The sequence below is a fragment of the Sciurus carolinensis genome, chromosome 8 (assembly GCF_902686445.1).
Source record: "Sciurus carolinensis chromosome 8, mSciCar1.2, whole genome shotgun sequence".
Taxonomy (NCBI): Eukaryota; Metazoa; Chordata; class Mammalia; order Rodentia; family Sciuridae; genus Sciurus; species Sciurus carolinensis.
In genome coordinates this window covers 21,915,808-22,492,523 of record NC_062220.1, presented here as the reverse complement: position 1 = coordinate 22,492,523, position 576,716 = coordinate 21,915,808, and the positions used below count along the sequence as shown (strand labels likewise).

The following is a 576,716-nucleotide window of genomic DNA, read 5'->3' as shown; positions in this document are numbered from 1 at the left end:
AGATTGGGATCTGGTACCAATGGGTGCTTGGGGCACATTTGTTGCTTATTCATCACGATTGGCTCTTTGTTAGTGGATGAATTCGGATGGAGGCGATGTTTGCCTCTCTACACCTCGAGCCTCAGGCACAATACTAGGAAAACAAGAATGCCACCCATCTGCCAAGAGGCACCAGGGAAGGCTTCGAGGAGGAGGTGACGTCTGAGCTGAGTCCCAGGGAAGATGGAGAAGTCCTGGCATGGAGAAGGGGTGAGGAGCCAGCAGTCTGGGCAGAAGGAACTGTGTGTGTTGACTTTGGGTTTGAGGGAGGGGGAGGTGTGGCTGGAAGGGACTCACGGGGCAGAGGCTGGAAGAACTGGCAGTCACAGGGGATGGCACTGCTGTGAACAGCTATGGACGCTAGCACAGATGTGCATGGACTCGGGATGGCCTTCTTGTTCTGTAAGGCCAGACTCATTCCTGTCACTACCGCACCCCAGAGCTTTTCGGCAGTCCAGGACTGTTACACTTTGGCTGTGAGGTGTCCCTCAGAAGCTCATGTGTGAGACAGTGCAAGAAGGTCCAGAGGAGAAGTGACCGGGGTTTGAGAGTCTTAATCCAATCCGTGAATTAATCCCCTGATAGGGATTAACTGAGTGGGAACTGAAGGGGTGGGTGTGGCTGGGGGAGGTGGGCCTTGGGGGCGTGCCTTTGGGTACATTTTGTATCTGATGAGTGGAGTTTCTCTCTCTGCTTCCGCCATGTTGTTCTGCCTCACCTCAAGCCCTGAGCAATGGAGCCTGCTGTGTGTAGACGGACTCCTCTGAAACTGAGTCCCCACATAAACTTCTTCTTCATAAAATCATTCGGGTCAGATCTTTTAATCACAGCAACAAGAAAGTTGACTAAAACATTCTTCCATACTTTCCCCAAATTGCCCTGCCACGCAACAGTGAGCTGCACGAGTCACAGGGCAGGTGACCAGGGTACCCTGGATAGCCATCTCCTGGAGGACCCCCAGGATGGCACATGGCTCCTGGGCCACCAGACCCCTTGTGTGGACAACCGCACGGCGAGACTCAGATCTGCAGAAGGCCCGCCGAAGCAGAGCCTGCAAGGCCTTCCTTCCCTCCACTGCCGGTGGACAGCAGAGACCGAGAGTGTAGAGGTGCCTCCACTTCTCACCTTGCCTGCTCCAGGCCCGGCCAGGGCTGACAAGGACAACATAGAAGCCATAGGTCCCGGGGAGAAAAGGCAGAGGCAGGGAGCGCTCTCTGCACCCAGCAGTGTGTGGTGAGACCTCCCGGGAGAGAGCTTCGGGGTGGAGAGATGAGGGAAGTCTTCCTGGAGGCGAGAGCAGTGTGCGTCCCTCTCCATCGGTGACGGTGGAGATGTGGCCCGAAACTCCACAACGGGGGCGTGAGGACTGGCACCCACGACAGCAGGCTCCTGCACGCATCGCCGACGATCGTTTCAGACAGCCAAGACCCGGGCCCTAGCAGATGTTGTCAAATGTGTCCATTTTGCCCTATAATCTTTAAAGAATCTTTTCATAAAGTACCATCTGAGGAAAGACCTAATCCGTCCTCCCCCCTGGGAGGGGAATTATCTTTCTGCTGGTGTAAAATAATCCTTTTAGGTGACATGAAACCAACTCTCAGGCTAAATCCCCTTTTGCCTCCCCCACAGGTGCCATCATTACCATTGAGAACTGCTTTTAAGAAATGAGCAGGAAGGCTGGAGGGGTTATTTGGAGCCTCGAATAGCATCACGTTGGAACCCGATTCTCCTAAAATGACAGAGTGGGCTTGTGGCTGGCTGTGCTGAGATCTCACGGCTCCCATTTCAAGGGCGCTCCCATTTCCTAGGCGAGGAGCTGAGCACGCTGGCTGGTTCTCCTGGAGGTTCTGCCTTGGTGGCACCTGGGGACTGTGAGAAGCTGGGAGGAAGGGCATTTCAAGTCAACCCAGGGTGGAGACAGGACGGTGCTGGAGCAGTTTGGGAGAATGTGCTCACTAACACTCCCACTCGAGGGAGAGCCAGCCAGCTGGAGGAGGGGCCACCAAGCTGAGGACTCTGCCTTCACATTCTCGAATTGTCACTTTTGTTTTTTGTTTTGGGTACCAGGGATTGAACTCAGGGGCACTCAGCCATTGAGCCACATCCCAGTCCTATATTTTATTTAAAGACAGGGTCTCACTGAGTTGCTTAGCACCTCGATTTTGCTGAGGCTGACTTTGAACTGGAGATCCTCCTGCCTCAGCCTCCTGAACTGCTGGGATTAAAGGCGTGCACCACTGCGCTGGTACTTTGCTGCTTTTAACGGTGTGGTTTTGAGAGCTCATTTCCTGTTAGAATGTGGAAAATGGGAGCAAACTTAGCATAGCCTCTCTCCTGAGATGATCGTGGGAGAAAGTTGTACATATAGGAGACAAGAAAGCCTGGGCCAGCGTGTGAGGTGGAATTGCTGGGGAGGACAGAGGTTAAGTGAGTAGCCAAGGCTCCTTAAAGCCCTGGGCCCTCTTCCTGCCATGCCAGGAGAGTGTGCACTTTGCTGGGCAGCTTTTCTAGGGCAGAACTGTTCATGAGACTGTTCTCTGCACTCTCTTTTCTGGTCATCATGGACACTGGTGTCCCTCGCTTGTAGCATCATTGTACTGAATACTTTCTATTCTGTCCATCGGTATCCTGAGCAAGATTTATTGAGCACATACTATCTGTCCATCTGGTATATGTCCATCAGGCACCGAGACATACTGGGGATCAGACATAAAAGGTTGAGTAAACTCTTAAGGAGCAAAACAGATGGCCTTGTACTCACAAAGCAGACACAATGCCATGTGGGAAGTCTCAGCTTTGCATGAAGCCTTGAAGGGTGAGAGAAGGTGATGCTCATAATTAGAGCTATTTTAATTTTTACAGGAGGAGGGCAGGGAGGAGTCAGGAGAGGCTGCACCGGAGCGATGAAGACTGGAGCTAACTGAGCATGGAGCAGGGACAGCTTGCAGTAGGTGGATGCTGGGTGCGGGTGCAGGTGTGTTTGGGGCGGAGTGGGGGTGGCAGGTGGAAGGGCATTCCAGGGAAAGGTGGCAGTGAGCACAGCCCCATGAGGAGGTTCTGCATGGCTGACTGGGATAAGACTCACTGGTAGGAGGGACGCTGGGGACGCGGCGGGAGCCAGCATGCATAGTTATCCCTCGGCTTTGAAGGAGTTAAACTTGGTGCTGTAGCTCCTTCAAAATCCTTCTAAACATGGGAGCGACATGATCAGATTTTAGAAAGATAATTCTGGTGGCAGCGTGCAGCACAGATGGGAGGGGCTGGAAGCAGGAGCCCTGTTCTGCAAAGATTGTGATAATCCAGGCGAGGGGTGATGGGGTCTGAAGGAGGGCAGGTGTGTGGGAACGGGGATGAGGTGGATTAGGAGAGATTGAGGGAAGACAATCAGTCCCGAGGCTGATTGTGGGTGAAGGAAGGGAGGCGGGGCGTGGAAAGCTTCCTTGAGCTTCTGCTTTGAGTGAGAGGCTGCAAGATGGTGGTACCAACCGGGGTCAGAGGAGGAGAGGCAGTGGTGAGGGAAGAGGACACAATTATGAATTCTGCTTTGGATCCATTGAATTGGAGGATTTCCAGAAGGAATGTCCAGTTGCAGGTTGCAAAGGGGTTTAATGTTTGGGAGAAGGGTTCATTTTTTTGTGTGTGCAAATACTTGGTAAGTGTTGATGTGTCAGGTGACTTTCTAGTGTCTGGAGATACAGTGGCGAAATGATGGACAGGTGTCTACTCCCCTGGACTGTTCTTTCCAATCAGGGAGAATGATGAACAATCTAGGGAACAAAATCAAAACAGAATAGGATAATGCTATGGAGGGTCACCTTAGACAGGGACTCAGGGAAGGCATTTAAGAAGGTAACATTTGAACCAAGATCTGAATAATGACAAAGAGACAGCCATGTGTAAACCTCAGGGAAAAGCATTCCAGGCAGAGGAAACAGCATGTTCAAAGAAGAGACAGAAGGTCAGAGTGACAAGGGTGCCATGGGTGAAGGGTGGAAGTTAGGACATGAGGTAAAGAGAGATCAGAACTTAGACTGCATTGCAGGATGCGTCCTTCAGATTAGCAGGAGTGCATGATAACAAAGGCCCTTAAATCCCAACAGCTTTCAATAAAGAACTTTATATAGCACTCGTATTTCATGTCCATTGTGGGTCAATTGCACATCTCTGCTCCAGGACACAGGTAAGTGAAATAACTCCTATGGGACATTTCTGGTGTCCTGGAAGAGGAAGAAGAGTAAGTGGAGGGCCAGGTAATGGCTTTAAAGTTTCTGCATGCAAGTGGATGTGCCACTTGCATTGGCCAAAGCAAACTGCATGGCTGAGTGTGGTATGGGGTGGGGACAGGTAATCCTCCACAGTGAGAAGCAGCAGTTGCTGGACGGAGCAGTGCCACCTACCATGTAGGCTACAGCAAGCACACAGATTCTATTCTTAATGCTGTGGAAAGCCATTAGGAGTTTTTTTTTTTTTTTTTCCTTAAAGAGGTGTATTAATGCTGGTTGCCAAGATAGGTTACAAAATAGATCAATGATCAAATGAAAATAGGAGATACAAGAAATTGGGGAATTTAGAAAAGTACGTCTCAGATACTGAGCACACGGCAAGGGTTCTGCCGTGAGGAACCTTGAGCTTGCTGTCAGGACAGGCCTCGGTAAGGGGCGCACTGGGTGGGTGCTTGGTCCTAGCCTGGCCTCCTTGGTTCTCCATTCGTTGAGGGTATCAGGAACTCCTGGATGGTCTTTGGACAGGAGGTTCTGGAATGCCTCCCTGTGAGTCTCCTAGAGAAAGGTACACGGTAAAAGTTAGAAAAGGAAAATAAAATAGCACCTCATTTTTGGGAGGGTGGACCCCAAGCCCCAATGCAAAGAGGTTAGGCTGGAGGAAGTGGAAATAATTGCAGTTTATGTTTTTCTCCCCCATTCCATACCAACCATGGCAAGGGTGAAACAAATTCATCTTAGGTCAGGAATCTTCTTTCTTTCCCATGTGGGAGGGTTAGAGAAAAGAAGACAAGATGGCGGGACTTGCTCCATCAGAGTGGGTTCTGGGCAGTCCACCATTCACATACGCTGAAGAGAGAAGGGGAAGAAACACACGGAGCCTGAAGTCCCAGGGATGTACAGACCAGACAGCAGACCCCACTCAACCTGTGTGACAGCAAGTGGCTCTACTCATGTGTGGTTCACACCACCAAACTGACCAGTCTGGACTGGCCTGCCTCCTCTGTGGGGTGGGGTGAATGGGAGCTCTTCTCCATTTTCTGCCACCTGCAGTTACCTTATCCATCCATTCTCCGACAGGGAATGGAGAAAGCCGGACAGGAAGAGAACCTGGAGTTTGATTTTTCTCTTGCCAAAACTCTGCCTGGTGGCAGGTGGCTCCACTGTGGTTCAGTGAATGTTTGAAATATGCCAGAGGTTTCTAGAAGTGAGGAGAAAACACACAGCCCCAATATTCAGGATAACTGACTCTTCCCATCTGGAGACACTGTTTACAACACCAAATCTTGGATCTTCTTTATAAAAGAGAATGCTATATCTTTTCAGCTAAAATCACAAATGTATGACAAGCAGGACCTATACTTTAGATACTTTTTGATCTTGAATCCACCCCCAAGGAGTCTAGTACAGTCTAGTCAAAAGAAGTAGAATACCCATATGACTGAACAAGTGATTGAACAAATGATTTCCCTGGAGCTTTATCCAAAAACAGAGTTGATGACCCATCTTTCCCACTGGCCAGAGTCTCCATGATGAACTCCATGTACATATGGGAATGTAGACAGAAGGGAATTTATTATGTTGTCAGAGAAGGAGACCAACAATTCCAGCTTTCAGATTCTTCCTGCTGACTGGCTATTGGTATTGCAATGTGTCTCGGTGTATCCTCAGGGGACCAAGATGGGCTCAGGCCATTACCCATGGTGCTGGCCAGGGAGAGCCTACCTGTCAAATTGGCTGGAACCTAGAGAGATAAAGTCCTGGTGAGTCCTTCTGTGGCACCCTGGGGCTTTGGTGACAGAGTTAATTAATCAAGACACCAGTGTCAAAATTAAAGTGAGGATGGAAAGTCAATTAGTGATTGAATAGCTAGTGAGGAGACATATTTTAATGAGATTTCCTCTAATTTGAGCTATCCCTGCCCCTCCTTTTGGTCACTGCCTATTTTTCTAAGAACTGCCAGGGTTAGGAGGAGGGAGGGACAGGAACTCATCTCTCTAATTTATACTCCAGGGTAGATGGGGAGAGAGAGTCCTCTGCTGTCTGTATTATGCCAGGACCCCATGAAGCTATTTATCATTTCTCTGAATTCTTTTCAGCAGGACGTTCGTTTCAATTTATAGTCACCTCTTAAGCATCCCTTCAGCGAGCTTGGCCAGACTCCTGAGAGAAGAGCTGAGCTGAGCGGGGAGACACATTCAGGGGAGGAAGGCTGGCTGGAGATGGGCTCTCCAGGGACGTGTCTGCCACCTCTCCACCCTCCACAGCCTCTTCTAACTCTATCTGCTCCTACAGGGAGACAGGAGAGATTATGATGTTTCTCCGGCTTTCCAAACCCTTGTCATGGTTAATAAAGGTCTGGCAGGAACAGGAACTACGATGGCTCAGCAGACTTCTGGTGCTGGAGACAGAGGAGGGAAGGTAGGCGTAGCTACTGGTGCAGCCACACCTGCCACACCAAGGAGCTCAGGGACCAAAGTGGGAGGTCGGCCTGGGGGTCCCTGGTTCCCGCACCCACTCCCTATAAGGTTTGCGTGGACCATGGGGCAAGCTGGAGGACTGGGGGAAGCCCCAGGGCATTGAGGTGCCAGGGTCAAGGGAGTAGCACAGGAAGAGGAAGTCAAGGTCTGGTGACCAGAAGTGGAGCGTGAATCGCGGAGCATGATGGGAGCAGGTTCCCCACCCTGAGTGGGATCAGGGTTGGCTCAGGGCCTTGGGCGAGGGTGTTTCAAGCCCAAAGTGGAGATTTAATTTTACCCTTTCTCTTTACCACGAAGTAATAGATCACTGTAGGAAAAGCAGGCAAGGGAAAAGAAGCCAGCCTTATCTCACTAGGCAGAGACTAACCACTGCTGATGTTTTCAAAGTAAATATATTTAATCTTTTACATTAGTAATACAACATTTCGTTACATAGTATGACTCTGGTAGGTATATTTCAGTCATTTAACAAGACTATTCCTATTAAATTTAAAAATTTGATATCCCTATTAAGTTTAAACTTGCTTTAGAATTTATTTTCTAGAAAAGAAGAACTATTGGGCAAAGAACGAGTTCCTTTTATCTGCCTGAAAAATAAGGAATAGTTAGCTATAGATTTCTTATGTAATAAAAGCCCATTTAAACAAAGGAGAAAATGACTGAAAAGTATAAATGATAAGTGAATAATTAAAGAGGAATTGCAAAAACATCAAGAAAAAATAAAAATATTGTTAGGACAAAGTAAAAGATAATCAAGCTGAAAAAAAGCCCACTAATCCAAATCAGCACAAATTATCATTGTGATTAATTTCTAGTATTTTTGCATATGTAAGTCTTTATAAGAAGATAATATTATAGCATAAATATATTTTCAACTTGTTAGTCTTCCTGTATATAATATTAATGCAAAAATAGTCTATAAAGTAGATTTATTGCACTTCATTTAATTATTATCCAGTGTTGGATTTTGATGCCTTACAGATTACACTATTACAAAGATAACATTTAGTGTATATCACTCCTTTTTATTTTGAATCATTTCTTAAGAGTGGATTTGCCTAAATGAAATCATAGATTGTTTGAAATCTTTATAATTCTTGATTTATATATTTAAAGCCAGAATGCTTTATGAGATGATTGTCCAATTTATAGGAGGACTGGTTTCATTGGACCCTCATCAGCCAAAGATATTACAATTTTAATTGAGGTATAAGTTGTATAAAATAGACTGAACATATTTTAAGAATTCAGTCTGGATGAATTTGATAGTTACGTGCACCTGTAAAGCTCCCACCCAAAATAAGACATAGAGTATCTTCCTCACCCAAGATCATTCCATTGTGTCACCCCATGCTCCACCTGTGGCAAACACTTTTTGACTTCTATCACCATAGATTTCTTCTGCTGCTTCTGGAGTTCAGATAAAAGGAATTCAATAGAAAGCTCTTTTTGTCTAGATTTTATTGTTCAACCCAGTGGTTTTGAGATCCATTCATGTTGATAGATGTGTCAGTAGTTCATTCCTTTCTTCGGTTGGGTAGTTTTCTATCATATGAATATATCAGTCTGTCCATCCCCTGGTAGATGAACATTTGAGTTAGTTTCTTTCTTTCTCTCTCTTTCTTTCTTTCTCTTATTTTATTTTTTTCTAGATGTAGAATTGTTATTTTCTCAAATTATTCTTTTTTTTTTCCAAACTGAATTTTGTTCCAGTTGCTGCTTGCTAAACCAGTGATCCTGGGACTAAGTTGAAATTCCTTCTGGGGTTCTCTGCTGCCACAGCAGGGGATTAACAAAGGAGGAACATAACTGCCCTCAAGAATAAGAATGCTCTGCAGTTTGAATATGTGGGAAACACAGACCAAGACTCTGCCCTGATCTTCCATTTCTGGAAACCATACTTTAAGTTAAAAAATTTCAGTTCTATGTATTTCCATTTATCAAGATACCATAGAAATCAAATCACTCTATCTTCTCAAAAGGAGATTTTTTTGAAAAAAATTTCTTCATAGGAATCCTCCTTTCCTTCCCTCCTTCCTTTTGCTTCCTTTCCTATCCCCCTTCTACTTCTTTTTTCATATCTTAAATGTTGACAATCACAAAAACTTCTGGCTTCTCTTCATCATAGGCCTGCATTGCTGAGTATGTTATTGCTTTGACTTCTATTCTGGTGTATGGACAACGAAAATTTTTCTCCCTTCCCAACTCACCATAGCTTAACATTTCTTAATGTTAAGTACTTCTACTTCCCAGGTACGAAGAAACTATCAGCAGTGAACTTATAGTCAGTCATCCACAACATCAGACAGAAGAGACTGTAAGTCATTTCCTCGGGTTCTACGCCTACTGTTTAGAGGACTTCACAGACCCAGTGTCTTGTTGTGTAACCAAACGTGGCCATTGTGCCCTGCTCAGATGCTTCCTCCAGAGTACCTCCCATGCCTGGAACATTTGTATGCCTATTGACTGGAGGATCCTTGGCCTTAATTCAATCCCTTTGTCAGATATAAAGGGAATATTATTTCCCAGTCTGTGATTTGCTTATCCAGACACTATTTTATTAATAGTGTCTTCGCTGAATAGAAGTTTTTAATTTTTTGAGGGGTGGGTACTGGGAATGAACCCGGGGATGCTTTACCACTGAGCTACATGTAAGTTCCTTTTATTTTATCTTTTGAATCAGGGTCTTACTAAGTTGCTGAAGGGCTCACTATCTTGCCCAAGCTGGCCTTGAACTTGTCATCCTGCTGACTTAGGCTCCCAAGTTGCTGAGATTACAGGTGTGACCGCTGTAGCTGGCTGAAAATTTTAATTTTTACGAAATCCAATTTACCAATTTTTAAATCTTAAGGTTAGTCCTTTTTGTACCCTAAGAAATATCTGCTGTTCTAAAGTTGGGAACATATGCCAATAAAGAATTAATCATGGTATTAATCATTCTGGTTTGTAATGAATCTTGAAATAGGTAGGATAATTCCTCCTCATTTGTTTATCTTTGTCAATATTGTTTGGCTTCTCTATACCCTTTGGAAAAAGCCTACACCTAATAGATTTTTATGTGTTGTGTTTTCGTTAATAAATACTCAGTATTTTGACTAGGAATTTTGTGAATTTTTAAATCGATTTTTGAAAAATGAACATTTTAACAATAATGAGTCATTCTATCAATGAATATGATATTTATTTAGGTTTTAATTTCTCTTAGCAATGTTTTATGATTATAATGTAGAGATCTGACCTGTCTTCCATTAGCTATTGGATATTTTTGATACTATTGTAAATACCATTTACAATTTTTCCCAATTATTCTCTGAGATATAGAAACATAGCTGATTTTTATGGATGAATCTTGTATCCTGCAATGTTAATGCACTTACTATTCTTATGAAACTTTTTGTTGGCTTCTTAATGTCTACTATGTACAATTCATGTGGTCTGTAAATAAAGAGTTTACTTCCTTTCCAATTTGTCTGAATTTTCCTTATCTTTCCTTATTGCATTGACTAGGACTTCAGTTCAGTGTTTCATAGTAATGAAAATGGATATTGTTGCCCTGCTCCTGATATTATTTCATCCTTATGTCAGATAGTTGTTAGCATTTTTTTTTTTCTTTTTTGGTGACTTTTATCAGATTGAGGAAGAGTTGTTCCTGGTTTGAAAAAAACTTTTCGCCTTATGTGCTTCGATGCTCCGTCATTAGATGTATTGAATTATTCAAGGATGTTGACTTTTGCCAAATGCATCTATTGAAATGACTACAGAGTTCTCCTATATTCTGTTAATTAAGTGAATTACATTGGCTATATTTGAATGGCCAGTAAACTTTGTATTCCTGGGACAAATCTCATTTGTTCATGATGTATTATTCCTGGTTGTTTATGATTTATTTTTTTAATGCATTGATAGATTTGATTCACAAATACTTTAAGATCTTTTATGTCAATGTTCATGAAAGATATTGCTCTGTTCATGAAAGACATTCTTTCACTGTATTATCTTTTTTCAGGAGTTAATATCAGTGTTCTGATTGCTTTGTAAAACAGAGGGGAGTGTTTCATCCTCCTCTATTTCTAAATGAGTTTGTGTAACATTGGCATTATTATTCTTTACATGCTTGACATAATTCACCAATGAAGATATTTGGAAGTGAACTTGTCTTTGGTGTAAGGTTTTTTAAATTACAAATTTAGTTTTTAAAAATGATTTTATGACTACTTAGATTTCTTTGTTGTCTTGTGTCAGTTTTTGAAAACTAGTAATTTTTAAAGGAATTTGTCCATTTCATATCCATTTTCAAGTTTTTTGCATTAAGATGTTTATAATTGTCCCTTATTTTCCTTTTGAAACTTTCCGTAGTGACAGATAGTTGATCAGATTTGCTATGAGTGTATTAGTTTCATTAATTTTTTTCAGAGTCTAATTAAGACTTAGGTTACTCTATTCATTCACTCATCCTTTGAATTCCACTCTTATTTTTATTATTTGCTTTTTCCCACTCTGAATATATTATGTTTTCCTTTATCAACCTTCTCAATATGAATGCTTAATAATTTTATAATTTTCTTTTTAATATGGGTATTGAAAGTTATGAATTCCCATGATTTTAACTTCATCCTACATATGATAATGTGTTGTATTTTCATTATCATTCAGTTCAATATATTTCTAATTTCCTGAGACTCTTATCTGCCCATGATTTTTTTCTTTTCCTTTTTCTTCTTTTTTCTTTCTTGGTATTGGGGAATTGAACTCAGGAATACTTTACTTCTGAGCTACATCCTCAGTTCTTTTTATGTTTTATTTTCCGACAAGGTCTTACTAAATTGCTAAGGCTGGCCTCAAACTTGTGATCCTCCTGCCTCAGCCTCCTGAGTTACTGGGATTACAGGTATGTGCCACTGCACCCAACTCTGCCCATGACTTCTTAAGAAATATGTTGTTTAACTTCAAAATCTTTGGCAATCTTCTAAATATCCTAGTCTGTATTGTGCTGCTATAATAGAATGCCTGAGCCTGAGAAATTAATAAGTTTACCATTCTGGAAATCATGTTAATCAGGAAGTCCAATATGAAGACTCTGGCATTTGACAATAGCCTTCATGTCATCATATGGTAGAAGGTGAGAAGGCAATAGGGGGTTGAACTCACCCTTCAATAATGGCAGGGCAACTCCTCATGGCCCAGTACCCCTTAAGTGCCTCACCTTGTAATACTTTTACAATGGCAACAAATTTCAGTATGAATTGTGGAGGGGACAAATATTCAAACCACAGCATAACGCTGTTGATTTTAAACAATACTGTGGGCACATGAATTCCCATGATTTCATTAGCATGTATTATATGATTTTAATGAGTTAATGTGTATTCAGAGTTATTTATGTCCCAGAATATAATGTATCTATGTATTTATCTCATATACATTTGAAGAGATGCTTTCTGAAATGTTCAGGTGCTATGTTCTATAAACTTCAAATTGTCTGTAAACTCTATCATATCCTTACCTATTTTATTTTATACTTATTCTATGAATTACTGAGAGATATTATAATCTCTAATTATGGTTGTGAATTTCTCTGTTTTTCTCTTTAGTTTTGTCACTTTTGATTCATGTACTTTTGATGATCCTTTATTAGGTATAGACATTCATGTTTGCTATGTTATCCTAATGAAGTTAACCTTTTATAAATGTAAAATGTTCTCATTTTATCTTCAAGAATACCCTTTATCTTGAAAACTAATCTCACTGATATTGGTATAGCCATAGTTTTATTTAGAATTTGTGTGATATGTGCCTTCCATTGGACTGCTCATGTGTGGGGTGGAGTCTATTAAAGTCATCTTGGAGCAGAGGCTGGGCTTCTCTGCAGCTTCAGTTTGCTCCATCTCTACACTGGCTTCATGTTTTAGCGTGGTATCCGAACCCTCCCTTCATTAGAGCTCCTCTCCTTTTTGGTTTTTAATCAGTCTTATGTTTCAAGGGTCTTTCTTAGGAATATGGTAGTTGGATCTTGTTTTCTTATAGTTTGCCAGTCTCTGCTTTTAAATTATAGAAATTAACTCATTTATATTTAAAATAATTGGGGATATGATTGAATTTAGGCCTATGGTCTTGGTATTTGTTTTCTATTTGTTCCATCTGTTTGTTTTTCCTCCGTTCCTCCTTTTCTGCATTTCTGTAGGTGAATTGAATATTTTAATACATTGTTTTATCTTCTTTATTGGCTTTTTAAGTATACACATTTTTTGTTATAAAAATTCTCTGTTAAATTATACCATGAATCATTTTATTTTGAATATATGCTTTTTCAAACAACGACGACTTTAAGAACAACCTAAGAACACCACAGCAGTATCACCTGCCACTTTTTTTTTTTTTTTTTTTTTTTTTGCAGTGCTGGGGATCAAACCCAGGGCCTTATGCTTGCAAGGCAAGCACTCTACCAACTGAACTATATCCCCAGCCCAAAACCCTATTTTTTTTTTTTTTTTTTTTTTTTTTTTTTTTGCGGTACTGGGGATCGAACTCAGGGCTTTGTGTTTTCGAGGCAAGCACGCTACCAACTGAGCTATCTCACCAGCCCCCATAATTTTTATTTTAAATGATCCATGATCTTTTAAAGAATGACTAACATGCCCATTGGACTTTTCTTATGGTCTTCAACTCTCTGCTGAAATTTTCTGTATTTTTTTTTTGTCATACATACTATAGCTTTTTCCTTAGTTTTAAAAGTAGTATTTCCTTATGACAAAATTATATTTACTTATGACATACAACATGATGTTTTAAAATATGTATACTTTGTGAAATGGCTAAATAAAGCTAAATAACATGTGTTACCTCATATATGTAAACATTTTTTGTGGGGGGAGGTTGGTGAGAACACTTGAAATCTACTCTCTTAGCAATTTTCAACTATAAAATACATTTTTCTATATATATCTTGAACTTATTCCTCCTAACTGAAATCTTGTATCCTGTGACCAACACCTCCCTGGGCTTTCCTGACCCTCCATCTGAGCCCGGATTTATCAGCATTCTACCCTCTGCATCTATGAGTGTGACTTTTTAAAAATTCCATGTGTATGTGCATTCTTTAACCTATTAAATGCACTTATCCTGTTTTTTTTATAGTCACTGTCTAGATAAATCTCATATCTAGGCCTCCTTCTATTTACTGTTCCTCTCCTTACCCTAGTCTTCATTTTCTTGCTCTCTGATGGTCTCTTAATTCTTTATTTATGTCAGACATTGTGTGCAAAGAAGAGCAAAGATTGAAGTAAATGATACCAGGGAAAAGGTTATGTGCCTTCCATTAGACTGCTCACATGTGGGGCAGAGTCTATGAAAGTCATCTTGGAGCAGAGCCTGGGCTTCTCTGCAGCTTCAGTTTGCTCCATCTCTCCACTGGCTTCATCTTTTAACATGGTATCCGGACCCTCCCTTCCTCAGAGCTTGGGATCTGAGCACTGGTAAACTCCAGAAATCTTTGCTGCTTCACAGTCCTGCTGCCAGCTTGGGTTACGGATCCCATTCCCAGGTTTTTACAATTTGGGAGAACTCCTGCCACCTCCCTGTCTTAAGAGGACCACCACACTGCACGTGGAGGCTCTGTGTTTCTTAAGAGAACTTTTCTCTGTTCTGCTGTCCTGCACCCAGGCTTTAGCAAACCACTATCTGTCTCATAGGGATTCTTTTTGTTCTCCTGCCTTGTCCTTAGCCTTTGGTCTGTTGCTCCTTTGCACCTGATGAAGTGGTATGTGCAGGTATTGGTATGTGGGTGGGTGAAGATTGGCTCTGTGGCTAGGACTTTTGGAATTCAGATCGGACATATTAGTTCACAGCCAGCCATTAAAATACTACACATTTGAAGGGTATCTCTTTCTTGGAGTTCAGAGCATATTCTTCTTCTTCCTACCACTTCTTCATGAATGGAAGTAGCCATGCATCTTGTTTATCTTAGGAAGAGCTTGTCACTTTCTAGAACTTGCTTCGTTTAGGTTTCTTTGCATCTTTAGCTCTCTGATGGTTTAAAATCATGATTTTTGTGACTTATCTAGCTCCTTTTATTGCCAGGGCAGTTTCATTAGTCACTGTGGCTTTCTTTGTCTTAACCAGCAACAGAGGCCCCAGAGGAATTATTTTAAAATTTATGCTAATTTAACAGCTGGAAATGGTACAGGGTACCTTAGTGTTTAATTTATATTTTTGATTCTCTAGGAACCAAACATCTTCTTAAATCTTTGTTTGCTATTACGTTTTGTTTCTCGTGAGTATATTTTTGCAATTCTCTATGTTGGAATCTTAACTTTTGCTGATGATTATTTAAGGGCTTACATATTAAATGTAGTGCCTCCTTTGTTATATTTGCAGGAACATTTTTGTTTGTTTGTTTGTTGCTTGCTTCTATGCATTTTTTGCAGCAAAAAACCTGTAAGATCTTACTTTTTTTTTTTTTTTATTATTCCTCCTATCACTTCTAAGCCTATAAAGTTTTTTCTCCCTGGGAGGTTTGGAGAATATTTGATTCTTTGTCTTTCAGAGATTTTGAGGTTTAAAAAGAAAACATTTAACTCTTCCATTCAACTGGAATTTATTTCTGTGCATAACATAAAGTGATATTCTAAAATTACTGTTTTTCCAAATTGCAACTTAATTGTCCCAACACCATTCACTGGATAATCCTTTCCTTCCCTCATTGAGCTGTAATGAATCTTACATCTTTGTACATAATCAGGTCCATTTTGGTGCCATCTGCTCTGCTGCAGTGATTGCTCTGTCTGGTCCTGGGCAGATAGAATGAATTTTTCAAAGTGCAAAGCTAGGAGCATACTGTGGACTTAATATGGCCTCTTCAGGACCCAGCAGTCAATTTCTCTCTGAAAGCATATGAGAGCAGTTACTTAACTTTTATTTATTTATTTGAATATTTGATGATTTCATTCTTAAATCCCCAAGAGTTAAAGCTCTTTGAGATGTGTGACTGTTCTTGACAGTGGGAAACCACCTAAGAACAATTTTTTTTTCTAAATCCTGGCTGGATTTTTAAAGTAGCATCAGTGGATACTACTTTGCTTATAGGTAAAAAGTTGAATCAAGCTACTAACACAGTTTACATTTCTTCAATTGTGCATGAGATTGAGTGTCTTTTCACAAGGTCATTGGTCCTTTTTTATTAGAAATTTTTCTTTTCTTATTGGTTTTAGAGTCCTTTTATAAAAATGAATTAGCTTGACTGGCATATGTGTTACAAATAATTTACCCATTTATCTCTGGATGTTGTAAATGTGGGGTTTTTTTTGCCATAAATTTTGGATTTTTGTTATAGTCCAATTTGTCAACTTTTCTTGTACAGCTTCTATATCCCTTTTGTTTCAATGTATTGGTATATCATACTTTAAGTCAAAATGTGTGAATATTTGTTTTCAGTTTTGAAATGATCTCAACAACACTTGTTGAGAATAACACTTGTAGATACACATTCATACTCATGATTGACTACCTTCTTTGGGCAAATTCCCAAATGCATTCTTTAGGAACCAAAATATGAAAAATTTAAACATTTGGTAGGTACTGCTAAGTCAGGGCCACCAATTTTCATCCTCTTTTGGGTCCACCTATTTATCACATCAATAGAAATGGCTCTTTTCAAGCTTCTGCAGAGCAAAGGAAACAAGTGTGAAGACAAGAACCTACTGAATGTGGGAAAATCTTTGCCAGGTACTCTTCTGATAGAAGATTAATATCCAGAATATCTGAAGAACTCAAAAAGCATCACACTAAAAATACCCTCACAAATAACCCAATTATTAAATGGGTAAATCAACTCAACAGAAACTTCCCAAAAGAACAAGTACAGATGGCCAACAAATATATGAAAAATTGCTCAACATCCTTGTCCATTGGCAAAATGCAAATCAAAACTACACTGGAATTTGATCTTACTCTGATTGAATGGCAATCATCAAGAATACAAATAATGATAAATGCTGGAGAGGATGCAGGGAAAAAGAAACATTTATACACTGTTGGTGGGATTGTAAATTAGTACAGCCAGTGTGGAAGTCAGTATGAAGGCTCCTGAAAAGACTAGGCATGGAACCACCATATGACCCAGCAACACCACTTCTCAGTATTTATACAAAAAAATTAGAGTCACCATACTGTAGAGATATATGCATACTCATGTTTATAGCAGCACAATTCACAATAGGCAAGTTGTGAAACCAGTCTATGTGTCCATCAACAGATGAATGGGTAAAATGTGTGATATATGTGTGTGTGTGTGTGTGTGTGTGTGTGTGTGTGTGTGTGTTCAGTCATAAAGAATGGACTTAAAATCAACATTCTGCAGTGACACAGCCACATCAATGTTTACAGCAGTTCAATTCACAATAGCTAAACTATGGAACCAACCTAGATGCCCTTCAACAGATGAATGAATAAAGGAATGTGATATATATACTCAGTTTTAAAGAAGAATAAAATTCTGGCATTTGCTGATAAATGGATGGAGTTAGAGAATATACTAAGTGAAATAAGCCAAACCCAAAAAACGGAAGGCTGAATGTTTTCTCTGATATGCGGAAGCTAATTCACAATGGGGAATGGATAGGGAAGAATAGTTACTTTATATTATGTAGAGGGGAGTAAAGGGAGGGCAAGGGGTGTGGGGGTAGGAAGGATAGTAGAGTAAAACAGACACTATTACCTCATGTACATGTTTGACTGCAATGTGATCCTGCATTATGTATAATCAGAAAAATAAGAGATTACACTCTATTTATGTATGCTCTATCAAAATGTATACATGCATTCTGTAATGTACAACTAATTAGAACAAATGAAATAAAAAAATTTAAAAGAGGAATGAAATTGTGTCATTTTCAGGATGGATGGAACCAAGCTAAATGAGACTCCCTGGTATTAATGATATTAAATAATTAGCAAGACTCAAAGTCAAGGGTCATATTATTTCTATCATGTGGAAGCTAGAGAGAAAAAAAGGGAAAAAAAGGATCTCATGAAAATAGAAGGGAGATCAGTAGATAGAGGAAGGGGGCCAGGGAGGGAGCAGAGAAGGTCCTGGGGACTAAAGTCGATCAAGGTGTGTGACGTGCATGTACAAATATGCCACCATGAAACCCACTATTCTGTATAACTATTATGCACCAATAAAAAAGAAAAGAGAGAAAGAAATGGCTCTTTTGCTCTAGAAGCATGAGATGTCGTTGATGGAAAGGGATGGGTGATGGGAACACGGGCCCATGGTAGAAGCAGCACTTAGAGAACAGGGACTAACCACAGGTGCAAATCCAAGTTAGCTTTTTATTACTTAGCTTTTGCTTCTCCTGGCATAGTTTGCTGTGGGGGTGGGAAGAAACTAATTAGAATCTTGACCCTGGTTGTGTTTGTACACAATGATGGCGACTTTTGTATCAGCAAGCAAGGTGGGACCCTTTCCTCTCCATTTCCCTGGTACTTTGAGTGCATGATCAGTCTATTTTATGCATCCCTCTATAATTTCCTACAATCTTTTAAAACTAGATTGGAATGAGGGGGGAATTCTATCTACTCGGGGATAATGAATTTGGAGTAAGTTGGAATTCTCTCTTTTAAATACAAATGAAAGGAGAATTTATGAATTCTATTGCAGCTAATTCTACCAAGGTAAATTGCTTAGAGTCTCGCATACTTAGGAGCGTGAAGTCAGAATTTTTCTATCTTCAGACCTGAAATTAGTTTAGACAGTTTAGTTAAAATGACAGGGTAGCTGATTTGTCTGATGATTCCTTTTTATAAACCTCAAAATCTTATATGATCTTACACCCAGAAACTCATTTTAATGGATAAATCTTTAATATTTGCATCAACACACACAATAGAATTTAAGCCCATGCCAACTTCCCAATGAGACTGAATTCCTGACAGCAGGTTCGCTTTGTGATTGATCATGGTATATTCATGGTGCTGAGCATGTACACTGCTCAGATAGGTACTAAATACGTATTTGCCAAATCACAAAGTATAACCATACATTATTTCCTCTTGTAACTGTTGGTAACTGAAAGCAGGAATTTCTGATCAAATCTGACACTGTAGAAACATATGCACCAAATAAAAGCATTCATTTTTTAGGTACTTACTGTGGGGTGCAGTGCCAGAGGCCATCTGATGTTGGTAGGGAGAGGAGACTGACTCCTCTCCTTAGTTTCTGTGTGCCTTTGTGCAAATTCCTTAAGTGCTCTGATCCTTATCTAAAACATGTAGATTAGAAAGATCAATCAATTCTACCTCACAGGACAGTTGCTCTCCTATATGAGAGAGTGCTTTAAGGATCCTTAGGAACACTTGTCAAAAATGACCTGCTAGGACCTAATTTTGTGAACTGTATCCCATCACTTTAAACAGGTGCTATGGAATAAGGTTCAGGTCTGTTGTTTTCTTTCTCTCCCTTTCTTCCTTCCTTCCTTCCTTCCTTCCTTCCTTCCTTCCTTCCTTCCTTCCTTCCTCCCTCCCTCCCTCCCTCCCTCCCTCCCTCCCTCCCTCCTTTCTTTCTTTCTTTCTTTCTTTCTTTCTTTCTTTCTTTCTTTCTTTCTTTCTTTCTTTCTTTCTTTCTTTCTTTCTTTCTTCTTCTTCTTCTTCTTCTCTTCTCTCTTCTCTCTCTCTCTCTCTCTCTCTCTCTCTCTCTCTCTCTCTCCTCTCCTCTCTCTCTCCCTCTCTCTTTCTTTTAAGCTAGTGGATTTCTTTTTAAAAGAAATCCTTCTGAGGTCTCAGAATCAGCTTCCACTGGATCTGGGATGTAAGTTTCGATCTGTATGATAGTAAACTGAATCCAATAAGTTGTGCCCTCTCACCATTTCTCTTCTAACCACCAAAAAGGAACCTGTTCTTATTGCCCAGTTTTCTCCAGGTTCTTTTAAGGGGAGAGATGCATGAAGATCTAGCCCGGCAAGGTTCCTCATGGTTGCTCCCAAGACCTCTCTAAGCCAAAGGCTTAGATCAATCTCAAGTAGAAATGAGACTGAATAACTCCGCAGTGTCTAAACTCACACACTGTGTCCAAGTAATAGCAATATTCTAGTGCATTCAGCAGCCCTGAGCTTACAAATTGCATTAGGCAATGATTCCCTGGATGCAGACCAGACAGAGCAGAACAGTAGTCCCCATATATGTTCCAGGCACTGGGTGCAGGGTGGATGAGAGGAGAACCCCATTACAATGGAGGCAGAAGCATTTGGAGAGACTCCCTTACATCTGCCCACTCAGGTATTCAACAAATGTTTATTTGCTCCAGGAATTGCAGCCCAAAACAAGACAGGTAGGAATCTCTGCTCATCTGGAAATGGCCTTTTAATGTGGGAGGACAGATGTTTTAGTCAGTTTTTTTTCTGCTGTGACTAAAAGATCCCAACCAGGACAATTGTAGAGGAAGAAAATTTCGAGGGCTCACGGTTTCAGAGGTCTTAGTCCATGGAAAGCTGGCTCCATTTTTTTGGGGTTTGAGGTGAGGCAGAACATCATGGCGGAAGAGTGTGGCAGAGGGAAGAAGTTTACATGGTAATCAGAAAGCAGAGAGAGGTCTTCACTTGCCAGATATAAATATATACCCCAAAACCACACCCCAATTCCCACCTCCTCCAGCCACACCCTATACTTCATTTACCACTCAGTTAATCCCTATCAGGGGATTAATTCACTGAGTGGGTTAAGACTCTCACAACCCAATCATTTCTCCTGGGAACCTTTCTGTATTGTGTTACACATGAGGTTTTGGGGGGCACCTCACATCCAAACCACAACAACAGAAGAGATTGGGATGTGACTAGGATGGTTGGTTAGGGAAGACCCACCCCTATGCTCAGCTCACCTTTGTGTGCAGTCCAGAAGGAGACCCCAGTGCTAGCCAGGAGGGGAGCAAGCTGGAAGGCAAGGGAAAAAGAAACCTAAAAGGAGATGACACATGGGATTATCTAGGTATACATTTTAAGTTCCATCTGTGAAAATTACTATTAAAAAAACAAAAGTCGGAGAACCTTAGGAAAATTTGCAAAATAGAAGACAAAGAATTAATGTGTTGAATATGTAGAGAACTCTCAAAAATCAATCAGAGAAGAATCCCTCCAGTAGGAAAATGGGCAAGTAATGGACAACTCAGAAAAGAAGAAATATGAATGGAAAACAAGATTAAATGTAATATGACATTTTTCATCTCACCATCAAAGAAATCCAAGAAAAGAAATTTTAAGCAAAATAATTTTTTAAAAATTTTATTTATTTGTTTATTTATTTTTTCCTGTCAAATGTGTTGGGATTATTCCTGGTTCTCTTGCATTGACTGGAGTATGTGTCACTTCAAGTTCTCTGCCTGTGCCTGTTTGCAACCAGTCTGTGCTGGGTCACATCTTGGCTCAGATAACCCAACTCCTAAGCTGAAGAATGGACTCTGCTGTGCATTTGAATCTTGGTTTGGGACTGAGCTATAACTTAGCTGACTCTGCTTACATCCCAGCTCTTTATGTGAGAATTTCTCCCAACTCTGCTTTTGGAAATAGTAAAGATGGGCAGGTTCCATTATTTAGACTAAATGTCAAGAACTGCAAACATGCAAAAAATAAAAACTTTGATAGAATAATTATGATATCCCCTATTGGTGGACCGTAATAAAACTTTAAAGAAATAAAGGAGAATAGACAATGATTTCAGAAAATACTATACTGTAATTTTAAAAGACAAAACTGAAGAACTAAAAATGTATATTCCACAGATCATCAATTATAAGATAGATCAATCCACTAGTTCTTGATCCACCGATGCATTGATCCACCCATTTTCTCTTTCATGCACACATCCACCCTTCTCGCCCTCCAAAATGCATAAGGGACTGGAAGTAGAACAGAATGTTAATGGAGTGTATTTGGTTAGTAGTAATTTTTATTTACCAATGTATACTCCAGCATATTTTTCTAAATTTCTATGGTAAATATATACTACTTTCATTATAAAAGAAGAAAAACATTTGCTTAAAAAATTTCAAAATATTAGAACAAAGAATACAAACAAGAGGGAGAAATTCAAAGGGAGAAATCCAATTTTCATTCAGCTTCTAAGAAATTTATGTTATAAAGAGAGCCAGCCCAGCACCACAAAAATTTAATATGAGTCACCTGTGTGATGTGGATGATTTTTTTTTTTTAAAGGGTTTTTTACATGTACTCAATGGGTTTAGTGTTCAAATTAAAGGCAGCTGGTAGGCATTTCATGAACAGCAGAATCCAGTTCACAAAACTGATAAAATCACTGATATTGAAGATTATCTTAAAAAAAAATAGTTTCTCAGAAAATGTTCAACTTCCCAAGTTTCCTTTCCAGCACGCTGACAGCTCACCAGATGTCTTGTCTTTGGTTTCTCTAAAGTTCCTACCAGGTTCTTAGTCCTATAAGGTCAGTGTCAGCCCCACCCCCGCCCCCATCCCCGCTTTAGGTCTTGGCAAACTTTCTTAGCAGAGACCTGCCAATCTTGCTTTTGAAGCCTGCCTTGGGTGTGACAGACTCTTGCTAGGAGCAGGACAGGAGGCAGACAGGATGGGGAAGTAGAGAAGTAGGTATTACCAATGGGAATGAGGTCAGCCGGGGAGTGTGAACATCCCCAGTTCTCACAAACCAAGCAGATGCCAATAGGGACCGCAGGCAGGACCGAACAGCCACAGTCTTATAAAAAGAACTCGGTGGGCACCAAGCTCAATGCCCTCATTGCTGATGGTCAGAACTTCTGACTGAAGAATTGGCTTTACACTCTCTGCCCTCCCTAAGCCTTGATGTGTGGCATAGGTTGAAAGGGCAGCAGACTGGGCATCAGATTTTCTTACTTCTGATTTCTACGATCAGAGCTCCCCTGAACTTCCTGAGTGACGTAAGCAGAGTCCCTTGGCAAGGCTGGCCTCAGTTTCCCCCACACGAATGCACAGACGGAAAGGTGACGATCCAAGGTAAGTCAACATCTGTGAGGGGTCAGATGTGGGAGATTAAAAATGGGCACCGAGGGGAGAGGAAGCCAGAAAGCACAAAATTAGAGTTGGCGCATGAGAGAAAGAGATTAAACAGAAAAAGAAAAGTCGCCAGCAGCTTCGGATTTACCCAGCCAGAGTTTCTCCGCTGGGCAAGGAAAGCTTAAGTAATCCAAATTAATTTCTAGTTAAAGGCAGAGCTCAGAGAGCAATCAAACAGGTGACCACAGCTGGCACCAAATTTCTCTGGGAGATAAACCACTAATGCTAAAAATAAGCCTTGTGCGTGGAGGAAGGGACTGCTTGAGATCAGTCGGCCGGAGGTGCGACGGGAGGTTAGAACGTTTCAATCATTCCTGCAACGCCAGCATCTGCTCCCAGCTAGGCATGGCTTCTGGTCTGAGTCAGACAGGGTCCCGCCTTAGAGCTGCTCAGAGTCGGGTATAGAAGAAGCACAAATAAAGAGCCATGCAGGATCATCCAACGACAATATCCAAAGAGGGTAATGAAGGACACAGGGAAGAGGGAATGGGGACAGGAGTTAGGAAGGACCCTCTGGAGAATCAGACACCTTAACTGAGACTGGTCAGCGAGTAGGAATTATCAGGCAGTTGAGAGAGGAGGAGAGGGGCTTTGGAGGCTGTCGGAACAGCTGCTGCGATAGCATGGTGTCAGCAGGAGCCCCCGTGAGACCGGGGGCAGGGTGGGGTTGCACTAGGCTGAGCAGGTTGAATTATATTTTGAAAGATAATATATTTGAAAGGGATTTAAGCAGAAATATGACCTGATCAGTCACAGGACTTGGGAAGATATCTCAGACAGCATGGTGGGGATGGATTGGGGGGCCATCTGTAAGACCAGATCATCTAGATAGAGGGGTGTGACCTGAACAGGGCTCTGTCAGGGAGGATGGAGAACAGGCTCAGGAAGATGGCAAGTGATCACAACCATAGACTTGGACATGGAGTGACAATTCCAACGTGATGTGTCCGAAGAACAAGGCTTGTTGACCAGGTGGTGCTGTCTTCAGATGGGGAGTAAAGGACAAAGGGAGGGCTTAGTATGTACAGAGGGGACAAATTAAGAGCCATGGAACTCGAGGTGTATACAGAGGTCAGGGGAACCAGAGCCTCTCCCCTGTCTGTGTCTCTTTACTCTCACCTGCCCAGGTGGTGGGACCAGCTGGATCCTGCCTGAGACTCCCCCAGAGGCTCTGCCCACCCTGTTCCAAGCAGTAGGTCCCCTCCTGCCTGGGCACAGAGGATGGTCTAGGCAGTGGTATTTGAAGATGATCTGATTTTATGCTATCAGGGATATCATTTCTACTGGACAGGCCTTTGATAGCTGTTTTCCCAAGTCTAGTCCTTGGGGGATAAACAGGACAGCAGTTCTCAAACTGTGTTCCTCAGAGCCTTAGGTGTCTGGACTGAGTGGAGGAATAATGGTGGAGAAAAGTGGGGAACAGAGGAGAGAGGAAGAGGCGAAGAGGATGGCCAGGACAGCTCTTTGTCCCTCTGAGCACTCCTGCTAAGGCTCTTAAAGAAAAAGGCATTTGTGGATAAATGGATGACCTAGACTCGAGAGATCTGCATATCCTGCTAAGGAGGCATGAAATCTGGGAGGGAGTGGGGTGGGGAGGGACAAGTCGGGGAGAATCCACTGAGGAATGAGTTAAGGAGCTTAGTACAGTGCTAACCAGCAGCCAGCGGATGTCTGGTTTCTGTGCAGTCCTTGGAGGGGTGGAAGGGGAATTAATGAGGCTGTGTCAGGTTGAGTTAGGGAAAATAGAGAAATAACCTAATGCAGAGGTGGCAAACTGGAATCTGCATGCAGGAACCAGAATGACAGGTGAGTTTTGTTTGATGGTCGCACTGCGCCTAATTTTTTAATTGCCAGCACTTAAATATCAGGAGACATTACATACAATTTTGATTTTAGACTTTGCTTGAAAAAAATAAAACAAGGCCTGACCACACAGGGCTGGTGTTCCCACAGGACAACAATCAGCTGGGCAGCTTTTCAGGTAGGCACGTGGTATCTGGTTTGTCCCAGTCCTCTCTTGTTTCTTCTGAAACTACCTTGCTCATTGAGGGTACCCAGCTGCATGTCCGAGCATTCGAACTTGCAATTTCTGAGTCAAGGCACTTCCTATGAATCAAGCAGACCAGGGGTCAGGGACTTATTCTTTTCTTAACTTAGGATATTTTTGCTGCACAAGACAATTACTTTCTTTCTCCCTTTTCTGCCTCAAAGCTTTGCTTAAACCAAGTTCCTGCTGCAGAAACTCTCCCCTTTTTACCAATCTGCTTGCTATTAGGTGCATGAATAAGAGCGTTAGGAAGCCACATATTGTTCCTCTGGAGAGTGGACTGTAAAATTACTACACTAATGTTGTGGAAGAGATGCTTGCTGGGGCTCATGGCAGCCAACTTCGCCTGTGCAAGAAGGGGAGGGCCTGCAATGAGGTAGAGGAGGAAGTGTGGACAATAAGAAGCCGGCAAGAGTGTTGCAGATGGAGGGAAGAGCCACCTCGAGGGACAGGATACAGATAGACAAGCTGAGAGGCAACCGCTTCTGCCTGGAAGAAAGATGCTGTCTTGAATTAGAACAATGGTAGGGGATGGATTTGAGGGAATTTTAGTGCTGATGGATGGATTGGTGATAAGGAGTGAAGAGAGAGGAGTGAAATGAGGTGCCCTTGGTTTCTGGCTTATGTAACTAGGCTGAGTGGTGGCATTCACTGAGATAGACAGCTGTAGGGAAGCACATGTAAGGAAGGACCACAAGTTCATTTCTTCTGAGTTCAAGGTGACTTTGAGATACCTACTAGGAGTTGACAAATAGACAATTAGATACACGGGTCTAGAGCTCAGAGAAGTCTAAACTCCCTGAAAAGGGCCCTTTGCTACCAATCTGCTGGTCTGATGGTTGGTTACATCCTGGGCACTTTGCATTCTCTCTATGAAACAATTGTGTTGTCAATTCTTTCATTGGTTCATTAATTCAATGAATATTTATTAGGCACCAGTGGTGTGTGGGCCCTTTGCTAGGTGCAGGCTGTGTAGCAATGAACAAACAGATGCTATTCCTCCCCTCGAGGAAGCAATACTGTGAGTTTTGCAGCCGATGTGGACCTGACTGGGTTCTTTCATCTCCACCTTCTCATTGTATTGGGGTTATCAAAGGTAGGTTGAGTCTTCTCTGTATTTTCCCTTCCCCTGGGTTGTAGTTAACAACTTAGAACAGATTCATTTGTGTTTTCAGACTTCACAGCTACCTTTAGACAAGAATTTCAAAACTGTCCTTTTACAACTTAGATGGTGATCCACTTAGTATATTTAACTCTATACTTGAATCTGGAGCTCTGAATTCCATGAGATTGGGTACCTTTCTACTTAAAGTATTATAGCTGACCTCTTATCCCCTGAATTTCAAATATGGTAAAATTCATCCTTTTTCATTATTCACAGCCAGAAGAAAGTAAATTAATCAGGAACATAGACTTGCTCATCTGTCTCCTTCTCTAGACCTTAAATACCTTAAATATCTCAATGCAGGGACCAGTTATTCAACCTTGTATTTTTAGTTGACAGTATAGTCCATGGCCCACTATTGGCAATGAATAATATCTATAATTGAATGAATAAATGAACATGGGCATCTTTTGATGATTGTCGTCTTCGTCAATGAATTTTCATTTTATTTAAACTTGTTGTTTTTGCCTTATCTCTTCAACTCTAAATTAAATTGTTACAGGTAAAACCTTTGGCTGCTCAGTGATGCTGGGCTCATAGTGGATGCTCAGTGCATATTTGTGGACTAATTGCTTAGAATTAGAAGGATTTCAGGCCCCTAGTCCCTCTCCTTCACCTGTGCTAATATTATCAGTGGGTTGTCTCCATTTCCCCTGGTTTAATGGAGCAAGTCCTGGTCATTTCTAGAGTCCTTATTGTGACTAGGAACTATGTTCACATTTTAGCTGGAAGGACACTTCAGCTGTCACAGTTCAGCACTTTCTCGCTGCCTCTTCCCAATGCCCTAAGAGGCAGGTAGCATTATCATTCTTATTTTACTATCTATGCTAACTGAAGTGCAAAGTGGCAAAGCAACTCGTCTGCAGTAGGGCTTCGAGGCTAAATTGTTCTGGCTTCCAGATCCATGCTCTCAGGCACAGATTCCACAATTTCAGTGACTAGCAGAGTCACTGGAAACCTGAGACTCTTCCTGGACTCTCTTGCAGATGGCACTGTGATTTAGAGGGGCCCAAGAGCACAGAAGTCCCCAAGGGGATTCTGATGTGGTAGCTCCACTGGCCACTGTGCCATCATTGGCGTGGGAAATGGTTACCTGGAGATGTAGACAGGCTGCATTTATGCCTTCCACTGACCTTTGGGGGCAAGGGATAGGACATTTTCCCACTCTGTGCCTCCAGAAATCTATGAATCTGGAACCAGGCTATGTCGAGGGCACCTCCAGAAGAGGCTGTGACATGAGTGCTTCCCACAAGATTGAGAAACTGTTAAGTACCTGGTAAACAAAGACTCCGATTGCCCTGCCTAGTCACTGAGACCATCTTTTCCTGGCCATGTCACCACTTTGGAAATAAAATAAATGAGACCCAAAGGGATGATGAAGGGCTATCCAACCCCAATATGGTGGCCTGTGGAGACTGGAGTTTATGAGGAAACTTCAGGATACTGACCGTACAGTGAAGCCCCTCCTGGTGCCTAAGGGGGATGCAAGAAAGGCAACTGAGTCCTAGTGGGTCTAGGGTCCCAACCCAGCGGGGGAAAACCCAGGGACTTTTGGAAGGAAAGGGCTCAGATGCTGGTGCTACACTGATCTGAGCCAAGTCTTATTGCTTATTGGCAGTATCACTGTAGACCATCTCCTCTAGCCTCAGGTCTTTGTCTGAAAAATGGGAATAATAATAAAACCCACTCTGCAGTGTTAGAGACAACAAGGACACCTTATTCAGTACAGCCTTGACCCTGGTCAGAAGAAGCGGATTAGCATGGCCTGAGGTTTTCCAGGGTTTTCAAGGGCGTGGTGGGGAAAGAAGTTGGCCTTCAGCTTTTCCCTCATCCGTGGGAAGCCCGGCGGAGTTCTGGCTCAATACTGACACAGCAAGTGGGAATAAATATCATCGAGAGCCGGGCAACCTCACCAAATTTCTTTCCGACCCTTGGCCCCGCTCCCTCTTTTCGTGGGCGATCACTGGAGTGTTCAGGAGAGAGGGCCTCGGCATTTAAAAAGATTAGATAGCAGGAAGCAGGGCACCTGGGAGAACTTTTTAGCTGATGTGAAAGGTGCAGAACTGAAAATGCTTTCGAGCCTGAAATTGAGGGACAGTTGAGATTGGCTTCTGAGCCTTTGATTTGCTGTTGGCATATTTATAGGAGGCCCTGGGCTGCTCAAGGATGTGCCGCTGGGCCACCTGCCAAGGAATCCCTGGCTTGGTTCCTTTTGGAGCTTGCCAAACTTCTGCTGCCCCAGGTTGTAGCCTTGAAGCCAAGGGACATTCAGAGTCCCCAAGGTAGCCCTGGAAAAATAATGTCAAAAGCAATCGCAGCTAATATTTAGGAAGGCTTGCTGCTAAATGCATTGTCTTATCTTGTGGCCATCCTGAAGGTTAGGCACTCTGGTGGAATTCTGTCATGATAAACTCAACACCTTTGGGAAGAGTAGTGCCTAAGACTGTGTCCTCCCTTTTACCCACTGTGCAAGCTAGGCAACTTCTTCACTTCTCTAAACCTCAGTTTCCTCACCTGAAAAATGGGAATAAATGTATCTGTTACCTAGGATCATTGTTTTGGGATTTTCCAGATAAAGCCTATATCTAGCATATAGGTCCCACTCCTCAGAAAATTCTAGGTGTTGTTATGCCCATTTTGCAAATGCAGACAGTGAGGCCTCAGCAGAGTAAGTGGTGTGCTCAGGTGGGGAGCACAGGAACCTTCACTCAAGTTCAAGGGTGATTGACTGTAATACCCTTGCCTTAAATCATAGGTGGCAGAGAGGTTCGTTCTGGTGTCTCCATGCTCTTAAAGGAGCAGGAATCTGTAGATGGGGAGTGGAGAGGAGAGGTGGCTGGGGCAGCCAGGTCCTGCGGGAGAGTTTCTTGCTTTGCTCTGGGTGCTGAGTGCTGAGCAATTGTTGGAGGGTCACCTTCATTTTGACTTGTTCCATAGACATGGCTTAGGAGGGGTGTCCCAGAGAACTGGATTTGTCGCGTCACTCTAAAGGCAGGTGGACTGTCCAGTTTCAGGTAGAATAGCCTGCAGGGTCTGGCCACCAGTCTGCCTCTCTCTTTTCTCTCTCCCTCTCCCGACCACACTCTCTCTGCTCACTCTTACTTTCTCAGAATTCCCATGGGAAGAACTAGTCTGCAGTCTGTTGTCTTTTTCTAAAATACATTTTTATCTTTGATTGACACATTTGTGGGGTGCCATGTGGCATTTTAGTATATGTACACAATGTGTAAGGATCAGGCCAATGTGCGTGGCGTATCAGACAATAATTCTCTTTGTGTTGGGAACACTTACGTCTTCTCAACTAGTTCTTTTGAACTATTCAGTTCATTATTGTCAACCATAGTTATCCTACGGTGCTCTAGAACATTAGAAGTTATCCTCCTATCCAGCTGTACTCATAACCATCCTCTTTCATTCCTTCTCTTGACACCTTTCCCAGACTGGTAACCATTCTTTTATGTATTTCTACGAGATCAATGTTTTAAATTTCTGTGTGTAAGGGAAGACAGGTAGGTATTTGTCTTTCTATGCCTGACATATTTCATTTAACAAAATGTCTCCTACTTCCATCTATGCTGCAGAAAATGACAGAAATTCATTCTTTTCATGGCTAAGTAATATTCCATTGTGTATATACATATCACATTTTCTTTAACCATTCATCCATTGATGAACACTTAGGTTGATTCTGTATCTTGGCTATTGTCAACATCACTGCTATAAACATGAGAGTACAGATGTCTCTTCAATGTACTGATTTCCATTTCTGTGGGTATATATCTGGTAGTAGGATTGCTGGATCATAGGGTAGTTCTAGTTCTAGTTTTTGAGAAACTTCCATACTATTTTCTATAATGGCTATACTAATTTACATTTCTAGCAACAGTAGATGAGAATTTCCCTTTCTCTACATATTTGCCAGCATTTGTTAGTTTTTGTCCTCTTGATCATAGCTTTTCTGACAGGGGCGAGATGAAATCTCATTGCAGTTTTGATTTGCATTTCCGTGCTGTTGAACTTCTTGTTTTTCATATACTTGTTGACCATTTGTTTATCCTTTTTTGAGAACTATTTATTTAACTCATTTTCCCATTTTTAAATTGGATGACTCACTTGCTTTTTTTTGTGTGTGTGGTTGACTTGTTGAATTCCTTTTGTATTCTGGGGGCTGGAGTCATTGGTTCCATATTCTTGGAGTGGCAGATTGCAACTAGATCTATATGTTTCAAACTACATGGGATGAAGGATTTTTAAAAAAAAGGAATTTGTTACTCAATGATATTTTTTATAAAATATTTGTTTATGTGTTGCAGAATATTTTAATAAAATATGTATTTTCATTAAAAATACATTCTCTAGTGCGTATTTTGTGGAAAATGGAATTTTAAAAATATGAAAATGTAAATTCCTTTTTTATTATCAGAATAAGAACAGCAGATTACTCTGTCAGATCACTATAAAAGTTTTAAAATGCTTTCTCTCAATTTTTGCATTTACCTCTCCTGGACCAATAATAAGCAATTTGCAGAAGGGCCCTGATACCCACTTCGAGTAACCTGGTCTGGAAGGCTGGGGCCGAGGGGCCTTCATCTTGAAGATTTTAAGGGCACCCGTCCACCCATGGCAGGCCTGTCTCACAGCCAGTGGCGGACACGGCCCTTTCCATAGCTGTGCATTGTCAACAGTGGGGACGATGGTGACCAGTCACAAAGGTTACATATAAGAGGCACCCCGCCTGTATGGGTGCAGTCCATGCCACTGTGGCAGCTTCCCTGTGGTTCTATGTAAGCCTCAGCCCTGAGGTTGATAGACACCAAAGAGCTCCCATAAATAATTGCCTTCAAAGCTTAGTCTCTGGGAGGAGGACTCAGAGCCAGCTCCTTATCTTTGTCTCTGATTGGCAGGACCATGAGAGGCACACTAGGGGGTTATTTGGAGAGGGAAACAGAGGGAGGCTGTGGGCCCACTCCACACAAGCCTGCCTGTCATGGACGTGAGAAGCATGATAGCATATCAGATCTTCTCTCCCCTTAACCTTGTCAGCCTGCCTTCCAGCTCAGACAGTGCCAGTCCTGACAAGAGGAAGGGAGGATGATGGGAAATTCCTCTCCTGGCAACAGGGAATCTGTTATGGGGTCTCTGACGGAGGGGAGCTTGCTCTTGAATCATATGTGTCGGCACCTTGGATCAAACTTGTCCAAGAACAGGTCCCCATCCAACCACCCATTTGGCTACATCAGCCTATAGGCACCCCATTCCCCCATTCGATATTGACAATAGCTTTAGCCTGGTTTCTGAAAAGTCTGGTGCAAGGAGGAAGAGACCCTTGTCACAATGGTTGAGAACATCTGCTTCCCTGGGGGCCAGGCAGGCACCTGCCACTGCATATGCAGTCTCTCCTGTCTTAAAATCCTGGATCCACTTTGCACAGTCCAAAGTTTCTTCCAGCCCCTGGTGTATTTCTAGCATAACTGATGACTGACAGGTCCTAACTCAATTAGTCAAATGCAGCTTATGACTCACTCTTACGGAGTCCCAGGTGGGGCCATTCGGAGTCCTGCCATTGCCTTTTGGCCTTCCAAAATGCCTTCATCTCTCAGGAGCAAAAGACCCAGAGAGGGAGGAGTCTTTTATGAGTCAAAGGTGGGCTGTGAGAGTGTCTGCTTGGCATCCAGCTAATGCTGGCAGGGAGGTGGGGTCAGCAAGGGAGGGGTGAGAGTGAAGCAGCGGGCCAGCTCCCGGGCAGCTCGCTTCTGGATGCATTGCCTCCTTGCCTCCTTTATCCGTTATTCCACAGCATCCCTTGTACTTGTTTCCCTGAAATCAAGAAATGACAAAGACCAGGCAGGTGGGAGTCAAAGGACTTGAGTGGGGATGGAGCAGGAAGGGACGTGTTTCAAGATATTCAAAGCCAAAAAGTAAAAGTGATGACTATAATGCAGTCACTCCCTTTGGAGTCCCTGGGGCCCTGTCTGCTGTCTCAGTCGGGAAACCATTTTTATTCCTGAGGTGGAACACAACATCTATAAGAACTCAGCTTTCAGCAAGACAGAACTGGACCTCAAATGTCTCTCTGCATTAAAATACCTCTTTTCCAGGGAGATTTAAAGTCTTTCTCAGACAGTTCCATTTATTCATTACCAAGAGTCCTGTGGTTTTAGCAAGACAGCAAATCTTCCTATCATTTTTGTTTTATAGTCAGGGAAGAAAGACTTTCTCTTCCTTTCCTAACATCACCCCAAATCACAGTTGTTTAGGTATCCCATCAAGTCAAGGGTTAACCATCTAGAAAACCTCCTTAGAAAACCATCCCGAAGTGTGCAAATACCCAGGAGAAATCTCGAGAGTAATTGCAGGTAGTTGGCTCCACAAATACCTTTTAAATGTAATTGGAAGGCATTCTGTGGTTGTAGCCATGCAATATAAATGCTAAGTGACAATGATGGAGTCCATGGAAATGAGCAGAACTCTCCACCTACCTACCATGGCTGACCACCTAAAACTGCAAAACTCTTTTGTGCACATATCTGGGTGGCCCTTATCTCTCTGTGTTCCTGGAAACATTGACTGGGGGATGGGAGCGGGAGGTGGACTGGGGAGAGAAGAGGAGACCACTGGATTTCATGTCAGTGAGGGGCCCAAACCCGCCTTCTCCTTCCTTTGCCCACTGAAAAGAGCATGCCCGCCGATCCTCTTCCTGCCTTTCTTTTTCTTTTTCTTCTTCTTCTTTTTTCTCCTCGTCTTTTCTTCTCTCTAGTACTGGTCTGGCCTTACTTGGAAGAGGCCAGGCAGATTATCAGTCTACCTGGAACCTTCTCTTACCATATACTGGGGTCAAATTGGCCACAGCGGGGAATTCTGGACTTAATGCTCTGTCTGACAGATTCAGTGGCCATTAAAACATTACACGGTGGGAGAATGGAGGACCCTGGGCAAACTGACTAAAAATGTAGTGACCAAAGAAGACCATAGGGTCCAGGGGAAAGAGGTTAGGAGGGTGGTATGCAGTTAGGAGGAGTACAGTTAGTGCTGTTTCTGGGGGTTCCACATCCATAGATTTAATAATCCACAGATCGAAAACACTGAGAAATAAACACGTTTGTACTGAACATGCTCAAACCTTTTTCCTTGTCTTCATTCCCTAAACAATCTCATAGAACAACCATTCCGTAGCACTGACATTGTGTTAGGTATTAAAAGTAATTCAGAGATGACTTCAGATCTGTGGGAGGATATGTCTAGTTAAATGCTAATACTGTGCCATTTAATGTAGAAGTCTGGAGCTTCTGCAGAGTTTGGTATCCCCATACCAAGGGCCATTGTGTCCCCTCCCTCCTCCTGTTCCATTTGCACTCTTCTTTGCTTATATTCATGCTCTAGGTTGACGGTGGTGGAAGGTGGTCATTGGCACCCACAGCCTCGGTGAAGACATTGATAAGCTCACGGGACGGGGGACCTGCTGTCATCTGGGTTAGGGGATTTCTTAGGCCGTTCTTTCCTAGCGGGTGAGGTAGGGTATTTTGTAGAGCACCATTCTCTATGACGTCTGTCCAGATAAAAACAATTACCATTTCATTTTTATCATAAAATTATAATTAACCTAGATAGCAAGGAAATTCACATTACTGATGACATCCCCTCCCTTTCCATCTCCCTTCTTTTAAGGAAAAACTGGCAAACATAGAAAAGCCCAAATAAGAAAATAAAAATTTCCTATAACGTGTCAGTCAGAAAAAACTATGGTTAGCATTTATAAATATATCTATATATTTAGCAAAAACAGATCTCAAATAATAATATAACCTACTTCTTGCACTTAACAATATCCATAAATGTTTTCCAGTATCATTAGATAGTTTTCTACAGCATCCTTTTTATGTTCGCAATGAATTTCATCATATGGTTATAGCATAATTTATTTAATAATAACAAATATTATAAAGCACTTCCCACAGGCTACACTTTACACGCATCACCTAATTTATTCCTCCACATATTTCTATAAGGTAAAGACACATTGTCATTTTTATAGATAAGAAAACAGGTTTGGAGGCACTATTCTGTGCAAGTCCACGTGGGGCGAGAGTAGAAGAGCTGGAATTTGAACCCGACTCCCTGTTTCTGGCTCCAGTTTGTGAGCCACTGTACTGATTGTCGCCTTAGCTCAGCACTCATGGCTGGCATTTAACTTGTTTCCAATTTTTAAATATTACAGAACTGTGAAGAACATCTTTAGAGCTATATGTTGAGCACACTCCATTGTTATTTTCAAGGGTTAAATCCTAAGGAATGAAGCCACGAGGTCAAAGCAAATGCACGTTTTTCTGGGGTAAGAGGGTCGTCTGGGGGCAGGCGGAAGTAGGGCGGGAGAGGGCTGCTCTTCCCCCTCCTCCCATGCCCCCTCTTCGGCTCCACCCACAGGATTACATCCATTTGGATTTCTACCACCAATTTTGAGAGTGACTGTTTCCTGGCACCCTTGCAAACACCAAGAATTCTCCTTTAAAAAATCATTGCTGAATCCTTGGGTGGAAAATGGTATTATTTTATTTGCAAATTTTAAATTGCTAATAAGGCAAAAGAAACGTTTAAAAAATATCAATGCGTCTTCAAATCTGTATTTCTTCTTTGTTGATTTCCTGTCCACGCCCTTTGGGGTGGGGCTTGCTTCTGATACCCAGAAGCTCTCTTAGTATGATGTGCTGTGTTCTGGATGGATGGATGGATGGGTGGGTAGGTGGATGAATAAATGAATGGGCTGCAGTTCCTGGGGTGTCCTCTGGGTGATCTTTACCAAGGAAACCGGTGATAGCTTTCTCTTCTGCCCTGTTGACCAGCCAAGACATCTATGAACTGAAGCTCATTTTTATTTACTCTTGAATGTACTCCTTGCCAGGATTGGTTGATAGGAATGGCCGACACAGGAGCTAACGACATGTTCCTGGGAACAGTGACACTAGCTTCCATTTGTTGAGCACCTGCCAAATGCACATTGCCTTTGTCCTCGCCACAATCATGAGTGCTCCACATCCTTATCCTCAATCTACCAATGAGTAGATGAGGTGCAGGGAGGTTTGGGGACTCTCACACAACTGATCAGTGGCAGAAGGTATCTTCTGTGTCATACTACCCATCAACAGAACTTATTAAGGGGTTTAAGAACTCCCTTTTTCCTTTCTCCTTCATCGACAGTTCTTACATATAAAAAAATGAGATAGTTGAGAGAAAATATTTGCCCCTTGACTTTCTGAATCTGCTGTTTCTGCATCATGCTCTCCGATTCCCTCCATTCATCAGAAAATGCCATAATTTTATCCTTCTTTATGACTGGATAATACTCCATTGTGTATATTACATTTTATTTATCCACTCACCTGCTGAAGTTCACCTGGGCTGATTCCATAACTTTGCTATTGTGAATTGCACTGCTATAAACATTGATGTGACTGAGTTTAGTTCTTTTGGATAAATACTGAGGAGTGGGATAGCTGGGTCATTTTGCGGTTCCATTCCTAGCTTTTTGAGGAAGTATACCAAAATAAGGGGGGAAATGTGTGTGTGTTTGTGTGTGTGTGTGTGGAGGGGGAAGAATCCTGTGAAAATAGAAGAGAAATTGGTGGAGTAGAGGAAGGGGATTGAGAGGGAGGGAGGAGGGTGGGGAAGAGGACAAATGGAATGAAATTATCCTATCCCATGTGCACACATGAACACAGCACAGTGACTTTCACCAGTAGGTATATCTATAAACCACTGTTTTTAAAGAAACTATAAATAAATAGAAGGAAGACCAATAAAGTAGAGGAAAGGGAACAGGGGAAGGAAGGAGGAGAAAAAGGAGAAATTCTGGGGACTTGATCAGTACAAATTCCATTTCACATATGTATGCTTATGTCAAAATGAACCCCCACATTATAGAACTGTAATGTACTAATAAAAAAGAGAGACAGTTGGAACTTAGGCCATTGCCAAGGAGGATTTTACATGGAGGAAGAATTGAAATAATTATTTTCTAAAATGTCTTCCTGTTGCTTCCTTCCTGGATTCAAATGGATATCTTTCAAGAGCCTACAGAAGCCCATGCTGGACTCGGGATCCATCTCCAGCCAGCTCTCTCGGTGGTGAGGACGTCTGGGTTCACTCGCCCAGCCAGCCAGGTGGCACAGATCCCTCTCTCAGTGCTGTGAGCCACTGAGTCAGAGAAGACCTTTGGTTGGTGTCATGGCAGGCATGACTCTCCAGAGAACAGCAAGCAGGAGTGGGGAGGAGAGAGAGGATTTTATAGTTACACACAACGAAGGAAATTAGGGATCCCCAGAAGGATTGCTTAGGGCGGGAACAAAAGAAAATTAGAAATTAGAATAACTTTAGAAGTCTTTAGCAAGGGGTAGAGGCGTGGGAGTGGAGATTTCACGGCAGGGAAGAGTCAAAATAGCTATAAAAGGAGAGGCTGAAGGAAGAAGTTAGTAATTCTCAGACGTAAGACAAGACTCTGTAGGTGTCAGGGGTCTCTCTCAAGATCCCTGAAGTCACATAGTGGCACCGCAGGGGAAACTTCGTCAATCTGTGGGGACAGTTCTTGATTCCTACATGACTTGGAGGGTGCATCTGGCTTCTGGTGAGGACTTGCTGACCTTCCTGTGATCTGTGGGGCAGTCCTCAAGAAGAAAGGCTCTTCCTGGCTCCCAAAGCCACCTCGTCCCATTTAGAACACTTGATGGCATCTCCGGATTCCCCCATTTAGAACACTGGGTGGCATCTCCGGATTCCCCCATTTAGAACACTGGATGGCATCTCAGGATTCCCCCAGTTCTTTTTTTAATTAATTTTTTATTTGTTCTAATTAGTTATACATGATAGTAGAAATAAGCTCATATCCTATAATTCCAGCCTGTTTATGACAGATTGTTTTCTTCAAAGACAGAATGAGAACAAAATTGATCATCTCAACAGATGTAGAAAAAGTATTTGATCAAGCTCAATACTCATTCATCATTTGAAAAATCTCTTTAGTTAATAATGGTTATTATTATTTATAGAAAATAATATAATTCATTATAAAACATTAGAAACAGTCCCATAAAAGGAAAGAAAAAGAATGCCCCCTCTCAATCACCCTGTGTCAGCGTCATGCTTAAGCTTCTAACAAACATAATTGAACATGATAATAAAATAAGGATAAGATTTGAAAAGATAAAGATGTAATTGTTATTTAGACAGTACTTGATTTTCAATACAAAACCAATGACTTATGGAAAGCTGTCCATATTTTTTATTGGTTGTCCTCAGTTATACATGAGAGTAGAATCCATTTTGATAAAATTCTGCAAGCACAGGATATATCTTATTCTAAGCTTGACGCCATACTTGTGGGTGGACATGATGGTGGAATTCATTTAGGTATTTTCATATGTAAACGTAGGAAAAATTATGTTAGATTTATTCTACTGTCTTTCCCATTCCTATCCCTCCTCCCTTCTTTTCATTTCTTTCTGTCTAATCTTTAGAACTTCTCTTCTTTCCCTCTCCGCCTTTCATTGTAGTTGAACTTCCTTCCACATACCAGTGAAAACATTTGACTATTGGTTTTTTGGGATTGACTTATTTCACTTAGCACGATAGTCTCCAGATCCATCCATTTATTGGCAAATGTCATAAAGCCATTCTTCTTTGTGACTGAGTAATATGCCATTGTGTATATATACCATGATTTCTTTATCCATTCATCCGTTGAAGGGCAGTTAGGTTGGTTCCATAGCTTAGCTATTATGAATTGTGCTGCTCTAAATGTTGATGTGGCTGCAATACTGTAGTATGCTGATTTTAAGTCCTTTGGATATATGCTGAGGAGTGGGATAATTAGGTCAAATGGTGGTTCCAGTCCTAGTTTTTTGAGGAATCTCCATGCTGCTTTCCAGAGGAGTTGCACCAGTTTGCTGTCCCACTAACAATATATGAGTGTATCCTTTTCTCTACATCCTTGTCAACACTTATTGTTACTTGTATTCTTGACTGTTGCCATTCTGACTGGAGTGAGATAGAATCTTGGCTTTTGATAGTTCAGTCTTGTTAGATAGAAGATCAACACATCTAGACTTATAGCATTATACATTAGCATGAACCAAATTAGAAAATTTAATGTAAAAGAGACGCAGTTCACACTGACAAGAAAGACTAAGACTAAACTAAAAACTAAAACTATGAATCATAAAATAAATATAAGAATTGGATAGCTGGAAAATAAACCATGTTCATGGATGAAGATGTTATGAAGACCTGAATCATCTCAATATTAGGTTATACATTTAATTGCATAGTTTCTATATAATAAAAAGTTTCATATGCTTTATCTTCAGACTTAACAAATTGATTCTAAAATTCATATAAAATAATGTATAAAACAGTCAAAATAATTATGAAAAAAGAGATTTGCCTTCCTAAATATTACAATGTATTTTAAAGTTCTAGCAATTAAATCAGTGTAGCATTGCTTCAGGAATAGACAAACAGATCAACAGAACATAACAGAGTTCAAACATAGATTCAAGCATACGTGAGTTTTGACATTTGGTGAAGGAGGCATTCAAAATGGTAGGGAAAAAAGCATCAGGACTCCAATTTCTGGAGACTCAGCCATAGACATAGAGGCTGTGTTCTGTTCTCTGACTTGTGTTTTTCAGAACTATCCTGTGGTGTACTGAAATATTTTTCCCATTGGAAACATACTAGGCAATATTATTTCTACCTACTTTTGAGCTTTCCTAGAGTTTTTATAGGCCACCTGAGCGCAAATAATTAAGATGCTTTATGCTTAAACAAGCTATTGTGAATTCTGTTGTCAGCAATCTAGGAAAATTTGAAAAAGACCTTTGATTTCATATCCAGGTATACATGCTAAGGAATACTCTCCAACAAGTGTGAAGCAGTTATAATATACAAGAATATCCATTTACGATTTGATTGTGAAGCTGAAAAATAGGAAAGAAACTTGTTTAGTAGATGAAAAGATAAATTGTAATACAGTTACACAGCAGAAAATTATTTAGCATATGAATTAAATAGATTTTTATATATCAACATGGACAGATTTCTGTTTTAGTTGGGTATTTAAAAATATTATTATTATTATTATTATTATTATTATTATTATTATTAGTTGTTGTTGTTGCTGTGACCAAAGGACCTAATGAGAACAGTGTAGAGGAGGAAAAGTTTACTTTGGCTCAGTTCATAGATGGCCCAAGGTGAGACAGAACATCATGGTGGAAGGGTATGGCGGAGGAAAGCAGCTCCAGACATAGCAAGCAGGAAGCAGAGAGCGCTCCCCTCACCAGGGACAAAATATAAAGCCCAAAGGCATGCCTTCTCCAGCCACTCCCACCTTCCTACAGTTACCACCTAGTTAATCCATACCAGTGGATTAATTCACTGATTAGATTACAACTCTCACCATTTAATCACTTCACCTCTGAACATTTTTGCATTGCCTTACACGTGAGCTTTTGGGGGATACCACATATCCAAACCATAATAGTATCAGATACCTAATATCGAGTGAAATCTGTAAGTTCAGGATGCCGGGTTCAATATTACACCATTGATGTAAAAAAAATAACTTAAAGCTATTATATATACATATATATGTGTGTGTGTGTGTGTGTGTGTGTGTGTGTGTGTGTACATGTTATATAAAAACAACATTGGTAAAATGCACATTAAATTGGCAATAATACCTGGGAAGGCAGATAGGAAATGGAATTGAGTATGATAAGAGAAGCGGCTTCCATTTTACTAGAATTGTTCTATTTATCTTATTTCACAAAATAAAGCATAAATTGCTTCTGGGTGTTTGGTGCCTGATATTTCTTATTCTTTGTACTTTTCTGTGTTTCTTAAACCAGAGAAGGAGGAGGAGGGAAGGAGCAGAGGAAGGAAAGAAGGAAGGAAGGGAGGGAGGGAGGCCAGGAGGGAAAGGACAGAATCTGAAGTTCCTATTGTCCCTTACAGATAAATAGCTAACAGATAAATAAGCACGGATTTCTCCTTGAAATCAGTCATACGCACAGAAGGAGGTACATACACACAGCTTTTAAAGAGCGATTTAATTAATTATTTTAAAAATTATTATCATTAGATAATGAGAACTATGTTTCCTTTTTATGCATTACCTGCTAGGAAGTGCAGCTAAATTTTAGGCTCAGTGGTGATAATTAACTCATCTCAAGTGCTTGATAATCTCTATTTATCCAATCCTTTTGGATCTCTTTTTTTTTTTTCTTTTTTTGTGTGGGTTTTTTTTTTTTTTTTTCATTTTCATTATCCTATTTTCTACACTGTCTCATAATCAGGGTACAAATCCCTAACCTAAAAAAAAAAAGAAAAAAGAAAAAAAAAAAAAAAGAAAGAAAATGAACAACTTTGCTCTCAAAGTCTAACACTTTGGAACTTGAACAGTTTCATTAAAATCTGGTAGGAATCTGTGCTTCAAATGTCATTGCTTTGCCCCAGAAGATTGTTCAGGCTCTGGACACAAGTGGTGGGGTGGAAAGTGGGGACAAGGACAGGGTCTTGCCCTTTGGGCACCACAGGGTAGTCTGGATGCCAAATAGAGATCAAAGCTCAGTGTCAAGGCTGCGTGCAGACCCTGCTCTTGGGCCTGATTGCATCATGGATTTGCTCTGCAACATTGCTCAGTGAACATAACACTGTCCCTGGAAGCGGGTGGGTCCTGAGGTCGCATGTGCTTGGGTTGACATTGTCGTCTGTTTTGTGTGGTTGTAACAATACCATGGTCTGGGTCATTGCTAATGAACAGACAATTCTTTTTCATAATTCTGGAGGTTGGGAAGTTCCAGCTTGAGGAGCTAATGTCTGGAGGGTCCTTCTTGCTGTGTCATCTCACAGCAGAAGGACAAAGACAGAGCAAGAGAAAGACAAAGGGGGCCAAATTTGTCCTTTTATGAGAAAATGACTCCTGTAGTGATGGCTTTCATCCATTGATGAGGACAGAGACCTTGCTGCTCATCATGTCTCACCTTCCAACACTGCTGCACTGGGGATCAAGCTTCCAACATATGATTTTGGGTGGCACATTCAAACCTAGCAGTGGGAATCTGGGTGCTGCCACTACTACCTATGTGACAGTGGACCAGGTATCCTTTCTGAGTTTAGGATATTTTTCTTAATTTGCAAGTAGAGATACTATTTTTTACACGATTTCTGTGCAGATTCATTTGTCCTCTGCACCGTGCCTGGCAATACTGGCGACTAGTAAACATTAGTTCCAATTTTGTCCCTTATTTTCAGTGTGTCTACCAGATGCATAGCTGCAAGGGTAAGACATAATAAGAGTATGCAAAAAAAATTTTTAAGGAAGGGTAGAGAACTATTTTAAGATGCAAAGCATTGTGTTTATGACAAATAGTTTCTGCTCCCTAGGCAAAACTTGTCAGTAAACTGTTTATCTGTTTTAAGGATCCTGCCACCTTCTTTGGCCTCAGGAACAACTGAGCAGATACATGACCCAACTATGTTGTATCTGTCTGTCACCTTTTCTGAAAATTCTGCATTTGCTTGCCCATAGTTAGGCTCAAGCTCTGGAATACCTGCCCTCTCACCTACTCCCTCCATCCTGGCAACTACCTCTTTAGCTGGGCTGCAACACCCCAGGTTAGCTCTGGTTCTTTGGTTTAGATTTCACCCACTGAGTCATGCACACTTTCTCTCTTTCCTTTCAGGACCACCTGGCTAAGGACCTGCCATTTTTTTTTTCTCCAGCAACTATGGGGAGAACCAGAAAAATCTATTATAATCTATGCACATTGATCAGAATATCAGCAAGATGCTAAGGGTAGTTCCATCAAAGGGTGTTGGAAGTGACCATAGGAGAAATCCCAGTGCCTCTTCTTGCCTCACAGACTGCAGGTTGAGGGCAACCAATGTGTCCCATCTTTAGTAGGACTGCCCCCAAAGAAATCCATTTGATCAATCACCAATCCCCCTCTCCAGGGAAAGGCAGTTCCCTCCAGTCTAGACCATTCTCAGGTCAACCTGGTAATATCACATTCCTGAGAATGGTTTATAAATTGATGCTCTACTGTTTACATCCCAGCACCCAAGTAACATGCAAAGTCTGCCTAACATATGTACACCAACATCACAACCAGCAACCACCAGTCCAGCTGACACTTCAAATCAGATGGGTCTCCAGAGCAGGTGGGCCTTTGACACTGGTGCCCTGGGTCTGTCTGCACATGATATTTGTGTAGAGCAGGAGGGAAACATATTAAGAGGGAAAAAATGGAAAGGATAGAGAGGTAGTGAGGACTTGAAGGTGTTTACTTTCTACATTTGGGCTGGGCCCTCATAAGGGTAGACAGTAAGCACAGCTTAAGGAACTTTGAATTAGGCTGGGCGACGTCATATGGTGGGGAAGGAAGCTTCAGTGGTTTTACACCTCAAGTCTTATTTCTCTAAGTTGGTGTTGGTTGCCTGTCTCCAAGGCTGTGCCTGTCTGAAAGGTGACTTGAGAATGCAGGCTACTTGCTGAGCTCTGGAACAGCTGTGGTCCACATCCCTATGGAAAGGGGGCAAAGGGCATGGGAGCTCAGCCCCTCTGGAGATTCGGTCCAGAAGTTGCACGCTCATCAATTCCCCAGTAGACCAACAGCCAGAATGAGCCACATGCCCTGGTTAATGGACACAAACTTGGACAACCAGTCTTCTCATGTTCCCAGGACAGTGACAGGGACCTGGTGAACATAGAATGTGGTTCCTTGAGTGAAATGAGGACACAAAAGAGTGTTACCTTATGGCTCAGGGGACAAAAGCAGCAGGGGCGGAGAAAGGGCCCTTCTTGCTTCTCTGAGAAGGTGTCTGTGGGAGGCTGAGGGGCGGAAGCCCAGCTCAGCACCTGCAGGAGCTGCGGAGACGGACCCCTAGCCAGAAAAGCAATACCTTCTAGAATATACCAGCAGCAGTGGTTGTGCCAAGGGACCAGCCTTGAATGTTTTGGGGTATGGAAAATGAGCAACATCAACAAGGGCAGATGAGGGTTTTAAAAACGTCTTTTTATTAAGGATGTAATTTGTCTGAGGCTTGCGTTTCTGTCTAACTGATCTGGTCGTGTCTGAACTGGGATGGGTTGTCTGCATTCCTTCATTTACTCCCTCCTACGCCGACTTTGGGAGGAATCTGTGAAGCACTACGATGCTAGTGGCTCTGGCGGAGGACCCAGAAATGAACCTCAATGTTGCATAGAGCCTGCAAGTGACTCAGGACCCAGCAGGCTCCTGGAAACACCTGGATTCTTCCCTGACTTACATGGTCTCCTGGTAGTCATGGGTTCCAGCTTCCACATCTGGAGAAGTGGAAAGCTAGCTGTCCTCCCCTTCTTGGTTTTGGGGGTGTAACTTTGTGCTGTCTATTGTAAATATTTAGTGAATCCTTGAGCCCAGAGTTAGAGTTGGGAAGACCCAGGTGTGATCAGATGCCAACCATGATTCTGTCTTATCATAAAATCTCTCAGGGTTTCTGTATCCTCTACTGGAAAAAAAAAAAAAAAAAGAAAGCATTAATAATTTCACATGGATGTCAGGAGAACTAAATGGCAGGAACTCGTGGGACCCCTTACTGATGCTAAGTGCCAAGTTGCCACCCTCCTCTTGTTTTGAATTTTAAAAACATTAATCATAAATGTGCAATAACTCAATGAAATTTTCACAAATTGAGTTCATCCAAGTGACCAGCACTTAGCTTAAGAAACAAAACATTTCCAGCATCCCAGAAGCCCCTGGGTCTCATTTCCCAGCACTACTACCACCACCCTTCCCATAGGACACCCACCATCTGGCTTCAAATGCCGTAAGTTAGTTTGCTTATCTTAAAATTTTATATAAATGGATGCATACAAAACTCTCAAGTGTCTGGCCTTTTCCACTCAACATCACAAGACCCACACACATCCCCCTTTAAGTTCCAGTTCTTAATTACATCCATCGTAATAGCGTGTAGCCTCTTGCGCGGTCCATTCTCTGCCTTGTGTTTTGTGCCCAGAGTATTTATTTTTCCCCTCTATGGCTGACAGCTGATGATCTGTGGTGTTTGTGATGGACTTTGGTACTTTCCCCCTCTACCTAGGCTTTTAATGGAACGAGACCTGTGGGTCTTCAGAGGACCACAGCCAAAGTGCTTAGGGGACTGGATACCTGCTGAGCTAATGTCCTGCGCTATGAGATCTCTTACACGGGAGCTGTGCTGTGGAACGAACCCCCGGCGTTCATGTATTGGAGACTTAATCCATGCTGCAATAGCGTTGGGAGGAGGGCCTTTGAGAGGTGATTGTGTCACGAGGCCTCTGCCCTCAGGAACGAACTAATGCCCTTATTGTGGGAGAGGATACTGATGTGGAAGTGGGTTCTTGCTAGGAGAATGGGTTTGGCTCCCCACCTCTCCTATTGCACATGTTGTGGGGGTGGGGCGGGGGCACACACATGCTCCCTTGTCCTTCTGGCTTCCACCATGGGATGATAGGCAAAGACCTCACCAGATTCATGCCCCTCAGCATTGGACTTCCCAGTCTCCTGAACTGAAAAAAACCAGCCTCTCTTCTATATAAATTACCTACTCTCAGGTATTCTGTTGTAGCCACATAAAAGGGACTGAGACAGCTGAGGTGCCAGCCCTGAAGGACACCAACTTTTCTGTCCTGTTCTTGGCGACTGCTCATTCCCAAGGAAACAACCCAAAGTGGACTGCTTTGAAGTGCTGCCTCTCTTCTTAGCAACACTGACGCCCCTCTTCTCCAAAAGCCATCAGATAAATAATAGATAAAATCTTCTCGTTGGAGCCGGACAGCCCTTAGGACCTCAGCCTATGTGACTGAGACCCAGGGTGTGGGAGTCCCTGCCTCCACACCCTGTGGAGGCAAACAGGGCACCAGGCTCACCTTTGCTCAGCGCTTCGGTGTCTGCAGAAGCAGGATGAAAATGAGACCCTGGGATCCCGGACCACTTCTTTTTCTTGCTGTTTGGGGAGGTAGCTCTTTGTGCCCCAGGGCACACTGAGTCACACTTAAAAGTTTAAATGAAAGCAAGGACCATATAGGGACACATTGCAGTTCTATTTGCTTTACACCCTGCGTCCCAGCCCCATCCTTACACACACTAGCATAGCACATAGTCACAGAAATGACGGGACCAATGGCTCTGCTGTCTTGCTGTCAGGATCCCTCACGGCTGATCCCTCAGTGGCTAACTCTTAGTGTTAATGAAACTATGACGCTGATTTTTTTTTTTTTTTTTTTCAGTGCTGGGGATCGAACCCAGGGCCTTGTGCTTGCAAGGCAAGCACTCTACCGACTGAGCTATCTCCCCAGCCCAACACTGATATTTTTTTACAATAACAAGATCATGGATGTCAGGATTTTAGGGTTCATATGTCCCTCAAATGGCCTCTCATGTTGAACATGTCTTCTTTATGACATCTTTGAAAAATTAGTTACCTATTTCTTAACTTTTCCAGTAAAGAGAAATCTACTCCTAACCCATCCTCCTTCAAGATAGCTTGCTCTCTTGCTGAACAACTTTTTTAGGAAAGTTCTTTGATTGAACCAAAATTTTCCTCTGGTGATTTCCACCTATTTTCCTTAGTTCTTTTCCCTAGAGTGTCTCAGATCTATTCCAATCCACAGAGCAGATCTTTAACTATTTGAAACGTAGCTATGATGTATCCCCTTAGGTGACTTTTTGAATTCCTACTTTTGACCAGAATTGGATCCTTTCTTCTCAAAGTTAAACATTCTTAGTTTTTAAAATATTTATTATAGGATGTGGTTTTTCTAGCTTCACATTTGAGTGCTTTCTGGATTGTCAATGTCATTCTTGAAATGTAATGCCATGAGTTAAAATGTATTATTAAACTATAAAGATTAGAAGATTGCAATAGCAACACAGTAGTTACACAGATCAATAGAATTCAGTAAAAACCCAGAAATAGTCTCAGGTGTCTATACACATACACACACACACACACACACACACATAATTCAAATGTATGATTTCTTCCAAAACTGATGTGGTTATATAATCTTAAGGTATGGAATGACTTTCCAAGTTTATTTCAAAAGGCCGCAACTGTGAAGAAAATAACTGATAAATTTGATGACATTAATATGTATGAGAGTATCACCAACAAATAAAGAGGCAAAGGATAAACTGAAAAACATTTTTTGTCACGTTCATAGCAAACAAAGAATGAATATACTTACTACAGAAAGAATGTTTAAAATTAATTTTAAATAAAAGATGAATAGTCCTAATAGAAAAAGCAAGGGAAATAAACTGGCAATTTTAAAAGAAATTTAACAGAGTGAATATATGAAAAATGTTCAACTCCTTGAGTAATGGGTGATTTTCTCATTAAACCAAAATATTGTTTTTCATCAATAAAACTTTAGAGATGGGGAGAAAACCTGCACTAACTCTAGTCGGTGTTAGCAGGCCACAGATGTGAATGTGCATGCTCGTATTCTGCAGCTTTGAGGGTGAATCGGTACCACTCTTCTGGAAAACTATTAGATAATATTGAAAAGATGAATCAAAAACTTTAAAAAATGCATACCATTTCATGTAGCAATTTTACTTCTGAGTAATTCTCTTAAGCAAATAATCAGTATTATGCATATATATGTATATAGAAACATAAATACACACTATAACTACAGCATATTCAAATACCTCCTGAACTTTAAAAATCATACGTCCCATGTGTAAAAAATAATTAAATCAGTAAAATTGAGCATGTGTACCAATATATCTACCCATCATTCATCAATTATTTACTCAGAGCATTATAATAATATATGCATTATAAAATATATGAATAGATATGTTAAAGAATGAATCCAAGTAAAACAAAAAGAAGTACTAATATATGTTTCTCTTGCAAATGAAAACTATTTGCCATTCCTGAGGTGGGAGATCCTGACTCTGGATACCATGGATTTTATCCCATCAAAATCTTGGAAACTTCTTAAATGTCTACCAGTAGTTAAGTGTTACATAATTTTTTTTTGAACCCAGGGACCCTCAACCACTGAGCCATATCCCAAGTCCTATTTAGTATTTTATTTAGAGACAGGGTCTCACTGATTTACTTAGCACCTTGCCAATGCTGAGGCTGGCCTCAGACTTGCGATCCTCCTGCCTCAGCCTCCTGAAGTGTGGGATTACAGGTGTACACCACCACACCTGGTTATATAATTTTTAAAATATAATGGTCAATAGAATGGAATGATGTATAGCATTTTCAAAATAAAGTGTAGAAAAAGCAGATTATCAAACACCCCAGGAGTGCTTCACCCCCACCCCCGTGCTGGTAATGGGGTTTGACAGCTCCTCAGGTGTCCAGGTTTTTGTCTGTGACTTAACCCATTGGTTGTGCAGGGTCACATGGCCCCTTTTATGCTGTCCTATGGAAACCAGGCTTGGGGACATAGGACAGATGCTGACTTTGTGGCTACTGCTATTGCTGGGGATAGTAGGGTCCTTTGTTCTTCACCCAGAAGTCGTTTGCCTTCTGACAGCACCTGTGAATTTGGGGTAGGATACCTCGTTAGCTTGTAAGTAGGCAGAGCATCGTACGCTTCATAATTCTCCACAGTCACCTCATTATTATAAAAACCTGGGGGATTGTTTAAAACCAAGAAATCAGACTCTCAATCTCCCACAGCGTGGCAAGCCCTCCTTCCGCTGCTCCCTAGAGAGAGTGTTCCCTGTTCTCTGTACTGTCTCACCCCTTCCCTGGCCCACCCACCACCTTCCTGGCTATAGTTTGAGTGTTTGTCCGCTCTGAAACTTACGTTGGGCCTTTAAGAAGGGATTGAGCCATGGGCCAGAGCCCTCATGGGTGGGATAACTGCCTTTTTAAAAGAGTGAGTTTGGCCCCTTTCTTTCTTTTGCGCTTCTGCCTTCTGCCCTGGGATGATGCAGCAAGAAGCTCCTTACCAGGGGCCAAAGTCTTGATCCTGGACTTCCCAGTCTCAGAATTATTAATAAATAAACTTCCATTGGTTGTAAATTACCCAGACTCAGGTATTCTGTGATAGAAGCACGAAGGGACCTAGACAACCTTCTTTGTGGCCCCATGCCAACCACCCAAAACCTCACTTTGGAGAATCTAGTTCTCTCTTTCTCTCCCTGACTTCTCCTATAGCTCATTTAATAAGAAATGAACTGGGGTCTTTCAGTACCCAAGAACAATGTCTTTAAAATGCAAGTAGCCAGGAATTGTGGGTTACATGAGGACACGATATGGGTTGGATGTCACAGAAGAAATCGAGACCTTCCGTGTTATGAGGGAGCAGCCAGGAAGGGTACGGGAGAGGAGGGCGGAGTCTCCATTTGATGTTCAGTCCTGCCCTACGAGCAGCTGCCCGCCTCACCTCCTTATTGTGTCACTCTGCTGCTCATCCAGCAGTTGTGTTCTGATATCTGGGCTTGACTCTAAGAACTCAAGGAGAGGAGAGCAGTGGCTTAGGGTCAGGCACAGGTGGGAGGGAGAGAGAACTGGGCCGCACGGCTAATGCTGGAACCGGAGCAGGACTTGGCCAGCATTATCTCCTGTTGCTCTTCCTTTCCATGGTGCTAACCTAGGCACTCTTCTTGAAAAAAGGCAAAAGCAGAATCAGATGCCATTGTATAAAAAAGAGGGTACTATTTCTGATATTTGAATCGAGCTCCCTAGACAAAAGGAGACACAAGCTAGTTGTGGTGGTGCGTGCCTTGGGAGGCTGAGGTAGGAGGATTGCAAGTTCAAAGCAATTTAGCGAGGCCCTAAGCAACTCAGTCAGACCCTGTCTCCAAAAAAAATTTTAAAAAGGGCTGGGATGTTGCTCAATGGTTAAGTGGCCCTGGTACCAAAAAAAGAAAAAAAAAAAAAAAAAAGACAAACTTGATCGTAGAGAAAATGAAACTTCCTGACACTTGGAAAGTGTAAATCAGAGTGGCAAGTGATAGATCTTTTGGGATAGGACACAGGACACAGGGAAGGAGGACAGCAGACCAGGTAATTGCCCTATGGCTGGCCAGCTCAGGATTCCTCTCTGTGGTCTCTTTGGGGGCCCGGTGCCTGGACCAGGATGGCAGAAGTGACTGAGCCACACGTAGGATCTCCACAAGCCCATTGCTCTGTTCCGGGGGACTGTCTCCTGTTTTTAGCCCTTGCTGGGGGTCAGACGGCATGGTATGTGTGACAGGAGCTGTACCATTTCCAAACGGAGACTACTGGGGTCAAAACAAGATACCAGGCACCAGGGGTCACACAAGCAAACTCAGTATCAGAGTTTTCTGGAGACCAGGTCCCCAGAAACAGATTTCTTTTTTAAGAGATTCAGCTAATCTAAAGTTCAAATATTTTGCAACTATCAGGTGTTTTCGTCTTTGCTGCATTTCCAAATATATCAACAAATGTAGATTTCTGATGTACCTATTACTCTTCACTAGGATCAAAATGCCCTCAAATAATGTACAAAGACTTTCTGTCCCTCTCCCACGTCCCTCCTAGCCAGGGATTTCAAGGACAATAGCAGAATGGAAAACGGAAGGGAATCCTGTCTGCTGTTGACCTGATTTTCTCATTCTGCCTCTGAATTTCCTGCCTGGATCCTGTTTGCAATCCAGGTCCCATTCAGGGTTTCCTCTCATGGATGCTTGTCACTGCCTGACCAGCCAGAGTCAGCCCAGCCCATGGCCCTGGCTGAGCAGAACAGAGCTCGAAGCCATGAAGCCGGCCACAGGCTGCGCTCAACCGACTAAACACAACATCGTGGGAATCTCAATTAAGAGAAGCAGAGGAACTTTCTAGCTGGAGGTGTTTGTGTTAGAAAATCATGAAAACCTAGGGGCCGAGGTAACCATGCTGAGCAGCGGGCATTTTGCACCAGCAGCAGCATAAACCCCGAGTTCATCTAGAGCCTTCCTGAGGCCCCGTGGTCTGGCAGGGTCTGACCTCACCCCGCCTCTCTGGTATGGCTTCCGGCCATCACTGCTTTCTCTGCTCCAGATGCTTTTGTCTCTGGGCTCTTCCTCATGTGTGAGCAGCTGGCCAGTCATCCTCCTCACTAGAGTAAATGTGCTTATCGCAGACATGTGTGTATCCATCGCTGGGTTGCTACCCCAGCACCCAGCACCCAGCACCCAGGACCCAGGAGGTGCCCAATGAATGTTGGTGGGAATGATCTGAATCAATGTGAGCTGCCACTGCCTCCTCTCCTGGCTGTGATCCTGGCAGGTGTGGTAAGAACAGGTGTGTTTGTACCATGAAGCTGTCCAGTGGTTTGAAATGATGACTTTAAGTTGGTCCTGCCTCATCTATTTAAAGTTTTGAAATAGAGGTCAAGATAATGCCATGGGCAGCTCCTGAAAGATGTGGGCCCATCTCTGTAGTGGCTGGGAGTGGGGGTGGCTTGGAACCACAGGGGCAGGGACGTGTGTGCGACAGAGCAGGGAGCAGGCGGCAGAGCTGGCTTCCATTCCTGGCTAGTTCTTCATTCCTTCTGCTGACACGAGAGACTGTGACCGGGTCCCAGGGCCTCACAGCTGAGCTGCAGCCAAATTGCCTTCTTGGGAATAAACAATAAGGAAATTACCAGACTGATTATGGTGCTCTAGTCTGGCCAGAGATTGCCTGAATGGGATTGGTTCTTCCTGGATGCAAAGTGAAGGTCAGACTGAGTGGAGACCCAATCCAGGTGGTGGGGGAGGGAGAGGAATTCAAGCAAGAGGAGAGAGAGGAGGGAGAGAGGGAGGGAAAGCAGGATCCAGGGGAAGGGGATGAGAAGAGATAGGACCAGGAAGGAGGAAATGATAAAGGAAAGGGAAACTTGGCAAGCAGGAGGTGTGGGAAAGAGCAGACTGGATGAAGGAGGGATTCTCAACACTTCCAAACATCTCACTAACACCGTGGGTGCTCACACACACACACGCACGCACACACACGCACTCACCAACAGGCACAGGTATGATGGTTGCCTACATGTCAGTGGGTTCAAGGGATTTCAGTGGGGTCATTAAATACATTCCTGAAACATTGAATGGACCAGGGAACCCAGATTTAAAACTGTGGAGTGGGGAAATGGAATAGAATAGGAAAGTGTATTCTAGGTAGGAGGGAAGAATGGCAAAGGAGAAGGAATCTTGGAGCCTGCTCCTTCCTGGCTGTCTCAGTGCACGCTGCATAAGAAGAGGATGGAAAATCTGCATTGCTAAGTTCCCCAAGCGCTAGCTCCAAGGTGGGAATATCCTGCCTTCAGGAGTCCATATCAGCTGCAAGCGGTGGTGCACACCTGTAATCCCAGTGACTCAGGAGGCTGAGGCAGGAGGATCTTGAATTCAAAGCCAGCCTCAGCAACTTAGTGAGGCTCTTAGCAACTCAGTGAGACGCTGTCTATAAATGAAATAGAAAAAATGACTAGGTATGTGACTCAGTGGTTAAGCACCCCTAGTTCAATCCCGAGTACCAAAAAAAAAAAGGAGTCTATTATCATTCTACCGGTTATCTTTGTCTTTATGGAGAAGAAAGAGCTAAAATGTACAACGCAACACAATTTTGACTATAAAATGAGTTCTCTCACTAATGGAACATTGGTTACCAACTAATTCACCCATGTGTGGGTGAAAAATGCGGTTTTGTCTTTGAGTGATGAATCTCCTCCGGTGCTTGGGTATTATTAGCATCGTCTTGCCGGTGCTCAGAAGGGAGCTTTTCTCTGTCACTTTGATTCTTCACCCTGGCCTTTTTAAGCACCCCAGCAAAAAGACATCCACGAAGACTCTATCTGTTACTTACACAGCCTGATGTGGGACATATTTAGGTTGAAATCTCACTCTGCCCGTTACTGTCAAGGTCACTTTGGAAACACCAGTGAGCTTCCCTCAGACTCAGTTTTCTTATCTGTACAAAGGATGCAGCAAATATGGCAGAATGCTTGTGAGGGTTGAATCAAATAACAGATGTAAAGATCGACCCCAGACTTGGCCGTATGGTAGGTTCTGGAACTTACAGTCCTTACCCTTTCTTCTTTTATAAATCAGTGTTGCCTTCAACTGCGCTTTTAAATAGTCTTAAAATTGTAAAACAATTCATGCACATTATAAAAACAGAAAGTACAGAAAAGTATGAAGAAGAGAAAAAGTCATGCACTTAAAAAAAAATATCACTCATAATCCCATCACCCAGAGGCGACCGTCGTTAGCAGTCTGGTAGGTTTCCTTCCATGCTATTTTTAAAACTCTGCCAAGGTTGCATTCTGGTGTGGTGATCCCATGTTTAAGTTCAGCCATTGTGCCTCCTGTCACTCAGAAAAAATTAAAATGTGAGCCCGAGGGGTTGTGGGTGCACCCTCTGGGAGGCGGGGAGACGCACGCTAAAGGTTTGCTATTGTTTTCACTTCTGCAAGTTGGGAAAAGAAAAAGCTTCCTAGGGAGAGTAGCTTTTTACTTTTAAAAGAAAATAAACACAGATATCATGCACAGGGATGGGAGAGAGTCCTGTAGCCTCCCTTCCCAGGCTCCCCTGCTGGCTGCCTTCCCTTATTTCTTATCGCTGGTAAGTTCTCTGGCTGAAATTACCAACCCTGTTGCTTAGCAGTTCATCTGCTCCTGCCTGTTCCCCTCCTGTCCCCAGGAACTCAGGGCCATGTGTTCCCTTAGCCCATATGCTGACAGGCCTCTTCCCACCCAACCTGCCACCAGCCCAGTCACCAGCCAGGGCCACCTGTTCAGTGTCTGCCCCTCTCTGATTTCCAGAGGCAAGCTGGGAGTGGAGAGAGGTAGGGAGGATTTCGCAGACAAAGGGACTCCAGGGCTTTCTGCAGACCTCCTTCCTAGTCCCTTCTGTGGTCCTCACCTTTACTTTTAATTGATCTGTGCTTGGAGGATGCTTTAGGGAGCAAAAACAGGCAGAAATGGAGCTAGGAAAAGAAGGACATTGCCACAGGGAGAACCAGAACAACCAATTTCCACCCAGCTCATCAGCCGCCACCAACAGAGATGATGCTGAGGGATGGACGGGATGAGGTCTCCGGGCAAGGCCGAAGCACCTGGCTTCTCTCCCTGGCCATGGGTCTTGGGTTCTGCAACCCCACCCTTGTCTGCAGCATCCTGTACAAATCCTTACATTGGTTAACTAATAAGTAATGCTTTATTATTTTAGTAGCCTCTTAAACATATGAGAAATGGTGTCTTTCTTTAGCACAAGGCAACTTAAGTTATCTTCTAAATTGAGCAATTGCATGAATGGTAGAAAGTCATGCTTCTGAAGTCCAGGTATAAAAATACCTCCTGAGACCCAAGCAAGGCAGCCTCTGCTGAAATTGGAAAAACTGGTTGCTTAAGAACTTGACTTAGTTTCCCCAAGTAGCACAGAGAACCTTCTGGATAGGGAAGGACAGAGATCCCAGTCCATACTTTCTGAAATGTAAAGCCAGGAAGCCCTGTTAAGAATAGAATACAGAACTTCTCAATAAGTCCTGGTGTCAGGGAAGGGCAATGAAGATCCAGAGATAAACTTGAGGAAAGAAAGAACACAGACTAATGAGGGTGGAGGAGAGGTTGTGGACAGTGTGTGGCTGATATCAGAAGGCCTGCTAGACCCAACAGCCTGGTTCAGCACTTGTGCCCTGGGAGCATGCAGGGCTGTATCTATGGTGGGTGTGGAAACCGTGGAGATACTGACCACGCAGGCATCATGACAAGGGACCAATGGGCAGCTGTCAGCCTTGGGAGGCCCAGTGCTCAAGAGCATCCCTGTGGGCAAGTGGATCAGATGTAAACAGCTCAGACAGCAGCAAACTTCATACTGGGCATGGATGTCAAATGGATGCTTCTAGACACAGCCCAAATCCACTAGGTTTTGGGAAGGGAGAAACTCAAGAAAGTATCACAGATTTCCTACTTAAATGGGAGAAACTCAAGAAACCATCACAGATTTTCTACTTACATGGTACTTGGGTTTTATCAGGATTTAACATAATTGAAATGTCAAAAACAGTGTGACAACCTAAGAGTTATAGGACACACAGGACACAAAACAAAGAACTTGTACCCTGAGTTGTGGAGAAACTCATATTTTGATGTTTTTTCTTCCAGTCTGTTTTCTATTTAATACAGTCATGCATACTATTTTCCAACCCATCTTTTACAATTAAAAAACAACATGAACTAAATTTTCTCACTTCATTTACAAAGTTTTCATGTTTTTTAAAATGACCATGCCATATTCCATTGCATTCATAGTTTAGTTACCAAAGTCCCTATCATTAGACCCTGAAATTGTGACAAATGTTTCCTGTTATGAACTCTTTTTATAGGGAGTAGAATACCAGAAGCAAAGTTGAGAAAACTAACAATAATGGAAAGATATACCTTTGATAACTGTAAATAAGCAGTGACTTTAACAACAACTAATAAGTAAATTAAAAATAAGATGAAACTAAAGTATTGGATAGCAAGAAGTAACATGGAAGATAGAAGAAGGAGGTAGGAGGAAGCAGTTTTCTTGTTCAGAGGTGGAACAGAAATTTTGATTAACTTCAAACTCTGTGGAATCAAATGTGCTTACTGTAATCACAAAAAGGAGAGAAATACTACGCATAACTTTCAAGGAAGTTGTTATGGTTCGAATGTGAGGTGTCCCCCCAAAACTCACGTGTAAGACAATGCAAGAAGATTTAGAGGAAAAACGATTGGGTTTTGAGACCTGTGATCCAATCAATGAGTTAATCTCCTGATGGGATTAACTGAGTGGTAACTGAAGGCAGGCAGGGTGTGGCTGGAGGAGGTGGGGCATGGGGGCGTGGCTTTGGGGTATCTATTTTGTCTATGGTGAGTGGAGTCTCCCTCTCTCTCTGCTTCCTGATCCTCATGTCTTGAGCCACTTCCCTTCACCGCACCCTACTGCTGTGACATTCTGTCTCACTAGAACCCAAAGCAATGGAGCTTGCTGTCTATGGACTGAAACCTCTGAAACTGTGAGCACCCAAATAAACTTTTCCTCCTAAAGTTGTTCTTGTTAGGTCTTTTGGTCAGAGCAATGAAAAGCTGACTAAAGCAGAAGTACTGGCCAAAAATGAATGAAGAAATCAGACTTACTCCAATAGGAGGCATGATAGGAGGAAATAGAAAATAACCATGGTAATTATCATAAATTCTGTGAAAGGTCTGGGATTTAATTTTCTACTATTTACAAGCTAATACATTGGTCTGTTACTGGTTCCTGGATACTGGTCAGAAGCATGAGACTCCTGGGTCAGAGACAAAAGATTTTGATATTCACACACAGAAACACCAGGAGCATGATGTGTGGTCCAGTTTCCCTGGCCTCCCAAGTCCCATGGGGTTAACATGGAGAAGCCTATGATACATGTGCAATGGTTTTCATCAGCCAGAAAATGCTGAACTTGGGGAACCCACCTCTTTTATAGTAGGCTGAGGACCTGCTCTAGATCCCAAAGGGAGACATTATCTTATTCTTCAAGATTTCTTGATGCAAATACAATCCTGAGAAATGACCCAGGTAATGAGCAGTCAGAGCCTTACTTTCTTGGTCTGCCTAGCATGAGATGAAAGCAAGAGAAGTACATTGAACTATTTCTTTTTCTTTTTTTCTTTTTTGATACTAGAGATTGATCTCAGGAGCACTCTACCACTGAGCCACATCCCCAGCCCTATTTTGTATTTTGTTTAGAGACAGGATCTGACTGAGTTGCTTAGTGCTTTGCCATTGCTGAGGCTGGTTTTTGATTTGCAATCCTCCTGCCTCAGTCTCCCTAGCCGCTGGGATCATAGGCATGCACCACCATGCCTGATTTGATGTATTTCTTCCAAACAATTATAAACCACAAAACAAGATGATATAAATGATTTAAAAACATCAGCAATTACCATAAACAAAAATCCATTAAACGTGGCTTTTTAAAGATAGAAACTCCATGTTTGGGTCTAAAAAATTGAAGTCTATAAGAAGCACCTAAAACACAGCTTGCTCTTTTGGTCTTAGCATTTTGACCATATTCCATTTTGGCAGATGCCTGGCTGTCTATCAAATACGATTGTGTGTATGAGTGTGTGTGTGTGTGTGTGTGTGTGTGTGTGTGAGGAGGTAGGGAGGATTGTGATCTGGAAGTAGAGGATGCAGTTAATTTTTTTCCTTTCCCTTCCTTCCCCAAGTCCATTCACACCTCTGGCAAGACAGACACAGAACATTTGAAAGTAGAAGGGATGAAGAAAGGCATACTGCGCATATGCCAAAGCAAAATAAATATCAGAAAAACATACTTAAGACAAGCTCCCACCCCCTCAAAAATAACCCAACCTCCCCTTAATTCAGAATGAAGCACATCATTGCTTTATGACCAACAGAACAATATAGCTGGGGAGAAGCACAAAAAGTCAAATACTGAACTAAGGCAGCACCAGATGGGTGTCCAGTGAGTTCAAGCCACAGGTACTGTGAGTCTGGGGGCAGGAGAGATGGTCAGACTGAAGCAATCTAGAAATGGACTCTGGAAAAGGGACACCCTGCTTTAGGCACATGTCACCTGAGGGTGACCATAAGGCACGTAACAAGGACAGTGCAACTTGCTGGAGATGCCAAATTTTGGGGGCCTCATAAGCAAAGGGAGGAGACAAATGCAGCAGGGACCCCCATGGATGGACACCTCACAGTCTCAGTGGCCGGCAGCTAAGGTGAGAAATATCACCTTGTGAAAGCCAGTGTGCTTTCCTCTGCTCCCCTAACCAAGGCGAAATTCCAGCTCCAGTGGGCTTCCCGTGAATAAGTGGCTCAGCATGGGCCTGGGTGTTGAGTCTAGGTGACCTGAACGGTCACGGTGCTTTCCTGGAAAAACATGGATGACCAACAGTGTGGGAGAAGGACACTCATGTTCAGACAACAAATGTCCCCACCTAAGGAGAGCTAATCTGGGACAGAGTTGGGACAAGAAAATGCAAATCTCCTGACTCATAGACACCACACACCATAGTGGGGATGCTTTGCCTTAGTGTGTTGGCCATGGTCTATGCTGGCAGATGTGGATGCCTAGATGTGAGTGTGTGTGTGTTTGTGTGTGTGTGTGTGGTGGTATGGTAGCAGGGGTATACCATTAATCTCTCTCCTTTCCCTTCCTTCCTCATCCCTTGTCAAACCCGTTCACACCTTTGCAAGACAGATGGGAAGAGACACTTAGGTGGGGGATAGACTTTAAAACCTGGTCCATGGACATGGGATATGGGGGCTCTGGTGCCCATGAGACAGACTGTTAGAGAGGCTCCAGCCTCTGTCTGGGGGCACTGTGGACAAATGTGCCCAGAATACCCTCCCCAGAGGATTGAGGCAGGGCCTCATACCATCTTGGGAGCTGAACCCCTTGCTCACCCAAGCCATGTGCTAACAAGCTGTTGGCAGGGGACGAGAGAAAGACATTTTCAAAAACAAAAGCAACAAAAATTGCAAGCCACTCCATCAGGGCTGCAGACCCCTCCCTGCATCTCGTTAGCGCCTAGAGGTGGGAGGAGAGGGGGCTGGCAGCCCTGCCTCCAAAGACGAGTCCGGGAAAGCAGTGCAGGCTGAAGAGTAGAGGCCCTGGGTGGAGGCCCGGAGCAGCCTGCAACTGGCCTGCGAAAGGTCTTTCAAGTGCTGCTCTTGTTTATGGTTCCCTTCTGTGTGCATTTTTACAAAAGGCGTCAGATTCCTAAGTCCTTTCCTGCAGGACATTTTTTTTTTTTTTAATCTCTGTTCCTCCAAATGGTCAGAACTCTAAGATCTCTCTCACACCTTTGTAACTTGGGTTTGGAAAAATTTCCATGAAGAAAGGCAGGTCACCAGAGTCCTTACTTTGACTCTTGATCTGATAGCATGGGCTTGCCACAGTTGACCACCAGTCACCTCAAGTCAGGGTGCTCTCCACAGACACCCCCGCTCCTTTTCTTCCCCCTCCTCCTCCTCTTCCTCCTCCTCCTTCTTCTCTTTCTTCTTTTTTGTACTGGGGACTGAACTCAGGGATACTGGACCACTGAGCCACATCCCCAGCCCTATTTGGTATTTTATTAGAGACAGGGTCTCACTGAGTTGCTTAGAATCTTGCTTTTGCTGAGGCTGGCTTTGAACTTGTGATCCTCCTGCCTCAGCCTCCCGAGCTGCTGGGCAGATACTCCTTCCTACTGCCACAGTGAAGATTCCACTCCCCTGCAAAGGGCAGACTGCACCATCATCCTGGCTGGAAATCGGACATGTTCCTCCTCTCCTCATGCTTGCATTCCCAGGCTTCCGGGGAAGCTCATCTCGGTCTGGGAGTTGAGAGCTAGATGTGTGTTGGCTGTGGTCATTCCCTGTCCTGTCACGCAGGAGAAACTGTGGCCAGTGGAAGCCACCAGCACTGGGACTTTGCCTTCCAACTTCTCCCGGACTTTACCTCCTAGTTCATCCTACGCTAGGAAGAACTCGTGAATAGGATCCCACTCGGAGTCACATGCGTCCGTACACATTTCTCTTTCCGTAACCTGAGACTGGGAAGCCTTTCATAGAGAGGGGGCGTGACAGCCAGCAGGAAGGAATTAGGGGTTGCTTCTCCAAGTGACTCTTTTCTCCCCAAAAGAGTCAAGCAGTGATGCTGGCTTCTGGGGCTGAATTCTGAGGCCTGGCCCACTGGATGCAGGGCAAGCTGGGAACCAGAAGTCTTGGCAGTGGCAAATGGTTGAATCTTGTAATGACCTTTTAACACTAGGTCCTGGAAATGGCAACAAACCACCATGTCATTATTGTGGAACTATAAAGCGCTCTCTTACCATTGCTTATCACAGGTGGGAAACCATAACCCAAAATCCATTAGACTGGGTGGTAAACAGGCTTAGGAGAGATAGCAGTATGGGGCTCAAGACCCTCTCCAGAAGCTCAGGCCAGCTGCACAGAGACAGTGTGAACCTCCCACACTTGGAGGGACAATGTGTGACACATTCAGAGGCAATCAAGGCCACGTGGCTTCTTGAGCCAGAATCTTCAGGACATGGTGCCTCACATCAGTGCTGTAGTGCTCCCCCCGCATGAAGCTGGGGGAGCAAAATTGCCAGCTGTCCCCAGATCATAGCCTGACCCAGCTAGGAGGAAGCTGGAGGAGCTGGCTTTTCATCTTCCTTCTATTTTCCTGCTCCCTCTCCTGTCCAGCTGGACAAGATGGAAGCCAGCTCCCCTGGAGAGATGTCAAGGCAACTCTGTGAAGACTGAATGCAAACGAAGGGCCAAGCAGCTCTGATTTCTGCCTCTTGAGTAAACTGAGACTGCTCTGAAGTCAAGTTCGCCCTTGGTTTAAGAATGAGGAAGCTCCCTTTGGGGTTGGCACAGGGTTGGAGGATCATTGAGTATAAGTGATGCTCTAGAACATCCTAGAAAAGGAGCCCATACCCACTTGGCATCCTTCATGCTGAACTTTTATCACCTGGCATTTTTCTTTCTTATTTCTTTTCTCTCACATGGAACCAGGGAAAGAGAGATGAGGAGATCTCCGTCCTGTGGCTGCTGGTGCTCAGCAGTGGAATGGCCTCCTTCAGGAAGCCTTCCGGGCTGGCTTGCTTTCCACTTCCTTCCTTCTGGGCCCTTGCGTCAAGACAGAACAACACAAGGCCAATCCAAATAGCCTTCTCTTCGGCTTCTGCTGGCTCTCAGCTGCCTGCAGTCCACGTGAGAATCCGTGTCCTGGAGTCTGAAGTCAAGGATTTGAGTTCTGGCTTTAGTACCTGCTAGGTGTGGCATTGAGCAGTTGCTTCGCCAAGTTCCTGTTTTCTTGGTCATAAAATAGGGGGAAAATAGATCCTACCTCTCAGGGTATTGTGGGAATCAATTGGAATAACATGGGGATGTGAGCTGGTATTGTCGGCACATACCGGGAGCCGGGGATGATATTGCTCAGACTTGAATTGGCTCCAGTATGGAACAGGCGGACCCAGTGACAAAGAAAGGGAAGAGGGATAAGCCAGCCTGGATGCCACTGAAGGAACACCCGGCCCCTATGTCCCTTCCCTCTACCCCCCACTGAGCAAATGGCTAATACACTGTAGCGGCAGCCAGGGGACAGATGCCTTTGTGCAGAAGAGCCAGATCTGGTAGCCAGGGACCAGACCCCACTGGGAGGCACAATCGAATTCTTTCCTTCCATCTGACAGTTCAGGACTCGATGTTTCTTTCCAAATGCAGGCAGTTCTGGAAGGTCGTTGGGAACAGTGAATTGTGATTATGCTGGCACATTTTTAATTCTGTCTCATTACAGCTGCTGTTAAGCCTGCATTATAATAATTGCTTTAGTTCTGCTTTGGTATTTTCAGGCTCCTTTAATGTAGCTGTAATCTATGTGTATATTAAAGTAAGCAGAGCCAAAGAGCAGGGGCAGTCTTATTAGGCCAGGGAAATGAATGGTGGGGGTGGCAGGGGGCAGGCAGGCAGGTGGGAGGGGAGCCGGGGCTGGGGATCCTCGGAACAGCAGGGCCAGTGGAGGTTCTGGCCCCAGGCCCAACACAGACTCATGCTGTGACTTTGAGCAAGTTGAAGTTCTCCTCTCCATTAGATAAGTTGCAAACTATGTCTTGAAGGTGCAGAAGAGTCTTTAGGAGAAAACCAGTGCTGGCGAGAGCCCAGCGAGATGACTGTACCAGGTCGCCCCGCTCTGCTCCCCTGCCCTGGTGCATCCAGATCAATCGGGGGAGGAGGCTGGAGGATGAAGCCTCCCCATGCGGAACGGCCATGTGACGCTAGGCCAGGGACAGGAGTCAGCTACATGGCGTGCAACACCCCATTCCCAGGGATGATTCCACTCAGGTCTCCCTTCACTGTGTTCTGGTTTATTTGGGGGTGCAGTCCTTGACACAGGCCATGCTAGCTGTTTGATGGAGGCCCTTCGCAGTCCCTGATCATGGTGGCCTCTCCCTTTTATCCCCGCAAAGGGCAGTGGGTGTGAGCCGGAGGGCAGAGTGTCCGTGTCACCTGGGTCCAGGTCCCTCACATAGCTTTGCGCTATATTCTCTCCTCAGTCATCATTCAGCACATAAGTTCCTGTAGTTCCTGTGACATAGCGTCAGGCTTCCCCTGTTTAGATGGAAACAGGGCCTGCAGAGCTCCTAAGAGCTACTATTTGCCCTCGTGGGAGGCAGAGTCAGAATGGGAACATGGGTTCTCAGTCCTGCCTCTGGCTGCTGTCCCGCCTCTCTGCTTCCTTCAGAGGAAGGTCAGTGAGGGATCAGCGTTGCCTCTAAGCTCGGAGCATACAGGCCGGGCAGCATGAGGAGGGCCACCAGGGCAGAGGTGTGGATGAGTGTGACTCTGAGGGCCATTGAACAAAATGTGTCTTTAAGGTCCTCGGTTCTCCCCCAATTATTCCTTTGCCTTGTAACTGCAGGTGTCACAGAAGAAGGAGAAGAGGGGAAATTCTACATGTTCCTATGCACCTGTACCCGCCACCACCCATGCCTGAGCCACACAACACCCAGATTTCCAGAAGGATTTCTGCTGACTTGGTTCAAAGACTTTCCACATGGAGTGGGTCGGGAATTTCTCAGTGCTTTACCCCATTCCTGCCGAGGGAAAGTAGTCTTCAACGTAGCAAATGAAATGCAGCCTGTTACAGCTCAAACCTACAGACTTGGGGAATCTGATGTTTAAGGGACCTTAAGGGCACTGGCCTCCAAAGCCCCTCCATATCCTCAGGTCTCATTCACAGGTAAACAGTGCTCCTGCCCTGCCCATTGCACCAGACAGCATGCTTCATTTCTCGAACAATGCTAGTTGGTAAAAAGTTCTTCCATGTTTTGGATCAAATTCTCCTCAGTTAGTCCTAATTTGATCTCCTGGTATTAATCCGTTCCCTTTCTTACATAACAGTGTGTTGAATTTCTGAAGGCGGCTCAGAGTTCCTCCTGAGTCTTCTTCAGATTCAACATCCTTAGGTACTTTTTCTATTACTTCTATTCATATATTCCTCAAAGAGAAAAGAAAAGAAAACTGTCAAAAGGTCTTAGATTGTCTTCAGCATAAACTAGGGTCCTACAAATGTTTGTCTCTTCTTCCTGCATCGTATTCTAGTCAAAATTTGTGGAAACTACCAATACCACATGTTGTGCTGAGAGTTGGAGAATATCAAGAAAATAAGACCTGGTCTTCATGTTGGTTTTGGTTGTATAACATTAGCATTAACAACCACTAAATACCAACTTTGAACAGACTGCCTCCTCCTTCCTGTCTTTTTTTAAAATTAGTGTTGTAAGTACATTCACACTTAGGTGCAAATGGTGTCCTCTTTAGACTAAGAATAACTTTGCCCACCAGGCTAACTCAATCCTGTTCCTCTGTTGTTCCCACTCCACCTTCTGGGACATCTCTGGTCAATGTCTTTTCTCTCTATTCTTAGTTTTCCTTCACTGATTCATCCAAGCATCCTGTCTAATCCTCCCATCCCTCTTTCCCCAGGAACAGGTCATTCTCCCCTAAACACTGCCCTTAATTAGTTAATAAAATTTCCTCCACGACACAGGCTGCTCTCCCCTAGAAAAGCCAGTGACAGATATGAGCACCATTTGGTCTAATTAGTTCTGATATTTCACACAACATATTTGTGAGGTTTTTGGGAGGGAGGGGAGGAAGGCAGGGAGATGCTTCTATTAAAAGAACAGCAGGGAGGCTGGGCTGCAGGAGGGGCAGAGTTTGGGGTCTTCTTTTGTCCCTGCAACTACGACCTTGGTGAAATCAGTACCACCTGGCTGGGGACACTTGCTCCTCTACTTCTCTTTGTGTTGCCTGCACAGGGCTGAGACCCTTGTCTCCTTATTCTAGTGAGATAAAGTTCCTGTTCGGGGGTGCCCTCCCTACTCTGAGAGGCAGGAGGATGAGGTCCCAAGAGAGGGAGCTTAGTACAGGAGGCCCCGGGAATTGGGACATGGTGTTCCACATCGGCCCTGCCCTTGGTTTTCTCTGTGACCTTGGAACAATTATTGAACTCTCCAGGCCCCTTTGCAGTGTAAGCATTGTGTTTTAGGGTAGAGAAGGGGGGAGAGAGGTAAGAGCCTATCTTAAGCTGCTAGAATAGATGTTTCTCAAGATATGGAATATTGGCTATTGTCAAGTATATAAATTAGAAATTGCTCCTGACATAGAAAATCAATCCTCTATTCCTCTGTCACATTGCTGTCATCTGTGTATAACCTGCAAGTTTTAAAAGGCATGTTTACCACTCCAAAGAGCTGAATGTGCACTTTGGGAACTCTCCAACATGGGTTCAATTTATGAACCCCATTACAGGTCTGCTGCCTGGACTGGAAGTCAGCTCTGGGTTTTCCATACCCTCAGGTTCACCACAGTAGCTAATCCAAAGTGGGTGTTCCATAAATGTTGGTCGGAACCAGAAATGGAGCCAAATCCCAAATTTCACATGGCATCATGGAAGGAACCCTGGGAGGAGAACCAGAACCCTCGGATTCCCATTCAGATTCTGTCGCTACTCTGGGCGATTTGTTCACCTCTCTAGTCCCATTTGCTCATCTCTAAGATGGGGGAACTGAATACCTCTCTGAGATTTGCCATATTCTAATGTCTGTGGCTTTATGACCACGTGCAGAATATGAAGCGTTTCGATGAACTTCGTGGAGCAGGAATGGGGAACACAATTAGGAGAGTGTCAGCTCCGTGCTCCAGAGATCCCTGAGGAATTTCTGCAAACTTCGCTTCCAAAAGGGCTGCCTCTGGGTGCTTCCCTTGGGGCCTTTTCTGCTCCCCAGGCTGTGGCAAATCTCACCTCTGGCTATTTGGACACCTGTCCTGGCCCAATTCCCTCCCCACATTCTGCTGCTGCTCTGAGCATGGCCCCTCGTGAAGCCCGCCTGTTCTATCTCAGCCATTCCTGGGACACAGCCTGACTGCTGAACCATGAAGCAGGAAGACCAGGCGTGAACTCACCCGCTGCAGTGTGAGGTGCTCCAGGCTTAGATTGTAAAATCAGCCTAGATGGGGGGTCCAGCCTGCCATCACCAGCCATCATGCTGGGGTCTCTCAGTGTCAGTTTCCTCATCTGGAAAGCTCTGGTAAAAATTTAATAGTGGGGAGAAACACCTATGTGAAATACTTAGCACGTTCCTGACTCTGGTAAGCAGTGAGTAAATGTTGGTTGTGTTGTGTTGATGCTTCTATGGGTGATAAACCCTTATGACTCTTTTCCTCCAATCAGGAGCTTTCTTTGCCCATCTACTTCAATGGCATCCCCCCCCCCTTTTAAGGGACTAGAAAAATGGTGTTTAATTACATCCCTCCCTCTATAAGTTCTGAATCCTTTTAGAAATAGAGCAGAAGTCAGATAAAGATTTTAAAAGTCAGTTTTACCTGGTAAAGTTGGACTAGGAAAAGAAAATTAGACCAAGGACCTCCCTTCTAGATACTTCCCCCCAATTCTGGACCTTGAGTTGCTCTAGAGGAGAATTGGGTGGCCAAGAACAAAAAGCTAGCAGAGAACTCAGAGCGGCTAAGGTGGGCCAGTGTGCACCATCTTGGACACTGCTGGGCAGAGGAGAGCAGCTCCCGGGAGATTTGAAGCCTGCTCATCTGGTCCTAAATCATCCTCCTGTCACCGAGGGAGGGACTCACTGGAAGGGCAGAGCAGAATGGGACAGAAAGTTTCTTCCCAAGAGCTCAGAAAAGATGGAGGGTCCTAGTTCTTAGGGTGAGGTAGAAAGGCAGGGAGGGAGCATATGGTTCCCATTACAGTTTCCTATTAAAAAATTCTCATTAACCACTGTCCTAAGGGTGTAAAGTCACTGGAAACTCTTAGAAGCTGACTCTTCCAGACTCGGGAGGCTGAGGCAGGAGAATTGTGAGTTCAAGGCCAGCCTCAGCAACTTAGCCAGGCCCTAAGCAACTGAGTAAGACCCTATCTCTAAATAAAATACAAAAAAGGCTGGGGAGGTGGCTCAGTGGTTAAGTGTTCCTGGGTTCAATTACTGGTATCAAACAAACAACAACAACAAAACAAAAAACAAAAACCAAAAAACCCCAAATTGACTCTTCCAGAAGCTTCCAGAAGTTATTTCCAAAAAGTCCTATTTATCGTCCCATAAACCCTCTAGTTTAATATATCTTTTTTCATAAAATACCATAATTATTGTGAAAAATGGAAACAAGAAAACAATATATAATAAAGCATGAAGAGTCCCTGTACTCTGTAATTCATGTCCTTGACCTCTGTCCCCAGCCAAAGGCCACAGGCAGTTTGCATTCACAAAACATTTTAAAGCAGTGTATATCAGTAAGGTGTGGATCAAGACATATGTGAATCATGTCACACACTCTTGCGAACTCAGTGTGATATACAGAATCATTTCTTTTCAAGTGCCCTGAGCCACGTGGTCCAGCAATTCATGCCCACAGTGGGTCCCAGGTCTGTGCTCCCTGTTTTCTTCTTGTGGCCTCAGGAATATTTGGCTCCAGCTGGATTGCTGCATCTCCAGGGTGACCTGCACAGCATGTCCCAGGGAGACCCAGGAGGCAGGCTTTAAGCTATGACAAGGGCTACATGGTGGCCCACTGTGGAAATCAGGTCCAAGGGTGGAAGGTTCACGCATGCGTCTCTCTCCCCACTACTCAGTCCTGTTTACTCTGCTGCCATGGGTTCAGTCAGGAGAGTAGACAGGCCCTTTGCCTCGCTGCCTGGGAGGGGTTGGGATCCTCCTGCTGTCCTGGTCCCCTCGGGCTGGATGTATCCCCTGGAGCATGTGGCCTGGAGCGTCCTTACCCAAGTCCCTCTGTTTGCTCCTCCTTCTGTGTGTCCTGTGCTCTGCTTTCTCCTCCTGCTCTTTTCTCTCTTCTCTCCCCGTAGCAGGGATTGGGCGCTGTCTCTGAATCCCTGCCTGTGGATTCCCTCACCTAGTTCTTTCCCAGAGCTAGGTTCAGTTTCTGGAATCCCCCATCTTGGCTCAACTAAGTGACCAGACTGTCCACCTGATGCAAATGCCATCAGTTCCAGAAGTCCTGGCATGGTGTCCTGCCCCCTCCCAGGCAGACCCCAGCTTATTGATCCCATGCTGAAGAGACCCTGACCCGTCTCATTGCCCTGGTCCTGCATCTTGCCCTCTGTTCCCAGGACACTGGGCTGTGGCTGCAGGCAGTCCCTGCAGTGGACCCTTCTACGCTCCCAACCCGACCTATCCTGCCTGGTCCCTCTCTGTGCAGGAGCCCCTTGTATTCTGTGTAGTGGAGGCCATGTCACTGGTGACATGTTCAGCTGTCACTGCCGTTTCTCATGAGATGTTGAACTGTCACTCAAAACCTGCTAGTCTGCAGTCCCATTTGACAATTTATTTATTGTTACTAATGCTCTGTCAGAAAAATATTGATGTGCCTTTAAGTATGGAATTTTAACAGGTATCCTCTAGGGAGTTTCTTGCATGGGGGTGGTCCCCCTAAGGGACACAACCCTAATTTTATCTGGAAATTGAATAAGAAAATAAGATGCACGCCACAGGAGCTTATTCCAGAGGCAACATCCTTAGGTTGCAGAGTACACCTGTGCATACACAGAGGAATCGAGGCACACCAGTGCTAGCCACTGCGTGGGTGTTAAGTGTCCCCTCCACTCCCTCCCAGGTTTACCTCCAGAGACATGCCCGAGTGGAAAACATCCCCCCTTCCGCAGCAGGGCTTGGTTTTCTTGGATCACATCAGAGCCACGTATTTCATGGAGCCTTCTATAGTACTGTCCTGCGCCAGGCACTGTTATAAACATCTGTAAGTATTAACAGATTCAGTCCTTAGTTTTATAAGGTGAGTGCTGTTATTCTCTCCATTTCACAGAAGGGGAAACTGAGGGAGAGAGAGGGGCTGATGACCTGCTGAGAGTCACACATCTAGGAAGCAGCAGAGCTGAGATGGAAAGGCAGGCGGCTGAGCCGGACTCTGGAGACCACTCCTGCAGCTGCCTCCCAGACACGCCTCCTGCCCCTGAGCTGCAGGAGCCTCCCTGGGGCTCGGTGCTCCGGACAGTCTTGCCTCATCTCACCCCACGGGATGTGGCACATGTCAGTGCTGGACACACGGCGCCTTTGCTGCCCAACAGGGAGGATTTTTCCCTTCTGGCAACTTCACCTTGGAAGGATGAGTTCTGTGTGGTGCAGAGCCTGGTTTGTCCTCAGATAAACTTGTTACAAAATCAGCGTCACGCCCATCACTCGGCTGCCATGCAGCGGTTCCAGCTCTGGTCAAAGGCCTTCATCGACTGTTCTCATTATCTTGTCCTCCATCTACCAGGCAGCGAGCTCATCAGCCCATCCACTCCCCTGACATCTGCTTCCGGCCTCTCACCTCTAGGTTCTAGGAATTGCGTGGCTTTTACTGGCTCCCCTAGTTTGTGTCCTTGTTTCTCCATTTGGTGGTACCAAGGTATATGAAAAGGGAAAGGGAAATGGGGTGGGGGGTGGGATCCGAACACTTGACTTTCTTACAATGCCCAGAGCCCTCCCTGCTGCTTGTGGATTGAAGCCTTGCCGGCCCAGGGAAGCTGACTGTCATTGCATCAGGCTCCCTGAGCTTGCAAACCCTGGGCTAAAGCTGCAGCAGGGCAGGAAGGGTCAGCTGTGAGTCAGGATTACAGAGTCCCAGCACCAGGCCTCAGTTTCCTCATCTGTACAACCAACGGCTTGAGCCAGACATTCGGGCGTGGCTCCCAGAACTTTGAAATCGGAGGGTCACATGTAGCAGGAGTCAGTAGCATGACAGGAAGGGCAGGGAAGGCTCTCCCACCCGCTGCCAAATCACACAGCCTGGGGCTGGTCCCTGTGCTAGAACCAGACACTGCCCGCACCTCTCCTCTGCTCAGAGGCAGGGGGACAGACACAGACAGGCACTTAAAGTTGGAACTGGCATTTCAGGTGGTCAGCTCTGGCATTCATTAACGAGGCTCCTGATTAATAGCTTCTACTCGGTGACATTTCCATGCTGGCTTGCTACGTGTAACATGTCTTCCACCACCTGCCCCCTGACTTTCAAGGTGCTTCTTGGTCACTTCTTTGTCAACCACAAGTGTGGCTTGCTTGAGGCTCCAAGCAGGAAGTGGGAAGATCCCTGGCACCCAGTGCCTAATGCAGAGGCATTTAATTAAAAGTCACTCATTGAAGTGGGAGGGGCAGATTAGTGCATCCCTGGAAAAAAAACAAAGAAGCACAGGGGTGGAGGGCTCTCTGAGCTTCCTGTTTAAGAAGACAACCAGCCGCAGAGGTGACGGGGGATTCAGACCTTATGATGTGAAACAGTGATCTGGGGGACAGGGCGTGGACATGGGATCCCCGGGACACCAACTCTGGTCCTTTCCTGGTCCCCCTCTTCTGCCCAGCCACCCACCCTCTACTTGCCTTCCCTGACCAGGCCACTGTCAGGCTCCCTGCCCATGATGGATTTTTCAGGCTTCATTTAGTGACATAACCATCCCAGTAAAACATACAAATGGTTCAGCCGTGGATCCTAATGTGCAGTAAACGGTTTTTCACCTCCTATCATTTTTTATGGGAAGAAATTGGCTTTGTGCTCCCCCTGCAGCCCCCTCCCCGTCTGCAGGTGGACTATGGCAGAGGGAGGGGTCGCCTCCACTCCCTCATCCGCTGGGCTGTCAGCTCTGCTCCAAACACCACTCACTCACTGGGTGGGGGTGGCTCAGCTTTGATTAACTGTCCCTAGCAATATTAATTTCCGACAAGAGTCTGGCTGTGCTGGCTCTGTAGGAGGAGGGCGGCGGGGGATGCAGGATCCTGATGGCTCCAGCTCTTCAGAAGCCACTGCCTTCCATGGGAACCTGCTCTTCCTGCATCCAGTGTCCCTTGCTAGGCCTTTGGCAGGGTTTCTGCCAGTGCAGGCTCAATGCTTCCCTGTCTTTGCTCCATGGCAAAATTGGAGGGGATCTCTGAGCAATTTGAATAAAGACACTAAACAACATCTGAGCTGCCTAGGGGACTCTTCAGACCTTAGGCGGCGGGGTGGTTGTGGGGGGCATTCAGAGAGGCTGAACTCAGAATCTTCTAGTCCAAGCTCAGCTCCGAGGCTCTGGCAAGTCAGTTATACACGCCTCGGCTGCCCCCACACTCTCCAGCCCCCCACGCTGGTCCTGCCCAGGCTCTTCCATTAGCTTCTCTTCCTGTGCTTATGCTGACCTAAGGGCATCCCCTAGGACTCCAGCCTGGTCATCTGACCTTTTCTATAAGCATTGACAGTGAACAAATAGAGAAGCACATCCAAGGAGCGAGGGGAGGGAGGGGAGGCGATTTGCTGGAAAGGAGTTTTGTGATGATGAGATGTCCCTTTTGCAGCTGTCGGTCTGCCCTGCCCTCTCAGATGGCCAATCCTGAACTTCTCTGCCTCTTCTCTTGCCCACCTTCTTACTGGCTGCCTCCTATGTGCCCAGGGAGGCAGGGGAGGCAGCAGGGTGGCCCTGTAGTCGCTTACTCCCTTTCCTGTCTGCTGTTGCTGGCTCAACTCTCCATGGCCAAAGAGGTGTCTGATCCTTGATGCTGAGCCACCTGTACAGCAGGAGGAATGTGTCTGTGTGTGCTTGTGAGTCTTTCAGCCCGTGGATCAAACTTCTGCACGTTGGCCTAGCCTGGGGGGAGCCCCTTTGGCAGAGCCGCTGGCCTACCTCACCACTGGGCTGAGGGATCGCTGCCCGCCCTGCACAGAGATGCAGATCTACGTGCAGACCCAGCCCAAGCATGCACCCACCACGCAGATATTCATTTTAGACCAATACCTGCACATTTGGCTCCCAGGCCCAGAATAAGTATACCTATACTTGAGATACACTCTGGTGTTGGGAAGCTGTTTAGGGAGAGTAATTTTATCTAAACAAAGGAAAAGTCCTTTAAAAATGTTAAGAAGTTCTACAGAAATGTCAGGGCTGGTAATAATAATGATTATTCTTCTAAGACTTCTATTACTCACTGTGGCATTAGACCACACCTTCCTGGAAAGCCTTAGAAAGGAGGAAAAAGGAAAAGAGAGATCAGCTGTGGTTTCCAGCCAGCACGGACACCAGAGATGGGTTCATGCTGGAGCCAATGTTTATGGGGAATAGATAGGTCAGCAAGTGCTAGGGGAATGTGGCCAGGGTGGAGAGGAGCTGGACTCTGAAAGGATTGCCCACAAGAGCTGTGGGTTTTGGCCTGCAGAGCATATGGTGGCTATCCACCAAGGTCTGAAGGATTTTCATGTGGAAAAGCAATCAGTCAACTCCGTGTTGCGCCAGAGGACAAAACTAGGACAGTTGTATCCCAGTATCAGAAGGTAGATTTTTTTCCCCAATTTTTATCCTCCCACAATCTTATAAGTTGTCTTGCTTCCTCCTGACAAGAGGGATCAGGCAGAGGCTTGAGACCATCTGTCAGCAATTGTATTCATCCATTTTTCATTACTATAATGAAATGCCTGAGGCTGGGTGCTTATAAAGAAAAGAGGTTTAATTAGTTCACAGGTTTGAAGACTGAAAGTCCAAGTAGCAGAGAACTATCTCTGGCAAGGGCTCCCCTGTGCTGAATCACATCATAGCAGATGGCACCAAAATGGCAGAGGGCATGTGAAAAGAAGGGATCCCAGGGCAAGGCAGGGAGCCAGAGTGAGGGGGAGTGGTTAGTCTTGCAACTTCCTACGAGAACCCACCTCTCAAATTCTACCACCTCTCAACATTGCCACACTGAGGACCAAGCTCCCAACCCATGAACCCTGGAGGACATACTCAAATCACATCCAAATGATGGGAGTGATGTTGAACAATTCCTGCACTGGGGCAAACTCAGTGTTTTAGTCAGCTATTTCACTGCTGTGACCAAAGGATCTGACCAGCACAATTATAGAAAAGGAAAGGTTTATTCGAGGGCTCACAGTTTCAGAGGTCTTAGTCCATAGGAGGCTGGCTCCATTCTTTGGGGCTTGAGGTGAGGCAGAACATCATGGTGGAAGAACGTGGTAGAGGGAAGCAGCTCACATCATCAGGAAACACAGAGAGAGTCTTCACTCTCCAGATATAAAATATTCCCACCTCCCCCCAGCCATACCCCACCACTTCAATTAATCCCATCAGGGATTAATTCCCTGATTGGGTTAAGACTTTTACAACCCAATCATTTCTCCTCTGAACCTTCCTGCATTGTCTCACACATGAGCTTCTGGCGGACACCTCACCTCCAAACCATAACACTCAGCAAGGTGATTTGTTAGGGTTTTTCCTCCTTTCAAATGCCTTGAGTTTTAGTCAATTATCCCCCAAAGAGGAAAGTTGAACCCCAGACCACAGACTTAAGGAGAAGTTCATATAACCTCTAGAACTTCAGGCTCCTCAAATATAATGCCTCAAGACTGCACAGCCTCTTGAATCCTGGATAACTAAAGTTAAAGTCACTGTAGGTCCCCTGGAGTCTCAGTCACCTACTCACAGATCTTTAGGATGACTGTCCATTGGAGATTTGGGTTCCAAACACAGAGGTCCCAGGATCAAGGTCAACTGGTGGTCTCTTCAGACCTCAGGAAGGAAGGCTTGGTGATGCTGAACTCAGTATCTTCCAATCCAAGCTCGGGTCCTAGGCCCTGGCAATTCAGTCCCACACCTCTCCTCCTGCCTGCCAGCCCAGTCCTGCCCAGGCTCCTGCACTGGATTCACTTCCGGCCTCCATGCTGACCCCGGGGGCATCTCCTGGGACTCCATCCTGGGTCATCTGCTCCCTTTGTGGAGCTTTCTGGGATTCAGAAGATAAGGCAAGTTCCTCCTGTCGCCTGGCTTTGCACCTTGTCCTGGCTCTCCTGTCCCCTCTGTGGCCTGGCCTCACTCTCCACGCTTTCCCAGGAGACAGGATCAAGAAATAAGCAAAGTACAAAGGGGGTGGGGGGTGATTACACCCCTAATTTAAGAGACAAAAAGTACGGCAGTGAAAACAAATCTATTTAGAAGCCTCCAGCAGATTCCAGACACCTTGATTAATCATAACTTGCTACATATTATTTCCCTATAAACAAACTACAATGTTACTCATATAAACAGCTTTATCTTGACAGCTGCAAAATGTCAGGATATAATGTAGAATGAGCAGAGATACACCATATGTTACCACTCCCGGGCCTGGAACACACTAATTCACAGTATACCGCCTCGCGCCGCGGAGGTGATTATAAAAGAGGGCAGGGTCTCTGCTGCCACCAGCATCCTCACTGTCTCCAAGTTCCCAGCCTCTTCTTGTCTGATCTGTAATGACTCAGGGGCAATGCAGAAGGCGGCTCCTAGGGTTGCCAGCAGCAAGCCAAATGGCAACCTGGAAAGGCGTGGATGCAACTGTGCTCTTATATTTTAAAAATTAACTCCAATAAATACAGGTGTCCCAGGCTCAGAAACTCAGGGTGGCAGTATAATTAAAAAAAGAAAAAGAAAGAAAGAAAGGGGACAATTCATCCTGGTGTCCTGCTGAGGAGAAAGGCTGACATCTTGGCCAGAATGAGAAGAATGTTTGTAAAAGGGACTCCATCCCTGGGGGGCTGGGAGGTGGATTGTTTTCATTGTGTTTGTTTTTTATTTTTTTTTTAATTTGTTTTCATAACAGGCTGCATTTAGCTGGGTACTACATAGGATGAGTTTTTGTAAAAAGAACACTTTCTTACTTGGTGTCTTGCTCCAGTTTCTACCCTTCTGTATCTCTTCCATGTGGCTCTAAACCTGGGGTCAGTCTGGCCCACTGCCTGTTGTATTCGTAAAGCTTTATTGGAACCCAGCTGCACCCTGTATTTGCTTTGGTGCTACAACAGCAGAGTGGAGTGGTTGCCTTGGAGACTGTAGGGCTCACAGGGCTGAAAATATTGACTATCTGCCCCTTCATGGGAAAGGTTACTGGATTCCTACTCTGTGTTTACGTCGTTTCCAGCTACGACACCCGAGGAATGGGTATATATACACTTTTGGCAGGCCACTAGTTTGTCCCCTTCTTTTGGCTCTAGAACCCTGATTTCCTTTTGGGGAAGGACCACCCGCACTGTGTGGTATGGCAACCAAGATGGGAGCACAAGGGCACAGCTTGGCTTCAGCTTCCTCCCCTGGACGGGGACTTGCAGGTGGAGTAGGGTGGAGTTGGTTTATCCTGGACCTTAGCCCTACTGTTGAGTGTTCCCACTATCTGCTGCCTAGAGCAGTCCTGATTCTGGTCCCTCTCCCAGACCAATGGTTACGCTGCTGGTACATGAACCACCTGGTGGCCCTCTAGTACATGATTCTCCTTGGTTAAGTAGGTAAGAGCTGGTTTCTGTTGCTTGCAACCAAAGACTCCTAATGAATATCGGCAGACTCCCCAGGGCCCCTCGCTGTCTGGGCATCAGGCACAGACCCAGATCAGCTCTACGCAAACTCTCTGATTCCTCTTCCAGTCTCCCCGCCCTCCGCTCCTTTTCTAAATTCTGCTGGTAGCGATGAGCTGACGATAAGCCGTATCCTTCAGAGGGCTCCACCTTGACTCAGTAACCCCTCTGTTCAGAATGCCTTTTCCTCTTTCTACTCAGACGCTACTCCTGACGCAGTTCAAATGTCATCTCAGCCAGGTACGGTGGAGCACACCTGTAATCCCAGCTCCCCAGGAGGCTGAGGTATGTGGATCGCAAATTTGAGGCCAGCCTCAGCATCTTAGTGAGATTCCATTTCAAAATAAAACAAAAACACTGGGGTGTAGATCATTGGGAGAGCACTTGCCTGGCATGTGCAAGGCCCTGTATTCAATCCCCAGTGCCACAATAAATAAACACATAAATAAATAAAAACAAAACCCCTAAAGAAGTCACCACCTCCCTTCCCAGACACAGCTGTGGCTCTTTCCTTCCTGTTCGAGTCTTGCTGTGAGCTCTTTGCTGTCAGGGAATTCCCTTACTCATCTTTACCCCAGCACAGCAAGACTGTCGAATGCTATTTTTGCCATTGGTATATTTGACTGTTAGTTATCATCTTGGTTCTAGGCCAGCATTGATCTGCCGTTTCCACTCCACTCTGACTTTACTCCCTGGCTCCAGTTATGGGTCTCTGGTTCTGGTCCACACAAGTTCCAGACTTGGATCCCACTGCTGGGCTATAGTTCCAGTCCTCTTCCCTCCCCCAGGCCTGTTCTTCTGCCTTTGTCACTGAGGTCCTCTCCAGTTACTCTCAATGCTGCTGCAGCTGACAGTTCTGTACCTGACCCCTGGGGCTCTTGGCTAGAACCCTGCTACCTGTTACCAGACGGGACAACCCATCCCCCAAAGCTCTCAAGGGAGGTGTGAACCTTCCAGCTGCTTCCTGCCCTCTGAGATGACTTTCCTGGTCTTTTGGGGTCTATATCATTTTTATAGCTGGACCCCAGTTATCCTGGCTTGGTTTATCCCAATACTATCTGGTCTAGCAGGAAGGTGGTTTTACCTTGATGACATAAGAGGCCAGGGCAGAAAGGTGTGCTGAAGGTCACTATGGTCCTTTTGCTGGAAGGAGAGTTTGTAATCCTCTTTTGCAGAGAGGGCAATGATCCTCTGGGGAGTGTCCAGCTGATGAGGTTTAGCAAGAAGATAGTTAGAGCTCAAATCCCAGGGTTCCTTGGTGGAGCTCTTTCTCCTGGGTTGGATATATGGTGCCATCTTGGATTCCAGAACTCTGGGCCCCAGGACAACCTAGAAGAGATAAGCATTGTGATTCTTTGCTAGCTAGTTGGGGCGAAAGATAAATCATTCTCTCTGAACCACTTCCACTCATTGCCTACTTTCATGGTGGGCTGGCACTTTCTGAGTGCAAGATCCTGTTTGGATGTCAGAGTCTTAACCATGAATAGTAGTAATTTTCTCTCTCCAGTGTTTTTATGCCAGAAGGGCTCCCAGAATGTGCAAAACATCCCACATCCCAATTCCTCCGCCGGGGTCAGGAAGGGCTCTTGGTTCCTCTCCAGGTGGTGGAGCCAACCAAAGAAGCAGATTGTCCTACACGGAGCTCTACAAGTCCAAACATAGGAGTCTAATTATGCCCAAATAAGGCTTAATTGTCAAGATAAAGGCTTCCTTCTGGGCTTCTGAGCTCACTTCTGAAGGTAATTGGCAGACACTGGTCCCCGCTGTCAGAATCTCCTCCAGGAACCAGAAGGTCAAAGACAAATCTGGTGGGTGAGAAGGGAATTTAGTGCAGAAGATGAACAAACATCTTAAAGTGTTCAGAACATGACTGCTCTGTCAAACAGGCTTCTGGATTGTTTCTACAAATCTTTGGAATGTCCCTGAAGATCTGAAATTTCCAACCCCATAACTCTATCTTTGAGGTTGCCTCTCATACCAGGAATGCACAAAGTCTTTGCCTGAGCACAAGCCTGGTGTTTGACTTGGAGTCTTGGTCCTGATGCCCTTGGCTCAGCCCACCGCCCTGTCTTCCTGTTGCCCCCGTCTGACCTGGGCTTTGGCCAGTTCACCTCCCCCTCTCTGTGAGACTGTCATGATGGGATCAGAATAGGTAGCCAATGAGTTAGATAATGGGTCCCATCTAGTTTCTCTTCCCAGATCTGAGCTTCTGGCGAAATGAGAAATTGGTTGCCTTTTCTGTCACTGGCCTTTTTTCTTGTTTTAAAGACTTGACGCTAGAGTTCCAAAGACTCCTGGTACCTAAAGTGAAAAGAGTTAAAGTAGCAAAAGAAGCATACAATCCTTACAAGCAAAGAGACTTTCCCTTTGTGAGGGCCTAGGACCTAGGAATATTCTGATACATGGACTTCAGGTAATAAAATCATTCACACCAGTACTCAGCAATAATACAACCCTCGATGTTTCCACACTTGTAGTGGGTGAGTGTGTGTGTATATGCATGCATGCATGTGTGCACACATACACACATACCCACGTGTGTATGGTGTCAGAGAGAGTACATTATGAATTTTAAAGCGTCATCCCTACATTCTGAAGACCTATTGCTGAATCCTATCTCTAACTCTTCCTGATTTTACAAACAATTGACAACAGCCTAAACCCAGTCCTGGTTGGGAAAGCCAGGTTTTGGGTGGCTACTGGGAATTCTGAGCTAGTTCAAGGATTTTATGGATCCCCTGGTTAGCAGGGCTGAGACTGGTAAGCAGAAGCATGAGCAACCAAGGGCAACGGACAATCCCTAGATCTTTGCCATCTGGTTTTGCAACCTACCATTTGATCATTCCTGGGAGAAGACTGACTTTCCTAATTGCAGTCTCCTTGGACTATTGTTGAAACTAGCTTTTCATCCCAGTGAAAACCAAAATCTGCTTCTAATACATTGTTAAAAGGACTGCATGTGATATAAAGGCCTTAAAAAACATGATGGAAAAAAAAGACCAAAGACAAATAAGACAAGAGGAGGGAGAGGAAGAGGAAGAGGAGGAGGAGGAGGAAGAAGAGAAAGTGGAGAAGGAGATTCAATCTTTGCTCCTGATTGGTTTTTCTTGTTACAACTCAGGAAGGAGTTAATAGTGGAGCCCGATCTCAGGAACCAAGCTTCCTAAGCATATTTTCTTCTCAGAGGAAAAACAAACTCCATATCTAACTGGTGTGTGTGTGTGTGTGTGTGTGTGTGTGTGTGTGTGTGTGTGTGTTTGTGGTGTATACAAGAGTCGAGTCTGATGCAGCGAGTACGTAAGGATGCAGTTGAGAGTTCAAAACCACCTCCCTGGAGCTTGCTGACTCCTTTATTTGTGGCATTAGGTCCTAATCATTATTTCTCTACATCTTAGTTTGAATACTTAATTTGTTCAAATGGTTAACAATTGTACTTGGGATGAAATTCAAAATATATAACACAGGAAAAATTCAGTCTTTGCCTCCCTGCTGTGCTGTCCCCTTGACTGGCTTCTTTCCAGGGTGACCACACCATCACCGTAGCACTTTCTGGAGTGTTCCGGGAACCAAGCCTTTCTTGCTGCCTCGGTAGCGCCAGCTGCTCCATCTCATCCTCCCAGTCCCTGAAGTCCTGATGCTCCTTGTTCCCTTGGTATCTGAACAGCAGCTTTCAACACATCTATCTTTCTGGGTCTTTGGTCCCTGAGAAAAAGGCACATCCTGCATTACCTCAGGTGTCCCTGGCCACTACTCCCCACGCCCGGTCACCCACTTTCCCTTCTCCTCATCTCTCCTCTTTAGTTCATGTTCAAGGTTCTGCAGGGCCTTTCCAGCTTTTCATCTGCTTTAGTCTCATGATAATGCAGTGTCTGACAATTTCTTCTCAATGTCCCCTGCAAAACTCTTAATCATCCCAGGTCTGGGACCTCCGCTGGGGGATCCCTCTGCTTCCTCCTCAACATCCCTTCCCTGCCTGTGCTGAACATCTTCCTGTCCCCATACCTGGACCCCTTCACTCAACTCCAGACTCTACTTCCAGCCCTTCTGGATACTTCCACTGTCACCCCCTGAAATCCAAGAACTCTCCATCCATGCCTGTGTCCTTCCTCCGATAGATCCTCTGCCCTCCTCTAGTCTTTAGGCATTTCACAAAGCACTTCCAGCATGGTTGTAGTTACCTGGGAGGCCTCCAGGCATCTTCCTTATCCCCAGGACTGGTCAATTCTTCCATCCTGTTTTCTACATTAACCTTCCATTTATTTCAGTTCCTACAGCTGCCATTTCATGTCCAAACCTCTCCTGGCCAGGCTGGGAGTGACGTCAGTTCCCTTCTGACTGATTCTGTTAGCTTTCTGCCTTCTCCCCGGTCTCTCTGACATGTCATCTTCAGGGTAACATCCCCAAATACCATTTTATCATATCATTTCCCTAATCTGAGTTTTGTATTTTTGTAGCCTGGATAAGCTGCAGCAAAGCCAGCACAATTTGGCAGATCCACACCGATCCTCTTTTTTTTTTTTGGTCTCAACTACTAGAAGGAAGTACTAGTTTATATTTTTCTTGAAAACTCTATTGCAGGAAGAAAATGAGTTTGTTTGGTCTGACATCCAAGTCAATCTCAGGTGGCCCCAAATTTACCTTTTCCATATATCTGCTCTGTTTTTGGTTTAGCATGGAGACCTTGCAATGGAGCATCGGAGACCAAGGGACCTGGTCTCATTGTGCCTATGTTTGTATCCCAGACCTTCCACGTACCGGCTGTGTCACTTTGGAGAAGTTTTTAAATCCCCTTCCAAGCCTGAATTTGCACACTTACTGATTAAAAATGTTAACATCTATATTACAAATTGTTCCATGGATTAAATGAAATATTCATGTAAAATGCTTAGCAATTGCCTGGCATGTGATAGTGCCAAATAAATGTTGACGTTCATAGAATTTCCAAAGATGAACCCTCGGTTTAAGACAAATGACATTCCCACTCTCTCTTGAATAATGCATGCGCATTCCTTTCTCTCTGGTTTTGTTCGTGATTATTGGTTCATGTGAAAGTCCACTCTATGGCCTAATCCTTCCATGAAACCTTTTCTTGATTTCCACTGTAATGGTGAATATGTGTCAGTACACATTTATCCAAAACCTTAGAGTGTAAGGCACAAAGAATGAGCTCTAATGTCAAGAGTGGACTTTAGTTCTTAATAATGTAACAAACTCCTCTTTTCCTTTGTGTCTCTGGGGTTTCTGAGGGAGGGATGTGTAGGTATGAGCCACAGCATGGCTTCTAGAAAACCCTTCCCTTGCTACACTGTGGCTCTGGTGCCATGTTGCCATCACTGTAGGAAAGTTCTGTAATCCTGGGAAGCAGGAATATGATGACAGGAAGAAGAGAAAGAGGATAGAATGGAAGAACATCTCTTCAATTCCAACTTTCACTCTGGCCTTCTATCACCAGTCTCAGGACTGAGTCAGAACACAGTGCACATCAAGATGAAGGATGAACTGTTGCTGGTTTTGGGCTGTGGGCTGCTTTCCCTCGCCACCCCACCTTGCTGACCTCTGGCCTCAGGCATCATGTGGACAGAGTCTAAGTCAACCTTGTAGACCCCACATAGTCAGGCATTTGCTGCTCAGACACCATGGTGGTCCTGTGCTTCTTTAGGACCGCCTGACCACTGCTGGTCCATGGCCCCCTCTGGTTCTCCTATGGCCACAGCCTATACACGAGGACCTTCCTCCATGTGAGCTCCTATCATTACTCAGCTCCTACCCTGGCTCACAAGCCATGCAAGTGGTTCTGACCTCTCCAAGAAGGTAGTATAAACTCTCAGAGACCCCCAAGCAAGGGCATTGTGGGGAAAGGAGAGCTCAGGGCACACACACGGACTGGACTCAGTCCCCTAGGTGCCGTGGTGTCAGTTGCTGGGCAGGGCATACACAAGTGTAAGGCTGTACACACGTGTGTCTGCATGTCCACTCAGGATGGTCATGTTGTTATAATATTTCTGTGTGCATAAATGCATTATCTCAGAATTTTCATATTTGATGTTTTGTTTCCTTTTCTTTTTATTTTTCCTCCTGCACCCTGACCTTTGGGCATGACATTTTGTTTCCTTCTGCTTTTTTCTTTAAATCATGGCCAATTTCAGAGAAAATAAATGAAAAAAAAAATCAGGAAGCCAATTGTTATCATTTAAAAATGAAGAAAAAAAAAGAAAAAATCTTATGTGGAAACAAAGGGATATCTTTAAGCATTGTATAAAAATTAATTTATGTAAAAGGAAAAACATGTATCAATATTGGTCCATCAGTTATACAAATACAGCACACCAATTCAAGAGAGCAGCAGATGTTAAAAATAGAATGGACAAGAGGGACTATACGAAAACTCTCTGTGCTTTTCACTCAATTTTTCTGTAAACCTAGAACACCTCTAAAAACTAAAGCCTATTAATTAAAAGGGGGAACCTGACATCTTCGTGTGAGCTCCTTCAAGGCAGGGATTATGTCTTGTTCATTTCTTTATCCTCAGCCTGAGGCTTGTCTGACTTGAAGATACATAAAGAAGACCCTTCATCACATCATGCTGTGAATTCTACTTTATTTTAATATGACTGTCAAGAGACAAAAGAAAAAAAAGAGGCTGAAATCAGAAAGTTCTGGGTTTAAATCCCAGCTTCTCTTTTTACCCAATTATATGCCTCAGCTATGTTACTTAACTTCTTTGAGTCTCAGTTTCCTCATCTGTAAAATGCAGGTGATAATATTTACCTGTTAGGTTATCTCAAGGATTAGAGGGAGGGGTAAACTAAACCAACAATAACTTTCTCGTGATGTCAAAAAGCTTTATTTCTTTATTGCTGAATGATCCACCAAAGAAAAAAGTGACTGCTTTTTTGACCAAAAAGTGTGACCAGATTTGGGTAGATCAGATGATTGGGGATTGCTCTGCATCCTGAGACGTGGGAGAAGCTCAGCAGATGTTAGCTGAATCTGAAGTACCATTGCATCATGGTGTTACTGAGTCATTAATGTTTAGTTCAACAACGCTTTTCACCGAGGTCTCCATCTTGCAATACAACATCTGGAATGCGGGAGCCCAGAGTCCCTGTGGTAGAGGATCAGGCTTGGAAATGATAGCACCTCCACTGGGGGTGCTCATTCCTGTGGCCGCAGCCTCCTCAAAAGGCAGCCTGGGAGAGATGGTTTTCCTCTCTGCTGGGAAAGAGGAAGCAGAGCTGTGGTCACCCAGAAGAGCCCCCACATCATCATCCTAACAAAAGTCTGCAGTGCCAAAAACGATCTTTTTTCCCAACTCCATTTCATTCTGTGCCAGTGAAATGAAATTGTCTAAGTGCATTTATTTGAAAACAAACTATTGATTATTTCAAATAGTGGCTGGATTGAAAGGGTAAGATAAGGGAGGGAGTTCTCTAGTAATTGAAAGAGAGAAGACCAGATTTTTTTTCTGTAGCAAATTATTTGAAGTAGGGCTTCAACATTTTAATGATGATCAAGAAAACCATCTCGTTCACTCTGGTCAGTTCCCCTCCACCCCCTCCAAAAAATGTTCTTCCTTCAAATTGCAGATAAAAATGTCAAAAGTGAAAATTCATTTCCATCTGCTAGTTAAAGGGAATGATGTAATTTTGTCAAAGAACCAGAGCTAGGGGTCACTTTGAAATGGAGAATCATCCAATAGCTTCCCTAATTTACATGACTGGATATACCACATTACACATGTGGATTCACTTCCACTGGGGAGAGTGTCATTAAGACAATTGGATTGACAGATGACCAGATAAACTTTTTCCTCTGTAGGCCACATGGTCCAAAGCAAATACAGGAATCAACAAGAACACCTTGAGGAACCAAGTGGGCCAGAATCTGTTGGTATATTAGAATTTCAATTACTCTAATTACCTGTTTGATTTAGCAAAGGTGACCTAATTTAATTTGTAATATTTATGATAATACTGTTTTGGTGCTAGATAATAATCTTTGTAGCTCATTAGGTAATTTCCATAACAAACATGTCAGCAAACATGCTTAATGGCAGCTCGGTCATGGAGGTACAGAGGTGATCAGAGTGCACTTCACTGTCCCCTGCTCTCTGCTCACACACAGGGTCCACCAGACACAGGACTGGGTCCATGCGCTGTGGTCTCCTCTCTACTTGTGCACTGTTTCTTCTTCTAGCTACTCATTATCTTCCTCCCCTTACTAATGACCGAAGAGAATCACAGCTCCCCAACTTGCAAACTGTACTGAGAGTTAGAGGAGAGCCTTAAAAGCATTCAGCCCGGTCCCTGTCTCATAAATTCTTGGTAAATGCTATTTGCTTCCTCCTGTCTTTCCTTATCACGTCATAGGTTGGGTAAGGGGCTCCCACAGGCAACGCTAAGCCTTCCAGAGGCCATCAAAGGAAGACTTGGGAAATCAAGCACTCACTGAGCACCTCTTATGAGCCAAGGTCACATCTGTTTTAGTAGTTCCCTTTATCCTCATAAGGAACCTGAGAGAGAAGGTATTATCTTCCTTTTTCAGATGAAAAAGATGAGGCTTAAAGAGTTTGGGAGCCTTGTCCAAGGTCACACAGCTGGGGACAGTGGTGGGGTGGAGCTGGGATCAGAACCCAGCTCTTTGTACTCCACTTCGTGCATCCCCTGGGGAAGAGGAGGAGAAATGGACGAAAGGATGCCAAGGCCGCAGGCGCTGGAGTCACCTGGTAGTGCAATCATGGCGGGAGACATCCTGACACCATATGCACCGGCGGGCTCCTCTCTTACATGCCTCACCAGCCTCTGCCCCCCACTGTGGAGTCCCATCTGCTCTCTTGCCTGGGGATCCTGGGAGGGTGTACAGCTGGCCACACCTGTTGGCCCTAGGGTAGGGCTCCTGTTGCTGCCTGTCATCTTGGAGTCCAGCTGGGTCTGGATGGAGCCACAAGCAGAGTGGAGGTGGGTAGCTGTCTCTGAGAAAGGCCGTTCTAGGCACCTTCTGAGTTTTGAACTACCTCAAGATCTGCACCATAGCCCTTGCATGTATTTGTAACTCAGCTGCTGCTGCTCTAACGTACACATGGGCAACCAGGTATCCTGTAAATCCCTGAAGGCTTTTGATTGTATTTCCTTCGAGTTGGTCTTGTCCCTTGAAAGAGGCCACTTTCCTACTACTGACTCAGCTCTCAAATTGGTTTATCTGCCCTTGTCACTGTCCAAAGGGCTATCTCTCCATGTCGGGGGACAACTGCCACCGTCGATGTATCCAGGTCTCCACTGAGCCAGCTGCTGTTGGTCAGCTGATCCAACCCAGGCAGGCCGAGTACCTCCCCAGCACCTGCTCTGGAGTTGGCCCGGTCAGGCCTGGAGTTAGCACACTGTCCACACTTCCTGCCCTGGGGATTGGAGGGTGACAGAGGTGGTGCGTGGGAGGAAATGAGTAGAATGCACAGATGGCCTTAATTCCAGGTGACCGAAGGTCATCTTTCCCAGCATTTCATATTGGTCACACTCCCACTGGCTCTGCTGACTATGGAGATGGATTTTTCTGGACAACTGAATGTCCCCCTGGTGTGTGGATGTGACCACATAGGATTCTGTGTCCAAAGGAGAGAAAGGAATCTCACTCATTGTCCCGGGGCTGGAGACATGACTATGACGGCCTTTGCACCTGTCATCCTGGGGGAGGCTTCTGCTACAGCATTTTATTGGAGTGGACTGTCACAGCAGCACCTCTGTGTGCTGTGGTGGAAGGGTCACCAATGAAGCCCAGGGACCCAGGACCACCCCTTACCCTCGCACTGGCAACTTCACACGCTCTGTAGAGCTCCGACATCTTTGGGTTGGCTCTGGAGCGGTTGGAAGAGCTCACTTCTGAGGTGTCCTGCCATGACTCCCCAAACTCTGCTCTCTCCATGAACTCACAACTCCACGTGTGGCAGAGCCCTCCTGGCCTGCCCCTGAATCTCTGACGCCCTCTTCTCTGTGGGAGGGTCTCCCTCTGGCTTTGTGGGAGAGGAGCGAACACCATTGACTCTTACGAGTGCCCTGGTAAATGGTCCCCCTGTGGTTGGTCCTCATCCCAGCTTGACTTCCAGCCCTCCTCAGGCACATCTGTGCACAGGGTTGCCTTCCCCAACTTGCACCCCAAGAGCCACCTGTGCACCCATTTTCATAATAGGTAAAGCACCTGCCACGAAATCCCATCACACCTTTCAAATCTAATTAGTAGTATTTGAGAATGTTATTTTTGGAATTGGATCCCCTGTCTGCTCCATTAGAATAACTGATTTACCTTGAACAAGCACCAAGTTCCCCCACACAAAACTGTGAGGGCCCTTTAGGAGGGTCTTTGATGAGACAGATGATGTTGATGCAGATGAGCAAAGTGTAACTCAGACGTGGAGGCACACCCGGAAGTTACAAATTAGTTACTTTGTAGGTTTTTATTGGTCTATGTTGTGAGCTGTCTCAGGTAGAGAGGCAGGATTAAGAATAATGATACAAACCAGCACAGCGGAGGCAGGTGTGTGTGTGTGTGTGTGTGTGTGTGTGTGTGTGTGTGTGTGAATTTGATGTTAAGAAAGAATGTGGCTGGTTAGGGGTTCTATGGTCCAGAAGAAGGTGAGTTTTTGCATTAGTTTTAGCATATTTATGTAGGATGACCCAAGGGTAAATACTGGTGTTTTAGTTAGCTTTTTCATTGCTGTGAGACCAAAGGATCTGACAAGAACAATGTAGAGGAGGAAAAGTTTATTTCATCTGCTGGTTTCAGAGGTTCAGTCCACAGTTGGCCAACTCCACAGCTCTGGGCCCGAGGTTAGGCAGAGCATCATTGCAGAAGGTTGTGGCAGAGGAAAGCAGCTTTGGACATGGCAACGAGGAAGCAGAGAGAGCTCCACTCACCAGGGACAAAATCTAAAACCCAGAGGCACATCCCCAGTGACCTACTCCTTCCAGCCATGCCCTACCTGCTGATACAAATTCATGTCAGTGGATTAATCCACATCATACCTAAACCATAACAATCAGTGGCCCAGCATTCCTTCTTTGGATCTGCCCCCTCAGCATCCCCAGGTGGAAGCTGCTTGTTTTCAACCCTGAAGATGGAGCCCTCCCACAGGTGGCTCCCCAAAGAGGCCATGTTTCCAGAGATTTAATTGGCAATGCTTCACTGAACACTGATATGACAGTTCTTGCTCTTTAAATTGTCAAGGAAGGAAAGGTACTTTGAACTGCAGATTCTGGGAGGGCAGGGGACCCCACTTAGAGTCTGTGAATGTTCAGAAAGCATGAAATAGTAATGGGGAGACAATCAGGTAGATGGGGCACATGACCACCCTGAGCTCAACGGGTCACTTAATGTCAGGCTACGAGACTTGGGGAGGTCAATCTGGCTGCATCACTGGGGCCAGCCCTGGTGAGCTGACTGCAGCTGTCCTTTGGGCCCAGCCCTGGTGAGTTCGTTTCTCCATGACTCTGCCCTTAGGGTATGTGACAGTGTCATTTGGTGATCCAAGCACTGATGATTTGGGCCTCTTCCTGGTGCAGGCAACTGTCCCAGGGCTGGTAGAGCAGGAAACCAGGTAGGGGCATTGAGAAAGAACTTCCAGGGTTGGGCAAGTCACTCAGTGGTGTAGCACTTGCGTAGCACGCGTGAGGCCCTGGGTTCAATCCCTGATACTGTAAAGGAGGAAAATGAGGAGAAGGGGAGGAGAAGAATACCTGGTACTCCGTGTAGAATAGGTTTGGGTTTGTTTTTTTCTCTTTTGGTACTAGGGATTGAACCCAGTGGCGCTTAGCCACTGAGCCACATCCTCAACACTTTTTGTATTTTATTTAGAAACTGGGTCTCACTCAGTTACTTAGGGCCTTGCTAAGTTGTTGAAGCTGGCTTTAAACTTGCGATCCTCCTGCCTCAGCCTCCCAAGCTGCTGGGATTATAGGCTGCACCACCACACCTGGCTAGAATAGGAGTTTAGTTTGGACCACGGTTCTAAAGGCTGGGTATCCCAAAGCATGGCGCCAGCATCTGCTCAGCTTCTAGTGATGGCCTTGTGCTGCTTCCACTCATGGTGGGAAGTGGAAGGGCAGACAGGCACATGTGGAAGAGAGAGGAGGGACTGAGCTTCTTTTTGCAACAGCCAACCCTTTCCCAGAGAAAGGTATGCTGTCAAGAGGGCCCCACCACCATGACCCAGACGCCTCCCAAAGACCCCATCTCCCCACACTGCCACCTGGAGAAATCGAGGTGTTGACACATGAACCTCAGGGGGACACAGTCAAACCATAGCACCATGGAACTCTGGGGCCAGTTCTTGGCTTCGGCATTTTCCCTGGGAGTTCAGAGCTGTCATTACTCCTACCTGCATTCTCCGTCCGTCTGAAACACTTGTGATTCTCAGCACGACCCTCGAGGGTAGGTTGGCTGAGAATAGTAATCACGTGTGTTTTCATCATGCAGAGAGAACAGGAGGTAGGGCTGTGCTCACTTGACTCTCCCCTTCCTCTCGCCCTAATTTTTAAATACACAGGTCTTGCCCAGTGCAGTGGTGCCCACCTGTAATCCCTGCAACTAGGAAAGCCGAGGAAGGAGGATCGCAGGTTCAAGGCCAGCCTCAGCAACTTAGTGAGACCTTGTCTCAAAATAAAAATTGAAAGGGCTGGAGATGTAGCTCCATGGTAGAGCCCTTGACTAGCATGTGGGAGGCCCTGGGTTCCACCCTCAATATCATTAAAAATAACTAAGTATTCAGTCTCTTTCCTGTGCTTATGTCAAAAGAGAAGGAGGGAACAAAGTAAGCATGTAGAAAGGGAATAAACTGTTGTCCTTCAGTTATACTGGGATAGGTATTTGCTGGGACAGTACGTGAAGCCTTGTATACTTGTTGAATGAAGCATCTGAGGAGAAACAAGGATCAAAAGTGGACTCCACTGCACATAGAAGAAAGTTCTTTTCATGCTTTTGAACTGCCTGACCCTTGGCCTCCCAGTAAGGCTGCTGGGCTTCCTTGGTTGCCATATGCTGTGATGGTTTCGCCTCAGAGCCTGTTCTGAGAATCTGGGGATTTCACAGTTTGGTTCAGGCCTCCAGGATACATGATCCTGGAACTCTGATGTATACCAACCCCTGATTCTCCTCAATCCATCCTTGGTAATCGATTGTTCTCTCATTACCTCCATTAGCATTTTGATTAGCTCCAGACTGGAAACTCTGAACCTGTAGATATTTCTCTTTGGCCATCTCTGCACCTATGGCCCTATCAAGGCAGGATTTGGACCCAATATTTATGAGCATTAAGCTCTCTCTCCCTCTGCCTCTTTCCCTGTCCTCCCTGTTTTTGCCCTTGTGCATTAGCATTTACTCTTCTCCAGGTTAGCTTCTGCCATGAATATCTAGCCTCACCTACCACTGAGATTAGGCAGGAATTTCAAAAGAATCCTCACTTTAGAGCCTAACGACAAAGACTCAAGGCTCGGCTTGGGCTGGCTGGGCTCACGTGGACAGAGTACCTCCACTCGGTGAGCTTTTGAATCTTCCACTCTTAGGAACCATACTGTCCACCCTATTTACAACATGGCAGGTGCTCAATAGATACAGGTGGTCCCCACTTACAATGGTTTGTCTTAACGACTTCTCAACTTGACAATGGTGCAGAAGGAATTCACATTCAGTACAAATTGTATTTTAGATTTCGAATTTGATCTTTTCCTGGGCAATGATACATGGTGAGATCCTCTTTTGGAATGTTCTGCAGCAACCTCAAGTCACAGTTCCCAGTCAGCCATGTGATCATAGGAGGAAGCAGCTGGTACTGTACAACACACTGTGTGGCTGAGCTCTGATGCTTGATAGGTTAGATGTATTAGATGCACATGTGAGCGTGTGTCTGTGTGAGTGTGTGGTACTGGGAATTGAACCCAGGATGTCTCATGTGCTAGGCAAGCATTCTACCACTGAGTTATATCCTGAGTCCTTTATTATGATTTTTTTTTTTTTTAAATTTTGAGATGGGTGGTCTCACTAAGTTGCCCAGGTTGGCCTCAAACTTGCTATCCTCCTGCCTCAGCCTCCATCGTGGCTGAGCTCACACCCAACCTAAATGCATTTTTGAGTCATATTTTCAACTTGCAAAGGGCTTCCCATCACAAGTTGAGGAATGTCTGCATTTTGCTGCACTGGGAGACCTGACAATGTTCTCACCCCTTCTCTCCTTAATCTCCATGTCAACATCATCGTCGCCACCACCACCATGATCACTATCATCCTGGAGTTCCACGGCACAGAACTTGAGGTAACAGTGACTGATGGGGAAAAAAATCCATCTACAGTGAAGTTACGTGAGCTGACAGTGCTGTGTCTGAGACAGGGCATCCTGCCCTGACACGCCTGTGAGGGCTTGCCACCATCTGGTTGCCGCTTCTCCCCCTTTAATGCTGTCATCGGGGGCTAGCTGATTAGTTCCTTCCGCTTAGTTGCGTCCCGACGCTTCTTGTTGCAAAAAATAAATTCAGAGGACAGATTGAGCTGATGAGCACATTTCAGAATCTGGTCTGTTTACTTTCTTCTGCTTCCTGTTTTGTGCTGGAGGGTGGTCTTACAACACAGGCAAAGCAGACAGCTCCTTGCTTTGGCTGATCCCTCCTGTAGAGCACAGGAGGAAAACAAGGCATTTCTCCCCAGTCACTAATATGGCAGAGCCCTTGCGTTTTAGTGCTGATGGGATGTCCACAGGCCTCCATGTCAACAGAGGGCAAATGGGGATCCAGGCTGGGTTTATGTGGGGCCAAATGGATGAGATGCCTGTCACCTTGCTTCCCGACCTTGAGCACAACCTAAGCAGACACTGGAGCCTCTGAAAGATCCAAGTGCTAATGAAGCCACATTGCTCAATTGTTAGGGTAGGACTGTGGAGTCATGTGATGGGGCTCCCACAACCCGCAACCTCCTTGAGTTCTCCTGGCTTTTCCTGTAGTGGACATCTCTGCTAAACCACTTTAGCCTACAGAGAGGGTCCATTCAGAATGAGGGAGGGCTCCAGAACCTTGGGCTTTACGGGGAGTGAGCAAACCCTATTTTCTAGATTCATACAAGAAAAATATGTCCAGGTATTCCCTACACTGAAGGTAGCTAGAGGTTAGTTTATTTTGCAATTAAAATAGAATGTAGTATACTGCATGGTTCTATTTATGTGATGTTCTAGAACAGAATAAAATGATCTGCTGCATCTGTGAGTGTGTGTGTGCACACACACAATCAGAAAGGTGGTCCTTTGAGGGGTGGGAGTGAGGGAAAAGATGGGGAAGGTACAATAGAGAATCTTCTGGGTTGGTGGCCAAGTTCTACATCTTGATATGAATATGAGTTCCGACAGGTGTACACATTTGTCAACATTTAGCAAAGGTATACTTAAGATGTGTGCATTTCATTGTTTGTAAACTTACTTCAAAATGAACGAAATCTGTAACAAATTTTGAAATTTAGTTAATGACATCCAAGCTGAAGTACTTAGGGAAAAGTGTGCTGATATTTGCAATTCACTTTGAAATGCATCAAAAATAGGCTACCTTGATAGAGGATAATGCAAGTCTAGTTAAAAAAGATTTTTTTTGTACCAGGGTTTGAACCCAGGGGTGCTTAACCACTGAGTCACATCCCCAGCCCCACCCCCCTTTTTTGAGACAGGGTCTTGCTAAGTTACTTAGGGCCCTGCTAAGTTGCTGAGGCTGGCTTTGAACTTGCAATTCTCCTGTCTCAGCCTCTCAAGCCACTGGGATTACAGGCATGTGCCACCACGCTTGACTAAGTCTAATAACATGTTAATGGAAAAATTTAGTCATAGATGTGTATTCACTGTAATGTTCCATCAATTTTGCATTATGCGTGACTTTTCTCAAAATGTTGGGACAAAATAGCATGGGGTAACTTGAGGTAAGAGAGGAATCCTTTTTAATTTTTTGGTATCACTACTGAAACTTTTAAAGTGCATGATTATCCAGCTTCACTGGATTAAAAAAGGTCAATGTGACAATTTTATTTCAAAGCATCAAGTACCAACAATAGACTCTAAAGACAAAACTGCTTCTTCATCTCATTATGGGATAAATGTATCTGTAGCCAAAATAAATCCCAGGGCCCCATATGGCTCATTCAGCGCAACCTCAAAGACGAAGAAATCAAGGAGATGATATGAAGCCAGCATTACAATTTGCAGGAGAATGCAGAGTTTGGAACAGGATGTTCCAGGTGGCATTATGCAAGATCACTGAATCAAGATACTTTAAAAAAAAATCTCTTATGTATCTGAGAAATTCATTTCCATCCCTGCCTTAAAAAAATTGACTTTCCTCGGAAACTGGAGTCCTTTCTAGCAGTGAGAAAATGCCAATACCTGACCTGTTCAGATTCATTCAGGGTAACTGCTCTGCCCCCCTGGCTAACCCCTGGCCCATCTCTGCCCCGTCACAGATGCAATTCTAGTAGTTGTGTAGTCATGGTGGAGTTGTGTTCTTTGCATTTGATCAAGACTAGGATAAACTTAAAAATGGTACATGCAGCTGGGCGAGGTGGTGTATACCTGTGATTCCAGCAGCCCAGGAGGCTGAGGCGGGACGGTGAGTTCAAAGCCAGCCTCAGCAACTTAGTGAGGCTCTAAGCAACTCAGTGAGGCATCTAAATAAAATACAAAAGAAGGGCTGGGGATGTGGCTTAGTGGTTAAGTGTCACTGAATTCAATCCCTGATATAAAAAAAAAAATGTACATGCAAACTGTACCTTAGGTTCAAAGGGTTCTAGATATGTAATAGTTGAATTGTTGTGGACCCTCTGGTTCATCTTGGTATAGAATTGCATTTAAGGAGATACAGATAGACATCGGATTTATAAACTTTACTTGTACCTCTTGAAGGACATTAAAGAGAATATAATCCCAGACCCACAGCAGTCATGGAGAGCTCTTCCTGCTCTGTCCAATTCTCTTCTCTCTTGTAGCTTTCCAGAACCTTCCACTGAATCGCTCCCCTCCTCTCCTTTTAACTTTCACTCTCTCTGGCTTTCTGCCTCTTTTCTAGTTGTTGTTATTTGTGGGAGCTTAGTCTTTCTGGCTAAATGCTTTTGTTCTCCCCCTGCATTTAGCCTCTCTGATTATACCTATCCATTCTCCTAATTGCATTTTTAAAAATCTGAGATCCTGGCTGGAAATTTTGTGTGTGTGTGTGTGTGTGTGTGTGTGTACTGGGTGTGTGTGGGGTGGATGTTGGAGGACAGTAAGGGGGATAGATAAAGACAAGTCTGGGTGACAGATGTTGAAGGGAAAGAGAGGTAGAAAATCAATAGGTTAGTAAATTTTATTATTCTTTCCCAATCCTTTGCCCATGGTAGACACTCAGTGTCCCTTATTCCAAGCCTCTTCCTTTGTCTCTCTCTCTCTCTTTTTTTTTTTTTTTTTTTTTTGAGGGTGAATGTCTCTCCTAGAATATATTAATTGTTCAGGATTTTTTTTTTTTTTTTTTGGTTAGGTGGTGTTATGGTTTGTATGTGAGGTGTCCCCAAAAACTCACGTGTGAGATAATGCAAGAAGGTTCAGAGGAGAAATGATTGGGTTGTGAGAGTCTTAACCCAATCAGTGATTAATCCCCTGGTAGGGACTAACTAAGTGGTAACTGAAGTGATAGGGTGTGGCTGAAGGAGGTGGGAACTGCAGGTGTGGCTTTGGGGGATACATTTTGTATCTGGCAAGTGGAGTCTCTCTCTGCTTTCTGGTCATCATGTGATCTGCTTCCCTCTGCCATACTCTTCCACCATGATGTTCTGCCTCACCTCGAGCCCCAAGGAATGGAGCCTGCCTCTATAATCTGAGCCCTCTGAAACTGTGAGCTCCCAAATAAACTTTTCCTCTTCTACAAATGTTCTGGTGGGTCTTTGAGTCACAGTGGTGTAAAAGCTGACTAAAACAGGTTGCTTCACTGGGATCATACCATTTTAACTCCTAAAGCCCAAATGACCACTAGAAGTTAGATTCTTCTCTTTGGGAGAAACCAAATCAAGTGCATGGAGGTAGCCTTAAGAGAAAGGATCTCTTTCCACCAGCTGTGAGCTGACCAAGGTGAGAGCAGAAGTTGTTGCAAAAAAGGAACCATTGATCTGGCTGTCAAATCGAGAGCAAGATGAAAAGCCACTAACTTGAGAGCTCAGCGTTCTTTTGATCAGGGCTGGAATTCCCTCCATGGACCTTGACTCCCAGGCCCAACGCTCGGCATTGGAGAGCTGACAGAGTAGGGAAGGGGCAGGTGGTAGGCCACGAGCTGGGTCTTGCTTGTTCTGAACCAAGCTGAGGGGCTCGATCGGAGCAACAGTTTCCAATCTTTTGGTGCAGAAATGAAAGCCCTTGGCAGCCTGGAAAAGACAAAGAATTGAGTGGGAATCACCGGAGGCCTAGACTGGCTAGACTGTGCTTCTTGCTCATTTCTGGTAGGATGGCAAAGCCAAAACAGACCACAGATGTTAATGAAAGCATACCAGCTTGTCCTAGAGGAGCTGCTTTGGAAAATACAAAGGTAGAGAGAGCAACAAACAGTCTAACTCAGAGAAGTCCTGCCCCACAAGATGAGGGGTCAGTGTTTTGGATCAGGTACACGAGGAAAGACAATAAGGACTGGGTGGGGCAGACCTGGAGTCCAGAGAGAAAGGGATTCTCTTCCTCTGGAGATAGAAGAATTTTAAGGTACACCAGGGTTGGGCGAAGTAGAAACAGAAATTAGAATGGGGAAGCTGAGTGTGGCAATAAAAATCTGGTAATCGTGGGGGAAAAATGACAGTAATGTATGGAAATTCTTGCCAGGCTCATATGGCCCAAGTCTGGGCTGGAGTCACCGATGGGCTGGTGTGTAGCACATGCCCTGACAGCCACACCTTCCCTTGCCAAATATAGTCCAGAGTCCAGCTCCCAATCCCAGGCACCAGACACCTCTGGAGAAGGACTGGGGAAGGGCATTGGCTTCCAGGGGTAGGAAAGCCTGACCCAAGAGCAGGAGGACTGGAAAGTGAGGCCAAGATGGAGAGACTGGTGGTGGGGCTGACTTGGTCCACCCATCCAAGCCCCACCGCTAGGATGGAGGGCAAGGCCACTGCGGGGCCCCTCCTGCTCTGGCCTCTCTTCTGTTTGGGTTTATGAGTCAGGGAGACTTGAGTGATAATAGCTGGGTATACCTTGTTCCCAGGAATTGGGGTGTCCTCGCTTCTGGCTTCAACACAGTAGAGCTCGTAAGCACCTCCTTCCCTCTTCACTATAGCTAGAGATCTTACTTGGAGTCAATGGGAGAGGTTGGTATGACAAATTTTATTAATTCCTTTTGATTTTAGTGACTTGTTTCCAAAATGTCCTCCAGAGAATCCTGGTTCCCTTTGGGGTTCTGTGTCTGCCTTCTCCCCCAAGGCAGGCCCTCTGCAGAAACTGAAGCCTCCTTCCATCACTCCTCCTTGGACTCCCAGCTACCCCACTAGGAGGAGAATCTCCACCCCAGTGGTGACCAGCTGGCTGGGATCCCACCTGGCCTGCCTCCCTGGCTCTGAGCAGCGTGCCTCCCCTCACACCTCCAGGAGGGGGTTGCCCTGGGAGACGCAGGAGGGAGATGTGCAGCCTCCAGACAATGGAACTTGGAAGCTCGGCAGCACTTGGCTCTTCAATATTTATAAATGACAGCTCTAATGGAGGGAGGGGCGGGAACATTAGCAGCAATTTTCTTCTGTGTCTCTTGTTTTTTTTTTTTTTTTTCTTCTTTCCCTCCTGTAAGTGAGGGGGCACAAGAAGGAAAACGGAGCAGGAAAGATAGTGTCTGTCACTTAGCTGTGGGCAAACGAGGAGAGGACCGAAGGGCTGCAGATGGACAGAGCTCAACAGGAGGACCACGTCTAACACTGTGACATCCCTGCCTCCTGCTGCTGCCACCACCAGGCTACCGCAGGGGGCAGGTGACAGAGCCTCCTGAGGGGAACGGGAGAGGAAGGACTCCACAAGACACAACTGGGTGACACACAGAGAACAGAAGTCCTACTGTCAGGCCTGCCCCACGGTCAGCTGTGGGCAGATCCTTCCAGGTGTCAGCACCTGTGTGTCTATGGCTGGGCAGGGCACACGAGCCCGAGTCTGGGGTGGCTGCTGCTGATCCCTGACGTGCGTGGTGCAGTCGCCTCCCGCCCTCCACCACGCAGCTGCTCTGGGCAGCCTTCGCCCTCTGCTCTGTCCACGGAGCTGCTCTAGCTGTGCCTCTTCCTGTTGGTGTAGCAGTTCATCACCAACTGTCGTGCAGCTTCATTCCTGCCACCGTCAAAGTGTCCCGTACGTCCTGCTCAAGATCTAGTTAGTTACACTGCACTCCCCGAAGGCCACACCCAGGGCTCCCTGGCCCAGCACCCCCCTGTAGGCCCTGAAGAAGGGAGATCTTAGAGTTAGGGTGGGACAGAGCACACGATCCCGGTCCCCCAACCGCCTCAGAAACCCCTCATCTGGGTGGGAGACTGCACAGGCAGTCTTTGTTCTCGCCAGATTGATTGGAAATAGAGTCGGGGGACGGGGTGGTCTTTGATAGCTGCCTCTAAGATCACAGCCTCTGCTAGCAGAGGGTCTCGGGCTGGCCACAAGGGCAGGACTGGCCTGAATGCACCACGGCCGGCACCTCTTGTGCCCCGTCCTGCCATCTACACTTTCCAGGGACCAGGGCTGGACAGGTGCTCTCCCACAGGCCTTGCTGCCAGAGGCCCTTGCTTTCCACAGTGGCTCTGTTTTGTGCCTCCCTACAACTCCCGGCCTGCACCGCAGGCTGCTACCTTGTGTCCAGAAGGCAGTTCGCCTCTCCATCACACGGTGTGGGAAGAGATTCCAGTGGATACAATAATTATATTTAAGGGAACAGAAAATGCAGTTCAGACGATTCCAAGTCTTCCTGGAGCACTGGATGAAGAGCCAGTTCCCTGGGACAGAGGAAAGCCACTGGCAGAGTAGAGGGGACCCAGGCCTGGAGGATGGTTTCCACGTATCACTAGCGGAGTCTGGCTCAGTCCCTGAGAACCAGCAGAGCCGCCGCGGTGTGGAACTGGGCCTGGGCAGAGCTGGGAAGATGGATGCCTTTAATACAGAGCCGCCTCCTCCTCCTCTCCTCCCCACTCCACTGTCTCTCTCTCTCTCTCTCTCTCTCTCTCTCTCTCTCTCTCTCTCTCTCTCTCTCTTTCTCTCTCTCTCTCTCCTCTCTCTCTCTCTCTCTCTCCTCTCTCCTCTCTCTCTCCTCTCTCTCTCTCTCTCTTTTCCCTATGACATGTCATTCTTTCCTTGAAGAAAATAAACTCCTCCTTCCTCCTCCCCCACAAACAAACAAATGAACAAAGGCCCTGCTTCCAGGCTTTGTCAATTAGCTAGGCAGACTCCGGTTCCTCCAGCTATTGTTCATTGAGCTCAAGTCAGTGTTTCCTGCAAACATCAAACTGGATAATTGCATCAGGAAACTCTCCAGGGCTGTCTCTGGGAAGAAAAAAGACAGACAAGGCGGTGGCTGCCTTTGGGAAAGGGAACTGATGCCTGGGTACCCGGGTAGAACAGAGACCCTTTCTGTGCCTCTTGAATTGGGTTCCCTGTACATATACTACCTGTTAACACCAGCAACAATTAATGACCAACTGCATCACCCGCACGTGGGGCTCAGGTCCAGAGCAGGAGGGAGATGCAGGCCCATCTCGGTAGGACAGCTGGGCATGCAGGGCGTGGGGGCTCTCAGGCCATCTGGGCTCCCTCGTAGCCCAGGGTCAATCCACCGCAGTGGCCACCAGATACACGAGGCAGGTTCATTTCCGCCTTCGTTGTGTGTTCTGAGGTTTCTGTGTCCTTTGTTGAGAGGCTGCGAGTGTAAGCAGGCGACATCCTGACTGTGAAAGCACAAAAACCAACAGCGATATTCTAACAACTCCAAATTATCTGAGAAAGACAAGAGAGTGGAAAGGAGTCTCCTCATTTTGCTTGGCCGGCACTTTCCCTCTCCCTTCCTTCTTCAGGATCTCATTCAGTACGTTTCTGGTGTATTGCCATTGTGGAGTGAGCGTTGGGGTGTGCGTGGGCTCCCAGGGAGGCCGGGAACCAAAGGTTTTCCGATGAAGACGGCATGGCTCCGAAGTCCCTTGGCACAGGATAGATACTCTTAGATGAGGAATATCAGAATTGAACTCTGCGGAGCTGTGTTAGCCTGGAGGGGACCATTAAGCAGGTATCAACATGTGAGTATTTTGAGAAACACAAAAACTAGTTGGGTGTGGTGGCACACACCTGTACTTGTAGCTACTTAGGAGGCTGAGGCAGGAGGATCTCAAGTTTAAGGCCAGCCTGTGCAACTTACTGTAGACCCTGTCTCAAAATAAAAGATAAAAAGGGCTGGGGATTTAGTTCAGTGGTAAGGTTCACCACAGGGTTCAGTCCTCAGTACTGCAAAAATAAAACAACCAAAAGCAAAACAAACAAAAAGCGATCCCCCAAATCAGCAGCCCTTAGGAGGATCCTGGGGAATAATGGCCATGCACCTGTGACCCAAGCAACCCTGCATCTGTTTTGTCCTTGGGAAAGACAGGGTGTTATAGCACATACCGCCTCATTGAATGTGCTTGTTTGAGAAACTAATATTTTAGGTTCAAACGTAGGACTCAACACATATTTTTTTTCCTGCAAATGAGTGGGCTTTTAGTACAAAGTGGGACAAAAGGCAAGAAACCAAACTTTACTGTCCCTCCTTCCCTACATCTAGGAGCAAAAGAGGGCAGGAGGTATAATTGTGTGAATCAGTTTTCTGCTGCTGTGACTAAAATACCAGACAAAAACAACTTAAAGTAGAAAAAGTTTATTTTGACCCATAGTTTCAAAGGTTTCAGTCCATGGTTGACTGAACCCCTTGCCATGGGCCTGAGGTGAGGTGGGACATCATGACTGAGGGGCATGCAGTTCATGGCCTCCAGGAAGCAGAGAGAAAGAGAAAACCAGTCAGGGAAAAGATATGGTCCCCAGACACATGCCTCCAGTGACCTGCTTTCTACAGCCATGCCTACTAGCTCACCACTAGTCCATTCAAATTATTAATTAATTAAATTGATTAACCACTGATGAGGTAATAATCATTGCCCCAAAGCCCCACTTCTGAACCTTGCTGCATTAAGATTCAGCTTTCATAAAGTGTGCATTTCAGGGGACATTTCTAGATCCCAACCCCAACAATAGCCCACACAGTTGGCAGCCTCTCACCTCCAAGGTCATGTTGCCTTAGGGTGGTCATTCAGCCTGCTGGAGTTGCCAGGATGTGACACTTTCTTTCCTTTAAACCAGGAAAGCCATGGACAAACCAGGATGGCTCCATCACCGGAAGCATTCCCTTGGTGATGCAGGGCTGGGGGTGAGCTTGGTTTGGCAACCCACAGTCCTTGCGGAAGCTTTGACCTCTTGAGATCAGGAGAGACATGCAGCTGGTGTTCACTGCAGTGCATTAAAGCCTGACTCATCGGGCTGCGTCTTTTTGCCTTCCAGGCTGCATGGGGGAAGGGACCCCTGGGACTTCTGTAATTATGGGGCTCGGATGGTTAATTTTACAATCAACTTGTCTGGGCTACAGGGTGCCCAGATGTTTAGTCAAGAATTATTCTGGGTGTGGCTGGAGTGTGTTTCTGGGTGAAATGAACACTTGCATCTTTAGACTGAGTGAAGCAGCCATGAGCGGGGGACATTGGCCTTTTCTGACCTTGGGACTGGAACTGAAATATCTGCCCTTCTTGGGTCCCAAGCCTGCTTGTTCTTGAACTGCAACCACATGTATGTATGTACATGTGTATTATATATATAATATAAAAATATAAAATATTATATATAAATATATATATATATATATATACATATATATATATATATATATATATAAAATCAGCTCTCCTGGTTCCCTAACTTGCCAACTACAGAGCTTGAGACTTTTCAGTCTTCATGGTCATGTGAGCCAACTCCTTATGACAGCTATTGGTTCTGTTTCTCTGGAGAACCCTTAGCAATACAGGGTTTAGGTGGGCATGACCCCATTGGAAGCAACCAACAGTTATTACCGTATTGGTAGAAGCCCAGCATTCAAAGGGTCAGGGTGTTCAGTGCAAGACTCTTACAGAACCTTTTAAAATATATTAATAATAATATTAATAGAAGTCAATTGCATTCTTTCATTTCTAGCATGGCGCTTGTAGTGAAATTCTAATAGCAGATTGTTCCTAGCTGCCCTTTCAGCCGGCATTGCTATGTAGTGACAGTAGCCCTTGGGCAGCCCATGCCCCCAAAGCAAACTGATACTTGGAGAGACCTTCCACAACACAGGCAGAGGAGTCAGAGATTCCGATGAGCTTTTCCTTAATGTCAAGCCTGGAATTGCTTTGAAAGCTTAAGTTTTACTTTGAGAAGGCTGGCATATTTTGCATTCAGTTCTATAATATATGTGATTATTTCAATGTAAAAATTATTTATTTATTAATAAAAGCACTTAATTTTTCTCTGAAATATTTTGAAGTAAAATGCATGCTTGAGAAAGACGTTCCATATTAATCCTAGGGCGCTCACTATCCCAAGGGCATCTTCCCCAACCTGTTGCTGGCATACAGCAAGGAAGAAGGAGATGCACAAAGTCCATTGGGTCTAGGCTGGGATATGTGGGGTTGCCAGGAGATGTCTGTGGACTGAATCAGGTAGTGGGTAGACTGTGAGGGTTTTAAGATGTTTTTGGCATGGAGATAGGTTGCCCACCATTTGGGGAATATTTGACTCAGGTCCTTAGTCATGATAAGCTAACTCAATGCTGGTCTAATAGAAGAGAAAATTATTGATCAGAGATATTGAGTAGCTTGCAGAATTGCCATCGCACAAGCCTCAATTGCCCTGGTGACACTGTCGGCCCTGATCCTGGACTCTGTGCTCCCCCTATTGTCAAGACTTACACACATTCTCCCCTCCCCTGCTTCTTTGCACCATTTGATTCTGATTCAAGATCTAGAAAGGATCTACCTGATAGGCCAAGTCATTGTGTTTACTCTTCCCACTCCCACTCTTTGCTTCCCCTTTTTCTAGCCCTTTTGTGCCTCAGTGGCTGATCCCCACAGATTGCTCTTCCCAAGCAAATGTGACCCCTCTGTTCACATTTAGTTAGACCAAAGGGAGGTACCAGCTCTGGAGGGCAAGAGAAGAGAGAAGCCAGAGTGTTTCCACTCTCATTTCCTCCTTTCTCCCTTCAGTGTAGCGGTCTGGAAGTGGCGACATCCTTCTAGGACTTCAGTTCCCCATAAGAGGCCCTCTTCCAGGAATCAAAATCATCACACTGCAGTAGCATTATTTCCTGCTCCTTCCAGATCTGATCATGGAAATGACTTCCTACTGTTGTTATTCTCTGAATGCCTCAGCATCCTTTATCGATTCCCATAACCCTGCCCACATCTCTATAGTTAGTCTCTTCGTTAATTCTTCAGAATCCCATCTGGGCGTGCCTTCTGTTTTCTGTGGGGATTCGGACTGAGTCAGTGCCCCAACTGCAAAGGAAGCTGGGAGAAAAATTATCTGGCATTTCAGCTTCTAGATGGGGAGCAGGCTTTGCTTCCTAACAAGGACCGTGAGGTGAGAGAATTCTTAAACACCAAAGAAGAAATAGATATACTATCACCACTTTCATTCAACACTGTATATCCTCACTACTTTAATAAGGCAAGAAAAAGAAAAGATGTAAATATTACAGAGGAACAGTAAGGCTATCTTCACTCATAGATGTCATGATTGTATACATAGACAATCCAAAAGAATCTATAACCTATTAAAATTAATAACTGAATTTAGCAAGTGTCAGTGTAGACAAGGTTGATATGTGAAATATCAATTGTATTTATTAATATTACAACAAATAATTGGACAATGAGATTTTTTAAATGCTACTTGTAAGTATCATTAGGAAATTTTATATTTCCTGTAGGAATATAAAATGGTGCTGCTGATATAACAAACATTCTGAAGTTTCCTCAAAAAAATTAAAAAGTAAAATTACCTAGGATCTCAGAATCCCACCTCTGGGTATTTATTTAAAAGAATTGAAAACCGAATCTCAAAGAAACATTTGCATAACACTTTCACTGTGGCATTATTTACAAAGGCCGAGAGGTTGAAGCAAACCAAATGTGCACTGATGGATCAGTGGACAAAGAAAATGTTGCAGATACATGGGATAGAATATTATTCAGCCTTCAAGAAGAAAGAAATCCTGTTATATGCTAAGTATGGATTATGCTAAGTGAAATGGACCATCTACAACAAGGCGAATACTGCATGATTCCACATCTGCTAGAATCCAAAGTAGTGAAACCCACAGAAACAGAAGAGTAGAAAATGGTTATCATTAATGAGGGGCTTGAAATGGAGTTATTGTTCAATAGATGTAGAATTGTAGTTTTGCAAGATGAAAAAGTTTGAAAGATCTGTTGCACAACAAAATGCATATAATATTACTGTAATATGCCCTTAAAATGGCTAAGATAGTAAATTTTTACATTGTGTTTTTAAATAATAATAAATTCAATAAAAATATGCAAGACCTCTACACTGAAAACTGCCAAACAATACTGATGAAAGAAATTGTAGAATAGATTTTTGAAGCTTACTGTAGGGTTATAATAATTAAGACAGTGTTGTGCTGAGGCAAAGAGAGACAAATAGGCCAATTAATGTCAGAATGGAGAATCCAGAAATACATTCACATATAAATAAATGGTCACGAGATTTACAACAAAGACTCTCCTGTAATCCAGTAGGAACAAGATGATCTTTTCAATAAATGATACTGGAACAATTGATATTCATATGAGGAAAAAAGTGAGCTTTGTCCTTTACCTCACACCACACACAAAAATTAATTTAATTTTAATTTTAATGGATCATGGATATATGTGACAGAATATCTTCTTATCGAAATTTCCTGTTGTCCCCAAAAATACTAATCATAGAAGGACAGTGATACATTGGACTACGTTAAGGACCCTTTTGTATTAAAAGGCATCATTTAGGAAGTAAACAGTCAAGCTATCTATTGGAAGATAATAATACATCTGAAGAGGAAACCAATTGTTTTATTTAAAGGACAAAACTCCACAAGGTACTTTACAAAAGAGTATATCCAGATGGATAATGGTCTTATGAACAGGTCCTCAGAATCATTCATTAGAGTAATTTAAATTAAAGTCACCATGAGATACCATCGTACCTCCACAAGAATGGCTAGCATGAGAAGACTGAGGAAACCAGGTGTTACAAAGACGAAAAGACCCCAATTCTCATACATTGCCAGTGGAAGTGCCAATTTATTTGATTACTTTGGAAAACTATTTGTCAGTGTCTGCTTAAAAACCTAAACACCCACCTATTCTATGACTGAGCAGTTCCCATTCTATGTTTATCGAGGGAAAATGAAATATGTGTGAGCAGGAAGAACTGAACAAAGGGTTCATAGAAACAATAGAATGCAACACGGAGCCCAAAGACACCAGCCACAACCTGGAAGGATCTCACAGACCTTGTCCTGAGCCAGACGAGCGAGGAACTAGGGTGCAGGCTGACCCCATTTATATGAGATCCATGTTAAACTAATTTATGGCGAGAGAAATAAAAATAGTAGTTAGCTCAGGGAATAGGTGTGGGGAAAGCATTGACTAGGAAGGGATGCGAGGGAGGTTGGGGGTGTTGCATGTATTCTGTAGGTTGATCTGGGTGGCGTGCACATGTAAAACTTGGAGCTGGACAGTCGTCCCTCCATAGCCCTGGTTCCAGGACCCTCCCTGCACCACACCAAATCTGTGCCTACTCAAGTCCCTTCTACAAAACGACGTAGTCTTTGCATGTAACAATCTCTAGCTTACTTATAATAGCTACCACAATGTAAGCTCTGTGTACATAGTTGTACTACATTGGTTAGGGAGTAATGACAGGAAAAAGTTCTGTACGTGTTCAGTAAGACCTGACTCGTTTTCAAATATTTTTGATCCACGGTTGGTGAATTCAGGGACGAAGAACCCTTAGACGTGGAGGGCCAGGAAGAAACTTTCTCAAGTGATGGATGTATTCTATATCTTGATCTGGGTGTATACAGACACAACACTTCCTAGAGCTGTTCTCTTAATAGTTATGCACTTTACTGTATAAAAAGTATGCCTTGATTTTATAAAATGGAAAAGTGCTTAGAGGTCAAGCAGAAAATAAACGATGAATATTATGGAAACAGTAATCTCTGTTCTAGTAGAATGCATGGAGAAAGGGGTGAACTACTTGGCAAATCTTGGGTAGTGCAAACTCCATGAGATTTCCCCCCGGCCCCGCCCCAGTGACCCTAGACTGCATCAGGAGATCCTACGCAGATTCCTGGCTGTTGGGAAGCATGTGATCAGGATCCTGTTGCTGTTTCCCTCACACACATTTGTTCAAGGTCAAGTGCAAACCTTCCTTGGATTGTCAGTGGCCTCCGGAGAAGGCCACCTTCCACCCTGGCACATGTTTGGGTACAGGCTCAAGCTGGACAAAGGTCACCAGGTGTGACTGGGGATGCATAAGAGTTGGGGTGGGGGCTGGGTGGTGCCCTGACTGTCTTCCTGAAGCTCCAGACCAAAGATATTCAGAGTCTGGTCTGTGGACCAGAGCCTGTCTACACACTGGTGCTGACCCACGATGACACAGTGCAGAAATTGTTGGCGTTTGAGAAGCATAGCTATCGAAGGAATAATCTTATGTCTATTGAATTTCCCATTAAAAAATTGGGGCTTCTGGGCTGTGTATCTTTTTTTTTTTTTTTCAATTTCATTTCCAATTTGTTTTTATTATATGTTACAAAAACATTGGCCTGCAATGAACTGGAAATTTTTAAAAGGAGAAACTGGTCCTTCCTCCCTGCTGCCTTGCCTCAGCCCCGCTGAGGGTGTGTCCTAGGAGAACATATGGAAGAGCTCAGGCAGGGTCTCTGATAAGTCAGGGGCTGCTGCTGTCTGCACTTGGCAATTTTTAGAGACATTGAGCAAAACAGCCTAATTGTAGTTTCCATAGTTACCAGCCACCACTGACAAGAACAGGAGCAGATCTTAAAGGGAAAAGCCAGGCAGGAACAGGAAGAAGTTCTAAAGGTGGGGAGGGAGGGAGAATGCTGGTCCAGGTGGGGTCTGGGCTGGAGAGGGTGGCCAGTTCTCTCCGCAACTGGAGTCATTATATGTTGTCTTGTTCCCAGGGGCAGAGGTCCTTGGGACTCAATGAGGGTACATCTCCATGGTAGATGTACCCAATGAGGGTACATCTCCATGAAGGACACTGAGGCAGGATGGCAAGGGGTCCTGAGTACCGATGGCAGGATGGATTCCCACTCATGCTTCCTCTCTCACCCTAGCCCAGTGCCAGCTCTAAGAATTTCACCCACTTTCTCATTCCGCCCCACCCATGGACTCTGGACCTCCACTCAAAGCAAATTGGTGGGTGAGGGGAAATGCAGGAAACTTTCAGCAACAGCCCTGCCATCCGCATGCTCTGGCTCGGGGCTAGGAGTCCCCAGTCCAGCCTCTGCTTCTGCATCTATTGAGATTGGTGTTGTCCCTCCGCTGCCTCTCCGGATCACTCATTTACTCCTTTATTCCTTCCCTCATTCTTTGCTCAACAAATCTTCTGTTTGGAGCCTGATCATGCAGCAGAGGCCAACCAGAGCAAGTCCCTGCCTGCATGGCGTGTGTATTCGAGTGGGAGAGACAGATTATGAAAGTGCGAATATGATGTGTAATGTCGGGATATTGTGTTCATTCCAGTGGTCAGGAGGGTGTGTTGGTCAGGAAGGGTCGTGTTCCCAGGCAGTCTTCGTACATGAAGGGAGGTAAAGGGCAGAAATACAGCCATAGAGAGAGCGCTCGGCATGACCCTGGGACTCACAGAGTCTGGAGGGCACCATTCAATGGGGGGCCCAGCAGAAGTTTATCAACTGAATAACATAGAGTCACAGAGATTCAAGCTTTGCTAGGCCCTCTTGGTCCACATCTGCATGTCCCTGAACCCCCAGAGAGGCCGTTTGTAGCTGCATGGTTTCAGGCATGCCCCAGGTTTCCAAATGCCATCTCTGGGGAAATGTCACCATCCTTGCACAAAGCCTAGGGGAAATCACACCCAGGGGCCCCACCTGCCTTGGGACAAGGCCACTAGACGACGCTATTGCCACTTGCTAGCTCTGAGGGAGGAAACTGGAAGCCAAAGAGAAAAGGTGACGTTGCTTTATGAAAATATTTGGATTGTGTGATATAAGAAACAGTCCCGCCTCAGAATTATAGGCTTGTAAATCATTCCGAGCAGAGAAGGGGCTGGGGGACTGGGGAGACTTGGGACGTGAGTTTACGATCTCTCCAGAAGCCCTTGATGGAATTACAGCCTCATAACTCACTGGGGCCTGCTCTTTGCTCCAGCAAGATTTTAGCCCTTAGTTGGGGACCCCAGGAAAGGCCGATCTGGTTGCCAGTGATGAGAGGCCTGTGTGGTGGGGGCCTCAGGCAGAGCCCCACAAGCCCCTGGGGAAAGCAAGGGGCAATGCTGGGAGGACTGGTAGGAGTCGGGTGTTGGCCGCTGGGACTCAGGGTCAGGGATTCTGTGGGGCTGTTTCAGGGTGAACTCCAGGAAACTGTTTTGCAAAGGCAAGCCCAGCTACCAGACCAAACACTAGACAGAAAGTTCCCGGAGTTCCATGGGGGCCGCCACATGGCACAGGGCACTGCACACTGGCAGGGCAAGACACTGTGGATCTCTGTCTGGAAGGGGCAGTAGCACGAAGCTGCCTTCTTCCTCTTTGTCAAGCTGTTTCCAGTCTGTGCCTTACAAAATGGCGACCACCAGCCTCTCACCAGGAAGCAAATACTTACTGGGCCTCCGAGGAACCCGCAGCCTGAGGACAGACTGTTTGCTGAGGGAGTTGGCTCCAATGACCTTCCTCACCAGCTGGGAGATGTGCCTGCTGTGGAGGAGAGCATGGTTACCACATGCCCACCTTCCCCTGGCTCTAGCTTGGCCTCTGTCATGCTCAATGAAACAAAAACAACATAAAAGGTCGCAGAAAGCAGGTTTCCAGTGCAAGTTAGTGAAGCACTATTGAAAATTACTACTCCTCTGGAGGTGCTCTTACTATGTATCAGACACTGTCACATGTCACAGGAATTCCCACAACTTTATCACAGATTATTTCCATTTCATAGATGAAGAGAGTGAGGGCTAGAGATGTAATCCCATCTGTTTCACTTTACACATATACAGCCAAGTACTGGTCCTTCTGTAACCATGGCACATCCCACAAGAAAGCATACCCATTCCCTAATCTTCTAGATAAATCTCCTCTGTGTCTATTCTTTACTCTGTTTTAGCTTACAACCCAATGCCTTCTTTCGCTCTTGGCCTCTGCCATTTCCTTTGCATTTCCAATAGTATGAGAATCAGTTCATCTCTCAAAGAGACAGAACAGAAGGAAACTGAGACTCATTTATATTTTGTATGTTGTATATGATGCAATCATTAAAAATATAGGTTCTGGGGCTGGGGCTATATCTCAGTTGGTAGAGGGCTTACCTAGCATGCACAAGGCCCTGGGTTCAATCTCTAGCACCACCAAAAAGAAAAAAAAAATTATAGGTTCTAGAATCATAGAAACTTGGGTTCTCATCCCAACTCTATCTCTTGCCTTTTGCTTTAAGGCTCTGGGTACTCAGTGTACTCATCTGTAAAATGGGTATAAAATGGTAACTACTGCATCTGGTTGAAACCTGAGAATTGAATGAGGTGGTATATGTGAGTGATGAGGATATGTCAACTCACTTTATGAACTCATTCCTCTGAGGATGTCCTTTGGTTTTGGGAGGACATGAACTCTGATCAGAGGGCACTGGAAATCGGGGTTACCATTCTACCCAATACTTGCAATCTCTTCTTTACCCCAAGTATTGATTTTCCTAAGGAAGCTGTTTTGTTTAATTGATAGTCTAGAGCAGACAATGGTCATTTAGGAAACCTTGCCTTCCGTATTGGTTCAGTTTCATGAAATGCTCTTCTTCAGGATCCAGGTCTTGCATTCCAGTGCAATAGAGGGCACACCTGTGATTTGTCTCATCACTGTGCATCTGGCATTGAGTTCAGAAATGAAGAAATGGAAGGCTGGAGTCTTACAACTCATCTGAGTTGAGGAGACAGGACGTAAAAGGGTGAAATTATTAGGGGATAAAATTGTCATGTAATACCAGCATTAGTTCTGCTAAAATAAAGTGCCAGATGATGCGTTACAGGTGATCAGAGGCTGTGGCCCTTCAGGATACGGTGCTAATTGTGCAGTGAGAACCAGGAAGGCGGGAGGTGCTGGGCAGAACCTCCTGGAGGCCTTCTGTGCCTCTGATGAGCCGCAGACCTGGTGGGTTTGTTCAACCCTCACCAACACCCGTGACTCAGTGTCCCTTTGATGTTCCTTACTTATCTCAATACTTCCAAGGTGGAATGAAAACTTGGTTCACTATGAGTGACAGAAAGGAGGAGAAAAAGCAGCAGCTGTTGATGGAAATAATGGAAAAATGAAGAGAGAGAAGAGAAGTGGAGTGTTCTTATCAGGAAAATACTATTTATAATGACTTTCATCTTGCTTTTATAATTAGGGGCTTTAATAGTTCTGTATTGTGTTGTAGACTTCCCTTGCTTCTTCACCTCAAATCCTCTTGACCTGCCTTTCTATCCCAGCTGTTGCCACAGCAACCAGGTGGCATGCATGTGTGTTTAGATATCATCTGCTTTGAGGACACAGTGTTTCCCTTGACTTCTGCCCTAGGGGCTCCTCTGAGCTACCAATTGGGGGCCCTGGGAGAGCCACTCAGCTATCCCAGCAAAGAGGATAAAGGGCCCATTGGGGGAGTCTTTGGCAACAGGGAATGGGAGCCACTGGACATATTCTGAGGTACATTCTCCAGCTCCTAGAGGTCCAAGGAGACTGGAGTCCCAGTTCTTTATGGGGGGGTGGGGATTGAATTAGCCTCTCCTCACTTTCCTACTCTCCACTCCTGTTCCTTAGGATCACGTCCTAAAATAAGCCACCTGATCAAAAAAGTTCTTGTTCCACACACTGCCTTTGGAGGGAACTCAGGCACCTATAATTTTTAGCTATCCCTTTGTATGCTTCATTGATAGAAGCTGTGTTCCATCTACATTTGCATTGTAGGTGCTGAGAAATTCTTATAGCTATTTTACTGTATTCATTTCATTTAAAATATGTTTTTAGGGTAGCTACCATATGCTGGGTCCTGTCCATTACCCAGGACTAGAGAGATGCCAGGTGAAGACTTTCCTTGACTGTGTTCTCAAAAATAAAAACTAGCCGGGCACAGGGGCACACGCCTGTAATCCCAGCAGCTCGGGAGGCTGAGGCAGGAGGATCTCGAGTTCAAAGCCAGCCTCAGCAACAGCAAGACACCATGCAACTCAGTGAGACCCTGTCTCTAAATAAAATACAAAATAGGGCTGGGTTTGATGCTCAGTAGTTGAGTGCTCCTGAGTTCAACCCCTTGTATTCCCCTGCAAAAAGAATAAAAACTACCATTCACCACAAAACTTCCAAGGTGTCAGGATGTACACCAAGTACTTTGTGACTTTACCTCACTTGGTCCTTGTAACAACTCTATGAGAAAGGCATTATTATTCTCATTTTTACAGATGAGAGAAAGCCAAGGTTCAGAGATGGACTTGCTCCAGGAAGAGCTGGTGAGCAAAGGGCAGGATTTGAACCAGGCCATGGTCATCATCTTTATGTAGACAGTGCATTCAGGGTACAAAAAAGGGGCTGGGCATTGATCCCAGAGATGGACATCCTAGCAGTCTGCACTGTTGGGCTGCTCACCCAGCTCTGAGTCAGTGGCATCTCCACTCTGTGTCTTCCATGGAAATTCATAAAGCGGAAGGCAAATCAAAATGAGAGAAAAAATGAGAAACGTACTGTGGAGGCGGGGGCAGCTCAGGCATATCAAGGTCCTTGGGGTCAAAGAAACAGGAAGTACACAGGATGATTGGGAATGTGTTCCTACTGAATGGCTGAACATACTTCCCTAGTGATCTACCGATAGTTTACGGGGAACAATAGGGGAACTTGGAAGATGGGGTAGTGGTTGGCCCAGGTCTGGACTCCAATGTGGAACAGAGGTAAGAAGAGCCCCTTCTGTGTGGTGAGGGGCATGAGCTCCTCTTCTCTGTCTCTTAGAAGGATCATCAGACCTTTTCTAGAATCAACCAGCATCTTTCTAGGCATCCTGGAAAGCTGTCGTGGGTGACCTCCAAAGGTGGCTACCATCTTGAGCAAGGACCTAGGTTGAGAATGTGATCCATATTACTGATGATGACTTCGTAGCTTTCCTGATAAATTGATCATTGGTGAAAATCACAGTGCACAGAAAACTATAGGTAATTTTTAACAGTAACTTTGGTTGTGTTTATCTCTAGATGGCAAATATGGCTCCTCCCAGCATAGTGTGGACTGGTGATGTTGTGACTTTCCGTAGGGGTTCAGAACCCTTCTCCCTTCATCTCTTCATGGTTTACTGAGCATCTTTCCATGCTGGATGCTGTGCTAAGCTGGGGTAAGAAATTCAACCGAGCTTTGGTCTCTGCCTTTAAGAATCTCAGTCTAACAACCTAAAAAATATACATATTTCATAAGGTGTTAGATGTTTACTTTCTTTGCAATAAGTAGATAAGGCATCCATTCTAAATTTGTCATTGAGGCTCCAGGACGAATCTGCTCTTGTTTGTACAGTATCATTTTTCTGACTAATAAAATACTGCATGTCTACAACATTTTATTTCATAGTGCCCCAGCTCTTTTTTCACTGTCCTGCCCTGATCTTCTGGGTTTTGGGGTGCAGTTAGAACTATCTTCATTTTAAAATAAGGAAACCAAAGCACAGAGAAGGGGTCTTTGCAAGGTCATGGTGGTTGGTTCTAATAAAATATGAGATCACGTGGATAAATGTGTCTGAGGACATGGCAAGAAGTTCGTCAAGTGTGGAATCTTGAGCTGAACCATCAGAATGTGATCCTGGTCCCCATCCAGCCTGGTTCTTCACTTAGAAGGGAGGACAACCCCTCCTGGTCATGAACTGGATTTTACTTGTGAATTTGATGTAGTTTGGTTGATTTCAACCTATTCTGTTGGTCTTAAAGCCAATTCATTTTCCCTCGTAGCTGTCTCCACCTGTCCCCATGGTCATTCCCAAGGTGTTCCTGTGTCACTCAGCTCTACTGTGTCTGCGAGGGGCTGCTGCTTCTCATCTCATGCTTTTCCTCCCTAGTAGCCCATCATATTCCAGAAGGATTCTCTTCTGGAGGTGAGATGGTGCCAAGAAGCCAAGCCAGGATGGACACTCTCATCAGGTCACTTCCTGACCTTTTTCCTTTGTGGTACTTCGAGGCCCCAGCCCTGGTGAACACTCTCTATTCATGCCAGTAAGGGTCCTACTTTGAAGGCTGGAGGGACCTGGGGGTTGGATGTGGGGGCAGCAGGGAGACAGGGGAGGGAAGAATTTGCCTAAAATGTTATCAACAGCTGGGTGCCGCCAGGGTCCCCCTTATATCTCCCATGCACTTGTCTTTCCTAACTTCCTCCTTTCCATCTTAACCTTCCCCTTTCCCTCTGTTTCTTCTTCCTTGTCCCCCTCGCTTTCTTTTATCATTTTGTTCTGACTGATAAGAACATTGGAGTTTTGTGGACTTCACCATTCTCCCTTGTCTACCTGCTGACCTATGACTGGGAGGTGAATGGATCTGCTCAAGGAAGCCAGTTGAATGCACACCAGAGCATACAGATGCCTGTGCTGTGCATCTACTCTGGTGTCCCTGTCTCTGCATCTGTCACCTGCAAACAACAGGGGCCACAGACAGACATGTGAGGCAGACAGAGGCAAGGCCTTCTTCCCTCCTCCTGACGTCCACTGCCATCCCTCAGACTCTTTTTCTCCCTATCTTGCTTCTACCCCAGGGCACAACTGGGTTCCAGATCATTACCCCCTATCAAAATATGGTACCATAAAATCTCTCACACTAAGGTGTAGCTTGCCAAGGAAGACGTGAAGCAGGGATGGAAACCGCTGTCCACTTTGGAACAGCTCTAATGGCTGCTGAGGGCTGCAGGGCTGTTATGATGGTCCAGAGGCTGAGTGGACTCCATGGGGAGGTGTCCACTGACCACACCCACTGGTTCACTCTGCCTGGCGCGATAGGGCTGCTGGCGGCCCTGAACGGAGCCTTTGGTGAAAGGATCCCGCTCTGGGGATTGAGTTCAGATGTGATGTAGCTGGAGAAAAGAGGTGACCTATCTGCACAGTGGGGGATGCCACTTACTTAGGGCCACCTTCTCCCCAGCCTCCTCCTGGCCAGACATGGAAAGAAAGAACCCAAATTGCAAACTGAATTTTTATTATTTTTTAATAAACTTTATTCTATATTACAAATAAGTTTTTTTTTGTTCTGAACTGCAAAATAGGAATGCCTTATATTTACATACACAGGTATACAATTAATTATAACAAAGGTACAGAAGCTTGCCTTTACCAAGTTACAACTGGGCTCCAATTTAAATAGCATAGGTTTTCTTTTTAAAAACTTTTTAAAATCTTTTTTTTTTTTTTAATCTTACTAGGATACTCTTCTTTAAAAATCAAACCAGAAGACCCTCTTCTTCACATGGATCTCATCCACCTGTCTTTGAGGCTCATTATAACACTGCTGTCTAAAGGTTTGCTTTGCTTTGTTCTAACAAAAGACCAGTGTTCAAGGTGGGAGCTTGATTTTGCAACAGAAGTGGGGTGTGGCTGGAAGGGGTAACTGGAACAGAAGTGTCCTGCCCTACCTCCTTCAGTGACCTCTCCGAGACTCAAAGACCTGTTGGTTCCTTAAACCACCCATGCATCCATTCCTGCTTCTCTTCCCCTCTAGCATTGTTGGGGGGGGGGGGGCTTAATTCTGGATCACCTGACCAGGCCAGTACCCCTTTTCTCCCCTCATACCTCAGCTTGCTGAGCCATGATTGTGGTGCCCTGGAGTTGCTGGTTGCTATGGTAACTTGGCAGGACCCTGTTGAAAGAGAGAGGCTGGTCCCTACCCTCTGGAATGGGAAGGAGGGCAGCTGCACCCAATCCCTCCTTCCCACCTCAGGGCCTGGAGGCCTTGTTCTCACTCAGAACAGCTGAGGCAGGACGAAGCCAAGACCTCAAAGTCCCAAGGACACCAGGCCCAGAAAGGGAGCAGTGGAGGGGAGGATTGTCCTCTCTAAAACATGAAGGTGTTGGTTTCCAAATGGAAACAAGAATCTTTGAGGTAAACTAGCTTTACTCTTAAGAACGGAAGGTTTAACAAGCTGACAAGAACGTGAGGGAAGGGAGTGGGGAGGACAGATGAGGACGCGTAGCCCGCCTCCGCCCTGGATCACACCGACTTCTGCACACGGAAGCACTCGTTAGTCCTGTTTGGTAAAGTGGTCTCAGTTTTGCAAGTGTCCTTTGGGTTGTTCCCTAACTGTATCCTCTGTTTTGACTTCTACTCTCATAAGGAACCCTTCCAAAATGTGCTTGAGTCGTAAGTTCAAAGTTACTAACTAAAGAAACCAGTGGAAGGTGAGCTGCATAGCCGGAGTCTATTTGCTTTTGCGTCCTTGGGGAGGGAGAACAAGGTCCCCCAAGCAGGGGCTCCCTGCTGTTTGAGGGAAGGTGTAGGATTCAGCAACTCTGGGGACATCTTGGAGAGCCAGGACCAGACAGAAGTCCAAGGAGGAGGGACTGCAGGCCAGGTGAGACTCTCCAACCAAGGACCCCTGCCCACCAGGACCACCTCTTTGTCTCTGCCAATACGTACAGAAAGTTCTTTTTTTTCCCCCCAGAAAGTTCTGTTAAGGAGTTTGTTTTGATTTGCTTGCCTTTGCTTTCTGTCATCAGTCTACTCAAAGAATTTAATTGAGGCTCTAATGAGTGTGTATTTTTTTTACAACGAAAAAAATCCCATATAATTTTTAAACTTGGACACACCCCCTAACAAAAAAGTAATTTTATTGGGGAGCAATGATTTGTAGTAAATTTTTTTTAAAAGAATGTCTCTGCTAATGTCTGAAACTTTTCCTGTAGCGAGTACTTTCCCAACGGGAGGAATGGTCCTTGCAGGTTCCCACTGAGGAGCACCGTGAGAGAAGAAGCTCTTGGGACCCTAGCCTCTCTCAGGAACTGCCTCTTAACTGTCACCTGTGCCTGTACCTCAGCTGACCACTTGTAAAATAAGGCTCTATTTGCTACATGCAGGATGCCTTGGGGTGAGGTGGCAGGAGGCGGGAGGAGAAGGGGTGGCATGGAGACTGTCCATCAAAAGTGCAGGGGAAGCAGAGAGAGTATTAGCAGCCATGGAGGATGCTTCCCCTGGCACGTCTCATCGGGGAGCTTCCTGACCCCTTCTTTAATAACAGGGGAGGCTGCCCCTGACTCCTGAGGCTCTCCTCATCCTCTTGAAAGTCACAGGTAGTTTTGTATGTCCTTCTTTCACCCCGGTAATTTGGACTTCACATTCACACCTGGGCTCCCTTCTAACTCTCACTCTTAAAATATACAAATAATCAACTACGAAACCCCAAATAAACAGTCCACAGCTTTTCTAAAAGGAAGAGTTCAGGGTCTGTCCCTCAGTCACCTGTCCTGAGGGGCTGGAAGGAGGCCCTTGAAATGAACAAGGAACAAGATGGAAGGTCAGGGAGGAGTCAGGACAGTGGGTTAGCTGGGTGGCCTTCTCCTGGGCATGGTGGTCCCTGGAGGTCACTCACTCACTCACTCACTCAGTCACAGAAATGCCCCTCAGAAGCCTCAGGAACTTGCTGAGACTGCTCACCAGGGTGCCATTTCTGGGCCTTCTGTGGCAGTGTGACTCCCTGTATCCATTCTTCCTTACTCCTGGCTCACTGTGAGGAGGGGAGACGGCAGCTCGTGATGACAGCAGTACTGGCCCCTCGCTTAGCTACACATCTGGTGGGCAGCCTGTGCAGGCAGAGGCAGTGTCCCCTCAGTCTTGGGGAGGAAAACAACTGGAAATGGGCTTTCCTTTTTAGAGCAAAGTGAGAGGTGTTCAGACCAGGAGGGATCACAGGACTGTCCAGGGCCCTAGAGACAGTGCCAGAGGCTTGCCTTTTGGAATAGGGGTCATTTGGGACATCATTGCTTGTGGCTCCTCTGATAGGGGCCTCACAGGGCCTTGGCTGGATGGGGGAGCCCCTATCACTCAGAGAGGCAGTTTTTGGGTGACCTGGGGCTGAGACGGTCCCAGAGGACAGACCTGTGAGTGCTGAGCTGCTCCTGTCCTAGACTTGTAAACAGCCTTGGGGTGGTGGCTCCATGTACAGGAGGGGCAAAGAGGGACAGGGAGGATGCTTGCTACCAGGGGAGGGGCCTGGTCAGAAGCCAGACATGCAAGGGAGCACGTGAGCACCAGGGACCCTGGAGATGGCAACATCAGGGCTGGGGAGGTACTGGGAGAGTATGTCATTAACGCCAGGCTGGGAGTGGGAGCTGAGCCTGAGGGGACAAGGACAGAGAGAACTTATCAGTCAGCAACTCCTGCTTCTCCCTGGGAACAGTCCTGAACAGTCTGTCTCAAACTTTAGGATTTATTGAAAGGACGTCTCTTTCTGGGTAAAGCCTGACTCAAGCATCCTGAGCTCACCCCCAGGGGTACCCTGGCTCACATGTGGGAGATGCTAGGGGCTAGCTCTGGCTGTATGACGTACCTTGGCCTGGGGGGGACACTTGGGTTATTCTCTGTCCCCAAACTTAAATCCATATTGAAAGACGAAGGCAAGAAAGTATTTTCCTGAGGAGGTAACTGACACATAGCTAACTTCACCTAATGCCCTCTTTGCAGTTACAAGAACTGTCAAGGACTCCCCCCACAGGGAAGCACGAGGGGGCCAAGCCCACATGTGCCCCAGGAGAAATGAGCAGCCTGCAGATCTCTTTCTCCATTCCTCCACCCACTCTTTCAAATTCAGGACCCCATCCAGCTCCCAGGTTCCCAGCCATCGGCTCTTTTCCCTCTGACTTTCAAAATCTCTGCCTGGCTTAGTTCTTTTGACCCTGTGGTCTCAAGGGAAAAAGGGCTCAGGGGGCAAGTAAGGGGGAGGTCAGGAAACTGCCTTTCTCCCCCGGTTCCACCTTCTACAGAACTGCGACCCTGCAAATTGACTTTGACATGGAGGGAGGACGTGAGGACACTTGTTCTGCAGGACTGCCTCTCTCTGGGAACCCCTGTGCCCTCCTGGGCAGCTCTCTGGGCATATGGCCTTCCAAGAGGAGCTGGAGAATCCCACAGGGAGCTGGGAAAGAAGATTCAGGGGGAAAAGAACAGTTTTTGGACAACATTGCCTATCTTTGCTTTTAAATATCTCACACTTGCACCAAGAAGCCAAACAGAAGAAATGGAGAACAAAAGGAAAGAAGACTCTTTTTATGGGCAAGATGGGTTGTGGCTCTGGGTGACCAGCCAATTTCACAGAGAATGTGAGTGAATGAAGCACCAGAATCACCCACACCGCCAATTAAAGTAACATCTGCCCCAAAGTCCTGCCCCAGGAGAAATGAGGAAAGTCAGTACCCCTGTCTGTCCTTCTCTCCTCTTTCTTCCTGACATTTATGTTTCTCTGAGGTGTTTGAAGGTTTGCTTATAACAAAAACAAGGGGGGAGTCCTATACCGACAACGTAATAATAACAATAATAATCATCAGGTAAAAAATAAAAACTTCAGCAAAAACCATGTCCTTTTTTCCCCCAACTTGTTCACTTATTTCCTCTAACTGTGCAAAACTTAAAAAATAAATCAAAATGCATCCAGACACACACGCACTCACACACAGCTTCCATCCAGCAAATCTGTGTTAAATAGGTTTGCGTCTCTCTCCTCCCAACCTTTCGTATGTGCAAAAATATTTCAGTGGCTGAGCTGCCTCCTCAGCCTGCCTCCCACATGCACCCTTTCTGGCCTGTCAGGTCCTGTGGCTTCTTGGGAGGAAATAAAAGGATCAAAAAAATTCCTCGCTTCCCACCTGGCCATTTGCCAAAACCTTTGGTTATTTATTTTTCCTTTCAAAAGCATCTTTGTCCATTCTCCTCTTCCTGGTTGTTAGGTTGCTTGTGTCTTTTTCCATTTGTCCTCTGAAATGCCATGAGATGCCCTGCTCTGGGTCATCAAAGTCCAGGCCTCGGAAGATGACCACCCTGATCGCCTATGGACAGGTCCCCTCTCCTCCCACCCACCAGCACGCAGCATAGAAAGCAAGTGTGGAAATGTCCTGAAGCTGCAGGACGAACTGATGAGCAAGGGGACAGAGAAGCAAAACACTTCAACATCCTCCTACATAGGACAAGAAATCTCCCGGAGCTCTCTGCCTACTCCTGGGGCAAACACGTGCGTGCACATGCGCTCACATACACGCACTTATTCATATTCAAAGGGGCGAAGGTACTTCAAAGCGCAGGATGCTGCATGGACTTTGCTGGAAATGACGTGGCTCCTTCCTCACTGATAGATGACAAGGAAGGATGTCGGATGCTCAGGGAGTGATGGCAGGACTGTGGGATCCTTATCAACACCATCTTCCATGATGCTTCTCCTGGTCTCCCAGAGTGATGGACAACTAGAGAGTATAGCTGCCAGAAGAGATTCCTGCTTATGGTGGAGACTGGACCACACAGCACCTAAGGTCCCTTCGAGAGTATAAGTTCCCAGGACCCACCACTAGAATAATTCTTGCCATGGCCCCTGCTTACCTAGTACACATTTCTGAGCACACATTTGCCTGACTGGCTAAAATGGCGTATCCATAGATGTAAGGATGAATGGAGAGATGGATGCTGGGGCTGTGGTCAGTTGCATGTCCCTCCTTCCATTTCCATTCAGGTCCCTTAGCTTCATTTTCCAGTCCCTCCCAGGCACGACAAGCTGGGGCCGGGGTTGGCTGGCATTGGTTGTCATGGTGAGCTGTGACTACTGAAGGGATCGGGAAGGAGAATGACTGAAGACACAGCCGAGATGGCCATGAAATGATTCCCTAGGAGGTCTGGGCAGCCCAGTGACAAAGTCATCTGCATAGCAATGGCACCAGATTCTGCAGGGGGGACAGGAACAAGACTGTCCACCCCGGCCTTCTGTGGAGTTCTCAAGGATGGAGGGGATGGAGCCTTGGAGACGGCTGGAGGTAGAATCTCCTGGATGCACTCTGCATTTCACGCTGACCCTTGGCGAAGGGCGACCAAGGAGGGTGGAGATGCCTTCTCTAGACAGCACTTAAGGCTCTGGCAATGGACTGGACCTATGACGATGGTGGCGACACATTTGAATTTGGGGGTGAATGGAGAACCACAGAAGCTGCTTCCATGGCGGATGCCACTCTCTTTCCGTTTCTCCCCCTCCACATTACTTTTGCTTCTAGGAGCCAGATTTGAAGGTTAGGAGCGTCTCCATGGTGGAATGTAAGTGCTATTCTTTCTCCTGCCTAGCTTGCCACAGGCAGGGAGGAAGGTGGGCAGGCAGGTCCGCATGGACACTTGGAGGGGCCTCAAGGAGGTTGGAAAGGGACAGGAGGCCTCTGGACATAGACCCAGCATGTGGGAGCAGCCCCCAGGAGCTCCCCTTCCTCACACATTCCCTGCTGCCACACGTAGGAGGCGAGGCCTGTCTTTTCACAGGCAGGAAGTGCCTCCACCACTGGCTGACCTCTTGGAGATGGAGGTGCAGGAAGGGCAAGCCATGTGATGTCTTCCGCGAAGATAATACTGAGCTCACTGCCCCTTCCCTAAGCCAAGTTTAGGACCAAAGTTGGGGCTCTCAAGCGGCACGTGACGTAGCAGCATGGAAACCTCCTCTGTCCACAGCTCCTGTCCACATTTGGGCCCTGCTGCTGCTGCTGTGTGGAGTCAGGAGCAGCTGGAAAGAGAGCCCCGCTCTGATGTCTTCTGGACAGGACCCTCCCCGTGGGCCTGGCCACCCCGGACTGACTGAGGGTTGGCAGCTTGGTCCAAGCGTGTTGGCAGAGCAACCGAAAGAGAAGGGATCCAGGAAGGAGGGAGAGACAGAGAGAGGCAGAGCGGGCGGGGGCGGGGAGACAGCGCTGCTCGGGGGATGCTGCTGATGCCAGTCGGAACTTGCACTTGGTAAAGATGAAATCTAGACTGAGGCACGGCTTGGTGTGTCCCTCCCTCCAGGGCGGCCCTGGAAGGACGGTTCTCAGCTGTCTAAGCTCATGAGGGTTATGACTTGTTCTAGTTTGTAGGCCAATTTCTGTTTGCCACACTGGTCATCATGGTCCAGAGGTCCAAGGATCTGTGAAAGGGACAAGAATGGAAGGGTTACTAGATTGGGTGTACTCATCTGTGATCTGAGGGTATACACAGACCATGTGGACGTGGTCATAAGGTTGGGAAGTCGGGTACTTGCAGAGGCACCCGCCACATTGCAGGGTAAGTGGCAACCTGGGTAGCTCAGGTGCAGGAGGCACCTGGACACGGGACACAACATGTGGGCACCCGGGAGCCCAGGATGCCAACACACACATTGTCGTGTCTGAACAACTGTGTGTATTCCATTGTTCACAAGAGACACCGATGGAAGGCAGAAGCTCTGTTGAAGATGCCCAGGGCCAGAGTCTACAGACACAACAGGTTCAAGGGCAGAGAGCTACATGTCTGATGGAAAGCGTGGGCTCCATGTCCAGTGGAATGTGATTTCACAGAAATGTGATTTCCCCCTGCTGCCTAAAAAGGAAAATCTTCCCCATCAGCTGCCTGCGGCCTGGATGCCCACATTTTGAAAACTATTTGGCTTAACTTTGCCTGTTAAGAAACAAATATCCCTAGAAGGACAAGGCCGTAAGCTTTACTGGCCATTAGGTCTGCCCAAGCTGTCCCTGGTGGAGGACAGTGGCAGTGTTGTGGTGCCTGTGGGTGGTCAGCCAGGATTCCGCGTAGCCTCAGGAAGTGCAGGATTGAGCAGCGGCTCTGCCAGTTTCCAGCTGGATGATCTGGGGCAAATGGTGATTTTTCTGAATGAACCCCGTTTCTACACTGGCAAAATGTAGGAGCGACTCATCCATCCCTGGTCTGCTCCAGTGCAGAGGACAAAGTCAGGCACACATGTTCAGGCCACAGGCGGCAACAGGCAAACAGGGCGGTGTGCATTGTGGTGGGGACCCAAGGGGAAGGGACAGGGGAGGAGGCAAAGAAGGGAAGGAGGAAGGAGAAGGGAGGCTCCTAAACTTTGGATTTTATACCAGTTAATGCATTTTTAATTGAGATTGAGCTAGAGTTGTCTACTTCTGAGCTGGCCAACAACTGCCATTTACTGATACCATCCTTTCATAAAAGCAGGACATTTTGACACCACAGAAGACAAGTGTGCTCGCAGGGTAAGGGACAGTCCTTGTCAAGATGAGGGAGTTGGACACTTACTCTGATGTATCACACACTGTCCTTACTCTCATGCCTTGCCACAGCAGGGGAGAACTTGCTCCTGCAGACTGGTTTCCAGGGTCTGTCCCCTAAGAGACTCTGCTGGTTTTTCTTTGATTTGAGGTTCACAAAATATACTGCTCAGGGCCTATAGGACACCAGGCTGTAGGCCTGCTGGGATGTCCTAGATCCTCCTAGACCCTCTCTGGGTGACAAGGCTGCGAGAAAATAAAGGCCCTGGCGCACTGGCTTCCATTCTTGTTACGCTCTTCCACAGTTATTCTGTGCTCAGATTCAGGGAATCTGGATTCCAATCCACTTGGTCTATACTTGCGTGGCCAATAGCACTGTTGTACTGACCAGAAAGAAGGCAGAGTCTGGTGATGGTTATCCCAGCTGGAACTTTCCAACGAGGGAACCCAACTAAAAGCACATTCCATTCCATTCCATTCCATTCTGCTCCTAGTCTGCTGTTTTTGGTCACTTTTATTCCTCCTTCTATTCAATTCTTTTTTTTGGCCCATTCTGTTCTATTTCTATTGCTACTATTCCATTCCATCCCATTCTGTTCATTCTATTCTACCATGTTCTATTCTATTTCTAGTCTGTTCTGGTTCTGTTCTGTTCTATTCTATCCAATACTGTGCCATATTATATGGCCTTCCCAGGGGAAGGTGCTGTTCAAAGAGAATTGGAGAGAGAAATGGGGGATATAAGAGGAATATTGGGAAGAAAATAAGAATAAATGAAAGAGACAGGTATTTAGATTCCTGGGAAGATCAGGGACTAAGGCAGAATGTATGGAATGGCGCCACCCTAGGGTCTCCGTCTTGCAGGCTGGGGTAGAGTCTCCCAGCAGAGATACGAGGGGTATATCTCAGGACTGGTCTTTTACACCGAGGCATGCGGGGCTCTTCCCTCTCTGCCCTCTTCCCCCCACCAGGCCTGAGCAGGGCAGGGCAGGGCGGGGCGGGGCTCACCTCCTCACTGTACTTGCCCACGTAGGAGAAGATCTCCGAGAGCGCGCTCATGGTGTTGAACTCGCTCATGTGCAGCCGGGACTGTTCCGCCAGGTATGCGTTCATGTCTTGGTCACTGATGGCCGGCATCTTCCCGATGTCTGAGTAATACCTGCCGAGGGATGGGGGGGGAGAGAAGCTGGAGTCATATGGGGACCACAGTGGTCTCTGCTGGCGGGGCTTCTGTGTGGGATCCAGGAGGAGCCTTCGCAGCTCTCGAGGACCTGGGGAGTGGGCAAGACATTGACAGAGGGCGGACAGAGGGGGTCAGGAGGAGAGGGGCATCTGCTTGGCTTCCAGCTGCCTGCCAGTGATACAGCCTGCCTGGTGTCCCTGTGATGCTCCCTCCTGCAGGCTCAGTCTCCTCCAGCGGCCTGAAGGCTCTTTCCAGCAGTTGCTCTTCTCTGATGTCCTCCGCTCTCTGGGGGTTAAGTGAGAGAGGGGCGGGGCTGGGGGCTGCTCAGAGAGAGAGGCTGGCAGAAGGCAATCAGTCACTGTCACTTGCAGCTGTGCACTGCTGTCAACTGGTTAATTAGATGCCAGCATTTACATTTTTAATTTCTGCAATTTGACATTTTATGCACCAGACCCCAACTCCCCCGCCAGAGGGGAGCCGCGTGGTTTCCTAATGAGGAACTGAAGACGGCTACTTCTCCCCTTTTCCTGCGGGCTTTGGGACTATAGATTACAACAAATGAGAACAGGTAACTACAAAGATAGGAAGGCAGGGCTGGCCCGGGGGCCTTGTGGTTGACCAGCCCAGCCCACCCTAGTCCCACAGGAATGCTGGGCTGGAGAAAGCTATTCACCCTAGAATCAGGGACCAGGAGGATGATTGCCAGGGCTGGGTAGGTAAGGCAAGCAGGCTCCTGGCACCAAGGTTAAGGAGAGGCATTCGCTCTTGGGGAAGTGCAAGGGCTGGTGACAGTGACAGGCCCTGGGAGTCCCAGGACTCAAGGTTGGATCAGATGAGCATAGGGGACATTCTTATCCTGTGTCCTGACCCTGTGTCTTTGCCGGCCCACACCCCTTGCTGCTCTGACCAGGACCTGTGCTTTTTCTCTAACTTCCACCTGTCCCCAGCAATTCCCAGGAGTTGGGTGACAAGCTGGCAGAAATGACACTCCAGGGCTCCTCCAGCTGTCAGCTCAAGGGCCAGCATTAGAATGATAGCTCCATTTGCCACCAGAACATTCCTGGGCAGGCAAGGGCTGGGATGGGCACCCTGCCTGAGCCACAGCCCTGTGGGGACTGCAGATCTGTCACTGGCTGGAAAACAGGGACGGCAGACCTGTCCTCTGGTGAGGGACAGGGCTGTCTGCAGGAACCAGGCTTGCACCACCTGTGGTGCCACCTGCCTCGAGGAACTGGTCACGTTCGGGCTGGCCAGGAGGCCTTGGCTCATGACATGTGCTGAGACAGGCGATAAGGATAAGGACATGACAACGTGGCCTTTCTCAGAGCAGCCTGAGAGCCCCGACCAGGACTTGCTGCCATCCTTCACCATGCTCTCTGTCCCCTGTGCTCTCTGTCCCCTGTGCCATCCTTCACCATGCTCTTGGTCCCCTTCCTGTCTGCAGAGCCTCACTTCCTGGTCCTGCTTCCTTTCAGTTCCTTTGCTCCATCCCTAGAAGAGCCTGCTGTCTTCAAGACCTGAAACCACCCCAAAACATCTCCCCCAGATACCCCGATACATAGAGTTTCGGGTGATTTAATGGCCATCCAGGTGTAAAAGTTCCAAGAGTCTCCATTCATGACCTCTATTTCTGGAAGACAGCAAATGCCAATGTCCCATTTTACAGCAGGAGACCAGGGATGGCCCTGGCCTTGCCATTCCCAAGGAGACATGAGTTGCTGTTCCCTCAGGCATCCCACACCTGCCGAGCAAGATCGGTCTGCCACGCCAAGGGTCATCTCTACGGTCTCCTTGGTGAAAGGATAGACCACGTTTCCTCTCACTTTCGGTACCATGGCCAGCAGCCTCAGCACGGCTGATAACACCGCCAGGTCCAGAGCTCCATCAGACAGTTCTACTCTGTCACCTGTAGACAACTAGAGCCTCTGACTGGGATGAAAAGCCCAGATCCCTTCGAGGGGACACAACTGTTATCAAAAGCTAAGGCTCCTGCCGCTTCTCTTCTCTGCCTGTGAAACCTTTTGCCGGTAGACGGATGGTTCTGTCAGGTTTTTTGCAAACAGCACCAGGGCGCCAACTGCTGCCTTTATGGCTCTGATTGTTGCCTTTATGGTCCACAAGGTATGGGGGGCAGGTTGGGGAGCACAGCCTCCACAGCGAAGGGACCCTGCCCCACAGGAAATGTGAGATGCCCAGCTCTCCCTTACAGTGGCTTACCCTGTACAGGCACTAGAAGCCCAGTTTACTCCCTCAAGGGGAATATTCGGAAGTGCGGATATATGACAGGGGAGGGAGGGAGGGAAGCAGAGTGGGCAGGGCCAGGGCCAGGCACGAACCTTCTCATCTGAAGCTGACAGGTGACACACTCTCCTGGACATGCCTTTGTTCGTCTCCCCCATGTAAGGTCAGGTCCCCACTGAGTAGTTCCAATCTCCCTCACTTGCCTTTGCCTTGAGGACACTGGGCTGGTCCAGTGCATGTCTGTGGCCCCACATCAGCCCCCAGGTGGATCAGTTGCATGGACGCATCTTCAGCAAGTTCTAGATGGGCTGAGCAGGGTGGCCATGGGCAGCTCCTGCCCTGGTGGGCGTGGGACTTGGAGTCCAGATGGCCTTTCTAACGCCATTACAGCCCCAGCCCTGCTGCTGCTAAGTGGTCCCATCCTCTATGCAGGGTTCGGCTAATGCCTTGAACACTGCCTGGTCCCCTCCAGGGCTCTTCCCAGGCCACCCCCACCAGCACCTGACAATGGCCCCAGGGGCACCTTCTCTACTGTGTGTACAGTTGCTTCCTTCTCACTTTTGTTGTGCTGGCTCCTGCCCTGGGATCCTCCATGGAGATGCCCCATCAATTGTGAAGAATGCAATTCAGCCCCATTAATGAACTTGGAACAAGTGCTCTCCTCAGCTGGCTGTGCATGGGGAAGGGAAAGGCCAGCCTGGACCCTCACACTTGAACCCTATAGGTGTGCTATTTTACAAAAGGGACTGGTGCTCTGAAATCCTGTAGGCCCCCTGGAGTTGGCCAGGGTCTGGCAGGCTGGAAGGCTCCTGGGGTGGGTCTGGGTCCGGGCACTGGCCTCAGCCAGCTCTCCTTGCTAGTTCCTTAGCCCAGGGAGGATGCTGCCTGGGGGCCTGGCGTCAGTTCCCAGGGAGGTGTACACAGGCAGGACCTGGGGAGCTGGGTTCTCCACTGTTGGCCAGTCTGCAGAAACCCTGGGAAAGTGGGATGGCAGGTCTCATCTCCGCCCTTAGGAAAATTCTCCAGTGACCAAGGAGATGACTTCCAATACCCCACGTTCTTCAAGAAGAAAAAAGAGTTGGCATCCCTCCAAACACCTCAAGGATGGAGATGCAGATATGAAAGACCTTTTGAGCCTGATACTCTGATATTCTGAAACTCAGTTCAAGGCCCTGCGTGAGTCTTCACCTGTGAATTGTTGGCTGCTGTCTTCAGGTCCAGCAGAAGGAGGGCCTCACTCCCAGAACCCTGGCTGAGCATGGGCCTGGCTGAGCACTGGTTGTATGTCTTCCTCAACCAGGAGCTGCAGGGAAGGGTCAAGTCTAACATTCCAATGCCCACCACACCTGCAACAAATCTGCATTTGGCCAGTGGGTGGACACACGGCTCAGTGGAATGTCTGCACCTCACCCCAGGTATTGCAGTCACCTTTCATAAGCTTGGATGGATGTGTCCTTAGGAGGCATATTTAAATATTCAAAATCTTAACCTTCTTCATGCCACGACACATGACAGAGAGCAATGCAATGTGTGGCCCACCCTCGTCCAGTGCTGGTGGGTCACCTGGGGCTCCATTCCCCTTACTTCCTCCAGGGGAAATCTCCCGACGGCCAGTGAGCGAGGCCAACGCTGCCCCAGGGATAACTCTGAAGCTCTTCCAAGTTAAAATGAGATGAAATCACTACCAAACTTTGCAGATTTTACTGCTATTGGTCATGAAATAGAGATTGCAGGCGACAGGGACACATGAGCTCACGGAGACAAGGCTGGAAGTCTGCTCCGTGAGAGCAGGTAGTTGTTAATGGAAACCAGGAGACTCTCCTTCCTGTTTCTAGATTTGGCCACAAGCAAAAGCCCAACAGGGCCATGAAGACAGGGAGTCTGTGGAGGGTCCCCATCCATGAGCATTACAGTGTGAGCAGAGGGGGCGTGGGAGGAAGGAATGGACCTGTTGGATCATCGCCAAGTGAAGAAGCCCTCAGCCCCATCTCTGGACCCGTCCATGCTGCTTTCTTGATCCCTCTGTCTTTCTACCCAGGCTCCCAAATGGGAGGAGAAAGGATTTGGGACACCAAGCAAGAGAAAGATGACTTTCCTGGGAGTGCCTGTGGTTGCTAAGAAACTAGTGGGATAAGAAATGGAAGCCATTACCCAAATAGTCCAACAGACAGGGCTCCTCATGACCTGCCGCAGCTGCATGACCCGGGCCTCACTTAGCACCAAGCTAAAGGAAGGTGATTCACCCCACAGGGCACTGGTCTCATGTCTGACTACCCAGCGTGTCCAGGAAGTGTCCTCTACACAGATACTTTATAAATGTTCCTGCCCCTCCCTGCCCTTGTTCCTTCCTCTCTGCCCAGGGCTCTGACACAGTGGCCCTGTGTCAGTGCAGAGGGGACCCAGAGTCCAGCTGCTGCCTCCTCCTCTTTCTCTGCAGAGAGCAAGCTGACCACACACAAGGGCTTGCTCCAGGCAGCCCTGCTGTGAGAAGAAAGCACCTGTGCCTATGCAGAGGTTGGTGACTTGAACGATCTGACATGAGGACAAAAAAGTGGCTCTCTCCCTGACGGCCAGGGTGCCTCGCCTATCACAGGCCATAGCAGGAAAGTAGGGGAGGGTATTGAAAAATAGAAGACAAAATAAAACCCTTTTAGTGACACTCTTTCACTGAGGTGTCCAGGGCTCCACCCCCTCTCCATTTCTCCCTCTGTACAAGAGAAGGTCATGATCCAGAATAAAGATGGAGACTGCCTTTCTCTGCCATGGGTAAAATGATATTGTTCATTTTGTCTTCAGTCACTAAGGCAAGAACAATTTCTGGTCTCTTACTCTTCAAAAGGGCACCAAAAGTGAACTTTCATCCAGGTTTCTTATCTTTACATTACTTGGAAAAAAGGGAAAGGTAGTCTAAGAGTACAACAGCCATGTCGAGATGTACAGGTTGTTCACAGCACAAAGATACTTGTATGAGAGCTGTGACGGAAACGAACTCCTCATTCAGCAAACTACATACCCTAGGGTGGGGCTGCATTCACCCATAGGAAGGAGCACCTTCCTTGATCTACCCAGAAGCACTGTGTGGTTGGCAGAGATTCTGTTTGAAAGCTTTACAATAGTAAGATTTGGGAGTTAGTAAGAGGCTTGGAATCTACTTTCACCTTGGCCATTGAAATCATCTTGGGCTAATTGCTTGGTCATCCTGTACGTATATTTCTTCACCTTGATGAGTAAGAAAGTAAGTTGTAGTTCCTGTCCTCTCACATTAGGGGACTACTGTGGTGAGTCCAGCGGCAGCTGGTCGCAGCTCAGGTGCTCGCACACGGAGCTGACGCGGCTCAGGCGAACCGTTACATCCTTTACCAGGAGCTGGCGGTGACTGAGCCAGGATCTGCAGCTGACAGGTGGGTCTGTGTCACAGCAGCGCTGCCAGACACAGTGATGGGAGGGGTGTGATGGCTGAGATGATGCACCAGGGTGCAAAGAGCTGGTCACGTGATGGTGAAGGGGCCAGGACAGTGGAGGCTGTCCAGAGGGTGGGGTCACCATGCCCACTGAAACCCGGCAGAATTGCCAGATGGATAGGAGGGACGGGTGGAGGCCTCCAGCCTTCCTGTGGCGAGACATTACTGGGCACCTTGCAGTATTATGATCACAGTGTGTGTGCGTGTGAGGCCTGTAAGCGTGTATGTACAGCACTATGTACAGGTGGGTAGAGCAGGTATGTATAGACAAATGCACCATGTGTGTGTCTGCATGTAGTATGTATGTACAGAATGCACGCATGGATTATGTATGGCACGTGTGTATGTATGGCATTTATGTGTGTGTATGGCTGTATATATGGCATGTATGTGTGTACAGCATCCATGTATGGCATGCATGTATGCATGTATTTGTGGTGTATGATTGGACATGTGTATGGCATGTGTTGTGCCTGTTTGGCATGTGTGTGTGCACAGCATGCATGTATATAGGGACTGGGAAGTCACTGAGAGCCAAGGGCTTCCAAACAGAGCAGCACAGCATGGAGGCAAGTCCTAGCCGAGTTCCCCAGTTCTTGTCCAATGGGCGACATCACTGGGGATGTGGAGTATGGCTGCCAATCTGCAGGACCAGTCCTGCGAGGTGCCAGCCTGGTATTGGGGAGGGCCTCCTCTGGGCTGCCTCTTCTAGCCAGGGGCCCTCACTCGGCTGCCTGGCTCCGACACTCACCTCTCCACCCAGTTCTTGTAGCTGGGGATGTCCTTGGCATAAAGCAGCTTATTGGAGGGCGAGTCCTTGCCCAGTCGGTGCTCCGATGTGGAGCAGGAGTCCATGAAGGTCTGGGCCACCACAGAGAGGCAGGCGTCCGTGATGCTGTTCTTATGGATGTCAAACACGAACTGCGGGTTCTTGATCATGTTGACCCAAAACCGCAGGGGCAGGCTGTGTGGAAGGAAGAGGCAGAGTCAGGGGTAACAGGCAGCAAGCTGTGGCATGGCCGGAGGGTTCTCTGGAGAATGAGAGGTGCATAGGGCACTCCTGGCACTCAAGAGCCTTCTCCAGGCCAGAGATGGGATGTGCCAGGGATGGGGTGTGGGGCTGCTCTCCTGGGTCCTGTCCACTGCCCAGGAAGCTGTAGAGGAGCAGGTGAATCATTCATGCACAGCTGCAATACTGAAAGGTACTGGGGACAGCTTGATACCCAGTTGTGATGCAGGACCCCGATCTTCCCTTTGGCATAAGAGCAGCCATGATGTGTGCTCGAAAGTGGGATTTCAACTCCATTCTACTGTCTGCTTAAGAGAACATCCAGTTGGCAAGATCTAGATCACCTGGAACCTGGGCTTCATGCCTGACCCTCTGCCATGGACTGGATGACTCGGCAGAAGCCACACCCTTCCTCCCAGCCTGGTCCGATTGGTTGCTTCCTGCCTGTGAAGGCCCTGGGGCTACCTGCAAGTGCAGCTCAGCGATTCTTCATGGCACATTCAGCCCCTTATCCATCCCAATGTGTCCTTGCCCACTTCCAGATAGCACCTGCTGCCTGCCAGGAACCATGCCAGCTGCAGAGGATACCAGGATGAACCACACATCGGCATCCTCAAGAAGCCCGTGGGGGTGGGTGTGGGGGGAAGACAGGTGTGCAACCAGGTGCATGCTGGGAACTCAGTGCCAGAACCGCACAATGTAAAGGGGTCAGTGTGGGACCTAGGGGGCACACCCAGAGGGCAGTGTCCACAAAGCCTTTGCAGAGGTGACGCATGACGGTCCGGGTTTCAGAAGTGTGCATAGGTGTTCCCTATCTGGGCGAGGCCTGGAGGAGGGGCAGGACAGGCTACAGGAGCAGGCAGCACAGACAGACACAGAGGGGAGAAAACTGCATGGTGTGGTTGGGCACTGAAGTCACTGTGTGCTGCGAGAGGGGCCTGGAGATGCGCAGCTTTCCCTGCCGTGGCCCGGGCTCTGGCCTGGTGGCTTCTCACCAGCTTGCTGAGATGAGGGGAGGAGGCCGGGATGCACCCAGCAGGGAGCTGCCTATTCCCCTCCCTCTGCTCCCACCTCTCCGCCTGCCACTCTCCCTGAGCTTTATTGTGGTTTCGGTGGCTGCTGTCACTGTTGGTGAGAGTCACAATGCTCGCGTGCATGTGGCTTGCCTCTTAGAACCTGAACTCTCTGAATGACATCATCTCGGTACAGGAGTACAATGTTTCTGTACATGCCTCTGCAGTGGCGGGTCTGCAGAGATGACAAGAGCGTGAATGGAGTAGGACTGACATCGGAGACTGCCAACCCATTCACAAGTGTCGACTGAGTCCCTCCAAAGGGTGCAGCACAGGCATGGGCAGGCACACCAAGGTCCGACAACGTCTCATGGCATTTGCTTTGTCATTAGAAATCCAGAACAGGAAAGAAGGGTTGGCAGCCAGGGCAGCTCGGAGAGCCAGGGCACACGGGTGAAGGAGGGGTCGTCGCCACCCAGCCTGATCGCTGGGCCGCGAGCCCTGGAATGAGGCACTCCTGGCTTCCTAGTTGACAGTCTCCCTTCCACAGCTCCCTGGCTTTCCAGAAGGCCCACCCAGGACAGGGACTCTGGGCTGCTCTGGTGGCTCACCCCTCACTGGTCTCCCTGAAGCAGGTTGTGATGACAGACACATCAAACAGGGGACGCCGGGGCGCCACAAGGCTCCTGCCTAATGAAATATTAGCATATTATTAACATCAGTGGTGCCACTAATCTCTGGCTGATTGCAGCCACTCAGGCTAAATGAGCAGGAGGTTTATGTAAAAGAGAAAAGGTGGGCAACGGGGAGGAAGCGGGTGGGAGAGGCTGACTCACACCTTGGGCCAGGAGTCAGGGAACGATTTCTTTGTTGGGACAACGGACCCAAGTCAACCTGCAGATCTCATGAATCTCAACTGACTGCTTCTTGCCCAGGGTTGTGGGGAGTGTCCTGTGAGGGGAGACCTTGAACCTGGTGCTGCCATCTACTCCGTGGGATTTCCTCTGCCTAGACCTGGAGTTCTACACTACAGCATCCGGGTGCTTGGACCAGCTCTCCTGCCCAGGCCATCTGCAAGAGGGGATCTGGGCAGTGCACTCGTTATATCCGGAAGGCTGCAGACACTGGAGTGGGAAGACGCGCTGACAAAGGCAGGCGGGGGAGGCTGGGGACCCTCAGACTGCTCCCCGAGTCATACCGAGAAGACTGGGGGAATGAAGTACCTCTGACCTAGAGGCAGGCAAGGGAGAGGCAGGACTTGCAGAGGAGGGAACGGTTTCCCCCAGTGCTGCTGGTGGGAAGGGGTGGGAAATCCCACGATGGAAGTTCTCCCACCATGTTAGTGTGGACGCGACCTCACTCCCAGTTCAGTGGGCCAAACCGCCCTCTGGTCTGGGGTTACCATCTCCCGGAAAGGGCTCGCTTCTCCAGGGCAGAGGGTGGGCAGCCAGAGCGTGCCAGGGGAAATGAGGTCCTGCACCCCAGCTGCCTCCTGCCTCCTCCGTGCTCTGGCTTGGTCCAGGCTGCTCGTGCGCTGCCAGTCCTGCAGTGGGGGGTGCCGGGCAACAGGCCCTCGCTGCCTTGGAAGAACGGTTTGGGGAAGAACAACCTGGAACAGGGACCATGCAAAGTTCCAGGGAGGCAATCCTGGAACAGAAGGGGCTGACTGTCGGCCAGCCTTGCCCAAGGTGGAGCTCCAGAGGCCACCCTGGCCCTGCGTCTCATCAATATTTACCGAGTCCCACTCGGGGCAAAGCTCTGCAGTGTGTGCAGCATGCTGATGCCTGACCTCGCCATTTCAGCCCGAAGCACGAGCCGCACCCCAGTGAAGAGAGGGTGCTGTAGGTTGAAAGGAGAGGGAGGACCTTGTGGAGATGCCCAGAGCGCCGTTTGCACTCAGAGAATCCTGCGATCTCCAGGGAAAATGAGGTGGTTATGGACAGGTCTCTTCTCCAACCAGAGCTCAGAAAAGGAGTCCGTGGAGGGAGGAGAACAGTGCGGACAGGCCCCGTTCAGCCTGCTGTAGAACTCCACTCACACGTCACCGTGAGCCGCGGCCCCTCTGCCTCCCAGCGCACACAGGCATCTTCTCTGCACGCTTCTGTCTGTCTACACAGCAGACCTTACCTCAGCACCCTCAGTGTCTAGCCTAGCACCAGGCTTCCTGGAGGTACAAGTGGCCTGGCTGAAACACGGGCATATTAGTGTTTGCTCACTGAGCTGGTTCAGTTAATATTCATGGACTGACTGGGAAGAAGGATGTGCAGACAGGTTTGACCAGAGAGAACTGAGCACAAAAATCCAGCAGGAGAAGACAGGCGGACCAGAGAATGAGCCGGCACGGGGCCCTGCTGCTGAAGCTCATCTCTGAAGGCGGGGCTCCCGGGAACCTGACGTGGGGCTAGGTGGGCAGGCCCCGACGTGCCCCACCTCCCCTCGCTCACCAGTTGCTCTTCCAGGTGTGGCGCACGTGCGGGTCGTGAATGCCATGCCTGTCCGCCTGCTCATCCAGGAAGTCGAACATGTACTTGATGGCCAGGGGCAGGGCGGAGCCCCGGTGGGCCGTGCTGAAGATGGTCTCGAAGAGGTCGTCCACAAACTTCTGCAGAGTGCCCTGGGGAGGGGGACAGGAGACCACTGCACCCACGCAGCTCTGAGGAGGCATCTGCCCTGCAGGGGGTGGGGGATGGTGCACCGAGCCCCTGCCCAGGTGAGATCAGGTGTGTCCACACACTGCATCTTCTCCCCTTCCCCTCCCCTGCCCCCGTCGCCTGTGTTTGACAACTGTCAACGTCCCCTACACACTGAAAGTGGACAGGACCTGGATGGCTGGACCTGAGCGGGCCTTCCTTTCCCACCCTCTGGAAGTGCCGTTTTAGCACTTTCCACAAATGCTAATGGACATGCACTTGGGCGAGCAGACAATCTGCTGGTTTTGCTTGGGCCTTATTCACACCGGGTAGCTGACAGTTACTCATGTGGCCCTGCAGAGCCAAGGAGAGCTCCGCCTCAGGAGAGAAACACGGCAACTACAGGCTGAAACACCCCAGGACCAGAATCAGGAACGGTGCCTGGTAAATGGCTGAAGGAGCCCCAGCTTCTGTCCCTAGTGACTATACACGATAACCCTGAAAAGAAGCGATTCTTCTGTAAGACATGGAGGAAGAACAGGGATAGACGCAGTTAGCGGCTCTGGTTTGAGAACGGCACAGAGAAGGGGTGGAAGCAGAGCTTCAGACTGCCAACACTGAGGTCTTGGTGGCTGGCCTGGGTCGAGCAGGCTCCTGAGACTGTGCTGAAAGAATCCCAGGGCTGCTGGGCAGTGCCCGGCAGGGGTGGATGACAGAGTGGGCCTGGGCACAGTTGCTAGGTGTTGCTAGGTCTGACATTCCCAAAGTGGGTAAGTCCTTCCCAGGTCCCAACGCCCCATGTCCAATACCTTAGTGGCCAGAAGGCGTGTCAGGTAGATCTCAGAGACCATCTTGCTCCCCCGGTCACCCTCCTTCTGGTCCCCATGCTCATGGTTCTTCACCAGATGCCACATCTTGACTCCGCTCTCCAGGTCGGGGGTGATCATGGGTGTCCGTGAGCGGAGGCTGTCGGGGCTTCCTGTGTACCGGATCATGTTTTCTGCCAATGTGAGGACCACACCCCAACATGTGGGAGGCCACACGGCCCTACGTCCAGTGTCTCCGAAGCGCCCCTCGCCCCAGCCAACCCCAAGTGCTGTCCGTCCTTCCTGTAGCCAGCGGGTGCTGACTTCGGGCCCCACTTTGTACCTGCCCTGAAACGGGGATGTCTTCCTGCCGCCTCCAGGAAACCCTCTGTGGCTAATTCCACCCCGAGGCCATCCCGTGTCCTTCCTCCCGTGGTCCTTCCAGTCAACCCTCAATTATTCAATTTGTTAAAACATAAGCTGGTACTTCTTTCACACCTTTCCTCCTGTGTGTTCTCAAGGCACGTCCCGGGAAGCGCTCGCGGAGCTGATCACACTCACGCAGGTCGCCTGTCCCCCTTAATGAGCCCCACCCGCACCTGCTAGCCTCCGGCCTCCTGTCCAGTTCCCACAGTTCTCCCCCTGCCCCTGGTTGGCTGAAACTCTTGCCAGTGTTTGGGAGACGTGGTGTCCGAGTGCTAAGGATGATGGGCCTACTGTGTGCAGGCACCGTTCCCTGTATTCATCTATTTAGGATCCAGAACGATCCTGTGCAGCTGAACATTTTTTGATCTCTGTTTTACTGATGAGAACACGGAGGCTCACTGGGACCAGGCGGCTGGTCCTCAATCTCAGAGGCGATGGCAGAAGAGTGCCGTCTTTGGGGTTTCAACCCCACATCCAGCACTATCTCTCCTCCACCGCACAGCCTCAGATGGGGGGCTGCCCTGTCCCTGTACTGCATAATGACAACTGTGACCTTTACCAGTCATTTAGCTTCTTTGCATCTGAGTAATAATTTACTAATCTGCATAATAGGGGGAAATAATAATTATTTAATTCACTGGATTGTTACGGATGTGTTGGGAGATAATGAGCACCACAAAGGCGTCCTCTGGGCTACACGGCTCTGGTGATGGGCGCACGTCCTCCCTTTGCTCATGGATGAAAGTCCTGCTTGTGCGTCAGTGACTGGCTGGAACCCTGGCCTCTGCCCGACGTCTCTCCTCCCGCCTGGTCATCCTGCCCCACGCATCCCCTCCTCCCACCCCAGAAGCCAGCTGCCCTCCAGCTGCGCTGCCCCTGCGACAAAGCTGCTCAGGAACCCCCGCCTCCCCTGGACGTCCGAGATCTCACCGTATTTACTCGCCGAGGTCCTGGAGACCGTGGAGTTGTTCACTGCATTATAAGCCGTCACCTGCTTGGACACTAAAGCTACCACGGAACCATCCGGCACCTACAGGGAAAGGGCTTCTAAGGGCCTGGGCACAGAAACTCTGCCACCCAGGAACCAAGGGCACATCAGGATTAACTCAGTCCTGAGGGCTAATTAGCCCCTTGCTGAAGAGCTCGGGGACTTTGGGGACTGCCTCCTTTCCTTTGCCTTCAAGGCCAGGGAGCGTCTAGGGAAGGGCCTTGTCTTGGGGACATGGCCCACACCTGCATGGAGGAGGCACGCCAGCATCCCATCTCCAAAGGGGCCAGGTTGCTGGCTGGGTGACATTAGCTTCCTCTGGATCACCAAGGGGACATGGACTGCTGGTGAAGGAGTGGGTTGGGAGCTGGGGCCCAGTCTTAGGATGACCTGTAATTGAAGGCCTGAGACTTCCAGGGCAATGCTGTCTACTTGCTCTACTTCCTGTCGTCCACGGCTCCTCACCTGGTAATGGGCCAGGGTGTTCAGTCTCTTCCAGTCGTTCTCGATCTTGGTGGTGATGTCTTCATCCTGCAGGATCATTCTTGCCCCGCTTCCTTGTCTCCACTCTGCAGGGGGAGAGGTGGCAACTCAGAGAGGCCTTCTGGCCCCTCCTGGGGGTCCCGAGGACTGCTCTGTGGCTACCTGCCCACCTCCAGGATGCGCTCCGTCAGACAAGGGCCAACACGCTCCTGAGGACGGGCACCGAGGTTCTCAGTGCAGTCATGGCCGTAATTCCAACAACCATGTGCCAAAAATGGGGACAACAGCCCCTGTGCCCCTGCACTGTTTGCTGTAAGGGCCACATTGGAGGAGACGCTCAGTATGTATCGGTTGAATGAATGAGCACCTCACAGCACACCAAGTGCTTACGGAGCAGTGAGCAGAGGCAAGGTGGTGTTGTCACCAAGAGCCATGCATTTGCTTGATTGTAAACAAGCTGATGGGATCAGTGCTGCAGGGTCCGTCCCTGTACACCTGTTCCAGGTGTGTCCTGTTCTCTAAAGCTGGCAGGTGGGTGGGTTCCCATTGGAAGGGGGACTAGGCAAAAGCATGTAGACTCATTCTCCTGCCCAGCACAACCTGCCCCCACAAAACTGATATGGACAATAAAACCTTGTAATCTACCCAATTATTTCAATGTTGTAGGTACGCACCCCACACCTCCCTTCTCCCCAGGGGCCCTAACACCGGCAACACATGTGCTCACTGATGGATCACACGTGGGAAAATAAGGGACTGCTTCTCATCAACCGGGTCCCAGCACCCGACCTAACACGAATCCTGTGTGGATGGAGAAGGGTACGTTCCAATCTTGAAAAGAACACACATGGAAATCCACGTGCATGCCAGCTCTCACGCACGGCACACACACACACACACACGCCATTCTCATGACACGCACCCAACGGGAGAAGCAGTCTTTTAAATTCAAATGCAACATGTGTTCCAGCTGAGAAGCCAGAAATCTGGTTTCCAGGCAGCCCAGACCCGGCTCACCAGCTGGCAGCTAAGACGTGCAGAAAACCCCAGGCTTGTGCAGAGCGCCGGGAGGTGCTGCCCGAGCACCCGACAGTCTCTGCCTGTCCTGCCAAGGACTTTTTCCCAAACACCACGGAGACATATTTTCAGATTCCCTGCCTCATTTCCCTCCTGCCAAGGCCAGCTGTGGGTCCCCTACTGGCCACATTCGTGGTACAGAAGGCACAGATCCACTGTGCGTGCTGCAGCGGGTGCAGCCACCCCAGCTGAACTCTGGTGCAGACCAGGCTGGGCTGAGGGATGGGGCAGGGGTTTTCCACTTGCATAGAGAAGAGGCCGCATGGGGGGACACAGGGACGTCTCTGGAGCATGCCATGAAGGTGGCCAGCATTCTGCAATTCCTTTGCCTACCAGCTGAGCCCCACAGGAGTCTCCTCCATGGAAGAGGCCATGGACCTGCTAGGTTGAGATGGAGAAGATACCAGCCCAGGGCTAGGCCTCTAGTCTAGCAGCCATCTTGGCACTCCTTGATGGTGGAGTTGTAGCAGATCTCAGTGGGATCTGAACAAGTCACATGGCCTGGGGACTTGAGCAATGATAGTTGGTGACCGATTCTGGACCCCAGTGCGGGACTTCTATGTTGCAGAAGTTGTGCGGTGCACAGCCTGTACAACGATACTCAGCAACTCTAGCTCTAAGTCATGCCCAGTGATTGTGTAAGCAGCTGTAAGTCAGTTGGCTTCCATGTCCCCATTCGAATAAGTAGGGCAGGGGATGGCCCTGTCTCTCTAGGGTAGCTGCAGGAGCATAGACTGTCCTTGGATTATAAAAGTAATGCTGCTAGATGACCACTAGCCTGTACCAGCCCATGTATGGGACATAGGAAGAGCTTAATAAGCATTTATTCAGTGAATGACTAAGTGAAGGAGTGAATGAATGGAGGGACTGAGGACTGAGTGATGGTGGCATATTTCCCAAGCGGGAGAAAGAAGATCTCACATCTGTGTGTTTATGCCCCATGGCAGGCAGACAACAGGCTAGAGTCAGAGGTGAGCTGTGAGCTGCTGTTCGCAGCCAGGGTTGAAAGGGGATCTGAATTGAGGAATAAGACCAGGCACTTGCGTTGGCAGAAACGAGAGCACTTAGATTATTGTCACTCAATTCTCTAATTTTATGACTGGGAAAATGAGAAGGAGATCTGGAAGACAGACCTAGAGGCGATCATGCGAGGCCACTGCTCAGCCCCCTGACCAGCTAGGCCCGCTTTTGTGGGCACTGGACAGGTCCACAGAGGAGTCCTGGGCTCTGGGTAGTCTGGGTGGGAAGGGCGGATGTGGACGCAGCTTGGGCACGGCAGTATGGCACCCACCAGCTAGGGCTGACCAGGTGCTGGGGGTGTGGGGAAGTGAGAGGGAGGCTGGACTTGAACCCGAGCTGTGGCCAGGTCATGCGCTGGCAGGTGGCTGCCTCCACTGGACTTCATTGGGACCTCAGGATCCACGCAGGCTGCTGGCAGGTTTCATGGGGCCACGTGCTTCCCTCCCCCACAATGCCTGGGTGTGCTGACGGGGTGGCTGGTGCTCACCTGCAGGCTGAGTCTCGGGCAGGGAGGCCACGCGGTGGGCAGGTGGGACATCATTGCTACAGAGGCCAACCCTTGGTCACAGACAGGAGGGCCACAGAGGGGCCTTCTGGCTGCCCAGTCCTGCTGTCACCCCAGCCCAGCCCCTTGCCTTGGGAAGGGCACCTGGGAGGCAGCAGTTTTTGTCTTTTCATGTCAAACAGTTAGGATTGTTTCCCCAAATACCCATGCACGGATGGTGAGCTGGAATCAAGGGGACTACTTGGCTGTCCTCTTAGATCACTTAAGCCTGTTATTTTTGTGTATACCCATACACAGAAAAACTGCCATGTGCTTTTTTCTGAAATATCAGAGAAGTTGGAAAATAATGAAGTCCTGTGTCAGCCCAGTCCAGTCTTGATGGAAAGCCTGGGGACAGACAGTTGGCGCTGGCAGCTCCACCCCTGGGGCCTGCAGGGGAGAAGGGCCCTGGGTGCTGAGCAGCCGAACCCCAAATGGAGGACAGCGGGGGCACCTCTGGAAGGCACAGGATAACCGAAGCCGGTTAGCAGGGAAACCTGCTCCCAGATGCTCACTCTGCAGGGTCCCCACTCCTACCCCGCTGGCTGCGGCACACGCACGTCCACATCAACCAACTTCCCCTCCTTTCCTGAAAGCCCTCGCCCGCGCCAGCTCTGTCCTCCATCTTCCCAGGCTCCTTGTGGACTGTCTCGAGAAAACCCAAGCGTGAACGTGAGCTCGGCTTTCTGACAGGCTTTGTCCTACTTCACCCGACCTTGTTCCAGGAGAGGTTCCAGCCACTGGGCTCTGTGGAGTCAAGGAGACACCAGGCAAGTTGGAGACCAAAGACCAGAACAGTGGCTTCTCCCATCTGAGGAGCAGCCCGTCTCCCATAAGGCATGTCGGGGTCCACGGAATCTCACTCCCACCCCCGGAGGGAAGGACCCCAGGGCAGGTGGGGGCAGTCGAGGGGGAGCAGGCCTGCCACCCTGAGATATGAAGGACAGCACGCCGGTCCCCTCTGCAGTGGGTACAGCAGCTCCCGTCAGCCTCGGGCCCCTGGGCAAGTGGCACATGTTGTTCCCTGTTCTCTGTCACAGATGCAGCGTATGCTTAGTTTTGATGAAGAGCAATAGACACAAATGGAACCCAGCCTCCTTCCTCAGACCCGCGTTCTTCACCAGAGGCTCCCGACTTGCTTATAAAAAGAGCACTGGACATACTTCTTTTTGTGCCCACACCTTGCTCAGTGTGAGGTGGCCTCTCAGAAGAGCTGAGGGGTCCTGAGACCACCTGGTCCATGGCCAGCATGCTCTGGCTGAGTGCCGAGCCTTCCAGAAGGTGTGGGCTGCCCTGGGGCCCAGGGAGGGGCCAAAGGGTGCCTCCAAGGCACCTGATGCCGGGAGACGCCCAAATCAGTGGAGAGGACACGGATCCTGCATGACTCCTGACTCATGCCTCCTCTGACGGGGACATCGGCCGGCTTCTCCGGGGCCGCCATGGTGGAACCTGGGTCTGGAAGGCCTCAGAGCCCCTTTTTCACTCCTTCACCAAACCACATTTAGTTTACCAGGCCCTCGGTGTACCGGGCACGGCCCAGCGGGACACGAGACGGAGCTGGACGAGGACCTGGAACAGAGCTCCAGGCAGGGGGCGGTGCTGGGCAGGATCCCAGGCTGGGGACGGAGGAGGGAGAGAGGCAGGAGCGTGCCGGCAGCTGGGCGGAGGGCTGCTGGCCAGAGAGCAAGTGGACTGGTCCCAAGGCGGCACTTGAGTATGGGTCCTCGTGTGAGAAGGTGGAAGGAAAACCGCAGAGGCCCCAGCGGTCAGGAAGTGAATCCAGAACGGTCCAGTGCACATGGCCTTGAGCCGAGGGCCCCTGGGTGGCAGAAGATGAGGGAGAGGAGGGCCTCCGCGGGGCAGGACGCAGGGAGCCCTGCTGGAGGTGGCCGCCCTGTCCACGGAGGGCATGGCAGGGCCTGGCTAAGGCGGTGAGGGGCCAGGTTCAGCCTCCGGAGCGCCAGAGAAGGACCAGGAGCCTCACGTAGCTCCCGGAGGAAGCGGGAGCACCAGGGCGTGCCCCCGAGTTCGTGAGGAGTGTGGTGGGCACTGGCAGGCCGGCACAGAGGAGGGAAGGGGTCTCCCGCAGCCACCCTGGGAGGAGACACTGGCCTGGCTCCTAGAGGGGTCCCTGCCCACCGCCCTGATGCTGAGAGGCAAACCCTCCCTGACGTCTCCGGGGCTGTGGCTATCATGGTGGATGTGCACAGGTGGACACGGGTACCGCGCACACGGGGTCACCCACCCCGTTCTTCCTACTGCCGTCTGTCCCCAGACCCATCCCAGGAGGCTTCAGGGACTGAGGCAGACAGGCAAGGGAGGGAGGAGACCCTACCTGGTTGGTCAGAGCCAAGGCAGTGGACCTGGGCCCCCGGGGGACCCACTGCGCAGCCTGGCCCTGGGCTGCACCCCTGGCTGTCGTTTTTCCCACTGGGGCCCTGCAAGCCTGTCCTCCCAGGAGCCAGCTCCACCCCAACACCCAGGACCCCAAGTCGCAGGCTGAGGAGGGTGTGAGTCGACTGCTCCACACGCCCTTCAGCAGGTGAGCTCCCAAAGGAACAGAGTCGAGAGCCCCGACCCTCAGTACCTGGCCACCCGGAAATGCGGGGGACACGGGCCATAGGGGAGCTGGGAGAGGCCACGAGAGGGTCAGAGAGACCACCAGAAGTCAGAAAACTGAGCTGCAAGAGGGAGAGAGGACCATCTACAAAAGTTTTGTTAAAAAAAAAAAAGTAAATTTAATTCATTGTGATGAGACGTTCTCCAAATATAAAACGGTTGAACAGGAAACTTGGTGCTTAAAATTAAAAATTCCTCAATGGAAGGACATGGTCTGCATGTAGGCCCCGGGTCTCTGTAAGCTGGGCGGTGCCTGCGGGGCTGGTTGGGATTTGGAGGGAAAGGTGGAGCTGATGTGAGATGGGCCAGAGTCCCCTGGACCTTCTTCTTGAACCTGGAACACTAGGCCCTGGTGTCCCTGCGGGCAGTGCCCTGGGTCCAAGAAGAGCTAAAGAGGCAGGTGGCCGGGGGAGGAGGGAAGGTGACCCTGGCATTCATATGCATGGCACCAAGAGAAAATTGCTACTGTGACCTCTTGCAGCAGCTCCTGCCCGGCAGCCCGTGCCCTGCTCCAGGCACCAGCACAAAGGACAGACACACTCTCGATCCAATTTGTTACACTTCCACCTTCCAGGGAGAGAGGGGGGCGAAATAAAAAAGAAGAAAAAATCCCATTATCTTTATCTGTCCTTCCCATCAGGTGCAGCGGAAAATGCAAACGGGGGAGACAGCTGCTGTGAACTCTTTATATTTCACTCAGAAGATAGTGTATCTTTTTATTGCATACAGGAATTACTTATTTGAAAAAATATATCCTTTCAGCGTGACCTGAGCCGCAAGACAGAGAGGGGGTGGTGGAGTTCCGGGGGCTATTGAGAGAGCATTTGCATTAAACTAGAGGAAACTCTGGAGGTCATGGGCAGTAGTAGAGGGAGAAGAAAGGCCTGTGGAGGAGATGGTTTTCTCTCCTCCATCCTGCTGTGTGACCTGGGCCTGGGCACTGTGCCTCTCTGAGCTGCAGATTCTCCATCCACACAGGGATTATAATGGCACCAATTATTTCCTCTGGGGAATAACAGGAGGAGACAAAGACTCTCTGAACTTGGACAGAAAAATGTCCTTGCTGAATTACTGTGCCTAGAAGTGACGACCTTGATCTCTCATGGGTCAGAGAGCTTGACGGGGTAAGCCCTGAGGGTGCATTTGTGGAAGAGATGAGTGGCACAGGTCCTGCCCTGAGACCTGTGGGTGGGAAGCGACACAGACCTGGGAGGAGAGCTCACACAGTCATCTGGTACTGTGCTTTGAGAATCCCAAAAAGGCACCATTTTCCTTGTATGTGAACTGACTTTGGCAGGAGAAGGCCAGAGCTGGGACACGTCCAGACTCGGCTTCCACGGGAGAAAAGAGAGCTGTGGAGGAGGCCCTTGGTAAACCTGAGGTCCAGCTCCTGATGCCCTGCTCTGGGGCCTCTCCCGTGGCCGGCCTGCTCTGGGGCCTGTCCCGTGGCCAGTCCTGCTCTGGGGCCTTCTTCTGTGCAATGGGAGCCGACCCCGTGATCCTGGCACCGGAAGCATGAGCGGCCCTGGTGAGCGCCTGGCCCTGAACTGTCCGCCCTAGGCAGCAGGGGGAGGTGGCCTTTCTCTGGCCTGAGCAGCCCCCTCGGGCAGGCCTGGTGGTCCAGCAGCCGTCCTGATGCGTGGCAGGAAGCAGGACGTGCTGCGTCTTTCCATTACAGTCTTGCTTTGCTGAGTCTGCACCCCAGATCTGGGGAGGGAGCCGTGGTCCAGAGCTACCGGCAGCTTCCTGCCCTCCTGTGCGTGGGAAGGTCCCGGAGGGGAGGGCCGTGCTGGGCTGCGGCCGCCAGGACGCAGTTCTCTCCAGGACACCCGCGGACAGAGCAGGGCTGCTCCCTGACTTTGTGATGCGCCCTCAAGTGTTCAAGCCACCAGGGTCCCCAGCAGCGTCACCTCCCTTACCTTCCCTGAAGGCAGAGAAGCTGTCCCTGGGCCACAGCGGGGCCACCTGCCGCTCCCCGCGTGGGAAGTCACCAAGCCCCCCGCCAGGCCACTCGCCCGCGTGCCCTTCCGCACTCCAGCGTGGCCTCTGCGAACCCACTGCCCGCGGGAAGACCCGGTTCTGACGGCGGCTCTTCCCCTCGGCCCCTCCTCAGGGGACCCTTCCGCCCACGGTGCAGATGAGGACCCTGAGGAGCAGCCGCTCAGGCGATCAGACGAGAGGATGGGTGGGCGCCGCCTGGTGGCCCTCTTCACCCTAACTCCCCAGAAGCCCCCAGGGAGCACCCGCGAGCGGCTTGGGGAGAGGAGCCCGGGGCTGCACAGCAGGCCCTTGACCTAGGCCTGGGGTCTTTATGGCGGCAGCACAGGCCGAGGGCACACAGGCACGCAGGGCCCTCCGCGGGGCCAGCGCCTGGACACACGCGCACACTCGCCTCACTCTTCTCACGTCTGCTTAAAGTGGCGGGGACACAGGCTCCCCCACGCTTTCTCCCCCAGCACAGGGCCTAGGGCTGCCATGTCCAGCCAAGAGCCAGGCCAGAGGGGACAGGGTTAAGTGCAGAGGTGAGAAGTTCAGGCGGTCAGCAGGACCCCGGATCCTCAGAAGCTCTGGGAACCAGAACCTGGGGGGGCGCGGAGCGGAGGAAGGAGAATTCCCTCTGGATCTCAGCAAATAGCACGGACGCCATCTGTGCAGGACGGCTTAGCCGAAGCCAGCTTAGAGGCCAGATGGGTGGTCAGGGGCCTCCCACCCATGCCGCCAGGAATCCATGGCCCTCTGGAGCCTAGCACCCACAGACAGGCACATCCACTGTCCTTACCAGCATCAGCGTCATCGTTAGTGACAGCAACCAGAACTTACGGGGTAGGCCAGACACTGCACGAAAAAGGTTTTCCATGCATCTCCTCACTGAACTTTTACTCCAAGACACATCTATTAGTATCTCCATTTTATAGTCAAGGAAATTAAGGCACAGAGAGGTTAAGAAGTATGGCCAAGGTCACACAGCGAGGACCGAGTGGCACCAGGACTCAAATCCAGTGTCCCACAATGCTGGAACGGTCTCTCTTCCACAATGGCCTCTTCGGAGCCCGGGGTGCCCCAGGGGGATTTCCCCTGGATGGCATCCTGTGAAGCGCTCAGGCAAGCCAGAGCTGGACCTAATACGGCTGGCCCTCGGTGGCAGGCCTGGGGCCGTCTACTCACGGGTCAGTCGGATACAAAGTCCTCCTGCTCGCCCGCTGGCTGTCACACCCCTTCCTTCTCTGTCCCTCCTCTCCCCTCTCTGGGCTGGCCCAGTTCTCCGGATCGGCGGGTATTCAGCAAAACTCACAGGCACCCAGCAGAGGGGAGGGCACGAGCCCGGGGTGACACGGCAGCGGCCAGCCCCGGCCACGGGGACCAGACGGGCAGGCTTTGCCTTTAAACCCCTTTATGTGGATAGGACACTGCCACTCCCGGCCCTCGGTCACTCACATGACCCCAGAGGCATAACCTGCCAGGCCAGATCACCAACAGGCCGCCAGCAACTCGGCCTGCGGGCTCCCAGGGACCAGCCAAGCCCCTCCTCATCCTCCAACTGTCCGCTCTGTCCCCTGTGCCCCAGTGTTGCTGCTGCTGCCCTGGGTATGCGGGAGGTGCTAGGACTGGACACAGGGCAGCCCCCCAAGGGGGCAGCCTACTCACCGAGGTCCATGTCTGCAGCCTTGGGCCGGTGGGAACAGGGCACATTCTTAAAGATGGCATCCAGAATCTTCTCTTTGACCTGAGTGATGGTGTCACAGTTGAGGATCTTCACTGGGACCTCAGGGCCGTTGGCATTGTCTGGACTGACACAGCTCAAGACCTGGGGGTGGCAGGAAGAGGCCCCATGGGTGAGGGCAGCAGGAGGGGCTCTGGGACCCCCAGCAGCTCGTCCCCACCATGCCTGCTGCCCTCTCCTGTTCAGAAAAGCAGGACAACTCCCAGGCTCAAGGTCACTGTGGGAGTACAAGCTACATGTTTAACTGCCTGTCAGACAAACTTCATGAAAATTCTGGTTTATACCAGGTGCTACTAGGCTACTAGGGAGGCTGAGACAGGAGGCTCACATGGTTGAGGCTAGCCTCAGCAACTTAGTGAGGCCCTGTCTCAAAATGTGCCAGACGCACAATCTTGCCAGACCCTGGACCCCCATCCCTCTGTGTCACTCCGTGTTTCTCGTGACTCCCTCCCAGATATGGGGACACTCAGTGCTAATGGGATTAAGGTTCCTGTCCCAAAAGCTTTGATAACTTTAACTTGGGGAGAATTTTGGGCCCATGGAAGGCTGAAGACCCTACAGGAGGCTTACTGTATTCTTCAAGAATAAAGAGGATGAAGGGTGGCAGGTCAGGACCGCCTGAGACCCCTTCTGGCTCTGAACTTGAGCCTGGGCAGGAGACAAGGCCACCGTCTGCTTGGGGTCTCATTCTCTTCTTGGGACAAGTCAGAAAAGTCGACACTCTCCTTCACTAAACTTCTCTTTTTTAAGGTGTTCTAGAATCTTCCTTTAAGACGTTCGAGGTTCCGCCCCCCACCTTTCTTGCAGTGAACTCTTTCTGCATTGATGGCACTGGGAGGGCCCCAGGGTGGTGCCGCGGGGCCCTGGGACGGTGGGGGGATGGGAAGGGGTGTAGACGCCGGGCAGCGGGGCCTGGGCAGCAGGGCCAGGGTGTCCTGGGGGTGCTGCCTGTGGCCTTGCCATTCGTGGCTGCAGACTCTCCCTCTGGCTGGGAGCCACGCCCTCTTCGTGCCGTTCTCCTGCTGGGAACTGTCCCTCCCTCTGCCCCCTCTCCAGAGCCATTTCCCAGGGGCCCCCTCTGGCTGCAGCCCCTTGGTGCTCCATGTGGTGGCCATCAGATCCCTGGCCTGGACGCCTGCCTTTCATTAGCCCAAGTGGAACACACATCTCCCACTCAGAAAGAAAATTCCTCTAAATCTATGAAAGCAAATGCTCGGCCTCAGCGCCAAGCTGGGAACGCTGGCGGGGGACCTGTCCACCACGTGTCCACGTGTTCACGTGTGCCTTTGCCGGCCACTCCCCTGCTTCTCCAGTCTCCCAGCAGCCTGCCCTCCTGCTTGGCGGTCAGACACAGCCTGACCCTTCCAGCCGCTCCAGGTGCCCCTGCTGTGCTGTCCCTTGGGGCCAGTGGTGGGCAGCCCTGTGTCCCCCCAGGGAGCAGCAAGGCTCTTCCCAGGCTTCTTCCCACAGGGCAGGGACTGCCACCTGAGGGTGAGCTCCTGGCGTCTCTCCTGCCTCAGAGTTCAGGCTGGGCTCCAGGGAACAGCTGCACCGGGTGCTTCAGGCAGGAACTAGCCGTCCAGAGAGGAAGCACTGGCCCCGAGCCACAGGTCTCCACGGCTCTCCCGAAGGACCCAGCCCCTGAGCTCCCTGGCTACTCACTGAACAGATGGGCTGGGGCTTTCTGGGCGAGGAAGTGCCTGTGAACTTTCACGTGGATGGAATCATGTGGGCGGGGCACAGATTCTGGCCCGGGAGGCCCACGGTGGGGCCTAGGATTCTGCCTCCTAGCAGGCTCCCACGTGGGCGTCCAGCGCCGCAGCAGGATTCCAGGTGACTGTGCAGGGCTCCCACACGCTCCCAGGGGGGCGTGAAGCCATCGAGTGAGCCCCCGGGGGCACCCGGCACTTTAGCAGGCCCCCCAGGTGGGCCCCTAACACTACGGTGGATGCCCAGGTGGGCATCTATCACTCCAGCAGGCTCTCAGGGGGCACCCAGCACTGCAGTGGACTCCCAGGAGGGCATCTAGTCTCTAGCAGGCTCCCAGGGGACACCCAGCACCCTGGCCACTCCAAAACACCACTGATGCTGTCCTGGGCATTCCCAGAAGGAGGGCCCTGGGTCATGCTAGTCCAAGTTCAAGAGCATCAACCTAGTTAAACACTTAGGAGGTACACCTGACTATGAAGAGGTGCACTTTGGTGTCCCCATGAGCCTCTCAGAGCCACTCTGTGCTTGTCCCTCCTGCCTAGGACAAGGTTCCTATCCAAGGTTCCTCAAGGGACCTGGGGTCCTCCAGCCACTGCAGAACCCCACCAGGTCCCTTCTTTGTATCTGAGCAGCTCACCTGGACTCTGTCCAGCCTGCTGCAGTGGCACAGTGCCCCTTCCCCTCCCTCCTCAGCAGAGGGGGCTGCCCCTCCAATCAGGGAGCACCCTCCCCCAGGACCAAGGGGGCCTGGTAAGCCTCCCTGCAGCCGGTCTACTCCAGGCAAAACAAGCTCGGTTTCTTTCCCATTTTCTCCCTGCCTTCTCTCTCCACGTCTCCACGGTTTCTACCTGAATGGATGCTTGGCCCTGACCCACTCTAATTTCCTCCCATTCTCTTTGAGTCAGTCACCAGAAACCAGCTGGGTGCGCTAACGATCCTTTGACCCCTGGAACAAAGCCTGCTGCAACTTAGGGGGGAGCGTTATCACCACTCTGTGTAGGTTCCACACAGAGAAGCAGGAGGGAAAGGCTGGCCAGAGGGGAGGGAGGCAGCCGGAGCCTTTCGACGGTGGTTTTCTCTACTACAAAATCCCCCCCCACACACTTTTCCATTTTATTGTCACCTGTAACTCCTCTGGAGCACAGGCCATGGTGGGGCCTCCCTGGCGGGCTGTGACTTTGAATACTCAGAGATTCAAACCTGTCCAGAAATCTTTTGGGATACCCCAGGGCTCCAGAAGGTGGGCATGGGGTAGGTGGATGTGTCACAGCCCTCCAGTCAGGAGGGACGGCTTTGTCCAGAGGTGGGGACCATCTCCCCAGTGGGCCACAGGCTCTGGGTTCACCCCCAATACCTGGGCTCAGAGTGACTGGGGGTGTCTGAACATCAATCTCTCCCAGCCCCGCTACACCCAGTCCCTTCCGCCACCACGGCCTGCTGTTCGTCTGGGGTCCTGTCCATTCCATTTTAATTCCATCTACTCCCTGTCCCCTTCCCTGGCTGTCTCTTTTGCCATCCTCCTTGGTGTCACCTGGGCTAACACAGCGAACATGTTTGGTATACTCCTCCTCCTTCTGCTTCCTCTACTCTTTCTTGGAAAAAAAGACCTGGTGGGACATCACGGTTTTCTCCAAAAAAGCCTGAGAGTCCCCGTGGACATGGAAGGACAGGGGGCAGCCAGTGGGTGGACGAACAGCTGTGCCGGCCTGAGCGAGCGGGAGCGCACGCCTCCCGCCCTCCCTTCAATCCTCCGCACAGCTCCAACCCGTACTGCTGCTATTATTGCCATTCCAGTAGATTCTACGACTCCCTTTCCACAAAGAAACGTAAACTCAAGGGAGATTAGGGACCTGCCCCAGCTACCCAGTCAGGGCTCAGATCTGGGTCTGCCTGATGTCAAAGTCACGACCTTTATCCATTCATCTGTTGAAGGGCACCTAGGTTGGTTCCATGTGCCAGCTATTGTGAACTGTGCTGCTGTAAACATCGGTGTGGCTGTGTCACTAGAGTATGATCTAAAGTCCTGTGGGTATATGCTGAGGAGGGGGACAACTGGGTCCAATGGTGGTTCCACTCCAAGCTTTCTGAGGAATCTCCACACTGCTTTCCAGAGTGGCTGCCCCAATTTGCAGCCCCACCAGCAATGTATGAGTGTGCCTTTTCCCCACATCTCACCAACACTTATTGTTACTTGTATTCTTGATAATCGCTATTCTGACTGGAGTGAGATGGAATCTCAGTGTAGTTTTAATTTGCATCTCTTTAACTGCTAGAGATGTTGAACATATTTTCAGATATTGGTTGACTGTTTGAATTCGTTCTTCTGTGAAGTGCTGGTTCAGTTCCTTTGCCCATTTATTAACTGGGTTATTTGGTGCAAAGATTTTTGAGTTCTTTATATATCCTGGAGATTAGTGCTCTATCTGATCACATCCTGTACAACCACAAGAATGGGAAGTCATACTCCATGTCTGTATGATATGTCAAAACTCACTCTACTGTCATGCATATGTAAAAAGAACAAATAAAAAGAAAAGAAAAGGGAAAAAGCCATGATATCACCACTGAGCTCCGCTGCCTCCTAGGGCAACCGCTGCCCTCAGGAGAGGGACTGACCTTGACAGAGGGCATCCCCAAGTTCCTAGGACAAAGGCCTCACACGAGGCCACCTGGCCTCCCATCACATGGCTGGGGCATGGTCATATTTCACTCTGGCTGGAAGGCAGGTGTGGGCTGCAGAACCACAGGGGACTCCTGCTGATACCCTCTCCTTCCTGCCTCGGCCTCGGGGTGGAGAGGGCGGCTCACCAGGGTCCTGTACTCGATCTGCTGCCGGATGAGCTTGTCCTCACTCAGGGAGTAGCGGGCCTCGCCCGTGATGGCATCGATGGGGCCCTTCTCCATCTGTTGCTTGATGGCACAGAACAGGGAGAAGAGGGGCTCCCCAGCGCACTCCTGGATGTAACAAGAAACACGCCATCACACTTCAGAATTCACCCCGAGCCTCCTGTCCCGTCGTTCCCTGCTTCTTGGGACAGTTTCCCAGTATCCTCTCCTGCAACTCTTTACCCTTCAGATCTATGGGGCTCCCAGCTCCTTGGACTCCGGGTCTTCCCCACGGCCCTCTCCTGCCTGTGTGCAGAGCTGGCTCTTCCTCCCTGTCTCCCACCCCCTCCTCCATTCACTCTCTGCAGCTCCATCAAGAGGCAGAGCTTGTCCTCCATGGTCTGAACTCCGTAGGAAACAGGTGAGTAATCGGAGGCCAGGAGTTCTTCCACCTCCCAGGCACATCCTCAGCTTCTCTGCTGTGACTCGTGGCTTCTGTACCTGCCCGGGACCCTTATCAGCCTCCGTAAATCTGGGGCTGGGAGAGGGAAGAGGGATAGATGGGGAAGTAAGGGATGAACTATTTTCAGCCTAAGTGGGGGTTTAGCTTCGGGTCCGCGCAGGGCCCTCTCAGGGGCTCCTCTACCCCTTACCTGGGAGGAAACCAGTCATGGGGGATTTGGTGCCTGAAACTAGACCTGTGTCTTTCAAGACAGCGATGAGGGACAAGTCCATTTCTTGTGGACTGGAAGTGGCGAGCCCAGTGAGGGTGGACTTGGGGGTGTGGTGGGGAATGGAGCAGGCTGGGGAGCATGCAGGCTGTTCCCTAAGATGGGAACCACGGCAGGGCCAGAAATATGGCCTCATCCCATCCTACCTTGAGGAACTTGTAGAGGAGGAAAGTGAACCAATTGGTCAACATCTTCTCAGCCACCGACTCCGTCCTGTCGCCAGACACCGAGGGAACAAGCAGAAGACGAAAAAGAAAGAAGCAGCTGGTCAGAGCCCAGGGACCAGGTAGGCAGGGGAAGGTTCTAACTCCCTCCTGCAGCTCAGGGCTCTGGGGCCAGTCCTGAGATCCTATCCAGCAGGAGAGCTCTGTGGACTCCCAGCTCGCAGGGTGGTCAGAGGAGCCTTCCTGCAAAGCTGGAGGAGGACATGCAGGGTATTGGGTGGCATTTCAGATGGGCATTTTATGGGCTTGCTTAGAGTGGGCTGTCTAGTGCTTTGCTTTGACGATGACAGGGTCCTCCGCCTGCCACCCGGGGAGGTAGCTAGTGGCCTCATGTGGCCACCAAAACTGCAAATTGTGGCTGGTGTGTCTGAGGAGGGGACATTTTTCATTTTATTTACTTTGATGAATTTAAATAGTTGCCTCTGGATGGCAGCTCTCCTGTTGGGTTGTACAGCCTTAGGGAATTTTGGGTGGGCAAACAAAATCAGGGGAGATGCTAATTTGGCAGAGAAATAAAATAAGGTGGCAGGGGAGGAGAATCATGGCAAAAAGGCCAGAAGGAGTTCATAACCCAAGTTAGGCTCCAGGCACTGAGGGCCACATGGAACTATAGACCTAGCTCATCCTAAGAGATGTCAAAATCATCCTATTTTGAAGGCTTCCACATCATTTGGAATGTTCTCTGGGAAACCTTCTAGTGTTCCATTTGCAATATGTGCCTTCCTAAGTCTAACTTTCACCTTTCATGCTACAATCCAAGCCCACTTATTCTTTTACTTTGTAAGTAAAGACACAACCACAATGTTGTCATTTCTGGTTGCATCCATTTAGAAAAAAACAGATGAGATTCAAACTTGTGCTATGTGCATGGCCAGCTCCAGAGAAAAACTAGCCCATCCAGGTATGTTTGCACAGAGTTTAAAGTTGCAGTTGGCAGAAAATACTTAGTAACTACAAGTCCAAGGTATCTGGACATCTGCCAGCACAAAGCAACGGTGGGGAGAAAACAAAAAGAATATTGAAAGGAAAGGGGCAGCCAGGGGCAAGAAGGAGAGAAAGAAGGAGGAGGGCAGGAGCAGGGTATGTCTGGAGTGGAGGAGGAAAACAGGATGGGGAGAAAGACCCAGGGCCAGACCACAAGACCACACTAGGATACAGTCGGTGGGCGCTCTGGCAGGCAGCAACAGCCCTAGAATTACGCCAGTGGGTGGCCACGTGGCGAAAGTAAAACAAAAATCAAAACCATCTACCTTGCTCTTTCCAGAGCTGGAAGACTGCTCCTCTACGCAGCTACCTCTTACAGCTGCGCCAGAAACAGCCTGAAGCAAACACTTCTGAAAGCCAGACTATCCACAGGACCAGGCAGGGGCCACCGAGGCACAGCCTCAGACCCAGAGACCAAGGGCGGAAGCTGGGGCCAGGCAGACAGAGGCAGAGATCAACAGCTGGTCCGGGCAGAGGGCTGGCCGTGACAGCTTCACACGGGAGTTTTCTAACTTTAGATATGCCAAGGTAACTTGGAATAAAGTAGCCTGGGGGAGAAGCGGCCTTCCCTCGAACGGGAGCAAGGATGGACAGAGGGAGCGCCTGTTTCCTCTCAGGCCACAGCCACAGCCACAGTGTACCGTCACATGTTCACATCTGCCCTTTCAGGTTTTAACAGCATGCCGTGGGAGCCGCAGGTGGACTAGGGACCTATTCAGAGCCTACAGCAAGGACCAGAAAACACTTGCGGGGCTGCATTGGGTATGTGGTCACCAAAAGGTTTGCATTCAATGCTCCTCCAACTCCGTTGTGCATTCAAGCCACCTGGGTCCTCATTAAAATGCAGAGTCTGATTCGGGGTCTGGGGGAACCTGAGACTTCCCGTTTCTAACTAGCTCCTGGAGGCTGTGCCTGCTGTGGCCAGTGGGCAGCAGGAGGAGATAGGGCCTCTCTCCTAATTCCAGCTCTGGCTTAGCAGAGGCCAGAAGAGGGTCTAAATGACCTCTGAGGTGTCCACAAGAGAAGAATTCTAGTAGAAAGCAGAAAGATCCAGGGAGAGGAGAGGCAGACAAAGTTCAGGTGGGAGAAAGCAGGAGGGCGAGCCAAAGAGCCATGGCTGGCAAACAGGCACCCATGTGATGGCACTGGACAGCGGGTGGTGGGCAGGGTCCTGTAGGAGGGCACTGGACAGTGGGTGGTGGACAGGGTCCTGTAGGAGCGCAGGATGCAGCTCAGCCTCTGGCAGCGCAGAACCTGACCCTTAGGGAGCCGGGCAGCTCAAACTGGAGGAGGCTGGCGGGGAACGTTGGGACCCGCGGCCCCCGGGGCCACACCCTCACCTCCTGAGCAGCAGCTTGGGGTGGTTCTTGCTCTCCAGGTTCTTGTCGATGAGGTCGGCCAGCAGCTGCTTCAGCACGTCGGTGGCGTACTCCAGCTTGCTCTGCAGCACGGTCATGATGAGCGAGGCCACGTTGCCACGGTCGCGCATGGAGAAGCTGCGCTGGGACTCAAGCGTGCGGATGAAGGACAGCAGGAACACCTTGTTGTTGATGAGCTGTGCAAACAGCTTCAGACCTTTCTCCACCCGCTCCTGCCGGTAGCCCGGGACCTGTGGGAAAGGCCAAGGTGACCTCCCGTGGGGAGCTGGAGGTCGCACTCCACCTGTCACTCACAGCGGCAGCTGCAGCACAACCGGCTAATGCTATCCAGTCCTCAGGAGCCTGGCACTGTGCTCAGCCGTGGTCAAGTCTTTACCTCCCATTTAGAGACCACCCAGCCAAGGCATAGAGAGAACTGGCCACAGTTCGTAAATGGCACTTCTGGGATTTGAACCCGCATCTGCTGGACTCCAGCACCCGAGCTCCTCCTGATGGTGGGGAGGGGGTGACAAGGTGCCGATGCTCCTGTGGGGAGCCTTGGGCGTGCAGGGCTACTGTGGCTGCACTCTGCTGATGGGTCACCAGGACCGGGCCTCTGGCTAACCCAACACCCTCTCCCTTCTGCCCCATGGGTCCTGTGGACAGGCAAGTGGTCTGAGTCAAGATTTCTGTGTTGCACGTGGACTCTGCCACCACTCTGCTACGTAACCATGGACAAGTCCTTTCACTTCTCTGGGGGCCTAAGTTCAGACTCAGAAAAGGGGAAGGTCAAGCCCAACAGTCTCTGAAGAACTCACTGACTCTTGCCTGTGCTGGGACACCTTCTGAGACCCACTCTGTCCAGAGGAGGGCACACAGATCTTTCTACCTTCCTGCCGACAGGGTCTGCTCCTGGGAGAGCCCAGCTAGGGTACACTATGCACTCAGCAGACACCTGTTAGCCACCGAGCTGGGCACAGAGGGCACACCTCTGGGATGTACAGGAATACGCACAGCACACTGTCCATAATATCCCCAAACCAGGAGCTTTGGAGTCCAGCAACCACAGCATGGCCTAATGCTGTCAGGGATGAGCCTTGTGAACACACTGAATGAGAAATGTCAGACGTAACTCAAGTAAGTCAAGACTTAAGGCAGGTAAATGAACCAGTGGCAGCAGGAAAATGGTTATCTGGGGGGTGGCTGTGTCCAGAAGGGGCACACAGGATCCCTGGAGGGCTGGCTTGGTGGGTGGACTCACTTGGGGGAAGGTCACTGACCTGTGTACTGACAACCTGTGTGTTGCTCCATGTGTCTGCATCTGAGCAAACAAAAGGTGACCTACAAAATCGCCCCAGGGAAGCCCTCGGATCCCCGTGGGGAGCTACATGGGTTTTTGAGGACTGTCACATAGGCAGCAGTAAAGAGCATGCTTTCTAAGCTTTGGTGGAACCTGAGTTCACTTCTGTCACCATCATTTACTAGCTGTGGGACCCTTGGTAGACTTGATTTCACCAACAAAATGAAGATAAGTAACACATAATATGCACCTAGATCTTATTCTACACCAAATACTGTTCCATGTGCTTTAGGAATAATTGACTCATTTAATCCACAAGGCACACTAAGGGCAGGCCCTGCGGTAACCCCAGGAACCCCATGAGGGTAAGAAGCTTTCCCAAGACTCCAGGACTGAAGCGAGCCAGCCAGGCCATGAACCCAGCAGTCAGTGCCCCATCCTCCCATCTCCTGGGGCATCACAGGGACTAAGAGACAAAGCGCTCCTGAGGTTCAAACTGGCAAAGACAGAGGCTGCCAGGGAGAGCCTATCCACCTGGGGTCCCAGGAGGTAGCAGAACGGTCCCTAGCATTCATGACCCAGCCCCTGTGTTCCAGGCCCAGGGTAGGATGCGGGCAGGAGGGCGTTGCTACATGGGCCCAGGCGCTGCCTCAGGCCACCTCGGATCACAGGGCCCTTCTGTGGAGGGCACTGTGGGCCCACCCTGCACCCTGCAGAGCAGCGCCCTCATGCAGTGTTCCTGGTGGCCTGGCATCGGCAGCACCATGGTCCGGAAGCTGGTGGAAAACACGCAGGCTTCCAGCTCATTCTCAATTGTCTTGCTGGGCTGCAGGGACTTGGAAGGCCAGTTCTCAGGGGAGAGATGGGACCTTGCCAGAGCCAACAGGTACCGCAGGTGCTGGCCAGGGCCACCGTGCAGTTCATCCTGGCTCTCAGAACTGCCCTCTGACCCACCAGAGTCCCTTGCTCCCCAAGGGGCCCAGTCTCTGCTCACTCCATGCCCGGCTCCCTCGTTTCCCACTCCCCTGGGGGCTGCGGAGGAATTGGCAAGGGACACGTGGCAGCCTCACCTTGCCATGGCCAGGCCTCAATCTGCCACCCGTCTGCCACCCATTGGCCTCCCCGCATTCTGTGACCCTCTTACGTAAGCACATGCTCACGCTGGACTTCCTTCAACCCATTCAAAGGAGCACTGCTATAACTTACCCTAATGAAACCAGAAAATGCCATTTGTCAGGCCCCCACCTCATGTAGGGCAAGTGCCGGGCACATCACGTGCGTTATTTCAATGAAGTCTTCTAATGACCTTGCCAGGGAAGCTACCAGCCTTGTTCCAAGGCCACCCAGCTGGTGAAGGGCTGTGCTGGATTTCTAAACCCAAGCTTGGCTGGCTTCCTAGTGCCTGGCCATGCCCCACCTTTCACCACGTCTAGCCCTGCCCCTGGCTTCTCCCTGCAGCATTCCTATGCCAGGCTTCTAGCAGCTCAGACTGGCTGTCACGGGAGGGCAGACATGGGCAGGTTTGCCACTATGGCACCCGGGGAGGGGGAAGAGGTCACAGGGACAGCTAGATGGCATACTGGCCATGACATGCATTCTGGGCTTCCTGACTCGGCTGCACTTTCTGGAAAACACAGATGCTACCTGGGCAGTAGTGCCCGGGGCCCTGGGCAGGAGAGTTTTGGCACAGCCACCTGCAGGAAACAGCATCCAGGCCAGCAGCCTGGGCTTTGGCATTGGAGACCACAGTGACGTGTGTGTGTAGGAAAGCTCCGTCACCTCTGGGGTCTACTGCCTCATCTATAAAATGAGAATATGAGTGCCGATGTCATAATGTTTTACGAACATTAAATAAGATAATGTATGTAAAGTGCTTGGCAGGTACCATGTGCACGTTAACAGCAGCAGCTTTATTACCCACTCCACTGACTGCATCTCACAGATTCCTCTCGCCCAGGAGTCTCCGTGACATCTAATGCATGGCATCCCTTGTCTTGGGGTGCACAAGGTAGATGCCTTCTTTTATGGACGGAGGAGATGGAAGGGAAGTACTTTGGTAAAGAGTATCCAGAACAATTTGCTAAGTAGCCTGCCGCCCTCCCCGCCAGGCCAGTGCCACTCTGAAACAAGACTTCCTTTATTCACAGATGGTTCTCTAATTTAGTTGAAGTCTGTGAATATAAAACTGGATAGTAAACTTTAATTGTAGCCCAACAGGTTAGAGTTTAGAGCTGGTGAGGGGGTGAAATTGGGAGAGTGATTGACGGCTCCATGTTTCCACTGGTATGTGATGGGTACCCGGACTTACCCAGTAGGACACAAAAGAGGGGGCCCGGTGATCCACCTGCAGGACAGACTGCACAAGAGGACACCTCCCTCTTCACACTTCTACAGGTGACTTCAGGGGTGGGCAATGCTGCCTTAGATCAACTAGAAGCTTCCCCTGGAATGTTTCCACACCAAGAGGGAGAAACTTCTCCAGTAGCCAGAATGGATTGAACACATGCATAAAACCATGATCCACAGAAGATTCCTGAGTTTCACATCATCTTAGGCTATGTTGAAGTTGAAGACAGGGCAGTAAAAGTGGGGTTTTGTCCACAAGCAGTTAACTAAGAGTTTGTTGGGAATGAAGACACTGCTCTGTGGCCACATGGACGGACCCTGAAAACATGCTGAGTGAAATAAGCCAGACAGAGAAGGACAATACTGTGTGACTCCACCATAAGAAGTCCCCAGAGTAGGCAGATTCACAGACAGAAAGCAGAGGGTAGCTGCCCACGGCTGGCTGGAGGGGGAACCAGGAGTTAATGCTTCAGTTTGGAAAGAGGCAGTTCAGGAGATGAATGGTGGTTATTTTTAGGTATTCAACTATGTTCCTAAAAATTCATAGTATACGTAAATTTCATGTTACGTATACTTTGCTATAATTTTCTTTTATAGTCACATGACCTGCTGGTGCCTGCCTATGCCTGACGATTAGCCAGTCTGTGGGCTCCTTACTCAGGGACAGGAGTGAAGCTGGTAGTGAGTCCTTGAGAGCAGGAGGCTGGGATCAGAAAGTCTCCCTTTTTGACAAAGTCAAAGAAAATAGACAGGAGTCCTGTTTGAGGGGAGATGTGACGTTGCCAGGTGAGGAAACAGGCCAGGAGAGGACATGTGTGATTTATGCCATGGGTTTGGAGCCCAGGTGGGGTATGTCCACGGGAAGCATCTCAAGAGGAGTACAGGTCAGCAGGGTGATTAGCAGAACACCACAGTCCTGAGTCTTATCCCTCTCTGTCCTCTGTGCCAGATGGTGGTGAGTTGGGGACTTGTGGTTGGTGGGCAGCTCTGGGGGTGTCTTATGTGCCATTAGCTCATTTGGGGTGGATGGTGAGCCCACAGAGTGAGGAGACAATGACCGGAGACCATGCCGAGCAAGGACTCTGCAAGTTTTCTGGGTAGAGAGTAGAATTTATGGTGTTCATCGGGTAACTTGAGATGCCCCTATTTGGGGAGGGGACTTGGCTACTGCTGGAGAATAAGGCCAGAGGGGCCAGGGCAGGGTGAGAGGAGAGGACATGCAGGGTGCCCAAGCCTTCCTTTCTGACTGGGCAGTGCCTCTCACTGGAGGTGAAGGTCATGGTCGTTCCCATCTGGCTCCTCTGAGAAAACTGGTCATAGAGGGAAAACTGGTCATAGAGCCTGGAGGAGTACCACTGGATAGGAGTCCCCTCAGCTTTCGGCTGGGACCTGGCTCAGTGCAGAAAGGCAGTGAGAGGAAGTCTTTTGCATTCTGGACCTGGGCTGAACATGTACAGTGAAGAAGTCTGAGCAGTGAACCGCTCCGGGTGGTCCACAAACGAGTGGTTCTATTGGAGCAGTACAGTGTCCACTTGCATGGCCACCCATCAGGTCCTGAGGGACAGTAACCATCTGAGGGACATCATCCTTAACGGTTCCTGGAGAATATGCCAAACCAGTGCCACGCCAGATCTGAGAGTCTGAGACTCTCTAGGGAGGCAAGACGATGTGGGACCAAGTGAGGAACAAGAGTGGATGCTAAAGCAGGCCACACGAACAGTCTGGGTAGAAAATGTGGGGGTGTGCGCGTGTGTCTCCCAAGAGAAAACTTGTGTGGGAGGTGACTGTCCTGCCCCAAAGCATTCAGGCTGGCCTATAGGGAGCTCAGCTTTGACACGGTCTTAGAAAATAAGATTAAGCAGTTACATCCTTAAAGGAAACTTACTTAAGTGAGTTTTGAACTAGTGAAAAAAGGAGAATGAGTACGGATATCCATCCTAGTTGAAGTCCTAGATTTTTCTCTATCCCATCCAGAGGAGTATAACCCCCACCCCAGACTGCCAATTCCACCCTCCTGCAGAGAGACAGGCAGACATTCAGTTCTTCAGTTGCTCACCATTTCCTGTGTGTCTACTCTGCCAGGCACCCTCCTAGGCTGGAAGGTGGACTCCCAAAGATTAACTAACAAAGCAGAGCAGAGCATGCATGTGTCCACAGACACAGCCACCCTGTCTTTCCATCAGTCCATGGCTCTTTTTTTGCAGTGTTTGGGATTGAACCCAGGGTCTTGCACATGCTAGTAAAACACTCTACCACAGAGCTACACTCCCAAACCTTTTGATTTTTTGATTTTGAGACAGTGTCTCAAAATTGCCCAGGCTGACCTTGAACTTGTACTCCTTCTGCCTCAGCCTCAGGAGCAGCTGGAACTACAGGTGCGCACCACTGTGCCCTGCTCCCATTTTTCTCTTAAACTAGAACTTGCATACCCTTCGGTGCCCCATGAGACCCGGTGTTTTGTTGCAAATAAAGGGGAGGCTGGAGGAAAGGTGAAAGGCAGGGAGAGACGAGGGGACGAGAGAAGGGAGCACAGCCCAGGAGCCAGACCAAGGCTGCAGCGGATACAAGCCTCAGGGACGCCTGGCATTTTAATGTGATATATGATTTGCGTGAGAATCCACGCATATACGGATGTGGGCAGAAGAGGTAACGTCACCAGTGAGGACTGAGAGCCCGCTGCCTACAGCCTCTGAAAATGCTTCACGGTGTCAATCAGCTGAGGAGCCAATGGGAGCCTCCGCTCGACAAAAATACCCACCCCCTGGCCATAGAAACACACGTGTGCTCCATTCAACAAGCAGCAGGGACAAAAGTGTGTGCTACAAGCACAATCGTGCACGTGCATGTGCTGCGAGGTCACTGCCTGCCACAACCCTTGGAGAACCCAAGCAACACTCCTCAGGCTCCAATATTGGCAATGCCTCCTAAGCCCTAAGAAAAGGGTCCGTTTTTATTTTATGGACACCGTCAATCTTGTAGTTACTCTTCTTTCCCACGGGGGCTTCAGCTGCAGGTTTTCCTTCCATCCTAGTTGAGTATCCAGAAGTCCCAGGTAGGTTATTGCTGTGGTGCCCTCAAGGTCAAGTGCTCAGGCTTGGGGTAGGGAGCAAGCATGCTGGAGTCTAAGTGCCTAGACTCAACCGCTGCCTCTGTCCCCAGCAGTTGCATGGCCCCAGACAACCACTGGCCTTCTCTGTTCCCTTAGTTTTGTCACCTGTGAAATGGGCTCACCCACTCAGAGGGGTTCTGGGTGGTTAAATGAATGGATCTATGCAAAGTGCTTAAAGCTGTGTGGGCACTTAGGTGACAGTCAACTAATAGTGATCATTCCTCAGGATTATTATTATGCCCTGGTTTCCTCATTTATATTTTTCAGTTTTCTCTGGTATTTATCTTTATAAGCCATTCCAAAGCTCTTTTGGAACAAAGCATAATATGAATATATGCATAAGCCAGATACCACGCTAGACAGTAAGTGGGATAAAGTGTTCAGAAGATGAGGTCCCGCTGGTAGAAAGATGGCTAGGATTTTATCATTCACATCCCCCCTTCCCTCCGCATCACTTATCTTTCCCAACTAAGCACCAAGTGGTAAAATCCCTTATACATTTATTGAGCACCAACGAAGTGATAAAAATCCTTTACCTTGTGGTTTTTTAAATGAGGGTTCATGAACGCCCTCAATTTATCAGCCATATTTCTTGTTTCTCTATATAGCTACCATTTATCTGGGGAGAGAGTCCTTAATGTCCATTCAATTCCCCAAAGGCTCATGACCCCCTAGGACTACTCTGAGGTTCCCTTGGCTTGGCCCCATCTCCTCCAGAGGGACCAGCTGGTGCCCACAAGCTGGAGGACCTAAGGTAAGGTATGCCCCTCCCTGGTCTCAGCTTTCTCATCTCCAAAGGAGGGGGTTGGACTTGCAGACTGCCACCACGCTGTCCAGGTCTCACACCAGCCCAGCACCACCCCTTACCTCGAGGTCCCGGAGCACAGGGTGGTCTTCAATTCCTGGGAACAGCACTCGCATGGTGTAGGTTCTGTAGTCTAGGAAGGGGATCCCAGCTCCATCCAGGTCACTGGTCAGCTCATGGATATCTGTCTGCAACTCAGCAAAGGCTGGCAAGGAGAGAAGCCCGTGAGGCCATGGACAGGGCAGGTCCAAGAGCTACCCCAGCTAGGAATGCTCAGAGCCCCGATCCAGGCCCCTGCGGGACATGAGCAATGCCTTGGATGTGCAGGATGGGGACGGATGGCATCCGCACGGGGAAGGTGCATCCCTTACAGGAAGGCAGGTGTGCCTTCCTTCCTGCCTCAGGGGAGGCCACCTGGATGAACTATGATCCCAGCGTGGGTGCTGCTACCTGTCGCCTGTGGAGGCAGCTTGGGCCTCCCGATGGACAGTCGCCAGGCCCCAGCTGGCCTCCAGGAATATTTGTCACACAGCACCAAAGTTGCCGTCACATCCTCTTTGGGGTCACCCTCTGCCACCAGAGGTACTCAGGTGAGGCACTCAGCCTCCTGCTCACACACATGCGTGCATGCACACACACACACGTATACACACATCCAGGATGGATCCGCACATGCTGGCACAGAAGAAGAGCCAGTGGACATGGACTAGCCAATATTTCTTTCTGTTTATATAAATTTAAGAACAGGGAAAAAATGCTTTGTGGGCTCAGAGGGGTTCAACGTGTGTCTAGGGCCCCTGCAAAGCAAGCCCAGTGCCCACGGGTTATGATGCCACGTGAGCCAGATGAGGCACCCCAGGAAGGGGGGGACAGGGTTCTGTCTACCCTTCCTACTGACACTGGTGGAGTTCCACCCCTCCAGGTCCCAGGACCACAGCTGTCAGCTGGTCCTGGCACCAGGAGAGAACTAAGGCTTGACAGAGAGGACCTGGGAGAGGCCTGGCCGTGGGCAGCGGCCCCACGCCCTTCCACTGCTCCTCTCCTCCTGCACCTCCCACCTCTGCTGTCCACGTGGACACTGGGGTCCTTGTCGTGCAGTGACTCTGAAACAGAGAGCCCTAATGCGGCCAAGCAGAACTCCCTCCACTGTGTGTGAGCATGTGTGTGCACGGGTGCGTGTCTCAATGTGAGTGTGCAAACATGTTGGCGAGTGTGGGGAGGGAAACGTGCCCACACAGGTGTGTGCTTACACATCCAAAGGCCAGGCCCAGGCAGGGCCAGGCTGGATGTCTCCTGAGCTTGGGTGTGAGTGACAGTGTGGTCTCCCTGAAGGTGTTAGCCCCAGCACCATGGAAAGAACTCCACCACCAGCCCTGCATGTCCTTTGCAGTGAGAATCCCTTTTGCCACCCTGGTGGCACAGCTGTGCCCCAAGTCAGAAGCCACAGCTCCCTCCTGGCCTCTACTTTTGGGCTGGATTCCCCTCTGCCTGCTGAGCCTCCCTCCCCAGGGACCTTCTGGGAGGAGCCTGGCTTGGCCCTCCCCTCCGCTACCCTGGAGGAGAAGGAGGGAGTGGGCTTTTGATGGGTCTGCAGCTTTCCTTCAAGTCACCCCGCGCCTCCAACATTCAAAGCCTCCGTGCCTGCCACACATAAAAGAGATTCTAATCACTACACCTAATTAGAGGGAAGAGTACTTTGCGGAGAAAAAATTAAGCAGCGTAAATATAATAAAAGGCAGTAATTAACAGTCCCACAAGGCAGATGCCGTGTTGACAGCTGAAGGATGCAGAGGGGACCGAATGGATCCACTTCCCCATGGAAAACGGACGCGGCTTCCTGGTGGGAGTCAGTGCTGCGGAGCCCAGGTACTGGGCCAGATTCACTCCGCGTGTGCACTGTCAGCAGAGACCTGGCTGGGATCCTTCCTCCCAGGGCGACTCACACAAGGATGTCCTGGGGTTATGAGCGAGCGCCTGACTCCTAAGCTTCCTCCTTGGGCTGAGTGTGGCTGACTTCACTTCGTAGTAGTGTTTGTGATTTTTATAAATACAAGCTGTGAAACACTCTTCCTTCCAAATTGCAGATCAGCCCTGCAGCCTTCCCTTCCTGCTGACGGAAGTAAGCCGAGGATTGCTTGAACGCGTCATGTCAAGACACCCCAGGTCTCCCCGGAAGGAGAGAGTGAAAGCCACTCTGCTAGGATGCCGGGCCTAGAGGCTGCTCTTGTGAGGTGTGAGCCCAGTCTGGTACTGGAGTGGCCAGTGACTCACCCGAGGCTACCAGAGTAGGACTGCTAGGAGAGGACTGTGTTCTGCAACATGGGCTCAGAGCTGGTGAGGAGGCTGAGCAGTAGGTGCCTGGTCCCAGTGCGCCCACCGCTCTCCAGCCTGCTGGCTGGGGTGTGAGTGGCAGGTGCACATGCACTTGAGGACACACACACACACTCACAGCCTCCCGCATGGTGCACCTGGCTCTGGTCGTTCAGTTACCTTCCTTGCACTCCAGTGCCACGCGGGACTCCAGGTTGTCCATCTGCATCTGCAGCCTCTTCAGTGTGAGGTCGCTCTCCCGCGACTTGCGTTTGTAAGCGATGAGCACAGCCACGATGAAGATGATGAGGAGGCCGCCGGCCACTGCGATGCTCACGATGGCCGGCAGGCTGAGCGGGCTGTCGGGAGCGATGTACACCATCCCCGGGGAGTACTCCATGCCGCCGACGCGGGCCTGCGGGGCACAGCGGGCAAGAGGGAGCACAGAGGGGACAGGCTGAGAGGTGGGTCTGGAGAGGAAGCAGGGGCGGGGCTCTGGGTGGAGCCTTCACCGCAGGCCCGGATGTAGCCTGACCGCTCGTTCCCAGCATCCCTCGCGCGCTCCTCGCAGGGAAGGGAAGGGTTCCCCCAGCCTCACCATCACTTTGTGCCTCCCTATGAGGTTGGGGGACTCGCAGAGCAGCTGCACGTCCGACACGGTCACGGTGCACGGCTTCTCCCCCACCAGCACGGTGTAGTTCAGCTTCACGTTGCCCCCAGCCACGGGTGGGATCAGGTTCTTGCCCTGGACAGACAGGAGGCCCCAGTTCTCACCCCTGGGTCAGGGCCACACTGGCCACCCGGACATCCCGCCATGCTGGAGAGTGGGCGGAGAGTCCTCCTTCAGTGATAAGTCCGAAAACATCTACAGCACCTACTAGCTTTGCAGGTGGTTTGTCCCCCCTGGGTTCACATGCCAGAAGCTGGGTCCTTGGTACAGCAAAGTTGAGAGGTTGTGAGACCTTTAAGATGAGGGGCCTGGAGGGACAGCATTACCTCCCTGACCTTTGGCTTCCTGTCTCACCATGTGATCTCTTCCTCTCACACTATGTTGCCCTCATGGGAACCAGTACAATACTATTTGAACTTTCTGTCTCCAAAAGTGTGAACTAAATAAACTTTCTTTCCTTTGTAAGTACTCAGCCTCAAGTATTTTGTGATAGTAACAGAAAGCTGATTAATACAGCATTCTCCTTCCTCCCAGTGAGAAATCAATAATCACAGTACTCTCATTCAACTTATTCCTAATGTAGCCTCAGAATCCTTCTCAACACAGAGTTGTCATCAATCACTACCCCTTGATTCAAATTGTCATATGAGTTAAAGCTAACTTATAATCCATACTCCAAAGAAACTTTAACTGTGGTTAGCAAAGGGCTTCCTAGGAGGATGCAGTGTGGACCTCTGACTGTCCAGTTTCTGGACTCTGAAGACAAAATCTGGGAATCCAGTGACCTGGGTGGATGTGCCTGCCCTGGACAGATCAAGCCTAGAAGGACAGTTCTGGGCTATAATGCAACCTCTGCAAGGGATCCAGTCACAATATTTGACAGGAGCCTGTGACTTCTGGCCTCTCCCTATGACCAGAATCCCACTCCCTCCCTGCAGCGGCCGCCTTCCTCCCAGTCTCCGCCCTACCTTTAGGATGATGGGGGTACCGGGCTTGAGCTCCAGGATTCCTGATGGACCAAAGGCCTCAAACACAGGGTTGGGGTAGTAGGTGAAGTTGGTCTTGTTGAGGATTAGCAGGGACTGGACATTGTCCAGGATGAAGCCAAATTCCTCAGGCCTCTCGGTGAGGTCCGACTGGTGGTCGGGACCCAGGGCCAGGGCTGGAGCCTGGCAGGTCATCTCGGTCGCATTCAGAACCTCACAGATCTGTGGGAGGAGCCCGAGAGGGGAGGCCATGCACCCGGAGGCTCGCACCTGGTCTCCGGGGAGCTGTGCACACGACACGGGGCTAACACAGGAGGACTGGGATGAGGGAATGGGACCCCATGCTTGGGCACTCAGGGTGGCCTTCGGTGGTTGTCACCTAGCTGTGGCTTTGCCTATAGGGGGCATGGCAATGACTTGGGTGTTTTCTAACCCAGGAAGCAGCCACGGGGTCAGAGGATGCAAGAGTAAGGGTTGAAAGCCCCAGAAAACCCCAGAGCCTGTACCCCGAGGCCTGTCTCCCCACTGCCCCACCACCCGGAACTCAGGGGTGTCACGTGCTGTAGGTCGCCTGTGTATGGGCGGGGAGCTGCATGTGTGCTTGAGAAGGAAACCCCCACCCTCTGGGAGGCCACGTGCCGGGGGCAGCCGCTGCCAGCCCTGCAGCCCCAGACTCACGTTGATGTGCTCCTTCCCGCCATGCTTGGCACGGATCTGGGGGTTCTGTATGAGGTCCAGGTGAGTCCCCCAGACAGCGATGGGTGTGTTTCCACTGCCCGGGAAGAAAGAAAGGGGTGTGTGAATGAGCAGCATAGGGGAAGCAATGGCACCCGGTGAGAAGGAGGAGGAGGAGGAGGAGGGGGAGGAGGAGGAGGGGCTATAACAATAGGAGCAATGGCAACCAGGCAGCAGGACAATGTCCCTGGGGGCGAGGATGACAAGCTGCGTGGTGGCAGGGACGTGTCTCAGCAGCCCAGGGGAAGACAGTGATGACCAGATGGCTTGGACATCCTTGGCCAAGTTCATTTGGAGCAGGGACACCTGTGGAGGCCCAGGTGACAGCACAACCCTTTGGCTTTCTGAGGCCCCTGACCTGAACCAACTGGTTCTCTGCAACCCCAGAGCCTTTCCCCTAGCCTGTCTGTCCCCCCCGGGGACGTTCTTGCATTGGCCCCAGTCAATGGAAGCCTCCTTCAGATCACCCCACAGGCCCCGGGGACTGAGCACAGCCTCCCTGCCCCAGGACATTTGTGCTACTGCTTTCTGCCTTGGAGGCTTCAGGGAGGCTGAGGTGCAGAACAGGCAGGGGCCAGGCACAGACACCTCCCCCAGGAATGCAAACTGAGATGACTGGGGACACAGGCCTCCTACACCCTGGGTGGCACAGACTGCTACTGGGAGGACTTAGGCTGTTCATCCGGGTGAAGCCTCTGAAGGAGGCACCGCCCTTTCCCCAGGAGGCCGAGACTGGCAGGGGTGGGCGCGGTTCTCTGCTGGCTGCCTTCCTGGGGTCTCCCCGAGGGAGAGCAAGGAACCTGGTTCCCTGTCAGGAGCACCTTTAGAAGAACCCTGCTGTCAAACAGGGTTAGCAGGTTAGTCAGGTACACACTCCGTGGACAGGAGTCCTCCGCACCCACCCCACATTGCTTTCTGCCCATCTGTCCATCTGCCCAGGTTGAACTTCCAGTTACACACGCACACAACCTCTCCTGTCCACCTGATAGGCTGGTGTCCAGCCATCTCTCCGGTCTTCTCAGTCCCCAATCCCACACATAGTTGCACACGTCCCTATGACGTCCTTGAGTGACGTCATAGTCCCCTAGTGCAGAGGACCACCCCGTCCTCAGACTCCCTCAACCTGAGCCAACACGAGGGAGCAGGCTGACAGTCCCAGGACATGTCCCCGACCTTCCTCTCGAGGTGGCGTGACATGAGATGGCTGCTGAGTGCCAGGGAGGAGGACACTTCTACTTCTGGGACAATGACATGAGGAAGAACTGAACTAAACCAGCCTGGGATTCCTCAGAGTCGCAGAGCTTCTGGAGCGAGCAGGATGGGCTGCATTGACCTCCTCGCCTTGCAGGCCCTGGGGCCAAGCCCTAGGTGGCCTTCCATGGGCTGCTCCCTCCTCTATGTGCCTTGTCTTCTTTATCTGCTTCAAGATCATGGCGTTAAGGTGTGGGCCTTACAGAGGGACTACAGGGACGACCACATCTCAGCAGCCGGGCTGCCCTTCCTCTGGGCTGAGGCAGTGGGTGAAGAACTCCCTTTGTAAAGGGCCAGACAGCAGATATTTTAGACTCCACAGGCCATGAGGTCCCTGTTGCCATCACTCAGCTGCCCTCGTAGTGAGAAAGCAGCAGTAGACAATACAGATAGGTGGCTGTGTTCCAACAAAACTTTATTTACACAAGCAGGTGGCCAGTCAGATTTGGCCCCGGGGACTCCTGGCTTAAAGAGAGCTCTCTGGACAGACCTCATCTCTGCCCCTGCCAAACCCTGGGAGAGCACTTCTGTCCCCATTCACTCCTCCAGCCCCGGCCCTGCAAGCTAGAGCAGGCAGGAGAAGGACTGGGCACCGAGCAGGGGGCAGAGAGGAAGCTGAGCTGGGCACCGTCTACCATGCGAGTTTGCATCTCAGTTAATTCTCCCAGCTGCCTTGAGAGGAAGTTGAGAGAAGGGGCACCGGGGCCCCAGGGAGGGTAGGACTGCTCAGGTCACTTGCTAAGCAGCAGAGTCAGGCTGAGCCTCCTCCTTCAGACCCCAAGCCCTTGTTCTGTTCCCCCCACTGCTGTCCCCCAACCCCATACGGTGCTTCCCCTGTAGAAAGGATGCTCTCTGCGGTGCCTCTCTCTGCCTCCTCCAGGACCCGAAAAGCAGACACACGCTGTCTGCCGGCAGCTCCACCTCTGGTGTGGGATGTGCCACTGGAGACACTGGAGATCCCCAAGCTTCCAAATCTCCAGGCCAATCCCTCAGGAGGTGGAGGCCCAGGAAGAGTGACTTGCCCGAGGTGTATGGCTGAAGGGCCCTGAGTCCCTGCCCAGGGTCTTTCTATATAGCATCAAATTCCTGGTTCCTGGGACACCTGTTCAGTGCATGCGTGTTGAAAGAGCACGGCCCAGACTCTGTGCCCGGGGAGTGTGCAGTAGAGGGAAGGATGGGTGGGAGCGGGTGCCTGCAGGCAGGGCCCTGCATGGCGGTAGCTCCCAGGGAAGCGGGGAGCCCCTGCAGGAGCGGGGGCTCATTTGCAGGTGTTTAGAACCAACCCTGTTCAGCAATCCCAAAAGCAGGACAGGCCCCCGAGCTCTCCCGGCTCCTGAGGGCCGGCGTGAGGTGAGCCCCGGGCAGCGCCTACCTGACGATGCTCCACTCGGGCTCGATGCGCACGATGGTGGGGTCCTCCACGTACTGGAAGACCAGGTCCCGGCGGATCTTGGCCCTGTCCACCTGCACCGTCACCTCCATCTCCAGCACCTCCTCTGAGGACGTGGTGTTGCAGATGATGTAGGATGGAGACCGCCTGGAGGGGAGAAGGCAGGGCACTGGGTTCCGGTGCAGAGCGGGGACAGTGGTCCTGGGTCAGCGCCCCGCCCCCACGGCTGGCTCCTCAGAGGCAAGGGCTGAAGCTCGGGAGCCAGGGACAGAGACTCCCCTTGACCAGGCTGTAGCTCATTTTCATAGGCCTTGTCCTTGGGTCTGGTGAGAGTCCCTGGTCCCTTAGACTGATGGCCCTGGTGCCTGTTTAGTTGGTTCAGCGGGACCTCCCGGGTCGCCTCTTAGTCCATCTCCTCCCGGCTCCCTGGTCCTGCTGATTGGCTGTGGATCCCCGGCCACGTTTGCTGCCTCTGCAGGAGTCCTGCACGAAGCCTCGCCCCACCAGAGCACTCTGGCCTCTCCGCCTCCTGTCCACCTCAGCCAGTCCTTCCCGGGACGCACCTCCTGCCGGCCTTGTACTGCCGTGGCACCTGGCCCGTGGAGGGCGTGCCCTTCTGGGCTGGAGGGTGTCAGGGAGGGACAGCCTCCTGCTTTTGGAGGCTCAGCCTCGGTGCCATTCCGGTCTGCTCTCGGGAGCCATAGCTGGCTTCAGAGCTGCTGGGGAGGTGCTGCCCCGGGTGCATCCTGAGCTGCGCCCCCGGCAGCCCAGGCCTCTGCAGAGGGGGTGCCGTGGGGCCGGGCAGCACGATGGCCCTCCAGGAGAGGGGACCCTGGCAGGTGGCACTCAGACACCTTCCTCTCCCAAAGGGAGCACCCTCTTTCTCAGGTGGGAGCAGGTACTTCTGAGGGTGAGTCCTGAAGTCCCTGCCCAGGGCAGCCCCTCCCACGCCCCGAAACCCCAAGTCTCCCAGGGCAGGGGGTGGGGTGGTTACCCGTCTGACCGCACCCCCAGGGCTTACCTGTGGAAGAGGCAGGGCTGCTTTCCAAACATCACCACCACGTCACTGCCTGCATTCAGGTTGGTGCCCGTGATGGTCACCTGCGTGCCCCCGGACATGGGCCCCCGGCTGGGCTTAAGGTCTGAGAGGGTCAGTGTCTGTGTAGGAAAGGACGAGGCCTCAGACACAGCTGGGTGGTGGAGGTGGCTCTGGACCCTCTACCCTGCCAGAACTGCCTTCTGGAGTCTTTGGAGATGGTGGCCTCTAAGAGAGTTGCTCTCCTTATCCTTGTACAAATAGGCACTGTTCTGGACCCGGAATTTGCATCTTTATATTGATAATAGCAATAATTATAGCTGTCATGTGATGTGCCAGGCTTCTTTACGACTTTACCCTTATATTCAGAGATGTTAAGTAAGTTTCCCAAGGTCACACAGCTAACAAGCAGCATAATTGATATATGACTCCAGAGCTCTAGTTCCCAACTGCTTCTCCAATCTGCAGTCTCTGTTGTTTTGGGGAAGATGACTTGTTCCTTCCATGGGCTTCTCCAGAGAGCTGCCCAAGCATCCAGTGGCCAGAGAAATGGAACGTGAGAGAAAGCCACAGAGAAGGGTCAGCAATTTCTAAGGCCTGCCCACAGCCCCCTGCGGAAGGGTATATGTGGAGCTGGGCTGTCGTGGGGGCTGGGAAAGGAGCCCTGACAGCTGGGGATTTGGAGTTGCAGTTTGTTCTTTCATTAGCATTTTAATGGAAAAACTTTCCCCAGTCCCAGGTGAGAGGCCTGTATCTGCATTTAAATGAAGATTTCTCCCTCCCTTCCCGAACCACCTCCCTCTTCAAGAATTCAACACCCAAGTTGAACCCACTGGGCTCCTCTGAGAGCTGGCATTCTCTCCTGGGGATCCTCCATCTGGTGACAGCTCAGGGGAAGCTTGCCCGTCCACTGCCTGCGCCCAGGTCCCCCTGCAGGGCACACCTGGGGTTACCCACTGACCTAGGCCCAGGTTCTCCCTGGCCCTTCCTGGCCCAGGTCTTCCTAAGTTTGGTTTAAAAGGGGAAAAACTGGTTTGCCAGGACAAAGATAGGGGGTGAATAAGGCTGTGGAAAGAGCCCTCTTCCTCAGCTCTGTCTGGATCATGCAGTGTGACTTGAGATAAGATATTTAACCTCTCTGATGACAAAATTAGGGGACTGAGCCATAAAGAGATGATCTCCAAGGCCCCTGAAGGTTTTCTGGCTCTGTAAGTGGCAGTAGTTTCTACCTTTTCAAATGGGGCCTTTGTCTCGCTGTAAAGGGGCCCTGTTGGCCTCTCCAGAGAGGGAAGGGAAAGTGAGGGGAGACACAGACACGTCTGGTTGTCTATCTGTGCACGTGGCTTCCAGGTAGGGAAGGGCTGAGAGAGAGAGAGAGAGAGAGAGAGAGAGAGAGAGAGAGCATGCCAGGAAGCCCAGCTGGTCTGGGGTGTGTCCTCCCTGGCTGGGCTGCCTGGGGTTGGGCTCCCCAGGGGAAGAACAAGCCACCCCCACAGGGTCTCGCGGTGTCGTTGTTGTGTGCTGTCTGGAGGGGGAGTTACCCGGGCCGGGGAGAGGCTGTTATGGAGATACGTTTTAGAGTTGTGAGAAACTATTAATTATTCAAGCCCTGCTTCATAAATATTTCATGCTGGGCTTGCACGGGAAATCAGATTTGGCGCGTTCGCCACCTCCTCACTTGGCGCCGTGAATGGAGGTGGAAGGAAAAGGGGAAATCGTGCCCTGCCTGGAGGCCTCTGGGGACAGGGCTGGTGATAGGGCCAGCGAGGCTGGTCTGGGCCCCTTGGCCTTTATGTTCGGGTTTTGAGTGAATGTGTCACACATCCAAACCTGGCTTGATTGTGCAGGGAAACCGAGGAACAGCTCTGAGAAGGGACAACCCAGCATGCCCCAAGTCCCTATAGGAACCTGGAATGGGGGCTCTCCGGCAGCCCCAGGCCTCCAGAGGAAGGGGCTTCTGTACCGCAAGGCACTTAACTGAGCAGAAAGCAATGAGAACTCCAGGACGCTTGGAAGCCTGACAGAGGGAGAGTCTGTTCCTTCCCACCTCTGAGAGACCCAAGGGGACCCGGCACCTCATTCCCCCTGGAACCCTTCAGATCTTGCAACAGGGGGCCTCCGTGACTCGACCCCAAAAGCCAGGCATCTCTAGCGCCATCCTCTGCCCTGGAAGTCTTCCCAAGGTAGCATATGGCACCAGGGCAGGTTCTCAGAAGAATCCCTTCAATAGGAAAGTGACCCGCATCTTTGTGCCCAGGATCCATTGGACCAATGCCTATTTGTCTTGTGGGAGCTGCTCTCCTCTTTCCCTATGGCCCCCTGCTCCATCTCACTTCCTCCCCAACGCCCTCTCTTTCCCTCTCCTCGTCCCATCTTTTGGTGCATGTTCATGTCTGCCTTGTGCTGGAAAAGCCCACCGCCCAAGGTCCCAGTCTGTGTGCCGGACAAATCCCGCCTTTCCATCAGCTTCCTTTCATTCCCTTGATTCAACCACATCCTGCTCCAGGTCAGAGACGATCTTCCTGGCAGCGGGAGGGACTTCCGAAGTCTATCATGCATGCTCTTTATAAGAGTTAGAACAGAGAAGGGAGCAAAAGGAAAAGTGGTAGCTACTTAATGAACATGGTCCCTCCTAGCCCCATCCTCAGGCTGGGCTGCGGTTAGAGCCACTGGGAGTTTTCTGACCGAGGAAAGCGTGTGTCCTGCCTGCAGAGGATGACTTAGTTAGGAGGGCTAAGGGCTACAGGGTATCTGGTTTAGGGCCCCAGGAGAGTAATGTGCACAATCAAGTCAGAAGTGCCCACGTACCACTGGGTTCCATGGCACTGCCTGTAAACCCAGCGGTTCAGCAGGCTGAGGCAGGAGCATTGTGAGTTCAAGGCCATCCTCAGCAACTTAGTGAACTCTGAGCAACTTAGCAAGACCTTGTCTCTAAATAAAATACAAAAAAGGGTTGGGAATGTGGCTCAGTGGTTAGGTGCCCTGGGTCCAATCCCTAGTACCAATAAATAAATAAATAAAAATAAAGAAGAGCCTAGCAAAGAAATAAAGCTCCCAGTGTCACCTGCAAATGCTCACGGGCCAGAAGAGGAACACTGGAGTGCTGTGCAGGAGATGCCCAGACCCAGGGTGGGTGGGGACTGCAGGGGCTACGGGCCTCCCCAGCCCAGCTCGGCAAATTCAGAAGAGGCCAAGGAGTGGGACGTGGGCAGGCTACAAGAAAGGGGGATGAGGTGGCTTGGTGCCACCAGGAAGGAGAAGGGAAGGGAAAGGGGTCAGCAATGCTGAGGCAGAGAAACAGGCCGAGGAACCAGGACGGCATCTGACAGGCAGCAGGAGTCGAGGTGTGGTTCAGGACGAAGATGCTCTTTCATGGAGGAAGATGGGTTCCCAGGGGCTCAGACCAAAGGCAGGGGAAAGATTCAAGAGACCATATGGGGAACGGGCAGAGTAAGACTCCAGGACATGGTGAGGATCCACGTCAGGAAGGAGGGGAAGCTGAACCACAGTCTGTCAAGAGTGTGGGCCGACAGGGACTGGCCACCGGCAGAAACAGGCAAGAGCAGAGGACACACTGTCCATGGAGACGCCAGACTGGGCTACAGCGACATGACCACAGCCGTGTCCTCTGAGCAGGTCCCAGTGGTGAGAGGCCCTAGGAGGCACACTGCACCAGCAGCAGAAGTCCAAGGAAAACGGGGGCCTAGTGAGGTGGAGGCTGCCCTCACCCTGTCCACTCTGCCATCCAGGGCCACTGACAAGGGACACAGGACAGGAAGGACCTGGTCAGCTGACTGGCTGGGGAAGCCCAGGGCTCGTTGGCCTATATGGTTCCCTCCGTCCTTTCCCTGGCTGCCAGGGAGCAGTCAGAGCCAGCTTTCATGCCCAATACCTGACAAGGGTCACCGGCATGTATTGAGTGACAGTCACTGGTGTCCAGGATGAAGGTTGGTTTCCCAGAGCAGGGCTGGGGGAGGAGCTGTGGCAGGCCAGGCGGGGAGGGCATCTGGGCCGCCTTTACCTGAGGTCCTGTCCCACCAAATCGGAACCCATCCTCAAGTCTTGTGCATGAAGGGTCTTGTCCCCATTCAGACTGTGAGCCTTCTGAGGGACGGGCCGTGCCAGGTCGCAAGCACCTCTGAAACCCCCACAGCCAGGACCATCCAATTATCAGAATGTTCAATAAGGATTTATCAAAAAATCTAGCAAGAGGCATTGTGCAAGGTGATAAATGGCTGGGAGCTGAAGGGAGAGGAAGAAGAACCAGGAAGCAGGGAGCGGGGAGGAGGGAAGGAGGGAGGCGGAAGGGGAGGGGAGGAAGCAGAATGCCCATAACATTCCAGGGCACTTGGTGCCCAGGCATTAAATCCATCACTTCAGGCTTCCATTTCCAAAAGCAGCTCAGAATCCTGAGGAAGTCATGCCAATCTGAGAAGGCTGGTTCTGGAAATGAGGGGTATGTGTGGCCGGGGCTGTGAGGTGCTCATGTCTCCACCATCCCCTGCAATTTGCAAAAGTCCCTGCACCCCCCAAACCACTAGCCAGGCAGCCTTGCCAGGGATGGACGGTTCAGACTGGAGGTTTGGGCCCAACCACCATTACTGCTGGTGACAATCATGGATGATAATAATCAAGGAAATGACATCAGAAGGAATAGGAAGATTGGATGCAATTTTCACAAATGCTATTATTGTCCCCATTTCACAAATGAAGAGACCGAGTGGCCATGTGCAGACCGTGCCGCCTACAATGCGACCCAGCCATTCAGCCACACAGGCGGCTGGGGATCCAATGGCTCCAGCAGCTTACCTGGAGCCAAGAGCCAGGCACTCGGTCTGGATTTCAGACGGGGTCTCCGAGACGGCAAGGGCTGTGCTCCATTCGCTACACGAATGGGGGGTGGGGCTTGCATGGGGGCCCTTCTCCCAGGTTTGCCCAGAGTTCTAGAGAGTTCTAGAGGGTCCCACCATGCTGGTCATGAAATCTGTGGGGCCTGCTTCCATCCAGGCCCTGGCGGCAGCACTCACCATGAAGTAGTAGAGCTGGGAGGAGCGGGCCATGAACTCCGGCCGACACACCGCCACACAGATCTCCACGAAGCCTGCGTGCTGGCTGGGCTTGGCCTCTCCCATCTCACACACGATCCTGCGGAGGACAGCAGAGACCCCATGAGCCAGGGGCTCCCGGCCCAGGCCCCGCAGCCCCTGCAAAGCTGCTTGCTCTGCGGTAGGATCTCAGGGACCCGCAGGCAGGGAGTGGGAGACGTCCGACTGCTCCCTGCAGGGGCTCCTCCTGGCTCTCAGGAACTGGGAAAACTTTTGGGGGATCCCCAGAGAGGGTCTGAGAAATTCTCATCCCAGACACTTAGCCCTTAATTCATGACTGTCCACTCAATAATTCGGAGAGTGGGGGTCAAGTTTCAGCCAAACGGTTTAGGAAACAGAGCTGGCAGAGTCCAGAGAGGTACAGTGACTACCCGTGGGTCCCCAGCAAGTCAGACATAGACCTTGGTGCTGACCTAAGGTTCTCAGGTCCTCACCTGGGAGCTCCTTAGGCCCAGTGCTTGGGATGCCTCAGTGATGTGCTTTCTGCTCCCAGCCAGCCCAACTTCCAAGCTGGCAAAGTTATGTATGGGTGTGTATATCAGGGAGTATACATATGAGTATGTGTGTGTGTGTGTGTGTATGTGTGTGTATATAATGTATATATGTATATATATATCCTGGCAGACTGGCATATTTATACTTATATCTTTATAATATCAATATATATACACATATTCTCCATTTTATAAGTGAAGAAACTGAGGCACAGAAAAATCAGGTCACTTGTCCAAAAATGTATAGTTAGCCCTCTGTATCCATGGAACCATATCTGTGGATTCAACCAATCATGGATCAAAAATATTCCAAAAAAAATTGCATCTGAACTGAACATGTGCAGACCTTTTCTTGTCTTTATTCCCTAAACAATACAGTAGAACATTGTTTACATAGTATTTCCATTGTTTTCAGTATTATAATTAATCTAGAGGTGATTTAAAGTAAAAAGGAGGATGTCCGCAGGTTACGTGCGAAGACCAGGCCTTTTTACGGAAGGGAGCTGAGTATTCGCAGATTCGGGTGTCTGCAGGAGGTCTTGGAACCAACGCAGCATGAATACTGAGAGACGTGCATTTACATACACACAGGAGTGTAAATGTGCATGTTTTGTATGCGTGCACACACATAAACATAAGTAGTAATATACACACATACGTATAGTTGTATACAAATGTGTGTACAGAATACATATAGAAACATGCATTTAAAGATAAAAGCAAAGCATGGCACGCCCACTGTTCTGTATGCCTCTGGTTTTACTCAATGGTACAGCAGACTTTCCTTCATGTCACTATGTCACTGTATGCATAGCTATGCTTTGTTTTTTTAACAGCTTCACAGTATTTTGTATGGATGCATTATCATTTATGTAACCTTCCTTTGATGGACATTTAATTATCCTGATTTTTCTCTGCACCAAATAACCCTGCAAAATGAACCAACTTATATCCGCATCTGTATGTGTCATTTATTTATTAGAATAGACTTCTCAGGAGGGAGTTTGCTGGGTGAAATGGTTTATGCAAGAAACATTGATAGGTAGCATCCAATGATGTTCCAGAAAGGCTGTGCCAATTTGCACTGCTATCTATGGTCCACTCATTTAGCCAATGCTAGATATTAGCAATCCTTGGAAAACTCCAGTATTCTAGGGAAGAAAGACCTCATTTTAATTTGAATGTCCTTGATTACTAGTTAGGCTGCATGTATTTTTGTCTGGTTTTGACCTTATATGGCCTCCCCTTTGACTTTTCTGTTGAAGCTCTCTCTTTTACAACTGAATTATCTTTCATAGAAACTTCTGAACTAAGAGTATTAACTGTTGTCTGTTAAAAATATTGTGATTATATTTTGCCTGTTTGTCATTTTTCAACTTTGTTCTCAATATCTTTGACCATGGTAAGTTTTTTAAAGTACTCATATGGTGAAATTGATTTTTTATGTTATAGTTTCTGGATTTTATATTTCTCTTAGAAAGAACTTCTGAAGAAGGATCCTGCAAAAAACATATACCTTTCTGACCCCATAACGTAATTAATATTTTATTGGAGTAAGAAAATATGGAAAGTATATAAAAGCATTTGTCATTTGTACATAATCCCTTCCCTGCAATGCACCACTCAGAAATGTCCATGGCCGAGGTTTTGGTGTATGTTTCCAATCTTCCCTTTTGCAACATTAATTAGAAACTCTGTATTCTGCTTGGTAACCGGTGCTCTTGCTTAACATACCTTCAACCTAGGCCTGGAAATGACTCTTCTATACTATCTGTTGAATGGCAGTGTAGTTGACTATCTTCTGTATATAAAGAAGGTCCCTGACATACAATGTCCTGTCTTAGAATATTTCAGCTTTATGATGGTGGGAAAGTGAAACCCATCCAGTAGAAACCACACTTGAATTTTGAATGTTGTGCTTTTCCTGAGCCCTACCATATTGCTTTAGGCTGCTGAGACTAGTTCCCAGTCATCCACAGCCACCAAGGAAACAGCCGACTCTCTACCACGTGCTATGCTGCTCAGCTAGGATTTTGGGTAGGTTAGCTGCATTAAGCACATTCTCACTCCCAGTATTTTCTATTTATGATAGGGTTATCAGCTGGGACCCCACCAAAAGTTGAGGGGCATCTGTACAGTAATGTATTTGATAGACAAATTCCCTGTGTTTAGACATACAAATTGCTTCCGAATTTGGACTATTCCAAGTAAGGTTGGAAATGAGCACTCCTGCAAATAAGCATTTGTGTAGTCTGGTTATTGGGGAAGGTTCTAGAAGTGTGGTGCCATGCTGAAGACTTTTGGCCCATATTTCCAAATGCCTTTTAGAAAGCGTGTCCCAATTTTCCCTCCTACCATGAGTATGTGAGCCTGTAACTTCCCATGCCTCGGATCCACACTGACTATTGACCTTTTACAACTGTTGCCCATTGTTTTAACTTGCATTTCACATGCCTTTTGGTTCTTTGTACATCTTACAAATGGTACACTCATGTTCTTTGCTCATTTTCTGATATTTGCCTTTTATTTATAAAGCTTTTTAAAATCTGTTAAGAAAACTTTCTTAATCATGATAGGGCATACCCATATTCCCAATTTATCATTTACATTTTTATTTTGCTTACAATAATTTCTGATGTGTAATTTTAAAGTTGTATGTACTCAAATTCCCTAATCTTTTCCTTTATATCTTCTTTTGCAGCTATACTTAGATCATCTGCCCCTTCCTGAAATCAAATACATTCTCACCTGTATTTTCTTCTAATTCTTTCACAGTTTCATTTTTATGCTTAATTCTTTATTCCATCTGGAATTTATTTTGGTGTGTACTGTGAAATAAGCACCCGATATTGTACTTTTTCCAGGGTGTTAATCAGCATCCTTTATGAAATGATCTTGTCAGTTTGAAATGCCACTTTTATCACATACTTAATTTATATATATCAAGAGTCTTTTCATAGGTCTTGTATCTCATTCCATGACTCTAACTACTATTTTAACCATGTGACTTTATAATAATATTTTTGATACCTGGCTATGTAGGCCCAGAGTTGGGTAGATTAAACTTTCCCAAATCACAATATGTTGGTAGCAACTTGCTCTGGTTTGGTTCTAGGAAGGTCTCAGAAAGTTGTAGGAGTCATAGAAAGATCATATGGTAACTGAGCAACAATAGGTCATGGAGGTGAGTCCTCCCAGAGCTGCAGCATTAAGTCATTCCATCTGCTATGAGCACCTTGGGAAGGCACTGATGGAAATCGGCAGGAATTGAGAATGGCAGCACTGTGGCTAGGAATCACTAAATCCAGGCAAGACCCAGGCTGCAGATGTGCCAACTGCACTGATGTAGCTAAGGGGGACCTTGCCAAGAGCCAATAACTTATGTACATAGGACGGGTGGTAAGGCTGCCCTCCAGGAGGGGCAGTACAGATGGCATGCCATACAGATCCCACCGTGTTGGTACACATTTCATAGTTGTGTTTGCTGGGCTGGAAAATAGTGTTTCCTTATTTACAAGGCAATATATAACCCATGTGTCTCCTCCACTAGGTGGGTTAGAGGCCAAGGTCACCTGTCGAATGACCTCCTCAGTGGGCCAGCAGAGTTGGCAAAGAGGAAAATAAGCCAGAGTCCCCCACAGGACTGAGAGTGGGTATGGAATTTTATTTCCAGGTTCCACAGAGATGATAAAAGAACCAGCTTTATGATGGGGGTCCTGAATGAGGAGGTGGAGACGACAGAGGGAGCTGAGCTCACGCTTGTCTGGCTTTAAGTTTTGCATGGCCTCACTTCACCCCACACACCAAGAAGGCAGCAGTCACTTCCTCCTCTCCCAGCTATTTCCGCCTCCCTTCTCCATGCTGCCTGTACTATGGCAGCTAGCTATTGCAGATGGCGGGGAGGTAGGGAGCTGCCCCACACCCTAGAAGGTTAGGGGTGTTCTCCTTTCCTTCCAGCACAGCGCTGAGACTGTCCATTGACAGCCAGGTTGTTCCTAATGCAGCATCCCTAATCTGAAAATCCAAATCCTGAAACGCTCCCACATCTGAAAAATTTTGACAGCTAACACGATGCTATAAGTAGAAAATTCCACACCATGAACTTTGTTTGAAGCACAAAATTATTAAAAGTATTGCATAAACCTACATGTGTAAGGTATATATAAAACAAAAATGTATTTCCTGTTTAGACTTGGATCCCATTCCAAGGATATCCCATAACGTACATGTAAATATTCCTCAGCACGAAAAACCCCAAATCCAAACCACTTCTGGCCCTGGACATTGGCACTCAAGCTGCGTTGACTGCTCCTCCCTCCCCTCCTGCCAGTCCCCACACCTCAGGTGGCTTCCACTTACTGTTCTGCAGGGATGTAGCCGTCCACCAAGGGGCTGCACTCTACGCCAGCCACTTTGACATGGGAGGCGATGTCCCGGAATTCCAGGCCCAGGTTCTCTCCTCGGATGGTGACCTTGGTGCCCCCTTCCCGGGGGCCTGTCACTGGGATTATCTGCAGAGAGGAAGAGAGATGATGTTAAGGGCAAACCAACTGGGCATTGTGCATGGTCTCAGGAACTGGGTTCAAAACCCCTGGTGCAGCTTCCCAGAGGAGATGGAAAGTGACTGCAATGTCACTGGGTAATTCATAAAAAATCAGGACTGAAATCTTCCAGCATTCGCTAATATTGGTTCCACTCTCAAGGAAAATAAATTCCTCCTATCAACCCCCAGCCATCAGCACCTGGGATCATCTCACCCACCTTTCCAGATCCTTCTCAAATGCCACCTTCCCATTACCAGATGTCCTCTCTCTCTCTCCACTGAAATTCCAAGGCACCTTTTGCTATTTCATGACAACAATCATTCGTTCATGTCTGGTTCCTTGTCCTTTCCATCCCCTGCCCCTCCTCTTCAGACCCTGCATCCCTGGGAGCAGGGACCAGCCCTCACTGTTCTGTGACCTTGTCACTGGCAAAACCCTATTTATATTGTGGATTATAACTCTTTTGAAAACCACACCAAGTCAAGCACCTTTCTGGAGTTAAAGGAGCATTGTTACTGCTTGCCTTCATTGTTTGGCTTGGTTTCTCTCGGAGATGGGTTTAATTTAGACATTACCCTAGTACACTGGTTAAAACGACTGGCTTTCCCACGGATGACGCCATTGGTGTTAAAACCCACAGCTGGATGTCAAGATTCAACCACCAATGGCCTGCATTGAGGCAGGGACTAAAGGACGGGCCACTGTGACCTTCCCTATTTTATATACCACAGCAGACTCCTTCCCACTCCTGGGGCCTCTGAGTCCTACGTGGGTCATGGCCCAGCAGAATGGCAGGAGCCTCTAGCCCTTTCCAGCATGTCCTCCTGTTCCACCAAGCAAGGATCTCAACTGGTCTTCCCTCTTGGGGCAGGAGTGAATTTGCAGAAGCAAAAGACCCTAGACCCTGAGTGGCAGCTTTGCCAGGGGAGGCCACCTCCTGCCTCTTGTGCATCCCCCATGCAGACACACGTGTTTGTGAGTGAGCTTACACACGGGTGTGACAGTTCACACAGCGTGTTCCCACCGTAGTGGGGAAACAGCTTTCTTGGAGGCACGGGCCCATCTCTGTGTGAGGAAGGTGGCTAGACCTGGGAAAGGTGGCGGGGGCAGTGAGGTTCTTCCCCAATGCCTGCCTGGACGGTGGTCCCCAATATACCCCTGGAACCGGCAGCATTGTCCACAGACACTCCACCCTGGCCCGTCATCCTGTAAAAGGAGTTTTATCTCTGGCCTGTGCGGGTTCCCCGGAGGGCTGGTGCCAGGATGGAAGAAGCAAACAGCCTCCCTCGCAGGAGATTTGTTTAATTTGCTGCCTCTTCCCTGTGATTTTCTTGGACCCAGGCCAAGAAGAAAGCTCGTCACACCAATTGGGCCCAACGCACCACGAGTTGCCACGCACCACAGCCCCGGGGAGGACTTCTCATTAAGGGAATGGGGGCAGCGGTTCCACCGAGGAGGTGTGGGGCCGGGTGGGCTGGGAAGGAGAGCCGAAGACACAGCCTGGGTGCGGGGCCCCAGGCAGCCGGTCAAGGGTGTCCCTCTGCCTTCCTGCTCCAGGTCTGTAGGTAAATGTACCAATACCCGACCCCGTCACCTGGTAGCATTGTTTAGGTTCCTCCCCGCTCAGGAAACTGAAGCAGAAGCTGAGAGCAACGCCCAGTGTGCAGGGCAGGCAGGTGGAAAGTGATGGGCCACCCTGAAGGGCCACTTTGCTGGGTGAGGTTGTTCATTCACAAAAGCGGAGACCCTTCCTGCTCTGACACATCCCCGGTGTGCACGGTTTGTGAGTGTGGGCACAACCCTCCCGCTGCAGTGAGGACAGTAACCCAGCACTGGAGACCGGGGAGAGGACCACTTCTTTACATTCTGGCCAGAGTAGATATGCACCTCTGAGCGCTGGTCTCTTTGTCTGGGAAAGGGTGATAATAACCCTGCCCTTGGCAAGTGTGATGGCTTAAATTGTGTCCCCCACTTCCCCATAAACTCATATGTGGAAGTCCTAAAAATCCTTAGTAGGGTTTTCATGGAGGTCATCAAGTTTAACAGTGTGGGGGGTCACAAGGGTAGGCCTCAGTCCATTTGATGGGCATCCTCATAAAAAGGGGCAGCAGGGACAGAGACATGCATAGAAAAGTAAAGATGATAAGGCATATGGGGAGAAGATAGCTACCCACAAGCCAAGAAACGGGGCTGGGGAAGATCCTTCCTCACGGTCTTCAGAAGGAACCAGCCCCCACAAACACCTTGACCTTGGGCTTCTGACTCCAGCACTGTGAGCATCTAGACTTCTGTCGTTGAAGCCACCCAGTGTGAGGGCTCCGTCACAGCAGCCTGAGGAACCCAGGCTGTGAGAACTGGAGGGGAACACCAAGGACCTCCGCAAACTCCAAAGCACTGTCACATACCTGGCCCATGACTGGGACTGCCACTGTCAGATTCCCGGATGACGTGTTCCTTTGTGCAATGGCGTGAAGTGGGTGCCAGTTTGCCCTATTTATCGAGGCAGAGAGGGAGCTGCTTTCCTTCCCTCTTCCTCAACTGCCTCCTTATCTTAACCTGCATCCACAATGGCAGAGAGGTAACGAGTACCTGCTATAGGCCAAGTCCTGTACCAGAGGCACGGATGTGAGACCTGGTTCCGTTGTTGAGGATGACAGATATGCTTCTCCTCCTTATTTTCAGGGAGGAACAAGAAACTCCGGCCTCAGCAGGAAGGGGGACCTTAGGCCATCAATTCTGCCAAGAGCGTGGGTGGGGAGGTAAGGAGACATAGCTATCTCCATAAACCCCAGGGTCAGTGATTTCCTTGGCTTAGACATCCTTGCAGTGATTTTAATGTGATGGTGATGACCGAGGAGGAGGAAGAAGCCAAAGATTCCAAGGACTCAGCATGGAGCTGGGAAGCACTGTACATGCACAGGGTATGCTCAGCGCTCCTTGTAACTGTCCTGTGGTGGCACAGGAGAGGAGGGAAGAAGGGAGAGGCAGGGAGAGACTGACGCTTGGCCCCAAGGCACCAGCAGTCACCTGGCAGCCCAGAGCCACAGCTTGATCCCTGTGCCCAATTACCTCATGTCTAGCCCCACCCTGTCCTCCCTCTCTGGGCTCTGGTCCAAGGCCTGTGCTCCCAGGTCCTCCTGAACTGTGCCTAAATCTATTTTTGCTCCTACAGCTCTGATCTTGCTTTGGGTGAGTCCTGAATCTTCTCACGCCACCTTCTTCCCTTCCCCAGGGCTGGGATCTGTCCCCTGGAGTCCTGTGCAGCCTCTGCTCATTGGCTCCAATTTAGAAGCTTTCCAGCCTTGCCACTGAGACTCTCAGAGACTCAGGGAGGGGGTGACAAGGACTGAGTCCAACAGGGCGATGAAGCCCCTCGACTTCCTTGATAGGGGAAGGGTCTTTAAACCAAGCTCTGGGGAGGCTGTGCACCCAGCCAGCCAGAGCATCCATGTCCACCTGGTGACCACTGTGATTGATACCATGTCCAGTTATGGTCATCAGGGCCCTGACCCCCGGGGCAAGGGTGCAGCTCGGCAGCCTGGCACATGCCCACTCAGGCTGCCCTGGCTTACCTCCGTGATGCGGGGGTTGGTGCACTTGCTATTGGCGCCTGACAGCTCCAGCCAGCGGCTCTCGTGGGCAGGGCAGTGTTGGCGCAGGGTGCACTGGCCTGGACTCTGGCACCAGCCGCACTCGAAGTCTGGGTCTGCCTTGAGGCACAGCCCGCAGCTCTCACGCATGGCTCCGCACTTGTAGAGGTAGACTGCAGAGGGCGAGGGCAATTGGGCTTTGGGATGGGGGAGGGATGGGGGCCAGCCAGGGAGCAGGTCAAGGAGCACAGTCCCAGCCTGGGATGGAGTGAGGGGTCCCTTTGCCCCCTTAGCCACGCAGAGAAGATGAACAAGGAACCCCAGGCCGGCGCACAGGAACTCAACAGGGAAGCTGTGGGTCTCCATTCATTTAGTAGCTCTTCTCAGCAAGTCCCACTCACTTCGCTCCCCACCCAGAAGCCAACAAGCCAGTGCTCAAGCAATAACAGGAAGTAATGGGGAAGGGTTCGTGGGGGAGAGGCTGCAAAGGAAGGGCTCAGAGCCCTAGGGAGGCAGACAGCTGCTAGGAGTTGGGGACGTAATGACATCCGCCCAAGAACCCTGGGCTGCTCTGCTCGGCTCCACCCTGGTTTCCACCCCTAGGTCCCAGCCCCACCACACCTTTGTTCTGAGCTGGGTTGTCAATGTTGAAGTGCCCATTCCACACGACCGTCAACTCCACGGGCAGGTTGTTGATCTCCATCCCTTCATAGGAATACTGCAGCCAGGCCAGGGGAGGAGAGAACAGAGCTGGTCACAGACATTTCTAGGGAGGCCCGAGTGCTCAGTCTGAGGCCCTCAAAGGCCCACAGGGCTAAGGACTGGCCAAGTCCATGTATGTGTACACGTGTGCATGTGTGTAACTCACCTGCACAGGTGTATATGGGTAATGTGGGGGAGCAGAGGGTTTGGGAGGCAAAGCAGGGAGCAGGCCAGGCCTCTGCAGACCACCTGTGCAGCTGGCTCAAGCAGCAGGCTGGATGGAGCACCTTCTTCACACCCATGGGTCCTGCCCAGCTGGGCTGGGCTTTCCCCAGGAGGTCTGACCAGGAAGGGGGAGTAGCTGCAGAGAGCAGGAATGAGGGGGTTGCACTCTTTAGGGGGCAACAGGGGAATAAGACTGAAGAGGACCAGGTGGGACCAGATGGGAGCTTCGGAGAGTGGAAGGGTGGGAAGTCTTGCAGGGACCCTGGAGGACAAGCCCCAGAATCTGGGCAATACTCAAAAGGCATTCTCTGACTCAAAGCTGGGCACGGCCCAGCTTCCTGATGTCTGTGGGTACAGGAGCTGCCTCTGGACCTGCAAGGGGCTCCTCATCCTGTCCCCCTGCCTGGCTCTCCTCAGGACTGAAGCCCCACCTGGGATGCTGCTGGCTGACAGAGTGAGGTAGGGGTGGGACAAACAGGGAGGGGCTGGCTCAGGGATGAAGTCACGGGGCAGATGCACAGGCCAGCCTCTGCTCTGCCCCCTGCCACCATGTATTGCTCAGGGCCCAAAGAGAGAAGGTAAGCAAGGGAGAGCGGAGCCTGCCCCAGGCCTCATTTCCAGCCCCTACCTGGTGATTTTCTCATTATTCCACCAGCCTTTGCTCGGTGGGATGCAGGATTGGAATCGAGACAGATTTTCTGTACAAGAGGGCTGAGGGCCGGCAATTTGTTGAAAGGGCTTCAACCAGGGGACTTATTTTGAACTTTTAAACTCAAGAGTTAGGGGCTGGGCTGGTGGGGGTGCAGGTGGACACCACGGGAGGTAATTGATACTCTCTCTCCTCTAAGCTGGCTGCAGACCTTCTCTGAGGGGCAGGCGGGTGACAGCCATAGACATTGGGAATGCACCCCGGGGAGAATCTTGGGGGCTGGGACAATGCTTCTGTTTCTGGCCAAGAATAAGTCTGTAGCCTATTTGTAAAAGTTTCTAAAGGAAATGGCATAATCTCCCTGAGATTGCAGAAAACTCCAAGTCCTGAGTTACAAAATGTTCCACAATGGAAATATGTGGTGACATTGTCCTAAGCAACAACCTAAGTCGGATGTGTGTCTAGGTCTCCTCAGGCTCTACCCTTGTGTCCAAAACTCCCTGGCAACATACGCCCAGGCTAGGAGCCACATTCAGTTTTTCCCACAATGGAGGTGGTCTACAGTGCACCATCCACACCCCCAGGATCCCCTCCTGTGATTGAGGCCACCTGGGCCCACAGAATGAAGCAAGCCCCCCCCCCCCCAAGTCCTGCAGAAGCCACAGCAGGGACTTTGATCACTACATAACTCAGTTCAGTAGTCCTCCCACAGGGGATACATTCCAAGAGTCCCAGGGGACGCCTGAAACCTCAGGTAGCACCAAACCTATTTATACTTTGTTTTTCCTATGCATATATACCTCTAATAAAATTTAATTTATAAATTAGGCACAGTAATAAATTAATAATATTAACTAATAAATTAGAACATACTAAAATGTATTGTAATAAAAGTTATATTAATGTGATCTCTCTCTCTCTCTCTCTCATCTCTCTCTCAATAATGCAACTAATAACTCATCCATTAGTTGAGCTGATAACCAAGATGGATACTAAGTGACTACTAGGCAGGCAGCAAATACAGTGTGGATACACTAGTCAAAGGGATGATTCACATCCCAGATGAGATGGAGAGGGAGAACTTGAGATTTCATCATGCTATTCAGAAAGGCATGCAATCTAAAACTTATAAATCTTTTATTTTTGAAATTTCCCATATAATATTTTAGACTATAGTTGACTACAGGAAATAGATATGGTGGAAAGAAAAACTATGTATAAAGGAACTGCTATAATCAGCTCTCCAGAGGTTAACTCTCTACATCTGGGCCAAGCTAGGTCATTCCAAGTTATCCTCAGTTTTCTCATAAACCTCTCCCACTCTGACCAAGGACTAAGGACTCCATCAGAATCTGGGTGGTGATGCAGATTCCAGGGCTGTACCCCAGATGCACTAAATCTGATGGTCTGGAAATGGAGAGCATTCCAAAAGAGCACCTATTACAAGCAACACTGTGGCAGATGATCAAAATTGTCTGACACAATGTGAGCTTGCTACAGCCAGAAAGTCGAACCTATTCTGGTGTTTTCTCGTCCATGAGCCAAGCTGTTATGTAGATTTAAACAGTGTAAAAACAAACAAACAAACAAACAGAAAGCCAAAAGAGTACCTATATGGTTTTGGTGCTGACTAAAGTTGGAGAATCCCATCTGCATAAAGCAGGGAGGCAGGAGACTGGCCCAGTGGAGGGGAAGGCGTGTGGGAGAAGTTGCCCTCCCTTATGTTGGAGAAAGAGCCAGAATACTTGCAGGCCTCCATCCTCATGTCCTCCTCCAGGCAGGCTCGACCTCTTCCCACCCTTCCCATCTCCCCTTGGGAAGGCCCCAGTGGGGAGAGGTGGTCATGGCCTCAGTATCTCAGGTGAAGGAAGCAGGGCTCTGGCCTTTGGCAGGTTGCTGCTGGTAGCGAGGTCAGGACGGGAGCCCCACCTCTGTCCCTCAGGCCTCGTCTGACTGGGACCCAAACTGAAAGCAGCAGGTGTTGACGGGGGACAAGTTAGTCAAGAATGAATGGACCCGTCAGGCCCCTCTAAGGACAGATGAAACCCTAGGAAGAAGGAAAGAACTCTGGAAGGTCATGCGTGCCAGTGTCTGTCACACAAATGCGTATACACACGTGCAGACCTGGGAAAGGCTTAGTGCATATGGTTGTGTTATCTGTGTGTCCATAAATATGCACATGCATGTGCACAGACACACACACACACACACACACACACAGAGCCACAAAGTGATTCTGCCTGTAATTGGCTGCACAAATGTGAGCAAATCATCTGAGTTTCAGGTTCTTCAATTGTCATGTGAGAATTAAGAAATGGTACACGCCTCTGAGAGTTATCGCGAGGATTGGCCATAATGTATATGGTGCTCTGAGCGCAGTGCCTGTCGCAGTTTGGGCTCCCAAATATGATCATGTATTTGAACCTGTGTGTATACAGCTGGGGATGCTGTGTAGAACAGTGTTTGTGCTCCTGTGTTCATATTTCTGTGGAATCATAACAGCACCCATGGATGGAGTGGTTACGTGCCAGACACTTGGAACCAAGGGCTGTGTGCTTGTGAGGATGCTCGTGTGTTCTGGTGTGCATGTGTGTGCACATGTGGATGCATTTTCCTTTTGAAGAAAATTGAAAATAACACAGACTTAAAGGATCAAATATGTTGGGCATTGCCTTCTCTTTCTCGCCCCCATTTCTGGGATCACAACTATGAAATATTGTAGAAGTCATTAACCCCAGGTGCTCCCACCGCCTCCTTGGTCTCTAGGGAAGTCACTGTCATTCTGGAGGCCCTCTCCCAGCCTGACCTGCAACCCAGTGGGTGCGGGTTGGGCACCATCTCTTCCAACAGCTGGAGAGCTTGGAGCACTGGTTCCCATCCCCCAGGACCGCTCCCCTCCTCTCCACTTAGCATTTATATAGCTCTCTGTAATCAGCAGACAGTTAATCTGCACAAAGCCCAGTGCTGCTCAGGGCAGGATGGGTCACAGGCTCCTGGAGGCCAGGAGGTTAAGTGTCTCAATCAAGGTCTGGTACACCACCGCCCGGTTAATGGATGACTCTCCTCATTACCTCAGGGAAGAGTGACCTCGGCTTCCCTTCCTTCTAAAGCAGAGGAGAACTCTATGTAATTGAGACATTCTTGCCTCTAAGCATTCCTTTGTCCTGAGCTCTGAGATACCTTTCTGGAAAGTTCTGTCATTGGAATGAACAAGACTGAACAACTTAACAGGATACGAGAAACCAGTCTGGGCACTGTGTCCCTCTCTGACTCCCCCCGGGCTCCGTGGATCTCAGTTGAGGCCTGGGAAAGCCGGAAGGGGACAAGCTCTCTTCCCCACCTCTGTCTGGCATGTGGTCAACTGAAGTGCCTGGGGAAAGTGAGGCCCCCTCAAGGTGGAAGCTGGGCCCCGAAGCAGCGCCAGATGCCCTTCACAGCCCCTCAATCCTGCTTACCAGACCTGAGAGACGGCTGTGGGTTCTATTATTAGCAGCACTTGACCTTTTCCAGGAGCCTTGGTCTAAAGTAGGCCATGCACACCCGCAGTGGCTCCCCCTCTGCAGCAGGGCTGCTGTGGCCCGCCCACTTCTCCTCCCACTGCCCCTGGGGGCTGCAGCCATTGGCTCAGGGCCTGTCCCTGAGTAGTGGGGCTGGAAACTATGTATTGGCCCATGCAACTCAGCATACTGCCTACACTTTCACCTTGCATTACATCCTTCTTCCTTTGCTGTCCCTGAGACCTCTGTCACCAACCTCCTTCTTCCATCATAAGCCTGGGGATTTCTCTCATCCCCCAACACACAGTCACTCCAGATTGCTCATGGATTTAAAACATGAAAAAATCTGTTCCACACAATCCTCTCTGGGGCTGAACAGAGCTCGCCCTGGGTTAACACCAAAGATGGGTATGAAGTTCTCCACCTTTTTTTTTTCCCCCAACCTTTGATGAAGAGGTGTCTTAGAAAACTGTGTTCAAATTCTGAATTTACACCGTACTTGCTGTGTGATCTGGGGATGGCCACTTGTCCTCTCTGAGCCTGTTAACAGGATCTAGAAGATACTCTTCCAGGTCTCTTTCTACCTGATGATACATTGTATTTCTACAAATACACGATGCCACATTATCCCTGTCCTGTTCCCACAGGTGTGACGGTGGCACCTGTGCCATGAACTCTGTGGGACACCATGAAAGTGGAGGAAATGGTGCTCACCTGCCTGGAAACACAGAGAGGTACTTTGTGCCTTTGTCCTTAGCAGGCCCTGGTTTCACCCCCTACATTTGAGGAGTCTTCTGTGACCCCTAAGTGTTCACTGGGTCAGGCAGCTGTCTGCTGAGAGAATGCCGAGGGTATTCCAAAACTGCTTCCAATTCCACAGCGAGTAGGACACAGTGGGTCCCAACCAGCTCCCTGGAGGCTGAGTTAGCCTCCAGGGCACCAAGGGAGTTCTGTCCACGCAGTTTACAGGACTAACTCACGCCTTTGTCAGGGGTACCTCCATTTGTTGAGCCAAGTCAGCCTCAGCTCAGGGCCCCTGAGGTATCTTGGGACACTTGGCACCCGTCTCTCTGGAAACTGCGGCCTCAGACTCAATCCTTCGTCCTGACACCTCCCAGATCCCTGGGGTGGCATCTCCCAGGAAATGAGGCTGTTTTCTCCACAGTCTGAAACCGCCCCCTGCATCTGCTGAGTCGAACGTGGGACCCAGGCTTGCTCTCTCCACTGGGACCTTCTTGTTTGAGGGAGAATTACTGGAGCCAAACCCTTGGGGCTGGTCTGCTGAGCCTCAGGATTTATGAGGAAGCAGGAAATGTTTAATATCCTCCTTGCTTGGAGGTTTAATCTAGAGTGCTTACACGAGTCTGAAAAACAGCCTTGTTTCCAGAGGAGGTGCAGAAGGTACGCAGGAGAAGCTGTGGGAACAGACCTGGGGTTCTGGAAGCTTGTGCAACCCTGGTAATGCTGAGCAAACTTGGGCAAGCATATGGGCCTCTCTGAGCCCTATTCTGCGTCTATCCTGCGTCGTGCAGGTTTGAAAGTGGTGGAGGTCTCGGCAGGCCCAAATGCGGCACTCAGGCAGACCCCGTGAGGAGGCAGGCCTGGGCCTTGCAGAGGGGCTCTCGGGGAAGGGGTGGACGGCAGGCTCCTGGAGCCCTGGAGCCTGCAAATACATCAGCTTGTAAACAGGGCTCAGTGGCCTCATGGTGGCCCCAAAGCCCTCTCACCCTGTCTTGGGCACATGGCCCTTGTTACAACATGGCTCCTACTAGGTTCGGATATGTGCTGACCTCTCGAGTGGCCTTAGAACCCAGCACCCTGTTGGGGTGGGTGTGAAGGGACGGGTGGATGAGTAGCATCGGGGAAGAAAGTGGGAGTGAGCCAGATTTGTGGGTGTTGGGGAGCTCTGCGGAGCTGAGCCGACGTGGCTCTAGGGGGAACACAGTGACGGACGGGCGGGGGCGACTCACGGAGGTGTTCTGGCACTGCACGCTGGAGCTGTTGAAGCGCAGGGCGGGCACCCTCTGCTCGCTGCCCTGGATGTTCAGGATGCACTCGTAGCCACGCTGCCCAGACTGGGGCTGCGGAAGGTTCTTGGCCTTCAGAGTGATGGGCTTGATCACCTCCACGGGTACCAGGATCTTGTCCACTCGCAGCAGCTGGGGGCAGTCCTGGAGACAGAGGGCACGGTTTCAGTAGGGCAGCTGAGAAGCCAAAGGAACAGGGACCTCTGCAGATAGAACTCAGGTGGTCACGTGCTCCACCTGCTCCAGAAGTCCATCTCATACCCGCCTCCCCGGGCACTGTGAAGAAGGAATGAGCTGAGGAATGCTGGGTCCTGGAGGCACCATCTTGAGGCCACTCCGCATGGAGGCTGTCCCAGCCTCTTCAGGTTCATTAGAATGCCTCCCCTGGGATCCAGATTCCTTGACAGGCCTGTCGTCCCCTCCTGGGACCGCTTTTGGGACCCCTCCTCCCCTGGAAAGACTGACCTGCTGACTGGGCAGCCCGTCCACTGGGGACCGATGGCCTCTGTCTGATGAGTTGCAGGCAGCCAAGAATTGGACCAGAGGGGCAGCAGGAGGAGTCCCACAGGGAGGTAAAGCCCAGACCTTGGCTCTGCCTCTGGAACATGAGTCTGGACCACAACTAAAGAGGACAGCGGGCATCCCACATGGAGGCCGGCTGACATTTGGGAATGTTCTGAAGTAGGTTCCAGTGAGCTTTTCAATCCAGAAGCTTCTGACCGACCCAGGGAAACACCCCTCTGAGAAGATACACTGAGCTGCTCTTAGATCCCAGCAACAGGCACGTGGGGCCCAAGGGACCTTTGCAGATGGAGAGAACAAATCATGAGACCCCTTTTCCTGGGACAATCAGCTCTGTCCCAGGAGACCTCAGGGGAGAGTGGGGTTGGAAGAAGGAGGGTGTGTGTCTGCTGGTTGAGACATGGAAGCTGGTGTGTTGCCACCTTCTCTGGAGTTGGGTGGGAGAGTCAGTATTCCAGGTCATATGGCATGGGTGGGAGGCAGGCCTATGTGACACAAGCAGGGTGTGTGGGTTTCACCCAGCATCCTTCCTCTGTGGCACCATCTGGTGTATGCCTAAACAGAGGCTGGTGGACAGTTGACCATCAGAAACATGTCACCCACCTCCTCCCTGAGGAGGCTTTATCACGGGCTCATTGCTGGCTCTTGGCAGAGACTTATCCCAGTTCTAGTTCCCAGCAGAGTAAGGCAGAAAGAAAGCCACCAGGGACGCAGGCCAGAGTGGTCACAGGCAGTCAAGAAACTGGCAGCTGTCCCTACTGGGACCAAAAGCAAAGGTGAGCCAATCGTGTCCCATGTGGCTGAAGGTTGCGGCAGGATGAGGCTGGACTTGGGAGGTGGGGGAGACTTGAGCCAGCTCTAGTGCCAACCGAGCTTCTGATGAGCTGTGGAGCCCTGGGCACATCCCCACTGTGACGTCAGGTGGGACCCCAAGCCCCATCCATCTGAATCAGTCATGATTGTGTGACTTAGGGTCATCTTCCCTCTGTCATTCCAGATCACCCAACAGGAACAGAGGAGGAAAAGAGGGACATGGAAGCAGGAAAGGAAGAGGAGGCAGAGAAAGCTATAAGGGAAGCCAGGAGAAAGGAGGGAGCCAGAGGACGGAGACCACTGTCCACCGACAGGCCAGCAGCGGAGCCTCGCGGGGGAGCACCCCAGGCTCATCAGACCAATCCCTCCCCTTCCTCTCCTCCAGTCTGTCCACACCTGAATCCTGAGGAACGGTTAAAGGGTGAGCAGCAGACCCAGCAATCCCTCCCTTGGGGATGTCCCCAAAAGACCTGAAAGCAAGGACTGGACTGTCTATGCACGTCCACAGCAGCATCGCTCACAGGAGCCAGGAGGCGGAAGCAACCCAAGTGTCCATGGGTGAACAAGTGGATAAATAAAACACGGTACAGCAAAGTCACACAAGGGAGTGTTACCCAGCCTCAAAGAGGAAGGGAATTCTGACCCACGGAAGGAAAATGCTAACATGGATGAGCACTGAGCTCAACATGCTAAGTGAAATAAGGCAACTACTGCATGATCCCTCTCACACAAGCTGTCTAGAGCACTGGGTGTCGGGGACAGAAAGGAGGGGCATGGAGAGTTGTTTAACAGGCAGAGTTGCAGTCGGGGCTAGCGGAATGTGAATGTACTCAATGCCATACCACTGTACCCTTAAATGGTTAGAATGGTAGATTTTTATTATGTGTATTTGACCACAATTTTAAAACAACAACAAAAACAAAGAAAAGTAGGTCAGGAAGGCAGGTCAGCAGGGAGAGTAGGGACCTCGGCCTTGACCTTGTGCATATCCCATCTCTAAAGCACACGGATCTCTGGGAACTTTGAGGTCTCCATCTTGTACCTCTGCTTGGCTGCTACCTGAACCCCATGCTCCGGTAAGATGGGAATGGGGACATGTGCAGGAGAGGAGGGTTTTTGTAAAACCTACTCTGCAAAGAAACTGAGGCAGGAGAGGAAAAAGAAGGCTCAGCATCAGTAGATGAACTCCGATGCCCACAGCTCAAGTCACCTTCTTTCTTTCTTATGGAAGAGCAAGTTCCCACAGGAGTAAGGACCACCTTAGTAAGGATGTCCCTGGGAGGGGAGCTATGAAGCCCTCTTGAGCTGGGCTGGAAACCTGCCTGGGGCTCAACTCTTCATCCACGTGGAAGGAGCCAAATCCTCTCTCAGCTGTGCCCTGTACATTTCTCACTGGGGCTTCTTAGATGTTCTCTAATGAGTCCTGATTAGTAGTGGCCCCATAAAAGCCTACTTTGCATATAAAAAGGTTGGGCTCTGAGATTAAGTTCATTAATAGTAATTGGTGAGGCCTAGAACTGGGATGGACACGTTTTCCTCCAGTGGAGCTGCTGATTTACCCCAGTGCCCTGTCTAATTGAAATGTAAAATGGCCATTTTCCCCTAGGCAACAAGCCATGAAGGGGCCATGTCCACTACCATGCCCCTCCTCCCACCCCTCACCCCACATTCTGATCTGCCTCTTGCAGAACCACCTACAGATCTGACACTCGTGGGAAATTTCAGAGACGTGTCCGTGCTCCTCCATGACTCTCACCTGAGGCCTTGTTGATGGGCCACAGGCTCAGCTTCCCCCACCCGAGACCTGGGTCCTCAACCTAGGAGGTTCCTCAACTGTAGAAGCCCTGGCTGGGGAATTGCATGTAACAGCCAGAGAAGAACCATGGGAAGTCTGTCTCGTTCTGCTCATTTCAGAACTGGGAAAAGTGTTGTCATCATGCTTGGCCTAACTGTGAATATTAAAATTATTCCCCCACAGGCACATTCTGGGGGATTCCATGAACTAACACAGGCAAAGTGTCTGGCCCAGAGCAAGAAAGCATTCAGCAAATGTTGGTTCTTGCCTGTCTTTGCTCCAACTCGGGCTGCTGCTTGGCCCCACCTGTTCCCATTCCCACCTCAGTGCAAAGGTCCCATCTCCCCTGCTCCTACCTCTTCGCCTTTTCCATAACTAACCCCTCAGTCCTGTTGTCAACTTGCTGCAACCTTCTAGGTTTCACATTTTATGTTGAGCCTGACTCAGTTCAACACCGCTCCATGCCCACACACCTCTACGTGCCAGGTAGGCAGGTAGCAGTTGTCCACCCCCAAGGCAGCCCTCCATTCTGGAAGGTGACGACCCAGAGATGCATGTTCCACATGCCCTCTGAGACACACCAGCCTGCCCTGTGGTCTAGGGCTTGTCCCTCAAACCCTCTGGGTCTCTTCACCCAGAAAATGAAGAGGTTGATTTAGATTAAATGATTTTTATGGTCCCTAGCATATTGTGACATAATAAGAAATAAATATTGGAATTTCCTGAGTATTGTTGTTGTTGTTCACAATAAGCCCATTTCAGCCACACCTGAGTTTATGCTAATGAGGTGGCTCCTGGAAGAAAGGGAACCAACCAGGTGATTGAAGAGTTGGAATTTTCAATGCCCCTGAATAGCTTCTGGCGGAGAGGGTCTGGAGGTTGAGTTCAATCACCAAGGGTCAATGATCTAATCAAGGAACCCGGATGAAGGTGTTCAGAGTGTTCTAGTTGGGGACTAGGTAAGGTGCTGGAAAGGGGTGCACCTGGAACAGGCAAGCATATCTTGCTCTATGTGCTGCTTCATCTGGTTGTTGATCCACGGCCTCTGTAATATCTTTTAAAATAAGTTAGGAAATGTAAGCAAATGTTTTCCTGAATTTTGTGTCCCATTATAACAAATTATCAAACCTGAAGAGGAGGCTGTGGAACTGCTGATTTATAGCTGGCTGGTGAGAAGTGCAGGTGATTGTATCAGACTCATGATCGGCATCTGAAGTGGGGACAGTCCTGTGGGACTGAACCCTTTAACTGGTAGCATCTGACACCAACTCCAGGTAGTGCCAGAACTGAACCAAATTGTAGGCTACCAGTTGTTTTCTGCAGGGGATGGGAGAATTGTTTGGCGTGGGGAAAAAGCAGAACATTGGGCGTCAGAAGTGTGAAGTGTAGGGAACAGTTTGTTTTCCTTTCAGTCCCAATACTATTATTATCCCAACGGAGGGCTTGGGATATATCATTTTATAATCTCTTTGAAGTTCAGTTTTCCCTATCTTTAAAATGGTCATAACAATGAATGTTCAACCAAAAGCGTTCAAAATGCTAACCAACTGAATGAATACTGGAAGGAGTAGGGACACAGTGGACTTTATAAGGAAGGCAGGTCTAATGGAAGTGGCTATTTACCTGCTAGTAGGACAGTATTTTATTTTATTTCTTTTTTATTTTTGGGCACCAGGGATTGAACCCGGGGCACTTAACCACTGAGCCATTTTTATATTTTATTTTGAGACAGAGTCTTGCTAAGTTACTTAGAACCTTAATAAGTTTTGGAGGCTGACTTTGAACTCATGATCCTCCTGCCTCAGCCTCCTGAGTTGCTGGGATTATAGGACCAGCATATTTAAATGTCTAATTATTGCTATGTTGCAATCAGGCATCTCACATAGCTGGGGCGCTGGCAGGAGGATGTGCTACTGGTATGATTATTAACATGACTACGATTCCAGTCAGTGCACATTCCATAACTGCCATGGCCTTACTAACATTTTTTCCACATGAGATCTCATTTCATAGCACAACATGTATGTTCACCACCATGTTTCAGTGGAGAAGATTAGGACAGCAGTGACCTCATTCAGTACCCACACTCATGATGAGCACAATATTTTCATCCAATTATTTCCCTTTAAGCCACAGATGATTGATGATCCACCCCCACAGAGATTTCCTTCCAAACATATTACCCTTCTCTCTTCAAGGAGGGTATTTCTCTGAACCGTCATTTGACAGGGCCAGCTCTTGGAGAATGGAAAACACCTGTATTTAACAAGATTGTCTGAAGATGAATGCATGCAATAAGAACCAGTCTCTCCCCTGGAGGCCGTTTTGCCTGTGGTGACATTCTGGAGTTGCAGGCATGAACTGAGGGTGAGGAGGGAAAGTGGCTTGAGGCACAAGCCAACCTGTCATGGTTTGGCATTCAGGAAGTGGGTCCAGCTGACTCCAGGTCAACTGTCCAGCCCCATGCATATTTTGGTCACCACTTAAATATGCACAAAATAAAGACAACACTGCTAATTACAGAGAGCAGGAACACAAAGCAAAAGTCTGAAAGCTAGAGAGATGCCTTTCCATCTACCAGGACCAGAGTGTCAGGGGCTGCTTTATTCAGAGGTTTCATTGCATATTTAAATAATTGAACAAGGACATAAAGAATGCCACCAAGCTGAGAGAGAAAAGGTTGCCTTCAGGGCTTAGGCTGCTGGGGAAGAGGGGCCCTAGGCTGTGGATTTACAGTCCCCAGTGTGTTTACAAGATGAGAGCTCTAATTCTACTGGTTGTTACAGCAAAATTGAGGGAATGCAAAGCTCTAGGGGACAGCAGGACCCCTGGGGCAGCTAAGGAATAAATGATTTGCAGGTCACTTCTCCTCCCCCCACATCACCTTAGCCCCCATCAATTTCAAAGACAAGCCAGCCCTGGCCCTAACCATCCCCCCACCCCAAATTTATACTCACCTTCTCAGACCCAGGGTGCCCAATACAAAAATGTAATGCACCATATATTTTCTTGCTGTTCCCCAAGTTTATAATGCCATTAGCATGATGTATGATGGGCTGGTTTATGGAGAGAGCAAAGAAATAATACAGAAAGGAAATACCCATAACCCAAAGGGGGGAGGGGCAGACGAGATTGATGGAAAGTGCAGTTGTCTGGAGAAGTGGCAACGGGGTAATTGAATACCTGACGTGGGGGGTGGTGCTTGGGTGGAAGTTCTTGAACCGAATTTGACTTTGTTTTCCAAAGGAGGGTGAAGGGCATGGCCAAACAAGTTCTGTTCCCTTGGGTTAGAATATAGGTATGGCCCCCTGCAGAAAGGGAAGCAGAATCCCTGACAAGGTAGATTGGCCCAAGTTCCCTCCAGAGCCCAGTCGGTGGGTAAATGGTCTGTCCATGCCTCGGCGCATCATCACGTTTATTTTCGCACTAGGGGCAGGCAGCATATTTCCATACTAGTTCTGTAGTCCTAGAGTGAACTTGACGCTTAGGATTGCAGAGTTCGGGATTGCAAGACTTCAGTAGTAGGGGATGTTGGGAGAACTTTTCAAGCACAGCTTTCCATATCAGATGGAATTCATTTCTTCCTCTAATCTTACTACTGTTCTCTGGAGTAAGCATGCTGGTTGAAATTCAAGAGGAAAGGTGTTGTTGGGGAACCCCTGTCTGCACCTATACACCTGTGGACCAAATGTACTTGACTCTTCTGGCAAAAGCTATCTATCCAGCCTGGTGCCCAGAGAAAGTAGCTTCATTGGCAGTGTACTTTGCTTTTCAGTGTGGATGAGTAATAGCATCAAAACAGCCCACCAAGGACAAATTCTTCTCAATAGATCTGTTTTTCCATAGAAGTTTGCCTGTGTTATCTAAGAATCACCATCATTATGTGCGTGGGCCAGATGGGGGGGTTCAGGTGGGCCAGTGGAGGAGCCAGGAACTCCAATGCCATGTGGGGACCAGTGGGTCTGCCCATGGTGTCCAGTGAATGGCCATTCTGTGGGGTGGCAAGAAGCCTCAGTGGATTCTGGGAGAACAGGACTGAGCAAGAAGACAATGTCATCCTACTTGGGTTTCAGTTCATCTCTCCTCTCCCTTTTCCATTTGGTGCCCAGGTTCTGGGCAGCTGATCTGAAGTTCAAAGATGGTTATCATAATGCTATCATTTGTTGAAACAAAATCATTCCTTGTAACTGAAATATAGGGACTATATGACATATGTCATTGGGCATTCTATCTCTAATCATTGTATTTAAGCTGGAATCCTTGCTGTTCACACAATAACAACGATCCACCAGTTTTCCAGTCTAGACCAATAACTTTGCCTGAATGTGCTCTTTGTTCAGGAAAAAATAAAAAATAAAAAAGAGGTAATTTAACATCCCTGGTGATAGTCAACAAAGTCAATGTTGAAACTGGAAGATGCACAGATGAAAGCTTTTCTGGGGACACAAGATGCTAAGTAGATGAAAGCCTCCTGGTCAACTCACTCTTGGCTAACAGAAGGACCCCATCTGCAGCCCCCATGAAAGGGTAAAGGGAAATGAGAACCTAGGGACTTCCAGAAGAATCCATTGGGCTTGTAATTCAAAAGACTTGGCCAAGGCAGGGGGATGGCAAGTTTGAGACCAACCTAGACAACTTAGCAAATACTGTCTCAGAATAAAATACAAAGAAAGACTGGGGATGTAGTGGTAGAGCACCCCTGGATTCAAGCAAAAAAAAAAAAAAATCAATTAATCAATCATCCATTGGGGCTGGGTCTTGGTCTGGATGTTCAGAGGAGCTGCTGGCTCGAAGGCTGAGTGAGTAAGTGAGTCATCCTATCAGGCACAACTGGAGCCTGAAGCCTTGACTTGGCACTTGTCCTATAAGAATACTTCTTGGGCATTGATTTTTCTTAGGAGCTTTCCAGCTCGTTTCTACTTACAATTGTAAAAATTTGGAGATCATGTGGACCAATGACTTCATTTCATATACAGATCTTTAGATGTATTTTTAAATGCAGATCTACAGATCCTTTATACCTTGAAACCTAAGTGGCTTGGCACATGCAAAATGCTTAGGGCACTGAAGGGTAAAGAATTACATGAGAGCTGCTATAGTGTGAATCTGGAATGTCCCTTAAAGACCCACGATGTACTTAAAGGCTTGCTTCCCAGCAGGGCACTTTTGGGAGATGGTAGTGGAAACTTTAAGAGGCAATGTAGGGAATTTTAGGTTAGGGGACCTGAGCTTGAAGGAGATTGTGAGATCCCCAGACACCATGAGATGAAGTTTGCTCCACCATGTGTTCCTCGCCATGATGAGCTGCCTCACCATAGGCCCAAAAGGAATGGGTCCATCCGACCATGGACTGAAACTTCCAAAAGGGTGAGCCAAAACAAACCTTTCCTATTTTTAAGTAAATCAATCCCAGGACTTTGCTACAGTAGTAGAAAAGGATTAACACAGTAGCAAAACTTCAGAGTAACATGTGAGTATGTTGTTCCCCTGGAATGGAGAGAGGACACTTGTGTCTGTGGACTTCCACAAAATACTTTTTTTTTTGGTGCTGAGAATTGAACCCATGGGAGTTTTTCCACTGAGCCACATCCCCAGCCCTTTTGAAAATGTTTTATTAGAGACAGGGTCTTGCTGAGTTGCGAAGTGCCTCTCTAAATTGTTGAGACTGGCTTTGAACTCACTATCCTCCTGCCTCAGCCTTCTGAGCTGCTGGGATTACAGGTGTGTGCCACTACACCTGGCCAAAATCACTTTTTGATTGTTTGGTTTTCTTTGTTATCCCTATTCCTGCTTCTATCTCTGCCCACCGCCCCCAAAACAAACAAACAAACAAAAAAAAAACCAAGGAAAATTAAAAAAAATTTTTTTCTTTGCTTCCACTAGCAGCCAGAGACTTCACATTCTGAAGATAATTACATCCTTCCACTGACCCAGAATAGCTAGAGTTAGTCAACAGTTTAGAAATATTTATTTGCTTATTTCATCAGAAAAATAAGCATATAACATCCATATAAGTGGTCAACTCTTGCATCTCTATGTTCATATTTAAAATGGTATTGAACTGGATAGAACACAACCTCCAAACTTGGACCAGAAGTATACCTTTCTCTTCAAATAAGTACACATCCAAGATAAAGAGGAGCCAAAGTTCATTCCATGTGACAGGGTGATAAGGGAGACATGGGTGATCCAAGTTACCCTGGTGCCTCTCCCTACAATGGCCTGTCAGGCTTCCATGATGCAGAAGACTGGAGGATGGAAGTGGGAGGGAAGTCCATCTCCATGTCCCTCTGCTGGCCATATTCCTCTGGGCATTTCCTTTCCTGGGAACCCTGGCATCCCATCCTCCAAGAGCCAGCTTTTGCCAGTGCCAGGTATAGAAGGAGTGCTGTGCCCACCTCAAGTCTTGGTCTCTAAAGGGATGAGTTCCCCATAGGGATTCCTGTATTGTGCTGGGAAGCATGATGGGCTATTGTTTTATTCTCTTCTGGTTCTTTTTTCCTTCTTTCTGAGTAGCAGGTGCAAGTTCTTTGGGGCACAAGGAGCAAATGAGAAAAAAAGAGCAGAAATTGCTAACCACCTTCAGGCAATTCAATGATGAGGGGTTTCTGAAATCCACCCAATCGCTCAATTGTTTTTGTTTTTATTTTAGCCTTGGGTCTCTCCACACATAACACCTCTGCCAAATGCACTAGTCTGGAAAGATGGTGAGAGGGTGGAACTGTTTTGACTCAAGCCCCATGGAGCTATGTGACAATTTCAGATGGAAAGAAGAGGATGTCTCCTAGGGCCCTGTCCCTCGCCTTCTGCTTCTGTCGCCAAGGTAAGAGTCCAGTTGGGCTGATGAGACTGAGAAGTCTTTTACAAGTTTTTCAGGCCAAAGGTGGGCTTTGCTGCTATCTAATTCACGTCTCTCCTCTTACCTTCAGATCCATCCTGTGTTTGTTAAAGAGCAGTAGAGAACACACACACACACAAACACACACAGAGGGAAAACTCCTACTCCTCTTAAAGCCACTTTCTTCCCTTTCCCTGATTGGAATCAGGGGAGCCACCCTTGTTAGACTCCATTGCAGAGGGAGAGGGTCCTGAGTTGATGGCTTCAAGTCAAGCAAAGTCTCTCTTTAGATTTCCAGACTGGTGCATCAGGCAGGGGTTTTATATATGGAGAGACTCAAAGAAAAAAATGAAACAAAAAGCAATGAGTGCAGAGATTTCAAAGGCCTCTCATCATTTAATTGATGGAGGGTCTCAGATTTCTGCTTCTCCTTTCTTGGTTGTTCCCCTCCTTCGCTACTCAGCTGGGATCATTCTGCCCCCTGATGCCCTCACCTCCTTACCCTTACCTCTAAAATGAGTTGCTCTGCCCCTCTCCCAAACCCCGGGGTCCTCCGCTCAGCCATCAGGGCCCAGGGAAAGTGAACTTTGGGCTTAGAATTTCTGATAGCTCTGCACTGTTTATCTCGGTCCCCTGGGACGGACGAAGAGTCACTATGTGTGGGGATGAGCTGTGCATCCATTTTTCCTCTAGGCCTCAGGTACAAGATAGCTTCCCTCCTGCCACTAAGGGTCTGCCAGAAGTTGGGTTCCTAGTGAGGTCCTAGTCTGGGGGAGGGTGAAAGCCATGGTCTGTCCTCTCAATGCCCTTGCCTGTCCGTCAGGCACCCTGTGCTTTCTACAGCAGGGCAGTGCACTGTTCTCACAGCCATGGGGCTTGCTGCCTGGTCGCAGCACCTGTGCAGGTGTGTGAAGGTGCTGGGGACTGCTGGAGGCGGCACGGGCTGAGGGACTCGTGGATGGGACTGGCAGGGAAGCTGTGATGTTCCTGGAGAATCCAGTGGAATCCACTCTCTACATATTTGTATTTAATTATCTATCTCTCAGTCTAAACGGCAGCTCTTTCAAGCACCCACTCTGTTGAGAACAACTGGCCCAGCAACGGAAGTCACGCAAACTGGTAAGAAATACCGTAACGCTGGCATGACAGGCTTTTCTGCTCACCCTCGTGGAGATCTTTGCCTGTGAACTGACATTCTGACAGAGGCCACAGAATGGGCACAAAGTGTGTTTATTCTGTTGATGAAGAACTTTCAAGGAGAAGAAGAATAAGGAGGTGAAGCAAGGATCTCTGCTGGGGATCCCACCTCTGCCTCAGGGAATCTTCCAAGTGGAGCGTCTCTCCAGGAGGCCTGTGGTCTGACTGGAGCAGGACTGTGCCTCTCTCCACGCTCAGCTCAGTCTGGGAAGCACACTTGAGAACCACTGTGCTGCTGTCTACAATCATCCATTCTCACCCCCCTCCTTTCCCTCAGGGTCCTCTTTGTTCTCTGTTCCCTGTGACCATCGTTCTGAAGAATGGGGAGGGGGAGGTGGGGAGGTAGGTGGGGAGGGAGAGAACCCCTACACAGTCCTATTCACAGTCCTTGCAGTTATTTTTAGGAAAACCCCCCATCTCTCTGGAATTGTTCTAGAACTTTCCTGGTATGTGGAGGATCCTCCTGGCTGGAGTGACCTGGGATGCCGGACATCCAGTCCGGGCACAGAGCTAGTCTTGTTCTCTCCTTGTCAGGCAGGACTGGAGAGGAATGGGGAGATGCGGGGGGTTCTCCTTTGAAAGGAAGGCTGGCCTTGTGTACCCCGGGCTCTCAGCAAGCGGCACTCACCCCTCGGGCTGCCAGAAACCTACCTCGGGCAGCTTCACTCGGCCTTCCTGGAAGGAGCAAGTCTTGGGGTCGTGGGTGCAGACGTGCCTGTATTTACACCAGTGGCAGCGGTACGGACTCTCCACGCAGGACAGGCACCTGGCACAGAGGAGAAGAGGCATAAATCACAGAACCTGGGTGTCCCCGAGCCCAGGGTCCAAGTCTCTAAGGTCTGGCAAAGCATTTTAATGATAAGAGAGACCCCCACTCCAATGCTCAGGCAGGGTGCCTCTGACACTGACCCATCCCTTTTCTCCCCAAGGTCTTAAGGAGCTAATAGTGCACCACCTCTTGCTGTTCAGGGAGAGCTGAGAATGGTTCCCCCAAAGCCCAATCAGCTTTCCTCTACCTCAACAAGATGACAGCCTCCTTTGCTGAAGAGAAGAATGAGCAGGTCTGGAGTTGAAGACCTTGTCTAGAGGCCATAAGAGTTGGGGCAGTTTGGGTATGGTGGTGTACACCTGTAATAACAGTTACTTTGGGAGGCTGAGACAGGAGGATCACAAGTTCGAGGCCAGTCTGGAAAACTTAGCAGGACTGTCTCAAAATTAAAAATAAAAAGAGTTGAGGATGAAGCTTAGTGGTAAAGCACCACTGAGTTCAATCCCTAGTACTGGGGGAAAAAAAGAGTTGGAGAAAACCCACACTAGGTTTAATTCAAAGTGATCCTGGGTCTCAGCTGTCAAGGCTCCGCATGGAGCCCACTGCAGGCAGAAGCTACCAGGCAGCTCTCATAGTACATGGACTCCTCCATGGTTGTCAACCCCACTTCCATTCCAGGAAACAAAGGTCACCTTGTAAGAGCTCCTCATTACTTAAAAACTCAACAACCCTGTTGTCAAAAACTCAGATGCCTTGCTACAGGCTGAGCCCTTGCCACAGGATACGCCGTGGCCCGCAGGGGTTTGGTGCTGAGGCCCTGAGGAGACCCTGTACTTCCCACGTGCTGTTCTGCCGTCTGGAGGACCTCTCTCTTTCCCTCCACTCAGTCACTCCTTGACCAGGGAGTTGCCCGCTCTGGGCCTCCTCCCAGGAACCCCCATGCTGACGTTGCTGGGGTAGTCCTGGCCTTCTGGTATTAGGTTTCACAGTCTCACTCTTCCACGAGTCCCCTAGGCCACAAATCCTGCAGGGCTGGGGTGAGTCACTAAGGTTCTTTAATTTCTGACTCCTCTGCAGCAAACGGGTTATAATCGCATGGCACATAGTAATACATAGAATCATTTTATGGGCAGAATGGAAACTGCATACCTGATTTCATCCACCTCTGCTACTTTACTAGGGGGTAAGAGTGGAAGGAGGGATGAGGTTACTGGAGGTGAAGCCATGGACAGCTCCATGGCAAATTCCAGAAGAGAATCCCGGTGTTGTAGCAACTCGTTTTGGCTGGGAAGGCTGGATGGTTCCTTCCTTAGGGCCCCAAATAGAGCTAAGCTTGGGACCCATCTGCCCCAATCAGATTGACACACTCTAAAATTCTACCAGCCTAGAGTCTAGAAATGTCATTATTCATGTCACCTACCTATCCTGCACAGAGGGGAACACACATCAGCATGCTGAAGTGAGCTGGGCTTTTGGAGGTCAGGCCTGTGGTGCTCAAACCATGGGGATTCCACGGAACCCCTTTGGAGAATGTATGAAGAGTTGTGTGCGACTCCTAGAGAGGGGGATTCCAGCCCCCTCAATCCTCCACCCAGTAGCTCCTACTTCCTTCTGTTTCCTATTTTGGGCTTGCACATCTACTTTCAGTTGAAAAGTTTCTATGATAAAAAGTAAAAAAGGTTTGCACATCTACAAATTGGCCCAATCCCATTATTTTTATGGAGGGAATAATAATATAATAGTAGCAAAAATGTGGGCAGTGACTAGCCAACAAGCAGGCAGGTTCTAAGTGCTGCCCTGTTCGGGCCCTCTTACTCCTCACAGCCATCCTTCGGGAAAAGCAGGGCTGCTATGCAGGGTGGTGACAAGCATGGTGTCCCAGCCAGTGCCTGCTACGAGGGGGTAGTGCTCCTGAATTGTCAGCTGCTAAATATTCGAGTGCCAGCCTTGGGAGAGGTGCTCCTAGTCCCCTGTTTAGAGAGGAACTGGGGCACAGAATGGCTAAGGTTCCCAGCTAGTCTGACTCTGGAGCCTCAGCCCTTGCCCTCCATGACTGATGTCGGGAGATGGGTGTTACTGTCAAACAAAGCTAGCACCAGAACCAGGCTTCCTGCCTCTCAGGCCAGGGTCTGTTGAGTCTGCAACTTTCTGCCCTGCTCTGGTCCCAACCCAGGTCTGCAGGAAGCTGAGCAATAGGTGAGTGACTAGACCACCTGTCTGCCCCAGGACACACGGGGGACATCTCTCCGTCCTCCAACTCCTCTTCTGAGCATGGGCTAGCTTCTCTGTTCCTCTGGTAAGATGAAAAACCCCCAAAAGATGTGGGAATGGAATTGGGTTAAAAGGATTTATGCCAGAGAAGTTGCCTGGGGAGAGATTTGGAGAGCCTGCCCCTCAGGTTCTCACTCTAGGCTCTTCTGGTGTCTGTCAATCCTGTGAGTGATGGAGGGGAGCTTTGGCAAGTCCTTGGAACACTGCTGGGGTCTTCTGTCTCTGCGTGAACCTTGACCCCAGGAACAAGTTGCTGAGCGAGTCTGGGAGCACTTACGAATTGTGGACGCTGCAGTTGTAGAAGACAAAGCTGGTGCTGGCGAAGGTCATGCCTGTCTCCTTCGACTTGAGTTGAAGCTGTACAACATGGTGGTCTCCTACAAAACAGAGCCAGTCATGAGGTCAGGGGGAAGGCCCAGGCCCAAGCTGGAATCCCACTTGTAGTAAAGTACAGGGGCAGGGGAAGGAGATCCTGCTCCTCGAGGGAGCTGTCAACTCTCATGGGTCTCTGATTCAGCAAGGCCATCCCCAAACAACCCCCCAAAACAGCTCAGAGAGCCATGCTAGTCTCTACTCCCTTTTGCACAGTATTGCTTACTTCCCCGAACTGTTCATCTCCTGCATGTGAATGTGGCGCATGCATACACACACTGGCAGGTGTTCAAATATGCATTCACATGCATATTGTCCTTGCTAGCCTCACAGAATTGCAAACACACACTCTGATGAGCATTGAGGGAGGAAAAACCTGGAGACCATTAAGAATGCTGCCACCAACTGCACACATGGTTCTGCGTGTATGTGTAAGTGTGTGCACACAAGAGCTCATTCCCCATCTCGGTAAAGAGAGACCTGTTCTGATGCCCCCTCCCTCCTCTGGGGGACTCAGGGCTCCGTAGGGTGGGAGCCATGGGGATCCTCAGCTGGTTCCAAGGAGGGGCTGGAGCCTATATATAATTCACAGTCCTGACCCCAGGCCTCCACTTCCAGCCTTGTTCTCTGCCTTCCCAGAGAGCCTCATTAATCAATCAGCTCCAAATAAATGTGACAAGCCCAAATGGGAGGGACAACACAGAATCAATTTGCCCAGGCCAGCCTGTCCCTTGCCAGTGTTGAGCTCCTGTCCACTCCCATTCTTCCCAGTGCAGCTGGCCACAGACAATAGGCAGCTGTGGGGAGGCAGGGTAGGGAGAGGGTGGGGGAGACAGTGGTTCAGGGTCAGAGTCCCAGGTGTGTGAGCAGGGGACACAGATCCAGATGACCGCTGCCCACCCATTCCAGGTCCTGACCAGCTTCCCTCTTCTGCTGTGCCTTCAGGTCAACCAGAGTGGGCTGAGCTTGGGGATGCTCTGCAGCTGGCCTGGCCTGGCTTCCACCCACCCTCTCTGCAGCTGCTCCTCACCTAAGATGAGGCAGACTCTTGGATACCAACCTGGGGCTGAGATACAAGGCCTATAGCAGCCAATTCCAAGGGTGAAGGAGGGAAATTTCATGCCCTTTACTTATAACATACTCAACAACCCACTTCCTCTGGCCCACCCCTGCCTGTAGGCTCCCTCAACACCCCCACATCTGTTGTGACTTCTCCCATCCAGGCAGGAGGAAGAAGAACCTGCCTCTTCTTCCAGTTTTACCTCCTGGGGCTGCTCACCGTTCTCTGTGATGATCCGGGGCACCTCCTTGGCTGCAGGGGAATAGCACTGGATCTGATTGCCTACCACCAGCCCATCCATCTCTGACAGGTCCTCAAAGGTGCAGTTGACGCCAGCTGACAGCTCCGGGACATTGTATGTCTCCAGGACCAGCTGTGAACAGCCGGGAAAGGGGAGAGAGAGGAGGAGGGGGAGATGGGAAAGGAAGAGTATGGAATAAAGAAAGAGCGGGAGCAAGAAAAAGAGATAGACAAAGGAGAGGCCATATTGACATGGAAGTGGAGAGATCCAGTTTGTTATAAGAGGGGGAGGTAGGTGGCAGAATGACAAGAGACAGAGACGGAAGAAACCTCATCAGAATCCAAGTGGATTTGGCCCTAGGAAAGGGGAATGTTGAGGGATTTATGTGATCAGAATGCTTCTCTTCCATTATTTCCAGTTTTGGGAAAATGATAGCACCAATCACCAAAGGCCCAACGTTGGGACCTGGAAGCCATTGTGCCCTTCTCACACACATGGTTCCCCTTTTATCAATGAAGATTCGTTCCCAATACCCTCAGCCACTTCTTTTGGTCAGTTCTGGTATGATCATTTTCCTTGTCTTTCTACTCATTATTAGTAGAGCCTCTTCCCCAGTCCTCTTGTTCATGTCCCCTTCTTGGGTCTTTAATGAACCCTTAATGTCTCCTACCCTGATCTAAGTTGCTCTTGCTGGCTGGACCTGACCCAGCTCTCCTGAAGGGCCCTGGGCTCAGGTGCTCTTTGGAGGGCAGAGTTCTTCCCCAGACGCCAACCCCATGACCTTACCAGCACATTGTACTGAGAGACGGAGATGTTGTTGGGATGAACTGTCAGTCGGACACACTGCTTCATCTCTGAGGCAAACCTGCGGGGCTCCCTGGACCGCTCACACCGCTCCTTCCGGGTGCACCTGGAAAGAACATACTAATGGAGTACTCAGGAGATGACCGCTGGGTCCAGGGGTCAAGTCTTTTCAGCAGTTCTCAGGACCTGTCCAAATTCGATGTGCCCAGAAGAGACTGTTTTGTTTCCTTTCTCAAGCCTGGTTCTCCTCCATCATGCCCAAATTTGGGGAAGATGGTCACTCCTATCACTACTCATGTCTACTGTATCTCCCTACCTCCTCTTTTGGCCAAAGAAAGATGAAAGCTGTCAGGAGCTTTTACAGGACAGAATGGAGGTCTGGGCCAGGTGTTTACTAAGAAACAGAGTAGCCAAGGATTGGGAGTGCACACAGGGAAGGGGCATGGGCAGGGAGCATCAGTCTCAAGAGCAGACAGGTGTGAGGTAGGGCAAGGAGATGAGGCAAGGGAAGCACATGGATACCCTGAGTGGCTCTTGGGGTAACTCTCAGGCCCTGAAGAAAACCTGTCCTCCCAGCCATGAGGAAGGAAAACACCTTCGGCCTATGGTGAAGAGTCTGAGAGGAGAAACACCAACACAGGGGAAGCCATTGATGGACTAAAGCTGTCCTCTAAGGATGAAGAGGAAAGGAGACACAGGGACACAAGGAGGACCTTAGGGCAAGTTGGATATGTAATGAAAGGTGGAAAGAATCCTGAATGATGCGGTCATGGCTCTGAGTTATTGAGTGCTTACTAGGCACCATGATGAGTTTACATTGTATGCCATTTAAGTCTGTGACAAGGTCATGACAGACCCACCTTAGAGGTCAGGAAACTGCAACAGAGGGTAGTAAGTAATTTGCCCAGGTGGCCAGCTAGGCAGATGAACTCTGAACTTCTGTTCCTTATCCCTGTGCTCCAGCTTCTGGAAGCTTCTCAACTGAGAAGTGAGAGATGATACCCCTACTGCAGACTACACCTATGTTCCTTGCCATCCTGATACCCCTATCATGTCCTTAGGGCACTTTAAACATTTCTCCTCCATCTTTCTCTCTAGGTTAATGGCTATTTCTGCCTCCTCCTGCAAAGCACTCTGAATATCACTGCAACTTGTTGGACAAAGCTGAATTCTCCAGTAGGCTTCTGAGCATCCCCAATCCAGGAGGAAAAGGTCAGATGTGACTGGTCACCCCCGTGGCACTCCCTGGCTGCTCTAACAGACTGAGAGCAACAAGCTTGTCTGCCTCAAAGTCTTGGAAGTTAATTTGCCAGGCCAACTCTTTTGTGAGGACTCCATTACCTTCAGCCATTAAGCTAATGTTATGGACTTTTCCAGAGTGTCTGCACTGACATCGCTATTAATAGTGTTATTACTCCCATTAAGAACAGATCCAGAGAACTGGTACAGGCTTAAATTATTCACTGACTCCCCAACTTGGAAGTTCCTATTTCCAAGAGCAATCAGTAGGTCTGAAAAATGCCTTTGATTAAATTATGGAGAAGAAAAAATGGAACTGCTTCCTGGCCAAACATCACCTGGAGTTGCCAAATAAAGATTCAGATAGAGAAAGAGAAGACTCCATCTTTCTTCCAGGGTCGGGGGTGCAAAGGTGTCTGGTGCGGGGATCTTAGGAGAAGTTTGACTGGCATTGTTTGCTGCTTGTAAAGTTCTAGGGGCTACATTCTGTCTCTGCTCCTGAGTCTCCACCCCACTACTCATGACCTCTCCCCAAATATAGGGAAGCCATATGTAGTTTATAGTTTTAAAATCCCAACTAACTGTAATCTTGGCAGATTGCTTAACCTCTTGGTGCCTGTCTTCTCATCTATAAAACAGGGACAAAATAGTACCTAATAGGATTTTTATAAGGATAAAATGAGATGATGTGAGCAAAGCATTTAGAACAGGGCAGAGTTCAAAGTGAGTCCTCAGTGAATGTTCAAGATTATATATTATCGCATCTCTTCTCTGCCTTCCGCGTTCCAACCCCCCAAACTGTAGCGGCTACAGAAGCACTGATCTTGCAGACTGGTCCTGGGGTGAATCAGAGAGAGAAGAAAGGCAAGGCTGAGGGTCTTCCTCACAATGAGGGAGGAGAGCATCCCAGAGGCCAGCAGGGAGATGTAAGGGAAAGATTGTATGGATCGTAGCTTTGTTTTCTTAATAGCTGTCAAAGTGTATTGAGAACTCGGCTATCTTAGTGGAAAGTCAAGTTTAAGGTCAGAGACAGGGATGTTTTGACATTTCTAGTATCCTTCAGGACCCAGGAGGGTGGACGCTGCAATGTCCAAAAGCACAGACAATTGACCTTAACTGTGATAGGATAATGGAGGGGAAGAACGCATTCCTTCTGATGCCTTAAGGGGTCTGTCAAGGTAATGGCCTTTTGCTTTTTCTAGAACTGTGATTTCCCATTAGCTCAGGCCAGAGCTGGAAAACAGGCAAAGGGTTAATTCATGACCCCAGGAGGGGCTCTGAGATGCTTCCTTCCGAGGGGCTCCAGGAACTTCTGAACGCATGTCCCTCAACTCCACTGTAGGGGCACCCTTGAGGTGAAGGAAGATCTTGCTTTACCCATTTCCCAGGTAGGAGCACACAGAGACCAAGAAAATACACACTACATGACTTCGAGTTTTCAGACATTGGTCTCTGCCACCATCATTGTCAACCCTGCCCCAAATACAGACCTGCAGGGGAAGGGGGCCCCTCAGAGACACACCAGGCCCCAGAGTTGGAGTTCTTCCTTGCTGAATTCTTTCTTCCCTTTCTTATTCCACTTAGTCTGCACTGCGGCCCCTGCAGCCCCAGTTCAGAGGTACTAACAGCCCTTGAGGAGAAAGGCCCTGGGCCCCTGGAAGGGGTTATTATTCAAGTCAGTGGTTCCAATGAGATTATCCTCTCTAATGAAGCAGCTACCTCCGCCCTCCCCTAAGCCTGAACTTTCACTGCTGGAGAATTCCCAGCCAAGTGGAAAATTAGAAGGGAGAGGAATGGAGAAAGGAAGAGGGTGAGGGAGAGGGAGAGAGGGGGTGATTAGGTTCAGTAGAAATTAATTCCTAAATACAGAGATAGAAATACTAACTCCCAGTGCTGCTGGCCAGGCAAACCAATTTCAACATGGAAATGGGGTCTGTGAGGCCAGCCTGGGTGGGACTGCATGCTGGGAGGTCATCACTGAAGCATCTCCCTGGGCCCACCAGCATGGACCTACTGGACTTGGATTTCAGGGCTTGCTCCTTCTCCACAGATGATCCCCAATCCCCAGTGCTTTACACGGGCCATGGGCTGAGCTTCAGGTGTACCAGTTGGAGAATCTGTGCTTAGAACTTAAGGAGACAGAAAAAGAAAGGGGATGAGGGGAGGGGACCTTCCCAAATGGACATGATGGACAGGTTAAGAGGGTTTAGAATGCCTGCTCAGCCAGATCATGGGAGGCTCTTGGGTCACTGGCATCTCATCTGGAGACTCTGGAAAGGGAAGAGACTGTGTTTCCTAAATGTTGTCCTTGTCCTCTTCAGGAACACCCACAGAGATGGGTAGATGCATCTGTGGCTTGCAGGAAGGTGGACTAGATAGTACAGGAACCCTCCAAGGCAGATGGGTGTGTGAGAGGTTCCTTTTATGAAGGATGTGAACCAGATGAGTCCTTTCAAAGTCAGAATCCTAGAATGCAGTGACTGACATCAGGATCTCAAGGAAGTCTGAGTTGTTGCCTTGTTCTACTAAATACTGAGGATAAACCCTAATACCGGAAGGCTGCGCCGATGCTCTAATTTCCCTTCTACCACTGGCTGCTGGTGACTGAACCCACCACCCCTTTGCCATTGCTATAGATCCACTCTTAGCCTGAGCCACAACTGCCATTGGATTCATCCAGGCCTCTTGCATGAGGAGGGCCCAGGACTAAACAGGATCCAGAAGCTTCAGGGGCTAAGTGGAGGCCCAAGCTCCATTCTGGGCTTATGTAGCAACCAAGTGGTTCTGTCCCACCTCTGACAGCTCCAATGGTGGACTGGCTGCCCATGCTCTTCCCTGGGGTCCAGGGTGGATTCTTGCTTTGGCTTCCTCGGTCACAATTCTAATGAATGACCCATTAATACAAACTTTAGGTACTACATAAAAGAGGCCCAGAGAGGTTCCTTTTTTTCTAAGAAGTCCAATTATATTGAGTAGTTGCTCAAAAAGAAGGTGAATGGGGTCATTTCTCTCTTCTCTGGTCAGTAGGGAGCACAGTGTGGACAATTTATTTCTAGTATGGTGCAGGGAAGGCTATGATGAAAGAGGTGGGGAGTGGGGCCTGCCAGAGAGTGTGGGGGAGGGGAGGAAAAGGAGGCAAAGAGAAGGAGGAGAAAGCAAGGGTGTGTCTTTGCTAATCCATTCTTTGTCTAATCCACTCAGTAAGGTGGATGTGCCTATTACTTGAGACACTTTCTAACAATCACTCTGATTCTGATCTGCTTTGCCTGCACTTTATCCAACGTCTGGTGTTTTTGTGTCCACTGAGGTCACTGGGTCCAGTAGGTTTGGCGTAGGGAAGCACTTTTTGCTGTGCAAACTGGGCTGCTCCACCCTGTGTGGCCCAGCGTAGGATGCTGGTGTGTGGGGTGTGTCTGTGTTTCTCAACTGAAGGCTTAGAGGTGGCCCTGCTCTGCAGGATGTCCATGGGGAGTCAAGGCTAGACATGGGGGCCACTAAGAGTGCAAGTGGACCATGGGACTATTCCAATTCATATGAGAAGATGGCACTTTTGATTTACCATCTTTTAGTATCTTCTGGATCAGAGGCTGACAACTTTTGGCATAAAGTTAGGAAAGATCACTGTTAAGGTTTAGATATGAGATGTCCCTCAAAAGCTCATGTGTGAGACAATGCAATAAAGCTTAGAGGTGAAATGATTGGGTTATGAGAGCCTTATCCTAATCAGTGCATTAATCCTCTGATAGGGATTAACTGGGTGGTAACTATAGCCAGGTAGGTCTCTGGGGTCTTGCCTATGGAGTTTATATTTTTTCCATGTTGAGGAGAGCTCTCTGCTTCTTGCTTCCATGTCCTGAGCTGCTTTCCTCTGCAACACACTTCTGCCACCATGTTCTGTCGCATTATAGATCCAAAGCAATGCAGTCAGCCATCTATGGACTGAGACCTCTGAAACCGTGAGCCCCAAACAAACATTTCCTCCTCTATGTTGTTCTTGTTAGGTCTTTTGGCCATAGCAGCTACAATGACCATGGTGTAGACTGTAAAGAGTAGGCTATGGCAAAGCAACATTAACCGTTCCTCATGACTGCATAGGTCTGGTGCCACTAGCCCTAGGAGTGACCATTGACTTAGTGGATCAGCATGAAGTAGCCTTTGAATACAGATTAAGAAAATGAAAACTAAAACAGGACTATGGCATGTGCTAAGCAGAAGCAAGGAAAGACTTGCATTTTAGAATCAGCTTGGTTTCCTTAAGAGGATGGCCAGCAGTGACTTGTGGGATAAACCACTGGCTTTGCACTTTCCCAGGTGGCTGGTGGGGGCAGTCTGCCTGATTGGCACAATTGGTTGAAACTGCCCAATGGGAGAAAGGCTTTCTGAGAGTGAATGGTCCCAGTCATCCAGCTACCCTGCTGCAGTCCTGGGGAGGAAAGGAGAGGAAGGACCATGAAGGAGGACCTAAGGTCCAAACTGCAGTCTGTACTGACATGGTTGTGACCCCTGCTTCAGGCAGGAGTGCCTGCTGCATTCTGGGGAGGCAGGGGCTTCCTGCATCTCTGTCCCTTAGTAAGAGGCATGACTGTGAGATGGCTCTTTTCATCTCTGTTCAGAGCTAAGGAAGCTGAATCCAGGCTGTGTCTGTCCACAGACAGGTGCTGAGGCTTAACCCCTTCCTGGCAGAGACTGTATAAAGAACAGCAGTGAGTCCTGGAAAGGAGCTGGTGCTGACCCACCCAAGGGAGGGCATTCCTGCAACAGAAGAGATCTGGAAGGAGGTGGGTCCTCAGGGGCAGAGAGGCTTCATAAGAGCTAACCTTATCTTCCTGTCAAACCTCGGGTTACTGGAGCCTCCCTGGAGTGACGCTGATGACTCTCCTAAGAAAGGTACCGTCTGGCCAATCGATGCAGCCGGTCTGCCGGGCGGGCTGGATCCGGTGACCTGTGCAGACTGAGATAGACTTCTTTGCCTGGGCATGGAGCCAAGGGTAAGACTGGGAGGGGACTGTGGACCTGCCAGGCCTGGTCACTGGAGGGTATGTCCCAGGTTCAGCGCAGGAGACAGCTATGATGGGGTGAAGGCAGACCCAGCTGTGGGTTTTCTTTTACCCTCACCCAAGTCTAAACAGGTTGGCTCAGACCCGGGGGAGTACCCTGGGAACAGAGGCTCAAGTCTCAGCAGATGAATACCTAGCTTTGTTGAGCTGCCACTGCTATTAGAAAGGGCAGGCCTGTAGGCTGGGGTCAGGGACCACAGAAGGGGGCAGCAAGGGTGACCCTCCTCACCACCAGGCTTGCAGGTAAGAGCTTTGCAATAATTGAGAAGGAATAACAGGAGGGAGGATTTAAATTACAGGAACATTTCTTAAACATGTTCAGTCTGCAACCCTCCCATGACCTCTCCAGTACAAAAGCCCATTCATCCACCTGGGCCACCTGTTCCCAGAGGCCTCGCCCTCAAGCTGCTTGTTGTTCGTGGTTTTCTTTCCCCCTGTCTCCTTTCTCTTTCTTTCTCTCCAGCATTCTCCCCCTCATCCTCTCTTGCTCTGTCTCTGTCTCTTACAGGCGCACACACACACACACACACACACACACACACACACACATACACGCACACACCCCTTCTGTTGTCCTGTTCTTCCCACCATGCTACCACCTCCTTACTCCCCATGACCATAGGGAAACTTGGCAAAAGCCACTAAGGAAATGGATTACCTTGACACCTCAAAGAACCTGTGCATCTGTTCTCTGTCCTAGTCTTCTTGAAGGTCAGATTTGCTGGGGGCACTCAGCAAGAGACAGGGTCACCTAGCACAGGGTTTTCCCATGATGGAAGCTTAATAAATATGATGTTTCTAGTACAGAATGCAGCCCCCTCCCTGTGACTGCATCAAAGGCCTGGTTCCCAAGAAGCATTAGGGCACAGGTGAGCTAAGGTACACCTTTGTATCCCTGAGCTTGGTACAGTGTCTGGCATGGAGGGAGCAGCAGTGTGCCCCAGAGTGTGTGTGGACACAGAACTCCAGGGAGCAAAGAAACCTGCCACACTGTTCCCCTTCTGGTACACAGGGCACCTTGTGTAGGGGATCCTGCTGTCCCCAGCCTTCTTCTCGTGCTGGTCTACTTCCTCATCTCTCCCAGACAGGCACATCCAGGCTGTTGTGCCCACAAAAAACGGAGAGCAGAGAAGACCAGGAGAAGTGATATCTGGGGAGTAGGAGAGAACTTTCTGGAGGAAGGAAATGCTCTTCCCAGGGTGACCTGGGTGTTTGCATGTGTCAGAGCTTATGGCCTGTGCATTTTATCATATGAAAATTTAAGATTCTATCTTGATTGAAAGCATCTCAGAAGACCCAGGGACCTATTCTTGTTCACCTACCTTGTGGTGAACAAGTCAGAGGTTCTACTTGGTCATGAATTCTGGGAGGGCGAAGGATGGACTTATAGAGTGTCCTCATAGGCAGGCAGCCTGGGTCTGTGGGGGCTTATGAGCTGTGTCCTCCCAAGGGAGTTAGGGCCCCACACCATTGTCTCCCCTCACCTTAACCACAGGCTCAAGGTTACAGGGAACACTGCCCTGACCTGGCGGAGCACCTGGGATTTATAACAGCTTACCTTACCTCCTTTTGTCCTCCAACCACCACCATGAGAAGGCATTGTCCTCCATCTTTAAGAATGAGGATGCGGAGTTTCTTATACTGAGTCTATGGTCAAACCCTCATTATTTATGGGGTCCATATTTGCAAATTCAACTAATCATTAACATTCATTTGTGACCCCAAAATAAATATTAGTGGCACTTTTGAGCTCATTATGGACGTGCACAGATTGGCTAAAGGTTTGAGCCATCTGATGCACGTGCTCCTGACTGAGCTAGACAAGGCAAGGCTCTGCCTTCTTGTCCCAGCCTCCACATTGTAGACCAGTGTCCACTGAGGTTTATCTAGTGCCACATTTTTCAAGTTTTGTGCTTTTTGTTGACAACTTTACTGTTCAAAATGGCCTAAGTGTTGTGCTGAAGTGCTATCTAGTGTTTCTAAGCACATGAAGGCCATGGTGTGACTTATGGAGAAAATGCCCTCATTAGATAAACTTCATTCAGCTACCAAGTTACAATGCCGTTGGTCAGGAGTTCGATGTTAATGAATCAATGATGCATATTAAGTAAGCTGTCTCTAAACAGAAACACACATAAAACTAGGTTATGCATTAATCCATTGATGAAAATGTTGTGACTGGGGGTTTCCAGGAAACCTAAGCCTGTATTCCTTTTAAGAGCAATGACTTTGAATTGGCTACTTCAGCATTCCAAGAACTTTATAGGACATAGTGACTACATGTAATGAGAATCTACTATAGTTGCCCAAAGGGAATGGAAAAACAGTAGAATGAAACAGACAGTAAAGCCCCACAATTTTTCAAGGTGTGAGAACTGGATTCCACTGATGGCCACCCTGGTCGTCTTTCCAAAGCACCCCTTCATTTTCACATGCCGGCTCCTACTATGGCTTCTGGGTAAGGAGGGGCCCTCAAAGCAACAGTTCGGTGCTGGGTTCCACATGAAGAGAAGATCACTTGTACAGCCTGACTCTCTGTGAGCCTGGCTCTGTGCACGTGTTTGTGCATGTGATGGGCAACCTTCTCAATAAGACACAATGCCAGGTGAGCAGAACCCAGCAGGGGTGTCTGCTATTTAGAGGAAGGAGCTTGAGGCTGTGTCGCCCTCAGGAAGAGAATCATGCCATTAAAGGAGAACCATCCGGAAAATCACTGGGACAAACCAAAGTTAAAGAGACAGGGTGCTTGAGCTCTCAGATCTTCTCCAGCCTTGTCAAGTACCCTGCCCCATCCCCCCCTCTGTTTCACAAGGCTGCATGGTCAGCCAGCATTTGTACCCACAAGGTCTCCCACAATTCAGTGAAGTAGGTAAGTCAGACATCACCATCTCCAATTCACTGGTGAGGAGAATGGGATACCAGGGTGTGGAATTTGGATTTGATGGTAGAACACAGTTCCTGTAGAGCAGCTGGCCCCAGTGTAGCCTGATGGTCTCCTTCACAGAAGTCCAGACTGCCCCTTGGCCTTTGTTCACCTCTACTTTCTACCACTTGACAGGAGTCAGTAGTGTGGCACAGGAGAGGAAACTGAGGCCACACAGGAAGTAGTGTCTGATACCTTTTCCTCTCACTCCTGCTTAAGGGGATGGGAGGAGTATTCGCAGACCCTCTACCATTTTCTCAGAGCCTAGGTGCACCTAGTGCTCATAGGGCTCAGGGTCATGTGGGCTGGGGCAACATCGTGGCAGAGACCACCACCGACATGGGACCTGCCTTTGGGTCCAATGGGCATGGAGTATTGGGAAGGGGCCTGTTTGTCAGAATGTCCTTGAATAGTACCTATCCCATGCTGGGAGCAGCTGAGCCACCTCAAAAACCAGGTGCCTTCAAGCCCCTAGGTAAGGCAATGGGTAGGAACACAATCCCTTCCCCAGCGGCCTCACTGTGTGGGATGGAGAAAGCTCTCTGCTTCCCCCTTGCAAGGTGCCTGCTGGGGAGCTCTTCTGGGTTGATGGGAGCCCACCTGCATTCCGAGTGCAGTCTTGCCAGCCTCTTTTGTTGGGCCACTCCCTGGCTCCCCGGCTTGGTCACCAGGTAACCTTGGAGTGCTCGGAGTGCCCTTCCTGATCTGTCTCTGACTTTTGCAAGTCTCAGAGTGGCTCAGTGGTCTCCACTGGTTCCCATCACGACACTCCTAAGGGATTTCAGACCTTCCTTGAGGAACTCAAGGCCTCCCCATGCTTGAGACTGTCCCTCAGAGATGGGGAAGGTATCTTTTCCCTTAGAGAATGTGTTGGGCTGCAGAAATGTGTTTCTAACTTTCAGGATTTAAGGGGGTGTTCTTCCTTAAGGTGGATGGAGACAACAAAGTGGGGGGATGTCCACTTTCTCACAGTGATGGGTAAATGTCACTGGTTGCATGAGTTCCGGTGTCAGTGGGAAGACTAAAGTCAGCTATGGTTGGCTTCCCTAGGTAGCAATGTCAAAGGTCTCTGGATCCCCAAAGAAAGACCTTCAGCTCTCTATCTCTGCTAGTTCTGTGTACCTCGCACCCCACCTATAATATTACTGCCTTCTCTCCACTTCCAGAATAAGAAGGAGCCAGAACAAATGGAAGCACATAGGGACTGGGATGCAGCTCAGCAGTAGAGTGCTTGCCTGGAATGCACAAGGCCCTGGGTTCCATCTCCCACACCACAAATAATTAAAATAAAATAAATAAAATAAAGTAAAATAAAATAAAATAGTTGCACACAATTTCAATGTGGTGAGTGAGGCCTAACTAGCCCAATCCTAAGTTAATTTAAAAAATAAAATACAAAAAGGAGGCATTAGGGTGGGTGACAGCACTTGGGTCAGACTTCATTGGCCCAGTGACTTCAGTCCTAAGTGCATTGTAAGCCTGCTGATGGATGTTATGACAGGAGAGAAAAGGTTCTCAGGTGTCACAAACTTGAAGAGCACACTCAAGTACCAGAAAATTCTGTGAAGATATCAAAGATCACATATGTTGAGTGGATGCAGAGTCACTTGATGGACAGCACGTACCCTGGCCCATGTGAACTTGAGAAAAAAGTCCCATGCCTTTGTCTTGGGATTCAGTCCTGGGAAGTCAGTCTCCAGACAGATCATTCAGGAAAGTCCAGGAAGCTCCCTTCCTCTGGCCCTCCAGGGTGTAATTACCCAGTGTGACAATCATATCCTGACCTGTCCTAATCCCCAGACTGCCATTTCTATGTTTCTTATGAGAATTGGAGAATTTAAAGTGAAGCCAGAAAGAATAAATGAAGGGAGATAAAGTTTGCAAAGCATGCAAGAAAGAAAAGGGAGTCATGATGGAGAAGAGGAGGAGGAAGGAAATGCCTGGGAGGAAGTAGGAGGCAGGAGGGAGGGATGGCAGTACTCACGTGTTATGGAGCACACACCAGCCACAGTGGGGATCACCGGAGCCAAGGCACTCCCCACAGCTCCGATACTGACCGCAGGACTCCACGGGCACTCTGGTGAGCTAGGACAGCATGATAGGGAGAAAGGGGTCAAGATGTGCAGAATATCAAGTCACCCACTAGAAATGATGTTTTCTCAACATCACTGATCACAAAGGTTCTTAGAGCCCCAGAAGCAAAGGGATTCTGAGTGATCATGTTGGATCAGTGGCCACATAGTACCCAGGCGACATAGCCACGTACTACATTCTTAAATGTCTCAAAGAGTACAGTCTCCATAGAGTTCACAACAAATTGCTGTAAAAGATACTTATGTAATGCATATTTAAATTTTCCTACTACCGAAACAACAAACGGAAACCTCTGTGAACATTCAATCTGTCACACATTTGCTTCCATCAGTGTGATAAACCTGAATGTTTATTTCTCCATCTTTTGCTTCATGTTTGATGGAGTGTTTCCTTCTCTTTCCAGCCCCTTCTTCTGGTCTCAGTAGTTTTATTTTTCCAGATAGCACCTAACCCAGAGCAAGTACAGACACTCTTTCTCCCGGCCTTGAACCGGGGCCTTACTCACACTGTGGCTACTCCTTGTCCACTCTTCACTCTTTTTTTCCCATACTTTTGGCCAAATGGCTCTACAAGGTTTCCACTACGGTGCTTTCAAAAGTGAGCTTGCTCTTTCTCCTCCTGCCCACCCCTATAAAAACACTGCATTAGCTTTCACCCGCAGTTTTTTAATGTAAAATGTTCTGCGTCACTTTTTTTGCTTAGCCCACATGCTTCCATTTCCTGCATGCTCTTAACTATCTTTTGAATGTCATTTTTTTCCCCAGTGTAACTTTGCCCTTGTGTCTCTTACATGATTTTTTTTTTTTTTTTAGAGCCTTGGTCTCTATTCTTCATTTTGCCAGTTTCTTACTTGCAAAAAAATTAACTTTTTTTTTAATCATCCTTTTCTATTTGGGAGAACTTTTTATTTCAGTGGAAGGCTTTCTGTTCATCTTCCAGCTTGAACTAGGAGCATGTGCTCTGACTGACATTTGTAGTTCCTAGCCATGGGACAATAAGCAGGGAAAACTGTAAGGCGTGCTGACCTGGCTGAGCCCTCTCTGCTCGGAAGTGAACACGGAGGCTGTGTTTACCCTGCTGTTTCGTATGCATTTGCCTCTGTAAAATTATGTGCTCTTGGCAGGGGCCACTTGTAACTCACACGCAGGCAAACTGGCACCAGAGCCTACTCAATTAGTCTCGAAACTCTCTTTTGGAATTAATTAATAATTAATTCCAAGTCCCACATGATCTCTTTTCCTTTAATTTCCTTATTCCCTTTACATTTCTTTGTTCTCCAAAATACACATTGATCTTTCCTAATGATCATTCTGCATTTTTACTTCTTTCAAATTACCTTTTAGCCTCCCCCTCCCCTTGTTAAACTTTGCCCTTGACCCTGATGGCCATTTCCTGACTTTTTTTTTCCTTCATATTTTGAATTTTATCTTTCTATTTATGACTGCTCCTGTGATCTGCAGGGATCATGCGCAGTCTCTGCCTACACATGACCTTGCTATCTTCATAATTAACCTTGACCATCCATTTCTTAGGAATTATCCCCCTGCTTATGCATGCAGCCAGGAAGTTTCCCCATTCCCATTGCCTCTTCAATTTTTCCCCTGGCTCCTTAAGTGAGCACCATCATTGAAGCACAGCCCAGAGGATCTGGACTCTTGGGAATTCAAGAACAGCAATGAGGCCCAAAGACTATTCTCAATATTTCCAAGAGAAAAATGGAAGTCGATTATTGCTATTTTATGTTTATATACATGCTTATCATATGTGTCCCATATTAAAGGTAGGAAATATTCCATAATAAATGCAGTTTGTTTAGTAGACAGAATTTTTCAAAACATGATTCCTGGAGGGGAAAAATAATAAAAGGGACCATAGATGGTGAAAGTTGAAAACCACACAAGCCACATGGCTGTCATATGTTCAGCTGCTGGTCTGGCACTCCATATTTTGCATGGGATTAAAGAGAAAACCATGGCTTGTTCCATCAAAAGCATTTTCTTGGTCTAAACTTAATTAACATCCTCCCTAGTTTCTCCTATTGACATGTTCTATCATCTGCCTTGGATGGAATGTGCCTTGGGATTCCAGGGTGTGCCACTTTTAAGTAAAGAGCCAGCTGTTTGGTGAATCTGATATTCTTAAGAACCTTTGCATTCTAAAAATAGCTTGCAACTGGTGTTTAAAAATGTCAATATCCTGGAATTATAATATCTTTCCTCTTTTAATTTTAAACAGGAGTCATTTATTTTTTATTTTTTATTTTTTTTGGTCTTGGTTGAAAAGATTGTAGGAGCCTGCAGGGTAAGATGGAAAGCCTAGTTTTGCTGTTTACCAGCAAGGAGATTCTGTTGTCTCTGAGACTTATTTTGATCATCCTCAAACATGGATATAAAATCCCCTGTAATTCACAGAGTTTCCCAAATCACAGATAATGCTGGGGTTAGGAAACTGTTTTGTAAATGGTCAAGCAGTTTGTGAGCAATGCTATCTTTGACATTAATACCCATTCTTGTGGCACTGCCACATTACTTCCCTGCCACATCACAGAGAACTGCTCAGAGTTCTCCGGGGCCTCGTGAGTTCCACTGTGAGTTGAACATACCTGGAAGACTTGCTTTTTGAGTACCTTGATCATGTCATTTCCTCCTTGAATGGCGATGTCTGCCCTGAAATCATCCACTCTTCAGAAGAAACCCTGGACCTATCTGAGCTCTCTGGACTCATTCAGTGACTTCACTTGCACCTGTGACAGCTCTATCCTTGTTCTTTGATTTCATCTAGATGCATCTATGTGCAACAGAGGCATGAGTCCTGGGCAGTCATTATAAGAGTCAGAGTCTAGCCATTGCTTTGTCCCTAGTTCCCCAGGTGAACTTGAGCAAATCTCTCTCTGGGCCTCTTTTCAATCATCTGGAAATGAGGGGACTGGACAGGTCAGTTCTAACCTGCCCTTCAGTTCTGACATTCTTGCTTCTTTTTAGTGCCTAGACGAAAATCTTGCCCGGGGCCATCCCTTCTCCCTGGTTTAGTTTCCACGGACATCTACAGCAATGACTTCACTACTGTACCACTCTCAAGACACTGCACCCCTGAGGTCATCTGAGCATCCAGAGCTTTCTCTTCTTGAAGGCAAACAACCCAACTTCCTTTAGCCTTTCCTTGCAGGATCTTTCTATATATCCCAACATTTTTTATTACTCTCTTCTGAACTTGATCTAGGCTTTCTCCAATCTTTCAAATTCATGGGTGCTAAAACCAAGGAGCAGACAGGAATTCTGACAGACCAAGGAGAACAGCCATCACTATGTGAGAGTGAGGTCCACCCCTATCCCTTTTCCAGGGCGTCCTCAAGGAAGGGAAGGACCAGGGCGATCCCAAATCTCAGGACGAGGCAGAGCTCTTGAGCATGACCAAGCTCCTTCACACTGGCCAGACCTCTCCCAATCCACACCATGGCTTTGCCTTCCTTCCCTCTGTGGGTAATTCTGGAAAGCATCAGAGACTTTCCTGACCCTTTAAATCACTTTTGAAAACTGGATTTGGTCCAGTCACTTGTCTTCATACAAATGTGTATTCTAACGTTCCTGGTTACCTTTCATACTTTGCTAGTTTACGGCCTAGGTGACCAGGTGGCTTCTTAGCCACCGTGCCCCTATGACTTTCTCTCCCTAAATACCTGGACTCTCCACCCACACCTAACACCCAACAAGCCGCAGCTCCATCCCCCACCTCGGCTTCTCTCCTGACACTGGAACACAAACCACTCCAGATGCAGAGCCACACGATTAATTAAAAGCACCCCACGCTGATTAAAGTCTTAAGCTACGGTGCCAGGCATGCTAATTAACTGAGTGAGGGAATTCAGACCACAGGAAGAGGCGAAAAAACAAAGTCATGGCGGGGTAGGTGGCGGCAGACTTCTGTTTTGGAGAATAAATCACACATCTATGTGACCTAAGCTATCATGGTGATAGATGGTTTCAGAGACCAGAAAAGATTGAGGTCCGTCCCCTGGCCATTGGACTCCAGGAGAGGTGTGTTGATTGATGTGGCTACAATACTGCCCTCACTATTTCCAGAGATAGGAGCCCTACTGCCTCTCGGAAACTCCATGTGTGCCTCCACTGTGCTAGGGGAGAACTTGATCCCTGGGGTGGGGTCTGCACATAGTTGTCTTGGCACATTGTCTCACTTTTTTTTTTTTTTTTTGTGGTGCTGGGGATTGAACCCAGGGCCTTGTGCTTACAAGGCAAGCACTCTACCAACTGAGCTATCTCCCCAGCCCCACATTGTCCCAATTTTGTGCAAAAACTCATCAGGAAATATGGCAGCAATTTCACCTCCAGGTACATACTCAAAAGAACCAAAAGCAGGTCTCAAAGTCATATGTGCAGAACTGAGTTCACAGAAGAATTATTCACAGCAGCCAAAAGATAGAAGCAACTCAAGTGTCCAACAACAGATGAATGAATATAGACAATGTGGTATACATACAGTCGAATATTACCCAGCCTTAAAATGGAAGGAAATTCCGGATGAACCGTGAGGACATAATGCTAAGTGAAACAGGCCAAACACGAGAGGACAAATATACGGTCCCACTTATTGAGGTCCTTATAGTAGCCAATTCACAGAGGGAAAATAGAATGATGGTTGCCAGGGGCTGGGGGAGGGAGGAGGGAGCTCCTGTCCAGTGGGTCCTGAGTCTCACTTTGGGAAGAGGAAAAGCTCAGGAGATAAATGGGGCAGTGAGGCCTCAACTGCGGTGTGAATGCCTGTAATGCCACTGAGCTCAGAAACAGTTAAAATGGTCAATGTCATGTTATGTATATTTTGCCACCATAAAAAAAAAAATTAAAATAGCGACCTTTTGAAAGGGCTGTGGCAAGTGATCTCATCTTCAGCATGGCAGCAGGGCAGAGTAGATATGAAAACACCTGTTCTCTGCTTAGCTCGCTGGGTCAAGGGGAGCAGCTTTCTCTTGGTAGACTAATATATTCATGTTTATGAAGTATTCTGAGATCCTTCAGTGAAAAGGTAGGCATTGCTATGCTTTTCAATTGAATCTCAAGTGGACAAAAGATTTGGGGATGAATGTCGCCTACCACATATTGTTATGTAACAGACTCGGTCCTTCTTAAGCTCTGGACATCCATTTCCTGTTCTGGAAAAATAACACCATAGCCTTGTTCTACCGAAAACTTTTCCTTCTCTTCTGCTTCCTCCAAGAAACACAGTGGGATGGGGTTCAAAATCCAGTAGTCCCTGAGTTCACGAAATTATCTTGTTTGGATTTCCAGTTGTGACCAGGAATTACCTGTGGGCCCTTCCCCAACCCCACTTCTCTTTCTCCCTAGACGACCTCTTTGGGACACAAATGGCTTTGCTTTCTTCTTTTTCCACCAAGATAAACTTCCTTCAACAAGTGTAGTTTGTTCTGGTTTTGAACTATTGTGAACAGAATCGTCATTTACTTTTTAAAACAGGACCATCTACCTACATCAACCCTATCCTCTCTCTTACTCACCCAGTGTGAATGAACAAGACAGTGGCTTAGGACAGGAAGGCAAAAGTGACCGAGAACAGAGAAAAGGGCCCACACAGGATTCAACTCCCAGCCTTGGTCTTCAGAAGTTTCTGCATCTGATGGGCTGAGCCCATGGTCTGGAGGACCTGGAGCCTGGGTTTGCTCCTAGCAGTTGGAGCAATTGTCACAGTTCCCAAGAAGTCTGGCCCACTGCTGCCCAGCTCTTGCCGGGCTTCCCTGACATTTCTCAAGATGCTCTCCCCTGGCAGTTGGGTCCCACTCTGCCTGTTGCTGCTCACGTTCGGAAGGTGCCTGCTGCTCTGTTGATTACATTCAGAACTGTTCCGGAGACACCACGCACAGCCTCCGTGTGTATCTCTCATTTGTTTAAGCATTTGACATCCTGGTCAAAATGTGAGTTATTACTCCATCTCTGCTCTTATAATTGGATGCTAATGCCACAGTGGCTACACTGAGCCTGATGGTTGGAGTTAATTTAAATGTCCAAAAGGCTTCTTAAGTACCCAATTTCCTTCAAAATTGTCAAAAAAAATAAAAGAAAAAGAAAGGAAAAAAAGAGGCAAGACGACCCATTAAGAAACTCCAAGAGGTTGCTGGGGAGCTTTAGGCTGCACAGATGTGGCACTTGGTGCTGTCCTTCACGCTGTCCTATCTCCTGAGTGAGGGAAGCAGAGTTGGGAAAAGCCAGGCCCTTTCTAGAAAAGCATTATCTTGGAAACACACGGGCACCTCAGTGGCACGCTCTTGGGGAGCCCCTTACAGCCTCTCCGTGGGCCTTTCTTTGGTTTGGTGGCTTCTGATTCCTCTTTAGGCCTCATTTGAGTTGACCGGGGCCCAGGCCAGGATTTCAGAGGGCCTCTCACAGCCAGGTGGACACTGGTGGCACAGCAGTTGCTCAGGAAGCTGTGTTTACTCCACGTCACTCCGGATGCCTGGAATCCCTCCACTCACAGTATCTTATCTCTGAATGTGGTCAACTCGTAAGAGAGACAGAGACCAGGAGGCTGGTCACGGCTGTGGGTTATGACTCCCACCGCTTTATTCCTTAAAGTAGCCTTGTATGCTATAGCCTCATGGTGAACAGGGAGGGTGGAGTTCACGTCCCCACCCCTGGCTGTGGGTGTGGCCCAGGTCTTGATTTGGCCAATGGGATGGAGCAAGCACAAGGCCAGAACATGCTTGAGATGTGCTTCTGTGCTTCCCGTTGCCCTCTTGCGCTTCTGTCATTGCCAGAGAAGAGCTTCCTCTGCCTCCTCAGATGAACCCCAGAAGAACCCATGAAGAGTAAGACCTGAACCCTGTCCACAGCCAGGGGACAAATCTAGCCAGGACAGCAACTGGAAGCACACATGTCCAGCTGAGCTTGGCCGAGAGAGCTGCCACGTGATTGCTCTGCAAATCCATGGGTACCGGAATGGATGCTGCAGTTGCTCTGAGTTCTGGGCTGGTTTGTTATACAGGTTTATTGTGGCAATCGCTGGCTGATCCATAGGTGCATGAGAGGGAAGCTTGCGGTGGGGTGATTCTTTCCACCCTGGGCACCAACGATGAACAGACACTGAGGTTGGTTGTGGCAGGCGTATGTTCAGAGAAGGTCACACACTGGATCCAGCAGGCCCAGTGAATCTTCTTTGGTCCTTCCATGCTGACCATGTTCACTTAATTCTATGACTGTGCATCAGTAGATCTCAGGAAGGTCCAGTCCCAGAGCATAGCACCAGAAAAGACTCTGGACAGAGAACACAGCTCTCTGGAAGCAGAAATGCTCCTGGACCCCTGGTTGACCTTGTGGCTGCCCAAGTGTGGGGAAATGACTTTGTCTACTTAGTAGCAGTGAGAGTTCCTTGAGAATGGTTTGCTTATTCATGGGCCATGGGGTAATCCAATAGGAACTGCACTTGAGAGAGTGACACACAGGGTCAAGGGTAGCAGTCATGGTTGCCACCATTGTCCCCACCTGCCTGTAGGGGTTAAGGTTGTCCATACTTCGAACAGCAAGGACAATTTCCCAGAGCATGAGGCCTGTGGGTAGAGGTCCCAGCTCTGGTCTATTCTTGACACACGGGTGACCTTGGGCAGATCCCTCCCCATCATTAAGCCTCAGTTGATTCATTTTCTGATAGGAGACCCACTTCTGCTCTGCCTTCGAGAATTGGTCACAAAATACTACTGATCCAAATGGTCTGGGAAGCTTTCTGCAAGTGAAAAGTAGCAGATGTTGTGGAGAGCTGCAATTTGCTGCTATTAATAAGTATAAATGCCTAATAGGAAGCCAGTTTGCTCCGGGAACTCTGGACAGCCAAGGAGCTAGTGCCGACGCCGGAATCATCAACATATGCTGGTTCTCATTAGCAAACGGCGGTAGCTGAGAAGCTGGGCGAGGATTCTGCAGCGCCTCCAGAAATCACCCCATCCTCGCGTCTCCCGGTGTGGGCCACGCTGCAGTGGCGTGCTCCTTATTAGCCAGACCCCTTACCACGCGGGAGAGCAAGACCCCTCCCTGCTGCACAGATGGGAAAGGCATGGCCCAGAGAGGCTGAGCAGCTTGCTCAAGGTCACGCAGCAGGGTGATGGCGAAGGTGGAAATTGAAATGAAGCTGGGGCTGCCACCCACGGTCAGACCTGCCAAGTACCACTGGCTCCCTGCATGCAGTCCTGGGGAATTGAGAAACCTCTGATCCTGCCATTGAAAATTCTGTGGTACTGCAGGTAGCTTATTGTAAAATCAGGAAGGTTTGACTGAGGGGATCCTCTTGTGGGCAGAGAAACCCAAAGCCGAGTAGGGGTACTTGAGAAAGACCCAGGGGGCTCTCCCAGAACCTCCAGAGAGACTCCCTCATTCCTTCAAATGTGGTTAGGGAGGAAAAGAGAGTTTGAAATAGCTTTCCCTCAGTGACTGGTGAGAAGCAGGAATCGGGGAGAAGACAGTCCTGGGTTCGAGTCTACATCTGCCACTTCCTTAACCTCAGGAGCTTCCTTTCCTGCTTGTATGCACCCTGAGGATTGTCTTAAGGATTAATTGCCGTGGCACAGAGGAATGTGTCAGTATAATGCCAATAACAAGTCTTCATTTATTGTCCCAGCACCTTGTACAGAGAAAAATCATCTCCCTTCCCCCATGGAAAATGAGAATTAATAGACCCACTTGCCTGTGTGAATGAATGAAGGAAGGAAGGCTGGAAGGAAGGAAGGAAGTTGGTCCCTTTCAAACTCCTACATATTCTGAAAATCTCATTTTCTTTGATACTGACAATGTCCCCAGCTGAGCTGTGATTGGGGACAACTGATTTGGCAATCTTGGTTCTACTCTAAAACCTGCCATCTCTGCATTACTGCCACACATTCCTTTCACAGTGTGGAGGTCAAAGTATCCCCTCTCCGGACTATCATGCTCACGTCATACAACAGGCTCAGGAGACCTGACCTCTGGGGTTGTGGTGTTGCAAGGTGGACATTTTCCTGGGTCAGTTCATGAATGCATCTGATGGAGAAGACAGGCAGCCATACCCGAGTTCTGCCCAGAGAGCATTCCTGCCAAGGTGCAGGAAAAATGGAATCTAGGGTGGAAGAATGTTCTGGCATTTACAGAGTTAACATGCTGAAAGGGACCTTGGAGACAAATATAGCTCTAATCCCCTGTTTCTCTGTGGCTGCAGGGATTTGTCCAAGGCCACACGGCTACCAGCACTATTCTTTTAACACCAAATCCCCATACACTGCTGGCCAAGATGCCTGTTCTTGACCTAGTCTTAAGGTCAAGGCTGAAGGAAGAGGCAGACTCTGGGACCCACTCACAAGTGGGGGATGCAAAGATCCCTGCCCAGCCCAAACCCAGCAGGTGCGAAGGAGCCTTTGTCCTGGGGATCAAAGTGTTTCTCCTGCTCCAGCCATCTTTCACCGAGTGACACTGACAAAGACAATGTCCCCATCTGAGCCCGGACTGGGGACCTGCTGGTGTGAGTTTCCCAAGCTCGGCCTGCTCAACGGGTGCCTTTGTTCCAGCAGCCAAGAAGGAGAGGGAGGGGGAGGGACTGGCACTTTGACACCTAACTCCAGGCCCAGCAGGCGGCTGAGCCAAGCAGGTCCCCAGGCATATGCCAGGCCCTCTGGCAGGCTGGCTCTGGCTCTTTGTGGGAAGTGGCAGGGCAGGCAGGGCAGGCTCTCCTCCACCCAGCCTCTCCCCTTCCCTCTGTCTTCCTCTGTCAAGGGCACTGCCGACCAGTGACCGACCCCAGCAATGGTCTGTCTGTTCAAACCAAGGAGTAGCGTGCAAATGATCCACTGCCGTGAGCTGCAGTGACCTAAGCGGGTGCAAGGGCGCTTGCACCCTCCTGTGCATTGTGGGGGTCTGGGGGCACGGGCAGGTGTTAGCAGATGCTTACACCTTCCCTTGCAGACAGCCTGCCTGGGCGCGCAACTGTTTTGGATAGGAGATAAATGTCTTTCTTCCAAAAGGAATTTGACCTAGGGAAATGTCACATTGCCCAAAGGCATTAAAAACTGACACCCCTGGGGTAGGGGAACCTTCTCGGTCCTGTCAATACAAAGACCCGCTGAGGAAAACAGGTGCTGCTGGCTTTAGAAGGAGGTGACAGAGACCACAGGGGTTCCTGAGAAGCTTAAATCTGCTTCCCTTCCCCTAGTTCCCTGCCTCCAGGTACCCGCCTGACACTCCAGCACACACAGGGGCTTCCCTGTGGGGTTGGGGCTCAGACTGCTGTTGAGGGTAGAGAGGCAGGGTCATCCATGTCCAGGTCGCTTTTGCTCACACAGGCAAAATGTGTGTTCTTCATGAAAAGAGGCTGCTTAAAGGGCATTTTCTAGTAATTCTTCAAAAACGAAAGAACAGTGGTTACACGGAGAGCGTTGTAAAAGGCTGGGCTTTACACAGGTATGAACTTTTGGGGGAGTAATTTGGCAGTTATTACTAAAACATAAATGACTAGCATGTCTCCCTCTTGACATCTTTCCTACAGAAAGAGCAGCCCCTGGGCATAGGCGCAGGGCTGTGCATATTCACTGTATGTTTATATGTGCTAATAACTCTTTGGAGATAACCTAAGTATCCATCCACAGGGGATTGTTAAAACAAAGGGTGGCATGTCCTACTCTGAGAAAATTCTGGTCTGCATCTATTGACACGGGCATGTTTCAGGAAAAGCATATGAAGGCTCAATTTTTATTTTTTAAAGATAGCCTGTATAGCAGGTATTCACATATGCAGAGACATTTTTGGGCAAAGAATAACTTATAAAGAGATAGTAAAACTGCTAATGGTGGTTGACTCTGAGAGAGTTGAATTTTTCACAGACAGGATATAATTTAAAGCATTTTTTAACTTGGGAAATTAAAATAATTCTTGCAAGATGCTTTGACCTTTCGTCTTTTAAACCAATTTACTTAACTAGTCAGTTCAAAATTTATTTTAGGGTCAATGCTTTAGTTTTTTAAACATCCACAAGATTTCTAACATTCTAGAACGATGTAAAAGGTTCACAGCTGGCTGGTTTCTCCTTTCTGGTCCACTTTATGACCAGGGGCACCCTGGGAGTGCACCCTGCCCCCAGAGACTTTTCTTCTTGCAAAAGTAACTAGCTCATATTGGTTGGGGGAATTATTGTTTGATATTATAGTTGTCAAGTGAGGTTTCCTGCCCACCCAAAAGACCCCCCAAAGGAAAACAGTGCCATCACCACCCACCATAGGGAGGACTCTCATCTCACCCTACAGAAGTTACTGAGCCAAGACCAGGGCACCTGTGTCCACGGTCCCCACATGGACAGACTCCAATACACACACTATGTGTGGATCAGTGTAGTTTCCATTGAAAGGAGTCATGGTGTGTGGAGCATCACTGGGCTGGGGGTCCTGAGACCTGACCCCAACTTGCAGTCAGACTTTGGGCAGGTGTCCTTACCTCTCAGGATCCTAGCTTTCAGACCCAAATGGATCTGATTCCATCTTGATTAACTATCTTAAGACTAGCAAAGCCCCCAGGAGTCTCATCCCAGGGTTTCCCCTAATTTTCTGCCCATCTTAGGAACTTCATCTGTCTGCATAATAGGGATGCTCAGCTCTGCCCCTGTCCTAGTTCTTTTGATCCCAGAAAAGTAGGATGACATCAACTCAACAGATACTTTGAATTCTAAAAAAGGAAATGACCACAACTTGTGATGATACCCTCTGAAGCCTCCCGTGTGGCCTGTTGCCACTTTTCCTCTCATCGATTTGAGCAGTGGTGTGGGTGAGTAAGGGGCCAGCATGCCCAGCCTGACAGGATGGAGACAGCATAGGCTTTCAAAGTCAGCCTGAGGTTCCAGCCCTGGCTCAGCCACTGCCTTTGGGTCAGCTTCTTTATGTTTTTGAGCCTCAGTTTCCTCGTGTGCTTAATGGAATAATAATGATCCTTCCCTGTTGGGAGCTAGTTAAGTTCTGCTGAAGAGCTCAGTGAGTTCATCTTGCCTGTCCATACTGGGTCAGGGAGACAGTCAAGGGCCCAACTCTACCATACCAGCTGTTGGGACACAGCTCCATCTGCCAGGGCCTGACCCCACTGGACAGGGCCACTGTGTCTGGTGGGAGATGACTCCTCTATTCCACATCTCAGGCAGCTAAGGAATCTGATCCATGGTAGACCATGGTTTGGAATACAGTCCCCCTTTGAAATGAGAAGTGGCTGTCAGGGCTCTGTTTAGATATAGGACTCCGTGAGGTCAGAAATAATTGCTGGCCTGGGGTGTGTGTATGGGGTATTAGGGAGCTGTTTCCTCCTGGCTCATGTGACCCATTCTCTGAGGACATGTGTGGGGTGGCCTGGGAGACCACCCAACCTCAGACCCCCTCTCTGTTCACTGAGGCTTCTTCCATATCAACAAACAATACTGAAGCTCTGTAGATGGAGAAAGTTGGAGGAAGATCTAGAAGTGTAGAGTCCATTGATGGCTTTCAATGACACACTGCTGGGCAGGAGCCAGTGGGCCCCCTCGGGAGCCAGGATGTACAGCTGTTGGCACCTGGGCTTTGCAATCTGAGATACTTGCTCAGCCACCTCAGCTTGGTCTAGCATCTTTTATCCTTGAGCCTCCAAGAGGGATTACAGAACATAATACACAAAAAGCCCTCAACGCCTGCCCGGGAGCATGCTGGCCACATCAGTGATGGCTGGCATGGCAGTCAGGACAACCAGATACTGTTCCCCTAAATAAGAAGTTCATCTCCAAAGGTATCCAGATGGGCCCTGTATTGGATGAATACTTCAGAGGCTTAGGAGACAGTTGTGATGGGACCTTATGAGCCCAGTCCCCACTCAGTGATGTCCATGGTCCCAGTGCTGCGGAACCCCTTTCTATCAATAGGGGTTTGACCACATAGCCAGCCCCAGACTTCCCTACGAGGCCCTGTCTCTTTCTCTTCCTTCCTCAGCTTTTAGGAGAGCTTTCCTTCATTTGTTTTTTTTTTTTTTTTTTTGAGTTATATCAGGCAGAAAGAGAAGCCCAAGCAGTTCATGGTGTTGCTCCTCCCGCCCGGGCAGGCTAGGCGGGCTGCAGCGGTTCTGTCAGTCTCATGAAGTCAAGGTCATCTGTGGACTTCCTTTATTCGGGTTTCCTCTGACCTCTGTGAACAGGCATAATCAAAAGCTGGCTGTGGGTCTAGGACAGAAAATCGAGCTTGGCTCCCAGCCAAGCACAAGAGGCCATGCTGTGTGTCGGCATGTGGGGACACGGGTTGGCACGGCATGTCTGGCAGGCCAGGGTCAGGCAGCGAGGCCCAGCATGGTGGCACTGGCACAGAGTCCAGCAGCCCCTGCTGTGACAGGGACACGAAGATGCAGCCTCCAGACACGATTAAATACAGGGCATTTGCTGAGTTTGCAAACAAACCTGCAGGATATACGGCTGAGGCAGCAGCAAGGAAAACAAATGTCACCGTTTGGGGCAGGTAGCACGCCACGAGCGGATCCATTTCAGATGCGTTTCCTCCTCTATTAAGTTAGCTCCGATGCTGCTGCGAACACAGCTCCACCTGGGCCAGTGTCTGGGGCATTGGGGCTGGTTCGGATCATATGACCCTCCTAGCAAACTCACTGTACTGTCACTTGCCAAGTTGTGGGACACCCCTCAGGGATCCTCACCATACAAGGCACTTGGCAAGGACTGGAGAGGAGGGAAAAGGAATTGGGGTCTCGACCAACAGCCTCCAAATCTAGTTGCATGTCAGAATTGACCACAGAGCTACTAAAAAATGCTGAGACTCAGACCCAGCAAAATTAGAATTTCTAAGTCAAGCCTCTGTATTTTCCCAAAGCACTGTGCTCTACACAACCCACCTGCCCTCAGCTTTCCCCATGAATGACCTGACTGCAGACTAGGTTTGGAATGACTGGACTTGGCCCTAGGGAGCAAAGGCCTTGGAGACCTAAGGATGATGTGTCCTTGCTCTGGAGTCTCACAGTCTAACAGGTGCAAAGCTGCTGAGCTCAGACGCAGGGTGGAGAAGGACTTGGAAATAACACCAGAGAGCTGGACACAGCTTCGCAATTTAGGAAGCAATTTCACAGCCATGATTGCACATGACCTCCACCACAACTTGGCCAGGTAGCCAGGTCAGGGAAGACAGCCTCCATTTCTCAGATGAGGACACAGGTTGGAAGAGGTTAAGTGACCTGCCCAAGATCATGCAGCTGGTGAGTGGCAGGGGCAGGACTGTAACAGGGTATCTTGTCCATGACCTACAACTACTCCCAGGCATGGTGCAGCTTCCCTGCTCCCCCGACCCCCTCTCTCACAGGGGACAAGTGGCTCCTTCATGACAAGCTGCCAGCCACTGTCCAAATCATTTGTGGGGCAAGAGGCCTCAAAACGCCATGAGCGTTGACATAGGCAGAGCCGGGGTTAGAGAAGCCCAGTGCAAATCTATCTTATAACGGCTCCTTGGCTGGTGTGTTTCCCTGGCAAGCTCTGTCTCCATATATAGGACACATTTCTCCAAATAAAGCTCCATCTTCTGCAGCTGGGCAGGATTCTAGGCAATGGCTGTGTGAGACCATGTCACCCGGGCAGGAGCCGTTAGGGAATAGCGTGCCTGACTTTTTGAGACTTTACCAATTTTGGAATTGTTCTGCTGGCTCTGGGGGCAGCAGACTTCACAGCTGGCCTGTGTCCTGGGTCAGCTGCTGCCCAGAGCTTGGTAGAGCATGCACATCCCTTCTTGGCACTCAGGAGTAGAGTCTGGGGACGTGAAGCAGCCAGAGTCCACAGGTAAGCCAGCTCCTCCGGATTACCTTAACTGTGCACTGCTCCCAGCATGCTCAGGGTGAGATGTGAAGGGACTGCTGTGGTGGCCTTCCCAGCTGTGCAGAGGAACGCCCCAGATCCTGCAGGCTCCATAGATGGAGGACGGGGGGCGGCAGCCTGGCTTTCTGGGCTGTTCGCCCTGGTCCTTCCAGCTCAGCTTCCTAAACTTAGGGATAATTCAGCCAAACCCGGGACACTGAAAGACGTTTGGCCAAGGCGGACTTTAATAAAACCAGTTCTTCGGGACGCAGGGTGTAGGTGGAAGAGTTGGTGAGAAGGATCCCCACACAGGCAGAGCTGCCCGCCCTGAACCAACCCTGGAGAGGGCATCCCTGTCCCCCTGGCTGCTCTGCCTACTTTTCCTCCAGGAGTGCGGATATAAAACACTGCCAACCCAGCAGCTGGCACATGGGTGAAAGGAGGCTGCAGGCCAGCAGAGGGTGGCAGGCGACCTGCCACGGGGCAGGAAAGGTGGCTCTGTCCACCTCACAGCCCTCGTTGATTTCCCTTCTTGTCCTTCTCAGAAATCAGACATCACCCGGGGGACGGCGCTCACTCCTCATTTGGCACGAGTGGACTGGCGTCTGGCTGTTTCCGGGAGCAGAGCCAGGGGGCAGGAGTGAGAGTCCTGTGTCCCCGGCGACCCCAAGAGCAGGGCACGCTGCCCGACAGCCTCTGCCCTTCAGCAGCCTTTTCTCCTCTCTGCTCCTCCTTGTCCCCTGTGACCAATCTCTGGTGACGCTCACAAGCAAGAGTCTGTGCTGAAGTTGAGACTTTTGGGGATGCTTAGAAAAACTGCCCACACTTGTCGAGACCACAAGGAAGACATGGGAAGAAAAGGAGAGAGAGAGAGAGAGAGAGAGAGAGAGAGAGAGAGAGAGAGAGAGAGAGAGAGAGAGAGCTGTACAAGCCTAGACTAAGAATCCTGGAGTCAGGTGAGAACTTAAGGCCACCTCACGCAACCGTTCATTGCAGGCATTCATACAATGTGTTGCAGGTTCCACTGATTTGAAGGAAAACAACAAGAACGGGGCACATCTTTAACTGCGATCAGACGTGACGTACAAGGCAGCTCTGTGCAGCATTAACAGTACTGATCTGCACTGTTGCCCTAATTTGTTGCTTGTGTGCACGGTAATCTACTCATAATTACGGACACAAAGGATGGTGCTTGCCTTATATTTCATGGTGACTTAGCCCCTAACAAGGTCCCTCCATCATCACTAGCACATAGATATTGAGCCTCATAGGGATCAGGGCATGGACTGGACACCTGGAGTAAGGTGCAGACCCCAAAGTCTAGACCCACTGAAGCCCTTGGACCTCTCGGGTCTTCTCCCTGCAGTGGGTGGTGGTACAGCTAGGCCGGTGAAAACCAAACTAGAGCCACACACAGGCGTGTACAGCAGTTTGGATCATACACGTGCACACTTAAAGCTACCGAGATCCTTCATTAGGTGAATGGGTCAATGAACGGTAGATCTAGACGGTGGAAGATCATTCAGCACTAAAAAGAGACGAGCTATCAAGTTAAGAAAGGACCAGGAGGAATCATCAGCGTGTATCACTAAGTGAAAGAAGGCATTCTAAACAGACTCCATAGCATAGGATTTTAACTATATGACCCAGAAGTAAAACTATGGAGACAGTAGCAAGATCAATGGTTGCCAGGGGTTACAGGGAAGAGAAGAATGAATAGGCAGGGCACAGAGGATTTTTAGGGCGGTGACACCATCCTGTATGATATCATGGAGAGGAATCCATGTCGCTATGCACTGTCCCAACCCAGAGAACCTAGGACACCGAGAGTGAACCCCAAGGTAACCCACGGACTCTTGGTGGTAGTGACATGTCACTGCTGGCTCATGATTGTAGAAAGTGTGCCACTCTGGTGGGTCATACTGAGAGCAAGGAAGGACATGGGGGGCCTGGAGGTCTAAGGGAACTCTCTCTGCTCAGATTTGTTGTGAAACTAAAACTGCTCTTAAGAAATAATCTTAAAAACGGTAGGTTAGGAAAAGAGACAAGAACCCATCCTTCTGGGGTTTTTAGTGACTGTGTCCACCTTCATGTGTCCCTCCTGGCTCACTCATGCAGGCTAATACAATGTGCCCCCGGGGACACAGGGGAGGTAGAGGCACTGCTGCTCCTAGGACCCCTGGGACACTGCGCTTGCTGAGGGGCCTGGTATGGAGACCGAGGGGAGGACTCAGAGCGCCGTGGCCCACGCCCTGTGGCGGGTCTAACAGAGACTGGTCAGTGCACACTGGCAATGGGCATGGTTTCCTCTCTCCCTCGCTGCCTCTCCTGCAGGGAATGGTTACCCACTGTCTATGCACACAGGGTGATGCTCGTGACACGAGCCGGCAGGTGTGCCCAGGTGTGTGTGTTGGTGAGTACGAAACACACCCACACCATCTATAAACCCACATCTGCCACTCTGTGTCACTGATCCCACCTGGTAAGTCACACTGGGCTGGACACACTGCAGCCCCAGGGATCTCCACAGCCTGCCCGCAGGGGCTGCTACTAACCAGCCGGAACCTAGGCTCTGGGCACTGGACTATGAGGTGAGGGTCAGATGGGCACAGTCAAAGAAGAGCTAACCACTACTGGTCAGCCAAGAGCTGGCTCCTAAAGAAAGAGATCCAGGTGGTGCCTCTGAACACAGCCTCTGGGTGGCAGTAGCCTTGCCCTAGCACAGAGGAAAATGACCAGAACTCAGCCCCAACTCATCCCCTTGATGAAGTGTTCTTGTGCAGTGAACAACCTGCACAATGGTATACTGTGGGTCTGTGATCACCTGCACATTCAATCCCAGGGAAACAAGTGTATCTCAGGGATCCAGGAGAACCAAATCCAGTTCCAGCTCTGCCTTACCTCACCATCTGAGGCTGGTCAAATACATCAACCTCTCAGGGCTGCTGTTTTCTCACCTATAAAATGAGAGGTCCCTTCTGGCTCTAACAATCTAAGATATATGGGAAATTGAGAGCCCATTTCTCTTCTTTCCCCTGGATTTTTCCCTTTTCCTTTCTTGAACTTGACCTGGCCCTTCATGACGAGGTTAAAACCGAAAATCAATTTTAATTATAAAAATCCGTTTACTGTATCAATAAATCATTTGGTGCCTGGCTTTGATTGTGGGAAGAAGGTTACTCCTGGAGGTGGGCTCATAAGTCACCCTCTCCCTCCGTCTCGCTGCTCTGGGGCTGCCACGCTCCCTGCTCCCTGCTCCCATATTCATCTCCGTCATTAGGCTGTGGATTATTAATGATGCCCTGGCTGATGGATGGGAGCCCAGATGCTCTGAAACACACGGGACTGGTTGTGACTTGGTTTCCAGAGGACCCCTTGGCAGGAGACCCTGCTGGGTCTCTTCCCTCCTTTCCAGGGGTGGGGGATGGGACAAGGTAGGGGGTAGTACTATCCTTCCCAGTAGCTCCAAGGCCAAGGGTATGACAGAGCCAAATGGGAAGAGCCTAGGCTGCTTGGCAGGAGACAGTTTCACGTTCTATGCTTATCAGGTCGCCCTGGCAGCTGGTCTTAAATTAATGAACTGATCAATTAATATTGCTGTTGGGGTTGTTCCTTACGTGCTCCAAGGAGAGAGGTGCCATCTGCTTCAGATGGCCGTTCAGGGGCAAGGGTGGGGTCCTCTGCTGGCTCAAGCTCCGTGTCATATCTGGACAGGGAGGCAGAGATGCTGAGTCTCAGGGGGTGAAGCAGCAGGGGCTGCTGGGTGCTGGAGGACACCTGTCATGTGACTCCTGGACGAGGGTCAGGGTGCAGGTTGACACACTTTGCATGGCATTGCAGCTGAGACTCGGATGCAGGCATGGGAGGCAGGCAGTAGGGAGGGCCCAGCCAACTGGCTCCCTTCTTCGGTGGGTGGGAGGTCACTTCCTTTTCAAGACCCCAGTGCTCTCAGTTAAGCCCTGAGGTTGACAAATGTCCATGCAGCCTGCCCAGGACCATGGACAAAATCATGTGTCCAGATGGGTCAGGGGCTAAGCCTGTCCCCTGGGGGTTGAGCATTTCCTGACCTTCCCTGCATACGTCTATTTTAGGAGACATGAAGAGGGGAAGCTTTGTGGAAAGAAGTCAGTGTGGCTGACCTAACCAGTTGGATGAGGGCCACAGGAGCTTTTGGAAAGGGACTGCAGAGCCGACCAGTGAAGTGTGTCCTGGTCATCTGAATTCACTGCCATCCTGATCGGGGTTTACCAGGAGCATTTTTAATGGACCAGGCCAACAGCCCCGGGGGAACATTGTCAATGAGCAGGCTCCAGGGGGACTCCTACTGTTGGAGAGGTACGTGCCAGTAGTTCCTTGGTGTTTCTGAGCTCAGATTCTTCACTGTGAAATGGGGATAGTGATCCCTACCTTGGCTACTATGAGAAGGTCCCAGCAGCACTTCCTTGGACCACCACACTCCTCACTAGCATCTCTTCCAGGAGATGGAAAGGGGACACCACGCAAAACATATAAATGGCCATTTGCTTGCAACGCCTTCATGGCAGAGGAGAGCAAAAGTAACACCCCAAAGCGAGATTTAGAATTGTTTATGGAATCACTGCAGAGGCATGGAACTTGAAATCAAAAGACCTGGACCTGCCTGCCACATATCCACGGTGTGACTTTTGAGAAGTCATTTATCCTTTCTCATCTGATCCTGGTGCCAACTGCAATGAGCTGCTGAGCAGGTTCAGTATACATTGTGTGAAAAGGCACTTGGGAAATACCAAGTCCAAGCTTCATTTCATTTGCTACCACTGTCCTATTAGCAAAGGTAATTTAGAGTTTGCCTATGTCCAGTCTTCTAGGGAACATAAATGATAGTTGCTATCAGCTTCTTGATTCAGGTCTTTCACTGCCTCTTCAGTTAAAGCACCAGAAGGAAAATTATTCTTCCTTTATTTTTTTAAATCCGCTCATCATCATTTCAGATATCCAGCTACAATAAGACATAAGGCAGGAAGCAAGAACACCATAGAAAAGAAAAGAATGTGCAGGAAGAAGAAAACACAACTAAACCTAGTGATAGACCTCAAAGCTGAAGATTTGGCTTGATTAAACTGACAGTTCAGATATTTGTGGTCATTGTTATTAAGGAAGGCTTGTCCTAGTGAGCTTGACCCCTCCTTTCTCTGTAGCAGGTCCTAAAATGACTTCTATCTTTAGGGACACTCAGCCTGCTGAGCCCAGGGATTATGGAACAATGACTGTTTTGTGTGGGTCCTGAGCAGCAGCAGCAAATGCTTCAGTCTAGATCTGGGTTTGTCCTTGAATTTCCCTAACTTGAACTTCATTTATTCTTTTTGCAAAAGCATCACATGCCCTCGGCTTGGGCTGGTTATTGGGGACATTTAAGGTAGGCAGTGTTTGTTTCTGCAGTCCCTCTGCTTCTGCTGCACGTGAGGGTCTCCAACCACTTGAAACACAGGCCCTGCCAGGTTCTAAGTGGCCCTGAGTCCCTGTTACCTGCTCATGGGGTGCCATCTGGCTATAAGAAATACCCAGTCTGTCCCTTTTTGATGCCGGTAGAACAATTAGATCCCAGAAATAGATAAAACAGCAAGCTTTTAAACAATGTTGTTTGACACTTGATTGTGGCAAGCCACTGCAGGCTGGAGAGGCAGCTGGGGTAATGGAAGGAGCCCTGGAGAGACTTGGGTTTGAGTCAGACAGGTTAATTCCATGCTTTTAAAAAATAAAGTTTTGCTTATCAATTCAGCATTTGTTGGGTGAAGTTCTGGGGTATATTGGCCAGGTCAAAGAATAGCATCTTCATGATCAAAGAGAAACTTTTGGAGCCATCATTCATTCTTGAATGGCCAATTGGCACAATGAAATAATTAAAAATAGGGTAGCAATGTGCAGGGTGCTACGTAGGAAGAATCAGGAGGCAGAAAAAGAGTAATACACAAGGATTGGGGTCATCTTCAGTCCTGGGCAAAGAACTGGGCCAGGGCAGACAGGATCAGCAGGGCCTTCCCTCGCAGTTATGGGTCTCTGACCCCAGACCTGCATGACCTATAGCCAGGAGGAAGTATGCAGTCCCGGCAGGTAGAAAGGTGGACCTGGACAGTCCTTGAAGAACAGGACAGAGCACAGCTGCAAGCACTCTACCCATGATCCTGCTACCACACACACGGGCATTCACTGCTGGGCCATCAGTTAGAAGCCAGCAGTTGGAGAAGGACAGTGGGCCAGAGGAGCCTGGGAAATCCATGGAGCCCAGGACCACACCCTTTGTCGTAAAGAACATGGTTAATGGGGATGTGAAGAAGTCCTTTCTGCAGTATGGAAAGGATTGAGGGGAGAGTAAGGAAAAATGGTTTGAAAAAGAAAACATTTTGAACAATTCAGAGGCTAGAAAGACTTATCCCAGTACCCTGAAAAAAAAAAAAAAAAAAAAAAACCAAAAAACTTGACCCAGTATCAGTGTGGGGTTCATCAGACCTCAAATGCCACAGCAATGCCCTGCTGTGTGCACTGGGCTGAAATCAAGCTGGATCCAGCTCCAAGGAGAGAGAAACTTGGGGTGAGTGCATATGGGGGTTGGGCTTTCAAATCCTGCCACAGCCAGTTATCACAACTATGTCCATTTCTCCAGCCTGGCAGCCAGAGCCAAAGACTGTGCATTTGAAATCTCCAAGCTTTGCAAACATTACTGTGAAGTTGAAAGTTCCTGGTGCCTTTTGATTAAACATTGTGTGAGGTAATGACTGTTTTACTTCTCATTCTTTTTGCCCCCTTCAAATGACTGATTATTGTCTGACATTGGAGCCCCATTTGCTCTTATTAAATTAACAAGCCTACAAAACTCTTAATGAATCGTAACTCTTCAGCTGTTTACACACGATAGCAGCCTTAGCGTTCTTTTCCCTTTCATCTCTCTGAGTGAAATGTCTCACTTTCCCAGGTATGTGCTTGTGTTTAGAGGGCTGCATTTTGGGAAATCGGGTTCTGATTTCTAGTCCACCTGAAGCCACAGTTGCCTGCAGAGACACAAGGACCTGGAACCTTGGGGGTTCCTTTACCAAGTTGCCTACGGTTCTGCATAAGCGTCGACCTCCAGGCCGTACCACGTCATTTCTATTTCTCTTGCAAGAATGCCCTGGCAACTTTGATGCATTTGAGAAGACATTACTAGGGTGTCTGTGGTCATCCATAGACTCTCTTGCCTTTTGGAACAACCTAACTGGGCTGCCATGGGCAAAGCTGTATACAGGTCATGCTGCTTGCTAGGCAGTTGTGAGCTTATGGGGTGGGCATCCCGGAAACCCATCTCCTCTGGATATTTTCATCTTTTCCAAGGCCATCCTCATCTACAGGCAGACCATCTAGACAGGTTCCAGTGGCGATCTTTGGTTTTGTGAATGCTGGGAATTCCTGAAACCATAATAGGGTTTGGGGTCCAGTGAGTAACATTGCCACCTGAGTTGGGAGTATCCAGGGGCAAATGCTGCATTGGCTCTTGCCCCATGAGTTAGGAAAAATAGCCAGATGGCTGGGCAGCCCTGAGCAAACTTCCATTGTCAGTTCACCTTGGGGTGGGCCATGTCCCAGTGTGTCTACGGCATGATGAAGGCAAAGAGAACAGCCCAAGGGAGACACTTTCCTCTCTGGCTGCCAACCACTGCCAAACCTTGGACAACCAACCACATAGTCTCAAAGCCTGGTGTCCTGCACATATGTGAATGGGGCGAGGGGTAGAGCTGGTTCTGAGTCCTCACCCCAAGAGCAACTGGTCTTCGCCCACTACATCTCTCAGCTCTCCTGAGTCTAGACACACACATGCCCTAAATGTTCTGGCAAAGGCTTTCCAGGGTGGTCCACCTGCTGTTAGGTTACTTGGTGGAGCTAAGAGCTACCTGACAGTCCTGGGGAGCATCATGCCATCATATCATGATCAGGTTCCCTCATATTTAGAACTCTGCTGCTGGTTTGTTGTCTGACAAGGGATCTCAGATCTCCAACCTTCAGAATGGGGAAAATTGCTCTTTATAGCTTCAGCTGGTCCTCTGTGTTCACAGGTTCCACATCCACAGATTCAACCAACATCAGACTGAAAATATTTAAAAAGAACTGCATCTTTACTGAACTTGTGCAGACTTCTTTCCTTGGCCATTATTCCCTAAAAACATAGTATAACAACTATTTATATTTGATGTACTTACATCATATAGAGACAATTTCAAGTATACAGGAGAATGTTCATAGATTATATGCAAATACTGCATCATTTTATAAAGGGGCTTGAGCATCTGCAGATTTGGGTATCCACTGGGACTTCTGAAATCAATCTCTAGGGATACTGGGGATGACTGTACCTAGAAAACAAATACATATTGTAGAACAAATAGCACCTTAACACAGAAGGAGGCTGCTGCAAATTCTTGCTATAATCAGGCAAAGTAAAAAACCTTCAGGGATTTTGCCTGTGTCTGAAAACTGGAAACCAGTCTTCTGTCTCCTAACTACTTTCAGCAGCACGATTCAGGCCCTCAAGAGTTAACTCCATCTGACTCTGAGGCACAGACTACCACCCAGAACAAGGAGCCAGACAACGGAGAATCCTGCCAGAACTGTATTGATTGGCTTGCTTGATTAGTTGGTTAATTGAATATCACTGCTTTCTAATATAATTAAAACAAGATAAATACTGGGGCTTTGTCCCGTAAGCAAGTGCCATTAGTGATCATGGTGCACACTCTGATTAAAAATGCAATCGACAGGGAGGATAATTTATGAACTTGCCAGTCTCTAGTGCCACTTCATGGTCTGTGGGGCTTGAGCTATGATATGGCTGGCATGGAACTCCCTAACCTGCTGTGATTGCTCTGCTTTCTTGGGAAAGGAATTTATTCTATAGGGAACTGGGTGGGATGGCCTCTCTTTGCAGGCAAAGCCACTTTGTATTTGCCCCCCAGATCTTATGTAACTCTCACTCAACCTTACAGATAGCTGGTTCCTCCAGGAGAAGAGGCTGCCAGATGCAGTGGGGGACAGGTCCCAACCCTCTTCTCTTCCATGTCATAAGTTGCATCCTCAGTCAACTGAGGCATGTTTTTGGCATGTCAGCTGCTGGTCTTCCTGGTGAGTATGTGTCAGGGAATAAGAGAATAAGGGAATAATGGAGAGGGAAACACACAGCACCAGGAGACCACTATGACTATGTCCCCCTCTGCCCCACATCTCTCAATCCCTAATATAACCCTGACTCCCAGCCTGCCCTCTGTAACCCTCTGTCCTGTCCTCATCCAGCTTTTTTTAATTTTTATTTTTTATTTATTCTAATTAGTTGTAATTTTATGGAGGAAAAGCTTATTTTGGGGCTCACGGTTTCAGAGGTCTCAGTCCATAGACAGTGACTCCATTCCCTGGAGCTCAAGATGAGGCAGAACATCATGGCAGAAGAGTATGGTGGAGAAAAGTAGCTAGGATACAGCACCAGGAAATAGAGAGAGACAGACTCTGCTCACCAGAGATAAAATACATACCCCAAAGCTATGCCCCCAATGACCCACCTCCTCCAGTCACACCCCACTTGCCTACAGTCACCAGTCAGTTAGTCCCTATCAGGGAATTAACACACTGATTGGGTTAAAGCTCTCACAACCCAATCGTTTTACCTCCAAATAATTTGGGGGGATACTTCACATCTGAGCCATAATAGCTGCTAAGAGAAATAGCTCACTGTTTCATGCTTTTGCCTCATTGCACAATGCAGGTGCCTGTGGGGTAAGCCACTCTCACTCAACCTTACAGATAGTTGGTTCCTCCAGGAGAAGAGGCTGCCAGATGCAGTGGGGGACAGGTCCCAACCCTCTTCTCTTCCATGTCATAAGTTGCATCCTCAGTCAACCGAGGCATGTTTTTGGCATGTCAGCTGCTGGTCTTCCTGGTGAGTATGTGTCAGGGAATAAGAGTATCACACCACCTTGCCTGAGTCCCTCTTATTGGTGTCTCAACCATCCCCCTACCTATAGCACAGGGGAGTAATTATGCCTTTAGTGCAGGTGGAACACTAGTTGGTACCTGGGTACCTTCAAGGAAGGTGCTCTACACATCTGAGATATTGTTGATCTGTGAATTTATGTTCTTAATTTTTGGAATGTGTCCAGATGTGCGACTGGTAAGTAAACGTTACAGACCCAAAGGGTGTTCATGTTCTATGCATGGTTCCTAGAGCAGAGTGGACTACTACTTTGCTCTGCTTCCCAACTTGGAGAGTGTTTGGGGTTAGATGTGTGTGAAAAAGCTAGTAGAACCTGAAGGTGCAGATGTAGCCCCACTACAGAAATAACAAAAAGCTGACCCAGTGTAGAGCCTCCAACACTTTTTGTAGCTTTCTGCCAAAAAAGGGCTTTTTTTTTTTTTTTTTTTTTTTTTTTTTTTTGCCAACTATTGCCCTTTCCAAAACCTGTCCCCCTGGTGGCTTTAGTTTATCTTTATTTTTTCTGAGAGAGTGGCTTCATTTCGCTGTCCTTTTCCCTGAGAGGCAGCCAGGTTTGGATGAACAGGGACACACTGCTGGGATGTCTGATAGTTCTATCACCAGAGAGAAGAGAAAGGAATGAGGCAAATAGGGAGGCCAGCAGAGGGTAGTGGGAGCTCCTCTCAGCACATTATGGGGAGTCAGTGCTGAGGTCCCTACTTTTAATGTGAAATCACAAAGAAACGTGCTTGAGGGGTTGACAGGAACAATCGAGAACACCAGCATGCTCAGAATCCATTCTGTTCACTCTCAGGTTTCTAAGAGCTGAACTCATCTTCCTAAATACTTATTTAGAGAGAAACACAATGTATAAAGAGATATGTGTATACAGAGAAATAAGGAACTATCCCCATCTACAATTTTATTTTTACCTTGCCATAAAATAAATGCTTATTAATTTCCATACCACATACAGAGGGAGCTGCGAATGTGAATTTCTTTCTTAGTAATTGCCGTGCCTGTGACTCCTTAAGCTATATGTACCATGGAGATGGTTTCCAAATAAGAACCTGGAGAGAGGCACAGATTCACAGATGATAGCTAAAAATGCCTAGAAATTATAGACTGATTGAGGTCAGCAAGAAACAAGTTATTCAATATATCCCCTGGGGGCTAGAGCCAGACTTTTCCCCATGATTCCAAAAAATTACCTGGCAGTTTCATTAGGGTGAAAGGCAGTGCAGACTCATAAACAGAGGGAGCAGAGGTTGTAGTTTAAAATTGAGACGGACTTCTCGACCAAACACTGAGAAAGGATGGCATTTAATGGTCTGTGCTGGCTCATCAAAGAAGTTACTCAAAAGTATGTGATAGAGGAACAAGAATAAGAAGGGGTTTAATTGCAATATTTGACACTGTATATATGCCTACTTTGTGGGAAAATTCTGGAAATCAGTACTTCTAAGAAACCTGATATCCATACAGAATCATTTCTGATGCAGGGAGCTGTCCTCAAACTCTGGTGCTGAAATACAGAACCACAGTATTTTATCATTTGAAGTACCTCCACAATATGAACTAATGTTTTCTCCTGGGTCTGAATGGAGTTGCTGCTCAATCATCCATGACCAATTTAAGGCTAAATGAGTACTTGTCCGACCACTAGAGAATTAAGGGGAACATTTTTGTGAATCTTTTCATTGTGGTGTAGCTGACTAGTGCCCACTTGTATCTGGTTTTCCTTTCCCTCCTTGGTACATAGAAACAGAACTCCCCCACCCTCTTGTAGTTCAGTGACCTCATGGCTGGTTCTGGACAGTGGGCTGGGATTGGAAGTGATATGCATAGCTGCTCCACCAAACCATGTAAGAACCAGGAGTGACTCTCTAGCTATCTCTTTCCCCTGCAGTAATAAAAATATAGACCATGTTTGAAGGCACAGAGGCACAAGAGGGACTCAGCCTGGATCCCCAAGATCCCACCTGAAAAGGATCATTCCCAGAGAGTTGTAGAGACCACAGTAAAATTTGAGTGAAAGAGAAATAAAATGTATGTGCTTAAAGTCCCTAAAAATTTGAAGCTTATATTCTACCTTTTCCCATCTTGATTGATATACTAGGTTACTCCTCATCTTTGTGCCCCCAAAACAAGGCCATCACAGTAAAACCTTATGTTGCTACCAAAGATATCAAATAAGCCTATAGAGATGAATGAAGTTTTATTCACTTGGTGGAGAGAAAATAATCCTAAAATGCCTCAATGATGATCTCTTGTACATTGGTTTGTTTAGAAATTCTATGAAAGAAATGTTTCCAGAAGTTGAGTGTCTATTTGCCATAAAGGTCCATTTCTGTTTCCCCCTTTAAAATGGTCAAAGAGTCCATGTTGGACTTGTGATAGTGAGAGAACTACCCTGTATGAAGGAACCAAGTTGAGGTCAACATCACAGTCATGAAATGATGAATATAACCACCAAACTGGTCAAGGTAGATGAGAACTGAATGAAGATCATGGAATTTGGTTCAGAAGAAGTCACAAGTTACCTTTGTAACAGAGTAATTTCATTGGAGAAGTCAAATTGTTGAGGGTTGAAGAAAGAAAGGAGAAAAATAGAAAGCCTAAACCACAGACTCAAAAGTATTAGGCAGTAAAGGAAATTAACAAGCCTGTAGTTAAAGTACAAAACAAAACAAACAAACAAACAAACAAAAAAACCCTGCAGAACTTGAATGTGATTGAAGATAGAGGTGAAACAACCAGACAACAGGAAGAAATAGAGAAGAAGACTAAAGATGTGGACAGAAGATCCTTCTATATTTAAAGGGGGTAGGGTTCAGAGCACAGGTGGAAGACACTTGTAACAAAGAGTGGGGGACCTACACATTTAGAAAGAATCTCCTACTATATTTCTTATTTGAATGAGTGACACCATCGTGTAACCAAGTTTTAATAACCAAGAACTCCAAGAACCCTCCTGAGCTCCCTTATCTCCTTCAGTCCTTCATCCTGTTATCACCAAGGCTACTTAACCTCTGAAGTACCCCTTAAACCTATGCCTTTGTTGCCACTCCTACAACCTGAAATTAGGTCTTTAATTCTGATGGAACCATCGTAATTACGACTTTATTCTTTATCAGCTGGTTGACCTTAAGTAAATTACAAAATTTTCAGTTTCTCATCTGCAAAATGGAAATAAAAATAACACTTTTTCTGTGCTGCTGTGAAGATGAAAATAAATAAGTGCCTGGCATAGTGATCACAAAAAACTTTTAACTTTTTACCTTCTTAATTCTGGATTTCCCATTTTTTATTTGTTTACTATATTACTACCAGAAGGATCTATTTAATATTCAAGTCACTCAATGTTTCACCCTGACTTAAATCAAGTCAATGAATCTCTATTGTTCATGGAGTAAAGTCCAGAAAGTTTGTTAGCTTGGCACTTGTTACACATCATATTGTAATTCTTGCCCAACACTTCAGCCTTCAACAGTCTATTGTTCCAGCTGATGTTCCAACACCAAATTCCTTGCAGTTTCCCTAAAGACATCATAATGTTTCAAAGTCATCCTTGACTTCGCCATGCTGTCTCTCCTGCCAGGAATATCCCTTTTCTCTGTGGTTCCCGAAGCAAACTCATATTCACCCTTGAAAACCAATGCACACATGATCTTCTTCATGACTGCCTACTTCAGGCTGCCTCTTTATAATGTACTAACTTCTGTTGTCACACTTACATCACTGTATTGTCATTTGTGCACTTACATGCTGATTTTTAATAATTGTAAACTTTTTGAATGATGGACTGTTTAATTTGACTGTCTAACTCCTTGCCTAGACCAGTGTCTCATACTTGGTAGGCACTCATAGGCACTCATCAAATGTTTGGTAAGTGAATAATGGAATGAATGCTTTGCCTGCACAAAATCCTCATTAAGAAATCAAGCAATGTGTAGCGTGGCAGAGAGTAAGACCAATCCTGTTCTGGTTTGGATATGAGGTATCCCCAAAATTTTCTGTGATAATGCAGGAATGTGCAAGAGTGAAAGGTTAGATTATGAGTTGTAACCTAAGCAGTGAGTTAATCCATTTGATGAATTAAAATTTGAAGGACTAATTGGGTGGTAACTCTAGGTAGGTGGTGCATAAATTGAGGAAGTAGGTCATTGGGGGTGTGACTTTGGGGTCCATATTTTGTCCCTGGCTCATGAATCCCTCTGCATCCTGGCTGTCATGAGCTGAACAACTTTCCTCCACCACACCCTACTGCCATGATGTTCTGCCTCACCTTGGGTCCAGAGCTATGGACTCAGCCAACCATGGACTGAACCTCTGAAATCCTAAGCCCAAAATAAACTTTGCCTCTTCTAAGTTGTTCAGGTCAGGTGTTTTGGTGAAAAGCAGACTAACACAAACCTTAAACACTCTATATCTTTATGAAGCAGACATTATCTGCTATAAGCAATTCAGTTTCCAGAACAAAGAACCAGGCTTTAGAGCTAAAGGACTGGAGGGGCTTTAAGCAGCAACTGGTGCCCAGAAGTACCACCTGTGGAACATCAGGTTGCAAAAGAGCCCTTCGTCTTCTGCATTCCTGTAGAGATGCGTGATGAACTGTGACTTTCTGAGTACTTGAAAATATGTACTCAGGCTGCCAAAGTAGGCTCCACAAAAATTAGGCAGGGGAGGCTAAAATAAACCCAACCTATCATTAGAAAAGAAGAGTTTCCCTTTTATTTTCAGAAGTGGCTGTTATTTGTGGTTAGAATATTTTAATTAATGAGCAATCACTTTTATGGAATCCAAAAGCCTGCCAAGGATGTATTCAACTTACAGATAAGTGTCCTCAGAGTGCTGCATGTGAAGACATCAGGGCCTCTGGTTGACCCCAACGATAAGTTCCCAGTAGTTATTCCAGGGATCACTTTGGAGCTTGCTCAGGCGGAAATGTCTATCAGGGAGCAGTATAACTATGAAACTTGATCAGCCTGATTATCCATCTATGAGTCTACCTGTCACAGTGATGGTACACAGGCAGCACAGCATAGTGGCTAAGAGTATAGACTGTTGGGATTGAATCCATCTTAATCTCTTATGAACTATGCAACTTTGGGAAGGCTGCTTAACTTCTCTATTCCTTGGTCTTCTATTCTGTAAGATGGGCCCTAAACTTGCCACAGATGGAGAAAATATTTGCAAATCATATACCTTAACTCTCAAAACTCAACAATAAGAAAACAAAAAAATCTGATTTTAAGAAAAATAAGGACAAAAGACTAGAACAAACACTTCATCAAAGAAGATATATAGATGGCAAATAACCACATAAAAAGACATTTACTAATGTCATTAGTCATTAGGAAAATGTAAATTAGAACTAGATGAGCTATCCCTACATTTCTGTGTGAATAGCTTAAAAAAAATCTGATAATACCAAGTGTTGGGGAGGATGAGAAACAACTGGAAATCTCATACATTGCTGGTGAAAATGCAAAATGTAGCTAAATTTGAAAAGGTTGCTCATTTCTTATGCTGTGACTAGGGAACCCTGCTCTTAGGTATTTATCCAAGAGAAATGTAAACACTCAAAAATCTGCATGGGAGTGTTGATAGGAGCTTTATTTACAATCACCCCAAAAGTCATTCAACTGCTGAATGAGTAAACTGAGGTACACACATATCATAGACCACAACTCAACCATAAAAAGGCAACACAACACAGATGCATTGGATTGAGTAAAAGAAGTTGAACTATATAGTTATGATTCTAGAAAAGGCAAAACTCTATTAACAGAATGCAGATCAGTGATTTCCAGGAGCTGGAGACCAGGGGAGAAGAACAATTGCATAGGGCATGAGGGAACCGTTCGGGGCATTGGAAATGTCTTGGCCAGAACTGCAGAGGTGATTACCCTCTTGTATCCACTTTTTCCATTTCAATATCTATTTTTGAGCTAATTTTAGACTTAAAAGTTGTATAAACCATACAGAAAGTTCCCATATCCCCTTCACCCAGACCCCCACTTCACATACATAACCACAACCCATGATCAAAGCCAGGAAATAATTAACCCTGGCACAATACCATGACCTACACTCTAGGTCCTATTCTTTGATTTTTATTTATCTATTTATATTTTGGTACCAGGGATTGAACCTAGGGGCACTTAACCACCGAGCCACATCCCCAGCCCTTTTTATTTTTTATTTTGAGACAGGGTCTTGCTAAGTTGCTTAGGACCTCATTAAGTTGCTGAGGCCAGCTTTGGACTTGCAATCCTCCTGCCTCAGCCTCCCCAGCTGCTGGGATCACAGGTGTGTGCCACTGAGCCTGGATCTAGGCCTGATGCTGATTTTCCCCATTCTGCTACTTCATTTCCTATTCTTTCCTGAGGTCCCATGTTCCCTACAGTTGCTGCACCTCCTTAGTACAAACTGCTTTGCCAAAGGCCCTACATCTTTCATTGTCTGTGACTGTAGCATTTTTCATAAGTATTGGTCAGTTATTTTGTGGTATACCTGTCAATTTGGGTTTATCTGAGGTTTTGCATGACTGGAATGAGTTTATGCACTTTTGGCAAGAATATCATAGAGGTTATCATGCCCTCCTTGGTGCTTCTTATCAAGGGGTTCTTGATGTTGACAGGTAATTTGGCTCGCAGATGGCTAATGTGGTTTCTGCCAGGTTTCTCCACTGTAAAGTTTCTAATATTCTCTTTGTAGTCAATAAATATGCTGGGTAAATGCATTGACACCATGCAAATATACTTTCTCCTTAAACTGTTGCCCACTAATTTTCATATATAGTAGTAGATCTGTACAACAATTATTGTGATGTGATTTGAATTTCCTTTGTTCTACATTTGAAATTTTTGATTTTTGAAAAACAATTAAGGACTTTTATTTTGAAATACAGATTGAATATCTATTATCCCAAGTGATTGGGACTAAAAGTGTTGATGAAGTTTGGATTTTTTTTTTATTTTGAAATATTTGCATATATATAATGAGATAATAATGATCAGTGATTTCCAGGAGCTGGAGATAGGGGGAGAAGAATATCTCATTATCAAGGAATTCAACTGTAAACATGAAATTCATTTATGTTTCATATACACCTTATCACATACCCTGAGTTTTATATTATATTCTTAATAATTCTGTGCATGAAACAAAGTTTCCACTTGTGCCATTATGTTGACACTCAAAAAGGTTTGTATTTTGGATTTTCAGATTAGGAAAGTTCCATCCATATAGTTACAGTTATATTTATAGTCATAGTTAGTTGCAAACATAGAACAAAGAGGCCACATACACCCACCACCCTGTTTTCTCCAGTGGTGACAACTTTTGAGAATATGCCATAATATTAAAAGAAACAAAGAAACACTGGTGCACAATCTGGGTATAGTTCTATTTCATTTCATTGTGTGTCCACCTTCATGTAACCTCCACTGCTGTCAAGATATGGAACAATTCCATCACCACCACATAACTGCGCACTCAAAATCAGCGATGGTGTGAAACTTATGCTTTCATAAACCGGATGAAGACAACAAAATCTACCAAAACTCTGCCAGGAAACATCAAGCTCCAGGTAACTACCAGCTCTGGCTACTGTGACTGTGCTATCTCAGAGCAAATGTCTCCTGTGCTAGAGGTGCCAGTGCTTAGGCCCTCAAGGACGGTCAGTGCAGGCAATAGACAAAACTGGGCAAGGAGTCTCCTTGCACAAGGCTCCCAGGCTCTTGCTATACTAGATGGATTGGCTCAAAAGTGAGTCACCAACACCTGGGACCAGCACTGCTCTAGCACTATTGGAGCGATGCTCAAAAGCCATCCCCTACACATCAGTGGGGACTTTCTTTTGCTCCTGTTTTCTCTCTCCGCAGTGACCATCCTGTTGTCATCAACTATCCCAAGTGTATCCTGCCTCAGGGCTTTTGCACCTGTTGTTCTCTCTGCCTACAATGTCCTCACAGATATCCATTAGCCAGCTCCCATGTCATTCCAAGAGCTTCCGGGGTCATGTGGTTAACCTCTGCCCCCAATCCTTAGAATCAGTTTCTGTCACCTGGCTCCATTTTATTTCCATTATAGCACACGTTATAGTTTGGATCTGGAATGACTCTGCCAAAACTCAGGTGTTGAAGGCTTGGTCCCCAATGCTGAAACATTCAGAGGTGGAGCTTTTTATCATGAGGATTCTGATCTCATGAATGGATTAATTCACTGATGGGCTCATAACTGAAAGGACTATTGGGAGATGTGGAGACTGTAGGAGGTGGGGCCTAGTTGGAGGAAAATGGTCACCCAGAGCATGTCTTGGAAGGGAACCTTGTCCCTGGACCCTTCTCTTTCCTCTTCTCTCCCTTTATACTGCTTGGCTGCCATGAAGTGAACAGCTTTCCTCGGCCTCACCCTTCAGCCATGATGTTCTGCCTAATCATAGGCCTAAAAGCAATGGATCTGCTGACCACGCACTGGAACCCCTGAAACGAGGAGCCAAAATAAACCTCTTCTCCTTTAAGTTGTTATTCCCAGGTTTTTCCACTGTGACAGAAAGTTGGCTAACACAGCAGGTATCACTACAGGAAACCGTCTTAGTCATTTATTCTTGGCTTGTTGACTGTCTACCCCAGGTCGGCTCCAGGTTACAAGCTACATGGATGCATGAGCACTACTGGCTCTATCTACTGCTGTGACCCCTCTACTTCTCAACGTGGGTGGGAGTGGGGAATTTCTAGAAGGGATTCTACATCCAGGAGGGCTTCCCTGCCACCTCCCTTCCCATTTTCTCTCTTTTTCCACTTTCAACTCTATTGTCCCCTTCCCATTCCAACACAGATCCACTGGGATTAAAAACAAAGAATGTAACAACACTGGCGGAGACACAAACAGATCCAGACTCCCTCCTACTCTCTCCCAGTCTTCTTTGCAAGACTCTTCCCTCCCCTCCCTCCTGTTGGCTGGCTGCCTGTCCTTGACGGGTGCTTGCAGGAGGAATGCCCAGAAAGGAGAACTTGTGTATTCATGAACAGCATTTAAGCCAATAATGAAGGTTTCTCAGGAAATCCAGAGGCTTCTCGCTGTTCCCACTCTTGCTCTTTGCTCCACTTCCACGGATGTTACCCTGGATGTTGTCATGTCTGTGGAATGGCATGTATCTCTGCCATTCGTTCTACACATTTCCAGGGGAAAAAGGATTGAGAGGAAGAAAATACTGATTATTTATCAAGGAAAAGTCATTTCTCCTCTTTCCAAATAGTCGGGTGGATTTTCTAAACTCATTTCTGCCCTAGAAATGGGACTGCTGCTTCTGAAATGGCCCTCTGTGTTGGGGTGGGCTCTGCTTTTATGGCCAGTGGGTAATAGCATGTTCTGATTTATGAATTGGCATCTGGGGGAGGTGCTAAGCCCCTGGATGGGTTCATCGGGAGAAAACAGTCATATAAATATTCCTGTCATATGAAATTATTGTTCTCATTTTGATTAAAATGTGTGTGTGTGTGTGTGTGTGTGTGTGTGTGTGTATGTGTGTGTGTGTGTGTGTGTTGGGATTTAGGAGCTTTTAGTGGGAAAGCAGAAAGAGGTCCCATTTTCCTACAAAGCAAAAATGCAGATACTGTCCAGAAACAGCAACTTGATTAGAAGACAATCAGCAGATGGTTTAATTTGGGGTTGTGGGGAATAGCCCTTGGTATTTTGACTTAAAGTCAAATCCAAGGTTTTGGACTAAGGACAGATGGAGGGAATTTGATCTCATGAGTTTGGTCCAGACTCCATTTAGGATTATTTTTTTAACTGGTTAAGAAAAAAATCATTTCATGTAAGTTTCTTCCATCTTCCCCAAATTACTGTGTTGAGTCATTCAAATGCACCTAATGTTTTTAGGAATTCGCAAGGTCAAAATCACCATGCAGGTCCGACAGGGGCTTCAAGAGAAACAGGGCCCAGTCTCTGTCCCACAGGAGCACAAAGCCTGGAGGATACGTGTGAGGATGTCCCTGAAACCTGCACAGGATTTCCCTGGGGAAATCAGACACAAGTAGACAGACAGCAGGACCAAATCAGGAGGGAGGTCACATACCATGCAGCTGCCTAGAAAGTGGGAACTGTTGGCAGCTTTTTCTTTACATGTTTGAGATATTTTTCTACAATAAACATGTAACCTCCCTGAAGACAAGAAGCCTGCCCTTGACCTTGGGGATTAACACATACTAGTTCAGGAGAAAGCATAGTCCTTTCAATTAAAGGTCAGATAGTTCATACTTTAGAGTCTGCAGAGGTCACAGGGTCTCTGTCTCAACTGCAACTCTGTGATTGTGGTAAAAATAGTCATAGATCATATGTAAATGAATGGGGATGACCAGGTTCCAATAAAACTTTATTTACTTTTATTTTAAAACAGGTGGCCAATCAGATTTGAACTGTAGCTTGCCATCCCTTCTAGTAGATGAACAGGAGTATATCACTGAATAACAAGTGTATCTCACTTTTAAAGGCTATCAAACATGACCTGACAAAGTAAATAAATGGAGAACTTGTTTCAAGAGTTATTTCCTATGCATACAAAGATCTCCAAGATACGTGTAGCATACAATCTAGTCTAAAAACACATACATGAACATATATAGTAGCACAAAGAGTACTTATCCCTTACATGCAACCTGAATTTTGGAATATTCTGCAGTCTGCAAGATGTTAAGTAGACACTATTTTTTTTTTCTAAGCACCAGACTCCAGATGGAAATAAAGGAAAGGAATCTCTCTTCTCATTTCAAGTCTAGGAGTGATAGCCAAGGTCTGGGAGGAGGATTCTCCTTGTGGATGTGATTGGGGGGGACAGGAGCCAGTGCAGGCTGTTGAGCTGTCTTAACCAGTATGTCTACCCATGAGGCTTCTGTTCATTACTCTAATTTATTTCTTTGTTTTCATGGCAGAATAAACTCCAAATTCCAGGGGTCAACTAAGTGCCTGCCACCCACCCATGTGTGGCCAAAAAACCCCTTGGTGTCATTAGTCAATGCCAACTAGTTAATAATGACCAGCCTCTTTACTAATGGCCCGAGGCAGGGGTCCTTGGGGCAGTAAAGGCTCTGGGAAGGAGACTGCATGGGGACAATGATTTGCAGGATGCACTTCTGCTGGCCAGTTTCAAGGGCATATTCCCCCATGCCCAGCCCCTTAAAAAGGTAGTAATTAGTTTTTTTTCCCTTCGGTGCACAAGGTGAATGCAGCAGGATTTGGCATTTGGAGAACCATTGGGGTCTGTCCCTCTCATCTTGACTTGCCTCAGGTTTATAACTAAGAAATAAGAAACTTGCAAGGCAGTTTGGGGGCTGTGCTCAGTTACCACAGAGAGAAAAGAAACTTTCAAGAGTCAGGGCTTCCGGCAAGGAGAAGCCACTGAAAACAAAGCTGACCAGGACTCGGCTGGCCCTGCACACTGTACAGCAAAGGGTCTCTTGCAAACTGCAGGCAGTGAGCACAACCACTAAGTAGTAAGCTCCTAAAGGGCACAGAGTTGCTCTGTGCATTTTTGGATGTTCCCAGCATGGAAACTATACATAGAATCACAGAGACAAAGGTTTCTCAGCCTGCATGGTGCACTGTGATCCTATGGACAATGCCTTCCAGCCGATGCACACTGATGAGCCAGAGTCTTGTTCCCACATTGGTCCTTTGGACAAGTGAAGTAGGGGAAATTGCCTAGAGATGAGAATTCCCCAGAGCCTGGTCCCCTGTGGTCATAAGTAGATATCCTTCACCCCAGTGAGTTGTACACATACCTTTATTTAATGTATCAAATGTAGAAACAGGTTGGAAAGAATTGATCTGGTTCACAAGTGAGAAAATCAAGACTCAGGAGTCAAGACCTCACAAAAGACAAGGCCTTGAATCCAGATGGCTTAACTCTGTCCTAGACCTTCTCAGCTACCCCACAGTTACCTACTAATCGGTCAACAAAGAACCACTGAAGCTGGATTGTTGAAATTGAGAAATCACTTGAATAGAAACTAGCAGAAGGACAGATGATGACATTAGCACAGCTTGAAATGTGAACTGGCTGCCCAAAGCAGAAGTCAGGGTATTGCCAGCACGTGCCAGTCCTCCCCCGGACCAACACTTCCATTCTGACCAGGTCTCTGCCGAGAGGTATGTCTTACATCACAGCCCAGCACACACCCACATGGAGTAGCACAAGTGGTACTTACCCGGGCACGTCTGATGGACACTGTCCTATTCGATTTTATTTTATTTCATTTAAAACAAAATTCTGGTCATGACCCTTTAAATTGATTTCGTGACCCACTAAATTGATTTCGTGACCCGCTAATGTGTCATGACCAGCAGTTTGAAAAACACTGGCCTGACCCTATTCCAACTCCGCCCCCTCCTCAGAGACAGGGAGAATGGAAGGCGAATCTCAGACAAGAGACTCAGAGATTGAGATGAAAGTGCAGAGGAAGGGGAGAGGGAAAAGGTGGGGCACGGGAAAGAACGGGAATGAAATGAGAAGAAAGGAATGCACGGGAAATGGGAAACATAATGAGAAAGGCCAACGGCAGACGCAGGTCCGGGAAACGCTCCTCCAGCTCCCCCGGCATCCTGGCCACGTTTATGTGAGACTCTCCCAGTGTTAACAGGCAGACTGTGCTAACGCTGTCTGCTTGTCTGGAGATTTCTTATCTGTCAGCACCAACTCAAGGTCCTTATGGTTGCTCCCAGAGAGGATCCTCCATGGGTTGTTCAGGGATCTGGGCTCTAGAAAGATCTAGAAAATAGTGGGTAAATTACCCAGAATTCAAGAAGCTGACAATACTTTCTCCACTCACTCTGACGTGTGGAGGCTCTGTGAACTTCTGAGCGGAGTCTGGACTGACCATGGACTTTTTGCATGTGAGGTGTCCTTTTCCATTCTGACAGCCATTATAATGAAGTTTTGGTGCAAAGGGGACAGATTTAGAAAGAAACAGGAACGTGAGAATCAGAGATTTACATAAGATTAATTTAAAAAGAAGCTGCAAGTTTACAGACTCCATAGGTCAAATTTCTCTAAATGGCTTTATCTACACATCCCATAGTAAAAATATTTTGAACATGTACCTACAATGCACACATATTTATTGATTAAGAATATATGGGGGTAGGAATGATAGTAGCATGAAATAGACATTATTACCTCATGTACATATATAACTACATTACCGATGTGATTCTACGATATGTACAATCAAAAAATTCATTTATGTATGATCTAGCAAAATGCATAAATACATTCTACTGTCATGTACTTCTAATTAGAACTAATAAAAAATAAACAAAAAAATAAAAAAGAATATACATCACACTCACTAGCATATCACACTATTAAAATGTATAGAAATTTAGGAAATAAGTGAGCTAAAGATAAATGGCACCTTAGTTTTTATTTATTTTATTAATGAGTAATACAAAACAGTTCACTATCCAACAAAATTATTATTAATACTGATAAGACTGTTAAGATTGGCCTCATTATTATTTTTTTTTAAAACAGGTTGTTTTTAGCCCTCAGTGATATGTGATTCTAAGATCCAGGGTTTGGTTTATTTCAATAACGTGCTTTAGTGACAGTCATAATGGAAAAGGACACCTCACAGGCAAAAAGTCGGTTGTCAGTTATGCCAACTCAAGATAGTTATTTTCTTTCAGTCTTGTGAACCACTTAAGTAAAGACTATTGAAATTGAGTTTAGTAGGTTTCCATCTTCTCTGATGTCAACCAGTTGTTCTTAAAACTAATTAAAAGATGCTGAATTTTATTTATTTATTGTTTTTAACAAATGGGTCAAAACTCTCTGAAGGTCTTCATTTGGAAGGTTTTCAAGCAGGTAGAGGATCTTGCTCTTAAGTTTTATAATTTCTTTTTTTTTTATACCAAGGATTGAACCCCGGGGCCCTTCACCACTGAGCCGTATCTCCACCTCATTTTTGTATTTTATTTAGAGACAGGGTCTCACTGAGTTGCTGAGGCTGGCTTTGAACTTGCAGTCTTCCTGCCTCAGCCTCCTGAGTCACTGCAACCCACGACCGACGTTATGTAATTTTTTAGATATGAATTCTTAAGTGTCACACTTGTTATCAGCAACAAAATAACATAATGGTAAAAGTATTTCCAAGCATCCTTTTCCCCAAAAATGGTTTCTCTATGCCATAAATTCTTATCCAATAGACTTTCTTGTCTATTGCTAACATTACTACCTTTATATCAAAGGGAAAGATTGTTTATTTTTTCGAAGTACCAGCGAAGTGGTGTGCTCTGACAGCTGGATGTCAAAACTGCAGAGGTCAACAAATGTGGAACATTTTGGTTCTTTTAAAAGAAAAACGTTTCATCTTGTTTCCATAAGCAGCAAACGTTTCTGTTGTACAAGAAAGTTTCACAGCCACTTCCTCATTGTTGCGAAGTATAATAAGGATGCTATTTAAAGGGTGGCTTTAACAATGTTGATAAGGTCTCTCACACATAAATCTCAAATTTGTTGTAACTCTGTGAAACTGAATCATGCAGTAAGGGTGCCAGTGACAACCTCTCCAGAGTGTGGAATTCCCAAGCACCACCATGCCTTCTTTTTAAATTATTTTTATGTGTTCTAATTAGTTATATAGGATAGCAGAATGCATTGCTATTCATTGTACATGAATGTAGCACAACCATTCATTTCTCTGGTGGTACATGATGTAAAGTCACACCATTCGTGGGATCATACAAGTACCCAGGGTAATGATGTCAATCTCATTCCACCATCTTTCCCACTCTCCCGCCTCCTTCCCTTCCCCTATTCCCCTCTACCCAACCCAAATTTCCTCTATTCATCCATTCCCCTTCCCCCCAATTATGAATCAGCATCCACATATCAGAGAAAACATTTGGACTTGTGTTTTTTGGGATTGGTTTATTTCTCTTAGCATGATATTCTCCAATTCCTTCCATTTACCTGCAAATGCCATAATTTCATTCTCCTTTAAGGCTGAGTAATATTACATTGTGTATATATACCAGTTTCTTCATCTGTTCATCTATTGAAGGGTATCTAAGTTGCTTCCATAGCTTAACTATTGTGAATTGAGCTACTATAAACATTGATGTGGCTGCATCACTCTAGTATGATGATTTTAAGTCTTTTGGGTATAGACCAAGGAGTGGGATAGCTGGGTCAAATGGTGGTTCCATTCTAAGTTTCTAAGGAGTCTCCATACTGCTTTCCAGAGTGGCTGTACTAATTTGCACTCCCACCAGCAATGTATGAGTGTACCTTTTCCCCACATCCCCGCCAACATTTATTGCTGCTTGTATTCTTGATCATTGCCATTCTGATTGGAGTGGGATGGTATCTTACGGTAGTTTTGATTTGCATTTCTCTAATTACTAGAGATTTTGAACATTTTTTCATATATTTGTTGATCGACTGTATATGTTCTTCTGTGAAGTGTCTGCTCAGTTCCTTAGCCCATTTATTGACTGGGTTATTTGGGGGTTTTTGGTGTTAAGTTTTTTGAGTTCTTTATATATCCTGGAGATTAGTGTTGTATCTGAGGTGCACGTGGTAAAGATTTCCTCCCATTCTATAGGCTCTCTCTTCGTGTTATTGATGTTTCCTTTGCTGAGAAGAAGTTTTTTAATTTGAATCCATCTGATTTGTTGATTCTTGATTTTATTTCTTGTGCATTAGAAATCTTGTTAAGGAAGTCAGGTCCTAAGCCAACATGATGAAGATTTGGGCCTGCTTTTTCTCCTGTTAGGTGCAGGGTCTCTGGTCTAATTCCTAGGTCCTTGATCCACTTTGAGTTGAGTTTTGTTCAGGGTGAGAGATAGCAATTTAATTTCATTTTGCTAAATATGGATTTTCAGTTTTCCCAGCACCATTTGTTGAAGAGGCTATCTTTTTTCTGATGTATGTTTTTGGCCCCTTTGTCTAGTATGAGATAACTGTATTTATGTGGGTTTGTCTCTGTGTCTCCTATTCTGTACCACTGGTCTACCTGTCTATTTTTGTGCCAATACCATGCCATTTTGTTACTATAGTTCGGTAGTATAGTTTAAGGTCAGGTATTGTGATGCTTCCTGCTTCACTCTTCTTGCTAAGGATTGCTTTGGCTATTCTGGGTCTCTTATTTTTCCAAATGAATTTCATAATTACTTTCTCTATTTCCAGGAGGAAAGATGTTGGGATTTTAATTGGAATTGCATTGAATCTGTATAACACTTTTGGTAGTGTGGCCATTTTGACAACATTAATTCTGCCTATCCAAGAATATGGGAGATCTTTCCCTCTTCTAAGGTCTTCTTTAATTTCTTTCTTTAGTGTTCTGTAGTTTTCACTGTAGAGGTCTTTCACTTCATGAATGGCTGACTCAGTATGACTAAGCATGAATGGTACAGACCAAGAGGGAGAGTGTAGCCAGTATCAATTGCATATAAAATATGAATAAAGTAGCTGAGCCTGGTGGTGTACACTTGTAATCCCAAGGACTTGGGGAGACTGAGGCAGGAGGATTGCAAGTTCAAGGTCAACCTCTGCAGCTTAGCGAGACCCTATCTCAAAACAAAACAAAAGGACTAGGGATGTAACTCAGTGGTAGAGAACCCCTGGGTTGAATCCCCAGTACTACAAAAATAAAATAATAAAAATAAATACAAATAAAATAAATACAAATAAAGCTAAATCTCTTGTTTTAAGTAGAAAAATTTTTTAAAAGTTCTAATAGTTTCTTCCCCTGTGCTATTAAATAGTTATTTAACATCAAAGTGAACTTTGTGATCACTGTTTTAGAATTTGGTCTTTGGTATTTTACAGCAAAACAATACATTTTTAATAGCCTTATCCAGATAACTGTTAATTTGGAGATATTGGGTTATCGGCATTTGATTTTAATTAGTAAAATAAAATATTTGAGAATAAAAATGGTCCCAACATTAAGAACCACCTGCGAATATGCAAATTGGTGCAACACAATAATCTCAGGTGAGAACTGTCACTCTGTGTTTTGACAGTTGGTAAGAGGTAGAATAGTCATAGTTTTAATAAAATGTCTAACTTTTAGAGAAGGAAATGAATAATGGATCAGGGTCTGGAGCTAAGCACAGAACTGAAGAAGGCTTCACAGGCCTAGGATGGAACAATCTGATCCTGGGAGCTTCTGTGAGTTTGAGCAAGTCAGGTGACAGCTGCAGGGGGCAGCTGCCACAACCTCATGGGAATAGATTGAGGATCTGGTGGGAAGAAACTCCTTCCCCAGAATCCCTCACGCTATGACCGAAAATTTAGTCTGTGCTTTGAGATGAAGAACAGAAAAGAGGAGTGACCACAGTCCTGCATAAAGCCAGGGCCACCAGCCCAGGAAAAGAAAGCAGAAACTTCTAGAACTAGGGAGAGATTTGTCTTTCCCAGTGAGGCTTCCATAATGCCGGGTCCACTTTTTATGAACGGCTCTGGAAGTTCCTGGCACAGTGAGTGCTGAGGTCAGATGCATTTGAGAGACACTGCATCCTACAGTTGGTCACCCTACCTGTAGCTTAGAGATTCAGAATACCCATGAGCAGAGAAATGTTCTAAGATAGGCTCCAGTCAAGATATCAGGTCTACTCAGATTGCCCCAAATGTACTTGATCAAAGAAATTCTTTTTAAAAATATACTGCAGAACTTTGAGAAATAAATTTGGAAAATTTTGGACCAACTGATGCTTAAATCTCTACTGAGGCAGAGGAACATGTTCCCACAGTTGACTGCATGTGTACCACCCCTGTCCCTAAGATCCCTCATCTTAACAGGAGAGGGCATTTAGCTCCTTGTCTTGTGGACAGGAGAACAGAACTTCCTCTTGAAGGACCTTTCCTCTCACCCGAAGGCAACTTCAGGCATGAGTGGTGGCCACTGTCACAGGGGTGTCTCAGAAAGCAAGTTGGGCACTCTCCATCCACTAGGAGGCTCTCTGTCACTTTTGGAACCCCCCCAAAACAAACAACAAACAAACAAATTAACAGGGACCTAATGTGCCCCAGAGGCTAGAGAAGTGAGTTTATGAATAATAGGAGAAGATCATTACAGGTAGATTTTTTTTCAATATAATATGGGCATACTAATTGCCAGTAAACTGAAAATAATGGAAATGAAAGTTAAGATTGATTGAACCCCCATTATGTGCCAGGTACTGTTCTAAGAATTTTATATAGGTTTTCTAATTTACTGATTGTAACTACTGAGTCAATGGCATGCACATAATTTCATTTTACTGTTGAGAAAACTGGAGTCCCCAGAAGTTAAACAACTTTGCCAAGGTTGAATAGCAAAGCCAAGATCAAGAAGCAGAGCTGGTGTTTCTGGCTGCAGCCTGACCCACCTTCTTGGGATCTGGCACATCACCGGACAACTATCAGCAGCACCAGCTTAGATTCTTCTGGAAGAGGATGCAGTCTATACCTGTCCCCACCCTGGTTGTTTTTCTGAACTTTAAATAAGGATCTAGTAGCCTCCTCAACAGACATTACTGCATATGCCTCTGAGTCAGTTTCAAATTCCTGCCCAGTGTCTACTTGAACTGTACTTTACAAACTCATGTGAGAGACAGCTCTGCCATTTGGTAATCTCTCCTTTTATACCTATACTGCATTTGATAGTAATGTGACAGCGCAGATGGCTTCTAGTCATCTGAACAATGGCATAAATTAACACGTGTCTATTTACTTTTGAAAATGTCTGACTGATATTCAAACCAAGTGGGCAATTTACTAAATTGTTCCATATTTCCTTTCTCTCTTTTCTACAGAACTCTGGTTCTGGTCAATCAGAACTCATGGAATTTAACCACTTCCATTCAAAGGCCACAGTTAGAGGGCAGGAGAGACAGGGCTGGAATCCTGAGTGCTTCCGGGCAGAACAGCCTGAGCCACCTGCAGAACTGAGGGCTAGTGGGAATCTTGGGACATACCCTTAAAAAATTTCCAGCCTCAAGACCAGAGTCCTTGGAACACACAAGGAGAATGTCCCCTTCTAGTGGATGACTTTTGCCTTCCCAACCCCTAACTCCATGAGAATATGGGCTAAATAATTCCTATGGGAGACTCCCTATTTGATGACCTTCAAGCTGGGCTTGCTCTGGCCCAGCCCTACAGAGTTTCCAGGACAGGATCTTATTTCTACTCTTCTTTTTACACAACACTGAGCCCTGCACTGGACATACAGTGGGCACCTAATAAATACACTTAGTGAGAAGGAGCTGAAAGGTGGCAGACATGCCGCTCCTGGTCTTGCGTGCCCATCTTGTAAATCCCCTCCCAGGCTGCTAAGTAGAATTTTACAGGTGGTTGTCTTTAAAAATGGCAGTTAGAGTGACTGAAAGTATGGGGACATTGATGCCAAGTTAAGAGAGGGAGCAACTGTCAGGGCAATTGCCAAAGACAGACGCTTAATGGCGTTCAGGCTTAGAGGGCTGCCAGAGCTTTGCCCAATCAATGGCTCTCGGATCTCCTTGTCTCTCTCCTGCTCTGTCCCCATCCCTCCCTCCTTGTCCAACTGTGTTCTGCCCTTATATACCTCCTTGTTCTGGGGCAGAGAGAAGGGAACAACCATTTTCCCCATCTTCCCTGAATGTCCTAGAAGTTAAGCCTCCAGAGACTTTTTCAGCTGCAGAGTCTGTGATATTGTCAAGAATCAGATGGAGTTGAAATGCCTTCCCAAAGTGGGGAAGTAGAACAACAAGGGAAAATCCACAGAGCCCAGTGAGGTGACCGAGCTCTTTCTGATTAGGGAGGGATCTCCCAGCCCCTCTGTCCCCTGCTCATTGGTAGGAAAGGAGCCTGCACCTTTGTATTTCCCAAGGGGCTTTGAACAGACAGAGAGATGCGGGGACTCCAGGTGGTAGCTGGTGCCTGGACTTTAACTGACCTTTGGCCATCAAGCAGAGGTTTGTCTAGGTGTTGGTGCCCCAACAATACAGTCTCTAAAAATAATAGTGATAATGATAAAGACAGCAATGACACCACCACAACCAATTTAATAAGACCCTCCTGCGAGCCAGGTGCTTCACATATACCCACCCCAGTCCTAAGAGCACTGAACATCATTTCCATCACAGAGCTGGTGAGCACTGAGGGCCAGGAGGAAAAGCCAAGTTCATGGTATATTCATAACTCCTGTGGTCTCCAGTCTGCACATAGGCCTGCCTTCCAGTCACCCCTAAGACCATCTAAGAGCCTTTCTTTCCTCAGGGAAGCTTCTAAACTCCATCACCTTCAGATGGGAGACTTTCCTTCCCCCACAAGTGGTCACTTAGGCACATGTGCCGGGAAAGGATGGCGAGGGGGGGCTTCCCTGCCTGTTTCTTTGGGCGGGGCTTGCACTGCCTGGGTTCGGTGTACCCAAAGATGCCCCAATGTTGCAAGGAACTCTTTTCCCTACTTGCATCAGGCTGAATCAGGGAAGAAGAGACAAGGGACCTCCTTCGCTGGAAGGGCCACTTTTGACCTCTCACTGACATCCTTTCTTCTCTGTTCTGCCACCACGCCCCTAGCAATTTCTTTCACCTTCTAAGTTGTGTTCTGACATCTGAGAGTGCATTCACGACTTGTCTGCTGTAACTATGAGAAGGTTGGATAGCCTCTCTTGTTCCCAGAGAGCTCCCGTTCCTCGCTGGACAGGGGCTGGGGAGATGCCACAGAGTGGCACTGAGTCCCGGATTTGACTCGGCTCTGCTGCTAGCTTGCTGTGAGACTCTGGATGCACTCCTTACTTCTCTGGGCTTTGTTTGCTCACCAGTCACAAAGGGGAAAGGGCAGCAGGAGAGAGTTGCATCAGGGCAACCTTGGAGATGTGTTCAGCTCCGCGGGCTTAGGACCATGGTGAATCCAGGCAGCCAGCACCCCTGGACTAGAAACCTGGGGAGGGAAACAATCTCCCCTCTGCTCCCTCCAGCTCTGTGATGGCACAATGGAGACAAGTTCTGCCTTGACTGAGAAGGAAGGGAGAAGGGGACCATCTCTGCCAGACATACGGGAACCTTTGTGATCCACTCCGACCCAGTAGGAAGGCTTCCACTTCAGTGAAATTAGGCGAATCGCTGCAACAGCTTTTCTCTTTTTGAGAATGCCTTAGGTGGCTCCGTTCCCTGTCACTCACCTCTCAGGACTATACTTCAAGTTAGCTCTCCCAGGAGCTATCAGACTTAGCCCAGTCTGGGTGCTAGGAGCAAATGTCTAAATGGGCTTGTCACAGTGTCAGCCATCCAAACACAACCAGAATGGACAAGTCGGTCCCCCACAGGGGACAGAAAGGTCGGTGGAGAGAGGGTGGCATCACTGTCAAACATACCTCATGTGAGACAAGCTGGGGGACCCAGAGCCTACAGAGTGGGAGTCACCCCTGCAGGAGCCCACTGCCTTTGGCTGCAGAGACTAATTCCACAACAGCACCTTCCAGAGAGTCAGTGTCTGCAGACACCCAAGACTGTCAGACCTTGCATCAGCTGCCCAGGAACATCCTGGGAGGCAAGCTGGGGACAGGGAGGAACACTGAGGCACAAAGAAGTAGCAATGACCCCTTATTGCATGCAATCCTTGGCAGATACACCATAAACTTGGGGATCCTGAGCTCTTATTGGCATGAGCCTTTATTGGACCACAATCCACTTTCCCTTGATGGTGCTTCCCTCAGAAACTCTGAGTGTGCCAAAAATCCCAATCACAAAACCACCTTCTTATCTCCTGCCCCTGTAGGGCAGGCTTAACCTGGCTCAATCTCGAACCTAAAACACAGGACTTGAAGAGGAAAGGGGATTGAAAAGTCTGCCGTGGCCCCTCACCTGTGGGCACTTTGCCTCTCTGGGGTCCCTTCTCTGAACACTTAAAAATCACAGTGCTTTTTGCCCCGCCACAGCTTCTGTTCCACTTACCTGCTCAGTTTCTCTTTCCATAGCTTTTCACCTGCCACACTCTGTGCTTGATGATTGTTCTGATTGCCTCTTGCCTGCTCCCCTTGCTTTAGCCATGGGGATAGTTATGTTTCCTTACTGGTGTAACCTGTAAGCCTTGGCTAGTATCTGGCACACAGTAGGTGCCTACTGAATGTTTATTGAATGAATGAAGGGATCAGCCCTGGCTAATGTTACCTATGTTGTAAGGTAACTCTGACTGGCAGCCCATCTACCTCCAGGCCACCTCCCAGCCCCTGTCTGCATCTGCGTCCTCCCCGTTCAGAGCCATGACTTCAGTGCCAGAAGCTCAGAAGGACAGGCTGGGAATGTCCCCAGGCACCTGGAAGCAGACCCACTGTCAGCAGAAGTCCAGGAAAACAAAAGACGCCATGAAAGATGGCTTTGGCCCAGACACAACTGAAAGTGAGTCCCCAGCAAGCAGAAACATGTGCTGCGGGCCCTCGGCTCTCAGGCAGGGAAGCGCTGGGGTGTGGGGTGGCAGAGATGGTGAAATTTACTGTGAAATCTGCCACTTTCTTTGGGGCCTGTCAAAGAAGACACTTGCCTTGTCTAGGGGACAGCTGCTTCTCCTCCTGTGTGGGTCGCTCCAGGGCCCCGGGATGCCTGACTCTGTCACCTCATCTCCTCGTTTATCTGCCTTGCTGACATCTCCTCTCACTTCCCTCTCATTGGTTGGCAGGTTTTTATCGCAGTGATTTCAGTGTGTACAGACATCCCCGGGGGGTTCCTGGGATTGTAGGGAGTACACACCACACAGGCACACACACACATAGGCACAGCAAGAAGGAGGCTGACAGAGACACACAGAAGAGGACAGACATCAGAAGGTACGCATGTACGTGCGAGTAGGCGCTCCCACGCACACGCATACGAGACACTCAGACTTGTGCAGAAGAAAGGACAAAGAGAGAAACATAACACGGCACTGACACAGACAGGTATATTATGACAAAATGACATCGACACCTAGCAGCGTGCACTCATATAGTCCAAGAAAATGTGTCGATAGAATCAGTGCTTGCTGAGTGAGAATGGAGAGGAATTCCCATATCCATGGAGCGGAAGGATGGCCTGGCCACGGGATTGCACAATTTGCAAATAATCAAGCAAAGAGCCAACATGTCCTGGGTGTTCTCTCACTACCGGTGCCTTGCTGAACGCTGTCTGTGTGTACTGCCTCATTGAATCTTGCTGCCAGCCTCGCTCAGTCCTATGTACTCTATCCCCAGTTTATGGATACCAGTGTGGCCACAGGGAGCAAGCCTCTCTCCAACGGCATCCCCCACCACCTGTGCTTCTCTCTCTGTGCAGCACAGCCCTTCCATGTCCTGAGATACCCTGGTTGTGTCCCTATCTCAGGTCATTGTGCTTGCTGTCCCTTCTGCCTGGGCCATGCTTACCCTGAAAGTCACCTCCTGTCACTTCTGCCCTTTGCTCACAAGTCCCTTCTTTGAGGAGTTCAAAGACCACTCCCCACCATGTTCTTAGACATACCTTGTTCCTCCTGGGCCCATTTCGACTTCCATCATATTCACCATTATCTGAGATAAGGCATTCATCCATTTCCTTGTTCACACATTCACTGTCCTGAAAGTGAGTTGTTTAAGGACAGGGACTTTGCCTTGTTCTGCACAGAGTCCCTAGGATCTAGAAGAGCACCTGACTCCTTGTAGGTGCCCAGTGAATGCTTGTTGGGCTTAAGATGAATGAGGTACCAAGGATTTAGCAACTTGTCTGGGGCTGCAGAGCCAGGAATTAGGTAGCTTCATGTGTAGAGACACATACCTGTTCACACACACATACACTGGCACCCGCCACCCACTTCTGCTAGTCATACAAACCCCCACCCCACCATCCCTGCTTCCTTCCTTGTGCCTAGAGCTGGCCTCTTTCAGTGTATTCAGGGAGGAAGTCTGGAACCAGAAATTAGCTTCAAACAGAAGTGGAGAGATGCTCTAGAATCTTCTTTCACTATGGGTTCATTGAATACTTCACAACCACTAAAATGCAATGCAAATTATTTCCCCTGGTTGTCAAAATGTCCTTCCCTCAGGGTGGAATGAGAACCTGCAGGTGTGGTGGAAGCAGTAGAAGCTGGTGTCACCATCCATAAGGAACCTGGGAATAAGAAGTGATGAAGAGCATCTGGAGGAGAGGGCACCTGGCCTGGCCCGCCTACCACATGGTGAAGGGGACAATTCCTTTCATCCAGAGGTGAGAACCTAGAGCTTCTGAGAGTTGGCAGAATCAAAGATTGAGGTTCTTCACCAGACCCAGAGCCCTGCTGCCATCTCTAAGTCTTCAGCCTTATCTCCAAGTAGGTGGCTCCTGATAAGCAGAGGGCTCCCCACAAAGGGTTGGTCCTCCTCAGGTGTGGACAAGGCCCACAGCTCTGGGCAAGGTCCTTTTCTAGGAGTGACTGAGAGAGAGAAGGATCCCCCCACTTGAGAGACTTCCATGCTAGTTCAGAGACATGGAACATAAGCTAACTGGTCACTTTTGAACTTTCCTAGGCACCAGAGGGAAGAAGCAAAATAATGTGAAAGGAAGGAGCCAGGAAGCCAGGGCAGGGGAGGCTTTAGGCAGGGTGCTCAGCAAAGGCCTCTCTGAGGATGGCTATTTGAGCAAGAGCTGCAGGCCTGAGGGACAGCCAGCTGCAGGAAGACTGGAGAGTGGATTCCCAGGAGAGATGGTGGCGAGGGCAGAAGCCCAGCAGGAAGAGGCTCTGTAGACTCAGGGACAGAATGGAGACTTGTGTGCTGCTGCTGCAGGGAACCAGGAGACGGGCCAGGAAATGAACTTGCAAGAGTAAGTACAAGTCACAGTGAGGGGTGGAGGGGAACAGGGATAGTAGGAGAGGTCAGTGAAGACCCACCCTGAGCACTTGTCCACAGCCCCTGACTCTCTTATGCGTCTCTCTCCCCTCCAAGTGCCACTGGGTTTTTTCCTTCCAGGTTCCCCATTAGACACATGCCAGGGCCAGAAAGTCCTTTAGGCCACTGTCCTACCACAAATCCCAAAAGGTCCAAGAGAGGAGGTAGGATATCCTTGAACAGATGTGGGGAAGCAGAGCGTTCTCTGTCACTGGGCTCTCTCTTATACAGCAGCTAGGAAATGCATCCTCTACTCTAATGTGAGTCTCTTGGGTCATAATTCAGGTTGCCATTCCACCATGTTTAGGAGACAAGAGTCTGTCCTTCCACAGAGATCTGGGAATGCAGATGTTGGTGTGCTTGATGGTGGATATTAGTGTCCAGTTGCAGGAAGGGCCAGAGCAGCAGACTTGGAATGAGAGGCTCAAGGCCCACAGCTCTCTTGAGTTCATGCTGGTCTGTTCATTCATTCTTCCATCCAACATGTGTTTCAAGTGAGTGTGTTAGACATTGTTCTTGGGATCTGTGATATATAAGTGAACTAAAAAGATTTAAATTAACAAAATTGCTGTTCTCATGGAGCTTATATTATAATGAGGACAACATGCAATAAACAAAAGAAATATATAAACTATCTACAAATAAGCAGCATAGTACCATGAATAGAGCCATTGAAGAACTGGTAGCTTCTGGGTTAGGTGAAGGGAAGGTTCCCTGGGGTGCTTAGGGGAGGCCCCTAGTAAGCAAAATTCAGGATAGTAATCCTTGTAGCTATCTGGGGAGAGTTCCAGGCCAAGGGAGCAATAATGACAAAGATTCTAAGGCAGAAGAGTGCCTGACATATAAGAGAACTATCACGGAGGGCATCTCTGTGTCCAGAGCACTAGCCCCCACCTTGACTCGCAGAGTGGGTCTGAAGAACAGAGTGGGAGGTGATAAGGTTGTTAGGGGACAGATATATGAATGGTGGGAACATGGGGTTAAGAGAGTAATTCCATGAAATGGGCCCTCATGCTTTCTTTTCCAAGAAGTAATTTACCTGCAGCCCTGCCTTGCCTCAGTGGACAGGATATGTAACATTCTTCAACAAACTACCCATTCATTGCAGGAGAAATACAGACCCAAAATAATGCAGAAAAGAGGAACCCATGTTACCCTGAAGCAGGAAACTTTTGTGACCAGATTCTGGTCTTTCTCACCATAAAATCTGTAAGAATGTAGAGTTAATAATCCAATTAGAACCAGTCAGCATGGACTATGACAGTGAGGACTTGAAATTCAGATGTCACCCTGCTGTCACTCAAAAAAGTCAAGAGGTGGACCTGGGTGGAACTGTCTGGAAACTTCTCTGGGATCCAATAAAACTGGAATGCACAAGAGCCACATGGTCCCTCTCCTCTCTGAGAGGACCCACTCTCTCCCTTGACAGTGTCCCCTTCTTTCCTATCCCTTCAATAAACTCATGCCTCTTACTCTCAGTGACATGTCTGAAATCTTTCTGACTTTGTTGCAAGAATTGGGGTCTGAAGAGGGGGTCTTCATACTGCTTCAGTTTCTTGGAAGGCTCCAGTTCCATAACAAGGTCAGATATCTCAAGGAACAAAACACAGACCCTTCTGGGTCTTTATAAGCACTTTGGTCAGTGGAGGGATTTGATTGGAGGAAAGGTAAGATCCAATTTTAAAAGATTAACTGCTACAAGGAGAAAAACTGAAGATATGAGAGAATAGTTGTAAAGACTGTTGCAAATATTCAGACTCAGTGCTGAGTGGTAGCAGTAAGGTGGTGGGACATATTCATATTCTGGAAATATTTTCTAGAGTCAATAGAATTTCTGGACACAGTGGATGTGAGGTGAAGGATAAATAAAGGAGCCGAAGATGCCAGCAAGGCTTTAGCTTGAACGGCGTGGTTGCTATCATCTGAGACAGGGCTGACTAGAGGTGCAGAGTGTTGGGAGGAAGATGAAGAACTGGGCCTCAGATGTATAAAGTTGGGGCTCTGTGGGGTGTACAGTGGAAATGTCAAGGAGGCAGGTGGCTATGTGAGGCTGGAGTCAGGACAGAACACAGCGACCTGAGACTGAGCCCAGGTGGTGTTAAAATCAGGGAACTGAATGACACCATGAATAAGCACAACATGAAGAGGAGGAGGGGCCAGAAAAGGAGACTGATATGAAGCAGACGAAGAGGTGACAGGAAATCCAAGGAGGTGTGGAGCTAAGAAGCAACGTGGTGGAGCAAGCCGTTTCTCTGAGCTTGGCTTCTAACAGGTGAAAGGCTTCGTGCCTGCTCTTCCCCGAGTGCTCTGCAGACCATGACTCCAACAAAGCTTCCAAAGTCAAGGTCATCTGTCAGCATGCTTTCCTTGTGGGCCCGATGCAGGGGTTGGGAAGCCACTGTCCACCACCTGTTTTAGTTTTATTGCACATGGCTGCAGCCATCTGTTCACCTACTGTGTGTGGAACTTTGAGTTACAGCAGCAAAGTTGCACATTGCGTCAGAGCACATGTGGTCCAGAAGCCCCAATCATTCACTATCTGACCCTTTATAGAAAAAAAATGTGTTGACCCTGGGACTAATTCATTGGCATTCCAGGTCATTAATTCACATCCTTCAGGAATATTTAGGTCTTCACCTCACATGAAGAAAAGATAATAATCTGAAGGTTACCAGATATTGCTCTTGTGTTATTTGATCTCTTTAAATGAAGCAGATCATCACTGTTATTCTCACTTTACAAATGATAAAACTAAGACTCAGGGAAGTTGAATGACTTGTCCAAGGTCAACTGAACTGTAGGAAAATGAATTTCTGCTGTTAAAGTATCCCAGTCTGCCACATTTTCGTTATGGCAGCCTGAGCAAACTAAAGATCAGCTGAAGTCACCTGAAGTATGGGAGCTGTTTATGCATTTATTTTTATTTTTATTCATTGTACACCAATGGGGTATAATTATTGTTTCTCTGGTTGTACATGGAGTTGCACCATTTGTGTAATCATACGTGTACATAGAGTAATGATATTTGTCTCATTCTATTATTTTTCCTTCCCCCTACCCACTCCCCACCCCTCATTTTCCTCTATACAATCCATCCTTCATCCATTCTTGCCTCCCTCCCACCCCCCATTATGTATCATCATCCACTTATCAGAGAAATCATTTGGCCTTTGGTTTTTAGGGATTGGCTTATCTCACTTAACATGATATTCTCCAACGCCATCTGTTTACCTGGCAAATACCAAAATTTTATTCTTCTTTATGGTGGAGTAATACTCCATTGTATATATATACACCACAGTTTCTTTACCCATTCATCTATTAAAGGGCATCTAGGTTGGTTCCACAATCTAGTTATTGTGAATTGAGCTGCTATAAACATTGATGTGGCTGCATTACTGTAGTATGCTGATTTTAAGTCCTTTGGGTATAGGTCGAGGAGTGGGATAGCTGGGTCAAATGGTGGTTCCATTCCAAGTTTTCTAAGGAATCTCCACACTGCTTTCCAGAGTGGCTGCACCAATTTGCAACCCCACCAGCAATGTATGAGTGTACCTTTCCCCCCACATCCTCTCCAACACCTATTGTTGCTTGTATTCTTGATAATCGCCATTCTAATTGGGGTGAGATGAAATCTTAGGGTAGTTTAGATTTACATTTCTCTTATTACTAAAGATGTTGAACATTTTTCCATATATCTATCGGTTCCTTTATTGAATAGTCTTTAAATTTTTGGGTTTAGACTTGGAAATTAAACAATAGATCATTTATTTTGGTCCCTTTCTTTTTCAGTTCTGGTTCAATGACAACACTGGAGATTTACCATTCATTAAAAAATGGTCAAGGACCTATTAGGTGAGTTTTCAGCAGACAGGATGCAGGATGTAGGACTGTCCTCAGGCTGCTGAGGATCTGGTGGGGAAGAGATAGGGGGGTGTGCGTCACAGCAGCCTGGTTGTAGAAGAGCTACTGCAGAGGTATCTAATGACAGTCCAGGAACAGCTCTCTGAAGAACGTGGCAGTAGAGTGAAGTGTGGAAGGACAAGGTCACAATACCTAGGTGAGAAGGGAGTACTTTCCAGGTGGTGCACCATTACCACGCACATGCAGAGGCCTAAACAGACTCAGTCCTGCAAAGGGTACTGACCCATCATGGCCAAGGCTGGACCACAGGCTAATGGAATTAGTTTTGACATACTGACTATGGCAAATCCCTGGGTATGCTTACCACACTGCTCTTGTCCCCAGCTCTACTCTAAACACCCAGTCAAGGAAGCAGCCTGGGTTCTTGATGTACCTTCTACTGAACTTGGATTTCTGCTCCCTGCCTGCTTCAGCCTTGAGCTGGAACTCCTATGTGCCCCACGCCCAGAGCAAAATACTCCACTCTCGGCCCTGTTAGGCCACTTCCAAGCCATGGATCATCCAGAATCTTGGTGCAGCCTCTGCCTGGCTCCAAACACAGTCACTCTCTGGAAACTCCTACTGCAGTCTCACAAACACAAAAGCTTCTCCATTCTTCAGGCACTTACTCTGGGCGGGCCTTGGTTCTTGGCTTATTATACGTATTATCTCACTCGATTCTTGGAACAACACTGTATGATTAGTACCTCCACATGACAGTAGAGGATGCTGACTCTTCAAGAGATCTAAGACTGTACTTAGTAAATGGTAGAGCTCAGTAAATGGTAGATGCTCAGATATTCTATTACCAAGACCTGTGCACTTAACCACTGTGCTTCACTACCAGCGAATCTGCAAACCCAGTGAATGCCAGTGTTGGCCCAAGTGATGAGGCCTTGAGACTGTGATTTGCCATTCCCCACCTCTGTCAGGAGCAGTTCTAGAAGGGATGAACACTTAACTCCTCTACATTCTGCCTTCCTTTCCTCTCCAATGTTCCAAAATACAGAGCTCCCAGCATGCCTCACCGCCAAGCCTGAGTGGGTACTGACCATACCCCTAGGGAGGAGGAGCTGGCTGAGGACAAAGAGGCAGGCAAGGAGAGATGGGGTAGCAAAGGCAGCTGACAGCTTATATTATCAGCTTATTATTTCCCATCTTTAGAAGTCCTTTGATGATTTAAATCTCAGGTTCAGAAATCCTGACTTTCAGGTTAGGCAAGAATTCCTGAAATGTTCAATGCTTGGGCAGATCTTGGGTCTTCTCTGAAGGATTCAATCCACCAAGAACAGCTGCTTCCCCTCAGCTCCTAGGGCCTTGGAGGCAGGTAAGGAGTGGAGTGGGGAGTGGGAATCCCATTTTGAAAAGTAAGGCACAGAGACAAAGGGAGAGTCTCATCCCCAGTGGCCAACTCCATCTCAGGCACCCCCACTCCCATTCCCAAGCCATGGAGGCTTCAACAAGAGCACCACAATGGGTCTCAGTGTGACTGGGAGCCCCACACCGAGAGAAGATGTCATCAAGCTCTTAGGGAGGGCGGAGCCGCTGTGGGCTGCCAAGGCATAATGCACAAGTCCTGTGGGTGGCATAATGTGGAATTCGTCTCCCCCACTCTGCAGAGAGGGAACAGGCAGAACAATCCAGACTCTGTCAGCAAGGTCCTCCAGAGAGTTCAGGCCACGCTAATGAAGATGAATAAGAGGGAGATCTGTCTCCCAGGGCTGCTGCCTCTGCCACTCAGAGCTAACATATCCATATTCATGGACTGGAAGGACAACTCCCAGGGATGACCCATTCAACACAGAGAAGGCGGGCAGAGGTATGGCAGTGCCAATCCACGCCTGGGGTGGGTTGTGTATTGTGGGGCAAAATACTCTGGCAGGAATCAGGGGACTCTGGGAAATATCCTCAACTCTACGGTATTTGCAGAGGAAATCTCTTCCTTCACCTGTTGCAGACACAACTCCTGGTCTGAACTCAGGAATCCCTGAGGAAGGTAATTCTCAACTGAATCTCAGAATGAAGCCCCTCCTTGCTACTTCCTGTTCAACTTCTGCCAACAGTAATAATCCTTGTTCCCTATCTATTCTTGGAATCTTCTGGAGGTTCCACAGAGTTGTAGGCACACATGAAGGCTCAGAGCACATACTACACCTTGTCCTCACAGCACACAGACTCTGTTTTTTAAACTTTCTTCATCTGGATGCTTCTCTAACTCAGCTCTTATGGCAAGAAAACATTACCCATCTCAGGCCTCCAGGATCAAGGAAGGTGACTTTGGTTAGACATTATACTCCATGTAGGGAAATATGGACCAAGAACATGGGCATCTGTACCAGGTTTCTTCAAAAGAGAGTAAATGTTGACCCTGAACTTATACACGGGCTGGGGAGATGGCTCAGTTGGTAAAGTGCTTGCCTTGCAAGCACAGGGCCCTGGGTTCAATCCCCAGCACCGCAAAAAAAAAAAAAAAAAAAAAAAGAGTTGAACTTATACACATCATCATGAAGTCAGCAGATTTGTTCTAGACTGATGGATATTTTGATATTTCAAATGTTTCATTCCCTATTACACACACCCGCCTCAGACCCCAGGCCATGTAACGGAAAGGATACACATTGACCCAAATAAATCAAATCACCTTTGCGCTGCTGGCCTCCTGTGGGTTCCACTGAGCCACAGGCTAGTACTTAGTTGCAAGACAAATTTCGAGCAGAGCCCAAAGAGACTTACCTGCCTTTCTGACATGATGTAGAGTTGCTCGTGGTCCTTGGAGAAGGCCATGTCGCGGAGGACGGGGCCAGGGTCTACCACCTGCACTGTCTCGTACTGCAGGGCATTGCCCCTGGGTCCATCCACCCGGATCTGCAGAGAAGAGGAAGAGGAAAACCAAGATGAGTACAGATACTAATACTGCCCACCGCCCAACTACAGCCGAGGCCTTCCAACATTCAAAGGACAGTCAGTGAGCTCCGTCACCACAGAGCGCAGAGGCTAAGGCCAAGCCCACCGTGGCCTCCTGAAGGGGACATCACAGAGATGGGGAGGGGAGAGACTCAGCTGGCTTCAGCAAGAATCTGGTCTTGTTTTCTCCTGTTCCCTGTGCCTTGGGCCGAAGTCTCAGAGCCCTTGCTGGTTTTTGAGAAAAAAAGGATAGGCTGGAAGGCGGAAGGGTGGTCTGGGGATTGGGTGAACAGGCTGCCTCAGATCAGAGTGTCTTCCTGCATCAGTAGTATTTGCCATATTTGTTAGTAGAAAGCAATTTGGTATAAGGATGTTAAAAACTGCTACCTGGATGTCACTGCTGTACCCTGGAGGGGAACCGGGCAGGTATTTAGTCCCATGAGTTTTACACAGAGTAGCCTCTTTTTGACCATTTAAACCACTGCTTATAGTTTAGGTTTTGGAATTGATATTGGGGTCTGAAACCCCCCAGAGGTTGTATTCATGACCCCCAGGGAATGGGACATGGGGACTAAAAGAAAGTGTGCTCAGGCAGGCGTCATCCTTAACCTTCCAGGAATACTTGAAGGGAGGTCATCCCTAACCACCACAAGTCCTTCTGGGAACTGCTTGGATCATGTGGAAAAAAACCAGAAGAGACTTTTGTCCCCACATTCCATCACTGAGAACAAACCTAGAAAAGACATGGGTGTCCCGACCTGACACAATGCTCACCTGGCCTTGGGTGTTGGCCAGGTCTCCAGGTTCATCATGAGCCTGAGGGCACAGATCTGACAAGACCCTGCCATGCCAATAGTACCAGCCACGTGCACTGGGAACAAGCAGTACCAAGAGCGAGATGAGAGGAGGGCCAGGGTCACTGGTTAGATGCCATGAGCAGAAGACTCTGTAAGATATCCCTGGCATAATTTTTGAAATTTTGATAATAAAACCAAAGAAAATATTGTATCCCAAACATTCCCATTATGTACTTTTATTAAAAAATATTAATATGTAACTTTTTACCCCTGCTGAGATCAAGGAGAATGAAAGAGTTATTCTGAGGAACTAAACTCCCGAAAAAAGCTTAAAACTGCATTGATGACAACTGGCCACATAGTTACCCAAAAGTCCGATGGCTCTTGTTTCTGCAGAGTTCACCAGCCTCTGATAACTGAGGCAGTTGGTTTACAGGTTTGACCAGCCTTTGGTTGTTTGGGTTTTCTTTCTGTTTATTTTCCCTTTTCGGCATTACTTTTAAGCTCCCTAGACATCAGGTGCGAAGAGGTGGCTTTGTACATAATTACTTATTGATATGATCCCATCAATCCCATGTGCTTAGCGCTTATTTGTCATGTCTCACACGGACCCTGCAGCATCTAACCCACCCTCTCTCACCTTCTGGGTGGAACTAGTAGGTGGAACCTACTGTCTACTTCCTAGAGTTGTTCTTGATGAGCAGAAACAAATCAGCTTAATCTCACTCTCTCACCACAGTGATGGAGAGAATATTGGCTCAATTCATCAACGGATTTGATCAGAAGAGACCTTTGGAAACAGGGAATGTCAGGCACAGAGATGGAAAAAAAAAATGGCCCTTGGTAATGTCACTGACCCATTGAATCCAAATAACTCCAAAGCCTGCCCATTGTCTGAACTTTGTAGTTTCTTAAAATATTTCCTTATTGCTCATTTCTAAATCAATTCAAGGCTTAATGTCACATCAAAATCCTAACTGATAAGCTGATATTGGATACAGAAAATGAAACCTAGGTACTTTAAACAGCTGCCTGGAGCTATGAAATCTGCAGGTGGAATTAGAATCCAGGTTTGACTGTGAAGTCCTTGTTTACATGAGAGCCTCGTTCCCCGGGGCTGGGAGCAGTTCAAGGTAAGTTCTGGTGGGGCCATCTAAAGGCAGGGGACTGAGGTCAAGGTAGGCCTCTGGTCTCTTTAATTCCAAAAACTTTCTCCAGTCATTTCTAATATTGATGCTCAAACTCTTGTGCTTGACAAATATTTATTTTAAAAATGAACAAGTAAATGAATGATCTTAAGACTCCTCTTTGCCAATTTCAGTTTAAGTTCATGAAAACAATAGCAATGAAAACCAGAGAAAGAATTGAAGAGCGAGATATTTAGTCCTGAAAATCAAAATGCCCTGGATTCCCAGAGTCCTCTTTCTGTGCCCATTCCCAAGCCACCAGATGTCCACGCTGACCAGGACCTTTCTTAATCTGAATGAAATGAGACTTCGTGCAAAACCAATTGGGATTACCACCCAAGTCTGACCGTGCAGTGATGGCCTTGGCCCCTGGCCCAGCCAGGCTTCAGGCCCAGCTGGGAGGTGCCCTGGAGTAGGAGCAGAGAGTGATACTGAGTGCCTGGCTGCTCTCCAGTCCCCCAAGGCTGCCCTACAGGGAATGCTGGCGGAACTAAGTCCCATCCAGCACCCTTGGTCTGATCCCCAAAGGAAATTAGATTCAGTGCCTGAGTGGTCTTCTTATCATTTGGTTCCAACTTCCCTGCTCCCTCAGGTGAGGTGAAAGTGCTGGATATGGTGGACATTAGAGAAAACAAGCAACCTGGGGCCGGGACAGAGGGGTGGGTGAGAGAGGAAATAAGAGATGCCAAAGGGGTGAGTTTTCATAGCCTGGCCCACTGTCTCCACCATCCACACTCTGCCAGAGGGTGAAGGCAGTTGGGAAGATGTTTCTCCCCAGCCCCCTCCCTCATCCACGGTTTTCCACAAAACAGAAAGGAAAGCATTCATTTGTCCATCTCCTGAAAGAATCTCACAAGGACCTGGATAAAAGGAGTTTATTGTGAAATTTGCTGAATGGTTGGATAGGCAATCCTAAAATTCAGGTAGGATGGACAAGCTGCAGCTTTTGGGCCCCTATATAGATAAATGACAAGAACTGCTCTTTATTAAGTGTCTATTATGGATCAGGCATTTATATCTCATAACTTCATAAAGTGATCACTAATATCACCCTCATTTGCAGTAAGGCACAAAAGAGGTGAAATGATTTCTCCAAGGTCACACTTCTAGTGAAAGACAATCCTGGATCCACACCAAGTTCTGATTGATTTCAGTGTCTGGGCTTCTGTGAGTTTACATACTACGCCAACACGCACCCTGAACCAGATCCTATTGGTTATGTAAATCTGCATCCTCTCAAGCAGTCAAAGTAGTAGTTGTTAAACATTACTCTTCGGGTGGAGGAGGAACTGTCTTTATCTACTGCAGTTCTTTTGGGAGAGGAACTTGCATATAAATGAAGATGCTGTTGTAAATTTTCAAAATAATGAGCCCTTATATTTTTTGTTTTATACCTTGCAAATTCGTAAATAACACTGTCTCATCTGATGGTTATAAATTTTTTACGATGTTGACTGCCAGCATAAACCTTCTCATTTTACTGACGAAGCAACTGAGACAGGGACTGTTCTTGCCCAAAGTTCAATGGTAAACCAGTATCAGGTGGGACTAGAACCCAGTTCTCCCAATTGCTAGCTCGGCATTGCCTCTTAGCTATTTAGATGCTCCAAAAGCCTTTGACAAGGTTCCACATGAAAAGGTATTTAAAAATAATGAGTCTCTGTGGGACTTGGGGCAGTTTGGCCAAGGAGAGAGAAGCGATTGAGACAGGAAAGACACATTTCTGGGTGGAGAAGAATTGAGAACTCCCAACACTATTGTCACTACTAGTCTTATTTAATGCTTTTTATAAAGGGTCTAGAGGAGAGAGAAAAAAATTGCAGAGAATTTTGAGCTTTGAAGCCCAACCAAGGAGATAAACTATAGAAAGACGTCCCACCCAGTATGGAACTGACAGCCAGGAAGGAGTTGCCACAGGAACAGATAGCACTGGGACCGTGGGTCTCATGGGGCAGATGTCATGCTGTCACCTTCCCTAAGACATAATTGGTGCTCAATAAGTAGGTACTAGTAAATGAAAAATAACCACATTCTACTAGCATTTCAATGGGCTCTGAGCTGCTAGATATAATCAAGATGAGACGCAGGATCAAGGAAGGAGACTTCAGTATCATCATTTTCCACTCTTCTTATTCCCAGGCAGCCAACAAAATGTTAGGTGCCATTCTGATGGGATTTCAGGGACAAACAGACCAACAGAGTCATCATCCTGGCCAAGTTCACTTCGAATATCACATTTGGTCTCTGCCTCACAAGGTAGAAACATGCTTCAGATGTTTGCAACTCAAGAATGGCCTCGGACAACAGCCCAGACCCGAAAGAAAAAGTTGAGAGTGGAGGTGGAAGGAGACCATTGGCCAGTGACTGTGTTTCAATCAGGAATGGGGAGGAGGTGGCAACCTAAACAAATATTTGATATTTTACACAGCAGAGGCCAACCGTGTGGATCACCTAAGCAGTGAGAAAAGATCAAAGCAGATATTGATTTTTAAAAATTTTTTTTTGAAGGTAGAAAATGTAAAGAGACCAACTGTGGCTTATGAATGTAAATTCGTGTGTTTTGAAGATGTTGTAAATTTCCAAAGTTGACACCCAGGGGGAAACCACATCCCAACCCTGCAAACCCCTTGACAGAGGATGCACCACACACTCATTTATCAGCCACCATGCATTTGTTGAATGCCTGTCTTCACACCCATGAGGCCCAGTGGCAAACTCTATGGTAGAGAGTTGTTCAAAGCCCTCTATTTGTTCTTCCTGGGATCTCTGACTGAGTAACTGGGTGTCAATAGGGATGCTATGTCCAGCCCCAAGTAAGGCCAGTGGGCAAGGAGCACTCAACCTTATATGACAAAGGGCCACCAATATGGCACCTGATGCTTAACCAATGAAACACGAGTGGGTAACTTTGGATTTACTCAAAATCTACCTTAGGAGACAAAAATCTCCCAGGTCACTAAAACGACTGATCTGAAGTAGCAAAATTAGTGGTAGTAACATCCTGATAAGAGGGTAACAGCAAAAATAGGAAAAAGAGCATTAGAAGGGAAAAAACGTGGTCATCTTTCTTCAGCACTGTCCTGAGAAGGGAGAGCGAATAGAGCAGACCTGAGTGCCAATGTGGTCTCTGTGGTAGGAAATGGTGCCCTCCTGGTCTCACCTGAGCCCTAGTGGAATGTTAACAATAGATTTGTGAGCCACAAATGTGGGCCATATATGTCACTGAAAATTTTCTAGTACTGGTCACATTAGAAAAAGGGATTGGTAAAATTAATTTTCATAATGTATTTTGTCTAACCTGTTGTGCCCTGAAGATGGTAACAAATATACAAGCATAAAATTATCCATGAGATATTTTACTTTCTTCTTCTCATACTAAATAATTGAAACCTGGGGTATGCTTTACATATACAGCACATCTCAACTGGGGCTAGCCACATTTCAGGGGCTTACTATGTGGCTGTTGGCCACCATATTGGATGGCACTGTTCTAGGTCATTCTCTTCCCATGTTTTGATTCTGCACTCACCAATCAACCTGGCTAAGAATTGGACTTGGAGGCTGTCCTCCTGGGGATACCCTCAGTGGAAACCTTGCCCAACTCCCACCCCTACCATAACACACTAGTGTCTCCCAGAGACCCTCCCCATTATCTTCATGTTTTTGGAGCTCATGAGATGTATGCATGAGCCAGCAGCATGGTCCCCACTCTGCCAAGCAAGTCAGAAAGCTCAGCTGCATGGGCCTGGTTCTAATCTGCTCTAGCACTTGGCAGGTTCACTGATCATGCCCATGCCTTCTGGACATGGCTCCTGCCCAGCAGGACCCTCAGTACCCTGGGTGACAGTCAAAATACTAACAGCTGCTTGAAGGTGAGGACGAGTCACACAGTTGCTGTGGGAGCAGATTCTTGGAGGCTCTCAGCTGCCCCAAGCACCTTGCTAGGGAGAAGGTGAGGTGGGGGGACATCTAGATGGTGACAGGCATGCAGGGGCTGGGGGCAGCAGCTAGCTACCAATCAATAGTAACTGGTGAGGCCACACTAGGACTTAATAATTGTGCATCATCCCTGTCTTGTCCATCCAGGAACCTTCATTATAGTGTTGAGTGTGCACTGCACACTTACATATGGCTTCACAGAGACACACAGACATGCTAGTTGGGTGTCTGGGCTTTCCCACCCATCTTCCCCAGCCAGTCAGTCTCTAGCTAAGGAGCTCCTAGGCAGCCAGCCCCTTCCCTCCAGCCCCTCTGGCCCCCTGCCCATCCACCAGTCAGTGTAACACCTATCTCCATCCCTGGCACGGTGAGTCCCTGCGTTGCCAGGCAGACTGCTATTAAAACATCAGCAGGGTGGCCTCCGCAAAGGTCAGCCATCCAGGGAGCTCCTGGCAGCTGCTTGTTTGTTTATTGGAACATTATCTGGGCCGGGCTGTTTATTTACATCCATTGAAGGATTGAACAATAAATATCGTCTCCCAGTAGCAGGCAGATGCTTGCACTAGAGCATTCTGGCGGCTGTCTTACTTGGAATAATCTCCCTAATGAGCAAACAGTACTGTTCATCTCTAAAGATTCAGGCCACCCCTTCCTTCCCCTTTCCTCTCTCTGTACATCGCCTCAAACAAACCCATCCAGGTCTACACCCGCAAGGTTTCTGGGCTGATTCCAGGTATAAGAAAGTGAGGGTGGGATTTTTCTGGAAGGCAGGGAAATAAAGCTAGAACTAGAGATGGAGGGGAAACAGGTTAAACCAGGAGGCCTGTCTCAGGGCCATTCTGAAGTCTCCATGTAGACCCTCTAACCTCAAATGCAGAGGCATGGGGCAAACCAGTTGGTGGTTGGGATGGGAGGAAATTCAGGCCTCCCTCATGGGGATGGGGTGGTGGGGCTTGTGCAGAGATGCATCCCACATTTGAGGGGGGCCAGAGCTATTGCTGGACCACCCAGGTTCCCAGCATATGAAAGGGCTTCTGTGCAAAAAATGCAAACCAGACAGTTTGTGGAATGGAGACCATGTTAGGGCAGGCAGAGAAGGATGAGCTGCCTGAGGAGAGGGCAAGGGACCCATATTCAGCTTCTCCTCTCAGAAACCTTGCCTGCATGACTTCAGCTGTCACAACTGTCCTAGCCTAACCTGGCTCCCATGGAGGCAGAAATATTTGAGGGCCCTTGGGAGGTACCAGTGACAAGGACCTGCCCCTGGTACACCTTGGGGCTGTGATGCTCTCAGGAGACACGTGAGCTTTTGGATCCTGCATATGTGGTTTATTCCATAAACCCCCAGAGGATCTAAGTGATATAGCCAAGGTCACTGTTCCTCAGCATCTTGCCACACAAGCCCAAAAGAAGCAGGTGGAAGGAAGAATTAGCACAAAAAAGCATATGAATCAGATACACAGTAGGTGCTTGTTTAAGGAATGAATGATCTGAGAAGTGACCACTGGGCCTGAACTGGACCCTGGTTGGCCATTAGACACACATGCCTGCTCACAGACACCCCACCTGCACACACAGGTACACACATATACACACGCGCTCTCTGTATCTGAAGATGAGGCCATGTCTCAGCTTCTAGAACTATCCCTGTGTAATTCTATGAGTGATACTGGGCAGGAGATTCAACTCCAGTTGGAGATATGGAGAAATTAGGAAAAGGTGACAGGAAGACAGGCCCAGATGTCAGATGAAACCTGAGGATCTTGGTGGCTGACTGGTTGGGGCTAAACACCGTGGGAAAGAGCCTCCTTCACTCTCTCTGTTTCCCTGTGGAGGAGTCCTCTAGTGTATATGGTGGTGGACAAGATATCCTGGATCTCCCATCAGACCGAGGGGCTGAAAATGTTCCCCTGCCAAGGGTGGGGTTACTCCCATGACCCGTGTACTCACTCGCTGCCAATGTTCCTCAAATTACAAACCAAGTTTATCTGAGAAAACATGCCACTCGATGTTAACCTTGAATTTCCCAGAGTTTTTGTTCCTAAGTTATCATCTCTCTCCCTTTGGACTTCTAATCCCCTTTTGCTGATTCTCTTTCTTTTCCTAAGCATCCGTCACCTCTTACATACTTTATAATGTATGTATTTATTATGGTTGTTGTGTGTCTGCCCCCCAGAATACAGTCTACAAGGGTAGAAATTCCTATACACATATCTGTTGAGCCATCATGTCACAGAGTAGATGCTCAAATAGTAGATGTTGAATGAATGAATGAATGAAAGTAAATGGAACCACCCAAAGCACTCATCAGCACTTCATTCATTCTCATCATGCAGTCTCCCTGCTTTAAACCTACAGGACTGAACAGGGGCGTTCCATCTGGAGGACTCAGGGGCAGCATGGAGCTGGAACGACTCTACCCAGTCACCCAGGCCTGGTGGCCACAGTGTCCTGTTTAGCAGGGTGGACTGTGCTTCACACAGTGGCCATGCCTGCCTGCCTTGAGTCACGGGCTTGGAAAGCGCACCTAGACCTGGCTTCAGTGCATATGCAGCTTAAGCTGCCCCAGAACAGCCCGACGAAGGCGCTTTGTTTTAATTTCCTGATTCTAGGCAGGAGAAAGAGGATGCAAAAGGAAGAGCGAGACTGTAAACAGCAATTAATTAGACAGGCACTGTGTGCGCGCAAATCTGGTGCCATGTTACCAAACATCGCTGGGACAATCAGTCCCTCTGGGTCTCCCGTTACACATATTCACAAAGCTGAATGATGCTTTCGGCGCTGCCACTAGGACTTCAATGCCCAAATCAATGAAATCAGGGACAACAGCCTCCAAATCTCCCCTAACTGCTCTGGTGGTGGACAAAACCAGGGAAACTTCCAGAAGACAGGGACGCTGAAGAAATCAGAAGGAAAGCCAACATGATTGATATGAAGCAACGACCGGAAATCGTTCAGACCCATACACTTCAGATGTGAAGTAGATTTAAACAGCCTCTCTGGTTACCCCTGCCCTGGAGACACTCTGGGAACCTGCATGGTGGAGTTACAGGTTTGAAACCTTGGCGGGTCAACCACTTTGAGCCCTAAGCCACCACTTATTTATTTAGATTGTACCCCCAAACCTTGGCTAACCATTTCTTGTGCTCTGTCCACAAAGGAGCCTAGACAGTCAGCTCCCATGCCCAGGAAAGTAAGTACGAATGACTAGATAGTTAATTCACCACCTGCCATGCACCAGGTACCATGCCATGGACTTTACCTGCATCAGCCCCTTCTGGTGCTTAGCAGATGGACTGTGTTCATCCACCTTATGAATGACCAGAGTCCTCAGAGGGGGTGCACAGGCAGACAGCCCACGGGCAAACAGTATGGATTCTGACTCCAACGCTTAGGAACTGGTATGGTCTGAGACAATCTACTAAACTTTTCCAAGCATCACTTGAAAAACAGAAATAATAGTAACGATAATACTTCATTGCTGTTGATATGGTGTATGATAATGATAATGTCACAGGGTTGTAAAATCCCTAGCAGAGTGAGAGGGTAGGGTAACTGTTGAGTTTCAGTGGATGTTAGCAATTATTACTATTAAAATGAATGCATCTCCATGATCCCCACCCATGCCCTCAAGGAGCTGCAGCCCTCCGGAGAGGTTAGAAGATGTGACTCACAGACTGGGCTGCAACATCTGACCAGGTTACCTAAGGGGGCTGGAAAGAGAGAAAGGACCCACAGCTCAGCTCTGGGCTGTCTGAAGTGTAGCAGAAAAGGGGCACCATGGGACAGAGGGCAGAGCAACAGGCACCGAAGTTCTGTGCCCATGGATGGGTCAGCAGATTGGCATTCCACCAATACAGACCCAGAGACCTTGCCTCCGCTGCCCCAAAGCTGCCAGAATTGTCCAGGACATTGAGTCTGGTTGAATTCGGCAGTGACTCGGGAAGCCGACTACTTTGTGGAGGACCGTGAAAGTAGCTTCGAGCTTCTGGTTGGACCAAATCTCAGAAGAGCAAGTGGGAAACCACACCCTGGCCTCACCGAGAAGAGCCAAGAAGAGAGGCATCTGAGGGAGGCAGAGCGGAGTCAGGGCTGGTCAGGCACTGTGGAGGAATGGGGCCCATCTCCTAAGGGGCAGTGACCCCGGGTGGGGTTGGCACGGAGAAGTGGGCAGAGGATCAGGACCCCGCCCCTCGTCCACAAGTCTTGTCTCTGTCCTCCCTCGCTCACAGGTCGGTGGCTGCCTCCCCCAGCCACGTCAACATTTTTCTTCTGCTGGACTTCTAGCCTCTTGCAGGGGTGTCAGCAGCTGCTTAGTGCAGCCCGAACCAAACAAAGAGGAACCCTGTCCAACTGGAGGCCTCAAGAAAACAAAGGTGGAGAGAGAACTGGGAATGCACGAACTCTTGCCTGCGTGGCTTCAGTGATTTCTGGGGATCTGAAATGGCCAGACCCTCCCTCAAAGGATGGAAGCTTCTAACACAGAGCTGGGTGCAGAGTAGACTCAGTGACTACATCTTGACCAGACAAGGAAGCAGGCCTGCCTAGGTTTCATCGCAGGCTTGGAGCAGCATCAGCTTCCCCTCCTGCCTCTCAGTCCAGACCTCACCAGCTGGCACGGGCTTCTGCTCCTCCAGGCCCGAAGTCCCAACCCCCGGCTCTCTCAGTGGTCGTGATCAGAGCAGCCTCCTGGCTGATTTCCCCTCTTTTTTTTTTTTTTTTTTTGGGGGGGGGGGGCTGGGGATTGAACCCAGGGCCTTGTGCTTGCAAGGCAAGCACTCTACCAGCTGAGCTATCTCCCCAGCCCCTGGTTTCCCCTCTTTATCCCAACCTCTCCACCTTCAGCACTTCCTTTGCATAAAGGCCATCCTAGAGGGGGTCCCCATCAGAGCCACGCCTCCTCCGGCCCCTCACCTTCCCCCTTTTCTGCCCGACAGCACTGACCACTGAGGCGTGGCAGGCACGGTTCCCAGCTGTGCCTCCACCTGCTTGCCCCCTCTGTCAGGCCAAGTGCGTTTCCTGCTTCCTCCACGACTCCGTGGATCCCTCACTCAGTTCTGTTCCGAGGACCCCTTCCCTCTTTCCTTTCCTTCACCTTCCTCTTGGCTTCCCTTCAATCTGTCCACATCCATGAGTCCCTCTGAAGCTGCCCCAGGCGACTCCTATGAGGTTTTCTCCAAACACTCCCATCTCCCATCCCTTCCTTCCCATCTCTTCCTCTCATCCTTTCCACCCACATTCCATGTGCAGTCACTTAGAGCTGTCATATGCCTTGAGTGGCCCTGAAGCCCTCATTCTTTGATCTCATGCTTTGGGCGTATTTTGTTGCTGACACTGCGGGGCCAATATTTGGAGGGCAGGTCTGTGGCATGGGACTCAAGCAGAGGCAGCAGAGCCAGCCAAGTCCTGTTCCCCGCTCTTCATAGTATGACTGTTTGCAACCTCAGGCAGGATGCGTCAGGTGTGTTTGGTGTCCTCAGCCAAAGTAAGGGACTCAGAATTCCCAGCTGGGAGCTGTTGTAAAGATTCCCTCTTAGTCAGTGTCTGGCACATACTAGCACTAGGTACACCTGCCTGTGAGTGGCAGTTGGTTAATATGGAGTGTGCTCCACAGTATGAAGATGGAGAAGAGTTAACCGGATGTTGGTGGTAATGTAGCGGAACACAGTTTCCCAGCAAGGCCCCAACACCTCTGTGAACGCCAGTTGCTTAATAGATGTTTGGTAGAATACACATAAACACACAGACTCTATTAATACTGGGAAAAGCCCAAAGGGTCCCAGAATCCTCAGACATCCTCAGAGACTCTCTCCCAAGCTTCCCTCCCCTTGATAGCCTCTCCTAAAGGACCACTGGTCCTCCTACCACCAAGGGCAACAGCAGCCAGGCAGCCTAGATGGTTCCCATCCTCAGATACTGATTCGAGCTATCTGTGGGAAACACCAGGGGACCAACCGTTGCTCAGTCCCTAGGCACTGTTTGGCAATTTTCTTGACAAATAAATAACCCAGGGAACGTCAGACAAGTGTGTATCACCTCAGCATCTGCTCTCAGAGATGAGCTCAGCTCCGGGTCCTTTCCCTGCAGCCTCATCAAGCTGCTGGGGCGTCAGCCCTTCTGTGGAGCACAGAGTCTGCCTTCCAGAGACAGATGTGTGTGTGTTTGTGCAACGAAAAACAGCCTGTGTTTACTCGGTGCCACGGACTGAGGTGTAGGCTTCCCCAAAGGGGGAACTCCCCAAACAAGGATAAGGAACCTCCTTCCTTCAGCCCCTCATCCCAAGGAGCACAGGGCACCACCCCAGGGAAGCACATGGTCCAGATGGTGCCCCCTGGCTTCTGGGTGGATGGCTGAGTGTTGCTTGGAGCTGCCATTAGATTTGTTATAGTTTGAGAAACAGACAGGGATTCAAGTTTTGCTGACTTGGAATCTATACCAGGATTTCAAAGTAGCCCTGGCTCCTGGCTACTCAGGTCATTTTTGTGTATGAGTCTCAAGCAAGGTGAGAAGTAAGCATGAGATGCAAGGCCTGTGACTAAGACCCAGCTCAGGCATCACCGAGAACGGAAGACTCCTCTGCCGTCTCCCAGGATGCAGTCAATGCACTCCCCATCGCTGTGCTCAAGTGGCCTGTTGCGCATGGGGACATGAGGTTCTTAAGGGCTCAACTGCCTTTCCCCGGCCACCTGTGTTCTGCTTGAGTACAGGGCTCCATCCGGTCCATCTTCCCCCAGCTCACAAAACATGCACAGGGAGCCCCAGCCTGGAGCTTCCATTTTCTGGCTTCAAACCTATACTCAGCAACAATGCTCACGGAAGTAGGCATCGTTGTGTGCCATGGAATATCCGTTCTTGTCCACCAAGAAATCGCTGGCGTTTGAGGAATGGGCCTCATTCAGCGCCATTTCACAGACCACCAAGTGTGACTTCATGCTTCCTCTCCCCGTCCTCTCCCTACCCATCCCACCCAGAAGTCACTGGGCGCACCTCGCTTTTTGGAAATAGCCGCTACTTTGGGAAAGAAATATTTGGAACTCTCACGAATGAACACCCAGGAATTCATGAGGCCAGGAGGGGGGCATGTGAATGGTTCATAGTCAGAAAATTTGCTCCCCAAGACTATGAGGAAGGGCCTTCCCAGGCTTCAAATTCTGGAGCTGAGAAGGACATGCCTGTCCCAGGATGACATCACCAGATGGAGCTGGAATGCACAGATGCAGAAAACTGGGGGGCCCCAGGGCCCAGGGGAAGTTCGCCTGTGAGATCACAAAGGCTCTTTTGAGCACCCTTTGCCCACCCCCACCCTCAGTGGAGGGGCCTGAAGACACTCTCCTCGAGTCAGACAGTGACCTTTGACCCCAGCAAGGGACAGGCTAGAAGAAAAGGAGGCACCAGAGCTGAAGCGTCTCCAAGGGAAAAAAATTAATAATACATGCCTGTATGGGATGCCCACTCGGCCAGAAGCATGTGAAGTTAATTGCAGAGAAATGCATTTTAGAATAAGATATTGAAAAACCATCCTCTCCGTCACTCGCCATAGTTATTATAATTATTTGCACAGCATCACCAAGGCCTATATATTTCAGAGCAATTATGCTATTGATCTCAGGGCTCACAGGCACTGAGCAAATCCCAGCCACTGCTCCCTGGTCCATTGGGAATAGTGTCTCCCCATGCTTCTGATGGGGAAACCGAGACCAGTGAGGAAGTCACCAAGATCCTGAGAGTCAGGGGTTGAAGAGTAATGTTAGTAGAATGTTTATAATATTAACATCCTAAGAGTAACATGTTTATTTTTCCATTTTCCAGCAGCTGTCTTGTCACAGCATTCATTTCTAGGTTTGCCCAAGACATTAAACAGTGTAGAGATTGAAATGGGTTCCACAGGCCACCAACGCGGGCTCCAAATGCAGGTCTGCCAGGAACTAGCTATACAACTTTTGAGAAGTGAGTCAACTTCTCAAACCTTTGGTTTTCTTGTGTGTAAAAGTGCAAATAATGACACTACCCACCACGTTTGGCTGAAGGGAAGATGTAAGGAGTTTGTAGATGAAAGGCACAGAGTGCACCACCCAGCACGTAATCAGAGCTGAACTGGAGTTGCAGCTTCACAGGACACTCGCTTGTTGGCCAGCCTACACATCTGGCAGCTCACATTCCACAGCCACATCACTGGTCAGGGAAAGAGGGCAGCCTTGCTCTCCTGTGAGTCTCAATGCTGAGGCTGGTGGTCGGAGGAGTGACGCCTCATTCTTTCTTGAGGCAGGAGCTGGACTTAGATGTCTGTTTTTAGCTGGCCTCTGGATGGGTGGGTAGGGTCCTTGACCCATGATCTCTTTCTCTGGCTACCATACTCTACCTCAGAACATGCCCCAATGTTGCCATGGTTTTTCCTACAGCCTAGAATCAATTTGAAGCTAATAATGTTTACACAAAGGCTTATTCACTAAATGCATCAGAAGTATCATTTCATGTACTGTGAGGACGTGCTAAGGGGGAGGGTGCATTGAATGGTGGGAGCTGGGGACCTTATGGAAACAATTTCACTTCATAAACTTTTTTGCTATAGAAAGTTGTAAGTTTCTGGAATGTAATCCCTTCCATTGCGTGGTGTGGAGGGGAGCCATCAGACGCAGGGTGAAGTGCCATGAAGTCAAATAATGGGACTAGAGATGGAAGGGACGGAGCCTGAATAACCAGGGATACCACTGAATTGCCTGGATGATCAAGGGAATGTTGGGACCAAGGAGCAAGCTGGGTGGGGGGCAGTGTGGGGGAAGGAGGAAGAGTGAGTTTGAGATGTGTTGAGCATCAAGTGGTGGTGGCATGGCCACCTGAGGGCCTGGCTGCCTTTGGAAACTCGGGGCTGGCACTTGGGAAGAAGGTCACTGCTAAGGACAATTTCATCATTGCCATTCTAGAGGTAGACTATGAAATCGTGTCAGAAATATTTCCAAGAACCATGATTTGGTCTGCCATCTCAGACTGGCCGGGTCACCCTCTCTCTTAGTGTTATATTCAGCATACATCAGAGATTACAGAATATACATTTAGAAAGGGCTGGCAAAAGGGAAGGACACAAAGTTACATTTTTCCATGTCACTTGGTATTGCCCCAGACAACCACAAAGGGCTCACTCAGTTGGAGAATGAGAAAGCCTTCCATTTCCCGTCCCAGCCGCTTAGGCTTAAGCCTCACCCTGCAGACATTTAGAAATAACAGGCCATTGCTCTGAGGAGCCCAGGAAGGAGCCCAGGAAAGACACAGCCATGCAAATCCTCTTCTACACCATCCCCACCATTATGGTTTGGATGTGAGGTGTCCCCCAAAAGCTCATGTGTGAGCCAATGCAAGAAGGTTCAGAGGAGAGATGATTGGGTTGTGATAGTCTTAACCCAATCAGTGAATTAATCCCCAGATAGGGATCAACTGAGTGGGACCTGAAGGTGGGATGTGGCTGGAGGAGGTGGGCATTGGGAGTGTGGCTTTGGGGTGTATATTTGGTGAGCTGAACTTAGTCTCTGCTTGCTGATCATCATGTGAGCTGCTTCCCTCTGCCACACTTTTCCTCCATGATGTTTGGCCTCTCCTTGAGCTCTGAGGAACAGAGCTGGCTGTCTCTGGATTGGGCCCTCTGAAACCATGAGCCCCCAAATGAACCTTTCCCCACTAAAATGGTTCTTGTCAGATCTTTAAGTCACAGCAGGGAAAAAGCTGACTAACACAACCACCAACCTTGAATTCCTACATGTGAGGAATTTTTCTTGAGGTTAAGCATCTTAAAGACATATATATTCTCCTGAGAGAAGGGAGCTAAGCTTTGGGGAGGGGTAGAGTGTGGTAGAGGGAGAGGTCCCAGCCTGGAGGGAGAGCTGAGCCTCACCCTGGCTGCTGGCAGCCGTGTGGCATTGTCTGGAACCCCCGCTGTCTAGACGTCATCTGTAAAATGATGGTGTTAGATGTTCTCTAAGGTCCAAATTATAAAATTAGATAGAATGAACATACACATTTAATTATATGTAATTATACTTTATTATTATAAACATAAATCTGTTTAATATGTGATAAAATACACACATATACACACACATATTTACACATTCATTGTTTAGTTACTCCAGTTCTTCTCGGACAGGAGAGAATGGGGATGTCTGACAAGACTGGTGAAGGGACAACAGAAGACAGAACCCAGATGCTTTGGGACAGAGGAGTCTATGGGAGCATTTTCCAGGAGCTAAGGAGAACTCTTATTTTGCACCACAAATTAGTACAAGTTTGCTTAGGCTTGGTTCAGGAACTTCTCTCTAAAGTCAATGCCAGTTTTAAAGTCTGAAAATATCTACCATTACAAAAAGTAAAAACTTTCCTACACTGACCTAAGGCTTTAAAAAAAAAAAAATGATGCGGACTAAGGATTGAGTGTGTGACTTAAGCCTCCCCAGAACTTCCCCTCTGGTCAGTGCTTCTGGTTGGGGCTGGCCTCATGCCAGTGTCCACCACCAGGGGCATCTGCTTTTGGGGGCCTTGGAAGGTTTGTCCCAATCAGCAAGGAGGGGGAATGGAGGCAATGGAAAAAGAGAAGAGGGGAGGGTTAGGGGAGGGGTGAGGGCTGGGGAACATCAGGAAGGCTGAGATTTTGTAAGTTCTTACTCTGAACCTCCAAAAGAGGTCCCCACTGAGCCGCCACATCACAAGACTCTGTACCTAGGCCGGACACCTCTGCCCCTTAGTCTGCGGACTGAGTCTATTGGCTGGTCTCCTGGCTACTTTATTTTGCACTCCTCAATGCAGGAGAGGGAAAGGCATGATGGAATACCTTCGAGTTCCTCCTCGGCCCAGCAGACTCTGCTCATGCCAGCTCACTGTTACAGAGAGACGAAAAGAAGCCAGGAACCAAACTGTCTCACTTCACTTAACCTCCTCCCAGATTTCTAAGCAGGTAATTATTTCCTCAGCCTCCAATGGGCTGTGAGTACTTTTTATTACAGACACTACATAAATAAAGGTGTCAGATACTCAATTATCGTGTCCTCCACCCTCCTAAGCATGTCATTTATCCAATGGGATATGGTGCTCTTCCTCTAGAGCTGTTCGTTCCGGATGTTTCCATTTGGAGCAATGGGAGGACCCGTGAGTGTAGGAGACATTTCTGTGATGGGGGCCTGGGAAGCAGAGGACCAGAAGGGTTCTCACACAGCTCCCTGAGTGCGACCTCCAGGATTCTCATTCTCGTTCCATCACTGAACACTAATTGAGCACCTACTGTGTAAAATCCTGCTCAGAGATGCAAAAGATTCCAAGGGAAACTGGCTGATTCCCACCCTCAAGGCTTTCTCATCCAAAACAATTAAGTTTTGTAACACAATTGAGAAAGCAGCTTCACATTTATTTTCTAATTTAATTCACACCAAACATAGTAAGTTCACAATAAGCATTTGTTGAATAAGCAAATGAGCCACAATTCCAGGGAGATAAGGAGGACAGTTATTTTTACTCATGTTCTACATATAAATAAACTAAGAGGCACAGAGGCCAATGACACACCCAAAGCCAGATATAGCTAACAAATGGTGGGTTCAGAATTTTCCACCAGGTCTTTTGCCCACATACCCTGCCCCCCATGCCAAGCTCCTGAGGGAAGTACACGTAGATAGCAGGCTATGTGTGGCCATGAAAGGGAAGGAATGGTTAATTCCGAGGTGGATGCTTCACAGAAGCTGATTTTCAAAGGTGGAAGAACACATCCTAGGGTGGGATGCCATGAGTCAAGGCAGGGATGAGGAGAGTGCTGCGTAGACATGATGGAGGGAGGTTGGCTGTGGCCAGGGATGTGATCCAGGGACATGGTCAGAGGCAAGCCCAGGATGATGGGTTGGATGTAGATACAAGGGACACTTGACTGCTCCTCAAAACACTGAGCTTGCCAACACAGTGGTGGTGGCACACGTCTGTAATTCCAGTAGGTTCAGGAGGCTGAGGCAGGAAAATCATGAGTTCAAAGCCAGCCTCAGTCAAAGCAAGGTGCTGAGCAACTCAGTGAGACCCTGTCTCTAAATAAAATACGAAGTAGGACTGGGGATGTGGCTCAGAGGTCAAGTGCCCTTGAGTTCAATCCCTGGTACCAAAACAAAAACAAAAAGACCCACTGGGCTTGAATCTGTAGGCAAAGGGGAGTATTGATGTTTCATAGGTATAAACTAGTATGATCTGACTTGTACAAGATGGAGAGAGTACATCATTTTTATCTCACTTTTCCAATTTGGAGATGCTGCCATGACATTCTTGAAGATGAGTATTGTCAGTTATTGAACAAAGATGAACACCTATTTATTGTCTCAAATAATTAAAACAAAAAACACTTCCCTACCACGAGCTTACCTACTTTGTGTTGGGAGGCAGATTACAGATGTTCTTTGACTTATTCTGAGATTAAATATGGATAAACCCACTGTTAAAGTTTGAACATGGAATTTCCCCCAAAAGCTCTTGTGTTGGAAGCTTGGTCCCCAAAACAGCAAGGTTCAGAGGCAGAGTTTTTAGGTAGTGATTAGGGCTCTGACATCATCAATGGATTAATCCATTTGCTGAATTGATCCATAGATAACTGAATGGACTTCTACAGGTGGTAACTCTAGGTAGATGGAGCACAGCTGAAGGAGTAGGATCATGGGGTGGGGCATGGCCTTGGACTATATCTGTCCCTGGTCGCATTCCTCCTCTGTGTCCCAGCTGTCATAAGCTGAGCAGTTTTCCTCTGCCACCCTCTGCCATAATATTCTGCTCATCTCAGGCCCAGAGCAATGGAGTCAGCCGACCATGGACTGAGACCTCTGAAACTTAGCCTAAAATAAACTTCTCCTCTATGTTGTTCTTGTCTGGTATTTCAGACATGGAGAACTAACACACCCATCTTAAGTTGAAAATATTGTTAAGTCAAAAATGCATGTAGTACACCTTGACCTACTGTACATCATAGCTTAGCTACAGACAGCCCTGGAGGTAGCCGTCGTTTCCCCTCATGATCACATGGCTGACTGGGAGCTGTGGCTGGGTGATCACTGCCCAGCAACACAAGAGGACCAGACCACAGGTCACTAGCTTAGGGAAAGATCAAAATTCAAAATTTGAAACATGGTTTTTACTGAATAAGTCTCACTTCTATACCATCATAAAAATCCTACGTCAAACCATCGCGAATTAGGGAATATCTGTATATTGAATTGTTCACATTCTTCCAGTTCTCTTGAAGTCAAATTTTTTGGGTTAAGGGAATAACACATTTTTTGTTTTGAGTTTTGGAAAACTTTGACATTCTTAATATAAACTGAATCAACCAATTTATATTCCTAGAATGGTATACTTAATAACAATATTTCATTTTAGCACCCCCTGATTGAAGTGCTATGGAATAGAGACACTAAATTCTCACAAGCCTCCAGGCCAAGATTTTAGAACATGGATTTAACACGTCTACAAAGCATTAACCCAACTAACAACAGTTGAGTTGTTAGTTTGAAACTTTGAAAAAGGTTTCTGTGTACATTATGTCAGTGTATCCTCACAGCTATGTGGAGAGCCAGGTTTGTAAATTGTCCTCAGGCCCCAGCCCTCCAGCAGATGAGGCACAAAATCCTGGATGTTAAATACTGTATAGATTCACGCTGACATTATAGTTCCATTAACCTGATTGTTACCAAACCTGTTGCCTTTATTATGTTGCTTTGGCCTTCTTTTCCTCTTATCAGTTCTGTCAATAAGAGATTGGGGTTAGGGTTTGATTAGGAAAACTCATTGTTAAACCCTTACCTCCCCAGTTCCATCGGTACAGACTGAGATACAAAATTACCTATTTCTTAGGCTTAGTTATTTTATAATATTATACTGTGCTGTGTTGGATTTAACTGGGTTGGGTTTACTCAGATTGGATTGGATTAGTTTAGATTGAATTGGGTTTGTTTGAGTAGGACTGGTTTGGATTGGATTGGGTTGCTTTAGTTTGAGTTGGGTGGGATTGGATTGGAGTGGGTTAGATTGATTGGGGTTGATTTCAGTTGGGTTAGATTGGGTTGATTAAATTAAGTTGGGTTGGATTGGTTTGGATTGGACTGGATTAGATTGTGTTGGTCAAGTTGGATTGGGTTGGGTTTAATTAAATTGGATGGAGCTGGGCTTGGTTAGATTGTGTTGGGTTGGACTGGACTGGATTGGATTGGATTGGATTTAGTAAGATTGGATTTACAGGTCTGGGATTCAGTAGAACTGGATCCAAAGTCTTCCCTGGTTGCATCCATTCTGTGGCATTTAGTGCCCTCTTGTTAGCCCTTGCTGAGCCACAGTGGTTTCACAGTGGCCAAGTTGTGTGTGACAAGGAAGAAGTGGGGCATCATAAGCAAGGGTGGTGACATATTATCTGAACACCAGCTTTAGGAACTCTCAGTCTGTTCCTTTTCTCGGCTGGCTCAGGTTACACCTGACCAGGCAGCTTCAGAAAGGGGTAGGGAAGAGAGCCAGGAGCTGGGGGTGGAGAACAGAAAAAGAGAGAAGGGGGGCAGGCGGGCGGAGTTGCAGGTCAGAGAGCATTCTCTCAGAGCAGAAGAATCTGACTCCTGGGAAAGACTCTGAGCTGCTCTTCCCTGAAGATCAGAGGTAACCCGGTCAATGAAACTCAATCCCGAGTGACTGTGGCACAAGGTCACGGATGAGACAAGGGAGTGTCAGATGTTCATCTCCATACAACGAGTGGGCCTGCGGGTGGGTGGGGGACAGTGCAGGTAGACTGGGGGAAACACTTCCCGAGTGGCCCTGGGGTGTGGGGGCCTTCCAAGCAGACAGGTGCACATGCCACCCTTCTGAGTAGCAGAGAAGATCATGCTTGGGCTTCATCCTCTAGAGTCCCTTCCGCTTCCCAAAGTGGAAACAGGTAGAAAAGGGAGCAGAAGCTTGAACCTCAAGGGAAGGGTGTCCTGTCGTCTGTGCTCAGCTGCCCTGGATACTGGGGAGCTGGGCTGAGGGAGGGGTAGCAGATCGCCCTGTCCACTCTCCTGTCCACCCCTGCAGAGGGAGCATTTCCATAATGCTAACATCTTTACTGGAAAACAGGAAGGAAGAGGGAAGGGGAGGACTTTTCAGAGCCTCTGGTTGTCACTTTGCTTTCCTTTTTATCCTTCTCCCCCACTGCAATCTCATCTGTCCCTGAAGGCAGAAATCTAATGCATCTGTACTTGTAACGACAGGTAATCACAGCTGCCGCTGTGGGCTGCCCGGGGCCAGAAGGGACCCTAGGTGGTGGTGTGCATGTTTATACATGAGAGTGTGTGTAAACATGAGCACGCATGTGGGTGTTTGTGTGTGTACATGTGCGCGTATGTTCATGTATATGTGTGTGTGTGCTTGTGTGTTTTCCAAAGCTGTTCTTCATCCAGTGTGGACTCTACATTGAATCCTGTATCTCCTCCTGTATCCAGTAGGTGGCAGAGCTGCGACAGGCCAGTGACTCTGGTCCTGAGGTGCTTGGTCCCATAACACCGTCAGGACAGGTTCAACTGTGGGAGGAAAGGCCTGTCCATACGTGCACCCCAGGGTGGTCCATACAGAGGTCCTGAGCAAGATGATTTGGAGGCGAGCTAACCAAAGTCTGTTCTAGATTCCCCTCTCCCTCCCATCCTCCTGCATTTGTTAATTTCATCTAGAAAGGGGAAAGCCTGCTAGCATTTGTGAAGCACCTGCATAAGGTTTTCAAACTCAGCGGACATTAAATCCACCTGTGGAGTTGGTGACAATGCAGCTTCCTGGACTCCGTGTGTTCAGATAGCCGAGGTGGGCCCAGGGACTTGTGCATCAACTAAGTGCCACCGGCAGTTGGCAGGCTGTGCCCAGGGAACCCCAAGTTGACAAATAGGAAGGAATGATGTCCCGGGGCTTCCTCCTGGCCCTGCTCTCAGGCCTTGTGAATTTTGACCTGTTTCCTACTCTTTAGTCACTTTGCCACAGCACGCTCATCATGAGACTTCAACTCTGCACTTTTAAGCAATCTCGTTGCTCTTTGCTTATGCTGATTTCCTGGAGTCCGACATCACTGGACTTCCCGCTCCCTGAGAGGATTTTCTCATGCTGCTGAGCTGCTTCTAACTTGCTGCCACGCCGCCATCCAACAGCCCTGGTGAAAGATTCCACAGTGCATCTACCCAAAGTCACTCCCATGGACACGCTTGAGGAACAGGGCCTCTGCCTTGCACAGCAACAGGATGTGAGACCCACCTGAGGTGGTCACAGGTGCTTCTAAGGACAACACAGCCATACCCTGAAGACCCGAGGCATCGGTTCACTAGGGCTGCCATAGCCACAACACAAACTAGGTGGCTTCAAACAGCAGATGCTTTCTCTTGGAGTGCTGGAGGCTTGACGTCTGAAGGCAAGGTGTCCTCGGAGTCACATCTCTGAAGGTCCGAAGGAAGATCCTTCTTTGCCTCTTCCTAGCCTGATGGTTTCTGGCCACCTTTGGTGTTTCTTGGTTTGTGGGACTGTCACTCCATCCTCTCTTCCATCTTCACATGACATCTGTCTACATGTCCTATTCCTTTCTCTTACAGAGACATCCGAATCTAGTCCAACTTCATTCTAACCTGACTTCATTCACAAAGACCCTCTTTCCTAGTCAGGTAACATACACAGGAATCAGAGGGTAGGACTTCAACCTTTCTTTTAGGGGAATGTGATTCAACCTGCAAGGTCCCATAAACCAAAGAGGCTCCATTCACATCTTACCTCCTGATTGGACCAGAGAGGAAAGCAGGTGTGTTGTCTCAGGGCCTCCCCAAGCTCCATACTACCTTTCACATTGAATAAAGTTGTTTCTTTTGGTGGCTACAGTATAAAAGCCCAGATAATATATGGCTCCTTGTGACTTCCGGGATTGGAAGAGTTTAAAGCAAGGCAGCTTTGGGTTTCCCTATGCAGCGGTTTCAGAGAGTGTGGGCCCCTGTCCAGCAGCATCTGGGACCTTGTTAGAAATGCAAATGATCCGGACCCACTGAATCAGAAGTACTAGAGGTGGAGCCAGCAATCTGTATTTAATAAGCCCTCCGGGTGTTCTTGATACTCTCTAAAGTTTGAAAATGACTTCTCCAGCAGCAAGGGACATACAGGTGTCCCCAGCAAGTGCCAGTGGTCACTTGTTGCCCCAGATCTCCCCATCTTCCCAGATCTCTCCATCTCCCCATTCTTCCGCACTCCATTCCTGACCCAGCCCTCCAGACGCCCTTGCCCACGGCCTTCTGCGGATGTCAGCATCCCCGCCCTGCGCGCTCCCGGGTAGCTTCCTCCAGCGCCTGCCTCTCACTGTCTCTCCTCACCTGGTTGCCCGCACGCACGCTTGTGATGCCCTCGCCTCCCTCCAGCTCTTTCTCCTGACAAAGACGCGAGCTTGGCAGGGGTTGGTTAAGTTAACTCTGATCACACACAAAACAAACTGTTATTTTTCTATCTGCCAAGCTGCTGAAGGCAAGGATGTCAAACCCAGGGTGTGCGTGAACGTAAGATCTACAGTTATCCTAGCGTGTCTGAGTTCTAGGCTTTTTTTTGAATCATGGTCCAATTCCCAGGGAGATGCCAGTGACAACCTTGGGAGGCTGCTCATTGTGCTGGCTGTGACAGTCTACCTACACATTCTGCGACCCGGGAATGAGCAACTCCCAGAGCAGCAGACAGCGGGTCACCCCTGGCACCTGCTGGCCACATTTTTGATCCACTGGAAGGGTTGGTTCCAAGCCACATGGAGCTGAGGTGTTGGTGCCTGTGTGTTCGCTTGTCAGCATACTTGAGCAGACAGACCTGCAGGAGGACAGATAGATGGGCCAGAGGGAGTGCTGGGGACAGGTGTTAAGAGTGTGGTGAACATTTAAATGAAGAGTTTGAAGCTATTTCTGCGGTTATGGGTGGAGAGGAGCACAAAGCTCTCTGGAGAGAGTCAAGGTGAAAGTACTAAGAGGGGGAATGTGTGCAGGACCGCCCCCGACCCCAGGACAAGTCCAAGGCCCTGGAGACTGCCTGGTCGGGGCATGGAGAGGAAGGGAAGCCTTAAGGGAGGAGGAGACACAGGAAGTCTTCGAACTCCGACCCCAGACGGTGGCACAAACAGGGGCTCTGGGCAAGTTTGTGCCCCATTTCTATATATACTTTGAATCCCAAATACCAAATTGGGCACAATCATAGTAGAATAGTCATGAGAAAAAAGTCAATAAAAATGAATGACGTAGAGAGAAAAGGTTCATGGAAGGAATGTGCCAGAAGAATCAGGGCATCTTCACATGTAGGCACTTGGGTCTGATACACAACCTGCTTGGGGTCTGGAAAGTAGACAAAGGCTTGAATTTCACTTCCCTTAAAGGGCTGGCTTATTTATCTCTGTTCTCCTGGATGTCACACCCGGATGCAAAAGGCTGTGCACACCACGTGGCAGGAGGGCAGCATGGCTGTGTCCTGGACCATAGCTCCTTCCAGTCAGTGACTCACAGCCACTCTGCAGCCTCCAACGCCAGCAGGAGAGCCCAGTCACTCTCCTGCTGTTGCTCCACTTAGCTGAAAATGCTTGTCTCCTCTTTGTACGAACCTGACGTGCCATATGTATTTTTAAAACATCGTGACTTATTTTGCTGTGGCCGTTTGGGAGATCATTAGATCACTCTTTGAAACCAACCAGAGATGCTCAGGAAGAAAGGGATGCCATGAAACCAGCGTGGATACAGCTACCCTGGGGTTCAGCTTCCTGAGACTCACAGATGTATCCAGACTAGACAGGACAGTTGATCCCACATGGCTCTGGAGTCCCCTCCAGATAATGTGAGCCAGGGGATGGGAAACAGGGTTTGGGAAGAGGGAGGCATTTGTATCAGTGCATTCTCCTCTGGTGCCAATGAAATATACTGGTGACATCAATTCATGGAGGGAAGAGATGTATGGAAGCAGAGACTCATAACTCAGGTGGCCACTGAGCTGTGATCCCCGTGAGTTCACCTTGTCTAGCCCTTCTTCTCTCCTGCCCCCCACCTGGGCCGTAAATCACCTGTACATGCACACGGTGGGAGCTGGCACTTGATTCATGAAACTCAGTGGATGGAGGCCCAGGTGGGGACATGAGCTGAAGGGAGAAGGAGAGTCCAGGGCAGTAGTGCTGTGCCCACTGTGGTACTCCTCAACAGGCCTCCTTGGAACTGGTTTTGCTCCCAGAACCTTGAGGGTTGGTCTTCTCCAAGTGCTGGCTTTTCAACTGGGTTAAGTCAGCCAATGCAGGCTGGAAAAGCAAGGAGGTACCTCCTCCCTCTGGCAATGGCTTGCCTTTCCGCCAACCCTCTCAGTTCTCCTTTCTATATTCCCTCCTCTCTTCACTCTGCTTCTCGAGTGGGGATTGGCCCCAATTTGCTCATGTTGGAAGGGAGAGGAGAGGGGTCAATGGGAGAATGACTAATGCTTACTTAGTTCTTCACGGGATGTAAAATGTGGTTGTGCAGATGAATAGTAATAACTATGATACTCTGTGGGTCGTCAGGTCTAGTTTTGCAAAGGGTGCTGTACTCGCCCCATCTCCTCTGGCCCCAACAATAACCCGAGGATTTACGCAGGGTTCCCTGCAAGGCCTGGAGGGAGCAGCGAGGGCAGAGCCTCAGCATCAAACCCCAACCCCAAGGCCTGACCTGGTCCACCTGAAACCTCTCAGGACAATTTAAGGTACACACTCCCCCAAAGCAGGTCTGCTGGGACCTCCTCCTATTCAGTGACTCTGTAGGGTGTCACTGCACCAGGCTGTCCTCTAGTGAGACCCTCCTGGGTCATGGGTGAGCCTACCTGTGCTAGGCCACTAGAGTGAAGACCATCCTTAGGTCCACTCTTCCAAGATTTGTAAAAGGTTTTGAACTTAAGGTTGAGAAATATGATATAATCTACAGATCTATCATGATGGGAAGATAGCTAAATAACATTTATCATTATTATTATTAATTTTGTCCTTTCAATATCTGGGTGGCCAGAAGAAAGATGCCCCATCCACCAAGGAAGCGAGGGCCGCTTCTCTGAGCATATCTTTCATGTGATTCTGCATGAAGTGCAAACTAAATTCAGCTGCAAATAATCCCAACATGTGCCCGAGGACTGAGAAGAAGCTGCACTGCACTGAGCCACATGGAGATACCAGAGGCAGCCAAACAGTGGGTCTTGAGGGCCTCAGAGAGACTTGCACTATTTACGAAAAATGTTAAAAAAAAAAAGATAGTGGAGACATTCAGACAAGGACGTGGACCAGTAAATCCCGAACCAGGATGCTCAGATCCTTCCTAAAAGAGCAGAAAGAGGAAGGATGGGAAGGGAAGAGGAGAAAGAAGAGAAGGGCAAAGAAGATTGGGAGAGAAAAAGAGAAAAATTGAAAAGATCAGCCAGATTTGATACCCACATGAAACTGTCCCAGCAGATTTGCATTTCTCGGTAACAACAATTTCTGTTTGTATTTATTCTGGCAGGGTGTTCATGTCATGTAATCACTGTTTTAGTTCATTTCCCCCCAATGATAGATTGTGATAAGTCAAGTTGGTTGTTAATAACGCTACAATTTACCTAACAAATTTCGAGCTTGTAGAACAGCTTCATTAATATGTTTAATTTATCGTTACAATTCCTTCAGGTTAATGGTTTGAGAGGATGTTGGAGTTTAATCTGAGCAGTTATTATAAAGTGCATGTTTCTCGTTAAAATGTAAAACTGAGGTATCCAAGATTTACTTGGGATAAACTGGCCAGAATAAATCTCCTTCTTCTTTGCATTGGGAAAGGAAGGAGATTTGGCTATTAAAAAATGCTGCGAATTGGAGGGCCCCTTCAGATACATTTGAAGTAATTTTGCAGATTAAACAACCTTTCCCTGGGGCAAACAGGAGACATGCCTGAAGCCAGAGTTTATTCTGGAAGGATTCTCCAGATGCTACACAGTGGTAGGGAAGTCAGAAAGTGGATGAGAACAGAATTTTGCCAAAATAGAAGCATCAAAGATTCCTGGAAAGGAGTCTGAATGTTGGGTGGAGGGTAACGGGAAACAGAATCCCCTCTGTGGGCCTTTCTTATGTCCTCAGAAGGTTAACATTAAGACCCCCACGATAAGCACAAAACGCAAGCACCTCCTCTTCTTCTCCTGGGGTTTTGGTGGGGTCCTCTGACTGGCACACTGCCAACACTCTCATGACATCAGACACCTGTCCCCACCTGCCTTCACCACCAGGGCTCCTGAGACTGCTCCTTCTTCTGGTAATGGTTAGCTCCACCCAGGAGGAGAGAGACAGCCTTACCCTTCAGCTCCAACTGAGCCACCTAACTACACAGAGTGGCTTCTAGTGTACCCAAAACTTCCCCTGGATTTGGGGTGTGCACAAGGGTGCTTCAGAGTTTTAAAGTAGCTTCAAGCTGCTTAATTGGATGGGGTTTATTGATAACTGAAAGACAACAGCTGGATTCTTGCCATCTGAACAATCAGGAACCCTGTGCACATGTCTATGGCTCCTAAGGGAATCTCAGAAGGATGAGTGTTATAGGTTGAATCGTGTCCCACAAATGGATATGAAGTCCCATACCAAGTGCTTGTGAAAATGAGCTTATTTTGAAATAGGTTCTTTGCAGATATAATCAAGATGAGTTGAGGTTATTGGGATGGGGTGTAGTCCAGAATAGGGGAACACTTGTATCAGAAGAAGGAATTGCCAGAGATTGGAGTGATGCAGCTAGAAACCAAGTAATGCCAAGGATGGATGGCCAACACCAGAGGCAAAGAAGGGGCAAGGAAAATTCCACCGGGGTCTCAGAGGGAGCATGCTCATGCCAACATCTTAGTTTTAAGATTTGTAGCCTCCAGAACTCTAGGAGAGAGAATAAATGTCTAATGAGCTCTAGGGAACAAATACAATGGGTGCTGCAGGTGATTCCTGGGTGTTAAAGATGGCCATATAAAGGGGAAGGGTGGCCATGGCCTTGTAGAGTCCCTCAAGGGCCTGGCACACAGTGGATGTCACAGAAGCCTACTTCGAGGACACAGCAACCCCTTCCTACCACTCAGGTCCATTCTCTCTTCTTTCCTACAGAGAACTGAATCCTCTTTGTGTGATGGTTAATTTTATGTGCCGACTTGACTGGACCATAGGGTGCCCAGCTATGTGGTTAAATGTTATTCTGGGTGTGTCTGGGAAAATGTTTCTGAATGAGAAGAGCATCTGAATCAATGGACTGAGTGAAGCACATTGTATGAGTAGGCATTGTCCAAATAATCGAGGATTTGAATAGAATAAAAAGGCAGAAGAAGGGAGAATTTCCTTTCCCTGCCTGCTTTCAGGTAGGGACATGGGTCTTCTCTTGCCCTCAGACTCAGACACAGGCTGAAAGTACACCACTGAGTTCCATGGTTCCCCAACTTGCCAGCTACAGATTTTGGGACCTCTCAGTCTCTGTAGCTCCATAGGGGCATGGACCAATTCTTAAAATAAATAAACACACACTTACACACCTACACACAGAATCAACAGTGTGTGTGCATACATATACATTATAATACATATACATGTGCATACATATATAGTTACATATGTATGTACATGATTATATATAAACATATTGTTTCATTATTTTGACCTCTCTGGAGAATACAGGCTACTCTACCTTAGTCTCCTGTTCACAAACACTTGATTAATGGCCTCAGGAATTTCAACACCATGCAGTTCTGTGCTTGCCCTATCGCTCACTTCACTCCCATCTCTTTAGCCTCCCTGCTGTGCCTCCCACACTAGCCTCTGCCTCAGGATGGCTGCGTCTACTGGGGGACATTTCCAGAGCTTACTCTTTGCAGGCCTCTGTATCACAGGCCATGTCTCCTGAGAGAAGTCTTCCCTACTCTCCTAACTCTGATGGCTCCCACTCCTCTAATGTATCTCCATCACCTTGCCTGGTTTTATTTTTCTTTATAATACATTCTGAAATTGCAGCTGGTTTTTTATTTTCTGTTCCCTCCTTGTGAATGTAAACTCCCTGCAAGTAGGAATCATGTCTGTCTTACTCCTACAGTGTCTGTGCCCAGTGCTTGGACAGAGCACGTATTGAACAATTGTGTGGCAGGAAGAGAGTGAGGAGGGAGGGAGGGAGACAGGGAGCAGCCTTGTAATCCAGGCTCTAGACCCACCATTCAAAGATGGCCCCTTGGTCTCGTTGGTGCCTAGAGCATAACTTAACTCTCTTGGGAGAGGTTGAGTCTAAGGCTTAGAAGTACTGCAAGATAGTCAATCAGTTGTGCAAGTTATGTATATGTGTGTGTATTTGTGAGAGTGTGTGTGTGTATTTTACCTGAAGGTTCAGAAAAGGAAAGATGATGATTGCCCTGTATCAAATTATCTTAATCTCCTATTCTCATTCCTACCCCCCAATTTTCTGAAGCAGTAAATTCTTCCAGAAGGAAATCCATATACACCCTGCTTGCTGGAACATTGGGCCCTCTCTGAATGCATTTCATTGCTCACCCTATAGCACCATGGTTGTTATGACCCTCATTCAAAACATGCATGGAGGGTTTGTTACACCGAGGTCCTTGGAGAAGTGAATAGTCTGGGAGAAAGGTGGATTTTGTTCTACCTGATTATTTACCAAATTATACTAAACTTAAATCCTTTCATAGAGTTATCATATACAAGTTAACAGATATTAAAAAAAAATAAGATCGGAGCAGTTCAGAGCACATGGTCCATTTAGTTCTGCACAGGAAGAAGGGACATGAAGCCAGGCCCTGGTGACTGAGAAACTTCCAGCAAGTCCTCCATTGATCGCCTCCTCACCCAACTATCGGAGGAGGAGGAGGTCAGTCTTCCTGTTGGGCTTTGAGAACACAGGAACACATGTCCAGGCTCTCTTTTCCATTTGGATTAAAAACAAAACAAAACAGTGGTGGGGGTGGCAGGCAAAGAGAACTTCCGGTCCCCATGAAGGGGTGGTGTGGCAGATGGACAGAGGAGGTGCTTTTGAACTGTCTTCCCAATTCTGACCCTGGCAGCCCATTTTTCTTTAGGCATCTGACCCTGCTAATGGGGACTGAGCTTGACTCCCCATTTCCACGTTAAGTGAAGGGGTCACGGGGGTCAGGCAGGCACTGGCTTCTCTTCCTCCTGACAGATCCATAATTAGAAGGAGACAGAGCATTCAAAGAAGAGCGTTTGGCTCCGGGCGCATCCCTGTCAGCCTGTCAAGCAGAAGCCTGTTCTCCATGAGCTATTTTGAGCCACCTTCTCAGCTGCATTTCTGATCCTCTTGGCCCATGTCACACCCCCCCACCGCCCCGTGGTGGCCCTCCCCTCCAAGACTCCATCTTGACATCTCTGAGGCACATGGGTTTGGGGGAGGGTTGCACAAAGGAGCATTTTGTGCAAGATGTCTGAGCGCAGCAGGACGGGGTGGCTGCCTAACCCTGCCTGCACCTCCTACCTCTGGTCCAGTCGCTGTGCACAAGGCTTGGCTCTGGGAGAGATTATCACCAGAAGTCATGAAGCCCAACAGAATTCTGCCTTGGGGAAAATAAGGATAAAACTTCCTTAGAGAGGATTTCCCAGTAGCAAAACTAGAATGAAGAACCTAAGAACGTGCATTCTCTGACCAGGAACTGTCCTATTCACATTCCTGGGGACTGGAGAAAGCTGGCAGCATCCAGAAAGACCTGTGTACTATCCAGGAATCCTCAGGGCAATGCCAGCTGGAAGAATACCCCAGGAAAATGCAGCTGCCCTTCTTGGCCTTCAGGGCAAAGCTGCAAGCCAAACTCTAGGACGTGGCCATTCTGTCCCCAGGTATCTGGCATGCATGCCTCCCAAGATGGTTCCCACAGTACCACCCACAGCTCGCCTAGAATGGACTGCGTCATCTATCCCTGAAGGAGATAGTTCACCTTATTCTGCTGGCACAGACTGGCACACTGGGGGTAAGAAAGCAAGGCCCCAAGGCTGAGCTGGGAGGGACGGGCTGGGCAGCAAGGAAGCCAGCTCATAGGGACGGGCTGCCGTGGCAGTCCAGGATGCCCAGAGGACAAGTATGACAGGGACGGAGGCTGAAGATCGCACTTCTCACCTCGAGTCGAGCCCTGGCGGCACTGCTATGGGCGGGGTGGGCTTGGTGTTGCTTACTGTGTAATAATCCTTCCTGCCTCTGCATTCTGCTGAGGAGGGGCTCCCATAGACTGGGGTCTACCCTGGAGGGCATAGCCCTGTGGGAAGAGGCTTTGTTTGCAGCGGGTTCTCCTTCTATGGGCTCAGTCCTCATATCGGCCCTGGAAATGGGCTCTGTAGAGCCGTGTTCTCTCCTGGGCCACTGACTGTGGATTCTTACGAGACGTCTCCATGAGGGGACAGGAGTGTGGATTTAGAACTGCATCTACCTGTGTGGCCACCTAACTGACCCGCTCAGTACAAGCTGACATAGACGGTAATGATAATTAATAATCACCTTTGATGATCATGCCAGGCACTGTGGGGCACCTGGCGAGCACTGTGTCACATCCTGCTCATAGCAACTGTAGAAGGGAGAGACCCCACAGTCGAGATGCTCGGAGGTTGTCTTTCCTCCAGATTCAGCCCAAGGATGCCGCATCTGCCTCGGGGTTGCATGGGCCTGTTTCCTGGGGAAGCTCCTTTGGTTTTTCTAGGGTGGTGGTTCTTAAAGTGTGGTCCTGGCACTGCCAGCATCAGCATCACTTGATGTACTCAAAACGCAGATCCTGGGACCCCATCCAGACCTAGGGAATTGGAAAACTCTGGGGTGGAGCCCGACAGTCTGTTGTAGCAAGCCCTCCAGACGTACTCTCCAGCTTGGAACTTCTGCTCCAAGATTCCCTTCTATCAGCCCCTACAGGAAATGCCTTTCTCTGCCCTTTACCATAAGTCAATCTGTCTCTAACCTTGCCTCCTAAGTCTCACTCCAAACCCTTTTGGGAGTCCCCGTGGGATCTTCCAGAACACCCCTACCATCCCTTCCTCACTCCATAACTGATTCTGACCTACGCTGAGCAGTTTGATATCTTCTTGTGTGTGTGCTGAGCTCCAATTTGTGTCCCCAAGGACTCTGCCCTAAGGTGCTCCACCCCATACCAACCTGTCTCCCTGCTGCTGGCCACACGCCCCAGGGATCCAGCGATTGTCACACACTGCCAGCACAGAAACCAGAGAGAATTGATTAAGCACAAGCCTTAATTGTGGCAGCATTGCCTGAGAGCCGGGAGCCAATTCCAGCTGCTTTCCTTGTTTGTGTGACGGGCCTCCAGCTCCGTGGGCTTGTTTTTAATTACCACAGTAATAAGAATTCACAAGCCCTTTGCACCAGCCACTCTCGAGGGATGAAGGGCAAGGAGATAAAATGGGTTCACTTCTGGCCTCTGGATGCTCTCTGGAAATCTGGTTATGTGGACCAATCTGTTGGGCCCCACCCAGGAACTGGGGTTCCCAAGTTCAAGTTCTGTTGCTCCTGAATCTTTATCTGGTGACCTTGACCCAGTCACTCTGAGCCCTGTGAAGAAGATTTTCTATTTATAAAACAGGGCAGTCTCCTTGATTTAAGCAAAAGTTTTCTGGGGGGTTTACAGAAATCAGGTGAGGTGCTGAACATCACGTACAAGCAAGTCTTCAGTGCCGGACTCTTGAGAGGAGCTTTGCACTGTGGGTGGAAAGTTATTGCTGAAATCCCAAAGTACTGGAGGCATGCAGGGAGCCAGGGAAGGGACGCAGAGATTTCCCTGAGCTGATTCTTGAGGACTAGGGAGGCACTCTCTGCAGGTGGAAAAACGAGGAATAGTGTAGTTTTAGGAACAGCCAGCGCAAAGACAGAGGTAGGAAGGGCCAGAAGCGTGGGGTGGCCAGGAGGCACTCTGTGTGACTAGAGCTGAGACACATGGGGACACGGCAGAAAGAAGACGAAGCTAGGAGGGAGGGCCCTTGGCAGTGCTGGCCACCTCCTGTCGGGGGACCTCTGGGACATCAGCAGTGATTTAATCGATCCGCTCATAGTGGCAGAGAAACCATTGGAATGGAGCTTTCTAGCTCTCCCAGTAATCTCTCCTCAGAGTGAAATATAACCTCTCTATGAATGAATGATTCAGAGGGAACAGGGACAGAAAAAGGACAGAAAGGGTCCTTAGCCCTTCCAAATAAAATGTTTCTGCTGCCCTGTAGGAGTCCTGAACATTTTCTTACGACACATTTTAAAATGTGAAAACAGAAGACGCGGTAGGCCAGGGGACTCCGCCGCGTACTTCCCAGCAACCAGCTGTGCCTGCGTTTGGCCTCGAGGAGGTGAAACTCTCAAGTGGATGATACGGTTGGTTGAGGGCCAAGCACCTGAGCCTGCTGGGGTGTGACCTGGGCCACGCGTTGATTGGGCTCACACGGAAGGGGATGTCTGAGATCACAACAGCACCGCCAGCCCGGGCAGCCACCATGCAAGTGCAACCCGGTCTGCCATGGTGCCTAATCTCCATCACAGCAGCCCAAGTCACCTGTCATAAGGGGTCACAGGGAGTGTTTAAGAGCATAATAAAAATGTTTTCAAATACAGACGAAGGACAACCAAGGGCAGTAACAATGCAAAGCTACTCCTTTTACTGCAACCCCCAGTGCACCTTTGACTCTCAATGGCTGCCTCCGTCTCAGGAGCTGCCAGACGTTTTTCCGAGGTTCAAGGCTCCACTCATGTCAGGGCAGAGTGAGTGGAGACCGGGGGAGGGGCGGGAAGGGACAGTGGGGAGGGGCACATAAATCCTGACAGAGGGAACAACTCCTTGGCCATGTTAATGAGGAGCTTTGTTCTGCATCACCTGGCTGTATAATAACAGCGGGAATTAATACAGCCATAAATTGATAGCCCCAACGAGCAATCGGGAGGCAGAGATACATTCCTAATGGGCTCGCCGAGAGTGGAAAGAAGATGGATATGGGGGCTCCTCCCAGCCCTGGTCCCTGAACCATGTCAGCTGGGGCTGGCAGGGGGCCTCCCCTTCACCAAGGACAGGGTGCTGGCCTCCGCCAGGGCACTGAGGTCTGCAGCCTGCTGCTCCCTGTCCTCTTCCCTGCTCGGAGTTGCAGGCCCAGCACGGGCGGCTCTGCTGCACCGGGACCTGGGCCCGCCCAGTCTGAGTCCAGCATCTGCCACTCCCCAGCGGAGCCGAGAGCATTTCTCTCAATTGCTTTCCCCCAGGTCCTGTGGCTACGGAGAGTTGTCAGGAACAATTTTCTATTAGGGCCAACTGAACTGCTTACTCAGCCATTAAATCTAATAATAACCTCAAGTTTACAGCCTCTCATAATAATCATGTGTGGCTATGGCTCTCAGGCTTCCCTTCCTGGTCTCCCTGCTCTGGGGTCCCAGAGCAGCCGTGCTCGTGTCTCACCTGCCCCAAGCACTCTGCTTAGAAGAGGTGACAGGCAGAACCAGACGTGCCTCATGGACCACAGGGAGGAACCCAGGGGATGGGGGCTGATGGTCCTCTTATCCCTGACCTACAGGAGAGCAGCAGGGCCACAGCAATGATCAGTGACATTCAAGGACCAGCAAGAGAGTGGAAGGAGCACTTAGGGACTGAGCTCTAGGTCCTAGACCCTGCTCAGCCACAGGACTCTGGGTAATCTTGGCAAGGCCCTGAACTTCATGGCACACCATCTATGTAAAAGGCAGGAGTGGGATAGATGACTTCTAAATTCACTCCACGTATTCACATTTCTTACCGGTAAGTTCGCAGTGAATTAAGTGAACATTCCAGATCCATCTAGAATCCATGACTCTTCCTTATGCCTTCATGAACACGTGGAGTGGGAGGAACCCATCGTGTTCACCTTACGGGTGGAAAGAATGTGACGGCTCTTTGCACAAAGTGACTAAGACAAGCAGGCCACGGTGGAAGTTTTAGGTGATACACTGCAGGGGGCCTGGCTTTTTCCCATTACCTTCCTGGGGTCTGGGGCTCTCTGGAGGCTTACTCCTTCCCTGTCCCCTTGTGACTGCTGGTCTCCATGGTGTGTGTGTGGAAGCAAAAACATCTGTATCCGGGTCTAGTTAGCATGAGCCAAACTTGACAGAGGTGTCTGAATGGTGTGTCTAAGGGAAGATATTTCTGTATTCCTGAAACCATCTTTTCAGACCGATGGGTAGGGGAATTATCATCTATGGGAAATTTGCCAAGTTCTTATCTGAAGAGCTAGAATTCCTAAAATCCTCATCAGGAGAATTTAATCAAGGATTATTCCAAAAAGGTGGTAGGATTTCTATAAAAGAGAAATAGAGTCAACTTATGTGCAGACTGTGACAGTAAGGAAGAACTTGCTGGCAAGGTTGAGAGTTTCTGAGACCAGGGCGGGATGGCTAGCAGGTATAGCCTCCTCCGGTGATTGCTTCACCCTGGTGGTTCTCACTGGTATGTGGAACTTGCATATGAAATCACAGCCAAGAGGTTGGAGCAAATTGGCCTAGCACCTCTCCAGCTTTATGTCTGAGACCTACACTTAGAATACATTAAACCCAAGACACGTATCCTTATAGACAACAGAAGCAGAAGTTCCATTTATATGTGACACGCATTCTGATATTTTCCCTTCTCTCTCTCTCTCAAGTAAAATGCTGGTTATGACCCATTCAATTGCTTTCATGACATATTAATGGGTTTCATGCCACAATTTCAAAGTCATTGGATTAGAATATCTCAAAAGGACAGTCCTGGTTTCCAATGCTGTGACTGGAGACAAGAAAGAGCAACTCTCTGGCTCCTACCTGTCAATGTAAGGTCCCATAACCACAGGGCCCTCCTGAGAAGAGGGTTTCTAGAACCAGGACTTGTTAGGGGATTCCCAGTCCAATGTCAATTGGACTCTGTGCGTGCCAAGAGGTAATGGGCTCTCCCAGCTCCTGGCCACCCTGCACCTGCTCCCAACTCTGAACTGGAGCTCCCCTGGATGCCCAGCAAGGAGGAAGAAGAGATAAGCGTGTAGCAACCAGGAAGCAACCCAGGCAAGGGCAAGCACAGAGGAGGTCAGCCAGGAGGAGCCTGGGCCTGCGGCCTACTCCTCACACTTCTGCTGCTCATGGCCCACCAGGGAGAGCAGGTGGGCTCTGTTGGGAAGCAGAGGTGGGCTGCTCAATCACGTCTCGTTCGCAGCTGCCAAAGGGACAGGCCACTGCAGGGCATCTTCAAGAGGGTGTCCAGGTATGAACATGAGCTTCTCCATGAGGGCAGGCCTGTCAAAAATGAGAGTCAAAGCTGGGTGGGCCCTGGAAGAGTCCTGAGGAAGGGGCATGTTTCCTTGGGGACAATCAGCACTGGGTCCTACTTGCCAGGGGTCCCACATGGAGGAGACGCTGTCCAAGGCTTTGCCAGAGGCCCTGTCCTATAAATACTGGCAGTGGCACTTTGCAGAAGGGCCTGCTGTTGACACAGTACAAGACTCATTCCAACCGTCAGCCCCTCTGACTGTCCTCCAAGAAGACTTACCCTCTCTGGGGCCCTAGAGGACTTACTTATTTCATTTATAAGACCCTTTAGACCAAGCAGGGCTCTGGACACATTTTAGTTAGTTGTTATGCTCATTAAATGTGTTTAATAATTGTGATGATTTTATAACATCTGTAACTTTTTTGCCCCACTACAAATCATCTCTTTAATAGAATTCTTGTAGCCAGTATAAAACACTGAAGCAGCAGGGATGGAAGAGTAGTCATATTTTTACACTAAAAACAGTCTCATGATTATATTCAAGAAGAGGTAAACCTTGTGCTAAAAATTATCCCATGGTGCTTTCTGAGAATTTTTTTTTTTTTTTTTTTTTTTTTTTTTAATTCTGGAAAGAGACACCTCAGATTCTGGGGCCTGATTGAAAACAATGAGGAAGTTCAAGTGAGAGGCCCCATGTGATGTAGGCCATGTGGGCAAATGGGAGGAAATGGGGGGCCCATGGCCCTCCCCCTACATGCGTATGGTTAACTGGACTAGAAGAGAGAAGTTCTTTCTCATTTCTTCCAACCTCCCTTCAAGCACCTGATTGCCCAGGCCCCAGGGACATTAGTACTGAATGGAACTATAACAAGGTGGCACAAGACGGAGTCTTATTTTCAGATTATAATATTATGAAACACTTTAATAAAAAATATAGAATGGTAAGAAGATTCATCATTCTATTTACCAACTCTTTCTATTAACCTGGATGTCTGCATGTCCACATTGGCAGGTAGGTGTTTGGCCTGATTACTCTTAAGTCCTGTGCAAATCTTCAATGCTCCCGTCCAATTAAAAAATTATATTCAGCATAGATTTATTGTGAAGTCTAACAGATGGCTTTTTCATCTTTTGGGACAATATACATGTCCCAAATTTATGGTTCAGTGACCTTCAATGCCTCATCATTCCCTAATGACCTTCAGAGCAGAGCAGTCCCATACAGCAACTCCAGTGACCATAAGCTGGGTCAGAAGTTAGGACTCAGGGATAATGAGCAACAGGAACATTTTGAATCTGGAAGAAGGATGCTAAATAAAAAGGGTTCCCTCCTCTGTAATAGGGGGGTGGTTTGGTGAGTGCTAAGATTTAATTATTCTATCATGCAATGACTCAGACACCCATGTTCTCTGCCTGTGGTTGCTCATTCCAAAGTGCTACCCTTCTCTCCCTTCCGCCCCTCATCACAAGGGTTAATTCTCCCTAAATGAGTCAGCCTTGTTTGGTGGTTTTCAAGTACTTTCATTCTGGGTTTCCCTAGGCCAAAATAGAAACATTTTTACTTTTATTGTTAAAGCTCAAGGTCATCCTATATTAATTAATGAGTTCTGACATTATCCATGAAATGATGAGTTTTAACTCAGGAAACAAAGATATCATTGTTTGTTCTTCTCTCATTCAAACCATCAGCCAATATGAATTTATGGCATCCCTATGATCCCAGAGTTCTTCTGCAATAAGTATAGAGCAAGGAGATTTCCAGAAACAAGCTACCAAAAAGGAGAGACAGTGTCAGTGGAGGAATACAGTTACCCGAGCCCCTGGATCAGCAGGTCTGTACCCTGGTCAGTGCCTTCTCTGGAGATGTTTTCCCCATTCCTGGAGGGTGGAGGGGGCCGGCTGGTAGCCTGCCCCAGCCAGCACACGCCACTTGGAAAGACCGATGGAGTTTCCGGCCTGCTGTCTGCTGAGAGGAAGGCACCACTAGCAGAGAGATAAACAGCCTCCCAGCCCCCAGCCCAGCAAAGAAGTTGCCAGACCTTGGAGGAAGATACGGGGGGTGACATATTCCTTGTCATCTGCTTGCCCTACCATAGATGGCAGGATCCAAGGACCCAGCTGAGAAGAACAACAAGGAAAGCCATGTTCTCGTGGAAATAGCTTCTGCTCTCTAAGTGTTCTAGTCTACACCAACTCTGTTTCTGGATTTAAGATTTAATTAGCTTCATTAGCAGTATAAATAAGAATGTTAATAGCTTTGCTGGTTTAGAGTGACTGATGGCGAACCTTCCAATGAGCTAATGGGTTTTAGTCCTGGCCAGATTCAAGGTGCTGAGCATCTGATCCAGGCAGAACATATTTTTGTTCTGGATTTTCCAGAATAGTCTTTCCAAAGATCTCAGTTATATGCCCTGATTTGAGGGCCTGGGGACATAGTTCAGGGGTATAGCGTTTGCCCAGGAAATGAAAGCCCTGGGTTCAATTCCCAGCTCTGCAAAAAAATAAAAACAACACTGAAATTTGTATGCCCTAATTCAGGGGTTCAGAAATTATGGCCACTATTACCTGTGCAACCACATTTCTTCCCATTTGGTACTTAAGTGGATCTCAAAATTCAGTTGCACTGGGTTTCTTTTTAGAGAAACTCTTGAGATATTCTGGAACAGAAGAGGTTCAGCTCATGTCCAGGAATGAGAAAGGGAGGAAGAGGAGTGGCTGGGGTCTCAATATCCCCTTCAAGGGCACACTGCCAGTGACCTAATTTCCTCCTCCTAGGCTCCATCTCTTAAAGGTTCCATCACCTCCCAACAGCACCACAGACTGGGGACCAAGACTTTAACACATAGGACTCTGGGGGACATTTCAGATCCACGCTGTAGGAGTAGCCACGACTATCCCCAACTCTACAATGGATATAGTGATGTGAGCGACGAAGGAGCTAATAGCTGGCAGAGCTGGGGATTTGAACCCAGTACATTTAGACTGCAAAACTGTCTTCACCAAAACATGCTTTTTTTCAGCAAAAATAGTCAAGCACCTGATGACTTCTTCATGGCTCTGTGTGGGTTCCTCCTGTTTCCTTGACCAAAATATACACACCATGAGGGTAGCAGCCAAAACTCCACCAACTGACTCATTCCTGTAACTGAAGGCAACTAAGCAGCCGCGCTGCATCTATGTGGACCCTGTCTTCTCCCATCCCGAGCTTCCCGCTTCCACTCACTCCCATCACACCCAGGAAATATGCAGCTTGGAGCCAATAGAAGCTGCCTCTCTCAATCCACTCTGCTGTTGTAATAACAAACCATAAAATTAACTAAATTTCACCATGGTGTAATGTGCCGCATAAAAGCAGTGGCAATGTGTCTGCAGGGCAAGGAACATTCCATCGAAATCAGTTGCTCTTTATCGCATTGGCAACATTTAACAATTTCTCCCCCATAAAGGCAGAAGGACAGTGTGAGCAAACAGAATTGACGTCCCCAAGTGTGCCACAGATACCTGTGCATATATGCAGCCAGGGTGATGTGTAATTAAAAACTGGCCAGAGTCGCTTGTGTGTGCGTGTTCATGCACACTCTGCTGTCCACTCGTGGATCCTGAGCACTCAGGTGCACGCAGAGAAATAACTTGGCTGAAACGGTGCACACACACCCTTTCATGCTTACTCAATACAGATGCACAAATGGTGTCAGATGAACTGGGCACAGTGACAGACTCCTGTAATCCCAGAGGCTTGGGAGACTGAGGCAGGAAGATTACAAGTTCAAAGCCAGCCTCAGCGACTTAGTGAGGTCCTAAGCAACTCAGTGAGACTCTGTCTCTAAATAAAATACACACAAGGGCTGGGGATGTGGCTCGGTGGTTAAGCACCCCTGGGTTCAGGCCCTGGTACCAAAAAAAAAAAAAAAAAAGTGTCGGATGGAGAGCGATGTATGTTATTCCCTTTTCATCTAAATTCCAGTAGTGACCACCTCCTGGAATTCTGCAATCAACTGCACCCTAGTTGTACAAACTTAAGACCATTTCTGAGTAGCAAGTTCAAAACACGGAATATTCTCTTCCTGACCTATTGCTAAGAGAGGAAGCCAAAGTAGCATCAATCGTTGGATTTATCAAAAAATGACATAACTAGCTGCTGTTCAACAATGAGAAGGGAGCAGTGAGCTTTGGGGACAGAGGATCTTATGATATGCCTGCTTATGATATGCCAGCCGTGCCCTACTCACTGACAGACCTCCTGCCCATTGGGAGAGAAGGGCTTTGGAGGAACAGAAGGTCACTCCCAAAGCTGAGTACATCTGTGACACACAGGATCTGCCCTTGCACAGCCCATAACTGCCCAGCCTGTTGAGTAAGGAAGTTCGCCTAACTGCCCTAAGTCCTTCCTGGAGCAATTAAGTCCATTTCCTCTTATGATGAGAGAAAACAGCTGCTCATCACACTTTTTATGTACATACCATGAAAACCTGTTATTTACCTCTCCAATTGGGCAAGGTTCTCTTGGAAATTCACTACCACTTTTATCCCCCATAAATACATGTGCCCAGTTGTGTACTTGTGGTGGGGGCATTGCCTTAAAATTTCCAATTTCCAAGAGTTCTGCAAGAGGCTGTGTGCCTTGTAAAGAGTACTGGATTAGGAGCCAGGAGGACCGGGTCCCTGCCAGCTCTGCAGCTGGCACTGAATCACCAAAACACACAAATTCCTCCCAGCCTCCAAATGAGATGGTAGGACTTCGGTGGGTCAGTGAGGCCCCTCTGACTCCAGGATGTTTTGAAATCCACTGATGAAAGGCAAATGCCAATCTTGCTTTTATAGAAAACAGGAGGGAGGGGGAGAAGAAGACCTCTGATGTTGTCAGAGCCAACTATGCAGGCTGGATGAGAAGGATGTTGGTGAAAATGAGTTGCTTCACGCTTTCAGGACAAATTGTCTTAAAAATGCAGCCAGTGCAGTAATTACTCAGATATTTACACAGTGATTAACATCCTCACCCTCCGAATCACATGAGGATGTACTATAGACAGCCAAATACTCTCCTGGTCTAGCTCAGCATGTCTCAAAAGAGTCGCCATGTACAACATTCAGCAAATAATTATTTAGTGATCACATTATAAATATCAGGGGGTGGAAGGTGGTCTGGCTCTGGGAACACATCACTGAGCAAGACGTAGGACCTGCCCTCAACCATAACTCTGGAAATGGATGGTTCGAATCCCCACCACCCCATTACACTGAGCTCCATGTCTGCACAAGAGAACAGTCTTCCTCTTCCACAAGCAGAGACATTTCTGGGCCCCAACAGCATCCTAAAGAGACTTGGATGCTGGGCTTTCTGCATGCCAAGTGAGGGGGGCAGGATGGCTCCCAACACTGCTACCATGGCAACGCAGACCACCCGTCACTGCTTCCTATGCCAGGTCCTTTCAAAACTGGGATGACTGCAAAGGAGGGATGGAAACCCTTAGATCTTTTCTGATGAGAAGCCCAGGAAAAAGAAGTCCCCTCGCACTCTCTGCCTGGCTTGGAGAGTGATTCATTTAGTGGATGCCAGGGTAAGCCTATCCTTGCCATTTTTTTCAGACCAGACAAATTGATACCTGGTCAGGAAAGTTTGACACCTGCACTCCTAAGCTGCTGGGGCAGAACTGGGTGTCAGAGGTCCTCTACCCACCTATACTTGGCAAGAGAAAATTCTAATGCTGGGGCTGAGACTGGTCCTGTTAGCCCACTCCCCAGTCTAGGGTCCCTACCATGTCGCCCCAGCAAAGGCCGTGCAAAGAGTCATGTCAGGAAATGAATCTTTCAACTTAAACTTAATGCCACTTCTAGTCAAATACTCAACAGATCAATTTTCCATATTTTATCTCATGAAAAGACTTGTTTTTAATAAAACCAGTCAACTAGAGATTTCTTCCATTCTCCCTTTTTACAAATATTTCTTGTATACATACTGTATGTAAAGCACTGATTAAAAAATGAAGGGAGTGTTCCATTTTGTGAAAAGTGACAATTAGGAATGTATTTTCTCACATATAAACAAATCAACCTTAATACAACCTTCTTCTCTCTCCTCCACCACCTGAAAGCCATGATCATGAATGTTTAGACTTAAAATTTCCATCTTATTTTTTATTTTTAAAATTTTTTTAGCTAGGATGAAATCTTCCAGGGCTGCAGCTTGGTTTAGATCTGAATTACCTGCCATGCCTGCATTGAGGATTTAACTGTGACTGGACTGTAGAAGAATGGACTTTCACTGGAAACTTCTTTGTAGGCATTAAAAAGTGCCTCCAACAGTTCTTATCTTAAAAAACCTGGCAGAGAGGCTGAACCTAATAATAATGGGGACTTTCTGTTTTCAGCAAAAACACTGTAATATACATATACATCGTATAAGATAGAGAATACAGATCCAGACTGGAAATATTCACTCAGCTTTTCTGTCTATCCCTAGCAGGGAAATGATTACATAGCAGGACTGTGGGCACTACAGATCTTACGTGGTTTTGCTCACTCTCTAGGTCTCATTCACCATGTTCGCGTTGGATTCATCCTACAATGAACCTGTGGAGTTTGAGAACTCCGGGAATTCCTCTCATCCTTAGTGATCTGAACTTGAAGGGTTGAGAGTCCAAGAAAAATCCCACCAAACACTCTTCCCTCTCCTCTTCACTACATTACTTAATCAAGTTAAAAACTGGGGCCGGGCATGGTGGCACATGCCTGTAATCCTCGTGGCTCAGGAGGCTGAGGCAGGAGGATCTCAAGTTCAAAGCCAGCATCAGCAACTGAGTGAGGCTCTAAGCAACTTAGTAAGACCCTGTCTCTAAATAAAATATAAAAAGGGCTGGGGATGTGGCTCTGTGGTTAAGTGTCCCTGGGTTCAATCCCCAGGACCAAAAACAAACAAACAAATAACAACAACAATGAAACTGTATAAAAATGAACTTCATAGGTTGGTTGAAGGGAAGTAAGGAAAAGAAGATGCTGAAGAGCTTGAATAGGAAGAGCAGAGGGCACTGTTGCTAGGCAACCAACTCTGGTCCACCACAGAAGGGTGGGGTTTCTTGTTGCCTGGAAGTTAATGACCTCAGATATTTCTGAGCATCAGTTGGTGGAACCTTCTGGTTCTCCTTCACCTCTGTCTCCCCATCCCCATCCCCACCACAGATCTAGTGTCTCCCAAGGATAGCTTTGCTCAATGGAGAGAAACCAAAAAGAGAAGTGTAGAGAGGAGCCGGAGGCAACACAGGAGATGGGAAAAAGAACACCAAGGAATCAGGAGGCAGAAAACAATATTCCTCTCCAAGATTCCCGTCCAGTCCAGTTCTCTGCCCAAGAGCTCTTCTGCATCACCCATGGCAGCTGGGCACAGACGGAGAACTGGGCTGGAGGAAGCTATAGAACATTCCCAAGGACAGGAGGCTAAGCACTAGGGCCCACCATGGAGACAAGGACTGTGAAGAGTTAGGGAGACTCTTGTCCTTCACCAGGACTAAGTGCTACGGGAAGACTTCGGTACGGGTACTTACAGCACTACACACATTACTAGGACTGCAAGGGGGCCAGTACCAGCGTGAAGCTCTCTCCCACCCTAGGCCTCGTAGCCTTTAGCACACCATAGTTCACTGAGTCTAAGGTACCACTTGTAGGGGATGCTGGATCATATTTATGTATGTTTATATATATTATATATTTATATATACATTATATATTTATGTATTGCTAAGTAAGAAAAAATACTGCAATTAACTCTGACAATACATTGATTATAAGCTGCACCCAGTTTTGGAGATGTTTGAAATGTGAGGGGAAATGTGGGTCCTAGGTCTGCTAAAAAAATAGTCAAATCTAAGTCCCTTAAATGGCACTTGTTCCCCTCTCAGAACGGCTCTGATCAGTGGCTGCAGCCTCACTTTCTGCTGCACTCCTTGCACCAGAGCTGTGGCCAGCCAGATGTTCCCCCATCAGCATGTCACTCGTCCTCCACTCAGGCCTGCACCGAGGCCGTGCCTGTGATCCGGAAGGCGACCCCTTGGCCCCAGCTGCCCCTCTCTTTGGGCCAGTGCCCACATCCTGCTTCATCCTCATTATGGCATTTACCATAGATCCAGGTGCTTGGGGGTTTAGTATTGAGAGTTCCCTATGGAAGAACAAGAGTTAACCTGTGTTGAGTGTTTTTAAGTATAAAGATACTACCTGATGTCTGATGGCTAAGTGGTAAATACCTTAAGTCCAAAATGCATCTAATACACCTAACCTACCAGTAGCACAACGCAGCCCGCCTGCTTTAAACATTCTCAGAACACTTGCCTTAGCTGAGAGCCGGGCAAACACTGCACACAAAGTCTATGGTACCTCAGGTGATCTTTGTGAAAAGATCAAAACTCAAAATATGAAGAATGATGTCAACTGAATACACACTGATTTCACACTGAAGTAAATAAAAAAACCATCAAGTCAAACCTTGTTAGTCGGGGACTGTCTATACTACATACATTTCATATGCAAGTGGGTACGCCACTGTCACCTAGTGAAGAAAATAAAGTATAGGTAGCAACTTCTCCCAGTTCACACAAGCTACTGACTGAGCACATTACTTGGTTAAAATGGGATTCAAATGTACTTGTAGGTGGCACCTTTGCCCCATTTTTAATCACTTAGGATCCTGGTGGCCTAAGCACTGGCATCATGCTGGGGTGGGAGGGACATGACTGAAGCTGTCCACCAGGGACTTCCCTTGGATGGAAGTGGCTTTGTGGAGACCAGTCAGTCCCGCTCCATCTCTTATGATTCCTCTTCCCATAACACCAGAAAAAAATGTTCCCACCTTGAGGGAATTTATGATTATAAATAAAGTGAAGCTTTTGAGATATTATTGAAGACTAAAGAAAAAGGCAACTAGATAAAAATAATAACATCGGATAAAGGTATAAAAAAAATGCTGATAATAACAAGAGGATTCATGAGCCGTAGTAATATACTCAAATAAAGGGTTTTTGAATGTAATGACTTACAAACAGATTCATCTTGGCTATAAAATAAGAAGCTTCTGTGATTGTTGTTGTTATTATAAATTAAGATGGGCTTAAAAATATGCTTTAGACAAGCGTGCATTTTAATAGACTTGAAAACACAACCCAAAGCCAGAGTTCTGCCTGTTTATCCAGCTCAGAGATGTCCCTGGGCATGGCAAGAGGGCTAGTTTCTTGCTACTCACCTCACAGGGACAGAAAGTAGGTGACCTCTGACCTTTGCAGATTGGCCTAAGTAGAAGGGAGCTGGCTGAGCACATAGAACGCTATGCATTTTCCCTCAGAAGAACTGTACAAGACAAGCGAGAGATGCACGTACCTGGCTGAAGGCCCTTTCAAAGAGCAAGCCCTAGGAAAAAATAAGGACCTCAATATTCAAAGTTAAAGTCCTGAGGATTAATTTGAAAGAAATATGTATATATACATATGTGGATATATATATATATATATATGTATATATAGAGAGAGTTATAAATATAGTTATTATATGTAACTATATATATATTTAGAAAAGCACTACAAAAGGAAAAAAGGAAGTTACTTTGAAATGATAGCCAATAGTAGGATGGAATGAAATATTTCCACAAAATTTTTAATTGTGGCCATTTTCAATTGTGGCAAAATAGACGACATAAAAGTCAGCCTCTTCACGGTTTTGCATGTGCACTGTCCAGCAGTGTTAGGTCCACTCACACGGGGGTGCCACCACCACCACCACAGAACCCCTCTCCTCTCACCAAACCGAAACTCTCCAGCCATCAAACAAATCCCTGCTCCCTCCTCCCCGGCAGCCACTGTTCTACTTTAGTCTGGAAAATCCTTTTTAAGTGGCCCATTTCATAATCAGTATTGTACGGTCTTTCAGGGAGTCTTTGGAAAGCCACGTCCTTTGAAAAATGGAGGAGCCATCCTTCTCCAGTCCTCTCGCCTAGAGTCACTGCTAAGAAGGCCGGAAGAGGGGAAGACAAGGCATGCTCAGAACACGCCCTGACAGGTGAAGTGCACAGGTAGGTTCTGTCGACTGGTAAACGCTTCATTTAGATACAGAGCCACTCTACACTCACCGCACCCATAACACCACAGCCAAGTTGAAAAGGAGTCGTCGTCTCAGGATGACGGAGTCCATTGTTGCCTGCTGGCAGGACAACAGGTGAAAGCCTTCCTGAAAGCACCTGTCCCTTCAGTGTGAGCCGAGTTACCTTGAGTGAGTTCAGCCCAACAGTGTGGATGGCACAGAAGGTAGGCACTGAATGGGCTACAGGAGCGTCAAGACAGGGACATCTTCCCCACTGCTGTGCCTCTGGGAGGTAGCAGCCTGCCACTGCGTGCAGCCTCAGTGTCCCCCACAGATATCATTTTCTACCTGTGTCATTGATAAAGGACTCAAAGTATGGATCAGCCCTTTGCTTAGGACAAAAGGGTCAGAACTTAAAGTCCCTTAGGAGGGAGGGAGAGACCAGTGCGAGAAGGGCTCTCTCAGCAAGGTGTCCTCGAAGCGTCCGGATGTGCCATACCTACTGTCTGCACCTGGAAATGTTCAACACTGGCTTCACTAGTGAGAGCCAGACACAATCCTCCTCCCTTCTGGGTCTCCAGCTGCCCCCTGCCCTCTTCTCTGTGACTTGTCCCATTCTGCTCATGATGAACCTGATGTGGATCCCAGCAGCTGCTCATCAAAACACTTTCCATTTCTACCTCTGTCCTCTGAGCGTTGTCATGTCACTTCTCTGCACTACAATATAATTACATGCCAAGAAAGAGATGAGTTGAGATGTTAATTTTCAGCAGAAGGAGGGGACATTAATATCTCCAAGCCATGTAAGCCTTCTGGGTCAAAAGCTTTAGCAACACATGGCGTGGAGAGACCTCCTCGCCCAATAGAGAAGCGGGGATCCCTGCAGAGGAGAGGCGCCCCAGAGCGTCTGACCTCAGCTTCCTCAGTGGAAATTTGCTGATGACAAATATTTCCCCCCACCAACAGAATAAGGGCCAACAATTTATAGATGTTGCTGAAATAAATGAATAAATGATGAATGAATGCATACATATATTAGGCTAGCTCTTTAAAATAGCTCCATTTGAGGAGGGGTGTAGGTATATAAGTGGGAAATCCCATTGATAAACAGAGTTTTAAAAACCAACAACATATAGGCAGTCAAGTCAGATTTTAACACATGAAGGGTGGTGAATTTGGCCAATATCAGAATGTCTGAAGTACCCCGGAAACTATATAGCATTGCTTAAATATCTTGTCTGCTGAAGCAATACTCCAAGATCACCATCAATCTCAGTGAATGAGCAATTCTAAAAAATCATCTGGGTAATGGTGAACTATAACAATTTGTACACCCAGGATTGCTTGTTACACAGGCATTAAACATGAACACTTTGCTCTTGCTTATTGCTTAAGGTCAAGAAATCTCCAATTTACGCAGCACACTGAACTTTCGTGTAGAAAGACAGGCTCTATCCCACCAAGAGTTCTAGCGATGGCCTCGCTTGCTACATTATCATTGGTTAAAATTCTGTCCAATGAATGAATGAGTCAAGAAAAGGATCCGTCTGAACAGTGGAGAAAGAAATGATAAAATCCGTGGTTCTACTGTCCGCGAGGTCAGGTCAGCTGGTTACTCTGGGAACTCCAGCATTGCATCCCTGAAATCTCCTGGGTGGCACCAGCCAGCCCTGGTGGCAACTTCCTCCAATAACCATGGCTACAGTATGCTGCTGGCAGGGCCCCAGGGGCTCCAAGTGCCTCGCCCCAAGAGAAACTCTTCGGGCAGCGCCAGAACAGCACCAGCCTCACGAAAGAGCCCAGCTGGACCATAAATTGTACATTCAAAGATAAAGACACACATTTTCTCTTGGCTCAAAGGATTTCAGCATGGCACATTTACCTCCCCTCTGCCAGGCCAGCAGGGCCGTTCACATGGCTTCTCGGTTCCCTCCACTTTTTCTCTTCTCCCACTTTACCCCTTCCTCCTCTTTCCCCATCTGCTGCGTGAGCTATAAGGCTCCTGTAATTCCTGGTCACTGGAGCTGCATACCATTCCAGAGCTGGCACAGCAGGCTGTTTGTTGGGGTGACCTTGAAATGACCCTGGCTCTGGGCTGTCTCAGCGCTGGGGTAACCTTGTTCCCACAGACAGCTGTGGGCTAATGAGAAGCACTCAAGTTGAAGTCAGCAGATCCCAGTACAGAGAGGGCTGCTTGCTGCCGGTGTGACTTTGGACAAGTTGTTTGATGTCTCTGAGCCTCATAAAATAATGCTAAACTCATAGGGTGGCTGCAAAGACTAAATGAGATATCTCATAGTTAGAATTTCACTTAGCCTTTCTAGCATGCCTTGCAGGCTACCAAGGATCTTCACATCTTTGGTTCACCTTGAGGGAAGCAGGTGGGTGTTTTAACTCTGTGTTTTATGGGGAAAAAAATAAATGAAATAATTAAAAACCCACCAAAGTTCAAAAATATTAAGCGATGTGCTTGGTCTGTAGTGAAGGATGCAGGAGTAAAACCCAGGTTCGCTGCTTCCCTATCCACTGCTAATTCTCCACCTTCTCACCAGAAACCAAATCCTACAGCTAGAATGTTTTTTTGAAGCTTTTCATGCTGCAAAGGCCACAGAGCAATCAGGAAGCATGCATAGTTGTACCCTTTTGGCCACCAGACTTAGCCTGTTTAATTTCTTGAACTCTTTGAAAAGACATGTCATCCTTTTTATTTTGTGCCTCAGTGTCTCTCACGGGTTCACTGCAGTGGACTCGGGTGACCCTTTCCTACTGAAAAGCGTTTGTATTATGGAAGAAACTGTCTAAAGTCTTTTGTGATGTTTGGAGATCCATTCTGGATAAATTACACTCACACACATACACATAGTTTACTAGAAATATGACGAGTCTAAGCTCCTAGAGGAAGTGACTTGGCGGAGTTTCAGGAAGACTGGTGAGCTGTGTATTCAGAGCATGGAATGAAAGGTGAGGTATTTTTGATGGTGCTATCACTCGACAGTGAGATTTGATCAGCTGTAAGAAGATGGCATTAAACGAAGGGTCAAAGAAAGACATAAAACTGCATCCCTTTGTGAGCTTGGCAAACAGGATACAATATAAATAACAGGGATGTTATCCCGAGTCCATTTTTTCCTTTTTTCTCTGATTACCACTTGAGATAATTAGCTAATACACAAGCCAAATAGAAATCCGCCTGGATTTTTTGCCAGATCATTCCCCCCTCCCTGGTGGAACGACTTGGATTAAATAGCATCAAAGCATTCTGCTAAATCCCCTCCCTGAATAAAGGAGACAGAGAGAGCAAAGCCAGGCCTCTCTTCCTTGTCTACCCCAGAGAGGTTACTGGGAAGAGCTGAAGGGCCGATGTGAGGCAGAAAACTGGGATGCATCTCCATGACAACCACCCAGGCCAAGGCCAGTATCATCACCTGGAAACTAAGCAAGATGCAAAGTGAGGGTGTATCTGTTGGGGAAGTTTGGATCGTTGCAAGCACGAGCTTATTTGAATGCTGGTGTGTTGTGGGATGGGAGGAGAGGAACAGAAGAAGCAGGACAAGGTCCAAGAACCTGACCAAACCAAGGAAGAGGTGTTTCTGGCGAAGAGTTTTTGCTGCCCAAAGACCTGTCCAAAATGGTCGGGTAGGAAATGTCAGGTCTGGGGCAGAGTTTATCACCCACAAGGACAGGAACTGGGTGCACCCAGAAATGAACACAAACCACATTGGAGGTCCAGGGAGGGGAGGCAGTTGATTGGATCAGGGAGATGTGGCAGAGCCCAGGCTGACCCCGCGCTTCTGCACTCCAACGGGGGCCATCTTTGATTTTTCAGCTTGCTTCGCTTCTCTCTCCAGGTAACACCTGCTCTTTGGAGGCAAGGTTGTGCTTCTCACAAGTTCATTTTGACCAGAACTCCTCAAAGAGGGCATGGTACAGGAGAGGTGACACTGTATGATTTGGTCGCCTTTCCAGGGATGGCTCTTCTGGGACAGCTATGGGATACAGGATGAAAGAGGAGGGTCAAGTCTCATTGGCCTCCCAAATTTTCCTCAGGTTGTTGCGGAGCTGTGCTTCATGGGGTGGTAGGTGTCATGATAGATCTGCCCGTCTCCCTGCCCTGCCCATTGCCCCCTGGGTGAAAACTCTACCCTACAACTGACTAACTTTATACTCTTGCCCAGTTCCCCCAGTTCTTAAGGATCATAACAATGCCTACCTCCTGAGGAAGCACATAGGCCTAAGATGTGCCTAGCATTCCTGCTGCCTCCTCAAGGGAAGACTTGTCCAAGGACACCATGTGCAAAATCAGCAGTGCCTCAGTAAGTGAATGGAAGGATGCTGGCCTGTTCTTCTCACTCCACATCTGTTCTCTTCTGGCTCGGTGTTTCCCAATCTTTCCCACATTGCAACACAGAGAAAAACCACAACACTTGGACCATGCTAACGTAAACTGCAAAGGTTGTTTACAACCACCAGCAAAAGGCTCTGGGAGCCCCAGCTGCCTCCAGGCCTTCCTGGTGACTCCAAGGGCTGCAGGGATCAGTATCTAGGTGGCCTGTAACCAAGAGAGGCAAAGCGAGGGCAGATCAACGATATTATAAGGAAGGCCCCAATCCCTGGGTCCAGGGAAAGTCTAGACACTCACTAATTGGTTTAGGATTATCTGAACCAAACTCTGGAGACAAGACCCTGGTTAGTTTAGACCAATGGGAACCCATCTCTGGCCCTGGGGGTGGAGCCATCCTCCTTAAATCTGGTTGCTATGCTACTGGAGGAAGGTGGAATGACCATCAGGAGCTCCCACGGTACCCACCACAAGCAGTCCTGCCAGGGACAGGATACCTAATGGGTGCCGCTTCCCAAACCTGAGGCCTTCCCTGTGTACCCCTCATTACAAGCCTTTCCCAGCAGTACCTGGGTTTGCTCATCTGTAAAATAGAAGTAGCTAGCCAAACTCCCAAGCCTAAAAGATCCAGTAAGGACAATAATGAGCTGTCATGGTGAAGGACCAAACATTTGAGCTTTTCTTGAAAGCCTTTAAAAATAAATAAATAAAAGGGTTATTTAGTTCTTTCCACCCTCTCTTAACAGCACCTTTCAACCCAGGAGCTGCCAAAGAAGTTATAAGCCCTGGCTATGTATAGAAACCACATCACTCACTACCGAAATAGAGAAGAGTGGCAACTCCCCCACGTCACTTAGGAAGGGAGGGAGGGCGACAGGACCCGCCACAAGCGGGGGCAGACACGTCCATCGTCCATCGCTGGCTGTGGTGCGTAGGGGGTCGCACAGGAGGGGCTGCCGTGGAGGGGACCCCCAGGAACAGCAGCACTTTTGTGATAGAAAGTGCTGCCTTGGGGCTTCTCATTCGCACTCCTGGATGCAGTTTATCACGTTTGGAAAGGCCTTCAGGGACAGGAAATTTGATAAATTCCCATTCCAATGTTTCACGACCCTGACAGCAGAGGAGCTCTTCCTAATAACCAAGCTACAGGCTGCTTCCCACAGTTTAAATGCATTTTTCCTTCTGATGTCCTTAGTGGAGAAGGGGAACAGCTGGTCACCATCCTCCTCATAATAACCCCTCTTATATTGAAGATGGTTATTATGTCACTCCTCACCCTTTGCTTCTCCTGGATTAAAAAAAAAAAAAGCCAAACTCCAATTTCTTTACCTTGGCATCAAACGTTCTTTTCCTTTGTCCCGACTCAATCCATCATCACCTCTTTTCTTTTTAAAATTATATTCTTTCTTCTGACCTTGCTATAAGATTGATGGAGCACGTATAAATACCATTCCCACCATCCCATCGTGATGGGGGTATACAAATCAGGAAGAGATGAAAGGAAGGAAATGAACAGGCGTTGTGCGGGGACCCTTTGTGAGTTGGAGGCTTCCCCATTTTCTCCCAGGGAGTCTTTGCTACTGGAGGATGTTTTCAATCTCAGGATCACAGAGCTGGAAACTGGGAATCAGAGGAATTAAATGCTGCAATTAAGATCGTATGGTTAATCGTCTCCAAAGCTGAGATTTGAATTCAGGTCTCATTACTTATTAACTCACAGAAGAGTTTAAATCAAGAGGACATTAACTCCGTCCAGGGAAATACAAACCAAAACCACAGTGAGACTCCGTTTCACACCTGCTGGGGTGGCCCCAAGGAAAGTCAGGCAGTAGCAAGTGCTGGTGAGGATGTGGAGAAACTAGAACTGTCATGCATTGCTGGTGGGAATAAAAATGATTCAACTGCTTTGAAAACAGTCTGCATTTTTCTCAAATGGTCCAACAGGTTTACTATGATTCCATAATTCCACTCCTTAGTATATATCCAAGAAAAATAAAGATATACATCCATGCAAAAACCTGGTATGTACATGTTCATAGTAGCAATATTCATAATTGTCAAAAAGTGGAACACCCCAAAAGTCCTTCAATTGAAGAATGGATAAATAAAATGTGGTAGAATATTACTTGGCAATAAAAAGGAATAAAGTGCTGATTCATGCTACAGGGTAGACAGATCTTGAAACTATTAAGTTGAGTGAAAGGGTCAGACATAAAAGACCACATATTGTATAATTCCATTGATAGAAAATGTCCAGAATAGGCAAATCTATAAATATAAAGGCTAAGTAGATTAGCGGTCGGCCAAGGCTGGGAGGCATGGGGGTGTTATATGGTGATAGTTAAGGGATGTGGAATTTCTTTTTAGAGTAATGAAAGTATGCTAAACTTGATTGTGGTCATGGGTGTGCCACTCTGCAAATGTACTCAAAGTCATTAAATTGCAGAAGCCATTGAATTGTACTCGTAAATAGGTTAATTGTATGGAATGTGAATTATATTTCATTAAAGCTGTTTTCCAAAATACACTAAATCTTAGGGCTGTGGATGTGGCTCAGTGGTAGAATACTTGCCCAGCATGCCTGAGGTCCTCGGTTCTATCCCTAGTACCACAGAAACAAACAAACAAACAAAAACACGTAATCCCCAAACTCTGCCTGATAAGTGTGGAGAAATCTTTGCACCAAAATGAAACCAAAGTTCCATAAAGCACATTCTTGAGTCAAACTCTGGACTGTGCTCTTAAGACTTGTTCATGGCTGGGCATCCTGTCCTCTCCAGTGGTAAGCCACTGAGAATGTGGGTGACCAATTGCTACATTCTTCTGGAAGGAAGATCCAAGACCTAGGAGCATATCCAAGAGATATGCCTTGAGGTATCCCATGTCCATCACCCTCATTTCCAATGGAATGCCACAGAACAAAGCAGAAGCACCTTGCGCAGGTTGACATGAGTCAAACGTAGGACCGAGCCAAGGACCAGGAGTTGGTGCCACATGCCAGAACCACGTTCCCTCTGTAGCAGGAACCCGAGGCTCTCAGGCAGAACTGGAGTGGAGAAAGGTGCACCCACCTCCGGCTCTCTCCTGCCTCTCCATCACTCCACAGAGCTCCAGAGAACAAGAAAGAGGAGGCAAAGAAAGCAGAGAAGAAAAGAGCATGCAGAGACCAGTTGGAAAATAAAAGGGGGCCAATTCCCTCTTATTAAGCCTGTTATTAGGCTGCGAATCAAATTAAACCACAGGGCTTTCCACTTACAGAGTGCTATTTTAAGGCTTATTAGACTATATTAGGATTGGCATACATTTCCACTGACATAATATCGGCCTTTAATTGGATTTAAGGGCGAGGAGGCTGCATTCAGCTGGAATTGGGCCCCTGCAAGGAGCAACTTGGTATTCTCCCCACAGCTTTCCCACTTCCCCCACTGGCCGCCCTCCGAGGGGCCAGGCAGGCCTGTAACCCATTCAGACCCAAAACACAGCTGTTTTCCTCCTCCTCCTCCTTTGATACACTGCCCAGAGCAGACCCCTCTCACATACGTGTGCCCACGGCTGCCTGGCCGCCTTCCGGCTTGCGGGAGCTGCAGGAGCTGCTGAGCTGTGGGTGCCGCCCAGGTTGGATGGCAGACTTCAGACGCTGGGGAGAGCCCCAGGGAAAGAGGCCAGCCTCCCCACTCCTGATTCCAGGCAGCTGTGAATGAAGAGGCTGATGGACAGCAGAAGATGTTGGGGCTTTTCCTGGGGGCAGTGATGAACTTGGGGTTGGAAATAAGAGTTGGCCTTGACCTTGACCTTGACTTATTGCCCTCCATCCTCTACCCGATCAATCCTCGGATAACTCTCCAGGAGAGTTGGGAGATTGTGAATAAGGAGGAAATGTAGAGAAGAGAGCTCACCGTGGAGGGGGAGGGGAGCAGGTCCCAGACACTCCGAGTGCAGCTCTGTCACCTTCACCTTACTTTGTCCTCGGCACACCTCTGGCAAAGGACAGGAGCAGGAGGCAGCAAGAGCGACGGCCCAGCCCATGGCTTCCACAGTCAGACACACCCATATGTGAATTTCTGCTCCACCACACACAGGCCGGCTGCGGGCTCAACCTGGGCAGCGTCCCCCTTTGTAAAACAGGGACACATTCTCCTTCCACTCGGAACTGTTCTGAGAATTAACCGGGAGAACACAGGGGAAGAGGTGAGCATGAGGCTTCAGCATATTCGTGCTTCCTCCCCTCTCCTCTGCTTTACAAACTTCAAATATTTCTACGAAAAGGCACTGAAACAGCAACAGACGTCACCGATCAACTACGTTACAAAATAATGTTGGGATGAGAAATATCTTGGTACGGAGACAAGTATGTATGAAATATCACTTCCCAAAATATTGCTCAAACATGAAAAAAATCCCAAATTCCCTAAGATTTTCCACTAATATATGTGAACATCGCCTGCTCCCACTTGCCAAGATGCTTCTTGGCTATACTTTGATGTCTTCAATTTCCACTTGTTTTCAGCTCTTCTGCCAGAGCCATGTGCTTGTTTATTTTTACTACATTTTTATGACGTTTCTGCTATAGCAATAAGTTTTACATTATTAGTTTTATCAAATAACAGAATGTCTGGTGGGCTGGCTGAGATTTATTGGCCCTGTTTTTATGGCTCCAGCCCAGAACACTTTGTGATTACTTTCTAAGTTGTTCTTCGCTCCCTTCTTAAGTACGTGCTTATGCCTTTATTAAATCACATCTGAGGGCTAATTGTTATGGTATAAACTTAGCATCAGTGTGACGCCAATTGCTGTAATCTTATCATTATTACTTAATCACAGGTTTGCTTACTTGGTTCTATGCAACCTATGTCTGTCAGAAAAGTGCTTGTAAATCTAATATTTACAAGCTGAATCTCTTTTCATATTTACTAGGAAGTTCCCCCCTCCAGATACATATTATCACACCTTAAAATGCCTAGGTGGCAAGTTTACAGTAGGAAAAGCTTATTACAAAACAAAGAAAACCAGACAAACATGATCTCATCATGGCTTCTTCTACGGTTCTTCTTTGACCCACTAAGTCCATGAGCAACTTGCTTCTAGTTTTGAGAGGCAGTGAAAGTGTGCAGTCCCCTCAGGGGGAAACTGAGGCAGCAGGACAGGGAGTATCCCAGCCTGTGGCATGCTTTCTGCTGGCCCGTCCCCTGCAGGGAAGGCCCTCTTAGCCTGGCACTGACTGACTCCGTTGCTCTTCTGTAGAGCTTTGCTACCCCTGGGAGGCTGTGCTCTTTTCAAGTCAGATCTGTTTTCCTCATGGAGCCTGAGCCCAGGGGTATTTTCTCTCCCCCACCCCCAACACATGTCCTCAATGCTCACTGACCCCCAGAGAGTTCCACATCAGTAAGAGTGGGACCTCCTGGAATGTTCCCCCAAGGGGACATCAAAGGAGCAACTGTCCTGGTGGGTTTGGATTAATGGCATCTGAATCATTACAGACAGAATCGTGCATGCCTGAGAGCCCGGGGCACTGGTGGAGAGAGAGCAAGCGGAGAGAGTTTGTGTGTGTGTGTGTGTGTGTGTGTGTGTGTGTGTGTGAGCACCAAACCTGTGCGTATTAAGGGAGTCAATCAGGAATGAGCTCAAATCCACAAACATGCCTTGTATGGCGATGACTCGTGGTACTCACAATTTAGCTAGTAGGTTTTATTAGAAACCCACTGGGCTTTAAAATCTTTTTAGGGCTCAGTTATCTAGAGTCGAAGTGCTTTATGCTCACATGTCTACCATTCTTCCACTATAGCTCTTTTCCCATCGGGGAATAGAACATCCCTGCAGCAGAGGGTGGTAGGCTGGAACCTTTAATAAAAATAACGTTTTGTCATAAAGCATCGTCATTCTCCCCAGCACGGTTTAGCACTTGCAGACAGAGCTTCCTGGAGGGGGCCGGCTGCGGCGCGGCGAATGGTCCCGTGGACGTTCGTACACGTGCGTGTGTGTCCTGACCTACCCCTGCTCTGCAGATGGTTGTCATTAATCCGGGCAAGGAAAGCTCCTGGGGAGAGATTCTTTCCTTTCAAAAAGGAGGATGTCCTAGCTCCTCCCTCTGCTTAGCAACCAGCACGTTCAGATGCGGCAAAGGCAGAGAATTAGATGAGTGTCCCTAAGTTCTGCAGAGGCCCTCTGGGAGGTGACTTGATGACAGCCCCAGGAAAAGGTGGAGAAGGTGCCTGAGGCCCTTTTCAGCACCTGTGCAGTTCTGGCTGAAGGAGTCTTTCCAACAGGATTGTTGGAACAAGATGGGGCAAATGCAGGGCCCCCTCTGCTGGACTGGGTTTGGGCGGAGTTTAGGATCCAAACAGTCTCTCCTTTGGAGGAACCCTCTGTCGCGGGGGTCTCAGTGGCAAGCAGGACCAAGTGTCCCCACCCTGTCAGCAAAAGAGCCAGGATCCCCCCTTCCAGCCTCTGCAGTCAGGCCCTGTGCTGCTCCACAGCATCCCACTTCGAGTCTTCCCATCTCCAGTAGGTGATGAGGGAAGGATGTTTAGACACCACGGGACAGCGGTGGTCCCAGCAGGGACACGCTTCCTGCTAGAACATGGCTGTCACGCTCCTGCCTGACCAAGCGCTCCTGTTCCTCCTCTCGGTCCCACTCTGCTCTGCCAGCTACCCATCCATTCTGGGAACACTGATGAATTCTTCCCTATATATTCCGTTTGTGATTAGGATAACCTGATCACGCTCTGTTCTCATAACTGAGACATCCTACCTGATAAATCTCCAAGGCAGCTGACGTCAGATTTCATTAGCAGAAGGGGCGGCCCCGCTGGCGATGAGTTAGGAACGTGCCCATGACCATCCTTGCTCCCATCAAACATCAGGACAGATGAGACCCGCAGGTGCTGGGCAGACGCTCTCACTCACTCGCTCAGTGTGGATCTAGCAGTGACTGGCTCTCTCCTAGGTCCCAGGGCCACCGTCACAAGTAAGAGAAAACCCTGCTCTTATGTAGTTTTCATCTGAGCAATCACAAACAGGCATGTAAACACCCATGGCTCTACCTAGCAAGGGAGGGAAGGTGACAGGGCAAGAGAAGTGGAGAGCCCCTGAGGCCAGAGGTTTCCAGAAGGAGGGGTGGTCTCGGTTCATTTTCTGCTGCTACAACAGAGTACCCAAGGCTGGGTGATTTATGAAGAAAAGAGACTTCTCACCGTTTGAAGGGCTGGAGAGTTCAACAAAGTCATTCACAGGAGAATTAACCCATTCCCTAAGGATGGCATTAACCCACTCATGAAGTCAGGGCCTCTGTGATTTAATCCCCTCTCAAAGGTCTCAGGTCTTAATGTGGTTACAGTGACAATTACATTTCAACATGAGTTTTGGCAGAGATGATTAAACCACAGCAAGGGAATTGAATGGAAGAGTAGGAAGGAAGAGATGGTCTTGGTAAGTGGTAGAGCGGAAGGTTGGTAGCTTAGGACGGGGGCAGGGAGGGCCCTGTACAGCAGCCAAAGGTGAGTGCTGGTGGAGAGGCCGGGAGGAGGGCCTCAGGGAAGGGCGAACACAGGGAGAGCTACTTGATGCTCCTTTCGAACATGCGCTAATGGAATTGGGACGTTGGGTTTTCAAAGAACCACTTTAGAAAGTAGAAACCCTTTACTAATAGTGAGTGAAGATATCTGGAGCCAGACTTTCTTAGAAACTCTGACACATTGGTGAGGAATGGGGCTCCATTTTCCTTCCTGACTGTGCCTCCCAGTCATTCTACCCTGGTGCTCAACTATCGAGAGCCAGGAGCTCAGATGCGGCTGTTTGTGTAAATGGCGAAGTTGGGTTTATAGCAATTTAATCAGCAGCATTAATAATGTCACCTCAGCTTAATGATACCAATTATAACCATGGTAAACATCACCAAGCAGCTTATAAACAGTGATATTAAAGATGAACTTCCTGCATTCGGTCAGCGCTGTTGTTAGGAAACAAAAATTGAAGGGCTCATGTTTCGAATATCCCCACATTCTCAGTCCTCAGAACAAACAGCTCCCACAAGGGCACACGACTGCATGGTCTTTCAGTCAGCTTTTTGCTGCTGTGACTAAAAGACCTGACCAGAACAATTGTAGGGGACGAAAAGTTTATTCGAGAGTTCATGGTTTCAGAGAGCTCGGTCCCTAGACAGCTGGCTCCATTCCTCAGGCTTGAGGTGAAGAAGAATATCAAGACGGAAGAGTATGGTGGAAGAAAGTGGCTCACATGATGAGGAGGAACCAGAGAAAGATTTCTACTTGCCAAATACAAATATATACCCCAAAGCCACGCCCCAATGCCCTACCTCCTCCAGCCACACCCCACCTGCCTTCAGTTACCACTCAATGAATCCCATCAGGTGATTAATCCACTGATTGGGTTAAGGATCTCATAACCCCATGATTTCTCCTCTAAACTTTCTTGCATTGTCTCACACATGAGCTTTTGCGGGACACCTCACACCCAAACCAGAACACATGGAGAAGTCCTACTCCTCTCTTGAGGAGTTGTGGTCATTTCCAAAGGGCAGAACTAAGGTCACTGCTGTTGGCTACCACGACAGAAGACCAGGGAAGAAATACTGCAGAAGTAATTACCCTGGAATGAGGACGCAGGTGGCTAATCACTCTGGTCCAGGCAATATTGCTTCCATATTCCAAGCAAGTTCTGAGAAGTCCAGGGGAAAGCAAAAGGGACTTCTGAAGGTCAGACAGAGAACCTATCAAAACCCACTACAAAACAAAATCTTGAAGGTGGAATAAGAACTCTTTCTCTCGGTGTGGGGCTCTCAAAAGAATCATGGGAACTGATCTTCCTTCTTTGAGGCAGAAACACGTATTAGAGAACCAAAAATGTCCTGTGAGGGATTCACATTAGTGAATGAGGAAGACGGGCACAGTGCCAGGGTGAGGGGATTCCTGCAGAAAGGAAACCACTCTTTCCGAAGGTTAACATTAGAGACAGCAGTGCTACTTGGGGACAATGTGGCATCCAAGTGAACAGGTGGGTATCAGGTAAAGAATGTGGGTCAGCCAGAAGTCTCTTCCAAGAGCAAGACTCCGTCACAGAGACACCTCCATCTAAAATCCAAAGAGCTTCTCAATCTATTGCACAGTAGCCATAGGAAATGGCCATCCTGGTGAAGCAAGTGGGGTGAACCGAGGAGGCTATGGTGAGCCAGGCCTGCTCAGCTGAGGGCTGTGCACATACCTGTGACCCATCTATGACACACTGGACACCAAGCTCTGAGGCCTCCACTCCCCGCAGCAGACCTCTTTTATTCACATCCTTTTCACCTCCAAAATTCTCTTTCAACTTCTAATAGTCAGGAGTGGCTGACTCATGGAAAAGTGCTCTTGTCCAGGACCCCAGTCAAATGGAAGGACCGATTCATAATGTCTTTGTAAATAGGGCTTCCTGGGTTGTGCAATGGCTCAGCACTAAATTCAAGTCCAGTTTGGAATCTTAGGAGACCCACAGAGCAAAATACCTGCACTTGGGGGTGTTATCGCCCCATTGGATTGCCATGAAGACAGGAGCAGACAGAACCTCCCTGATTCTATCTCCGGTGTGATGGGGGCTCAGAACTTTTCCCAGAAGAATTAAGGGCTGTACCTCTCCCTCCTCGTTCAATTTCTGGAATGACAGTCAGCCTTCTCTTTGCCTCCACCACCAACTTTCTTTGCAGCCCAACATCCCCGATGACAGCAAACTCTTCAGGGGGAGTTTACTGCAGGGTTTGGAAATTGCGTTGTGTGTTTTTATAGATTTGCACGTACGCCCAGTGGTCTTAGAACTCTGCAGGCAACTCTAATAAATACATAACAGTGCTGGGCTCAGCCCAAGTGAAAGGATTTTGTTAAGCCAAAGTCAGAGAAAGGAATTACAGGGAAATGCACACCAGAAAGCAGGAGGCTGCTGGACACAGAACACTCTATTCCCAGGAAAGAACAACAATATATTTTTCCCCAGTCAGTGTGTCTCAGAGGAGATGAGGATTTGTGAACAAGATTCCAATTCCTCTGCCACCACTAACTTGTTTTTAGAGTCCAAAACAAAGTCTCCCTGTGCATCTATGTGGCATCAACCATCTGGAAGGGAACTGAGAAATTTAATTACCCAGATATTTTGAAATACATAAATCCCTTTTTTCCTCCACTTCCAATTAAACCCAGATGTGTGTCATCTGTAGAAAGTGTCTGTGACTCAGGTTTTTCATGTGAAAACTGGGGAAGGGATGCTCAAGTTCATTGTCTCCAAGAGAAGCCTTTCCCACTAACAGGTGATCCTAAAACCATGTACCCACACTCTTCGGGAAAGATGAGATGTTCAGAAAAAGTGCTGAGTGCAGTAGTGCAGGTCTATAATCCCAGAGACTTGGGATGCTCAGGCAGGAGGATTGCAAGTTCAAGGGCAGTCTCAGCAACTTGGCAAGGCCCTAAGTAACTTAGTGAGACCCTGTCTTAGGATCGAAAATAAAAAGGGCTGGGGTTGCAGCTCAGTGGTTAAGGGCCCCTGGGTTCAGTCTCCAGAAAGCAAAAAACAAAAAAAAAATAGAAAAAATGTCACCAGCATATCTAGGTAATAGTGGGATCTCTAAATATAGTAGCAATTGGCCAAATAATTTGGAGGAGCATGTTGGTTGTTGGGAAAGAAAACTGAGTGAGGAAATGACTGTGTTTTATTAAATTCTCTGGAAGTAATTAGCCATATAGGATCTTCAGGTATGGCAATTTTGAGGTTTCAGGCCATTATTTACTCGCAGTTAATTCCTTAATGCATGCATTCACTCAACAAATATTAATTTGGTGCCTACTATATGACAGGAAGTCTGGTAGGTGTTAGGAATAAAGGGATAAAAACAAGCTTTTGAAAAAAAATTAACAAGTGAGTATTTAACTACAACCGTGGTCTCTCTGAGAAGAAAAGAAGGGGGTGAGGGCCCATTGTTGATGGGCATATCTCATCAGTATGGCAAGGCGAACTTCCCCCAGGACAGGGCAGGGCAGTGAACTTGACGGGGGAACAGCGGAAGAGATCAGGAGCTTGCAGGCTTTGTAAGGAGCACTTGATTTTTACTATGAATGCAGTAAGGATCCACTGAAGGGTTTAGAACAAACACCCAAACTGGAAGACGTGGGTTCGAGGCCCAACTCGATGTTTAACTAGCCATCGAGCCCTGGGAAAACCTCAACCCCCAACCCACAGCCCAGACCAAGTTTTATCATCTGTAAAAGAGTAATACAAATTCACATTTAGATCTGGAAGGCTGCCTGAGGGTTTTTTAAAAAGTTCATTTCAGAAGGAAAATAATCGAGGCTTCTAATACCTGTTTTGTCTGCTGCATTTGATGGTGGCGTGATCAGAAGAAACAGTGAATACCAAGACATTTGGCTAAACAAAGAAAAATCGATATCTAAGATTTTCATTATTATTATTATTTCTGATGTCTTCTACCCTCAAACATTTCAGTGTCCTAAGAGTAAAGACAGAGACAGAAGTGGGTTATGCCTGCCTGTGGATTTGATGTGCATGTCTGTCTGTGCATCTGTATCTTTATTCTATTATCCAGAGTGAGAAAGGAATGGGGGAGGGGAAGACATGGGCCTTGGGCTGCAATTCTAGGGCGTTATTTGCAAGAAGGGGGCAATCCTGAAAAATGCCCTATCCCCTTGGGAGCAGTGACCTAATCAAGATGTATAATTGCCTGCCTTATCTAAACGAATGCATCATTTGAGAGACAGTAATGGGCCTCGGCGTGGTTTCCATTGCTAGATAGTTCTCAATTGCTATTGAGTTCTCATTTGCCATGGAGTTCAGCTGCTGAAGGGTAATTATAATGTTTAACAAATATATTCCCTTTAGGGACCTGATGTGAAAGACACAACATCCCTTTTCTCATCCGACCAAACGGCAACAGCTCTCAGGACGGTTGCTGGAGAGCAGGGAAGTACGAGCATTTCGCTTCCTAGCTCATCACCTTTCACCAGGACAGCCCTGAGAACCGTGGTCTCAGAGGGTGTGAGAGACTTCAAGGTCAGGACCTCCAGGGAGGCCAGTGCCTGCCCCATGCACAGCTCCCACTGCCTCTCAGGACTTGCTAACAAATTCCAAGTAAACTTGAAAGAATATGCCTTGATGTCCTATCCCTTATGGTATCCCCCATCCTGGTCCCAGACATCCTGCTTCCCTCACCACACCAAGACAGGAGACTGAGCATCAGGGACAAGGCAGTGCTCACCTGAAAGTACATGCAGAAGCTATTCATTTGCTCTTCAGGGGCATGGGGCTACCAAAAAACAAAGATCCTGATTGGTCCTTCCTGTGGCAGGCCTATGGAAAATTCATGACAAGCCTGGCAATGGCCTGGGAGCTGAATGATAAATGATATTTCCCTCCATCGAAAGGAAAGAAAAAGTTAATAATGGATGGACTTGGAAGAAGATGCCCCAAACCCTCTACAGAGCTGCTGCATGGTGGCCAGTGTCTGTCCATCAAAGATGACAGAGACTTGTTTGTGCAGAGAGATAGTGTTACCCGCTGTGGAGGGCTAGCTTTAGCAGCACAGGCCAGCACCCCTACCCTTGTCTCACCCCAGTCCCATCCCCATCCCCAAGTTGATCCCCCATATGTATTTAGCTTGAGGACAGGGCCACAGGTGCTGTATGCACTTGCATCCCTGGTGACTGGCCCTATTCCTAACACTGCATAGTATCTCAATAAACATCTGCAGAATGAATGTCAAATGGAACAGAGAAAAGAGTAAAATCTATTGTCTCATGGCCAGACGTCTGGCCTTCTGTTTTAAGATGCAGACATTCCTGACCGTCCTCTGTGTCATCCCCTTTTCCAAGGACTCAGCCATAGTGAGGCCCAGGAGGTGAGTAGCTGTTACACTCTAGATACAAAGTCATGATATACCTTGTATGGAAAACTGAGAAGAGCTGGGAGATTAGAGGTTCCCACCCAGGTGGGCCCAAGGCAGGGATGACAGCCATGGGTGCCATTCATGGTACCTGGAGGCTAGCATCTCCAGTGGTAGGCATCCACAGGGTCTGTGGTGAGCACTCGCCACTTTGAGCCCAGAGACCCACCTGTGTTGCCACTGCAGGCACCACACGAGCTCACAGAAAGTGATGGATTGATTGATTTGTTTATTCGGGCTTTTATTTATCATGACTAGCGTGATGGATGAATTTAGCAGAGGGGGAAGGAGGGTGGGGACAATTGGGTTTGGAGAGCAGTCCGTCAGCTGCAGAGTGGCTGAGCCAGCATCCAGTTATTAGCTCAGAAAATAAAATTTCTCTCCCGTCATCACTTTCTCCTTTGTTGGAAAGATATTTTCTCCCACCCACATTAATAAAATACAATAATAAAAAAAATATGGCAAGTGAGGAGGAAGAAGGAAGGTTCGAGCAGGAAGGACACCAGGGATTTATTTAACTGAATCATTTCTGTGTCTCCTTGAACACTTTGATTAAAGCCAGGGGACCCCAATCAAAGCCACTGAAAGGAAATAAAAAGATGTCTGAGAACAATTTCAATTGCTGGAATTTTCCCTCCTGTGTTCTATTATGATGGGGGCTGGGAGAGTGTGTGAAGAAGAAAAAAAAGTTTTATTTGGCCCTCCTTTGATCTGTCAAAGAAAAGAAGAACATTTAAAAAAGAAAAAGAAGAAGAGAAATTGACACCAATCTTGCTCCCCTTTTCCCTTTGCTGGCGTCAATAACTCAACTGGATTTGAAGGGAGATAGGAACAGCTATTGAGCTCAGGCCTTGCACAAATCAAAACCAGCAGTGTGTAACCAGAGGGGTTTACAAGGCCACGAGAGTCACCGAAGGCCCTTGCTCCATCACAGAACCTGTCGCTTCCTGGTCCCCACTTAAGGTATGAGCCCACTTAGAGGACTCGGTGGCATGGTGAAGTCAGGCCCGGGTGGGAGGGGTGAGAGGCCCAGGCTACAGTGCACACGTCCATCTTGAATGAGTTTGCTGTAGGGCCACCTATAGGGAAGGACGCCATCCATGAGGTGGGGCAGCCACACCAAACAAAAGGTGGCCCAGGGCAGCAACATGCAGGCACGATCAGGACACAAGCACTCAACTCATTTCTGGGATGGAATCAGTGTAACCAGCCCCATCAATCTCCAGGGAGGACCACGCCCTCTCTATTCCAGTCTCACCCAACTCTAGAACTTCCCAAGGAAATTGTGATGACACAGGACACCTGGATCAGAAACACTGATGCAGGTGCTAGATGTGCAGAGCTGGGAAGCCCACTGCCAGGTGCATGCTACCTCTGGCTGATGGCCGGTGGCTGCTTGGGTGTCGCACTAAGAGTGATTCTGATGCTGCATGTGCACTGAGTCAGAAGGTGATGTCGGCCAAGAGACAGAAGAAAGCATAAGTGCCACATGCCATATATAAGCCACCTCTGGGACACCGAAAAAAGTTCTGGGTATGGATTCCAAAGATCATGATCTACGATCTTATGAAAGACACACAAGCATTTCCAAGTCACCAGTGTTCTATCATTACAATAAAAATGATGACAGAAAACTGATATTTGCATATGGACTTTGTGATTTCTGAAACACGTCTGTGTATGCTATCTCTTTTTTACGGTAAAATAAATATAATATAAAATTTACCACTTTAGCCATTTTAAGCGAACAGTTCAGTGTCACTAACTATATTGCACACTGTTTTGTGACAGCCACCAGCACCACCTCCAGGACTTTTTCAACTTCCCAAGCTGAAAGTCTGTGCCCACTAAACAGTAACTCCTGTCACCTTCTTGCCCCAGCCACTGGCAGCCACCCCTCTACTCTCTGACTCTATAAATTTGACTGCCCTTAGTAGATGTGTTATGGTTTGGATCCAAGCTCCACCCCCAAAGCACCAATGCAGGATATTCAGAGCTGAAAGGATTGGATTGGGAGAGCTGTGACCTAATCCGTCCATTCTGGTTTAGATGGACTAACTGGATGGTAACTGTAGGTAGGTGGGACATGGCTGGAGGGACTGTGCCCTGGAAGGGTGCATCTTCTCTGCAGTCCCCTCCCCTTTCTCTTTCCTGCTTCCCTTTTGCCTTAGCAGAGCAGCTTCCTTCCACCATGATGTTCTGCCTCACCTTGGACCCAGAGGAATGGAGTTGCTCCTCCATGAACTCAACCTCTGAAATCATGAGCCAAAATTAACTTTTCCTCCTCTAAGTTGTTCTTTTGAGTCACAGCAACAAAAAGCTCATACATGATGATACGAGGCAGACATGATTAAACCCACTAACTTAGCCAATGCATGATACCATGAAAATGGTGAGGAAAGGGATCATCATTTTCCATATCCCCTCAGCAAGACCACAGAATGGAAATTCTGGGTAATAAGAGAAATCCTTTGGCATTTGTCCTTTTGTAGCTGGATTATTTCACATAGGGTTTATCTTCAAGGTTCATCCATGTTTTAGCACAGGCCAGAATTTCTTCCTATTTTAAGACTGACTAATATGCCATTGAATGGATATACCACATTTTGCTTGCCCAGTCATTCATCAATGGACCCTGGGTTGTTTCCACCTGTTGGTTTTTTTGTTTTTTAATTACACTGCTATGAACATAGATGTGCAAGTATTTATTTGAGATCTTGTTTTCAATATTTTTGGAGATTATCTAAGAATAGAATTATTGGATTATATGGTGATTCTGTGTTTAGTTTTTTGAAGAACAACCATACGGCTACCATCTCTTAAAATTTCAATTATCAATGCCCATTTGGAATACTTCATGGAGGAGCTGAAGGATCCCAATGAGATAAAGTTTGAAGAAACTCAAGTTGACATCAACCAGGTATGACCTGGACTTGGCCAGGAGTATGTGGCAAATTTCCCTTCCTGGCTGCTTTCCAGGCTGCAGCTGGTGGGCCACCTTGCTCTGGCAGAGCACCAGGAGGGAGGAGCAACAGCCTGAGCCCATCTACTTTGTCACCGCCAGGACCAGCATTCTGGTGGGAAAGAATATTCTCGTTTTCGGCTGTAACGTTTCCCTTGGCAGGGTATGGCTCAGATGCTACCCCCTGGAACGCAGACCCATCTGTGAGAGGCTGGGGGAGTGAGGGAGGGAAGGACGGAGAAGGATGGGCAGCCGTGGTGGGAGGAAACCATTGACATTTTGGTTGTGACATATTTATGTTCAGACCTTGTCATGTGGAGCTAATGATAGGATATTCTGATACGGACTCAGCTTTCAAATAATGGGCTAAAAAGAAAGAAATGTACTGCCTTTCTTTGTTCCACAAAGGCCTGGCAGCTGGTGAGATCAGGGCTAGCCTGCCAGAGTACAAAGCTTTAGAGTCCTTGTCCTCTCTGATGGGGCAGTGGTTTAATGCCAGCTCATAGCCATTAAGAAGCTGCGCTGCCTGGATGCGTCCCAGCCCAGGGCACCATAGGCCTCTGGGGGAGGTAAGCAGCTTGACAGGCTCTTTCTTTCTCTATCAAGTTGTCTACAATTCACCAGACTTAAAAGGGCCCACCGAGGGTCAGACCTTATCCCACCCTCCTGCCTAGAGCAGACACTAGTGAAACAATTCCAAATCAGCAGAGATTTTCCTCATCACCCCAAATTCCCATTCTGTGACCTTTCTCAGGGGACGTGGGAAATGAGGGTCCTTTTCCTCATCATCTTCATAGTTTAATGCAGTGGTTAAACTAGAGGACTCTGGGAATCAAACTCAGTTTGACTCCCAGTACTGATATTGACGAGTTTGTGAAGTTAGGAATATTATTATACTTACTACAGTGCTTAATCTTCATATACTTCATCTGTAAACTGAGATAAAAATATCTGTCTCATATTATCATTTAATGATATAAGGGCCTGGCATTCAAGAGCACAATAAAAGCTATTAGGGTTCCTGTCCAGTCCAATGGATGAGTCCTCCTTGGGGAAGATGATACCAAAGGCCTCTTTAACAGATATACATCCTCATGGATGCCTTTCCTACCTGTGTTAGTCAGTTTTTCATTTCTGTGACTAAAGTACCTGACAAGAACAACTTAAAGAAAGAAAAGTTTATTCTGGGCTCATAGTTTCAGAGGTTCAGTCCATGGTCAGCAGGCTCCATTGCTCTGGACTTGAGTGAGGCAGAACATCATGGCAGAAGGTCATGGCAGTGGAAAGCTGCTCAGTTCATGACAACCAGAGAAGGAGAGAGACAGACAGACAGGGACAAATAGAGTCCAAATCCACCCTTGCAGGGAACACTTCCTTCAGTTGTGCCCTACCCAGTAGCCCATTCAAATTATTAATTCAAAATATGAATGAATCCACTGATGAGATCAGAGCTTTTCATAATCTTATAATTTCACCCTTAAACATTCCTGCATTGCCTAACATATGAACTTTTTGCGGGACATAAAGATCCTAACCATAAAACTACCTGTGCTCTCAAGAGCTGGATTTGGGTGTTTCTGGTATGGCAAGGACTTCTCACCAAATTTGAAAGTTTGGGAAACAAACTAAAAGTCTATGTCTGGCTCATTTAGCTGCACCAACTGTAAGCTGAGAGTGTACTGTAGTGAGTCAATAAAGAAAACTCTGGGAAACACTGGTCCCTTGAGTACATGGGGAAGGTGACCTGCAAGTGTTTCTATGCTCAATTGCCCTGTTTTATCCAATGGCTCTTCCTTGGTGGGGAGGGAGATATGCCTGGGGTTGGAATGCAAGTCAGAAAAATGGATTCCAGCCTTACTTCTGTCTTAAAGAAGCCATATCCCACCAAGGGGATTCAGTTTCCTCATCTCTAAAATACACAGTTGCACAAATACATTTCTAGAATGCTTTGTACTTCATAGACCCATGATCCTGATGTTCTGGCTAATTGGTAGGAAAACCAGGAAAGGAAAGGAGAGCTATTTCTATGAGACAGAGGATATAGAGGGAGCCCAAATTCAGGCCTCCTGATACCCAGGCCTCAGAGGAGAAGGAGATTCAGAAAGGACAGGCATCAGCCAAGAAATATTTCCTCTGCCAAGTCCTGTAGATAGAAACTCACATCCCTAGGGAAATATCAAAACTCAATTATTTTCAGAACCTTAAAAATATGATAGCAAAGCACTTCACAAAGAGGAAAGTTGGGTGACCCTGCCTCCTCTCCTTCCATGTCACTAACCATGAGAAGCAGGATTCCTTTCCTTCACAGTCCCCTGGTGTCCCACTACCTTTCAGGGAGCTTGGGGACACCTGCAGAGGAAGTGAGATGAGTGAGACCTTATGAACCTGTCTCAAATATGACTATGGTAATGGGGGACTCCACATTGAGAGAAGGTGGGAGAAATCTATGATCCAGTTATCCCAGAAATAATGGTGAGTTACCCCTTAACCTTATGTGTTATGCTTATAGCTGTAGAAGACACTGCACAGTGTCTGGAGGAGAGGTCCTAAGTTCTTTTTTTGTACTTCCTAGACCCTAAATGTTCCTGTATACTTCCTAGACCCTAATAGACCCTGTGCTTTCTAAGTCTCCTACCTTCTAAGGTTTTCCCTACCTTTAAAAAGAGAGAGAGAGAGAGAGAGAGAGAGAGAGAGAGAGAGAGAGAATTAAACAAGAAGCATTTCCATCTCTGGCCAACCTCAAAAGTAGGGGCTATCCAGGAAATCAAGGATAACTATCTAAGAAGAAGATGAATGACTGATGTTCCAGCAAAGGAACTCTAGCAAGGGGCCATTTATAATTCACCTTGGAAAATTTAATTGGAAGAATAATTGAGAACTGCAGATGAGGTGTGATGGTAAGAACTTTAAATAAGTCAAGAAAGAGATACCTAAAATTACCTGGAAATGAAACCCTTGCTAAATGTGGACCTCCATGTGTGGATATAGAGACCATTAGTCAAGTTGTTTATAGAAGGGAAATGTAATGGCGGGTGGCACTAGGCTCCCCTGTGCAGTCCACAGACTCCTCTGCCTGGGACCAGAGATTACCACGGAGGTGGGTTGCTGGCCTCTGTCATCCAAGAAGCATTCCCACAGCATTGCCACACAGACTACTTCGGATGTGACAGGGAGGTGGAGCAGTACCACTGTTCGGGAGATTCAGGGCGGCAAGATGCAGGGCAGGAGGGAGACACAGGAGGACATGACTTGGAACCTGGGAGGAGGATGGTGGGTGGAGGGCTCCAGCCAGGAAGAAAGGATGCAGGATAGAGTAGTGAGGAATGGATGCTTCAAGGATGGGTGGAGTGGGACAAAAGGGACAAAGGAGAAGACGGAGAAACAAGGAAGAATAATGAGGACAAAAAAATGAAAAACCAAAAGACGAAACACCAATAACCAGTCCCCATCAGCAGAGGCAGTGTGTCCATGGACCCTGTTGAGACAGGGCGTAGGGCCCCAGGGAGGGTAGGGCAGACATAGATCCAGGCCCTGCTCCTGATGGAGCCCTGGCCATGGCTCTGCAGTGCAGGTAGGACCCAGGGAGGCTGGTCCACATTACCCCTATGAGCAGTGGACTGGAATTCTTATCCAGGCCTGCTGGCCAAAGCCCTTTCCCTTTCTGCAGTGACACTTCTCTGTGACATCCCAATGGACAGTAGAGATCATAAAAGGGGTGGGGCAAGATGTTTTCTGTGACAACGCATAGGAGGCACAAAGCCACAATCAGGAGAGTAGGCAAAGGGGACGTGGCTTGGAAATGGGCAAAGTAAATACCCATAGCAGGATCCAAGGTGGGGACCAGTGTCATCTCTCTGAGAAGAAAGAATGGAAGCAAAAAACAGGGGCATAGAATGGCAGCATTTTTTTTTAATTTAATTTAATTTTTTTTTATTATTATTGTATTCAAATGGGATACATGTTGTTTCTCTATTTGTACATGGAGACAAGGCATACCATTTGTGTAATCATACGTTTACATAGGGCAATGATGTTTGATTCATTATTTTTTCCCTTCCCCCCCACCCCTCCCACCCCTCTTTTCCCTCTATACAGTCCTTCTTTCCTTCATTCTTACCACACTCCTTATCCCTAACCCTAAACCTAACCCTAAACCTAATGCTAACCCCTCCCACCCCCCATTATATGTCCTCATCCGCTTATCAGCGAGATCATTCGTCCTTTAGTTTTTTGAGATTGGCTTATCTCACTTAGCATGATATTCTCCAATTTCATCCATTTGCCTGCAAATGCCATAATTTTATCATTCTTCATTGCGGAGTAATATTCCATTGTATAAATATGCCACAGTTTCTTTATCCATCATCAACTGAAGGGCATCTAGGTTGGTTCCACAATCTGGCTATGGTGAATTGAGCAGCAATGAACATTGATGTGGCTGTATCTCTGTAGTATGCTGATTTTAAGTCCTTTGGGTATAGGCCAAGGAGTGGGATAGCTGGGTCAAATGGTGGGTCCATTCCAAGCTTTCTGAGGAATCTAAATACTGCTTTCCAGAGTGGCTGCACTAATTTGCAACCCCACCAGCAATGTATAGTTAGCTTTTTTATTTTTTAAACAAGTGAAAACTATTTGGTTGACTATTAAGGTGTGAAATAAAAGCAGTAAGGGGATGGGACATGGGAGGAAGGGGCACAGAGAAGGAGTACGGAGAGCAGTGGCTGTGAACACAGAGGCCCTGGCTCCCCTGTCCCCCCTTCTTCCTGCCAGTAGCTCCATGGGCCTGTCAGGCATCCAGAAGAGCAGCTGCCTGAGTCCCAGCCCAGCTGCTGGGGTCCTTCAGGGAGCAGAGGAGGAGCCAGGGTCCTGCTCTTTCCTGTCACCCCTGCCCCTGCTCCAACTCGCATGTGGGAGGGGGTCCAGGGATGGCCCTCAGCAGCCTGCCCCTTGGACTCCAAGCACCTAATCCACAGTTGGGCTCATCCACTCTGACTGAAGGACGTTTGCCTCTGCCCTGGGCACCATGCCCATCTCAGTTGACAGTTGCAGATGAGGCCACAGCTGAGGAGAACTGACAAGCACATGTCTGCTGAGGAGCCAGGCCCAGCCCTGAAGGAAGGCGGCTCTGCCCTCCAGACAGCACTGTTGCCAGCCACGAGGCATGTGGTGACTTTGGATTTCGAGCCATGACCTTGGGCATCCACATCGGATCTGTATCAGGCATGGCCTTCACCTCACAAAACACTCTGAAAATGTCATCTGCTGTCTGGGGCCTCCTCAGAGACCTTCCCTACCGTCCTCTTTTCCACAGCCCCCCTCCGGCCCTAATTCAAACCATCCCATTTCTTCATCCCTCTGAATCCAGATCCTCATGTGGGTTTACCTGCTTGGATCTGCTCAGCTGGTGAGCCTGGCTGCTCAAAGCCCACAGCCTCCTCCAGCCCTTTAACATGAGATGAGAGGATCCCTCGCCTCCGCCATTCCACCAACACGGCTCCTTTCAACTTCTGCCTTCCCTCGGGCAAAATCAGCAGCAAAGACAGCACTAAGCTGAGTGGCCTAAGCCCCTTCTTTGATTCTTAGGCCCCTAGAGCCACCCAGGCGCCAGCAAACTGCTGAGATGCTTCACCAAACCCCTTGCTGATATCATAAGCATTTCCCCTGTCTCAGCAAACGGACAGGACTTGGCTGCCCCACGAGGAGAGAGAACCTCCCCAGCCTGGAGAGAACAGAGGAGCAGTGGTCGATGGCTCCCTTTTCCCCTGCCATCAACCCATGGAAACTTCCAAGTGTGGGAGGTAGTGCCTGCACTGGCTCCGTTAATGGAAGGAGCCAGAGGGCTGCACAGAAAGGATGGAAGAGTCCCCACAGGTGTAATAAGCGCCAAAAAGAGAGCAGCTACCATGGGTGTTGACAGAGAAAAAGATCCTGCCAAGCCTCTGCCCCAAAGCAGGCACTTCACGTGTGCCCTGAAACCATCACTTTGAACAACGATTGCATCAAAGAAAGGGAATTTTTGCGGACACTCTGGAGAGGAATGGTTTTGATGCCTAATCTGTCCAGCATGGCTCCCTGAGCAGTAGGTACAAACAGGTGGCATGCAGCAAGTCTGAAGCTCGGCCTCCTTGCAGGAAAACCCAAGTGTGTAAAGCCCAAGAGGCGAGTGTGAGCGTGGGCATCCTTCCTCCAGATCATAAACCCTGCTTGGGAGCAAGAGTGTAGAGAACCCAGGCACATTCTTCCCAGGGACTGTTCTGGTGGGTGGATTCCCTGTCATCTCAAATGCTGTCCTGGGTCTGAGACTTGAGAGCATTAGAAGGCAGCTGCCTAGGGATGGGGTCACAGGGTCATGTGACTTCTTAGCTTGGACATGGCCTCCCAGCTGCTTCAGGGATGCTGCTTGGCCTTATCAGAATTCTTAAACCTTGCAAATAAAATCATTGATTTGTTCAAAAAAACCCTCTCTATTTGGTTAATAGAACTTGCTTTGAATGTACAGTTGACTCTCTGTATCTGCGGGTTCTGCATCTGTGGATTCAAGCAACCATGGAATCAAAAATATTCAGAAAAAAATTGCACTTGTATTGAACATGTGTAGAATTTTTCCTGACATTATTCCCAAAACAATACAGTATAACTATTTACATAGCATGTATGTTTCATTAGGCATTATAAGCAACCTATTGATCATTTAAAGTCTACAGGAGGATGGGTATAGGTTGCATGCAAATACTATGCCATTTTGTATAAAGGACTTGAGTGTCCCAGTGTTCTGGTCTCTGCAGAGGGCTCTGGAACCAACATCCTGTGGATACCCAGGGATGACGGTACACAGTGGTGCCAACTCTCCTTGATTCTCTGTGTGTGATTCTCTTATTTCCATTTCTCTCAAATCACTTCATATAAGAGAACATAAATAAATGTGTACATGTAATGAATTCACTCAGAAGAGCCATGAGCAGATGCTTTTCTTGGGTTCTGTGACATCCTTCTCATCTGTCCTCCCCAACTGCTCTGGCCCTGAGTGTTGATGGGTGTGACTGAACTACGACATCTCCTGCCCCTAGGCAGAACTATGTTCCCGAACGCACCTCGCGAGTTGACAACCCACTTCTGCTTGAGGGCTTCCAGGGAGGCTGCACAAGGCCTGTACCGGGTGTGAGAGCGGCTGCCTGGTTCACACAGGCACCTGCGCGAGGGTCAGTCACACGTGAACAGCCCCACTGTGGACAGAGGCAGAGGTGGGGAGGGAATTTGAAGAGCGGAGAGGAAATCCCAGAAGGGAAGAACAGGGCTTGGGGAGGACTTGCCTTGGGTTAGGATCAGACCTCAGGTGCACATGGCACTGGAGTCAGAGTGGTGGATGATCTGGGGCGGGAGCAAACGTGGAAACCAGGCTCCATATTACATTCATGGAAGGCACAGAGAAGAGGGGAAGGACGTGGGAAGTTGAGGGCCCTTTAGATGACCAAGGAAGAGTTCACCAACACTGTCTCCAATTCCCTCAGATGGCCTTGGGACTCTCAAAGAAAGTGACCCCACAACCTCAGGACTTTCTCTTGCCTTAGGGTCCTACCCAGGCTCTTTCTGTAGCGCTCTGGATCACGTCTTTAGGGCTTCTCTGGAGGACCTCTCGATTGTTCAGATGTTGGAGCACATTGTTGGACTCAGCTCTGAGGGTGAAGCCAAAGGATGGAAAACTCATTCTCCTCCTAGGAGTTCACAGAACCCAGGCCCTGAGAGGCCTGATGGCTAAACCTAACTCGCCTTGACCTAGAAGGGAGGAGACCACTAGGGAGGGAGCCTTAAGTTGGGGGGTGGGTAGTGGTGAGAGATTGTCACAGAAGGCCTTGAAAAGAAGTCATCAAAGACAAGGCAACAGGGACAGGTCTTCCTTCATCACAGCCCCTGGTGGGGCCTCTCTGAGCTCTTACCCATTCCACATGCCCACATGAGTCCTGGCACACCCTTGTCATGGAAGAGCTCCTCGGTCCCTTTAAACAGACTGAGATATGAGCTTAGGAACATCTGAGCACAAAGGTAAGCATAGCTTGATGTGAGAACCTACCGCCATGTCTTCCCATACCAAAAGACACCATCTTCTGATGACCTGTCACCACTCTTGGTGGTCATCATGATGGACACTCGCATTATTCTCGCCCAGTCTGGCTCTCACCTCTTATTCAACTCATCAACCACAGTCCCCCTTGCCTTGCTCCTGGTGCTCAAGCATGATTGGCACATAGGAATGCTTTGGAAAAGACTTCCATCCATGACAAGGTGCATGGTACCCTGCGAGGGCTGCAAGGCCAGGGGTTGAGCAGAGGCAGGGCACTTGCCAGCACGGAGCTTACACTTTCCAATCCAAAGGAAGCAGAAGGGAATGATAGAAGCCAAGTTGGAGATGACAACCTAGAGGAGTCTGCCATTTTGATTTTTAAGTGTTCCCAGAATAAGCTGCACAGCTGCCAATCACACCACAGCCATCACACACAGATTGTGGTCTGCGCCCTGCTTACCCCAACACTTTCTTCTTCACTGACGGTGTCTCTCTACACCCAGGTGGATGCTGGTCCTCTGAAGAGGGACCCACAGCAGAGTAGCTACTGCAGCCAGAGGGCAGGCAGGAGCGAAGTCCCTAAGCCTCCACACCTCCCAGGGCAGGTATTACTCATGCACTCTGCTATCTCCACCCAGGAGCCCAAAGGATGAGGTGGAAAGATGAAGGTTTTTAGAATCAAATCTACAAAAGTGCAACGTCCCCTCCCCCCACCATCTAGAAGAGTGCCGGACCCATGACTGTCACCTGGTGGGTGAAATCCACTCTGATGAAATCCAGGCTCACCACACCCCCACAGTATGACTTTGCGTAACTTCTAGAAGTCTTAACTTTCTCACCTCTAAAGAGGGAAAGCTGGGAAGTTGCAAGAAGATAATCTTTGCCATGGGCTCAACAGAGGGCTTGGCATTGAACCCTGGGAAGCACTACGGAAACTGGCATTTCTGAAGCATGTACTAGCAAAATGATAAAATGCTTTAATGCAATGCCAATAATGTAATACTAACCATTTATTGAGTACTTACTCTGTGCCAGGCACTTTTCTAAGGGCTTAGCATCCATTATCCCTGTTAATCTTCAAAATACTGTATGGTTAGTAAATACCATTATCCCCACTCTGCACACATAACAATGCCAAGTTTTGCAAGCTGCCAGACCATGATGTGGTGAGCCAGTGGAAGGAACAAGAAAACCTGCAGAACAGGTGGGACAAGCTCTGACTCCTTGTGAACGTCTGGCTGAGCTTTATTGCCAAGGTCTTCAGCCCCAGCAACCAGAGACTCCAGGAAAGTTTTCTGCAGATGACCTAGTGACAGGCCAAGCCAAGTCTTGAAATGCTCTCCCTGGAGCAAATTCAAGAGGAAACCAAAGTCAAGGTCTAGAGAAGTACAGAGAAAGGCAAAGAAAGGCCTCAGGGACTCTCACATGAGGACACCAGGGTTGGGTCAGGCCTCCCTGCTCCTAGTTGTGTTTACAGAGCTGGGGAGACCACCAGGGCAGCAGCAAGAGAGGCTGGATTGTGCCTGCCTGGCCATCGGCCTCTTAATAGGAGAGATTCAGAGGCACACATTTTTCTGACTTGTCTTATTTTCCCAGTTAACATTATTGCTATGAAGTTCAAGGGCCTTTTGAAGTCACTATGTTCAGCTTTTAAAACACATATACTCAAAACCACTCGGCCTTCATTAAGGGGAAAAACTGTTGGATAGTTTGGCTACTAACTGCTTTTTGACTTTTTAGTCACAATAATGAGGCATCCATGGAAATGGAAGGATAGAGAAATGGCAACCAAAGGAAGGAATCTGGGAAAATGGGAACTTTCATCCAAGGTAAGAAGCCTTATGGCTCTTATTAGGTTTTCTGTTCTTTCAGGCGGTCCCTTGACTTTAATAAAATCTCATTTTCCCTGTAAATTCTCCCATGTGGTAGGGGGCCAGAGTTTAATGGGGATAGAAGAGATGATTCCAACCTGAGGCTCAGGTGGCTGGAGGCCCCCTTACTCCTTCCCAGCAGCTGGGATTGATCACTGCCTGTCCAGCTACACAGTCTCTGCACATCAGAGAATGATCATGAGCCATTTGATGCTGACCTGGGCCAAACGAAGATGGCAACATGGCTCCTGTTCATCCCCAGGTTTAGGAAAAAGCTCATTCTGGTCTTTATTAAAAGTGGACCCAAGGAGTGAGTGATGAGTTTCACCATGTGATTTATTAGGGGGCATCTGCATTTGAAAGGCTCCGTGGCTTTAATCCATGCCTACCTCCTTAAGGTTTCCATTAGCACCAGGCGATTGTGTTCATTAGGAGCTGCTGATGTTGATGAATTCATCTCTCCTGTCATGTGCAATTCTATCCGGGGGTCTCACTTTCAGTTCTGAGGGGCTGATCCACTGTGCCTTAATACCACATGACAGGTACCTTCCCAAAACAAGAAGGATGTCACGGGAAACTGTTGGGAGATGCCAAGACAGAGCCAACGAAGGCTGGAGGGAAGGCGAGGGTGAGCAGCTCATAATTAGAAGTTACTGGTGGGTATCAGAATGCATCCATCAGAAATCTACAGGGATAAACACATGCCAGAGACCTCATGGGTTGTGGGAATGGATATTGGTTCTGGGCTTTTCTTCCACTATTGCCAAAGGATTACCTCTTGCTAAACCCTTGAATTCTAACCATTGTTTCTAGATCTCCCAAATTTCTGTCTCACTGACTTTGCCCCCAAGACAAACAGAAATACCGTGACTAGCAAACAAGCCCGTGAGAAGCCCTTGCGCCGACAGAGAACATGCAGCTTTGACCTAGCAATCTTATTGTCAACCTCAAACAGACACACTCTTAAATCCACAAAAATACGTTCCAGCTTTCTTTCTCTTTTCTTTTCTTTTTTTTTCTGCAGGGAGAAAACCTGTGAAGTTCGTGGTGGGTGGTGAATTCCAGGCGTCTTTGCTCCCCTGGGACAAGCTCTCCGTCCTTCTCAAGATGTCACAGAGAAACTGACAGACAGCGTGCCAAAGTGTGTGTGGAAAAGACCACCAAAGGCAAAGCTATCTTCCTACCATCCCCATTTTCATCCTGGATGTCCCCCAGCTTCTGCTGTAGACTTTCTGCACAGATAGTCCCAGGGAAGGCCTGGGTGGGACCAGGGTGGGAAAGGCACCCGGTCAGACAGAGGCTAGAAGGACTTCTCGGTGCTCACTCATCTTCCATGTCATCTCCAAACACCCCCTAACTCCAGAAAGGTTTAAGATAACATTATCAAACTCCCACAGACACCTTCCTGAGGACCCAGCGTCTGGTGGTCCCTCAAGAGATGGGAAAACCTCTGGAGGTTCAGGGACAATGCCAGGTGGACTGGGTCCCTGAGTTCTAGACTTAATTCGCCCAAAGAAAATTACAGAAAATTCCCAACCTAGGAGGGTTTGATTTGGGATTTTTTGACTTTACGGTGTGGAAGGATGCCATACAACCATTCTGGATGGCTCTTTCAGCACAGTAGTCAATTAATTACATGAGGTACCCAACGTGTTCTTATAAAATAGGCTTTGTGTATAGAACATGACGATTTCCGAGCATGTTTAAGGTAGGCCAGGTCAAGGTCTGATGTTCGGGAGGTTATGCGTCATTGACTTCATGATATTTCTAGCTTAGAATGGGGCTGTAAGGACATGGCTTCACCAGACATCAAGGAACATCTGTGCTATGTGCATATTCAGTGTGGGCCCCTGGGGAGCCAAAGAGAAATGAACCTACCTCAGAAGTTCATACAAAGAATCTAGCAAGACCAGCAGACAACTGATTGAATAACCATAACACAGTATGACCTGGGCCACCAGGGACCTATTGGAGAGTCCAGGGAGAGGAGCAATTTGGTCTGCCCAGGAGTGAGGAGGAAGAAAGGGATAGATCAGAGGAGGTGACCTTTTAATTCAGAAGGATCTAGACTAGGTGGGAAAGATGCCGTGGACAGAGCAAAACATGTTCAGTGGGGAAGGTGGAGTGGGTGGCATGCTGGACACAGCATGGACAGAGGGGACCTTGCATGGTACTGAGAAGGAAAACAGAACAGGGACCAAGGGGAACAGGAGCAATTATTCCTTTCAGTCCAGAGACTCCCTCAGACAATAAAAAAGGGTGGACAGTGAGGTGTGAGTCCCAAGTCAGCAGGGGTCACCTCAGACAAATGCCTAACCCTCAAGACGGAAATGGCAACACCTGCAGTCCCTGCCCCACAGTTGGTTTGTGAGCATCAAGCGTGAACAGGGTTTGAGAATTACTGCTACTAGGAAGACGGCAGAGAGCTAGGGAGAGGTGGGAAGCAGTGTCCGTCACCACTGGGCCCAGGCACTGCACAAAGTTTGCCCCAAAGTCCTTGGGGTTTCTGTGCTAAAGGGAAAAGTATCCACAGCTTCATGAGGCAAAGCATTACAAGCCAAGGGCACAGGAAAAGGGCCGCATGCCCATCTGTTGCCTCCACAGAGGGGCATGTGCTGGAATGAGTCCCTGTGCCCACGTCTTCCCAGGTGATCAGCTGTTGCTCCTCATTTACACTCTACTCGACTCTCCCAAAGACTTCCCCTTTAAAAAGATTATTTTTTTGGAAGGTCCTTCAAACTCAGAGACTGTAAACAGTGATGTTAGACAAGGCACTTTGAGCAAGAAGCAGCCGTAAGAAAATACAATTGCTGCTGTTAAATTTCCTCTCCCAGGAAGTCATTTGCTCCATGATAAGCATTTCTCAGGAGCCTGATCAATGGCTGTTAAGGTAGGAGAGAAGCCCCCAGCCCTCCTAATACCTCCATCCTGCAGGGCAGCCAGCAACAACCTCCTTCAATTCCATCCAGCCGGGCCTGCTCATGGCTTTGGTCTGGGTTCAGAGTCAGGAGAAATTGTCCCCTAGACTGTCCTAGAAGGGATGTCACCTGACCTGGCCTCATCTGCCCACAGTCTTTCATGTGCCTCCCTGCATTTCTCTGTCCTGCCTGGTCCACCTCCATGGATGCAGGCCTTATCCTCTCCCTGTGTGAACCCAGCCTTTGGCAATGTGTGCTCATGGAAACTTCTCTTGCCTATGTTGCTCTCTTCATCAAACATGAATGCTAGCAAAAGCTCCTCTCCCAGCCTCATGAATTTTGTAAAAAACAAAACACAGGGAAAAAAAAAATCTACACTATATTCCCCAGATGTTCTCTATGAGACAATTGGAGGAGATCTCTCTCTCTCTCTCTTTCTCTCTCTCTCTTTCCGCACCCCCCCGCCCCCCGCTGGGAAAAGCTTTTTAGGAAAGCTCGTGAATATGAGACACTTACGCTACAAAATAGCAGCTCAGTAGCGTTGTTTACTGGGACCCAATTGGAAAAGCACCAGATCCAAAAATAAATAAGTTCTCTCTTCTTCCTACCAAAATTGTTTCAAATGATTTCAACCCTAAAGATCATTTTTCCAAGCCAAATGCCCTTTGCCTCCTTTTCATAGACTGCACACGATGGTGCAGACAGGATGTGTACTCTGATAAGCCCAGAGCTTACCCCAAAAAACCTTCTTCCAGCTCTAAAGAAAAAAAAAAAAAAAAAAGGAAGATGAGAGCCAGAAAGATGGCTTCCTGTGATAGGTAGGAAAAACGAGGTGTGTCACTGGGGTACCCTCACACCTGAGCAGACAGCACCTAGGAGAGGGGACCTCCAACTTCCAGCCTGAGGGGCAGACTGCATGCTCCACAACACGCTCAGGCATCTGCGGAAGCAGCCTCTTTCCACCTCACGCCCACAGAGGCCCCTCTGTACCTCAGGGCCTCACTGCTGAGAGAGACCCTTTGATTTCCTCCTGCCCCTCAGTGGCCACCAGCTCGGAAGGAGCAAAGTAGTTCTGCTTTCTACTTGAAAACCACTTTGCTTTCCAGGAGTCCACTGTGAGCAGGAAAACATGGCTGGCGGTAATGGCTGGAGCAGGAGAGGCCGGGGGCTGAGCAGAGCAAAGAGCCAGGGTAGATAGTGCGGCAGAAGCATGCTGTTTCTCACAGCACGGCCTCGGATGAGAGAAAGGACGGGGGAAACACCCAGGTTTCAGGAAGATTCCACAGGATGCTGAGAGGAGGAAGCCCAGGCTGTGGAGCCAGAGAGTCTTTGGGGCCTTCTGGAGAAATCTACCAACTGTGCTCACACGGCACTGTTCTCCTGGGTGTTGGGTGATGGAGCAGAAGCAGCACCGCAGAGGCTCCATCCCATGTCCCCATCACGTGCTTCTTGTGGAACCATCTACACTGCTCCCTGATTATTTTGTTTCTGTGGGAAACATCTAGGTTACTCTCCAGTTGTGATGGTACCTGCAAGTGGGCACAAACTGTTACAGCTCACTGTCCCACATGGCAAAAGGGCCTTTCCTCTCCTGTGTTAGAGGTCCGGTGTTCTCCAGCCATGAAAATGGTTATTGTTCCCTTTTAAGAATGGGAGACATGCCTTGGAACAATGAGGAGTATTTAATCTGGAGTTCTACCTTCTCACCACCCCTGGCACGTGACTGGCACACAGTAGGTTCTGGGTGATTTTTTCTTGAGCTACTGGCTAGTGCCACCTCCCTAATATGGGACAATCCCTAGATGTTAGGGGAGGAGGCATGAGGAATGCTATGGATGTTTCTATCCCTCTACAGAGACGTACTGTAGGACTTTCCACATCCCTGAATGCATGAGCACTGTCCTTGAAAACTCCCCAAACCCTGAAAAACTACCAGAACTTCCAGGAAGTTTCATGAATAGGAGCCAAGGCAAATATGAACTTGGGCCAGTCAGTTCACTTCTCTGAGTATCAGCTCTCTCATGCATAAAATGGATTCAGGAAAGAGAATGAGAATGAGTTACATTATTGAAAAGTCCCTTCCACATACGATAGTCTTAACTGCTAAAATTGGAATTCTACTCAAGGGTATAGGGCTAGTTGCAATTTAGTCTACTTAAACCAAGATGGCAGCCAACACAATTCTGAAATGGGCATCTGTCCTTTCTAGAAGTTCTGAAGCAGGCATTAGTTCTCTTATTTATAACAGATGTCCACGATTGTTGCTGCCAAAGTTCCCCATTACTAGCGATGTTCAAGTGTGGGCTGGACAGACACTGGATTGCTGTCTGGATTGTTGTGAGGGAAGGGGTGGGTATGAAAGCATCCAAAGGGTGATTAAACCTGGCATGTTCTGTGTCCCTTCTTACTGTGGGAGGGAGCCTATTATGTAAGAAAAGTAGGACTAGGTTGATACATCTGACTTTTACCAAGCCCCTGAGGGGCAGGAAGAAATGGAAGCAATATTTCATGGCCTCCTCTAAGAAGGACTCTTCTCTCCAAAGCATCCGTGGTTCTGTCTTTGGGTCTCCACTGGACTTACACATACCTTCAAGGAAGCCCTTGCTCTCTGTACTATGATCTTTACAGATACTCCCTATATCTAGGCTATTGAGAACAGGGGCCACGCATCCATGCCAATCTATGCCCAGCAACCACCACAGTGCCAAAAATATAATTGATATTAGTCAAACCAGTTTCCTTGAAGGAAAGAACAGAAGGATGAATGAAGAAATAATTTTGCCAAGGTCACCAGTGACAAAGTTAATATTAGAACCCAGACTTCCAGAGTCCTAGGCAATAGCTCTTCATAGTAACTGCAAATTGCAGAAACTATGAAAGGTGTTTTCTAATATGATTGTCTTTTTAGTCCATGCAATACCCTACATTTCAAGACTTTGGAGGTAAGAACCAGTTGTTTAATTCTTGCTTGACCTTTACCACTGGGAGACATGGTTTTGAGCCTACTGGTCACCATCTCCCTTCCCTGCCTTCACACCCCAAAACACGGCCACCACATCATGCAGCGTTACTGACTTACCTATAGCTGGAGAATTGTTTAAGAGTTGCTGGAACTGGTCCCAGATGGGATTCCAGGAGTAGAAGCAGTCCCTCCCCTTGGGGCTTCTGGGAACTACAGATAACTTTTTTAATGAACCAAAATACCAAAGAAATAACCCTCCTGACAGTTGTCATCCATTGCCCAACTCCCTACAGACACAGCCTGTGGAATTTGCAGTGCTGTGGCCACGTGTGAAGGGCAGCACCAGGCCCCAGCGGCGATAACGAGGAGGCATATTTATCCAGCACTCCTCCCCCAGAGAACTAGTTTTTTTCCCTTCGTTGCAATACCGTGGCCCTCTTAGCTCAACCAGCCAGTCCCTGGTGCAGATGGGTGGGATCAGAGTTGAGCACAGCTGTGGAGCAGATAATGTGATGTGGCCCTTCATCTCCAGGACTGGGGTTTAAGTATGAAGGGTTTCCAGCCTCCAAGAATTTCAGAACACAGTCTTCAAACAACCTGCCAGTCTTCCAGGAACCCAGGAAATAAATAGCACTCCTTCATGGGGAAGCAGAAGAAGAGAAGGTAGAATTGATTGGTCTTGTTCCATAGCATTGATCGCTCTTGGTAATGTTCATACAGAAATGCTGGAAAGCAGTGGTTTTCGCTCTTAGAAAGCGTCAGCAGCACCTAGTTAACTGCAAAACCCAGTGGCTGTGCCCTAACGCCAGACACCTGCCTCAGTACTACCAAGATCCAGGCCATGCTGATGGCTGGCCCAGGATCCACACTGTAGGGGGAAATGGCATGGATTCAACTCCAGGGAACCAGGAGAGCTACCAAGAACTTCCCACTGCCAAGGTTAAGGACTGGCAGGAGATCAGGTTACTAGGGATCAGGTTACTAAGGATAGTTGCAGAAATCTCCTGGGCTGGGGACTCACGTTTCCAACATGGATCTGAATCAGTTCTGTTTAGCTACAAGGTCATTTTTTCTACCAAGGATTATCTTTATAACCACTTTCAGCATAAGATGTTAGAGTCACTCTTATATTCCAAGCACAATGCAGACCCGTTACATGTAAAAAGCACACACCAATCAAGGGTTGGTTGGTTTGGTTTATCCTAGTTACTCATGAGGAAACTCAGGCCCCTCTCAGAGATTCCTTCAAAGTGTCACAGACGGCACAAGGAGGAGATGGGACTCAAACTCACATCCCCAGTCTCTTCGTGTCTTCTTAAGGATCTGAGGCAGGTAGCAGAGTTGCACGCCCCAATATTTTCTTCAGTTGTGTACTGGAGACAGTATCTTTTAAGGATGAAGAAAAAGGGGCTGGGGTTGTGGCTCAGTGATAGAGCATTTGCCCAGCATGTGTGAGGCACTGGGTTTGATTTTCAGCACCACAAATAAATAAATGAATAAAATAAAGGTCTAATAACATCTAAAAAATTTCTTTTTAAAAAAGAATGAAAAAAAAAAAAAAAAAAGAAAAGGAGATCCAAAAATGTGGTCTCATGGTTAAGTAAGTTTGGAGCACTCAAATGCAAACAGAGAATCTACAGCTAGATTTCTTAGGTATTTTAATATACTTATGTTTACAGTGAATTTCAAAGAGGAGGTTCAAATTTGACCAGAGAAACTTCTATACAAAAACAACTATTTAAATTTCAAGCAACATTACAGTTGTACAGAACACATCCTGGTAACTTCTGGCTAAATATTAATTAAGCCAAGATTTATAACCCTATCCCATATTCTACTGCACACACTCCCATATCGGGGTAAACGGGGAGCCCATGTATAATGTGATTCAAATCATTTGTCCACTGGCTCAGAGCTGAGGCTTCCATGCAGAGCACCAGGAGCCCAGAGCAGGACCCAGAAGCAGCCACAGGGCCACACAGCACTCTGAGCCCCTGCAGTCTGCAACCCCTCCAGGGCAGGAGCCAGAGAGGCCTGGTCAACTCTGATCAGGTATTTCCCCAGGCTTCTTGAGTCCCACCAGAACATTCCAGCTTTTCTCAATCAATTATTCACACCTCTGTTTGCTTGCTTTGAGGGAGAAAAAAAAAAAAAAGATGAAAAAGAAAGGTCACAGGGATGAGAAACTATAAGGGATAGGGAGAAAAGGAAGCCCAGGGAGTCTTTGGGAGGGGCATAAGGGCAGACCCCTAGATGCACTTTCTAATGAATCTTGGCATTTGTCCTTTTCCCCTGAAGCCCACCCTGAAGAGCAAGCAGGGAGAGAGTTAAGAGCACAGCCAGTCTCCAGGGTCAGAACAGTGCTGCTGGGCGGGAACATGAGCTCCGTGCAGTTGTTTGCTGTGCCTGCCTGGGTGATCTTTGGCCAGCCAAGGAGCAGCGCAGTGTAGACAAAAACCCCGGCTCCTGTCGCCACCTACTCCATGCCCAGTTCCTTTCTGGCTAAAATGAGGACTGCTGTTCAAACTCACCCAGAGGGATCCAGGTGAGAATGAAATTCAAGGTCCCTGTGGCAGTCTCCCAAGCCTCCCGGAGTCTTTCACCCTAAGTAAGCATAGTCAATTTTGGCAAAAGGATCAAGATTTAAAAATTGCTATGTGTGGCATTTTGCAGATAGAGATCGCTACAGCTTCAGCCCATTAATAAAGAGAGAGTATTGACATGGTCTGCAATCATTGTTATTGCTATCAAAATGATCCGCAATGATACGCTGTACTTTGTATTCAAAGACAATGCTACTAACACAGTATAATAAGTGCTTATTTTCCATTGCACAATTATCATACATTGTCTAAGCTACCAATACATTAGAGAGTGCTTGCACTATGTATGTGGGAGTGCACGATTCTGCAGATGTACATGGCGTGCATTTATATATACATACAAATGGGTACCACATACACAAATGTGGTTCCATATTGTCATCTTCATGTGTTGGGTTTTTGTGTGTGTCTAAGTGTCTTACGTCTAGATAGGAATGCAAATTCTTATGGGCAATGATTTTCCTTTGCACTTCTTCTATATCACCCTTAGTTCAAAACAAGATGTGCTTTCATAGGAAGTCCTTAAGAAATTCTGATTTACTGTCCCACTCATCGCAGCAGTGGGGGAGTGGGACATGCACGTGGCTCTGACATTGCTCCATCCCTCTGCAGCCTCCACGTGGCATGGGTTGTGAGATGACTGAGCCACCAAGCAAAACCAGAGCCCACTCAGAAAAAGATCCCTTCATTATTGAGTTAATTGGGACACTGATTTTTTAATTTGCTCTTTTTACATATTCATGAGAGTAGAGTGTATTTTGACATATGAATACATGGAGTATAACTTATCCTAACTAGCATCCCATTCCTGTGGTTGTACATGATGTCAAGTTTCACTGGCAGTGTATTCATATATGAACATAGGAAAGTTATGTCTGATTCATTCTACTGTCTTTTCCTTTTCCCAACCTCCCTCCCTTCCCTTCATTCCCCTTTGTCTAATCCACTGGACTTCTATTCTTCCTTCCTCCCTTGTTGTGTGTTACCATCCACATATCAGAGAAAACATTCAACCTTTGCTTTTTTTGTGGGAGTGGCCAGTTGCACTTAGCATGATAGTCTCTGGTTCTATCCATTTACTGGCAAATGCCATAATTTCATTCTTCTTTATGACTGAGTAGCATTCCATTGTGTAAATACCACATTTCTTTATCCATTCATCTGTTGAAGGGCACCTAGTTTGATTCCATGGCTTAGGTATTGTGAATTGAACTGCCATAAACATTGATGTGGCTGTGTCACTATAGTATGCTGATTTTAAGTCCCTTGGGCATATACTGAGGAGTGGGATACCTGGGTCAAATGGTGGTTCCATTCCAAGTTTTATGAGGAATCTTCACACTGCTGCCCAGAGTGGTTACACCAATTTGCAGTCCCACCAACAATGTGTGAGTGTACCTTTTCCCCACATCCTCACCAACATTTATTGTTACATGTATTCTTGATAATTGCCATTCTTATTTTAAAGCATCTTTGCTCTCAGAGCTGGGGACTATCTAAAACATTCTCTGTTATTATTTCTACCTTTTACATTTTATTTTTTCCATTGTAAAACAATAAATGCTCATTGAAAAAAATGTAGAAAAATATGCAAATAGAAAATAAATAAAACACATCTTGCTCCATTTTCTAAGCACACCTACCATTAACATTTTGGTGGATTTCTTTCCATTTTTATTTTATGCATTATAAAAGCTCTAATTGTATCATGCTTTTTTACTTAATGTTATCTCATGTGAATCAGCTACAAGATTGGCCTTTAAAGACTAAATTTTCAACAATGGCATAATATACCAAACTACTTAACCATCCTCCTATAAATGAGTGTTTAGATCAATTCCAATTTTTGATATGCTAAATAAAGCTGAAATATGCATCTTGGTGATTAGCATTCTTTATTAACTTTTATAATTGATTCCTATAAAAATTACCACTAGTTCAAAGGATTTGACCATTTTTAAGGCTCTTGCTAAATATGTACAAAGTGTTTTCCAAGAGCGTCACACTAGTTAGAATTCCCAACAGCCATGCTTCAATGCAAACTGCCAGTCTCACTTGCACTTACTTCTCGACAATGGTTAACACTTTTCAACTCTTTCAGACCCTGCTCTACCTGTCCCTGTTTTCCTGTCCCTATGCAGATGCAAGCAGCCATGCTCAACTTCAAATTCCAGAACATAGACAGTCAGATGCAGGGAATTTCCACTTTAACTAAACTTCCACCTTTGGAACTAATTTCTGGAGCAACCATCTAGATCCAGGTCCTCAGAAACCCTCCTGATCCATCATTGCCCACCGGCCAGGAATCTATGGAACCTTCTATAAAAGAATGGCACTGCAGTGCACCTCCCAGGAACTCTTTTGGGCTTAGCAGGGTGGTTCTTGGCCAAAAGAAAAAAGAGAGAGAGATCTTCAGTAAGACTAAAATACAGTGCAATAAAAAGAAATGTGATGGTTAAAAAGAAATCCACCAACTTTCACTTGTGTTTAAGTACTTCTGTCTCTCATTTCACATTTTGCCTTCATGCACTCTTTACTATATTTGGTTTCCTAGTGAGCTGGAAGAAATTATGGATGCACCTCACAGCAAGTGTTCTCACCTCCTACCCCATTCACCTCCCTGCCTATCCTGAGATCTACACAACCGTGTTGGCCACCCAGGAGATGTAGCTCACATCTGCTTGTGACCAGAGTCTTCAGGAAAGGAGATTAGACAATAATAATAAGTTTGGGGGTGCTTTCCTGCACCTGAAGCTAAAGGAGCTTCTGCATATATGATGGGCCTCAGCACGCACTCGGGCTTCCTCTTTCTTTGTTCCTGCAGAGGCTGGTATGGTTGCAAGTCCTAACTTAGTTACCTAATGCTATAGGACAGTGAGCTCCACCTTCTCTGCTCTGCATATCCCCCGCTTCCTGCCACACACACACTGTGTCCAGGTGACTTGGCTGCAGAGGTGGACAAATGAGTTTGAGCTTATCCTATCATATCAGGAAAGAAATAAACCAGGCCCAAGAGACAACCCCATTCCAAGGGCAGAGTCAGTTCATCTTGCTTACAAGAGGTAACACCACGAAAGTTGATTATGCCTACATGCCAGATTCTGAGCATGTCCACAGAGTACCCAGGGCAGGGACAAGAAACCAACTACCCAGCTGAGCAAAGTAGAGAGGCACTCTCAGAAGTGTCTTTCCCCAAGGACTTGGGATAGCAGGATACAAGCTGCAAGGTAGGGGTTGGCTCCCCTGTTTCCTGTTTAACATTCGAGGCTGATGACCACTCAGTTCATCCAGCTCTGAAGTCCTCGGATTGGCTAAGAGCTGGAGAAGAGACTGGCAGGGTGGTTGCTACTCTGTGGACTCTCGGGGCCCACCTGCAGCTGAGGGGAAGCACAGACAGAGGCCAGCATCAGTCACAGAGCAAGGCGGATCCTTCCAGGGCCTTGTGAAGCTGGTCCGTGGTACACGATGACTTTGCAAAGCCCCTTCTTCCCTTTGTCCTTTGCACTTTCAGCATCCACACTGAAGTTCAGTTTCACAACACATTTTGAGACTCCTTGGCTATGGAACAGGACCAACAAGGTCACCATCGTCCCAATCCTGGATACCCACTGAACACCTTTGCTTGTGATCCCGGGCCTGGATATCACTTTCAGCCCCAGTCAGCCATATGGTGCCAGGTGTCTTAGACAGCAAAAGGGAACAACCAGGAAGGACGACACATTCCTCTCCCCAAAAGAACCACTTAAAGCCATACCTTGTCAAGCATCCCTTCATACAGAGGTGAGCGTGTGCACACACACATGCTCAGTGACGAGCCCTCCTGCGACCAACCTGGCACCTCACTCACGAATTATACAAACTAAAAGATAAAGCAGCTTAAGGTCATCCAATAAATCATAAGCACAAATCAAAATCTAACCACTCAATTAAATCTGAGCCTAGCTGAAATTATATCCTTTATGAACACTGGAGTGGCTGATTTCCAAAGGATGTAAGAAGATCATTCAACACATGGTTATTCAATATCAACCCCTTTTCTCTGTGATTTTTAAACTCAATTAGCATTTAGTAAAGATGGCAAGATGATCCATACAGCAGCTATATTTAAGGGATTACCTGTCGCTCAGAAGAGAGGGGCCCTAGAAGACCAGTCAGTCACAAGGCATTGGTAGAGGGGACTTGCAATCTGACCAGCTCTGAACCAGGCACAACAACTGGGGGATGGGAAAAAATCTGAGCTCGAAAGGAGACCAGCCAGTCCCGCATCCCCAGGGTCGTCCCCACCAGTCCTGGCCAGCACACATGACAGCCCATGGCGGTCCAAGAACAACAAAGACAGCCTCAGCAGGGAGAAAGCGAGACTGTTTGCGTCTCTGGCCACTCCCCCGGCAGCCTGGGTCCTGCCAAATGACCTCAGGTCAAACATGGGGGGGCTCCAGCTGGCCCTACTCCTGTTATGACTGTGCTTGGCTTCATTAACACCCAGCCTCACCCGGAGCACGCCGGGAAGGAAGCCTTCCCTGGGTTTGTTTTCCAGCCTGGCTTTCTCTCCCTCAGAAGCAGGGCAGATGGTTGCCACAGGGGAATAAGATCCTGCTTAGGGGAGATGGAAGTGGGCTGCCAACTCTCGGTGTGGCCACCTCGGGGCTGTGCACCAGGCTCCCAGCAGCCCCTCTCTTGGCATTTCCTGGCCTGGCCCCAGGATAGGCTAAAGCTTTGTCTGAGGTACCCGGATTCTGCCTTGGAAAGAAAACACTGAGCTGAACTTGGAAAATAGGCGAGGCGAGACAGTGCCAGAACCTGGCTGGAAACCCTAAGCAGAAATCACGGTCCTGAGGCCTATCACCAAAGACAGGGCACTTTTGTTCATGAGCTGCAGAGCACCAGGGAATCTCAGAGACTGCAAAGCACACCCGCCCAACACTGCCCAGTCCAGGGCTTCTCAAACTATCTGCGGTGAAGAGTATTCTGTAAAGTGTCTAATCCACCATAAATGAATACTTTTGCCAAATACCAGAAAAACAAATGACTAGGGAAGTAAAATATAAAACCACAAAACCCAAATTCACTGACCAGACTCTGGGTTGTTGCAGCAATATCAAATTTCTATGTAAACTTCTAAATGCTCACACTCCATGTCAGCACCTATCCCAGTGTGGTCCATTAACAAACAGTTTGCAGACCAAGTTTGGGAGAGCCCTGGTCTAGATGCATGTGACTCAGCGTGTGGTTTAAGGACCAGGAGAATCGGCACTGTGTGCCTGCTGATCAGAAAAGTACAGACTCATGGGGTATGCACACCTGTAATCCCAGAGACTTGGGAGGCTGAGGCTGGAGGATTACAAGTTCAAAGTTCAAAACCAGGGGCTGGGTTGTGGCTCAGTGGTAGAGCACTTGCCTAGCATGTGTGAGGCACTGGGTTCGATTCTCAGCACCACATATTTACAAATAAAGATACATTGACAATACAAAAATATTTTTTAAAAAAAGTTCAAAACCAGCCTCAGCAACTTAGTAAGACCCTGTCTCAAATTAAAAAAAAAAAAAATAATATATATATATATACACACACACACATACACATATGGCTGGGGAATGTGGCTCAGTGGTTAAGCACACCTGGGCTCAATCCCTAGTACCAAAGGGGGAAAACAAAAAGTACAAACTCATTCTCCACCCCAGACCATCTGAATCCGAATCTACATTTGCAAAAATCCCCAGGTGATTTTCAAGCATCTTGAAGTTTGAGATGTGTTGATACTGACTAGGCTACTGAGTTAATGGATTAGGAAGGTTTTCTTCCCATCTGACCCTCACGATGACTTTGAGTCAAGGGGATGCTTATGTTGAAGTATAGTAAGTTGGAGAGTTGAAGACAGGTGTAGAAACTGGCAGGCCCCAAACCCATCTGTCTTGTGGGGATTGGGCACCTGGGCAGGATTGGAGGACAAAGGAAAGCAGAAGGGATGGACAGCCCATTTGTGGCAGTAGACTGTGTGGCTCAGAAGTGACCACACACTGACAGCCTGCACCGGTCAGATCTAAAATAAGCCCAGCAGGGTGATCACAAAGGGTGAGAGATGTTTTGAGTCTGGCATCAGGAAATGGGGCACTTCACAGGGTGAAGCAGGGAATCCAAGGTCAGGGGTTGGAGACAATTTGCTTCCATAACGGGAGTGGGGCCGGCCTGGCCGGAGACACCAGTGTGTTTATTTAGATCTTGTCTGCTTAGCTGGTTGACTGGCCACAAGGAGTTGATTATCAGTCACCAGGGCTCTGTGCCCTCAGCTGGAACCTTGTGCCTAATCTGTTTGGCCATTAAGAGCTCTCTGCGCCCTGCTCTGTCTCCAGCATAGAGCCAGAGAGGCTGGAAGCTCCCAGGGGCCTCTTTCTGTGCCTCCCTCCTCCTGTGTGTCTAGGCCTTTGTCTGGGGCTGCAGACCCGCTTCAATCAGTTCCTATAGAGGAGCAGGCCAGGCCTTGATTACACATTCAACCTGTGAAAAGTGTGAGGAGAGAAGACGCCACCCCACCAGTCCAGCTGAAGGAAGTCACAAGGACTTTGCTGACTCACCAGAGATCCACTGAGGCCCATCCCCTACTGCCCCCTGGCCCACCTACAGTGTGGCTCTCTCTTCAGTCTGACCCCATCGAGGACCTGTCCTCTCCCACATAACGTCACCCATTCGTAGAACTGAGGCAACTCTTGAGGTTGAGGTCTCCAGTAGTTAAGAGTCCTGCCTGAAGTTGCCCAGCTAGTTTGTGTCCCTGCCTGAGAACGACTTGAGAAAAGTGATGATTTGCCAGCCAGTGGCTCCTGTTAACCTAAGTCACCAGATATTCACCATAGTGGCAATTTTGTAATCAATATTATCATAATTGTCTGCCTTAATTCTCAGTTTTGTTCAGAAACTGATTCCCGCATTTCCTCTGACCCGGCTGAGGGATCCCAGCCATTCGGTCCTTTGGAGAATAAGCACGTATGCGTGTCACCCGACTGCTCCTCCACAGGCTCCCAGGAGGCCTCAGGTCCCACGTTAGGGCATGTTGGCTTCAAGGGTGGTGAAGACAGGAACTACCCCACCCTCCGGTTGTGGGATTCAGGACAGGAACGGCTCAAGTCCCGGTCTCAGGGAACCAGCCCAATTGTCTTTTCCCTTCCATTCTGGGAGTCCTCGCTTTGATTATGCTATGCTTCAAAGTGGGGCCTCTTCCTGTAAAGTCCTATAACATAAAAAGGGGCCTGAATCACACACAGTGACAGCAGCTCAGAACAGTGGCCGAGGCCTATCCAAGCTGGAAGGTTGGCAGCTATTTCTTCCAACAAAGTGAGCCCCCAAAGAGGCCAGAGCATGTTCCCCGTGCCTCTGTACCCTTTGGGGCAACCACACATGCCCCAGCCTTGGCATTTCTGAGAAAAGCCTGCCTGCACCCGTTAAGTGCTTGAGCACCCCAGAAACTACTTAGCTCATACTTCCTCGAGGGATCAGGCATGAGATAGGTAACGGCTTTTTTTCCTTTCTGCTTTTGTGCTTCTTGTCTCAGAAGATGGTGTCTATGATAAAAAAGGATATTCTCTGCTGTGATTCAAAGCCAGGGGTAGAGACGCCGGTAGAGAGGAAGGGATGGGCAGGACCAGCTCTTGTCATTTCTTCCAAGCTCCACAATCTTGTTGAGGATCCCTCTTGCCCCATCCTTTCCCTTCTGGCCAAAAAAAAGTCACGGAGTCCTTGTTTTTGCTCTTCTCAAAAAACAGCATGGTGGGGAAGACGCTGTGCAGTCAGTTAGGAACATGGAAGAGCGTCCCGTTGCTGGGCAGGCACGCAGCATGCTGGCGGGGAGCCACCCTCCAGTGCGGCATTGGAGACGTAGGAAACGCAGGGCAGGACGGTCAGCCCCTTCTCTTACTTGAGCTCCGCTCTCGTGTCTCCACAGGTACAAGGGATGAAGCAGAGACCAGCGAAGATGTCCACAGGGCAGTGGAGCCTCTCCAGAGTCTGTTCTCTGCTGGTGGGAATGGCTCGTGCTCAAGATCCATCACATCCGGGCCTCCCCAGGCCAGCTGGAGTGAAAGGGTGCAGTCCCTGGGGCTGGTAAGGTGAGGACCCTTGCTGCCTTTCAGACTCGGAGCTGAAAGGAGAGTCACTCAGATGGACCGCACGGAGGAAAGGGCAGAGCAGCCCCGGACGCCATCAGGACAGGGACTTGCACCTGCCTGGCGACCCCTTCCCACCCACCAGTCTCCTGCCAGGTTCCACATTGTCCACCTCAACCAGTACAGGTGGTCTCCACAGTCCACAAACGGTACAGAGACTCTGGAGCACAACACAGGACACCTGGGACAGGTACGGTCACAGCACCTGGGAATTACCTGCTGGCATTTCTGTCCTCCCTCTAGGCCGTAGTTCTTTGAGGGGGGTTCCCCCTCGGTACACATGCACTACACCAACAAATCGCGTGCAGGAAGGAAGGAAAGGACCCACACCAAAGCTGGGACCGCAAAGACCCTCCTGTGATCTCAAACAGGGACCCGGTTCTGTTAGGCTGTGACTCGCTTTCCAGGTTCAGTGTTCAGAAACTGGCGTTGTTTCTCCCAGCCCGTCTCCGGCTCCTTCCAGGGCTCCCTCCTTGAGTTCCAGCCCGTCCCAGCTCAGAGTCACTACTCCAAGCTGGTGAGCGGCTCACCTGAGCAGTGATGCATTGGACAGGTGGCCAGGCGCCCCAGAGGGCCTGGAAGCTGCTGTTGGCCTGAGCGCTCCTCTCAGGCAGCTTGGGGAGCTCGGTACCCCATGTCTCCATGTGCCTTGCAGTTACCGTGGTAACCGCCAGCGTCCAGTCGCCTCGAGGCCATCCCTGAGGGGCTCTACGGTTGGGGGCTGTGGCCATCCCATAAACCTCAGCTGTCCTGGTCACTGTGCAGGCCCAGGCCCCTCGTACCAGGGAGTGGATGCAGATGCTTGAGTCCTGCTGAGCCCTGGGCCAACACAGACACGATCTCTCACAAAACTCCAGCAGCATGCGGTCCGAGCACCCAGGCAGGGGCCACCCCACAGAAGGTGCTCTTCTCAGGGTAGCAGGGAGGTGCTGCAGGAGGCCCTCCCCTCCCACCCCATGCGCCAGCTCCACAGAAAATAGCAGATCCCCACACAGGCGGTCCGTTTCCTTCTCTGAATGTCTCCTGGCTGTTTCCACCCTTCCCTACTCTTCTCCACGGAAACATCCACTCGCCCTTCACAGCTGGCTCATGTGTGCCCTGTCCAGCACCACCGCTCACCCCACCCTGTCCCAGCGCCGCCTACCCAGGGAGATGCTTCCTTCCCCCACCCTAGACTCCTAGGTAACAAATCCGACTTCCCCACCAGCTGAGCCCTTTAAGGTCGGGGTATCTGTCTCTCTCACCTGATGATCAGCCCAGCATCTTAGATAGTCCCTGGCACACAGTAGCTTATCAAATGAGTCTTGATCTCAAGGGTTCAAAATACAGAGAAGTGTACTTGGTTGTAACCCAGTTGTCAAACCCACATGTGAAAAGCACACGTGGGTATCAACCAAACTTGGGGCACACAGTCAATCAGCACTGGAAGCCCCAGCAAGGTCATCTCTCAGCTCCCATTTTGTTAACTAAACATTCAGTCATTCACTCATGGGAGAAGTATTTATTGAGCACCTACTACAGGCCACTGTGCTAAGCACTGAGAATACAAAGGGCAGTAAGACACGGTTGTAGCACTGAGAATACAAAGGGCAGTAAGACACGGTTGTAGCTTAGGGAAACCCTGGGACTAGGAAGAGAGACAGCAGAGTGTGCAGACATGTTGGGGGTTAGGAAGGGAGGCAGGAAGAGGCTCCTGACCGCCCGAGGGAGCACAGAGCACCAAGAGCTTGAGAAGCCCAAGTTCAGTCTGGCTGAGCAGGAGGTAGTGTCCCAGGACGCTGAGCCAGATTCAGAGAGTGGCCGTAAAGCCTGGTAAAGCTGTCCTCCGGAGGAGGACTGTGCTGCAGTCAGCCACCCTGCCACCAGGCCCATTACAGATTCCAGGCACAGAGCTGGTGAGACACAGGACGCTCATTCACACCCCGCCCTGTTTTTTTTTTTTTCTCCCATGCTAACTGGCATCCCTGTCTGACCTTCACCAATCCTCTGACAACCTGGGTGTCTGCCTGGCTAGCAGCCATCCAGAATTTATTTATTTTTCCAAGCCCTGGCTGAGACCCAGGACACATGGGAGGGGGCGGGAGGGGGGGATGGGTGCAGTGTGCACTTAGGCTAAGCCTGCTCTTCCATTCAGCCCGTGTGCTGGGACGGGGCCACGCTGCCTCTGAAGCGATGCCCAGCCAGGAGGCCTGCCTCTGTCCTGCCCCCTGGAGACGGCCAGGCTGATCTGGTGCAGATGGCATCAGCAGATGCCAGTCTTGAGGGAGGTCCCTCCTCCCTAACTAATGAGGGGAGCAGGTGAAAGAACCAGCAAAAGGGATCAGGGGCAGGAAGCGGGACAAACAGTTGATTAAAGTGAGGAAACTGGGGTTCCAGTTCCAACTCTGTCACTAAGGGGCTGTGTAACACTGGGCCAGTTGCTTCACGTCTCTGAGCCTGTGTCCCTGTCGTCTGAGTCTACGATACAAGCTCTCTGGAGTGCATAGACGAAAGAACTGGATCCTCATTTCTATTCCACCATTAACCTACTATGTGATGCTGGGTAAATTCCCTCGCCTCTCTGTGCAAAAATTAACCATCTTTTAGATATCACCTTGCATGTACAATATGGGATGGAAATTGAGTCATTGAGAAGCAAGGGCCCTAGACAAACGACATCAGGAGAAGCCATAAGGCACTTACCCCACCGTCTCCCACTGCCGCACTCTGGGATTCCAGTCACAAGCAAGCAGAAGGCCTACCACCGCATTTTCAGTTCCACTATGAGCTGAAACTCTTCTTCTACTTACCCAGAGTCCTCTGTGGCCATCACTGGCTCAGATCTGCCAGCCCAGTGAGCTCTGGGACCAGTCTTCCAGCTGCCCAGGTCCTCATTACATGCAAACGTGGCCCTACCTTTCCGGGGCAGATGGAGCTGGCTGTGAGCTTCTGCAGAAGTGAGTTCCTTCCCTTCCCAGCCCCAAAGCAAAGAAGGCACAATCACAGCTGCTGATAGGCAGCCACGAGGTCTATTGATCAGATACCCCCGTTCTCACTCCTGGAAATAATGGAGGAAACACCCAATTAGGCCTCTCGGAGTCTGGACGTGAGTGGAAGTTGGCAGGGGCAGTCCCTTCAGGCTGGTGGAAGACCCACAGCTCTGCCTCTCCGGCAAGGTGACGTCAGGTTTTACAGAGGCCAGTTAGCACAGCTGAGGACAAGGCTCCAGCTGGTGGCCCTTCAGGCAGACAGGAAGATGGTAGGGCTAGAGCAGGATGGATGAGAAGCTGCATTGGACTCGGGGACTCCATGAAAGAGGAAATCAATAAGACCTTGGAGGACCCCAGAGAGAGCCCTGCTGCTGACCGGCGCCAGCAGGGTGAATTGGAGCCTGCAGCCTGAGCAGGGGCATGGAGGTCGTTTAAAGTGTTGCAGGCAGCCACGCAGTGCCAAGCTTGCCTTCCACATCTGCTCATGTGGCCCCTAAGGTGCTATGGGGCAGAAGCAGAGGGGAAGACACAGCTACCATTTAGACCTTGTGCCCATTCAGGCTGTATCCGGGCACCTCTGACTGACAGCCTGGAAAGCACAGCCTGGCTGGCAAAGGCTAGACCCGTGAGGCTGGGTTAACCTCTTACAGAGACTGGGAAAAGCACAGGACTCCCCGCCTCCCAGAGAAAGCAGGCAGCCCAGTCGCAAGTTCGGTCCGTAGTCACTGAGTCCAGAAGGCACGGTGGCATGAGCAGCAGAGGAAACCAGGGAAGCTGATTGGTGTCTGATTCCAAGTGCCCCATTGCTTCCATCACACCCTCTGCCTGCGCATGTTGGAGACATAGATTTTTTTTTATTTGGTGATGTTTGAGTTTTTTCCTCCCAAATTAAGGGAACCTGGTTTCTCAGGAGCTGGTGTAGTTTGCCTGATGGAGTATGTATTTGCCACCCGTGGAGACTTATTGGAGACAGTGATATGGCCTGGGGGCTTCCTGGGTCACAGGGCTGAACCAGAGAAGACTTAGGTCAAATGCATCCTGGAAATATAAAGCTGGTGGCCAAAGTGGGCACCTGGAGGGAAGGACCTGAGCCTGCTCCCGGGAAGCTCCTGACATGCACAGGTAGGGCAGGACTCTAGGGACTCAGTCAGGCACTAAAGGAGCCCCATGCCAGTCCTATGCTTTGAAAACTGGGTAGTCCATGGAGGGAATGGGGAGACCCTGGAGGTCCCTAGGTATTCAAGGAAGTGTCAGGAACAATAATGATCAGCACTTACGTACTCCTCATGTATCAGCTTTAATTTTCACAATAACACTGTAAGCACTATTTTAATCCAGACTTTATAGATAAGAAAACTAAGGTGCAGGGAGGCTAAGTAATATGCCCAAGGTCAAAGGCAGATTAATGCCCAAGCTGGACTCTGACTTCAGATTCTTTCCAGAGCGAGCACTTCTAACTGCTACGCAGCACAGCTTCTCTGGAGTGAGTCAGGATGCTGACTTCTTTAGGGTAGGACCCTGCCTGCAAGGTGGGAGGGCATGTGAACTCAAAGAGGGACTGAAGACTTGGGGCTGGCCCTGCTCCACACCTGCCAGGTGCCTAAGGGAACCCAGGCCCAGGCACCTGTCACTCTGGCAGCTGGCCCAGGGACCTCATACCATCCATTTCTTTATAGGGAAACCCAGCCATCCATTCTAAGCTAAAAGTGTGCTACCCAGCTCAGCCTTCCCCCAAATTTTACAAATGCTAGAAGATAAAAGCACAAGGAGCAGCATGAATGGAGTGGGTTTTTAAGAAACAGCATTGAACATCAAGATCCTTCTGATGTGAGTAATTTGGATTCTGGTGCTTTCTGGATTGTTTGTTGAATTATGCATCAGCAGCTCCTGTTGTTGTAAAAAGCGTCACTGAGGCGCGGCTGATCGGAAACCTGCAGCAACAGAGACGGTTGGACTCACAGTGTGGATACTAAGCTTTGTCTTTGATGACAGCAAAGCAGCAGAAAAAGAGAAAGCAAGGGAAGAGGAAGTGGAGAGAAGGTAGGAGGAAGAATCGGGGGGACAGGCCTGAGAGTCACAGATCCATGCACCAAATACTCCCGAAAGTCCTATGCCAGGAAGAAAAGACCCAGAGAGAAGGCCAGCGACACAGATTTCCCGAAGAGGCAGCCCCAGCTACGTTACAGGAGGGAGAAAAAGACAAAGAGCTTGGGAAGCCACCTTGGTGCAGGATGACACAGCACCCAGCCCTCCAGGGCCCACATCTAGACCCCGAAACGTGATGCTCCTGCCCAAGTGGGTGGTCCCTGAGATGGGGGCTTTCCTACTTGGTCTCAGGCAGTTCCTGAAGTCATTATTAATTTTTTCCTTAGTGTTTTTACATTTATTGCAGGCCAGTAACCTTATTTTATAAACAAGTGAGAACAGAATACCTATATGACAGAGGGCCCAGATCAGAGAGGCAATGTACCTAAAGTCACACGGCTGCTTAGTGGAAGGAGTAACATGGAACTCCAGGTTCCTGGCCCCCAGCCACTCTCTCCTCCACCAGCAGACTTCCCCATCCCAGCATCTCCAAAGGCCCATCAGAGTTATTGCTCTAGCTAGCAGTGCCAAGTGCCCTGCCTGGGGGAAGCAGAGAGGAAAGATACCAAGACCCCAACCAAGCCAGCTGGGTCAAGGCCAAGCTCTATCCCTAGTAAGGTGTGTTCTGGGTTTCCTCATCTGCCAAATAGGCCTGATACTAGTTCTTCACCTCGTTGGAGGAGATGATGACCCATCGGAGCCCTTTAGTGCAACACCAACTGGACCATCACCTGCCACTTTCCTTATTGTCATTCTCCTGCGAAATTGCTGTGATGTTAGAAGCCTCACTCGAGTCCACCAGGAAGGTCTGCCGAGTGTCTCGCCCTCCTGAAGGAACCATGACCTCACTAGTGCAGGTTCTGTTTAACCTCCCAAACAAGCAACCCCAAGTCCAAGGCGGCCAAGCCAGGAGCTCCCAGGGCTGTGCTGGAATCGGCCATGTGGTGACGCCATCCACACTGGTCTGGTGAGAGTGTCATCCCCTCAGTTGTCCTTTTCAAGAAGCTAGTGAGCCAAAACCACCCTCTTGGGCTGGCCCAGTTTAGGAGCATGGGCTCCAGGGACACAGGGAGGCCCCTCAGCCCAATTATAAATCAATCTAGCAGCTCTCACAGAGGCCATTGCCATAAATGGCTCTAAAAGCTCAGTCTCTTTAGGCCCCGCAGCTCAGGGCTCCAGGATTAATGAGCATCAGCTGCCAGCAGGCTGGTGGGGACAGATGCTGACCTAATGAGCAGGGTGGCCCAGCCCTTGCCTGCTGAAGGTGGGCAGGCTGATGAGCAGGTGCTATTGTCATGATGCCCTTTGCTGAGTGTCACTTTGAAAGGCAGGGTTGTTGTCACCAAGTGGCATCATAGTACTCCACCCTGAGAGGCCCACAGGAAATGCAAAAGACCACGTACTCTGAGGCTACAACCTCCATTCCTCACTGGGGCCTGGGACCAGTCTCTTCTCAAGGTCTCTCAAACTTCAGGGCTAAAGAGAAGCTCCCTCCCCATGCTACCTGCTTGGTGCTGCATCTCAGCACAGAGATCTCTGCTAGAATTTTTCTCAGTCACATCCCTGGAGTAGACAAATTCCCCCCATGCACAGGGTTTCAAGCAGACCTGGAGCTGACACACATTGATGCAGGATTCAAGTGAGGGCCAGTGCCCAGCATCAAACTAGTCGCCAAAGGCACACAATCCAGCTCCCGGTGAATTTGTGTGTTGGTAGGAGCATGTGCCCTGGGGAGGTTGATCACAAGCATAACATGCAACAACAAAGACACTAATGATCACTCCTCAGGTCTCATTGCACCAGGCACTGTTCTAAGCTGTCACGAGCAAACGTGTTTAGTAAACACAGAGGAAAGACACTGAATGATAAAGGGTCACCTTATAATAAGACGGTCAAGGCAGGCAAAGCAGAAAAGGAAATAATCACGTTGACTTTGTGGGGAGACTGGACCACCCTGTTCCTAGTGGCATGTGAGAAGAATGTTCCAGAAGCAGGAGCAGGCAAACCCAGGCCAGGGTTGGAGCGAGTCTCCTGAAGGACACACACCTACATTTTAGAGGTTTGGGGCCACAGATGCATTCAGTTCACGGGACTCCAGACTGTGAAAACGTTAGGATGAAATTTCAAAATCAGGGTTTTCTCCATGATGAACGTGGCCTTCTCATCTGTGGTTTCATTGCTTCTTTTCCATTTCAGTCTGGATGTGATTTTTTAAGGCAAAGTTTAAAGTCAGTAAAATGTACATCTTAAGTGTACACTTTGATGAATTTCTGACAAATATATTCATCTGTGTAACTAACAAGCCACCAAGATCTAGAATATTTCCATAAGACTGAAGAATAAGGACTATGATCTTTAAAATTTGATTGTTCTCTATCCACTTCTTCTAGGCATTTGTGAATTGAAATACATCAAAATGACCAAGTTTCTTCCTTGCCAGACCGTGATCTACCTCCCATCCCAGGAGAAAAAATATAAAATAAAATTAAATCACATCTAGAGAGACAAATGCTTAATTAGTCTTTGTGCTACTCATCTTTATGTCCTCGGGACCAAGCTCAGAGTAGTTTATCCAGTAGTTTCTCTTCTCTTTTCTTCTTCTTCTTCTCCTCCTCCTCCTCCTCCTCCTCCTCCTCCTCCTTCTTCTTCCTCTCTCTCTCTTTCTCTGTCTCTCTCTCTCTCTCTCTCAATTGAACCCAGGGGCGCTCTACTAGTGAGCTATACTCCCAACTCCTTTTTATTTTTATTTTTATTTTTATTTTTATTTTGAGACAGAGTCTTATTAAGTAGCACAGACTGACCTCCATTTGTTTGATCCTCCTATCTCAGCCTCCAGAGGAGCTGGGATTACAGGCATGTGCCACTGTACCCAACCAGATGTATTTCTTAAATAAAGGAAAGAATTAAAACACTGAAATTAAAGTCCTCCAGGAAATAAGGGACTCCACTTTGCCTCAGTTCCCATGTGACACTGATGATCAGGAAACCTTTCTGTCTGTCCTTTCTCTTGAGATTAGGAAGGAGTCCCCAGTCACATGCAAATGACCAGTCTTCTGATGGGCCACCTGTCACACCCTGAACTCCACAGCATTTTCTATAACCAACCCGTTTCAGGCCCCAAATCGAAGGGGTTTAAGAAAAGCAAGCCAGGTGGCTCAGCGTACCTGTCTTTTCTCTAAACTCTTCAGTACACAAAATCTGAGACAAAATGAGGCCCAGCCTCAGATACTGTCCCTCTTTCTTTCTATACCCCATCTTCATGGGCCAGCCCAGCCCTTGATGACTTTCAGGCAAGAAGCCTTAGAAAACATCCAGGGGGAAGAGAAGTCCCGCGGGCAACAGTGGGTGTGCGACCATCTACCTCCTGGTGGCCTCGGCACCTAAGGGTGGAGCAGCCCTCCCCTGCCAACTGCTTCGCCTTCCAAGTCCCCGTATGTGCTCCTGGGGATGCTCTCTTTGCCGGGCTTGCTGGAGACTGCAGGCCTCTCAACGGCATAAGCCAGCATTCCAATCAGATTATTTCTCACTTGCAGGATTGCACAAAGAGAAAAAAATAATGCTGAACATTCTGTTCGTGGAAGAAAAAATAGCAGCAAAAAACTGTCACATTGTTTGGTCTATTTTCAATTTCATTCGCAAACCCTACAAATAGCTATCTGTGCAAGCAGGCCGGAGGAGGACCCAGCGACCTGACATGCGCCATCCCCGCTTGGAGACTGGGCCTGAAGTAAAGGAAAGACCTTCAGCTGGCTCGCTGTGATGTCCTAGTACTATAGTTATGCACGATGTTACTATGGGGGGTGGGCGGGGTGTGCGCTGAGTGAAGGGCACAACCGACCTCTCCGACAGTCCTTTGCAATTGTATGCAAATCCACAATTATTTAAAAATAGTTTTAAAAAATGCTGCCCACATCTGAGCTAATGGGTCCAGAATGCAGCCTCAGCACGAGCATTTTAAAAGCTTCCTGGTATCCTAATGTGCAGCCAGGGCTCAGAACACCTGCTCAGGGTAGCTGGGAGGGCCAGGTGAATGCGTGAGACCAGGAGGTGATCAGCATGGGCCTCGGGACTGAAGGCTTCATGGTACCTGTTGAATGAGGCAACGAGCTTGTGAACAGAGATCCACAGGAGCGAGAAGCATTTGGAGGAGAGGTGAGGTGGAGTGCGGCGCATGGTGGCAGTGGGTCTAACCAGGACTGAGCGAGCAAGGAATTCAGGTGAAAGAGGGGAAAGGAGCATGCGAGGCCATTACTGTAGAGCAAGGAGCTGGGGCGCACCTCGGGGGAGAGCATGTGCCTGGCATGTGTGAGGCCCTGGGTTCCATCCCCAGCAGAAAACCAAAAAATACAAAATAAATGAGGAAGGATAAGAACAAGAAGGGCTTGGAGATGGCCTGACCATCCTGGGGAGGAGGAGAAGGGCTGAATTTGGAGACAGTTGAGAAGTAAGTGTAGATAAAACTTTTCACTATAAACTGCTCTAACTCTGTGCCTGGACAGGTAAATCTCTCAACCGCTTAAATTAGCTTTAAGTCTTTGAAAACTACTAAGGGTAATTGTTGGGGGAAATCCATTTCTTCAGGAAACACTTGGCATCTCTGTGTAAACAAAACATGGAGACCTTGGAGTGCTTTCTAGTACAGCACAGATGGGTATAGAAGTAGCAGTCCTTGTCACGGCTCCCGTCTCCTCACCTGTCTGCACATCGGCTAGTCTTAGGTATCCCCAGCTGAAGATCCAGCCAAGCACCAGAAGTAACAGACCTGGGGAAAACTAACAAATCTCACGCCTGCGTACCAAAGCAAGTGCACTTGACCCAGAGCGTCCCTTGAGTCGTCACTCAAAGCTTCTTCATTTTTATTTTATACACAAATATAATAAGCTCAAGTATCTGTTTCTAAACCCACTGCCAATTAAAAACAAATTAAGTGGGAACAGAGAACCGCATCAAACAGGATCACTGATGACAGTGAGTGACAGGTGACAGACAATCCCACAGTGTATGTGGGTGGGGCAAATCTATAAAAAGTTACCTGGGGTGCTCACCTGATACAAGGAGGATCCCTAGAAAGGCTGGGGAGCTCTGTGATGAAGGTGGGGAAGTGCTTTTAGATGTTCACATCCAAGTTCTAAAAGCACATGGAGCCTATCCTTGCCTTTGCCTTGTGGTTGGTTCCCTGGGAGTGTATACAGTGGTAGCTGCAGTGTCCTGCTGCAGGCTGCCAGTGGTGGGGGCAGTGGATGCATCACTGTTGTTCCACAGACACCCTCTGCCCCTCTCAATGCCTGCTTTCTCCCCTTCTAGCACCAGCCACTGCCATGGCAGGGCAGGCAGAGCAAAAGGCAGGCTGGTCTGGAACTGCTCAGCCTACTGGATCATCAGGCTTCACGGGAAGGCGGCGGAGCACCAGAAGAAGCACCGCCCACATCATTACTGCCAGTACCAGCACTTTGCACACCAGGGGGCTGGCGTTGAACTCCAGCTTCTGCGTGGTCAGAAACTCTGCATGTCCTTGACCCAGTTGCTTCATTTCTTGCACTGCACCCTCCCACCCACTGACCCACCGTCCCGGAGTAGGAGAGCTCATTAGCAAAGCAGAACACTTTGCTGACCTGATGCCACCATGCAAATGTGTACTAGCTAGAACTCTTCCCCTGAAGCGGTTCTGAATGTCTCTCAACCAGCTACAGTGCCTCGGCTTGCTGTGTGGTTCAAAGGCAGGGAGGGCAGACCTACTGCTGGATATGGCCAAGAGGGCTGGGTGGGCTGGGCAGTGCCCCCCTTGAACATGCTGGGAGGGGAGACCAGAGAAGGCTAGCGCCTCCTATCCCAGGTTCAGAGGTCTGACACAGTGACACACAAGGGCAGCAGCGAGAGGGAGCGAGGCTCCCAATCCAAGCATCCTGATGCCTGGCCATAACACTGTTTTCCTCCAGGAGCGCAATACCCAAAAGTGTCCTCTCTTGGGGATGCCAGTGTCCTGCTCTCATTCAGATACAAAAAGAAGCCAGACAGGAAGGAATGACTTTTAGGAACCCCCTGCATGCAGAAACAGATGGAAGTATTAGCCTAAAACCAGGCCAGCAGGTAAGGGGACTTGTGGGCCGGGTGGGGGCGGGGCCTCTAATTGCTGCTAAAGATCACGGGCTGCCTGGGTGACACCTGAAAGTCTTCTGTAGTTCCTCAGGCTCAAAACATTAATCATCTCTCTCTCACTTCTTCCTAATCTTGTTTTCTTGCTGTGTCAGCTGAATTCCTGAATTGGCCTGGGTTTAAATGGGGACTTTTGTTCCCTCTCGGCTTTTTCTCCTTTCTCTCCAACCTCCTCCCACCCCACAGAAAGCGACAACCAGGGACTCTGCCTGCAAACTCCAAGGGTAGGTTTGCAGCTTCTCTTTGTGGGACAGAGGCAGAGAGAGGGAAGAGGCTGTTTGAAGGCTGATGTGGGGAACAGGACTGAGTGACCAGCGGGGAGAAAGTGGCCACCTGGACCCAGCAGCAGGCTTTCAGGGCTCAAGCCCCAGCTCTGTTCCCAGGGCAGCCAGGAGAGTGCAGCGGAAGCTCTTCGGGGGTGCAGACCTTGCACAGTGAAGCGGGTTGAGGGGTCTGCAGTGTCACCTGTCATCCTGAGCAATGAGGCTCTGTGGGCAGCTGGGAAAGAAGGGTTTCTTTCACTTCTTTTGTTTCCAAGGGTCCACAAGCACTTCCATGGTGCATAAGGGTCAGATCCCCTTGAGGAATTAGCCTGGAGACCCGACCTTAAAGAACTTCCTAGAAGCATCATCTTATGTAACCCTCTGCGAGCTGAAGTGAGCTCCCACATGATGCTGCCTCTTGGGTGGGTCCAGCCCAGCACAATTCCAGGAAACACCCCAAAAAGTTTTCCGAAGACACCCATCCCTAGAGCTGCAGGAGACTCAACTCCAGCGACTCCATCTTCTAGCCCCCAACCAGGCCGAGCCAAGGTCCTCCTGGGGCGGAGGATGAGCCTGGAGGGCAGAGCAGCCTGGGGGGCTGCACCCGTCACCACTGGCTGCCCAGAGCCAGAGGCAGGGTCACCCACTGGATGGCAGAGCTAGGTGGACATGCTGCCAACATGGCTTGCTGGGCACAACAGCCCCTGTCACACTGGACCTGGTAGTGAACTGTCAACACAGAAGCCACCACCCAGGACAGAGTAGAGGTCAAGACGGAAGCTCCTGCCTCGGACTGCCTGACTGGCACTCGAGGTGGCAGATTATGTAACTTTCCTATGCCTCGCTTTGTCTGCTGTTGAAGGGGGTAAATGTACAGCACCACCTCCCAGGGGTCCAGAGATCAGTTGAGCTAATTCGTGGAAAGTTCTTGGAATAGTGCCTGGAACAGGGTGTGATTGCTATTCTGATGACTACCATGTTTTTAGTATTATTATTACTCTTGTGGCCAAGGAGACCAGGAGGCATAGAAGGATGGCACAATAGAGCTGCAGGGACACGTTAGTGGCCTTTTGTCACCCCCACCAACACTCCCCACTAGGCTACCCCAGGGCTGTCCTCCTTGTTGTGAGGGAACCCAACTCTGACATGGTACTTCCGAGGGAACATCAGACGTCAGTTTATTTTTGCAAAAAAAGAAGGGGCAGCTGAGGGGGTGTGCAATTGTGACTGCACGTGTGTGTGCATGCGTGTGCATGTGCATGTGTGTGTGCACGGGTGAGTGTGATGCACAAGCCCCTGTGAGGGATGCCTGTTTTCACCCCACAGCTCTCGAAGCCATTTGCTTACACGTGGAGCTTCCAGCAGGGTGAGGGCAGCCTGCACCGGAGTCAGAGCGGGGGCTTCCCGCTGGCTACCGCTGCTGCGTGCCCGAGCTTCCCACGGTTTCGAGGTCCTTGTGAACTGAGCCTGCAATGCTCAGGTCTAGGATGTTTCTACAGCTCCTCCTGGATCTGAGATTCTGGGGACTGGGATTCTGCCCACCACACCAAACTCTGCAGATGTATGGCCACTCTCTCCCCTTCCTTGATTAAACTTCCTTGGTCTTCAAATCACAGCCAGAGGCATAGGGACAAAGGGAAATGGAGAGTCCAGTTACCCTCCAGATTTGGAAAGATTAGTCACCACTATTCCCAGGGGAGGAAGTGTTGGCTTAGCAGGTCTCCTGGGTCAGATGCCTGAGCCACAAAGCCAGGGTCAGTGGGCTGCATGGACATTCCACAGTCCTCAAAGGTGGTCACCAGTACAACCCCAGGGGTACTGCTAATTTCCACTGCATATCCCCACGCAACACAAAACACATGAGGCTCTAGGGTCTCATATCTTATGTTCCTGTCCTTCAGAACAGCTTTCAAGGCTGATTTGGTCGAGACCTATCCTGGAGATCTCACATTGCAAGCCAGAGCAAAGCAAAAGATTCCAGGAAAACAAGGCTTACTCTTGTTATAGCAGTGCACTTGTTATTTTTTTTTCTTACTCTATTCCATTTTTTAGCCCACCAAACTGACCCATGGCTTGGAGGGCACTGTTTGAGAGTCAGGGAAGTGATGAGATGTGGCCACCAAACTGGCAGAAATCCCATTTTGCAGAGGGTCAGACTGCCCAACAGAGTCAAAGATGGAAAAGCCCTAAGGGCTAAATTGCTGGGTTAAAAGGACTTCCCAGAAGGTGAGATGGTGCATGCCTGTAATCCCAGCTACTCAGGAGGCTGAGGCAGGAGGATCACGAGTTCAAGGCCAATCTCAGCAACTTGGAAAGACTGTGTCAAAATAAAAATAAAAAGGGCTGGGGATGTGGTTCAGTGATGGAGCACTTGCCTAGCAAGAGCAAAGCCCCAGGTTCAATCCCCAGTACAGGAAAAATAAATGAATAAAGAGAACTTCTCTGATCCCTGCACCCGTTGCTATACAGAGAGAACCATGTCTGTACCCTCCAAGAACTAATTCTGAGCACAGACAAGCTGGCTCGTTTGAAAGGGGCAGCATATCATTCTTGCCACACAATAGTGGGAGTATTTTCTTTGTGGCACATGAATGAAGCCTGCATTAGATAAGTCACTCATGCTCTCGCTCCAAGAACTTCTTCAAAATTGTGCACAGTTACTGTTCCAATGGAAAGCTTTTTCTTACTTCAGAGATTTTTAGGAATGCAATAAACCAGGCCCTTTCTAATTCACCCATTGTTCACCATGAACTCTTCTTTCTGTGTTTGGATGGAAATCCAGGAGCCTCCTGACCCCATGCATTAGAAGGAAATGACTGTTTCTCTAGCCTTTTAGGTGGAGAAACTCCCCTCTGGCCAAAATATCACTTGTTTTAGGCATACATGATTTTTATCAAATTGCAAATAAATAAAACTAAAAAAAAAAACATGATTTTTATCAAATTGCAAATAAATAAAACTAAAAAAAAAAAAGAAGCTGAGTGGTCCCCTAATCCAGCTTCCTATCTCACAAGTTAGAAGAATATGGCCCAGGAAAGTGTGCAACTCCCCAGAGTCACATAGATTCTGCAACGAGGGGTAGAATTCAGGCCTGCTTCCCTAGTGATTTCCCATGAACAAGGCAGAGAGGACCATACTGCCAATACTCTTGAGCAGGCCCAACTCTCTGCAGGAAAGGCTGACTGAGTGGACTCCCGGAGAACCTAATGAAGTGGGAGATGACCTTTCAGACCTCATTTCTTCCTTTTCTGAAGATAAAGAAAATAAGTCCACCTAGGATTTCCCCTTTTAAAGAACCACTCATCCCCAATGTCCCCCTCTATCTCATTGAGCTGTTGGGGACAGGGGACTCAAAATACCTACCCTCACCACCCTGGACACTACATCTGGAATGACAGATACAGACACGCTTTGCTGGTTCTGAGTGGTCCCTGCCTGGCAGACCTCCTTGTGACGCCCAGCCCAACATCTCCCCCTAAGCCTGGCTGAAGTACCCTGACCCTTACTGAGCACCTGACTCCTGAGGCTGGGAGGACCTCTGAGTAGCAGGGTTGAGATGCACCATCATGGATCACCAGAGGAGCCAGAGGCACCAGCTGGGGTTTCCTCAGGGGTTCATCAAGTCCATTTTAAACTAATGGTGATGTGTGTTTATGAGTCTGTCAGTCTAGCACTCTGGATTCCTCCAGAGATGGAGATGCTTCATGTGTATGTACACACACACACAGGTACACACACACGTGTGTGGAATACTCAGTTCCTACAGGCCAGCAAGGGAGACCAATCTCTGCTGTTCACTTTCATTCTGGCAGCAAAGGAAATCCATCTCCCCTGACCTTGGGAGTAGGCATCAGTTGTGGGCCATGGCTTGTGAGTCATCTGGGCTAAATGGGACAGTTCTTTGCTTTCTAGAGTGCATCCAGGGCTCGATGAATTTGCAGGTATGCTAAATGAAGCTATTCCTATCACAATCTCTGGGCATCTTAGCCAAACTTGTACTTAGAACACTCAGATTTTCTACATTGGAAATGAGGAATGTCTACCACATTAGCAAAGACTCAATAAAATTTCATAGCTTTCTAGTAGGAACATAAATGAGAATAATGATTTGGGAAAACAATTCAGTAATAGATAACCAATCTTTAACACGTTCATGCCCTCTGACCTAAAAATATCAGTTCTGCGACTCTAGCCAAAGAAATACAGGAGTTTTTTAAAAAACCCACAAACCTATATGCATAAAAATTTCCATATTAGCATTATTTATAATTTGAAAATGAGAAGTGACAAATATAAAACAGTAGGGGGGTAGGTAAGTAAATTAGGATGCATTCACATAATAGAATATTAAGCAGATGTTTAAAATTATGTTTATGAAGGTTTATAATGAGTGGGGAAATTAGTTGAGTTATAAGGTTCACTGAACAAGCAGGGGAAAAATCATATGTGGTATAATCTTACCTATGGAAAATAATTAACATAAAAATTGAAAGTAAATATTAACAATGGTTATGGGGCAGTGGCAATTCAGGGGATGTCATTTCCTTTACTTTTCTTACACATTTCCATTTTATCCAAATAAACAAGTACTATAAATTTTATTTGTTTTTAACTTGAGACAGACACACATTTAGGCGAGGGCCTAGACAAATCTCTGCCACAGCTCCACAGGCAACCTCAGGGAAGTTGGGTGACCTTTCTGCCCGGTCCCTCCCACCCTCACCGCCAGCCCGCCAGCCTGCACCACCATCTCTGGAATGAGCATGCTGGATCCTGTGATCTCTGAAACCGTTCTGCTCTAGCATTCTCTTCTCGAAATATCAACCCCTATGTTTGAGAAGGGGCTCTCGAAAGGGGTCCAAGAGGCGTAACCATCTTACAAGTAAAACACTATAATCATCCTAACCAGCACTGGACTTGGATGGTCTTCTGGAAGTTGCAGCTGTTCCTTTACAGTCAGCAGAGAAACATGCTGACATGATGTCCTTGGGTTTGGACATCTGGAGCCAAACATACAAATTAAGGGGGTCTCTGGCAGCTGCGCTGTGAAACCAAGAATGGTACTTAGCTGGGGAAGCACTTAGTGAGGGCTTAGCACTGTGCCTCTAACTAAGAAGCTCATCTCCCAGGGTGCTGCTAGGTGACTTGGTGACCCACGCTGGGGACAGTGAGATGCACCCCACGTCCTACAACTTCCTCTGGCAACTCCTGTTAACTAAACTCTACAGATTTTTCTTTTTGAATATGTTTTGAGCATGGGTTAATCTCCTTACAAATTGTCTGATTGTCTCATTTCTGAGTCCCAGTTCCTTAGTGAATTGACTGTCCCTCCTTGAGTCTGTCCAGGTCTTGATAATCCCATAGCAGGTAGATAGTGCACAGGGGAGGGAAAATAGGCAGAATCCACACACTGAACTGGCTGACTTCCCACCCTGGATGAGGGGTGGGCTTCATCTTTACTCCTCCACAGTGGAATTCCACAATTTGATAATATACACCACTGTATTCTCCTTCAGACCTTGGCCATCTTTCCCACAGTGTGGAGAAGATATGAGTTGCTCTTATCTGGTTTTCAGCCAGCATGGACCAGGACAGATGAAACATAAAATATGGGAATATTTCCACACTGGTTGGTAAGTAGCTACTGACTTTCAACACTTTTTCCAGAAGCCAACAGCACTGGCTCTTCCTCTATGATTTCCCCAAGGACCCCCGAAGGTGTGCCACCTAAAGAGTTCATGCTTGGCCTAGCAGGGGATCTTCAGTGTCTTAACTCAGAATTAGGCTTTATGGTTAAGAGTTTTGAATCACATTCTCTTCTTGAGAGAGTTCATTGGGTTGAAAGAACCTGCCTGACAGTCGTGAATTGGAGAATTGTGTGGGATCACCAGGATGGCTCAAATGGAACAAGGTCAAGTTGGGATCACCAAGCTAGCCCTACTGCTTGGAGGGGTCATGCTGGGGGATGGCAGCAGTGATGAGCAAACAGGGAAAGGTGGTGTGCCCCTCCACCCCAAGCCCCCTCTGCTACGTGTGGTGTTCACGTTTCAGGCGGGGCTGAAAGTCCCTCTGAGCCAGCCCTGGAAGATCCATGAGCAGTACTTCTCCTGCTTCTGAGCTCACCAAGCTGCTACTGAGTACTGAGCACATTTCTCCCAGGGTGTCCACAGAAGGAGGAAGGAGGCAGGAAGCAGAGATGCTGTTCCTGACTTTGTCCAAGATGAGAAAGAAGCATAGAAAGCCTGAGTCTCTGGTCTCGGGTCACCCTGTCTGTCACATGCACAGCTGGGAAGACCCCCAGCCTCTCCTTTCCCTCTCCAGAGAGATAATCACTAGACCGCCACCTCTATTCCAGCGCACAGTGAAGAGCTCTGACAGGATGACATTTTCTTCTCTGTGAGGAGGAGACAAGTGTAGGAGACACAGACCAGAGAGGCTGGTTCGTACAGGGAAGTGGGTCACCAAGTGCTGCCCTTTGGTAATAGAGTCTTTAACTTTGTGAGCCCCCTTTCTCAAACACTTTGCCAAAACTTACCACCACCACTACCACCAGGCCATCATCATTGTGCTTTTATTAAGCAGGAGGTGTAGAAGACCCTGGGACCTGCCTGGACTTCAGATCTTTCACCATCCATCCCTGGTGTATCCCTCCACTAAGGCCACCATCCCTGCTAGGAAGAGATTCCTCTGGGACCCAGAACAGCAAATGTGAACTGCTGGGGAGAAGAGCCTGCAAGTGCCAGTCTTCAGCAGCATCTTTAAGGAATGTTCTAGTGCCTTGGCCAGCATCCCAGTTGTGTATGCCCATGACATGATCTGACTGTCATGCAATAAAGAACACAGGGGTTTGAAAGCAAGGAAACATTTAGAAACAGAGAGAGGACATGAAAGGAACGCACTTACACTCACATGTTTTCACTTAATGCATTCAGAGCTGGCAGAGAAAGGGGGACATTTAACTTCTAATTAATGAGTTGCTCCATTTGTCCAAACAACGCTCCCATCTCTCCCCTTGCTTTAGATGACAGCCCACGTTCTCTTGGAGCCAGGCGATTCTCCACACAGGCTGCATTTCCCCAATCTCTGATCAGGCAACTCCCACCAATTGGATTGGGTTCTGGCACCTCTCCACCCCATTTGGGCCTCAGCCCTGAAATCCTGCATCAACAGTTAGTTCTGATGTGTAATTGACAAGACCATAACTGACGAAGGACATTTTATGGAGTTGGCGCTCCACATTAAATCTATCTTCAGTTGAAACTGCTTTCAATTTATGGATACCAAAACGTCCAGAAGGTAAAAATGGGCTGTCATGGCAACTGTTACAACTGAGGTCGTTTTGGCTAGGCCCTGATACCAAGTTCCTTCACCATCTGAGCAGAAGCCATTTGAGTCCCAATGCCTGGTTCATGTTTACATCATCTCCATAGTCAGAAGAACAGAAAATGCTAAGAAATGATGTGTCCATCAGAATGTGAGGAAACCCAGAAATTCTGGCATCCAGCCTGGGTGAGTCCCTGTCCAACATTCCTGGTTCAAATTACACTCCTCTGCATCTTCGTCTTATATTTCCACACCAGACTTACCACTGCTCCATCTCCAGATCATACAGATTTTTAGGTTTAGAGTAGGAGGGGTCCCAGATTCTATCCACCAATCACATAATCACATCTGGGAATGCCTTGACCTTCCCTGACATTTCTAAACATGGCTTGGCTCTTACCTACCCCTTCAAATTCAACCAATGTGGCCTCTGCTCTCCCTCCACAAAGTCCCATGCACAAGGAGCCTTGCTCAGGTCCGTGAGGCACCAAGCTCTTTCCTGCCTCTCAACCCTGGGCACAGCTCTTCCGGTGGCTTGGAAAGCTCTCGCCTTCAACTAGGCTCCTTGTTACCAGGTCCCAGGGAGAACATTACTATCTTCCATTCTAAGTGCACCCCCAAACCTGATAAGACTCTGCTTCAACACCTTCTTGGTTTCTTTCAGAACCCTTATAACAACTTATCATTATTGTCTTTGTCTTTTATCTTCTCTCTCCTTCTAATGCTTGAATGGAAAGTGCATGCCCATGTGCCCAGCACTCTTCCAGTACCGGTGATACAACATTCAACAAGACAGGTGTGACCTCGTGGAACTGGTCACCTTGCAGACAGAAACCCTGGAGGAAACTGAAATTGTGGGAACCTGGGTAAAGATGAAGGGAGGTGGGAAGAGATCCAAGGAAGAAGCAACATTTCATGAGCTGAAAACGAAATCCTGTATAAATATCACACGGAATCTATTAGTGTTGCTGGCATAGAGGGCAATTGCTTTTTAATATAATAAGATCTTCCTTGGAGGCGATTATGAGGCAGCGATAAGGATCAGGTGACATGTTGAGGTTTCGCACAGATGGATTAATTTCTGTTTACATCTAGTTGCTGGCAGTGTCGGGGAGTGCTTGGCTTTCAGAGAGGAGGTGGGAGAGAGGACCTCCAGGGAAAGCAGCCCAGAGAGAATTCTTCTGGGTGTTGTCCCAGGGAACCCACTGTCCACGGTGGACCATGGGGTGAGTGGGAAAGAGAGCCAGGCCTGTAGCACTGGGGAAAGACCCCCACGTGGGAAACCGTGGCCTGAGCTTTCCTTCCCTTTTCAACCTCAGGGTGCCATTGGGTAGGTGAACTATCACAGATATGGAGGGACAAGTGACACCAGGGAACAAAGTATGTGATAAACTTGATAAATGAAAGAACTGCAGGACTGGGGGTGAGAAGAAAAGGAAGGAGGGAAACAGAAAAAGAAGGTGTTTCTCCTGCACTGTTCATTTCAAATACGGTCTCATATCATCTGCCAGCAAGAGTTCATCCTGTTGTTAGTAATATCTTCTCTGCTGTGGTTTGACTGGATCTCAGGTGTCACCAATGTGTTAATATTTAAGGGGTGGGCCTTTAGGAGGAAATTAGGCCACGGGGGTCTTTCTTCCCAAATGGGCATTAGATGTTGTAGAGAAGGGCTTGACAGAGGGAAGGGGCCTCTCTTGCCCTTCTGATTTCTGTCATGTGAGGACACAGTGCTTCTCTCCTGGAGGAAGCAGCAGCAAAGGGCCATCTTGGAAACAGAGAGCAGCCTTCACCAGACACTCAACATGCCAGGTCCTTGATTTGTACTTCCCATTCTCCAGAATTGTGAGAAAGAAATTTTCATTCTTTATCACCCATTCTGTGGTATTCTGTTATAGCAGCACAAAATGGACTAAAAGATTCCCTGAGTTTCACACAGAGGTAAACTGGGGCAAGTCATAGACAGATTCAACCACAATAAAGCAACGTCTTGGTCCTGACTCATGTACCATGACCCCAGGTCATACCTGCAAACCCTAGAGAGCAACCCACAAGTCTCTGGACAGGGGTCGGTCACTCCCTCTCAGATAGTGAGGGAGCAGTCCACTCAACCAATGGCTGTGCTTTTCATGGCTCAAGACCCCCAGGATACAATATGAGTACCCAACCAATTCATCTCCAATGCTGGAGAAATGAACTTGGGAAGCGTCCATGAGGCAGCTTTTTCCACCATGTGGCAGAGGCCTGTGATTATTACGCCACCAAAGAGTCAACACCTGTCCATACCTACATGGTCCACCCCAACAGACTCACCTCCAACATAAACTCAAGAAAGGGCAAAACAGTGTAAAACACATCCAAGCAATTTCATGAGGCCTTATAAATGGAGTGAGCACATGCCCCTGGTTGCCAGGGACAGTCTTGGTCTATGTGTGTGGCCCAAGAAAAACATTAATAATGCCCCCTTTTTACTTGCAAAACTCTATAGTTCAGACCATAAATTCTAGTGTCTTCCTACTTGTAAAGAATCTTGAACCCAAAGCTCATGGAATCCCCTAAGAGATGATGCTATTTTAAAGTACACTTACCCACTAAAATTATACACCCCTCACTCCCACCCCATGCAGACCATCCAGCAAATGAAACTCACCACCCCATACAGGACACACAGACGTTAATCAGTGCACACCTGAAAGGCACTTGCTCAGCCACTGGCCATGCTCTTACACTTCTAATCACCACCCAAATCTCCCCATCCCAGCAGAGATACCTTTCTCCCTGCCACTGTTCAGGCCTAGACATGATCTTACATATCTCATAATTTGGGGGAGCACAAGAACACCCGCTTGTACATCCATCCCAGTCAACAAGGCCTTCAGGGATTTGAAATGGAAAGGCCCTGGTTGCTATAATGGCTACAACCTTGTAAGGACATGAGTCCAAGTTCATTAAGGAGCTTGGTGCAGATGAACCCTGTTGCCATTGTGATTAATAATCATAATAGACAGTCAGCTGGAGGGCTTCCCAGCTGCGCCTCCCAGGGCCCTGTTCTGGGATCCCATCTCCATCCACTAGTGAGTAATGCTTTGGTTTATTGGAAACTCTCTTTTCATTTTTTATGGCTTCAATTAAGTGATGGGGAGAATCCATCATGTAACCTTTTTGCTGCACTGCTAAAGACTTCCGGAGGGGAAAATATTTATCAAACCCCAAACCATCAGAGGAGAGATTGCGGTAAACCTAACAGGAGGCCAGGGTAGCAGAGAGGTGACCAAGACCATAGGAAGGAAATATCTACACAGAGGCTTCCTGCCTGGACAAGAGCCATACCCTCTATAAAATATCTGCTCATCTCAAAGATATCAGACCACCGTTCCCCCCTCCTTACCTCAAATCCCATATCTCTAGGAAGTGGTCCACCAATTATGGAGAGGGAGGAGCTAACCAACTGGGCTCCTTTCCTTAGTCATGTGGATTCCTACAGCCCAGAAGGTTCAAGGTGACAAGAAGAATATAGAGGTAGGAGAATCATCTTTATTATAAGGGCAGAGCATATACAACAAAGTCCACAGAAAAATGGTACCCATGTGGAAAACTGTCCACTCACCCCATGAAACTGGAAATTCCTGGATTGATAAGAATGACAAAGGACCCATTTTCTGGTTGCAACTACAAATTTTTCCTAACACCAGTGACAACAAATTCTCTCCGATCAATTCATTAAAGTCTACAACCTCATGTCCTGGGCCCCAAGTTGGCCCTTACCCTTTCCCTGACCTCCACCACGCAGCTCAGTTGGTAAGTGGAGCTGGCTCTTATTCTCCCCCTTTAAATTATTCACACCCCAATCTTGGCCACTGGCATTAATCTTTCATTTGCTATTTAGACATCTGATTCCTGGGGCAGAATTGAAAGATGCCACTTGGGAGATCAAGTTGGTCAAAGAGGAGGTCTGAAGGGTGTTGGAGACCTGCAAAGCTACGAGGGTCTGCCTGGAATTAATGGGGTCATCACCCTGCTTCTCATCCCAGAGGAGCCAGAGCCACAGAAGACAGGGATGTATCTGAAGGAATGAAATCATAGGTCTGTCTGCTTTGTAAGAAGTGTGCGTGTACGTGTGTGTGTATTAACAGATGTGCACGTGTGTGTGAGGGAAGAGGTGTGAACTCTCAGCTCACATCAGCTTTAGTGCTGTTAGAGACTGGTGTCAGTCCTGGTGTAGGCACAGAGGCAGTAGGAACATGGGCAGTTGTATATGAAGGACACCCATGTCAGATCCAGGAGATACGGTGTTGCCTCCATATGTTCTGCTAAAGGTTAAAGAGTCTGGGTCCTCAAGACTTAACTTTCTTAATAAATGAAAGAAGATGGAAGTTTATCCTCCACTCCCGCCATCCTGTCTCCTCAGCTAGCATTTGCAAAAACAAAGTGCCAGGTACTGTGCTAAATGCCTATTATATTCCTTATCTCGGCACCCACAACAATTTTAGCAGGTAGGACTACGTAGTTCCCCCATTTTACAGGGAAGGAAACTGAAGCTTGGAAAGATGACATAAATTTTCCTAAGTGCCCCAGCAAAAAAGTGGTCACGCAGAATTGGAACCAAAGAATTTTGACTGTAGATACCAATACTTTAGAATGAAATAAACTGAATTTCAGGAATGACCAAAGGTAACCACTAGGTGCATGTGGTAAAGTTGAATTAAAATTAAATACTATGTAAAGCCCAGTTCCTCAGTCACACCAGCCACCTTTCAAGTGCTCACAGTCGTATGTGGTAGTGACTACCAGAATGACCAGTGCAGATATAAACATGGCCATTGTCACTGAACGTTCCAATGAAACAGCCCTGGTTAGAGGAGAATGTGAGATGTTGGCAAATGGAAGTGCTCTTCAGGAAAGCCAGCTGGAGGAAGCACTGGCTGACTTCTGAGCCACTCAGATCTGAAAGGACAAAGAAAAGGGGCGACAAGGAAAGAAGAGAGCAGGAAGTAGCAAAGCACAGAGGAACAGGTTGGTGTCATTAACAAGAGAAACTTCTCTCCATGTCGCAGAAAGAAGGGACCTTGAAGATTAGTGTGCCCAATCCCTTCTCATTACAAATAAGGTCACTTAAAGCCAGGGCTTTTCCCTTCCCACCAAGCCTGTCACTCCGGGTCCTACCCATTTCATCTTTCTTGAGATGTGTCTAAAAATACCAGAGAACCCAAAGGTGATTTTCATCATGAATTCCCACTATTTTGACTCCTCACAAGGATGTTTAGCTTGGGAAAAATAACTGTCATTAGCCCTATGGCTGCATCTCCCTTTCTTACAATGGCGTAGGGCAGCCCAAGAATGAGAAGCTGAGCATTTGTAATTTGAAAGTGATTTGAAAGGAGTTTGAGAAGCAGCCACGTATGACTCTCTTCCCTATACCCTGTTCCCCACAGATTAGGGGATTCTGAGGCAGTCAGTAATACTTCTCAAGTAGATGACTGATGTTAGGTTGGAGGGATGGCTGGCTGAGTGGGTGGGTACATGTTTGATGAATGACACCTGTCCAAAAGTTCTCTGCCCACTGCATGGACTGGTGCCCCATCCTCCGCCCCCATACTTTAATCTCTCACTTGCATGAGCCACTGAAAAGGGAAAAAGTCCCAGTATGCAGAACAAATCCAACTACATTTCAGGCCCCAGGATAAAAAGTGACTGGTGATAGCAGGTCAAAGAAGGGGTTTCCGTCTGCAAAGGAGGTGGCCAGAGGCCTTCCTGCCTGAAATCCCTAGTCACTCTCATAGGCTAAGTTCATTGCCCACTCTACAGGGTCTTGCTGCCCTTCTGGCTTCCCTCATTGCCTGAGGCCAAGCCATCCTCCTGACCTCTCACCTACCACCCAGGGCTGTGCAGGAGCCTATAACAGCCAGAGAGGGAACCGCAGAAGCTGCCTCTCGTTGCCAGATTATTGGGCATCTTCCACTGCCTGCAGAGCCAGTTTCCCTCCCTGCGCTTGGGACTGGGTCTGCCCCCGCGCCTCTCTTGAGATGCTTGCCCGTGGTGCTTCTTCAAGCAACATGTTCAACCAGTTAAAAGATGCAATTGTTCTGAGACAAAATGAGAAATCTCAGGGCATAGACTTTTTCCACTAGATAAGGAATGAAGTAATGCTTTAGCTTACAAAGTCCTTGAGGGCAGAGATCTTTATTTCTCTATCTTTTAAATCTGAATTTCCCAATGTACTCAAAAATGCATGGCATGGAGTAACAATCAATAAAATAGATGAATGAATACATGAGTACGTGAGTGTGTGTGTGTGTGTGTGTGTGTGTGTGTGAGAGAGAGAGAGAGAGAGAGAGAGGAGAGGGAAAGAAAGAGACAAACTGTCAGTTCTAAACCCATTATTCTGGTTCATATGCTGGTGACCAAAGTTTATTTCTGAGAAGGCTGGCCTGCTCCTGGTCCTGGGTCCCTGCTCTCCATTTTGCTGGTCCCACATCAGCTCTCTTAGTTCTGTGTGTCACCACTTCTCTGTAACCACCTGATATCCGTCTTTCTTCATTTTGGTTTATTTAGACAAAATGATCAATCCAAATACATTGATTCTTGTGGCTAAGATTTTCTGAGCTGATATGAAATTTTAGATTCTGGACACAGAGCCTTTGGTGATCATCCACTGCCCAGCAGCCAGCTGGCTATCCATGGATGTGGATGACAGCTCCTTCTATACACAGTTCCGAGTCTGAAATCAGCACTGGCCATCTTGCTGCTGTTGTAGAATTTATTTATTTATTTATTTATTTATTTGCTTATTTATTTATTTATTTATTTACTTACTTACTTACTTACTTACTTACTTACTTACTTAAAAGAAGGATTACATGCCCTTCTTAGGTGACCTGAACTTAGGAAAGGCCCTCCTCCCTGTCTGTCACAGTTCATCCATCTCACCATGAGTTCTCCTTTCTCTCTGTCTACAAGGATACCACAGACTCTGGTGGCATAGTTACCTCCAATTTTTGGTGTCCCTAGCTATCGACGGCTCCTGCTTTACAGGTTGGTGTGATCTGTTTTCCACCACGATGTGAGAGTTGAAACCCTCTGTGAACACAATTCCTTGGCCCTCTAAACATTCTGAACCTCAGGGGACACAGTCCAAGTCCTGGAGTTATTTAGCCTGATTCTGACAAAGAATAGCATATGGCAATGACCTCGCTGCCTGGCAGTTCAGGGCCTTTGTGAAGGAGTGCTATAGTCAATGTCATGGAGAATGTGAAGCTCAGCTAAGTACTTCCCTACAAACACACTGTTTGAAATTCAGCGGACGCCCTGGGCACAACCAGGAGAAACGAAGAGATAAGCCAGGTAGCCCTGGTCTAACTCTGCCCTAAGACCAGGCAAAAGCTCCCATAGACATCAGTGGTTTTCCTCCCATTGTATAAAGGAAAATCAGCATGCCGAGCAGGTGACCAACAGAAGATAAAGGGAAAGGACAAAGAGGGGGTAGGGGAAGAAGGGAGGGACAGTGCAGCAATGTTTCATCCTTTATAGAGTCTTCCCTTCACTGGAAGGGATTTATTTTTTAATGGCTGGACCAGTGATTTGTTGTCATCGATTGCTATTGATGCTTTTCAGTTATATCCCTGACACTTCTGGCAATATGTTTGTAAACACAAAGGCTTCTCAGATCTTGCTTCTTGTCACCTTGCCTGGGAGCCAATCTTTGTCACTCTCTATCAGCTGTCAATCAAAGGGGTCAGGAAGGGAACTCTGTGTCCTCGATCTGGGGACTTGCTTTTTTTCTCTTTCTGCCTAAGTGTGAACATTCCTCATTCATCCCACTGGGAAAATGGAAAGCTTCCTCAAGTCAAAGAAAATTAGGTGTGAATAAGGACAGGGTCCTACCTGGATCCAGACATCATGTTATAGGTAGAGATGACCTGGGAGAAAAAATGGAGCAGAGACTCCTATGCCACCAGCCTAGCTTGGACCTGAGCTTCAGGAACAGGTGGCTGTGCCTCTAAGCAGATCCCCAGGTGGTATGCATCTAGAGTTCATCCCAGGTATGTGGGTGAACCACAGGCAAATGTCTTAGCTTCATCTAGACCAGTCAATTTCCAACTTTTTTGATCAAGTCCATAAGTAAGAAAAGCAATTCACATTACAACTGAGTATAAAGATGGATATTTAAGTGAAATAAGTTTAAGGAAAGAAAAAAATTAAGGGAAAAAATAGTCTAACATCAAGTGATATTTTCTGTCCATTCTTCTTTTTCTTTTTTTTTTTTAAATGCTAGTCATGTTCTATTAAGTTGATTCATGACTGCCTGTTATGACCCACAGTTTGAAAAAAATAATGGACTAGACCAGAGGTCGGCAAACTTTTCTGTAAAGGGCAGATAAGAAATATTTTCAGTTTTGCAGGCTGTATTGTCTCTTGCTGCTTCTTGTTGCCACTGTAGCACAAGAGCAGCCGTAGACGGTGTGTAAACATTCGCGTGTGGCTGTGTTCCAACAAAATTCTACTTCCATACACCAACGTTCTTGTTCACATGCTAGGAAATATTATTCTTCTTTTGATATTTTTTTTAGACCATTAAATGCCATGAAGACCATTCTTAGCTCCTAGGCTATGCAAAGTCAGAGACGAGCTGGATTTGGCCTGTGGCCATCATTTGTCAACCTCCAGATCAACTAAAGTCAACCAAGGGCTGTGGTGTGTTGCCAAGTCCTTCTATTCAAGGGTTCCAGGATCTACAAATAGGTTGTGGTATGGACTCTGTTACAGCTGCCCATGAGTCAAGGTCAGGTCCACGTTGATCCTGTACCTCAGCGTTAGCATCTGTGTGCTAACATATTTAATTAATGGTCCCCATTGCCTGAACTGTGTCCTAGAGAGAATATGTTTTCCTGCGTCATGGGTTTCTCATGCTGCTGTGAGAGGTCTCTTCACTTGCTGTTTTTCTCTGTGAGGTGCAGGCCAGTGGATTCCTGACCCTGATGGTGCAGAGGAGGGCAGGGGATCCTCTGGCCTTTCTAAGCCTTCATTTGGCTCATGTACAGAATCTGCTCCCTGGGCTCAGCCCCAGATGCTTCTTGGTACCTGGTCTCAGGCTTCAGCCCTGCAGAGTCTCATCAGTAACCCAAAGCTCCAGAGTCCCCAGCTGTGCTCCACACAGTAAATCTAGACCTAACATAAAATTCACCATCTTAACTACTTTAAATGGTCAAAGGCATTAGGTGCACTCACATTTTTGTGCCACCACTGTTACCATCCACCTCCAGGACCTTCTCATCTTCCCATCCTGAGACTCTATCTTGAATAGTAACTCCTCCTGCCTCCCCTGCTCCCAGCCCCTGGCAACCACCATTTGACTTTCTGTCTCTGATTTTGACTACTCTAGGTATCCCAAATAAGTAGAATCATAGCATTTATATTTTTGTGTCTGTCTTATTTCACTTAGCACAGTATCCTCAAGGTTCATCCATGCTACAGCTGGGATCAGAAATGCCCCCCCTTTCTTAAAGGCTGAATAAGAGAACACCCACTTTTAAATGGTGGGATGCAAATTTTCCCAGGAGGTCAGAGCTCAGCTGGCCATTTCTCATTTTGGACACATGACAACAAGCCCCCTGCATATTTCCCAGTAATACCTATGCTACTCCATCTCCTCATCATTTTTCTTCCTCTAGAACATTCCCCAGTCCTGCTCACCCTTGTGTTTCATGTGGTATCAGAGAGAGAGAGAGAGTAGATTTACTTAGAGATGATGACCCTGATTTCTCAGCTGCTTCTTCACTTTCTTAGCCACTTAAGTTTTTGACTAGAGTTTCATATATAAGATGGAAGTATCTACCTTAAATATAATAATTATAAAAATGGAAGATACAAAATTTCAAACATAAAGCTTATAATTTAGTTTCCAAAATAATGGTAATAATAATTGTTATTCCCATTAATCATGTTCTCTAGGGTCACAGCCTGGTCCTAGTATCCCATATGAACACAGGAGACTCCCAGAATCCCTTGTTTTGAGACACCAGTCGAGCTAACACCACAGTCAGGGCTTCAACTCAGATACCTCACTGCTCCCCTGTGACCCTAAGGAAGACCACATTCCCCTTGTCCATGAAGTAGAGCAAATGATGCCACTAAAATTCTCCCAACAAAGAACTAACGTCTTCAGAGTGGCCTGAGTCTTAGAAGTCATTGTCAGATATACGCTTATAGTGATGTATATGCTGATGCTTTGGGATGAATGCACTCACTGAACACTTTGAGTCTTCATATACTGAGCCCCACCTGAGGGTAGGATGAGCTTGTGAGCCCTGTATCCACTGCCATCTATGACGCTGCATGTCTGGGATCTAAAGACTTGGACTTAACCTCAGACCAGCAAGTGCCTTACTCAGACCAAACTGATCACCCACCTCAGAGGAGGAGGGGAGAGAAATCAACATCTTTTGGGGTCCTGGTGTGTGCTATCACTCTGACACTGTACCCTCCCCACCTATGGGTGCATGTAAAGAGGCACAAAAAGACAGTTGGCTTACATAGACACATAGCTGGTATATTTAAGAGTTGAAATTGAACCCAGGTTTGTCTGCCTCTAGAATCTATGAACAGTAGGTTCTCCCAAGCAGCCATTCTAACAGGGACCCATCCTAATAACCTACTGTAGTTCATCCAGAGGCAATCCTACCAACCAGTCTAGCTCCCACCCTTTCCTCTCCTTTATGATTCACACTAAGCAGGGATGTGCTCCATCACATGTCCAGTGGCCACTTCACTGATTGTCGAGTTTGCATGGGGAAGGGAAGTAACATTCATGCAGTATAAGCCCCACGCACTGTTCCAGGAACTTCTGGAGATATATAATCTCTGAATCCTCATAATAACTCTAAAAGTGGGTATTATTATCCCTGGGAAAGAGAGTCAGAAAGGTTAAGTAACTCTGGACAATCCAGAAGATGGACAGATGAGGTAGCCTAGCACTCGGGAAAGCACTGGAGGTGAGGTCCACCAAGCAACCCTCCTCCTGCGGAAGGAAGTAGGCTGCTTCTCCTCATCCAACTTGGAGAGGCAGAGGAGAGTAAAACGGATCGTGTGATAGGTTTTGATTAAGGCCATTTATCACCCCTGCCCCTCTAGCTCCTTGGGATGGCTCTGAATTCGTTGCAGGGCACAGTACCATATTAATGTTCTCCTGCCTCCTCCTGGGTGAATGCTGTGGAATTAGCCAGGAAGCAGCAGCAGAGATGAGCGCTGGCCTGCGGAGGGCCTCTGTCCCTGCACTCTTCGAGATTCTTGGCATCACCCCTCTGTACAGCAATCTCACTGACTCCATATTTCTATTTTGCACAATCAGCACATTATTTCATCTAATTCCCCCAGCAGATCAAAACTTAGAGGTGAAGTGACATTCCCAGGTTTGTCCAGGGGCTACCCTGAAGCCAGGACCCAGATCCTGCTCTGCTCACACCCAGGGTTCCTAAGCGACATGTCACACTGATGCCAAAGGGAGAATCAGGGGCTTCTCGTTTTCCTGTCTTTGCTGATAGATGAAGAAAAGTTCTTGAGTAGAGCAGAGAACCCGCTGCAGAGATCTGGGGCTGGAATCCCAGCCACGCTTGCTTCTGGTTTTCCTTGAGATGGTGCCAGGGCCAAAGAGAAGAGGACAGAAGCTTGGTAAAAGTTAATGGCAACAAATAAAGGAGTCAGCTGAAGTATCGCGAACTCCCCCGCTACCATAGCACAGGGTTTTAAACCCACCTGGGCTCCCTCCCTGGGATTCCCCTCCTTCCTGAAATGACCAGCTAACCAGCAGCTGGCTACGACTGGCTCTTCCTTCCCAGGCTGCCCCCGGGTGTTTTCTCTTCACCACAGCTCCATCTTGGGTCTTCATAATTGTCACTCACATAACAACACACGGGAATGGCAGGATGAGAGTCACCAGCGTGGGGACCAAGGGGACCATGCAGCAGATCTCCAGGATCATGCACCACTCATCGCCAGTCTCCAGCACCAAGGACAATGCCCTCAAGGTGGCCCTTCCCTCTGGACCATTTCCCACAGCATGCCCTGTGCTTCTGAGCATGTGCGAAGGGTCACCTGAGGCCTTTTAACATGAAGAACAACCAAGTCACTGAAGGCACTGAGCCCAGGTCTTCTTCACAGCAGGGTCCCAGTGGACAGCCCAGTCCCAAGGGAGGAGAGTGAGCTCTCACCCACTGCCTTGGGCACACCCTGAAAATGCAGGGGGTGTGGGTTTGCACTCTGGTGCTGCCAAGGTGCCCTGGGTCCTGGGTCTAGGTGGTGCCCCCATCTTGGAGAAACTTTTGGAAAAGAAGCAGATCTAAAAAACCCACTGCCAATGCCCAAGTCTCAAGACAGCCAATTAACCTCAACTAGAGAACAGCAACTGTCCACCAAGGGCAAGTTGGGGACACCACACCCCTTGAGGGTATCCCTTTTGTGCTAAGGTCGTCTCCATCACTCCATAGGGACCAAAGTCTTGATATAACCTCCAGCCTGCCATGCAAGTCAGAAAGTGGACCACCACCCCCTCCCCAGCTTCAGTGCCTACATCATTGCTGCCCCAGGGCTACTTGTGACTTGCCCCTCCCTCAGGTTGAGCACATTATGCAGCCCGAACCGTCCCACCTTTTGCTTCCATGGGTAATGTCCTTGGAATGAGCAGCCTCGTCCTAATGGTGTGTTGCTATAGTGTGCAACTGTCAAATTCTGTGCTAGGGCAGAGTCCTGGGCTGGTGTGCCTGCTGTATGCCACACCACCCATCCATCCTCCATGGAGGGTCACCCCAAGGCTGGGTGTCTGGGTACCGTGGCACCATGGTGGGTACAGTATTCACTGTCCCATTCCACCCTGCCACGCTCTCCAGATGCTGGGCAACAACTCCTTTCAAGGCCACAGTCTGGACACAGACGACCCCTCCTTCCCATTGGTCCCCAACTCGCTGCCAAATAACATAAAAGGGCAGGCGCCTGGCCCCTCTCCTTGGAGGCTGCACCGACTGCTCAGTCTGTGTCAATCTCTTCTATGTCTCCCTGGTGCCAAGATAATAAGGGGGAAAGTTTTTTCTCCTCCTTACAAAGTGCAGACCAATTAGCATTTTTAAAATTACCATTGGAGAAATACACCTAATTAGCCACTTTAAAGGAAAGCTTTTAAAAAAAAAGCCATAAATTTCTAACTGCCCACAGCTTGGAGACACTTTTAAAGCTAATTGTGTGTTTCTGGTACTAACAGGGGAATTGGTAAAAGTGAGAAATGGATTTTATGACCTTGGAGGGAAGGGGAGGGGATGGCTGAATGACCTCCATGGGGCAGGGAAGGGTTAACGTCTGGGTACTGGATCTGGGCCCTCCTGGCTCCTCCTCTTTCTCACCCCTGCTGCTCACCTCCCACTAGCCCCACCCCAATTCCTGCCCTGGTCAGGGGACCTGGTTTAAGCTGAACCTGTGAACAGGAGGCCTGTGGGAAGGTTGGCAGGCGGGTGACCCTGGCCAATCACACCAGGAGGAGGAAAAGGGCAGCGAGCATGGAGAGAAGGAGCGGGAAAGTAAGAAGAAAGAAACGTTTGAGGAAACAGAAAGGAGCCACGGCCAGCTTCCAGGAGCCTGTTTCTCATTTGTACTCTCCATTAAACTCTGCATCAGTGGATGGGGGGGCGGGGGGGGGCGTGTGTCTGCTCATGAACTTGAGGACTTACTCACATGGTTCCAAACTGGAGGCAGACGGGGCTTCTGCAGCTCTTGGGCCTCCTGCCCAGGCTCCCTGGCCCTGTTCAGTGGCCCCAAATTCCCTGGCCCTAAAACTGGAAAAGCACTTCATAAAGTACAGACGTGGGCTTTGGGGCACCCCATGTAGGAGGAGGACAGAACGGTGTGGTTTCCAGGTCTTCCAGCCATGGCCACTCCTGGAGGCTTATTCCTGGCTAGGGAAGGAAGCGAGAAGGTGTCCAGAGAGGGAGATCAGAGTACAACTGCAGGGTGTCAAGGAGGAGAAGGTGTCCAGAGGGACTGAAGAGGCCCGGACACCCTGCAGATCCCACTGCCATCGTTCACCAGCCCTTCCATGCCCCGCAACGATGCCCCGGAGAGCCACCATGGCAGTGGGGTAGGGATCCCCTCTACCAGGACACATCCCCTCATGCAAGGATAGTCCTTAAAATCATATTCTTCATTCACTAAGCAATTGCACACCATTTCAAAAACCTATGTTTTGGAAACTCGGGGCATGGATTTTCAATGGGAAAGATAGTGCCCTCAAGAGGACAAAAATTGGAAGACAAAAAACCCTTCGTGACTCTACTGGTTTGCAGCCCTCCAATGCTCAACCCTAATGCCACAAATTTGCACATTGTCCCATTATGAAAAATTCACATTAAATTTAATTTTCCTCCAAGGGCGAGAGAGTGATAATGAAAAATAGGTTGAGAAATGCTCTTCCGGAGCTCTGGCCCCTTAGGTCACCTGCTGACCACATGAGCTAGGGCTGCAACCATTCCCATCGTCTGCCTGGGGACCAACCTCAGCAGGCTGGACGAGAAATAGGGCATAGGAGTAGCTCTGCCCCCAAAGAGCCAGTGACCCCAGGTGTCCACTGAAGGCCACTGTGCAAGATGCTACGATGCTGTGTGTCCTGCCAGATGAGAGGAAAGAGCTTCCCAAACACAATAGACCTCAGGGGCCTCTCCCCACCCCTCATCCCAGACCCGAAAGCCTAAGAGGAAGAGATAGTAGACACCCAAGCTCTACGCTGCAGGAGGCTCAGCGGGAGTATTCTAGGCCTTAAAAGCAGCCAGGGGAGCTGGGTGCTGGGGTGGGGAGGCCACGGTGGGTGCCCTTGGGTTCCCAGCACCCCTCTGGTACTCCATTGCTTTCCTCTGTCTAGCTCCAAAGGCTGAGAACCAAGGAAGACAAAGAGCTATACAACAGGATGGACAGCTGCCCCCTGCCCTGTCACATACGCACAGACACAAAGACACTTCCTTAGCCCCCCCCCTTCATCCCCAAAAGAACTAAACCTGGGTCACCTCCTCCAAACAGTGGCTTCTAGCCTCATCCTGGATGGGCAGCTATGGGGGCTCAGGAAAGAGCTTAGGGGTTAAATACACTTGGCTTTAAAACACTTGGCTTTAAACACTGGTCCCAGCCCAGCAGGGGCCTCCCTGTAAACTTGGAGATGCCAGGTCCTGGTGTAGGGCTCCGTCCTACTTCACGCTCAGTACCCAACGCTTCTCGAGTTTCTGTCCCCCTCCAGAGCTTCCTACACGTGTGGAATTGAAGGAAATCCTTTCTCCAGTGCGTTCTCAGGAGGAAAACAGAAGTGATCATCTCCCCTGCCTGCAAGGTTGCGGTCAATGTTAAAAAGGATGGTGGGACCTCATGTTCAACAGGCAAAGTGGCATTGCTGCCCATTCCATCTCACCTGCTCTTTCCAGGAAACTGCTATGTTTCTGCAGAGCAGGTGAGAAGTGGCAGGTGTGTGTGTGTGTGTGTGTGTGTGTGTGTGTGTGTGTGTGTGTGGTGGGGGCAGCACAGATGGAGAAACCAGAGGGACACAGCAGGACTATCTTGTAGTGACGAGGAAGCCCCCATTTCCCCCATGAGAGCCCTGCAGGAACTTCCCTCTACCTGGTCCCCAAAAGACACAGAACCAGGCAGTAAGGGCACCAGATCCTAACATTAGGGACATACCAGAGGGCATCGACTTGGGCCCCTCTTCTGGGATTCTGACCCAAAGAAGGCAGCACTTCTGAGTTTCCCCCACAGATATCCCTCCACGGAACCCACTAGGCCTCAATCAGGAAGTCCCCCAGCTGTCCTTTCAGGAGCCCTCCTGGTGGTCTGGGGGTCATGATGGCTCCAGAGTTGCCTATTTTTGTTCTGTCAAGAAAGCACAAACAATTCAATGCCAGGAGGGAAGAGCCTGGCTCCCTATTGGCCCCTGGCAGATTCCCCAGGGAGCTCAACTCACGTCACAGAAGCAACAGAGAAAGGGAAAACAGCCAGGCCCCTGGGGCTGGAAGCAGGAGGGAGATGGCTTAGTTTTGAATGATTAACCAACACCCCACGAGTGCTTCCTTCTTGCCACCCCCACTGCCCAGACACAGGAAGCTGTGCACGGTAGTCTGGGTGCAGGGGTCTCCTCGTGCCCACCCAGCAGCCACCTTGCCAAAATGCTGCCTCCAGCAAACAGCCCAGCCCTGGCCAGCAGCCAGGTTCTCGCCTACCTCCCACTCCATTCCCTGTCTGCAATTGTTTCCAATCAGTTTAGGAAACAGCTCTGAGAACAATTAGAAAAGATAACAAGGAAGAATTACATAATTACAGTCCGCCTAGATCTCAAGCACTTCAAAAAAAAAAAAAATACTGAACTGAGTCCAAATGGGGATCACCGAGGAAGAGGTTGCCACTCTGGTTGAGCATTAGCAGAGCAAGGACTAGGATCCTGTGGGGAAGGAGACGTCGATGAAGGCACTCCTGCGTCCACCTGCTGGCCAAACTGGGCACCTCGGTGCTTCTTGGGTCTTCAGAGGTCCTCACACAGAGTAGACCATTCTACAGAACAGGCTACATGGACTAGAGAACCCTCATTTGAGGAAGACAGGGCTGGAGATCATGTGGTTCATGTTTTTCACTTCTAAGATGATGAACAAAGACAAATGTTCTCACCTAAAACTACACAGAACTCAGGACTTGGAACCCTAAGTCAATGGCACGTTCGTTTGCAGGCTCCTGAACACCTGCCAGTAGTTAGTGGGTCCTATCCAACGGGAGAGTTGGGAGGTTCTTTATTCTTGGTCTGGGTACAGGAAGAACTTTGTCTTCTAGCATAAGAGAGGCAGTCTTTTCCTGTAAAGGGCCAGATAAGTAGTTAGGTATGTGGGTCATATACTTAGTCTCTGGACATATACTTAGTCTACTCTGCTCTCACAGCTTGAAAGCTTAGAGAGTATCCCAACAAATAAGCATGAATGTATTCTAGGGAAATTCTATTTGTGGACACTGAAATTTGAATTTCATATAATTTTCACATGCCATGGAATATTACTTTTTCCTATTTTGATTTTTCCCCAGCCACGTAAAAAATGTAGAAAGCATTCTTCGCTTGTGGGCTATACACAAGCAAATGGTGGGCAAGACCTGGCCTGTCTTAGAGTTTGCCAATTCCTGCTCTAGTTCATTGCAAGAAGATTATTTTACCCCAGAGTTCAAACATTTCTTGACTCCATGAACCCAGCACAGCATTTTAAAGGAGTTTCAATAGTTAGTCTTTGCTAGGTCACCCTGGAATGCTGAGTCCTCAGGAAATCATTGAGTCCTACCTACCACCTGTGACGACCCGGCTCCCAGGAGCAGGCTGGGAGGTGGATAAGGGCAAGCAGTAGTTGGGCAAGCAGTACCTCCTCAGAAGAAAATGGAAGAGGGATTGTGTTCTGACTTGCCCTTCTCTAGGTAGGGGGGTCTCTCTGGTTTATAAGGTAATACAGGAACAATATTTTGGCTTTTATGCAATACAACCCAACTTTTTACTGTCTCTCCTAGCAACAAGGAATATCAAGCATCTTCATTCATTCAAAACAAATAGAATGAGTTGAATGAACTGTTCCAGGTGAAAACTGAGTTCAGGATATCAGGCATGATACCAACCAAGTCCCCAAGCAGTCAGTTCCTCGAGGGTGGAGACACACAAGAGAACCCTAGTGGACACTGAGTGAGTGAGTGAATGAATGCATGTGCAACATGGAAATGGTTAGTAGCACAAGATACACCAGATCTATGCAAGTTAAGAAGATGGAAAACCAGTGCTCAGAGGAGGAAATCGAGAAAGTCCAAATGATGATGGGGAGCAGCTGAGCTTGGGTTGACATGAGATGTGGCCATAGACGTGGGAGCACAGGAGAAGAATGAATACCAAGAGCCTCACGCATCACGAAGTCTTCAAGAATACTGAGAGCTGAGTTTCTGATTCATGATGTAGCTTGAAGAATAATAGGTTGAGGTCCAGGGTCAAGCTATAGCTAATCACCAAGGGCCAAGAATGTCAGGTAAAGGAGTTTAACCCTCCACTAGAGGCGTAGGAGGAGGTGGAAGGTTTGAACTTTCTGAATAGAGGTGGTTGGGTGGCCATGAGATTAGAAAAACTACCATGGCCACAGAGCACACAGGAATGGAAGAAGCAAGGTGTCCATTTGAAGAAACCCTAAGCTAAGAAGACAGAAGCAGGCATGTTGGACCACTGCTGGGAGAAGCAGAATAGTGGCCTTGGGCCTCAGGAAAGTCGAGGGACTGGTAATGGGTCAGTGGTTACAAGCACAAAGCCTGAATGCCGCCAAACTGACTCAAGTTCAGCACAAGGACTTACATGCTGCATATGATCAATTCCCTCTGGGACCCACTGTCCCTCTTTGCAAAATGGAGGTAATGAGATGGAGTCACAATTTGCATGGGGTGGCTCTGATATTCAGATGAGGTTATACATGTGAAGCACACTGACTATGGTGGCTGACCCAGCACAAATGCTCAAAAAACATTCATTATCACTGTTCTTTTTGGACCAGAATAACTTTACAATGCTGGGTGAACCCATAGGGAAAATGCTCTTGGAGAAAAATACTATATATTTCTATCTGACCAAAGATGAAATTCCATCCATTTGTCAGCCATCCACTTGGGACAGAGCAGCTTGTTTTCCCAGGGATGATAGGAAAGCTGTCAGTTACCATCCTTTCTCACCTCCAATCCTGGGTGACAGGGTCATTGCCACACCCCCAGGAAGCTAGTGGCAACCAACAATCAGAAAAACACAGCCACGAAGGACCTTTGTCAGGGAAGTCACTGCAGGCCTGTCCCAAAGTCCACGTGCCTTCATAGAACATAGAGAGATTAAGCCAAGACCTCTGACTGCAGGAAGGTCTGGGAACTAATGTTCAAAGCCTCTCTTTTGGGAACCTCATGATTTAGTAATCAGCTACTCTTTGAGCCTCTGACCTGCTGAGAAAATGATTGGTATAATGGCATACAGAACACAGGCTTTGAATGCAGGCAGCTAAGAGTTCCAGTCTAGGCCTTGCCACTTCCTGGCCAGGTGACTGTTAAACAAAAACAACAGTTAATAAGGTTGCATGAAATAAAGTATGTTCAGCACCGACTGACCCAGTACCTGGGATCTCTGGAGTAAAGTCAGAGGAACTGGATTAGGAAACATGACTGAGGTTTTGCTTACCATCCGAGATAAGGATGCCCCCCCCCTCATCATTCAAGCCTGCCTCAGACCTTCATTTCTGCTTGGGACAAAGTGGCTTTAACCACCGTCAGAGCTTCTAACACCCCCCCCCCATGGTAGAACGGCCCTTGCCCCCTCCCTGATGGCTCTCTGTCCTCTTTTGGATGATCTGTTGTGCCACACTGGTAATCTCAGGTACAAACAATGTAATCTCTTCTCTTTCAGGTCCTCATAGTCCATCCCCCTCCCTCCAACCAGCCGGATACACCTTCCCTGAGTCAGAAGGCCATGCACTTGGTAGCTTCTCATGGGTTCCATAAGAAGCCCTGGCCATTCTCTCTGTATCTCCCTTCAAATCCCATTTACAAGTGACAGCATCTCCCAAGAGCATGACACCAGACCAGGGGCACCTGAAAGGGGATTTGAAAGAAAAGAAGAAAAGAACCATGTGTCTGTTCCCAGGGAACCTCTGCACACAACTTCCTACTCCTGCATTTCCATCTCGTTGCTATTGGCAACCAGGCAATCATATTTTTCTAGTCCCAGATATAATCATCATAATCAATATAAGGTATTTATCCCACTCCTTGGTTTCAAGAAACTCAAAGCTTTTCACGTTTATTATTCTTTCTTCACTAACACTAGGGAGAGAAGGGAAGAAGGTCTGGCTGTGGATGGGTGGGGAAGGATTGCTTCACAGCCGGGGAAATTAAGGCGACGGGTAAGAAGGGAGACTGAGGAACTTCCCAGAAGAAGAGAACTCTGCTATAGTGGTTAGCATTGGATACTCTTTCACCCATATTCCCTCATTTAATTTCCACAGCATCCCTCTGAAATAGGTTCATTTCATTCATCTTTCAGATGCTCAGAAAAGTCAAGGATTCTCCCAGCGTAACACAGCTAGAAATGGCATTTTCTCGACTTGAACTTCAGTCACTGACAGCCCTTGTTTAATCTCCCATAGTACACCTGTAAAGAACTACAATACACTCTCAGAGTTCTCACGCTTATTTTATGCATCGCCCCATGCCACTGTAAGTGCTTACGGTTACACTTTTACATCACAGCTTCTCTTATGCAAGTTATTCTCCTTTGAGTTCTAGTTAATACCCAGACCTAAAGGGCAACAGGAACCACAAACATGGCTAACCTAAAGCACTTAACCAGCTGCACAATTTAGGAACTACATGTCTTTCCAAAACTCTAAGAACATTCTCTTACTATACAACTTTAGGGGGAAAAAAAATCAATCTTTTTAACTGTGAAATCAACTCACCCTTTTGACAACTACTACTCTGGCATCTGGTTTGATGTCACCCTTTTGCCACAGTGACAAGAGCATTACTAAAAGCATGCCTTTGGGGTCCCTGAAGTGGACAAGGCACTCACAGCCCTCATCCTGAACATGCAGCAAAGGAAGTGGGGGCCTGGCTTGTGGTTTAGTGCTACACACAGCAGCTGGAGGTAAAAGGACAACACATCCAACAAGCAAAAGAGAAAGCATGTGACCACAGGCAGCACTGTTCTAAAATAGGATGTTTCTCCAAGTGTTCTGCTCTCATTTCCCTTTGGAGACGGCACAAACCCAGCTGAAAGAGGAACGGCTGGCACGTGTCTGAAGCTTCCTCTGTTCTCAGAACGCAAGAGGAGCTGCACACCACTTCTCTTATGCCTTTCCCCGACTTAGAGGAATGCACGCTACACCACTTGCAAGGAGAGTCCCCAAACATAAGACCTGACCTGTGATACCCCAGACCTCTTAAGCAATGAGATGGAGGGACTTGGGCTGGCTCTTAGCTTCCTAATGTCTCATCTAGCATCAATTCAAATTCTAGAAAGAGCTACCATACTGGGAACTTTTCTCCAAAACCTTGTTCTACTCAACTGAGTGGGCACTGGAGAACAATCAGAAAAAAATAATAATAATAATAATGGCCAACATACTAAAACCCAGGCTAAGAAGACAGGGGAAGAGTGGATGGGATAACTCAGAACCCAAGGGATGGATGGCCAGTGAACACCAAATAGTGAAAGTTTGTTCAGCACTGTGTTAACCTGGGCCCTTAAACCAGGTTGGCCCACCCACCACCACACGGCCCTGCCTGGCTCCAAGGGTACCTCCACCCATGCCTCCCCCTCCCCTTCTGTTCCCATATCAGAATATTTTGCCTTTGTCTCCCATTCCCCGTTCCTCACTGGCATCTGATTTGGCATCAGTTCTGATATTCCCAGCACCCACTTTCAATGGTCTCTTTCAGGCATAGTTGGCACCCATTCTCCAGTACCCCATTTCCACGGTTTTGTGGCCTCAGAGCCCAGTCCACACTAGCCAGCTAGGTTGGCATCTCTGCATGGCCTGCCCCAGCTGCCCTTGGTGAGAGGCAAGGAAGAGGGAGAGATGGGTGGACAAACTTGGTCCTCTTGTCTAGTTATTTAGTAAAACTCAAACTCGAAGTTCAGATTCTCTAAGACACACATGGGTTTGGGCTCTTCCTAAGTCATACTGTTCTAACTCTGTCTCGCAGTCGATTCTCAACAGCAATTATTTCTTCCCTTTATATAATACTTGCTTCTTTCCCAAGAGCTTGCCATCTGTTGTCTCTTTTTAGCCTTGCAGCATCCTTGGGGTGGATGCAGTCAGATCAAGGAACGTGAGCCCCGTTTTGACGCATTTGGGGACACTGAGGCATGCAGCCCATGAACTGTTCTATCCTGCGTACAGATGGAAAACTCTGCTTTGCTTAGACCACCTTCAGTTGCATGAGCTGACATGACCTTGACCGAGGGGAGCTGTAAGGAAGTTGAAGGTCAGCCCCTGGTATGAATGTAGCACTGGCCCACGATGAGAAGCCCAAGTCCAGAGGCAGAAGCCCTCCTCCAGCTGCTCTGACCTGGGGCCACCACTGGGGAGGAGATGGAGCTGAGGTCCAGGCTTTGGGCCTGCTTCATTTTTCCCCACCCTCCTCATAAAGGGCATTTGGGGTGCCTCAGTCTGCCTCTGGTGTCTGGACGTATCATCCTGTATCTTTAGGATTTGAGAAGGAAGTAGGAGTGCCTTGCCCCAGGTTTCCTGGCCACGCAGGGCCACATCCTCACTTAAAAGGGCAGCTGTGTCATGGAGACTGCCTGAGATCCGCAGTCCTGACTCTCCACTGCCGGTCCACAAACTCCTGCTGAATGTACCCACAGCCCCAGGGGAAAAAAACAAGGAAGGAAGGAAAATAACCGAGGTGGGGAGAGGGGAGAGATTCTGAAATCTGGACAACATCAAGAGCCTGTTTCCATGACAACCACTCCTTATTACAGTTGCTCAAACTGCAGCCTGTTCTAATCAGCCCCGTGGATGGAGCCTCCAGCCAGACCCGGTGATGGCCTCCACCTGGCCTGGCTCCTCTATCAGGCAGGAAAAATGGGGTTCCCAAGCAACCTAGAGAACCTTTATCACCCCTGACTACCCCAAACCCGTGCAAAGCAAAGACAGCATAAAGGAGAGACCTGAGTGGATAAGAGAAGGATCTGTTAGGGAGGAGGCAGGAAGAGGAGTGCTGAAAAAGTGGAGAGTATAAAGAAGTCGGAGTTGCAGCCCAACATGTTTGGAAGTAGTCTGAATATCTGCTGAGACACCTGTATCTGGGGCCACTTGCCTCAGTTCAGGTCATCCCCTGAGCATCCATGTGTGGCATGATGCTCTACAAGCTGGTCTGTGGGTGTGGCTACCCTGGCACATCACTTAAGACTCCTCCCTTCCCTTTCCTACACAGTGGGATCCTCTCTTTTCCTTTCTCTGTCTCATCTGTTCTCTCGCAAAACCCTTAAGCTGAAGTTCAAGGTCAACCCCTGTGAGGCAAAGGCCGGGGTCCATGCTCATCAAGAAACAGGCACTATGCTTTCTCACCACTTTTCAGCGAGTCTTTGAGTTGGAAGAACAATCACACTCCAGAGCCGCTGCTGCAGAGAAGGGTTTATGGCAAAGGGACTGCCCCATGGACGGCTCAAGTTCCCAGGAAATGATTGGTGATTTACATTTCTTCGTCCAGTCTACAGATGGGGCCTGGAGGCAAGCAACTTGTCAAAGTCACCTGCTGGGTTGGGTGTCAGCTGGGAGACCGTCCCCAGAAAACTGAACTCCCTTCTCTCTGCACACTCAGCATTGCCCCGTCCTTCCTCCTGTGCCCATCTGCAATCACCCCAACACGCTGCAAATCAGATACATGTGACACACTGCACTCCTTCCCGCTCTGAAAGGAGTCCGTCTATGGGGACGAGGGGTCTGGTTTATATTTTAAGCAGCTAGAGTGAAAAATGGGGGGCTGATGAGGTAAGGCCGTGGCAATGAACACCTTGCAGCTGTCCAAGATAATTACCTTGCCTCGCCAGGCTGGAGCCAGGGCCGAGCACGCGGGAGGCTTGCCCCGTCCATTATAAGCATGGGGACAGAACCAGTCAGCTTAGGAATTCCCTCCTCCACCTGCGCCATTGCTGCAAGTTCACAGCCACTGCCGAAAACACAGCAGAAGGAGCCAAAGGGGTGGAAGATCCCAATCAACGTGAACTTTTCCTCCATTTCCAACCCTCGGAGAGTTCCAGAGAAGAGTGCTCATGGCAAACTCCTTCTCTGAGCTACTACCTCGACAACCAGGGCCCTGAATATTAGCTGACGGCTGATGAACCAAGCAACCAGGAAGACTTAAAATTGGCATAGGACAGAAGTAGTGAAAAGGACAGTGCATGTGAGAGCGGGTAGGGAGAGGCTGAAAGATGTTTGCCACCAGCTCTGGGAATGACCTATTACAATGCCCACCTCCTCCCTCAAGCTGGGACACAGTTCCATGCAGTGGTTTCATGGCCACCATACTCCATCCAGTGGAGGGTATTTTGAGGTTTGAGGGCTCCTAGACTGTTGACTACCTCCATGCTACTCCTGCAGGACATGGGTGGCACCATCTGACTTGGATTTTACTCGACTTCCTGGCTGCAATGCCCCACAAATGCTCCATCTCCACACAAACACTAGTTCAAGGAGAATGCCCATCTTGACCATGGACCCAACAGTGATGGGAAGCAATGCCTGGGAGCATCCATGCAGGGTCTCCCTTCCTTTGTGCTAAGTCCTCAGATAAAAATGGCTACTGCCCAACCCTATTGGGTAGAAAATCCAATTCAGGTGACCCACCAACTACCACAAGGTATGCATCCTACCCCTTAGAGAGATGCCCCAGAAGTGCAATGGTCAGGGCATGGAGCATAGAAAGTACATGAAAAGTCCAGATCTTGGCTAGTTCCTGTTGTCACTTGGAGCTTCCATTTCTTCCTCTATGAGATGCAGATAGTATTAAGTGACTCTCACAGGGTGGCTTTTATGACATAATCCGTGTCAAAGTACTGGGCACAGTGCCTGACATTAGCATGTACTCAATAAATATTAATTTGCTTTATCATTATTTTCTAGCCCCTGCCTTGCATCATCTAGGTCTAAAATGACATAGCAAAAGGAGGGAGGTGGCTAGGTACATAACATTACTTGTAACCTTGTTCATATCACCCAGAAAATTAAAGAAATGCTAACTTTTCAATCATACATCAAATATTAGCATAGGATGATCCTTCTAGCTAGATAATCTCAATATAAGTCTAGGATGCATTTAAAAGTATCCTAGTGTGATAGTAAATCTAGGATATTAGGAGGTAATGGTATCCTATTTTGCTACTTCCTTGGTAATTGGATTGGCTCAGCCCAATGTCCAGCACATACTGACAATTTGATAGATGCTCAAATAACTTTCAGTGCTATGAAGTTTGAGATGTAATTAATATTGATGATTCTGTTCTTTGTCTAATTTTTTTTCAAGAGTTCTTAGAAGGGGGTAACCAGAGGCTGTGGGGAGGTTGTGGAAGGATAGGGAAGAATAGACACTGGCCAGCAGGTACAAAGTTAGGGTCAGATAGGAGGAATGAGTCCTGGGGTTTCACTGCACAGCAAGGTGCTATGGTCAATAATGTGCTATACATTTCAAAGTAGCTAAAAAAGAGGCTTTTAAAAATTCTGATCACAAAAAATAAATATTTCATGTGATAGGTATTCAAACTAATCTAATTTGATCATTCTACAACAAATACATGTATTGATATATCACTTGGTACCCCATAAGTATATATGCCATAATTATTATCTGTCCATTAAAAATAAAGTTAAAAATGAATCCTTATGACTGTTCACATTGCAAAATTTTAAAAATTATTTCAAATAAGCCAGTCATTGCTGACAGACTTTCACAGGTTTATACAAAACACACAGACACACTCATCTTCACAGATGATGAAGCCCATGTCCCTTTTAAACTCTTTATCCCAGGCAGCAAGTATCAACCTGCAGTTATTACCATGTACAAAGGGCTCTACCATGGGTAAGAACGTGAATGGCCCCTGGTTCATTTCAGCAGTTCTGGTATCATTCATGAGCTGCAGTTCTCATTTCATCTCTGACCTGGAGGGAATTGAGAAGCAAAAAATGTTCTCAGCCAGATCCAGCTGCCAGGACACTCACAGCTCAGCCAGCAGGTGCTGGAGCTTCAGACATGTGGCCCACAGATGCAGCCGGCCTACCTTGAAGCCAGTGCCTGCCAGTGAAGTCATCCCCAGGAGCCTCTGAAGATCCCCTAGGCCCTGGGCAAACTGGTCTCTTGGAATGTGTGACCACCCACACTTTGGAACACAGGGACATGTGATTTGGCTACTCATATTATACTTGCACACATATACACACAAAGATATGTGCAGATACACATACAATCACACGTGTGGACACATTTACACATAAAAACATGTGCATATACATGTATACTCGTATATACACACATGAATGTCAAGACTTGGCCACCCTTCCTAGCCACCTCAGTGACACTTTTGCTAGGGATGTTTGTGTTAGAAGGAAGGGCATTTTCTGTTACTCAAACAACTTCTGGAACCAAACCTATGTAAACCATGCTTAAGGGGCCACCCTTGAACTTCCATGCAAAAGGTGACCAACCATGGCCTGTGTTTATAATTCTTTCTGCTCTCCCCGCCCTTTCCCTAAAGCCCCTAGCAAATGTCTTTACACTGTTGTCCTTTCACCCATGATCCTCTAGGCCCTGCTGATGGGACGATTAACAAGGTGAGAAGCATCTGGTTCCTGACCCCAGAAAATGTCCCAAAGCCGAATGAGCAATATGGTACATTTGGAAGCTTTATTGGAATAGGATAAATGCTTTCTGGCTAGCAGGTTGGAAAACCTTACTCTGTGTGTGTGTGTGTGTGTGTGTGTGTGTGTGTGTGTGTGTGTGTGAGAGAGAGAGAGAGAGAGAGAGAGAGAGAGAGAGAGAGAGAGAGAGAGAGACTCTGACAACTTAGGTGGGTCTATGCTACTCTGTCACAGAACACAAACCTATCTCCCTTGGGAGGTCAATTCCATATTCCCGTTTCCCCACAAGTAAGGCAACCAACGTGTTGAATTTCAACTTGCAAGAAAAGACCAGGATGCCTGTATTTCAGAAGGAGGTCTCAGTAGACCTTCCTCACTGCCTTGCAGGGAAAGATGTTGCTCAGACTGACACCTGGAGGAGGGTTCTCCATCCTTTGAGGTTGCTACCTCTTGCATGAAGCTGTCAAATTGCACCAGATCAACATAATACAGCGAGTAAACCATGACGCACCACAGCAACTTTCAAAAGTATTTCTCTCCTTGCCTAAGCCCCGCCTGCCTGCTGCAGCATGTGCTGCTGTCTTCAAACTCACTATCCTGAAACCGCTTAAAAGAGCCTGACAGGTCATTTATTCTGTGGCAGAGGATAGCAATTTCATTGTCCAGAGGCAAGATACCCAACTGCATCAGAAAATCTGTACACTCGTGGAACACAGGTTTAATATGACAACAATTCCAAGGGTGTGTGGTCGTAATTCTTTCTGCTCTTTCCTCCCTTTCCCTAAAGCTGCTCACAAATGCTTTTACACAGTTTCCTTTTTTTAAAGGCCCTTCAATGAACCATCATAAATCAAATATTTCATCATGAAGCATGATTATCAGGCACGCTTTGTGGAAAGAGCTAACTGTGCAGGGGTCAGGGCCGAGTTGCTGCCATGGGATTCTTGCCATAAGTAGAATGCTTTTTAAAAATGGTAACTGACTCTCTGTAGCAACCCTGCTGGCATCTATGGGGTTTCATGTGGGCACCTGGTAGAGATGGAAATGATGAGCAAAGAGGGTTAACAGGACAACACTTGCTTGAGAAGTGGAGTCAAGACTACCATGTACTTATTGCTCCATAATGTTCTGACAGCTGTTCCCACAGGTTATTTGGTAAAATCCACATAAGGTAAAGAAGGTAAGTATTCCATTATTATTTCTATGGCATAAATGAAAACAACCAAAACTTGGAGTATTAAACACCCAGCTTCCTCACGCCTAGCATAGGAATAACGGACCCTGAATTTCTTCCAGCAGTAAACCATAGCATATGACCAATGTTTATGTGATTTTCCATATGGGATAGAGTTAGACCCCAAGTCTCCTAACTCTTGGTCCCAGATGTCCCCTCTAACCCTAGCTAGCATCTGCACCATGAGACAGCATCTCAACTGCATTGCAACAAAATGCAAATTTTGAAGGAGATTTCTAAACTTGTGTTAGATACTGAACTTGTGATGAGATCTTGGATAAGAAGCTTACATCCATTTTTAATATTTTGGAAGATTCATCTATAAGCAGAATTGGGAGCTCATTAAGCCATGCTTAATTCTTTCTGGGTTTGCAGTGCCCAGATATATGGCATCCTATATAAATGTTCATTGAATCGAATTGAGAATAACAGCAAATTTCTCTTAACTCCCACTGATGCTTTCTCTCCAGGAGCACATTGTGCTTGGAAGCCCAGGATGTTGCCCATAGATCCCAGGGCTGCAGAACGTAGCATTTCCATATACTCATCCCTCTAAGCTCAGCTTTTTTAGGTAGTAATGAATGGAATTCTTTTTTTAAGCTCTGCTTTCAGAGTTTATTTCATGTCTTTTTATATTTCATATTATATTTATATAAAAAAATCCTGACTGTACCACATTTTAGAAACCTATTCAGTCAAATAATAATCCTATTGCTTGGCTGCAAGTCAGAGAAGGAAGGTCTCTCAAAGAATGATTGACCCAATGCCAGAAAAAACTGAATGTCAGAGAAGGATCATCCCAAAGGTAGACTGAGCTTAATGGGGCCAGCGGTCTGTATGGGCAGTGTTCTGGAAAGGTCCTTCAGGGTTAGGAGTGCCAGCTGCATCAAGAAGTGGCATGTCACCAACACACTGGGTAAAAATGGCACATTAGAGTGACTTTCCTGGCCTCTCGTCATCAGTCACTCAGAGTCAGAGGTGAAAGGGGGCCCCAGATATCCCGAGGCTGGGGGACCATCTGCTCATCCTCCCTGGGAGGCACCCCAGTCCCTCAGTGACCATCACACTTGGTCTTCAGGGCTGCCTGGGTGACCCAGAGATGAAAAGAGGACAGAAGGGGCAAAGAAAAAGTTATCAGTCAGGAGCAAAGATTTGGAGATCAGAGGAACACACCCAGTGTTACCAGTCTAGATTTTAGAGCCCAGGGCCACAAAGGTTGCAGATATCAAGGACAGTCATGGGTGAGCAGCTGTGTATATAACAGCAAATGTCAGTCAGCAGAGGAACAGGGAGGAAAGGCAGGACAGCCTGGGAGAATGGAAAGGAAGCATCCTCGCCCATCCACTCCCACGAGTTCCAGCAGATGTCCCGTCCACCCCCTTTCTACTTGGGAATGCCTCAGGAGTCTTACTCTTCTCGAATGGGCAACGTTCCTCACCACCTACTCTTTCTTCTGGATTCCAATCTGCTGCTGCTTCTCTGCGGGATTCTTCCTGTTCTTATTTTTTTTTCTTCTTCTTCTTCTCTTTTCTTTCAGATGCTCACCTTTGTCCTTACAAATATTGTTATTCCATTGCTCTTGCATTTAGTAGGTACTTACTAAGTGTGCTCTGTGCCCCAGGCCCTGGGCTGAGCACTAGACATGAAACAATGACCAAGACAGAAGCGATCCCAGGCCGCCCCAGCTCACGACTTTGTATGACAATGAGCATTTACACATGGAGCCATCTTGCCCTGTGAGGAAGGTTCTGCACCCTGATTTTTCTGTGTGACTTCTGCTTGGAATCCCTTTGATTTGCTTTGTCCTGATCTGGCAGACTATTGAGACTGGTAGGGCCTGAGGGGTCAGACCCCTCTGCCATGCGCAATGCTAGCTGGCCTCATGGGGTGGCTACTGGTTGTCGGATCTGCGCCATGTTGCCTCCAGACACTACCCTGGCTTTATCACCTAGAAGGCCCATCAGTTGGGCTCTGAAATCACAGAAGAGTGGTCCTCAGGGCCAGGCTTCTCCACCATCTTTCACACATCTAGTGTCTCCCAAAGTTCAGCACCCACAGCATCTGAGGAGAAAGAAGTTCTGCCAACAGAAAAATGTTCCTTGCCAACCCTCCAGGCTCTCCTTTCTTTATGGGTATGTTCCCATTGTAAAAGCCAATCGTTCAGGCAGGGGTCCTAGCTCAGTGGTAGAGCACTTGCCTAGCACATGTGAGGCACAGGGTATGATTCTCAGCACCACATTTAAAAATAAAAGTAAATAAAACAAAAGTACTATGTTCATCTACAATGAAAAAAATATTTAATAAAAAATATTTTTAAAAAAATAATAAAAAATAATGACTAATGGTCCATCCCATCTTTCTTATGTCTAGATCTCTTTGAGGGAGACTTACTGTCCTCTATCATTTGCAAAGTCCCAAGCCTTCAGAGGGAACTGTTATACTGCCGAAGTCTAAATCAGCTGTCAATCATCTTCCCAGGATCCACTCTGTATATTCTCTCTTCCCTCAGAACACAGGAAAAGCTGGCAGTTTCACAGCTGTTCCCCCTGTGCCCTCTCCTCCTGGATGCTTCTAGATTTCCAACAGCTGGCAGCCGGCCACCTGCTTTCCTGTGAATGCTCAGTCCACACCTACAGTGCTGTTAATGGTGGTCATGACTATGTCCCCCTGATGGCTCTGGACTCAGTCTTTTTAGGGGTGCGTCCCTCTTAATTAACCTTGAGTCTGCATCCTTTCTTTATTACATGGAAGGGAAAATATTGTCACCGAACAATTCAGCAGGGGAAATTTCCTAAGACCAACATGTAGCCTCTCCAGGGTTCCCTTTCGTTTTTCTAAATTGGTACTTCTCTCGAATTAAAATGTTTCTGGCATAGCTTCTTTTTAAAAAATGTGTGCTTCCATTCCAAGAAACACAATAATAGACTTATCCCATCCACGAGCAGAGGAGAGCCATGGACTCATTAGGCTCCTTACTAAAGCCAATGAGGCTGTGCATCCCTCAGGTCTTACTTTGTTCTTTCTCCCCAGATGCCCTGTTTACAAATGCCCTGAGCCAGATCAAAAACATTTAGATGAACGTACAAGCATTATCTCGCTAAATTTCAGCCTTCGTTAATATTCTTTTTAGAAGCAAAAAGTTATTTGTACTGAAACTCCACACTTATTCTCTCATCCATATTCGAAAAGTAAACTGAATACTCCTTATGCTCTCAGAAAGGCCCTTTGCTCAGGTGTTGTGTCAGGAGTCAACTCCCTTCTTGACAACAAGGTCCACGTTCTATTTTTTGTGCAACCTGAGCAACAGGTGTTTGGGCCTGTAAAGGACCCTAAGTTCCAAACTCCCAGGCAGCCTGGTGCACATCTGTGCTAGGCATGTGTTGGTTGAGAGGGTGGACTGTGGGTCTGGGTGATGGAGTGCCTGTCAGTGGGTATCCAACAACTACTACGTGCCTCCTCCACCTGCCCCACATCTGAGTACTCACTGGCCACCATCAGGCTAAGTTATTTTTCCAGAAGAGCAGAAGAACCCGACAGTAGCTATTCCCACTCCCACCTACTGAAAACCAGCACAATGGGTCCATTAAAAAGCATCTTCTCAGCTTGGTTCTCATTAACTTCCAGACCTAGCCAATCAAACCTTCCACCACATTCCCCCTTACATGTATAGCTTAATAACCCAAACCTGCCACCTGCTCCTCCCATGTGATTTCTTTTTTTTTTTTCTTTTTAATTTTTTTAGTTCTAGATGGACACGATACCTTTATTTTATTTATTTATTCTATGTGGTGCTGAGGATTGAACTCAGTGCCTCACATGTGCTAGGCAAGGGCTCTACCACTAAGCCACAACCCCAGCCCCTCCCATGTGATTTCTGAAGCTGGAGGGAAGAATCTTATCTGGAGTAATTTGCATCCCATACCACCTGATTTTCTCTCTTGGGTCTTCAGAGCCTTCTCCTCATGGCAGCTGAGTGGGTACCCTGCCTTGGTGTCTACTCACTCAGCCCTGGATGCCTTGGTATCTCCTGTAGGTCATGCCCTCTGAGTGAATCCTCCCACAGAGATGGGTGTTGAGAGACACCCATGGTTGAGCCAGAAATGATTATATCTGAGCAAATCATGGTCATTACTATATAACTATGATACTCACTTCTGGATAAATGGCATTTTTCACAACCAAAATGCTTGAAAATTTCCCAAGTTGTTTTTTTTTTTTTTTTTTTTTAAAGGTAATTATATGGTTTGGAAAACTTGCCTGATTCCATGGCCAGATCAGTTTGAACACACCTTACCTTACTGTCCAGAAGGAAAGAAAAACAGAAGTTCTGGGGACTGTCTGAGACGCTGTGGGCCCCTTTCAGTGTTTTCCCGGAGATTCCTACCCTGATGTGGTTGACACAGCCTCTCAGGCTCATATGACATGGTGGTAAAAATCAAAGCCACAAGTAGAGAACAAAGAAAAGAGCTTCTTGAGGAAGTGGGTAATGTTATGATCCAAAAGTTGAGCTGATGTCTCTCCATGGTAGGTTTGACTTAGCTCTGTATCTTGTCAACAAAAGCATAGCAGTTCACATGGAGAAAGGCAAGGCAGAGGCAGGGTACCTCGTGTGCCAAACCTAGATGGCCACGTATGCTCTGTGCATAATCAATCAACCAGACTGACTCCCCATCTCCCTGAGCCATAAATGAGTAATAGTATTAACACCTTACACTTCCTTATGGTTAAATGAGATACTGCTTTTAGCATACTCAAAGCAGAGACTGAACTTCACTCCCTCCGTGAAAGTTATGTAGTGACAATGCCAATCTTTCCCATAATGCTTTTCAGTTCAGCCTCACGACAGCTAGATAGGCTAGACCCTGTGATCAACACTTTATACAAGAGGGAATCCAGACTGCATGCCAACAAATGTCTTCCCAAGGCTTATTAGAAGAACTGAAGAGAGAATTAGAAAAGGGCAGAACCGTGGATTCCATCTGAGGGGCCCCAGGAGGACACTTGGTACAGGCTTTAAACCAGCCTGGCTGCCCAGATATTGCATACAAGAAGTGGACTCTAACTTCTCCATCTCTCTTACTTTCAAACTTTCCCTAAGATGGGAAGAGGAAGGAAACTAAGTTTCTGCACCAGACACTGTGACATGTGTTTTAAATAAGAAAAGAATTGCTGTTCTCATATATCAGGCATCTGCTACCAGGTGCCTATGCTGGTTCATTGTGGCCTCATGAAGACCCACATGCCCCTTTGCCTCATGGTTCCATTTTACAGAGCAGGAAATGGACACAGTGAAATAAGCGGTCCAAGGCTCCATGAGCAGCCAGTGATGGACGTAGAATTCCAACCCAGGCTGTCTGTCTTGGCACCATGGAGCCTTGCAGGAAGCCGGAAGCAAGCGCACACACCTGTGAGTTCTGCAGCAGGCCCTCACCTGGACCTCAGCCTCCTTCCTCTCCCCTCTCACCCACATCTATAATGCGCATTTTCATTAGGCTTCTTTGCCCAGTGATCTGTTGATTTGTTATATTAGAATTGCAAACAAATGCTCTCATTTCATCCTTCTCTCCTCATCTCCTGCCCTCCTGGCGTCTGGAATTCGGCATTGATTTTTCTGGCCCCGCTTCACTGCCTGACTGACATTTTGCTTGATTCCCCCTTGGAGACCTCAGGCTGGCTGGCCAGGCTCCCGTTGGTGCCCAGAATGGAACAGCATATCACCTGGATAAGCTGAATTGGTCTTCGTTCCTTCCCCTGTTCTCAAGGGCCAAGACTGAGTGGCCCCTGGACTCTGTCCCCATTTCCAACTGATGGCTATACAACTCCTCCTTCAAGGTTCTCACCAGGAGGGGAGGAAAGGCTGCTAGGAAATGCATATCCCTGGGAGCCAGGACAGGTGAGTTTTCACCTGCTAAGTCCTGATGTTGGCACCTGTACCTGGGGTAACCCGAGGGCTGGAGGATGAGGGAAGTGATTTCAAAGGGATGAGGAATAGGGAACCTGCAGGTAAAGCGACTTGGATCCCTTGATGCAAACAGACAGGCACTAATCTCTTAACCCGTTAGAGGTCTGCATGGAATTGTTGCTTTTTAAAAATTGGTTTTAATAATCCCCAGAGGTCACCTAAATCAGTTTTCTGTTCATACCGCCCAGCACATCTTGGGAAGATGGGTTTCTCTCCTAAGTGGAAAAATCCAAATAAATCCACGTACATGCCCCCTTTCCTTCCCAACTCTTAGTGTCTGTCCCTGATGGTATATTGGAGTAGTAGGTGCCAAAGAGGGCTACATTTTCCTTTCCAAACTTGCTGCTCCCAGTGGATGCTGACAGTGGGTGACTGAGTTGGCATTTTATGAGCACTACATCTCTGCCAATATGGTGGGGGGCCAGCAGTACCCTGTGAAGTGGTCACTGGTGACCAGCTCCACAGTGAGGGGACCAGTAGAGGTGCGCTGATGCCAGCGGTGGCCAGCTTAGGAGAGCCAATGGCTAATTTTCAGGAATATTGTGAACTTTTTGTTAAATCAATTAGTAGTTTGAGCTTATCATGTTGGAAATATTTACATCACAGTAACTGGTCTATGCTATAAATCAGAACTTTTTCTTTTTTTCCTGGAAAGCCAGAGAGTTTAGTGCAAAGGGCACCCAGCTATGGGGTAGGTTGGGTAGAGTAAAGGAACAAAAAGAGTGGGTAAGGTGAAAGAGAAGGAAGTAAGTCAAGGAACCCAACTCTTTGACAACCTCTGACCTTACAAACAACCCTCCTACCTAGACACAACCTCACTTCCCAGATCCACAGGTTGCTTCTTCCCTGGGGAAAACAATTCTTGCTCAGGTTCTTAGACCTAAATTGGAGAGAGAGATAGGATTTTGGATCCTATCTTTTCTTAGATGCCATGAACTGCAGATGAAAGAATCAGCAGAGAGCTTTTGACCACAGACTGGATTTTATATACAATTTACACACAACCCAGCCCTGGCTCTCTCTCTAGCTATTCCTGTGTAAATGTTTATCCTCCACAGCAAACTGATGAGTTCATCAAAAGCAGAGACCGTGCCTTTTATTTCTCATAAATCCTCGACAATGCTTAGTAAGGTCCTGAAGACACAGAAATTAATAAACATTTAGGTTATTAATTAAATTGCTTGGATCCAAGATGGCGGCCTAGAGGGAGACTGCACCCCCGGTCGCTCCAGAACCCAGGAGTTAAGAAGGGGAGGCATTGAGAGACTCGGACTGAAGTGGAGCCACGGGTGAGTCTGCCCACTGGGTAAAGCTCGGCCCGGGTGGCAGGCCCAGATAGAGGTGGCTTATCGGAGCCGGGCAGGGCAGCTAGAGTCATCCACAGGCAGTCCTGCGCACTCCGGCGGTGGGCCCCGCCCACACAGCCAGCTTCTCCAGGTTCTCGGAACGGAACTGGCCCGCTAGTGAGAGCCTGTCTGAACAGAGCACGCTCCGAGTCCCGGAGCCCCTGCAGTGCAGTGTACTCCTGCAAAGAACCAGCGGAGAGCCTCGATCTGCAGTCAGCCTCAGGGATAAGGGCAGGGCAGCCGGAGACCTCTTCAGGCGGCTCTGCGCACTCCGGCTGCGGGCTCTCTTCACGGGGCGATCCAAGATGGCGGCCTAGAGGGAGACTGCACCTCCGGTCGCTCCACAACCCAGGAGTTAAGAAGGGGAGGCATTGAGAGACTCGAACTGAAGTGGAGCCACGGGTGAGTCTGCCCACTGGGTAAAGCTCAGCCCGGGTGGCAGGCCCAGATAGAGGTGGCTTAGCAGAGCCGGGCAGGGCAGCTTGAGTCTTCCCAAGGTAGTCTTCCACACTCCGGCAGTGGGCTCTTCCCACACGGCCAGCTGCACGGTGCAGGCCCACAGTGAGAGCATTTCCGCACAGAGCCAGTTCCAAAACGTGGAACCAGTAGGGGGCTAGGGGCAGTATTCTTCGAATGAGCTGCTTTATCAGATTCCTCCAAGACATCAGGCTACTGAAGGCTGGGAGGTGATACACTGGAAATCTACTGGGACACTATAAGCCAATAGTGGAAAACTGCAATATCTCAGGGTCCCACTGACAACTGACCATTATGAGAAAACAAGGGAAGAAAATGTCCCAAACAAACCTAGATACTACATCAATAAAACCCAATGACAGCACAGCAGAAGAAATGTCAGAAAGGGAGTTCAGAATGTACGTAATTAAAACGATCAGGGAAGCTAATGAGGAGATGAAAGAGCAAATGCAGGCATTGAAGGAGGAGATGAAAGAGCAAATGCAGGCATTAAATGATCGCACCAATCAACAGTTAAAAGACCAAATACGGGAAGCAAGAGATCATTTCAATAAAGAGTTAGAGATACTGAAAAAAAACCAAACTGAAATCCTTGAAATGAAGGAAACAATAAACCAAGTTAAAAACTCCATAGAAAGCATAACCAATAGGATAGAACACCTGGAAGACAGAACCTCAGACATTGAAGACAAAATATTTAACCTTGAAAACAAAGTGGAACAAACAGAGAAGATGGTAAGAAATCATGAACAGAATCTCCAAGAACTATGGGATATCATGAAAAGGCCAAATTTGAGAATTATTGGGATTGAGGAAGGCTTAGAGAAACAAACCAAAGGAATGAACAATCTATTCAATGAAATAATAACAGAAAATTTCCCAAATCTGAAGAACGAAATGGAAAACCAAGTACAAGAGGCTTATAGAACTCCAAACATACAAAATTACAACAGACCCACACCAAGGCACATTATTATGAAAATACCTAACATACAAAATAAAGACAGAATTTTAAAGGCCGCGAGAGAAAAGAATCAAATTACATTCAGAGGGAAACCAATAAGAATATCAGCAGATTTTTCAATCCAGACCCTAAAAGCTAGAAGGGCCTGGAACAACATATACCAAGCCCTGAAAGAAAATGGATGCCAACCAAGAATCTTATACCCAGCAAAACTTACCTTCAAATTTGACGATGAAATAAGATCCTTCCATGATAAACAAAAGCTAAAGGAATTTACAAAAAGAAAGCCAGCATTACAGAACATTCTCAGCAAAATATTCCATGAGGAAGAGATGAAAAACAACGATGCAAATCAGCAACAGGAGGCGCTAGCCTAAAGGAATAGCCAAATAAAGGAGAAACCGAATCATGTCAAAAACAAATATGAGTCAATTGACTGGGAATACAAATCATATCACAATAATAACCCTGAATGTTAATGGCCTGAACTCATCAATCAAAAGACACAGACTGGCAGATTGGATTAAAAAGAAAAATCCAACAATATGCTGCCTGCAAGAGACACATCTCATAGAAAGAGACACCCATAGACTAAAGGTGAAAGGATGGGGAAAAACATACCATGCACACGGACACAGCAAAAAAGCTGGAGTATCCATCCTCATCTCAGATAATGTGGACTTCAAACCAAAACTAGTCAGAAGGGATAAAGAAGGACACTACATGCTGCTTAAGGGAAGCATAAATCAGCAAGACATAACAATCATAAATATCTATGCCCCGAACATTGGCTCATCCACGTACGTCAAACAAATCCTTCTCAATTCCAGAAATCAAATAGACCACAACACAATAATACTAGGCGATTTTAACACACCTCTCTCACCACTGGATAGATCGTCCAAACAAAAATTGAATAAAGAAACTATAGATCTCAACAACACAATCAGCAATTTAGACTTAACGGACATATATAGAATATACCATCCAACAAAGAACGAATACACTTTCTTCTCAGCAGCACATGGATCCTTCTCTAAAATAGACCATATTTTATGCCACAAAGCTACTGTTAGTAAATACAAGAAGATAGAGATACTACCTTGTATTCTATCAGATCATAATGGATTGAAATTAGAAATAAATGACAGAATAAAAAACAGAAACTTCTCCAATACCTGGAGACTAAATAATACACTATTATATGATGAATGGATAACAGAAGACATCAGGAGGGAAATTAAAAAATTCTTAGCAGTAAACGAGAACAAAGACACATCATATCAAAATCTCTGGGACACTATGAAAGCAGTACTTAGAGGAAGATTTATTTCATGGGGTGCATTCAAAAAAAGAAGTAGAAATCAACAAATAAACGAGTTAACACTACAGCTCAAAGCACTAGAAAAAGAAGAGCAGACCAATACCAAAAGGAGTAGAAGACAGGAAATAGTTAAAATCAGAGCCGAAATCAACGAAATCGAAACAAAAGAAACAATCGGAAAAATTAATAAAATAAATAGTTGGTTCTTTGAAAAAATAAATAAAATTGATAAACCCTTAGCCACACTAACAAAGAGAAAAAGGGAGAAAACTCAAATTACTAAAATTCGGAATGAACAAGGAAACATCACAACAGACACGAGTGAAATACAAAACATAATTAGAAGCTATTTCGAAAATCTATACTCCAACAAAACAGAAAACCTTGAAGACATCAACAAATTTCTAGAGACATATGAACTACCTAAACTGAATGAGGAGGACATACACAACTTAAATAAACCAATTTCAAGCAATGAAATAGAAGAGGTCATCAAAAGCCTACCAACAAAGAAAAGTCCAGGACCAGATGGGTTCTCAGCCGAGTTCTATAAAACCTTTAAAGAAGAGCTCATTCCAATACTCCTCAAACTATTCCATGAAATAGAAGAGGAGGGAACCCTACCAAACTCGTTCTATGAAGCCAATATCACCCTGATACCTAAACCAGACAGAGACACATCAAGGAAAGAAAATTTCAGACCAATATCCTTAATGAACATCGATGCAAAAATTCTCAACAAAATTTTAGCAAATCGCATACAAATATATATTAAAAAGATAGTGCACCACGATCAAGTGGGTTTTATCCCAGGGATGCAAGGTTGGTTCAACATTCGGAAATCAATAAATGTCATTCACCATATCAACAGACTTAAAGTTAAGAATCACATGATTATTTCAATAGATGCAGAAAAAGCATTTGATAAAATACAGCATCCCTTCATGCTCAAAACACTAGAAAAAATTGGGGTAATGGGAACATTCCTAAACATTATAAAGGCCATCTACGCTAAGCCCATGGCTAATATCATTCTAAATGGTGAAAAACTGAAAGCGTTCCCCCTAAAAACTGGAACAAGGCAGGGATGCCCTCTTTCACCGCTTCTATTCAACATCGTCCTTGAGACTCTAGCCAGAGCAATCAGACAAACCAAAGAAATTAAAGGGATACGAATAGGAAAAGAAGAACTCAAACTATCCCTGTTCGCTGATGACATGATTATATATTTAGAGGAACCTGGAAATTCCACCAGAAAACTTTTAGAACTCATAAGTGAATTCAGTAAAGTAGCAGGTTACAAGATCAATGCTCATAAATCCAATGCATTTTTATACATAAGTGATGAATCTTCAGAAAGAGAAATTAGGAAAACTACTCCATTCACAATAGCATTGAAAAAAATAAAATACTTGGGAATCAATCTCACAAAAGAGGTGAAAGACCTCTACAATGAGAACTACAGAACACTAAAGAAAGAAATTCAAGAAAACCTTAGAAGATGGAAAGATCTCCCATGTTCCTGGATAGGCAGAATTAATATCATCAAAATGGCTATACTACCTAAAGTTCTATACAGATTCAATGCAATTCCAATTAAAATCCCAATGATGTACCTCGCAGAAATAGAGCAAGCAATTATGAAATTCATCTGGAAGAATAAAAAACCTAGAATAGCTAAAGCAATCCTCAGTAGCAAGAGCGAAGCAGGGGGTATTGCAATACCAGATCTTCAACTCTACTACAAAGCAATAGTAACAAAAACGGCATGGTATTGGTACCAAAATAGACAGGTAGATCAATGGTACAGAATAGAGGACATGGACACAAACCCAAATAAATACAATTTTCTCATACTAGACAAAGGTTCCAACAATATGCAATGGAGAAAAGATAGCCTCTTCAACAAATGGTGCTGGGAAAACTGGAAAACTATATGCAATAGAATGAAACTAAACCCCTATCTCTCACCCTACACAAAACTCAACTCAAAATGGATCAAGGACCTCGGAATCAGACCAGAGACCCTGCATCTTATAGAAGAAAAAGTAGGTCCAAATCTTCAACTTGTTGGCTCAGGATCAGATTTCCTTAACAGGACTCCCATAGCACAAGAAATAAAAGCAAGAATAAACAACTGGGATAGATTCAAACTAAAAAGCTTTCTGTCAGCAAAGGAAACTATCAGAAATGTGAAGAGAGAGCCTACAGAGTGGGAGAATATCTTTGCCAACCATACCTCAGATAGAGCGCTAATTTCCAGAATCTATAAAGAACTCAAAAAACTCTACACGAAGAATACAAATAATCCAATCAACAAATGGGCTAAGGAAATGAACAGACACTTCACAGAAGAAGATGTACAAGTAATCACCAGATATATGAAAAAATGTTCAACATCCCTAGTAATAAGGGAAATGCAAATCAAAACTACCCTAAGATTTCATCTCACCCCAATTAGAATGGCGATTATCAAGAATACAAGCAACAATAGGTGTTGGCGAGGATGTGGTGAAAAAGGAACACTCATACATTGCTGGTGGGGTTGCAAATTAGTGCAACCACTCTGGAAAGCAGTGTGGAGATTCCTCAGAAAGCTTGGAATGGAAACACCATTTGACCCAGCTATCCCACTCCTTGGCCTATACCCAAAGGACTTAAAATCAGCATACTACAGAGATACAGCCACATCAATGTTCATTGCTGCTCAATTCACCATAGCCAGATTGTGGAACCAACCTAGATGTCCTTCAGTTGATGAATGGATAAAGAAACTGTGGCATATTTATACAATGGAATATTACTCCGCAATGAAGAACGATAAAATTATGGCATTTGTAGGCAAATGGTCGAAATTGGAGAATATCATGCTAAGTGAGATAAGCCAATCTCAAAAAACTAAAGGACGAATGATCTCGCTGATAAGCGGATGAGGACATATAATGGGGGGTGGGAGGGGCTAGCATTAGGTTTAGGGTTAGGTTTAGAGTTAGGCTAAGGAGAGCAGTAAGAATGAAGGAAAGAAGGACTGTGTAGAGGGAAAAGAGGGGTGGGAGGGGTGGGAGGGGTGGGAGGGGTGGGGGGGAGGGGAAAAATATAATAAACATCATTACCCTATGTAAACGTAAAAAAAAATAAATAAATAAATTAAAAAAATAAATAAATAAATTGCTTTAAATTGAATTGAGCTGTATTGGTGGCAAACCATCACCTCATTATCAAAAACCAAGTCTTTTGAAGTCTCTTTGTCTAATAAGGTGAAAACTAACCAGCTAACTAGACAGACAGACACTGGGTTAGGCATAACCTTGACCTGATCATGTGTCTGGAGCTCATGCCTGTGACTCAGCTCATTCCAGTTGTGCAGATGACTGGCTCCCTCTCCGTGGTTTCCCAGGATCCTTGTCTCTGGTTCAGACCCATATGGCTTTTTCAGCTCTAGTTTGGTTGGTAGGAAACTGATCCCGGGCCCCTGATGATGTTTGACTACACACCCTAAACACTCCAAATAAGGACAATCCAAAGTCAAGACAGGTGAAAACGACAAAGCAGATGCCACTGTGTCTGCTCTGAAGCAGGGAGGAACCATCCACTCACAGCCTCCCACCTGAGCAGGGCTTCCCACCATGGATGATTCATTTCAGGGAAACCAGGACCCCGGGGACAGGAAGGGACAAATCCTGGTCTCTCTCCACACCAGCTCTGCTCCTATAAAGGAGTGAGGAGGCAGATGCTCCTCTTTTGGTGTTGCACTGTCCTTTACTGGGCTCCCCTATCACACGCCTCCATTTGTCCAGCTTCTCTGACTTCCTAATGGCTTCACCCAGAATCAGAAACGAGCCTCTTCCACTGCCCTGGATAAGAGACCAAGTTTGCTGTCAAGACATTGTCTCTAAAGAGAGGCCTGTCCTCTCCATTCTGGTGGCTGAAGTTCAGGCTGCTTTTACTCAAAATTGCCAGTGGGCATTTACTTTGCAGGGACCAAGACCTCTCTGAGAATCTTCTCAAAATTTCTGGAAAATGCTCACCATGACTTTACAGGGCTCAGAAGACTCCAAAAGCCCAGTGGTGGTGGTAGTGTGTGTGTGTGTGTGTGTGTGTGTGTGTGTGTGTGTGGTGGGGAGGGGGTGTTCGACCAAGGGCTTCAGATTAAGGACAGCTGCTGCAATGCCCTCTCTGTCACACTGTCCATTTTCTTCCTGGACAGCAGCTCCTTTTTGTCAACTCTCAGATCCCCACTCTCCTCCAGGAAGGAAGATGACTGTTCCATGGGCCCCTTCACACAGAGATGAACAAACTGTTGTCCACAGAAACCCTGGGATTTGCTCTAGGAATGGATTAAGAGAGATGGGATTTGGGAGTATGGGTCCAGGAAACTGTGACCCTTGCTGGCACTTAATGTAGCTTTATGAAGTTGCTCTCCTAGGTCTCAGACATAGCCACATAGAAAACTCTGTCCCTCTCCCTAACCAGGAGTTGACACCAGAGGTTTTCCTAATGGAAAGGGGCTCCTCTCGGGAAGCAGGACAAAGGGCGAGTCTACCCACCATTGAAGGAGCAATGTCTAAATGGCTGTGACACCAGTTCCTCTGTTAATGGGGAGCTCAAAGACCCCATTGATTCCATTACTGTCTCATCAGAGGCAAGGGACCATGTTTACCTCACTCTCCTTCCCCAACTGCTCTGTCACTGGGCCAATGATGAAAACTGTCTGTGGAGGCCAGAAAGGCCAGGACCTGCCCTCCTTCAGTCAAGGAAACGTCACTCCAGCAGCCTCAGAGCAGAGGAACCTCTCAGCCTACTGCAGAGACAATGGCTACGGAGACAGCTGCAGCATCCCTGGGACTCAATCCTCATGCTGGGTATCTTTCCCTGAAATTCCAGAATCATCTCCTCATGTCAGTGAGTAAGGACTTTCCACTGTGGCCTGGGTTCTCTGGGCAGTCAGAGGTCCTGAGACCTGCTATGGAAATTCCTGGGCCTCTTGCTTCATGGTTCAGGACCCCAGCAGGGGTTGAATCTTTGAAAACTCAACCACCCAAGGCTCACATGCCTCAGAAAAAAGAAAACTCAAGCTTGAAGAGAAATTTCAGGTTATACTCTCATCAGTACCTAGGCCCTCAAGGTATGGATTGTATAAACCCAAGGGGCCTACGACCTCCTCCCGCTCCCCCCGTTTTTAAAAACAAGATTGACCCACAGGAGAGCATGTCTAGAAAGAGAGAGACCAGTTGGAGCAAACCCAGACCCCAAGGGACCCAGGCTTATCTCTTCCATTCAGGTCCCGGAATTCCTCAGCTGGTGCAGCTCGGGGCTGCTGGATTTACTCCACAGCCTCTGGCTGAGTCTCTGCACTGGGCTTCTTCCTCACTGCCTCCCTGTGCTGCTATTTCTCAGGCTCATCACTGGAAGGGAGCCAGAGGCAGCAGCTACTGGCTTCCCTAGCAGGGGTAGCCTTGCCTGCAAGATCCCATGTGCTGAGCAACTGAGCAGGTACTCAGGGAGGAGAGTCTACCAGGGTAGGTGAGTCCAGTTCCCAGGAAGTCAGGCAGTTCGCCAACACAAGGGAATAGACATAGAAAAAATATTAAGCAACACAGAATTCTGGTCCCAAGGCGAAATTTTAGAGACAGCCCCCTTGCACTGATGTCCAGCTAAGAAAGGACTTCTCTCTTGCAGGCTCTCCAGAATTTTGTTGCCAGCTCACTTGATGCCCTGGTAGGGAAAGGGTGGTGGGCGGAGCAGGTAAGGGAGCATCTTTGCCTGTGGACACTCTGTCTAGGAGAAAGAGGAGGCAAGAGCTGCACCCATTGGCCCAGGGGGACTCCCAGAAGAGAGGAGAGAGAGCAGGCTCCAGCTCCTATACTGGCTCCATGGCCTGGAACAGACTGGGCATACCAGAACCTGGTAGGGGTGGCTCTGTGCAGGCTGGACACACTTAATGGCAGGAAGGACCTTCCTGGAGATGACAGCCAATGATCATTCTCTTTCTCAAATCCAGAAAACTGCTGCTTCCTTCAGGCTCAGTATGAACATTCTTCATAAAAGGAGGCTCAAAATACAAGACACCAAAACATAACGCCACACTTGCCCGCCTCTTCCTTCCCTAAGGTTCCTTCCCATTCCAGAAAGGGTTGCTAGAAGGACACTCAAGAGATTCTCAACCCTTTCTTTTGGTTTTATTTTGGTCTTGAGTCTGACGTAGCCATAGGAGTCAGAGCGAGGGGGAGATGTTTTCCTACCCTGCTTTGACCAGGCCGGGGGACATTATTTCCAGAAGAGCTCAAAAGCATTTATCTGTCATCATCTTCCGCAGCAAGGTATCTTGGTACCACACATTTGAGAGAAAGAAGACTCAACCAGCATGAAGAGGCAGAAGAGGCAGGAGTAAAAGGCTGGGCTTCTGCCTCCACACTCACATCCCACCCACTGGGACACTTTCCAAGTCACTTCGGGCCTTTTCAACGCAGGAAGCTTGCCTCATGCCCATCTCTAACAAGTCCATGTTATGTGGGCTCAAAAGGTTCAAAAGGCAAGGGAGAAAGGAAGTCAAGTGGTCTAACACAGGAAAAGCAATGGCGGCCATGAGGATCAGAGTCCAGAAAGACATGGCACAGAGTTAGGTGGCAGTCTCAGATTCCTCCATGAAGTGGTCCTTAGAGAGCTCTCCCGTGCAGCAAGGCCTGGGGCACAAGGGGTGACAGCCAAGGTCCCAGCTCCCTGGAACATGATGCTCTGCCTCCTCTCATCCATGGTGGAAGAGCAAAGGAAGGCAAAGTTGGCATCTGCTCATGAGCAGCTCTTTCCATCCACACCCAAGCTGTCTGGGCTCAGAGGGCAGGGAGAGGGGAGAACTGAGCGTAGATGCGGGGGGTCCGAGAAACAAGTATCAGCTGCAAGACAGCTCCCAAGGTGGTCAGAAATGAAGATCCTAATTACATTCCTCCATTGGCGATGACCTTGGGTCACCACGCACCAGCAATTATTTACTCTGGCAAAGTGATTAGGGAATTGGGACCCGGGAATTGATATGTGCTGGGGTAGAGGCACATGGGGGTTTCGAAGACGAGGGTGGAAGATGCTCCTTTCGCATCTGCTTCCTCCTAATTGGGGTCACCCCAGGCATCACTTAGAGAGCTGTATACCTCCTTCTACTGTGGGATCATGATGAAGTATCTGGAGGCCCAAAAACGACGAAAGAAAAAGAAGAAGAAGGACAAGGGCCAAAGAAACAATTTCCTGCCAACACTTGCAAATCTTATGCAAATCACGGAAAAGAGGGAGAAGTTTCAACCAACAGGCCCGGCCACCAGGATGAAAGGAGAGCAATCAGATGGCAAGGACAAGACAGAAGCAGCGACAGGAGGAGCTGGAGGAACAGGTGAGGCAAACCCTAAGCAGGGACAGAGGCTGAGGCAGGGTCCTCGGGCGCGGCCCTTGAACCAGCAGCATCCTCTGGGAACTTGTTAGAAATGCAACTTTTAAAGCCACACCCCCTCTCCATGGACTCAGGAACTCCAGGGAAGAGGGCAGACGTCTGCGGTGCAAGGGGCCCCTGGGTGATTCTGATTTGCATTCAAATTTGGGAAAGAGCCTAGTAGAAAAAGGGACTCCAGTTTTTCATTCCATCCTTCACCCACAATGAGTGTTCCGTTTCCCTTTGAGACTTGGCCTCACTTTCACTGGCATCCAGCAAGGTGGTCTCTGACCCATCAGCAGAAATGACATCTGAGCATGGTTAATTTTGAAAGAGCAGGGTTAGTTTTGCACATACCCTTGTCCTCGGTCCCTAGTGCGGATGGCAGATGTTATTCAGTAGCACATGAGTTTAGCATGTTGATCCTCAACTCACATTCCTGTTCAGGAATAGAAGGAACATCCACACCTTCAACAAATGTCAAGGAAGAAGGAAGCTGCGAGCAGCTACTATGTGCCAGGCACCATCCTAGGTACTTCTTACATAATATCTCAACCCTCACACTGGCCCCATTGCATACACAAGAAAACATGGCATGAGAGGCAAAGTCGTTTCTGAGTCTCATTCTTGTTCCCTCCACCATATCACACTCCCTCCTCCTCATTCTATAAATATTAGAAACAACAACAATGAAGTCTCTGCATTTTCTGTGCAATTAATTTTCAAGCCACACAAACAAATGCTATCTTCTCGTGCACACAGGAGAAGCAAGGGTCCTGTGAGGGACATCTCTGGCTCCAACAGAAGCTGGCTGAGAAATGGCCCCAGGAAAAAGAGACCAAGTGGACAGATAGAAAGATCTTCACTAAGGGCTGAATTTTGCATCCCCGCTGCAAATTCATATGCAAAAGCCCTAACCCCCAGGGCTCAGAATGTGACTGTATTTGGAGTTGGTCTATAAAGAGGTAATTAAGTTAAAATGAGATCATTAGAATGGCCCTAATCTAATAGCACTGGTGTCCTTATAAGAAGAGATTTGGAAACAGAGGAAAGATCATGTGAGGACATAGGAAGAAGAGAGCCATCTGCAAGCCAAGGAGAGAGGCCATAGGAGAAACCAGTCCTGCCCAAACCTTGACACTGGGCTTCCAGTCTGCTCAACTGTAAGTCAAAAATGACCGTAGTTTTAGCCACTCAGTCCACAGCGCTTTGTTACAGCAGCCGAAACAGATGAGTACACACCTCTTCCTGCCCCTATGGGCTGTCTATCACCCACAGCTCCCGGAACTGCACTCACCAGCACCCTGCCTGCCCCAGGGCCACAGCTGACCAGCAGTGCATGTTCTGACAGTGCAGGTGGCTGGACCTCAGGGAGACAGGCAGTGCCTTTGGGCCACCTGCCACCTCCAGCTTCACCAGGCTCTGTCTGCGCACGCACGGAAGGTCCGTAGCCGCCACAGCAGCCCTTCTGGAGCTGCCTCCTGCCTGCCAGGTGCTGGAAGAAAGCACAGAGCTGGAGGAAGAGAACTAGAGAGAGAGCCAAAGCAAAACGCCCATTTACAGAGAATACATTTACCTTCAGGTGCTGGGCGGGGGGCATCTGGCTCTCAGAATTGTGAAGAGGAACGGGAGAGAGGCAGGTGGCAAAGCAGAAACTAAGAGAGGATGGAAGAACTAGCCGTGCTGAAGTGTGCCCCAGTAGGTTGCGCGCTCTCACTCTCCCTCTCTCTCTCTCTCTCTCTCTCTCTCTCTCACACACACACACACACACACACACACACACAGTGAGGGGTTGCTCACGTTTACACCTGGAGACACATCAAATCCCAATGCACTCACATGCAGAGGTATGCACACACGTCCACCCCGGGTGACACACAGAAGCCCCGCCTGCACATCTGTAGGGAGCCCACAGTTACGATGGCAGAGTGAGATGCTCCTGGGGGGATCCCCACTCTGCATTCTCCACACTCTCCCTCTTTGGGCTTCAAAGGTCTGCACCAAGTGTGCAGCTGTGAAGAGAGCGAGACAACCAGCGGAGGCTGCCGGGACAATCCACATGGCCTGCCGGAGGGGAGGGGAATTGGCCCAGACAGTCCACAGTCAGGTTTCGGGGGTGGGTGCCAGACTCCCAGCGAACTGAGGCAGAGCCTCGCTCTCAGCTCCCCGACCCAGGCACGCCCATCCACCCCTCTTCCCCTCTCAGGAGACCTCCGAGGAAGATGGGGGACGTGCAAAGTTGTTCAGGAGAATGGAGGTTGAGGCCAACATCCAGCAGCTCATGACGTGCCCCACCCCCACCTCTGACCCCGATGAGCCTGAAGCAGGGCTTGAGGTGAGGACAGAAGGCCAAGGAACCATTTGTATTTATTTACTGTGGAAGAGCTTGGAGATGCCAATTTGCCTCTGCTCTGTTCCCTTTTCATAAGGTCTAGAAGTCTCTCAGTGCCCCTATCTTGACCAATTTCCTTAGGAGAGGCTGGAGGTACAGAACCATGCCAAAGCAACCAGAGGGGCTAATCAACCAGGTCTGGACAGCAATGGGATTAAAGTCAGTGACAAATTTTATTACAGAGTTCTAACCATGCCCAGATAAGTGTGTGACGAGAAGATAACAACTCAGCTGTGAGCCAGCAGGCCACTGGGGAGCCCTTAACAGACTGAGCCCCAGGATGGGCCCAGAAGAGAGGAGGGGAGGGGTGGGGTTGGGAGGAGTTGACAAGTCAATCAGGGAATGGGGGAGGCTCCACTCCATTCATGCCCAAGGACCACCCTCTGCCAGGCTCCCCAGGAAGGCCTGGGATGAAACGATGGTGACTCATACATCCCTATAGAAAAACAGAAAAGCCATCTTATTTGTCTACAACCCTGGGTCACCATTTGTACTTTAATGATTAGGTCTTTTTAAAACCTCATCAAACTTTCAGATTGTCTAAATTCATTCTGCCCACACTGGACCCTGTCTTCCATGTCACATAAACACAGCGCATTTGGAGATTTTTCTCTGGTCCCGAAAGGGGTAATTTTTTTTAACTTCCTAGTTTGAAATAACTTTAGATTTATTGAAGAGTTGCAAAGATAATAGACAGAGCTGCACTGTAACCAGCACCTAGTTTCTCCTCAGGTTAACATCTTATATAACCGTCAGACAATTATTAAGCCAAATTCACATGGTACTGTTTATCAAACTATAAGCTTACCCCTGAACTTCAGTTTTCCACTAAAGTCCATTTGCTGCTTCAGGGTTCCATTAGAGATCTCCTGTGGTACAGAGGGTGTCTTTTACCTTGGCATGTTTCATCCTATCTGTTTTAGAGTCTTTGTGACTAAGGAGATTAAAGTACAATTTGCTGAAAGAAATCCTAAGTCACCTGTGCTTCAAGTCCTCGTCTCCAGCCCATCCATCAACAAGAATGACAGAGAGCAGCAGAACCTTTGGGAAACTTAGGAAGCAGTGTTACTGTTTCTTTGAAGGCAGGTTCTGAGGAGGACATGGTGGAAATCAAGACTCCATGGTACCTCCCTGTGTGGTAAGCCAACTAATGGCCCCCAAAGACATCCGGGTCCTAATCCCTGGAGCCGGTGAAGGCTGCCTTTTTATTCACCTTGCATGGCAAGAGACTTGTGAGTATGATTAGGTTAAGGACCTTGAGAAGGAAAGATTACCCTGAATTATCATGTAAGTCCTAAAGGTGACTACAAGCATCCATACTAGAGAAAAAGGGAAATCTTCCCACACAGAGGAGAAGGCAATGCAAAACAGAGAGGAGAGAGGTTTAAAGATGCTATGCAGAGGGCCTTGGAGACAGAGAAAGGATCCACAAGCCAAGGAATGCAGCTCAGAAGATGGAAAAGACAAGGAAATCGATTCTCCTTTGGAGCCTCTAGAAGGAGTGTGCTTTGTGAATACCTTGGTTTCTGCTCAAGAAAACCCATTTTGAACTTCTGACCCCCAGAGCTGTAAGAGAATAGATTTGTCTTTATGAAGCCACTGAGTTTATGGTAATTTGTTACAGCAGTGATAGGAAACTAATTCTATCATTTAGACAATGAGCACTCAATAAGTACTTGTGGAACTATTATGTCCAAGTCTATCTTCAAAACCCAGTTGTACCACGTGGTCTAAAAATGAAAGGTTTTCCCTTTCTGTTATTTTCTGGTGAGGATGTTATCTAGCCTCCTAAAACTAAAAAAATATTTTAAAAATACCTTGTCTGTATTTGGCAGTGTCTGTGAAAGCTGAATAGAAGCAGTGACCCAGAAATTTCACACCTAGGTACATTTTCAGTAGAAATTTGAATATAAATGGTCACCAGAAGCCCTACACCAGGGTATCCAGAGTGGTACTGTTGATATAAGCAAAAATTGCAAGCCATTCTAATGTTCATCAACAATGAAATGAAAAACAATTGTTTTGGTATAGCCACACAAAGAAATGTAACACGAGAAGAACAGAGTATAATTGCATGCAATGACACAGGTCCTTATCACCAACATAAAATAGAACAAGAAAAATGGGACACAAGAGGGTGCATCCCATAGGGCACCATGTGGATCCATCCCAACGTGGTGAAGAAAGTCCTTGTGGAAGAAGTCAGGATGGTGGCTGCCCCCAGGAGGTGGGGCTGGGTCGCAGAGGGTAGGAGAAGATTTCTGGGGAATGGAATGTTCTGTTTCTTGATTTGGGGACAGTTTACATCATGAAGGAGTTGAGCGTGGGAAAACCTATCCTAAGATGTACACTTAGGATAAGCACTGTTTCCGGTATACAGGAATAGAAAGGTACTGGAGACTCAAGTTTGGAAAGAGCTCCTCCGCCCAGTCCATCCACTCCCAAAGCTCTGTGCAGTGGAGAGGAGGGCTCAAGGCCTCTCAGGACAAGCACAGCAAAAAAAGGGCCCGCATATTACCATAATTATATCTCTGCGAATGTGCAAAGCCCTCATTTTCCCTTCATGTCTATAATGTTGTGGGGACACGGGATGCAATTATAGCCCTGAAATATGCAGCTTAAGAGGCATAAATACATACATCGAGCAGACCTTGGTGAAGCAAGTGCATTTACATGGCGTGACCACACCAGAGTCAGCAGTCCCCACGCTGCCTCCTACCACCACGACCCTCTGGGCTGCTATTCAAACAAAGACTTGAGTAACTCTGGGGATAAATTCTCCTAAGTTGACAGTTTCTGGGGCAGATCCCTTAATTTAAAAGTTGCATAAAGAAGCACAAGGTAAGAACTTAAATGGTAGCTGTTTTTGCTGTTGTTAGCACCAACAAGATTTTTTGTTTGGGGGGAAAAAATCCCCCATCCCTTTTCTTATTGGAGCTTCCACCTCATGGTTATCATCTATCATTCAAGAAAAGCTGGAAGGAAATGAATGACAGCAAAATGTGAAATAGACCAATCCTATTTCCTCATCAGCACAGAGAGGAAAGACCAATGAGCAATAAGCGAGCCAGAGTCGATTTGATTTTGTAGATTCTTTCAGGGTGAAACACATTAGGGTGTTAGGGATGTCCTAGAAGAAGATGAATGGGGTCCAGCTCTCAGGTTCTGCGTGTGGCTTTTTCCCTTCGGGCATTTTCAGTTCATATTTCTGCTTCTCCAGATGCTCAGGCCAGCGGGCAGCATGTCAGCAAATCTGGACTTGTTTAAGCACCAGCCCAAGTAAGTACAGATCAGAAAATAAACGTGTGTGGGGAGTGGGCTTGGAGAGCCAGATCTGGAGTGGGCAAGTTCCTCTGCGCCCTGAAACCAAGTAGAATTGTTTTCGAATTATCCACAGATTTCAATGAAGTACATCGCCTCTCCCTTCTGGAAGTGTGGATAATCGGAACTGACTAAATGGCAAAAAGAGCTGATTTTCAGATGTATATTTTTACCAAGAACTGCGCCCCTGCCCTACTCCCTCCTTGCCCCCTCCCCTCTCCCATCGACTTGCGCACGGTGCCCAATGCAATTGCCTTTCTAGCCTGCAATAATATACAGTAGTGAAAGGCTCCCATCTGCACGCAGCATTTTGCATTCGGTTAGGTTGTACAGCAAAGACACAGGTGGCACGTATGCACACATCCTCGCCTCCTGCCTCAGAAAATCCAGATGTGTGCACAATCCAGATTGGTTGCACAAGAGCAACCAATAGCAAGAATACTCATTGCATGCAACCTAAAAAGAATTCAAAGCCTATATGCTCCAAATATCTTCAAAAATAGCTGCATGGACAGTATCAGCTGTGGGTTCAACCCTCCCTCTTGGGGCTCCATTGTTCCACCTCTCAAGGGACAGTCACAGCCTTTTCAGCAATTTGGGTGTCAAAGGACCCTGGAGGGAAATGCCAGCTGAGCAGCGGGACTGGGGCAATGAGAGTGGTGTTGAAATTCACAATGTCACCTGTCTGCTGCCACAGGCTCTCTGTGCTTCAGTTTCCTCTCTTTCTTTCCTTCATTGTCCAAAGTGGTAAGAATAAACCCTGCTTCTGCAAATCTCATGTAGTGTTCACCGTGAGGATGAATTTGGTTTTTCAAACAGAGAGAGATTGGAAGTTAATAAAGTTTTTTTTTTTTTTTTTTTGGTTTTCAGAAGAAAGCCCCTGCACATCCTCCTGTAGACCCACCATACATCTCCTACAGCCTCTCTTTGTAAAACCCAACAAACAGAAAAATAAAGAACACCAACGCAGCAGAAAGAGATTACACATTCAGAAAGATATATATTTTTAAAAATTAGAACATTCACAAGAAATAGATTCCTACTGGATAGATTTACTATAAGGAAATAAAAGGGAAAGAGAATGGGAAATTTTTTTTTTACTCATTTTTTTGGTAAGATTCAAGAGGACTTTTGTTTGAAAAATTAAATAGTATCTAGGGTAGAGATCAGCAATCTTTTCCTCTAAAAGGCCAGAAAGTCAATATTAACAGTCTTTACACCACACAGTCTCTTTCAAAGAAACCAGGCTCCCCAAAGTAGTAATAATATGCAAACAATATGCAAACAATATGCTAATGAGAATGGACCAAATCTGGCCTCCAGCTGCAATTTGGCCTCCTCCTCTCTGATAAAGGAAGCACCTGCAGTCAGGTAAGGTGGCCTAAGTGGTTAAAGTTACATCACCCAACGCATTAAGTAGCAGAAAGTACACTTCAAAAAATAAACAAAGACATGCTTAAAAAACTTCCCTAGAAATCAGGTGGTAATGAGAAAAAAATGAGACCTGACTGGCCAAACCTGAGGACCCAATATATACATGCAAAGAATCCTTCAAGGTGAAAACAGCACAGAGCAGAAATAATGATGCTGGTGATGATAGTATAATAGGAAGCCTTCCTGTGCTCAAAGCTTGAGTCTGCAGACTGGAAGAACAGATTTAAATGCAATATCAAGGAAATGAAGTCAACCCATATACATATCCTGATAAAGTTTTTTGATATCTAGAGAAAATTTTATAAACCTTCAGACAGAGAAAAGGACAAGATCACCCACAAAGGAATCAAAGTCCAACTAGCTGAGACTTCTTCTCCTTCGGTCACTGCTCAGAGACAATGCAGTCACTCCAACTTAGAGGAAAGAAGATACTCAGTCAAGTTTTCATTTACCTGTGTGAGGTGGACAGAATGACACTCTCAGACACCAAGGGATTAAAATAATTACATTATCAGTATTCCTTTCATGGAAAAGAAAAACAAAAAAAGTCTTAAGGGCAAAAGCTGATCTACCAGAAAACAAATCAAAATACAGAATGCACAGGTGGGGAATTGGCAATGTAATAGATCTAAGAACAACGATAAGCTGATGGAGTTGTCTAAACACTCAGTATAGTTTCAACTAGAAAATAGCAGAAATGTCAACAAGAATGTTTAAAATGGATTAATGAATACTGAAATTATTGTAATGTAAAACTATTACTACAGTCTTAAAATCCAGATCATATTAGCAAAGATTGGAAAATAAGGGGAGGAAAGGGGCATAAAACCAAAGTGTTGAATTCTTCACTTTGATGCTTAGGGAATATGGGCTTAAATATGCTTTCAAAAACTTAGGGGTAATCATTATTATTAAGTTAAAATAGGATGAATACTTTTCAAATCACCAGAGGGAGGGAAAGCAGAGAAAATTCCATCAATCCACATAATAAAAATTAACAGAGGATAAAAAGGAAGTAGGAAGTAATGCATTAGAAAGAAAACCAGAAAGCTTAAAGATAAAGAATAGAAGAGCAAAGATTTCACTACAAAATATCAGGCTGCCATTAAAACTCATATCTTTTAAGGATATTTAATCACATGAAAAAATGTCCATAATGCAAAATGGTTGGGGTAGCAATAATATATACACACATGTAGAATTTCAACATTCTGTATATTTAAAGTGCTAATTTATAGGAAAAAAGAAAATAAACTCGAGTGTCGATAATAATTTTTGGAAGAATGTAAGAGTCCAGGTAATATTATCTTCTTGTTTATTCTGTATCTGTTTTTCCACAAACAGTATACACTGCTATAATTATTTTTAAAAAGCAATCCATGTTATAAAAAATATTTAGGGTACAATGAAATCAAGTCGATTACTCTTCCATGGTAGAAAAGGAGACAAAGAGGGATTGGAAGATATTCTCCACCAGAGGTTAGTTTCACACAGTCAGTGGGCACCACTGAGTTGGAACCTGGATTTTCCATCTCTTGTTGCTTCCAGCAAACTCTTGACCCTCAGGATTCTCAGAGCATACCAGAAAAAAATCACTATAAAACCTTTAAGTTCCATATTCTTTACTATGTGCCTTGAATAGTATACATTGCCCTCACAACAAACAGAGATGTGTGTGTTACTGGCCCCATTTTATAGATGAGGAGACTGAGACCAGAGAAGACACAGCTGGGAAGGAACACTATTGGGATTTGAACACAGGTAGTCTGGAGTCAGCCCATTTGTCCCATCCCTACCCATGGGTCCTCTTTCTTTTCTTCCTTCTGGAAGTTAGGCAAAACTTGTCTGGATTTTATTGCTGCTATTTTCTAATCTGTTCACTCTTTACTCTGGCTTAGGGGTACACAACTGCGAAGGCTGCTATCTCTTCCTTTCAGCTGGACCACAAATACACATGCCCCCGACTGTCTCACAAAGACCCTGCAAGCTGCACCCCATGAACTTCCCCAGCAGACATGCAGTCCCTTCCAGTCCAGTTTTAGTGGGTAAACAGAACTAAAGTCAAGTGATTCCACCCACCCCTACACCACCCGGCTCATACCTATGCACAGAGTGGAGGCCCAGCAGCCCGTCCAGTGTATGTCAGAGTCCTGGACACATCTCCCCACAGGCCAGCCAGCCAAAGAAAACTGTGCTGGCTGTCAGCAAAATGAATAAAATCCCTATCTTTGCCTAAAAGGCAGGGGAGGGGGTGGGGAGCTTACCTCTGAATTGCAATGTTACTAGGACACAGTTTGCTATAATAATACCAATTAACATCTCTCCCCACTTAATAGTTTCTAGTACAGGATAAAAATAGCAATACAAGCCGTGCTGAGATGCAAAAAATAACAATGGGAATGTGCTCTGGAAGAGCCCTGATCTATCTCACCTCAGGAGGATGGGGAGTAAGCAGGAATATTATGGGAGATTTCGGAGGAGGCTGAAGGGAGCATTCTAGAAATTAAGAGCCTGTCATTATTGTGCTCTTCTTCTGACCTGAGTCACCAGATGTGCCAACAGAAGGTACGTGAGGCATGGTGAAGTGGCATTAGACTTGGGATGAGAGGATGTGACTGTCAGATTCCCACGGGGGCCTTCGCCAGTTTCATGGCCTTGCCTGAATCTAAACTGGATTCCTTATGTGCAAGGTGAGACTCACAGCACCCAGTCACAGGAGAACGTGCCATATAAATGCAGTAGGCTGTGAAAAGGTTTTGCAGACTGTAAGTTCCTCTTTGGATGTTGGAGTAGTCCCTGGGTGTCTGGTGGCGGTAGTGATTTGGTAGTGATTGCCAAAGTGAACACTGCCATTGAGTTAGCCCCACCCTCAGCAAGATTAATGGGAGACCAGCCCACAGGTCTTCCAGGGTTCGAGGTCAGACACCATTCCTGACCCTGGCACATGGACCTTCAAGATTGTTTCTCAAAAGGAAACAGATCTTTCCAAGAGAAAAGATGGTCAGACCAGGAAGCTCCTTTTTCTCATAGTTCTGAGATTGAGCTAAGAGAAAGGAAGGTCAATCACACTCAAGAAACTTCCTGAAAGCTGGCCCTCTTATATGGCCATCCCTGAGAGCCTAACCCAGCCCAAGCGAACCCAGGTGTCCCCACTGTGAGGGTACAATGTGAAGCGTTGAAAGGTCCCTCTTCTTCTCATTCTCTCACACACGTCCCCGTGTTCCCAGACCTCACCCTAACAGCACTGGACACATGGCTCTTAAACAGATTCAGTCTGGACCACCCACAAGACAGGTGTGTGGGATGGGACTTCCAGTTGTGCTGCACAGAACCTCTGAGCTCAGGAGACTCCTAGGAATCTTGGGGCACATGTGAAGACAGAGGGAAGTTCGGAAACCATCCCCACCCCCTCCGCACCCTCAACTGGAAATGATTTTTATCAGTTTAACATTTGGCTTCCAGGGTAAGATTTCATATGAAGAAAAGGGTCTCTCTCTAAAAAGTTCACAACCTTTGTTCTTAAAGCCTGTAAGAGTCATGACTGAGGTCTAGGGAAAAAGAACCTTGGTCTCTAAGCTGGAGCACCTAATAGCCTCTTCACCCACCCAAAGAATGACCATGTTTTCTTAAGAGGAAAATGTGGTCCAACAATAGACCCATCCAGAATTTCTGTGGGCATGTGGCCACCATACCTGAGTACAAGGAATTTTTTTGGTTGACAGAAAAAGAAGTAGAACTCTGCCATGTCCTGTGGTCCCAGGATCAGGAGGACCAGAATTGTCAGTTTGGACCGGGTCAGCCCAAATGAATCCCAACCTTGGAAGGAGGATGCAGACAGGTATGGCAGGAAGGAGAGAGAGCAGAAAGACCCAGGCAAGATGGCTTCTTTCCCAAGGAGCTGGAGTACAGGGGCACTGGAAGGACTCACAGAACCCATCTGCTGCTTCAGAAATGCAAGTTTTAGAAAAAGAGAAGACGAGGGAAACAGATACTACCTTGGAGCTGCAGAGCGTTACTGCAAAGGGATTAGAAATCAGCTGGTAACAATGGGCCACCATGCCATGATCCCTCATTGCCAGAGGGCCCGATCTTAACTCAGGAGGCAGCAGGAGGCCAGCAAGTTGCAATTGCCCAGCTCAGCTTCTCCTCAGAGATGGAGAAACTTGAAGCCATCAACTAGGGAGGAGTTACTGATCATTGTCGGCTATAAAAGCTCTAGGGCAAGGAGGATGCAAGAGAGGACCAGTTTCAAAGGGGCGATTATGAAGGAAAGGGGATGTCTGACCTCTGTGGGAGGCCACAGGCCTTGGGCAAGCATCATGGACAACCACCGTCCACTCAGCCTGAGCCCAACAGGGCATGACAGGTACAAACCAGATCCTGTATTCAAATCCTGCCTGCACAGCCTAACAGATGGTCTTAGATTTAACCTCTCTGAGCCTGTGTCCTCAAGTGTCTGGGGCAATAATAAGCATATTTACTCTGTGCCACTGTTCTTGGATGAATTGGTGGATGGAAATCACACAGAATAACGTCCATGGCCAGCAGCCATGCAACTGACATTGACCAGGAGAGTCAGAGAATCCCCTTCGCAGTGGTCCTGGGCTCAGCCCTGCTGAATGAGGAGCTAGGGGAGGCTGGGTAAGTGGAGTTCCCTGGCAGGGGATGTGAACAGCACCCCAACAACCATCTTCCCTATGTGCAGCTCCCTTGGGGGCATTGTCTCCACCCTCATCTCTTTCATCCTCTTTTCTCTCAGTTTTCCTATTTTAATAAGCATTTTCTAAGATCTCCCTCTGGTCTTTTAGTACATCTGCTGAGCCATTTATCAAGAAACCTAAATAACGTATGACTGTGGATACAGTTGCCTGTTCCCAGGTTCCTGGGCTTTCTGGGTGTTATGGTTTGGATGTAAGGTGTCCCCCAAAAGCCCACATGTGAAACACAGGAGGGTTCAGAGGAGAAATTATCAAGTTGTGAGAGTCTTAACCCAATCAGTGAATTAATCCCTGATGGGATTAGTTGAAGTTGTAGGGTGTGGCTGGAGGAGGTGGGAATTGGGGTGAGGCTATGGGGTATATATTTTGTATCTGGAAAGTGGAGTCTCTCTCTGCCTCCTGATGGTGTGAGCTGCTTCTCTCTGCTACACTCCTCCACCATGATGTTCTGCCTCACCTGGAGCCCCAAGAAATGGAGTCGGCCTTCTATGGAACACTGAGATGTTCCAAATCTCGCAAACCTCATGAAACACCCGCTTTCTCTCACACCACCGGAGGTGACTACACAGGACTCTTGCACACTCACGCACACACTTAGCTCTAATGGCACTGTGGTTGCTTTGCCGAGTATGCCTTGGTTCATTCCTGGATCAGGTGGAGTTGGAAGAGCCCTTCCCTCCCCTTAACTCCCTGAAAAAAGTGGCACAAACCATGGTATCACCTGGGTCTAAGACGAGCCTGAAATAATTACATCAGAGCTAGAAAAATCTTCCAATTTCCAGATCTTCAAATATCCGATATGCACACTAGAATGTATTATTGAAGTTTTTAAATATACTTCATATTTGGGAGACATCATTTAGGCTGATGTTTATATATACACCTATATTCAACACAAATCAATTTCTCCAAAAGAGAAATTGCACACTCAATCCCAGTAAATGCTGAAGGAAAAAACTTCTCATGTCTCAATAATTCAAAGAGCTGAGGTCAGCCGGAGAAGTCTTGGCATTATGGTGGAAAAGTGGCAGAGACCGTTCAAAGTGCAAACAGTACATCTAATGTTCCTATCTTGACTGTTGCCTGTGACCTCTGTCCTTGCTGCAGAAGTAGAAGCAGCAGAGTGAGATGGGAGGAAAGGCAGAGGAGGACTGAGAATCGTCACTGGGAAAAGCAGGCAGGTCTCCTCGGTTTTTCCAGGAACAATCCCCCCGCCCCCATATACACATGCACACACACTCTATTTATGCACACACAGCTACACATTTGAAGAGGAAAGGAATTATGTAAGAGTCAGCTGCTCATTTTCAAAAACCTAGCTGAAATGGAGCTCTATCCTGTGAGCACAGAAGCCCACCAGGACAGTCCAGGGGCCCCCAATGGGCACCAAGAGAAAGAGCCCCTCTCTGCAGCTCAGAGCGCCCCAGATGCTCAGGATCTTCCAGTGGGGATGGCTATCTGAAGTGTCAATAGTAAGTGCTTCCTCTCTACAGCCTCAAACCCACATCAACTCCAATCTCACCCCTGTGAAGAGCTGAGTGTTTAGTGGAAAAACCAAATTAAAACACAGAGACAAAAAAAAAGTCTTTTAGGGAGAGGTGGCACAATATAATACAAGGACAGGGGTTTTGGAGTTTGTGCAAGAACAAGTACCCAACCTCCCTGGATCGTTCATGGGTAAAACTAGAGCAAAACCACTCACCCTGCAGGGCTGCTGGGAGGGCCCTAGGTTGTATGTGTTCAAGGTGTTGGTGGCACACACCCAACTGGAAGCAGTTGCTCACTGTTTTGGTTTTTCCCATTTTTCATTCTCTTTCTTTCCCACACCCTCCCTGAGTGATTAAAGTGTTTTCCACCTTCGCAGCAGAACCAGCCTGACCTGTGACCCGGTAGCCAGAGGTACCTGGGACTGAAGACTGATTTCTCACAACTTGCCAAGAGTCCTTAGCTCAGTTCTGATGTGTGCAAAGCCAAGCAGCGAGCACGCTCTTCTGAGAGGGAGGTGATGCTGTAGTCTTCGTTCCAATAAACTCTGCGGGTTCTTGATGCGTTAGTCCATCCGAATTTGCTCCATTTACCTTAAATCTCCAAGAATGGAAAGACCATTTCCCCCTTATTTGGTCATCTCACACTGCCTCAGATGCCATCTCGCTCAACAGGAAATGTTAATAGAGGATGGCGGTGGGACCAGGAAATCACAGGAAGATGATGAAAACAAGGTACCCAGATGTGAGCCTGGCAGATCAGTTTCCCTTAACCAGTAAATACCCAAGGTCAAAGGTGGCCCCTTGGGGGATGGGGACACTCTTTATAGCCGTCACACTTGGACCCCTGTGCTGACAGTTTCTGCCCCAGATCTTCTCACTGGGCTTCAGCAACTACACAGGCAGAGGTTTTTCTGCTTCATCAAACTAAGACAGTGATGAGCTTTCCTGAAGCTTTTTATGCTGAAATCTTTTGAAACTAAGGGAAAATAATCCTATATATAATGAAGTCCCAAATAAAGTCAATGAAACTGAGACGTTGACAGAGGGGACCTCTTGTTCAATGTCCAGGATGGAGAGCCAAAAGCTGTGTTTTAGCCAGCATGACTTACTGGACTCAGAAGCCTGGGACTACTCGCACCCCATCTGGCTGGATCTGAGTATGTGGAGTACTCCAGTGAGGAGTCATAGAAAAGTTTGCTGGGATTTTTCAGTCTTGGTAAAACAAAAAAAATTTCTCATCTTCTTTTTGGCTCAGGGCCTCCCATTGGCCCTAGCTGGTCCCTCAAATTTCCAGCCTCTCACCTTTCCCCCAGTGTTCTGCAGTTATTTTCAGGGACTCTGCCTGTAGTAGGAAAAATCATGCCCCCCCTCACAAGATGTCTACATCCTAATCCCCAAAAACTGTGATCACGGTCACCTAACATGGCAAACAGGACTTTGCAGGTATCATGAAGTTAAGGACCCTGAAATGGGGAGATTTCCCTGGATCATCCAGGTGGGCTCACTCTAATCACATTTAAAAGCATCTGTAAAAGCAGACACTTTCTCAGCTGTGGTCAGAGGGAGATGTGACAATGGAAAAATGTCACAGAGATGTAGCATTGCTGGTTCTGAAGATGGATCAAGAGGGCCACCACCAGAAATGTGGTTGACCTCAAAAAGGCAGCAAAGACCAGGAAATAGATTCTCCCCTAGAAACTCTGGGAAGGAATGAAGCCCTGCTTCCAGCTTGGCTTTAGCCCAGTGAGCCCATGAGGCTTCTGACCTGCAGACGGTGAAACAGTAGGGTTGTGTTAAGTCAGTATGTTCACGGGAATTTGTAATAGCAGCAGTAGGAAACCAACTCCCATTCCTCTGGCCCCTGGTGAGGTGGTTGTATCACCCTCCTTTTGTGCCTTGACTTCCTGCAGGTGCCCCTGGCTGGGTGCTCCCAGCAGGGAAGCTCGTCTACCTCACCTGGGACTTCTGAGGATGACCTTGGCCCAGGCTCCTCCTCGGCCCCATTGCCAGGAGCAGCTTCCTGTCACCTCCATTTGCGAATGGCTCTGGTTCTCCATTTGCAAATGGACTCCCAGTTCTTGTTATTAATTCCTTTGAGACCCAAACTCATTTGTCAAAAGGATAGAGCACAGATGCCTTGGAGTGTGAGGAGGAGCGGGGCTCCTCAACTCGGGTCCGCAACCTCTCCCACTGTCCCAGATGTGCACTTGCAAAACAGCAGCCACCTAGAGTCAGGTGCCAAGCGGCTGCCTGCCTAAGACCAGACCAGGACGTGGCATGCTCCTCTCACCTGGGCCAGGCACATTCTTCACCCTGCACATTTGTTTGTTTTTTAGGATTTTTAAATACACTAAATGTGCTTTATTGAACTATAATATCTGCAGTATAAACTTGCTTGACCAAACAAACAGAAAAATTTAAAAAGCACTTTTTTCTGATAGGGAATTTCTTGGCACTTGTATTCAGCAGGAAATGCTTGGGAAAGTTTGCTCATTATCTTCCAGAAGCCTGAGAAGTCTGAGGCCCACCTGATCATTCTTCCTCACCAAATTCACTAAACTTTTCTGCATACTTGTTTTTGATAACTTTTTCCATATTTTCATTTATTTTTCTGGGAGCACAGAAAGGTCTTCCAGCATGCAGCTCCAGAATTTTCCTTGCTCGGAATTAGTTTCCCTACTGGATCTTGTCGATTTCTCATTTTGCTCCAGTCAGTGGTACAAATGCAGGATTACCTGTCTTGCCAGATGCCTCACACCTACCTATTAAAGCCATCTTTCTGACTTCTCCCCCTGTCCCATCCTCTAACATGGATTCTTGGCTGGCTCTTTAAGTTGCCAGGGCCAGACTGGGGCAGTGGCAGGAAAGCAAATTTTTAAAACAGGGAACCTGGCAGTGGTGGTGGAGTGACAGGAGAGAGGTGACAACTGAGGAAGAAGGAAGCCCCTCTCAACAGGCAGGAGAGTCAACGACAGGGGTTGGGCAGCTGCGGGATACACTCCAGCCGACTACTGCCTAAGCCTACCAGGGGCCCTGGAACCCAGTTCCGGGCTGTCAGCAGAGACAAATTTAGCACCGATGATCTCATCTTGCAGAACAGCCCCAGGGCCTCAGAGCGATCAGGAAAATATCAGTTGGACAAGTTAGGAAGTGGACGTCACTGCTGGCCCCTATCAGAAGGGGCAAGCACAGGGCCATTCCTTCAGCTCCCCAGTAAGGAGCACCAAGACCATGAGGAGTAGGTGTGGGCGGTGACCAGGTGGGGCCAGCAGGTGGCAGGCTGAGGGTCCTGGGGCATGGCCTCCCTGCTCTCCCTGGGGCCCCGGGGACCCCACGCTCAAGGAGCTGCAACCTCAGGATGAGCCTACAGATAACAGCACCCTGAGTTGGAGATGAGAGGGGAGCAGTGCCAAGCATTCCTGTTGTGGAGTTACGGCCTGTGTCCCTGTGCATCTCCCTGTGCCCTCTTTAGGACATCACGTGGCAGAGTATTTATAAACACAAGCAGCAGCAGAAGCCAGGGCAGGGCTGGAGCGCATTCCCTCTATTGTTTACTCCAAGAAGACCGAGCCCTGAAAAGGGGGACAACAGCACTTGTCCTTTGCAGTGAGTCAGGGAGGATTTGTCACCAAGCACAAACACCAAGTCCTGCCACTGGCTCCACCACCCGTAGCTGTGCAGTGCAGGATTGGCTTTCCGGGCTGTTGGCTTGTGCTGGTCAGTTCCACTGAGGCTTATCAGTGTGCTTCAGACGCTCCCTCGTACCCCTGGAGCAAAGAGCCACAGGGCTTCTCTAATGCCACCCAACAGCAGTCACAGGAGGGCAGTGCCAGACAGGTACTTTGGCTGGGATGAGGACCCCTGACTCCAGTCTGTGCAGTGGACAGCACCCCATGAATCTTCCTGATGGAGGACGGTGTGAAAACCACCAAAAAGAATGGACTTGACACTTTCAAAGAGAAAGAGCCCTATTTCTAAATGTCAAATAAACATAGGTAGGTCCAGAAGGTAGAGCCCACCGAAAAGAGCAGTCGGGACCACACAGCTAATGGTGACGGAGAGTAATAGTGAATAAATAAGGGTTGTCACATCAGAAAGGCCAAGTTCATGTCAAAGTACACTGTGGGTCACTCCCAGTCAGTTTCACTCCTGTTAGAGGACATCCACTCCCGGGAACAAGGGCTGTGAGTCTGATCAGTTCTGTCCTGGGAAGCACCTAGGGAGCATCGTGAGGGGCTGTCAGAGACATTAGAACATGTGGAGAATTTGGGGTAGCCACCAAAATAAAATCCCTTCTGCCAAAGACAGCACAAGCGTTGTGGTTAAGGGAAGCCAAGTCCTATACGTCACTTAGAATGGACAGCATCTGTTTAGGCAGATTTCAGAAAAAAATTGCAAGATATGGGTCGAGGGATGAACACCTGAAGGGACATTCAGGTCTGCCAAAGGGCTCAGTGGGAGGAGGCAGCATTGGTCGTGGGAGGGGAAGAATCCTCACAGGGGTCAGAACCAGGGCCAAGGTCATGTCACACACATGTAGCACACACCACCACAGCACTGGGGCATTTAGAAGAAAGAGAATTAGCTGGGATTGTGTACCATCATCCTTAGAGGCCAAATGAGATATTTTTTCCTGTTCTTTTAATTAAGGAGTCAGCTCATAAATCAAAGACCTTGTTTCCAGGCTGCAGGAAGCGGTAGGAAGGAGCCCAGGATTTTCAGTGCTGCGCATGCCCTGCCTGTCCCATTCTCCTCCTCCCGTGTGGTTCCCCAGATGTGGTGCCTTCTGTGTCACAGGGACTCAGTGAGCAGACATCCTGTCTCTCTGCAGTTCTTCCAAAGAGGTATTAAGAACACACGTGTGTGCACTTGCATACACACACACACACACACACACACATTTTAATCCCAAAAGGACTGGTTTGGGCACCTATTTGGAACACAGAGGAGTTCTGGAGACCTACCTTCTGCTTTCCTACCCTGCCTGGGTTCACAGGGCTGTTTACATCACAGAGTTTGGAGACTGTCCACAGAAGTCTACTGAACCCAGAAAGCCACATGGATCCTTGCTATCTTCTTAATCTTTATTACTTTTGTCCTCCTGCTGTACGAAAGAACGCTCCGCAGGTGTGAAGACCTGTTACGCTCAGCTCATTCATGAGAGAGTTGGAGGGCGCATATGTGAATCTGCTCAATGTGTGCAATATCCGAAGTGCAGCCGGAATCAAAGGTGAGATTTCCTGACTGTCAGTTCCAACATTTTACACAACACCCAGGTCTGGCTGTAAATAGCTCAGGAGCATGATTGGCCCCAGATGCAGACATGGGCAGATGCTTGGGCAGGAAGATTGCTGGGGTGCCTAGGAGCAGTCGTGAGAGGCAGCAGGGTGGAGTTTAGTGACTCTCCTGGCTCTTCTTTGGACTTGATATGTGGTTGCCATGACCACTGGAGTAAATATATTGTTTTCTATTTTGAAGTTGCCCCTCCTCTGAGCATCTCAATTCCATGTGCCCACACCTGCATGCCTTTGTACTTTTGGGGAGAAATGAGGACAGAGAAAGGAAACCCCTAAAGAGAGGGATCAACAGAAAGAGAAATGAAGTTCATTCCAGCTTCCTGCGCAGAACCTTTCCATGAGGCCACCGGCCTCTCTGTTGCTGCATCCTCCAACCCTTCCAACAACCCTGTTACATCCTTTCCCTGGACAGAGAAAGAGTTCATTCAAAAGCAAAGGTCAGAAAGGAGCAAAGGTCCCCCTTCCCCCATCCCCAGACCCAAGTCCCTCAAAAACAATCAAATATAAAGCAGAGATTAAATTATCACTAAGCTAATTATGGGAATCACACTTAGGCTGGCTGCCAGGAAGCAAGGTCAGCAAGCAAGAGGCATTAACATTAAAGGCAGATGCAAGAAGCACTTTAAAAAGCAACTGGGAGACCCATTACCCCCACCCACGGAGGAAAAAGAGACCACTCTGATGTTGGAGGCATTGTCCATCTGTGCAAGAGTCAGAGCATTTGACAGCTAAATAGCTGCACTCTGTCATCGTCTCGAGGCCAAAGTGGGTAAATCAGAGGTAAACTGATTAGATGGCATGTTGCAAATGTCCCAGAGAGCACAAGAGGAAAGCAGTGGCTCCATCCAAGGGGGCGGAGCCCAAGGGAGACCACACTCAAGTTGCAAAAAGAAGGTCTCAGGGCTCTTAACTGTGCATCTGGGGTGGGGGGCAGGGGAATGTGGTTGAGTTGGGTAAACGTAGGTATTTGTGTGAATCAGGAACCCGTGCATGGGTAGGACCGTGAGTGTGGCAGGGAGGAGTACACAGCCATGCATGTGCAAGTATGTTCTGTCCCCCTGAAAATAGAAAGTGAAGCGCTTGGAGAGAATCAGAGGACCCCTCCCAGCATAACTGGGCAATTCCCTGCGAGCTCTGTGGTTGCCAAGGCGCTCACCTTACTGCTACTAGCTCAGCCATGAACATCTGTATCATGTTGCCCAGTTATGGATGCTCCACGTTTCCTCATGCATCAACAACATGATGCAAATTTAAGAAACGTTGGCCAAAAACGCAGCAATTCACAAAATGAGATTAAGGGCTAAAAATCAATGTTTTTCAACCAAACTGCAGGAGGGTTTCCTCCACTCAGTGTGTCAATTCTGCCTGGCTCTTGCCTTTTCCAGAGAAAAGCAAGCTAGTGGAGAAGCTGACTAGGTCTTGATTCAGGGCCTGCTGTGGGTTCAGGCCCTCAGAAACTGAGTTCAAAGGGCAATGTCCTGCCTGTGTCCAGACTGAATTTTTGGAATTCATGGTCAGCAAAGTAGTTTCGGAAAGAAAGTGGGGGAATCTTTGGAAGATAAATTGCTTAGAGAAAATTAATTTGCAAGGCTCTATTTAATTGTAGGTAAAAGAAATGATTCAATAAATTTGGATAATTTAATTATCCAAGAGACATCTGCTGAGCACAATCTAATCATTGTATTTAAGTAGAAAAGTGCCCTCGCTCACAAGAAAAAACTAAATTTGGGGTGATACAAACATCCAGAGCCTGACTAATGGAAGAATGAACAATTATAGTTTCAGATTTAGGAGAAAAAAGTAAATCACAAGAAAACCATCAGGGAGAGGATTTATTTTTAATCTCTAACACTATGTCTGGGGTTGGTTATATAAAGTCAGTCAGGTCCTAACTTTTGGGCATGTTTTTCTTTAACATTAGCAAGAAGAGACCATGAGAAATTTAAGATAAGAAACACCCAGCACATTAGAGATGACCAAGGAGGTGATTTCTGGACTGAAGGCTGACATTTGCAAAATCAGCGCTTACGGCAAACTGTATTGGCAAAATACTTTCTGCCCTCACCTCCCACATCCCCATACACATACACAGAAGGCCTTCCTGGGCAGGGCTGCTCTCCTACACCATTCTCTTTGGCTGGGTCCCTGAAATGGAGTCGTAATGACTTGCACCACCTCAGAGTCATGAAGGGGTTCTCCCATCTCAATCCTCCTGCTTCCAGAAGATTGGCAGGTTCAGATAGGGGCTGCTCATTGACATCTTCCCCTGATAAAGGACATAGAGCACAGCTACTGCCAACCCAGAGGTCATGTGAACTCAAGCTAGAAATACCTTCTGTTGTGGCCAGACACTTAAACTCAGGGGTCATTTGTTACTGAAACACAACTTAACCTATGCTAGCTGATGCCCCCCACAGGCACTGTGAGACCCTAAGTCCCCATGGTCAGTCTTCAAATACACTTTAATTCAGCACTTGTTACCTTCAGAGTAGTACTGTAGGGCACCTGTGGTCTATTTGGGAAAAAGTTTAAACACACTAGAGGAGAAAGATCAGCTATATTGAACTGTATTTTTCATGTGAGGAAATTAAACATATTTGTTTTAGAAAAAAAATCTCAGCTACATATGTTGAAACCTCCTATCACCCATAATTTCTGGGTAACCAGTAAGTGACTGCATATAAAATCAAATTGATAAAATTGTTACAAGGTTATTAATTTTAGGAAGGAATTCTCAATTTAGAAAAAGTTCATTGGCTTCCATCAAAAAATTCACATACCTTACCCAAAAGTTCATTATATTTTCATTAGCCAGAGAAACCCAGGGCCTGGTTGAAGCAGAGAAGCAGATAGCACTGCCAGGATCCCTTAAGCATCACTTAACTGCCCCCATCATGGGTGGTCTAGTATCCCCAACTGCCACACTGGTTCCATCCAGCTGAGGGCACTTTCAGCCAACAATATGGAAGTTCAGGTCTACCCAGGACCTAAGCCCATCCTGCCTGATTAAATTTCATTGGATCTAAGAAAGACTCATCCTCTAAGTGAGGTTTAAAATGTATTTTTCCTTTCCCAAGTCTGGTGTGTCTAAGGAAAGACCCAGAACTACTTTGATCATAACGATTAAGTAAGATATTCTAAATCTGCTAACCTGATACATTTCAAATATGGTTATAATCACATGCAACCTTTGAAAAAAATCTGTTGGACCATCATGAGTAATATCTGTTATAGAAGAACACTGTTTCTGATAGAAAATCAAGAATAAATGCTATGCTTTGTGGGGGGAAGGTAGAACAAAAGGCAGAGAACCAAGTTATCACTGGAGTAAATATTAGTAAATTACCAGGCAGATAAGTTAAAGAAGTTATCTTTTAAAATGGACCCAAGATAACGAATCATCTTCACTGTTATCAAAACCCACAACATGGATAAGATGCCCGTGCAATCTTGGATATCATCCTGCCAGGAGCTGAAAACATAGTTAGCCTCTGAGATTCCCATGGGAAGACCTGGAAAGCAGTAGAATTGGGTTTAAGTTTTGGACACAATGATGAAAGCAAGTTATGAGATGCCGTTAGCACCCCTGTAGCCCATCAAGTCCAGGGATCCCAGGACACATTCGATGTGGCCACCGTCCAGCCCAGCATGCTCACATCTTGGTGGGCAGGTGGGAGCAGTTCAGAAGAAGGATAATTCAAGGCTTTTCCTTCCTGTCTTTTCACCCCAATGCCTCAGAAACCCTCTCTAGGAAAATAATCTTCTGGAAAGCGACTCGAAAGAGGTCCCAGCAGAAAACCTGGAACCAGATGAGGCACTGGGGGTGCTGGAACTTCCAGTAGCCAGAGAGCAGTACCAAGGAGAAGGAGGAAGCCCTGAGCCCACACCCAACTCTCATCCACCCAATCTTTGGCTAGCTTGTCCTAAGGGCACCAACAGGCCATTGCAGGTCAGTGACACAGACCTGGGTCTCCCACCCAGCTATGCCCATAACAGGATGTGAGTCTCAGTCCTCACTGAGCAAAGGAGGTCATGACCCTGCAAGGGACATCATGAGTGACTTGGGGGAGAGGGTGCTGCTCCTTATAGATCTTCTGCACCCTTTTAAAAGGAGATTCAACTTTCCAACTTCCCGTTCAGGCACACTGTTCCCTCAAGTCAAACACTGAGGAGGTCACTGTGCAGACAGCACTGCTTCAGGCCTTCCTACACCCAGAGTTATTCTGCAGACTGGTCAAGATAATGTGTGTGAGGGGATCTTTGATACAATGTGACAGACTTGCAGGGAGAACAAAGTGAAAGCTGAGAGGGAAACAGTGAAGACAGTCATAAAGGGGTGGAGAGAAGAGCCCGGAGCTCAGGTTTGGGCTAGGAGTTTAGAAAGGAACGAAGGAACGAAGGATGGGTCCAGGTGGTGAGAGGGCTCATGACGACCCTCAACCACACAGATCCAGTGTCACCCGGCTCTGCTCCAGGGGGCTTGCAGAGCTACATGGGCTATGACCAAGTACAAGCAGTCACCTTCCAAACAAGTAAAGGCAGAGACCCGGATGTCGGGCAACAGGAAAGCAAATCCAGGACCACAACCCACAGACCTGCAGGCTGCTGGGTGAGACCTTTCCACAAAAGAGCCAAGCACACAGCAAGTGTCCCTGGCAGCAGGTTGGGGGAGGGGGAGGAGCACCATGTGTCTGCTTCCCAGAAAACCGCCCACCTTCCCACGGCCACCCCCACCTGCTGCAGGATCCCAGCTGGGCACAAACTCTGCTGAAGAGGGAACCTGGCTGGGCAGGGAGGCTGCGACGTGAGCAGCTGTGTAGGTGGGAATCCCGCATCTCTCAGGTGGGAGCCTCCTCCTCGGTGTTTAAATTTAACAAGGGCTCTTGAGTACTCACGCCATGAAGGCCACGGCTGACGCTGGGGGCCCTGAGTCCTCAGTGTGTCCAGGCTGTGGGCAGTGGGGCTGTGGAAGGCTGGATGAGGTGAGTTTGGTTTTGTTTTTTCCTAACTACGAGGGTAAGAGGATTAGAGCTGCATCAGGAACGTGAATCTGCCATTCTTTAAAGGGTGGATTAAGGAGGTGAGTATCCAGGGACAGGAGCATCAGCTACGGCTCTCCAAGTGCCAACACTAAGGCACAGAGCCAGAGCAGGGACAGAGGGAATAAAAGGAAGGTTCTGGCCAACAGGCATGCTGGCCAGGTACAGGAGCCAGGGACCACCTCCTCTCACAGTCCTAGAGGAGAGACGTACCCCCAGTGATGGAGCGAGACCTCCAGTAGAATCCATGTGTTACTACATAAATCAGCAAAGGGTAGACCTTCCATTAAACTATGTGACCTCAGGGGAGTCATCAGTCCCTTTTGTCTTGGGCAAAACAGGTTTTCAGACTTACCCCAAAAGGAAACATAGAGGATTACATAAGGTGAGGTGCGTAATGTGCACAGAGCTCCTGGAACAGTGTCCAGAGTACCTAAGTGAGCTTCTTGTGCTGTCTTTCCCAGCAGCCCCAAAGCAACTCTCCTAAGGAGCCAGGAGACGCCATCTGCGGCCCGTGTCAGGAGGTGGACTCCCTGTGGCCACACAGTCACTGATTTGAAGACCAGTTCTCTCTCCTTTCTCCTCACCAAGCACCACCCTTTCCCAGATGAAGGGAACCCTTTGCACTGCCCACCAGAGCCTGGACTCCATGCTAAGGATGAGGTGACAACCTTCTTGGCCTCCTACTCAGCCTCCAATTCTCTAATGTCTGCCTAATCAGAACCTCGGGAAGCCAGAAGATGTGCTTGGGCCACTGTCATTCCAAGCAAGCCTGCGACATCTCTCCAGCACTAAAAGCAAACTTGAAGTTTAAAAGAATTGATTCAGGCCCCTTCAATGCCCAGATACGAAGCCCTAAGTGGTAGGAGCCTCCACAAGGCCCCCAGGCATCCCAGTTCCTGATAGTCACACCCTTGTGGACTTTGGTCCTCCTGGATGGGAGCCAGGTCAAATGATGGCTCTAACACCCAGAGTTTGGCAAAAACACTGGGATGTCACTTCTGGAATCAGGTTCCGAAAAGGTGATGGCCTTCCTCTTGCTCACACCCTCTCGATTTCTCTCTTTCCTCTTGCTCTGGAGAAGCCAGTGCCCTGTTTTGTTGGGGTGTGAGTTGTCTTTACGGCAAGAACTGACCTCCTCTCTGTAATGAGCTGAGGCTGGCCAACAGCCATACAAGTGACCCAGGAGCCGATTCTCACCACTCTGGCCTTGAGTCTGGTGCTGACTGCAGCCCAACCCAACACTTGACCACAGCCTGTGAGGCCCCGGTTCAGCAGGCCTGAATTCCTGACCCCCAAAGCCTTATGGTGGTAGACATTGTCCTAAGCCTCTATGTCTGGGCACAGCAATAGATAGCCATTCACCTGTGTCACCTGGGCCAGGACCGAAGGTATGAAATGGATGAGGGAGACTAGACAGAACTCAAAAAGTCACCATGGAGGCTTTTACAAGAAACGAAAGCTGCTGGAAAAAGATACCACCAGGAAGCAGCCTAGTGGCCACATTCACCAAAGTCCCTAAAAGCAAGTGGGAACTCTAAGTGAAACCATCAATGGTGGACTGTGAATCACTCCAGCTGCCACCTCCTTCCCCGTCCAAGTGGCCCAGGAAGACCTAGCAATGTCCAGCAATGAAGCCCTCCCCTGGGTCTCTCCTCACTGAGAACCTTCATGCTACTGACATCCAGATCCTATTGCCTCCCATCCCGAGTCTAGCAGGGATGAGTCCTGCAATAAGGGACCGTGTACAGCTGGGGCCCACCTGTCCTTTGCTGTCTGCCTCCCCCCTTCCTCTGCACATCATGTCACTCATCCTCTCTTTGTTGTCTTGGTTACATGGCCAGGCTCCTGATATGCTGCTAGTTTTCATTCTAATGATATGTTCGTGTAAAGTACAATATTTTACTTCAATTGCATGTGTCACTGGATAAATTTCTCCAGTGCGTCTGACATTTGTGTATCAGCTGATGGAATGTGCTCTATGATTTGGGGCGTTTCTGCGGCACTTTCTTCAATTTTAATGTCTTTGCATTTTAATTTACGATCTGAATCTTTCTATACAAATGAATATCCACACACACATATGACTCCAAAAAGTGGCACATGTATCAATAAATCTTGAATTGACAAAGCTCATTTCAAATGATCTCCTTAAATCACATGCAGTAGCAATGATCATTTGGAAGAGAGGATGACAAGAGCTCTTGAGGTTGTGTTTGCTGGGGATGGCAACCTGCGCTTCCAGAGGAAGCGGGAGGAGAAGGCGTGGGTGCTCAGCCATGGGATCTGAGCCTGCAGAGGGCTAAGCAGAGACCACGGTAAGGACACCTCCCCACACTTGTTCGCGTCAGTGCCGAGTGGACACTTGAGATCCGCCCAGAGATGTGCAGGGAAGGTAGGGGGGCCCATGGGCAGTGTATTGAGAAAAAGGAAAGGGGGAGAAGATCGGCCGGTAGGGCAACATGTTAAAAGGACGGTTGGGTGAGGGCTTAATGGTGTTCAGGAACATAAACTAAGTTCAGGAGGACAGTACCCAGCTTCGTTGCTCTCCTTACCAGTATAACGAGGGGAAAAGCATATAACACCGCAGAGGAGATTGAGCCCAGGCGAGAGGAAGGCCCAGCAGAAGCGGACAGGTTGGCACAAGGCAAGACTGTTCTGCAGGCCAGCCTTAGGACCCCCAGGCTGGGTGGACTGATGACACAATGGTCCTCTCTCTGTCCCTGGCTACATGTGAAGTCAGAGCGGAGGGGGTGAGCCCCTCCCTTGGTGCATCTGCGGGTCCTTCACCTTGAGTGTCCTCAACCTGACACAGAAACCACAGGCTGAGATCATGCAGGCTGCGTCTGTGCCAAACCAAGGGTACAAATTACAAAATGGTACCGTGGAAACAAGCAAAACTGCCTTGATGATCCCTTTCAACAGGGAACTTAGCACGGCTTTGCCCACCTTTCTGTTCTTTCCGCTTGGGCCCAACCACATGCCAACTTGAGGCGCTTAGGTTTGAGAAGCACGTCACCCAGCAGAGCAGACAGACCACACTTGTATCAAGTACATGAACCCAAATCACAGGCTCCCAGTTCGTGTGGAGTTCTAACCCTGGGCCTCTATCTCCTTTCCTGATTTTTCCACTCATCTGTGGAGATTTACATGAACTTATTTTTAAAGTGGATTCACATTTCATTTTCAGAGGAATTTTACAAAGAATTCCTAGCTGTATCTAGAAAGTGGCAGAGCAGCGGCTGGGACCTCTGATCCACTATTGCTTTGAGACTCGAGGACTGAAGACACTCACACAGAGCAGAAGGATAGCAGCCAGACTGTCTCCCTCCACTGACTCTGCTTCTGGCTGATTCCCCTCCTAGACTCAGAGAGTGTAGGGAACACAAGCAAATCGATTTTAAAACACATTCAAGGAAAAAAATTAGGATAATTAAATTAATCTGCATGACAATTGCCGATGAAAGTGATTTTTGTGTTTTATACCGGTATTGACTCTGCTGGTGGATGCACACGCGGTTCTCAGCCAGAGAGGCTGGTCTGGCGTGGAATGTGCATGCACACACGGGTGCGTGTCCTACTGCAGGCTCACACAAGAGCACTGGAGCTGGCTTAACCAGATCCAGAGAGCTCTACCCTGTAAGTATGAGCAGTTCAACTCAGCAAAAACATCCGGGAAAGATGCAATCACAAAACGAACGAAGCAATCACACCTCAAGTGGAAGTTTACGATGTTTTGGTTCACAATGAACGTTAGTCTCTCCGGCTAACGTCAGGCAGTAATTCACTGCTGAGCAGCCGCCATAAAATATGATCACTTAGCGAGAGGAAGATGCAGCAAGGATTTCTGCAGAAATATTTAAGCAAAGGAATCTTGTCTTTCTGAGATGACACTAACCTGGTTACCCCGACTTGGGTCAAAGGTTTCAGATGTGTGCAGTCAACCTAAGGCAAGTCAAGATGGTGTTTACCTTGTGATTTTTACCTGTGGTCGAAGTTTTAACAGTCTGTGGGTTATTTCCAAGTTCCTAGGCACCTCCTAATGACTGTAGTATTTCCATGCCATATTTTGCAGCAGCACACACCTTTAACACTCACCACGGGAAAAGGCTGCCAACGCCATCTATAACACACTCACATCAGAAAACATAAAAGACATCCAAATTGGCACTTTCCTCACCTCCTTTCCCCTTGCCTCATGTGATGTGTGCACTCGAGGAGTGAAATTACCATCATCAAAGGCAAGGTAGCAGATGACTGGGACCCACATCTTTCAAACAAAATGAAAAGTCAGTAATTTTGAGGGCAGTCTGTGGATAGCTACAGTCTAGCTCCTGGGCCCCTAAAACCCAGAGCCAAACTTCCTTACTCTCAGTAAACCCCCAACCCCCTTTCTACCCACCCTGCCCACTCTGAGTCCCTTGTCATGCTGCAAAGAATTCTGAAAGGCCCTTGATGCACACAGGAGATTATTACAGGGCTCAGGGAAACCCACTCTGTAATTACGGCTACCGTATGATTTCCATTATTCTCACACCCTGATCTCAGTTGCTCACAAAACTTGCTGCACAATCCCCCCTGCAGCCCCAAGCTCGTCCTGGCTGGATCTCTGCCCAAATGGTGGCCGTGGGCCTGATAACCTCAGGGGGAAAGCGAGTCAGCTGTCACAAGGAAAGGGGCGGGGCACCCAGTGAGCTAGGGTGGTGGGAAATTCTATTGTTTAGAAAAAATAAATAAGCAAAAGTCACTTTTGCTTTTTATTATTTCAAACAACAGGCACGGAGGCCCAGCCTTCCTTTCCCACTCAGCCTGTCCCCCCTGGCCGGCTGTGCTGAGCTGGCAGGCGCGGATGCTGGGCTGGAGCATAACTATTAAGAGGCTGCCACTTTGAGCCCAGGGAGCAGAAAGTGCGACTGTGGAGATGGCGCCTCTTGCCAGGAGGACGAGGGCTCAGTCCCCCACACGACCCTTCTGCTCTTAGCTTTCAAATGTTTATGCCTCAGCGGCCCAGCCAACGCTCTGGAAATTAAATAGTGTCCCAAGTGGCTGAAAGAGAACGGTTCCTATATAAACCCACCAAGGGAAAAGATGGGAAATGCCAGCCCGAGTGTGACTTGGCTCCTGCCCACCTGTCCCTGCCTGTCCCCTGAGGGTTGTTTCGACGTGTCTCTTCACCCACACTCCCAGGCTGTCCTCATCCCACTCCTGGGGATGTGCTGTACACAGCTCCCTGGGACGGGACAGGTGAGATTGCCAGCTGCCAGCTGCCGCAATCCACCCCAGACCAACTGCATGCATTTGCTCTCTCAGGTTTCTAGTGCTACCAGGACTAGAAAACATGTATTTTTTTCCCCAATAATTGTTCTGTTATGTGCGCTGAACTCTCAACGTTCATTTCACTGACACCATACTCCAACAAGGTCAGACAATGGCAACAAATAAGTCTTCACCCAGGTTCTACTCTGTCTTGCACGTGAGTTGCATGATCCTCTGGCTGTAGATAGGAAATTTGGCAGGTAGGACTTTGAGGGCAATGGAGGAAGTCACCTTTTCCATTCCACTGAGACTGGGTTCCCTGGAGAGAAAGGTCAAGCACCCCCATAGAGTGTTGCTCTCAACAGTGCTTATTCCCCCACGGGAGCGGGCAGGATGGTCAACGGACATTGGATTGGATGGTAAGTGAACTAGTCAGTTTTCCTTCACTGTGATGAAATACCTGAGATAAATAACTTTTAAAGAGAAATGATTTATTTTTGGCTCATGGTTTTGGAGGTGCCAGTTTAAGCTCCATTGGCCCCATTGTTTTGGGTCTACAGAGTGACAGTACATCATGACCAGTTTGTGGTGGAGCAAAACCACTTACACCATGACCCAGGGAGCAAAATAAAAAAGGAAGGCACCAGGGTCCACAATCCCCAATGACCTCAGGTCCTCTCACTAGGCCCCACCTCCCAAAGGTTGCGCCACCTTCCAAAGAACCACCCCTGGGAACCAGGCCTTCAACACATGGTCCTTTGGTGGAAACCGGAGATACAAATTATACCAATAATGCCTTTGGGATTTAGAATTCACTTTTACAGCAAACTGAAACCATCAAATAATAGCAAAAACAGCCATCTGAACAACCAACAGAAGTGTCCACAAGCTCCCTGCCGGCTCAAAAGCTATGCGCTTCTCTCCTCGGTGCACACAAGGCTCACCGAAGACAACTCCAGCAAGACTGGCCATCTGGCTGCCCAGCCCACTGCAAACTGGAAGCTGCAGACTGAGGGACGGGACGAAAGTGCTGGAGTGACCAGCATTTCCCACAGCAGCTGAAGTGACAGGAGGAAGAACCAGAAAGGCTGCCACAGTCACACACGGGAGCTCTGTGGGGCCATCACCCCCATGTCTTCCAGCATCTTCTCCAGGCCTCCATGAAACTCAATTCAGCATGTGAGTGGGAATCACAAGGAGCCACGGCAACAAGAAAAGATTCAGTTACACTTGCTCTGTTTTTCTCAGAAACGGCAGGAACCAATGAAAGATGACTCTTGAAGATGTGTAAGCAAATGGGGAAATCGTTTTCCGTGTTGACACTGAAGACAGGACCCTACAGTCCGATGGGTATGTCCACCTGGGCAGAGCCACACAGGCAGGACGTTGTACATCACACTCACGGAGTGCCATGGCCCTCCAGCAGAGGACACTACCTTCTTTTCCAGATGTTTCCCACTTGATACTCTATGTGCACATCCCCCCTCACATGCATGGCTTGCTTCCTGCCTCTTGCCTTCCACACTGTGACATTCCAGACCCACAAATGTGCCACAAAGGTGTGGAGTTCACAGAAAGAAAGGTGGCTTGGCAATTGTATAGTAGGCTGGTAGATCAGAAATAATCTTCTACAATATTGCACAGAACATTTCCTCTTGACCACCTAGAGCCAATGCCAAAAAATACAGTAAAAAGAAAAGTAGGGATCAAGGTTCAGTCTCCATCACACAGTGCCTCTTTCTTAGCCTGAGTCACACAACATCCAAAGAACTCTAAGGCAAGTTAATCACCAATATGTCACAGGAAAGGACTGAAGTACAACTATCGGTCAACAGAAAATAAGATCTAGAGCTTACAGTCTTAGAAAGACTTCTAACCCCATCAAGGAAGACATGCTATGGAGCCAGCTTCAATTCACTGAGATAAAAAACCTGAGCAAGGAGCATTCCTGGGTGGACGGGAGCTCTCAACACTGCTGATGGGCCAAGATTATCCAATCCCTCAAGAGCCAGCCAGCTTCCGGGGGTCAAGGAGGACGGTCCAAGTCCTTGGACCATATTTTCCACCCCACCTTAGGCAATTCCTATTCTTCCATGGCCTCCACGGTCTCCTTGTCCCACAAGTTGGCTTTTAGCCCCATTAGCAACTCTAACAGGTCTGCGTGTTCCTCCATCTGTTCCCTAAATGGATTCCAGATGGATGCGCCAGCCAGAAGGGCTGGAGCAAGAGGAGCAGGCCTGCCCCTCCCTGCTGCCCCCCTCCCCAGCCACCTAGACCTAATAAAGCCCTTGCCTTAGGGCACTAGCCCAAGTTGAACAGAGTACGCCATTTGGAATGACACAGCAAGGGCGCGCTCGAACCCCCCGTGCAGGCCAGTTCTAGGGAAGAGTGTGCCACACGCTCACACAGTCTGGTTCCCACAACCACCAAGGACAAAGGCATAAAAAGGACAAGGTAATCATCCTGGCCTCCAGCAGCCTCTCTCTCCAGTTCAGGCCAGTCTTATAGCCCATCAGGCCCACAGGAGCAAGAAACCATGAGGTGATATCATCCCGTGGGACAGACTGCCTTCACAATAATCAGAACAGCAGCACCTCAGTCTTACCTTCTTCAGCTTGCCACTCTTGGTGCCCACGAAGGCCAGAGAGTGATTCTTGTAGACATATGCAATGACGGAAGTCATGCGGTCCCTGTCCTCGGTGAAGACAGGAATGCCTCGCACCATCTCGGACACTCCCAGGGGGGCATTCATATCCAGGCCACAGAAGTTGTCATCAATGGTTAAGAGCTGAAAGTTGAAAAGAGACAAATCAAAAAGGAGCATCAAGGCCATTGGCTGAATCAGAGAACTCTAGAGACAGAGGAATCTTGGCTCTAGATCAGCAATGGATTCTCCAGTACAAATCCTCTCTTTTTAAAAAAGTTTAGCAGCAGAGGAACTTGGTGACCTGTCAGCAGTTACCTAAGGAGGCAGCTGCAGGACCAGGGCAAAAGAAAATCCCTAGGGTCCCTTCTCACTAGACTGTGTGACCTCTCTGCTCCACTTCTGACCCTTCCAGGCGCCATCTTGGTGGCTTTGATTGCCAGTCATCACCAGCACATGGAGAAGCACTAGGCCAGCACCTGATGAGCATGTGCAGACAGCTGGGCTCAAGTGTAAGAGGGAAGCAATCTTCACACATACACACTTACTGTGGAGCAGACGTGCCAGTGAAAAAAAAGAACTAGATGCATGAATGCATAAATGACAGTCACAGCAGAGGCCTGTGCAGGTGATCAGCTGGCGAAAGGAGGAGCGGGAGAAGGGAAGTTCATGGCCCATCTTATGAAGCCACAGTCGTCCCTCACCAGCCAATCCTCAGGCCTCCCCATCTCTTAGAGCACAGCAAAGAAGGGCAACCATGACCTTGTCATGCCTGCACCAGGCTGGCCCCAAGTGTTGTCTTTGGAACTCAAGCCCCACAAGATGCTCCACATAAAAGGGTTCCTTGGAAACATCCTCATGCAATCTAAGCGATTCATAATGGAAAGTCTTAAGAAGAAAGAAGTATACCTGATCCTGGCATCAGGATTAAGCCCAGGGATGCTTAAACACTGAGCCTTATCACCAGCCCTTTTTTTATTTTGAGACAGATTTCCCTAAGTTACTTAGGGCCTCGATAAGTTGTAAGGCTGGCTTTGAACTTGTGATCCTCAGCCTCCCCAGCTGCTGGGATTATAGGTGTGTGTCACTTCACCCGGCCCTTTTGAGCAATAACACCTGCCAGCCTTCCTTAAGGATGCTCTTGAAATATCCTATGGGACACTCCAACCCAGCTCTTCTGGCTCCAGGAAGCACAACCTCAGGGGTCAGGAGCCAGCAGGGAGAACTTCTGGGCCAGATGCCCACAGCATTTCTGCTCAGTCTCCCCCTTTTCACAGCAGGCCTCCAGATCCCCAATATAACAGAGAGGTACCAACGCAGAGGTCTCCACAGTGGCTTGTGAGGAGCCCCTGGCTCTCTCCACAAGCAGCTTTGGCTTGGCTCAGGCCTCTCCCAGGCACCAGGAACTTACTGGATTTTCCACCCTTTCTTGGAAGCACTGTGTGGCCTCAGAAGAGTTACTCCGTCTTCCTGTGCTTTTATTTTCTACTCTATAAAGATGAAGGAAACAATCCCTGCTTTTTGATGGGCTACCATAAAGCCTATTGCGCTCATGCCTGTAAATGTCTTTGGATCTTTCAGAAAAAAAGAGTGAAATAAATACAAGGTGTCACTTTTTTAAAGGCTTCAATCTGGCCAAAGCAAGAGAAATCTGGAGAACAGCAGGCAGGCTCTTGCCAGTGCAGCTGTGTGAAAGTGGCCAATTGAGCTCTCCAGGGCCTGGGGTTCCTCTGCTCCCTTCCACAGGGGGGCTGGCAGGCATCGTCCACCTGAGGAAGGCCATGTGCTGAGCATTGAACGCTCTCTCTGACCTCTCCCCTTCTTTCTCCGCTTCTTCCTCCCAGGCAGTCGGAATGGACAGGGGGAGAGTGTGGGCAGCCTCGGCAGCCATGTGCACAGCAGATGTCTGCTTCGTGCCTTTGATGGCTTCTGGTCTCTCCTACATCATCTGGTCCACAGCCCAGACCAAACTCAACTCTCTGCTCTCCCTCTACAAAGAGCCACAGGAGTCAAATTTAGGAGGGAGCTTTCAAGGTTTAGGTTGGTCTTTATCGTTATTCCCACAAAGATGAAATGGGGAAGGAGACAGGTAGTAGAAATTAAAAGGGATGGAGAGAAAGGGGGAAGAAAAGATTCAGAGGAAGGGGAAGTGATGCCCATGCCTTGCTGGAGGTAACCATGGCAACCTGCCAGGCATTCCCAGGGAAGCCTGGGGTGCGGAGAATCCTCATGGCCTTGAACGCTGCCGTTTCTGGCTCACAAGGAGTCCACATCCCTAACTTTCTAAGGCTTAAACTGTGCTGCAGGGACCTCTGCCACCAGCAAACCTTGTCCTTTGTCCATTATAACCCATTTTCCAGGGAGATGGGGCTGAATGACTGACTACTTTGCACAGGAGGAAACTGAGACAGAGGCGATCCTTGTTTCACAGTCCCCCACCACCCTGGCCACACAGGTAATCCTCGTTAACCTGGAAGTGGGAGGCTTCTGGGCTCTCAGTCCCCAGAATTACATATTTGAGTGGTCAGACTTATTGAACACAACTCCTCCCTTTGGGCAAAAATCAACAGCGAACTGTAAGAGGAGAGTATGCAGCCGGGCAATTGCATCATCAAATCACGCTTGCTCAAAGGCAGAAGGCCAGCGACCTGTGAGTCCCTTCCTCTGCAGCACCTCAGCAGCCAGGGGACCAGGTGAGAAATATTTTATCAGAGGGAAGAGAGGACAGCCCAATCCAGCAGCCTGAGCCCAGGAATCGCCCATCTTCCACTCGTGCCGCTCCCTGTGAGCCCCATCGGGGGGCAGAGGCTCATTCTTCTCACCTGTACCATGGCAGTTATTCCAGGGTTATCATCAGGCTCAAATGAGACAAAAGATACTTTGGGGCTTAAACACGGCGTCCAGGACAATGATGCCTTTCTCCACAGGCTTTCCCATGACTCAGTTTCTCCCTCTGAATGGGGCCCCAGGTGATGAAGTTTTGACCAAGGCCTTTGACCAAGAGTGGTCCAGGTCTCCATGGATGCAGAGTCCCCAGCAGTGGGGAGGAGGCCTGTTTCCTCAAAGCTGGGGCCACAGGGGAGGATTTTTCACACGGAAGTGGTAGGGAAGAAAACTGTAAGACCGGCTTGCATGGCGGCTCAGCTGCTTCTCAACCACACAACTCAGTCCTGCTGCTCTCTGAGCTTCACCTTCCTTGACCTTAAAGCAGCAAGACAGGGCCATTGGGAGGACTGGACGAGGCCATGGAGAAGGCTCCTGTGAACTGGAAGCACTTCAGCAGTGGAAGCTATTTCCTGTTATTTTTTAATGGAAACGGAACCCAGATCAGGGTGCAGAATGACTGCAGGGAGAGGCCCTGGCTTACTCCGGAGCTGCAGCCATGGGGTAATGACAGCACAGGAAAATGAGCAGGAAGGGTCCCCCAGGACCTGCAGACAGCGGGGCAGAGGGATAGAGAGCAGATATCAGGGCCACCAGGCTAATTGGCGAAAGCCTTCCACAGGTGAAGGCTGCTGTAGATTCCTGAGCACCCTGGGCAATGGGGAAGGCAGGTGGCTGCTGACTAAGCCTTCCCCTGGGTCCCATTAACAGCAAGATTAGAGTCACAGCCAGAGGAACTCGGACCAGACTCAGTCGTGATCCCCCTTCAGTCACTCCACAGTGGCCTGCAACCATGATGATGCTCATTTATTAGAGAGCAACTCCATGCTTACAAGGGAAGCACATAAGTATCCACACCATGAGAATCATGTGCTGCCTACCATCAACAGACCTAGAAGCCTCAGAACAGGGCCACGACCTCCGCCCCATCTGAAGGACACTCTATCTTCTTTCCACTGCCCCAAGAGTCTTCATGGAATGCGTGGGATGTAAATTAAGATGGGCCAAGGCTGGGATTGTGGCTCAGTGGTACAGCGCTTGCCTCGCATGTGTGAGGCACAGGGTTCAATCCTCCACACCCCATACAATGAGTAAAATAAAATACAGGTATTGTGTCCATCTACAACTTCAAAAAAATTTAAAAAAGATGGGCCATGCACTCTAGGGACTATGAACTCAAGGACATGAAGAATGTTTTATGCATTTTTGTACCTTTAGCTCTGTGCCTAGTTCGTAGTAGGTGAGATACATTTGTTAAATGAATGGACAGGTGGGTAGGTGGGTACGTGGATGGATAAACTGATGGGTGGTTGGGTAGGTGGGTAGATGGATGGATATATGGATGTATGAATGAATGAATAGATGGATAAATGAATGTATGGATGGGTAGATGGGTGGATGGATGGATAGATAAAAGTCTGGCTTTCATAGCAGCTAATAGTGTATAACTAGGTTTGAATTCCATCTCTGCTACTTAATGCCATGTGACCTTGGGAAAGTCATTTAACCTCTCTCTAGTTTGTCACCTGTAGAATGGAGTTTATAATAGTACACACTTGATAGTGTGATGGTGACAATGAAATAATTCAATATGGAACAGTATCCACCAGTTAGGAAGTGCTATGGGAAGTATTAGCATTGACAACTCAGCTAACCTTCATGAGTCTCAGTATCTTTGAGGAAATCCAGTGTCTACCTCAGAGGTGTTATCAAGATTAAGGGGCTAGTGTTGTCAAGTGAAATAGCAAAGGTGGTTCTTCCTAAAGATCTGTCAGCATAGGGTAGCACTTGAGCCAACCAGGCCAGATGGAGGAGCAGAGGAATAAGATCTCAGATTCAGAAGATGGCGCGCTATGCTTTAGAAAAGGACTTTGTGGGGCCCAACCCCAGAACCACTCACTCCATCAGAAAGCCAGAGGAAGGCACCTGTGTCTTTCCACCCCTCCAGGTGAGGTGCTGAGGTTCCAGACACCGGGCCTTCATCTCATGGTGGTCCTTTCCTAGCAAAGAGCACTACAGAGCAGCAGGATCCCCAACTGGATCTGATGCCAAGGGGGCCCACTGAGGCCTCCCATGGTCTGCTGAGCAGCAGCAGCCCCGGTGGGGTGGTGTGGGGAGCTGGAGCTGACACTCCGAATTACAATCTAATAGCTCACCGCGCTTCCCTCGCACACAGCGGCAAAGGTTACCGTGCAATTACGTGTCGCTACATACAAATGACAGAGCAGTTACGGTTACTTTACCAATTACAGGGAAATTGCTCCCACTCTGCAGAGAGACTGGCACTCTGAAAAGCTCTATCATCTCCACAGAAAGGGGATTTTCAATGCTGCTAGTATCCTTCCTCAGGCAGTGTCCCCAGGAAAGCAGCCACCCAAGGAGCCTGGAAGTGTCTGATGGTCTCTGTGGAGACTCTCTGAGAAGGGCTATGGGTGGGGGCAGACCCAGGAGACTAGAAGAGCTACCCTAGAGCCCCTCTGCATTGACCCCCAAGTCTGTCCCACTGACAGACTCTGACAGCTATGCCAGTCCATTCTGAGGACCACAGGGGATGAGGAAGAGTTGGTGCCTGATCCTGAAATCACCCCTGACCTCTGTTGGCATGGCCTCTGGTCTGTTCCTATGGCACCTCCCCTGCCACATGGAGCTGTTTTAACCCTGGCCCGTAGTTGCCCCACCTTTGCAGAAACCCCATTGAGTCCTTATTATGGAAAGGTCAGATGTAGGCCAGAGCTCAGTGGTCCTAATGCAGTGCTAACGAGGGAGAGGTCAGCAGGTCCATCCCCCTGTGGGCCAATTAGCTGAGCTCTGGGACACAGTCTCTTCCATAGCCACAGGCTGCCCCTCTTACCCCGGGCATCCACTGTTAACAAATATCCCAAACTGATCCAAAAAGGCAGGCCAGGTGAGCCAACAGGATGGATGGATGGATGCTGGATGCTGCCAACTGCGTTGACTGCGGATGCACCTGTCTGACTGCCCTGGGCCTCAGGATGAAAAATGTTAAGTCAGACCTTGACCTCCCCTTGCTCTATGGACAGCATCTACGGTTCAGCGAAGAGGAGGGTCTTGCTCCTGGGCAGCCCTCCTGCCCTTCCTGAACAGGAAAGTATTGTCCAGCCTCACTCATAGAGCCCTGAGCATCCCCAACCACCCCCAAACTGGGATAGCACCCTCCCATTCATTAAACAGGGAATGAAGGCACCTGAGACTTATCCAAGCGCACCCACCATGGGGTCATCTGGGGCCTTTTCCCATCAAACTTTGGGTGCCTTAGCCCACTGGAATTCCCTGCTGAATCCCCTACTGAGGCACTAAATACACAATGCTATTTATAGTTCTTTACTTATTAATTTGTTTCAGAGCATTTATAAAGAACCAAGCACTAGGGGAGGCTCCAGGAAGATAAAGATGCAAAAGTCTCAGTTTCTGCCTTAAAAATTGCCTTTTCCTAGTGGTAGAGGTAGATCTAGGCTGGGCCTAGGCAAGCTATCCATGCCTGCTTCAGTTATGTGCCTGGTCAAGGCCGCCCACCACCTGCGGCAGTAGGCAGGGCCTCGGGTTTGGGCTCAACTCCAAGTTCTCTGTTAGGACTCAGCGTTAGATCCCCATTTCAGACAGCATGCTATTCCAAAGAAGAAAATAACTGAAGGTCCTAACATCTGACAACCCCATTAGACAGGAGAAAAAAAATCAAGACTTGGAGAGTGAAGTGGCTCCCCCAGTTACCTTTCAAGTTTCAGGAAGAATAGAGCCCACAATCCCAGTGCAGAAGGGGAAAAGTGATCTTGAGCAGGGGCTTCCTCCAAGGGTGCTGAAGGGCAGCCTCCAGGGGGCTGGGGAGAGCAGGAGACACAGGGGATGAGCTCTGCTCTCTCTTCTCCCCAGAGCCTGGACCCAACCAACTCTCCCCTCTCACTCCCAAGGAGGCCCCAGCCAATCACTAGAGCTGGGTTTCTGCCTTTCCTGGATCCATTTGTCTCAAGAAAGTTAGTGCTCAAATTTCGAAAAGAAATACAAGTTAGGAGGAAAGCCCACAGCTCCCTACTGATGTGGCCAGGAAAAGGTCTTTGAATTCTTCATGCTTGGCAGCCCTAAATTTCTTGCCATTAATTACACTTGCACACACACAAACACACACGTGCATACACACATCCCAGGAGCTGACCACAGCAGGCCCCTGCTGGAAAGAGGAATCAGTGAATTACGCATGTGGGATTTCTTTTTAAAGGAGATATTGATCAGCAAAGCTGTAATAGCTCATGTCTAAATACAGACTCTAGTTGTAAAGCTCTGCAGTACAGGGAGATAATGATCACCCACTTATTGGGAACCATATCTCAAATATGGCCACTGACCCCTAAGGTGTTCATAAATCCACCAGAGTCTGAAGCACAAAATACATTGGCTCCATGCGCCCTCCATTCTCCCTCCTCACAGGTGGGGGTAAGCAGGGAGGGTCTAGGGAGACTATCAGCTTTAGGTTTGGCTTCACCAGGAAGCCTATTACTTTCTAAGATATTCCCACATCACGCTGCTGGAGTGATCAGTTCTTTTTTTTGGTACGAGGGATTGAATCTAGGGGCACTTAACCACTGAGTCACCTCAACAGTCCTTTTCTGTATTTTACTTAGAGACAGGGTCTCACCGAGTTGCTTAGTGCCTTGCTAAGTTGCTGAGGCTGGTTTTGAACTTGCCATCCTCCTGCCTCAGCTTCCTGAGCTACTGAGATCACACGCGTGTGCCAATGAGCCCAGTTTGGAGCGATCATTTCTAACAAAGAAAGAAATCAGAAAAGCCTGATGCTCCAACCCTCCCCTTGTTTCACTATTCTGCATAAACTTTCCTTTCTCAGTTATGATTCCTAACCCTCTCGGGAAGGGCTGCCCAAGATCCAAGCCAGGGAAGTGCTGCTCCAGGTGAGGGTTGTCCCCAGCACCCTGGCTGTGAGCACAGAAGACAGAAAGGGAATGTGCGATTTGGCCTCACCCACTTAGTTACTAATGCATCATCTCCAAATGATTCTTTATTGTGTCTTTTTCAATGAGATTGTAAAGAAAATGAATGTGTACAGAAAAAGGGAGGGAGATCCGGCAAGCCACAGCCACAGTAACCTAGTTAGACAAATATGTTATTCAAGGGACTCAGTGCAAAGTGTCTCTGGTTGGAAAAACAACCCGACAAATTGCCCCAGAGTTTTCAAGAAGCAGAACCCTCCTTCCAGGCATCTCGCAAAGGAGGGAAGAGGGCCGAAATCCAGGAGAGAAGGTCATGGTGTTAGGAACTCTGTGTGGGTTGGGGGTGGCTTCTGATGCAGATAGTCCCTGAATTAAATAATGCGACCATGAAAGCTCTGGATAAAGGTGACTCTTTCACACTCATTTTGAAATCTGTGCTTGGAGACCAACTGTGGTCCCATGTCACCAGATATTTTAGGGGACTTTCATGCATCATGATAACAAGCAAGCTTTCTAGTAGGAAACTAAGGCCACTAATCTGAGCCATATTGCCAGCAAAGGGGCATTAATCCAGACATCCTTTCTTCAGGCGAGGCTGTAACCAATATGGTTTTGGCAGCGCCCCTCTCAGGGCTGCTGAGCAGAGCAGACAAAGCGCAGCTCAGTCAGGATCCGGGGGTTGGACCCCTGACCTTCTCCTCATTAGCTGAGCTACTGAGAGCACTGACAAGCAGCCAGGGCCACAGCACAATGGCCTGGGGAAGGCCTGGACTGGCCAGCACAGTGGGCCAGCCTGGCAAGAGTTCCGCAACTCTGCAGGTGTCAGCCATGCCCAAACAGGACCCTTGGGAAATCCCAGGGAACCTTCTCAGTCCTGTAAGCAGTACTAACCCAAACCCACTGGGATGCTGCCCCTCAGCATCAGACACCCCCAGCAGCCTCCTGTCAGGCAGATAAATCCCACACTGCCAGCCCATCAATCCCCAGTCCCCACTCCCTCCCAGAGTCTAGAGCAGACAACGCCAGCCGCCACTAGAACGGTAATTGAAGCAAAGAACACCATGATGATTAAGTTTGTGTGTTTTCTGGCGGGTGCAGGGAAGCAGTGGCCCTGCTCACCAGTCTGAATTATAGGGTAGATCATTCCCTTATTAGTGGGAATAAATTTTATCAGCCCACTCTTGTTGCCATGCATCTTCCTCAGGCCCGTGTGTGAGTCGGGGAAATGTGGCCAGCATGCAGGTTAAGCAGCCGCGTCAACCCCATTACATTCTGGAACTCTGACAGATGCAGTGACCACGCAGGAACGACGCTGGCGTTTTCCTCTCCCAGGGATCCCAGTTCTTATGTGGGGACAGCATGGGGCAACAAAGCCACTAGGAAGGAAAAATGGAGGCCAAATGGCAAAGAGCTCCCTCCCACCCTCGTCTTTCTCTTCCTTCTTTTCACTTCGTTAATGAAAAGAAATAAGCGCAAGTCAAGGATGGTGGTGCACGCCTGTAAACCCAGCGCTAGGGAGCCCGAGGCAGGAGGATTGTAAGTTCAAAGCCAGCCTCAGTAACCTAGTGAGGCCCTAAGCAACTCAACGAGACCCTGTCTCTAAATAAAATACGACAAGGGACTGGGATGTGGCTCAGTGGTTAAGTGCCCCTGGGTTCAATCCCTGGTATCAAAATAAATAAATAGATAAGTACAGCATGTCAGTGTGTGGGGTTTCCTGTTCCTTTGCAAAAGCTAAGGGACACCTGAGGATGATAGTGGGAGGGTGTGGCTGGAAAAGGTTCTCCTTCAAAGGAGCCTTTGGAACATATGTCTTGTGGAAGGGAAAGCAGGTGACAAGGGACACATCTCACAGCCTGGGATGTTGAACATCCCATCGGGATTACACATAGTCTGAAGCTCTCAAAAGGCAGACATTGATGAAGAAAAAAAAAATCTAACAACTAAACCACAGTGATATCATTGTGCCTCTTTCTCACCCATTGCGAGTATGATGACTGAAGGTGGACATACAGGATTGTGCTGTGAAAATGTTGTGTCCTACGAATCCCACGTGCTCTGTGTCTATCATGAGTTATTAATGTCTGTGTATTTGTCATTTGCACTTCATTAAAGGGATGGCATTTTTTCAGCTCCTTCTTGAAGATAAAATTTGTGCAAGAGAGCAAAAGGGAAACTGCTCACCAATGCTGTGACATGTCACAGGCTGACACTGGCTGGGACCCAAAAAGCCAGATTCCCCTACCAGTATCCTGGCCAAGAAGACTCCTTGTATGGGTGACAGGAATTGAAGGGAAGGCCCAGAAACACACATCTGTGCTGGGAAGCAGGGCGAGTCTACACGTGGATGGAGAAGAGGGTCGCTTCCCGTCTGGGCTGAGCGACAGCACACTGTACGAGGCAGGCGTGCTGTGCACATGCACACGTGAGAGGAATCTCACTGTATCTGCGGCTGCACGTAGTGTGTGGGTGTGAGGGAGAACAAGCCACGGAAAGAGGGAGACGGAGAGAAGCTGGCACATGAACGCACAGGGAATAGGAGTTAAATGGAGACGGTGGGGGAGAAGCAGAGAATTGCAGGTAGACATGGACGATGGGGACCCAGTCACCAAGTAGAGTAGAACTTTGTGCTCGAGGGTGTGTGTACAGGTATGCATGCTGCTATGCCGGGCTCAGGAAGTGATGTCTCAGCACAGCGAGGCCCTGTGCCCTAACCCCCAGCTTGGTAAACCCTGTGCAGAGGTCCCCGGGCAGCAGCCTGTGTTAAAGCTCAGCACATGGGTCCTACATGCCCCCAGTCCTGTGGGTATCCTGGGAGAACACATGGAGCCTAGGAGGCCAACCTCAGAGCCTTTCCTCCTGCCAGGCTCAGCACGCCACCCAAGGCTCAGCCACCACGCCATACAGGGTACCATACATGCTTGACTGGCATGGGTCTCTCATTGCAGGCCCTGTTGGCCATAAGGAGTTAACTGGTGACTGTATCTGGGACAGGAGCCATGGTGAGGCAAGAGAGGAAAGACTTGATTCTAACAAGAGGGGGTGCCATATGCCAGGCCACCAAATGCTGAGGCAGTAGGATAAGGGCTGAAAGGCGGGGACTTAGGCTGATGTAAAAGCTTTGCATGGGTACACCTACTAGGACACGGTGTAAGCGTGGCACGTGTTGTTCACGTTTGGTGGCGGTAGTGTGTAACAAAGTACAGGAGACCGGAAAGGAGGCATGGGGCGGGGAAAGGAGGAGGTCCTGGACTGAGGGGGCCGGGAGCCCAGCAGGAAGAGCAAACGTTGCCTAGCGCCATAAACAACAGGAAATAAGCCCATCTAGTCCGCGCTGTGCTTCCTGCTGACGGGGTAAAGAAAACACCCCAAGCAGACGGCAGCAGCCAGCTCCTGGGCCTGGGACGGCTGCCTGACCATTCCGGATGCTCACTTTCGTGGAGTTTCAGGATCTCCGGCGCCAGACAAACCTGAGTGACTGTCCAGGCTGGGGTGCAAGGCCAGGCCCAGTCCAAGGGGGTGACCCTGTCTCCTCCCCAGGACTGTGTGCCAGGGGAAACCAGCGAGTCAAACAGCACATGGAAATGGGGCTCTCCTCCACCCCCATGACGCACACTACTGGTCAACAGGTGAGGTTTCAAGTGAAATATAAAAAAGCTCAGTCCCTTGCACCTCTGTGACCCTCTTGGGATCAGCAGGGATGGTGGGTAAATCCCAAAGTCAGAGGAAACTTGGTTCCTCACCAGTGAGCAGCTTCCAGAAACATGGAGAGCTTTTCTAGGCTATAGTGGGACTAAGGAGTCCCATAGGCACCTAGCACTCAGGGTCTGGGATCGCGAATGCCCTGCAATGCCCAGACAGTCCTTGCACCAGGAACTGCCCACCTAGGCAATGACCAGTAGCACAGCATGGAGATACACCTTGCAGAAACATCAGGCTGAGATTTGAATGCCTGGTAGGTTCTAGTCTACTAATTACATGATGCTGAGGGAAGTACTTGACTTTTCTATTCCTCTGTTCCCCAGCTAGAAAGCTGTCTGCCCTTTCTGTTGTCCTGCTGCACTGTTGAGAGAGGGAAAGGATCAGATAAATACTTCATAAACCAACAGAGAGTCTGCGCATTATCGTCAACTTGGTGGCCAGCATGCCTGCTCCCACCACCCAGGTCTGAGGTCCAGGCTTAAAGGAATAGTGAAGAAGCTGGTTGTGGTTCACCTTTGCCCCAAGTCCTAAGGCTAACCCTCCAGATTCTTATGGCAACTTCTCAATTGGTTCTAAACTCAGGGAAATTTTAAGTGGAGGGAGAGATGGCCACTCCCATGAGCACAGCCTTCATTCTTGCCACACAGACCATAATGACCACACTCTGGACTCCTGGAAACTGATGTCATTCCCATGATCTTGGTGTCCACCAGCAGGGTGTTCATTGCCAAGCGCATTATCAGGATCTAATACATTCCACCATTCATCAATCCATTTGGAGGCAGAGGCTAGGGTTCTGGGAACTTACCCAGGAGTCTGGAGAAAGGAGAGGAAGTAGTCAGCCACCTGAACACCAGGCCTGCACACAAGACAGAAACCACAGACTTGGGCTCCTCAACCCTACCATCCTGTGCACTGCAGAGAGAGGGTTTCAGGGAGCCTGCATGGCAGCCTACAAAATAGGCCAGAACAGGGACCTTCTGGTACAGAGCTACAGAAAGAGAGAAATTCAGTCTTTGTCATTAACTCACCTGGACACCCATTAGTAAAACGGGCCTCAGGTTACTCATTAGTTCCCTGAGCCCCAGGATGAACTGGAACACCTGACAGATCCTTTAAGGACTCTTCTTATGGCCATGCCCTCATGAGATCTAAGGAGCAATTTTCAGACACTAGCCCATTTGTTCTTGGATACCCTCTCCATTCTAGCTGAAGAAAACCAGCACACAGGAAAAGGAATGGCTAGAAGCCAAATCTCCCATCCCCACTAGCACCAGAATATACCTCACGGCCTCCCCACCCTCCACACCCAGCACCTGCGCAGGGAGTGGCATTAGCATCAGCAGCAACACATCCCCAGGACGAGGTCACTGGTGGCCTGCAGCCTCGCCTCTGATGTGGGCCCAGGGAGCCTTGTCTGACTTGCCCACAGTAGAAGATCCACGGGACTCTATAGGGCCCACAGTCAGGAGGCTCCAGCCTCATGACGTAACCCTTTTACCATCTAGTGGTTCCATGGAAGCCCCAAAGCATAGTAAGCTGAGTCACAGGAGTTATCTTCCCCACTCCATCCATCCCCCACTAAACACGGCTGGAGGGAATGCTGGGACCTCTGGAGGTAAGCAGTGGGCCAGGGGTAAGGGTCATGACTCCAGCTCTGAGTTCTGGAGACTGAGTTCAGAGGAATGGATGTGGGTCCCAGGAAACCTGAGTACCCTGGGACATGCACTTGAACTTAGAGAATTAGGAAAACAGGGAATGCACTAAAAATTAATCACTGGTCAGATCCCCCTTTAAAGCCAAATTGTAACAGTTGTAAAACCCACAAGGGATTCCCCACCCTATAAAACACAACCTTAAAAGTCAATTTCCTGGGCTTACCCTTCCTCAGTCATTTTCTTACAGCAGAAGCACCACAGAGCAAGCCATCTGAAATTCAGGTTCCACTTCACAAGCCCCAAGGGAGTTCCATTCTCAGAGGGAAAAAAAGAACGCCAGTGTTCATCTTGACCATCCTTTGCCTCTAGGCAGGAAAGGGGGAAAGAAACCAACCCAGCAACCTTGGGAATGGGTGGAGGGATAACTGGGTTTGCCAAAGCAGCAGACTCCGTGGGGCAGCTCAGGAGTCTGGCCCGGCTGATGTCAATGTCGTGTGAAACATGTGTGGTCTGAGCTCAGTCCAACTGAATTGGAACAAGAGGGCCAGAGCAAAGTAACTCGGGTATCAGCTAAATCAAAGGAAACTGATACTGTGCATTAAAAGCCGGTCTGGCCTTTTTTAGACTGGCTGGGGAGACAGCCCCAGCCCTGCGCAGAGTTTCTGGCCTCCTCCTTTCTACTCTCAGCCCTGAACTCGCCTCTAACTTGAAAGGGCTAATTAAAGCCAAAAGAAAAATCAAAAGCTTGTTATCTGGCTCCATTACTCCCAGTCCTGGCATCAGCCTGTCTTGCAAAGCTGTATGGCCTCTGTACTCTCCAAGGCCACCACGCGATGTTAGGACCCGCAGCTCTGCAGACTTCCAGGAGGAACTTGGCTTTTTGTGCTGTGGCAGGGAGCAAGGGCAGGACCAACACCTGCCCGCGGCAGTCAGACAGATCCCTGCAGATGATGTTGCTCCCCAAAGCATAGCCCAAAAGGCAGTTGTGAGCAAGTTTCCTGCAGAGATTGCCAACCCCTCTGATCTCAAAAGATCTGAGTGTTTAGTAAGCACACAGTGTAGACTTGACATTTGCTAACATAGATTTTAGGTGTGCACACTCATGGGGCTATTTATGGTGTGTATGCAAGTGCGTATGTACAGGCATGTGCAAATATGGGTATGCCCCGTGGGTCAGGGGGACTCTCCTTGAGTGCTGACTCTGCCACTCATTCACAGGATGTGTGACCTTGGGCAATTAATTGACCTTGTTAGGTCTGAGGTTACCCAAGGATAAAATGAAGGTTTAAACTAAGGTAATATGGTTGGAATGTTTGTCCCCTCTCAAACCCAGGTTGAAATTTAATTGCCATTGCAATGGTATTAATAGGAGGGACATTTAAGAGGTGGTTAGGCTGTGAGAGTTCCGCCCTCATGAATGGATTGGTTCTGTTATTAAGGGAGTGAGATGAGGTCAGTTCCTCTTGCTCTTTCTCTGGCCTTCTCTTTGCCCTTCTGCCACCTTATGGTGCAGCAAGAAATCCCTGGACAGAGGCAGGCACCTTGACCTTGGATTTCCCAGCCTCCAGAACTGTGTGAAATAAACTTCTGTTCATTATAAATTGCCCAGTTTCAGGTGTTCCATGACAACAGCACAAGGGTAAGGACCTATACCCACGCCCCACGGTATCTCCCCAGGGACTAACGTTTGCATATGTAACATACATAGACATAGCACAAAATCTGGCCTGTCACTGCTTGTCTTCATATGGGAGCAGTCTGTGATCCCTCAAGGTCATAACCCTGTGCCACAGACCCTCTTGAGTGAATCAACCACTATCCCAAACACAAGGCACCATTCAGGAGGCATTCCCAAAGGTGAAGTCACTGGCCAGCTCAGCAGGTGCTGGAGTCCCCTCTGTTCTCTGGCCTGGCTCAGATTTGCCCATTGGTTTATGCTCTGCCTCTCCCATTTCCTTTGGGACCTAGGGTCTTCTGGCCTTTCAGAACCTCCAAGTGAGGTTGGAATCTTTCATTTCAGCCCAGGTACCTGAAAAATCTGTCATTGGAAAACAGACTGAGCCTAAATGTTAGAGCACCAAAAGCAAACTCTACCGAACTCCTTCCTCTGCTCTCTCTTTGCTGTCCCCTCTTAAAATCATGACGGACAGAGGAATGCTGTCACTTACCATGCACCAGTGAAATGGACGCCAGTGTCCTCTGAGATCTGCTTGGCAAGCAGTTACACATTATGGAGGGAATTCCACTTTTCAATTCAACCAAAATACATTTTCCTTGTATGAAATGCCACCAAAGTTTGAGTAGAAGTCAATCACATTGGGACAAATGCATACTTGTATCTGACGGATGAATTTTTCCTTTCTCCTCTTCCAATTAAGATTACAAGATAGATTGCAAACCAGGTTCACCATTTTTTAAATGGAAAAGCAAAAGTGGGGAGGAAGTGTCATGGGCATAGAAGATGCCAACAACAGAATCTTGAAGAATGTGGGAAAGTGAACAGTACCCTTTGAAAGATGAACAGAAGTCAAGCCCAGAAAAGCAGATGCTTTTCATGTTGGTGGGGGGAGACGGAAGGTTGTGTCACCCATTTCACCTGAGGACCTCCAGCAGGGACAGTCTGATTCTGACATTTGTCTGCACCTCAGGCCCCACAGGCCATGGGATGGCCCCTGAACAACCCATCATTATACCTTCCCAATGGGCTCCTACAGCAGTTCTGTCACCTGGTGCTGCTCTCTGGCTTCCCGATATGTCATTTCCAGGGCACTGTGCATACAGAAATGCTTGAGAAATAGTCTGTCTCCTCCCATCCCTTTCCCAAGCAAGTTCTCTTTTCTTCTCTCTGCCTTATTTCTGCTCTTTCTTTTTCCCATTTGCCTTACTTCAACTCCCTTCTCCTACCTGACTTCTGCTCTCACTTTTCTCATGTCCTAAAAATACGCAAGGGGCTCAAATCATAGCTTTCCTGAAATCCCACGTCCATCACACCACACACCTCGAGTGATTTCCCCGCTCTCCTCTCTCCCTCCTCTGCTCTTACTCTGAACAGTCAGGAAAGTGACTTGCAGGCTTGGTCCATGAGAAGGGTGGGCATATATCTTGGGCTATGGCCCTCTGCCATGCCTGGTGCCCAGGACATCTCCTTCGCACACTCCTACCCGTTCCCAGCATGCCCTCTCATATGTGGTGAGCCAACATGGAATAGAGATTCACTTGGCAATGCAAAATGAATGCTTTAGCTCCAGTTCTGACCCTCAGGTACTCAGGGCGTTCGAGCTGGTGGGTCCAAGTCCAGCAAGGCCCGTGATGGAATGTAGTCATCCCACTTACAAAATGGGAAGTGATACCCATCCCATAGAAACCGTAAGACTGGGTCCTTAGGCACAGCCCACCACCCAGCCCACAGATCTCCCCTGACTCACCGCGCTGCTGCAGGGGATATCCTTCACCTTGAGCCAGGCCAGGTCCAGCGTGCCCTCGCCCCGGTAGCAGGACTGCAGCCGCTCCTTAATGCGGTCATTGATCTGCTTCAGGATAAAGATGCAGAGGGCTGACTCATCCAGAGACTTCATCTTCCGCTTCTGGCCCTTGGAGAAGACAGTGAAGAGGAGGTCATCATCCGGACGGACCCCCAGGGTCCGGCCCAGCACAGCCCCAGCTTTGGACAGGTAGGCGGCCTGCAGCAAGCGGTATTCCACCCCGCTGCGCTCACAGCCGATGGGCACCTCCACGTAGGAATTGAAGGCTGTGTCCTCCTTGCAAAGCCGCACGAGCTTGGAAGTATACACCTGTTCCTTTGTGGTGGAGCCTGGGGGAGACACCATCTCAGGCTGAAGGGTCAAAAAGTAGACAAAGTTGCCACTGCTGAAACCATAGACGTAGTAGATATCAAAGTCAGGGATGACGGTGAAGGTGTCCGAGGGGATCTTGATCATGGAAGCCACAAACTCATCATGGAAGACATAAGCAAACATGCCATCCGCCTCGGAGTTCTTGGTCAGCTTCCGGCTGGAGATGGTAGGAAAATACTCAGGTTTCCCATCCACTGCCGTGGCAATGAAGAGCTTGTCATCCAGGTTGCTGTAGGAGACGATCACTCCAAAGACCGAGCCGCTCTCATTGACCCCCGACAGGTAGTGCTCCTTCTTGTGAAAAGGCTCCCCCAACTTAAAGAGGTCCTCCAACCTCAGGAGCTTGCAGATGCCCTGGTACAGGCTCCCGCAAGCAATCAGCCGGTTCTCCTTGTAGTCTATGAGGAGCATTTTGTTGACATTGTTGGTGGTGGTCAGAGGCTCATTGCAGGTCTGGACAATGCGGGGCGGGTAGCACTTGGGGTTGTCCTCATCCGGCCCAGTCTGGTGGGTCACCAAGACCTTCAGGTCACTGGAAAGCTTATAGATCCTGTTGACGGCCCCCAAGTAAATGTGCCCTGTCCTCTCGTCCACCACCAGGTGATTGAAGCCCTCAGTGGGCTCTCCTCGGAAAGTGACAAAGGACCGCTTCTGGGTCAGCGGGGGTGGCTGTCGGGGGAGGAGAGTGGAGGAGCCCATCCCTACCATCAGGAGGTGGGAGAGCAGGCAAGTCCAGTTCCAAGGCATGGCTTTCATTTCAGAGAAGGGTCCTCACAGCCCAGCAGCACAGGGGCAGTCTCCTCCGAGGGCCGGGACTCAGCAGGGCAATCTCCCCTAGTAAGAAAGAAAAGACTGAGATGAGGGGTAACCATGGTAGGGGCTTCCTGGCACCCCAAAGCCTATCTGGCTGGACTCAGCCCATTTTGCACACACTGAATGCAACTGGCCAGGGGAAGCCAAAGACCAGCTGGTGGCCCCCACCACAGGGGTGTGAGACAGTCAGAGCTAGGAGGCAGTTGCTACAGGAAGGCACTTCAGCACTAATAGCAATAATGACAATGAAAACAATGATGAGAGCGACGATGACGAGAGACAGCATTGCTAACCAAGTGCCTGATTTTATGTCGGTCACTGTCCAGCACCTTCCGGAGACTGTCTCATTTCATCTCAGTAAACTCTTTCGGTGCTGGGTGTCTTCCATCTGCTCTTCCACATCCATGGCCTGACCTTCTCTGGCCCAGGAAGCTGACTGCATGGACCCTCCACAAGCAGCTCCCAGCTCTCGGGCCTGGATAGGTGCAGCCAGTAATGGCATGGGCAGATGCCTGGTGGGAGCAGCAGCTGTGGCAACAGCTGGGAGTCTCGTGGGACATTCCCTAGAGCAGGCCTCTCTGCCCTGCTTCTCTGTGTTCAGGGCCCATGGACCTTCTCCTGCCAGACCCCACCTTGCCCTCGCTGTGATGAACTCCAGATACTGCACTGCCCCTAAAGAACCTCACTTTTGTGAAGAGTCCCTTTCTTAATCTTTGCTCAAATGACCCAATTTGCACATGCTATATTTCCTGCTGAAACCCTGACTAGTGACCTTGGAAGTGTGTACTATTTATCTTCATTTTACAGCTAAGGAACATGAACTTTGCAAAGTCATGTGATTTGCACAGCTGAAAGTGGCAGAGATGGACTCACACTGAAGCTGCAGTAACTCCATAATAGGTCCTCATTCTTAGTTCTACACTCACTCTACACTAGTCCATAACCTTGCACAGATGGGGTATTTTAGCACTTCCTGTTATCCACAGCAGAAGACCAAAGCTGAACCCCTTCTTGAGAGCCAGCCATCACAGCTGCTGCCTCTGGCCCTGTGTCTGGACCTACTGCAGGGGAATTTCCCCTTTGCACCTTCTCTGCTGGTCGGTGTAGTGAGGCCAAATTAAAAACCCACATCTTCCCTCCCTTCATCCTGTGGCAGCCCCTAGGCCCTCAGTACACTGCCTAGTTCTGAGCCTTCATGTCCTTTTAACAAGGCAGAGCTCAGCTGCCTCCCTCAGTGGGGACCCTTTGAGAGGTTTTCATTAAAGGGAGGGAGAAAAACTGCTTTAAGAAGCCAGTGATCACATAAACAAACAAACAAACAAATAAACAAACTCCCAGTGGAACAAAATCACCGTCCACCCTAACATTCTCCTTTGTTTACATTCAGGATGCTTTCTGCATATTTCTAGTGGAAAGCTTCTTATTTCTTCCAGTTTGGAAGACATCAGGGCAGGGATTGCCAACATCTTATTTGGAGACATCTTAGCTCTATGGAATTTCTCTGATGACAAACACCCAAAAAATGGGGATGAGGTACATCACTAAGTAACAGAAATCTCCCCATCAGAGAGAGAACCCAAGGTTAGCTGGACACCAGTGGAAGAAGAAAGAAAGCAAAACAAAGACGTCATCTTGTCAGCCAAAATCCAAATAAGAAACAGTCTTTTCAAGAAGACGTCAGAGGAAGAAGGTTCTGGCAGATGGAGACCTGACCCCCTCCCCACAACCAACAGTGGTCTTGTAAGCTGAGAGCCTTCATTCATTGACCCACATGACCAGCGTTTGCTCAGAGGACACGCAATACATGCAAGACACTAGGACCCAAGGATCAGACCCTCAAGGGACTTGTGAGCCAGTCAGGTAGGAACCAACCAAACCCAACGTAAACATATGACGAGAAGTTCTGCTACACCTGACAGAGTGCCTTCAGAGTTCACAGGGGGAAAGAAGCCTTCTAACCTGGGGTGAAAAAGCAAGACCTTGAAAGGGAATGGAATTTGAGCAAGCCATGAACTTGTCAAGGACATGCAAAGTTAGAAGGGTGAGATATCTGCAGAGTGAAATGAGCCTATGGAAGCAAGGGTAGACAAGGAAGAGTAAGCCTGGAGAACAGAGTTCAGAAAGAAATCAGTAGAAGATACCATTGAAAAGAGAGCATCATGGGTCTCATCAGGATGTCAATGGAATGTCAAGACTGAAATTCAAAGAGTAGAGGAAAAAGTGTAAATTTAAAAGAAAAGGGCACAGGCTTCCAGAGAGACGCCACCATGTTTCTGTCTATGCAGCCTTCGCCTTTGAGAAAAAGAGTTTGTGGTTGAGAGCTTGTGAGTTCTATGAGCAGAGCAGTGCCTGTCTTGCTCACCAGTGTGTTTGCAGCACCAGAGCAGCTGATGGAGGCTCAACAGCTAATAATTCTTGACTGGCAGAAAGAGGATCTGGGAGCAAGGAGGAATATCAATATGTGTACAGCATTTACTGAACCCCAAACCCCATGCAAATACTTTCATATAGAGTAACTCACAAACTCATCATTACTATTCTTTGCAGGTAGGAGGATGGCTTTGTCCATCTTTCAGGTGAGGACACTTTAGCTCTGTGAGGACCTGTGGCTAGTAAGAGGCAGAGTTAGGGATGAACTCCAGGTTTGCACTACTGCCAATTCCAGATGTTTCTTACAAGTGCACAATTCCAGAACCCAGAATATAGAGCACTGGGAAGCCCTTTTTCAAGTCACGTAAGTCTCAAGCAAAGAAATGGCAGGACAGCACATACGAACACCAGGAGAAAAATCAAAACCTCTCTGACCCACAAGGCAGAAACCTGTCAGCAGGTTCTGTTATCAACCTTCAAGTGTTGGTAACTGCACAGCACCTGGCACAGGGCCTCTGCCTGACACAAAGTAGGTGCTTAATAAATGATAGATGTGTTGTTATTGTTAACAAGATTGAATGGGATTAAAAGGATGAGGATTATGATAATCAGGTGGTACCTGCTGGCACATCTCATACGAGTGAGGAGGAGTCAGTCCAGACGGCTCCTCTTGAGTTGCTTGTGCAAATCCAAATATCAGAGAAGATTCCGTAAGTTTTTGATCAGAAACAGATAATCCAGTTGAATAATTCCCAATCCTTGATTTTAGGCACAAGGAAGGTGAGATCTAGAGAGGTCATATGACCTCAGAGGAGTTCACGTAGTAAATTAAAGATGGAGATGAAGGACAACTCAGACCTCTGCCTCCCAGGCCAGTGGCCTTTCTGCCACATACAGCTTCTCTTCTGACTTTCTCTGAACCTGCTCCAGCACCTGCTCCTTGGCCTTTGTCTGAAAGCAACTCCTCTTCAGGCACCATGTGCCCTGCTGGCTAACACTGTCCTGCCAATGACCGAATTCCACAGAGCTAGCCGTCCTCATTCCAGGCAGGCAGGTGCAGGTCGGGCTCGGCCTCCAAGCCTCTGGAGGGAACTCTCTGCAGTCCCCACGTCGGGACGTGCCACACATGGGGGAAAGTGTGCCAGCCACAGGCCACCTTACTGTACACACTCACAGACACACAGCCACTCCACAGTCCTCTCGTTTGCACGAGGAGAGACAGGAAGCCTGTAATTATGAATTTACTGAGCAGAAGGTGCCGTGGCTCATTCTCCAGCTCCTATTAGGCTCTGAAATGAGACACGGTTCTGCATCTCAAACACTTATCACCCTCATCTGGGGCTGGGGAAATCGCTGTGCCTGGAGGGGAGGGGACCTGCAGAGACAATGCCATGCGATGGGCATGACCAGCCTCTCACCCTCCACACCAGGAGAGGGACTGAGTAGGAAACAAATAACAGAGAAATGAAAAAGCAATGGGAGAAAACAAGGAGGAGACCTCCAGCTGGCCTCAACAAAGACCCCAATGAGCACTGCCAGGAGGTGACCCAAGGCCAGTACTCCCTCCCGAGCTCAAGACTCAGAAGCAGAGAGGGTCACCTGTCCTCTGTCCCCACGGTCACCTGAGGCTGCTCTTATCTGGCAAAACTGGAGCTTTCAGAGGGTGTCGCTCCCAGGACGTCAATCTTAGTAAGTAGTGACCCCACCCTAAGGAGCCCCAACCCCAATTTCAGATCCTGCCAGCCATTTCTCTCTCAAATAATCTTTTTCCTGGTCTCAAAATAAAGCCTTGGAGGGAACATTCAGCCCAACCTTGATTAGTGGAACTGAGTCACCCCACAATTTCCCCAAAGGACTCCCTGAATCAGGAAAGGGGCCAGAGGGCAGGAGACCCAAAGGACTCTGAATCAAACCCAAACAAGCTATGATTTTCTTCTTTGAAATCGGATTTTAATTCTGAGTGGTCTCAGGGGAGATGGGACTCATTTTTAGAAGCTGATCATCATTTTGATTAAAGCAATTGGGACTGCCTTTGTTTTATATGGCAAGTTTTGAAGAGCTCAAACTAATTTCCATGAAGTAGTGCCATCCTCTCAGATTTCTGAGTGCAGAAAGTTATTATCAAGCAGTTTAAAATAGCAATTACCTCACGAAATTCCTTCCACATTTACAAGGCATTTCCATGCATGTTACCTCATTCTGATATTGTTCATAACAACCCTGTGAGGTAGGTGCTGTATTTACAAGTACACCCCCTTTACAGGTGGGGAAACTGAGGTAGGAGCCCACAAAGGTCTTGGCTGAGGTCACACACACTCATTCCAGAACTTGGAGAACTCTCCAGAACCCCATTGTTTGCTCACAGGACATTTCCTGGACTTCTACACCAAGTCCTGATCTGGGGACCCTTTACTATGAAGTAATAGAAGAATTTAAAAAAATGTATTCTAGGACAATGTTTCAAAATACAAGTCACAACCCACTGTGAGTGAAGAAACCAACCAAGTGAATCATGTGCATTTAAAAAAAAATGAAGTAAAATGGAAAAGAAACTATTAATGTGTCACACAGAGGAAAAGACACACTATTCATCAGGACTATGTATCCATTAAGGGAGATGTAAATGTATTTCTTACTGTTGGTCATTGTGATTGTTGATTTTATGTGTCAATTTGGCTAGGACACAGTACCCACATATTTAGTCAAACATTATTCTAGATGTTTCTGAGAGGGTGTTGTTAGACAAGATTAACATTTAAACCAGTGGATTTAGAGGGAGGCAAATTACCTTCCATAATGTGGGTGGACCTCATCCAATTAGGTAAAGGGTGAACAGAACAAGACTGATCCCTGAGCAAGAGGGAATTCTGCCAGCAGATTGCCTTTAGGCTTAAACTGCAGTAAGAACTCTTCCCTGGGTCTCCAGTCTACAGATTTTGGACTTGATGCCTGCATAATTTCATGAGCCAGTTCCTTAAAATCAATGTCTCTGTCTCTGTCTCTCTCTCCCCTCCACCCCTTCCCAGTCCCGCCCCCATGTCCTATTGGGTCTAGTTCTCTGAAGAACCCTGACTTACGTAGTCATGATCAAAATAATCTGAAAGACCCTGTCAAAAAGAACACATATTTGTTTTTGATATCATGCATTTATTCCCTGGGGATCTGCCCCTTTACCTCTCTCAGCAGAAAGTTTCTGGTGGAATTAACTCCACCCACATGACCTGGGCTTGACCAATCCGCACAGAGCAGGGGTGAGGGAAACATAGTGATTGGCTCAAGGTTGAGTACTGGTGGAATCCAATCTAGCAAGTTGATAGGCTTGGGAATAATACTGAGGGAAAGAGCTCTAACTCTCCCGTTGAATAAGACCTTGGAGTGTCACTGGCCTAAGAATGACTGGGGCCATCTTGTAACCAAAGGGGCGGGAAGGGTGGGGAGAGGATTCTGAAAGAATGAAGCTGAAGTACCAAGGAGAGTAGAAGTAAGAAAAGGATGAAGAATCCGGGTCCCAGTGACACACTTTAGATGTCCAGATCATGAACATGGAGTCAGCCTGCACTTCCCAGTAACATGAGCCCCCAAATTCCCCTTTCCATAAGCCACATTGGGTTTAGTTTTGTGGCACCTGTTAATGAAATAATCCTAAATCATATGCAGAAAAATCCAAAAGTATCCATTGCCACATCCTCTCTAGTGGGCTTAAGTTCAGTGGGATTAAGAGAGCAAGCCAAGGAGATTTCTGGGTCCCTTTACCCATGGAGATGAACTACATTTTTACAAGTAGTGACACGTTGTTCCAGGTGAGGATCAGGGTGTGCACTGACTTTCATAACCAGGCAATGCTCTCCATATCTGTGCCCGCAGGGCTCCTGGTAAGCTATGCTAGTGTCCAGAGTTTGATTCACTCCTCAAAGGAAACCTTCTCCTCTCCCAGCACTGGTCTCAGATGCCCAACCACAGCAACTGATACCCACTCAACAAACTTAAATTTGTATTTTGATGCTAACCCCCCTAAAACCACCTGTACCTAGAGAACAAGGATTATGGATTTTTAACACCACTATTCTCTCCAGTGCCAAGCCCAGAACCTGAGATGCAGTAGGTGTGTAACACATGTTGGAGAATGAGTGAATGAATGAATGATTACTCCCCAGGAGAGTATATGAGAGGGCAGCTGGTAGCACCTATGGCTAAAGTTCAAAGTAAATCTTGGTGCCCAGCCAACCAGCTCAAAGAGGAGCCAAAATAAAAAAGCTGGTTTTACCTTCTCTAAACCAGAACTCATAAATACTTAAAATATTTGATTTTGTTCTTTTAAAATCCAAGTTCAAATACATCAGACAAATCATACCTTTCATATGTGATTTACAATGTGACCAGTCAGTGCACCAGCTGGAATATCCTAACAAGTCACTTTGGGTTTGCAAATTAGACTTTGAGAACCACTAAGAAATAACTAAGAATAACTAAGAAAATCAGTGTGGTCCCCATTAAGGAAAAGGAGTAGGGCCTGAAAATAAAGCAGTAGGGAAGAAGACTCAGCACGGGAGACTAGTTGCTAGAAGTCAGCATGCATTTGATCATTGAGGCAATGATTACATTTTTCTTAGCCAATGACTGTTGACTGAGCACCTACCACATGAGAAGTTCTGTACTGGATGCAGGGGCTCAGTTCCTCCAAAGCAGAAGACAACGTCCCTGCTCTGCAGTGTTGGAGGGTTTCCTGGAAGACCCTCCAGCTGTCCTATGGGAAAGTTCCATAGAACTCCACCTCCCAGCCTCTGCCAGGGTCTTCATCACCTCCCTCAATCCTCCCAACAATATTGTAACTTTGCCTCCTCATGGAGGTAGATCGAGAACAGAAAGCTGACTTCCTACCAGAAATGTGTGCTTCCTATGCCTGAGGCTTTTGATGTCAAGTTGTTGGCAAGAGGGGGCCACCACTGGGCACAGTGGCACACACCTGTAATCCCAGCAACTCAGGAAGCTGAGGCAGGAGGACTGCAAGTTTGAGGCCAGCCTGAGCAATTTAATGAGGCCTTAAGCAGCTTAGTGAGATTCAGTCTCAAAATAAACAGTAAAAAGGGCTGGGGATGTAGCTCATGGGTAAAGTGCCCCAAGTTCATTTCCCAGTACCAAAATAAGTGTGGTGGTGGTGGTGGGGGCTGTCAGCTGCAGCTCACATCTCCCAGCCTCCACATTTCTACAGTGTCCAGACATGAGCCTGTGAATAGTGAGAAAGTGTCATGATGGCATTTCCATGTCAAAGCAGAGAATAAATGTGTGTGTCTCTGTACAGTGGTTTGAATGTATCTCCCAAATTTCATGTATTGGAAATTTAATCTTCAAATTAAGTGGTGGGGTTTTTGGAAAATTATTAGGTTGGGGTCATCAAGGTAGGACCCCCATGATACGTCTGGAAGTGTCATAAAAAGAAGAAGAAAGACCTGAGCTGACTCCCTCTTACTCTATCTCACCAAATGACACCCTCCACCATGTTATGATGCAGCAAGAAGGCTCTACCCAAATCCCAGTGCCATGTCCTTAGCTAAATAAACTTCTATTTTTAATAAATTACTCAGTCTCAGGTATTTTGTTATAGCAACAGAAAATGGACTAACGTATTTCACAACTTTTTTTTTTTCCTCACCACACAGATGGATAAAAGATTCTGAAGCTCTGTGGGATGGTAGAGCCTCATGATAGAAGATCCACCCCCCATCCAGGAACATCAGCATCAGACAAGGAAAAAACATTACAGTGACAAGACCCTGAAATTGCAGATTTATGTGTTATAACAGTTAACATCACCTTAACTGACACAAGCAGGTACCATACAGAGAACATGCTTGCAATTCAGAGTAGGCACTCAAAACTGATGTTGGGGGTCGGTCTCAAGGTCTCTGCTCTTTGTAGTACATCAGGCTGTTGGCCCTAGGGAAAGCTCTCTTTCAGTGTCAGCAGCCCCCTCTCTTGCTTGCAAAGCCAGTCTGCAAGTTCCCAAGCTCAGCAAAATGGAGACTGATGTACCAGCATTCAGAAGGTAGAAATATCTCCCATGTTCCTCAGTGGTCAATCCCAAGTTCGGGACCCAATGAGGCAGCATGTATGTACAGTGAGGGCAGAGTGGGGGGTGGGGCACCACCCGGTCTCTTTTTTATTACATCCTAGAAACAGTAGACCCTCATTGATCCAAAGTAGCAAAATGGACATTTCTACCCCATTCTGTAATCTGTACACTCAGAATAACATCTTCAGTGAGTAATCAGTATTTTTCCTATCTGCAGTTTTCATGTTCAGCTCTTTGCCATAAGTTGCTATTTTATGTCTTTTTGTGGAGAATTATATTTACATGCAACATCCATGGTCCAGCTGTGCAGCTGGTTACATTCTAGTACCCCTGGTGGAGAGCTGGCCCCATATGCTCATCCAGCTCACTACAGCTCAGTCCTGGGCTTCACTGACACCCCCTGTCACTCACTGTCTTAAAAGCGAGTGCCACATTCCTAAGGAAAAGAGTCAGAGAGTGAGAGTAGGGGTGTCATAGCCAAATACATCACTACCCCTGGACAGGGGTGGGGATCAAGTCAAAACAACTGTCTTCCCAAGAGAAAGTCACAGTGCTGTCTGTCTCTGGTGGTCTCATGTGCAGGTGGGGCCACAAAAGCTCAGATCAGCCAGAGTCCAGTTGAAGTCCTCTGGGACAGCTCGGGGGTCCTCCCCCGAGGCTGCCTTCCCTCTGCTTCTGATGGGGGCAGTGATAAATGTGGAATCGGTGGATGATGGAAGGGCCTGGGAAGGGAATAAAGGACAGAGAAGGGGGAGCCATGGGGAATCAGGCACATACAGAGAGTCTGGCGCCTTCAGCCTGGTATGGGGGAAATTCAGCACCAAGCTCAGCTACGGGGCTTTCATAATCTCCACTTCCCAGTTTATTAAAAGGGTATTAAAAGGGACTGGGGAAAGTGTTACCATGGACAGAGCCTTTGGATCCAGCCTGGAAGGAACCTCTGCAGGAGGGTGAGTCTGTGAGCTGCTCCTATTCAGAGACTGGTCCTCGCTTGACCTTGAGGCCTCAGGCAGTTTCCACCGCCTCCCCCTCCCTCTCTGAGACTCCCCACCCTGGGACTGGAGGGCACTGCCCCAGGGTGCAGGACCACCTTCCCTGGCCAAGTCTGCATTCCCAGTAGAGCACAGGCCGCCCAGATGAAGCTCTTCATTATTACAGGGAGTTGGCCTTTTATGTTCCAGGCACTGTGCCTTCAAGGGGGAGTCACTAGCAATGACTCTCTCTCCTCCAAGCCTGGCTGTGAGCCTTTAAAACACAACACTCTCCAGAGAAGCCTGGGTCAAGGCAACACAGGATCCTCAGCTTCTTCCCAGTATCTCTTTAAAAGAAATAGGCTGGCCAGGAATTTGGGGTCAGATGCTGCAGCTGGAGCCGGCGTCAACCACTGCTAGAGTGGCACACTGGCACCAAGGTGGCCGCTGTCTCCAGCCCTGGCCGCTCAACCCGGCCAGCAAGGAGTGCCTTGTCCTGTCCTGGCTGGCTCCCAGTCCTCAGAGGGCTCCACTGGCCTCTGGATGCATAGAAATGGAGGGACATCGTGAAAAGGTCCCCAAGACAACCGACAGCTGTGACCAAGGGAATATTTGCCGTCAGTTTTGCTGCCCTAAGATCTGGGTTGACATTCAGGTCACAGAGAAAGGGCTCCAAGTCCGCCTTTCCAGGCAGCCCTGTCCCCTGCATGCTAGGGTCTGCCAGTTTTCATGTGGAAATGAGTCTCCCTGCAGCCCTACCAGCTGGCCAGACCCAAGTGCCCCCTCTCTTCCAGCCTCTCTGACTAGACTCCAGCCTGGCTGCAGCCTGGTCTCCCACAATGGGCTCCCTGCTCTCTACAACCCTCTCCCTTCCTTCTCTCTCCCCCTTCCATCTCCTTTCATGGTCAGGGAAGAGGTGGGTGTTCCTAGTTCACAGCTATTCATGGTGACACTGACTGTCCTGTCTCTGAATCACCATGGCCAAGGACACCACAGGACTCAGGAATGATCATCCTCACTGTTCACAGTACCTCTAAGTGATTGTCCTTTTTTGATGCCTAAGTTTCCTTCGGTAACATGATGTTTCTGGAAATAGGGTGATAAGAGAAATCACCAGGTTTCTTCTTGAGCTAACTCCAGGAGAAGTGGGAGTGAAATGATTTTGATCTTCACAGACATAGGCCATCATGGCCATTGGGAAGGGTCCTCAGAAGGCCTTTGCAAAGGGGCCGGGCAGAGCCACCTCATGGTGGTAATAGCAATACCTGGGGGTGGTGTTTGCTGGAAGATAAAAGGCTGATGCCTAACTTGCTCTCTAGAGACCCAAAGGCGCCTTGTCTTAATTGACTTTTAAGCTGCTTTAGTTTGAATTGCAGGGGCACCTTGGTGGGCCTGCTGTGGTTGAATCTGCAGCTGACAGAGAAGCAGGGCACTCATCAGTTAAGTGAGCCCACATCAGATTCCCTCACACAAGAAGGAGGATTCAGGGGTGGGACACACTTCATCAGCTCACTCCATTTCATTGAGACGGAGGAGAGAGTTAAAGAGTGAATCCTTTGCTTCTTCGGCCTCTGGAGATCTCAAGGCACAGCAGGACAGTTGACAGCAGAGTAGTCAGGAGGCCTCCAAGCCCTGTGGCTCCCCACCACCCACATCCCAAAGTCTGCCCTCCCCCATGATCTGACCTGCAGATCTGATGATCTATTTCTTCTTCCCTGAGCAAGTAAGAGAGAGACATGGAACCCCCCTTTCTTAGACAGGTGTGAAATCTCTAACTTGACTTTTCCAACTGCAGAAAGTCAGTAGGTTTGGAAAAATAATAAATACGGGGTTTTGGAAACGTCAGGTTGAGAGCCCAAGCTCTTGGATCCTTGGCCCTGAGCATCCAGTTACCAGTGTTAGCCCTGAGCTCCTGACACCCCCGTAAGCCCTGTCACTGCCACCTCATCAGAGCACACAAGCCACCAGCCTTGCAGCACCAGCAGAGTCTTCATGCACAGAAGCCCATAAAGCCACCAAACAGTGGCACTGGGGGAGCAGGCTATGATTAGCAACACACTCAGCCCAACGCGAGCCCCTCTGTTGTCACCTAGGGTCTAGTGGCAGAGCCCTCCCTCCAGTCCCCTCCTTGTCCTTCTATCCCCTCCTTTTCTTTTTCAATTCTAGAGAAAATCAGGAAGTGAACAGTTGTCTCCCTTGCTGGTCTATATTCATGTAATTAGTGCTATTTAATTCCATGATGAGCCAAAGCTCATAAAATACAAAACATATTTCAGCTGCGTGCCGCAAATCTTGGCAGAAATCTCCACTGCAGCCGGAAGCTGAACAGAGCTATATTTGCTCCTTTAAAAAAAATATTCAGAATGATGGCAACAAAGTTTTGGGACCAGGCACTACTACTACCTGAAAATATATGAGGGATATAGGGGTTTTTATATGGCCAAGTTTGGAAATAATCTCCATTACTATCACAACCCTAAATTTTTAAAATATTTAGTAAAAATATCTAGTATTGGTCAAGTAATTGCCAGTATGATATGTCCTCCTGTAAGGGAATCATTCTTGGCTTACTCCCTTCTTACTCCCAAGTACTGACATGTGCTTTAAGGGTGTGGGACCCTAGGCACCGAGAAAGACGTCATCCTGATTCTCCCACATGATGGGCACACACCTGTGAGTCAAATGGTCTAGGATTATTTCTAGCAATTGTTTCTAGCAATTATTCCAAATTAACTACACATCCCCATCTCACCCGACCTCCCCACTGTAATGAGACTTCAACGTGCTTCTGGGTTTATGCAGCAATCCATGAGGCAGTCATAGCATATCTTATCTCCTATTCTGCCACCAGATAGTAAAGCCCAAGATGCCATTCAAGCAGATGTCAATCACCATAAACAGCAGAACTGAAGCAGGACTCAATTGGGCAAACTGTGCCCCCTAACTCAACACCAGTGCCTCTCATCAGCACTCCTGGAGTGACTGATGTCCTCCCATGACCCCCATATGAACTAATAGTGCCCTCCTCCTCCTTTGTCAGGTGACAAGAATACAGAAGGGAGCACATTAATGAAGAACTCGAGGCAAGGTCAGGCAGAGAAGGGATTAACACTGGCTGCTGCTGACACCCCCTTTCAGGACCTGCTCAGAGCTGTGTCAAGGGGGACAGAAGAGGGCAAGAGGTTGGCCAGTTGTGACAGACAGTCAAGTCTACTGCAAAGCCCAAGAGGCCTCTAAGTAGACTCAGCAGTTCTTCTAAGTCTGCTTTGTGTATTGGCTCTGGAGAGAAACACAGCATGCTCTAGGTGGGGAAGAAAATGCCTGCCAGCTCTGTTCCTCTTACATACCCCAGGAGTCCACCATGTTCATGAACACCCACACTTCTGGTTTACGTAGCACTTTGCCTCCTACAAACTCATGAACACTCATGATTCTGAAAATATAAAACCAGCCCTCCCCAACCTATTATGATTATTGTCCAGATGGGAACACTGAGATTCAGAGAAATTCACTAACTTGTCCAAAGTCATGATCTTCTGTTGATCCTACATATGACCCTCTAAACTACGAAGCCACTGTCAGAGTATTCAGTGGAGATTAGTATATCAAAAGTGGGAGGGAGATAAGTCTAGAGGGCTCCAGAACAAATGCACAGGTGTTAACTGGGAGAAAAAAGAGGGCATTCTAGTCTATTAGAGTATAAAAATTGTCACTGCCTTAATAGGACTTGATAATTTGTCTGTGATGGAACCAAAGATTGTAGCAAGTTCTAGGCAGCCAAGGAAAAGGCCAATCAGCAAGCAGAAAATGTGCCCCATGCCCATCTATGCATTTATTCCACAATACATATGCAGCTCCCTAAACCACATGCCAGGAACCTTCCTTTGGGGAGTGTAGCTGTGAAAGACAAGAAGGTCTTTGATCCTGTTGAGCTTACATTTATTATGGAGGATACAGACAATAAATAAGAAAAGCAACTGTTTTTAGATAGTATTAGGAATTAAAAGAAAAAGAGCAAAACTACTTGCTGGAGAATAACTATTGCAGGCATGGGTCTTTGTAACTGGAGTAACCAGAGAGGTCTCTCTGAGGTAATACTTAGAAAGGGACTGATGGTCAGGGGAGGCTGCCATGCAAAGATTTGGAGAAAAAGCCTTCTAGATGGTTAGTCACCTTTCCATCACTGTGACCAAAATGCCTCACAAGAACAACTTAGAGAGGGAAAAGTTTATTTGGGGCTCACAATTTCAGAGCTTAGTCCGTGCTCAGGTGAATCCATTACTCTAGGCCTGAGGTGAGGTAGAACATCATGGCAGAAGAGTGGGATGGAGGAAAGTTGGTCAGCTCATGGCAGCCAGGAAGCAGAGAGAGGGAGAGGAAGGCCTGGCACAGATATAGTTCCAAAGCCACACCTGCTACTTCCTCCAGTCACACCTCACCTGCCTACAGTTACCCCCAAATCATCCACTCAAATTACGTGATCAGAGCTCACATAATCCAATCTTTTCACCCATGACCCTTGCTTTATTTCTTCACTCATGACCTTTTTGGTGAACATTCCAGATACAAACCACAATAGACCAATGGGAAAACACAAAGACGCTGAGAAAGGAGAAGACTTGGAAAAGAGAAGGCAGAAGGCTGCAGGACTGCAAGGCATGGAGCAAGCACAGAAGTGTGAGTGTGAGGTCATGGAGCAAGGGAGGTGGCAGATGTTGAAGGACATTGAAAACCACAGGAAGAAATTGGGATTTTATTCCAAACAGTATGAGAAACCACGAAGAGGAGTCAAGCAAGGGAGAATTGTGGTCAGATTTGGGGCAGGCAAGCTCAGTCCAGCTGCTGTGTGCAGAATGGTTCAGGGGTGGAAGAGGAGAACTACAGCAGTCACTGAAGAGTGCTAGAGGCCTGACTCAGGTGACAGTGAGGGACAGGGAGCATGCTTACTCTGTGGGGCTTGCTGGTGAATATGGAAATGAGAGGAAGAGAGAAGAATTCATTGTACCTCCCCGAGTTTTGGTTTGAGAAGTTGCATGAATAGTGGTGCCATTTTGCTGACGTGGGAAAAACTGGGGAGGGACAAGGCTAAGGGCTATTTGGACTATCAAGGGCAAGGCTGTCATCAGAGCCCACCCCACTCAGGATGATGCTCAAGGGAACCATCTAGGGAAATGGTTTATCAAGAACCAAACTTGTGATCTGCAGAACACATATCACTTAAGCACTCAGAAGAGAATGCTAATGTCACCCTTATTTTCTAGATAAGAAACTCTTCCTCAATAACTGAGATGAAATGAAGCTAAAATATGAAATTAAGCCTTCCAAAAATCCCATTGGGAGGAAGACCTCTAACTGGGATGACACCTTGGTAGGTGCCAAGATCGTACCAAAGATGTTTGGTTGAAGAATGTGATGCCAACTCAAACATCTTACTTAGAACTCTAGAACTTTACATGTACTGTTCTTGTGAAAGAAGAACAATCACAACAAAACTTACATTTTACCAAAGTGACATTGTGAAAGTTTATGCAATGCAGGCGATTTTGTAAACTTTCTGAATTTTCAACCAAAATTATTATTAAAGTATGGAAAAGAACAAGAACATACTTCTTGGTAAGGAGCCCTCTTTCCCCTCAAGCTGTGAAGAACACCCTGGGCACCCAGCTGTGCAGACCAATAGAAGCCCAAAGGCCACTCTGATGGAAATTAGATGGAAATCAAAAGAACTCGGGCTAAGGGCAAGACCTTTTCTTACATTAACATTTTACAGAATTGTGACAAAATATACAAAACATAAAGTTTACCATTTTAGTCATTTTTGAGTGTGAAATTCAGTGACTTTAAGCTCATTTGCACTGTAGTGCAACAAGCAGCACCAACCATCTCCCAAACTGTTCCAACTTCCCAAACTGAAAATCTACCCATTAAACAATAACTCTATACCATCCCCCTACCCCATCCCTGGCTACCACCTCTTCCTTCTACCTTTATCAATCTGACTACTCTAGGGCCCTAATACAGATGGGGCCACAGTTTGTCTTTTTGTCTAGCTTTTTTCACTTAGCATAATGACTTCAAGATTCATCCATGTGGTAGCATGTGGGACAAGGTGTTTAATTTTAAAAAAAATGGATCCTTCCCTCAAAAACTTGGATTTTCAGTAACTCCTACTTATAGTTGCCATTTCATGGACATAAGAATAGGAAAACCAAATAAATGGTGTGTACAAATGTCTGCTGAAGCTCAACGAAAGGATGCCCCTTCCACTAGCCCACATGGTGATAACAATGAAGTGCTAAGAAGAGCATCAGTCCCTCCCAAGGCTCTACCCTAAAAGGAATCCTGCTGAGCCACTTTAGGAAATACTGGGTCACCCTCTTGGTAAACCATGACTCACATTAGCTTTTTGAAATCCTGAGAGGTGATTTGATAATAAAACTTTGGAAGAGTTGTGAACCAGGGTTTCTCAAACTTTCTTGACTGAGGAACCCTTTTATTGCTTAATACCTCTTATTATCTCCAACACTGCTCCGTAGTATACACCTTAGAAGCACTTTTACATCTGTTTTTTATTTAGCCTATATAAAAATCCTGTTATGTAGATTGAGAAACTTAAGGTAATTAAGTTCACTTACTGAAACTAAACCTTAAACTTCCAAGATTCAGGTCTGAAAGGAGAATTTCTAGGTGAGGAGAAGCGACTGGAACTGTTGGTATGGACTCTGTCCTCCTTGACTTTTCTTATCTGTTTAAGGCCCATTCATGTGGCTCACTAAAGTCACCATCACCACAGCCCCCATGGACATGAGCACCCTTCCCTTCAGCCTCCAGGCAGAAGTGTGAATGCCTTTTACACCCCTTCTCCTGGTTTCTCTTAGCACAGCTGAGAGAGGACACAATTTTCTCTGATTCTATGATTCTGATGGAAAAACAAAACTAACAGAGAGAAAGGAGAAAGGATGAAATGAGGCTATCAAAGTATAGGTTTCTCTGCTTCATCCAGTTCTAGTTTATTCTGGACTCCAAGATCCTACCAAGCCACACACCTGAAGAGTTGATTTAACTCCTAAGGAGTGCTGTTGGAGGCCTCACACAGGTTTCTGATGCCTGCTTTGTGGCTGCCATTTTATTTGGGGACTCTCCTGCTCTGACCTATGGGTTATGCTGGTGAGGGTTGAGCATGGCCTTTTAAGGAGAGGGTGGATATTCATAATGGCAGGTAAAAAGTGGCTCCCCAGAAGGTCACTGGGACTGATGGATGGAGGTAGGACAGGGGACTCCCATCCCCCTCTGATCTTATTTATCTGAACTATAAGGGGTCTTGAGAGCCCAGTCAGGGGTCATCGATGGACACTGTCCCATGGTGGCACAATGGATGTTACAATTGGGCTTCTCTGCAGGAGACACCAATAAAGCTAAATAAACCATGACTTGGAAGTCACATTGACTCATTATAGTAACTCTCTCTAGTTATTTCTCTTTTATTACCCCCAGGGCCTTGGTAAATTCCTGTTAAAATGCCCAGTCTTGTCTCTGCTGCGCTATTAGATATTAATGGATAGTTGTAAATCCACACTGAGGCTGAGGATTATCAGGAAGATGCATCCCATCCTCAGAAGCCAACACGCCAGCTGCAGGTATGAACAGGAGACACTGGAATCTTTAGAAAAGAGTTGAGGCTGAGGGATCTCAACACCCTCCTCCAGTGGAAGTTCTGCCTCCATGACCAATAAAACTCTAGGGTCAGTCCTGCCTCCATTGCCAATAAAACTCCAGGATCTGAGCTTTATTTTACTTAACAGGGCAACAATTCCTTTACTGAACAAATCTTACCACCCACCTCTCAGAAGAAGTGATTCTCCCAAGTATTCAGCTGCCTCCCAGCTTCTAGATGCTTTAGCCATAAATTACCATCTCTATATAGAAGATGAGGAAACTGAGGCTCAGAGAGGTACAAGGCCTTTCCTAAGGTCAAAAATATTCTGCTAAGAAAGGGGTGATTGACATACACAGTGAGTAAAAGCAATTCAACTTAGTGAAGTGCCAAACAGGTGTTAAAAAAAAAAAGAAGAAGAAACCAAAAGAAGCAATCTCCAGTGAGCAGACGAACAAGATTCAATCCACAGTGAAAAAATCAATGAGGCCATGCTCAGCCTGTGAAAATCGATGAGGCAACCAACCAATGACCTGTATTTCCACCTGAATTGACACCCAACCACATTATAGTCATATTTGTATTTGCCCAAACCAACTCCCCACTTTACCTACCAGCACACTGCCGGGTACCAGACCCAACCTCCCTGAGAGCATTCACCTGCTCCGATCTGAATAGCATCTTCAAACAGCCCTGAGAGGTAGCTGATGAAGCCTGCTCACAGGCTAAAGAAAGGAGTCCCTGGAACAAGCAGATAAGGTGACCTTCTGAGAGTTAATTTAGTCACAATCAAGACATCCATGCAGAAGCACCAGATATCTGCAGAAGGCACCTTTACAGGAGCAAGGCATCCCCGAATCAGCAAAGAAAGAGCAGGAAGCCAGGGCCCAATCAGGGTGACAAGTTCTTTCTCTGGACGACAATGTAATTCAAGAAGGCTGCAATCAAAACAGTCCAAATAAGGAAGGTGTTAACCAGGTCTGGTGGTCGGCCTGGAGGATGGAGCAAAGACCAGGGTGTGCTTGGTTTGCATTGTCACGCCAACCATGGAAAGCTGTCCTGTCTGGCTCACCGAGAAGGGACAGTGATTGGTCATCAGGCTTCACAACATGGATGACATTGTCCTCGAGAACAATCAGCCTCTGGTTCCGATCCCACACTCCCCCAGGGAGGCCTGCCCTCCAACACTTCTTTCTTGCTAATATATTCCCAGCCTTATTAACCTTCCACACAGGGCCACACCTCACCAGTGGTTCGGTGATGACTGTATAAGCCAGTGATTCCTAGCCACCCTCAGCTAATCATTGAATTAAGCAATCATGGTGGTCTCCTTCTCCAGACCTGTGATAAGTTTAGGAACAGCCTTGTGACCCAACCCTGGTCAACTGAACTGAATGTGAAGCCTGCTTAGGCTTCAGGGAAATACTTATTTCTCTTTAAAAGAAGGGAGCCCCCTTCTTCCATCTTGTCTACCCACTTGTGATTCTGGACTTGGGCAGATTTGTTATGACCAAAGGAGACATCACTAATGCACCCAGGAGGGCTGAGCAGAAGGAAGGTAAGTGCCAGAGACCTGAGAGGTTGGTGAGCCTGATCCTGGAGCTGCCCAACCTGTGGTCTTCTGTCCATGTATTCTTCATACTATTATTGGTACTGTAGCTGGAAACATCTCACTAGCTCACTCAGCAGTCCTTTGGGTACAGAGGTGTGCACCAGATACCTTGTTCCCATGAAGACCATGAAGGAGCCTAGGACAGCAACCACTCTCATTAACCGGATAAGAACAGACAGACCCTTTACAATGAGTAAGATAGCATTTGACCTTACATGTTGATTCTGTAGGGGAATCGAATGAATTAGTCCTGAGAATCTGTTCTTCTCTGGGTACACTAGCAAAGCCAAGCCTGACCTATGTTAACCCCACCCTGGGAAACAAACCTGGCAGCAACTGGCTCCCTTCCACTGCAATTTGGTGTCACCTTGTTCAAAGCAATCGAAGGGAATGACAGACAGCACATGCTGCCTTCCCATTCCCACTCTACCTATATCTACTCAAGTCACCTACCCACTCTGTACCATCGTCCCTTATTACATGAAAAGTATTGGTTCCAGAACCCCTTTTAGATACAGGATACCCAAAGATGCTCTTCTACTTTATACAAAATGGCATGCATTTGCCTATAACCTACATGCAAACAATGTGTATTCTGTGGTCTACTTGAAATCAGCTCCAGATAACATAATATCTAATACTATGTAAATGCCATGTAAATCATTGTTTTACTATATTGTTTAAGAAATAACCTGGAAAAAGTCTGTACATGTTCAGTACAGACATAACTTTTTAAAAAACATCTTTAATGTGCAGTTGGTTGAAACTGTGGATACAGACTCCACAGATATGGCGGGTTCACGGTGTATTTGTTTCCTTTTCTTTAAATAAGCTCTATCTTTCTTAACTACCTCATGTTTTTGTGAGACATTGAAATTGAATCAATATGAAGTATATAAAATGATATATAAGTGATGGAATTTGGAATACAAAGCCTGTGTTGGAAATCTTCTCAACTTACAGTGCACCTGAATAAACAGGGGAGCTTTTTCAGAACACAGATACCCAGATCCCTCTTCCAGAAACTCTAATTTAAAGGATCTAGGGTAGATACCAGTACTTTTTAAAAAGTTTTGCAAGTGAACATTGCAATATGCAGCTAGAGTGGATGGGAGCCACTAACAGCAGAGTCCTGTGGCAGGCAGATAAGGCGGCAGGCCCAGGGCAGGAACGAGCAGTTTAAAATCATGCATCTGCTGCCAAGAGGGCCAGAACACCAAGAATCTGGTCCCTGAGTGCCACCCATTTCAACCCCCACCACAAGGCATTCAGAGCATGTTTCAGTCAGCGCTTTCGGTGACTAAAGGACCCAACCAGCACAATTTGTAGAGAGAAAAGGTTTATTTGAGGGCTCACAGTTTCAGAGGTCTTAGTCCATAGAAGGCTGGCTCCATTCCTTGAGGCATAAGTCCAAGATGGATGAAGTGTTGGTGGCACAGGATCACAAGTGTAATTAATGCTGCTAACCTGTACACTTGTAATGGTGAAATGGTAAATTTTACATTTTATATGTTTTAACACTTGTTTTGTGTGTGTGCCTTGTATGTAAGAGGTAAGTGCCCTACCACTGAGCTATACTCCCAGTCACCCAGCTGCCCCCCAATTTTGTTAATAGACATACTGCAACCCTCTGCCAACAAACTCTCACTGTAACTCTATTTGTAAAGCATGTTACAAATGTATTAATACCAAAGAGAATGCTAAGCCCTCTGCATGTGAATTACCTAATTTAACTTCCATATCAATCTGTCAGGAATATACAATTTATGATCCTTGTTTTACAGATGAGAAAACTGAGTTTCAGAGAGAGCAAGAAATCTGTCCAAGGTCATGGTCCATTGTAATAGAGCAATGCCTGTTACCTGGAAACTTACCAGAAACACAAATCCTCAAACCCCCTTCAGACCCACGGAACCTGTGTTTAGACAAGACCACCAGATGATTCTGAAGCACGTGCAAGTCTAAGAACCACTGAAATGGCCAAGGCAGAGCTTGGCTCAGAACCTGAACTTTTAAGCGGGATGGCAACAGCAACGCTTCTCAAACTTGACCCTGTGACGGACCTGGAGAGCCTAGCCTGAGCTCGTCATTCGCACTTCTAACCAGCTCCCAGGTGGCAGTGATGCTGGTGTCCTGGAACCACGTTTTGAGAACCACCCGTGTACAGAATCTCATCCCTACTTTACATATGCAGAAATGCAAAACCGGAGACCCTGCATCCTAGAACTGCAAAAAGAATAATCGGCTAGGCTGAGAACCTGACTTTGGGGCTCTTTTCACCACCAGATCTTTATGCACGTGGCCTGGATGTTTCCATGTGCCAATTCTGCATCTGCCTCAAAGTCAAGAGCTGTCGGAAGGCATAAAAGATATTTTCACCCATGCTAATAAACTGGTATCAGAGTGATCCACAAAATAGCTGGCATTTGTGCAAAGGAATAGGGTAAGGAGACAGAAAAGGATGGAACAGTCCTGACTAGAGTCCATCCTGTGGGCCAGGAGGGTAGGTACAAATGTATGGATGGAATTGGGAGGAATCAGAATATAGGCCTCTTTTTCTTTGTTCTTATAAAATCAATGTGAGAGAAAGTTTTCTTTCATTCATTGTCCAAAATAATGTGACTTCATTTATTTTCTGTGTGTACAGTATGGTCTGTCACCTGTTCTGTTACATCACCTCTTAATGTCCTGTACACATCCAGATTCTCCTCTTTCCAAAACACTTGTTTGCTCTGAGCATGATTCACTCCCACTCAAGAATCTTTGATGGCTCCCTTTTGCCTACAGACTGAGGGACAGACTTAGCCTCGGATCCAAAGATCTTTATCCAAGAGAACTATTTACTCCCTGTTGCTCATAGGAATCCTGTGCTTTTTTGTTTTCATGACTTCAAGTTGCTCCTTTATCTGGGATTCCCTTCTCCTCTTTCCTTCCCTATCTCTATACATATGAAATTGACCTTGTGCAAATTTCTTATTCTCTCTAAGCCTCTATTTCCTCAACCATAAAATGGGGATGGCAGCAAGTCCTGCCTTCTCAGTTGTGGTAGAAAATGATAGAACTGGTTCTTCCATGGAACTGGTTGCTACCCCCACAAATCCCTCCTAACTTCAAGCAAAGGAATCTTTCTCATTCCCTTAATTTCCAAAACAAGGTAATGTGTACAAGCATCCATCCTTATCATTTTCTACTCTTTATTTGCATAAATGGTTGGGGCCCGTTTTACCTTGCTAAATAAACCAGGTTGAGGTGAAAATGTGTTCTTGTTTTGGGTCCAAAGCACAGGACTCAGCACAATATAAGTGCCCACTAGGAGTCAGGAGAATAAATGATCAGTATTGTGTGACCTTAAATCGTCCCCTAGTGCAGCCCTTACAGTGCTCCAAGCCCCCAAGGAAGGTAGCCCCATCCTTGGGCAAGACACAAATTCAGGAATTAGATGGGTGTAAGGACCCAACATGAAAAGATTGAACCTGTCTCCAGACACCCCCTGTTCAAAGAGTTCCCCCAAATCCACAGAGGCTGGCCTCAGCCCAGTTTTCCATCCTAAAGCATCTTCCAATAATTCAAAGATTTCCTTTCACATCAGGAGTCCCTTGTGCTTACTTAAAACAAAAAACCTTGGCTCCACAAGAAAACCATTTTTCTCTTATTTGATGCTCTGGGCCTCTGTTCTCCTTTTACTCTGCTGGTCTATGAAGCTGCAGCTGCTCTGCCCACCACAGGGAGTCAGTGGAAGCTGGGGGCTTCTCAGCACATAGGCTGAAAGTCTGGAATGTTCTGAAGTCCCTTCCCCACCTACTACCAATGTGTGGTCCTTCCCCTGCTTGCTGACCCCATCCCCCATCACGACACACTGACCCATGACCTTGAAGGAAGCCTTTGAAGGAGGTCCAGCCGTGGGCACAGTCTCGTGTGCAGACTTAGCCATGAGATGGATGGGACAGAAAGGGACACAGGGGCAGCAAAGGGGGAAGGACAAGAGTGAGAACAGCCAGGAGCTGGAGCAAATGGAACAGACACAGTCATCTGGGCATGGAAGTCCCATCTCAGTCATCTCTAAGGGAAAGGGCGTGGGAAGAAAATGCAGTCATGTGCCACGTGGCCACGCTTCGGTCAGGGACAGGCCACGTAAGTGATGTGGGACCGTTAACATGACAATGGAGATGAAAATGCCTGCCACCTAATGTCATCGCAGCAGTCATGGTGAATCACGCATGGCCACTACTCACGTGGGAGAGGTGAAGCCGGTGTGCACAGCCCCTCACTGCCCGTGGTGTGAAAGTGTAGTGCACGCAGTTACGTGCAGCACCTAAAACCTGGTAACGACCGTAAGCCACGGGAAGTAGTTGATGTATTTACTATGGTGCACTTGCTACTCATCCTTTTTAAGCTGACTGTAAAACAATACTCCACGTCACGCCAGCATCAGCTCGTACCTCTCAGGCTCCCACACCTCCTGAGGGATCCAGAGGCCGTGTGGACTGACTGACCTGCACCATCGGGTTCCTGAAAGTCCACTCTAACATGTGCGCTGCGTGATGATATTGCCTAGGGACATATTTCTCAGAACATGTGCCTGTCATTAAGTGACACGTGACTGTAATGGAACTTCTATTTAAGTTCACTTTTATCTCAAAAGAATGAAAACTAATGGCTCTAGCATTCAATATATAGAATTGGCACCCTCTTAGGCTTTGTATATCAAGGGGCATGTGCCCTGTACAGATGAGGCCATGAGGCTGAGAAGCCCACACGACACCCTTGCTTCTTAGTTTGCCATTCGTTTTGTAAGATATTGCAGTAGAACTGTGCTACTGAAGGGAGTTCATGACTTATCGAAATATTTCACCCCAATCCAGTGTTTTAAACAACAGGCGAGCACCTTTAAGAGATTCCTACAAGGACCATGTGGTTAGAAAATTAAATAATACAAATAATATTAATCAATAACAAAATGAAGAGATCATCACTGACTCCTAGTACTCCCTTCATCATTCACATTACAAGCCACAGGAAGACCAATAAGACCAGAAATCACCTCTCCCCCACTCCCCTAAAACCCAAAAGTATTCCAAAGACCATTGTGATATCTGGACTTACAATCAGCCTCATTAATTAAGATCCTATCCATAGGTGTTAATTTGCTTTGAGACACTGCCTTATGGGTGGAGGCACCAGCCCCAAACATCACACGCCATACTCCATTTCCCAGTGTGCTGAGGGCTATCCTGGCTTGTCAAGGCAGACCGGGGACCAAGGACTGGTTAGTGGGCTTCAGTGGTCGAGCAGTATGACCCAGCTCTTGGTGAAAACCTTCTGTGACTGAGACCATCCACAGGACTCATTTCAACTCCTACCCTCTTCCTCACATCAGCTGCAGAGTTTGGGCTCCAGAAGAAAAATGGGGAGGAGATTCCTTGGTATTAAGCGTGTCATTCATCTCATTACCTGAATGGCAACCATCTGGTTCCCCACACCCACTGTCCTACCACTTAGTGACATGGAAAGAATGGGAGTCAAGGTCTTTGTAGCCTAGGCCCTTTGTCCCCAGACTCCTGCTTGACTCTCTGGCCAAGATATTCTGCAGGCCCCAGAGGCAGGACCTTTTGCTGATGATTGAAAATCAAGGCATCTTCCCCTGCACAACAGGAGCTCATTACAGAGAACTCACCTCATGCCTGGCCCTGGGCTGTGCACTTGACCCCCATCATCTTTGTTAATTCTCGCCTCAACCCAGAGGTAGGTCTTATTTAAATCCTTTGATAGAGGAAACTGGGGTGCACAGAGGGCAGGTCATTTGAAGTGGTGCAGCCAGACTCAAGCCCTGGCTCTGGAATCCTGCCCCTCACCTCTGCCTCTCTTGGCACCCGAGGAACAAACTTGGAGAAATGCTTGCATCCCTCTGTGACCATGAACAACTTACTCTCTGAACCCGACTTCTTGTGTGTCAAATGGGGTTACACCGGCACATACTGCAGGGGCTTTTGTGAGGATTAAAGGAGTTAATAAGTGCAAATGCTCCAACAGCGCTACACACTCAACAGCTGCTGTATTCGTATTGGCAACGAGCTTGTCACCATTACTGGGTTAGCTGCTTTCTCCAGTAAGCTTAGTTTTTCCTCTGTGGCTCCCTGTGAGTGACCAATTCTTTTATTCAATCCTGACCCTTGTTCCATACAGAGGGGAATACAGAACTACTCTCCCTCTCCCACCTCCATCTCTGCACATGCCTGTCTCAACTATGGCACCAGGAGGCGAATGGAGCAGCAGGGAGAAGCTCCTGGACAAGGTTTCCTTTGGCCCATGCAGGGCCCCCACCTGGCCCAGCCAAGCCTTCTCCTCTGCGTCAACCTTCCAGATATAGGCTGCTCTACTGGGGCTCCAGACACCTGGAGATTAATTAGCAGCCGGTTCTTGGGCAAATCAGCCCAGAGTCCCCAGGCAGAAATCAGTTGCTCAGAGAGTCTGGCAGACTGCAAACCCAGAGCTCGTCCAAGGACTACTTCATGCAGTGGCCCCTGCACCAATAGCAACCATAAGCTATCCCTCAAACAAAGAAAGGCCACCATAGAGAGATGGCCAACTCTGACAAGTCCAAGGTCCTGGATCCAGGAAGTCGGAGCAGAAAGAAATAGGTATGAAGGAAGTTTTTCAAGAGAACACAGAGCACCACCTCTGGGTGTCGGTCTCTGTTTCTTATAAAAGAAGGTGGCTAGGTTGCCCTTACACTCAGGAGCATTCAGCCCATTACAAAGAAGCACCTCCAGGTTTGGGTTGTGACTCAGTGGTAGAGCGCTTGCCTAGCACATGAGAGGCACTGGGTTCGATTCTCAGCACCACATACAACTAAATAAACAAAATAAAGGCAGTGTGTCCATCTACAAGAAGAAGAAGAAGAAGAAGAAGAAGAAGAAGAAGAAGAAGAAGAAGAAGAAGAAGAAGAAGAAGAAGAAGGAAAAGGAGGAGGAGGAGGAAGAGGAGGAGGGGAGGAAGAAGAAGAAACTCCAGAGGTTCAGGAAGTCTCGAAAGGATGGAATAAGTTTAAATCAAACATGGAGGCTCTACCTGGAGGAGAGAGAGAACTTGCTTTCTGTATTACTCCAAAGGGCAGATAGGACCCAGGTGGGGGTCAGAAGGCAAAGACTTCGACGCTCTGAGAACTTGCAATCCATGGGGACCTGGCCAGCAACAGGTCAGGCTGCTTCAGATGAACTCAGAGAGCCAGATGCCCATTGGGCAGGGATACTGTATGCATGATTCCCTCCTGGGGCAGGAGGCTGGACCAGGTAATGTCCACTTAGCCATGAGCACTTAGCATGTCCAGCACGTAGCAAGCACATAGCATGTGTGCACTTTCTATGAATCATTAACCAGTGATAAGATGTAGGGAATCCTTTTTGACCAGAAATAATAAAAATAGTCTTCATTGACAGAGTCCATCCCTTACCCCGAAGGGACCATTTTCAGCACTCCAAGCGTTGTTGCAAAAAGTTTTCAAGGGCTTTCACTAGAATTCCCTGGTTTGAACTGACGTCTAGCTGCAGGACTGCAGGGCATCTCGGGACCAAGGATCATTGTGTACCTCACCAAACCAGGGCCCAGGCCTATCAGAGTGGGAGGCATTTTCTTGACCTCCTTCTTGAGTTTGTGCTGCACAGGAAAGAGGGAGGGGCAGGTGCAGAGGAAGAGAGAAGTGGAGGCCAAAGGCCCTCTGGGAGTGAGGTGTCAAATCCACAATGACAGGGAAACCTCTGGTAAGAACAGAAGCCTAAAACATAGCACATGCATAAAAGGGCTGGAGCCCTTCCTTCTTCGAGCCATGAGTTCTCTTGTCAATTTCACGGGGAAGTACACGGGCAGTGGGGCCACCACGATCTACCCACTCAGCCTGGACCCCCAGCCAGGGATCATTTATCAAACCAGTGGAGGGGAAAATCCTTGGGCACAGGGCGACCCTCTGCAGGACACAGGGCAGCACTGACCCCGCCCCTAACCAGACCTGCTTGCATTCCAATCTCTCCAGAGGAAGACATCCGTCCCTCGCTGTCCCCTCTCTCCTCCCCTTCTCCAGCCCTCCCAGTGCTGCCATCCATGTGGAGAAGGAGGTGCAATGTCAGGTAGCAGCAGAGCCTTCACCTGCTGTGAGAGCCCCCACTGCCCTTCCTCCCAGGAGCTGGGACATGTCAGTGTCCACGTGGCAGCCTGGCAAGAGAGGAGGCAGGGCTGTGGCTCAGCAGGGAGAGAGGTTCAGGACCCATGAGGTTATGTGCTCAGCTCAGTTTCACGGGCAAGGTCATGGACAGAGGCAATCTGAAGCCTAGGGCCTCGCCACTGCGCACACTTCTGCAGCGAGTGCTTCTGGGCCAGCTCGGAACTGCAGTTTCCCTGCAGTGAGGAGAGAGCCTGTCCCCATTCAAACAAAGAAACGCCTCACTCTCAGTGAGCGTTCATGCAAAAGGGTAAGGGTGCGGGCTTTACCCAGGGCAGCTCTACCCTCCAGGCCTGGCTGGCACCTGCTCACTGTATGAACCTCAGCAAATTTAGGAATCTCTCAGTGTACTTTCTTTACCTGTACAATGAATTCTGAAAACAGGACTCACCCCCCACAGCTATTCCAAAGTGCCCATATAAGCCATAGTACACAGTAAGCAATTAATAACTACAGGCAGTGGCTCTAGTGTAAGTCCTGGAAGCACCTCCACGCAAGCCTGGGTGCTCTTGGCAACATCATGTTCACCTCTCTTTGGGTTCTGTCATTTTTTATGCCAGTGGGAGACATTGCCTCCCTCCTTACATCCTGCCCAAGCATGGAGGAAAGAAGGAAACTCCTTTCCTTGCTTCCTCTTTGTCTAGGATGACACTGTCGGAAAAGTGGAATAAAAATCTGCTAATCACTAAAAGCACAAATGCAACAGAAATAGTTACATCTCCAGTCTCCGGCACATCTTCTGACTTCCCAACCTCCTAGGTCCTGCCTGTCTCCATGCGGCTGCTGCCACCCATCACCATCTTGCTCTTCCCCCTTCTGCTGTAGGACTCAAGGGTCTCATTAGTGTCTGCAGGACCCCACCTCTGCATTCCAGGGCTGAGGATCATGGGGAGTCTTAGTGGATTGACAGTCCGCTACAACTCAAGGGAGTCCCTAATCAACAGGTTGCTCCCTGTCCAGAGTCACACAAAACCCTACAAAAATCCCTTTATATGTGTGTTGTGTGCATGGTGAGAGGAACATCATCTCCACCTACCTTCCCAGCACTTATATTGCAAATTACTGGGAGTCACACGTTGAAAGGCTCAAGTCAGTGGATCTCAATGTGGGGTCAGTCCTCAGAGCAGAAGCACCTGCAACACCTAGAAACTTGTTAGAAACGTACATCCTGGGGCCACTCCAGCCCTACTGAGTCAGAAACTCTGGAGGTGGCTTCCAGAAATCTGCGATTCTTACGCTCTCCAGGAAATTCCAAAGCATGAGGAAGTTTGAGAAATATCACTGGCCTAAGTTAGTCGGACCAGTTGATGAATATTGAGTAATACACTCAAGGTTTTGCATCTTAAGGTGGGGTCAAAATAGTTTTGTCATGTGCAAAATGGGACCTACTTCACAAGGTAGTTGATTACAAAGATTAGACAGGATACTACAAGTCACAGAAATTAGCAAACTGTAAACATGCGAAGGTATTTGCTAGCATTAATTTCCCTAACAAGTGTAAGGGATGATTTCTCTACTATCACCATTCAACCATCAAAGGCTCAGTGAAGGCTCAGAGAGTTTTCAAAGTGAATTGTTCAAGGTCACTGGGCGGTCAAAGATATCTTAACAACCATCTCCCCAGGAAGAGGCAAGGTGTCAGCCACACTCTTCTTCCTCTCAGACTTGCAGGTCTCAGTCAGGGGCAATTTCCTCTCCCCATGGACATTTAGAAATGTATAGAGGCTTTTGTGGTTGACTGAGTCCTGCTGGCTTTTAGGACAGGGAGGGTCAGAGATGCTCTCCTTGCATTGTGCAAGGTGGTTCTCAATCATGAAGAATCACTACACCCAAATAGCCAGGGGCACCTCCATTGAGAAACACTGACTACCCAGAATTCAGAACTGTACAGAACAGGACGCCAGACCAGAGGCTGCCTGGAGGCTCCATCAAATGAGTCACAGTAAAGGCAGGGAATGGCTGGAAACCTGACGGAGGCTGCAGAACTCCTCATCTGGGTGTCCTGGGCGCTCGCTTTTACTCCAGACGTTCCATGATTGTTTAGTCAGCTTTTTCACTGCTGCGACTACAGAGCTGAGCAGCAAAAACGAGGAGGGAAAGTTCATTTGGGAGCTCATGGTTTCAGAGGTCTCAATCCACTCCTCGAAGCTCCAGGTGAGGCAGAACATCATGGCAGAAGAGTGTGACGGAGGGAAGCAGCTCACACCACCATCAGAAAGCAGAGAGGAGAAAACTCCACTGGCCAGATAGAAATATATACTCCAAAGTCACGCCTCCAGGGTCCCATCTCCTCCAGCCACCCACCCGCCCCCATCACACTCCGTTAATCCCATCAGGGATCAATTCACTGATTAGGGCTCTTCCCACCTAATCATTTCCGCTGTGAACCCTCTCACATTGTCTCACATGTGAGGTTTCGGGGGACACCTCACATCAGAACCATAAGAGTTATCTTGCAAATGTTTAAATGGCTTTTATCTTCCATCACCCCTTACCAAAACTAGACTAGATACTTCATGGACACATACGAGTGTTTCCAACTCTCTGGTATTAGGGATTCCCCAAATTCTCCAATTCGTACAGGAAATTGGTGTTGGGTCAAGAGAGTAGAGGTGCGACGTGGACCTGTCTTTGTGCTATTTATTATTTTTGACTCAGAGTGAAAGGGGAGGTGAGAACAGTAGTCAATGTTGCGATATTCAGAAGGTAAAAAATTCCAGCTGTCAACAGTACGAAGAGTGGAATTAATCAATAGAATCAATAAAGATTTATTTTAAAGAATGTCCAAAGAGAAAATGCCCAGACACAGAATCCAGGTGGGGTGGGCATTGCAAAGGCACAGGACACAGTCAAATTGCTGGTTTTCCCAAAGCACGGCCGGTCGGTGGCTGATGAAGTGGGCCATTTCTCTTAACTTAACACCTCTTTTCCCATACACAACCCCTTTCTCCAGAGACTTCTACCTAGTGCTTTCACCAGTTTCCCCCTCCCCACAGAGTAGCAACCGACTGTGCTAAAATGTTCCTTGTCCCGCAAACCATTAAGCTGTCAAGCTGAGGTGGTGAACGAACCCAGGGAGAGTCAGTGGTGGAATGCTAATGGCAAAATTGCAATTATTCTCTCTGCCCTGGACAATTCCTGCTTCAACTTTACTGGCCGAGGGTCATATTTTGTGATCTTTGGATGCTGATGGAAGGGACACAGTTGATGTAGAAAATAACCAGGGAGATTTTTGTCTTGATAGAGATGGAGGGAACTAGAGATTTTTTTTTTCTTTTTTTTGCTGTTTTCCTTTTGACATCCACACATGTGTCATATAATGACTTCCGGTTATAAAGCCCCCTATCCAAAGGAAAAACAACCTCTCCATAAATACCTTGCCCACGTCAGGGAAATAGCTGTGTTATACACTTGAGTACCATTTTCGAGGACACTTTAAATAGAGCATCGGTCGCTGCTTTCAATTTAACGTGTGACTGGGAGCTGCTAAGGCAGGCAGAGATGATAAGGTGTGGGCACAAGCTCACGGTTTCCATTGGTGCATCTGCTCAGACTGTTAACAGTGCCATGGAGCACTTCAGACATCTGGAGGGGCAAGCCACATGCAAGAGCAGCTGAGCAAATGCATGAGCACCTACTATGCATGAATCAAGCAAGGGGCTAGGCACTTCCCCTAGATGAGATGTCATTTGCTTTGCATGCAAATTATAATAGTTCAAAGAAAGAGGTTATAAGTGCTACAAGATAGCTAGAATGCTACACAGGTTCACAGCTGGGTGGTTTCCATTTTTTCTTGTGTAAAAATCCATGCTGTGTTATGAGGACTAAATGAGATAATGTATGGCTGGTGCCAAGTACATGCCTGGAACTAAATAAGTACTTTATAATGGCAGCAGTAGTCACAGAATGTAGGATGGGGACTGTTGATGTTATTCTTGATCCTTTTAATTATAAATCCAGGTGAAGGTAAAAGCAGGAGGATTATCAGAGAAAACTTGGTAAATAGTAGGTAACATTTGGACAGATGATGAAAAAATATAGCAACTGAAATTAAGAATTCAATTGATGGATTATAAAAGAGTACAGATGCAAGAAAATGGAGGATTTTCTCAGGAAATAAACAGTACAATGTGTCTTTAATTTTTTGCATTTGTATTATGACATGTCCAGATGCAGATTTCTTTTTATTTATCCTCCTTGGAGTTTTTAAGCCATCATGAATCTGTGCATCAATACTTTTCCTCATTTATAGAAAATTCATAGCCATTACCTCGCCAGATGACGTTTTCCCCATCCCCCCTATTTCTTTGTAGAAATCCAGTTCAAGAGATAATGCCTCTCACTGTATCCCCTATGTCTCTAACCTCCTATTCTCTACCTATTAATCTTCATTAGGATGATTTCTTTTGCCCTGTCCCTCTTTTTATTTATTATCTCTTTAGCTATTTCTAAATTCTTTTTTATTTTTTATTTGTTCTAATTGATTATACATGACAATAAAATGCATTTTGACACATTGTACACAAATGGAAAACAACTTCTCATTCCTCTGGCTGTACCTGGTGTTGAGTCACACCAGCTAGTGTAATCAAACATGTATAGAGGGTAGTAATGTCTGCCTCAATCCACCATCCTTCCCACCCTCACTTCCCCACTCTCCCCTCATTCCCTCTGCACAGTCCAAAGTTCCTTCATTCTTCCCTACCCATCCCCTACTATGGATCAGCATCCACTTACCAGAGAAAACATTTGCCCTTTGGTTCTTAGGGATTGGCTTATTTGATTTAGCATAATATTCTCTAGTTGCATCCATTTACCTACATTCTTCTTTAAGGCTGAGTAATATTCCATTGTGTATATGTACCATAGACAATGAAGACTAAATTCTTTTATTCTTAATTTTAGTTTCTGTATTCAGTCCCAGAATTTATTTTCAGTTCTTGTTTCTTATCTACTGGATCATTCCCCTGGCTTCTAGTTTGCTGCCAAAATTCATAATCCTGCCTTATTTCTACTTGAAAATAGTAAACATGGTTAAAGTCAGTGCCTCATAATTGCAATACCTAGAAAACATACAAGTCTATCATTTCTCCTGATTCTTGTTCATATTGACTTATTCATTGTGTGTCAGTTTCTCTTTGATTGTATGCTGGGCATTTCATTCAAAGGTTTGTTTGCAGAACTAATTTGAAGACTAGGATAACGTATCTTCCTCCAGATAGTACTCAGTTTCCTTCCACTAGATAATAGACTTGCAATACAGTAGAACACTAATCTCATTTCAGGAATTGACATTTTTCTCAGTTATCCAAATGATTCAAACCTGAATTCAGGGTTTACTTATAGTCCTGAGCCAAAATGTTCCTGTGATTGATAGGCTCTGAACTCCATCTCTTGTCCTCTACCTCTCCAATGCTGTCAAATGCAAGGCATGGACCCTTCGCTGCCCCTCTGGAGACCAACTAAAATCTCGTTTCTCTGGCTACTTATTTCTTGATTTCCATCCCCTTCCAGAATTTGGCCCTATGAGTACTTGCTATCTAGCTAAATTTTACATTTCTTTAAGCACACTTTTGAAAATATTTCTCCCACTTCCTGAATTCTTCTCAGTAGGAGGTCAATCTGAATGCTCTAGTTTGCCATTACCAGAAGGAAAAGTTTCCCAACTCATATATGATTTTGCTGAAGCATCAGATTTATGTAAGAGAGGAAATAAAAATAAAGCTAAAATATAAAACATGGCTAAACTTAAATGCTGGGCTAAAGAGGTAAGATACTCACTATGCTATAGGGAGCTACTGAAGATTCTTGGGTACAGGAGTGATAATCTGAGAGCTTCACCCAAGGAAAAGGAATTGAGCACTTAGTGCCAAACAGAGGAGTGGAGTGAGACCAAATCCTATAATGCCAAGATCATAATCCTGAAAGACACAGTCCCAAAAGCCATAATCCCAAATAGTGAAAAATCTAAATTCCTGAAGCCTAAAAATCTCAAATGTCTAAAATCTTGAAGCCAAAAAGAGTAAAATCTTGAATGGTAAAATTTCAAAAGCTGAACTCATAAAGACATCAGTTCTCATGGAAGACAAAATAAAACATGTTACACAAGACAGGTGGAAAACTGGATTCTGGAAAAAAGATTAGTGCATTCTGGGTTGTATAGAGAGTTGCACCAAGTTAGGCAATTGAACACCCTGGACTGGTAAGGCATTATTTTGGGTGTGTCTGTGGGGGTGTTTCCAGAGGAGATTAGTGTTTCTGGAGGGACGAGGTGGGAAATCTGCCATGTAGAAAATAAATGTGAATGTATTCTCTGAAAGGAAAAAAAAAAAAGCAGCTATTCATTGTCATGCAAGACTTCAAAATACAGTCGATGATCATAAAAGTCAGTAGCTCTTATTATGGACGACCTCCCTGCCATTGCCCATAATTTATGCCTACAATATACTTTTTCATGTCAAATTTTCTTTTATCTTTTTTGTTTGTTTTCTTCTTCTTTTTTTCATTTTCTTTTCCACTCAATAAAATTGTCAAAATTCATTCACTATGCTATGTATTTCATCTTCATATTTTTTCAAAAATGAAGATATAAATTGCTTAATGACTATTAGAGCATTTAAATTTAAATTATATATATATATAAAATTAGACTCTCTGAACGTGCATATTACAACATGGACTTTGTGTGTAAGCACTGTGCATGTATAGAAAAACGTTGAAACTTCCTCAATAAATAAAGAAGTGTCCTTTTTGCACACCTGCTCTATGACAGATAAAATTTTTTGAGAACCCAGCACTAGGGTTGACTGATATTCATCCAGGTTTTGGATTGGCAGTCCATCATGATTTTTGACTGGACTCATAGAAACACTCAGGTTGCCCATCATGGCATTTCAGATGACCACGGTTGCAAAACTGGGTACACAATCACTAAACATGGTGATATGCATTTATACTTTTTTCTTTATGACCTGTTTCATTATCAGCATGGTTTTCCTGCTCTTAACTGTTATACCCATGTGACTGTCATTAGTATACTAGAGTGTATATTCTTGTGAAAATATGTTATCATTGCTTATCTTATTGTGTACAGTGACTGGGAAGGATTCTTCATGTTTTCATCCTTCTTAAACATACCCTTTCAAAATTCAAAAAATTTTAAATGTAAATAAATGTCTTTTAAATAACTTCTATCATGTTTTTTCCAGAATTATATCTATGGGATTTTGATCTTCAGGATTTCAGACTTTGGGGATGGTAGTTTTTCAGGATTTCAATATTTGAGATTATGGTCAGATATATATATGTCTACTCCTAGCTATCCCAGGATTCCTCTCCCTCTTCCGACCAGAATTCAAGAGAATGGCAATCCCTCTCCCAGTATCCTCTGGGCTCACATTGTCTGACTCAAAGTTCCTGCTAATTCTCTCAGAAGGACCCTATATAATCCCAGCACCTTGGGATTTGCTAAGGTAGGGGGATCATAAGTTTAAGGCCAGCCTTGGCAATTTAGTGAGACCCTATCTTAAAATAAAAAATAAAAAGGGCTTGCAATATGGCTCAGTGGTTAAGCACCCCTGTGTTCAATACCCAGCACCCCAAAAAAATACTTTTTGAGATTATGGCATTCAGGATTGTGTCTTTGGAGAGTTTCCCAAACCCCAAAGCAATAAGGGAAATTAGCCAGCTTCATCCAAACTTTAGGGAAGTAGACACATATCAGAAGCCAAGCTGTGGAGGTGAGAGTAGGAAGATGTAAAGTCCACGCCTCCTACGTAACTAAGAGAGCGATTGGAGTACAGGAAGAAAACCAGATGAAGGACATTAGGAGGAAAGAGTAGAAAGATGATTTGCCAATTACCTGACAGCACAGTTGAAAGAGAAGGAAGAGTCAGGTTGACACGGAGGCTTTGAACATGGATTGCTCCAAGACAAGGAAGAAAAGGTTCCATCTTCTAAGTCATTACCACCCTTCCTCCTTCAGTCATGACGCAATTCCAGGAAAAGACCTCAGTTTGATGCGAGTGACAGGAACCATTTTCCAACCCAGAAAACTCCCAGAGAGATGACTTCATGTCACCATGATCAGGCAGGTTGGACACCCTCCTGGGGAGACACAGGCCACCCACTTGTGATACTGGAGATCCTCTAAGTGAAGTTGACTAGCAGCACAATTCTTTTGGGGGCAAACAGAAAGTTTCCCCAGGCCCTTTGTAAATAAACAGAGATCCTGGGCATCAGAACACAAGCCAGGAGGTGCCACAGAAAATAAAGGCCACACAGAAACAGACTTAAGTGTTCAGAGAATGAGAAGGACACACTCAATCACAGTGTGACAGGTGATCCTCGGGGACTCCCAGATTGTCATTACTGGTTCCACTGAGTGATAAAAAATGCCCACTGGGTGAACTTCCCAGCTGAACTTCCCAGGTTCCTAGTAGATACTGAATTCAATGGAAATGTAAGCCTTTAAACTCTAATCACCCCTCTCAGCCTAGATGTCTGCCTCATCGTACAGGTATTTTCCCACCCTCCCTTCCATTTATATGAATGAGTGTCAAAAGGCAGCTACCTATGAGGAAATAACTCCAGCTCTCACTGCGGGGATCTGGAAGATGAAATGAAATAAAAGTAAAATGTTACTTGAGGAAGGGCTATATAATTTCATAAATAAATTACAGAGCTTGACATCGATCTGAGATGAAGCTAAGCTTCGGACAGAGGTGAGCAATCCAGCCACATCCGGCAAAGCTGCCCACACAACCTGTTTGCTTTTGTCTTTTTTTTTCTAATTAATTGTCTGCACCAAATCAATAAGACCTGCAGAAAGCAAGTGTACTCTCCTCCTCCTCGGTAGTCCAGGGTTCCCTCTTCAGACCTGCAATTCAAGAGAATGGCAATCCCTCTCCCAATATCCTCTGGGCTCACATTGTCTGACTCAAAATTCCTGCCAATTCTCTCAGAAGGACCCTATCTCCTGTTATCACTCCATAAGCTCCTGTGAGTTACCTTAATTTACCCCAAAGAAAGTCAGAATGTAGGAGTGGGTGAAGGACTGGGAAACCTATCGCACCAGAGTGAGGCTCGAGCAGAGCCATCCCAGGAATAGACAGCAGGGAGAGCCATATTTGCCAAATGAACCACAACCCCAGCACAGTACCTGTCTTCCAGGAGACACTCAATAAATACTTATTGGACTGTTGAATGGAGAGAGACAGGATGAAGGAGTAAGCCACACATTCCCATATTCTTCAAATAATCTCTAAACACTTGCCACCAACCACAAGCCCTTGGATCAACCCAGTCTTCTCCCAACTCTTTTATGACAAGTCCCAAAAAGATTCCCCAGTCCCTGGAATTGCTTTCTGACTTTTTTTGCTATCAAAGTCTTAATTCCATAAAAAATCAAAAAGCTGCTGGATTTCCATAATACTGAGAAGGAAGGGCTCTATGCTTTTTTTTTGTTTTCTGGAAGAAGGGAAGAAAGGTAAGGATGAGGATTAGCTGGGATGAGGGTGTTCAGAAGTGTTAGAGGGTTGCTGGGGTAGTGAAAGGTATGACGGATCATGTCGCAAAATTATCAGGCACCCTGGGTCTGGACCCAGCCAGGGGCAGCTGGGTGTATTTCTGCCAACTAACTGGTGGAATAACTTTGCATGTTCAGCACTAAGGGTAGGTCAAGAGAGGGGTACAACCCCCTCACCAGGCTACCCTGGAATCTGATTAGGCGATCACCTGTGATAACGCCAGGCATCACTAGCTAGTCCAATAGGGGACTGGCTAGAAAGCAAGGCCACGGAATGAGGTTACCTTCAACTCATTTCTGACTTTTGAGGAATCACTTTCCAGCCATCCAGGCCATTGTCCCTAAGGCCAGGCTTCCATTTGGAGAGAGTGGGGAGTGGGGGATGGGTTCTGCTTCTCTTAGAAGCCTCAGTGAAGCAAATCTTGTTCACTAAGCTTGGTCACAAAGAAGTCATCACCTTCAAGACCACAGCTGAGGTGCAAGAGCAAATCTCACCTTCCATCCCCACTTGAGACCTGAACCGCCAACCCTGTATCAATGGTAGTTAAGGGGCCTCTCTTTCCGGTGGGATTTGCCTAGATGTCTGTCTTGTAAGAAATCATTCCTGGAGATTTTAGGCACATACTTCCCCCAGGCAATTTCCTGCAGACAAATCACACCTATGGAATCCGAGCCTCAGAGGAACCTATAACTTTACTGGGTGTTTAGGTAATTCTCCTAGCACAGCCAGGGCTCCCGAACTCGAGAGCTACCCAGACAGCCAGGCAAGTAAGGCGAGTAACACGAGTGAACGAAGCGAGCTGGGGCAGAAGAGTGCTGCTTTACAAGCTGGAAGGCGTGTGACCCTTGGGAAGCAGCCCTCGTTACCTCCAGTTGTTGCCACCAGGGAAAAAGAAGTTCAGTGTTCTCAGAGAGGCCTGTATTTCCACAGAAGTGCAAAAATCACATTTGAAGTGAAATCTCCTGATCATTAAATGTTGGCCATAGCCTAAATAAAATGTAATAAAACATAAATGTGATTTGGCTCGTAAGTCTTTGGTTAGCAGTCGCGTTTGAAAACCACTGGTTTAAGGATCCATTTGAGCATCACTAAACTTTAGGGTGTCCCTTGGCCATGCCTAAAATGACCCTATTAGCATCAGTCAACCTGGGTGCAAAAGGAACCGATGGCCTCCTAGACTGCTAAATTATAGCCCTCTGACCACTCCAAGGAAGCAAGAGAAAAAAAAGCCTATTTTGAAGAACTTTCAAGGTAAAAAATCCAGTCTTCCTTTCCTACTGTCAGACCAGGAGGTGACAGCCCCCAGCACAAGAGAACAGCCATCCTGGTAATACTTAGTAGAGTATTATCTACTAAGACGAGGGACTGACTCACTACTGTCCTGACTGATATTGCTCAAGTCCTTGCAGATCCTCAGAAAGGAGATTTGAGGCTTCCAGTTCCTTCCCTTGAGTTTCCATAATCTATAGGAGGAACAAAACGCACATAACTCCAGAATATGATCACTGACACCTAAAACATATATTTGAGAAGCAGAAAAGGAAAAAGGCAGGGGGAAAATTCTCTCTAATTCTTTAATCTCTCCCTGCTGTGGTTCAATAAAATGTGTCATGAACAAAATCCTCCAACAGCGTTTTCCTGGTCAATGGCTGGCTCCAGCGTTAGCAGGAGCTGTGGAGCCCCATGGCCTGAGTGTTAGCCCTTCCCACCCAAGCAGAAAAAATGAAGAAGAGGCAGGAACACCCTGATCTCATGGTTCTCCCCATCTTCCCTTCATAGCTCTCCAGAACCACAGCTGTGGTCAAGCCCTATAAGGAGATTTGAAGACAAAAGGAAGAAGCAAGGGAAACACACCAGCCTGGGGCTTGCTCAGGGTGGGTTTGGTCTGCCATACCATTCGCCAGTCTTAGTGGGTTCAACATGGTATCCTGCAGGGCTATAGGAGCTGAAAGCAAAAAGAATTCAAAGCACAGGTCAAATTTTAAAAGTCCAAAGAAAGTAGAATTCTGGTAGAAGTCATTTGTAAGAATATCTCCAGAATGTAGTACCAGTGGGCCAATAAGGACCGCCATTACTTCACAACCAAACACTCATTTAGATTCAAGAACAGAAGGGGACAGATGCTGAGTATCCCTTGAGTACTAAGCTTTTATAAATGATACCCTGGAGAGCAGAGGAGAGAAGAAACACCATTAATGCAAATGACTGAAACAAACGCCCCACTAGTGAACAGAGATCTTGCCTTGAGCTTCCGAAATTATCATCAGATCCACCTTAACCCCTTTCAAGAAGGCTCACCGTCCCCACCCTAGCTCCCAGCACCCTTGGAGATTCTGATTCAGCCAGTCCAAATAATCAATAATTTTTCAAAAGTTCTTCAGGTAAATCCTAGAATAAACAGGGCTTGGGAATCATGGATCCAACCCATGAAATTCACAAAATGAAAACATGCAAGTCAAATGCCAAACTAGCCCATCTGGTTTCACTATTTAAGGAAAGGAAGCCCACAAGGATGGCAATTTGTTATAAGTGGCCTGAAAAATGCATTTATTTTTTAAATACTTCCTCTCCTTGCAACAGTAAACTGAATTACAGCAGGCTAGCTCCATGGCGATACTTCTCCTGATTCCATTCACAGAAAGAATTTAAAGTGGAAACGCCTTTCCAAAAGAAAGGCATACAAGGCCAAGTTCCTCAACTTGCACTGGAGCAAGCATTGGTGCTGAGAACTTTATATACATAAGCTCTCTCTTAACCTGTAAGCAAGGTGCAGTCATTCCCATTTTATAGGGAAGAAGTAGCCTCCGGGAGATCTGAGTAACTTCCTAGCTAGGAAGTGGAGGGCTGTGAATTTAATCTACCTCTGAGTCCAGAGTCTTTACTGGTAGCCTACAGTATGTTGCTTTCTGGAACCTTCCCATGCCCACGTCTTTGCTTCAGTTTCTAGTTCTTTGAGCATCATTTAACATTCATCCTCTCTATGCCAACCTCGTTCCCTCAGTTCCCCTGCCAGGGTGCTCCTGGTGAGTGCAGGCATGATTGAGGACCCAGCAGGGGACAGAAGCCAAGTAGGAGCCTGGGAGTTGTATGCAGGTTCCTCCTGGGATCTGCTGGTGGGGGCGGCACTGAATCAGGGATTCTGACTCACACGCCTCCAATGCAGAACTGAAGAGCAGACAGTGCAACAGCAAGACAAGCCAGAAGCACAGAGGAGACGGGGGCAGTTAAAAGCCATCGGACACACCCACCAGGAAAATCCAATCCACGGCCGCGGAGGCAGCGGGGATTGTTGGAAGTCTGGATTGGCCTATGTTTCTACTCTTTGGGCTGCTGTACGCTTCAGCCTGATGCAGCAGCTGGGAAAAGAGCCCTGGGGATGACAAGAAAGTAGAGAGCACCTCTCTTTATAGCCACAACTACAGAGCCCAAGATCACCATGACCAAATTAGGACAGAAAGCCTGCATTGACGCACACACGGCCCCGGGGAGTCTGAGTGCGAGCGGATCCAATGCTGTCGAACAAAACGTGAAACCAAAGAAAACACCCAGCCACACAGAGCCCTTTGAATTGATGGCTTTGCTCCAGGGCTGTGAGTGGGGAGAGAGAGGAGGGAGACAAAGCCGCGCTTTGGTAAGTCTCAAAAGAGTTTCTAGGAATGCCATGCCCCAAATCCGGTGGGGTTGGGGAAGAGTTTGGGGAGTCCTGGTTGTTGAACTGCACTTAGTTATCATAGTAGGAAGTGGAGCTCCAGACTCACCCAGGCCTTGTCTTTAATCAAGTTAGAGTCTAATGCAAAATTAATTCAGAGTAGAATTTAATTCTAATGGCAAGATGACAGAGAAAGGATTTTTATGATAAGCAGATGAGCCTAGGGCAATTTCAAGTGCAAGTGAGGTTTTTATTTATTTGTTGTTATTGTTTCATGTCCCATCATTTCACACACGTTTGAGGGTTTTGTTGGGTGGAGGCAGGGGGCTGGTTAGAAATGGAAATAGACAATAGTGACAAGAGGACGTCAGTGCAAGAGCTGCAGCTGCTTACTGCCAGGTGATCTGGGCTCACCATGTACACGACCCATCCCAGAGAAGGTGCCTCACTCGCTTGAGTGCGATCCTGCCGAAGACCACGATTAAGAGTCCCACTACTATGCTCAGCAGTAGATATCCAACCCCACTCTCTCTGGAACTAGAAATGGGAAACAAATCACAGATCTGTTCTTTCCTAATCTGCATGAATAAAACGCACCCCATCCAAAACCTGGACTCCCAGGGAGCTTAATCTTCCCTTTACACAAAATACTTACCAACTACTCACACCCTTTCAGGTCTCTTGGGCAGAACTGCCGGTGACTCTGAACTTGGCTGCACATGAGAATCACCTGGGGAACATTTTAAAATCTTGGCTCCTCCACAGAGACTCTGCCACATTTGGTCTCCCCTAAGGTTTTTGAAACTTAGAACCACAGGCTCTGGAAAAATCTTCAAAGCAAATGAATTCTAAAATACTCCTGGAGACAGATTTCCCTGATGTGAGAAGGACCATTTCCTGACACTCCACCTGCTTTGGTGTTCTGGAATACGGTGACATATTGAATGCAGAGACGGGTCCTTAGCACTCACATAAATTGTTATTTGGGTTAAGTTACTGCTGCATCTTTAATATTCTCTTGGGGTCAGTTGGTTGGTTGGTTTGGAGAGCAGTGTGGGGGCTGGGAAATTTCTTCTTTCTTAAAATGATTTTAGAATGCTCAGCTAATTTTTGCAGAGAGGCACACGAGTCACAGTTTGCACATTCTATAGAGAAAGGAGAAGACAAAAAGACCAGGCAGACGGGGTCCTCACTTCACAAGGAGGGGAGGCTGAGCCTGGGACCCAGGGTCAGCTCAGGGCACTGAGCAGACTTTGGGAACTACCCCATGATGCACAACTTTGTTCTGCTGTTGCTGCCCTGTTGGTGACTTTAGCAATACCCACTCTGTACCCCAGAAGGAGGGTTCCCTAGGAAGGAGTGGACATTCCTTAAGAAGAAAATGAGGACTGAATGTGGGTCTCTGGCTGGAGCTCAGAGCGCCCCCATCGCAGCATGATGAACCCCTCCCCGCCAGCAGACAGGAAGCCAGGAGGGACCTTCAAGATGGGTCTGAACCTGGAAGACAATCAGTGTGCACTTGAGGGAGATCCAAGTGCAGCTCAACTGTTTTTTAAAAATCATCTTAATTTGAGTTTTCAGCAAAATATGACTTAATTTTGTATTTGCAAAATACTGAGGTCTGCTATACACAATTACCTTACCTGTCCTCCTCTCCCTAGAGGTTTCTGTCCGCAAGACTCACTGGGAAGAGGAAGGGGACAGTCCAGGCCTGTGCTGGTGCTGCAGTCCCCCATGCCATTGGGCTGCACAGACCACACCTGTGACTACAGCGCCTCATCCCATCCCTAGTTTAGACCTCATTCTCTCTCCCTCTGAGCCCCGGGCCACTCACTAGTCACACCCTGTTTATCTCCATGCAGTGTCCCACCAGCACTGCAAACTCAGCTTGTCAAAAATGGGTCACATGGCTTTTCTGCACCTCTCTCTTCTCCTACCTTCCTTCCCTTTGTGGGAGCATAGCCATTTGCCGGTCCTCGGTGGTCCTCGGCACTTCTTGGCGGCCTTGTCTAATTACCTTCAAGGCCCTGGACCCTCTCCCTGCCTCCATCTACTCTCTCAGTCCCAAACCCCAACACCTGGACCAAAGTGACGTGCCTGACTCCCTCACTCCAAGGTCACCCCCTGTACACCATCCACCACACCACCATGGAGACATTTCTAAGAATTATCAAATCAGGTCACCTCCCTTCTCAACCCCTTCCACAGCTGCCCACATCCTACAGCACCTGGAAGTCTAAACCCACCTGTCTTTTGGCTTCTTCCTCTCCCTCCATCCCCTGCTTCTCCCACCTCCCTTCTCCAGGAGGATGTTCATATTCAACATTCTTCCATGTTTCTCCATACTCATATAATCAAACACACAGTCATTTCACACAAGCAACCATCCCTCACTGAAACTCCCAGGTTACTGGGTTTAGGTGTGATTTGATTTGGGAATGACTATTGATATTCCCTGGTGTGGATATATACCATAATTTCTTTAGCCATTCTCCTATTTATGGGCACTCTCTTTACTTTTACTTCCCTCCCTTTTTTTTTTTTTTTTTTTGGCACCAAGATTGATGCCATTGTAATCGTTCCTGTATAAACATCTTTAGTCCTGTTCTTCCCATGAGCTGTATTCCCAGGAGCAGGAATTGTTTTGCGTTTCCTTGGATGTAGCCACATTACTGTGTGCATTTTTGTAGCCTTCGTCATAGAAGCTGGGCTGGACCCTAACACAGATAGTGCCACCTTCCTAAGTGGCTTTCACCTGGATGGTGGTCCAGCTATTCTCCCTGTTACCCAGGGGGGACATCACTGGGCAGTCGGGGTGAACACAGTATGACCTTGGAGTGAAACAAGGGATGCCAGAACCGCACACTGAACTACAATGAGCTTGGGGAAATGCAGAAGGAGCAGGTCACTGGGGAAAAGCAGAGGGAGGGACCCATCCATTGCAACGGTGTCCTTGACCAAGACTCACTCATGGAACAATTGGGGCATGAAAGAAGGATAATGCTGAATCTTCTAAAAACCCCTCTCTTCCCAAACCAATCCGTGCCATGAACACATGGTCCTGAGCAGCTCCCAGCATCCCATACACATGACTCTGCTTTCTTCTCTGTAACATAAAGAGACCATTAGTCCCTATTGCATGAGCCTAGCACTTTGGCCATCCAATGGGAGTATAATCCCTTAAGACTTCTGAAACACAAATCTACTCTTTTGAGTGGAATCTCATAAACTTTTCTTCTACTTGCTTTATTATTGTTTTCTTCTTTCAGTTTACAACTCCTCTTGGTTGTCCATCAGGTTTATAAAATACCTTCTAAGAAGAGTCTACCTTGTTGGGAAGGATATAGTATTGCCCCCTCAGTTCCTCCTGGCTTGGCAGTGTCCTCTCTCAGACTTGCTTGGTCTCTGGGCTGGGCTACAGCTGCACTGGGCTCCTATATTTGAGGCTCACGGTATCCAGTTCCAGCACTGCTGGACTTGGAGACAATGATCCTGGTCCAGGTCCTACTCCAGGTCCCTATTCCCACTCTGTAACTTCCTTCACATGCAATACAATAACCCCCTTCTATCCACTGTTCAAACATATTAAACAGAAAATTCAAACAATAACCAATATATGTGTTAAATTACATATTGTTCTAAGTAGTATGATGAAGTTTTACACCATCCCACCTAGGTTGTGAGTCATCCCTTTGTCCAGTGAATCCACATTGTATATGCTACCTGCCCATTAGTCACCTACTAGCCAACTCAGTTATTATCAGACTGACCGTCACAATATTACAATGCTTACACATAATGTTCAGACCACCCACAGTCTCAAGTATTCACCAGGGGTCTTGGAATTTTATCCCCAGAGAATAAGGGGAGATGACTATATTTTCTCTTTTTTTCCTCTCCTGATCAGATATAGAAGAACCATTAGGGAATGAAGAAGCCTTAGAAATGGTGGATCCACAGGATGGAAGGAATCTGTATTCCTGAATGACTTCATGGGGCAACCTGCCCCCCCCCATATTGGACTACAATGTGTTTACCCACTGAGAGTTGGTGGCTGTTTATTCTAGAATTACCCTGCCCTGATTAACACCAAGCAGCCCAAGAACAAAAGAGCAAGCCTATATCAAAAGAACAATGCTCATCAATCTCCAGCCTTTCCCTACAAAATGCCTGATGGTTCTAGAGCCCAGGTAGCACGTGTACCTCACTGGTTACTGCCCCGGGTGCAGGAAGCTGCATCCTCAATTAGAGCTGCCTGTAAGACACCGTGTCCAGCCAGCCCTGCACCATCTCTGCCATCCCATAGTTTCCCTACCAGAATCATGGAGTGTCTAGGATCACAGAAGGAAAATGAAATATGATTCGAGGTGTCACCTTTCGAAGGGTGTTAGTGACTGTCAGCTAAAGTGATTCAAGCCCCGGAAAAACCCCTGTGTCCTTTTAACATCCAAAACGAATCCTCTTCACACTAGACATCAATGTTAAATAAACAGAGATTTCCATTAACCTGCACCTCTGTACATTTATTTTTTAAAAGCGGTGTCACTCTCCTTTAAATGAACATACTAATTAGTATATTAATAAATAGCTGAATGGAATCAATGAGACATGTAATCAAGGTCTGACCGGGAGTCAGGGCCAGGTTAAGGGGGGTGGGGGAAGGAGAGGAGAGGAGAGAAAAGAATCTTATTAGCAGGTTTGCAGAGGAGGGACACATAAAATCAATGCCTCACATGCAGCCAAGATGTGGCCAAAGTTGACAGTATGTGGAAAGCTAAGTGGGAGCCCCGCCTCCCCCTTTGACAGGAAAACTCCTATTGAGAGTTAATGTGAGGAACAGGGAGGATGTTAATTGGGGCTGGGAAAGCCATTCTGAGATGATGTCCAAGATCACAGAACTTCTGTGCTGGAGACCTAACTCCTAGACCTTTATTTAAAATACTGAAAAAGAACGAGCTGAGGAGAGCTGATGTCGTTCTCAGCAAAAAGTGAATCTCTCAACAAGAGGCCAGAGTAGAAGCTGTTTCTCGGGGGGCTCTTTGTTAGTCTTTTATTCCACTCTGAAAATGCTGGCTCACAAGGAGGAGTTGTCAGAACCTCTGTCCCCGGATGTGGGTCAAGGGGTGACCCTCTGGAAGCAGTCCTGGGGGAGGGGCTAGGTGCTCTGCTCCTTCAGCAGCTCCCAATTTCCTGCACCACACCTCATAGCCGGAAGGCTCTAGAAGGCGAGAAAAGGAAATTCTTCCTCAGGTTTGAGGTTTCCAGCTGACATGGGGCCCAGGTGAGCACTGAGGCTCCATTTCCTCCCTCTGGAGACACACCTCTTTGGGCTACAAGTCCCCAAACAGAAGAAACCTAGGTTTCCATTTATTTCCCTGGAGATGAACATCAGGAGAAATACCCTCCTGCATAGTCAGTTGGGTGCCGGGACCCTTCCCTGCAGCTAACTAAAGGATGCTGGCTGAAATGGACAGTGTGTTAGACTGAAAGGGAATCAAAAAAGAAATCTTCTCCTGGGCCCAGCACTACCCACATCAAGCCCTCCAATCAGGAGACAGTATGGGCTCCCCGCCCTGGAAAGACTGAAGATAAGGCTCCTCCTCTTGCTAGAGAAGTCAGTCAGGGTGAACCTCACAAGCAGAAAGCCGCCTCTCTCTGGCACCCTCATCCACACGTGCATGATCTAGAAGCCACAGCAGAGTCTGCATCCTGAGGTCTACTCTGCCAACACCAGGTGTGGCCTGTGACCCTGAGGGCCACATTTCCTGGAATGACAGTGAGGACACATTAAAGGAAATGTGCAGACACGGGGGGAGGCAGCACTCAGCCTCCCCTGAGCTATTTTCCACATTACTGCTAATACATTGGGTCCCAGGAGGCTCATAGCACTGCTGAACATCTCCAGGTTCCCCAGGACTGTCCAGACCCATCAGAAAAGCCCAGGGGTGACATCCATCAGCTCGGGAGCATAGCTTCCTGACAGGATCCACACAAATGAAATGAAGAAGGAGGGGCCTGGTCCAGCTGTCCCTCAGACCAGTCTGAAACACAGACACATGGAGCAACAGGGACACACAGGGCCTCTCTGTCTGGTTCGAGAGGTCCTAGCAAAGTTCCCCTGTACCAATCATCATCCACTGAAATACCACCATTGTCACATTGTTTCTCTGGGTCAAGGAGGATGCTCTCTTTCAACAACCTGTGTCCTCCTCCAGCACCTCTGTTTTCTTGAGGCCAGAGAGCACTAAAAGAAGAGGAAGACGGAGAGGGTACCAATGGCAAGGTCCCCCCCACACACACTGGTGGACCTGCCTATTTAGTGTGAATTTGGGAATGTTGTGCCTTCTTGTCAACCAAAGCTTGGTGGGCAGAGGCAGCTTGGTGGAAGAAAAAGGCAACATTTTCCTGAGCAAAGAGATGCAGCAAAGCTTGGCCAGTGGGACACAGGCAGGATATCAGCTCTGACTTGCCCCTGGGTCCTGGGTATGCCAACCACAGAATAGAGCACAGGAGGTCATGTCTGATGAAAGAAGGTAAGAGGTAGAAAGGAGAGTACTTACAGCAAAATTTAACTATTTCTCAGTTTTGTCCAAATGAACCCATTTGGATAGAGAAAGAGATAGATCTATAAGCACTGATATAGATATAGGTACAGATAAGATGACTATTTTCAAACCAAAAATATCAGGACACCTACTCCAGGAATGGAATGGAATATCTGGAACATGGGCTTTCCTAGGGAATATGAGTTATGATCACTTCAGATGTGAGGAAGGGTAGAGGTGACTGGGCAGGAATCCCAGGGAGAGAGAGTGTGCCAGTAAGATGCCTCCTTTCCTTTGGAAAAAATGACAGTTCTCCCCATGGTGTGCTCAGCAGTGGAAAGACTGTCTCACTTAGGGCTGGCTAACTCTGTTCACAGAGGCTTCATCATCTTCAACATACACTAACATATTCAAAGCTCCCAGGTTTTGTTCCCTCTCCACAGTGGCTAATCACCTTGCTCCACAGTCAACCAGAGGTCCCTTCCTCTCTTAGCCAGAATGTTGCTGGAATAATGCAATATTTCAAGCTTAATAGTTTGTCATCATGCAGAGACTTCACTGATTTCAGAGCTGAAAGAATGGCGCATGCTCTGACAACCAGGGTGTCTCAGGACAAAGGCTTCAGATTGGACAGCAGGCCACACACAGTGAGGACAAAGAAGGAAAATCTCAGAGAACCTTACTATGTAGTTTGGGACTATCTTGCCAGGCAATCAGGGCCTGGGGCTGGAGACCCTGTATCCATCTCCATCCTTTGTATCTTTCTGATAAAAAGGCTACTTTCCTATACGTCCCCTGTTGGATGCAGGTGAGCATATCCAAGTATGTGGACACTGGGCACAATGAACATACCCCTCTGGTCTCTGATGGACAACTTCAGCTTTATAACTCTGTCATAAAGCATTAGTAGATGCCTTATACTTGAATGCTTGGCAAAATGATCAGGTAGACTCCAAGTAATAATTTCCCATTCATTATTAGCCATTGCTTTGAGTCAAGAGTCTCCTATCTGCTCTATCCTAAACCAAATTTAGTCTTCAGTGGCAAAGTGAAAAAAAAAGTAACCATCATCATGTCCTGGAAAGAAAAACTCATTATCTGAGATGTCTCTACAGGTCCAATAAAAGTAATGTACATCTACATGTGTGCACTGGCAAATGGAGGGGGAAATTGAGCACAGATTGGATATATAAACATGGCTGCTAAATCTGGACTCTGGGGAAATTCTGGGTCTTCCAAAAATGAAGGAATTCCTGTAAATATTTTTAAATCTTTTTTAAGAGGTCATACTCAGAGGGAGAGCCAGGATTGATGTAAGGGGAGTAGCCACCTGCTCTTCCTCTCTTCCCATTTGCTTGTAGAACCTCAAGGCAGTAGGCTCGTTGGAGCCCAGTGTTAGAAACAGATGTGACTATTTATAACCAAGAAAACTGAAGTGTCCTAATCCAATGCAGGGTGGCGAGAAGAACTAACAAGGTTTAGAAACCTACAGAGCAGGAAATAGTTTCCTACAATATTATACCTCCATTGGTGGAGCATTTAATGTGTGCCAAGCAGTGTACAAACTAGTTCCCAGGTATTATATATTTTAATTGTCACAGTAGGCCTTGAGGTTATTTTATCCTCTTACTGATAAAGAAACAATATCAGAGGTGAATAACAGGACTATGTTCACAGAGTTATAGGAACTAACATTTGATGATATCCATACATTCAGTAGTCCCCCACTTATCCACAGGGGTTACCTTCGAAGACCCCAAGTAATGCCTGAAACCACATATTGTTCTGAACCAACATGCACTAAGTTTATTCCTATACACACATACCTATGATAAAGTTTAATTTAAAAATTGGGCACAGCTGGGCACAGTGGCGTATGCCTATAATCCCAGTGGCTCAGGAGGCTGAGGAAGGAGGAATGCAAGTTCAAAGTCAGCCTCATCAACTTAGTGAGGCCCTAAGCAACTCAGTGAGACACTACTCTAAATACAATATAAAAAAGGGCTGGGGATGTGGCTCAGTGGTTAAATGCCCCTGAGTTCAATCCCCAGTACTAAATAAATAAATAATAAAAATAAAAATTGGGCACAGTAAAAAATTAAATATATTTATTGATAATAAAATAGAATAAGTATAATGATATACTGCAATAAAAGTAATGGAAATGTGAAATGTGTGTGTGCACTCGCTCTTAAAATCTTCTTGTACTGTTCTCACCCTTCTTGTGATGACTGGAGATGATACATGCCTACACGATAAGATGAAGTGAGGTGAATGATGTAGGCCCCTGCTCCTGGGTCCAATCCCCAGGACCACATGCACACACACAAATAGAGAGAGAGAGAGAGAGAGAGAAAAGAAAGAAGGAAGGAAGATCCAAGGTGGTGAGTTGACTTTTGAAGGCATTCTTTTAGAGTCTATTCTGAGTGTTTCAACCACACTCTCCCCAAAAGGCACTACTGGGTTTGTTAAAGAACATAAAAGATGCTAGGAATAATCTTCATTGGAAAGTTAAATGGTGTTAAAGACAGATGATTGTTTAGAAATACCGTCCAGGAGTCTTGTACCCTATGGACACAAGAATCTGGCAAACCCAGAGCCCTTTGGGGTTTTGTTTCTACCAGGGCTCCATGAGTTCTGGGTTTCAGTTCTTAAAGAACTCTGCCCTCTGATTCCAGTAGAAGATGATCTGAAACATGCGCCCAAATTGTGGTTGCACCTGCCTCTGAAGCCTTCCCTCCCATAACTCCACAGAATCCCAGGTGGTCTTCACAGACTTTCTCACTTCCTGGCATATGCAGAAAATGGGGGTATTGTTGCCACACCCTAGGATCTCTGCCTGCCACATGCCTCACATGCCTTCTGCCCAGGGCAGGGAGAGGGCCGGTTGAGGTGACCCCACTACCTCAGCAGACTGGACAGACAGCAGGACCCTCTCTGAGCTTCAAGAACAGGCTGTGTGTCCATCCTGCCTACAGACTGATGAAGACAGGTAGGAGTGGGAGAACTGAGCCTGGAGCGACCAGCTTGCAGCAGAAGGTAGCGGAGGAGGGGGGGACACTCAACTGTCCCCTACCTGTAATCACTGGAAGCTGAGCCCCCAGTAATCTGACTACTGGGCATGGTCACACTGGCAGAGGTCAGGTGGTGCTGCCAGGTCTGTCTGCCTCCAAGGTCTATCATGGGTCTTAGTTGCTCCACGGCTTCTTGAGCCCAAAGAAAGTGAATCAATGGTTATTTGTCAAACCCAGAAGCGACACTCTCCAGAAAATGTCATGCCAAAGGGTTCTGTCCTTGGTGCTATGCTGTTTCATATTTTTATCAGTAATTTGAATGGATACTGGGAGTCACATTCATCAAATTTGCAGATGACAAATTTCAGGGCTTGTGAAGGTCAAATAATATAATATGAGAGCAGTTGTGTGGCATTATGGGAAGGCTCAACCCTCTGAAGGTAATAACACAAAGTTTAAAGTATCTTGGCAGCCAGGAACAGAGTCAAAACTGGACCCTGAAAAGAAATTCATGTGATTAAAAAAAATTCAAAATTTCAAATTTAAAAATGAATGGATAAAGTACCAGATGGCCCAAGTTCATGTAAAACAAAGTGGGAATGGGATGGGGCTGCCCCTAGTTCCTGGGGAGCCTCTGACCAAGAACCCAGACACATAGATGACTTGACCTTGGACTTGTCTATCTCTGCCTGGTGCGGACTATGACCTGCCAGGCCAATGTGGAGCCGACCCCAACTGTGATGTGGAAAGGTGCTAAAAGAGTAAAGAATCCTCCATGTGTGCCACCAAAGATGGGTTGTTCCCATTCCCTGCAATCCTTCCTGACTTGCCAGCCCAGCCAGGATATTTGGCTCAGAGAAAATGGGTGGGAAGAGAATTGGTGAAAGTCTGAAACTGAAGATCTTCACAGACGATTGAAGGAGTGGGGAGGGAGAAGATGAAAATAGACAATCTACTGCCAAGCAGCAATGGTGTGTCCTCTTAAAGAAAAATCTCTTTATTTCCATGAATTTCATATTGATGTTCTCCTTTGTTAAATTTTTCACCTTTGTGGAATCTGAGAACTTTTCTGCCCAAGACAACAGGAAGTCAGCCAAGTTTAGGGGAGTTTTCATGTGGAAAGGAAATATCGGAAGTTCCTAGATGTCTACCAGGAAATAGGGTAAGCCTGTAGTCAAGACCCCAACTCACTGGATGCTCTACCCACCATGCGTTAGGGAGCAATAATAATTAAATGCAAGAATAAAGCCACAGCCTAGCCATCACCATATGCAGACTTCCTCATGAAACTACTTCTAGCTTCCTGTATACTCAGGGTTCTTGCAGGATATGTAATGCCCTCTACTGTCCCCACATTCTAATACTCCTTTTTTCAAGTATAGAAAGTCCATTCAAAGATGGAAAGGGAGAGAAGAAAGTCAAACAACCTTACGTTGGGTCCAAAGGGAGCTGTAACTGTGTGTGAGGTAATGCCTGCTTTTAACATATTTGCAATTAAGTAGATGGAAATACCATAAATACAAGTCAAGAAATCACGAATGACCAGGAAAATCTTGCAGCCTGAAATTTTCAACAGTCTGTAAGTAAACTACTGTCTTTGCACAAAAATGCTCGGAACTGGCCAATGCCTGGAAGGTGGAGAAGGCTACTTGCAAAATCGATTAGCAGGTTAGAAACTCTTTCATGCCTAGCAATATTTTAAAGTTTGCAAACATAAGTTTTAGGTGAAATGCCATTCTTTCAAAACAATATGTGCCAGGGAAATGTTATTTGACATTTCTAGAAAATTAGTTTCTATTTTTGGCCATGTGATATTCCTTAGGCTTTTTACTCTAGTTCTCATGAACACTCCAAAAATGGGCCTCATCAAATTGAAACGAGAACTCTTACATCACTTTAAATCCTAGAAGCAAATAAAATGCCATTTCACTTGATAATGATAATGATATAAATACGGTTTATACAAATGACTTCATGAATTTAAATATCTACCGAGAAGGGATGGTCTTGCTAATATTTAGTCCTGGAAGAAGGAATTAAGGAAAGGAGGATGAATAGAAGGAAGAGCAAGTTCTTCACATATCAGGACTCTGCTCTCTCCCTCCACCCCAATGCCCAGCTGATGCTCACCAACAGCCCAGATTCTCTGTCCATTTTCCCCTGCACCTGGTCAGCATTCTATGTCACAGAATTTGCCTCCTTTCTTGGATCTTCACATCTGATCATAGAACAAGTCACTCTCTAAAGACATCTGATAATGCCCGTCAATGAGAAGTCTCCAAAATGAAAAATAAGAAGCGGGTTCAAGGAAAGGGGAAGTAGTAGGGATTTCCTACCTTCATTGCAGACTCAGGACAGCCTTGGAGAGGTCTCAGCTACCCCGTCCTGAAGTCCCCACTGCAGTGGAGAGGGTGAAGGGACTGTAAGCAGGACACCCAGGGTGGTGTTCACTGCACCAGTTCAGTCTTGCTCACGAGTCACTGTGGTTAGGTTACTTCCTTTCTTGGGGTCCCAGGTCCTGCCCTCTTTCCCCCTGGAAGGAAATGCTGTACCACCAGATAAACTGGGGGAAACTGCTGAGTTTCCTGGGATCAGAAGTGCAGTTACACCAATATATCATATACTGAGAACAGTTGAGAAATGAATAAGGCTGGGGACAGAGATGTGAGCAAGGAGGAACAGATATCCTGTCACCTCTGTGGGGCTCTTGAAAGGTGAATGCCCCGAACACCTCCCCTGCCCCTGCTCCTCTCCACGAGGGAGCCCACAGAACAGCCATGTTTATTAGCCACTCTGAGATATCCAGAAGCCATCCAGAGGACAGAGCAGATCCATCCTCCCATCTGCAACTATACTGCAATAAAGGTGCTCTCGGCTGAACCTTTCCAGACCCTCACTCTGGAGGACTTGTCTACACAGGGTCGGTGCTGTCTCAGACACCAGGTGTCTGAGATCACGGTTCCCCACACAAGTCTTATGACCTTGCACAGTGGCACAGGGATGAAAAGAGTCTGCGTGGACTTGAAGAAGTTGAATATACTTCCCTTCTGAACTCTGCTCAAAAAAATGGCCTGTTTGCTGCAATTCCTGTTTTCTGAACACTTTGGCATAGGCGTGGGGAACCTAAAGTTTCACCCCAGTCCCCTCTACACCTCCTGCAGTGAACAGGGACCTCGAAATTACAAAGATTCCCTCAGAATGTCAAGCACTTGACTCTAATATGTTAACCCTTATTTTTTCCCCCACATACTGGAAAAGAAGGAATAAAAACTTGAGTGTCTACCAGCACTAGGCTGTGTTTGGTATTTTCATTCAAATATCTTCACCATACAGGTGCAAAACAAAGGTACATAGTGTAGATCCTGTGACTCCCTGGAGAGACTGTCCCTCCCAAAGGTAGTCAAATAATAACAATTTTCTTTAACGCTCTTTAGACCAAGCCAAAGCTGACTAGTGGCTAGATCCTTCCTATATGGGCCTTGATTATGCAGAGTGACTCCTACCACCCAGGATGTGGAATTAGACAAAGTAGACATTACTCCTCAAGGGTAAGATCAAAATTCTAATCACCATCTCTTAGCTCATGGTGGAGTTCATTTCACCAGACCACGCCATTTGGAGTGAGTATTCAGTGAACATGGCGGGGCATGTACCAAGAAAGGGAACGAGCTCAGGTGCAGGCGAAGGTTGGCCATTTGCCCCTGATGTCCTTATTAGAGTTTGCTCTATAAGAGCCAGAGTACTACTCAACCTCCTGGGACCGACCATTTCTTTTCCCTTGGAAAATAGCAGGGCTCTGGTAGGGGCATCCTGAAGTGCTACTGGAACAATCTCAAGTAAATTGTTCAAGATGGTATGTTTAATTCAAAACACTTGAAAATGTACAAACCCACCTGTGGGTCTTCTTGCCTCTTTACCAAGATTCTGCCAGATCCCAACATGAACTGTTGAAGTCTACAACTGGGACCAGAGTAAGCATGTGAGGAAACCAACAGAAACAAGAGCCTCACGCCTGCTGGCCTGCAGTCACCTCCACCTTCAAGCTCCATATGGGCCCCAGTTCACCGTGTTCAGAGAAGAAAGCACCACCCCTCACCTGACACCTGCCCCGACCTGGCTCAGGCTAGAAGTTTCTACCTGCATAAACCTTCCACTAGCTGCTCAAGCTGGACACCTGCAGGGCATCCCCAATGCCCCCTCCCTTGCTCCCACGGCCTGTGCCACCACAGACACCATCTGTCACTCCTGCTCCTCTGTACCTCTCAAATCCAAATCCGACCTTTTCTGTCCTTTGCTGCCACCTTTGATCAGCCCCCTCTGGGGTCTCCCCTGGGTTGCTAGAGTAGCCTCACTGCCAACTCTCTCCACTTGAACCCCACTGAGAACTGTCTACAGTGTGAATCTGGCTGTGTTGCTTGTCTTCCTCAGAAATGGTAGAGGCCCAGCCATGACCTGCCAAATAAATCCCTCAGCTGGAACTTACACAGGCCCTGGCACAGCCTCCACCACACCACACTGGGCCCTGAGCTACTGCAGGTGCCCCAGGGCTGGGTTCTTCTTACCTGTCTGTGCTGCTTCCTCCACCTGGATGCCCCCTCCTCCTGTGGGAGGCCTTCTCCACCCTCTGCTTTTCAAGTCTAACAGGTGCCATCTTACAATTCCCCAGGTGCCCTCTTCATGCCACATTGCATTTACATTCTCTATTCACCTTTGTGCTGAGGACACACTGCACTGTGAGCTCCCTGCTGACAGGAACCAGATCTTTCATCTCTGTACCACCAACTCTAGCATGCACAGCACCTAGCACATAATGGGCCTTAACAAATATTGGCTGAACTCACTGATGGGTCAAGGTGGTTAAATATTCCATAGCAGAACATCTAACCTCTCTATCTAAATTAGACAGAACACAGTGGAAGGCGGACATAGAGGGAGATCAAGACCCCTTGTCTTTCTCCAAAGTCTCCAGCTCAACTCCTAGTACTGGGACTCACGCCCAAACCCCAAAACCCAGGCCTTTGTCTCTTGTGCTAACCCTTCCCTCCCACTGTTTCCTGCTATCCCAATTACATTCTCCTTTCTGACCCCAGGCAAGTGACTTTTACCCCTTACAGCTCTCCACCAAATCAGCAAACACAGGAGCTGGTAAAGGTGTCCTGGTGAGAGGCCCAGCTCAGTCTTCATTCTCTCTCTTGATCTTCTCTGACTTTGTGTGCAAATAGAATCTGTGTGTAAAGAGAACCTAGTGACACTCACCAGGTCCTTGAATATGTATGACCACATTCATGTTCACCTCCTGGCTGCAGGTGGGGGACAGCAAGGGCTTATTTCCAGCTTTAAAGAAAGAGAAATTGAGGCCTAGGCCAGAAAGAACTGGCTGGAAGATATTCAGCAGACCTAGGATTAGAAGCTAGGTCTCCCTATTCCCTGGCCAGCACATAATACTTCTTCAATTGCTCTGAAAATGAAAACCTCAGGATTATTCTACAGGAGAAAAAAAAAAAAATAGGCCTGGAGAAGCGGTAGCCACATTTCCCACAAGCTCCATTCAGAGGACACCGTAACTTACATAAATGATTTCCTATTACACCACAATTGTCACTGCAACATGACAGTCTTTGCCGCTTCCTTGAAGTGTTCTCTTTGTTGTTCTTCTGTGCAGATTCCCCAGAAAGGAGAATCAAATATGGTCCAAGCAGGAAAACAAACCACAGGACACCTGCAGCCCCAGATTCCCCTTCCGCGTGACTCCACCTGAGCAGGACCAAAGAGAACGCCATGAATAGTCCCCCGTGGGCCTGAGCCCTCTCCCACCTGCCCTCTTCCCAAGGCTCTGCTGTGTCCCTGCAAATAGGATTCCTCTTTAAAAAAAAAAAATGAAAGCCAACAGTTTATGAAGAAGAAATGAAGTGGCAATTTCCCAGCATGGCTGGGAATCAATACAAGCTGTTGTCAGGGTTTTCCTTTCAAAGGGTGACTGCCACGCTTTTCCAAAGTCAAGAGCGACAGAGCTCCAGTGCTTGACTTACAACTGCTTCATCATAGCAAGATATTTTTAATTTAAAACTCACTGCAGTTGGGTTCGAACTCAGCTGGGACTTGATTTACTGCTAATTCATTTCTCCGATTCCTATAATTCTAAACTCAGTCACCAAACAGTTTAATGCTGATAGAATCACCAGTGCAATGCTTTATGAATGGGCGCCAGGGGAATTTTGTTAGTAAGTGTGTGTTAGCAACTGTTATTCACTTTGGAATGGAGGTAGTGCTCGGGCAGAGCATGGCGCGGATCCTGTCATTGGGCACATGAGTTATTAGCGGGTATCCCCAGGTGATCCAAACCAGACACCACCAAAGTGATACCCTTCTTTACCCCAACTCTTTCTCTCTCACACACCTATGTAAAATGGGTCCCAGGCAGTGACAATGTTCCCCATGGGAAATGCCTAACTTCACTCTCTGGGTCACTACCTAATGGTGACACCATGGATCTACTGTCTAATCAGAAACCCCTTAGTCCTCTCTAGGGTACCTAAGCCCACCCCCCACCACCAGGAGAAACTTTGTTTCAACCATCCAAATTTTAGGGAGATGTGTCTTTAATAACTCAAACCTCCTTTGTTAATTTGATCAAGAACATTTATCCTTGTCAGTTATATTGAAGTCTCTTATTCAATAATTGTAGCTGGAAAAAAATGGAGAAGGTGAACATCATTATTCAGATATTTTGCAAACATCCATCTTGATCTATAATGAGAAAAAAAATAAAGTGCTATTTGTTGGAAACAAGTCCAGAATCTGTCAGAGTGGCATTCACACTTCCTGAAACAGTCCCTTTAGAAAATGGACACCTTACGGCAGATCACAGAGCCACAGTCACCCAAGTTTTGTGGGAACTCACAGTCATTTCTGGGATTCTCAAAAGTAAATGACAAGGACAAGAGGCAGGCGGCACCTCTGAAAGTTGGGCCTCACAGGTCTCCATACACCAACTCAGCGAATTCACTTTCCTGTTTTTCTTCCCCCTCCAAACTAAAGTTGAACTCCAAAGCTTCCCGTTGAAGGCCAACATCTCCCAAATGCTTTCTGTCGAACACTTGTTCTGGGATGTCAGCAGGTTTAAATACACCCACACAGAGGGACCCACATGCAAATAAACTGACAAACAGCTGGCTAAGAATGAGCAGGCTTCCCAATGGCCCATCTCCTTCACATTGAATATGCCTACTGTGCATTTCGAATCTCCACGAGGAAGACACAATACAGGTGATTGCAGAATTTCCTGGGCCCTGGAATTTTTTCAGGGAGGGGGTACCTTGTGAACTAATCTTTAGAATACCCTGGGAAATGCGGCTTGATCATTCCTTTCAATCTATTGACACCTAACCCACAATAAGCTTCACACAGAGAGCAAGACCAATTCCAAGTCCTTCCATGTGAAAACATACTGTGCCTTCCCTGCCCCCAAGCCATGATCACCCAGGACATGGTAGGGTGACTGATGTGCTCAGCCTGAACTGATCTCCAGCTTAATCCTCTGAAATAGGTCAGTCGGTCTGCCTTGATGTGCTCCAATCCCAAGCCTGCTGCACAGGAGGGTACCACCATGTTGGTCTGGATCACACTTCCCTAGTTTTGTGTTTGTACTGCATTCCACTCCACCTTGTCCGCCCCAGTGTTCATTCTACACAGTCAGGGAATATTAATCAATCACCTCCAAGAGGATAGGCTCTAGGTTTAGCACTGAGTACCAACAAAAATAAGAAATGGTTCCTCTCAACCTAAGACATAAAGATACGCAGTCATCTCTTGGTATCCACAGGAAATTGGTTGTAGGACTCCTCACAGAAACCAAAAACTAAAGATACTCAGGATCCATGAATACAATGTTGTGTTATTTGCACATAACCTATGCATATCGTCCTGTCTACTTAAAATTGTCTCTCGATTACTTAAAATACCCAGTACAATGGAAATGCTATGTAAATAGTTATTATATGGTATTGTTTCAGGAATAATGACAAGAATGAAAAGTCCATACACATTCCATACAAACAGTTATGTTTATTATTTTCAATCCACAGTTCATTGAATCCTCAGGTGGGGAATTCACTAATATGGAGGGTCAGCTATACATAATTTCAATTGTCATTGCTACTCCAGCAGTAGCGGCAGCGTCTTTGCCATTATGAAAAAGTATGAACTGAGTTCCTGATTACGCAAGAACCTGCTTCAGGCAGGGGCTGACCCTACCCTCAGGAGCCGGAAAGCTCAGCGAGACCCGGGTGTCCGTCAGTGTATTGCTCACATTGGTCAGCAGTTAAGGGCAAGTGCATCTAGGGGAGGAAGACAGGGGTCCGTATCTAATGGGGAAGACAGCTGAGAGAGAGGTCTCAAGTATGCTGCAACCATCAGACCTTTGCCCTCCCTGAACCTCAAGGGGCTTCATAGCACAAAAGATAGGTTTTTTGTTGTTGTTTTTGTTTTTTAATGTAGGGAAGGACAGGGCTGCTGGTTAAAAGCAATGACTTTGGAAAATATTTTATGCATAAATGTACCCTGTTTGATTATATTTCAGTGCTCAGAATATCTCTTAACATCAGGAGAGTAGCAGAGGTCATTTCCCTTAGCCCCTGTTTCCTAGTAGCCATGTGCCTCAGCTAGCAGATGTGCCTGGGACGTCCCCACACCACTCCATGAAGGCACTTTTGGGGTTCACATGCCAAAGTTAGGAAAACCTCTTGAAATCTGACTGCCACTCATTCTGGATGTGGTTTCTATTGGGATATAAATTTGGGGACACATGGCGTGGTTGGCTGGTGCTGCTGTGAATTTGGGGAGCTTCTTATTGGAGCATCCTGCTCTGCCTCAGGACAAGGTTGTGAAGAACCACGTGTTCTTTATGCAGAACCAGCCAGCCCCTTATCCCAGATTCCCAGTTGATGCACCTGCCCTGGATTTGTCCCCTGATCTGACATGTCCTCCACCCACCACTTTGCCCTGCTTCTCAGCAGAATGGCCCCAGTGATGCCCCTTGTCTTATCCTAAAGCTCGTACTGTTTCTCTGCCTTTGGGGTAAAGGCAGGGCTCTTACAAGGGTCCCACTTTCAGTCACAGAGGCCCCGGCCCATGGACCTGAACATGGAGCTTATCTTGACCTTGTATAGCAACCTCCAATTGAAGGGGTTGAGTCCTCATGGGGCGGCCTCTGACTAGTGAGCTACAGCAGACAGGAGGGCCCCACAGATGAATGGCTGGCTGTGCCTACCCTCCACTCTGTTCTGAGACCATGTGTTTCCATCGGGCCTCTTCTGCACTCTGAGCAAGCAAGCCAACAGTTGTGTTCCCGCCAAGCCTGCCTAGCTTGGGAGTATTTGTTTGCCTTCCTCCCCTAGTCTGTCCCTTCCCCTTCACTAAGGCTTCCCCCCAACCCCACCCCTCAGTAAATGATATCACATGAGCTTCCAGGGAAGCCAGGCTGAGACTGGGGTGAGGGAGAGACAGGCTTGGGTGCAAGCCCAGCCTCTCAGCTTTAGCAGAACAGTTACTGTGAGAATTCCATGCGGAATCTCACCTGACGAGGGCACAGATTAAGATATTTTTTAAATCACTTACCTAGAACAACCACCTCATTTTACAACTAGTGATGCTGAAACCCAAGGTGACCCCTTAGCTGCTAAGGGATGAAGCTGGGATTACTACATTTACCTGTGTCCAGAGACTACCTCTTCCTACATCATCAGTGGGTTTTAAGCAAGAGAACATACAGGAATCTTCTATGAACCTAAGAAAATGTGCACATGCTTGAGAAAGGCTACTGCCCCCAAAGGACAAGGGGCAGAATAGGGCAGGGAGTCAGCTGAGCGAATGTGGAGGCTGGAGGTGGATAGGCCACCTGCCTGACACAATTCAACTTGAGAACCTAGGGCTTGCACAATTCCCAGAACCCGGGACGTGTTGTCATTCGGAAGTTCAGTTGAAATCACTCAGTCAAGAATGAAGACAAGTAGACATTCACCTGTGCACATATGAACCTCCCAGGCTTAATCCAGTGTTTCTCAGTAGATTCCACAGCGTATCTACATTGGTGGTTTCATGATCCCTTCAAGTGTGTTAAAGGTTCTGAGAAGTCCTGCAACAATGAACCTCTTTAGCTTTGCTTTACACCCAAGGTTTTTAACTTATCTGGCAGGGCAACTTTAGCGTGTGTTACTCCAACTCACATCCCCACAGAGTAAACTTCGGGAAATTTTGCTCTTTCAGGCATCACCTTCAGGAACAAGGGCTGAGGAGATGGCAAGGGAGAAAACGAACGCCAGTGATCTCTGCAGTGTGAGCTGACCTTGAACTGGTTCAAGGGCACATCCAATGGTCTGCTGTCCCCATCCCCATGCCCTCCTCTTTTTCTCTACTCCCTCCATCTGAAGAAATCAATCTGCCAGCTCTGCTTGGCTTAATTTCCTTCCTCTTGACCTCAGGCCGAATCCAAGGCCCATTTGTCCATCCCCTAGTTCTAGGAGGATGGCTCCTCATGGCCCCAGGAAAAAGGAGCTGGGCTCACAAAAGAAGAGCTTCGTGAGTGTCAGACAGGAAACTGGTGGTAAGCAATGACCAGGAAAGCTGTGGGATGGCTGTGATTTTCCTTCTGAAATTCCCAGCACCTTTTCCTCCTTTACTTCTCTTCTCACACTTCATAATGAAAAGATTCTTCCCCGTAAAACCTCGGGAATCGATTGCACTAGGCCATGTTCAGCACGTTGACTGCGGAGACAAGATCCTCTTAGCTGGTGATCTGTTTTGTGTCGGAGTGACAAAACATCCTAAAATCCAATTTGCTGTTGAGAATCCTGGTTCATGGAGAAGATACTGTGTGCAGGAGGGGGTTGCCGAGCCTCGCAGGCCCGGAGGAGATGCCCAACAATTCAGAACACCTGTGGGTTAAGTGAGCGCAGTTCCAGCCACTCCAACTGTGGCTCCTGAAGTGGCGATGGACCTCTAAATGTACCCCTTCTAGCCACCCCAAGTTTGGTGGAACTTTCACTCACTTTATAGCATAGAGAAGTCAAGTAAATAATGCATGAAATAAAAGTTTCTCTTCTGAAGGAAATAAAAAGCAAAAACAACTAAACAACAGGACCTTACTTGTGACTAGCCCCTAAAATGTGCAGACCAGAGGGGCTGAGCTTTCACCCTGGCTCTGGGGTGGGACAGCACCCAATCCGGTCCATGGTGCTCTCAGGACCTTACTGCCCACAGCATTGAGGTGTGATTCCTCGTGCCTCACCCCAGCCTGTGTCATCTCAGGTCCTGATTCTTTCCTTTACACTTCTGGGGACCTGTTCAAATTCTGCTGAGCACTATAGAAAGAATTCCCCCTCACAGACCATTAGCACCAGCTTCCAGTGAGCCCTGTCCCAGCTACCATCAGGTCCTGGCTCCCAGCATGGCATGACATCCACAGGCACAGATTCTTTCCTGCCTCTGGATTCCAAATTCTAGAGCCTAGAGTAAGTGAATGAATATGAGAACAAGTATGGAGTGCCCACTGTGAGCAGCACAACGCTAAGAATCCTTGCCCAAGAGTGAGTGGCCAACTGGGGCTTGCAGCACCTCACTTAAGCTCTCTTCTCAGCCTAAGTTCCACAACCCCTGCCTCACACAACTACAGTTTCAGGATCCAATGAGAAAGCTCCATTTCCACAGCACCAGCATTTCCAAGCAGTCAGTAAGGAGAGCCAGACTCCCGCTACACTTAAGAGCATTCAAGAATCAAAAGCAAACATGAGAACTTCATTCATTCTCTCCTCCCTAATTTTTTTCCAGGAGAAAATTTGAGATGCCAAATGGAGTAACACTCACTCTCAGGAACAGAGAGAGCATTCTGCTGGACAGATGCATGCAACTTAATGCCACAGTCAAGGATAAGACTCACTTCCCTTTGAGGAATGGGGTTGGGGACATTGAGGCTCAAAGAATAAATTTGGTCCGAGATAGTCCAAGGGTGAAACTAGGCCCAGATATTCTCACCTGGCCCCCACACAGTCCCCCAACACCAGCAGCATCTTGCTGAGCACATAGGTTGTCAGGTGGCCAGCAGCACAGTGACCAAGGGCCAGGTCAGATTGCTTAGGGCTGAGCTGTGGCTCCACCACTTGGTTGCTGTGTGACCTTGGAAAAAGTCCTTAGCCTCCCTCATCTCAGTGTCATCCTGGAAGACATAGAGATGGCATTTGCAACTGCTTTTCTGGGCAGTTCTGAGGAAGAAATGAGCCAACCTGTGTGAATTACTTAAATGATATCTATCCCGAGTAAGCGCTCCATAAATACCGGCCACCATTATCACTAGTAATTAGTATTACTTTCCATTCCATGGTTTTCATAAGGACTAAAACCAGTACTAAGGGCCTCACAGTCTCTTCCCCAGGGAGACGGAGGCTATATGATCATAGGACAGGGATCCTTCTGCAGAGCTCCAGAGCTTTTCCTTCAAGCTGCTTCATACTAGACAGAGAAGCAGCCTGCACCTTCCAGGATAAGGCCTCTGCTGAGGATCTAGGAGGCCAGCTCTGCCCGGTCTGTCTTCCCTTTTAAGATGCATCTCTTACCACTTGGCAGCAAAGCCCCCTCCAGTCTCACCACTGGCTCCACCTTCCTGCCACAACTAGAATGCTGCAGCCTGGGCAGCAAGGACAGGAGACCAAAGAGTAAGTCTGGACAGTGAGAGGGGATCAGGTGGGCTTTCTGGGGAGGGAGCAGTGGCAATCACAGCTTTTAAAGAGACAGTGTCCGCAGGGCTCTGTGTGGACCCAGCATTGCTCAATGGAGCCTACAGGGCAATTACCCTAATCATGTGCATCTCCCAAACAGCCTTTTGATTTATTAGCGCGACATCTTTTTAAAATGCCGCTCTTAAATATAAATAACACTTAATCATCCAGCTGTCGTTAAATTCATGTTATATTGATTTCTTGGAGTGCCGCAAATTTGAAGGCAAATGGGCAGGCGGAAATGCGTATAAAGCCAAGAGGTGGATTAGCGAGGGGGCAGCGGGGAACCGGGCATTGGAAGAAGAGGAAAGGGGTGTCATGGGAGAGAAATGAACCCTGCTCAGAAGCCCAGGGTCAGAACCAGTTTCACAATGGGTAGCACCAGACACAAATAAGAGGAGGGGAGAGGATGGCACATCTGTTGCACAGCCTGAAAATCACAGTCAAGATCACAGTCGGCTTTCGGGAATGTTGCCGCCCCGTCATGGCCAGTCACAGAGCCACTCCAACAGGTCTCTGATGTGCATTGTCTGTGCAGTGCCTTCTCATGGTGAGAATGGGGAGAAGCAGCTAAGAAATGCCCCCTAGCTGGCTAGGCGGAGAGAGGCTTGCTGCAATTTCTTTGCATCAAAGCCAGGTGATAACTATGAGCTAAGAGTAGTTACTAACCCATCCCCCCAGCCCTCCCCACCTCAGAACTGCTGCTGCCCTAGAAAGCCCCCACTCAATTCCCAGCAGCCCTCATTGTGATTAAAAGGATCCGGAGGCCAAGTGTAGGCAGAGTCTGCCTTGCAGATTTCCCTGTCTGCAGGGAGCTGGAGCTGAGACTGCAGGAATAGGAGAGGCACAGAAAGAAGAAGCAGAAAGAAAACAAGTTGGCCGCCTCGGATTCTTCCGGGGCATCCAGGATGAAGTCCTAGGAGGACAGAGGAGAGCCCTGGGATTCCAGGGTGACCCACGCCTAGTGTTCACGGGAGAGCAGCAGAAACACGATCCAGCGACAGCGAGGGGCGTGGGGAGGAGCATTTGTGGCTGGGCCTTTTCCAGTGCAGCTGACTCCCTTCTGAGTGAGGAAGACCCCAGAGAACTTGGAAGGAAGGCATCAGAAGAGGGACAGGGAGAGAATGACAGTGTGGCATACTGCAGGGCTGGGCAGTTAAGCCTGGGGGTGGAGGGAGAAGTAGAAGATGTACACCCAGGTTACACAGATGTTAATTAATGCCTGGTTTGGCCTAGAAACCAAACTGGTACCCTCGGAGTAGCGCAGAAAGTGTGGGGAATTTTTGAACCCTGGTGTTCGGCTTATAAGCAGCATAATGACTATTGACTTGGCATTCGAATGACAGATCCTGGGACTGCAAATACACGAGAAAGGAAAGAGAGGAGGGCGGGAAGCAGAGAAAGGAGCCAAGGTCTATGAGGGACAAATCAGGAAGATCTGCACCCCAACGTTTGCCCCTTCCAGGTCCCATGAGGATGTTACACTGGTGCTGGAGTTACCTATTTCTACTACCAACCATGTGCTGCCGTGTGCGCTGACAGCCCTCCCTATCCATGCACTCAAGCGTACGCATGTGGAAATTGCCAGTTTTCCACAGCCCAGAAGACAGAGGTGGACCCCACTATCACACAAGTTTGGACCGACTGAACACCTTCGACTGGACTCCGAGAACACGTGTGTCTATCTGCATGTGTGTGCACACCCACCATCCTTAAAAAGAAAAGAATATTTCTTCCTCCATGGACTGAACTCTCCCCATCCCCAGAGAGCGCGGCTTTATTCCATCTACCCTTTTCAATCAATCAAAGGGCAGCTCACACCGCACAGCAGGAATACAATCTCCCTCCTGGGGCGTCCTCTCTTCTCCCCAGCCTGGCCAGAAACCTTTGCAGGAACTGAAAAGTTTGAAAATAGAGCTGGGGTGCAGAAAAGTCCTCTGTTTCCACATCCACCTTCAGGATTTATAAAAGCAACCCAAATTCTGTGCCCAGCACTGAGGCCTTCTTGTTCAAAAGAAGATTTGCTCCTTGCCCCTCACTTTCCAAAAGGCTTTCAATCTATTTTTCCCATGAGTGGGCTTGTGGGACACTCTGAGCACATGATCTTCTGTAGAGGGTACAAGCCTATTCCTTTCTTGGGATGGGGATCAGGTTGCCCAAAAAGCCACCTCAAAGAGACAACTACACAGAAGCTTATGTGGATAGTCAACCCTGAAATAATGAAATAATGTTTTATTTGGATCTCCCACTCTTCTTACAATAACTGAGCCCCTAAATGACTTACTCTCAGACACCCAAGATGGGAAACTATGAAAATGCCCCCTCTGGAACCTCAACTACCTCCTTCCTCCTCCAGGAAAAGTTTGAAAATGAGCAGCCTGGGAAACTCCAACCAGAGAGAAAAGGAAAAGGAAAGCTTCGGGGAAATAAAACCTGGAAGGACCGGCACTTAGGAGCAGCCAGGGCTCTGGAGGACGCTGCCAGACCCCAGAATGCCTTATAGGGTGGGCACTGCCCACGTGGTCATGAGGCAGAGGACCTTCTTCCCTTCAAAGACTACACCCCTCTGGTTCCTGCTCCTAGGTCGCGCTCTCTCTCTCTCTCTCTCTCTCTCTCTCACACACACACACACACACACACACACACACACCTCCAGAGGCATGTGACAGGTGTTAGCCAGAGACAGGGGAAAGGGTAGGAAGGTGAGAGGGAGACCCAAGTCTTGAGTCCCCAAGCTCTGCCTGCTTATGTCGCCTAGAGACTGGGGATGTGAATAAGGTCAAATCTTTTAAGGAGGATCTGTCCGCGGCACCCTCCCTAGGCAAGCAACACACACCCCAGCGATGCCATGCTGAAGCCCCTTCCTGCCTGAAATTGCGGCGCATTCCCGGGAAGCAGTGCCACGCTTTGGAAAGGCGTCTGTGCTGCCTCTTACTGGGGAAACGCAGTGTCTTTTCCATATGCACCGCCCTACAGAACTGCAGCCCCATCCGCCTATGTGGCCTCCTCCCCGTGCGCCCGGCCACCACGCTTTCCAAATATCTGTCCAAATATCTGTCAGTCTGCCTCCCATTAAAATCTTAGGCAGTCCAAAGGCCATAGAGCAGCGATCACACTGGGCGGGTCTCCCAAGACCTCCCATGACTTCTCCGGTTTTTAAAACCAGCTAGAGATGAAAGGGGCTGGAAATTGAAATATCGCTCCCTCAGCCTGCCCGGGTGGGAGGGAGATCCATTCATACCCTGAATGCCATCCTGAAAGTCCTGGGTAAGAGAAGTCTGCGTCCTGGAGCGGAAGAGAAGAAAGAACACGGGAAATCCCTGCTCTGGCCGCTCTGCACCTATGCCGGTGTCCAGGTGGGACGTGGGCAGGTGCGTGAGTGCAGTGTGTGCCTGTGTGTATCTGTGTGTGCGCGTGGTGTGTGTGCAATGGGATGGCTCCGGGGGAGCGAGGACTCCCGGACCCGACCGGGTATCTTCACCTGAGCTACCCTCGCCGCCAGTCCGGCCCCGCGCCCCAGCCGACCGGCTCCTTACCTGGAAGCGCCGCGTTTCCCTCCTTCAGCGGGAGCGCCGCATTGACACTGCAGATGGTGCCTGTGCCGCTGCCTCTCGCCCTCCTCTGAACGTGTGCGTGTGCGCGCGTGTGGCTGCCTCCTCCAGCCCCAGCCCCGAACGCAAATACTCCACCGAGGCACAGGGAAGCCGGGAGCAGCAAAGGAAAGCGGAGGGGGCCAAATCAGAGCCTGCGGGGTTTGACAGCTCCTCTTGCAGCGTCCAAGGTGGGCGTAATGTCCAACAAAAAGGTCGGAAAATGTGGATCGATTCCAAGCACCCCTTTCCTCCACCTAGCCCCCGAGCCCAAGCAGCAGCGGCGGCTCTCCGGGGCTGCGGTGGCGACGCGGGGCTGCCCCCCTTCGTCCCCACCCCCGCGGGCTGAATGTCCTTGATGCCAAGCGGGCACAGCGGCGTCACTCCGCGCCGCCCATGCTCGCCGGGTCGGGCCGCTGCCCGGGCGCGGCGAGTGCACTGGGGACCCGCCGCGGAGCACTCTCGGCGCCCCTGCGTGCCTGGCTGGGCAGCGGCTGCCGCCCCCCGGCAGTCCGCGGCCGGTCGCGCCGCTGCTGCCCCCGCCCCTGCCGAGCGACTCGCCGGGCAGTTCCCAGGGGCTGGGGCTGGGGGGCCGCGGGAGCCACCGGCTGCTCCCCTGGGAGGCGCGGGGCTGCAGCGGTGGCGGCAGCGGCGGCTGGCGCTGCGGCGGCCGAGAGCGCGGCCGCGGTCCGAGCCCGGCCTCCCGGGCGCGCCCCCGGCCCCCCGGGCGGGCTGCTCGCAAAGTTTGCAGGGGGCAGGGAGCGGGGCCGCCGCTGGCTCGGCCGCCGCCGGAGCTCCCGGGCTGCCTGCTGCCGCCGCGGCTCGCTGCTGCTGTGCATTGAAGCCCGGCCAAGCGCTGCAAAAACTCCAGCTGCCTGGCGCTCTCTGGGTCCTCCTCTCCTCCCTCCCGCCCTCCCTGCTTCCCTTCCTCCCTCCCTCCCTCCCTCGCCTCCTCCCCTCCCGCCGTCCGCCGCCCGCCGCCCGCCGCCCGCCGCCGCTCCCTCTCTGGCTCGCTCTCGCTGGCTCGGAGCTCGCGGCTGACATCTAGACCAAGGGAGAACGGCCGGCAGAGGGGGCAGGGGGCGCCTCCCCACACGCACACGCCCGCCACCGCCGCGGGCTCGCCAGCTCTTCCCAGCGCGGATGTGTGCAGACACCCTCCTGGGTCCCTCGGCCTGACCCGAGCCACCCTGACAGGGGTAATGTGGGGCAGAGGAGCGCAGGCATGGTAACACCCGCGCACGGTGCGCACTTGGAGTGAGGCACATTCAGCCGCCTCCGAAGGTGGTGAGGTGGGCGCGGACGATCTGATCCGAGGGACCCTCAGGTGGTCGGAGCTGACATAGGCACTCGCTAACGCCAAAGTATACATGCATTTCTAACCAGAACCCCAACCCCCCACGAAGGCACTACCCTATGCGGCACCTGAAGTCGCCCCGGACCGAGGACTGGAGACCTGGGAGAGAGCGTATGAATGGCCAAGTGCCCTAGAGCTTCTTGTAGACTTGTCCAGGGATGTCTACACGAGGAGGCTGGCCCGGCTCTTCTCTGACTCCCAAGACCCTAGACTACATCCTAAACAGACAATGATGGTATCAGGTAGTTTGATAAAGCCCCAAGAAAGAAATCAGAGGAGCTCTGGTTTAAAAAACTTTCTGACAGGGAGGAAATAGGTGAAGACAGGAAGTGGAAACCTTTGTAAAGAACCCCAGGAATGTGCCCCACCCACCAAGAGAAATCTCAGGGGTGTCCCCCTTATTTACTTAACTCCAAGTACATCCCTCATCCCTGTTCCTGTAGTCCCAGAGAAGTGGCAGGGTCTGCCCAGGATCGGCACCCATCCAAGATGACCTGCTAAAGAAGTCCACGGTTTTGTCTTCTCCCCTCCCTCATGTCCCTTCTGCAACCTAACTTTTCCTCACACCCAGAACTTCCTGCCTGCTATTCTCCCTCCCATCCAAACATCTCAAAACCTTCTTATTAGGTGGGAATGATTGACAACAGCATAAATTCCCACATCTTCCTATAGAGGTTATATTTTCACAGAAATCAAAGTTGTAAACTGGGGAGACTTTGAAAGGAACTGTGAGATGACAGGTTATACAAGTCCCGGGTGGACAAGCACATATGGGTCAGGCTGGGCTTACCCACACAGGACTTTGCTGAAACAGCTCTTACCACCGGGAAGGTGATGAATCAAACCGGAGCAGGAGGAATCTAAATGTTTGATTCTTTGGTTAAAGGGTATTCCAGGAGACAGCGTGGAGCCCTGTTAGTCTCCAGTTCTCCACTGAGTATTACATGACCCAGGAGGCAGCGGGGAGGAGTCATCTTATTAGCTTACGTTAATACATCGATCTGGCTCCTCTCTTCTCAGAAACCCTGGATCCCAGACTCTAGATAAAGCACACAATATCAAGTTAGTTTCAGAAGTAGAGAAATATATAACAAAATAACTCAATGCTGCTGCTTCTTTGACGTCCTTCTGGGACAGAGGAAACCCTTCGGCCAAATGTCTGTCTGTGCATGAGTCCAGCAAGACACCTTGGATGGATAATCGAAGGTGGCCGCACCCCCAGGGCGGGCTTGTAAGACTTGACTCCCTTGGTCTGGCCCCATGTCTAGGGTTCTCCTCTAAAATTGCTGCATGGGACTATCACAGGCCATGCCCAGAGATGACACCCAGATAGTCCTACAGAAAACCCTAATGGGTTGCTTAAGGAGGATTTATTAATAAATGTGTGTGCAGAGGAGACTTTTCAGATGCCTGTTTGCCACTGAGCTCTCGGGGTATGTCATAAAAGCACTGAAAGGAAGGAGGAAGCAAGAAAACAGCCCCGCTCCCTTCTCTGTCATTCCAGTGTGTAGTTTTAATACCACCTGATTGTTTTTTCTGCCTCTTGTAACACATGTACGTGTGTGTGTGTGTGTGTGTGTGTGTGTGTGCGCGCGTGCCTGTGTAAGAATACAGCTGCAAGTTCCAGGCCCATCTCCTGATGGATGGACGGGAAGTCAAAGACCTTTTTTTTCAGAGGTGGCAAATAAAACATGTTTATTATTCTTTATCTCCCGCCTAGCATGTGGTGTCATTTATTTTCATTCAGAGAAATGAATGCCATGTGGTGTCTGAAGAGTCATATCAGAGCTGAATGATGGGAAGAAGCGTGCAGAAAGCTGGACTAACAATGGCAGGTGAGGAACTCCCACCCGTTCTGTTCTTAATGGGACCCGACCTCACGCTGCCTTTCCTTTCCTTCCATTGAATGACACAGGTGAAAGGCACATGGAAGGGGCAGTGACAGTGTAATGGAAGAGCAGGAAGGGTCAAACTGACCCCCCATGGGGCTTGCAGATGGCCCATTGGACTTGCTCCCTCAAGTCTGGAGAATGGAATGAAGGGATAGAAAAGTCTCTGTGCTTCAGGTAAAAGACCTGCGTCTTGTTCCTGGCTCTGCAACTGACCAGCTCTATCACTTGAAGCAGGGGACTCCATCCCTCATCTGCCAGATTTACCCCTGACAGTGACAGTCTAGGAAAATGCTATCTGTTGGTGTTTTGAAACCCCAAGACAAAGGACACTGCCCACGTGAGGATTTAGTGTTGCTTTTCAGATGAACATAGCTTTCTTTTTCTTTTTCTTCCTTTTCTCTCTCTCTCTCTCTCTCTCTCTCTCTCTCTCTCTCTCTCTCTGTTTTTCTTCAAATGGTACATCACAATGAGGGAAGGCCCTCTGCTATTTTGACCCATCTCTGAATAAAAACAGAGAAGGGACAGAAGAGCCATGTAATGGTTTGGGCGTATTGGAACAAGCCCTCCAGCCCCCACCCCTCCGCCACCCACTGCAGCTGGTGGCGGGGAGACACTTCAGGGCAGTCCAACTCCTCCCTGAGGGCAATGTTCTGTGGGTCACCTGCTCTACCCCTAGACTGTCATTGCCTGGCCCCATGGCCACAAGAGGGAGAAGTAAATGGCCTTTTGCTCCACGGACTCCTATTTTCTAAAAATTTTTGTCTGAAAATTTTTGTGAGATTTTGGTTGTGGTTTATTGCCAGATTTGGAGAGAAAAGTACTGGCTCATCTTTCACAGCTAAATAAAAGGACCAGATATAATAGGAGGGAGAAGAAAGACTTGTTTTCCCTCCCTTAACTAGCCCCATTTTATTAACCTAGGAACAGAGGTGCTGTTTTAAAGTCATATTTGCCGGTTAAACAAATCACCAGAACCTGTGGTGCTAAAGAGAAATGTTTTCCCCAAAGCAGCCCCACAACTGGGCCTCTATGGTACTCGGGATAAAACCTCAGGCGGCCGGCTGCTTGAAAACCTACATTGTGGCGCCACCTGCAGGAGAGCAGAAATATCAACATTATCCCAAATCTCAGCCAGGAACCAGAGGGAAGAGGAGCCTGGCACCGTGAGGCTGCCCTGCCCAAGCTAGACCAGGGTTGCAGATTAAAGAAGGATCCAGACTGTCCGCTGACCCCTGTTGTCTGGACGAGTTACCAGATGGCTTCCCGACAGGGATGCATCCTTCTAGAAGCTGCCATTTCTAGGGATCCATAGCAGCTCTAGAGATTGTCTGTGGGTTCATTCAAACTTATTCTTTCTTTGATTTCCTAAGGGGTTAAGTTTACAGCCCAGGGGTTCTGTCCTCAAGACATCAGGTCATAGGGTAGTAACACAGGACAGAGAAGGACTGCCCCTGGAAAAAGGTAGGGAGAGGAACATCCTCTTGTCCCTAAGTGTAGATGGAGCTCTGTGGCTGGACAGTCTTAGCAGACTTGAACTGCTCCAGGTTCACCAGCCCTGGATGTAAACAGGGATCAGATTTTAGCAACTGAATCTCACTCCACCATCTTCTGCTCTTCTGAGGCTTTGGCCCCCACTGACAACCCCTCTCTGTTTCCTCCCATGATGTCAGGGACTCCCAGCGGTGATAGCGCTTAGGAGTCAATCATGTTATTCTCCACAGGTCTCCCCACTGTGTCCACGCCTCATGAGCCCTTTGATGGGAGGACACCACCTGGCTATAGTGCTGCATGTGGTCAGCTCTGCAGCTCTATTGTGGTTTTCCAGGCCACCCTGGAGGTAGATGCCAAGATAAGGAGGGTCCCCCGTTCCCCTACCACAGAGAGATAAAGAATGCAGTTCTTTGTCCGCTAGGCCCCAAAATAGTTCCTATGCCTCCCATGGCCCAAGTCTTACTCCTTCTCTCCCCCACAGCTCTTGTCCACTACCACCTCTACAGAATCATCCCTTCTCTTGATCTTTTCAATGGCAGAAACCAAAAGTTAGAGGAGGCAATGGGGTGAAGGGAGATGGGAGAGGAAAGGGCCTGACCTAATTCCATTGACCAGAATTAACAGTGTCCCAGATCTGGCCAGATCCATGTCTTGCTACAACAAAAGTCATAAATATAAATACTTTAGTATGACCCTTCTTGTAGGTTTGATGGTAGAAGGCACAAAGTCCCACAGTATGCCTGAATTCCAAGGACTGGGTGCAGCTCATGGCTCTTTCAGGAAGCCTCTATCTTGGCACAGCCAGTTCACTTGCCAAGTGGTTTACATGAGACACTTGGTCTTTCTGGGATACAAATAGCACAAAGGCCCGGAGTTGTTTTCCTGGTAGCAAAGATGGATTTATGTTGGTGGACTGAATGTTCTTGTCTGAAGCAGATGGGACATGGGTGACTGGGTGGTCTGAGTATAATCTAAGGCTCCAAAATGGCCCCAGTGAGTCTCACCATTGCTATATTCATGCCTTCACGCAGACCCCTCCCACACTGAACAGAGCTGATTAAATGACCAAGAAATTGCTGCAGAAGTGACAGTGTGTCCAAAGCTAGGTCGAAAGACATTTAAGTGCCCAGTTTGGTCTTTTGCCTCACTCGAGGTTGCCGCAGGATAAGAAAGTGAGGCCCACCAACAACAACCAGCACCAAGTTACCAGGCCCAAGAGTAAGCCACCTTGGAAACAAATCCTGCAGCCCCAGCCAACTCTTCAGATGTGCTGGCCTTCAAAATCTTTCAACTGAGGTCCAAGACATTGTGAAACACAAATGACATATTGTTTTATGATGATTTTTATGCAGCTATACATGGTAAATATATGACTTCCTGAGAGAAAATCATTCCCCTGGCTTCATTTGCCTCTTACTCTTATAATTTGAGCTCATTTGGCTTCAGAATAAGAAGGATAAAAGGGGGCATGTCTGATGTGTCATGTTCCCCTAGGAGGCAGGACTGGACATTAGTAGTTGTACTGCCAGGACCTCCCTTCAGGGCTCCAAGGTTAAGCCTCTTAGCACATGTCAAGGTGCTCCGGGAGAATGAGAAAACCCAGCCCTGGGGCTGGAAGCCGTCGGCACACAGATGCTGAAGTGCAGCACTCCTGTGAAGTGGTCTTTCTTCAGGTCCGGGTGTCAGTGATCAGAGACATCCAAGAATGTGCGGAAAGCATGCCGGGTTGTATGCATGTAGCAAGCTGGTTCCTGCCCCTAAGGAGAGCTTTCTGGAGGCCAGCTTGCTTGGGACCCTAGTGTCTACAGAGCACCAGTCCCCATGGGGCTAAAGACTTCCATACATGGTCCTGACCTCACAACACACAGGGCAGGAGAGAGGTCCAAGGACACTTTTGTTGACAGAAAGTACCGCAAAAGGAGACTAAGACTGGAAGCTGATAGACCAGTTTTTCTTCCCCCCAAATTTCCATGAGGACCTTCTTGCATAGCCTTCTCGCCTCAGTCCTCAACAAAGGCTGAGGGTTAGTAGGACCAACGTCAACTTAAGGGTCAGGTGGCAGGGGAAATAAAGAGGAAGAGGAAGAAGAGGAGAAAGTTCCTATCCTGAGTCAGAGTAGAAAGCCACAGACTGTTTCCTCAAGGAGGTTGTAGGGACAATGCTCAGGCCCAAGGTGACCTCTTCCCTCTTTAATGTCTCCGCAGGACTCTGTCCTGACCCCATTCTCCTGCCTCTATTTTCCTTACCTCTGTTTTTAAAGTATTTCTTCCCAAAACACAGGAGCTGATTGCAGACTTTTCAGGTGTGAAGTGTCCCTTGTGAAGTTCAGAGGGAGAAGTGACCACCAAAATCCCAAGGCCATCATGGTGTGTAGTGGCAAATGAGGGTTGGGGAGAGTCAACCATGCCCATCTCTCCCTAGCTCCTCTTTCAGTGGTGCCATGCTGGCAGTCGGAAACCAGCCATTGTGGGAGTATTTACACCATGACAATCAGTACACACTACAAATCAGTACTTATTTTTGTGGAGACCCAGTTATTTAACACTTGCCAGCACAGCACTGGTGAAGGTCAAAGACAAACCCATCAGGCCTTCACAACTGGTCAGGAGAATTTTCCATGGGAATCCATCTTTATTTTTTGTCATTATGATAAAATGCCAGAGACTGGGTAAGTTTATAAAGAAAAGAGGTTTATTTAGGTCACAGTTCTAAAGGTTCCTGATGATATATGGCATACAATTTCAAAGAATGCATATAAGAGGGAGAGATCACATCACTAGGCGGGAAGCCAAAGGGAGTAGGGAGTAGCCAGGCTTATTCCCTTTTAACAACTGTTTTGTAAGAAATAACTCAAGGGTGTCATAATCCCTTCCTAGGGCAGTGCTGCTAATGACCTTCCCAGGGCAGTGCTGCCAATGACCTTAGAATCTCCCACTCAGTTCCGCCTCTTAAAGATGCCACCACCTCTACACTGCATGCAGAGAGCGAAGCCTCCAACACAGAACACTTGAAGGATGCCCTCAAACCACATCCAAACCACAGCACCATCAGGGGTACCAATGACATCAGCCCAGATCAGTATTGTTACAGCCAGAGTTAGGGTTCTCTTCTGCCTACACACCCCCTCTTCATTATAAGGACGTAAATACATGAATATGTACTGTTTCTATTAGTTGCTTTTCCCAAGTTCTATGTTCAAGGACCCTAACTCACATTTTTTTCACATTAGAATCAAGAAGGAACCTGATTCTCTGTCCCTGATAAGCAAACTAAGGCAAAGGATGTTCATCTGACCTAGCTCAGGTTACACAGGAAGCTCAAAATGTAAATGTGTTAATGCCCCTCATTCCCTTCCTCCACTTCAAACTTAAGATTAACACCCTGGGTTTGGCATAAATTCTGTTTTCATTCCTTCCAAGCACTGCTGTTAAAATTATGGTCCACCCATACAGTAGAATACAGTACAGATGTTAAACAAAAATGAGGCAAATATACGTATACCGCTCTGAAAAACAACAGCAAAAAGTGCAGAACAGAGTCTTGGGATAGACATTTGCATATTTTTAAGTGTACAGAGGAGCATGCTCAGATCTACATAGGCTTATATATGCAGAGAACGTTTTGGAAGGTGCACAAAGAAGTTCAACAGTAGAAACCTTGGAGCGGGAGACAGAGTGATATATATTTTATCGTTTTATGGTATCCTTTGTTCTTTTTGACATTTTACCATGTGCAAGTACTACATTCTCCAGTTTTTTGAAACAGCTCGTTAAAATATGAACAACAAAAAATACTGCTGCTAAAAGCATCTTTATCACAACGCCAGTCCTCTGTTCTCTCGATTCTCAAACCCAGCCAACCACTCCTCCACCCCATCTGTATCGGATTCAGGCTTGCCTTTGTTCTAGATTCCTACTCCGAGATCCACGTTGCTCCTCTGCTGTGGGCTGCAATGGAGGTCACACAGCAGCCCGCCTGCCCCGGCAGGATGCGGTTAATGCCCCAGAGAAGTCACCCTCATCTCTCCTCTCCTAGAGACCAGCCAAAGCCTACTTGGCCTGAGGACCCCTCTTTGCCCCTCTTTGGCACTAGACGGATTAGAAGGCACCCTTTCCTATGTGAAAGCAAGTCAAAACAAATCTTCTTCTCCCCTGGGGTCCATACATTCATGGAAACCAACACCCGGTATATAGGCTCAAAATACTATGGGCAGGAAATACTTAGATGACAACAGAAGAAAGCTTGGTATTGTTATTCTTATCCAGAACTGTGGAGGGAGAGGTGAAGAAAGGCTAGAGAAAGGCAAATGTCATTTGAGTTTTGTAAAACGGAAAAAAAAAATAATGCAAGTTCTCCAAAACTAGAAACAAATGAGCATGGCTCAGAAATTGAAGGAACCTGATTCTTTAGAGACTGATGTGGTCAATCACTAGGATAAGCCTGGAATCTATAAGCGATAATGAAACATCATACCCTGGTGGCTTTAGCAACAAATGTTTATTTCTTTAGTTTGGGAGGCTGGAAGTCTGAGATCTGGGTGCCCGCATGGACGGGTTCTTGGTGAAGACCCTCTTGACTCTTTTCCTGGTTATGTCCTCACATGGCTTCTCCTTGGTTCATGCAGGCACCGGAGATGAGGGCTCTCAATCGTCCCTTGCTCTTTTCTAAGGGCATTAATCCTATCATAGGTGGGAGCTCCACCCTCAAACCTCTTCTAAACCTCATCTCAAGGCTTCATCTTCAAATACCATCCACATTGCAGGATAAGGCTCCAATATATGACTTTAGGGAAACACTAACTTTCAGTTTACAGCAATCATGTCTCATTCTGTAACTCGACAAAGCTGTGAGGCTTTTGGGTTAAGGAAACCTAAGAGAGAATATCTGAATCGCATCAATGCATTTGAGAGGTAAATATTTTTTTGTACTAGGGATTTAACCTAGAGGTGCCCTTTGTATTTTTTAAATACATATTTTATTTAGAGACAGGGTTTTGCTAAGTTGCTTAGGACCTCACTGAGTTGCTGAAGCTGGCTTTGAACTTGTGATCCTCCTGGCTCAGCCTCCTGAGTCACTGGGATTATAGGCATGAGCCACCATGCCTGACTTGATACACTTTTAAATAAAATTCTCAGAACATGGGGCAACTCAGGATGGTAGATTAATTGACTCAATGGCTAAACCCCAAGGATGTTCATTAATGCATCAAAGACAACATGAGGAAAGGCTTATTTTAGGATGTGTGTCAGAGCTCTGTTCCCTAACGAATCCTATTCTGCACATTTACTGATAACTTGGATAAAGGTAAAGGAGACATGGGCATCAAATTTGTCTATGACTGTAGTAGAATGAAAACATTAAGCACAAGTATTTACAATGCTTCTCCCTCCTAAGGAAAAAGGAAGCTTTGTTCAATATTGGGCATTTGTACCCTTCATTTATGTATGATTGATCAAAATGTATAAGTGCATTCTACTGTCATGTACTACTAATTAGAACCAAAAAAAATTTTAAAAAAGAGTATATATATATATTGGGCATTTGTGGGGTAATACAGCATTGTAGCATTGACTTGGGGTATCATATTGGGGAATGCAAAAGGTCAAAGGAGTTAAACAGATCTGTATTTGAAAATATATGAATCTCTCCAGAAAAAAAAAAAAGTGGTAATGGAGAGAAGTATACAGCAGGAGCCAGGGAGGGAAGCAGGAGGAAGAATGGGAACATCCAGACAGGGTGAGCTGAGAGCAACAGGAAACCCAGGGAGAGCTGACCCACAGCTCGAGAAGCTTTGCAGGAAGTCTTTCAAAGTATATGAGGTACTTCTCCCTCTTAGGTACTTCCTTCCTCTTTCCAAGAGCCCATCAGTAAAGAAATAGTAATTTTTCAATGCTTTGAAGACATTGATTTTGCATTTCTTTTGGATACAACATCAGGTTGTAGTGGGTCGTAAGGCAGAAGCAAGAAGACCCATTTCATTCAGACTCCAAGTATATGATCAGCAATGAAGAATATACTGGACTCAAAAGTAATTTTGCATGCTGAACCTATGGGGAAGCTTTGACAAAATGCAGTGTGATATGGATCTAACCAAGGTCCTATATATGGGTTAAAGAACAACTTTGCAAGTATAGATAGGATCAAGGAGACATGACCACAGGTTTTTTTTTTTTTTTTTTTTTTTAAGTGCAAGCTAAAGTTGTCAATAAGCTCAATATGAATCAACAGTGAGATGCTGCCAAAGTCAATTGGATCGTAAGCTACATTAATAGAGAATGGAGTCCCAAAGGAGGCAATGATGGTGTGCTTTACTTTGAGAGAGACCATAACTGGGTTATTGTACCCAGCCCAATGCCCCTCACTAAATGATACTTTTGAGCACATTAAGGTGACGGTGACCAAGCTTAAAAAGAAAGAAAGCAGTCAAGGAAACTGGAGATGACCATCTTGTGATAACTTCAAATATTTGAGGGACCACCTAGGGGAAGAGTTGCTTTTTCAGTTCTACATAACTTTGACACAGAAGTAGGACCAATGAAAGAAGGTTTTCCTGACCCTATATGAGGAGTATCTTTCTAATAAAGTTCTCTGAGGACAGAATAGATTTACTTGAATGGTAGTGAGTTTCCTTCACTTGATGTGTTTAGGAAAGAACTAGGTGATGCTTCAGTGAAGATGGGAATTTGAATTAAATGACCTCTGAAGTCTCTAAGGGTCTACTGGTATGTCTGCCTGCGTACCACAGACTTTGCTTTGCCTCAGTAGATCTTCATTGATTTGAACTGAAACGCTTCTGAGGTAACACCTAGGGAAGATAAATGATATCCGGTATTCACCAGGAAGGAGGGAGGTAAAGGATGAAGTCAGAAACACAGAGTCAAAGAGTGAGAGGAAGCCAAGGAGGGGACATGGAGTTCATGAAACCCCACTCCTCCCTGCTGCTTCACGCACCTGGTTCACCAGACACACGTCCCCTGCCAGCGCTGGCTGTGTGGAGTCATCGGCTCTTTCCCCACTGGATGCTCATGTAACTCAGCATTCTGAATATGCTGTTTTTCCTTTAGTTTTCAAATCTGCCCTTCATCCCATGTACCCCATGGTCCCAGGTCTTTCTCTTTTGTGGGTGCAGATTACTTTTGTCTTCCTTTTCACTGGGTGGTCTCTCCCTTCCCTGAGGGGTGTCTTTCTATTCCTCCATCCCTGCCCCCCTTTAGCCTTAGAAACTTTCTATAGCTAATAAAAACCTGAAAACCAGGCTGAGGGGTCTTAGTGCCTCAGGGGGTCTCAGGTAATGGTTGCCACGTCAGGTGGCATCATCTTCTCCACCGATTGTAAACCTGGGGACAGGGTGGGCATTTGTCCTAGCCCTGGGCACACTGTGACATTTGACACAATCCGTCTCAAATGGCCTGAACAATGGCACCCTCATCTCTCCCCTTTGGGAAGTGATTCCATCATCAAGCTCGCATCTCTGTGAGGGATCGCGCTTGCTTCCTCTGTAGGAGCGCCAGGCGTTCAGTCTAAGTGTCCCTTGGCTGTTCCCAACCATGCTTCCTCCATGCTGCCTGCAGTATTAACACCCGCACCATTTTTTGCTGCAAACAAAACTGAAGCCACCTGTCGGGGTACCCGGGACCCCTGGCCCTAGGTGTGGCTAAGATGGCGCCTGGCAGTGAGCCAGAGCAGTTAACTTTTGCACAAACAACTGACATTATTTTGAGGAAGTTCCAGGGATTGGTTGAGTTCCCTCGTGGACAGTGCATGATCACTGCATGTCTGCATTTACTGCCTGTATCTGTTCATGCTCTCCCCTCGTGCTCAAATGCTGATTGGTTACAGTAATGTATATATTGGAGTGTAAGTTCCTCAAAGAAGAGAACAAAGAAAGAACTAAGAGGAAGGATGTGCGCGCGAATAAAGAGCCGAAAAGAACCAGGTGTCGCGTCTCTCTGCGGGCGGGGAGCGCGATCAGGGGAGTGCGAAAGCCACCCATCTCTTCTCCCCAGTGACATTATCAACACGTTTCGGGCACAGACCTCATTTCACCTCCTGATCCCTCACGCTTATTCAGGCAAATAAACTAAAGGAAGAGAGAACACATCTTGAAAGAGAAAGGAAAGGAAGAGAGAGAGAGAGAGAAGAGGAAGAAATGAGACGATGGTGACAAGGACAAAGGCATCTTCCAGACACCAAAACAGATACCACAGATTTTCATGAGTCTATAAAGCCTTTTTATTTATTTTTTTATATTTCACTGTAATTGCACGGAAAAATATGCCAACAGGATATTTTGTATAACTCATATCATGTTTAGAAGCATCCATTAAAAAAAATAAAACATTTATGGGATGCCTACCAGATGGCACTGTGCTACAGATCAAAGCTGTTCCAGCCATAGTTGCTACCCTCAGGGGCTTCCAGGTGAGTGGAGGACATAAACAGAAGGATGGGTCTGGTGTTGATGTAAAATACAAGTATTCACCTGTGGCGTGAAACTGTAGAGGAGAGAGTATCTTCCAGAAAGCAACTCTTGACTCTGACCATAATACCAAGTTCAAATGATAATTATTCTTTTTTTTTATTAATAGTGTCTCTACTGTTACAATGTTTTAAAACTCAGTGAGAAATAGTAACAACAGTAATATACAGTTTAAAACATTAGGGTTTTAAACTGAAGAGAGTTGATGATAACACAATATTTTTAAAAAATCTTCTTTAGTTGTAGATGGACACAATCCCTTTATGTTTTATGTGGTGTGGAGGATTGAACCCAGTGACTCACGTGTGCTAGGCAAGCCCTCTACCACTGAGCTACAGACCCAGCCTGATAGCACAATATTTAATTAGCACATTGCCCAGGAAGCTGATGGTGCTACCTTTTAGAGTCCCCAGATTATAAGCATGGAAGTATTTCCTTGGGTATCAAAGCCAAGGACTCAGATGAGCGGGTACCTCAGACCCGTCCATTCTTTTGTATTCTCATTACATAAACACGTTCTGAGCTCCTAGGATATGCCAGGCGCTACACTAGGTGCTGGGGGCAAAGTGGAGCTCATGGCAGACGAGGTCCTTGCTCATGTGCAAGGTGCATTCTGGGTAGAGGCGAGAACTAACAAGTTAAATGAAGGAACAAGATCATTTCTGGTTGTGCTAAGTCCTGTGAAGAAGATGAAAACTTGGTATAGTGACAAGTAGAGCTTCGTGGGTTAGGAAAAACTGAGGTGAAGACATACGAGGTGGGACTCAAAGGCCAGAAGGAGCCAGCCAGACGAAGAGAACAGTAAATAGAGGGAGCAGGGTTCAAAGGTCCTGAGGAGGGAGGCCTGTGTAGGAAGAAAAACATTTCGTTCTAAGGAGAACAAGTTTTGAAAATCATAAAAGGATCAGCGTGGGTAGAACTGCACAAGAGAAAAAGATGGAGGAGCTATTCTTCTTTTTTTTTTTTTTTTTTTTTTGGTGCTGGGGATCAAACCCAGAGCCTTGTGCTTACAAGGCAAGCACTCTACCGACTAAGCTATCTCCCCAGCCCCAATGGAGGAGCTATTATACACAAATACCCACAGAGAAATATAATCAGGGAAGCTGACACAGAGAAGAGTTAGGAAAATCAATCCCAGCTCTAAAAAGATCTTTGGGTCACCTGACTTCTTATGCCATGTGGACCAAGCCTGCTTCCGTCAAAGTTAGTGTGTAGACTAGGCACCAGAGGAAACTGAGGAAATGGACTGAAGATTGAAGATGCTAATGAGAAATAGGGGCTGTGTCAATTAGGAAGGCTTTGTCTGCAATTATCTCATGGCATCTCACAGAAACAGCGTGGAGGAAGGTGGTTTCTGGTTCAGTGCAGGAATTCAGTGAGGTGGCCAGCAGCCAGTCTCCTTCAGCAAAGGAGCCATATCTCACCCTTAGCAAGTTGGCTATTTACCCTGGGACTTACTTCCTCACCGTCAGAAGAGGATGGAGATCCCTCCACATCATCAGATTTAAGATACACAGAGAGAAGAAGAGGGGGTGCCAGAGTGCTTTTTGGAGGATCTCGTCCTTCTAGCAGCAAATCAACTTTCTTGGAAAGCTCACATAGGTCTGATTGGCCAAAACGGGATCACAGGGCTACTCTAAGTAGCAAGGGAGGCTGGGAAAATGAATGTCTGAAAAAGAGGAATTACTAAGGTGGATTTGGACTAGCCAAGAGACAGTGTCATCCCCTGCAGGCACAATCAACATGGGATCTTGGAATGGAAGTCAGGGAATGTTGGGCCCGGGAAACTCAGGGCTGCGCATCCAGACCCATGTGGAAGGCAGAGGGGAGGAGCAGGAAGAGAGGCACCGGAATGGGAAGAACCAGGATCCTCAGTCAGAAGACAGGGGTTACACCCCAGCTCTGGGCTAAAGCAATCTCAGCCACAATTCCTCATCTTACAACACAAGAGTGACAACAGCTACGTGTCAGGCAGGCTATGAGGATGGGAAATTGCCAGAGTGGGCTGTGAGCACCTCGCATCTGCCCGTGACTCTGTGGGGATGCAGGCAGAGAATGTAACTTCTGTCTCTATTTATTTTTCTCAGCCTTTAAAAATACATACAGTTGTGCATATATTATAATCTACATAATACATTATAATAGCATATATATAACTCATAAATAAATACATGTACATATGTTGGGAGTGCTCAAAAAATTTACTCATAAAGGCCCAAGGTTTTTAAGTTTGGAAGCACGTTTTAAAGAATGGAATGCATACAAAGTACGTAGTACGAGATTGGGTACATATTGGGCCCTCCAAAAAGGCTGTCTCTGTTCTCCCTTTCAAATGTATACATATCATAATTTCTAATGGCAAGGACAGGCATCTGTCACAGTCCTTTCCAACTCCACACACAAAAACTGTGTATCACGTGCTTATTTTGGCACCTCGAATCCCTCTCCCAGGAAAGAGGATTACAACGCCGTACCATATAAACAGTTCCAAGGAGGCTGTCTCTATTCTGTAGCATTCCAGTCCCTAGCACCCCCTCTTTCCACCTGCTGTCCATTTTTGGAATTTTCCTTGACTGGTGGGCACTTCCAGGAAGGGATATGTGAAAGCAAGGAGAGGATGGGAAACAAAACCAGGCAGGGAGGTGACCTGCCGGCACAGAAAGGAAAGGCCCCTCTGGGAGTGGAAGGTTGAAACTCAAGATCTGGGCATTAACGGTTCAAGCCATTTCTCCCTGAGAACCCTGCCTCCCATTAGCAGAAAACTGAGAATTTCTGGCCTCTACTCTCCATCCGCCTCATCTTTCTCTGTAAGTACTCCAGACACTTCCCTTTCTCCCTCCCAGCCTCACCTCCATGGCAGGCAAGAGACAGAGATGGAAGGACACAGCTGGAGGAACTGAATCACAAGGTCACTTAGTGGCTCCCCTAGGTTGTGCCCAGGAGCTCTAACTTGTGATCCAAGTCCCTTTTCTTATTAAAAGCACAAAGATAAGACCTCTTTTATAACTCTGAGCTTCCATAGCATCCTTCACTATCAGTTATTCCTGCTGGATAGACACTGTTCATTTATTTACCTTTACTCCCACCCCACAAAGCTTTTGGGTTTGCCATTAAAAATCCACATTAAATTCTCACTGAACAATTTGACTGGGTTCCCTTTAAAAGAGCTGCTGATAAAGGAATAAACTTGCTGAAGAAATAGGAAAGAAGCCTCCAGAACAGCGTAGTCCTTTATACTGTGGTTGTCCAGGCTGAAGCCCCTCTCAAATGAATTGAGAGATAATGCTAATGGAATTACACATGTGACTAGATCAGGGGCTGCCACAGGAAGATAAATACCAATGCCAGGCTAAGGCAGTTAATCAAAAATAAACCTCCTACATGTCTATTTTTATTTTTTCCTGAAAAGGTGGGGAGGGGGATAAAAGCCAAGACCTTCCTTAGTTTGCCACAGATACTACTTCACTTGCCTTGATGTTATTTTTTCCAAATAATATGGTGGAGACGTCCCTCTACACATGCATATCTCTGAAAGCAAATTAAATTAGGAAGAGTGACCCACCCACCTATGTTTACGGTGACATGAATGGCACCATGGCGCACGTCTCAGAAGATAAACCACACACAGATTAATTCCTGGAAATGATATAGCGCTTATCTGTTTTGTTTAGGCTCAATTTTAACAAGATAAAATCACTGGGCCCTGTGATCTGCCACGGGTGAAGCTGTTTACCCGCACAATTGACATGCAACGTGGGCTGTTGTGGAATATAAATTAGCAAGTGGCAGCTGGCAGTCGCCTGCTTTCCCTACCCAGCTCCAACCTGGCTGGGTTAGTCACACCCTCAGAGAACAGGTCTGAAGTCTCACTCAGGGAAAAGAAAATCCATATCACAATAATTTGTTATCTTTTAGGTCTCATGATATGTCCTGACTCATTCTAAAATTAAATAAATACAGTGACACCTCCCCAGGTGACCAGGGACACCTTGGGTGCATCTATCAGAGCTTGCTTCTATAAGTAACAGAAATGTATTTCACCTTCCTCTCTTAGGCGTGAATGGAATTAAACTGGAAGAACATAGGAACTCAGAAAAATGGAAAGTTAGGAAGTTCTGGAGAGTGACCATTAAGACCACCAGCAAGGCCACCCTGCAGGGACAAGCTGGTCTAGTGCTGCTATAGCATGGGAAAGCAAAGTGGCCTCCACATAGCAGCTGACTCACTCAAGAGACAGAGTCCCAGGAGGTGGATCCAAAGGACGGAGTCCAGCACTGGCTCATTAGAGAGATAATAAAGTGTTATCTGCCAAGGAAGTGCCACACAATAGGGGAGTCCCCAAAAGAGAGATTAGGGGCTCCTAAAAAGAGGTTGGATGGGAGGCACCCCAAAACTGACCAGCGACTGCTAGACCAGGCCTACAAAACGTCTGTTTGGGGATCCCATGTTGTCTGAGCATCAAGTGGGAGGCAGTCTATGGTAATGGAAAGAGCTGGCTGAGGAGTCAGGAGGCATTGAGCTACATTGGGATTTACTAGGTAAAGTCATTTTTTTCAAACTCATTATTATGGATTTAACTGTATCCCCCCCAAATTTGTATGCCAAAGTTCTCATGCCCCATGACCTCAGAATATGAACTTATTTGGAAATAGGATCATTGCAGATGTAATTAGTTAAGATGATGTCATACTAGAGTAGGTGGGCTCCTAATTCTCTTTCACTGGTGTCCTCATAAATGGGAAATTTCGACCCTGATACACACAGGGAGAATTCTGTGTTCTCTGTAATTGGAGTTATTCTGTCATAAATCAAGGAAGCACCCAAGGCTAAGAGAAAAACTTGGTAGCATGACCCTGCCAACAGCTTGAGCTTGGACTTCTTGCCTCCAGACCGTGCAACAATAAATATCTATTCACAAAAACTACTCAGTTTGTGGTACTTCGTTATAAGCAACCCTGGGAAACTAATACATTGTCTTTTATAAGGTGATTCTGTTGGATTTGATGTGTAGCTTTCAAACTATTTGACTGTTAACTTGACTTTGAACTTGGATCTGAGAGTCCTAAAACTTCTTGGCAGCATCCTTTGAAAACCATGGAGCCAAGTGATCTCTAAGGTCCCTTCAGTTGTCATTCTTTATTTTAAAACCCTTTTAAGTTTTGATAAAGAATCGTTCAAAATTCTAGAAAGAATGTTCCAGAATTCAACAAAGAGTATTCTCCAGCCGTGTGGAAGATTAGTCCCCTGCCTGGCCCCACGTAGATCTCCATCCACACACACCCACTCGGTTTCATCAGGCACTGAGTCCTAGGAGGACAGGCTGCTCTATCCATGAGCCAGAAAGTATGGAGATTTCTTGGTTTAGTCCAGTGACACTTCCACTCAGATGTATATATATGTATATTTTTTCTTTCTTTCTTTCTTTCTTTCTTTCTTTCTTTCTTTTTTTTTTCCTGAGCTTGCATATCAGAGATCCAAATTCCATTTTAGACCATGGCCTTCTACTCAAGCTCCCCGGTGGATCCAGCCAGTTGAAAGGCTGTGTTACCAATCATTCCCTTACCTCCCTGCACGACTCCCAGCATCCAGTGGTGAGGTCCAAGTACTTCAAAGAACAATAGACACCACTTTGAAATCATTACTGGGTGCTAATTTTTCATCTTTAAACAGAGAAAGAAGGATCATGATACCACCAATATTTGGGGGGCAGGGTACTAGGCATCATGCCAGGTTTGATTACATGTTTATCAGAATCCTCTATATGGGGAGATCACATTGTGGGAACTAGTTTACAGATTATTCATATGTCTCCCATGCTACACTGGAGGGCCATAAGAATGGGGATCATTGTGCTCACCAGTTTTGAAAGCTCAGATACCAATGGATAAATCATAAGTGCTGTGAAGACCTGAATAGCTACCTCCTTCCTGAGGCTCGTATTATGTTATAACCTAGAAAGGCATACATTCACAACACCCAAACACTAAGTCACAGCAGGGAGGGACCTTATCCTGACAGACTTACCCAACTTGACTCCGTCAGAACCTTAATAGATGGGTGGTCCTGAGACAAAAATAAAGAGGTTGCTGATCTCCCTGCCCCAACTATTGTTATAAAATTGATCCATCCATCCATAAACAGTTTTAAAAGTAGTGAAATGAACATATTTATGTGCTCCACCTATACCCCCAAATTATCTTTTTTCCACATTCATAGATGTCATGAAATTCCACTAGATTCTAAATACTTCACTATGCCTCTCCTCAGAATAGAACATTATCTACACACCTGTAGTACCATTATCACATGTATAAAATTAATAATCCCATAAAAATTATCTAACATTCAATTTTTAATTGTTTTACAGTTGTGTTTTATAGCTTGTATTCAGAATGTGTCTTATAGTTGCTTTATGCAACCAAGATTCCAAGTTCACACATTGTAATTGGTCGTAGCATCAATTTCCTCCAGGACAGTCCTCCAACTTCTTTCTTCATGACCTGGTCTTTGTGAAGAACCCAACCTGATGATTTTATGATAAGATTTACATTCTTGACTTGTCTGATTGCTTCCCCCATGGTGCTCTTTAACCTGTTCCTCGATCCCCTAGAGGTGGCTGCCATCTTGACCACCAAAAACTCTGAGTACAGACTTCAATTAAGAGAGAAATAGGACTGAACGTTCGCAGGGTCTGTCTCCACAAAATGCAGACTCTGCGCCAGCACTTCCACCATGACAGTCACCCAATGTCCAGTCTTGCTGAGCCACTGCTCCAGGACATTGGAAAGCAGTGCGGAATCTTTCCAAAGCCTGGTGCCTTTGAGGTTGGAGTGAACACAGCTGGAAACATACATAACATCCCGTAAAAGATTATGAAGATTTAAAGGTTTCTCAGTGATTTATGTCTCTTTAATTAAGAGCTTTTAAGCTTTAATTAAAAAGTTACAGAAGTTGTCTTTATTTCTGAAAAATGTGTTTATGGTTGACTGCTTGAGCGAATTAAATGGCATCAGACCCCTGGGTTGGTTCCATGCTAGAGTCCTTGAGCTCATTTTCAGGGAAGGGGGAAGGAGGTCAGTGAGAAATGCCATTAAAATGGGAGGCTGTGACAACTTTCATTACTTTTTGATGATCGTGCAATAATTTTTTGTGATAAATCATCTCATTACATCTACAAACTTGGAAGCAGAATCTAAATGCCAAGGTCCTGAAAAACAAAACACATATACACACAAACATTGGAATGTGGTTTTAAAGGAATTCGCCTTCTCTCTGAGGACACAGAAAAATAGTTTATATTTTATTATTAAACTTTGGATTGGTTCTCAGGTCTTACAATGTTTGGTGTACAGTTGTACAGGACTTTAATGTGGGCTTCCATGACAGTCGACTAACACCAGCATCCACTTCTGAAACTAGATGTGGCCCCAAACTGGCCGATTATCCATCACAGGAAGATACCTTCCTGGATTCCCTACTCAGATTTATAATCCCTTTCCTTTGAATTCTTTTTTTTTTCCTTTGAATTCTTATTGGAATTTATTTTAATAATAATTCACTTTAATTTTTTCCTATCCTCCTTTGAATTATATTATTTATGTCCATGCCTATCTCTCCTGTTAGTGTTTTGACTTCTTACAAGGCCACACCTCATCTCTCTGGACTCCCCCCCCTCCCCCGCCCCCGGCAGAAATAACTACACCAACATTTGTATCTCTATCATGAGCATAATTGTTCCAACATATCTAAATCATTCAGTTCCATTTTTTAAACAAACTATGTCCCTCTCCTTTACTAAATTGTGAATCCTAGTGACAATCATTTGGTGATCTGTTTTTTCTTTTCTGTTGTATTAACATTAAGTCAAAGAATTGATTCAACCAGACTCCTAATTCATGACACATTTAATCCTGCATGGTCTCTCACCAATCATTTATTCATTCGTATATTTATTTATTCCCTTTTTCTCCCATTTCCCAATCCTTTTACCTTGATCACTGACAACCATTCTAAAGAGGTGGATGAAATTCTTTTATTTATTTGCATTCTTACAAAATGTGTATACCTTTTGTGCAGTTAGAATTTTAATTTGCTTCATTCTGTTTCTTACTCTTTTTATTCAGTCTTATGCTTTGGAGACCCATGTTTCTACATGTATATCCAGTCTACAACTTTTAACCACTACTTAGGATTCCATGGCCTGCTTCTGCAGCATTTTACATTTTTCACTTCCCAGTGAGAGACACCCAGATTGCTTCTAACTCCCCTGTGGAATATATCCCCAGCAATGGAATTTCTGGGTCATGGGGTTAACAGCTATTTACAACTAAGCTGTGCCATTTTACCCTTAAAAATGTCTGCAGCAAGCCAGCTGCAGTGGCTCACACCTGTGAGCCCAGTGACTCAGGAGGCTGAGATGGGAGGAGCGCATGTTTGAGGCCAGCCGCAGTAACTTAGTGATAGCCTGTCTCAAAATAAAATAAATAAATGAAAAGGACTGGGGGTGTAGCTTGGTGGTAAAGCACCCCTGTTTTAAATCCTAGGTACAAATATATAAATAAATAAAATAATGTCTGCAACAATATACACCCTTACTGGTGGGAAAGGAGAATTTTCCATATTTCTACACTCCTGAAGAGCACTATCCAACTTTCCATTTTTTATCAGTTTAATAGACTAAAGTGATATTTTAATTCTCATTGAAAAAATAGGTTTGGATTACCTCTACATACACTTGTTAGCATTTTGGGTTTCCTCTTCCTCTTTCTATGCCCATATTTTATTTGAGGTTCTTTTGCTTGTTGACTTGCAAGAATTTCCTAGGAATTCTAGACAATAGCTTTTTGTTGATTCAGTCGCAGCAAAACATCTTCTCCCTATTGTCATCTGCTAGTTAGCTGTCCTAGTATCTTTAGATCCAATAGAAATTAAAATTTTTGATATGAATATGATTAAATACAAAGTTTCTAATATTTTAAATTTTGTTGAAGAAGTTCTGCCTTAGCCTAGGTCACAAAAGTTGTCTTCTAGGTCCTTAATTCTAGTTTGCCCGTGTACATAGAATTACCTCGGAATCTAGCTAACACTCCTCTGTAGTGAGTGGATATACCCAAGTTCATTAATTGACCCACTTTCTCCTCACTCCTTAGAGAGTCACCTGCACTGCATCTGAGTTCTCCCCTCCACACAGGGATCTCTCTGGGCTACTCTGTTCCACTGATCTTTGTCCTTGTCCTATGACTCCTGTGTCTTTCTAATATGTCTTGATGGCTGCTAGTTGTCCCTAGTTACTCCTCCCTTTCAAAGTTGATCTGGTGTTGTGGTTGGACCATTACCTTCCATATACATCTAAGAATAGATTATTAAGTTCCTTAAATCAATTGGAACTTAGATTCAAAATTGCAATAAATTGGCTAATTGGTCATGAGCTCACATCTTTAATATGCTGAAATCCCATATGTGGGCACTGCATTTGTCTTTTATTCAGACTAACTTTTCCGGACCTTATGACAGTATTAACTTTTTCTCTGAAAAGGTCTCAGGTATTCCTAATTCCTGATTAATTCCTATGCTAATGAGAATGCCCTGTTTTAAAATAGTTCTTATTTTATTATAGTTGTAGAAAAATGCTATTTTATTACATGTAGATTTGAGATCCAGATACCTTTTGTTTATTCTTATAGTTTTTCTTGTATTTTCAAGTAAATGATCATATTGTCTGCAGATGAAAACTTTTCTCTCTTCTTTCCAGCTCTTAGACCTCTAATTTCTTTTCTTGGTTTATAGGCAAACCTTGATGTGTTGTCTTAAAGAGTGATAATGGCACTCTTAGTCTATTCTCAGTCTTAAAGGAAATGTATCTAAAATTTCTCCAATAAAGATGATGTTTGCCAGAGGCTGGGACTGGGAACTGAATTAATTATAAATGGGTACAAAGGATTTTATTGGGATGATAGAAATGTACTAAAACTGGTTTAGGATTATGGTTGCACAACTTGGTAAGTCATTAAATTGTATAAAGTCGAATTGTATGGCATGTAAAGGATATCTCATTAAATGCGTTTAAAATAAAATAAAATTTAAAAATGAAAAAAAAGATAATGTTTACTATATACTTTAAGTGTAAGATTTTTACTAGTGTAAAGAATTTCTATTCCATCCCAGTTTGCTAAGAGTTTTGTCAAGAACAGTCATTGAAATTTATCAAATTCTTTTTCTGCATCAGTTAAGATAGTGGTATGAATTTTCTCCACAATCTATTGATATGGTAAGTTACATTGATAGATGTTCTGATGTTAAACCATCCTTACTTTCCTAGAATAAAATCTACTTGATCATGATATATTTAAATATACTGATGAATTTAGTTGGCCAATATTTTAGTTAGCATTTTTGTACTTACATTCATAAATGAAATATCCCTATGTTTTTATTTCTATATTTTTACATTGACCTTATCTTATTTGAAACAAAGATTACACTAATTTCAGGAATCATGTTGTATAGTTTTTTTTCTTTTTCTCTTTCCTAGAATAGCATATATATAGGTTGGAATTCCTAGTTACATGTAAATTTGATAGAATGAAGCATAGTGAAACATAAAACTACCTGGATTTTGAAAGAATAAGAGGCCTTTGGTACCATTCTAATTTCTTTGATATTTATTTTTCTAAGTATATTCTCTAATTTTTTGTCCTGAGTCAGTTTTTGGCATATTTCCTAAAAATGTATCCATTATATTTTGCCTGTAATTATTCATTGTACTCTTATTATTTTGATCCCTGCTTTATCTATAGCAATTTCATTCCATACTTTGCTTATTTGTATCTTCTCTCTTTTGCCTTAATTAGCCTTTTCAGAGGACTAACCATCAGTTGGGGTTGTAGCTCCATGATAGAGTGTTTGCCTAGCTTGTTCAAGGTCCTGGGTTCAATGCCCAGCACTCCCCACAACACACACACACACACACACACACACACACACACACACAATTTAGGAGGTCAGCCTATTTTACTAATAATATCAAAGAAATAGCATTTGATTTTGTTAATATTCTGTATAATTTTCTCTTGTTCTCAGTTTTATTGATTTCTGCCCTTTTGTTTTTTATTTACTCTTTGTTTCTCTGGTTCAACACTATAGTATGTTCTTTTTCGATGTTATAATCTCCAGATCTCCACAGATACTTAATGCACAGAAGTTTTTATCAAATATTTATTGAAAAAAGAATGAATTATAAACACCTTGAGATCAGATAATATGTCTTGTCCATCTTCCTTGAGATCAGAAAATGTATCCATCTTCAAAGCCCTCCAAGCACCTACTGTGCACCCAGTACATAGGCGTCCTCAGTAATGCTGAGAATATGTACTAAGGGAATATTTAATATAAATAAATATACCTCTCTCTGCCTAAAGGAATTCCCAGATTCCTTTAGATCATCTAATAAAAATTTATGGGTTTAAAAAAACAAATAACCATGTCTGATCCTCCATTCTTTTCTTCCTCCTTGGTGATACAGTCCTAATTTCAGCTAAGCATACAACCCTTTGGAAGAAATACCAAGTGATCAGGTTCTGGCAGATAGGATGTAAGTGAAAACCCCAGGTGTGACTTGGGAAAATGTAAAGGGAAGAGATGTGAACTTCTTCTTCCTCTTTTCATCATGCTTTCTAGAGTCTGTGTATAGTGGTTAGGGCTTGAGTAGTTATAACAAATTAGGAGGCAACCTTGGGGATAAAGGCCCTCTACATGACAGAACCCTCTACATGCCCAGCTTCCTTGTTTCTGGACGCTTCCATAGTAGCCCCAGATGATTGCTTTTGAAAATGCTCCTATTTAACATCTTATTTGGGGAAATTAAGCAAAGCATCTTCAACATGGAGCTGAACAACTTGACTAATTAGAACAGAATTAAATTACTAACTGATTCAGTGGGTGCACGTCAATTTTTCCTGAAAGATGTCCTTCCTCACCTAACAAAGACCTAAGAGAAGCTGATGTTAAAACCCCATCTCACACAGGGGAAAAGCAATGAGGGAGCTGAGACTATCATTCCTCACTCTCACTCAGACCTTTATCTTTGCTAGATAAATTCATTGCTTCTAAACTAAATCAACAAGAAGAAGGCTGGTCCCAAAGGTTCTTACCGCAGACGAGTCCAGGGTTTCTCATGTAAATTCCCAATAGTCTGTAGTTCTAGTGATTACCAGGGCAAAAGTCCAAGTAAACCTCAATTTTTCAGTCTGAAATTTCTGAATCTGAAATGATTTTTCTCTGGTCGAACTCTCTAACTAATTAGGTTCCCAGTTTGTTTTAAGAAAGTCAAAGACACTTAAATAAAAATATGAAAACCTAGCTCACCCTTTGTGGCTAATAAGCTTGACTCTCAAAGGGCTACTCCACTCAAGAAGGAGGCTTTATGAACTGGGGTTTGGAGTCCACTGTTAGTCATGGCTTTGCAGCGAGATTTGAAATTCAAATCAGAACAAGCTTCCTTCGTAGATGACATCTACATGCTCCGCAATCTATACAATTAAAAGGTCACATTGCCTCCCTCACTCCAGCAACTTATGCGTGTCCCATGGCCTCCTTGGGTGCTTCTTCAAGTGTCTTCTCAAAACCAACATCAAAATCAGCTGAGATTTAGAGTTAAACAAGATTTAAATAGGAACGAAAATACTGACTTTTATTTTAGCAGGTGAGTTTAGACCCAATTCCAAAGCAAGCATTACTTGGTGGAACATAATTCTACTCTTTCTTCCCAAGCCCCAACCCTGGTCCTTATACTCAGGGAGGTTTGGGTCTGCAAAACAGACATTCACCTAGCTAGCAGGACAGTTACCCAGGATCCAAAAAGGCCTGCCCACCATCTTAGCCAGGGAAGAGAGGGCAACAGAGACCAGAGCCATGAGAATTAACCTTAGATGCAGATCTTACGCCGTGGAGAGAGACAGCCAAAGAGATGTCAGAATCTTACCACTTTACCTTTCAGTCGAATCCCCTGTTGCCCATAGAGAAGTCAGCAAGAGGTAAAAAGGTATTTCTGACACTGACAGGAAGTCTTGGTACAATCCTATGAACCAGAAGAGTCAAGAAGAAATAAAGAGACTTTCTCCCCTACCATAACCCCAAATTCCCAATACATATGCCCATCAGTCATTTACAATTGATTAATCAATCAATCAATAAAATAGGGCTTGATTGTAGAGCAATTGCCTAGCATGCACAAGGCCCTGGATTCAATCCCTAGCACCACAAAAATAAATAAAATAAACATAAAAATTTTTTTTTAAATCCCAAATACCCAGAAAAGAGGTGTTAGCCTGGAAACGAAAGTGTTAAAAAAAACTTTAACCAATGTTCTTTCTTTTCCATGCCATGTTTCTGTTCTTCTCATCGCCAGTTTGCTAGTTTCAGTTTTCCTTCAAGTAGTTCCCACACTACTTGGTTGGTAGTTTAAATATCTCAAAGAAACGGCATAGACTGCTGGGATCTGTATTCTCTTTCTTGAAAAAAAAATATCAAATGGACTGCAGAGAATTAGGTGGAATTAATTCCACCCTGGGAAGAGAGGAGCTGAGCTGCTTCTGTCTCTTGGTTTATAAGGTCACCAGAATCCCTTGTTGGGAATTATTCCTCTGTAAATCACTTCTGCCCAGCTACTTCGGCAGCCCGGAGTTGCAGATAATCCAGATAGCGTCTGGTCTTGGAGCAGAAGCTCCCCTGAACTCCCCTATGAGGATTCTGGCACCAGCTTTGGCTGCAGGAAGAAGTGGGGGCCCCTAATATGCACCAACTTTTTTGATCACCTGCAAACCAGAATTGGGTAGAGGTCACGGGTAAAATTACAGACTCCAACACAGGCGTGGGCCTGACACCCCAGGCTCAGCTTCAACAGCATGCAGGAGGGCAGAATGTACATCGGGACTTGAGAGCTTGTGTGACCAACTCCAACCAAGGACACTACACTCCCAGCTCTGAGGGTTGCTGAGTATTTGTAGGTTTTCTGTGCACAAATATGTCACACTGATTAATCTTTAGCTATTAATTATTTGGCATTGGACAAATTATTTTATTTTGGGTGGGAGACTTAGTTTCAAGTAGATAGAAATTAAAACCCTACATCTGCTACATGTCAATAATAACTTTGAGAAAAAGACACAATCACTCTGAACCTATTTCTCTACCAGTGTATCAAGAATGCTAATTCACACTTTACCAGGTTTTGATGAGAATTTTAAAAAATAACACAAAGTGCACAGCAGACTACCTGGTTGTATTAGGCTCTAGTTGAGGTTATTTGACCAGCTGTATCTATCATTCCCCATCCCCATCTTCTGAGAAGTCTCCTTGTCTCCAATCTGCAGAGGTGTAGGGTGGATGCTGGGGTTCTACAGTTCAGGGTGGGCACACACACCATGCCAGGCTAATGCAAATGCCCCACCACCACCGTCAGATTTAGCACTGGATGGGTGTTGAGAGAGATGAGCCTCCCTCTGGATAGTGGGCCACAAAAACCCACGAGCTCAGGAGCAATGGGAACCCTGTGCTCTGCCAAGAACCTGTAGCAGAGGAAGAAATTAGCCTTCAGGTGGAGGGAGAAGAGGATCACAGTTCTGTGAAAGGAACAGGAGAGAACGAGTAGATCACATTGGAATCCCTGCCTTCTAATTCATCTTTACTCTTGGGCTGCAGGAAACTCACACCTGTGCATCCTCATAAGAAAGTTGACTCCCTTGTTAGAGTTAGCTTGTGATGGTTCTTGTTTCATGCAATAGAAAACTGATAAACATTGTTATTCAATAAACAGGAAATGCCAACTATGTAAAATGAGAGAATTGGCAGAGAGATGCCATTTGTTCTCCACCCAGCCCCTGCCTACCCCTCCTCAGACTTGGTATAGTTATTTACTGGGAGCCCTTTGGCCTCTACAATTTCTCTACACTGGCCTCAACCTAAACTTCTTATTCCATAATTCACGCATGTGCTAAGCGATTTCTCTATATGGGGGCAGGAACCATGCCCATATGCAGATGGCTGCACCTCCCAGCCCTGTCCCTGCACCAGACTCTGTCCCTGGCCACAGCCACTTGCTGGGGCCTCACCCACATTTTACTGCACTTCTGTCCTATGCCAACCCTTGCTGGTCCTTCTTTTGTTGACTCCAGTCCTAGTGGTATGCAATAGCCCACCTCAGCACCACCAGAGAAAGGGGCACTTTTAAAAACCAAACTTCCTCAGTACTCACAGTAAAATTCACAAATGTGTGAGCACTCCACAGGAATCATCTCACTTAATTCCTGTGATAACTTATGATGTTGGCAGTTATTGGCCACATTTTGTTGATGAAGAAACCGAGGCACAGCAAAGGTAAATAATTTATTCAGGATCACACAGGTAGGAAATGGCAGAGCCCAAGATCCAGATCCATGCTGTGTCATGCCGAATCCATTCACACTTTGGAAACTCCAGTCCATGGTTGGCTCTGTTATTTTGGGATCTGTGGCAAGGTGGCATGTCATGGCAGAAATGTGCAGCAGAGCAAAACTGCTCACCTTGTGACCAGGAAGCAGAGAGAAAGAAGAAGCAACCAGGGTCCCACTATCCCCTTTGAGGTCCTACCCTGCCCTCCCCAACCCTGTGGTGTAAGGTCCTCCCACTTGTCCTCACCTCTCAAAGATTTCACGACCTCCCAGTGGAACTACCCTGGGGTCAAGCCCTTGGCACATAAGCTCTTGGGGGACATTCCAGATCCAAACTATAGCAGAAGGTGATCTAAAGCCAGATGGGAGGTTGTGACACCAGACGGGACAGTTGTGGCTTATGACGCCCTCAGTGAACTGAGGTAGCCCACTGACGCTCGAGGTATGGTCCATGCACACCTTATACATTCTTAAGGCACTCGGTTCAACCGTGGCGGCTTTCCACATTCACGTACTGCTTCTCGGAGGTGAGAACTCATGTAAGTAAATGTGAAATTCGTGTTATGCTTAAATCATTCCCTAATCCATCAATTGCATTGGAACAGATTTGTGTTTCCAAAACAAGCACAATTGCAGAGCCAGGTGAACTTCCAAACACACAGGGAGTCAGCGCTAGGGCCAGGCACAGCTGACTCGTGGCTCTCCTGAATTGCAGGGTCCAACTTACTTTTAACCCATGGGGAGGAGGCAGTGCCTGATAATGTGGCAGACTTTCATTAGTCAAAAAGCAACTGGAACCCTCATAGATTGAGAATTATCTGCCCTCAACATAAGAAGAAATAAATCCCAAGAAACAAGCAATATCTGAAATTAAGCCAAACAGCATCAAGCACGTGTCCTGGAATGGGTTCACCCCACCCCTAAGCTCCCTGCACCTATGGTTAAGTGTAATAAAAATTGGCATTTTGCACTGGGGTTTCTGAATCATGATCTTGGATGCATTTTTCAATCACCAAATCAAGGGTAAACGGTGTTCAATGTTCCAATGGATGAGGAAGGAAAATGAAATGATGCCTTTGAAAAAGAGTTTAACCAGCCTAACCAAAACAAGGACTTTAGATCCACAGACAACCAGAAAACCCAGGCCTGGCGCATACCTGTTGCAGATGGCTGGTTGGCACCTGCCCACTGCAGGTGTGCCTTCTGAGCACATAAGGTGTATCAGCTTAGAGTTCTGGAGAAATCGCCTGTGTGGTTCAACTTGTCCAAGGTAAAGCTGCCTCTCTCTCCCTTCCTCATCCTCCCCCACCAACCCTGGGTTCTTCTGGCTTCCCTGGGGGGCAGACAGGGCTTCCCCTACCTCACCAGAAGCAGCAGAGCTCACAAAAGAATAGCAGTCACAGTCTGTATTGAGCAGATGAGGAATCAAGGGGATATTTTGTGGATGGAGAGATGAACGGTTCTGAAGTGTAATAAGCAGGCTAAGAGGACGGGAGCTTTATCTACCTTTGATGAAGAGCCTTAGCAGGGCCCCACATGAGCTATGATAGCAGTGATCACTGTGTAATGGGAACATTCCCTGAGCTTATAGCTTCTTCCAACCTAGAAGTTCCAATCAGGGCACTTTACTCTCATTAATTAATTAGGCCTCCTGTGTTCCCAGAGAAGCTCAGAAGCATTATGTTCTGGAATGGGGAAGGTACATGACAGTACATCATCACCATCAATACCATCATCCTCATCACCATCCTCATCACCATCATCCCCCAGGGCTCTCCCAGGCACCTATGAGACCCCATGCTGGGGGCTGTAGCAAGCCAGCTGGGCACATGCGGTCCTCTGGGTGTTCAAGAGTGACAGATGAGTAGCTTGCTCATACGTGCATTTATTTACTTACCAACATGTCATTTCTATGGTCATTAACCCTGTTCTGGATGAGCATGGGGGGTACAAGTGGACTGCTAAGACAGGGTCCCCATACTCCAGGAGCTCCCAGTCTAATGGCAAAGGTGAAATAAACTGCAAGCAGTCAACTGAAGTGCCCAGGAGGAAGTTGGTCCAGCATACTAATTACCTGAGAATGCAATAGGTCAGGGCCCTCAGCCTCCTGTCACTCATTGACGTGCTCAATTCATTGCCAAGACCGCCCTGCCTCTCCTCTCAGTGTGACTCAAGTCTGTCCCTTGTGCCACTGCCTTGGCTTTAGGCTCTCCTGGCCCATGGAAGGGCATGAAAACTAGATGATCCCAGCGCAACCTGATAGAGTCTCCAAAACGCAAAGCTGAAGGAGTCACGGAGTCCATTGGCCAATATTTTCCTTGTCTCCACACCCACATTCTAATTCAGAAAAGGTCCCTTGGGGTGAGACCCAACCTCACTCAGCAAGCCACATGTCACACTCTCCAGTGGGCCTGACCCTGAGAATTCTGTGGGTCTCACTGCTCTGCTACCTGGGAGAGCTGGGCATGGCCACACCCCAAGGCCTTGCTCCATGCTGTCCCATCTTCCTGGGCTGCCCTTCTCCTCCACGGACAACCTGCTGAAACCTCCCTTGTGCCTGAAAGCCCGGCTCAGTGTCTGCATGAGTGGCATCTCCACCTTGCTCCTTCCCATTCCGAGCAGGATTCGGCACATCTTGATTATAACATTTTAAAAGTTTCATCATAATTATTTGTTTGAATATCCATCTAGACTCCAAATTCCCCGAAGGCAGAGCCAGTCTCCCAATGCCAGGTCAGTGAGTGACATAGAGTAGGGGAACTCAGTAATGGTGGGTAGAAGGAATGGTCAGGGACAAACTGCCTCCTTCTATAATGTGCCAATGGCCCCTTCCAGGGCATGAACTGCTCTGTCATCGGACCGTAATCCCTGCAGTATGAAGAACCATCCTTCCTTCACAAGCATGAGGTTTGTGGGAAATATCTTACTGAAAGGGGGAATGTGCCCTGGGCCAGTCACGCTCCATGGTCCCCCTGCCAACCCTCTGTCATCATTGTCATTTGTAGCTGAAGTCTGGATGGGGTCAGAGCGGGGTTGGCAGCCATTACTAATGAGCTATCATTATAGAAGTCCCACCACCTACTGCTCCTATACCCTCATTTACTTAGATTAATAAATGCAATCATCATCACCATTTTATAAGTGAATAAGCAACCTCTCTGGAGGTAACTGACCAAAGAACACACAACTCAGAAGTACCAGAGCTGGGATTTGAACCTGTGGCTGATGACTCAGAGTCAGAGTTCTTTCTGCCACTCTGGGCTGCCTCCCACCAGCAGTGGAAGTGGGGAGCCTGTGTCCTACGGAGGGCAGTTTGGACAGCATTGCCTCTGCATCCTGTAGGGCTAGAACTCCATGAAAACTGGTTTCTGTTTACCTTATATGGTGAAAAGAGAGGTGCCCATTTTTTTCCCATTTCTGCAGACTCTAACAGACGGGTGCTAATTTGGTAAGTGCAAATTGTCTGGCTTCAGTTCTATCTACCATCTGCCTGTGTGAACTAGTGAAACCAGGGTGACTTGTAATTATGCCCAGTTCTCTTCCCAAGGTCCTTCCATCCCTTCAGATGAGTTCATCCTCTTCCTATTTTAAGACAGAGCTTTGCAGAGCAGGGCACGTATGGAACTCTTCCAAGGACCAGTGCAGAAAGTGATATGAAGAAACCAAAGTAATCATGCAGACAAAACCCTTCAGCGAGATGCCAGGAGACCTGGGCTGGCCACACTCCTCCCAGGGAATTTCTGGAGGATGGGCAACGAGTCACTACAACTCTCTGGGTCTCAGTTTCTCTGCCAAACCACTGGCACTTAGAGTTCCTGAAAATAGAAAGCAGAACTGTGCTGTTCGCACGGCGTGGTTGCCCTGCAGTTGCTATGGCCCCGTGCACAGGTGTTTGCAGGGACCACTCCCAAACTTCTCATCCTCCAGCTCCTAAAGGAGCCCTTTGAACTCCTCTCGAAGATTCTCCCTACTCTCCCGACCCCTGCTAAAAATAAAAGGCTGGGTTTCATCTTATTCAGACCACAGCCGGGATACAGCTCCACCTCCAATAGCCAGCCTCCAAAATGATAAGGTCAGGAGGCTCAGGGAAGCAATTTGCCCAGTCTTTTAACCCACGTGTCATTCATTCTAATCTGAAGAAATACTTTTCATTCATTCACCTAAGGCTCTTCTTTACCTTCTAGCTTCCATTTCCCTTTCCGCATCTTTTAGGAGGTAACCACCCATATGGAGACTTGGATTCCCCCTTCAGTGTGCTGATTCTGCTTCTTGGAGGAGCAAGTGTCTGGCTATTTGCAAGGTGGGTGAGCAGACATGTGTATCGCCCAGGGAAGTGGTTCCCTGCTGGGTTCCATGAGGAAAGGAGACTTTCTTACATGCTCAGGAAGCCCCTTTCCTACCTCCTCCTGTTGCTGGACTCCCCAGCCCCAGCCACACACCCTCCCTATGCCCCCATCTCTGAGACTGGCAAATGAGCCAGTCCCTCCACCAGTCGCCAAGTTAATTTTATAAAGTCTCTCTTTGACAAACTAAGAGGGAAAGTTGGCTGTTTCATTTGGTGGTTTTCTTTAGCAACACTGAAATGTCTAACATCTAAATGTGTGGTGTTTGCGAACTTAAATATGTCGCCTCTGGACCAGCCATTCCTGAGGAACATCTGCTCTCCAGAAGAGCAGGAGTGAGAAACCACAAAGTTGCATTACTTATCTTTCTGTAAAGAAATGAAAGGTGTTTCTCTCCCCCTCAAAGTAACAGCTCCTTCTCCACAGCACATCAAAACTCCAGCCTTTGGCAAACATGCCTTAACGCTTCCAAATCCAAGCGCCGGTGCAGAACTCCAGCTTCAAAAGTGACATTCCTCAGTCCCTGGCTCCATCACAACCTCCAAACATCTCTGAGGAATCAGAGTGCAAGGAAGCTACTGCACTGGGCCTATGCCACAGCATGTCCCAGAAGGCGGAGGATTCATTAAGCACATGACCTGGAAGATGGGCTACAGGCAAATCTCCCCCATGTAGCATCTGGCCTAAACATGACCATGATGAAAATTGTATCTGAGGCTGCCGACAAGTTAGCACGGAAGGGAGGCCAGTTCAAAGAGAAGTGCAGATGGTTGCAGTGGGATGGAGCCCTGAGAAGAGGCATGCGTAATACAAAAGACCCTGACCTTTAACCTCCTTGGTAATACTTCAGGTTAGACATAGATTCAGGGGCTTGTCACAGGCAATGCAAGTAACAGAGGTGTTAACATGCAGGCTGCATTCTTTCATGTAACAGAAATCTGAAGGCAGGGAGAGAAGGAATCCAGGTCATCATGGAACCATTGGAAACCAAAGCCACTCCTGACTGTGCTGTCACCTTCAAGGTCACCTCAAGGTCATTGGTATTCCAAGATGCCTCTTTTGAGCAACTGCTATTGCACTGTATTATAGGGAGCAAGAAGGAAGGAACACAAGAACAAATGTCCCCTTGACACCTCTGCAAGCCAAGCCAACTCCATTTTA

At 47.5% G+C, this 576,716-nt stretch overlaps 1 protein-coding gene and 1 non-coding gene across 3 annotated transcripts; one reads left to right on the top strand and one right to left on the bottom strand.

The window, feature by feature from the left end:
- Positions 1-110,037: 110,037 nt before the first annotated feature.
- Plxna4 (plexin A4) lies at positions 110,038-543,342 on the bottom strand. Of its 2 annotated transcripts, none has more exons than XM_047561306.1 (32): positions 542,515-543,342; positions 475,346-476,608; positions 458,681-458,863; positions 270,015-270,146; positions 213,634-213,734; positions 202,413-202,536; positions 201,605-201,758; positions 200,231-200,330; positions 197,565-197,679; positions 185,692-185,892; positions 179,270-179,366; positions 178,631-178,821; positions 174,874-175,025; positions 169,943-170,060; positions 164,901-165,037; positions 163,862-164,026; positions 161,182-161,275; positions 160,486-160,725; positions 159,446-159,592; positions 159,028-159,262; positions 156,600-156,742; positions 148,960-149,228; positions 146,558-146,624; positions 145,663-145,809; positions 141,069-141,228; positions 132,146-132,249; positions 131,623-131,722; positions 130,270-130,460; positions 129,275-129,444; positions 125,560-125,772; positions 118,932-119,082; positions 110,038-116,827 (listed from the first exon to the last, which is right to left on the bottom strand). In XM_047561306.1, exons 2-32 carry the CDS (start codon positions 476,528-476,530, stop codon positions 116,732-116,734), a joined length of 5,682 nt encoding a protein of 1,893 aa, XP_047417262.1. In that variant the 5' UTR covers positions 476,531-476,608; positions 542,515-543,342; the 3' UTR covers positions 110,038-116,731. The 2 variants fall into 2 exon arrangements, with proteins under 2 accessions (XP_047417262.1, XP_047417263.1); XM_047561307.1 differs by lacking the exon at positions 542,515-543,342 and adding an exon at positions 531,781-531,846.
- LOC124992012 (small nucleolar RNA SNORA28) lies at positions 181,669-181,792 on the top strand. Its single transcript, XR_007110022.1, has one exon. It is a non-coding gene; the product is annotated as a small nucleolar RNA SNORA28 (small nucleolar RNA).
- Positions 543,343-576,716: the final 33,374 nt, after the last annotated feature.

Excerpts from the sequence above, each read along its gene's own strand:
- Plxna4 (XM_047561306.1), bottom strand. The coding sequence starts at position 476,530 with ATGAAAGCCATGCCTTGGAACTGGACTTGCCTGCTCTCCCACCTCCTG. Across the intron at positions 164,027-164,900 it reads CAGCCCTGCCTCTTCCACAG|GCGGTCTCCATCCTACATCA; the intron begins GTAAGCCCTGGG and ends TCTCCCCTCCAG. Across the intron at positions 116,828-118,931 it reads TGGGCAAGTACAGTGAGGAG|ATCCTTGGACCTCTGGACCA; the intron begins GTGAGCCCCGCC and ends TCCCTTTCACAG.